Source organism: Dromaius novaehollandiae, chromosome W (assembly GCF_036370855.1).
Source record: "Dromaius novaehollandiae isolate bDroNov1 chromosome W, bDroNov1.hap1, whole genome shotgun sequence".
NCBI lineage: Eukaryota > Metazoa > Chordata > Aves > Casuariiformes > Dromaiidae > Dromaius > Dromaius novaehollandiae.
The window spans coordinates 38139257-38703172 of record NC_088130.1 but is presented as its reverse complement, the minus strand read 5'-3'; the positions used below and the strand labels follow the sequence as shown (position 1 = coordinate 38703172).

The 563916-nt window shown below is 38.8% G+C and overlaps 2 protein-coding genes and 5 long non-coding RNA genes across 23 annotated transcripts; 4 read left to right on the top strand and 3 right to left on the bottom strand.

Annotated features, from left to right (window-relative positions):
* Positions 1-21818: 21818 nt before the first annotated feature.
* LOC135324397 (transmembrane protein 161B) lies at positions 21819-67745 on the bottom strand. Of its 5 annotated transcripts, XR_010385751.1 has the most exons (13): positions 67254-67486; positions 58971-59074; positions 53559-53639; positions 49729-49826; positions 47777-47933; positions 40802-40953; positions 40182-40242; positions 38262-38402; positions 34602-34715; positions 33264-33438; positions 30963-31059; positions 29671-30092; positions 21819-27361 (listed from the first exon to the last, which is right to left on the bottom strand). XR_010385751.1 is itself a non-coding variant. In XM_064500510.1 (12 exons), exons 2-12 carry the CDS (start codon positions 59042-59044, stop codon positions 29815-29817), a joined length of 1428 nt encoding a protein of 475 aa, XP_064356580.1. In that variant the 5' UTR covers positions 59045-59074; positions 67727-67745; the 3' UTR covers positions 21819-29814. The 5 variants fall into 5 exon arrangements, 4 of the variants coding, with proteins under 4 accessions (XP_064356580.1, XP_064356579.1, XP_064356581.1 ...); XM_064500510.1 differs by lacking the exon at positions 67254-67486 and adding an exon at positions 67727-67745 and having other exon boundaries at positions 21819-30092; XM_064500509.1 differs by having other exon boundaries at positions 21819-30092.
* Positions 67746-83483: 15738 nt separating this feature from the next.
* LOC112991811 (uncharacterized) lies at positions 83484-103260 on the top strand. The gene is made up of 3 exons (XR_003261357.2): positions 83484-83650; positions 99847-100089; positions 103153-103260. It is a non-coding gene; the product is annotated as an uncharacterized LOC112991811 (long non-coding RNA).
* A 120985-nt stretch (positions 103261-224245) lies between these two features.
* On the top strand, positions 224246-227310 carry LOC135324196 (uncharacterized). The gene is made up of 2 exons (XR_010385554.1): positions 224246-224878; positions 226648-227310. It is a non-coding gene; the product is annotated as an uncharacterized LOC135324196 (long non-coding RNA).
* A 19783-nt stretch (positions 227311-247093) lies between these two features.
* LOC112991944 (uncharacterized) lies at positions 247094-267689 on the top strand. The gene is made up of 5 exons (XR_003261379.2): positions 247094-247178; positions 262978-263098; positions 263239-263385; positions 265725-265756; positions 267602-267689. It is a non-coding gene; the product is annotated as an uncharacterized LOC112991944 (long non-coding RNA).
* A 1407-nt stretch (positions 267690-269096) lies between these two features.
* On the bottom strand, positions 269097-396027 carry LOC135323497 (myocyte-specific enhancer factor 2C). Of its 11 annotated transcripts, none has more exons than XM_064500791.1 (11): positions 395428-396027; positions 348481-348678; positions 335793-335996; positions 306875-307012; positions 299862-300048; positions 298654-298701; positions 284073-284245; positions 282770-282793; positions 281750-281879; positions 280735-280870; positions 269097-273778 (listed from the first exon to the last, which is right to left on the bottom strand). In XM_064500791.1, exons 2-11 carry the CDS (start codon positions 348532-348534, stop codon positions 273457-273459), a joined length of 1416 nt encoding a protein of 471 aa, XP_064356861.1. In that variant the 5' UTR covers positions 348535-348678; positions 395428-396027; the 3' UTR covers positions 269097-273456. The 11 variants fall into 11 exon arrangements, with proteins under 11 accessions (XP_064356861.1, XP_064356860.1, XP_064356858.1 ...); XM_064500790.1 differs by lacking the exon at positions 306875-307012 and adding an exon at positions 307074-307217 and having other exon boundaries at positions 348481-348675; positions 395428-396026; XM_064500788.1 differs by lacking the exon at positions 306875-307012 and adding an exon at positions 307074-307217 and having other exon boundaries at positions 395428-396022.
* Positions 396028-396743: 716 nt separating this feature from the next.
* On the bottom strand, positions 396744-411147 carry LOC135324175 (uncharacterized). The gene is made up of 3 exons (XR_010385530.1): positions 411075-411147; positions 399864-399962; positions 396744-399062 (listed from the first exon to the last, which is right to left on the bottom strand). It is a non-coding gene; the product is annotated as an uncharacterized LOC135324175 (long non-coding RNA).
* LOC112992072 (uncharacterized) lies at positions 400949-474017 on the top strand. 3 transcript variants are annotated; one of them, XR_010385527.1, is made up of 18 exons: positions 400949-401013; positions 411094-411144; positions 411871-411966; positions 412367-412428; positions 425068-425170; positions 434618-434798; positions 436336-436402; positions 437105-437174; positions 438633-438706; positions 441663-441861; positions 444177-444249; positions 457594-457660; positions 458531-458573; positions 464759-464794; positions 466048-466151; positions 466238-469117; positions 469725-469770; positions 471285-474017. It is a non-coding gene; the product is annotated as an uncharacterized LOC112992072 (long non-coding RNA). The 3 variants fall into 3 exon arrangements; XR_010385528.1 differs by lacking the exons at positions 425068-425170; positions 438633-438706; positions 441663-441861; XR_010385529.1 differs by lacking the exons at positions 425068-425170; positions 438633-438706; positions 441663-441861; positions 444177-444249.
* The last annotated feature ends 89899 nt before the right edge of the window (positions 474018-563916 follow it).

Genomic DNA, 563916 nt, shown 5'->3' with positions numbered 1-563916 from the left:
TAAATTCAAAATGAAATACAGATGTAAAAGACACACACTGTCATTATTTTTTTCCCCTTAAAAAAAAGCTTTCACATAAGCTGACCTGTTCCTTTCCTTCCATGATCCCCTTCAAGTGTGGGAGAAGAATATAATTAAATCATAATTTTCACAGACTTATTCAATCCACTCTCTCTTTAAACCAAATCACCACATTGTACAGTATTTTGGAACTGAGAGACCACTACTGCGAAGTTGCCAAGACATTGGCAACTGGAGGGAATACATTTGGGGTTAGCATAATAAATGTAGTTACATATATATTTAAATTTGTAGCACAAGTGCAGAATTTTGGAATCAATTTCACAATAGTAAGAGACTATTGGATTACAAATATATCTGCAAAATTAGAATGATGCCTAAAAGTCATCAGCTTTGCTGCGTTAGTCACAAAGTATTGATAACCTTACTAGTTTTCAGAGAACTGCCATTATGATTACTGGTTAAATTAACAAGGAGTGGGGAGGTTACTTTTCTCTTTTTTTGTGTGTGCAAGAGAGATGTTTGCAAATAATGCAGAGTACTGAGAGTGTCAAATGCTACAGCTCTTTGTTTTCATGAAAGCTTTAATTGTTAATCCACAATACATTGAATTTAGATTAATATATTTACATAGAGCTTTTTCAGTTGTTTTATTCTCGTGCACCAACCAGAACACCTGGTGTTTCCAAGTCAGCGCTCGCCCGCCGCGTTTGCCCAGACAGACCTAGCGAGCTCGCCCGGGAAAACCCTGCGGGTGCCCTGGGCTTCTAGCAGGTACGGCAGCTCCTCCGCCCCGCGGCGAGCGAGCACAGGGAGAGCCGCTTTGCGGCACGCCAAGCGCTGGGCGAGCTCAAAGAAGCGGCGCAGGCATCGCCAGGCCCTCGGAGACTTCTTGTCCGAGGAAAGGTGCAGCTTGGGGAAGTTCGCGGGAAAGGTCCGTCACGTCAGGATCTCGGGCTTGCGGTAACGGCTTGGACGTATTCAGTCACGGAGTATGTGGCTGGTGGAGTCGAGTGCATTAATACCTTTCATTATTTTGTAATTTTCTCTTGAGAATGAAGGCTTCATTTCATCAATTATGCAATCAAGGACTATTTAAGATGTGGCCTTGCGGATGTCAGCAGTGTCCACAACTATTAGAAATTTTCCTTCCATCTACTGGAGCAATATTTTTAGGAATCATTTGCTTGGCAAAAAAATAAAATAAAATCAACCTGAATGTGCTAAAATATGCAGTACTTTGTTAGTTACTGCAAGCACAATCCTTTAAGATTTGAGAGGAAAAGTTTGCAGTGAGAGAGCTTTTGGCTCAAGAAAGCAGTCAAAGCCAGACCAGATTCCAACCCTTCTTCGGCTCTGAACGAATCACACGTATTCTTGCAAAAACTATATTCACAAAATTCATCAGAGAGATTCAAGAATATTATCCCAAAGGAGGACTCTCTCTGGCAATATTCTGAAACTCCGCGGTGCGCATGGAGGCATTTGACTAACCTGCGCTAGAGCAGGCGGCGAGGAGAGCCCCGGCAAGTGCCCCGCTGCCCCTCTGCGGAGCCGGCTCCCCGCAGGAGGCTTCGGCAGCCGTCCCACGGCACGGGGGGCTTCACAGGGCGCCTGTCGAGTGGCCCCGTTGTGGGTCCTCCAGAGTGGAGATGCAAGGGCGGTGACTGCGCTACGAAGAGTACCCGTAATACCAATGAAACATCAAAGTGATGTCAGCACATTCCTGGTCACTACAAGTCCTGCAGCGATTTTGCATTAAGTTAGGAAAACTTTCCAGTAAAAATAGGTTCATTCAACCTGTTACTCACCTTCCCTGCAGCCAGTTTGGTGTATGGTGCCACTGACTGCTGCCCTTGGCAGCTGTGTTAACCTTTGCTACAAAGTCACTGCACCCCCCAGAAGCGGTTGCATTTCAATGGCAAATAAAATGTCAGCTCCTCTCACATGTCTTATAAAATAATTTGTTGAGAAACTGATTTTATTAAAACAAAAATTGTTATAAAAATTTTGAAGACTGGACCCTTTCTATTTTCCTTCCAGATGCTTTGCCCTGCTTAAACATAACATAGCAGCTGGAAAATTTACCTGTACAAATTTCCCTGACCGAGGTAAATCTCTGTGTGGTGATGGCTTGATAATCCAGAGACTGGCATGGATGCTTTCTCAGTGTAATCTTTCTTCAGGATTGTCCGAGCAGTAAAACAGCCTCAGCCTCCCTCTCCGTGAAGCAGAAAGGTGGCCCACGGCCCGCCACGATGAGTAAAGCCTGCTGGGGCTCAGCGTGTGGGTGGTCACCACAGAGCTGGACATGCACACCATAAATCCCCACAGCTCTGTCGTGTTTCTCTTCCACCGTCGTTTTGAATAAAGGAACGGAGATCGGTCACTTCTCTTGCACGCTCCGAGCAGCCTGGTGGAAACCTCTTGGGTTTCGCAGGGGAAGTCCTGGGACAGAGCTGTGCATTGCCTGCTCATTTTAAATGGTGGAAATAGGAGAAGACACCAGCATCAAAACTAACAGAGAGAGAGGAACATAAACCTGGGAAGTCTGAGACTGTTAATCGCCTCCCACAGCAAATTATCTGTATTTTTAGAATAACAACAACACTGCAAAAGAATGAGACATTTTACCTGTGGAACATACAAGACTTTGTAAAAGTGATACACTTTCTTTATCTCCACCTCTGATTTTGCTACTCAAACTGGATTCACTGTAGACTGTGGGAACATTTCTAGCAATCAGGCTTGCTACTTTCCAGCCATATGAGAGAGCATTTATTTTTATTTATAAGTTTTCTGTTTCTCAAACGCAAACCTTCCTAAAAAGCTAATGCATTCAGCCTTCTCACAAGGCAAATGAGATAAAAAAGGAAATTTTGTAGGATCCCCTTGTTAAAATATTGAGTGTATATTATTACCCTGTTTCTGAGGGCTCTTTTTCTATATGCAGAACTATTTGCTAGTGACAGAATTCTTTAAGCTGGCAAATGCACCTTTTACTTGTTAAGTCACAGTGCGTCCCCAGGAAAGGTACAGGACTGACAACAAGGGGCACTGGAATTTTTTTACCCACAAAGTACAGGCCATGCACACACACACATGTTGGCGTGCCCACAGTTCACAAGGAACATTCCCCAAAGTGAGGAAGTAATTTTAATCTCTGGAGGCAATTCCCAGTTCCCGCTGCTTGGGGGAACTTCCTGTCCTATGTGTATTCAGCCTCTGTTTAGACTGAAAAGTGTGTTACCTACTGCCAGGTTTGGTGTTTACTCAGCTATAGGCACACCTCTACTAGAAAACAGACCGCAAGAATTTAACCAGTATGTTTTACAGTTGCAGCGTTGCAACTGAATAGACATCCCCCTAGGTCTGGCTGTTTTGTCCTGTGCTGGATTAGCATGAGCACTGTCTATAAAAATGTTCTTTCTACCCGTTAGCTGTTTGCAAAGCCAAGCTTTTACTTCAACCTTTTAAGAGACTTTGATGCTACAAGTATTAGTCTAAACCCAAATGATGAAAGGAACCCTCTACGCCTCTGCATAACATAGAGGCTACAGACTCCATGCAATCTCCCACGATCTTGACACAGCTTAAAAAAAGAATCAATGCCACTTATTTGCTAATAATGGCAAATATTCAAGTCACCTAAAAATATGAATTCTCACGACAAGCAATAGAATCGCAGAGCAGTTGGGGTTGGCAGGCACTCCTGGAGATCATCTGGTCCAGTCTCCCGCTCAAGCAGGGTCAGCCAAAGCAGGCTGCCCAGGACCATGAAGAGTCAGGGGTTTAATACCTCCAAAGATGGAGACTCCACAACCCCTGTGGGAAACCTGTTCCTGTGTTCAACCACCCTCACAGTGAAGAAGTACTTTTTTTCTTCAGGTGAAAGCTCCCATGTTTGAGTTTGTGCCTGTTGCCTCTCATTCTGCCACTCAGAAGAGCCTGGCTCCATCTTCTCCTCCTGCCTAGTCAGATATTTATACACATTGATAAAAACCCCTGAGCCTTCTCTTCTCCAGGCTGAACAGGCCCAGCGCTCTCAGCCTCTCTTCCTATGAGAGATGCTCCAGTCCCTTAATCATCTTAGTAGCCCTTCACTGGACTCGCTCCAGTAGCTCCATGTCTCTCTTGTATTGGGGAGCCCAGAACTGGATTGGGGAGCCCCCACTGCAGATGTGGCCTCACTAGTGCAGGTCAAGGGAGGGGATCCTGCTGACAACGCTCTGCCTAATATAGCCCAAGATCCTCCTTCTTGCCCTTCCTGAAGATAAGGGTGACATTTGCTTTCTGCCAGTCCTCAGGTGTCTCTCCCAATCACCACGACCTTTCAAAGATAATCAAGAGCAGTTTCGCAATGGCACTGGCCAGCTCCCTCAGCACTCACAGGTGCGTCCCCTCAGGGCCCATGGACTTGTGTTATGTCCAGTTTATTTAAGTGTCCCCTAACTTGATCCTCCTCCTCTAAAGGTAATCTTCCTTGCTCCAGACTTCCCCTCTGATTTCAGAGGTTTGGGATTCCTGAAAGAAAATCTTACCAGTAAAGACTGAGGCAAAAAAGACATTCAGTACCTCAGCTTTTTCTGTGTCCTTTGTCACTTGGGTCCTTGCCCCACTCTGCAGCAGGCCCACATTTTCCCTAGCCTTCCTTTTGCTGCTTATGTACCTATAGAAGCCTTCCTTGTTGCCTTTTGTGTCCCTTGCTAGGTTCAACTCCAGGTGGGCGTTGGCTTTCCTAGCCCCATCCCTGCACGCTCAGACTGTGTCTCTATGTTCCTCCTGGGTCACCTGTTCCTGCTTCCACCTCTTGTATGCTTCCCTTTTATGTCTGAGTTTAGTCAGGAGCTCCTTGCTCATCCAGGCAGACCTCCTGCTACATTTGCTTGATTTTCTGCTTGTTGGGGTGGTCCATTCCTGAGATTGGAGGAGGTGATCCTTGAATACCAGCTTTCTCTTGGACTCCCTCTTCCCTCCAGTGCTGTATCCCAGGGGATTCTTCCAGGCAGGTTCCTGAACAGGATGAAATCTGCCCTCCTGACGTCCAGGGTTGTGATCCTGCTGTTTGCCCCGCTCCCTCCTCACAGGATCCTGAACTCTACCATCTCATGGTCACTGTAGCCAAGGCTGCCTCTGACTTCCATCCACATCTCCAACCAGTTCTTCCTTGTTTGTAAGTAGGAGGTCCAGCAGCACACCTCTCCTCATCAGCTCCTCAACCCCCTGTGTCAGGAAGTTGTCATCAGCACACTGCAGAAACCTCCAGGACTGCTAGTGCCCTGCCGTGATGTCCCTTCAACAGATATCAGGGCGGTCAGGTTCTCCGTGAGGACCAGTGCCTGCAAACATGAGTCTTCTTCCAGTCATCTGAAGACAACCTTGTCTACTTCTTCCTGATCAGGCCGTCTCTAGTAGACACCCGCTACAAGATCACCCGTGTTGGGCTGCCTGCTACCCACAAGCTCTCAGGTGGCCCCTCACTGGTCCCCAGGCATTGCTCCAGGCTTTCCCATGGCACACACACGTAAGGGGCCGACCCGCTGCTGGGGTTAGCCCTACTGCCAGTGGTACAGGGCAGCCACAGAAAGAAAAAAAAAAAGAAAGAAAAAAAGGCAAAAAAAGCAGCTTTCCACCTCCTCTCTTCTTCTTAACAGTTGTTATTTAGTTTTCTCATTGCAAAGCTAAATTAGTCTATAGTTGTCATTTTTTGAAACAGTAAACCAACAAAGATGCGATGTACTGAAATTATACAATTCAAAATATTCTGAAAAGTCTTTCCATTTTGATAAGACAGATCTTGTTTGAAATTTATTTGGTTAAATAGCTGATTATAGGTACAGAAATAAGAATCTTAATTATTTGATTCTCCCAAAATACCTTTGATTAGTCTGATGCAAAGGCATTTCAGTTTATTAATTAAGCATACTTAATTATACTTAATTAAACATATTTCAATTAAGCATGCTTACTTATGCTTAACTTTAAGCATATGAGTTGCCTTCATCAATGCACACATTTAAGTCACTTGTAGGGTACTAGAGAGGTATTAGCAGTGCATTTCCCAGCTAATTCCTAGAGAAAATGTCAGTCCAGCCAAAAGACCTTATTCAGCTGGAGGCTACATAGTAGATTCTCTTACAAGCAAGGGCCTATACCTCTGGAAATAAAAACCTGTTGAATGTAGAGCAGTTTGTAATGTGAGACAATATATTAAGTTATATATTGGCTAAACAAGATCCTGGCAGTCACAGCTAGCTGAGATTCTGACTCTAGGCATCAGAAATTTTTGTCTCTTCTCTGGGCTGAACAAGTGACATAGGATATAATTTTAAAAAAATTACTCAGAGACAACCAATTATTCTACGCGTCTCCGATTGTCAAAAGCCCGCTGCTTTGGACCACCTAAATTAGGCGTTCTAGTGTAATTTGTCACCTAGAGCTCTCACGGTTAGTTTTTAGGCATCACTGTATAATACTCAAGCATCAGATTCTGGGTAAAGGTTATTCATGCTTACGCCTCTGAGAATCTTTTTCGTAAAAGGAAGGTAATCTATGCATAAAACGTCTTATCAAAGGCTTTCCCTGAGCCATACATCTCAAAGCCAGTCACAGGAAATTGATTATTAAAATAAATGCCATTTTAAGTTCTAGCAGCTTGGCAAAGGTTCCAGAAAAGTTTCATTTTAGCACTAACAGGTAACACCAAATATTCTGAAGCCACACCTTCTCCTCTTATTTGCCTCTCACCTGTGTTTGTTTTCCATGTACTTTGTTAACAAAACAACTTAGAGCGCCATGGCAGCATAGCCAAGCCAGAAGTCTCATTGAAAAGACTGTTAAAATGAATCTCGGAGTTTGGTCAACACGATGACTTAAGAGAAACCTCATGGAGATGCCTCAGCGCCGGCTTTGGCTGCAGCTGAGGCGCCACCATGCTCGGTGCTGCCCTTCGCCGGCTGCAGCCCTGTCCTCGCACTGCTGCTCGCGGGGGACCTGCTGGGCCCAAAATAAAAGGCATGCGTTGCAGGACCCCCATGCAAGGTGAGGCACGTGAGGCGCCTGCCACAGCCAAACTAGTTCATTTAGGTTTGCGCCAACGTAGGGGAAGGAGGATTAGGCATGTCTTTCACTACGGGAGTCAGAGACACAATATCTTCCTGTCAGTTCCTGCACTAATTAAATAAAAAACCACTGCTGCAGTTTATATTTAAAAGAGTCGCTGTAACAATGTGGGTGAAGATATTGCCTACTCTTTTTACTATAAATACATTTTTACTGCCTTTTTCCCCCACTTTCCATGCCTTTAGCTTACTAAACTGACATCAGTATTACCTACAATGAGAAAAAAGAGTTAACTCTTTTCCACCTCCTCTTGGCTTTGGTTCTCTGACACTGCTGAAGCCTTTCCCTTCCCGCTCCTTCTGCCACCACACAGTCCCAGCAAGTGCTTCCCTGGTCCGTGTTGATCAGCAGGATAATGGAAAATGGCAGCAGAAACGAGGCTTGACACAACCCAGCAACTAGGCCTAAAATCAGGCGCGAGGGAGCCTCCTGCTACACGCACGTCCTCGGCTTGGGATTCAGGCGCTCTTCAGACCAGGTGTGGGCTGCTAAATTACCTCGGCTCAGAAACAGATAGCTTGATCCTCATGCAGGAAGACACATATATATCATCTGGGCATCACCACTACCAAGCGCATAAGCATCGCTGAATAACGCAGTGGGAAACAAGCCATCTATCAATCAAACCCTGCCGCTAACGCCACAGTTCACCAACTTCCAGAAGAGATTTCCAGGCTGAAAAGAATTTAGCGACAAACTCGCTTGGACAAAGTTGCAGGAAGATATATGAAGCGGTGAAACACCTGCGCCTCCGGAGAGGAGGAAGGCGGATTGTGGGATGGGAAAACAGAGCACTACGTTAAGAGGTGAGGAATTTTTCTGACTATGCTTTCTGCCCCTGCAATTCCTTTTTATTTATGTATACGCGACACACACAGATTTTGGAAGGGAGCAAGATCCAAGAGCAGACATGACAACAGGCAGTAACTGGTGGAGGGAGGCCCTGCCACAGCTCTAGTGACTGGTGGGTGCTAGGGACGGGGGAACAGGGTGCGATGGAGACGTCACCAGACCACATTGACTTTTTCCAAATGATAACGAAGCTACCAATTACTGAAAAATGGTCATACAAGAAAAAGTGACAGCTCTAAAGTGGCAAGGGATTCCTGCCACAACGCGGAGCAACCTGGACAAGCTAGAAAAGACAAACAGTAGAAAATAATTTTGAGGGAAGAGAGGAAAAGCGATGGAAGAAAGGCCCACAGAGATGTAATGTGTAGAATGATCCATAAAAATCAGGTTGTTGGACAAAGCCTCTTGTGGAGGGGCAAGACTTTGCAAGTCTGCTGTCCGTTACCTCCACAGAGAGATGGCATTCATTATGAAAAAGCGTGTGGCACGTCTGATGATGTAGTATCTTGCTCTCTCACCTCTTCAGTGTAGCCCTATTTCTTTGTCCGCGCTGCCATACATCACGTATTCTCGTCTGGTCTTGCTCCATCTCTTTCTCCTTTTCTCCCCAGGTCTTTCCCCTCCTCATTACGGCATACGACACTTCATTAATGCAAATTGCAAGTGTTGAGTGGGCAGCCCAAGCCCAGGATGGGCACCTGTTGACTGAATGGTTGATATACTTGTAAAGTAAAAGAAAAGAAGCCAGTGCCTTTGTTTCCTTCCAGCTGCCAAATCTCTAGACCCCTTACATGAGGGTCTGAGTGCATTTTGAGTGGGGTTTTCAGAGCGCACTAACCCCTGGCTCAGCTCTGGTTTCACTAAGCTGTTAGTTAATCAGCTGCAATGTCTCAAATCTCTTGGGATTTGCAACTTCATGATCGAGGCTTTTTTGTTTTTATGGACAGCTTTGAAGCTTGGGTGTGCTGGAGGGAGATCTTAACTACCATTTCGGAAAGAGAAAGGAGGTTCATAACCATATACTTTGACTATACTCACTCTTAGGTGCATCACCTTGTTTAAAGGCAGCTAATTATTAGTCTAAACTACCAAGATTTATTCCAGATTTAATCACGTAAATCTCAACTGTTCATTGTGTAACACAGGCGACAAACACTCTGGACTTACGGCAGTTCTGTAACTGCCCTTAACTGCTTTCCCATCTAGTCCTAAAAAGGTCATATGTCTCAAAAGTAACAAATACAGGCCATTTCTGGCTCTTCCAGTGGAAAGTTTGGATTTTTTGCACTTCTAAGAGGGGAGGGAGGAAGGAGAAAAGAAAAGAAAAAGAAAAAAAAATCAGCCTGCCAATGCTTTGCTGCTGCTATTTCAGAATTATATAACAGTGCTGAGTATGACGTATCTGTAATCACATATTAATTTATTAACGTATTTACGTATATAACATATAACGCTCTAAGGAAGAAATTCTTTAGGCTCATTATTATGTGCAGAGCTGGGTGAATACTGATGCAAGTTTTATACGAAGATTGGTTCAGATTCTAATGACTTTTTCCTTGGGTAAAAGTTCTCATTGATTGTCAGAGAACCGAATTGCTGATACTTGCTTCCAGTTAATCCCGAAGAAAATGAGTACACACCCCCAGACAGACAAAGTTAAGTTTCACTTGCCATGAGGATTCAGACCAGGAAGTTTATGATCTTGAGCCATGTGCATTCAGAAGAAAAATGCAATTTATGACCAATTACAACAAAGCAGATGTCGGGTTTCAGAGGGCAAAAACAATACATGAAAGAGATGACAAAGGTCAGGTCATTCCAAATGTGTAATGTTGAGAAAATTCAAGTTTTTCCAGAACATTCAGTATAAAGGTTAGAATTTTTTACTTTACTCTGCATAATGTTGAACCAGAAATGCACTATTGACAGGACACATGAATGTTGCCTCCTCATTTTAAGGCAGAGCCTTTGTTCCATAAAACCACAACTTTCAAGCATTCCAGCCTTACCAGGATTAGCAGTTGAGATTGCAAAGCAAATTGAACGATTCTCATGCTGCTTTGCAAAATGAGGGGAAAAAATGAGGGAAAGCATGCACAAAAGCTATGATTTACATTCAAAGTAACCAAATCATGTCATCATATAAGGAGAGTTTCCTTAGAATACCTGAGACCACTTTGAATAAGATTCTGACCATTGTCGGCAAAAGTAATTTCATGCCGATAAGAGTTAGTAAGACAGTGACAACTTGGTAGAGACTTTTTTTTAAAGCGTGCTAGGCTATTTTTTAAAATAACAAGCTTTCTGTGATCTCAGTTTCTCAAACTGTTTAGTCTTTAAACACGTGAGAGCAAAAAATGCATCCTCTTTTGCACAGCAAGCGGCTGATCGCCTTTAACGTGACTGATGCCAACACCAATATGGGGCTACTTTTCTCACGAGAGCATTGCCACGGTCCCCTCCCATCACCTGGGCTGGGCACAACCTGCACCTACTGAACAGAAATGTTGATATCAGCAGAGGGAGTCTTATGAACAAGAACACCAACACATGGAAAGGGGGGAAAAAAACCCAGTGAAGATTACAAGAACATTTATAGGCTGTGCATACACGACTGTACTAAAAGCCCTACAAAACTCACTACAATGCCGCTTGAGTCACTAACAAATTGAAGCACTTTACAAAATTTGTAGCTCTTCAATAATTTTGAATCACTCTAAAGTGCTCATGCTCCAAACCATAAAGTCTTTCTTAACCACTGCAAACGTATAAAAGGCACATCATCAAAATGACGGTAATCAACTCCTTCAATCTCAGGTGTGAAATTGTTCTGTATTTTTCCCTTGTCATTTTTGTTATTCACCGAGTGCAAAAAAAAAAAAAAAAGTGGTCATAAGGACACAAGAAAAAAAATCCATTTTCTACATTCCTATGTAATCAAAATTCAAGAAAAACTTCGTAGATAAAAAAAAATCACAGTTATCTTACGCAAGGTTGGCTAAGCTATCATAGACTTTTTGTTTTTTAATATCCATCCCATGCACAAGAAAATCCGTGAAGGGGCTTAACAGTCTCCAGAGAGATTTCCTTTAACAGTGAAAGTGTTTTATGGTGGGGAGAGCAGGGCAAAGATGCACACTCAAAGCATGTTCTGTTGGGTACTGAAAGACATATATTATATCTGTTAAGCTTAACATTTTTCCTATAACTCGCACCACACAGCAGAGAGCAGTATTGAATTGTCTAGGTCAGATGTTCATAACTAGAAAGTTGTATGAAGAATGGAAATCTCACTTTAACCATTAAACCAAGAGAATATTGGTGTGTGGGAGGGGAAATTTCAGAATAACTCCAAATAACATGAAAATATTTTTTTACCTCAACTAGAAAGGTCAGCTACAAAAATCCTAAACACTTTTTTTTTTTTAAAGGCATTTGAATAAGAGATTCCTACTTCTGTATGGAAAAGAAACAAACAAAAAACCCACAAGAATTTTTGCCATAATTACTCATTTAGTTCACAAATATTCTTAGTCCCTCCAGCAGTGTATTATTTTGGGTTTTGGTTCTTATTAAAACATCGCTTGCCCTCATGCTGTTCGCCACTGACACGCCCGCACATGTTGGGCAAGTATATGCATTTCTGCACACGCCGTTATCACGAAAACACTCGTGTCGCTGCCCTCTGCCCGGCCGTGGCGAGGCCTCGCGTTGCTCTCGGAGGCGGCTGCCCGGGGCCGGGCAAGTTTGGTGTGAGAGCCGGCATCCACGTGTGGGTTTCCCTCATGAGAAACCTCCACGAGAGCAGGGCTGGAGGGAGACGTCCAGTTAAAACATGTTATAACGCAGCACTGCAGCACGGTGTACGAGCGATCTGACATTGAAAAAAAAAATGTGAAGCAGAGATGGCTGCAAGGGGGAGGAAAAAAAAGTTTTTTTTAACCTGCGTGTCTCACCAGAGCTGGGAGCAGCAGCTTTGCCCCCCTCCTCCTCTCTGCCGTAGCCAGCTAAAGTAATCAGATAAACTAGGTCAGCATAAATGAACAAGGTGAGCTAGCTGCAAACTAAATGGGCAAAACAGCACTGAGTAAGATAGCTCGGAGGGCATATGCACCAGAGTTCAAATCTCCTGGGAACAGCTTCATGCAGCTCTAATCAATTTTTAAATGTGCTTATTCTTGGGTTTTACAAGCGAGTTTAAAACTAGTATTTCACACTAATTCTGGAACTATATTTTGCATCAAACGACACAATAAACTTGTCACTAAATTGCAAAAGCTTCAATTAAACTTTCTTCCCACGTTAAAATTAACCAAGACCCATCCCCTTCGCTGCAGCAGGGAGGAAGCCCTCCCTGGATTCCCCGCTCACCTTACAGAGCTTCCACATACACAGCGTGAGGAGACGCATATTCCGGTGACATACAGCTGAAAGGGAAGCGGCATCAGAGCACGTTACCGTGGCTAAACTCGCTCTAAATGTGAGAAAAAGCTCGGGAGGAAGCGGGGCCAGAAGAGGAGTCCCGCAGGAGGCTGCCTGAAGGGAAGCGAGAGGCAAGCCTCAGCAAGGAGCGTCCCTCAGGGACTTCACGAGCGTGAGCGGTCCCGCGGCAGGGAAGCGCCTGGCAGGGGCTGCCGCCGCGGCGTTTCCCCCAGCTGCGGAGGGACGGGACATGCCCAGGACCCGCGTGTTAGACGGCTGCCTCCCAGCGCAGGTCTCACCCCAAGACCCCCACCTCGGCCCCCAGCAGAAGAGGGGGTTGTGGGATATTCTGGGTTGCCCCGCGCCACAGGGGCAAAGCCCAGCCCCAGACTAAGGCCAGGGTGTCTTAAAATCACACCAGAGGGGAAAAAAAACAAAAAACTAAAAAAAATAATGGAGAACCCAAATTTTAAGTCAGAATAGGCCCAACACTGCTGCATCTAAATCCACTGCTGACTTGCTTCTGCTTAGCCAGCTGGACATACGCCCAAGTTTAAAAGTCACCAGTACAGAAAAAACAAGACCAGGGCCTCCGCACAGACTCAAGCGCTTACCTTGAGGCAGACAGGTTTGAAAACTTTGGCCTATAAATCTCCCTCTTCATGTTTCTAACTACATAGTGGTCTAATATTTACCCACTAAACAAACTATTTACATTGCTAATTCAGATTCATTGCAATTTTGTTTGTTCAGCAGCGGAAACTTAATTTTAAAACCTTTTTAATTGAATGACCTGCTAGAAGTATATTAAAGTGATTTCATTATTTTAAAATTTCCTAAGGAAAGGTCATTTGCATAGCGATCATTTTTCACATGCAACAGCACCAGCCATTTTTCAACCTTCAGCCTCTGCTGCTCCCTTCCTCCCTGGGACTCGCTCACATTTAATTTTACACCAGGTAGCAGACAGCACTTTGCCCGTAACGGCTCTGAGGAGACACTGCAGCCATGAACTCTACTCAAGGCATTTTAAAGAGTGCAAAGTTTCAGATTTTGTACTTGATAATTTCACAGCTTTGCCTCATTTTCTCTTGCTGTCGCTGTGCAAACCCCTGCAAGCCCCCAAACAGAGCACGCCACAGAAGGCAGGGGAGCAAAATAAGCTGTGATAAGCTACTAATACACAAACAAGAGATTTCTTGCAAATCATTCGGTGACAACACCACGGCTTTCGGCCCAGGAAAATCATTTTGGGCAGGAAAAAACCCGGTTAATCGATACCTGGGAGTTTTCACGAGGGCCCTCGTGCCACGGCTGGTCTCGCGGCCCGACACGAAGGCGCAGCAACACCAGCCTGCAGCGCACATGGGCACACAGGCCGGCGAGCCCCGGCATCTGTGGAGGTCCAGGAAAAGCCGCGGGGAAGGCAGGGACACACGTCCCTCCCGGGGCAGGGGGCGAAAGGCAGCGCAGCCCCGCGAGCGCCTGCATAAGATCCACTTTGTCCGAAGGCACTTAGTCACCCCAAAGCCCACGTTGTTTTCTGTCCGAGCGTGGAGACTGCTGGGCTGCTGGGGCTGCATCCCTAGTGCTGGCGCCTGCACTCGAGCCTCGCTCCTCCTGAAGCCTCGTCCACCCACCGGCCCCTTTGCTTCCTGCTGTGGGGGATTATTCCACTGCGCTGCGTGAAACAGCAAATCCGTGCCCTCGTCAGTAAAAATGGAGGTGGCCAAAAACGGTGGCCAAAACAAACCAAGAGACATATTCACGCATTGCACACACACAGAGTCAGGAAACTCCTTTGAGACAAGCCACATACAACCATAGAATTTAACTGGGATATAAATACTTGTAATGTTTGTATTGTTTTTCCAGAGGCCACCTTCACGCTCGCAAGCTCATGGAGCACGCTGCACATCTAGCTCCGACAGGATACTGAGTGAGGAGACTGTCCCCTAACGTGAAGGGCATTCACCATTCCTCACACTGCCGAATCCTTTGTTGAAAAAATGAAAACCAAGACAGCAAGGTTATGGTGGGAGGCAGTGTGTAAGGAGCTGCCTTTGTTCAGGGGGATACTTCAGCATGTGGTTTAAACCTCCTTTCCTTATACTCTTCATCAGTACCTTGCCCTTTCCTCAGTGGATTTGTATTCTTCGGGTTTGATTGCAACAACTAGCAAAACATGCTTTCTTGGTGCTGCTTCTAAAACTCAGTATTTTCACACTAATGCTGCCACCTGGCATTTTTGTTTGAATATAGAATGATGAAACCATTAGTAAATATACGTGTTCAGTCTCTACCAGTTGCATTCTCATTTACAACAGAGTATGCTTTGAAACACATAAGCATTGGCAGAAAAAATTTCTTTCAATGTTTTGACAATTTTATTTTTTATGAAGTATTTGAAACATTTGTATGTGAAACGTTTACCGTAGTCATTTTCTCAGATATAATATCCCTCTCACAGCAGAGTTTGCAAAAAAACAAAACAAAACGAAAAAGCCTTTTACACTTTTATGCACCTGAATCAGAAGACATGGACGACAGAAGAAGAAGCGGGATTCTAGAGAATTTGAAGAAAGGTATTTTATGTAAGCAACACGTGCCCTGGCCACTTTGAAATTTCTCAGAATTTTTGAGGAATTTTAACATAACCTAATTGAAACATTAAAAAGTAGAAATATTACTAAATACACATTTCTATTTGGAGGACCAAAACCTAATGCAGGGATACAAGCATGAGCGTTTAGTGCGCAACCTTCTCGCGTCGCCTGCCGTATCCTGCAGCTGCTAAGCTCTCCACCAACTTCTAGGGCACTTTCTCCTGCCCTGCTGAAGAGCTGCTGCTCTGCTTAACATAGGACAGCATCAGAAACATTAATGGCTTAACTTTGGGCATGCTTACTCCTATTTAATGCTTTCCACAGAAAGTTACTCCCTTCATTGCTACAGCTCTACAATGGAGAGGAAAATAGCTTCAATTTTTTATGTTGTTGAGATGTTAAGACAACATAGACTGAGCATATCAAAGTCTTGCAAAAATAAAGATCATCCCACTAAAAGTACTTCTTCATTCTGTAATAAAACTTTTTTTTGAGTCTAAACAGGTTTTGTTTTCTATAGAGGCAAACATCTGGAACCTGTGGCACCAACAGATTGGAGACTTTTACGAATGGCAACAAAGCTTGATTTCACACACTTACACCAGAGGATAAATTCATGCTGTAGGGTGACTTAGCATGTTTTGACTCCTGCAACAGCTCTCTTCCCCAAAAATTTAAGAAAACTGAATTTGCTAGGAAGACTTAAGAGAGAATGGCAAATTATGGCAGCATAACAAAAACACAAAAAGTAATTAGAGTAAGAAACAAAGATGGAATTCTTTCATAACGAAACTGAAAATAGAAACCACCAAATAACAGTACATAATTAAGCAGTGTAAAAAGGCTACAATAGGCAGATAGGGACAAAACCAAGAAAGCTAAAAATGTCTAAGGCGCAAAGCAAATAAGAAGGAAAGATGAATAGCAGTCTACTACTGCTTAACTTGTTTAATTTTCACAATGATAGGCCAGAATACAGGAAGAAAAAACTACAGACTTCAGAAAAGTCAGATGTATTTAATCAGGAGGGCATGATGAAATCCTCCGGTGTACTTACTACGTGGCTGATGGTATCGCCACATAATTATCAACCAGCTCCAGAAATTTCATGGAGGATGAGAAGTTTCACAGGGTTGAAGACAGGGAAATATAATGTCCACCTTTAGAAAATATGGAGTAGACTGGGATATTAAACCACCCAACCTAACTTTAATACCTGGACAAAAACCGCAAACAGATTACTAATCAATTTGTAACCTCTGAGGGGGTAAAGCGATAAGGAAAGCTAACACAGATTCACCAAGGACAGATCATGTCAAACCAATCTAATTTCCTTCTTTTGACATAACTGGCCTGATGGGAAAGGGGGAGGTAAGAGATGCTATCTTTCCGGGCTTTATTAAGGTCTTTGAGGCAAACCAGCACGAAATTCTCATAAGCAAACTAGGATATATGGATTAAGCAGGCACATGCCAGTAAAACAGTGTACGCAAAAGCAAGCATCTACTATTAAACAGAGAGCATGGAGGGGAGACATTTACATATAAACATATCTAGATATCTATGTGTGCTCCTGTGAGGACAACATGCTTCAATATTTTCATTAGCATTTTAATACATGAGCGGAAAACACACAAATCTAATGGGCACCAAGTTACAGTTACTTTGAAAGACCGTTAGAAATTAAAATAACTGATACACTGAAGAAATGGTCTAAAATAAAAATACATCAAAATGCTAAGTACTACACTTAGAGAAATGTATAAATAAAAATATAAGAAATAATAGCCTAGTAACAGTACTGCAGAAAAGGATCTGGGAATTATGGTAGATCAAATGCAAGCAGTGTTGCAAAGTTCTTGCTAAATAAAAGGCAGAGTCAATTCTGAGATTATATTAATGGGATTGTCATATTAATACTCAGGAGGTGATTATCTGGGACGTTTGAAAGAACTGGGCTTATGGCAGGAGGAAAAAAAAGACAAGAACTACAGTAATAGCTTTCACAAGTATATAAAGGGGTACAGTGAGTAATAATTGGCTAAATCTGTAACTATAGATAAGTGGGGGAGTGGATAAAGTTGGTGTCCCTGTTTGCAGGCACAAGGATATGAGAAAACTCATACCTGAAATCTCTAGGTGCGGACACAGCCAGCACTGGTGGGCTGCTCAGCCGAAACCACCACCTCTGAAAACACCACCTCTCACCAAAAAGCTGTGTTTAAGCTCTACAGAGCAGATTACACAGGGAAAAGAAAATTGAGGTGGGAAAGGAAAAAAACAGTATTCAAGAAAAACAATTTAGAGAAAATAGAGGCAACAAAGGGAGAAAGATCATCTGATCCAGCCTATAGAGAGTTGGTAGCAGACAGGGAACCACTGAGTTCCTACAGAAACATCCAAAGCCAAGTGCAGCAGCCTGCTTAAACTGCCATCACTAGCCATCCACTTCTCAAGCACAGTTCTGGTGAGGAGATGAAGTTGCAGGGGAAAAGGAGAGGAAACATCTCCAAAGTAGAGTTTCTTGGCTGTGGCACAAAAGTCTTGGTAATACAGCCTGTAGCCAACAAAAAGTATATAATCTTCAAAAAAAAAAAAAAAAAAAAAAAAAAGTATAGAAGAATAAAATGGTCCTTAATTCCAGGCATTTAAAAGAAGTGGAACGTAAATTCAAGCTCAGATTTGGAGCCCGTGACTGCAATAGGAAATCTCTTCCTACTGACAGCTTCTGCTACTTAGAAAGCCAAAAATCTAAAATGTAAGTATCAGTTCTTGTTCTCTCATCTAGCAGCTTCCCTAAGAAACCTGAGTCTGCTCTATTTTCGGCTGGTAAGTTAGAATCATAAAATCATAGCAGCCAAACAAAAAGTTAAAGTACTAAAGATCTGCACCTCTAACTCTGTAAGAGTAAAGTTTGACTCTACCGTTAACATGAAGTTAGATTCGGCAACTTTCAGAAAAAGAATTTCCAGAGAAAGTTCTCTCTTCCAAGGTATCGGTATGCTATTAAAAAGGCAAAAAGTAACATTTGTATTTCCTATTTATATGACCTCTTCTGCTAGATACCAGCAGAAGCTCTATTTTAGAATCTTTGACCATTTGCAATTTCTCAAAGGCATTCAAACCTACGCAACCTACAAAATGGCTACACATTGCCCAGATTTCAGACACACTACAAAAATGTTGATTTTTCTCCTCTTAGTCACGTGGCAATCCAGCTAGAGCAGCGCCAATCCAGAAGTTCAAAAATTCTCATCTTTAGTATGAAGCTAAATTAAACAGTGGTTTAGTTTTTTGTCACCTGGTTATCATTATCATCCTGACTACTTACATTATCATCCTGATTACTTTTTCTAGCTTTTCTTTGCAGTCACAAGAAAAAAAAATGTGTGAGGGCTTAAGAAACGAGTTGAACACAATTAGTGACCAACTCAGAATTTGGCAATTAGCTGGCTAGGTCCTTCCTCTGGGCCGAAATCCAAAAGAATGTCACAGACTAGTGACCCATCACTTCAGGAACATTTTCAGAGATTACCCTTTTTTGAGAACAGTGACTTGCTTACTGAAAGCAGCTCATAAAAAGAATGCCTGAAGACCCAGTGAAGAATTCATCACTTCAGGTTGTAATCTAATTAGTGAATCACTCTATTAAAACTGTCTATTTTCTACTATTGGAATTTACCTAGTGTCAGGTTCAAGCCACTAGCTCTTGTCCTGCCTTCCTCTGTAAGATTAAAGAGTCTTTCTCTATGCAGCTTTTATTTCCCATTAAGGTATTTTAACTTCTGAATCTTCTTTTGATACTCTGCAGAGAGGATTCTTTTCATGTTTCTCACTAAAAGTCATTTTTCTAGTCCTCAAATTCTCCACAGCGTTTCCAGGTTTTCACATTAAATAAAGATCTCTCTGCAGTCTTACAGCGTTGGTCCAAGTTATCCCGGCTTACACAAAACAAGCAAGCCTTAACCCACCACTTTTGTTCCCAAATCCACGAACCCCATTCACCCTCTCACCTCCTGGACTGCTGTTCAAGCAGCCTATATGGAGCTGCCTGTTCATCATACTGTACTTCTCTGTAGCCATTAAACCCCTTTCCAGATTAACTACTTTCCATGTCTTCCATTCTATAAACAGAGTCCAAATTCCTTGTTATACAACTCTGCCACGGTCCCTACCACCCGCTCCTCATTTCTGTGCCCCTGACCTGTTAGGGAGCTACAGGCCGAGAGGGTCAGAGCCTTCTGCTGCACTGACACGATCCCAGGTTAATCCCGCTCCAGTAACAAGAGGCCAAGGGAACTGTCTCTCTGTGCAACATACATAGGAGATGTTTGGGCTGAAGATTTCCTATTTTACCTCTCTAATCAAGCTGATACTAAAAACCAGGCAGGATTAGAATGGCATGTGGTCACACAAGGAAGAAAATTGGATTTCAGGACCAAACTGTCTACTTCTGACCTGCTCCCAACGTAAATCAAGTGAATGGGAAGCAACTGGACATCTATAATTCTTAGACAACAACTACAATGTCTAGCCCCAACTAAGAGCCTGCATTCTTTTAGTTTTTGATGAATGCAGGACTGCTTCTTGCACAATACTTGATCCATCTATAAAGATGAGTACTTCAGTAAATGACTTGAGCTCAACATCAATAAAAGGCTTTCAAATTTGACAGTTGGGAAGAACACAGGGAGGATTGCCCATCCAGAGTTGCAGAAAGTAGTTTGTGACTTTCATAATTCAGAGGTGATGCTTTATTCCCTTTCAGCTTTCAGGAGATCGAGAATTTAAAACTGGCTCCATTCTTCAAGAACAAAGATCAGTCAAGGCCAATCCTCTAAGAATGATGCTTCAGAGAGGTCTTTAAATGAACAGGTATTACAAGAAGCGGAAAATATTCTAGGGTTGACTCACTTCCAGAACACGTGTAAGAAATTACATTCTACTAACATGAAACTTAGATTAATAGCCCATATAATGGGCTCAGGGAAAGGAAAGAGGCTTTGCATTCTTTGGAAAGGTTAGCTGGTAACTGAGTCTTAGAAATACTGTATGTATCACCACTCTTCTAGATAGAATCCAGAAAACACAAAACTGTTCTATTTGCTGGAGAGTTTAATTAAGGACACATTTGCTGTGACTTATCCCATGTTTAGGTAGTTTTACGGGAAAACTGGGAGACCGCTTTTTCTGAGGAATATTCAGTCTCTACTGTGCCCCTTTTGCAGTTAATAGCCTGTCTTACCATGCAAGCAACAATAATTGTGTAATAGCTTTTTTGAAAATTCTTTGTAACATCTGAACCAAAATGGCAACAGCTTCTCTCATTAGTTTCTCAATTCGGTCCAAAACAGTTAGAATCAGACAGGTACCAGATGCTTGCAGTCTTGGCTTGACTACACTTTCAGGCCTACCTCTACCACAGAACTACATTTTTTATAAAATTAAAACTAGTATTTCAAAAAGTTGGATAGTCCCTAGGATATTACACTGAACTCTACAGTGAATCACACATGCTTGTCCTTTACAACAGAGAGCAGATCTGCTAAAGTTTTACTCACTGATGGCCTTTTAAATCAGTAGGGCATTAGACAGAGTGTCAAACTTATGGGTTCACAAGCAAGATTTCATATAATCCTTGAAATCAAAGGTTCACTTCTATTCCGAGAGTATGCTGACAAGACGTTCATAGCAGCTTCTTACTGCAGAGGAAACGAACAGAAGAGCGGGAGGAGCAGCGCGGACACCTTTGTGATAACGAGGGCCATGGCCAGCAGCTCTGCAGGGATGGACGTTTCTCCCCAGACAAACGTTTGACCGTCCAAGCTCTGCAGCACTTGAACACTCATCCTGCTCATGGCTCAGACAGAAAAGACACTGTAGAGTCTACAGCCCAAGTAATCTGGAAGTGTTCAATATGGCCCTGGCAAAAGCCCTTTTGAAGATTAAACACAAAATGTTTTCCAGGATACAGAAACCTAGCCTAGAAGCAGCCTTGAAAACCATCCACAATAAGTTGGCACCTACCAATTACCTTGAACTTTGAAGTAGCAAACTAGTTTCAAAACATTATTCAAAGTTTCCAACTCTACAGAAACATGGGCTATAAAAACCAAAAGACAAACATGCAATGCTAAACATCTGTTCTCCTGTAAAGTTTCAAGGATTGTACGTTTTCAAGCCAGCCTAACAGTTTATGTGGAGAAAGCAGATGGCTGAGAGGACTCCTTTCAGTTTGTACAAAAACCTCACTACCTTACTCCTAACCATGATCTCAAACTCACCCTATTATCTGGGATGGGAATAAATATTCTTAGGAGGAGGTCCCACAGTGATAGATAGATGACACGGATAGAAGAGACCTTGAAGTGTGGTTTTAAACACATTACTTATCTTTTTTAGTTATTTAAGATTACAAATACAACCCATGTTTAAGTGGTTACCTATCAGGAAGGGTGACAGTCAAGAAGAATGGTGATAGATAAATCCACCAATGGGTACACTGTCAAACTTGGAAGTTCTTCCACTCACCTTTATGCACAGTAGACCTTTTTCCCCTGGAAGTAAATTATTTCCTAAATTTAATTTTGAAACTCTCAGAAATGAAAATTTTCTGAGACAAACAGCTATCCATAGGATTAAGACTGTGCCCACACTGCTGCATTCCAAACAAAGAGGGGAAACATTCCCCACAGGGGTTTCCAAACACCTCACTTTGGACTAGTATAGAAATTGAGTAGATAAAGTTTATATGACAAGCGGGACGTAGCATACAAAAAAGAAATTACACTGATATACAATAACCATTTATTGATCCTTCAGCTTTAGAAGCTGTCTTACTTTGAATAAGGGAAATACTGTCTAAAATAATGGAAGCTTTTTTAAACCTAGAATAAGTGCTATAAAACAGTTTAAACCATCATTTTACAGTGCTCAAATGCAATGCATGCAGAGTAGGTGTACGGTTGCTAAAATATTGTGTCATCATCACTGCTGTAGACGTGAAATGCCTCACAGATCAATGCTTTACAAAGCCAAGCGCCTTGACGGGGGAGTTGATACACAGCAAATATCTGGAGCTTCTCTTAAAGTCAGTGTGGTAATACCATTAGTACCTAACTAACCTAAATTTCATTTAAATAATCTGTGCTTTATAAAGAAAACAAAGTTAAATTACAACATCTCAACAGAATGCCTAGGGGGATAAAAAAAAAAGTATAATCTCTTCTCACTTTGCAGCATTTAATGCCATTAAAGGATTTTTGATTTTCTGGATTACAAACTAACTCTTACTATTTTTGCCAACATTAGTAAACTGCTGACTGACATACACTAACACTAAGCAAGACAAAAGCAGCTTCTTAAATGCTCTACAGTAAAATAATAAGCAACATAATTTCTTACGCATAGTGCAAAGAAACGTTTAGTAAGCTTACTAGAGCAAGTTTTCCCAGTGTACTATATACAGTACAGATTGCTAAAGCCACTTTTTAGAACTTAAAGCCCAATGTGTTTTTATAAGTCTTCCTTTAAGAAGGTTTCCTTTGGTAGATTTAAATTAATAACTCAATTTACAAGCACTTCACATTTAGAATGCATAATTAATTCGAGAGTAGACACCTACTGTTTCATCACTTTTTTCCTGCTGAATCAGAACAGTCGATTTCATCTTCAGTTCATACCATTCTCCAGAAAAAAAAAAAAAACAGTAGTTGAAAAGTAGGGAAGGTTTTGCTATTTGATACCCTATAGCATTCTAAAAAACCGATACAACTTATAATTTGTGCTTTCTGTTTTGGATCCCCTTTGTTCAGTCCCAGGCAGCTATGTTACAATCCGGCTCTTTCATACACTTTGTGCCCCGCATCCCTTTGGATGTGGTGAACTTCAGTCTTTCCGAGCTCAAGCAGAACTACTTACCGGGCTAAAGTTACCTATGAGCTTGCAGAATGGAGGTATATGCAACATCAAGGCTGCCACTACAAAATTTTGTCAAAGCCAGCCCTTCCAAAGCTGTGCAAGTCCTTCGGACTCAAAAAATGGAAGAAAGCCTAATATGTAGGTGGAAGTGGGGTGTTAAGTTACCAAAAAGGTAGTGGGCACAGCTGTTAGAATATCACTAAAGTAATACGAACTAAATTAAACATTTCTACAATATCCTATTTGCCACTAACGCATAATAACCCGTAACACATATGCGCATTCTATATACAGAAAACTAGGAAAACAACAGTTTCAAAGCAAGCCCCATTTTTAGGTCTAGCAGTCACTTGCTTTTTCTTTTCCAAAGACAACCTCCTGTTACTTAGCAAGGTAACTACAAAGGTAGGTGCACGAATTTAAAATGCCTTCTACAGACCATCTAGAGGCACTTTAGTCTATGATGTACACAAAGACTGTAACTTTTCTGTAGGTTGTTTATTATTGGTAGTAATTGTACCTAAGTATTGTCCACACTAGCTTAACAAACAAAAAAAAACAAACAAAAACACAAAACCCCAACTCCAAATCCAACAGCTCCGCGGCTTTTCCGACAGAGGTTGCTCTCTCCTGTTCATAACTTCCAATGAGCCTCTAAAGCATAGCACAAACAAGATTTGTTTTAAAATCGTAGGTGACGCAACCCTAGTCAGAACAAGTGTTTATAATGCAATATCCATTTGATATCATCTTCACTGTGAAGCATGCCAGTCTTAATACTTGTAAAACTGGAACTATAAAAACCACATTTTTTACAGCAATTTAGCAGAAACAAGAAGTTATAATTTACATAAATAAAATCGGAGTCCTTCCCATTTGAAATGAAGGGAGAGGAGCCCTTTGTTCTTAGGTTTGATCTAGAATAGGAAGTGTTATGTGTTCTTTGCTTAAAAAGACAAAAAAAGACCATTAACAATAGAATAACAACACTGAATTTATGTATGTTCCCAGCAACAGAGAGACATATTTAAAGTAAAATATTTACAGCCTGGAGCATGTACCCTGTGCAATTTATAACAAGTCTACCTTAAGAGAAATTTTAGGCTTAAATTATTTAATAGCATATTTACATTAATATTTGTTCAATGGATGGAAAAACTGAAACAATAGATTAAGTTTCCTATGATTGCTATTTACAGACTGTTTCCCCACCTACATTCTTCCTAGAAAAACTTGCATACTGAAAACATGCAAGATCATTAACAATAGGACAAAGGCATGACTGAAGACAGGAAAAACAATTAGTTGGCACATCATGACATGGGCATGAATTGTGTTTACAAAATAGAATTTTTGGTGCATTTTTTCTTCATCCTAGCCTTTTATCAAAAATACTGTAAATATGCATTCTTGAAACTTAGAACATAAGAGGAAAGCAAAGTTACAAAGAACAGAAGAGAAAAGAGGTTGATTTTAAGTACAAGATATTTTAAGTCAGGTTTAAAACAGACTTAGCAGCATCATAAAATAAAAAATAGCTAACTACTAAGAAGTTTGAAAAAAGCTACTCTTTAAAACATTAGAGTTTTCTAAATAGCAGAGTCATAAGGATAGCATGTTGTTGAGAGAAATACTGCAAATCTGAATTTCCTCCTTTAATCTTGACTGCTGTGTGATCTGAAAAAGGTCTGGTATTTACAGGTTGATACCACACTTCAATATAAAACTGCATACTTGGTAACACTTCAGTATGAATATCAAGTTTTAAAAAAATCTGAATGTAGAAATACTTGAGTTCTAGTTGCAGGCACTGATATTAATTAAAAAAATGAAAAGGTGATCCATGATATCAGAATTAAAAATAATTTCCATTAAAAATGCCATTGAAACCAAGGTATAAAACTACATACACACTGGCATGCAAAACAATGTCCAGTGTAGCATTACTCTCCTGGCAGTCAACATGGGATACTTCAAAAAGTTAAGTACAGCATATACAGATGTCAGTAAAAGCAGCCTTCGAGTAACATCTTGGCCTCACCATCTCCCCCACAGAGGATGAAGACCTTTCTGTCTAATATTAGGAATGAAGATTAGATATGCCACCAACTTCAGCACATGCACTGCCAAAGCCCCAAAGCATGGCAGACCTTTTTAAAGTAAAAGTTGCACAAATGTAATTCTGAAGTATAGACTGATACCCTACATCAGCTTGCTTAACTATATCTAGCATTTGGCTGCAATACTTGCTGCCTGTACCTTCTCTGGAGTAAGTATCAGTATGGTCAAAATACTGCTCTTAATTTATCATTTGGGATTTAAGACTTAGGCTGCAGATGCTGAAAATAAGTCTTACTCATTATGGTAAACATTCACCTTTAATGTTTGATTTAGGATACAAGTGACCTGCTGTTGCCTTCCTCTGTTAAGATTTTACTCAGACATAACAGAAAGATTTCTCCAACAGAACACACTATTTTCTTTGGCCTCGTTTTTATTCAAGATTTTCCATTTTTACTGTGCACTTAATTTTTTCATCTTAAGTAAAATATTTCAGTAACTTTGTAGGGACAAAATTAAGTGTGAGGTTGAATTTAGTTTTTCCAACTAACAAATAAATGCACAAACTGTGTCGTATTTCAAAACATGAAGTATAGCATTTTGTATCTGGTCAAAAATCTTCTCAGGAAGACCAGGTTAATGTTCAACAGGAAAAGGGAGGCCTTTAAGAATAAAAAGGTATAAGGCCTTCTACTTTGTAGAGCTTTCCAACATATCTAAGACTTAAATAACAGGTTTCAGGACTATATACTTTTATTATTTTTTATGCATTAAATCCAAGACCTCTATTAGCAGTTAGCTGTAGTTACTGTGACAAAGTGCAAAACTTTTAATTATTCCTGTGAGGTTAGTTAGAATTTCTGTACTCACTAACCACATTACATTCTGAAGTTATGTTAGCTAACTGCAATGTTGATACATCTCGATGGCATTTTTGTTCACAGATGAGTTTGACTTTATAATCTGGGAAAACAGGCATCTCTGCTCTCATGTCTTCCAGTATTTGTGACCAAAAAGTTGAAGAACAACTGCCATATAAATGAATTTTCTAAAGCATGTCCTTCTGTACAGGGATGTTCCCTTGCACTGAGATACTACTTGCTTTTTCACTTGTTGCTTTATCTGTTGATTCTTACGCAAGAGAGATCAGAAAGACAAATAAATAGGAAAAAAAACCATGCAGCTGAATTTATCACAGTCCCTTCAACAACTAGGAAACCCTAAGGCTTGGTAAGGTATCAAAAGAGGACATGTGCTACCTGAGAATACTGAAAAGTGCCCACAAAGTGAAAGAACAGGCTTGTTGCAATCCCTTCTCTTCTTCCTAATCATTTTCTCTAAGCTCAGAAATAGCCAGGATTATGTTTGGCCTTCCCTGAATCTTGCTGGAAGACTTGGATTTATCGCTATCCTAATACTTTGTCTAAAGGGACTTCCGCTATAAATCGGAGTGCAGTGTGTAACCAACCGATAACAAGTTTGTGTTTAGCTATTCATATTTCAGCTAGAATTCAAAGTTATTTAAACTGTTTGAAGGAACTAATCCTTCACAGACAGATTAATTTAAATCAAAACCAAAACAATGAAAATCAAAATAGAATTTAATTTAGCCAGGTCAGTTCTAAACCACAATGAGTTCCTAACTTAGAGAAAGCTGTGGATAGGAAAGAGAGTCAGGCTAACAAGCACATTACTGGAGGGAGAAAGGGAGACTGAAATGGAGGAAGGAAGGAAGAAATGTCGATTCTTTGACAAAGGCATCTTTTCTTTTAAAAATTCTTAGAAATTAAGCAAGCAGTGGGGGAAAAAGCAAAACAAACTGCTTAAGAATCCTGAATAAAAACTACCACCTTCTGAATCAGGTTTTACCTGCTTTTTCATTTCTGTAAGCTACTTCCCTCTCCCTGCCTTGTGCTGATAAAGTTCTGAAAGAAAAACGCATTTGCTGGCTGCTGTTTTAAAGTAACTTACTAAAGAAGTGAGCAGATACTTCTTTGAAGCTTACATAATATATGTGAAGTCAGGACTATCAAGCCTGCTATTTTTCTTTGCAAGTCACTTCTGAGCATATCAGGCAGTTGTACAAAGTACTGCTCACCATCAGAGCAGTATTCTCCCTCTAATTCCTGTGTCACCTCACATTTCAAAGACGTTTATTGCTACATTGTAGTTTTTAAATAAGCCTCCTGGACTCATGTAAGGATTAAATGAATCCAAAGACCGACCATCTCCTACTCAGATCCAACTTCTGACCAGAAGGTCAACGATTAAGTTCTGTGGAGCAGCAATGGCCAGAAGTGATGATCTTAATGTCAGCAACATCCAGGTGCGTATTTGCAGTATGATCAGCATGACCTCTGAAGAATAAGACAGCATATATACTTATCAAAAGTTCAGTTAGGCTCAACTACAACACAATCAACTACCTTTGCTGAATTGCTGAAAACTTGCTGATTTTATATAAATACAGCTTGTTTTCAATTATGAGCTTTCAAAATAAAAAGTCTATAGCAACAGAAACTGTATCTCTTAACAGAAAAGTAGCTTTCCTAACATTATTTTGAAATTTTCTCCAGTATCTACAGTTCATTTCTATCCTTCAGATTGCAATGATAGGTTACATCTAATCTAACGAGCTTTCTGGGCAAAGTTCACAATCAGAATAAAACTGCACTATATTGTGGGTATTTTCGCTGAACAAAACTTGGATGCCTAACTATAACCACTTAAAAACCTGGCCTTATATGATTAGTAATGTAATTAATATCTCAAACTAACAGAAAGCAGGTCCAGTACTGCTGAACCTGTCATATTTTAACATTCTACTAATCTGAATTGACATTTCCTGGGAATGTTTCAAGATTTGAATCTCTGAAGTAAAATATTATTTAGCCAATTCATACAGCCAAGCCTTCGTCACCATTAGTTATGAAAAGCTGGTGTAAAAAATGAAGCTTGCAGCACCAGTAGCACTGAAATACTATACTGCAATGAAACTGGTAGAATCATGCAAGGTGTTCTCAGATATCCCAAACGCATGCACTAGGTACTAGCTGGTGTATGCAAGCCTTCTCCCAGTATCAGTAAATGCAATTTAATAAACTAATAAATAACTTTAAAGGCTTTCAAAGTAGCAGGACAGTTATCACCAACTTACATCCTTAACTTTCTGCATCCATTGACACTTTGTTTTCCCATACGGTAGGTTTGCAACAGATTAAATACTTGTTAAGCTTTTCCATTTATAAATGCTTATTATATGCCAAAGCTTTACACAGTTTCAAGAGAAAAAGAACAGTAACATAAAAAATAGGCAATATTAAAAACACCAAGAACTCCCATCAGCTTATTAAAAAAAAGCTACTCCATTTAAGTTTCCATTCCTGTTTTCTGATTACAGAAAACATCCGAAACATTGTCATTCTAGTTTGCTTCCCAGTGTTTCTATACTTAGTATCTATCCTATCAACTAAACAAAACTTGTAATGTCGATGCTTTGCTCCTCCTTACTATATCTGTTTTATTGTACAGAAAATCTATTTCTGAAGCCAAAAAGACATTAGTCGTTACTATATGGCCAAGTTAAAGATTAATCTGGCAAAAGATGATGATCTGACAGAGCAGAAATTTCAACAGTTTAAGTGGATCTTTTCTTCGAAAATAGCAAAAGTTAGTTAGTATAGTTAAGTACCTTTGTAGAGGCACCAAAAACAAATAGCCCTTTCAAACTGAACTTTCAAAAAAATTTTAATTTTCATTTCAAAAGGGATCTTGAAATTACTAGATACACATATATCCCTGTCCCACTGCCTTGTAACATACATTCAGTAATTTAAAATAAAGATTCAATATTTTATAGGTTTCATATATATATTATATATTTAATATATAATATATATTTATATGTACATTACACAGATACATACACTCTCAGTCAGCAGGATTAAACTGGTTTGTTTTGAAATGTTTGACTGGTATCACTAATCTACTTCAATTATTTTGTGAATTCAATGGAATTTATCTATTACCTGAAAAGAAGAAATTTAAAAGACCCAAATGGAATCTGTGGATCAATATTAGCACCAATACACACGGCCAGTACTTCAAAATGACTGCAGGGACTGCAAAAATATATATTTTTATAACACCTCTCCCACTGCACAAGCACTCCTGCATATATTTAGGCAGCAATACCTGCCCGATCTACACATCGCTTCCTATGCTAAATTTAAATGTTATATAACTTTCTTTACTGTAATATACAGTATCTCTCCTGTCCTGTTGGATTACTTCATCTTCCATGGGGAAAAGTGATCAATAGCTTTCCAACAGAAGTTTTTCTTTTCATCTCCTCTCCCCCTCCCCTTTCACCTTATGGCTCAGTTTCAAGATTTTACTCAGTAGGCAGCCACCATCAGCAGAGCCAGCACCCTAGTAGCACAGTTCAGACACTGACTCCGATTCTTGAAATACAAAGTTTTGAGGGTGGCTTGCTGTTTGTGGAAACCAACATACTCAAAGGTGTTATCTTTTCAACATGCCCACTGATACCAGCCACACAATAATGTTAGTCAGTCCCCAAACCATAATTCGATGAGTTACCTACCATTCGGGTAACAACAGTAACAAACCCAGTTCTGATTTTAAACATTGTAAGAATATTCACCCTGAGAACGCAGAGGAAGTGTTTAAGAATAAATTCTGATATGTTTTCTCTTCATATATAGTTTTCTTTTTTCTTCATCTCCTCTTGGGTACCTGGGTTTGTATCTAGAATTTGACCTCACACTTGCTCTGCCAGCTGCTCAGTTCACGCCACGGTCAGGTACTGGTGATAGAAAAGCCCAAAAAGGCTCGTGGAAAAGAGGCAAGCAGCAATCCACCAGGTGAGGAAAGACAGGAGTCCCCGGAACAGGAGAGGAGTGAAAATATTCTTTAGGCTTCCCAAAGCCATTGTTATCTGTACTACAGTTACTTTCATCTTTCCATCAGCAGATGGAGACTCAGAATAAACCGAACTGGGAAGTGGACTGTTTTCTACTGGAGTGTCAGAATTAGATTCTGGATAGATGCCCCAAGAATAGTTACCTGTTAAAAAACAGAGTGACAGATAAGATATTTGTAGAACTAGACTTTAAGTTCTGCTATTTCTATCAACTCCATAGATCATCTTATATATTTTTTTCCACATATAAAAATTGGAAAATTTTACTCATAACTTAGTAAATACTAACTGTATCCATCCACATGGCTTTCTGCTAATACTAACAAGCCATTAGGGTAGGATTCATCTTACCTTTTGACATCCTGACATTTACATGTGAACCAGTTGCGTTGGGACCCCTGTCAGTGCTGGGTGTGATTCATCTCACCAGTTGTAGATGTCTACTTTAGGATGGAATGAATCACAGCCTAATAATGCCTATTTCTTTCTGTTGACATTTGGCAAAATGAATGCCACCACTGCGTGGTAGGCTGTGAAAGACATCCCTCACAAGAAAGAGAAGAAAAAACCCAGAGTGACAGCAGATCTCCCAATAATGAAATAAACCCTGTACCTTATAGCTTGTGTTCAAAAAGTTCATTGAAGATTGAAAAATTGAAAAAACAATTAACAGATATTCACAAGGTTAAATCAACAATGCTCTTCATAGCTCATTTTTAAAGTACTTTTAAGCAGATGAATATTTCAATGAAGGTAAACAGCTTAATTTGTATTAATTTGTATTAAATAACTTATCAGAAATAAATCAAATTAGCATATTGTTGAAAGATGTCAAAAACAGCAATAGATGAGCACAGCTTAAAAGTTGTTTGTCAGTTAGTTTTAAATGGCAGGAAACAGCAAAGTATTTCCCTGTTATGAGTACCCATACCTTCCAATTCTCTTTAGCAGACTGAAAATATAAAAGCCCTATATAGAACAAAACACATTTTTGTTCATCAAATTTTGCCTACCTAGTGTTTTTAATAGCAGAGTTGTGTGAAGGAGCATTACCAACGGTGCAATATACTGCAGTGCAATAACACAAAGATAATAGAAAACCCGAGCCACCTGGGAAAACAGAAAAAAGTAACTCATGAATTCTGGGCGACCAAAGCAAACCTTTATGTACATGTTTAGGAAAAAACAGGTAATTATTTAAAAAATATTCCTATGGAAAAAACAAAAACTATTTTAAAAGCTTTCTAGCATGTTTTGGTATGTTAAAAGGCCTAATAAAGAAATTATCCCTAAAATGAGTTCTAGTTGCAGGACGTGAAATCCTAAGAGGAAATACTGAAAGAAAATAATTACAAATATCAGGTTCTGTTAAACAAGATTAATTTTGCTTATGCTAACTAAAAATTATCATTCAAAGCTTCATATTTCAATACACTTAGAATTTTGCTAAGCCATCTCAAAGATAAATATATGGTTAATTTTTAGAGTTCAAATTCCATTTCAGAAATGAAGTAGTAGTCACAGCCCAAAGCCTCATCAAAAGTAAATCGAATTTTGGTTAATATTCCAATGCCTTTTCAAAGTGAGGTATTTGTAAGATTTCCAAATGTGAAATACCAATACTTTAAAAACAAAGACAAGGGGATTTTTCATTAGTAGTTAATCAATAACAAAGCATTTAAATGGTCTTTATTTCAGATACACATTATGGTTCATTGAAACACACTCAGATTTATCCCTCCTCCTGCTCCCAATCTGTTCCATCTTTCTCAAGATTGTTACATTACATATTTTATATAAGCTGTTGACCTAAAAGACTAGATCAAATAAAGACGGAAAAAAAGTCATAAAATCAATAGCAAGCAAGCAATGAAATAAAGTTAACTGGATTTTAGAAAAGAACAGAATACAGGGTGGCAAAAAAGATGAAGGCAGACATGACATTTTTGGAAATAGCTTTAAAACCTCAAAGGGCTTTGAGATGAGCAAGCATCAAAAACTAACATGACGAAAACAAAGTAGTAAAACACTGACAGAAGAAGCATGAGACAAAAATATTTTTATCATATGGCATCAATTATTTTACAAGAGCAAATAGGAAAGTAATGACCAGCACAGACAGACAGATAAGAAGGACTTTACTGGCAAAAGCATCAGAAGAAAAGAAAGCTAGTAAAACAAGACAGGATTTTGTGGCCTTGGGCTTCTTACTGGATAAACAGATTTAGGAAGCTCCACATAGAGAAGACATTCCCATTTTTTAGATAACATGAAATCTCCCCAAACTAAATTATGCATTCACAACAACTACAACAGTTCTGTCATAGCCAGCTGCTGCTAGCTGTACTTCCTAACTGTTTTTCTGAAGCCCAGTGCTAGTCAACTTTGTTTGTAGATAAATATTTGAAATAACTACTGCACAGTTTATTTACAACCTTAACATATTTGTGGAGACAAATATAAGATTATAAGAAGTAGGGAGGATCTAAAAACAGAGAAGAAGCTCCATCCTATGACATACTTCTATACTCCTTCAGAAACATACTCTGACTCAGCAAGATTAAAGATTATCGGGTACCACTATCATGAAAGACCAGAAATGTAAGTTTATTTTGCAGGCAACATGCAACAGCATTTTATTATTTTATAGCAAGCTTAAAAAAAAAAAAATCTGCCTATTCAGCTTGTTGATAAAAAAGAAAAAACAAAAAAACCTAGCAACTCAAATATTTCCTTTTTACTACTTGCCACAGTAACAAGATAGGCAGACAGTTTTGTTTCTAGGCTGGTGCATTTGAGAGCAGTCTTACAGAACTAAACCTGCCTCATTTTATCCCAAAATACAACCATCCTATCTTAAACTTTACCCCAATTTAAAAATCACAGTTGAGGTATTTTGCAATTCTATCAAAACCTGGGCTTTTTTCCATGCTATAACTACAAATCACCACTCACCCTACACACTAGCCAGGTTCTATTCATGCTTAGCAGAAGCAATCATCAAGATAAGTACAAGGCTTGCCAAAATATTTGTAAAGAATATTTCATGAAGGGATCTCTTAGAACAACAATGGATGAACAACTTAAGACAAAGCATCTGTATAATACGGACAACACATCTCTGCATATTTTGATTTCCAGAATTTCTTTGTAATGGTGCCATTTTTATAAGGGATATAGTTTAGGAAGCTTCATTCAGATTTCAGCTCTGGTGCCACAAAGACACAACAAACTAGCTGTTTGTTTTCCTATTAAAAAAATTTGCACAGACAGAGCATTCCAAATACATACAAGCTTAATGCCGTTACACTTACCATTTTCTGTAAATCAACTGTACTTATTCTGCCAGCTTCCTTTTTCATCTGATCCACACATTTCTGTGCTAAATTCAGGTAGGCCTGTAAATGACTGCGCATCATAGCCAACCGTAAAGCACACAACAGGATTATAATCCACAACCGCATGGTGTCAAACATATCTTCTGACATTCTGCGGATAAAAGAACGGTACTGTTGTTTTCCAAAGGTCACCTACCACTAGAGAGTTATTTGTTTGTATTATCTGTAAAGAAATCTTCAAGCATAATGTCAAAAATACTTAACACACAATTCACAGTTATGGAGTTCATGTGCAAGTAATACTCACCCCCCCCCCCCCTTTTACTGGTACTTCTTGGTAGCCCTGTTTTAGTATTGGATCCAAATTAGTACCTATTTGTATGCAATATGCAAACAAGAACACTCTTAAATGCTTGAATTCTGAGTAATGAAGACAGGATGCTAAAAACAAGCTCTTTCAGATAATTCAAGTTTTGAGATATATACTTGTAGATACCTGATGCGTACTTCAGCCACCTTAGATACATTGCTATAGCACAACTCTCATTTTAAGAAAAACTGAAAAATGAAATGGAAACACAAAAATTTTACATTTTCAACATTTTACATAATAGCTCAGTGGTCAGAGAGTTATCTTAAAAGCATCTTTTAAACCTAGAAAGCAATAAAAGTGACAACCAATCACATTAGTTTCAAGTCAGTAGTCTTACTATTTTGAATTAAATTATCTAGATTAATAAAATGACAATGACAATCACCTATGCTACTTATACAATATTAATTTCAGATACTGTTCTTCCTGAAAATTCTCTCTTATATGCTTTTAAATATTTTAGCTATCAAATTTCATATGCATTTCATCTACACATAGATCTTAAGACAAATCTCATGGTACTAAGAGCCTTAGGTCAGTTCTCATACCAATGTATCTCAATTGTCTTCAGTGAAGTGACTTCTCTCTTACACCTCTAAGTAAGATGTAAGGTATTAGATGCTGGCAATAAAGTAGTATTCTGCCCCTAGAAAGAACAGGGCAGAACTCCACCAAGCAGATGCCAGAAGACAGCAGCTCTTTGGGAACCATAGCCTTACCTTTCTTAATCAGGTTTAACACTCTGCAACTAATTCACATTCTTCCTTAATTACAGAAGCCCTTTACAGCTCAGCTGGAATTTCTGCAGTACCTTTCAAGATGGATACTAGTCACACCAAGAATTTTAAGTCTCTTGCGTTGTTATAACTTTTACAGAATACTACTTGCACTCATGGTTTTATTCTAAACACTCCAGAAAGAATTTTTAAAGGGAATCTTACAAAGGAACACTCTCTTTGCCCAAAGGTGGGTTCATAATGTAGTCCTTAGTGATTGGTTTTACCCACAGTAGAACCATAAGTAAAGGCGCCAAGAAGTTTATATGTAGCAATGTTCTGAAAGAAGAAAAAAAGGGGAGGGAAGGGAAAGGGGAGTTATTAAATACAGAAAATTACCATTCTGTTGAAACTGGTGGTACAGATTCAAAAGGAGTAGTCCAATTTTAAAATACTGAGGAAAGGTAAAATAAGAAAATTACTTTCCTATTTTTATAAGTAGGACTTAAGTCTCAAAAAACAGGAATATAACATACTATGAAGTCACGTTGGCTGTGGTTAAAAAAGTGCTCTTTGGAATAAATCAAGCTTTTAGACATTCCAACAAACTAACCAAAAGGAACTACACGCATTCTATCACATTAGAGTCACCTGTTGAAAATTTGCATACGATGGCATAACACAGAATTGCAGTAGCCATTAAAATTTTAATCTAGGTCAGTATCTCAAATGGATAATTATGGAACATATGCTGCTATATTAATGAAATTTTTTTTGCTTAATTAAAAACATACTCATACTAATTTCCATTATCTATACAGACCAGGGGAAACACTTCTCACAGGTCAGATTTTCCAGTTTACTGAAGATTTTTATGTAGGAACCTTGACTAAAGGGAACTTGGTACTTGCGTCCAGTTAAAAATACTCTGGCAAAAAAAAAAAAAAAGAAAGAAAAAGAAAGAGAGAGAGAGAGAGAGAGAGAGAGAGAAAGAAAGAAAGAGCTACTCCATTTCAAAAACACTGTATTCCCCATATATTAGACTACTCAGTTAATGCAGAAGAAGCTCTTTAAGTACAAAGCAGACATTAGCATTTAAAAAGAGGAAATAGTTTTCTGTAGTTTTTCTTGAAATTAACATCCTTCTTCATCTGAACCCCTATCATTTGAATCCCACATCCCTGTCATTTTGCATTACTCAAATGAAATGAAAACACAGTTAAAGACTTCAGTGCTGCAGATATGGTGTTGTGCTAGTAGCACTTCCTCACTAACAGCTTCAGCCTGTCTATATTTCCATCTCCAGCCAGACTGCTTCCACACTATAGAGAAAATAATGAAGTAATCAAATTATTCTAAAAACACAAGACCTTACTGATTTCAAACTATCAAGCTTCCTAAACCCATTAAAATATTTGCATGTTTCAGAAGATGTCACCACACAGTTTAAATCATTGGTTTCATAGGAAAAAAGAAGCACTGCTAGTTATGCAGTGTTGCTAGGGAACACTACAGCACCAAGGAACAGTCCAAAGCATTTCAATAACTTGCAAAAGGATTTTACCTGAGCTTCTACTTATTTAAGACCTCCTACCGGGTTAATGGACTGGAATGTGCCAAAGCGTGGCAAGAATCGCTTTCTGTTTATTTGAGTAGAGGAAGAAAGGCTGAAAGACACTCGAAGCATGCTCAGAAAAAAGAGTGAATGTGTAGGGAAGTGGTACGAATAGATTAAGAGAACTCCAAAATACATCCAGGGAAGAAAGTTGCTGCTAGAGGAAAATCAAACAGGCTACTGGAATTAAGAGTGACATCAGGTTATTTTTATTTTATTGTGCACAAAAACTTATTGCATATTTATGTAAGAAAGAATCATGGTTATCATTTTGGCCAAATTACTGAACTGAAATTTTACCATTTACCTAACCTCCAGTTTTTTTGGTCACTGCTCCCTATAAGTTAAGTCTCTCATTCTGTAATTATGACTTGTCTCTTTCACGGTCCACAAATGTATGACCTTATATTTGACTGCAGGGAAAGGCATTGTTTTCCTGCACCCAAATTAGAGAGCTCTGTATCAATGACATGTCATCCTCATTTACTACTCCCCTTTAGTCACTGTCAAACTACTGCAAACAGTCAATAATGATCTACTCATTGATAAAAACACATCACTTAGGGCAAATACTGATCTCTTCAGAGCCCATTAGAAACAATCACTCAGCAATGATTCTTTGTTTATAATTGTATTACCCAATTACATCGATATCTAACCAAGTTTTAATCCATTTAATGTCATTTTTATATTGTTCCAGTTGAATAGGCAAAGTATTGGTAGACTTTCAAAAAAATTTGCTTGGTTCTGCACAATATTTTCTTTAATAACCTGTTCCAATTTTCCCTAAAAATTAAGTTAGACGAAATTTTTTTCATAAACCCAAACTACTGGATATTAATTACCCTCTTAGTTCTTGATTAAAAAGCCCTGTTTCAGACAGTTTATATTTCTGCTAGGATCTAGAATCCTGTGATATGGATCCACAGATCAAGACAGACGTTGGAAAATTAGAGGATAGTTATAGAAAAGGCACAAGAACTTTTAAAGTACTGAACACTATAAAAATGAAAAGCTCAGGAGTTTAATTTACTTAGGTGAAAGAATAAAAGACTAAAGAGGTGACTTGATCACAGTCTACACATAGACAGAAACTTAGGAGCAGATGCAACAAAAGCCAACAGTTTGCAGCTGTAACTGGATGCATTCAGCTACAATGAGAGTGCAAGTCTAATACAGAGTAATTAATTAATTAATAATCTACCAAGATTGAAGGATCCATTCTGAACACAGATTAATTTTTAAACTGGGCGTTTGGGGGTGGGGGTAACTATGTGTGTATATGTACACACACTTCAGTTTGAGTAGAAATAATTGGACATGAAACAAATTCACATCAGAAAGTCTAACAGGTTTCATGGAAGTGGCTACACTAAACGATCGCAATGGCCTACGCTGCAGAATGTCATTAACATGTACTAAATATTTAGAGGTTGTGATTTATGAAAGACATTTGGAGTTGCTCCCTCTACCAGAAAATGCTGAAGAGAAATAGTTAAATATAAGAAAACATTTTATTTCCAACCTCTAGAACAGCTGAAAATGAAGATGTTCCTTTAAGCTGGTATAAACCTCTGACCCTTATTATATATTTTAGTTCATAATAATGCAAGATACACAGAAATACTGAAAAGGACAATTTTAATTTACCTTTCATTTTAAAGACAAAAATTTTTGACAGTTGAACTCGCTTCCTATATGCTACTTAATTTCAACATTTATTAACAAAACTTTTTACTGAGTTTTAGAATCCCTTTAAATGCGTTTCCAGTTTACTGATTTTCTGAAGCTATTTCTTCCCTTTCATTTTTTTCCTCTGGATCTTACCCTAAACTCCTCAACAAAGACATGATGCTCACCTGGAAAAAGAAGAATTAAAAAAAAAAAAAAGTTGGGGCTGCACCTCTTCTTCCACACAGTTATTTGAATTTCCCAAAAAATATGATGGGGAAAAGAAAGCAGGAAGTAGAAACACTCATGTTGGAGCAGAAACACTCATGTTGGAGGAAAGGAAAGGAGTGCTCCTTTACTCTAGTACTTTACTAGAGTACTCTAGTTAAGAGGCAAAGAATGTAACAGACTGGCAGAGGGCAGGTTGAGCAGAAAGAGGCAGGTGGCAAGTCTGCTGGATATATGAAAAGCAGGCAGCAACACAAGTCTTAGTCAGTCACTACCTTCTTGTTGGAATAGTTTGCTTTGTTTATTTTCAGACATTAAATAAAGATTTAAGACTGGATAGCATATACCTATGTGTGTATATTTTCTCTTACTGTGTTATTTTTTCTGTTGCTAAATTCAGAGCATCCAGATGCATTTGAGCCAGTCGCAAGCCAGGGAATGTCAAAAAAGCACCAATAAGTGAACACAGAACAGCCAGGAACAATTTGAAGGTTAGTTTAGACACAGGACCCCTAAAAGAAAAGAAAGGAAATAAGCATTTTCTGAGGGGGGTGGGGGAGTTGGGGTGGGCAAATCAGAGACTACTTTCAACTTAACATTATCTAATATTTAATCAAAAAAGCAAACAGTATTCTATGGTTTTACTCTAGAATACTAGCATTATTATAACCAATTAAGGAAATTTAAATAAAAAACAATCAAGTCACCTATTTATTTATTAAAAAGAACAGAAAGCTCTTCAGTGTAGGAAGACATAAACCTAAACTCACTCTTACAAGGTGTTAAATTTGTTAGTAGAGCAAAAATGAAAAATTTTATATTGTAATATTGTAATTGACAATGAGTTATTTAATAAAACTAGCTAGTAAAATGAATTTAACAATGATATTTTTAATAAAAGAACAGATACATGGCAAGTTTTAACTACTCAAAGACAAAAATGGATTTCCTTTTTCTTTTTTGCTTCTTGCATTAAACCTTTACTGATTAAATAGCTCCATCAAACTGTTATTAATCCAGTTATCCATTATCCACATATTTGATAACATACATGTGACTAATTAACATGTCTCTTCCAAGCACCTAATATCATTTGTTTTAATGAACTATCCATTCAGTACATAATAGAACTGGAAAAAAAAAGTCAGGATCAACTGAATTACTGAATTAATAACCACTGTTTACACAAAAGACAAAAAAGCAGCAAATAACAAACACAGATCACAGAGGAATAAAACCAAGTCTAGTGACCCACATAAGTTTCAGATTCTTTCTTAATCTGTGTCATTCAAACTAACAAGAGGAAATATCGTCAACTCAGTCACTGCTGTAAACAGCCAAAGCACTGCAAAAGTTTGAGAGAAAACAGGCACTAACAGGAAAATTAATACAGAAGTTAGTAAATTCTGAATAGTTTAAGAAAAACAGAGCAAAGAAAGGTTAAGAAACACATGGGATTCAGTTTAAGGGCTTCTTCCTCAGTAGATTAAACTTCCATATCTATAAATGACAAACTATTCTAATTATATATATTTAAAACTTCTGTTCCTCACAAATAAAAAAAAATTGTAATTCTTATACAATACTTGAGAACTTCTGAATAAGAAATTTAAAGTTGTATGCCCACTGTGATGACATATCCCATACAAGCATTTTAGAGCACATGTGTAAGGCAAAGACTGTAACAGAAGTCAGTTTTACAACATACATAGGCTGTCTATGACAGTGATTGTACATATAGGTAACATCACAAGCTATGGAGCATTCCTTTGTCAGTCTATGCAAAACTTGGATGTACTATAGCAAGCAGATGTATTTGCTTAAGAGGAAAATACTATTACCGCCTGAAAACATGACTTAAAGCCAACATTTACTTCTAATTCTGACGTTATCACAGGCTCCATCACAGGCTTTTGCCCTCTCATGCTCTTGCATACCACAAACAGCAAAAAAAAATTCTCTCTTGATTTAAGCACTCTTCTCAAAGAAGACGGAACTATTTAAGAATTACGATGAGAAAGAGGTTCATAGTTTTGAACTATACTTCATGGCCTGCAATCAAATTGTGAGGATAGAAACTGTATCAGAATTAAAAAGAGAAAAGACGTATGGAACTTAAGTTATTTGCAAATACTGATGGATTATTTTCATTAATCTACCCCTTCACATTAACACAAGAGTACTAGCATATATGAAAGCAATGCATGCAACACAAATGCTTGCTAAGAAAATCCAAGTGGTTCAATTATTAATGCAACATAATGAAAATCAATATATTTCCAGAAACTTACTGGGATTCCAAACCCTGCTTTTCAAGAAACTGCATAGCACTTTCTGAAAAATTTGAGAATCCTGCAGAGAGACATATATTATATGTATTTAATCACAGTACAAACACAGAATCTCTTATTTGAAATAAAATGTTCTGTTACCTAGCATCTTTGAAACAAATTTTCGTGTCTAGCATAGCTCTTTCATGTGCTAATTAGCATGCCACAATGCAATAAAACTTGGTTATTAACATGAGCAGTCTTTGAAAACATCTCTTTGATATTTGTACATTTCATGAACGTGAATAAAATTTACATTAATTTTTTTAAGAACATATTTTTTTTTTTCTGTAGAGGAGCTTCACTTTACTATGCAAAGCAAAATGGGTTAAAAATAAAACTAGAAGGCAAATATAATTAACAAAACAAGCAATCTAGGCAAAGACTATACTATTTAAAACAAAGCAGGGAAAATATATAGAATATCCTTCAGAATCTATATTCCAAAGCAAGATTTCCTAAAAGTGTATCACAGGGTTCATTTGAATACAAATATTCTCAAACACACCTAAAGGCTTAAAATTAAATTTTCAGGACATGCAATCAATAGCGCTATTGCAAACACTGAAGAAAGTAGTTACCTGATTCCAGTCCAAATTCTAGATAATTTTCTGTCACAATCAGAATTGCCATTGCTTTCACAAAGAAGAAAAAGCCAAAGGTGACACACACTGATCTTTCACCTCCATCCTCTACTTTGAAATAATGGGTGGTCAATGAAAACAGTATCTTACTATACAAGAAAAAGGTCAAGGAAAAGAATTTATAAAATAACTATATTTAAGAATTTTAACACTGTATTTTGGTCAGCTATACTAAGATTGTTCCAAGATGCACAAATGTTAAAAAAAAAAAAAATACATATTAGGGCAATCTGAGGTTAGTTACGCTTTACAGTATTGGGAAAGTTTAATAAGCAGAGACACACAATCACATAATGGATAGCTAGGAATACACTATTCTGGAATATAGCTTTGTTTCGATTTAGGCTCACTGATAGCCAAATATGACAACATTCACTATCAACCAGGGAAAATTAAACCAGTTATGTCATAATTATAATAACTTACAGAAGTTATACCAAAACAAGACAAGTACATCTTCAATATAAAACATCAAGCTAAATGAAAAATATTTCATTGGCTGCACAACTCAAGATTTCATGTATTTTAATTTCAAAATTCAAAACACTACTTTTGAGTATAACAACACTGAACACAGGTATGTATTCACTTCCTTTATTTTATTTTTTTTAAACCACAGTGGAGCTATTCATGTTCTGCCAGAATTCACAACCCCAAATGGGTACATTCAAGATTCTGCAGAAACAAAAATCCAGAGTTCAAAAGCAAAAATACAGCATCATTCAAATCACTGCATGTTTGTTACTGAAATCACTTGGGTCAAAACACTGCTTCAATCTTGAGTTAACTGTATGTGAATGTGGACATACACATCCACCCACACACAAAAATACATGTATATAACAAAACGAGCTTTTTGTTTCTTTGGGAAGAAAAAGGTAGAAAGGTGTTCCTCCTCACACACATCCCAGTATTTTTTCCCTGAAAAATTCAGGCATCGAATTTTGTCCTCCCTCCTGGTTTAAAGGCTAGACATTTTATGAGACTTAAGGTGAGGACAGAGAGCTTGTTTGTTTATAAACTAAGGGGAAAAAAAGAAACACAGAAACACACAAAAAGTATTTAACCCAAAAGCTTTTCTCTCAAATGTCTGCTGAGCTTTCTTAAATGATGAACCTCTGATTTGTCTTATAAAAGTCTGTATCCTTTCAATTAGATTTCCTTTTCTTAATCTTCAGACCATGATGATTACTAGAAGCAGCAAAAACTTAACCTTTCAGTGGTTCTAAAACAAAAAATCTATTTTGTCTTTTCCTGACATTTATTTAAAAAAAAAAAAATTCTGTTTTTACACAAAGAGTTTTCTCAGACAGCTGCAGATATTCAAGCAGCAGATAGAGTAACTTTGTGCGGTGTTTGCAGAGGCAGGGCAGGAGACAGCAGGCGTACAGAGAACAGGCACTTCTAGCAATAACAGGTTAAAACTTCTTAAATATGAAAACTTCTCTTCACAGGGACTGCAGACCTGACTTATAAGAAACAGAGACCAGCGGCACGGCATTGATGCTTAGATTGTTACGTGACTATTTCCTAAGAAACATAAGAAAAGATGAAACTTGTGTTTCTCTACTTTCATGTGCATGTGTTTAAGATCTTTCAGCTATCAAAACTAATCACTCAACTAACAGCACATTTAGTTTTATCTAGCAAATACAATCTATTCCTTTCCCATTCTGAAAAAAGACTATATGCTCTGGTATACCTTCAGCCCTTTCATGTAACCCCAGCGCCACAATATGAACATCTACGAGGTTGCCTGCTCTGTTATCGAGCTGTTTAAAAAACGTTCATTGAATATTCTCATTTTTAATGCATTTCTAAACATAATTAGCTCCAAAACTATACAGTACATTTTTCATAATACATTGTCAACTCTTATTAATATAATCTGCAGCCTATTATAATTGTTTTTTTCCAAATGGCAAGTGGTATCAAGCTCATATTTAAATAAAATACTTGGAGATCGCTCCAGATATTACTTGCTTTGAAAAACCAAAAAAAGGAAGAGGGAAAAAAAAGACTGTGTAAACTATACACATTTTCCCACTACATCATAACATAGTCATTTATATTTGTACTTTTTTAAATACTGGAAGTGTATTTTAGGATGCAGAGTACGTGAAAATCCATTTTAGGGGATCTATTCAATAGAACATTTCAACTGCCATCTGTTAATCTCTCATGAAAGCATATGATTATGCAATACTATACCTCATTAAGCAGCACACATTTAGTATATGTATTGCTGTATTTCACCTATATGCAGAGAAGTATTCATGTATGCATATTACAGAGGCCTAACCACAGCATCTAACTTGACTCTTAAGTTCACAGTAATCAGCTTAAGCTCCCATTATAGTTAACAGAAAGAATGGGCATCTCTAAAGGAATGCTTAACTCATCCTAAAAACAGGCACATAATACCTCATATAGACTGTGTTCTGAAAAGGTCCGTTTCTCTACACTGACCATTAAAAAAACGTTAGGATGAGCAAGATAATTCCTACCCTTATAAACATTTTTCTCAAAACGTAACTTTGTATTATTTTTGGTGAAATATCTTACTCTTAAACTATGTATCCTTACATAGTTAGGGACATTGAGCACAAATCAAAAATATATTAAAGTCAAATCTTGAAGTTACACAAAGTATTTCATAACAGTCTGTGACCTCCAAACAGATCTTAAGGCCCCTAGATACTTCATATTTTCAACTATGGATTATGCCTAAAATATCCAAAAAAAGTAACTGGGAAGAAGAAAGCACATTGATAACAAGTTCCAATTACAGTGCAGATTCAGATACCTCTAGACAAATTAAGGATTATGCAAACCACGTAACAGAGAGTACACGTCACATGTGAATAATCACCATCACTATTATTTCAGGGGTGGAGAAAAGTCGAAGCATTATCTCAAGGAAATCTGAGTTATTTTTATGACTTCCTTTCAATGCTCGACCTATGTTTCAGGATCTACTGAAGAAATAAACCACGAGTGCTATGTCAGTAGGTTTTTTTCCTTTATTTCATTTATTTCACAAAAGGTGGTAAACTTGTAGAATATATAGATTTCTAGTAAATGTATGCTATCTCTTATTTAAGATGCTATAATTTTAGAATTTTTGAATCATTTACTAAACAGTCCATCAGTATTTATGCATGATTAAAAAGGTCCACTTGCATGTCTAGTAAGATAGCTAGAACTTCTGGATTCACAATAGAAAACCAAATAAAACCATCTAAATTATTTCTAATTGTAAGGATGTAGAAAAAAATACAGAGTTTAAGGATTCCAGAGGTTATATTGAGGTCTGATAATAACTTTTCCTACAATCTTGAATCAAGCTGAAGAAATGTCTATTGCTTTCCTCTTCTATCCCATTGATATAACTACATGCAAAGACATTTTTCAAAAGTAGCCAGTAAAGTTTCCCAATATTCCTAACCAGGTAACTCTAATGATAATCTTTTCAGATGACAGACAGCTTCCTGAGGAATACATTACTTTTCCTACTCTGCATTAATTTTCCTAAATGCCTTGCCTTTGCAACAGAAAGGATTGTACACAACACTATTTAAAGGTTTACAACAGAAAAAAAATTAAAGTAAGGTCACGTATTTGTGTGTTGTAGATAGACAACTGATTCAGAATGTCATTCAACTGCTCTCAATGATGAATCTTAAATAGCTGCATAAGCAGAGTAATTTAAATTAAACACATGCTATTGTTAAGATGGATCATCTCTCAAAGCTATCCACCTTCGCTCTATCCTCACACATCTCTCCCCCTTCTCCCTCCCTCAGAAAAGTGCTTTGTTATCTTACAAGCTCATCCCTTCACAAGCAACCTGGCTGCAACTGCTACATTTAAAGTTGTGAACAATTATTTACTTCACTAATTTTTAATTTTTGTTCTGCCAAGAAGCCACCATTCCAAATTTCAAAATAATGGAAATCAGCCATCTCTGACTAGCAACTATGTGCAGCAAAACCGTATAGCAAGAATAAAAGAATTCAGTAACCGGAACAGGTGACCTACAACACAGTAAGTTCTCACAAACATTAGCTACTTTTGCAAGCAATATTGCAAAATACATTTTTAAAGCCAAAATTCACATTTGGCAGGTGGAGACTGATAATCAATAAAAAAAACTCAAGACTTTTGTAGTATCTTTTCTTCTCCTCTTTAGCTACTGGAAACAGTGCAGTATGTGCAGACTATCACCATGAAAAACCATCAATGAAATGACAGAGTTTCCTGCAACCTTTCAAAAAACACAAAATATAGGTTGGTACAGCAGGCCTACTAAAGTGCTGCCTCCAAGGAACATACTGTCATTAAATCTTCCTGAAAGTATTGCTAACATAATAAGAGAGATTTTATACTGATATTACTAATCTACAATGTTAACCATGAGGTAACCAAGAATCCCAGAACTGCTGAGGTTAGAAGGCACCTCTGGTGGATCGTCCAAGTCCAAAGCCCACTCAAGTGGGGTCAGCCAGAGCAGGCTGCCCACCGCAGCATCCAGTCGGGGTCTCAACATCCCCAAGCATGGAGACTCCACGACCTCTCTGGGCAACCTGCTCCAGTGCTCGGCCACCCTCACAAAACACCTCCTCGCTCTTATGTGCAGGTGGAATTTTCTGGTACTGTGCCCATTGCCTCTTGTCCTGTCACTGGGCACCACTGAGAGGAGCCTGGCTCCAGCTTCATTACTCCCCCTCCATCGGATACTTATACACATTGATAAAATCCCCCTGAGCCTTCTCTTCTCCAGGCTGAACAGGCCCAGCTCTCTCAGCCTCTCCTCATACAAGAGATGCTCCAGTCCCTTGATCATCTCTGTAGCCCTTTGCTAGATTCACTCCAGTACATCTACCTCTCTCTTGTACTGGGGAGCCCAGCACTGGATGCAGCACTCCAGATGTGGCCTCACCAGTGCTGAGTAGAAGGGTCATCTCCTTCGACCTGCTGGAAACACTCTGCCTAATGCAGCCCATGTCAGAAAGAAAGAATCAGAAAAAGACCCTAATTGCTATTTGTATTTTCACGCTATTGAAAAAGAAAGCTTGCAACTCAATCCTTTTAAATATCTGAGTTTGGTTTTGCCTCTGAATGCATGACCAATAGATGACCAAATGAAAGCTGTGATTAGGACTGCATTTAAATACCACTGTAAGAAAGCAATGCTTCAGTCCATTTCCCCATATAATCCATGCCAATAAATAACTTACAACTCTGTCACCTAGAGCTGCAATTACTGTAGTACTCCTTAAGTTGGTTACACCCAAGACTTTATTGAAAGCCAAAGCAAACAGAGGGTGTTGCCACCCATACCTTTAAGAACATATTATGGCTATAGTGTCTTAAATTTGTTTTTCCATGAGTTATATTAACCTCTTCCTCATTTTCAAAATGGGATTTGAAGGTGTTGGCCTTCATCTCGATTTCTTAATCAGTAGTTGCCTCTCTCTCTCCTTATGTCATGAATAAAACAGAAATACTCCAAGAAGTAAAATAAAGGCTACTTAAAATCATAGGTATAGTATCATTTAAAGTGCGCAAGAGTCAGGCACTAATTTTCTTGTCACCACCTAGTAGATTAGAAAACCACCTTTGCATTGTTCTGTCCACTGACAGATAAAAGTCAATGGAAAAATGCTTTGTGTGGAAAGCAAGCTATTGCCAAACACTGTTCTTTCATAATGTGAGCCAATTCTCCCATCTAACAAGTTCTTACTCACTACCAGGAAAATTCTAGATCTCATTTATACTGCAAGCTACTTTGAAAAGGAATTACTGTCCTTACTGTAACGGCAGCACACACTTTAAGAATTATCAGGCACAGACAAGCTGTAAGCATATCCAGAACTGTCAGACAGATCTAACCAGACATCAGAAGTCAAGGGTTTTACAGGAGATCACTAGTTAGTGCTCAACACCAAAAAAAGGTCACAATATGATCTTCTATATGGAAGAAGAGGCGTTTTCACAGAGGAATCAATTTTGAATATTCAAGTGCTATATTAAGTCTAACTTAGCACTTCATCCAGGTATTAGCTGTTGAGGGTACAAAAGAATTGGACAAATTCATTTTCTAACTCACCTCTCCACAATCTGCTTTCCTCCAGGCCCTTATTCAATTCCGTCAATTCATCACCTCTCACATCTTTAAAAGGCTACTTTCCTCCCCAGAGTATAAGTCTGGATTGGTCTGTGAAAAACAGCTAATTACCACACAAGCATCTATGTCCAATACTGCTTTCTCCAGTACATAAAAACATTCCAGCTGCTTCTTTCTATGGTCTGATATTGCTTTTTTTCCTAAATACTCTGCGTTTGTTTCCCTCAGTTTCAGAGGACAGTTGAGCTCTTCAATGAACTTTGAAAACCTAGCACCACTTCAGCTCCTACAACTCTACACATTTTATTTTCCTATAAGGTTCGTTATAAGAGTATCTTGAATTTCCTCTAAAAATATGAATGTATGCATGCATCTTTGCAATAAGTGATTATTTAGCTAAGGAAGTATCATACTAAACATATCAAAAACAAAAAGCGTGTGGTAAATTGCAAATTTCTGCAAATGTTTAAGTACTTGCAGGTACAAAAATCCATTCCTGATTGTCCAGATGGGCAAAACGAAATTAATTTATAACTGTAATACATATTACAGGTGAGCACTGACTTTTTTTCACATTCACATGCATTTTCTTCCATAGATGGTCTGGTATTAAGATTTATGAATTACTTCTACATGCTCTGACATCAGCACTAGCATACATATCCTTTATCCAAATGTTAAACATGTATTTATTCTGCAAATCATCAATACATAGCTTTTGCAGAATGATGCAAGAGCTATTTGGAACAGATAGATTGAGTCAAGAAAACAGTAAAGGATACACTGCAAAGGCCAAGACAAGCAGACACCACACTATGCTGATATTCATTTCTTGTGAGGGCTTCACAATACTGTAATAGGCTTCAGTCACCACATAGACAACTGTAGCTGCAACAGTGAAATCCACCAACCACTGATATTCAGGAAAATAATGCAATGCTGAAAAATATAAATTTGCAAATCTTAGAAGTATAATGATATTTTAAAGGAAATTACTGACATATACAGAAAGGGGTGACAATTACAAATTATTTTCAAAGCTGCTTCTTGAGGTCTAGATTATCCAAGTTAAGAGCAACAGCAAAAAGTGCAACATTTTTTTTCCTCACTCAGCAACCTCTTCTTTCAACCTGAACTTCGCTCCTCACCTGTTGCTTGATACTTGATTACTGTTCAGCAGTTTATGAGGCTACAAGGCATTACTGTTTTACTGTTTCAGCTTTTCTACATCAACCTGCTAATTTAGATCTCAACTTCAAGGTAGAAAATGGTCCTCTACTTAAATTTAACTACAGTTCAAAGTAAGAATTTTGTTTCTCTGTTTAAGATTAAAAGCCCATTGACAATCATTTAATGTACTATATATAATTGCTGCTTCTTTTTCTTAAAAAAACCTCAAATCTAAAACATTGATGGTTTGTTCTCCAAGATTCTGTTCACATCTCCCGTCTAGCAATAAATTATTGTGTAAACTCCATCCTGAAAATTCTGGGGAACATACTGTGCCCCATGCAGGCCAGGTGGTTTGCAAAGAGAAAAGTTTTCTGTCTCCCACAGATGCTAGGAACTGCAAAGACCAATTCTTGATAATATAGTGCAGTCCGACCGTCTCAAACAGCTTTCTGTATTAACCACATTTAAAAAAAAAAATTACTAATCATTTCTCATTTGTCTACAAGGCACCTGATGCCAAAAACAAGAAACTGGCTGAATCCTAGTATTTCAGTGAAAAGCTGGTATTTATTTTGAAACAACTATTTGGTTAGATTTAATGTATATTTGTATACATAAAGCTTTTTAAAGATAACTTAAACTCTACACTGTATCAGTATCTATTAGCAGATGCTTGTTTTACTCTCAGGGAGAGGTTTTAATACTATTATTTGAAGCAACTAACACTAACTGAAATTTGTGAATGCTTTGCTTGCTTACACACTAGTTTCAAAAAGCTTTGTATTTTTGTTACAGATTAAGTCTTCTCAGCACTGTTTTGGATAGTTTAAGCTGAGAAATCTCTGGCTCAGCACTATGCTATCTTTCCATATTCATGCATACAACACATGCATGTAAAAACATAGCTAGGGAGAAAATACGTATCACACATACTTACATATCCATGTATGACTTCTCTGAAACAGAAAATTGGTTATGTTTAAAGAATCAAAAATTAGCATTATAAAAACATCTATTAACTTTCCAAACATTTAACGCTGCTTATTTCTGCAGTGTCACTTTTGTTTTCCAAATATTTTACTTCAAAGTTTCAGATGTGTGGGTGAAAGGTCTAGGTTTCAATGCTACAGTACATTTCCTATTTTAGCTGAAAAGAAAGCGCATGTTTCGACATCTGCCAGTTGTCATTTTCTTGTACAAAGCTATGATCACATTTTTTTATGTCTGTTTCAAACACACTGAGTGATGTGATCCTTTTGGTGTTGTCTCATATTGCTAGGGATGCCTGATGCAACAATAGATGTGCTTTATGCTGGATTTCACCTACTCATCCTTTTCTGTAACACTGCTATTAAGATGTCACCCATGGAACAACAAAGGAGATTTAACCCTAATTCTTGCCTTCTCACTTTATAATCAGTTGTGCTTTTATTCCTTCATTGTCTATCAAAAGAGATATTCCAGTGTTTATTGCAAATAAACACTTGATAGAAAACAATGTACCATAATGTCAGAATATATTTGACAAAATATACTGTTGTCTGCATCCACTTACTCTTACCTAGAGTGTCCCTTTCAGTCACAGACTTTGTTTCCAGATGAAGATCAATGTCTTTTGGAATGGTTAGAGGCTTGTTTTCAATATGACCGTTATATTTTCTGTAAAAAGGTAAATAAAACACACGGATACAACAAAATCAACTTCTTAATTATATAATGACATTTCAAATTTAAGAAGCATGCAGATCACTTTTTCCCCAAACGCAAACATGTTTATCTAGGTAAAAAAGCATCAACTCAAGTTCAAACGCGCACATATCTTGAGAAACAACTGGGTATGTCAGTAATTATTAGCTTTACCTCACAAGGCTCTGAAATACTACTGTTGTTACACATAGAGGTCTAAACAGCATCTGTATGCCACATCCTGAGCATGTATTAGGGCAGTATCAGGTGGGCACCCTCTACTCCAGCACACTGGTTTCCTCTGAAAGGGAACTTCACAGTTCAGTTCAGGCAGGCAATAACCTATAGGGGTGTTTCAACGGGTTCCCCCAATCTCAAGAGTCTCGTGATACAACTGCAGGTATAGTGCAGAATATATCCAGCCTGCCATACAAATATACAAGAAAATCAAAGCTAAATCGAGACTTTGCAATTGAGGTCTAGGCCGGGACACTAAAAGGCAGCTGCGTTAAAGTCTTTGGACTGAAAGGAGCAAGACTTGGGAGTGTCAGTGTATTGAACATGTACTGCAATTAACAAACTGTAATCCAGCTCAGAAGATAACTGAGGTGGTTAGGCAAAACCTAACTAAATTTTCAAAGTTTCCAAAGTCCAGCTTTAGGTCTTTTGGTCACAACAGAGTGCTTAGTAAGCATGTCACCTGAGCTGAAGGAACCTAGATCCTTGACAGATCTATCCTACTAGCCATCAAGCAAAGATATTTTTAAGATAGTTTTCCAATCTGAAAGGAAATGTGTAAAAATACAATAGAATTATTTCAATTTATATCCTTGTTATGGTAATTAATTAATTAGTATGGAAATGATCTGAAAGATCACCTTTACTAGCCAGGTTTAAAAACAAAAACACACAGAAAACAAAACAAAAAAAAACGAAAAACACCTTACTTCACTACTATGTTAAAAACACCACACAACAACACAACATTAAAGCAGACCAGAAAATGTTTTGACAGGCAAAAAAACAAAAAAAATCCCCACACACAAACGCAACAGGACTGAAAAGCTCTAAACAGTTAGAAAAGCAGCAATCTCTGCCACATTTTAGAATAGTATCTCTGAAATCAGAAGAGGGGTGGATTTTCCATTGAAAGAAACTGTCATCAGGACATAAGGATGAAAATGAATTTCAATCAATTGTGAACTTATTCTTGAAGAATGATGTCCTACCAACTAATGTGTAAGATGAGAATACAACATAAAGCATGAATAAATATTTTTTCACATCATCTTAATTCTTAATATTCCCCAACTCAAGCACAAAACTTTTAATGAACAAATTCACAAAAATGAGATAAAAGCCTAAAGAATTACTCAAAAAATTCATGTGTCTAAGTCTAAGTTAGAATTCCCAAGCACTGCATAGCCACTTGAATATCTGCACTTTTTTGTGCCTCCCCCTCCTCCCCTAGTTATACTCTTATGTTTTCCTCCTGTGTGCACCCAGGAGTACCATCATATTGAGTGAGATGAGCATTTTGATAACTGAAGTCATCTCAGCTCAACAAAATTTGGTGCTCCTATACTTTAACTATCCCAAGGGACCCATAATCCAAGAGACACTCAGAACATACCTAGCATCACTGACATTCTTTAATTCAGAGTAATTCATAGTAGCTATGGACCTTTTCATTAGCCTAACAATTTAATATAAAACAAACCATTCTGAAATAGAAAAACTATTTAATATTCATGTGCTATTATAACTTACAGCATGATATACTGAAATGTAGTATGCATTGAATAAAATGGACTAGTAAGACACAAGTTCAAACTACAGTTGTTTCCAAGTCTAATTTCCAAGCAAGTCCTTGGATCCCCTTTTGCCATTTCTCTATTAATTCAAATTTGGAAAAGTATTCAAGTAAGGAGCAGGTATTATATTTTACTAGATTTGAGGCTTGAAAAAAATCAAACTCTTTATCTTGAGGACACATGGGAAAAGTCAATAGATGTACCTTTATTTCAGTCTCACATCTCCTTGGCTCAAATGAGCACTGCATTCTAATGCATGCGACCTAAAAAAGCATATCCGAAACAAGTAAATAGGAACAATTCCTACTTTAAAACAGGCCTCTCCTCCAATAACAGCAGCTGCTTCAAAGAACAAAGAAGTATATTCATTGACTGAAAAGTCAGGTTATTACACATCCTATTGTTATAATAGGTAAACAAAGAAAGCAGCATTTAAGTCTCAACATTACCATCCTGGTTTCTCTGAAGTCCCGTACCCATAAATAAAATTTACCTCATTACAAACAAGAAGGAAGGCATTAGGAGTAGAGTACAATTATTATTTGGTAATGTGATTGTGTTTTTCTGTTTAAGGCTCATATTGGTGGAACGTGTCACTTATAGATATGTAACTGAAGCTATTTTATGCATGACTAAATATCACTGGTTAAATGGACAGTTATAAATTATAATGCTATTCACATTAACTATTTTACTTCAATTTGTTACAGAACTATTAGATAAAATGAGTTTCTGAATTTAGAAGAGTATTGTGACAAACAAGTAATGTCATTAAATATTAAAAGGAAAGACTTACTTTTTACCCCAAAATTTGGCAAATGAGGTTGCTACCCATGTAGCTTAAGAAATAAGAAATTGAAAAAATTTGCTTTGATTTTATGAGGAATAGACAATATATGCAGTCTGTGGATTAACATAAAAGTTGGATATTAAGAATTGTAAGAGAGTAGTTCATAGTGGAATAAAGGAAAGGACTAAAAGAAATCTGTCCCAAAAAAGAAAAAGAACACACACACATACACACACACTTTTTTTCCCTTCTATATCCGATTCAGAAATAATGCATAAACATTGAAAGCTCTACCACCTCAAGATTAGCCTCAGTTCTTGCCCCAGTTATCCTTCTGGTAAGGCCGTTCCAGAACTTCACGCCTGATGGTTAGGAATCTGTTTCCTGCTTAAGTTGACACACAGCAATCCTATCCTTTCTCAGCCTTCTTTTTGCTAGGTTAAACAAGTCAAGCTCTTTTAGCCTCCTCTTGTAAGATCGGCTTTCCATTTCCTGGATCATCCTAACAGCCCTTCTCTTCACCTGTTTGAGTCTGAATTCATTTTTCTTGAACATGAGTGATCAGAACTGTACACAGTAATCCAGATAAAGTTCTACATCAGTGCCTTGTGCAAGAGGATTAACATTTCCCTATCTCTTCTACTGGAAATACCTCACCTAATACCTCCTAGGAGCACATTTACCTTTTTCACAGCTGCATAAGAGTGGTGGCTCATAGTAATCCTGTGTTCAACTAATATAATCAAATCTTTCTTCTCTTGCTTCCAGATGAAGAGCTTCAATCCTATAGAAGATTTGCTATTCTCAGTCTTCATCCAAATGAAGACATTCATTAAAAAAATCTCGCCACCAAATTAACAATTTTACAGATCACTTTTGTGGACTGGGAATCATACAGTCCTGCACAATTCGGGCATGTTAAGCTTAAACCAAAAGAATACAGCTGAGTACAGAGCTGCAGCAATCAAAGCAAGCAGGGCATGCACACGCAACAAAAAGTTTTAGACTCACACAAAGACAAAAAATTATCCTGTAAAGTTATTATATGGATTAGGCTATAAAACAACCAAAAAAACCCCACACCTTAAAATAAGTATTTACCTATCTTTTTTACTCTTCCCTCTTTGTTTTCCTGCAAGAATCCGCAGTTCTTCTTCAGTAGGATGCTGATACCATCGTAAACTAAAGAAAAAAAAACCTCAAGTAAAACAATGTCAATATTAGCATTTAGAGGGTTTTTTTAATCTATATAACAGCACACACATACACACATTAAAACATCTGTCATTTGCAGCACCTAACCAAAACACATTTTTAAGTACCAACACTGCTCTGAACTGAACAATTACAGCTGAACTTCAATTCTCTTCAGCATGCAAGATAGTTGTAATCAGAAAAGTTTGCCACTATCAACACACCATTCAAGTGAAAGCTCATGTTTCTTAAAACTCCGATTTTTCAAGTTGCCAACAAATATAGCAAATAACGCTGTACCTATTTTAGTGAAAAAGTTCACTAAAATAACTATATTATAGTTACCCATCAGAACTATATTCTAAATGATTTTCTTAAGGATAATTATTCTTCTCAAAAAACAGTAATTTTGCAGGATCTGGAATAGCTGTGATCAAGTAACCTTCACCTGTCTTTTTTCATTCACAGACATGCTCTTAACATTTACAATCCTGTCCTACACAACACCTCAGTGATATTTTCAGCTCTCACTAGAAAGAGGAAACACTGAACACCACAGCTAACAAAAGCATAGATATTTGTAAATTAAAGGTACTTAACTGTAACTTAGAAAAACATTTGCATGCTCCATTATCGCTTTTAGGAATTTAATATTTAAACACTAGTAAGAAGTCATTAATTTATATGCAGCTAAGTTGTACATTTTCCCACATTCACAAGCAAATGCTCCATCATGTTGCCCATTTATTTGAGAGACAAGCAGTGGCAAGGAAATTCTCAATGGGGGGGAGGGGGGAAGATGGCTAAGTCTCTAGGTGGTACATTTTACCCTACCTTCTAAGCATGACAAGAACCTTAGTAGCTGAAATAAAGCCTTTACCACATATGGCAAGGGAGTGTTGCCCCTCAGAGGAAAGATGACTGTTACTCTCATTTCCACTCTGAAATGCTGAGGTAAAGGAGTCCAAGTATTAATGGGAACAGCCTTGGAAGCTTATCTGCATTTACCTAGAAGTCCTTTTCTCAAGTAGAAGGCCACTGGTTTGCAATGCAAAGTTCAGCTTTTAGCATAGGATGATAATTGGAGTCAGTAAGGAAATCCATGACTGTCAGTATTTCCCAAGTTAAGAAAACTTCACCAAGTAGGGTAATTCAAACCTACATGCTGAATGAGGGACTTTGTTAAATACCCTTTCAAAAAGATGGCAAGGCAAATTTGGGAAATAATCATCAAACGGAAGTAAACCTGTCACTGGGTAACACTTTCAATCTCTCTTTGGGAAAGGCTGCCAGTCCCATGCAGAAGTCAGATCCACAGATCTTTTATATTTGCAGAATATGGACTTTTGGGTAAGCACAAAAAAATTGTCGTTCTTCATGCAACAGTGCCTACGCAAATACAGAGGGAGGTCCACTGCAGTGAGACTCCCATCTGAAAAGCAGAAACATTTTTAAGTCCAGGCAGCCATAACAAGCAATATTACTCATTTTCCAATCTTCCTTATGATGGCATGGACACTGTGCGCATACCCATGTGCTACAAGAGACAAAAGATAAAGACCAGGAGGAAGAATAGGTAGAATAAATGTATGTATTGCTGCGCATATGCTTGCTTGGCAAATTATCAACAGGAGACACAGCTTCTCTGTCCTGACATCCTCTCTGACACTGGACTAAACTTAAACTAAACTGATGGGAACAATAACAATAGTATGGCAAAAATACAATACACGTTACAGGAAAAGTTCCCAATTTCAGAAGTCTGATTGCTGGCATAATGAAGTGTTAAACAGGCACTTGCACAGAACTCACAGACATCATCTTAAGATAATTAAAAAAACCAAACCTAACGGATAATTAAGAGTGCAAGCTGGTAATGTTATGTTATATAGAATGTATTATGGCTAACAGGGGTTTCCATATAGCAGAACAGTACCTACTGACACAAACTACATGAACAAATCCCAGCATCAACTGATCAAGAGAAAAAGCACAAGCTAATATACTACAGAGATTCAAAACATTGCACAACAAATTTCCCCTGAAGAAATTCATTATGAGTTGAAACACTGAAAAAGGGCAAAAGCTAGACACTTTCCATAAACAAGGATTTTGTGGGGTGAGGAGACTTTTTTTTGAAGGCAGAGTGAAAATTATTTCATTCATTCATTTTCATCATATGTGGTCCCATGTGAAACATTTTCTGTTTGCAAAAGAACTCTAATGCAAAACAGAGACATTGTAAGATCTAGAGTTAAATAAAAATCAAAGCAGCTACCTTTTCATTCAAAATGACAAACTATAGGGATACTAATTTCTTCCCATCCTTATATGATCTAGAGAAACAAGTGTGGGAAAGCACAAAAATAGTCTCCTGCTTTGTCATTCACCATCTCCCAGATTTGAACTTTACATACTGACAGTACAAGTAATGATGATCTCTTAAGTATGAAAAAGTTCACTTGTGTTGGAAGCTAATTTTTCACAATCTTTCCTGCACAGATGGACAAATAGTACTTAATACAGCAGCATAGACAAAATTCTTGTTCTGTGTAAAGGACCAGGGCAAATCAAGGATGCTTAAATCACAACTAGGTCTTAATTTCTCAACAGGACTATGTTGCAAGTGAGTTATACTGAAAGCTAACAGTACATAAGCCTCAATTTTTTTTAATTAATAAATCCTACACACCTTGTGTTTAGAATCTTAAAACAAGGAGATTTGAACAAATGTTTTAATAAAGACAGAGTTAAAAATTTGTAATTGATATCTGCTGTAGCTTATGTCTGTTTTAAGCTGAGGTCCCAGAACTGGTTGCCCTGTGGCTTTGACATATTCAAGTGACGAACAGTAGCACAGATATGCCCTAGTTAATTTGAATGGAGGTCATTAATGAATGCACAGCAAAACATCAGTCTTCTCCTCTCTTCCCAAAGTGGACTGAAAATAGAAGGACAGAAGTAGCTGAGCAACCTAAAAGCAGTATGTTGGTAAAGCCTGATTACCTGTTAAAATCCAAAGGCCTACACAGATACCTGAGCTGCCAACTGAGTTCAATAAACATGAATATTCAAATTCTGTTCAAGCTTTGAAAACAGCACATGGTGTTGAAAGTTTATATTTGCTTTCAAATTTAGGTAAATAGCTTTTCAATCAACGATGATCTGTTCATTCAATAATTACCTTATATCTATTCTAACAACTCTTTTAAATTTTCAAAGTCTGTGTTTCCTTTTAATGGGCTTTGAAAGTACACATAGTAGTAATATTTAAATCAGCTGGCTTTTCTGTTTTTAAATGGTAATGTGTTTATCCCTGCTCCCCTTTTCCCCTCTATCCCATATAGATATTTTAGACAGCCTTACCTAGAAAAGCCTACCAAGAAAAAAATCCTTAAGCCAAATAACTTAAACCAGTTTTGGTAACCAAAGACTAACCGAAGTATACCTAGTGAAGTAGGAGTGAGAGCGTATGAAACCCTCCAGCACTCCACCCACAGAGATTTATCAAAGAAGACATTGTTAGCAAAAAGACAGCACTATGGAAAATGGGTTAACATAAAAGATTGTTTGTCAGCTAAACTAAGAAAAGAAGTGCTCTTCTTTCTGCCATTACGATTCAGATTCTTGTTTCAGTGAACTTTGACTTGTTTTTGTTTTTGGAACACAGAATTATTTCTGAATCTTTACACAGTCCTTGTATTCAGAGGGTTATCCGCAATGACTGAAATTACAATGCACTCGAATAATTACCAGGTAAACAGAAGAACACTGCAAAGCAATAGTGAGATTTTCAAGGCTACTAACATGAAAGGCAATAGTACTCCCATTGACTCCAGGGGGAGCAGAATTATGTAAGCAAAAGTGCACAAATCATGCCTTATGTATTTATCAACTATTGGTGTGCAAAGATTTAAAGGGGAAAGGATGCTGAAGAGAAACATCTGAACAGCAAACTTTTCCCTATCATTGGCAAAAGGCATGCCTTAAACGAGGATACAGAAACTGAAAACTTCACAAGAACGAGGAATATAGACATAATATTGAAAAATTCTCTAAAAGAAGCAATTAAATATTTAATTTTTTATTTGTGTTAAATAGAACAATAAAAAGTAGAAAATGTCATTTGAAATATCACTGATAAAAAATACCATGGTAGTTGCACATCTCTTAAAAAATAAACAAAGTTGGCTGTTTCACATTCATTAAAAATTGTCAAGAGTTCACTTACAAATTTAAGTTATTTTTAGAGCACAAAAGAGGTGATCATTACTCTATAGATGTGGTCAACAATAAGATGCTGCACAATGATTAAGCCTATCATTCCTATTTATATTATCTACCTGTCAATCACTACATTTTCCATTCTACCTACCCAGTAATACCTACCACATATCTAAACAACATTAGAACCATTTTTGATTAGCAGCTCTTTGGGAGATGAACCAACATGTAAACAGGGAAAATTAAAAAGAGAAAAGTTGGTAATTTCAAGATCCAGAAGAAAAAAAAGCAGTGGAAAATTACATAACACTGGTCAAGACTCCTAAGGAGCACATACTTATTCAAGGATATTCCTTCAGAAATCAGGGAGTGAAGATTCGGCATTATCAAAATTTTAACAATTATAAAAGACAGCACACTACCTTCTAACAAGACAGTGTTTTTCTTCCTGGAAGAAAAAAAAAAGTGTCTGTAGTTTTTTAATATTTAAGATACTGCTTTATATGCAGAATAGCTGCTGGTTTTAGTTATTACTGATACAGTCACATAGGGAGTGTTTGCCTTGCAACTCATTATGTCTGTTTGATCTACAGTTATGAAGCAGTAGTATATTGAAATTTACACTGATCTTGCCCCATGAAGTATTAAAAAAAAGATTTTTTTTTTTTAGTAATTTTTTAGTAATACCTAAGCACTTTTCATATGCAAGGCTAATCAGCCGGTGGATTATAAAGAATACTGAGGCAACACAGAAAATCCCTCCATTCTTGCAGTGTCTTGTATTCAGTTTAGTTTTTCAATATTAAAATGTGTAGCTTGTGCCTTTGAAAAGGTAAGAGCTGGACAGCAGCTAACTTTATGACTGACGTGATTTGTAGCAACAAAGTCAAGTCTGTTCTTTTATACCACCATTGTTTTATACTTTGAGCCTGTAAATCAGATATCACAATACTGTAATCTTGACAATGTTCAAGAATAGCAGATCAATTATTTTTCAAGAAAACATCATCTGAATTAGTTTGTTTTGCTGTTTGTACTCTAATACATAAATGCGTTATGGTAGATACACGGTGCAAGAACTGTTTCTTGTCTTACCTGCCACTACAGAGAAGCCAACGAGCAAGAGAATAGTGAGGTATGATCTTCTGTATCACACTAGCCATTACCATGGTAACCACCAACTGTACACCTATCACACCCTGTAGAGGAATAAATTAATAACAAGTCAATATGTATTTTAAAAAGTGCTGAAATATCATTTTTAAATATTTTAAACACTTTCCTATAGTAGGGATAACATTTATTTGTTTTAAATTTGGAGAAAAAAATACTGCATCAGTTTTCAAGAAATTCCTTGGAACTTGTTATAGTCACTTACACATCTTATCCAAAAAAGGCACTGCCAGATCACAGGGCTAGTAACATATGCACTATCTGACAGCTCGCAAATACAAGAGTTTCTCTGTTTAACAGATGTTAAAGCCACATGTGGACATGACATTTCATAAGACATTATGCCTTAAAATTACATCACTGATTACAATCTTGCTTTTTGTGGTCTCTTCAATTCTGACATGATCTAACAGCTGACACTACACAGACCTACTAGAATTAACAATTTATAACATCTGTGTCTTAAAATTACCGCTTTCTATTAGTATACAATATTTGCTCCTTACTGAAGTCAGGGAAGGGAGAAGAGGGGGCAGAGGAATTAGCATAGTTCAATTTTAATGTTTGATTCTTCACCAGTCAAGATCTGGAACTTCAGAGGGGCCAGAAGCATTCCGATCCCTAGTCATTCAACAAGCTTTAATTCAGACTGTTTAAAAAAGAATAGTGTAGTGCCACAGAAGTTTAATTGCTAACAAGTTATTTCACATTTCGCTTTTCTTTTTCCTTGTCTAAAGGTCAGGAAAACATGTATACCCTAGCAGTGGGCTCTCTTCTCTTTTTAAATAAAGCAACATCTCTAAAGGTCTAAAGTTAACAAGCAAAGAGTGAAGTGTTGCATCATATTACCTCCATCTTGCATATGAAAAGCTATCAGTTCATACTAACACCATGTTTAAAACCCAGCATGAACCTTGTACCTTATACTCGCTCTATTTACATATAACATTTTCATGCTTAAAACATCAAGAGCAATAGTAAGAAGAAAAAATACTGAACACAGATGTACACATGACATTTACCAGAACATGCAAGAGAAAAGGCACCAAAGAGACAGCAAATGAACTTCCCTCTCTTCTTTTTAAATGGATGTTTTTCAGAACATCTTCTCATGAAAAGGAGTATACACATTTTCAAGCAGCACACAAAACACCACATTTAAGTAGTGGCATATGACTGTTTATATGTACATTCATTCCTAGACATCAGTCTTGGCTAGTAATCTAACAATGACCTTAAAGGCAAAACATTTCCCTCTGTAGTTGTAGAAGTTCAGAATTATACTTTGTTAGGTTTATATTAATACAATGGACCACAGAAGGTCGGGGGTAAAACATATTTCCATTTATGTAAGCAGTACACAAATAACCAATGGCAAATAAAACATAGATTAGCTTATATATTTGAGAAACATTTTCCTAAACTTTTACATCTTATTCCCCACAACAGAAAGATTCACTACCCGATAATACCGTACTGGCAGCACAGAATGCAATACTGTCACAGTTCCAATATATCCTTTCCCACTTAGTGTATCTTCTCTGTTGGAGGAACTTTAAGCATATGTTTGGAGGGTGTTATTTTTTTATTCAGACGTTTCTTTCAATGTACAGATAATCTGAAAAAGGAGAGAGCAATTTTCATAGAATCCCAGAACTGCTGAGGTTAGAAGGCACCTCTGGTGGATCGTCCAAGTCCAAAGCCCACTCAAGCGGGGTCAGCCAGAGCAGGCTGCCCACCGCAGCATCCAGTCGGGGTCTCAACATCCCCAAGCATGGAGACTCCACGACCTCTCTGGGCAACCTGCTCCAGTGCTCGGCCACCCTCACAGCGAGGAGGCGTTTTCTTATGTGCAGGTGGAATTTTCTGGTACTGTGCCCATTGCCTCTTGTCCTGTCACTGGGCACCACTGAGAGGAGCCTGGCTCCAGCTTCTTTATTCCCCCTCCATCAGATACTTATACACATTGATAAAATCCCCCTGAGCCTTCTCTTCTCCAGGCTGAACAGGCCCAGCTCTCTCAGCCTCTCCTTGTATGACAGATGCTCCACTTCCCTGTTCATCTCCTCTTCGTTGGACTCACTCCAGTACATCCACCTCTCTCTTGTACTGGGGAGCCCAGCACTGGATGCAGCACTCCAGATGCGCCTCATCACTCAGCACTGGTGAGGCCGCATGATGAGCTCTCGGCTGGCTCATCACCCATCCCTACACAGAGCTTCATGCATTCCCATTGCTCTCTCACATAAAGAGCACCACTCCCTCCTCACTGTCCCAGCCTGTCCTTCCTAAAGAGCCTGTACCCAGTCATTGCAGCACTCCAGTTGTCTGAGCTACCTGACCACATCTGTGTGACCCCAACGAGATCATAGCCCTGCAACTTATCACAGACTTCTGACTCCGCCAGTTTTTTCCCCCATGCTGCATGCATGAGTGTACAGGCACTTCATGGAGGCACTCAGTTATGCTGATTTCCCAAAGGTATGAGCACTTCTCCCCCATCACACTGGCCTCCTGGCACTTCCTTATTTGTGTGCACACACTTGAGTGGGTCCCCTTCTGCCCTGTTCTGTTTTCAAGGTCGCTCTTGTCCACATCACCCTGCACCCTTTGCTTAGCAACCCAATCCACCACTTTTTCACTTGATTGTAGGAATCATCTCCTTCCTCCTCCATGCCTAGTTTAAAGCTTTCATCACCAGACCGTTGGCAAAGATAATTTTGCCCCACTTGGCCAGGTGGATCCAGTCTCTTCCTAGCAGTCCCCAATCCTCAGAGGGCCCCATGGTCATAAAAGCCAAATATCTGTTGTTGACACCAGCTGTGCAACCAACTACTGACTTGCAGGACCCATCCACTCCTCATGCCCTTCCCCCTCATTGGCAGGATGCCCTTCAGTCTTAAACACAGCAGTAAGGGGAGTTCTTCTCTTTTCTCCCTTCAACGATGTTTACATTTAAATAAATCAGAAGTGGTGTTGTCAGCACCGTTTTTAGGGAAAATTGTAGACAAATCAAATGTCGTAGGCAATGCCCAGTATCATTGTTAATGAAACATGATTGAAAGAGAGATTATGATAGCATAAATTTTCATCATTTGTAAATAATTAAAATAAATACACTACCAAACATCCCATAACAAAATGTCAACCATCATTTAGAAGTATTTGTTACTTCTTTACAAGCTGAAATAACGTTTGGGTTTTTTTGATATATCATGAAGTTTTTTCAGTTCTCAAGCCTGTTTGCCAACCACTCATGTCTCCTTGAAATTTCAATTGCTCCTCTACATTTCCGCCCACAGCAATTTGAGACACCTCAGAAAGTAAGACCTCACACCTTTGTTTATGCTCCATGTCATCAACACCAGGGATCAAGATCAGGCTTGAAGTATAATTTTAAATACTTTACATTTTCTTGTTTTCTTGGAGTTGTGTGCATTAGACTACCCAAAATAATTATCTAACTAAAGGGAAGTGTATTCAAAATGAAATCTACCTATCCACCTCTTAGAGATGAGGAACTGTTGCATGGACTGAATAAACTGTCCAAAGTTGCAAACAGTTTGGGGAAAACGAATTTGGATTCATTTCATAAGAGGAAATTCAGCATTCTGATTTCACATATATCCATGTCCCTAGCATGCTTCAGCTTCACAGCTCAGAATTTGAAATCCAAACTCATGACACTGGAGAGAGAAGTCAGCTTCTTGCTGATCACAGTGACATTTCTGTCAATCCATATAATGTTGAGAAGCACTCAGCCCAAAGAAGAGACGACTAAGTAAGATAGTTCAGTTTCTCTGCAAAACAGAGGCTGGCAAGCAACCTCATCACCAAAGATAAGCCTGAAATACTACATCCAAACAGGGACTACACTGTCTAAAAAGTTACTATCTTGCTATAGTTCTGTTACAGAGAAAAGTCCTTGGTGAAAGTCTTAAGAGTCTAGAGCACTGTGCTCAACTCCAAAACCTTCTTAATAAGTAAGGCACTATGATTTCTGCTTGTGCAACATGACTACACACTTTTTGTAATAAAGATTTTAATTAAACTAACAGAGAAGCAGTCTCCATATAGTATTAGTCTCCAACACAAGTACTATCAGCCACATTAAAGGGTAAGATAGTGAGACTTTTGTACAACGTTGAAAAAAGATGATAGGTCAAAAAAAGCAATTGGAGAAGATTGAACAAAGCATAACTTAGACTTTGGCTTTCACAGTCAACACATTTTACACTACATACACTACATACCTGGAGACATTGTTGCTGATAATTAGGAGAACAAAAAGTAAGAATAAGTAATTAAGATAAAGTTACAATACCACTTATCCATAAGTAAACTATACTTTTAATACACCTACAGCTACCTCAGCATAATAATGACAAAACAAACAAGTTCTTAAAAGTACCGCTTCCTAAAGGACATTTTTCTTTACAGCACAAATTGATTTAAAGAAGCAAAGCAAAGCAAAGATAACCAAGACTAATAGTTTTATGCCAAGGCACCACTTTAGTTTCCTCATTTTGACTTTGCTCAAGATTATACTCCCACAATAATAGGTCTCTTTTTTGTCCTCCAGACGTTCACTTTATCACGTACCTAGATCTTACAAATAAATCAACACCTAGTCTTAGACAGGACTTCGAAGCTACTTGCACTCTAATAATAACCATGTCCGCCACCACAAGACCAGAGCCTTAATCTGAGCTCATCACTTGTATGCACCAGGACTACCGCAGAATGGGACAGCAGCAATACAACTGCAGGCCTGAAAAAGCACCTAGTAGAACTTAATTTACAACTTTACCTTCAGAAGCGCAATGCCAACCACTTACTTTTTGAAGTGGCAAGTCTTGAAAAAACAAGATATTTTTTACATAAGAGCATTGCAGTATTCTATAGATGTTAATTCAGAGCGTATCCATCTCTTTCAATGGCAGCACACAAATATACTAAAAGGTTGTGAATCTTGAAGAAGTGAAAAAGCTTTTACATTAGCAACAAACAGCAAGATCTCTAGAAGAATATAACAAATTCTCCTATCTTCTACAATCTCCAAAGTGCAATGGTATTTGTAAAGTCTAGAAGCTAAATGGATACAACATATTTGAAATGCATTTAATCAGTGAGAAGTTATTGCTCTTGCTATTAGATTGAACTTTTCCATATGCAAAAAATCTTTTTTCCGTATGTATTTGTGCATGCTTAAGTGGCATCTTGGAAAAAGAAGACAGTGCTTTGCTGAAATGCAAATGTAATTCAAAATGTTTTACTACACAGTATAAGATACTATGTAGGATGGCCAAAGAAAAGAGACTAAGCAAAGCCTTAAAATAAATGCTTCCTGTGAAAAAAGACTAATTTCACAAAATACCTATAGTCAGAATATCATCTCGTACAGTTGACAGTCTGATATTTAAGGACTCTAAGGCAGTTATAATCTCATGGTCTGTAAGCATCAAGTATTCATAAAGCTAGTTTTGGGAAAGATGCCGGCATCAAGCGGCCTCTTCAAAATTTGCTTTCTCCACTACTCACCCACCGCCATTTTTCACGACCAAGTCTTCCTAAATTCGTTTTTTCCTACTCCTGCCACTGTTTAAAACACAGCAGAGAAGACCAAACAAATGCATAAAGTGGCATCAAGAACACACAAGGAATCCAGGACTACCACTACACTCCTCACCTTCATGTGTCCTCCCACCTGAAGGTTACCTCCCTCTTGACCAGTCAGTGTCTCTCCATATGTTCAAAGGGTGGGGGGCAACAAACTGCTAGATGGAAGCAGTCAACAGCAGTATAACTCCCTTTGAGATAAGGTGTTTTGTTTAAAAACAAAATTACATTACAGTCAGTCAACTGTATTTTAAACAGAAGCAGTCCTGTTTCTTTTTCCACTGAAGTTCTCTAAGCATAAAGATTTTAGAACTCTCTGCTAGTGACCATTAGGCAAATCAAGTTATTGCAGTAGAAATCTCATGACCGGAACAAAGGCATTTTTTAAATCATACAACTATCATTATCACTGAAGCAACCAATAGAAAATGCCTATTATGTGGAATGCTAATACATATTCAGTGTTTTATTAAATTACAAGTAGAACTAGTCCAGAGAATCTGATCTACTAAAAAGGAAAAAACAAGGTTGGATTATATTATTATTATTATTACAAGATTGTAAAAATCCAGTGTACCCATATTTCCCCCATTAACACATGAACAAGAACTATGGAAGCTATCACTCTCTAGAACATTTACTTTTTAAATAAGAAGTTCTGCCATCACAAGGATCATTACAAATATAAATAAGAGCATAGTCTTTAATACCTCTGCTGAACAGTCTGAACATCATGGCCTTCAGTAGTATTAGGATGTTTGTGCAGAATTTAGAGTTGTTAGCCTAATGGGCATACACAGATGAGCCCTGGCGGCCATAACTTGGAAGACTGCAGCTAGCAAACTGTGTTGATGATTTAATTTATAAGCCTTCTAATCCAGTAGAAACTGATGAACTCTACTCACTCTACTCTTGCTTTAGAACTGGAGAATACAGCCTCCAAACAGTGTATGAGTAGAAAGAACATCAAAAAGAACTTTTTCTTTCCTTATGTCATAGAATCATGTGCAAGGATTACTTGGCTGTTCTTCCAGCAGCTAGTAAAGAAAACAGATTCTGGTTTTTCAAGCCCACCAGGCAACGGAAACAAGCACTTGATTTTTATTTATTAAGATCTGCATTGGGTAGACAAGCTATATTTGCCTGCAAAAATCAGTTTCAAATGAAATGTTAGGTGATAGCACCCATGTATTCTACAAATGGTATGAGTGTTTCAAGACCTTTCGATTCAATAATGTAACCCTTATAGAAAAGAAAAAAAAAAAAACAAGGGAAGAGGAAAAGATATAAGGAGAAAAAAATCTGAAAGACTACACAGTTCCTTGCAGGTGCCAAAATGTACACAAGTAATATATAAACAAGTAGAATCAGACCATTCAATATTTAAATATTATAACAGTTTGAGATTAAAAATCTGGTTTTACTCAAAGCCAGACTCTCAGCTACGGCCCCTAAGCAACAGTTGCATCATTTAAACAACAGTAGTGCCATCATAGCTAAAATAACGTATTGGTATCTATACCCATCTGGAAAGGAAATGCATGCATTCATGGCACATAGAAGATATGCAGCATACATGGACCAGCATACATATATCTCTATTACAAGTGGTGCCCCATACATCTCTTATCTGTAGACTAAGTATACTAAAAGTGGATCTGACCAACCCAGATGTTGCAAGCTGTAATTAAGACCTGAACACAGAGTTCAGCATATCTTTCTTTATAGTAAAGGAGATTAGTTCATAACATGCTCAAGGCTCTGCTACTTAAACTACAGCTATCCAACAAGCTTATGCTATTAACAGCAATTATACCAGTCAAGTTTGTTCCTCTCGTTTTCTGTCTATTTTACAGGAAGCTCATTCACAGCCAATTATGCCAAGTGCCATAATTTGTGTTTGTGCTAAGACACTTATCAAAGAGTCATCTGAAGCTGCAATTCTCACAAAACCAATGCGTTCACATACTACCACAGCATATACTGATGTATCCTAGAGCTCTGGAAATGAACCAATAGTAGCAAAAGTGTTTGATAAAGTTTTTAGATACATTCAAGTTAACAACTAACTGAAATCACTAAATGCTCTGGTTTTGGCTACAGAGCTTGTGAATATATGTATAGTCACGTGCACATATTCATATTTAGAAAAAACACACCTTAAACATGACACAGACCGTAAAATGCAGTAACATTGCCTATTTTTCAGTAGAAACGAAGCAAAGAGGGAAGTAGCCACTGGGACATAAAATCACCCCAGTATAAAGTCTTAGCTTGAAAATGGCACTGTACCTTCTTCAAGAACACTAGCAGCCGTAGTAGCTGCAAAACTACTTCTACTGGTTTGTTTTGCCTCCACTCCGCACCCATCGTCCTCAAAGCTAGTGCAGATCCTGCAAAGGCGGGGGGTGGGGGGGGAGGGGAGCAAGGGCGGACCTCCGCCCAAGTCACACGGGGGCAGAGGGGCAAGCAGGCCCCAGCGCAGGCGGGCGGCGAGAGCCCCCACGGCCCAGGGGCGCCCCCGTCCCAGATCCTGCCCGCCGCCGCCCGCCACAGTTGAGCCCCCTCCGCGGCCCCAGCGCTCACCATGGTGCTCCAGCCGCCCCCGCCCGCCGCCGCCGCCGCTCAGCCGCCCGGCCCGGCCTGGCCTGGCCCTGCTCCGAGCTCATAAATCCGCCGCCGCCCGGCCCGGCCGCCTCCGCGCGGCGGCCAAGCGCCCGCCAGGCACCACCGCGCGCCGGCTCCTACCGGCGCACACCTCACCCCGCAGAGGTCACGCCAGGACCCCGCCGGCAAGACACCCAGCTAAGCTGCCCACCGAAGTGCCTGTGCAGAGAGGGCCGCGGCGCACCAAGGCTGCTCAGTATGAGCTAGCCGTTCCCTCGCCGGGCCGCTTCCCGCATGCGGAGGGAAACTCGGGGAGGAAACGCGCCCACCGGGGAGGAAGGCGAGCCGGCCTGCGGCGCTCTCCCCGTCAGGCGCAGCGCGGGCAGCCGGCTCGGCGCAGGGCGGCAGCGTGACCCCGCGCACGTGACATGGGAGGTCACCGGAGCGCTGACCTCGCCGGGGCGAGCGCGGTGGTCCTCAGCCCGCCGGGGGGAGCTGGGGGAGCCGTGGGGATGACCATCCGGGCGCGCGTGCGGCCGGTTTGCCCGCCGGAGCGGACAGGCGGTCTCAGGGGCGCTGGGGAGGAGACGGGCAGCGGCATCCTTCTCCGGGAAGGAGGCGTCCGCCGCGGAACAACACAGGCCCGGGGGGAGGGGGGAGCGGCTTCAGCCATGAGGCAGGATGGCGCCTCTGCGCATGCGCCCGGCGGTCCCGCTTCGCCACCTGGGCTGGCGAGGCGGAATCCCCAGGGCGCATGCGCGGCCGCGTCCTGCGTCTCGGGGCTGAACCCGGAAACGCTCGGGGCGAGCGGTGAGGGCGGGGTGTGTCGGGTGCCTGCGCGCGCGGCGGGGCGGCGGCCACTCCCCCGGTGCGAGGCGGCGGCGGCGGTTGGGGGACGGTTCGGGCTCGCTCCGGCCCGCTCCGCCGGCAGCCGACTCGCCCCGGCCAACTGCCGCCCCGGCCGGTTTTGCCGAGCTGCCCGCCTGGACTTCGCGCCGCGGCTGAAACAGCCCGGGTTGGGTCAGACGCATTTGGGCGGCGCTGGCTGTGGAGGAACGGTTCTCCCCCGTGAGCCATCCGTTTTGCCTTGAAGCCAGGCCCTTCTCCATCTGCAGCCCTAGGGCGGCTCAGGGTTTGCACCCTTGTGTTGTGACCCCGCAGGGCCCTCTTCGGTGGTGATCCCTACCTCTTGGTTGCAGGTGGCACTGCTCTAAGAGCTTGTACGCTCTTGTCTTCTTGTGAATGATGAATAGGCAGGGAAATTGAAGATAACTACCTTCTGCCTCACATATGTTAGGTTATTCTGAAGGTTTCTGGATCACAGTCAGCCAGCCTGAAGAGATCACAGCCTACCAACAAGACATGCATGGAAAGCAGCCTAGTCCACCAATGCCCAGTGGCCTATGCTGTGTACTCAAAAGATGGCATGTCTTCCAGCGTGTATATCAGAACTTGGACAAAGACCTGCCTTTTACTTAAGAGAATTCAATTAGCCTAGAAATGGCCTCTTAAAGAGTGCCTACAGATTCATTCAGACTGTGGTCCTCCTCCCTGAGCACAAAAACGAGCGTGACTGTTGTATTGTGGCACTGCCCCTGCATGAGCATAAAAGGATGTATGCTACTGGCATTTGACCTGGAAAAAATGTACTGTGTTTTTGCCTTTAAGCAGCTCTTCAAGACAAAAAAATTTCACCCTTTGATCCCTGGTCCACTTATATATAGAGCCTCCCTCATAACAGGATGTGCCTTGCATGCACAGGATGCAGGATGTTCCAGCATCCCAAAAGAGCAATTTTAAATTGTCCTATCTATAACTAAATTAGCAAAATAGTTTTCTTGTAAATCCTACTATTGTAAACATACCATCACAGTACTTCATGCATGAACTGGAAACTGAAGCACAAATATTCTGCTTGAATGGATAAATAGTATTTTTTTAGAAAATATTTATCTACATCTATTGGTATTTTGACTAACTTTACCTGCCTTTCACAGAATCCCAAGAGGGGGATTCAGAGTGACTCTAAATCTCACACCACACACAAATACCTAGGAAAAGATAATTTAATAACATCTTAACAACTGTCATGGAGACTTATAAACTGTGACATTCTGACATTTTTAATTGTTCCTTTGAAATATGTAGCAGCTAAAAGAAAAACCCAGCAAAAAACACTCAACATTACCGTGATAAAACAACAGAGAAACAGAGAAAAAAGACTTCAAAGGAAATCCACTCAGATACAAGAGATTATAGTACCAGGGGCTGAGACAAGATGGTTTTGGCCTATTCATATCGTTTAATCAACAAGTCTTGGGCCTCACAATTTATTGGCACTAATTTAATGAAGTTTGTGGCAAATACAGCACAGTAAAGCAGAGCATTGTCAATTTACAAAAGTAAAAAATGCTAAAAGCATTCTATTTAAACCATTAATCATATATTCATGATATTCAGAGAATACCAAAGAAAATTAGTAAGTTCTTAAAATAGAGTTATAACTGAAAACATTAATCTTATTCTTAATATATGAACAGTAGGAGATCTGATGCGCTTGGAAAGCCATCAATTCAAAACAAATTTAAAACTTCTGAATCTAAGACCCCCCCCAAAGATGTATATCTTTTAAAATAAATTCTAAATTTTCCTATGGAGCTCTTTGCCATGAGTTTTCATTGCTGATAAGAGCTGGTGGTATTTTATAAAAAACATGCAATTTAAATTGATAACAAGTATAGCTCTTCTGTTAACTAAAATTAGAATGGCTTAAGGGTTGGCTTTATTCTCTAACAAACATGGTTTTAGGGCCCTAGTATTTTTATTCCAGTATTGCTTAAAGGATGTTAAACAAAAATAATCAATATTCACACAAAAACAAGGAGGCCAAATTTGTAATCACTATGCAAAAATGGATTTTTTAGGAGGACTTCTATGGACTGAGTAGGACCTTTACAGCAAGCAAGCTAAAGAAGATTGTACCATGCATTATTAAGTGCTGCTGACAAAAGCACCATCTCACCTATACTAGTGTTGACTCTAGAACCTCTGATACTGCACAGCTGGCAAAATTTAAGAAACCCATCAGAGTAGACATAGCCTTGCTACCAGTGCCATCTGGATACAAGGCTAGATTAAACAAAACACATATGCCTCATTCTTTAGAAAACAGGCAGGACCTCCCAAAAGTACCTGGCCATTATTCTAGAGAGTCAAATGCAGTCTCATGTTTCAATTGCTTTTATGCCCCTCAGTTCTGTTTATTCCATACCACTAAACCCTCTTTTCCTGTGACTTACGTTTCCTTTCCCTCACCAAGGTTTCTTTGACATCTACAAGGAAAAAATCAAATCTTTGCATAATATGCATTCTACTAACATGACTTAAACTCAGCTTTAGATCTAAGTAGATATAAGCATGCCAGTCTTGCAACAGGTATGCCAAGATCACACCATTTGGGGTTCAGAAAAATTTTCTATGACTTTTTTCCTCTTACAGGAAGGAGCAGGATTCACATCTCTGACCAGCTCTGAGAACATTTTCATTACAATCTCTACAGGTTCCTTCTTTAAGCTTGTTATAAGAGCTGATCTCTGACCCACCTTCTTTATGATGAGCATTTCACCTGCTGTGATTCAAGACAAACTGTTTCATCAGCCGTTGAACTTAGTATGAGTGAAGTAAGGCCAGGCCACAAGTCTCATTCTCCTGCCTTGGCTACAAGGGTAATAACTTCCAGCAGAGGGATACACAGACGCTGAGGGAGACATTATCATCTTAATCAACTCCATGACATTTAATAAGAAGATATCTAACAGAGTGACACAATTAACAAGTGTTGTCAGGCATCATCCTCACTTTCATGTCCGGTTAGAGCTTTGAATGGAAGCAGGCCCCTTACATCACTGGGACTACTATGAGCTGAGTAAGTCTAAAATTTAAGGAAGCTCAACATGACCACAACACAACTGTTTCTGGTCTCCATCACAACAATATCATGAAATAACCACTTTGTAACTGCACTCTCTGATATGGCAGTAATCTTGGTCTAGATGAAGGCAGAATCCAAAGGAAACAGGGAGGAGGAAAACGTCCATCAAGGAGATTCTCTTTTTTTCCTGTCAAGCACTAAGGAGACCTAATCTCATAGTTCTCTGTAGGAGAGTACTCTACTGGAAGGAGTTGGGAGATTTCAGTGACTTTGTGAAAGTCCTAGTGACTGAAACTGATAAAATGTTAAAAACCCATTTGGAGATACATTTTATCTCACTTCGCACATAGCAAAGTGCCCAAGAAACCTACCTGTGGAAAGCAAGCCAGGAAGTAGTGGAAGTGCATACAAATGGCAGTTTGAGAAGTCTGCATCATAATGTTAAAGCAAGGTATCTGAGCTGCTGAAATATACAGTGAATATATGTATATATAATAATACCATCTACAACCCATAGGGTACAGGACTGATAAGCAGAACGTGAGTTTAGTTCAACAAAAACCAAGTTACCAACTAAAAAAACCCTGCAGCTGCTTAGTAGCTTTTTAGAGCAAGTTGCAGGAAGATGTACTGGAAAGAGTAAGAGCTCCACATCCCAGAATATGCCAGGAGCCGAGCTGTCTAGCATATACCATAACCTAACGTGTAATGGAAATCACCTGCGTTCTTGCAGAACAAGCACAGAGACGTATTTAAGGAATGTCTTCCAACTGCACCATTATTATTCCATGAAAGGACAAACAAGAGCTGTTTAAAGAAAGGAATATTCCTATTTATTTTTTCTAGATTTATAAAAGTTCTGCCTCTCATGGCATGTATGTACTATGAGGCAATAGAAGAGCTGAAGAGCACCTTTGCTTGCTCTGGTGTTTCAGAAGAATTTGTTCCAAGTAGTGAAGCAGAGCTTGTAAGACTTCTAATAGCTGATATAAAGTGTAAACATCAAATATATCACTTACAGTGTATGTATAAATCTTATGGTTCACATTTGGATGGCCCAGATTCCACCTAAGTCTCTCTGGCTGGTTAATGAAGAGGTCTAACTGGCTCTGAAATTCATTCAGAGGTCTAAGTCACGTGCTGAATAACCTAACCCCTACTCACCACCGGAACTTGGGTGGAATTTCCGCCACCTGATAATTGTCCTGTATTTTCCTTGGTACTGGCAGAGCTCCGAGTGCACTAATAGGGCTTAATTTCCCTAACCAGTACTAGGATATCTCATGTATTTGGTATCGGAGTATACCCACTAGGTAAAGAAGCTCATTATTAGGTTGTGGAGGGAAATCTGAGATGAAGTCATGTGAAGTTCTTTATGTGAAGTTCTTTTAAAATCACCAGGTTTCTCTATAGGTGAATACAGACCTGTAAACATAGATGAATTTACCAGACTAGGGCCCATAGCAAGAAGAGAATAGAACATACTTTCTCTGTGAAGGGAAGAATGAAAACAAATTTAATTGCAGTATGTTCTGTTAATTTTTAACTTTCCATTTTGTTGGCTACTTTCCATTTCTGTAAAATAAAGAACATCAGATACTCACTTAAAGGCTAATCTGACACACAAAAGGGCATTGAAGAAAAACGGTAATAAAACTATTAAAATGTATTCCAGAGAGGACTCACTAGTTTCTTTTTTTGGGGGAGTATGTCAGACTGGACAGTTTCTATTTAGACAAATAATTTTGAATCTTCTGTGTAAAACAAGAATAGCTTCCCAACATTTTAAAGTAAAAATACATGCATTTAGGCATAAAAAATGTGTGAGTGGGGATTTAGTTGGCATTTCTTTTGACTTAGGCAGGTGGCTGCTCAGCTTATTTAAACTGGTTCTGTGAATAGTGGGGCTAATGAAGCTTGGTTTCCTATGGATTTCTATCTCATGATTGTTTGACTAAAATGCAAGTTTCTGTTTTAACTGTTTTTCTAGTTGGGGCATTTATGGCGTCTCTGTCCTACGCACAGCCACTTATTTTCATTAAACGTATAGCACTGTAATTATCTTTGAGAACTCTACTTCGCTAATTTGGTTGGTACAGGCCAGTGTGTTTGAAACTTAATGAAAAAGCACTTACCAAGAAACACACAGGCGAATTCACACATCAATACGAATTTGCGTACAGATACACTGCAAGACAATGTAGAACTTATTTCCTTGGGAAATCAGGATAAAAAAACTGTGTTTGTGCCACCAGTATGTTTGTTTTACTTGTTTTACCATGCCATAAAACAGAATGGTATCAGTATAAAGCCTGTGGATTCATTTTTGTGTGTGTGTGTGTAGTATCATCACACGGCCTAAGTCTGGCCTGGATTTTCTAGATATTAATCCTCCTCCCCCTGCAACTATCTTTCATATTTTCTAATTCTGAGCAAGTGATTTTAACTATATATGAAAATATTTCTTTTCATATATTGGTTCCCACACCTACACCACACACACCTACAAACACACACACACATATATGTATAGATATGAAAAACTTGTGTTATCTAAAGCTCATGCTTTTCCAAATGAGAAGACAATAGATTTGTAGGCTTCATGCTTGCCACTTAGGGCACTCCTATCTGCCTTGTGTCACTTCTGAAGTTCTATTGTTCAGTTAAGCTAACTTGAAATGTGCTTTCTGATAGTGAATAAGAATTTCCTTCTTTTTTCTAAAAAATCAAATTATTCAGCAGAAAGTGCATTCTTGCTGAGCAGTGTAGTAGAGCTAGAAAGGCCTGTGGTGTGTTGTGACTTTGCTTAACCACTACATACTAAAAAGAATTTTAACAATAAAGGTCTTTTGACGATAGTATTTCCTTTTAAAAAACTCTGAGTAGTTTTGACGTTTTCATCTTTGTACTGTACCTTAAGATTTCATCTACATTGTTTTAATATACACTAAAGTGTTTGAAAAACAAAATCACAAAAGCAGCAATCGGAATGTAATTACGTCAGCCACAGGCCAGTATATTCTGCAGCTTTCCAGAGCAGCATTCACGTGTAAAAAAATCTTGTCATGAGTGAGCAGACTACAAATTGGCCAAGTGTTCCAGATGTGTAATGCAAAAACTGTAAAATTCGTTGGTATTTTGGTATTAGAGCTAATAGCAGATGATGAACAGTGAACTCATATCTGCAGTGCAAGTGAGGAAAGGAGCTTATGTAGGTTTGCAGGAACTGGACCACTGAAGGTCTTACAGGTCAGAAACAGAATTTTAAAATCAATCCTCTGCTTCACAGGGAAGTAGTGTAATGAACAAAGTAACTACAGTATGTTCAGAGGCTTGGGAGTGAGTTAACAACCTGAAAGCAGCATTCTTCAAAAGCTCTGCAAAAGTGCCATAGGCCTACTCAGTGTCTGGCTTCCTCAGGCACCCAAAAATGTATTCCAAGCACTTGGAAGTATTGCTGCATGCCTTCAATTGATTCTCTTTGTAACAAAAGTAAACAAAAACTTTACGTTCAGAGAACATTCCTCTCCTTTATTTTTATGAATCAGATTAAATAAGCAGCATTTATAACCCTCACAACTAGGAACCCTCCACCCCCTATTTATAATCTGCGCACATGCCTCTGCATTCCTCACAAGAATGATGATTTGTAGAGCTCTAAACCGTGAAAGGGGCCCCAGGATGAATGCCTGTGAGTGGGTGGCGATCAGGCAATGACTTTTTTCTTGTTCTAGTCCCGTGCTGTCAAAGGGGAGACTAGGGTCAGGAGACAAGTTTTCCCCCTTCCAGGTCCCTCTGCTAGAAGTGGAGATCAAGGTCAGTGATGAATTTTCTACTTCCCTATGCTGTCTAGGAAGGAGACAGGGCTGGCTCGGTGAACCACATACTGAACTGCAAGGACTGCATGCCTGGAAAACCAAGCAGCCCTTTGTTTTTATTTGTGTGCTTTGGCTACCTTTTTGAGAACAGCCATGCAAATCACACGTGCAATCCTCCCTTCAGAGAAACCCCTTGAAGTACAACAGCAGGAAAGCCTTTATGCTGTGGGCCCTGAAGAAGTTAGCAGTTGTCGCAGCTGAAAGCACCGTTGCCGTCTAATGAGTGCGAGTTAATAAAATGAAGTGGTAAACCAACATGTGAATTATGAAGGTCTTCCCTCACTAATGGGAGTTATCCAGTGTCCCATAGATGCTCATTATGTGTTGTTTATACCCAATAGTAAAGTCTTCCGTTGCTTCGGTAGCATTAGCTGGAAATGATGTTCTGTGATCATAGAATAACAGCTATTGAGGAGTTTTGTTGCCTGTGCTTATTTCTCTCCCTGTATTTTTCCTCTCTCTCTCTCTTTCTCTCCCTCTCTGCCTTTGTCTCCGTAAGTCTGTGAAAGTGTTATTTATAGGAGTAATTTGTTACTCTGTTTAAAATAAAGAAAACCTTGAAAACATCTTGATACCAGCTGATTATGAAGAAATAGGAATGTTAGCATAACGGGCCAAATTAATCCCCAGTGTAAATCCATTTACTTCAGCAGAGCTATGCTAAGAATGAATCTGGGTCAAAAATGTCTAAAATAAATGTAGTCAAGATATAAGGCTCAAATTAAAAAGTGGAACAGAACAACACATCTGTTGAGTGCTTTCAACTATCCCCTCGTGTGCCTTATTGTGATTCCAAAGTAGCCCTAAGGTAAAAATGTGAAGAACTCTGCCATCCTTCTGTAATATGAAGTGTCACAGAAGCAGAGTTAGCATTAGTTTTCTGGTATGCAAAGAAGAGATCAATGAATTTTATAATCTGGCTTCGGGTAAATGATGCTAAAACAGTCAGTGTTTTGGTGTTAACTGGGAATACACAGTTCTGAATAACAGGACCCTTGAGTTTCAGGAAATATTTGAAAAAGCTGAATGTTTTCAATCATGCCCTTTCAATTCTTTGAGGTTAAAACGGAATAATAAAATAAAATGTGAAAAAGATTTACAAAAATAAAAAATTACAAAATTTACAAATTTATAAAAATAAAACTAATTCTGCTAGCATACTCTCTGGTGTACTGGTACCTCCTTTAAAATTATCCTAGTAGCAGCCTGTAATATTATAGAGCATGTGAAAGCTAACACGTATTGGAAATAAACATGTTTTTTATTCTTAAACATTTAGCCTGTTTTCCTAAGGAATTAAACCATTTGCAACGTGTTTGTGTGTGTGCGTGTGCACGCATGGTTGCTTCTTAGCATCCTCACCTGGACACTTTAGAGCTTGTTGGCTAATATCAATCAAATCTGTAGATATCTCAAAGATACTAAGTTCCTACAGATGCTCTGAAAATGTGAAGTCAGGGTAAAAGAGAGACCCTCATTATTGCTACCAGCAAGGGTAAGGCTATGGTGTGAACTCACCCTTTATTAAAATCTACATGGAAGAGCACGTGTTAAGTGCAGGCAAAGCGTCAGCTGGCCCTCATATCTTATTCAGACATTAGCAAGTCCAAGCACAAGACACAAATGCAAAGGCTTCATTAGCTCTGCTGCTAATGTGATATTTGTATTCAAGTACATTTTAGTCTGTTGTTTAATAGGACACTAAAAAATAAAGCTTCCTGTTCAAAATCTTTTTTAGAATGTGTGCCCCATCTTTCATGCAATAATTTGAAAACTGTTCATCACAAATGTTAAAGAGCAACTCTGCAACTGGCCTTGCAGATGGTCAGAAGTTTTCCAAATATGTCTGTGTGTGTGTGTGTGTGTGTGTGTGTGTGCGCGCGCGCGCACGCGTGTGTGTGCATGTGTGTGTATTTACAGGAAACCTGACAAAATGCTGTCACTGGCTTATTGGTTAAGATTTTGAGAATGGGTGTCTAAGTTTAGGACATTATATTTAGACTCCAGTGAATACTGCTGAGCTGAATATTTTTTTGAAAGCCGAGGCACTTGGGTGACAAAAAAATGGATTTATCAAAATGAATTTATGCACCCTTGTGCAAATATTGCTCTTCAGGCAAAAGAATTGTATCAAGCAAGCCTTTGCCTTGCCTAGCTTTCCCTTCTCCCCCCTTCCCTTCACTTCCCTTCTCCATCCCAGGTAAATAGAGAGATGAGCCTTTGCATGAGTTGGGAAAGATGAGTCCAGCATACTTGTGGCCTGAGAGAAAGTGTGTTTTCTCAATTACAGCCCAAAGACTACGGCCATCTATGTCAAGTGAGAAACAAGCTAAGTCAGACAGTTCAAAATCATGAGCCTGCTGGTGGCAAAGCAACCAAGAGAAAGAATTTTTGCTTCATGTGTCTTCATTTCCTGGCATGTATATGCATCTACGTTCTCTGTTGGGGTAATTATCTTGGAAAACCATAGGCTGATATTAATTTCTAATCATGATGGCTTATGCCAGCTTGCCACAGAAGGATTCTCTTAGAGTTTTGCTACTGAAAGTCTTCACTGACTATTAGAAAAAGAACAACTAACACAGCGCTTAAATAACTCCTTTGCTTTCAAAATGCTTCCCTGTTCACTGTAATTGTTTGGGGGTTTTTCACCCTTATGAGTATCTCATAAATATTTCAAAGCATGTTGGTTTGATTACCTACAGAGAAAAAACCAAAAACTATGTTCTCTGCAAAAATATTTGAACTTGACTTACTACTGAACAAGGAGACATCCATAATGGGATATTAGTTTAGAAGTGTTTTGCAAATAGCAACATCAATTAGATACAAGCGCTAACAAGCCAAAAAGGCATGAAAGTAAGCAAACATAATTGCAAATACACATGTATTTACACACGCTTAATCCAATCTGCACATATAAATTGTAGAAGATTGTAGATGACTTGGGGAACGTGAAGTCCAACCCTGGTAACTGACTAGTAAAAGGCAGAAGGATGTCAATATTAAACTAGGAGGAAATGGCAGCCATACCATCTCTTCCCTCTTTAAATCCCTGTTCAAGTCTCATAAGCCATATTCTGAGTCCAGTCTACCCATTTTCCATTTGAGTCTCCAGTATGTAGCATTTTGGGGACACCTACACTAAGGTCTTTCGGACTCGGGAGAATTTTTGAAACAGACTATAATTTAGGAACAGTGTAAAGAGCATTGACTTTCTATGTAAGTAATATCTTACTTAGAAACCGTATTGTAATAAACATAAGGGAATTAGAACAGTTTGCCTTTGGGCATGACTGGGAACATGTACCTGAGACATTTTTCTCACACCACTTTTAATTCTATTTTCTTCTTTCAGTTCCTGTCTCCTGAGTGGTTTTAATCTCTGCTATATCTACATGAATGCTTATGTAACACCTATTAGTAGTGCATCACTTAAAAAAATGTGAGGTTTTTTAGCAACAGCACTTTCTTGAGGCTTCCATTATGCTAAAAAAAAAAAAAAATTACAATAGCTTTAGACCTCGTTGTTCCATGTATCTTTCAGTCTAACGTCCTGAAAAAGCGAGAAGAGACCTAATAACTAAGTACTAATTATTGTTACAAATCAAACAGTAGTCCTGGGAATTTGGTCACAATCTCTTGTGGGCAGAAAGATCTTTAAACTCTCTCCTTCTCTCTTCTTCTGTCATACTCAATCATTGTTCTGGTATAATTTTTAAAAATTAATTTTCTTTAAGAAGGTGGATACAAACAGAGCAAACGGCAGCCTGAATGTTAGACTTAACATAGGAGAAGTAAAGATGACATGCTGCCCTTTTGATATGTCTATTCAATATTTACTGTCAACTTCAACTAACATTTATATAATATGAATATTTTAAAACAAACTCATTACTACACCCAAGTACTTACTTGAGTAAATATGTTACAACCAGCTCCACCCTCCCATGTTCCTTTAAATCCTAGCTACTTGTCTGAGCAATGAAAGAGCAGAAAATCAGAAAATAATGGGAAATGAAATGGATTTGATAGCCCTGGCACACTTCTCTTTGTTCATCAGCAGAGTATCTTGAGTACTGCCTCAATGGTTGGAAATGGCATTTAAAAAATGATATGATCGTTTTCCCATTTTTATATTAACTTCCGCCCAGGTGTTTTGGTCTACAGCTAGGATAAATTCAAGACGCAAGAGAACCCGTCCTGGGGGCAGGCTAATAGTTGTGCGAACTACAGGAGCATGAACGTATAAGGGTCACGGCTGCGCTTTAGATCTCCAGAAGAAAGCTGCAATTATAAATGCTGAAGATGATGCTGTTTGCATAAAATGATCTTATGTTCTGGCATCCCTTTTTTCCCCTTTTGTGCTGTCAAGGGTTGAATTTTCATGACTGGCCAAAGAATGGGCTTCTATACATGGGCTTTTATGCCATCCTTGGCATCACCTTCTACACGGCTGTCCCTAGCAGCTCTGCGAGGAGATTCCTGACCTGCCTGATAGCCCCAAGCTAGCACCTTTCGACATGGAGAGCTCTATAAGAACTAAATCATTCTTTTTCCTACTATCTTGCAACTTGTGTCTTGCTAAGCTTTTCTTATGCACACTCTGGTGTATCTTCTCCTCTGTGCTTGACCCGCAAGGAGAAGTGAGTTTGGTACAACTTCTATCTGCAGAGGTGGACTTCTGAGCTTTAGCTGCAAGACTAATGTCTAATTTTAGATGCCCTGTGTTCAGTAGCCTGTGTTGGCCAAAACTGTTACTCTCGCAATGGAATGCAATGCTGTTGTGTAGAAATTGTGTATTTAGCATGTATCACTGAGCCATTTCAACATTAGATCGTCTTCATTATATTCATTATTAGCTTTTTTTCTTTTTGGCTACCTTGTTTTTTTTATTCACCCACCTGGTTTGTTTGTTCAATCTGTACTGAACGGACATCCTGACTCATAAAATGCACTGGATGTGCTAACTCAGGGGGTGTAAGAACGTAGTAATATGTAGTGAGCATTTGCTACAAAATCACCTACACAGGATAGCTCCAAGGAGCGTGAGCAAAGGCTGTGCCCTATGAAAATAGGTGAGTTAACAATAGGTACTTGAACAACCTTTCAAGGAAAGTCACTGATCAGGAGCAGCCTCCTGAAGTATTTTTGTGTGCTTATAATGGGCATGAACCTCTGTCAATTTTTATCTCAGCAAAGAACAAAATTATGGCCCTTACCGTGGGACTAATTAGGAATCATTACCTGATATTAACAAAGGGGGAGAGGGGAGTATAGAAACTCTCCTTCTGCTCTGGTCAGCTGGAAGATGGGAGAGTAGTTCAAGCCCCAAGGCATTTATGAAAGCCACCAGGAGGCTTGTAGAAATTAGGGTAAAGTAGCTTTTAGTCCTTCTAAGAGGAAGGAATTTGTATAATTTACAATCTGTTGACTACTCCTAGAAAGCAGTTAGCCAAACAGATCTCAGATTATGCAGCCAAGAATTGCCATATATCTGGTCAAATGGATTTAAGAAGTTTGCTACTGGCTGGTGACTCTCTTGCTATAAAGATTATTTGCATATACTGTGTTGTTTCCTCTGTTCTGATATGGTTAAAGCTTTTGTGCCATGTTCTTTACACCTGCCAGCTGTGGAGCTGCTGCCACATGAGCTCATTCTAATTACTCAGGTTTAATGGCTGGCTGTATTTTTAAATTTCACAAGTTAGTGTATCATTTTGGTAATGTGTAAAACCTCCCTCTTAACTCTTTGAAGATTATCAATTGCAAATAAAGGAAATGCTTTTAAAAGCAGGAGAGAGGATGAAATTAGAACAGAATACAATCTGACCGCTGGAAAATTCAAAGTAATTATCCTTTAAAATAAATTTTACTCTTATTTTCACCAATTCTAATTAGCTTCTAAGAAAGTTACTGAAAATTCAAGTATCCTTTGATTCAGATCTGGTGCCCTGACCTATGGAGAATTGAGAAAGCAGCACAAAATTAGAGACCTATAGGAGTACGGATATTAGAAGTGAAACAGTAGCAGGCTCCTCATTCTGCTCTCGCACTGTGTAGCAAAATCAGAGCTGGAGTTAATAAAGAAAGCAAGAACTCTAGCGTTGTAGGCATAATGTTAAGTGCAACAGATGCAGGTCCTCTGTTGTAAGTGCACCTCTCCGCAAGAAGAGGGCCAGAAAATCTTCCTGCCGAAAAGCCCTAAGGAAAAGGGCGGTTCGCGGCGGAGCGGGCCTCGCGACAGCCCCCGGGGAGGACCGAGCCCGGCACGCGGCCCGAGCACCCCCGGGGCAGCGCCTCCGCCCGAGGCGTCGCCGGGACCGGGGGCCGCGGAGAGGCCGCAGCGCCCGCGCTCGGCGCGGCAACCTGTGGCCGCTCGGGGCCAAGCGCTGCCGGTCCGCGGGGTCGGTCCCGCTGCCGCGGGGACACGGGCCGGGCGCGGCGGGGCAGCGCCGGGGCTCGCGGGGCAGCGCGCAGGGAGCGGGGCCGCGACGCCGCCGCGTCCCCGGGGGGACGGGGAGCCCCGCGCCGCGTCCCCGCGCCGCTGCCGGCGCCGGGCAGCGGCCGCAGCCGCCCCGCGCGGCCCCGGGGAAGGGGGTCGGTGCTGAGGAGGTGCGGGGGCTTCGCCGAGACCGGCCTCGCCCCAGCGGCGCCCCGCGTCGGGCGAGATAACCCCGTGCGCGGCCGGCGCTGCTGCCGCGCCGGGAGAAAGTGGGTTTCGTGAGCAAGTCGGCTGTCACACACGATTTGACAAATTCTGATTTGCTTTTAGGAAAATGTCCGTTAATCCTATTAGGGGAGGGGGGGCGACAGGCGTGCGCGGCGCCGCAGGGCCGCCTCCGCGGGGCCGGCGCGGCGGGGCGCAGCCGCGGAGCGGGGCGCAGCCGCGGAGCGGGGCGCAGGCGGCCTTGCCCGCCGCAAACTTTTGCCGGCGCCGTCTGGTTTCGCTCCGCGGCCGAGGAGCGGCCGGAGCCGCGCTGCGGCCGCGGGGAGAAGCGCGTCGGTGCCCGCCGGCGGCAAACGCTGCCCGCGCCGCGCCCGCAGCACCGGCTGAGGCTGCGCGCAGGCAGCCGCGCACGGGCACGCACGCACACGCGTGCACACAGGCACGCACGCACACGCGTGCACACACGCGGAGGGGCCCGCGGCGGCGGCCCGCAGCAGCCGTGCTTGAGCGAAGAGGAGGCCGCGCTTTGCATGTAATCGCCGGCTGCCCGTCGTCTTCGAGGTGTTCAAACAGGACGTTAATTACTGCTGCTGCAGACTTCCATTAAAGTTCAGGGGGCTTATTTATTCATTTATTTATTGCTATTATTCCACCCAGCCGGCACGAAATATCTAGCTGCGTTTTATAGAGTTTATAGGGTGTCCCTGTTTTTTGTTTTGTTTTGTTTGGCAAAAGCCTGATTTTGAACCAGAGGGACATTACAGTTGTCTTGTCAGTTAGTGTGATTTGAAAGTGAGTCTGTGCAGTGCTTTAGCCTGCCCTCAGCAATCAGGCTTTAGACTCACGAGGCTTTGATTGTAGGAGTTGCCTTATTTGCATTGATGAGGATGAACCAGCTGCTGGAGCATACAGAACTGCACCTGACACAATCACTGGGTTCAGGATTAGCACAGGGAATCAGGAATCCACTGCGCTATATGGCAATCTCAGCCCTACATTAGAGTCACTCATGCAAAATGACCCAAATTTGCAATGAGCACAATTAGCAATCCAAAGATGCATGTTAATTTAGGGGCTGACATTTTCTTGCGTTTTACTTATTAAATATAACGATTATGTGCAGCTTAGTATGCAAGGCTGAGGAAGAATATCTGAGCTTTTTCCTCCCCCATAAGCCCCAATAAACACCCTAACTATAGTCCCTTATATTTAGGACAGGCAAGAAGTTTTGTGCTGTGTAACCCAAAGGGTAATTTTTCTTGTTCATTGTTTACAAGAATAAAATAAAAGAGGGCTATTTTTCTCCCTTTTTTTTCTTTTTCGATTAATGATCGCTTCCAGTCTATAAGACAAAATATTGCTGTGTTACTCCCTCCATATGTTCAAAACGTACACACACCTAAATCACCCACCGTTCACCTCCGTGGTAGGGGAATGTTTCGTCAAAGTTAAACTCCTTGGATCAGAATCCAGCCAAGTAGTTTCTCTCTGTCCCCCCTCCCCCCCCCCGCTTTCCTCCCCCAAGTTGTTGAATTTATAATAGAAATCAAAATCTGAGATCTATTTTGCCATGTTTCGTGTGTATAGGTATTGAAATTCTCACCTATGCCTTGGAAAACATTTTGCAAAAATGGAATAAGTGATAATTCGGAGCAAAAGCATGCAGTTCAAAAGCTAAAGCTCCCATTGGAGAACAGAAAATTTAATGAGCTTTTAATGGAATGCAATGCTCAGAGTAGTAAATTATTTGTTAGTTGACGATGCAATCAGCATGCTGATTAAGGTTGCTTGGTTTTTTACTAAACATTAACTGAATGAAAACGGTTAGTCCTTGTTGTTCTGCTTGGGGGGCTTTCGTGAAGCAAATGGACTTTCAGAACAGAGATTGTCAATAAAGGTGAGTGCACTCCAGGTGTCATTTGAATATGGTGATAAAATACTTCTGATAAATATTTAAAAGCATTTTAAATCCTCAATGTTCGCCTAGTGTATTGTGAACTCTGTTTAAAGAAACAGTGGGCCTAGACAGGCCTTCCATCAATCCCTGTTTCTCTCTAGCAAGATAGATATTTTATTTTATTTGGTAATGTTTTAGTATTACCTTAAAAATGCACGTTTGGGCGTAAATGTAGGCAAGTTACAGATTTTGGAGAGTAAATCTGCAATAGGAAATAAAAACTACTTGAAGGAGAAATGACTATTCCCTGGCTAGATTAAAAGTGTAATTAAAGCTCTTCTAAATCTATGTGCAGTATTTATGGACTTAAAATTAGGTATTTTTTTAATGCTAAAACCTGTTTTTTATGAAGGGAAATCCCATCATCTTAACACTGGTGCGAGATTTCTTTTTACTTTAGCGGACTAGAAGAAAAGCAACAAAACAAAACTCCAGTGGCATTAACACCACAATAGGGAGGGAGGTTATTGTTCTTTTATGTATGTTGACTGTAAATATTTAGTCTATTGAATCTTTAGACAAGTCTTGGATTGCACAGATCAATCCACGTATTGACTGAGTATGCGTCTGTTTTAAGACAATGTTTATCGTTTTGGTCGCCTGTCTGCTTTGGTCTATAGATTTACGAGAGACAGAAAGGGGAATTTAGAAAAAAAAAATGAAGAATTATAGGCTAGAAGCTTTGCATTTTATGTTAACGACTACCAAGTTCCTCATCTATAAATCCCAATTAGTTAAATCATCGCGTTATTCCCTCACAATGATCAGATACCTTTAAAATCCGATAAATAACTATCTATGTGTTTTGACTATTCCTGTTTATGACCCAAGAGGTTAAAAGCCTTTGACTGGCATTTGACTTCTGACCTCATATAAATGTTATCTTATCAGTTCCTGCTTGTTAACTTGTATTGAGTGCTTGTCCCTGATGGCTTTTAGATAAAGGGGTTTTTATTATATTTCCTATTGAAACTGAACCACTTGCTTTGTTCTTCGTCTGCAGTCTCAGCCCACATAGTAACCTTGTAACCTAACAATTTTGCTGAATAGACTAAAATCCAAACTATTTACAGTTTATATGCAGCCTTATTTTTGTCTAAACTCGCTGGATTTAATCTAATGTTTTGTAATACATTTTTTTATTAAGCTTCCATTTCGTGAGTATAAATCCAACGTTGATCATTACCTTTTTTATTACTATCATTTTTAATAATTGTAGATTTCGGCCAAGAAGCGAGATGTTAAGAAGATCATGCAAAGATTGGGGTTATTAGCAAAAAAAAAAAAAAAAAAAAATCTCAGAAGCCTCTCTAAAAACACCCTAAAGATATATTTTAACTATTGAGCTGCATTATTCGCACTCTATTTTCTCATCTGCTAAAATAATGCAGTTGTTACATGCGTCTACCCTAATTCTGCCTTTCCTATTGAAGCGATATCTTATGTCTTACATATTTTTCTATATCTTACTGTCTATTCTCACTCACACAAACTTGTGGATATCAAAATGATGATTAACGTGCAGTGGGCATTGCTTTAGACAAACATATATAACGTTCACTTGTATGTATATAAGCCTATATGTGTTTAATGCATTTTATTACTGTTTGCGAATGTTAGGAGAAAACAAGTGTAATTCTTCTGTGTGATTTCCTAAAGAGCATTTTACATTAATTTTCCTACAGAATTTGGACTATAATCATAGAGAAAGCATGAAAAGGCAGCCATCTTGTGGGTGTCATCTTGCACTTTTTCTCCTTGGTTCTTTTCCACCCAGTCTCACTTCTGCTGTGATATTGCCTTTCACCTTAATTAGCCTCGAAGACAATACTAGATATGTAAAAATATATTTTCATCATTCCATAGGCTACAGAAAAGTTGCATTCCCCTTTGGCACTTCAGGCAATCACTGTCTAGTGGTTACAAGCAAACTACATCTGCCTTTATATTTACTCATACATATGAATGAAACATAATTTTTGCATCGTATGGCTCTCTGTTGAAATGTATTTACAAAAAGCAAATATGTAAGCAAAATATTATTATTCTTGTGAACGAGATTAATTTGTCTGCAAACTAACATGCAGGTATACCATTCAGGAATGACAAAATAGGAAAACTGCTGGATGCTTCCTTTTCCAAATTAACTTCGTGCTATATAATCTAATGGGATCTATTGAAAGACTTACTTACTGCTTAATCGTTCATATTTTCTCTGTAGAAAGCTTAAGAGCATAAGTTCCTTTTAACGTCGATTCTATTTCAATATGTCGATCATATTTCAACAAAAGGAATATTTAATGCAATTCCTAACTTTGCACTTAAACTATTGTATAGTTTAAAGATATCAACTCAAAAAGGAAATTTCCCTAAAAAACACTGTTTGCTATGTAACGTAATAATTACACGACCTGGTATTATTCACTTTCTGCCCTTCTTTTTTTTTTTTAAGAAGGAAAGTCAAATTCTAGACCTTAAATTCTACCACCAAAAACGTGAGAATCAGAGAGTGAAGTTATTTGTCAACGAAATAAATGCCGTCAGCAACACCGTCATTAACATGCCGACTGTTTGGTTCAGGATTAGCTGCTACAGAGGTTATTGATTATGCCACTATTGGCAATTTACCAACAAACTTTCAATAGTAGTTTGAATGCAGTGTTTTTCATTTGTTTGAAAACTTGCAGGAAAATGGAAAACTTTTTTTTTTTTTAGAAAGTCTCGAAATGCAGAACAAAATAGCAACACTAATTAGTGCGCGTTTGTTCGGATCTTTGTAAATGCAAAGCGCGTTGGAAGTGCTAAGTATTATTAATAACGCTGAGGACACGGGCAATTCGTGAGTCTGGTGTTTCAGAATAAGAACCCCCGCACGTACATCCGCTCACCCCCCAAAAATAATAAAAGGAATAAAAAGAGAAAAATCTCCTCTCTCCTCTTGCAAGAAAACATAACCCAAACTTTTGTTTCTCCTGTTTTCGGAGGATTTTTTTGAAAAAACTTCGCAGGCAGCAATTGGCGAGATCCATTTCCAAAAGGAGAAATAAATGCGGATTAGGAGGCGAACAATTACCGCCTCTCCCCCCACCGCCGCCTCCCGACCCCGACCCCGACCGAAACCGCTTCCCAGCGTGGATCGGCTCCGGGAGGCACCACAGGGACCTCTCCGCGCCGCGTTTGCCGGACGAGCCCGCACCCGCCTCGGGCGCAAACTACGCCCACTTCAGCCAAACTTCACCCCGGGCAAAGCGGGCGCGCACGTGCCGCCGCGGCCTGCGGGGGGGGGGGGGGGGGGCACCCGGGCCCGTCCCGCACCCCATTTTCGGTCCCGCGTGGCGGTGGGATGCGGAGACGTCGCGTCCCCCACCACCACCCCGCCGCGGCCGCGCAGCTTGCGCGCCTGCCCGCGGGCGGCGGGTGCGCGGGGGAGGCTCCGCGCTCTGCTGGCCCAGAGCAGCTCACGTCCCCTCACAGACTGACTTCCTCCTGTGTAAAGACAATTAACTCGTTCTGCTCCTCTTAATGGCATTAGCAGCGACGCTCTGCAGCGCGATGCGGGTGTTTCTCCTGGTGCCGGACCGCAAAGCCGAGGCCCGGCCAGCTGTGCAGGTCCCGGTCCCTCCCGCCCTCGCCCTCGGCTACAGCGGGCCAAGCAGGAGCCCCGCAGGTGCCGGACCCCTGCCCGGGGGGACCTGCCGCCGCGGCGGGCAGCGCCCTTTGGCACCGAGCGCCCTAAATCAGCCCTAGAGGCTGCGGCGGTGAAAGGGGAGGCAGGTAGCTTCAGAGGCTGCCCAGACACGTAAATCTTGTCCCGGGCTTTGTTCAGCGCAGGGGCGAGGGGTTGAACCTCTGGCGCTCGGGAGCTGCCAGACTATCGCCCCTGCCAGCGCCCGGCCCCGGGGTGCTGCCCGCCGTGCGGCCGGGCCAGGGGCTCCCGCCGCCCCGGGCGCCCCTCGGGTAGGGGGAAAGTCAAGTCCGGAGAGCTCCCGTTTCCACTGCACAGCCAAAACCAAGATGCATCTGGGCCGTTATGGTAGGACAGCGCCCGTAAAAAGATTATTTGAACCACAAAGGCTTTCATCGGGGGCTGGCGATGCCGCAGAAAGGGCCTGCTAGAAATTAGCAGCCTGTGCCGGTATTCGGAGAACAAGAGTGACAACTTATTGCAAGTTCTCAAGGAATCATTTATATTTCACACTCCAGCAGGCAGCTGATTTGAGATTGTCTGTTAGCATAACAAAGGCTCTGAGCCTGTGAACTTCAGAAACCTTTCGACCTCTTAGCTGCTGGCATGAATAGCCCCCAGCCCTGCCTATAGAGATCTCCCAAAGCTCCCCTGTTCGTGGCTAAATTGTTAATCAGGGTAATTTAATATAGTTTTCAATATGCCTCATCTCTTATTGGGCAAGGTATTCACGGATCTCGCCCCCTCCCGAAAGCGGAGCTCGCCTTTATTCAAGTGCGAGGGGGCAGCTGCAGAGCCCCCGCGCCCAGCCGCGCCGGCCTGCGCGCTGCTGCGCGGAGCGGAGCGGCCCCGCGCACCTCACCGGCCTCTCCCGCGGCCCGGCCCGGCCCGGCCCGGGCGCCTCGCTAACGCGCCCCCGCCCCCCGCTGCGGCGAGCCCCGCCGGGCGCTCCGCGGCCGCGCACCGGCCCCCCAGCCCGGCCCTGGGGCAGCGAGCCGGGGCCGGCCGCCCCCTGCCCCGCCCCCGGCCTGGCCCGAAAGGGGAACCCGCCCGGGTGCCCGGCCCGCTCCGCCCGCGGCCCGCGGGGCGCTCGGCGCGGCGGCCGCCGGTGCCGGTGCCGGTGCAGAGGCCGCAGCAGAGGCTCCCTCCCGCGGGGCGCGGAGCGGGGCGCCCCGGCCCCAAAGCTGCTGCAGGAGAAGTTGCTGCAGTGCAAACTGGGGGGCCCGCAGGCGCCGATGTTGGGGGCCGGGCGGGTTTGGCTTCGCTCCGCGGCTGCGGGTTACGGGCAAGCTTCAGGCTCGTGGCTACTGCCCGCCGGCAGTGCTGAAAGACGGCGGGATCCTGGGTCATGGGCTTCCCTCGGCAAGAGGGTCACGCAAGAATGCGGCCCAGGCGCTGCCCCGGCGCGAGGCCGTGCGGCGTTTCCCGTGGGCTTGGGCCGCAGAGTACGTGGGCTCCCGGTGCGAAGCGTGGGCAGTTTCGCTGTGCTTTGGGAGCCACGCGCTTCAAACAAAGTTGTTCGGCATAATACTTCTTTTAAATGCCTAAAATCGCGCCGCAGTCCCGTTCACGTCTAAAGGTCTTGAAATAGATTGGTCTTGAAATAAAAGGACGAAAGAGCAAAAAAAGGTAGCACGTAACTGCAAATATGGTCAAGTCACAAACGTATTTTCTGCATCTTACTTTCCTAAAGTAGGGGTTGTGCTTCTTCGCGTTTTATTTGCACACTTCTACTTCTGTGTTTCCGTCTATGGACATCAGTGGCACAACCAATGTTCTTAATTTCTTTCTTCTTTATTTAAGCTCGGAATTCGTGCTTGGTTTCCTTGATAAAAATTTCTTATATTTTTACAGATTTTTCTCAGATTTTTAGAAAGTATACAGAACAAGCTTTAATCAAGACGAGATTATGCTTCTAGTATCTATCAGATATCTTTTGAACAGTCAAAAAATCCAAATAAATACGGAAGTCTTCTCACAGAAATCCAAGAAATAACCTCTGGTTCCTTTTAATTGTAAGAGGGTAAAATGGCAGCAATTTTTCCTTGCTTTTTCCTCTTTAACACTTTTTTCTTTTTTTTTCATTAATTTTTTTCCTTCATTAGAATTTATGATCCATACCTATCATTACACTTTCATATCTCTGAGTTTCTCTTAAATTTTCCTTGAGAGGTTAATAAACACACAGGAGAAGACGCCTTTGCTCTGTGCTCATACAAAAGTATATTTTCAGGATTTCTTCGCAAATTATTTTTAGTTTCTTAATTAAAATAATTATATTTTGATTGAATATCAAATTAATTCCATTTTGATTAAAGAATGATGTGGGTTTTTTTCCTCCCAGCAATTAAAGAACAGGTTTTCTGTGCATTAGGAGCTATTTGCTTAGGTTGTTGTTTCAAAGCTGCTTCCATCTAATGGTACAGTTTGGGCCTATTGTATTGAAAAAAGGATGTATATTTGGGATGGTGTTTGACAGGGGGAATGAACGCAGACACCAGAACAATTATATTACAATCCCATTGGGAATGCCAGCACCAAATTTAGCCAGACTGATGGGGCACTGTCTAGACGGTCCCTTTTGTGTATCAGCTGTTTTTTCCCTGCTTTATTGTCCAGCTTGAATATATGGCTGGAACCTGCATATGGAGCCCAAACATAACCATTCCTGCAGCCATACTGTGCTGTAAAAAACAAACAAAAAACCCTCCCAAACCTGCAACCATCTCGGTATCTGAATAGGTATAAAACAAACAAACAAACTGCTTTGCACAAAATGGGTAGGTGTGCGTGTATTTACGCACACATATGTTTACAGATAATCATTCTCTAATTAAAAATGCAGTTGAGGAGAATTATCGTTTGAGATCACAGGTGGAAGCATAAGACAGCTTGGCTGTTGCTCTGTAGTTTTTTCGTGGGGAGGGAGTTGGGGGTGATTTTGGAGGGAGCTTGGTTTTGTAGCAGACATGGAGATGAGGGTAGAAATGTTGCTCTCTTTCATGTGCTCCACCTCTTCCCCAAAGAAGATAGAAAATAAATAAAACAAGCAGGTTTTGTGAAGAGGCAGTTAGGAACTATCGTACATGTAAATTACAACCTTTCATTTTTGAAAAGGGCAAAGGATAAAAAGAAGGAATATTTATTAAATGTTTACACTGTAATTAGCAGCACAGACTGCTCAGCTTTTCACTCACTGAACCTAATACCCATCTGCAATTCGGCCTGCTCTGAAGACGCATAGGCCTGCAGGCCATTTAGCATTATATATTTTTCAGTAAAAAGCATCAGAAACCTACAAGAAAGTAATTGCTACAAAACTTAACCATATCAATTAAAATGCACCATGCCACTCTGTCACAAGGGGATTTTTTTGCCACTAATACCGGAAAGTCATCTTAGCTAGAAATAGCCACGAATAACGAAAAAAGAAGAGAAGCTTCTCAAAATATTAAGCTGAAGAAGTTTTAGGCACTGCACTGCACCCAGTCTGGGAAAATCTGTGGAAAGCAGTGAACTTCCTAGGCCTGCACCTTCATTTTTGGAAAGGGCGCCCTGTAGGCAGGTGCTCCCGGAGACGGTTTTGTTTGGCCTTGGCAAGGTGCCTGCTGCCTATCACACTGAGCGGTAATGGCTCGGTTTTCCCGCATCTTACCTGTTTCTACCCATTTTCTCCTCTTTCACGTCAGAAGCTCTCTGGGGAAGGGGCTGGCTTTTATATTTTGCGTTTTCCTGGTTGTGATTAGACAGGGGCATTGGTAACAACAGACTCTCTTGTTTACATGCTTATTTGCAAAATTTACTTGCGTCCAGCCAAGAAGAGCTCTGCCACGGTCCGTCCGTGCTTTTTCAGACTGTCCTTTTTAGCAGACCCTTGCAGATATTCTGTACTTACATTGATAATGCTACTTCTAAAGTGGCACATGAGGTCAGGTATTACAGATTTATAATCAAGAATCATATGCTCTTCTGGTCTGTAGTCTGAAAAGCCTAATAATTACAAATACACATGCACAGGTCACGCTGTGGAGTCACCACTGTGCCCTCATGGCCTGCCGCAAAGACAAGGAAGGGAGCAGAAATCTTTGCGATAGCATCTGCAGTTCCTGAAGTGAACGGCATTTGTTCTGCAGCAGGTTTCTCGCTCCCTGTGTATTTGCAGATGTCCCTTCATAGCATGGTTTTGATAAAGGCCTTGCAGAGCTCAGGAGCTGTTTCAGACGGCTTGGAAACAGATCTAGTGAGGTACGATGTTCTCCAAATAAGTAGGTATATAGGAATGGTCACTTCTTATCGAATAAATGTTTAGTGAGGGAAGCAGAGGCCTGGTATGATCGGACAGAAAAATCCACCAAAGAGGTGACTTTTGCAAATGACTTCTTGCAAATGAAGCACCACCAGTTTAAAATAGTCATCTTAATTGAAATTAACCTCTGAGACTTTGGTTAGTTCCTAATGATCATCAATCCGCGATGTCCTCCTACCACCACCGGGACTCTGAGAGCAGTTACACTGCTCCTTTAAAGCAAATAACACCATCTCTCTACTTTCTTTCCTTTTTTTCTCCTTTCTCGCTCTCCACCCTCTCTCACTGCAAAGATGACATCTCTGAGGTTGAAATTAAAAAAAGCACCTACATCTTAGCCGTATGCACTGTTCCTGACCTGTGGGTAAATGCTAGACTGCCGGTTTCCAAGCCGTGATTTCCCGGCCCTTCCTGCTCCCTCAGGGTCTAGCGCAAAGTCTCCTGCTGTGGGCAATTAGGTTCTGATCCGTTTTTGTGGGGGGTTAAAGGAGAAGGAGTTTGTTTCCTGGTTTTGGTGAACACAGAAGGTCGCACGAACCCGCTGAGTGATTTAATGTTTATTCGTGGTGTGTCAGGGGAGTTAAACGGCTGCAGAGTTATGATTGAGATCACAGGACTCGGGGGCCAGAAGGAAAGGGGCGGCCGTACCGAGCGGCACGGCGCACTGTTGCACACTTTCTATATGTAAGTGCCAATTGAAAGCGTTAGACCTGTAATTCCCATTAAATTCATTCACAGCATCTGAGTATTTTGCGGTTGGCGGCCCGGTTGCCCAGCCCCATGGTCAGGCAGGTTGGCTTAGACGAGGCCGCTGAAGGCCAGGTCCAGCTGAGCTCTGCAGAGCTCCTGGGGTGGAGATGCTACCCCCTTTCTGAGCAACCTGGGCCGGGGTTTGATCACCTTTGTGGGAAAAAACCAGAATTTCTCTCTATGTCATTGGAATTTGCTATGTCCCAGTTTGCACGCACTGCCTCTTACCCTACCACCCCACCTGCTATGGGGAGCGCTGCTCTTTCCAGGTGTTGGCTCCCATCGCCATATAACCAGGTCTCCAACTGAGACTATAATTAAGAAACTGTAACTCAGACACCAAGTGCTCAGATATCATGGCGATGAGCACAATGTAAATGCCTGGAAAAACTGTATTAGCAAGCACGGTTTTAATAAAATGCTCAGAAGCCTTCCCGAGGATTAATCGGAGCTGAGGAGCGTGTGCAATATGCACCCTTTTCATATGGGGATGCTCCAACGTGGCGATGCCGACACTACGCGAGTGGGTCTGACGCGTACCCGCATTCTCCATCTTTGGTCCCCCACTACCAAGCAGCAATTGTCTTTCCTTTCTCTCTCTCTCTTCTTTCTCATTCCTAAAATAATCCCTTCAAATCAGTGCAGCTAATAGACTTTTTATCAGGCTGGACCCCTAGTCTGTCATAATTCTGTTTTCCAATCACCCTGTTTGTTTAAGTTAGAATAAAACTATTTAAATCAGTTTCTTGTAATCTTGAGTTATTTATAGATAAAATGATTTACGTGTTTGTGAGCTACCTGCTATGGGCACAGTATTACTGAAGGTTTTTCTTTGGGGATTACAACACCATTTAAGTTTATTTTCTTGTTTTCCACATCATATTTTGATCTCCTAGAGGAAATAACTTATTCTTTCTATCTCTTTCTTTCTCCTTAAGATAAAATGCCCACTTTTGGCTACATTTATTTAAGAGAGTAATGTAGTTTATCAATTTGCTTGTTTGGAACTAGGATTGAATTTGTGTTTGGAGAGCATATGCCAAAATCACTCCCTTTTTTTTCTACTATAGTGAAAGAAATTCAAGAGATTTTTATCTAAAAGTCCTACTTCCAATACTGATTATTTGGGTCAGAGTCTGATCTTTACAGCACTAACATAAAGTAGGGTGACTTCTACCAGAGTCAATACAATTGCACACAGTAAAAATGGTGTAAGTAAAACAAAATCAGATGTGCACATTTACAGTAGACTTTCTGTCCGAGTGAAGTGGTTGCACTGCACACTGCTCACGCTTGGTGAGCCAGGTCTGAATGTGGCCCTCTGTGGTGGCTCCTTGCATTGAGTTAAGCTCAGGTGTTTGTTTTTAAGCAAAGAGTTGCATAACTTCTATACTTGAGAACTACAAATAAATGTGACATCCTTTCTAACCAGAGTTACCAGTCATCGAGCCCAATGAGAGTAAAAATATTTCCAAGTGATTTAACATGATACAGCCATCCTGGCTCCAAATGTTGGCAGTGCTGTAGGAAATCAGCTAGCAAATTGCTATGCCAGAGAGCCGCCGTCCCAAGCTACCTTCTGGCTGGGATCGCTCCCTGTGTCGCTGCCGGAGCAGAAGAGAGGGCAGCAAGGCCAGGAGCAGGAGGCAGCAAGGCCAGGTGGGACCTGCAGGCGGTGGCCTCACGACTGGTCGCAATCCCAGGGCAGGTCCTTGTGCTGCTGGGTGTCCACGGCTGTGAGGAGCGCGAGGAGCATGAGGAACGCAAGGCGCATGAAGAGCGTGAGGAGTATGGGGAGCATGAGGAACATGAAGAGCAGGAGGAGCAGGAGGAGCAGGAGCAGCACAAAGAGCGGCCACCATGTGCAGACAAGGGCCTGAAGCCACCTGGCAATGAGACAGACATGGAAAAAGAGGCAAACAGGACCAAAATCTAGCTCAGAGCCTGGTAATGGTCTGGAGGAGCCTTATCCCCATACACCCCGACCCGTCTGCCGTTGGGGCTGAACCAGCAGCTGCCAATTCACCGCTGGTTTTGCCTTACTGCCATCATGGCAAGGGTACCTGAAGTGCTGCTTTCCGACAGCAGTGCGGAAGCAGATCTCCGTTCTCGCCGAGTCCCCGAGGACGGTAACCCGCCGTGGGCTGGGGGGCGACGGTGCCCACGCTCACTGCCAGCCCTGCGCCCGGCCCTGCATCGTGCTCCCGGCACTGGCACCCCGGGGCTGCCTGGCCATCTCCTTGCCCGGGGAATTTGCACCTTGGGTAATGGAGAATTTCGTCCCAATAAATTATGGCTAAAGATACTTAAACCTCTGCATAATCCTATCTGTGTAATCCTTAAAATCTCATGCTTGCGCCGACAAAATATCAGCGAGAAGGAATGAGGCAAGAACTGTGTTTCGGTCGTAGCTTTGAGTGACCAAGCCCTGATGGTTTATGTGACATCTTTAATTTCACCGGAGCACGTTTTAATCGACCTTTCAATGGTGCGTTTTCCACAACAGGGGAAAAATAAAAATGTTAAGTGCACGGCAGTTGTTGAGACAGGCCGCGGCGGCTCCTCCGGCTCTCCGGGCTCTCGCCGGCAGCTCGCGTTGCTGCCGCGCCGCGCGGGTGGAGCGGGGCAGCTCCTCGGGGCCGGGCTCTCGGGAGCCCAGGCAAAGCCGGAGGATGCTGCCGAGGGCCATCGGCTGCAGGCGCTTTGCAGCATCCAGCCCAGCAGGCCGACTTGGCCAGCGTCGCTCGGAGGCAGGATGTTTCTGTTGTACAAATATTTTAAAATTGCTATTGTCTGCCTTCCATATCCTTGCATCTTACATTTACTTCAGGTTTTTTTTTTTTTAGTAACTAATATAATCTTACAGACCATATATGAAGACTTGTTAACATAGGTACTAAAGGAACTTCTGCAGCCTAGAGACTGAGGACCATTCTGTGTTAGCTGGACGTTAAAGATTTCATTACGCCATAAAAAGTAGTTTGTGTGTTATCCCCTTGTAGACTTTCAGCTGTGCAAAGGGTTATTGTGCCTGTGTAAATCAGGTTAATGTTATATTTCTGTTTTTTAAAAATAATTAAAAAATCAGTGACAGTGAATTTGTCACAACAAATTTGAATTTTCAAATTTCCTAAATATGCTGAATGCAAATGATAGTACCATTTTAACTTAATAGGAACTTAAAAAGTATTTTACACCAAAAAAAATTCATTTTAGGACTTTTTAATTTTATTGTAAACTTTGTTTTGTAGGAAAATACTAAATTTCCATACTTTGTATGGAAAATACTAAAAAAAAGATTTCTCCATTACTCATTCTGCACTGCTGAATTTACTCTGTTTTAAAAGAAAGGTACAAATCCCTGATCTCTTCTGCCCTTTTGAAAAGCTACTAACTAAAAAGAAAAGAAACACACAACGAGACAGTAGACAATAATCCTGAATTAGCAGAGAGATGAACTCACTATTTAAGTCTTTCCTACAGTTTGCTGATTCTTCTGCATGTGATAGCTGATGTAGGAACCTGCATGGGACTCAGGAGGAGGAATGTAGGTGGAAAAGAATAGGGTTTTGAAAGAGTCTGATTCAGTCCTTGCACCTGCCTTGGTTGCCAGCTTCAGGCAAAACATCTTTGACCCCTTAAGAGAAGTTTGTACAGTTTTATTTTAGAAACTGCCGCCTCATTTTATGCTGCCCACCCTGCCATGCAGGGAATGTATAGACCCTCAGATTTTTTTTTTTTTTTTTTCCTTGAATAAGAAGTACCCAATCAGGACCAATATTCAAACAACTGAGTTATTAATATGTTAGACCGCGCTTTGGCCTACCTTCTTCAGACAATCAGAGAAAAAGAAGCAACCAATGAATCCGTTAAGCCTAGAAGAGCAGAACCAAATTTCAAATACATCATGTATGGCCTTTCGTAAACATGTTTTTGCAATAGTATCGAGGTCTGCTTTGAATAGCTGACGACTCCAACTCAGGAAAACATCCCTGTTGCAGGAAGGGTTCTTGGCAATATGCTCCAAAAAAGGCCTGTAGCACCTTGGGCGTGAGGAAACCAGGCAGATAGTTGGGGTAAAGCATGTGGGCAGGACGCTGGGCCTCGGCGAGGGCCGGAGCACAGGGTGGCCGGAGCCGGCCGCCCCCATGGGACCCGGCCGTCGCCATCGCCGCCCCGAGCTTCGCCTTGCTCTGCCCCCACCGCTTACAGACAAACGCCGGAGAAGGGGTCCCTCTCTCCCCCAGACGTGCGTGACACCTAGGCGTCCAGCTACACATGCCCAAAAACCAGAGAAGGAATTTCACCTGTGGCGTGTAAATTTTCTCTGTTTCCAAATATATAATGATTTTACCTCCTGCCACCTTAATGCTCAGAGTGCCTGAAAATAGGGCGTTTATGTCTGTGTAAAAGGCAGTTTCCTAAAGCAATCCATCACATCCTTCCAGCCCTGAAAAAGCCCACGGCAAGGCTTTCCAGGCATCAAATATCCAGAGCCAGAAAAGTCACGTTTGGTGTTTGTAAGGTTTTCATTGCTCCCTCTGAGCCTGCTGCATTTGAACTGATAATTATCAGGAGAACTTGGCTCTACAGGTGTAGGCAGACAAAAAATAGTCTCTGTAAAATGCTTTAATGCTCTCTAAAACATTCCTAAAATAGGTTTTCTGTGAGAGTATATTGCACATCCAGAAGGCAGGATGTGGAGGCAGGGTGTAAACATTTTACTGATGCTCATCTGCCGGGAACTGCCTTATCACAGCACAGTCAGCCATGTGTAACATGACCAGCCACACTTACAGGGATAAAATCTTTATTTGAGGCTACATCATATATCCTGTGTGACTGCGTATTTCAGAAAATATCTAGGGTCCTTCTGTCACTTATTTTATCTAATATTTTCTGCTAGTAAAAATTAAAGAGAAGGAGAGGAAATACTCCTCCTTGTGCCCTGGCTTTCCCCAGCTGGCTTTCACTCTGTGCCTCCTGTCACGTCTTCGCCTGGACCCTCCTCTCCCTTTCTCCTTTTAGTTCTGCTTGTCTTTCTGTGCCAAGCTGCTTTTATTTTTCCTCCTTCCCCTTGCAGCTCAGCGCGCAGACCGCAGCCCTCAGCGTGCGCCCGCCAGGTCCGGGCTGGAGGGCAGCGGGGCCGCTGGCTGCTTGCGGCTCCCTTTCCGCTGTGCCGCAGAGCGCGCTGGTCGCCAGCCCGGCGGTCGGATTCCTTTCGAGAGCCTCAAATCACATTCAAGGAAGGTACTGAAGGACAATATTCAGGGGCTCTGATAAAGTGTAAATTAAAAATTCAAGTCTGTGCAAGAATAACAGAATTACACAAGAGCAAATAATTGTAAAAAAAAAATCCATATACATACTAGGTTTGGCACAAGAAACATTTATGAAGTTTAATGCGAAGGAAGAGTTGACTGAGGTGAGAGAGTACTTAGTCTTTTCTTTGTCGGAGGAGTGTTTGTCTTTCACGAAGAAATACAGCTATCTTTTCTTGCATGTACATAAATATTTAGATGCTTACAGAGACACTTAAACGCTCTGGTTAGGAAATTATCGTTGGAGTTTAATAGATTTTGTGGCCATGAGAAACCTCTGTGATCTTGCAGCCCCGGTGGGGTCTCACATATGTGTTAAAGCAGAGGCGTTTTCACTGTGATTTCAGGAGCAGAAGGCATCCTTCCGCTCTGCAAATGACCATTCCCAAGTTCAATACCTTGTGCTCAACTACAGTGCCTTTCAAAAGAGCTCTTTTACAGCAGAAACATTTCATGATTTTTGTTTCTAGGTTTGCCCAAGTGCTTAAAGAAGCTGTAATTTCAGATGTATGATTATACAGATCATGCATATTGTAATCCACCTTCTTCCAAATCCATATGATTTGCTTACCAACAAACAGTTCACTGCACTAGGGTCACAATTCAGCAACTATTTAAGCAGATGTTAAATTTTGCTTTGGTTGAAACTAGATTTCACTGCAATAGAGAGAAAATATTCTGAATATCTGGGCCTTTGAGCAACTATTCTTCCTTTTTCTAGCAAGCCATTTGATGTTCCAGCAGAAAAGTCAGTTTAAAATGTCCCCGGCTTCCTCTTCTCTCCGCTTGCTCTTTCCCAGTCCCAGACTGCATTTCAGTACCCCCGCATGCCACATCACTTTCCCTTGGACAGCCAGGCCAGCTTACAAGGTTTTGTCTCGCGGCTGGTCGTCCTCGCAGTTGTGCTGATACGGATGTCCCTGGGACTGCACTGGGCACCAGGTCAGCAAAAGGATCCGGATAAACAGATGAATAAACAAAAACTTCATTTTTTAAAGTTATTTTAAATTGGATTGTTGGAGTCGTAATCTGCTAAAAGAAAAAATAATTCCCCAAAATGATATTTTTTTTATCCTCAACCCTTTGCTGATCAGAGTTACAGCTCGGCTCCACAAACAGCTGCACTGGCGCAACTCCGCGAGAGACAAACGGGAAACTTGGGAATTTAGACATAGCTGAAGGTGTTCGGGTGCTAACGCGGCTTGTCCCCAGAGCAACGTGTGACAGGCCAAACGAGATAAACTGGGGCGATCTGGCAGCACCAGGGCTGAGCCTGCGGGGAGCCAGAGCACGGGGTGAGGCTGCTCTGCGGCTGCTCCCCGGTCCCGGGCCGCTTCCCCCCCGTCCGAGCGCGCAGGCGAGGCGAAGCGGAGCAGGGCTGCAACTGCAATGCAGCTCGATTCACCTCCCCTTCCTGAAATTTCCCTGTTGCTACTAGCAATTGTTAAAATTTGCAAATTAAAAAATAACAAAAAAAGACAGGCAGTCGTCCCCTGCCGCCCTCCGGGGTCACCTGGCCCCTGCCCGCAGGGCTCGTGCTGGAGAGGAGAGCAGGGCGGATTGTCCCTGCCAGCGCTGCCGTTCCCGTAAATGAGAATTAGTATGATGTGTTGTGTGACTCTGTGGGTAGATGTGTGTTTCTTATTGTGGATAAGTGTGTTTCAATATAGACACGTAATGGATGTCTAGCTGTCTATAACTCTGTCTCAGCGCCTCTCTATTTCTCTCTTTCTCTGCTGGAGTGTAATTTCACCTCTCTATTTATACTATTACAGTCTCAATTTTATGTCTGTTTTCTAAAAGCGCTTGAATTAGACTATTTGACATTTCCTTGTGCTAACGTGCTCTCATCCAGAGCGAATCCTGTTTTGGAGGGAATATTAATATTTCTATGAAGCAGGAGAACTGAGCAGGTGTGACAGGCACCCGCCACAAAGAGCGAGCAGCGCTCTGCCCCATACGCTTTAATCTGCTGTGATACCAGTCTTCCCACGATGCGTGAATAAACAGGGGTATCATGATTAATGGTAATTAATTGTGGTGTTGTTATGGCTTCTTTTTTGTGTTGCTGTAGGCTCTGCGGAAGATGCCACGTGCAGATGTCACACCTATGCAAGGAGCTTGCAGGCTGCAGCAGACTTACTTTGGATTTAGAGATTTTGGCCTAATGCAGATACTTCTGGGAAGTTCAGTCTGAGCCATCTGCACCAGGTGCCTCAGAAAAAAAAATGCATTTTCAAGATAACACTGGAATCTTCCAGACAAGGAGCCGCTCCGCAGCAGCACAGAGAAAGCATGGACAGAGGGCGCGATCCTGGTAAATGAAACTACGTGGGTTTACACCTGTTAGCCGTGTGCCTTCCTCCCCCTTTGACTGGTGTTTTATTGATTTAAAAAGTTTAATTCTGAGAGCGGGTCGCAATCACGGGATATACAGCATGCGCAGAAATCAGAGCTGCCGTCACGCGGGAGGCAAGGATGGTCCCTTTCTGTGCGCTCTTAATTAATGACGGAATTATTTTGGAAATATTTAGAGCCGGGCTAATTTCTTTTGAGCTCCGTCTCATGTTCCTGGAGCACAATAGAAAGCTGACTAGATGAAACCTTTGAGGAGTGTTTTACCGGTCGAGATCTAGGTTAAGTTAAAAAAATGGAAACGAGTTGACTTCGATTTATTTTACAGCAGGTCTGGAATTAGTTTGAACTTGTCGTTGCTTTGGCAGGGAAAATAAACATTAAATAGAAGCAAAGTCAATCACATTTCAACATTTGCATTTTTACCATTGAGTGTGTTTACCTGAATTATCATCTTGTAGCAGACATCTCTGCTTTGCTTTGATCTTGCACTACCAAAGGTATTTTACAAGAAGCAGTCATTAAAAAACCCCCACACAATTATGACAATTTCTGTAAAGCTCATCAAGTAATATAAGGTGCAGGGCTTTTCATTTTAATTTTAATGTGCTGTACTGTAGAATTAAAAAATAATGAAGTGTTTTAAAGAATCCTTAGATTTTACTTCCCCCTAGTACAGCAGCAGGAGATGTGTGCTTAATGTGAAAGATGATGGCAAAATGGACTAGATTTCCTATCTAGCAGGAAGATTTATAGGACAGATAAGATACCAAGTGACAAACCAATTGTGCAATTGTGCTAATAGGAATAAAACACTCTGTGAAGCTCATGAGCTATTATTACAAATGCTTGTGTAAATACAGTGTAGTTCATTGTTACCTCTTCAAATTATGCTTATGTGCAGCTCCGAAGTACAGCCTCTGCTTCCTTGTCTGAAATGCCACTGCCTGAACCAGCTTTCTCATTTATACAAACATATTTCCTGTGTTGTCAGAGAACAGGAGAAAACAAGTCTCTCATCTGAAACACAAATGGGCCAGGGAAAGGGGTCCCATTAATGAAGCAAAGCAAAAGTCTGCAAACATGAACAAAGCAAAGTTTACAATTAATTGTCCGGTTTTGAACACCGCTCTTTTTTAAGAATTATTATAAAGTTGATGGGCAGTGTATGAATAGTTATAAATTAATAGGTAACCCCCGCACATTATGCTTTCCCATTATGAAATGTTATAGTGTAGCATAAAAGCAAAATAGATACATGAAATTGTCAGTCACATACTCGTAGTAACAAGTACATATATAATTTTTAATGTGCATTAGTGATAAAAATACTCCCATTCTCCATTATAAATGCCAGGAGAGTATTTGCCAAACATCATTGTGAAAGTTGCTATCGCTAGCCTATTTAAAGGCATTCAAGCACTGAATGTCTTCAGGGTAGGCGAGGGCTGTTTGCGATGCAAGAGCGCCATTGGAATCGGCGGCTGAATTACCAAGATGGGAACTTGGACCGCAGCTTGTGCCTAACTTACAATCCTTTAACTATGAAACATTTAATCACATTGGAAAATGTGGGGCTTTAGAGGTGGCTTTTAAATTTGCAGCCCATCGGATGTCACCTTGGCCAAAGGGAAACCAGGGTGAGGATCGTCTGGCCAAACATAGATGTGATTCTGGGCAATGGTTCTCCCCATGCTAAGGTGGGCATCCAAAACAGGCCATGTGGGTCACCTCTCCAAGTGCCTGGGTGACTCGCTGCACCGCGCTGCACGTGTCTGGTGCTCTCGGAGGAGGCCCGTCCTGGATGATGGGCTGCGCACCGGGCTGCCTCGCCAGCGGGCCCGAGACGGGGTCCTCCCTTAGCTCTCGCTGCCCGGGAGGCTGGTCACTGCCCCACGCGCCTTCGCCGGACAGGACGCGCGTGTGCCTGTCTCCCTCCGCTGCACCTGCGCAAGCAGCCTTGGAGAGAAACCCTCCCAGAACGCTCACTTAGGGCCGGATAAAAAATGTTCGTTACAGTGTGAAAGCGGGTTTGCCAGTCCGCTCCAGCTAGGAGGATGGTCTTTCCGCGCTTTCTCCTGAACGGTAGCATTGTGTGTGCGTACAACGACACATCTGCCCGTAAAGCGGGCACGCGAGGGGCTGCTGCGAGGAGGCAAGGGTGCGGGCATTCGGTCCACGTGCCCGGTAACGTATTGCTGGCTGCCGTCTGACAGGCAGCTAACAGGGCACAGCTGCTCCACGTGCTCACCACTCCTTCGGCCGCTCTCCGTGCCGCGGTGGGAGATGCAGCCTGTACGGCTAAGATGGTTTCCGTTCGTCTGCTTCCAGCAGCAAAAAATAGCCTCAAACAATGCTTTCCAAGATAAATGCATATTTGCAGCCAACAATGCATATTCTCATTAGCATTGAAGACAGTTATATGTGCAGCTCGGTGTGTGAATGAGCATTTTTATTCCTTACTGTCTTTCATGTTGTATTTTTGGAAGGTCCATAGAACACGTCTTCATTTATGTGGACGTGTGCAGCATCGCTTAGGCAACCATTTCCAAAGATGAGCAAAGCAATAATTCTGCCCTTTTGCACAAACCAGATTTGCACATTGTTTCGCTCCCAAACTTTTAGAAATGATCATGAGCAAACCCAACAAAATTCCATTCTTCCCTCCTATTTGAGTTAACCCTCTTGAAGTTGTTAAAGGTAAACCCATGCTGATGGGCACAGTCTAAATACCTAGATGGGTAAGAAATCTTTTGCCACTTTCTATGTAACAATATTAGCGAATGTAATACAGCATTCTCTTCCGTGGGTGAGGTGCTTTAAATAATCTCTTAAAAGATCATTGATGATTGAGGTAATGGGCTAGATACTTTTGTTTCGTGTTGTATATGGCCTGTTTATAAAAAGAGCTGGATCAGTAGTTTTGGAATTGAAGCTTTCTTGATGTATAAAAGAAGGAGTCATATTGCTGATGTACAGGACTAGTTTATTCACAGCAGGTTGACATTTGCTTTCCTGTCTTTAGGAAAGGAAGACCTGAAATGTTCTTCTGATTCAATCACCTGAAGGAGCATCAATCTGTTGGATTATAGATAACACAGTTTTGGACATCATTAAAAATGAAATAACAGTGTGTTGAGAGGTGGTTCTTTTTGTTTTAAAGTTGCACGTTTGAATTATTTCTCTATCTTAGGCATGTTTTTAATATATTGAGGAGAGTCAACAATACTGCTTATTTAAAAAAAAGAATATTCCAGTATTTTGTAAATAAAGTACTTCTTGATGGTGGAAAATATTCTACAATGTTTCAATTGCTCCAGACTTTTCCTAGTTCCTCCATAAACACCAGCAGTCTGAAGGTGCCAGATAGCAATGGGTACATTTTAACAGTTCCAGTGACTTGGGCTGGTCAGTGTTCGAGTATTTATGCCCATTAAAATTAACAGCAGTGTCTTTACCTGCAAACCTTTACCTGCTCTTGACTGAGTATGGGAGTTGCAGTACCGGTGTGTAAAGGCACGCTGGTCTTACTTGCAGATTCTGAAATGTGTGTTGCGTGCAATTCTGCATGCATGTTCATGATGCTGAAAGCCCAGCCCTAACTGGACTCTTGAATTCACCGATATATTTTTATCAGAACACAAATGGTATTATTCTGTTCTCTCATTTTTCGCACCCAGTTATTTGCATATTCAGATGATCTCATTAAGCTGTCTAACAACAATCAAATAGCTGAGAACAAGAGTTGTTTCCTCTAACTTTAACTATCTTTAAGTGAGACATCTAATTTAAGCTAGCTGTGAAGGTGCCTGTGTAGCATCCAGATGATAAATGATCCACCTCTTTAGACTGTGATTTCTGGAGGTGCCTCTCTCTCACTACTAACTACAGAGAGTGCCTAACCATTAGGCAATCCAAATTAGTAGAAATTAATCCTAGCAAAAAGGTCTAAACTCTGTCAGCTGTGTCTGCAAAACTGCATGTTCAAACTAGAGGACATTGCACCGAGTCTGAAATAAAAAAGGTGCAAAGCTTCTCTATTTCTATTTCTGAAAAACTGAGCTAACATAACATCCAGCTTTTGCTGGCATATCTGTGTATGTACATACACTGTCATCATCAGCTATACGTGCATGTGCGCGCACACATACACAAACCTGCACTTAGATGCCTGGTGATATAATGCAAAACTAAGCTGATACCTATTTTGCCTAAAGTGATGAATGCAGGAGTACACCGTGATCCCTGAGAGCGGAACTGAGCTCGTGAATGCCGCTTGAAGTGGGGTTTCCACGCCAGGACGGCCTCGGGAGCGGTGTCAGGAGCTGCTGGCGCCAGGCCGCTGGGGGCAGCCCCGTCCCGGGAGCAGCAGAGGGAGGGAGCCTGCGCCGGCCACCGAAGCCAGGGCCGAGCACGCAGGTACGGCGTGCCTGCAGGTTCAGCCCTCTCCCACCCAAAAGCTCAGCTCCTAGGCCGTCCTCCTCAAGCTCCGCTCAAGGGGCGGATTTCTGGGAGTTTCTGGGATTTCCTTCGTTTTGCTTTCCAAAGCATCTGATGTGTGTCTAAGTCACTTCTAGCCACTTGAAGAAATTTATATGAAGCTCATAAGGCCAGGTAAGTAGTCCAATCTGCAGTAATGAATAATAAAAAGGAAGCAGCTATTTATGTGCAAAATACATGATTTGGATCAATGAAGAAAAGAAATACTGGTTTTGGATTTGTTTGCTTATTACTGCTGTGCATATAGAATCAGTTGTAGGACAATAGCAATCCTTTCTTTTTTTTCCTTACCTGTTGCTATAGGGAATTCTTGGGACTAGGAAATGTTTGTAGCCGTCTATAAAGTCCCCTTATGCAAGCTCTGTGCTTAGGCTGAAGGCTCCAGTTGGGTCCGATTCTCCAAACTCGCCTTCATCTCAGTCCCTGCTCTACGAGCTGGCTCTACACTCCTGCCCAGCTGCTGATAGATGTCTTCTTGCAGTATCACAAAGCTAAATTTATTTCTTGGTTGGATGAATTAATCTATGTTGAGGCCCTTGGTGCCAAACCCTGAGCTGGCTACTTTAAACCTATTGCAGGTATCTCTGCTCTGAACTGTGCTGTGCTCGCTCGGGCAATACATTGATCTCTTGTCTTGTGGCTCCAGCAGCCGTTTAGAAAATCCGAACTGATGACAAGGCGCGCTCGTTCGCACTGCGAGGCAGGCGATAGCTACTCTGCGGGGAGGTAGCCGGCACGAGGAAATCGGCGCTCGTGTTTCAGTTACAGTTACAAGCGTAGTTACAGCCACAATTATAAATGCTGTAAACTTTTTCAGCATTCCTTTTTCCTTCAGGGTTTGGGGAGAGGAGAAAGGAGAGCTGGAAAACGCTGGTTCATCAAACCCGAATGTTTTCAAGAGTGCGTGCTAAGTTTGCTGTTCTTCACGTCCCAGGGAGCGCTTCAGCTGGGTTATCACAGTCATGGAGGGGCACAAGGAAGGCATGCGAGGTGGCGCTTCCTTAAAGATACCTTATTCAGGGCAGAAGTGCAAACTGCCGGCACACAGCCAAACCAGGAGGGCTGGTAAGAGAGCAACTCAGCTAGAACACGAACGGACCAGAAAGAGGAAACTGAGCTAATTGCTAGGGACACATTTTGCTAGGCTCCTGGGTGGCCGGCTCAGCCCGGACGGGAGGAGGCGCTTCGCTCAGTGCGGAGTCACGCTGCAGGACTTCCTGCTCGGGATTTCGTGTGTGCTCAGCACTTCTGCTGAAATTATGGGGAAGATGCACTGAAGAAGAATCCGCCAAGGGGTATTACCTACAAAGACACGACCTCTTGCTCAGGAAGCCCCTTGGCTACAAGTCATTAGAGATTGGTAAAATATTAATACACTCTTGCCCTGTTCTTATACTTCCCCTAAATACCAGCCATTGACTTTGGTTGGAGACAGGATGAAAGGCCAGGTGGATCCTGGGATACAACTTGAAGGAAGCTGTTTTCATGTGCATAAGTCACAAAGTGAGATACAAGTGTCTCAAGGGATATGAAGGGTAAAGTGTTCTCTAAGTATGGTAGTAGTGAGGTATAAAACAAAGGAAAGCGTTGATTCACTACTCAGGGGAAAAAGATACTAGCTAATGGCACTAAAGAAGCATAAGAGTTTCATTTGTTTTTCTCTTCCATCTTTATTTGGCTAAAATCAGTTGTCACAGCTGGTAGTTATGTTAAAAGGGCAAAATTCTAGCTACTGTAGGGAAAGGGCAGGTTAGAGAGGATTTAGGTAAGTTACTTGTTTTTTAAATCATCAGGCTTGATGAAATTTGCCTTAAAGTACGAGGCAGCTGGGTGAAGCAATTTATCAGTGATCTTGGAGATTTCACAGAGGACAGGGGTTGGCAACTCCCACCCAGTTCTCCCTCCTTTTTATTAGTGTGGTGGGAAATCAACAAGAATGCCAAGAAACAATTAAAGAGTTGCATTAATTGGAGCTATTTTCAATAAAAAAGAAAATACAAACATCTACTTTTTCTTTTTTCCACTACTATTTAGGATGTCTGATTTGATTGGTACCCACTGATGGTAACAAGATTGACGTGAAACCACACTTCTTCCAGCTGCACACTGATTTCCAGCATGGTTAGGTACCTATGATTTTTTGCTCTTCTAAGAATAATCGGGCCAAAGATTGAATTCTATATTTCACATGCTGAGACTTAGAAGCTGAAATGAGCACTGGCCTTGAGTGGTAGACTCTGGAATCTACACATTGAAATGCAAAGCCAGTACACCAGCTTGCTTCTTTTGAATAAAATCAATACACGTAATATTGACAGTTTCCAAGTATACAGTTCTATAGTTGCTATCATAAGACAAAAATGTAAAGACCTAACTTGTGCAAAAGGTGGTTAAATTGCAGTTCTACACTGTTTAAACACAACTTGGCCACAAACTTGAAGAGTGGTGAAGCTTGCAATTGTTTTAATATGAATGAGCAGACACAAGTCTTATGTTTTTAACATTTAGGCCAAAGGAAGCACTGTTTTTCCGAATATTTTACTATGCAAAATACACAGGAATATTTCCATGATATTAGGTAATTCTGTATCAAATATATTTGTAATTCTAAGTGGTTTGGTGATACTTGAGCAGAACATAACTGAGAGAGTCAATGCTAGCGCTGTGTTGGGTTTATTGTTTCCTGCATGCTCTAAAGCAATCAAACAGTTCTGCAAATGTTCTTCAAAGAATACATCTAGAACGTTACTTCATTAAACGTCTCCTTGGCATTCATTCTATTTTCCGCTTTGAATTGCTGCATTTAGTTTCAAAATGACCTTTTATAGCGGTGAAATTTTATTAACTCTTTGATCTACTGGCACAGAGATGAAAACAGCAGTGAAAAGGGAAATACAAAAATGAGTACTTTTAGGCTGTCTCATATTGTGGAACAGCATGAAAAAGAAATAAGTTCTATCACTAAAAGGATTACACGTTGCTTAATATTGCTGGCATTCCCTTCATCCCCCTACTAACGTTAATGATCAATGTTATATACCCGCACATGTTTGTCTTATGGCTTTCTGTTAAATACACCAGGACATATTTTGCCTTCAAATACTCTCTTACTGTACACAACACTTAAGGTCCAAATTTTGTGCTCTTTTCCTTTTTTCTTTCTGTAAGTCAATATCCATTATAAATCTGGGGCTGGATTCACTTATCCCATGAATTATTCCTAAGCAAGCAGGGTTAAATGAGCTCCTGTGAAAGATGCTCTAGAGAGGCAGTATATATTAGAGTCACAGTTCAGTCCTTACTTTTCTTTCTTCTAAAGTGGAAGTAAGATTCAGTAGCCCCTTTGCCTGCACAGTTTATTCCTTGCTCAGCACTGTGTTGGTATTACTAGAGCATTTAGAGGTCAGGGAAAAGACTTGGAGTTAATGAGAAGTAGAATGGTGGTCCATGGGCAGATTTTCCTCTTTTCCTCACTGTGACCTGCAGTTTATCTGACATCCTTGACATTTTCTTGCATGGAAATACAGGTGGACTTACAACCGAATGCACCGTGCTCAGTGTCACTCTGCCCATGCAGTGAGTATTCATTAATTTAAGGGTAACCAAGCTAGACTATAGAGAGATCTATGCTTGCTATCCACTGAAAGTCCACACAGTTCCACTTTTCTCTGACATGAATATTGAATATTGACAGATTTTAGCTCTGTCCCTGCTGTGAAGAAATCAAAGTCTGAGCCTGCAGAGCAACGGAGTTCATATCAAATGATTGCCTTGTGCTGTATCCTTAGCCACAGCCACTGTTTATAGCCATGACTAATCATATTGACTGGATTTACCTGACTTACCCCTCATGGGAAGGATATACCATTTATTTTGTGTTAGTAGGTGGAAGGAACACCATATTCCACCATTGCCATAATACAGATTGGAGCACTGGTTTTTGAAAAAAGTTGATACACAGAAGTAAATTTAGAGCTCTCAAAGCCATTTATATTACAAACAAAATGAACATGTTTAGGTCATATATTGTGTGGTCCTGGATGTTTAAATAAACTTTATTCAGAATTACGTACCATTGTGCTATTTTTAATTCTTCTGTCGCTACAGAGCCTTTTAATTCTCCTATCACTACTGTAGTACTATTGTGCTGCTCAGAGCCTCAGACTATGCCCATCACCATAATACCCAGATTAAAATAGATCAAGATCAAAAGAGGAACCTTTTCACCAACAGTTGAACTTCCTGAGAAGCATAGAAATGCGCTAAAAAAAATCTGGGAATTTAAAGTTTTTAATTAGGAGTCCAGACAAAGAGAGGTGTTTAAGCAATATTAGCTGTTTATTTTATTAGAAAATTGGGAAAGACATATACATTAGTTATATCACAAGTTAAGTTGCACTGCTGAAAAAAGCATTCTGAAGAGCTGGCAGGGCATTGCATCGAAGATGTCTGAGGGCTCTGTTACAGACATATATACACACACCCAGAGCTAATCTCACAGCTCAGTATTATAATCTTCATCTCAGCAAATGACAAATATATTATCCATAAAGGATCTACAGAATTCCTAAAAAGCTGAACTCTGTTATTATAGAGTTAAGCTGAAGTAGAAACAAAAATTACAATTGTGCTGAAACTGATTTGAATTATTTTTTTCTGATGAATTTTGCCTTTTCTTTAAAATACAACTATACTGTCATTGTTGAGCATAAGAAGCAGGAGAATAAAGTAAGAAAATTTGACAAAATATTAATTTCACAGAAAAGAAGATAGGTAATTCTATAAGAAGCCTTTAAAGAATGAAATATACATTACCACATTTTGTAGAAACATACTGGTTTTGAAGTAAAAAATATAATTTATAAATATTATAAAATGGAAAAAAACATGCTTAAGGTATTGATCTAATAAGTTTCATAGTTTTTCCCTGTTGATTTCCATTTCAAAATTATGACTGGCTGTGAATCAGTCTGCTTCTAAAGTTTATATACATTTAGTATGAAAGAGCATCCTTAACTTATTTGTCCATTAGGCCTATGGCATCAAAAGCAAGCAAACAAACAAGGAATAATTTAGTAGAAGAGCTGTATTTTCAATCCATGGTGCAATAGGCAAATAATGAAAGGACCCAAGCAATAGTTACTATGAGATCTCATCTAAAAATAAATAAATAGGTAAATAAATAAAGATTTTGGTGCCACGACTGTATATGTTATTCATGGCTGTTAATAACCTTTTTCATTTTCCATTTGGTTTCACTCCATATTAGTTCAGTAGACTTATTCCCGTTCTCAGACCCCAGTCAGGTACTCAGAGCTGCACATGTTAATGTGTGTTGCTGAAGATGAACTGAAATTAGCAGTCCCTGAATACTCTCCAGGTTCTGCCCACACAGCTCTGACTACAAGACGCAAGCCCTATACTGCAGCATGAAGAGACACCTACCTTAACTTTTTGCATGCACTGTAAACACTGCACATGCTAAATATACTTTATTGAATTTGCTCAAAACCTAATGATAATTGATGCATCCTTAAAAAAAAAATAGAACAATGACGGAAATAAACTGAAAGTCATATTTTTACTATTTATTTTATATTCTGGTAGTGCCTCCTGTCAAGAATTTTTATGCCAAGTGCCGTACAAATTCAGAACTGTCCTTGCCCCAAAAGCAGTGTGAACTTCACATCTCAGTTCAGCTGTCACTATACAGTTTATTAACAATTATTGCCTTAAAAATATTCCATGATGCAGATAAACAAGACCATGTTTTCTTTCTGTCATTATCTTTTGTTTCCAAAGCATTCAAAACTGTAGATGTATTTCTCAGTAATCCATCTTAAAGGCTTTTATGGAGTAGGGTGAAGATACTTCACCTGCAAAACAAAACAAAGCAAAACTGTTAGCTTTAACTCTTCATTACAAGATAGATACCGTGAAGTAAACTGTTACTTTCCACACAGTTCAAACAAATGATCCATGGCTGAGGTGTTATCTTTCTTCTTATTTCCACTTCATATATTAAGGAAAGCAAACAAAAAAAATTTTTTTTAAGGTGTGGAAAACATTATCTGATGGTGGTGATTACTATATGCACATATTCATAGATAGTCATTTATATAGGTGTTTATAAAAGATACACAAAAAAGGATGGAATTGAACTACATTTTCGTTCATGTTTTTTTAAAAAGAAAAAAGAACAGAATTCAGAATGCTAAACTTTGGCCCTGATGCCATCCATTAAAATCTCCAGTTAATTTTTTATTCAGAAATTAATTTAATTCAAATATATTTCAGCAATGGGAAATGTCTCAGTGAAATGATATAATAGCTTTTGTAGAACTAATAGCCTCTTTCACAGTGATGGTGGAACATCATACAATTTTCAGCACAGATCAAGTACATCGATTTGAGTTTTCTTAGCACCTATTTAGCAGAAGGTAGCCAGTGGCCAAGAAGAGAGCCAGCCAAGCGCTGGCCTCACCGCTTTGTTTAGGTGCTTTGTTTTGGAAGCTGCTCCACTGAGCAGGGTTGCTTCAGCGATTGCGGTACCTTCTTTATGATATTTCTGACACAGTCCACCACTGGCCACTGTTCAAGGTTCACTTCATTAAGTCTGGTAAAAACAGGCTCTTTCGGGAGCTGCACTGAGCATATTCTGCCTTCCTCGCATGGGGGCTGGTGTTTCCCAGCTGCCTGACATTTTACATCATACCTGTCAATCAGACATGAAAAGATGAAGCAAAATGAACATTCCTCTAATCCAGATAGTGAAACTGAAATTAAGACTTGTTCTCTCTCAATATTCCATCATTCCACACCACTAATAACACTGATAGTCCCGTAATTTACTTTTTTAAAACTCCCTTTAAGATCTGGAATCAGAGTTACCTTTCCCTACCAATAGGAGTTGCTTTTACCAGAAAATATTCTTCCTTCCCATCTAATATACCTGTGATGCAGTTTTATTCAAACCTAAGCACCTGGAGCTATAGAGCTTCAGCAGGGAAAGAAAACTGAATGCACAGCACAAACCTGGGTGAATTTTTCAGCAGCTTTACACAGCTCCAGTGAATAGCAGAGAACATGCAGCTGGTGTGGGATTTGTTTTGGTATCAGGCAGTTGGTCTCAGTTAGACTGCAGAATGCATTTCTGCTCTATAGCTCGTCCTATTGCAAAATCTGTTATTCATGGAAAGGCTGCATTGCTCTAAGCAGAGTAAGGTGCCTGCAACCTTCAAGTAACACCAGTGTTCTACACATGACAATGCTTTTTAAAAAGAAAGCCTCTGAGTAACTGGAAGTTACAGTTAAACATGTTGCAGAAAGCTATCTTTTAATTATCATGTTAAAACCAGCACTTGGTTCCAGTAACCTGTGGTTGTAAACCTCTGCCTGTGAAATCTCCATCTGTAATGGTTTTCTTATTTCACACACTATATCGTTCCAAATACTTAACAGCCCTATACGCAACAGATTGATTTTTGGAAGGGCTCATCCACAAAACTTTTCTTGATTTCTTCAGGTTTCTGATACACAATTTATCATTTTGAAATTTTTACATCATCAATGAAAAATCTTGAAAACAGAACAGAACGCAGACTTCTGAGTTTATCTTAATGCCAGGAGTCATAAGCTTTGCATGATTTCCATCTGTAAACATGAAATGGAGGAAATTTGATGTCTGCAAATGCCAATGAGACCAGCCAAACTACCTAGCTAGTTACAGAACATAAAACCACCTAAGTTTTGATTGGTTTTGAGTTTATTTCTGCAGAGAACTGACAACAATTGTTTTTTATTTTTCACTTTTTAACATCTGTCTACTGTAAAATAATAGTTCCCATCTTCATGCACGGTATGCTTACTTGCTAACATCATTTAACCCAGGCTATGGAAAGTAAGTATTTACTTCCCAGCCGTTGTTAAAATGCCATTACAGATTGTATTTAAATTTATACATTACATAAAAAGTAATTATGTTCATGTGAAATGACGACGATGATAATGATGATGATGATGATGATAAGATCGAGCAGCAGATGTGTGAACATAAATGCCTGCCACCTGATTTTAAACATCAGATGAGCTAAATGGAAGCTGAAGTATCTTTTGGGGATCATTTTTTTAATTCAATATAAATAATTCTTCAAATTTTATTCTCCATTTGAAGATACGGTAAATTATAGTAGATTTTCTCATAGTGTTGATATTTTAGCAGCACTGACATCATTACTTAAGAGGTAACTAATTGAGAAATGCATTAGGTATGAGGTTTATTAAAATGCATAAGCAGGGGCATAGTCTAAAATTTGGTATCTTGCAACAAACTGTACAGATCCTTAACCATGCCTGTTCTCAACATAAAGTCCAGTAAGGAGCAGCCAAGGGTCTCCTTCACATCTACTGCCTGTTGGGCTTTCTCATCTTTGTCCATCTCATTAAATTTTCTAGAAAACACCTGTCAGACTGGACAAAAACCAGTGGTGGAGTCACCGATCCCTGCCACCTTTTATTTGGCATATTTGTTTTGATAACTCATTAAGAGTCTACAAAGCACATGCTTACATTTCAGCTTGCTTCACTGAATTTTATCCATATCTGTAACCTCTCAAGAGCAGGCTGAAACCATCAGGGTATTCCAGGGTGGGAGATGTTCTCAGTCCACTGCCTCTGAACTGCTGTATTCAGAAGGGGAGGGAAGAGGAGACGATAGAGTAGGGCTCTGGCTTTCTTTGGCTCCCAGTCTCTTCATAAATTGCACAGGAAGAGTCTTTGAGTAGCTCAGTGCTGTGGATCCTGCTAGGCATCCAAAGGTATGGCTGAATGTAAAGCTATATAGTCCAAAAGCATTTTGCAGGTCCAGGCATATGATGTACTCATGTTTGAATAAGAGCTGGTACCCCCTGTTTCTTTTTTCCCCTGTTCCCTCACTGCCCTGGAAGAACCTAAGAGGGTCATAAAAGTGCTACATACATCTGACTCCCCTTTTAGACCCAGTCTGAACATCTTCTGCAGTTCTCAGTTAGACAATTCTCTTTTTCATAGGTCTGAAAAAATATGGCTTCTTCCAATGAATCTCAGGATGAATCCTAGGATGAAGCAATCATTGCCTATCCATTGTGAGGATGAAAGAAATAAAAGAACACCATGGAAATCATATTAAAAATGCAGGGATGGGCTCTTGAACCAGTGCCAGTGGGGAGCGTAGAGCTTTGTTAAACTGTGTCTTCTATCACTAGTCTTGCTCACGAGGTTGGCTTCCATGATGTGGACAAAAACTAGTGTTTCTATCTAGGCTGTGATGGATAGCCCTAGTTGGAGGAAGCTACCCTAGCTATAATGTATTATAAAATCATTTTTAATTTATTAGAAGAAGAAAAGATCAGGGATTGTTTCCACTAACCTTAACCACTTTATTGGTATTAAATCATATTAAGTTGCTGTTATTTTCTTGTATTTGGCATTTTCTTCTGGTTGTTTATTCTGATTTGCCTTGGCCTCCTGCCAAATGTGCATCTAGTATCAAGAGTCAGTTCTAAACTCCATTTTTCCTATAAAAAATGAAGAGAGATAATTATATTTAAGAGCACTGTATAAAAAAAAGTAGCTGTAATTTACTTCTATGGGTAGGTATAGAACAAAACAATAGCTTTAAAAAGACATCATGTGAGCTGCTTGGATAGACCATATATACATATCACTTTCATACAGCTTAAAAAAGAGCGCGTGAATGTGTGGATTACTGAAGCATGCAGTGTCTTACAATAAAGCAAAAAAATCTGATGCTGCCAAAGACAATGCACCCGGTATGAGACGAGAGTTTCCTTCTACTCCCCTGTGAAGACAGTCCAAGGAACTCAAGACCCTGCAGGCTCTGAGAGATGAATTTTTGTACATTTGCTTAGACTAATATTTATATTCAAACTAATGCAAATAACATTTTCATGTCACATAACTATGAAGCCTAGTGTCACATGGAAGTAAATCAAGAATAACTCCACTGAACTTAGACTGTCTGAGAAGTAGAGAACAGGAATGTGTGTGTGTTTATATATCCAGATATCATTAATTACTTCACTGAGCTTATTCCAGGGGTGAAGTTGGTGCTTACAGTTCCCAGGCAACGTATTGACTCTTTAGAAGTCTATCAGTGAATGCAATATATTCTGCAAGATTTATAACTCAGTGTCTTTAGACTTACTGTTGTAAAATAAGTAAGATTTGCGCAAGTATTCAGAATACGGGCAGCTACTTTCGAGTTTGCTTATTGGTAATAGTGTCCAGACTAATTAAATTGATTAAGAACACATGCAGTCTAACATGAGGGCCAGACCACGACTAAATTTTTCTTATGCATATACTATAAATAGGTTATTCAGTTAAATAGCATCAAAGCTAATTCATTAATACATTCTAAATATCCAGTGGAGATCAGGGGAATTCACTAATTTTAAAATTAGACTGGTTATAAATGATCTGATAGCACTTTAAGTGCCTAATTTTAGGTAACTAAGTTTGAACACTGGCTTATTGCTTTTAAGTAATACAGTTAATGTGTGCAAATTAACTAAAATATCCCATATCCTAATTGTTGAGTCACATCCTTTTACTCTTGCAGTAAATTCTTCTATAAGTACCACGAAGCCAAATTAAAAATATAACAAAGCACAAAACTTTCCGGCAACCGTGAGTGTACTAAGTGTAACTTTGCTATAATAAACCTGTATGTGGAAAGGAGAAAAAATTGCTTATGAATTTCAAAATTGCTTTTTCTTACTGAAATTCTGTCTGTTCCATGATCAAAAAGATAGTATGAACACAGTGAAAATTTTGGAAAAAATGTATGAGAAAGAAAAAGTTACAATGTAAAGTAAAATTGCACATGGCATGCTATTTAAGCATTTGAAAATGGAAAGATAGCATTTTACCAGCAGCAATCTGAAGTTAAATACAGCTATACTGAGTCCTTATGAAACTTCTTGAAAGACTGAAAACTGGCTTTTGGTTTCATTTCTTATGAAAGTTACTTGGATATCCTGAATTATCAAATTTTGTAGTGTGCTATTTCCATTATACAGTAAAACTGAGTTTGGCTATGCATATTTGGGGATTATGAGACCCTTGCAAGATATTTGAAATGTGCCTCCAGCATGTACTAACATCTTCTAAACAAAAATGTTTTATAGCAGTACAGGGAGAATTTGACAAATCATTTACGGTCTAATTTCACTAGATGTAAGAATGTAAGAATGTAACTTCTGTTAACTTCAGTGGTAGCGAAGAATTTGTAGTATCTTTCAGAACTGGACCATTAAAAGTTAAAAACAGCAACTTAACCAATGCATTTCTGAAGCAGGTATTCTGTCCTCATCTATTTTGAGTAAGGATAGGCTGAAATGTTGTTTGCAGTTGTGATTTGCGTTGTCTTTTCTGAGGCATGCTTAGTCAATAGGGACAACCCCAATTTGCTGCTTTCCAGTTTTGCCTACGGGCATCTTCTGATATAATTAACTGTGTAGTTATCAGATTAGCGCTGTGCAAACCACATATAACGACACTGTATTTTCAGTACCTTTGCATCATGGATATACTTTGGTCAAGAGCATTGGAACCCTCAGCAGTGAAAATAACTGCTTTGATCAACCTTTCACTGTTCTTACGTGCCCTGGAAACCTCTGTCAATCTCTGCAGGGCCACACTCTGGCCTCTGCACATCAGCTAAAATACATTGGCCTCTTTTCATGAGCCCATCCCAATATCTACCCTAAATGTTTTTGGATGCTTATCTGAATCAAATAGAATCTATAAATCTTTTTACGATTTACCTATTGCTAGCTGTCTAGTTTGTGCCCAGAGCTAATAATGGCAACCCAATTTATGGTAGCATCTTGTGACTTATGTTTCTAGTCAACAATGTCAACAGCAGAGCCATGTTCAACAAAATCCTCTTTAGTCTGCTTCCAGTTTTGTAATGGGATCACCGACTCTGTGTAGCAGATTCAGAAACATCATCCCACAAACAAAACACAAGCTGAAAATCAATTTTACATATTTTCTCGTTAAAATGAGATCTCATACTTTTTCAGATCTGCAGCTGAATAATTGTAACTAATAAGCTAAGTTTTAAAATTCTTTGTGTCTTCTTGCCATATAAATGTTACAGATGTACATACAAACAACAGCTAAATTAACATCTGGATTCTCTGAAAAATTTGTTTTCTTGCCTTTTGAAAACATAACAACATCAGCTGAGGCTTTTAAAAATAATTTATCTAATGAGATGTTATCAAATAGAGAATAATATGCATCATTTACCACATTTTTTTGTTTATTAACTATATTTTGAAGTGAATAACAACTCTTCATACTGAACCTTGTTAACAGGCCGTATTAGAATAAAACTCGCATAAGTTGTTCTAACTTGGTTGATAAGAGTGAGAAATTCCACTATTTAGAAAGTATGATTGCTTAAACACTGTGCTGGTTGACATGAGGAAACAAACAGGAAAAATATTTTGACCATGAGAAAATTGCAGGTCATGCACGTTCTTTCTATAATTAATTCTTTCTAGACTTTGTTCATATCACTAATTAAAAAATGTAAGTGTATAACCTACTTCTCTGTCTTCAACACTCCCATTCCCTACCTCACTTTTAAACAATATGAAGAAAGACAAGTAACCAAAGACAAGCAACAGGTGATATTGAAAAGAAAGTTATGGCTAACAAGCTATCCCGTTTTGCGTGCACAGCTGATATGTTCATAGTTATACTCTGCATCTGGATTTTGCACACCACAATCCTTTCCTGCACTTATTAACATGGAGGGCAGCTGCAAAGAGGAATTGTGAGGAGATTGCTTTGTAACATATGAGAATGTCAATATTTCTGTCTTCAGAAATTTGGTCTAAAATTTCATACACATTCAATACCATGTTATCCTTTCTTAAAATATTTTCCATTTTTTCAAAGTATTTTTGAGAAGTCTATTTTAAATTTTACTTTGTAACTTATTTCACTCATGCCTTAATTTGCTGCCTCTTTTTTTGCTAAACTCCCTGCATGCATTTCAATCTACTGTCATAAAGAGTTGGGCTTCTCATTGATTTTGCAGAGACTAGAACTAGATATTCTCTGGGCACCCTGGCCCTTGACGACAAGCACTGGAATTTAGGCGTATGAGTGGGAGGGTAAGCAAGATTTACCACATGTCCTGTAAGTTTTAAATAGCATGTATGCACTTGGCCTGTCCTCCCTGGAGGCAGACACCCCGCTGGCACTCTGGAGGACTTGCAACCCTTTACAGTGAGTAACATAAAATGGTTTCCTGAGCCCTAACGTACCGGCTGTGTGGGAGAGGAAACTGTCGGATACAGAGTGACAGTCCTAGTCAGTAGGACCTGGGTGAGGGACAAGGAAGAGAGCCTTGATGTCTTCTAACTAGCTCATGTGGTTGATGCTACTGCCTGAGACAGTGGCACTGCTGCTGCATGGAAAGATATGAGATCTACATTCTCCTACAGAGGAGGACTGAGGACAAAGTGAGGTGCTGAGGTTACAGAATTTTCACTCCTCTTTTCCCCTAGGATGCATGCTAAATAATCACTGCAACATGTGATGACTGTCTTTTATTCAATAAAGCACGTTTCCTGTTCATTATGTTCAATATAGTGCTATACGCATATTTCCATTAAAAAGGTCGTTTACTGAACGAGTAGTTTATGTAAGTTGCATGTATCAGTTGTGATTTAGAAAGCAAGAATTTGCTTCAGAATGGAGAGCACTACTTTGTCTAGGTATACAGTGCAACGTGGTGCCTTGTTACAGCCTAGTGTATAGCACACGTGTAGTCTAACCAAAACTGTTCATGTGAATACATGCCAGATTGAGCCTGGTACCTGTACTATCAGTACCTATCGAGCGCAGAATTGGAAAACTACTGGCAGAGGGTAAGTCTTATATCCATGACATAAGAAGATAAAATATGAATAATTTGTTGTTGTCATTTGAATGTTCTGTTTAGACATATTGAGGAAGAATTTAATTGCTCTATCAGCAATACTCTAAACAGACAGCAAAGCAATAGCATACCCTGAGCACGAAGTGAAAGTAAATTCAAGGGGATGTATATATTTTCCTTGTTCTGAATTTCTGTGTAGGCTCATTTCAGTTTCAGGTACCCTTCAGTTGGAAGCTGTGTTGCCTCCTTAACTTTCCATTAGCTCTGACTGATACATTTCCTTCTGGCAAAGCTGATCCAAAGCCTGGCTATATTTTGTACATGAAATCTTTTACAATTGAAAATAACAATTGGTGAATTGTGTAAGTGCATGGTGCAAGCAACAACCCATTTTTCAGTTTCCTTTTTGGAGAATTTGACAATTTTGTCATTATTCGGAAGACACAACCCCAATCCCATTCTAATATTTTACAGTGTCACTGGTGCGGGACTGGCAACATCTCTCTCATTCAAATCTTGACTTTTCGTCTAACTATAATAATGAAAAGACCAAGCACTATGAAATGTTCAAGACTCCAGAAAATGTCCTGTAACTCCAGAAATGCATGTAAATATAAACGTAAATTCAGTCCTTTCATAGACTTCTCATCAGCTTCAGAAGGAGCTATGTACTGTTGCACAGGATAGCAAAACAGGGTCTTTAAAGAGACTGCTTATCAGTTGTATCTGACTAAGTTGTTATTTCTTCTGCATGTACACAGCCTGAAATTCATGTCAGTAGTTACCATTATTTACCTTAAAGGAGGCTTCTCTTTGCTTAATTTTATACAACCACAGAAAAAAGGCCATGGGTGACACAGCACAAACAATAAACATCTGCAGGTGTTGTGCAAAAAGGTAGTTAAGTGCTACACATTGAAGGATACGTGATAAATATAACTAATAAAATTAAGCCTTTCTGCAGTTAAACTTGCTAAACAATGAAGTGTCATCTGATAAACATGGCTTAAAAAGAAATAATATATATTCACAAAAGAATTCTGGGCATTTCATCCCTTCCATAAAAACCTTTAAAAATACCCCAGCTCATCTATAGGAAAGAAACAGTACTCCAAAATGCTAGTCCATTGGAACTCCATGCTTGGTACCACATAACGAAAAGCTACTTGTGCCTGTTAAAGTGAAAACAAAACTAAGATAGCAGATACCATCATAGCCACTTGCTAGGAAGTTGCTGCCAGGTTAGTTAACAACTACTCCCTATTTCAACTGTTTTTTCTCCAACCTGAGAGTATCCTAGAATGCATGAGCTTCATAGTCTTGTTCAACCAAAATCACCCCCAAATCCATAAGAGCCAAAAAATACATTCTCTCAGACTACACCAAAAGAACCTGGAATCAAACCTTCCAAGGGCTGATGATCGCCCTGGTCAGTCTACTTCCGAGCATTGCTGAATGTTTAAGTGATCTTTGCATTCAGAGCCAGGGAATCTAAAATGACACTTGTGCTCAGAGGAACAACCACGTATTTTACACAGACTGAACAAATTCTCATAAGGGACCTTACTGAAACTGAAGTAAGATCAGTTGTTATCGTTTCTAGTTCCAACACTCGCAGGTTGTAATATTTCTTATCTGCCTCTAAGTGGCAACAGGTATAGTGTCTTCTCTGCAGTCCCCAAAAGAGGAACACTCCTTCCAAACTGTAAAAATCCATCACTCGGAGTCTCTTTCATGTAACTACTTTCTGGTCAATCAGCATAAATGAGGGAAGTATCACAACAGTATTATCAGATTGCTCTTATGGCAAGTAAGACTTGATCATCAGAGATAAATGGTCAGTGAAAGTACTGGCCTGTGAAACCAATGCTACTGTATGAAATATTTACATTCTAATGTATATCATCTAGACCAGTATGACCAAAACTGTCTAAAGCACATAGATCCCATTTCTATCTCTTTGTGTCATGGGAAAAGAGAGCGCTCTGCTTTGACTGGGTTTATAATTTTTGCTTTGTTTTCCAGTTTTCTCTGGCATTTCTGTACAACAGCATTGTAGAAATACTTTGAAGAAAGCAGAACAGTGATGGCCTGTGAAGCCTGACCTAGAAAAGGTGACAGATTGCTCAAAGTGGAATTTTTGCACAATCATTTGGATGGAAATCAGGCACCAGTATCAAAGCTGGAATCCTGAAAAATGTTGCTTGGCTAATACCTCCCTGCTCCATAGATGCCACACTGCTGAGTTAGCCTCACGGTCTAACTACCATAACTACCTCAGGCTTGTCAGATCTGGGAAGATCACCATCGATCTCGCACGGAAGCCCATCTGGCATCCATGCCATTGGCACTTGCCGTGGCCCAAGGAAGTTGGTCTGGTAAGTGTTCCCAAGGCACCACCAACCTAACCCAACCCACTTTTACACCCTACAAAATGAAGTGAAAGCTGCCAGTTTCTTTTAAACCAATAACTGTGGGACTACAGTCCCCTTCTTTTAGGAACCTATGTAACTACTGCATTTATCCAGACTGTAGGAGACCCATCTTTCTCTGCTGAGAGTGCAAATTAGCACCACTGAAATGGGTGCCTTAGCACAAGGCTCCACCTGATCTCCCAAACTGAGCAAATGTTAACCAAGGAAGCAGTGAGAAAATTATATTTCACTCCCCAAATTTGCAGTTCTGTTTATGTGTGTAGGCAGACACACACCTGAACAAAATGCATGTAAGCCCTCCCCTCCCACCCTGCAGCATGATGAACAAAGTAAGTCAACAACAGGAAAGCAAAACCTGTGTCTCTTGCCTAACTGAAAAACAAGAACCTGCAGAAGCAGCTATTTAACAAGCAACTATTGTTTTGTTTGTGCAGAGGTGACCAACTCACCGTGTGTTGAGAAGGGTAAAGAAAATAATAGAAATCCCACAAAATCAATTACTTCTTATTTGTTCTCTGTTTGCATTTTAGTTTGCTGTTATTCTGAAACCCAATGAGAAGATACTCTGTGTGGTCCCAGGACTGTTTTCTGCATAATTTCTACAGCTACCACATCCTGGCCCTCATTTTTTAAGGTACAATGCACGGCTGGTCTCAGCTAAAGCTTACTGATTGTTCCAGGACTTCTTCATCCCTGATTTTATTGAATCAATCAAAGATTGAAGTAAAAGAGTTGAAATGGGAAACTTTATCCCTAGACAGAATATAGAATATTAATCTAGTATTTTAAACATTAGCTTAAATACTAACATGTCTGGAAAACACAGTATAATTGGAGGAAATCTGATGTACGAAATCAAAATCTTTCCTCATTTAAACTATGAATGCTCAGAAAACTACCCTAGAAGTGTGCTGTTTATTTAAATGTTAGGGGAAGATAAATACTGTTCTGGAGCCTACAGCTAGCTAAAAAACTCTTCGTCTATTGCATTGATATGCTTGCGCAGCATTAATTTGCTTTAACTTTTCAAGGTGCTTTTCTAAACCTTAAAAACCTGCAACCTTTGTCAAGGCAATGGTAACATAATCAAGAGTAACAGTAAATAAAACAATGGCTTATAAAGAATTGAATTTTCATTTTGCGTCTAAATTCCACCACATGCACATAATTTGCATCTCAATCATATCAATCTAACATATCAATGGCACAGCAAACACAAATGCACTGAGAGAATGCATGGATTTATAAATATAAATAGGCAATTACATTACTAATCCACTGGATCATATAACATTTTTAATCAAAGTATTTGGCATGAGAATGAAAAATACTAAAGAACCTGAAACGTCTTTTAAGAAAAGATAAAAATTACAGCATGATCCAACTTAATACTCCTTAAAACTGATATTCTTAACAATTCAGGCTTGACACTGTCGAATCACTTTCCTGTATTGTGGAGAACTCCAGCAGGAAATGCAAAGTTTTATCTTTCCTAGTATGTTCACCATTCAGTACTATTTACAATCAATGGATGAACCTAACTAAAGCATTGAAATAGCACAAATATATTACCATGAACAACTATCATATGCTCCTATAAACTTTATGTTTTATCTTTTGAAAAGCTTCTGCTATTTAATAAGATTTAGCCTCTTACTTTTAATCTTGCAGTTGCAAGAAAAGACCTAGTACTGCTCTGGCATGTTACAGTGTTGTCATGGATACACAAGTATGGTACATTACTTCCACCAGTAAATAAACAAGATTCTCAAAGAGTGCTTGGTAGGATTTACTAGCCCTCTAGTATTGTTAGCTGCATAGAGCTTTAAATAAGCAAATGGTCTGTAGTTTTACAATAATATCCACAGCTGTGTGGGAGCATGTCTACACTATATATCTTTCTTTAAAAAATCAAAAGGTAAATGTTGTATTGTGTAACTTTATTGTCCTCACTTTTTAATTCAATTTACCTTTGCCTCTTACATTTTGTAAAATATTTGTACATTATATGAAGGATCATTTTGTAATGCGGTAGACAATTTGAAGTAGTCACTAATTCTTTAAGGAAACATTTTGTATCTTTACACATATGAATAATGCAATATAGACCGTCTATTTTGTATGGGAGAAAAAGAAATTTTAATTTCACGACACCGTCTTCAGTGGTATTTTAACTGTCTTTTCTAAAACAAAGTCCTCTTTCCATTCACAGACTACAAAGATGAAATTCAATCAGTCTTACTAGCCTATATGTCAACAGCTACAACAGGCTTGACTTGATTCTAACAAATCAACATCTTACGTTGATGAAGGGATGTAGATTAAATACCCTAAGCTTATGTTTCAAGAAGGAAAAGCAGAGATTGTTAAGAATGCTATATTTAGTTCAGTACATTAAGCTTAGCAATCGTAAAAGTCTTACTCTTAGCTACAGACTCCAATTTATCAGAGAAATGAAAACAGAAATATAAAATTAAATTGCTTTAAAATCTCAGGTTTAAAAGCTTTAAAACTATAAACCTTTAATATTTCGATACAAAACTTACTGAAAAATAACATAATTGTTTTTCATACAGCATTTATAGAAGCATATACATCTTTTCTTGTTCAGAAAGCCTGTATTGCATGATGATGTGTTCAGGCACACACACAGTGTATGTGACTGGGATGTTCTGCTGGGTTTAATTGTTGGCATATCTTTGCTGATTAGCCTGAGTAAACCTAATTTAAGGCTAGACAGAGCAAATAATTCACAATGAATAATTTATTTGATAAATTTAGCCATTTTTTCATCTCTTGTCATATCTGTGAGCAGATTGCAAGGTAGCTTTTTTTTCTACTATATGACTTTATTACTGATATTCTAAATCTGCATTGCACTCATCAGCTGAGATTGGCTGGAGAAGTCACACGTTGCTGTGCCTGTTCATTTATTTTCGGAGCTAAGGCTGCAAAGTTTTGAGTGATCGCTCTGGCCTCTGTCCAACAAACCCTCAAAGGTGGTTGATTTCCCTGAAGATTAGGGACCTACCCTCGAGGATTGGGGCCAAAGCACCTTACTTTCAAGTGTATCTGTGTTCCTGCTGAGCTCAGCAGTGTCCAGCATCTCCTCAGAATGAACCAAGAAAGCACAGTAAAAGTTTCTAGCAAGCAGACTTCTTTCCAAGATACAAGATTTGCTTTCCACAAATATTTTGCCATTGATACGCAACTGCTAAAATATTTCTGAACATAAGCACAGCAATGACACCAACTGAGCAAATGCAGATCCATTTAGTGAATGCACATTTGCAATTTTTGGTATTTGTTTTTATTGTTTGCCCTTTGCCACATAACATACTGCATAATAAAGTGGTACGAATTGGTTTTAAAAGACATCCGCACGGCTGTGCAAGCTCCTTGGGGCAAGAACATCTCTTCTCTGTTTAGAAAGTGCATAGCACACTGGGATGCTCAAAGAAATAAATAATAAATAATAATAATTAGTGCAATCCAGACATCTTTTCTCTTCTTAGGAATCCTTGTCTGTGAAATAAGTCACACTGCAGTTATATGCGTAAGGATTACCACCACGAGTAAAGGCTACAGGATCAAACCCAACTACTGTAGGTCATGGGGGGCTGAAAAATACAAATAACTCGTGAGCTGCTAATTTTGTGCGTTTAAACACTTGAAGCCTCATAAAAACAAAATATTTGGTGAAGGCAGCTGTGGTGTGCTTGCAAAAAAAACCCAGCAGCAAATATTGATTTACTAATTTATTTCCAAATTAAAGCTGAAATGGTGACTTCTAAAAAAAAGGGAAAGAAAAGAACGGGAGAAGAGAAAGCACGCTGCGGTTCCGAAGAGAGAACGAGGCATGGAGGCAGCCTTCAGAAATTCGTCTTTTTAGATTATTGCTTTGCAGGCCTAAATACGGGTGCGATTGCTGTCCTTTGTGGGCTAACGTCATTGTCAGCTAGCAGGCACAATTCCTCCCGCCTTGGCCAGTAAGTACTGTTTGAAAAGCTGGGCTCTAAACTACGAGTTCAGCGCTGAGAGAGTTAATTTAAATTTGATAACAAATGGCTCTGCTTTTGAAACGCATGTAGCCTGGCAACTTCAACTGAGAACCCTTCATAGGGCCTCAATTATGTATGCAGCTTCTTTGAGAAATAGTTTCACACATCTGACCCAAGGCCCGCTATGTTGTCGCCGTGAAATAAAACTGTGCGCGGGCAATGTTTCATCCCTGTCCAGCCTCCCCGTCGGCAGCCCTCCCCCCGGCGCGGGCGCGCACGCAGCACGCACCGACCCTCGCGCCGCCGCCGCCGCCACGCCACGGAGCTAATGGCCGTCCCGCCAGGCCGGCCGCGGGGGCTCCCAGCCACCTCCCCGCGGCCCGGCTGCCGGCGGCAGCGCGAGCGGGGGCGGCCGCGAAGGGGTTAACCGCCCGCACCATCTCGGTATTTTTTTTTTCCCCAAAATGGCTGCTTTGTCTGTGTGCATACACCAATAGCAAATGTCCTTCTGTTATTGTACAGCCAATTTGATGTGTCAAGCATTCATATGCTAATGGGGGTACAGTTTCTCACTTTTTCACAGATAAATTGTAAAGATTGTTACAGACAGTGAAACACAAGAATAAACAGCTTTTATTTCAGAAGTGATAAATTACTTTCCATTCAAATAACACGCAACACATGCTACTGACCATTATTGTTTCTATTCATCGCGAGCTTGCCTTCTGTTTTTCTTTCTTAGAACAGTTCGAAAATATTTAGCAGATATAGCCAGGGTTGATACAAATGATTTAATTTCCTTAATTTGCTTTGCACTTGCAGGATGTGAAGTTAATTTTTACTCAGTTTTCACGGGCAATGAAAGTTTTGTAACGGCTGCAGACATTGCTCCCATGTACAGAGCACTCACATCTTTTAAAGCCAGTAACAGGCAGGATTTGAAGACTGGGGTGTTTCCTCTTCCATATTAGCAAAATACGCCACAGTACTCCTGCCCAGAATGACACTGCTTAAGAAGGTTCCTGGCAAAGGCTTCCCCGAGTGTAACATGAACCAGAAGCAGAACAAAATAATAGCCAAGACCTTTCTGTTTTGCTGGAAAATCAACATTTATTCAAAACCTGAAAAGACTAGAAATTAAGAATGATCATTTGTATTTTTTATCTGAAGTAGAATAAGTGTTCTCATAGCCCATATTTCCCATATTTCATAAATAAAAAGACAATGCCACTTAAATAACCAGTATGACCAGATATTTGGCACTGATAAAATAAACTTGCTTATTAACCAAAGACAGGCTTTTTTACAAACATAAAAATGGGTATGCATTTCTCCTGATTAAAAATGTGGGCAGATATATAATGTAGTCAAGGATCATATCTGTGTCCTCAATTCAGGCACAAAAATGCATTTATATAATTACGTTGCTACAAATTCAATCCATAAATGTAAGGAAATTCAGAGTGAAACCTAGCATTCCAGACAGACACTGCTAATTTAATTAACCACTGGCAGATATCTGTGCCACTGCACTGAAGTCTGTTGGTCCGTTGTTCTTCCTCTTCAAGCCACTGCATCATGCCCAAGTCCAGGGAGGAGGGTGAGGGCAGTTACAAACAAATATCAAACCTGGGAATTGTGCATTTTTGCTCTTTTCCTTGCCTTTGTGCATGGAGAAGTTAAAACTCTTAACACTAGCTAAATGAATGCAACATCGGGTCACTGCAGACATACAGTCGCAAGTTAGGCTGTGCAAAATGTAAGGCCTTCATTGTAACCTCAGCTGATCTGTTCTCCTGTATATTTATGATGTATGTTTAACCAAAAGAGCAGCTCTACATTGAACAATTTCTTTGAATTACAAAACAGCAGAAAATCCTACAGATATGTAACGTGTTCAAGCAACTATTTGCTGGGGGTTAGGGTAGCAAACTGGGATTCAAAAAATACATGAGCTTTCTTATTTTAATGGTTCCTCATTAAGATTAATAATCTTGGGGATCTGTTATTTCATGAGGAAAAGATATAGGTTAGGGATGGAGCTGGTTCAGGTGATACTTGAAGAGGGATATTGCATGTCATACTTTAAGCAAAAGCGTTAAACTGAAGGTCATGAAAACTGCAAACACAATGAGAAACGCAGGGTCCTAAGCCTCCAGCCGGCACTGCGGCCAACAACTGCTCTTCTACACCATCAGGAAATGAACATCATCCGCACAGAACGGCAGTACCCAGTAAACGTCCTTGACAAAAAAGGGGTGTTTCTGGAGAGATGCACCCACACGCACATTCAGCTCTCCAAAAGCGAAAACTCTTTACGTTTAGCTTGCTTGCTGTACGTGCCTACGCTATGCATTTTTGAAATGCTGACTGTTGCTGATGTCCTCCCAGCTTTGCCTGGGAGAGGAGTCATTTTCTGCAAATTTCTTTTACAAAATGACTGTGCCAATGCACTAAGATCTCAAACTGAAAATTGCATTAATCAGATTTCCCAGAATCTCCTCTGAGAATTTCTACAGGGATCTGAAGCAACTATGGCCAGAGAACGAGAGCAATGCCACAATGGGAGGGGGCCTCCTTCTTCTGAGAGAAAGAAGGGGAAATGAAAGAGTCATTTGCAGTTCTGGTGCCTGACCATACTCTTCAGTAGCAGCAGTGGAGCCGATCTACCTTGCCCTCACAAGGTTGATGACTCATTATTCACTCCATGCATTTGCGTGGAAGCATATAGCCTGCTTATTAAAGAGTCTGCTTCTGCGAACACTTCCACACTTGCTTGACTTTAAGTACGTAAGTCATCCTATTGCAATGAACTTTCAGCAACTAATTCTAGGAGCAATGACATTGCTATCATCTCAAGCCTAATATGAGAACAAGAATCAAAATCCTAATGCCTTGAAGGATGCACTAAAACAATGTTCACCTTATTCCTTACCTAGTTTGGTCTCAGAAGTCTTCTTCCACTTTTTAATTTTTTTAATGTAGCTGTGTTTGCAATAGTAGTGTGAAAAAAAATGCAAAAAAGTTAGAAAAGAGAAAAGAATAGAAATGTTCAAAATTAACATCACTAATTAAAAAAAAAATAACCAGGACACAAGACATTCAAGGGCTTTTTCTCAAGAATGGCACACAAATAATAAAATAAAAATCATGAAATTTAAACTAAGAATGGCGATTTTTATCTACACCGTAGAAAAAGTATCTTTCCTTTTGAATAAAATATCTCAGGTCACAGCCCCAAAAAATAATGCTTGCAAAGGCAAATAAATGTGCTTAGTAAGAGCTGATCTGTCCTTTAGATAGCTGATAGAACTATTAAGAGTATGTGTTTGGAAATGCCAAGATCTACAGTACTATGTTGCAGGTATGTGCACTGAGTTTCTCCTTTTAGAATAGTTACAAAATGATCAAGAAAAATATACACCTAAAATCTAAAATGAGAAAAGAGCTGGATAATACTTTAGTTCTAAGCACATAGGAGAAAGTTTCTGGATGTCTTTTTCCCAGTTAGAAAGCGAGGAAAACTGCAGTTGGTCATTACAAAAGTCTTGACCCTCTCCCAGACCCCACAGAGGACACTCATAAAAGTTGAGTGCTAGAACTACAATTTACTCCACTCTGATTCCACTTTTACTCCACAATTTTGTGGACTTCTCCCCACAAAGGCCCTCCTGAAGATATTATCAATGCCCTTCTCTTGAAGTTACAAGAGAAGGGCATTCAAGTCCATAATTATGGTAATTTTGAAATCTTTATCTCTTGGGAGCTGTTTTCAGGATATGCCAAATAAAAGTTTACTTAGAAATGTTTAAGTTGACAGACAGTGGATGCTAGTGGCACAAAAGGTCACTAGCAGGTCAAGGAGAAGAAAGCGTACATAAACTTAAAATGAGTGTACTTTAAATCTTTGTGAAATTTCCATCTAAAACCTGATTGCAGATGTTCTATAAGCAGCCTACTTTTAAGATGAAATGTCATAGCCAAATATGTTTTTCACAAATGACAGAAAAAGATGGGTTCATATCTCTGACTAAGCGCTTCTGCCTACCCCTCTGAGGTTAGGAAGGCTCCATCGGCCGCAGGTGTAGGTACTCCCTTCCACAGAAATGGCTTATGCAGGGAACCGAGAGAAGCAGCATGGGAGGCTCAAGTGCTGGTGTGTTCCTGTTTCAGGGATTATGGGGACAGTGCCACTTTATAAGATGATCAAACATGGGAGCTATGAGGTTAAAGACACATCTAGTCAGCTGTCTCCTCATCTCCTCTCAAGACAACAGTGCTGAAGCAGAAGCCATCTCTGTTTAGGGCCTTGGCCAAACAGCGAGAATTTTAATGCCCCAAATCCTACTCCTTTCCACCATAGCATAATCTGCTGTCCCAGGCAGTGTCCCTTAATCAGGATTTGGCCCTTCAAATTCCAGGCAAACACAAAAATTCAAAAAGTATGTTATTAAAAATATTACTATTGATATTATTTTTGTTATTACAGATTCACAAATTCTCAAAACTTAAGGCCAGAAGGACTCGTTAGCTCATTCTGGTCTGACCTTCTGAGTATCATAAGCCATTACACTTCATCAGTTCGGTCCTGTGTTGAGCTCAAGGATTTCTGTTTGACTAAATTGTTACTTGTGTTTAGCTAAAGCATGTCTTCCCAAAGACATCCAGGCTTGATCTGAGGATATCAGAGATGGAGATTCTACAGCTTACCTTAGTAATTTGTCTGATGATTGATCAGCCTCCCTGGTAAAAGATTGTGTCTAATTCCTCATTTGAATCTGTTTGGCTTCAATTTTCAGCCACTAGTTCTTCATATGCCTTTCTCTGCTAGATTAAAGAGCCCTTTAGAACCCAGTCTGTTTTGCCCATGAAGGTACTTATACACTGTAATCAAGTCCCCTCTCAATCTTCTTTTTGATAAACTGAATAGATTGAGTCTTTAAGCCTCTCACTGTAAAGCATTATCTTCAGTATTAGAATCATTTTGAGGGTTCCTTTCTACACCTCTTCTGACTTCCCAACTTCCTTTTTAAAAGGACTCGTTACTGAACCCCGTATTTTAGCCCTGGTCTTACCAGTGCTTAAGTCAAAGACAAACCCCAGTTCCTTACGATATTATACATGCATGGGTAGCAGTAAGCCTTTTTGCCACAGCAAAGCCGGCATTTTCTATGATACTGAGCTCTTTTTCTTAATCACTGCTGGCTAGGCTGCAGACTCACATTTTACAGGTACAGCTTGCTTTCTGGAGTGCAACTTTCATATAGCTATATTAAAATATCAAAATAGACTCCACTTATTAAGTGAACACCACTTTATTTGACTGTCCTCATCAGTAGTTATTGCATCACCAGTAATTTTAGAATTACAACCAAATCATCAATGAAAATGTTGACTAGCATTAGAGGTGCTCCTGTTTCCAGCAGTCCCAGCAGGAACATCCTATTTGGCTGATAATTCTGCATTCATATTTGTAGAACTATCTGTTAGGCAAGTCTGAACCCTTTTACCATATATTCATTCTGGGAGGGAGGAGGATTATTCTTGTTTTATATGGCATAATAGTAGTAGTTTTATTCAGAAAGCAAGTCTGTTTGACAAAATTCATTTTCCTTAATCATCTGTGAGCTGTCCTTTAATTCTCTATCAAACGATTCCCAAAGCAGTTTTTTCTAACTGGCTCAAGTTACGTGGATAGGCCCACTTGCCCTTTTTGAATATTGGCACAGCAACATTCTCCCAGTTTTCTGGTATTTTCCTGCTTTTTCAAGGTTTATTAAAAATTAACATCAGTGAATGAGTGTTCTCCCTAGCCAAGTCATTCAGGACTCTTGGGTAAAAGTTATCTGGGCCTAATGACAGATGTTGCTTAACATCTATTAATTGACTGGAAAGTACTTATTAACCTCATTAGAGGATACCCTTATCTAATAAGAGTGTCCTGATTCTTTCTAAGTGCAGAACAGAAATAATTTTGATTGTTTCTGGGTTATATGCCTATTGATAGTTTTACCATTACTATTTACTAACAGAATCATAATGTTGGTAGGATCTGTTTGGTTCCCAGTATATTTTTTAAATATATATTTTAAATCTGTAACTATGTCTTTTTCTCTGTAAAGATACTTCAGATCTCTTTCAGATGTCTTAAACTTTTCAGTTACCTACACTGTAAATTCTTGTTTGTACTGATTCCAATCCATTCCTCTGTTACACAGGTATACTAGTCTTTTCATTTTTTTATATTTCTATTTGCTGTCTTCATTTCTCTGCTGGATGGCCAAAGAATAGTGTTGCCTACTTTTGTTTGTGTAATCACGATTTTTTGCTTGTCTGATAAATTCATCTCAAAGAGCCATTAATTTTCATTCACACTTTAAATTCTAAATATTCCTCTTCAACTTATCCTTAAATTTTCTCTGCCCATGAAAATTTCCATTGAAAGCATGATATCTATATGTTTTATTACTAGTTGAACCTTTCCTCCATTTACTCACGTTGAATGCAATGAAGTCAAAATCACTGATTCTTGGGCAGCAACCAAATTCCAGTGATTAATTCTTTCTTTTGTCCATCATGTTGAGATCCAAAGTAAGGTTACTTATTATTAGATGCCTTATCTTTGGAGACAGAGAATGATCTTCTCTAATTTTGAGCAGAACTATTGATATTTTATTATTTGCTGCTGGGGCATCTACTTTGTGTGACCCAAAGGCATCTATATCTTTCTTACAGTCTGTTTTTTCCCTTTTTCACTTTTACAAGTCAAGTTATAAATGGATTTCTAAAGTGTTGATGATTTTTATTTTTTTATGATATTAAGCAAATGGTAGAAATGCTACAGATAACTATTTTCTGGGACTGATCAGGACTCAGACTTAATTGACAAGTAAAAAAGAAATAAAGTCAAACACAAAGAAATACTTTTTAAAAGTATACAGTTAAAACTTCTAATAGCTATTACATAATGCCAAGGAATACTATTAATTCATTTTTTTGTTTTAATTATGTAGGAGGGAATTAATAACTTTAGTTATTTTTCATTTATTTTCCTAGCAATTTCTCACTAGCTATTTAAATACAATTACACCCAATCCAGAGTTCTGAGCTTCCAGTATTCTGGGTTTTCAAAATTCTAGTTCTTCATGCAATTAGCACCTTAACTGCAAATATGCAAGCCAGCCACCTGTGTTTGCACCTTATTTGCAAATACAGAAGCCAACCACTATCTCATATCTTGTTTACCACTTATTGTTCAAGCACCATTTTTGTTTGCTGTTGGAACTGCCTTTTAAGCGGAATGGTTTAATATACTATCTTGAACTTGAAACAATGAATACAAGGTTACTTCAGGATTAATTCCGTATGTGTCATCTCTGTGAGATATTTGATCTTCCATAATTTACTAATGTACATGAAAACCAGGCAAACTGATCTGTGTTAATGTAGCAATACACTGTGCTCAGCAACAATGGTTTCATTATAAGTAAAGTCTCAATTAAAAGCAAATAGGGTGGAGAGCAAAGTGTACTGAAAGACTGTTAATGCACTGCAGAAAACAGGCCTTTCTTCTCCTTGCTTCAAAAAAGTGCAAGTTCTGGGTGTTAATTACAAAACGGGAGAAACTTACAGCCAGTATCTTGGAAGTAAGAGTTCCACCTTATTGCAAACTACAAAAAAGGAAAAAGAAAGAGGGACATCAGTGTTTATGACCCTAGAGATTCATTCAGCTGAATACAGACTTTGCAACTCAAACATCTCATGAAAAAACAGTTTTCAGCTGACTTCAGACACAGGGAACAGTGCGAATGCCACATTTGACAGAAAAAATGAAAGACAGAATGTTAGAGTGGGAAATAAGAAATATTGAACCTCTGAGTTTTCCCAGGAGAAATCATTCTCCTTGAAATGTGACCATTGTTGCCATCTTCTTCCCTACCCTGTATCTGAAGATGCTACCTGAATGATATCTAAGCCTTCTTAGATTACTTGTATTTGCCTTTAATTTTGTAAGCTAAGATCTTTGTCATACTTTCAAATTAAAAAAACAAAACAAATTCTATTGTATTTATGAAGGTCAGGCATAAAAGAACTAGCCTCATGATTCTAGACTCCTAATACTGCCCTTTCCTTTGCTAAATGCTCCTTGTTAGTATGTCACTAGCAGAATATAAAATCATCCGTGTAACGTTTATAAATCACTGGTAAAATGAGTAGCATGCTGTCTCCTAGTGAAAATATAAACAATCTAAAGTCACCTCCCTCCATTACTTCTCAAGGGATATTCACATAGTTTGACTTTAGGCATTTAATTTAGATGCTTTAAATTAACTCCAGAGATTTTTATCTCTTTCCATTGACTACAGAACGAAGATGTTCTGGTAGCAGATGCATTGATTTACAATGGAGTCAGATGCCGATACAATCTTTTCTCCAGCCTCAGCCAAGAATCACACTCAAAACCTCTGCATCTTTTTTCGTGACACCTGAGTTTCTCTCATGGTCCCATCACTGGCGTGTCTGTGTGTATTTGTGTGCGTTGCGTGGTCTGAGTCCATATGACTCATTTGCTATTATCAGCTCCTGATTTTATTGTAGTTGCACTTCAGGGAGGGGTGAGGAAGGGGAGAGAGAATTCTTCATGTTCAAGATTAAAAAAATGGTTCTAGTCAGAAACTAGAAAATACTAATTGAGTTCAAGCCTCAGGGCTCAGAAACAGGAGAAAGAACCCAGTTGGGGCTGTGGGGGAGAAGCCTTCAAATCTGTGGCTGCTGTTATAACACTGGGGGACTGAGGCTGTTCCCTGTCCGCTTAGCTGCTGTATGAGCACTGAACCAACCTGCAGCAGTAGCTGCATTCTTGCTGTGTTGTTTGCTTTCAGGTGGGCAGTTCAGAGCATGGCGCCGAGGCCACACGGAACCTTTCTGAATTACAAACCTCATCTGGGCCGTGATGGTTCTCTGTTTAGTTATGAAGGTGACTTCAGTCTCAGCAGACAGTGCCTCACAAGACAGTGCATCCCAAGTGTTGTCCAGTTCAAAGTGAAAACTGGCTCCTGACAGGATGGGGAGCCTTAGACTAAGGGGCAGATCTAGCCCATGAGAACATTTCAGGTCAACTGATTTGGGGGCTGATCCCATGTCCCTACAATAGCCTGTGGTGGCTTCTGACTCTAAAGTTGACTTTGTTCTGAAACTTGGCTCCAATGGAAGGGCATCTAATATGCAACTGTAATAATCCACTGTGATGATGTTCTTGCTGAGGCATGGTTTGGTGGTATTCAAAATGCCCTTGTTGACCCAATGTGGACAAGAGGGAGAAAGTTGCACAGGAAATAAAGATGACTTAATTGTTTTTTAAACTTGTACTTCAACTATGACATTAATGAAAATAGACCTTAGCAAAGACTGCAATGCAAGTCTACTTAGCAAAAACTTAGCTGACTATCAGCTTCTGCTTGAGGACAGTTCTTACTATAAACAGTGATAGGTTTGCTTTTCAACCAATAACAGTCTTATTATTGGGGATGTGCTAATAAAAATGTATATATGGTATATTCATAAAGGAAAATTAAGAACTTCTTTTTAATTGCTAAAGGTGAAGTCAGGATTATATTTTTGAGTGTACTTAATTTCGTTCACTGATTATTTTTATAGGGTGCTTTACTATGTTTCCATGAGTTGCATTCTGTATTCTTTATTAAAAGAAAAAGCAGCTTCCTCTTTGATGGTTTCCAAGTTTATCTTCTTTTGCTGAGCAGTTATTACTACTGTTGGAGTGTTCATGTGTCCTCGGAGCAGACTGCTATAGATAAGCCTCAAATAAATGGAACAATGGGGCCATACAAGACGCATCTGACTAAACTAGATGTATCTGCCAGGCCACTCCTCAGCAAGGAGTTTATTTATTTGCATTTACTCAATATATATAATGTTCTTGTACAAGATGGTCTAGATGCATACTATTTATAATATAAAAAGCACTTGGCAAACAAACCTATGCTGACACACTATCAAGTAACTCTCCCCAGCCTAAAACCACGATGATTCTCCCAACTAAAATGTCACCTAGCTGCGGGTCTCATCCTGGGAGGAAGCAGACAGACTCTGCAATGTGTAATTAATAGTGTTGACATAAAAAAGGCCACAATTAAGCATCAAAGTTAGCATTCCATTAAAGTTATTGTAGAACTTCACACCTTTTATGGTGGTGTTGTGACAACCTCAGCATAGAAAATAGATTCAACATGATAGCAGCATTTGGTTTACATTGTGAAAACTGATTTTGAGAAAGAAAGCCAAAACCTTTTTTTTTCCCAAATCTTCTCTTTCTGGATCTTAGGTTTATGATATTTCCTGCATTCTCTTCATATCTGAATGTCATTATTTCTGTTTAATAAAAAACACGTATTCATTCCTCTATGCTTGTTCATGGGTAATGATGGAAAGGCAAAGGAAAATACACCATTAAGCTATTAACATAGCCATCTCTTTTTCCAATGCTTGCACATGCAGTCTTCAACAAACTGCAGTGTGAACTAAATTTCATGAGCACATTTGTCCAAGTTAAAGATACTGGAACACAGTGTGGTAGTGTAAATCTAATCTAATGTAATCTAATCTAATCTAAACTAGTGTATATAGCTTTATTCAGTCTCTGTTGGCATAAAGTCTGGGTGCTCACAAGCAAAGCCTATCTATAACAAAGTGAAAAAACACATTGTAAAAATGGTTAGTATAATGTAATGATATAGTATCCATAGATATGAAAACATTTATGAACTGGAGGTCATTGCTTATCTTCCTATAACTTTCTGATTCAAATGGCTTCCAGATACTGGAGTGCTGTGGGGGAAAGGGGAGAAAGGAAAGAAGGAAAAATAAAATAATTTTGATCTCTTTGTCTTGACCTGTTCTTATTTTTCCCATACATACAGTGTATATACTTCTCTGATTATAGAATATACAACTCAATTGCAAATTCTGTATAGAAAAGTAATTTCTTAATTACATTTTTACTTAGTTCCCATATAATGGCACCTCAGAGAAATTTGAGGTGGATAAATTAAATAAATTTGAAAAACTGTGGAAGACTTCAGAAATCCACAGCTTGATTAATTTTATGAGGTTTCATTAGAAATTTCAGCTTTTCACCAGGTGTGTTAAAATCTCTGCAAAGTGTTGTGAGCCTTTCAGGAAGAAGGAAATAAAAATTTGAGTAAAGCAGGGCCTGCATGTGAGCGAATGTATGGGGTAGGGAGGGATCTATACAAAATAGCTCTGGAGTCAAGACAGAACCCTGCAAGGCAGCCAGGCTTTGTGCCCATAGATCAGGGACTGGGAAAGCACATGGAGAAATCGTTTTCAGCCACAACTCCATGGCATGTCCTACCCCCACTGTAACAGAGTGTTCAGCCACCAAGAATGGACAACTATCACATACAAAAACCACACTCATCTTCCATTGGACCATAGAGGCAGATCTGTAGTAAAAAGCTCTTTCAGATCTACCATGTTTACTGCACTGGGCTCTGATCAGCCTTTCTCTTGTATTCACTCAGGTGCACTGTCTTTACAGACTTGCCACAGCATAACACTGTTCAACGGGTTGCATCTACCTAGAACAAACATTCTCTTGGCATGAAGGATACACTTCCCAGTCTACCCTATTCAACCTGCACATGTTTTGTGATAGATATGTATGAAGAATTGCAGCAATGCAAGGAAATCACATCAAGCTCATGCAGAAAAAATCAAGAGGGGCTTCCCATCTCTTTCACCCTTTTTACTACCTATCTCAGTGATAACAGAGTCAGGAGAAGCAAGTGAAAAAGAACAACCAAAAGGAAAAAAGAGAATTAAGAAGTTTCAGAGAGACTATGCGTATCTTTTCAGTCTTATTTCTTCAGCATTTTAAAGTGTTGTCAGAAAACCACATAATTTTAGTTCTTCATGTATTTATAAAATTACATGTTTTCCATCTAAAAAACCTTCTGAAATTTAATCTTCCTTTTCAGTGAAAATTTCAGTTCAGCTACTCACTATCCAATAGTCATGATTAACTGACAGGTGGAATTATCTGGAAAAATTGAGTGGTTCTTTTCTTCTACTGGCAGCAGCTTTTCAAAGCTGGGCAGGCGCATGCTTGCTATAAGCAATCTAGATTTTGCCTTTCTGAAAAAGTTGGAGCTCCAAAAATGAAGCTGCTGAGTCTACCCTGGCAGTAGGCCTGCACAGTATACATGTGTAGGTCAGTGTTCTAGTGCTCTAAACTTCTGTTCTCTGTAGTTACATTTTATCTGCTTTTGAATGACTGTTCTTATGCAGTTGGTGAATGTATGACATCAAATTAAGATAGAAAATTATCTTGCTAGCTCTGTTATATTTTGTATTTACGCCAAATAAGCCTATTATCACAAGCCTAACAAAAGACCTGTGCTTGCAAAAACTGTGGTTGTCTGCAAAAGCCTAGATGACCCCTGGAATTTTGTGAGGATGCTCTACTCCTTCTAGTTGGTATCAGTTCCTGGACAAAAGACTTAAAAATGTATTTTACACACTTGTGGGGAAAAGGAGAAAATTATTTCCTTTCCAGCAAATCCATAATTACTTCAAATTTTCTCCATTTCATTCTTTAGTTTTCTCCCTATTCTCTGGGCAGAATATTCCTCATTTCATTGGATTGTATTTCAGAAATTTTTCTTCCCTACATAGTTACAGTATTTTGCTGCATGAGTTCAGTGGAAATGGAAATTCTGCTGAGAATAGATTCAGGAGTGTTGGAGATGCACATGACACACATTCCCCAGAATTTTTGGACTGCATCAAGAGCTAAATGGGCCTCATTGTATTCTTCTTTGTGGCCAATTTAAACCAACAGCCTAGAGTAATCTGACCCTACTGTAAGTGCAGTTATCCCATGGTGTAGAACCACTATATGAGCTTTTACATTCTCCCCATGAAGCAGAGAAAAGGGACAGTGTATAATCTATACATATTGATTATCCACATTGATTATATCTATATAAATTTTGACTATAAACTAGTTTGCGATGGAATAATGTGGCTACCTCCCATAATTTATCTCAAGTTGAACAATATTTCATGGAATATTGAGAAGTATGTTCTTGGAAACAAGTGATTATGTGAAAATAAGAAATTTGCAAACAACCATAAAAAACATTCTCTATTTTTTATTTTAAAATCTGAGATTTATGGTTGCAAGGAAAAGCTGGATAACGTGACCTGGATGCATTCTAAAGGCTTAAACATTAGTCAGAGAATAAATGGAACTCTACGTTTATTACTCTAAAATAAGCAAAAAAATTCTGATCTCATTTGAAGCACAGGGAGCTGCTTCCTTATTTTTTAAGGTATCCACTAACAATGTTGGCATATTCCCTTCTCTCCACAATTTCCTAGAGGCTGACTGCTGTAGATTTTCAAGAAAGACATCCCCAATTTGTGGGGAAATATGACCTGATTTTAGAAGACCATCCTTGCTAACCTCTGAGTAACCTCTGAGCTCCTCAAAAAGGAAACGAAGCAAAACTACCAGTCTGAAACCTTCTTCCCTAATTCCCTCAGGAACCCCTGATAAGGTTAGGGAGAAGGGAGAGGGAAAGCAAACATTTCAAACTAAATTTACTTGTGGTTCTAAAGCACTTTTACACATGCAATGTCAAGAATAAAACATCAGAAGACAGAGATATCTTTATAGCCTCCAGGGGCACTGACTTTTCCTTAAAAATTAAACACAAAGACCCACAGGACAAGACATTCTCTGCCCAGTGGCCTGACCTGACCCCCCCCCCCCGCCCCCACTTAAGAGAGGCTGTCTGTGGTAGTACTGTAAGTAAAGAGAACTAGTCAGTATTGACCATGAGCAGTCTCTGTGACTATCTTCCACATACAAAATTAGGTCCCAGTTTCTCAGCCATGAGAAAAAAGACAAAGCTGAACTTTGTCACCCAGTAACAGTGGCCAGATAAAGAAAAGCATGTAATTAGGGCATAGCTCTTAAGGGAGCCCTGAAGAGCTGAGAATGTTTTTCCTCCTGCACAAAAAAGATATGAGGGATTGTGATTTTTGTTTCCTCAGCTCCAGTACTGATGGTCCTTAAGGACCAGGCCCTTCATCATGCAAGCAGCAGAGCAGCCTGGTTTTCCAGGATTCAGGCACAGGAATGCAAGCAGGGGTGACTGCTGTTTGCCACTCTGGCAGTCTCCTGCCCTGCTTCTCCTGTACTTAGAGCTGGCTGATTGCATCCATGTTGTCTTCAGAGATCTTCTGAAGACTTTCTGAAGCTTCAGAGTGGCACAGAATCCATGCAAGCATGCCTAGACAATCTGAAACTTTTCAGGTTTTCATGTCCAGAAGGAACATGACCTTCTAGGAAAGAAGCATCTCCTGCCTACAGGCAGCATTCTGGCTGGATCTTGCACAAGGATAAGAGTTCTTACGAATATTTCCATTCCAGTGTTGCTGGCAGGTCTTATCTGAAGGTTGAGATGGACAGTGGATAGGTCAAAGGAGGCTGACTATTCATTCCGATGCCCTGATTCACAACCTGTGGAGCTTATGCAAGCAGAACAACAAAGACTGCTGCCAAGTAAGGAAAAAATTAAAACAGAAAAACTAAGTATACTGTTGGTGAAGGATGACATTCTGCTTACGTTGCCCCAGATATGTTCCCTACAGATCTGTTCTAAAACCTAATGAAATTAGTACAGTTTTTTTCATTGATTTTGGTGGGATTTGGATCATGGCCAAAAGGCTTAAGGCATATTGGAGAGGAGAAGGGAGAATATATGTGCATATATAACTACCTTACATAGCTACAGCATGTAAGATACATAAAAATATAGCAGGTGTATTTTGGAAGTTTATCAGTATTGGGAGGAGAATTATAATAACAAGTGATCTTATTTTGTTTGACAAAAACATGCAAGCAAAAATGTTAAATCATTTTACTGTGTTTATACCACTCTGTAACAGAGAACATACATAAAAGCAAACATGCACAACAAAGCAGCCATTGTACCTCAAGAGTAGCATGTAAATTAAGTTGTTGCTACACCATTAGTATCATTTGTCTTCAGAATTCCTGCTATAATACAAGAAATAAAGATTTCTCTGACTCCTTGATTGATATAAATCCTACAAAGTCTCATAAAACTAATTTGTACACATGCAAACATATGTAAACAATGTTTAACCTTATATAGGAGTTCATAAAATTCTACTACTTGAATACAGCAATACTGTACAAGGTAAGGGTGGGTAAGGGAATTTATAAAGGCTTAGGGATGAACTGACTAGTGCAATTAGTCCTTGACAAAACAAAATCCCCATTTGTGAGTTCTGCCTTGCATTGGATTTCAGAAGGTCCAACTTTCAGTGAAAGTTATTAAACCTGAAACCAGCTCTAGATTTAGCTTTATTCCTATGTGGGGAGTTAGATATCTCTAACATGCAACCAGATTACTTCCTCAGTTCATAAAGCAGGCGAATGTCTTTCCTCTGACCTAGCTTTATCTATGATTTAAAAAGGAGCTTTGACTGAAACACAGAGGATCAAACATTTTAGTTAAGCATCTGGTTACATTCTTAACAATAAAGAGTATTGAAGCTAGTTCTGAACATAGACATGGTCTAATCTCCTTCCCCCATCCCTTTATAAAAATCTAAAGAACAGTAAACGTGGAAAAATAAAGAACAGTAGACAAACTGAGGAAAAAGGAGAAGAAGCGACAGCAAAAGTTATCCTCCGAAGAGAAAGGTAGTGATTTTTAACTAGTTAAAGATAAATCTTTCATGTGTTAAATGTTGCTTTTTTTTTTGATAGAATATCAATTCTTTTTCAGTTTGACAGAGAATTAGACACAATCTCAATCATCTGAAAATGTTATCTGACCAAAAAGATGAGAAAATAAGTTGCTTTGTGGTGTGCATGATCACTCATAACACCTTTAAGCTAAACACTTTTTCAATTCATATCAAATGTGACAAGCAGAAAAAAGATATAGAATTTATAAGATTATAAGAATTTCTAAGATTAGTCTATTCACATGAACTTCAATAAAAGGCTGTTTTGAATAGAAAAGAAAACTGTAGTTTCTGTATATTTTACATAATACAGAAATGCTATTATATCAAGAAACAAAAGCTGTGATTCATATCAAATTAACAGTTTGTTTAAAAAAGTTTAATATTCCATCAAAAAGAAAATCAAACTTTAAATTCTGCAACTAAAAACCTCACCTTGAAGCAATTCTGTTACAACAAGTACAGAGACCTCACTGTGTGCCCTGGCATGTATAGATTACCTTGCAGCAAAACAACAAATTGAGTTGTCTACCATGTAGGTGAAACTTCAATTGCTTTCTTTTTCCTTTAACAACTGTTTGGAGGATGGAGAAAGAAGAGAAGTTAAAAATACTCTGTTCTACATGGCTTGAAGAGTTATTGCAAGTTAAACATTATTTGAAGAAAGTATCTTATCAAAAGCATGAAAAAGATTTCAAGACTTTTCTATTTTTGTCTTTGGTATATTTCCATAGGGAAACATGAACCAATACAGGAAATGTCAAAATGTAGGCAATTTTATGAGATTTCAGAATAGAGTCAGGTCCAATTTTATTAAGTTCATTGGTGTAAGTTTACCAAGATTTCCGTTGAAAGGTTGTCTTTTCAGATTCTTTGTTTAGAAAAATAGTGGATTTATAACATACCATCTTGGACATAATATATTACAGTACCTTTGTAGACTGTAGCATTATTACCTACATATTGAAAGTTTGATTTCTTTTTGATAGCTTGACAGTGATGCTCCATTTTTATATTATTCCTGGTATTTCACAGAAGTTGTTTCCTGGATGTACCAAACAAGCAACTAGAATCTCTGCATCAGAGCACAAGTTTTTTGCACTAAAAAGCTAAGGTGGCTCAGGCATGATTTTTATTTTTCAGGTAAAAAGCAGAAAATACATGGAATGAGCACACAATCTTTACAGAAAATGGTCTACATCCATAATTCTTTGTCCAATTCCACCCCAATTTAGATTGCTGCATGTCTTGAATTGCATCCATGAACTAGCACTCAACACATTTGTGTGAGGTTTGTTTGTGTTCACAAGCCATCCTTAAAAGCTTTTTGCTCTGTCTGTTTTTCTACAGGTTTGTTTTAACCCTACGTTATGCCATTCTGTATAATTCAAGTTCATACTTGGTTCATCGAGACAAATCGTATACGTTAGTCACATGATCGTAGTTGCACAGTAATTCTCTTATTTCTCTTACTGCTTGAGCCAGCCTGGCTCAGAAAGAAGCTAGCCTCAGTTAGCTTCTCAGTAAAAAAGAAGGCGCAGTTCAACTGAATTTTCTAGTGTAACCAGGAAAAAACCCACTCTTTTCACTTTATTTCGTCTTAAAAATGCACTTATTCTGCAATTTCTACAAGAAGAGACAAAAATAATCACTTTTCCTCATGCCAAGTTTATTCCCATTTTTATGCCATTTTCCATGTAAGTGTGCCATTATTTCATTGTTATTGATATCCATTAATAGAAAGGATTATTTTTCTGCGTTACAGGTCAATAAGCATACCGTCAGTACTAAATAAGCAAACAAAAATACGGAAATCTGGAAAAATAGGTCTTTGTCCATCTGGAGTCCCTAAATCAAATTCCTCCTTGAGGCAATGCTATTACACTGTTCCATGTGTCTGGTGGGCCTCTGCTGCACAGAAATCTGGAGTATTCATTATTTTCTTGAGTAATGCATTTATTTATATTTTATATTTGACCTGACCTAAGCTTCTTTAATCACTTTTACATTGGACATTCCCCCTGATATTTCATGTGTGGATCATTAAAATCTACAGAGTTATGAGTCAAGGGCTACTCCTGTCCAGTCTGCACTGTGAAGTGATGGTGTCAGCTTTGTCAGGCTGGATAAATACTACAGGTTTTTTCACCTACATTTTCCTCACTTTCCACAATTACTTCTTTCCTTCTCAGAGAAAGATACATGTTCAGCTGGATCTTTCATTCCTTCTCCTCATCGTTACACAAGGAAGCCTAATATCCAGATGATTCCTGGATCTAATGGTTACTTGTTCTATGACTTTTTGAAACAGGTATTTTCTGTCCTCAGTACCTGACAGAGTAGGTTAATATGAAAAAGCTGAGACTCATCTGGAAAACTTGAGTTTCATGTGTACCTTTGCTCTGATGGGATCCTGAAAGAAGGAGGCCATGTTCTTATTAGTTATATTTATAGCAATGTGCTCGTAACCTAGAAAAAATATTAAATCAAGAACTATGTCCTACAAATTTGGCGATGGTGGCTTTGTGCTCTAGACTACCATTTGCCATTTCCTCTTCAGGGAAGGAGTAAGTCAAGGATAGTGACCAGGTAGATAGGATAGGGCAAAATACTTAATCATTGCCCTGATCTTTAGGCAGTGCAATGGTCCGTATGGGATCCAGACAGATCACCAAGATCATCTTTAGCTGATCTAAGTTACATCAAAGGTTATTTTAGCCCTAAGCAGGCTTGTAACTGAGAGTGTAAAGAGGTTTCTTGCTGCACTTTCTCTCTAGTCTCGTCTTTTTGGCAAAACTAGCATTTGCTGCAAATTTGAGGAAATCAGACCTAAGGGTTTTGTTTAAAACAAAAGCTGAAATAGGAAACTCCATTCAGAAGTGTGGCACTGAAAGAGGCATCACACTAGCAGATAAACCAGCACTACTTACTGAAGTAGGAAAATAGGTTGGAGAGATGAAGCCTGATCCAAGAAAGTGAGAGAGCCATTAGCATTTGGATGTCTTTTAATTATTTCCTTTCTTCTTCTTCAATTTTTCTTGAGTAAACAGCTAGTCTGCCAGAGGAATTCACCATTCTCAAACAGAGAATTTCAAGGTGATCAGAGACTTTGAAGTGTCCTGTGCAGAAAGGAGAATCCTGTCCAGGAGAGCAGCATGAGGAGAAGTTACAGTAAACAGCTCTTTCAGTCTTCCTGAACTGTAGTCTGTCTTCTCCAATAATCGGCACCAGTCTCTTCTCCATCTTCTCCATCCATCAGGCACCATGTGCCTGAAGATGAGAGTAGGATGAGGGCACAAAACCATCAGATTTTAACAGAGAAAATGTGTTGGGAAAGGAGATAAGACCAGAAAAATAGGGAGAAACTACAGTATTTAAGTCCTTTGAAGGTTTTGTTCATGAAGACATGGAGTATAAATCTGACAGGGAAACATGAAAAAGAAGGGAGGAAAGAGAAGAAAACTTTTTTGAAGGATTTGGTGAATTCTTTGGAGGTGGGAATGGTATTTCACAGAAAGACATGAAGTTGCAGAAAAGGCATGAAAGATTGTAAAAGTCAGCACCTGACCATGCAGAAGAAGTACAGTCATTTTACAAAAGTAATAGTACAATTTAAAACATATGCAAAAGAGGAAAATCACTTGATACTTGGCCTTCTTAATTCCATGGCAAGAGAGAACATGAGAATTCAGAGATGGAAGATAAAAGTAATGTTTGTGGTCTTACAAGAGGCAAATACTAATCATGATAAGAAAGATCAAGAGTTTACAGCATAAAAAAACAGTTGTAGACAACAAGGCCAATAGAAGTAATATTTTCAGAAGTAAAGAGTAGAATGCACTGCAAAAATGAAAGACACTGCCAACTTTTAAGTCTTGGAAAGGGCATGAGATAGGGGTAGAAATTAAGAGATCATCAGAGAAAGGGGATTTAGTGTGAAAGGTCATAGAGAATGAGCAGTTTCAAGTAAAGATTAGGTTGAAAGTACATCCACTGCAGTAGATGTGAGAAAGGATCACCTGTTTTAGGACAAATGTTAAGACAAGGAATAGGAAAAGAGAGACCGCAAAATGGAAGGTGTCTGATTTGATGGGTAAAACCAACAGAAGTGGGACTGGGGGACTTGAAATACAAATAAAGTGAGTGTGGAGAGTTAAAATCAAAAGGGAAATACAATAAAAGAGGTGTAGTGACCATAGTCATAGTGGAATACAATTATAACTTAATTAAAGTTCAATTTTTATACATTTATATTGTCTGATTGCTTTTGTAAGAAACTTTTTCATCAAAGTCACTTACATACATTATCTGAAGCTCACAGTATCTTATTCTTGCTTTATAAACAGAAAACTGAGACAGTTAAGTTAACAGTTACCTACAAGACAGAAGATTTCATGTAAGAGTTGAGAATGGCTGTATCGAGAACCTAGGACATTGGGATTAGAACGCTGATTTTTTTAGAATCGCCAAAAAACTGACCCTTGCAAAACGAATGCAATTTGAAAATACATGTTCCTATTTTGATACTTTGTATGTATGCTAATTTAACATAAAATTAGATTTATTCTAGGATTTTAACCCTATGCTAAGTTGGTTCTAGTATGGATTGAAGATAGAGTAACAGAACCATAGAAAAGTCTGGGTTGAAGGGACCTCCGGAAATCATCTGGTCCAACCTTCTGTTGAAAGCAGGGACTTGGATCAGGTTATCCATGGCCTTGTCAAGCCAGGCCTTTAATATTTCTAGCAAAGGGAGATTTCACCACTTCTCTTGGCAACCTATTCCTACATTTAAGTATTCCCATAGTGAAGAATTCCTTTCTTATACCCAGACAGAATTTTACCTCAAGCAAATTGTGCCCATTGCCTCTTCTCCTGTCACTGTGCATCCTGGTGAAGAGAAGATAACTGCTTCTCTATAACTACTTTCTAGGTATTAGAAGACTGTGATTCCCCAAGCCTTCTCTTCTCCAGGCTAAACAAACAGAATTCCTTCAAACTCACTCCACATGTCAGGTTCTCCAGCACTATGATCATCATGGTGGCCCTCTGCTCTACTGTCTCCAATTTTTCAATGTCTCTCTTGAATCTTTCCTAAATCCTTTCCTGATGTGAAAAATGTAAACCAATTGTTTTCTGTGAGTTAATGACGGAATGACACCAAGTTTCCTACTGTTTCTTTTTTATATCTCCAGTAACCATCTCCCTACTCTTCCTTCTTATCATCATCTGTAATAAGCCATACCTTCCCCATGTCCTGAGCCTTTTCTCCTACCCCATCAAAATACACACATGTTTCTGCCACAATTCCCTTCAGTTTTCTCTCACACCTCCTTCCGTAACTTCTCTGCAGTACCCTCAGCTCCCTCCCATGTTCTCTACCAAGCTTTGTTTTGCATGATGTTCTGACAAGAGGCAACGTACGCTGGCTCTATCCATAATGGATGAAAGATTAGCTTCCATATTTCCTAAAGGATACAAAGCACTTTTTCTTTGCAGAGGACTACTTGCTTTAAGAGTTCGGAGGAATAAGATGCATCATACTTAGGAGGAGATGCCTTTGTGAGATGGTCCTTTGTTGGATCAGCACACAATGGCTGGTGATCCATGATCGTATAAGAGTCAGAAAGTAAAAGATTAAAGGTGAGGGTGAGGAAAATAGGAAATGTTGAATTCTAAGCAGAAAGCACTGACTGCCTTCAGAGCAATTAAGAGAAAGTGAGGTAGGGACTAAAAGAATAATTAAAAAACATGATGTCATGGGTAGCTGTATCTATGATATTAATAATGCTTATGATTTATTGCTCTTACTGATGACCTGAAGAATATGCATGAACCCAGGGCAAAAATAACAAGCAGAAAATAGCAGATGGGGACTTATTCTAGGGTAGTCTTCAGCAGAACACTTTTACCTTTCACAATTCTTTTACAGCTGAGATTTAGAACTAAAACCTGTTCTCTGGATACTTTGGTAGACTAAAATAGGTTTTCTTCACAGCATTTGGCTTCTTTGTTCAAGAAAGGCTGTCGCAGCTGAAGCTAAGCACAAAATGTAATGCCAATACATTCACAGTGCTCCTTCCCAAGACAATTAAATGTATTTGTTCACCAGCTTTGGCACAGTTTTAATCCAGATACTTAATCTAGGTTCATCACAAGGTTGACAGCCCACAGAGGAAACAGGTAGTGATCTGGAACTGGATAATAAAATGGAATAACTCGGAAATGTGCAACTGTGTAGATCTGGAATGAGAAAATTTAATTTAAGATAGGAAGAACTGAAGGACTACACAGACGCATTTTTTCCTCCTAAGACCAAGCCCTTACAGGCAGAATTACACCACTTTAGTAGGCACACCAGGTCTGAGATCTCTGATGCACAGAGTGTGTGGCACTGCTACATAACATCATGACCTTAAACAGATGATAAAAGCTGCTGAAAATGGAGGACGTGCAAGTCTATATGTCATTACCACATTCAAAAAGAGGAAATGAATTGGAAGGCTGCTCTGAAGAAACAAAGCAAAAAAAGGACTGTCATGAACCACCTATGGCATGGAAGTCAACAGTGGGATATACAGATTTCAAAGAGTACGGAAAAAGACAAGCCAGGACCATAGGTGGCAATAGACAGGGAATAAAAAATGTTTTTCTGGTTTCCAGAATAAATACACATGGCAAAAAGAGAGGAATCATGTGAGAAAGCAAGTTTTGGGGAAGAAGAGGAAGTAGTAGAAAAAGTTTAGTAATGTTGAAAGTAGAAAGAGACAAGGAATATATTTATGAAGTGCAAATGAGAGTCAGTGGAAAAGAAACAATGTGGACACTTTTTGTCTCCCAAAAGAACAAACAAGAAGATTCTGACTCTTATTTCTGCTGAATGGTAACTTACACCAGCAGGATTTCCATTGCAATCTTGAGGCAAGTTACTACTCAGCATGAGTACAGAAGGCAAAATTAGACCTTTTTCCTGCTAAAAGCAAGTAAAAATACTACAATGTTTTCCTAGATTTAATCTGTATATAGGCAACTGCTGTACTGGTCAGATGTGTGTTGTTTGATTATGAACAGGGCTCTGCTGGGGAAACCATGAGAAAGGTTGGTGCATATCAAAATCTCTCAAGATTGCTGGTGGAAGGTGAGTGAACTTTCTTCAAAGTGAGAGAAGATAGCTGAACCAGATCTGTGGCTGAGGAACTCACAATACAGCACAAGATATATGATCAGATACACTAGAGTTATAAGCCTGAGAGTCAGTGCTACGGTCTACACACTCTGGTCTAGACTTCCACAGGAATCAAGCATGTTCGGTCTTGCTCTTGGGTCAGATCTATCTAATATTTTCAGGTAATACGATCTATCCCCAGAAATCACTAGACACTGTTGGAAAAGGAGTTTCTAGGCTCGTCTCTGTGAAACCTGTACATACAAAGGACTAAAAAGTGGAACACGTATGCTTTCATAAGCCTCCTAACTGTAAAACCCTAACTATGCTGGGATTCTGCTGTCCTCAAAAAGGTACATTAGGATGCATGAACATGTTGACATGTTGAAAGAGCACATGCTGAAACCTCCTGAAAAGAGTATGTCATTTGAGATTTTAGCCCCTCATGACAGTTATTTACATGCTGCTGTCTGAGACTATCAGAAGTGAGTATGTATTCCATGTATTTGCTGCAATAAACAACATGCATAAGGCTTTTCAGATGCATACTCAATAGAGAGTTCCCTGACTACATAAGATTTAACATATTTTGCAGATAACTCAGAGGTCCATATACAAAACGCAGCACTCAGGGACACCAGTTAGATTTGTGACTCTGAGGAACTTGGGATCTATAAACCAATGAATGGATCACCTTCATATGCAGGTTTAGGTTTCTACTTCTTCAGCAGTATTCTCAATGATAGTCTCTAATAACTAACACAAGCAATATTCAATACAAGTTACTGATATATATTAAAATTTGCATTGTTTTTAACTGTTTCAATTAAATGTCAAAACACAGTAAAGTGAAACTGCTTGTAGAAAATAATGCAATATTTTCTTGCATGTATTATATCCTTCAGTTAAAGGAAAGGAATATCACAAACTAGATGAAACACAACAAAAGAATCCCAGCTTTTTAATACAACTTCTACTTACTGAACATTACTAACACTTGGCAAAAATTCTACAAGCCTGATTCAAGTTTCAAGTCACTTGTATTAAATCAGATATAATTCCGCTAAATTACATCAAAATAAAAATCTCTGAGACACACAAAAGGAGAAAACCTGCTGGCCAAATCCTGCAACACAGAGAAATTGAGTAGAAATTGGGTTTCTTGAGAGATTTTTATATGCCATTCTATATCCCAAGTAATCTTAAGAAATTAGCAATGAAAATTTTAAACTCAATGTGCCAACCTGTTTATCTGACTAAAAGTCTTGGTTTCAGAAACAAAATTTTTCACTTGTTTTTCATTTGAAAATTTTCATTCAGTTCAAGTGAAAAATTTCACAAACATTTTCTGTTTTGTCAAAAGAATATTTTGGAAGCAAAATTAAGGTAAAAATTTTAGCTTCTTCTAGAAAATAAACTTGCTGAATTTATGGGCAACTTGTCTGTAGTGTTTTCTTAATGTCTATGAAAAAAGATTGATGACATATTTATGTTCTCGTCTCACATATTGTATAAAGTTATTTCAGCAAATACATTAGTTCATGAGTGGAACACCAACTATACGCAAAGTGTATCAGTTAAACATTAACTGGGTAAGTTAGGCGTATGTAGAGCTATAGAATCATAACAAACTTCCTCCATAGGAGTGGCAGAATAGACTGATATTCATTGTAGATTCTAGTTATCTAATATTTCTTTGAAATTTTCCTTTTTCTTTAAAAGTATTTGCCCAAATAAAAATCAAAATGGAATCCTGTGGACCTATCCTATGCTCATTCTGGTGTAAATCAGGAGTAATTCCCTCGAAGTGCAGTTATAGTTGAGTGAAACTGATGAAAAGAAAACTGAATCAGTCCTAGGAATATTTTTTTCTATATGTGGAAAAGACATTTGTGGAAAACCAGTGAAGTATGAAACAGCAGTGAATAAACATTAAAAGAAATAATAAAATATTTCTAAATGGACTATCTTTAAAATAATTCTGTACAGAAAAATGAATCCATTCCAATTTCAGCTGCAAGTTTCTCATGGGAATGGGCAATGATTCAATAAATAGAAGTAGCTTATTGTTGTTGCTCTCTGGTCTTTGACTTACTTTACTAGAGTTGTTTCTCTGAGCTCATCTCTCAGTGCTATTGGTTAATAATCTTACAAGACAGAGAAAGTTAAGGCTTCTTTTTCAGTTTTGTATTTCTTCTTTTTTTTAAATATGCATAGCTCGACTAATTGAGAAATCGCTTGAAAAATATTTTGGAGGGGAAAACAAAACAAAACAAAATGAATTATTGCTGAAATGATTTCCTCCCTCCCCCAGCAAAAAAAGTCTCAGGCTCAGTGAAAGACTAAAAAAATGCACATGAATCAATTATGAAAAAGAGAAAGTTTCTTTGAATGAGGAAAAGCTGATTGGAATTAAGATAGGCTTTGTTCATATCTGCAAGGTACAAGGAGAGGACTTTTCAGTGGAACAGAAAAGGGGGATTTGGGAGTGTTTGGCTGCTTAACGCTATAGTGCTTCAGAGCCCATGTGAAAATTTGCTGCTAGCTATTAATCATCATTGTGCCCCTGCAAAGAAGCTGTTACAATGATGACTATATGTCATTATATTCCCACTGTAAGTAACGAATCAGAGAGCTGGGAAAGTTGGATAAGAGCGGCTGGCAAACTTTTAAGCAGTGGAATCTATTTAAATAAATTTACATCACATTTGCTACTTTCGCTGGTATGGGAATCATACTTTAAAATGAAACAATATGCTGTGTTCATGGGCCCTGGTCTTTTATTCTCCTGTCTCTGAGCCTACTTTCCAGGTCAGCCTTTGCCAGCGCTGACAGCACGCTTTTCTCATAGCCTCTCCTTCTCATAGCCTTTGGTTGCTTTCAAGTTCAATTTAGCACAATGAAGTTGTTATGCATGACAGTTTGGAGAGCAGAATAGGTGGTGTCTGAGCCCGCTGTGTCGCTACAAAGTGGGTTCATTCTCTGCAGGCCGGCTCAGTTACTGAAGCCTTGCTGGTGGGACACTGCAGTGGACTTCCAGACGTTCCCATCCTGACGAAAACAATTAGCTTCAAACTGCAAGAAGCCGCGGGGTCGCCCTCTCTTTCAGTGAGACTGCGCCATTTAATATGCTGCAGTGGATTTCAAATTCATGTTGATTTATCCTGTTGTACTCTTCTTTTATGGTCTTTATTTACAGATGTGTAAAGGAACAGGGAAAGTTTGAGTCTCACACGGTTCAAGAGTTTTATTAGAAATCTAAACCATTGTTTTATGTTTATTTTATAAAGAAATAGAGTTGAAACATGTCAGGCTTAATTCCATTAGGCTGAACTGCCTAAAAGAGAGCCCTGAGGTTCCTAGAACAGAACCTGAAAGTGTCTCTTCCGCTAAGCATCAGCAACAAGCCAAACAATAAACAACCCTAAAACACTAAAGTTGTCAACAGGGTTATCTGCCACAAGATTACCAAAACAAAAAAGCTCAAATCATGCCCATTCTGCAAATTATTCAAGTTAAATATTAAAAATGAGTTAATTTTGAGCCTATTTTGAGATATCACATGCTACTTGTCTATACCAGACATAGCTCAAAATGCCTAGTTGTGTTTATTGCTAACTCTACTATAGGCCACTGAGTTCAGTAATACAGCACAGTTATTATTCCTATAGGATAGATGCTTTATTTTTACATAAACTTAGTTATTAATACATTGATATCACTCTTTCTTGCTGCCAGACACTACTAGCATTAATATGACAAAGCAAGTCAGTTGTAGACTGCTTGACTGTGTGCTAAAACAGATGTGTTCATTTTCTTAGATTCCCCAGTTAAAAAAAGAATCGGTTTTCTTGATTATGGATCTTGCTAATTACTGGGTAAACCCATCAAATAATTCTCCTTCTAGATTAAAAATTAACTCAAAGAGTATTTCAGCAATCCTTCCATAAAAGACTGTACTATTAGGATAGTAAGCTGTTCCCACCCACTTTGCGTCTTCCCTCCCTATCCGCCCCCCTCCCCTTTTTTAATCTGGAAGAACAAAATATTATCTGAAGCCCTTCTTTGTAAACTGCTTGGTTTGGCTGTATGCTGTTGAAAGGTAAAAGAAAATTATACCAGTGAGTCTTTTATCTCTTAAAAATGATTTCTGTTTTTCTAAAGAACCAGATAATGTAATTAAAATGTCTAGTTTTGAACAACACAAAATGTGTCTATTACAGCGGGAAAAATGTTACAATCTGGTCTAATTGCAGTTTGAGTTTTAGAAGGTTGATTTTTACTACTGTTAATTAACCTTCCTCCAACAATGTATGAGTAAGGCTTGGTGTAATTAGCAGGCTATAGCAGAAAGAAAAATAATCAGTATTACATTTAAAAGCAGATATAGACCTCTTAGTCAAAAAATGGGGTGGGAATTAGAGTGCTTGGTTTATGATATAATTTACATCAGTATGTCAAGACCACCAGAGCTGTTAAGCACAAAACTCTCTTCTCTGTCCTTCATTCACAAAAGGCCAAACATTATTTTTGCAATATTTCTGCAGTTAAACACTTCTTTTATTAGCGAACGCCTCATCTGTACAGAAGAAGGTGTGTTGCGTTACTGTGTTTACTGTTGTGTCGGTGAGGACCCAAGTTTAACTATGAAAGAAAATTATGCATAAACCAGCCTTTAAAATCACAAGAAGACCCTTTGCTTGGTGTATTTTATCCAAACAATAGGGTTTTGTCATACTTCTTCAGACATCAGTGATGTAGGTCTCACTGATTTTATCAGTAGCAGAGTTAGGTCTACAAAATGAAAAAAAGCCATTGAAATATAAGGTTTTTCAGGAAAAAATGGAATATAAGAAGAAAAGAAAATAGGAAGAACCAGAAAAATTAGGTAGTCTTGAGAAACAGTTACAAGTTTTATCTCAAGACATAATCACTATAAATCAGGAATGTCCTAGGCCACAATGTACCATGGGCATGTCAGTCAAAAACTGGAGCCTAAATTTAGGTCCCTAAAAATAAAACGTTTAAATTCTCTAAGTCAGTTTGGTAGTAATTTTTTTTGAGGTCTCTGCACATGAGGCAAAGTTTACAGAAAGAGATAATATCATTTATTATGTTGAGACCTTAAGAAGAGTTCATGAACCTAAAAGATTCCCTGTCTCCTCAATGTCCATTGGTTTAATAAAAGATATTACCTCTCCTATAAACCTGTTCAGGGGTTTTTGAAAATTTTACTCCTAAGTAACCTGATTTTCCAAAATGTTGATTATTGCAATTCCTCTTAAAGCCAATAGGAATTGCTGCTTTTTCACCACCTTCAAAACAAGCAAAATCAGACTTAGAGGCCTAAATTTAGGCTTTTATTTTTGACTAATATGGACTGGTGATTCATCTAGAAATACAGATGCCGATGCTAGAAAAACACCCACACATACGCTATATAAGTTCTGCTGTGTTTTTGTAGTATACTCGTGTTTGCACATACATACCAAGTGTAAATTTGTTATGCAGATGACCTTGCTGTACTACTGTGATGCTCTTTGCTGTTGTTGTTGTTATTTTACACTAATTTAGCACTGCCTTCTCTTTTCTTAATCCTCCCAAAAAGCATAGAACAAGGAGTAGTCATAGCAGATTTATTTGTGTCCAAGCCCGTTCATTGCTGTCACCAGAGTATCCTGGATCAGAATCATGGTGCTACCTAAATCATGTCCTGTGAACAGAGTCAGGTGCACAGTGTAGCTCGTGTTTCCATCTCCTTGGGGCTCAGGAGGAGTGTTCCTTGCGATACCAATTGGTTTTTTTCTCTTGCCTGTTTCAAAGAGAGTTTGGGAGTGGATATGAAGCATGGAACACCCTTTTGACAACGTATTAGTATTCTTACAAGAGGACACTATCCATATCTGGACTTTTAAGGATCCAGGTTGCACTGCAACCCAGAAAACTGAAAACTCTCCAGGAACACATGCTATTCAGGTTAAACCCGAACGTCTGGCAAGATTGATTCCCAGAACTCAACTAACACATTGTAGAGCAATGGGAACTCAGTCAGTGCATATATTCAGACTTCAGCTTCCTTATAAGCTACAGGAAATCCTTGGCTTCATCTGTATATCAAGATGCAACAATTTGAGGAAAACTGGTAGAATTGGATAAAAAGGTGCAGTTAAACCTATTCATTTACACTGGTGCCTTTTTTTTTTTTTTTCTTCAAACTCAAGTCTTCTGCACTTGTAAGTACATGATGATGAACTTGGAAACCTTTGGGTAATACGATCATGACTGAATGACTGAATACAGGAACTGTTTCACTGTTTTGGATGTACAAGCGAAGGATTATACAGACTAAGTGGGATTAAATAGCCTCAATTCTATTTATAAACACAGTAAAGGGACCATCTACTACCAGATACTGCATATCTAAGGAACAGCAGTTACAGCTTTCAACAGCACTGGCTTTTGACAAGTTAAAGCTGGACCTCTATTTGAGCTGTAAAACCTTAAGAATTTAGGCTTCTGCCTAACAGTTCTCTCCTGCTATGGCTACAAAAAAGGCAAAAAACTAACCAGCCAGAGCAAGACTTTTCTAACCACTCCTCAGGAAAGTTTTTTTTTTTTTTTTGACCCTTGCTAAGGCAGGTTACTAGATATACCATCTGCTGATTTTAAAACCTACTAATTGACCAACCGAAGACTGAGTAGTTGGGATTTCTTCTCCCTACTTGAGATCCAGATTAAATGATGAAGCCTCAAGTGAGGTTTGGCTCATAAGGTCTAAGCCAATTGAATGTTATGGGAGACTCTCAGCAGAGGGTAGGCCAGTAGTATCTCACCTGGTGACAACTATTACCTCCTCCTCCTGTGCAATCACAGCACCATCACCTGAACACCAGGTGCAGGTATTTGCTACATACTTTTTTATGACAATACGTGTTTTCCTGTTTCAAGGTGGGCTGGAAAAGGTGCTTCACCTTATATTGGCTGTCATGCACAGCCTTCTACTTTTATCAGGCTAGTTCAGACAGTCAGTATGTAAATGGAGATTGTTTTCAGCTGGTGCCTATTCATTGGTTTCTCTCAAATTAGTTTGGTGGGCTCAGGCTGGTTCTCAATGGACAGGTGTCCATATCACAGAACTGTGGCAACAATTGACACTAATTGGCACCCCTGTTGGCTGTCTCAGCAACTTTGTAGCCTCTAGAGGTGGTCTCTCCTGATCAGATGAGGCACATTGGCAGGGCAGCATGTGGGAAGTTTGCTCTGCTACAGCCTCTGCTGCACCAGCTCTGTGACAAGGGATTTTGTTCTCCTTGTCAGCCTACTACAGTATATGAGAAAGCAAATTGGAAAAAAAACATGCATAAGGAAACACCTTTACAAAGTAAAAACTGTATTTTTGAGTAGAACATTTAGCAAGCAATAGTCTTTGATATACAATTTGCAAAGTTAACTGCAGTTATGAGGTTTGAATGTACACAATTCAAGTCCTTGATCAAACATCAAGCCAAACTTTAAAATAGATGTATCCTAAAAATGCTCAAAGGAAATAAACTTTCATCCAACCTCATTCTGAAAATAGTAGTAAAGGAGCTTTAAAATTTCCTATAATACCTAACACCAACCCTAGGTTTTTTTATATTTTTATCCTCTGTACATTAGTCTCTCAAAATGAGAATTTTCAATTAAAGAGCTGCCCTGACAGGTAAAGCACGTTTGTGGAATAAACAGTCTTAAGCATTTGTGTATGGTTTTTAGAGGAAAGCTGTTAATAAAAATGCACATTTGCTGTTTTCTGTATCAGCATACTTTACTACTATGTCTTAGATAAGCACCATAACTTAAGTTGTCTTCCACACAAAGTTTGGCAAGCTTCAATAGATTCATTAGTGGGTTTTTCTTTAGGACCAATGAAGCTCAAAGAACCCCTAACAATGGAGCTAATCACTGTCTCTTCCCTGACCCAAGCTTATGCTTTCCCCTTTTTCACTACAGACTCTATTTCTGAGCAATTGGATTTCCATGGCGCTCTCAGAACAAATAAATATCTCCCTTTTTTCCTTGCTTACATCTTTTGTGTATATTTTTCTTTGCAACTGCCTGTATTTAAACTGGCATGGTTAATGGCAGGGTTCTTCAGGTAATCTTTCATTGGACACAAATGGCCTAGCATTAAAATGCAGATAATGTTACCTCAATTAGAGAATGCTGTGCAAAACTTTTAAAAAGACATAGCTAAATGTTTGGACTAAACAAGTAAGTCTACGTTGTTAGGAGTAGTGTTGGGCAAGTTGCAAATTCAATGGCTCCATTAATGAATAAATGTTAGACTGTATCAACAGTCCTGAACAAGCGTGTGGTTTGTGTGTGCATGAAGTGTAATGGTATCAATTGACTAGCTCTTTGTGGCTGCTATAAAGTACCCTTGAATGTGTCAATGGAGGGAAGGCATGCAGACAATGAAGCCATGACAGCTGAATGTCAGCAGCAACCTTGAACCTAAACTGGTTTCACCATTCCAGTGATTCCAGCTACAGTGGAGACATGCACTGCAGCTGGACCTTCGGCATTGCCTGTCATTTCCTCTGTTCAGACTCCAAGCATTTAACTGACAATTTCACCACACTGCTAGACCCTGCTAATAAGCATCAGGGAACATTCACTTATTAGTGATGTTGCTAACGATATGTTCAGCATTCTAATCAGACTCTCCCTGGCATTTACAAAACAGAAAACACAAAGCAAAACAAAGCCAGCCACCGCTGATCAAATGTTTCATATAAGCATATGCAGCCAAAGAAGGCACAAGCTGCTCTGTTACGAAGCAATGTTTTTCTTGATTTGAGTGTTGCATTTAGAGACCATATATGCTTTATTGATATAAATAACACATGATTGGTTAAAACACTGTGAAGGAGGAATAATTAGTATTTGACGTGCTGTATTTTTTTAATGAAAAACAAAAGAATTTTCCTAAAGATAGCCCTTGCAGATTAAATGAGATATTACTAAGATATGCACAGTGTGCAGCAGAACCCTGCAAAGCTCTTTGTGGCAACGCACATTAGTATAGGTAAGCAGTGGAATCCCTTTGCTTGAGGTAAGCAAGTTAGCATCCTTCTGCAAAAAAATATATGCATTATGCAGTACAAAGAAGAAGCAAGAAAGAAGGGATATAGTTGGATGGCCAATTTGCAATCAAGTATGCTTTGGAAGACATTTGTTTTGGACGCTGATATCTAGTGAGATTGAATTTCAGTGAACACCACAAAAGGAGCCTGTGCTGCTGTGGAGGAAGATCTTGGTAGTTCATGGGGGTGGGAAGGTGGAAGGAAACTGGGTTTATTTTCAAACCCCATCTTGAACGCTTAAATCCTGGGATATGAAGCTAGTAGTGAGAGGACTTGTCCTCCATAGAGGTTATATCTCAGCCACTCTTACATTCCTCTCACTTTTAGGAGGAATGTGAGGGCAAATACCCGTGTTGAGGAAGGCAGAATTCTGCGCCTGTTCCTCATCCCAGTCTCATGTAGTTACATTGACATAAAATGGCAAATTACTCCTGGGTGGAGTCGGGAGTAAGATGCAAATAGCAGGGCTCTTTGCTTTGCACTGAATATTAGTTTATTGATAAGTTGGTTTATTGATAAGCCCACTGACCAATTAAACAGCATGCTGGTAAACTTGTAATTTCGAATGAACAGAAAACACTGTCTGTTCTTGACTCAGTGTGGCAATACTGTCTTACTTTGGTCCCATCCTTTACATATGGCAGACAGTAACTGGGGCCAGTTTTTGGAGAGATGGTGTAAATGAACACAACCTAAAATGAATCATAGGGCATGATCAATTTCTTGTTTGGACCATGAACTAGGAACTAACTGGGGAATGTTTGTGAATGTTATAGAGAATAATCCAGTCTCCTCTTTGGCTCTGGAATAGCAGTAGACAGAAAACAAATGGTATATTGAGCAAATATTTATAGAACATGGAGAAAAAATAATGAGGAAATAAACCATCTAAATAAATTTAAAACTGTTTGAAAGAAAGGCCTTTTCAACATTTGTGTATTTTTCCTAATTTGTGAATTTTTTCTATTTTTTCAGTGAGGCAACAAAGCCAAAATCAAAAACATTTTTCACTTTAGAAGTCTATTTCTGGCTATGATTTTTGCATTAAAAATGGAAAAGCCGACTTAGCTAACAAGCACTGTCTGTCTTCATTCTCAATTACACATTCCAGAAAAAATGGATCAATGCTTTTCTAGGCATGTTTAGTTAAAAAATGCTGTTAGTGTTCACAAATTTATTTTAAGAGAATATTTTGATAAACCATATAGCATTTGTGATTTAAAACAAAAAAACAGAAAATTTTCATTTAAAGAATAAGTACCCTAAGTTCTGATCATAAACAGCACTAGCTGGTTTGCTTGCTGTGTTAGTGCTAAGTGCTACAATAGTATGGTAGTTAAGAAAAAGAGAATTTGTTAAAAAATGATGTTGTGAACAGATCAATCAGAGTCTGTACTTTAAGGAAAAGAATTCAAGAATATTGTAGAATAAGCAAATTGTGCAATAACTTCAAACTGAGATCTAGAGGATACATATTTAGTCATAATTAAATCAAAATATAAAGCACCTTTGCTTTTCTAAGTGCACGAAGTAACAAGCTAGCCTGGTACTTTTCTGCCTTACATAAACAGCAAAATGAGTGTAAGGAGAGTGGTAACAAGTAAGACCTGAAGAATTCCTCTAAAAGCCGTACAAGCAGTCTCTGTAAGATGGAAACAAGAAAGATTCAAAGCTAGGATATCACAAAAGCCTCCATAGCATACTTTACTTGAAGATCTCTACAGAATTCTGCAAGGAATTGCCGATTTATCAGCATTAATTTGTATGCTCAGTTTCTGTCCTGCTTTCCAAATGGGCTTGTGCACTGTTTATCACAACATCAGGAGAGGTTTTGCCAGCATGACTCCTAAGGCAGTTGTATTATTGTGCATGTACAGAACTCTACAGTCAGTGCATTTATTCCAGCACCTTTTGTCTCTCACCCATTTGAAGGATCTGCTGAATGCATAGGCCTCATCCCATTCCCTGTGCGTGGGGCTACAATTCCTTTCCTTAGAGTGGAAAATTTGAAAGAAAATTCTGTGGAGAACCTTATGGCGTTTTCCCATTTTTTCTTCCTTGTTCAGTATATTTCTTTGTGAATGGAATGTCTTGATTTTTTATTTTTACCCAACAATAACTGCACTTTCAGTGTTAACATAAAAGTGAAATGAAGAAAGCAAAATCAGTAAATTGTTTTATCATCTAGTGAGAAAGAAAGGATTTCAATTAGTTTTATCTAGGAGTAGGAAGTTCCAGAGAATAATAACGAAAATTAGCTGTAGCTTATTGCATATGGTTAGGAGCACTTCTTAACTCCCTAGCACAAATTTCTTGCATCTCTTTAGCAGGTGCAGCAGGCACAGAGTGAGCTAAGATGCACGGGCAATGGACAACGCCTCATCAACACTCTCAAGCTTTCTAGCAGGCACAGTGATGCAAGGGTAAGGGATAATTTACTACTGGGAGAGGTCACCTGCAGATTACTGCTCTCTGGAGCAAGGGGTGGGCAAAATAAAAAACTGTGACTTCTCAGAAGTCTCTCTGAAACTAGTCAGTACATATTACTGCTCAGGCAGAGCTGGTTGTCTAAGCAGTCTAACCCTAAGCGAAGAGCACTCAATTAACAGGAATGCACAAGTGTTTTCCTTTATAATATAAATAACTGTGAGCTGTTTAGTGGCTTCACATGTTCTAATACCCTAGCAGGATCTTTATTCTTTTTGAAGGGCACTGGTGTATTTTGTGAAAGAGAGATAGCATTATGAGAACACAATAACGTGAACACTTAGGAAGATAGGTAACTTTCATCACAGAAACAGTCCCCCAGAAGTCAACAGCACTTTGTGTGCTTAACTGTTTACAATTCTGGGCACTTCATGCTATCTCTTTTTATTTTGAATCATTGAGGTTTACGTGAATTATGTTCACTCTAGAAATATATTATCCAAAGATTTTTTTATATTTATATTGACACTTACAATATACAGTTACAGTATAAATTTTATGAATGCCAGAGAGTAAAGTACCTTTTCCAAATATACCAACATTCATCATGAACTGACATCTCTGCAAACTGCTTCTGTTACTATCACGTTCACAGTTATTGTATGTGGGCTTAGTCCTGCAAACAATTACTTACCTCACTAACTTTATCCACATAAGGATTCTCACGGCAGTCTGAGGGTCTATCCTCACCAAAACCTGTATGTGTGAGTAGCCTCCTTACATAAGAGCGCTTTCTGAGTAGTAATTTCCACTTGAGGGACTTTCTCATGACACTTAAAGCTAAGAATAACCTCCTTCATTAAAATGTGTCACTTGATCTTTTATTGGGAAAATACTTGCAGAAATAAATAGAAAAATAAAGTAAGAATTAATCGGCAGAGCATGCAGGTAGCTAGATTAAATTTTAAACACAAAAAGATTTAGGAATGAAATTCAGGCTAATAGGTCACCACAATGCCTACAGCTGGAGCATTCATTTTTGTTAGCCTACATACAGTCACACTCAGCAGATTTGATTTAACACAAATGTATGTGGTCATGTCTGAAAATATACCAGCCTTCATAAAATAGTAAAGAAGCATTTTTCATGCACTCATATGACAGGTTTACTTAGAAAAACCTTATAAGGCTGCAAAATATTTCACTTTGATTAGGGACACTTAATGGGGCAAATTTTCCCCTGAAGTATGTGATTGTGCACATGTAACCGAGGATGAGATTCACCCCTTCCCACATACAGTGTAAATAAGCTTTGCACTGACAGCTTTAGGGTAGGAGTGACTGCCCCAGTGCACTCCATATGTGGGGCATTCTGGCCACTGTATCCACAGCAATATGAAGAAAAAAAACCCTCCAAACTGCTTCTTAGAGCTGTCTATGTGAAGAGCAGTATGAAGGACACATCTCAGCACCTGGAATGTGCAGAGGCCTTTGTTTCATGGCTATTTTGTGTATTCAAGAGGGCATGCAGTTTTCTACATTAGCATGGGGATCCTTGAAGAGGACTTTCACATAATGTGACTCATTGAATTTAATAATTGCACATACTGCAACTCAGCATAGAATTTGGGCCATGACATGCTTCTAATAGACAAATACTGCACAACTGTGTATTTTAATGACAATCTTTGAAATAAGCGAGGCTGCACAGTAGAAAGCAGGAAAAATACAGTCTACAGTACATAAATTGTTCATAATATTGAACAATGTATGTAGAATTACTTTTGCAATAAATATTTTAGTTACATTCTGAAAATAAGCATCTGGCTTTTAAGTTGGGCTTTGTTGCAAACCTGGACTCAATGACTGGGCAGTTTGAAGGTAGACAAGTTGCATGGGTGGCATACAGGGCTGATTTGTTCTTTCCATTCTCACATAGACACAGCACGTAACCCATGAAGGCTGTGTTCTCATAAGGCAGTCTGTGATTCAAGAGTGCAATGTTAGGCTACCTAAAGGAATGGTGGCCTAAGCTCTCCTCATAAAGAGAGTTTTCTTTGGTCCTTACCTACCCAAAAGAGCAGCCGCATGGGTGTATGGCACTTCTCTGGAAAGAAAAGTGGCTCCCAATTAGACTTCAAAGTCCAGAGATTTGTACCACCCAACTGAGTGCCTTATTGTGTCCTGCATAGCTGAAGTAAGCCTGGCAGCATACAAGTGAGCAAGTGCTAGTTGCAGAATGAACACTAGAGATCTGATGAGAATATAGGTGGCTACAGAGGCAGAACGACTGCACTGATCATGACTGTGTGAGTTGACATAACTGAAAGACAACAAAGACTGGCTGTGCAAAGCAGGGCTGACTGGAGCAAATGGGCAGGTAGAACGAAAAGGACTGTGGGAGCGGAAGAGAAACAAAGTGAAGGGATATTACAGAAATCAGAAGTAATACAAGAAGCAACAGGAAGGAAAGTAAGATTATGGGCATGAGAGAGAGTTGGAAGAATGGAGGAAGACTGAAATAGTAGGACTGTGGGAGACAATACTGTGGAAGGGAATGAAGGGAGGAGAGCCAAAATGAGAAAGTGAGAGGCAAGGAACTAGAGGAACACCTCTGAAAGTAAAATGTATGAAGGATTGACAAAAAAACATCGCAACGGAGGGCAAGAAGAAAAAACAAAGTCATAGGAAATAGTAAACTACATTTATGAAAATTAATCGAAATTAACAGAAAGCTGAACAATACATGCAAAGCTGTGAGGACAAAACATGTCCACAGCACAGTTCAGTATTTGTCACAGATTTTTTCAGAAAGTTGAACAAGAAAATAGAAGTCTCTGCTGAAGAAACACAAGGTCTAAAGACAGACCACGTTACTATTCAGATTTCTGTATCAGTGGTGAATTTGAAGGGGAGGTGGGGAAATAAAGATATTGTGGCTTCCCATACTTCATGCCCCTCTCTGTGAATTTCTAAACCAATCCTGACAGGGCTGACTTTTATTCCTAGTTCATAAAGAGTGATTGTTTTGCCTGCAGAATACACTAAAGAGCAGGTATTTCCACAATACTACCTACAGGCAGAAACCTCAAATTTCTTCAAGGGATTCCAGAACTTGTTTGCTTTGGACATTAATTAATATTATCTTTGCTTGGAATTTGTCACCTGGTCCTGCTTTGCACTGGTATGAGTAGAGTTCATCAGACATGGATAGAAGCAAATGAAACATACCTGAGCACACCACAAGCTGTGGAACTGTTTCACCTCCTTCATCTATTGCTTCATCTACTCTGCACGATAGGCTGGACTCACACACAGACCTTCTCTGGACAGTATCAATATTATTCTGTTCAGAGTCTGCACACAGTGTCTTCTCAGTCATTGCCTAGTATTCATCAGCTCTACACATACCTGCATGGTCATCCCATCTCATCTAATTCAGCATAGTCATGTGTCTTAATTCAGCATGGAGGCTTCTCCATTGACTGGAAGAGCAAATTGTTGGGATGCACAAACAAGCAGTCCACACAAATCCACAGAAGCACACAGTAAGGGCTAGTCCCTACAAGGTACAATGTGGTAGAAGCTGAAGAATCTCAGTATCTTACAGTTGGGGTCCACAATTCACAAGCTCATTCTCTTGCTGAGCAAAATTTGTTCACTGCCTCTGAAGACAGTCTTACGGAAGCCTTATGAATAGATGCACAAGAATAATCCATAAAGATCATAACAGTAATAATACTTGTTACTTACATAAAGACTTTCAAAGTAATACACAAACATTAACAAATTAAACACTTTGACAATCTTACAGGGCAATAAATGTTACTGTTTACATTATTTCAGTGGAAATGAATCTCATTAATGAGTTTGAATTCGGCCTTAAAAGGCAGACCAAATTTAACAGAGAAGTCTCTGGCAGAGCTGACAACAAAACCCAGATTCCTATATCTTTGTTGAATGATTTCCCTTGATCCTAGTCTAAGTGTAAAAAGATCATCCTAAAATGATATGTGCTTGGGAGAAAATAATTTGTTACAATGAACATTGGATATTTCAGAAAACACATTCTCATCACTTCCAGTAACTTGTTGCTCAAAAACATACCAAAAACCAGGGCTACAAAGTTCTGTTCATTTACTCTCCCACTCAAGGTACTTAAACCTGTGTACATCTCTTAACTTTGAGAACACACTTTAAGTTTATCCTGCTCATTTTCACGTTAGATTAGCAGTAAAGTATTCAGTACCCTGCAGCATTGCTCCAGTGATTTTGTTAGGATTTGGATTATTCCTTCTGGAGTCTAATTCTGCAATTTGCACTCACCTTTTGTGTCTTTGACTAAATAAGTAGTTCTGGTGAAGACTATTCACGTGAATACTACAGAAGTAAGTAAAAATGGCATAATCAAAACCTTATTAAATGATTCATTGTAAACAACACAGTAATATTGTATCCTAGCAGCTTTTTATTTCGCTTTATTTATTATCTTTTCTAGTAAAGGAGAAATGAAAACACAAATTGTTATACACAACACAACAATTGTTATAAATTGTTGTGGTGGGTATTTTTGCTTAAACTTTGTAAAAATGGGTCTGTTGTTCTAGATTATGCTTGATATTTCCTAGTGTATTAGTCAGTTATACAGTGGCAGTGTAGTAATACATGAAGAATACTGTAATGTAACTTATAGACAGAAATTTTTGAGCATACCTGCGTATATACGTGTGTGTGTGTATATAAATATACGTATGCACACACACACACACACACACACACATAAATACTTTCTATTTTTAAAAACATTCCCTGTATTTTTTTTAAACAGTTGGGAAAAGATCTTGGTGCCTCCAAAGAAAACACAGCAAGAGGGGAGACATTACCACACAATTTATTTTGAAAATATTTCTATAATCTCAACGGACTTTACATATTCAAATGAATTTTTGTCAAAAACTATTTAAAGCATAAAACACAAAACAAATCGGACTAATTCTCTCTCTGGCATTTGAAGGTTGCAGTACTACTGACTGGCCAGCAACAGAGTTTTCAAAAAGTGATAACTCGGTCTTAAGATTCTCTCTATAGATCTGTCACTAATAATCATGTATCTAAATATATGATGTACACAGATGATGGCACTAGCTACAGGCACCAACAGAATATTTAATTTCTATATGATTTTATGTATGGTATGACCTCATAACATTATCTAAAATAGTTAGCATCTGTTAAATCACGCTTTCAGGTGCTGGTTTTATCTGTTTTTATAATTGTATATATAACCAGAATCTCTTTAAGAGACAAATAATCACCCATGAAACAATGCAGCTGTACTTTGCGTAATTCTCATGTATACATGATTACATTAGCTATAGTTCTAACAATATATGTAACTATTCTGTAATTGATAACATACTTAGATTCTGTTATTACATAGCACAGTTATTTGTGTAAAGAAAAGTACGATCTAATTGTATTTGCAAACTGCACTAATATTGGCCTTCATACTACTGTACAGCAATAGTGACTCTTAGAAACACCATTTAACTTTGCTGCTCTTCCTTGAAAACAACTAGAGGGCTGCTGTTTAATTTAACAGCAGCAGCAAAACCAAAATCATGTATGTTTCTGTTACTGAATAAGCAGCTTCACAAAAATAGCTTCTGCAATCACAACAGTGAGCTCCTGACTAGTAAATACAGCACCAAATAGGAATAATTACTAAAGGTAAGCTTTCCTTGCCTAAAGTGTCTCTGAATCTGTGAAAGTATTTCACAGATAAAGACACTTCATTTAGACAGGTCTTAAATTGTAAAAAACATGAAAAAATCCTAGGTCATTATGTGCTGAAAAGGTAATGCTCTTCCTCATAAGAGAAAGCCAATTTTTAATTTTTGTGAAATAACATAAAATAAAAATAATGATGTCTGATAATGATACTAAACACTGGAAAAATAAAATAAAGCATACATTCATTGAGATCCCAGGGGGCGGAGTCCTTGTGAAATAGGTTTTATTTTTGCAATTCAAATGCATCATAAGCACTTTTTACTCTTCTTGCCACCTAAGCAGGAGTCAGTCAGTGTATGCAAATAAATATACTGAAATCTAAATTTTGGTAAATATAAGATGACAATAGTATTTTAGCCTGTTAGGGACTTTGCATTTTTTACATGCTAGAATTCATAAAACTATATATTATTATATACTTTAAAGGTTTGTGCATTTTGTTTCTATAGTAGAATACACTTGGGAAAAGCTGCATGTTTTTTGATGTCTTTGAACAAAATTTGGCAGGCCAAAGCACAAAATATAAAAATTTCTGCAAAATTCCTGTTTAAAAATCAGATATTTCTCTGCACAAAATACTGTGTACATTCTTCTGCATCATTGTCTTCTATCAGTAGGCTACCTTCATTAAACATGCACCTAAGGTTTTAAAGATACAGATTTATTATGGCTCTTTCTTGTGCAGATTCCACACATACTTTGCAGCATGATAAACAGATTATTCAATTACGGCTCTCTTGTTTTCTTTAGAATATAAACATTTAAAATATACTCTCCCAATCCTCTGGTTGACAGATAGCTAAATGTAGCATAAACAAAGACAAGCTTCATGTTAGGTCTACATACAACACACCTTTCTACAGATGAATGATTACTTATAACAATGAAAATAATTGTAGCACTATGCCTGTCAAACTTCCTGGCCACTTTCTGGTAAATATGTACACGTGTTTGTGCAAGAAACACTTGAGAATTGTTTCCAATGTTCAACTTTTTTTCAAGTGTACTCAGCTATGAAAGCATATAAAATATACTGACATTTAAATAGAAATATTTCTATGTACACATGTATCTATCTATATGTACATACAAGTATGCACATACATAGATTTACAAATGTAAACATTTAAATAATCTCAGGCCTCCAAATTATCTATCAATATAAATTTGACAAAAATACTTCTGGGTGTTTTGTGTATATTTTTCCCTGATTCATTGTTTCAGTGATGCACACTCCAGCACCTAAGCTGACACGGTTTAAGTGAGTCTTTACATTAAGCATGCTTAATGCAGGGCCAAATCCTGAGTCCTTACTGCAGACATAGTTCCACAAGCTACTCTACAGAGATTTTCATCTTTTAATGCCCCTGCTCAGGCTGGCCTTCCACTGCAGGCAGTGGAGTTCACAGGCTTAAAGACTGGAGCCTTAATTCTCCAAACCCTCCAGTCACAAAATTCCCATTGGCTTCAACAGAAATTTGATATGCAAAAGGTTTTTAGGTTTGGACCCTGATTAAGGGCACCTTGTTTTAAACCCACAAGGGTAAAATAGAATTAGAGGACCAGCTTGTGATCCCCATGCTCCCACTGAGTAGCATTTTACCCCACAAGAAGCACTGCTGAAATCAATGGAGCTACTCATGAAGGAAAGTATTATTCAGGGAGAAGAGCTCACAGTCTGATCTTTGAGTAATTCAGAGCCATCAAATGTCAACATTTGTCCTGAAGAACAGATTGACTTTAATAACAATACATAAAGTTCCACATGATTGTTTTCCAAAAGCCCGCAATTGTACCAGTAAAGTGTGTAAGTAAACACTTCAGATGGAAGAGGTACAATATTATTAATATCAACATTTTTAAAGTATATGTTTATGGACTCTGACAGTTGTCATTGACATAACTGTTACAAATGGAATTTTTGACAAAATAATTTGCTGGGTTATAGTTATGCAGTGGTCATGGCAAGATCTATAAAAAAATTATAAAAACACCACCTCATCAGTGTAGCCCTCCCTCCCTAAAAAAATTCTGTAGCGCTGCCCCTCCATCGCAGGTTTTATAGGGAAAAATGAATGCAAGTGTTAACAAGGCCTAATCTTCTCTTTTGTATTTGTTTCTTCATTAGGCTCTAACTATGCTTTCGCCTCTATATTGAGGATTTGATGAGAAGATGGTATGACAGGCTTGGCTTCTCCCAATGCAGCTGGCACTGCTGATGCCAAAAGCCAGAGCCTGTTGTAGTGGGATCATGAGAGATTCGTTCAGAGCACAGTTTGCCTGTCAGTTTCCCATCCGCCTCGGCGTGCTCAGCTCCATCTCTGAAGCCCCTTAATGAGAAGTGCGGGACAATACCAGTATTGTTGTTTCTCGGGGAATCTTGTGGCAAGAACAATCGCTGTTTACCCAAGCATTTGTACTACCCAAACTCTGGCGATAATTACTTCTAGAGCCTCTGATTAACTCTGCTCTCCGCTCGGGCACAAAAAGCTATTGAGCTAGGCACAGGACAACCTTTCTATCTCTCATAGTCTTTTAACAGTTTACTGAATATTGCTTAGGCCTCATATTTGGCGCAGAAACAACAATGCACCTTAATTCGCACTCGGCTCATCTATATCATGGGAACAAATGAGAAATTTGTGCCCTGGTCTGATGCTGGAAAGGCAACAAAAAAAGGCAATTTTGAAAAATACGCCTCTGATTTCTCATTTGCGGTTTTCTTTACAATTGCGGGTAATAAAAAGAACCTTTTAATTAGCACTGGCATTTCTCAGCAATTTATCCTTGTTAAATTTTTATGGCTAAATATATAGCACAAAAATACTAATGAATTGTAAGCATCACAAAAATACTGCTAGGGACTTTGTTTTGGTTTTGTAAACCAAGCAAAATGGAACTGTTGCTGAGTCTATTTCGAGGATGCTGGTAATAATTTTAGTCTGTCAAATCATTCGGTCTTTCCTCACCCTCCTCCCTTCATATGCCCCCATGCAGTTTGCTGCTACTGCTATGCAAAACACCATCATGAATATGCGTAATTATGGAGATTCATGGTAATTTTTCAGGGTTATCCGATGTGACGTTTATAGGACAGCAGCATACATCAATTTAAACGAGAGTGACAAATATCTTATCCTTTTTATTTCTATAGTATTTTTAATATTTCCTTGGTCTCTCCTGGGAGCAGTGTGAACTGGTAGGAATTTGAATAAAATATTTTAAAAATCAAATACTTTACTAGCATATGACTTTCTAAAGATTCAGGCTTTTTATATACGTGTGGTATGTGTGCATGCATGTACAATAGCTTGTCTTACCTTAAGACCAATTATTTACATGAAATGAATAAAAGGCTTTCTGTAGATATTTTACATGTTATTATTACTTTATCTAGAGATTAGAATGGAAAGTAAAATGTCTCTTATATTGGACTGGTTTCTGTCTGTCTAATTACGCCAATAATCTGATCACCCACCTGATAGAATGATTTAGCAAGCTTCTCTTCTCATTTTTATTTTAAGTGCAGACTTTTGAAACAATGACACTAGATTATCTGCTGGCAACTGTGGCATATTGGAATTATGTTCAAGATCTGTTGCACCTCCTAGAGGTTTGGATATGATTTTAATTAAAGAAATTAATTGGGACCTAGCCTAAAAGTTTCCTATTTGTAATGATTAGTAACTATCATCTTTGTTCTGTATATTTTAAGTGGCTAGCACATCAGCTAGATCCTCAAAGTCATGACATGATTTCATTAGAAACCAGAAAAGTTATTTGCAGATGAAGGAATAATGCACTGTAAGGCCTCAAAATATCAATAGATGGTCACCACACATAAGTATACAACAAAAAGACTGAGAAGTCTAGCTTTTCACAAAAAACCTTGCAAAATTGCCTATTAAACTGCAAATACAATATTACTGGATACTGTTACAGAGTTAGTTAATTTGCAAAAAAATAAAAATGTTATTTAGGCCGGCACATGCCTTAAAATATTCACAAAACAAAACATGCAATATCAGTGCTGTAAAAAATCCTTCAGTCTTAACAGAAATAGTTCTATGGCTAGATATCTAAACAGATAAAATGTTGCAGGCCAAATTAAAGAAAAAACAATGCTCTATTTTTAATTGTATATGTTCTTCGTAGAACTTCTTAGCTCTTCATAAAATTTAAGAGTACGCTTCATTATGTCATAGATGCATAAATAGCATTTGTACTTACAAAAGAAAAGCCGTATTTTTTGTTTTAGTCATTGTTCTTTTACAGATAGGTTCTACAGAATTTTTCTAATGGATATAAGCCCAATCCTGTCCTTCATGTTTAACAACACACTGGAAGAGAAGTTCACTAGAAGTCCTATCTTTCATTATTGTATGAGAGCCCAAATTTTATTGTGGAAATTATCCAGAAGGTAATGAAGCAATGGAATATATGGGAAGCCTTCACTTTATATAACATAGGAGTATTAAATCTAGCATTTTACATTTATTTGTTCCAAGTGACTGTATACACATACGGTATAAACTTGACCGTGACACACTACAAAAATAACTTACATCTGTGTTATTGTTTATGAAGGAGTAGAAATATTATACATACCTAAATGCATGGGTGTACACGTGGGTGGATGCTTGTGCATCTAATCCGAACAAAACAATATGGCTCCCAAGTATTATATTTTTAAATGACAAAATTTATAATTTGTCAGAGTGTCCATGGAGATCGAATGGAAGTCTTCAGGTGTTTTTTCAGAAAACATGGATATCCAAATACATAAAGGCAAGATGTTTCTCTGTTTACTTTGAATACGTATTTAGCATTCAGCAGTCACAGAAGGAGTGACTAAGATTTATCCTGTTCTGCTCTGTGTTCATAAAGGGTCCAAGCCTGAACACCACCAAGCACGATCTCTCACTGTGGTTTCACATTAGTGAACGGAGAGCTGTCCGCTTGAAGATGCTCAGTGCCTTACAGACATGAGGCCAAAATAAAAATGTGGTTCTTTGGCTAACGTAAATTGCCACAAGCCGGTCTGAATGAAATAGCCTAGGAAATTTTACATCAGCTAGCGATTTGTCCCAATGTGTTTTCAGTATATTTCAGAATGAGAGTGTATTCTGATTCTTGTGGGATCAGCCACTAAGCTGGCCTTGCATTTGTCTCTGTTTTCAGTTTTCAAACTAAGCTAAGTTTTAAAAGCGGTTTAGCAAAGACTGGAGATTGGGAAGCAATGTTTAATTGGATATGCTTATTAAGGCCCTGATCCTGCAAGACACTAAGCAGCTCACAGAAGGTACTGACATCCTGAGTCAAAGTCATTGGAAAAGATATCCGGAGAGCAGCATCTTGAAAAATTGTAACATGTTCCTTTAAATTAGTGACAAGTCAAAGCATTGTACTAGCTCTCATTACAAGTGAAGGCTTGGTTTATTTAAAATTTTGTTAAAATATTGGGTTATGAGTTTTTATCACTACCAGCTATTAAGAGTGGAATGCTAAGCATCACTGAAATATTTTATGAACCTATTAGGTGACGAAAATGAACTAGTGCTACATTATAAATTCACTACATGCATGCTCGCATGTAACAATTGCTCATATTTCTCTCACTGCTCGAAAAATACTAATTGATACATACAGTAGGTAGAAAAATGCATCTGTCCACATACAGACAGGAAGGTATAAAATCTTTCTTATATATGTATTTATAGGTTTTTTCCAAAGGATTGTTTTAATTTGCTTTAAAAACCGTGATCTATAATTTTATTTATGGAAAGTAAACTTCTGGAATTAAATGGACACATTTACAAGTGCCACATACTGGATGTGATAGATATTTTTCTTTTGAATTGCTAAGGAGCAAAATATAATAATTTGGTGGCAAACATCTGTCTAGTAATCATATAAGATAAATTCATAAGAAATACAGGAAAGATATTTATTTACTGTTGCTGCTAAGCCAGCCTTTATTTATCTTAGAAGATTTTTCACCTATGAGTGGAAAACAAACTTTCCTTCAAGAGGTCTGTGAACCGAATAATAAATGTCAGGTCTAAATCCTGTATGAAAATCAGTTTGGTTTAATCCTGGATATTCTTCAGCATGCAAATGAATGCGGAGGCTTCCCCGGCCTGCTGTCATGCCGCAGCCAATTTAGAGGCAGCGGCCCCGGGTCTGCGCGGCCGCCGCGCCCCTCCCCCGGCCCCGCCGCGCCGCGCCGCGCCGCGCCGCCCGGGCCTCAGCTGCCTGCCTTTCACCGAAACCACAAACCAAGGAAACATATCAGTAATAGCGCCCTGTAAATTAACTTGACATTTGATGCAGAAAAAACCCTAAAAGCTTACAAAAGACACGGAAAACAAAAGCCACTCAGGGCCCGCACTACATATATTGTGGGTTTAAGAGATCTGGAAGGTGGTTATGCCGCTGTACGCGACACACACAGCCTGCACCCTCTTTGTCAAGACAATTCAGTCATTCTTTGTTAAAGCCACAGTATCCATCAAATAAACAAACAAGAAAACCCGAATATTTCCACGAGATAACCGTCAAGCCAAATACTATCACGAAAGTACGTCGCTGGTTACTGGCTTGGCTTTATTTTACATCTTTAGAACTGTGGTATTTTTAAATATGCTATTATTAAAAGATAAGTTGGAACTATTAATATTAATTCACCAATAATAAGGTGTGCTACATAACTAAAATATAAATAATGTAATGCTGGTATTGCATGATTGGCATGTACCATGTTAAATATATGAGATACGCACACACAGTCATATCTTGAAAATATTGTTAAAGTAAACATTTCATTTTTCCCTTTACTCAAAGCTACAATTTTTACTCTTTTTTTTTTTTTTTTTTTTTTTTTTTTTTGTAAAAGGTACTTGAATCAAAGATGGACTATTGATGAAATGCTAACTGATTCTTTGACTCTACTTGTGATATGGATAGCAATAGGATATAGAGAGACATAGCATATTTAAGCTATTAGACATGCAGGAATGCTATTATGCTTTATTGTGTCTGCCTGTCCCCACCTCCCTTCCTCTCCCCCCACCTCTCCCTTCCTCCTTCCTCCTCCCTCCTTCTCTCTTTCTCTCTCTTTCTCTCTCACACACACACACACACACTCACACACGTACACACTCACTCTCTCCCCCTCTCTGCAGAGCTGGCAATACTGCATCTCACAAATGTCTGGTCTTATGGTTTACAGGCATAGAAGTGTACTGCTAAAATGCATAATCTTAGCATCTCTGCTTCTTGATATTCATGGATTTATTTACAAGTCCCTGTGTTCTACCTTTTTCCTGTGCCTATGGTTTATATTACTGGCATGCCTATATTCTTGTGGGAATTTCAAATAAGAATCAAGATGTAACTGGCAAACATTCTGTAACGCAGTCTGCATTTCCATAATTTAGCTGGTTTTTTTAAAAGAGACAATTTTAAGGGGTTTACGGACTTATGGATATATGAAGAGTATTTTGATTGGCTTTTTTAGTAGTTCAACTACTTAAGGTTCAGTTTGTGTAAAATGGCTGCAATAAAATGAATTTATGTACACATATATGCTTGTGTATATGTAAATGCATTCGGAACGAAAAAGTTCGTAAATCCTTGTCAATTGTGCTGATTAAGCCCTGCACTCTGACATTGGCAATGTTAAAATTTTACACAAAAGAGTTAAAATGATAAAGAGTTACTCATTTTAGTTTTTCTTCTGGTAGCAACTAAAGAAAGGATTTAACTAGTTGAAAGGAAGTCATTCATACTTAGCTCATTTCCCACTTCTTTAAGAAAACCTTTCAGTAGCACATTTTACAGTTGCCAAATGGACATTTCCATCTTATAAACAGAAGGACATAGTCTATTTCATCAGTGGTTTATTTTCTAAATTTTTACAGACACAGCCTTGATTCTGCAGATTCTTGCACACAAGTAACTATACTTACCTGAGTAGACCTCTTAACATCAACGGGTTGCTCATATAGAGTAGTTTCTTGTAAGTAAATCTGCAGAATCAGGCTCTAAAATTAAAAAATAGTTTAAATATGTATTCCATGTATTATTTTGGTGTGAATTTTTTCTTTTTTTCCCCCCCTTAGGAGGTTCACTTGCGACAATTAATGCTTTTCCAGGATTAATAAGTTTTACTAGACTACAATAATAAAAAATAACACAATATAAACTTATCATGTATAGTACCTACATTTTTTCCCTTTTTCTGTTTGATGTAACAAGATACTCCTCATAAATCCACTGTAAGTAAAATACTATGCCTCTTAACATGGGCACACAGTCTCATTATTAAATGAGAATAATATCTTTCAAAAGATAGTTAATTTACAGACAGAAGCAAAACAATTGACATTAACATTATTCTGTCTGAGATTTGAGGGTGTTTTTTTGTAAGTAAGCGTAGTGTTTTTGCAAGACATTGCCTCAGTAGTAAAGCAATTTACAGTGGAGGATATTTTTAGACTACATTCATTTAAGAGGGAGGGAAAAAAAGGCCGTGCAGTAAGATATACATGTATTTGTAATTCATATTGTTGCTGTGCTTCTATTGTACTCTAAGCTTCCATCATGGCTCAGAGATGGGGAGCTGGCATCCAGACAGTGCAGCAGGGCAAAAAAAAAGGGAGAAAAAAAAGAAAGAAAAAAACCATCCTCATTGAAAACACAAATAGCGGGGTTTCTCCCTCTTCTCCATTATCCCTGCTAATTGTTACCATGCTTTTTTATTTAAAAATAAAGGTAATAGTTGTAGGCTAGAAAGGTATATCTGGATAGTCTGTTAAATAACGTTATTAATCCTTTTGGCCCAAAACAGAAATCTTTTCATTCTCGTCTTTCAAGAACCTTCGTCCAGCCATTCAAAAAGATGACAGAAAAATGAACTTGAATGTGCAAGCATTAAACATTTAAATTCTCTACTCCTTGGTCATTATACTGATGGCCATATTTTACATGCTCCCCTCCCCCCGTATGCTTTTGCTGATTTTGCTTCATTTGCATGGCCTCATTATGCATATAGCCTTTGTTCTACTGATATAGAATGCAGCACAGTGACAAAGCAAAACCTAAAGACGGAGATAATTTTTTTTTCTTGTCTTCAAAATTGTTCCAGCCTTCTGACACTTGCATAGAATTTACCAAGATAATTCAACCTTATATCAGATGCACGTTCTTGCTTATAAAATAATAACAGGTTTGCAGTTATTTAAGAAAATGAAAAGCCAGTATCTAAACCACCTTCAAAACCTTTAGTTTTAATTAATAATTGAGTTTTTTTCTTGATACTTGTTTAAGGCAATGTAGTAGTAGGTAACAGGTATGATGTACTATTATATTTACAATTGAGATATTTGCCATATACCCATCTCTATGGATCTTGATAAAGTGATATTATAAATTATATTTTTGAATGGCACACATAAGGGTCAATATGGACAGCTAACCTTCAATTTCAAGGGTTCCTACTTTCCTTGGATCTTAAAACAAAGAGACTGTATCCTCCAAGTGTATTATTAATTGCATGTTTTTCTTATACTGTACTGGGTATATTTTCACGTTATGGAAATTTGGGGCTGACTCATCCAGCCTTAACCACTGATTTCAGTGGATCCGCTAACCAGAGGGAAGGTTTCAGATTCAGGTCCTTCATTTCTTCTATCCAACAGTAGGTGACAGAGAGTCTAACGTAGCCCCCTCAAAAGGGAGTGATAAACTGCTACTGACTGCACTAGGAATACAACTTGGCTCAAGTGATAGAAGCATAATTTCACATAATAAAAGCATTTTCTTTGGTTTCAGTACAATTTTAGGATGTAAAAAGAAGGAAGAATTTGGCTCCTTGAGCTTTATCTTGCATCTAAGCACCTTCACTTCTGTGGGATTCCTACATGATAGATTAACCATTTATTTAATTTCTAACATTCTGTGGAAATATGGAATGAATAAATACAATGTCATTAAACTTCTTTTTAAAGAAGAGTGATTTTTAATAGTGCTAAACTGATTGGCCATGATACAACGCCATGAACATCACCTCCTTCCTGGAAACCAGAAGACAAACATGTATTTTCCTTCTGAAAGGAGGGTATCTCTCATGCTAGTCTTAAAGAATACAATCCTGCCCTCATTTCCTTGTTTCAGAGCATCTCCTGGCAAAAGAACAAATCACTGATCTGATGTGGCATAGATAAAATAGCTCCATAATTTAATGGAGGAAACATCTCCCACCTTAGGATCGCCTGTAAGAATTTGCCTGTAAGAATTTGCCTGTGCCTTCTTGGGAGCTGCCGCAATTACTTGGTTCAAAGACAGTTTTATTCAATGTATACTTTTAAATAAAATAATGCACTGTGTGGTGTTTTTAAATGCTACATAATACTCAATTTCAAATATTTCTTGCATTGATTAATTAGATCAACTTTCACATGTGAGATATAGCAGTTATTTTTGTTCTTTTAACATTTATTTTGTATGGACCACAGTCCATAAAAAATGGAACAAACAATCCAGGAATATGCATTTTGGGGCTCAGAGGTTTCAAAACAAGAATGAAACTACTGAACCTTCAGTGAGCTCTATACATCTGCACCAATCCCGCATGCGTAGTCCGTCTGGGACCAGAATCTTGTTCTTTGTGACTGTAGCTTTATATAGGTTATAAATGATGTTTAGAAAATTTAGGCCTAAAGTCTTGTCTTGGCATGCATTATTATTATGCTAGTTTCATAACAGTAATTCTTCTTTGCTGTGTGTGTGATTTTCAGAATTGCAATCCACAGACAACTCCCCATTGAACAGGGAGCTGATAGAGAGCCCGTCTCTCCCGAACACAGGAGCTCCTGTTGGTTACCTCAAATGAGTCCTTACTAAGCACAGGGGGAGAGCTCAGAAGTGACCTTCAGAATCACCTGTTTCTCTCTGCTGTCTCTCTAGGAAGTCTAGGCACTTTTATCATCCTACAATAAAACACCCTTTTGCATGTTACAAAGCTTTAGTTTGAGGTGCCTAAGGAGCCCTTCTAGATCTCACTGTAGAAATTTTTCCTATGTAAGGAAAACAAGATCAAGTTGGAGTATTATGGTCACAATTTGTGCTCTATTCAGATTGAAAAAAAAAACCACCCTCTGAAAAAGTCAGCAGATCAGTGAATATGTAAATAACTAAGAGCAGAATCTAGCCTATAATAATTTAAATATAGTAGTACTTTTCCTGTTCAGCTTCTTCCAGTTAGGGATACATGGACCATACCCTCAACCGACTTGCTCAGTTTTTTTTCCAGCAGCTCTGTAAACCCACAAGGCTAAAGGTGCCTTGGCATAACTCTCAGCCTCTGGATGGCTGAGGTTTTCAATAACATGAGCTTTCCACCAGTAAACATCCTACTTCAAACTGTCGAAAGAGTCATACTTCAGAATTTCAAAGGTCAACTCTTATTCCATAGTGAAACGTTTAACTTTTATAGGACCTTTTGGATGTTGCAGTGTTTCACACAAATGCACTATTCAGGATTGCATGTTTGCAAATTTAGGAGGACCAAGCTCTTGGGAATGATATTGAAAGCATGCTTTCTCTCAGTAGATTATTATGAAAATGACAGAAGTCAGTCAGCTGAGGAAGAATTTTAAAGGAAATGTGGTTGTGAGTCATCACATTCTTCCAAGCTGATGATTTTGCAAATAAACCAGAGATGAGAAAAACAGGCCTAAAGGTAACGCATTCACACACCTTGCCTTCCTATACCCATTCACAGCATAAACTTATGAGATAGGGAAAGCAATTGCCCCTTGCAGTAGGTATGCAGCTACAAAGAGCTTCCTACAAGAGTGTCAATTGTGGGAATACAGGAACACAGGAAAGTACATCATCTGTAACAAAAGATCTGCTTGGGGCTTCACCAGTTCAGGAAATATTAGACCTATGTACAACGCTTAACAAATTGAGTCCTGCTACTACGAAAAAAAAGTGAGTTATAGCTATAACAGGTAAAGGGTTGTGCCTAAGACTGTCATCTTTCCTTGTAGGGATTTGTAGGTGCACAGCTAGAGAAGTTAGTACAGGTTACATGGCCCAGACTACAAGGGTGTAGAGTAGAGCTGAGTATCAAAAAGAAATAATAATATAAATATATGTAAACATCTCTGCAAATTGCCTTAAGTCATCTTTAATGTATTTATAGTTATTTGATAAGTAACTAATAATTACTGCTAAAATAATTATTAATCAATAGGCTTATTTGGATATGTAAGCAACATGGTATGTTTCTTGTCTCTGACTGAACTAATACTACTGTTGGAATATAGTTTTTAACAGTAATGTTTACGAGTATGAATGAAAAGTTTTCTTTCCATGAGTATTTGGTAGTATTTGTTTAAAATTTTCTGGTTTTTTTGGTAAACTACTTCCTTACAGTATTCATACACAGAAGACTGGAGCAAATTACATGGAATCACTTAAACATATGAACAAATATTACTTTAAGGAGAAGCAAGGTATTCACCAGCCTTTAATGCAAAAAGTAGGTAAACAGCTTTTGGAAGTTACCTCTGTAGCCTACCGCTGTTTGTAAACAGTGGGATAAATTTGATTGGGTTTTGTTTTGGGGTTTTTTTTTTTGTTTTCACATTGGGTCAATTCTTTTCTTGGACTGATCAACTTACTCTGGAATCGGTGCTTCTAGTACTGAGAGACTGCCTTGCAGTTGTTGTCTTCCTTCCTTTTGTTGGTGATAGTGAGTACTGAGTGAGTACTAAGAGATACTGAAGTTCTAGCTGTCAAAATCTAACCCTTATTTATACATGTGCAAATATTCATCCAGATGCATACATTTTTATGTGCTATTGTTAAAACCATATAAATGGATTTTCACTGTTTCTGAAATTTGCAAAAATTAAATTTGCACTCACACAATATATTAGAAAAAATATTATATGAATGCAAATGATATTGTATTTATGTAAGTAGATGCTGAAAATTTTCTAAATGCAGAACCAGTTTTTTAATCCAAAAAATGCTGCTGTTTCTCTCTAGTGATACATAAATAGTAGCCTGGATTCAGACCGGGCTCTTAACAGTTACACTGTCATTTTTCAGAGGTTCAAGGTGACGGTGGCTGAGCTAACAACAAGAAACACGGTGCCATGATACACTGGAGGCTAACAGGATTTGGAATTAGTAAACATCGGTCAATAGCTTCCCTACTATATTAGTTTTACATAATATCTTGAACAGGATACCTAAGCAAAACAACATTTTTAGCTTTTTAATATATATATTTCAGTACAGAGAATGAACAAATACTGAAAATAGCATCTCTGAAATCCAGTCTTCCAGTCTTAAGACAGATCTCTCAAAAGCTATTCTTGCTTACTTAAAAATTTTCTGTCTTCTCCTGTATTTACTTATATATATATACACACAGACACATATATTTATAGCACTAAGAGAAAGAAAAAAAACCCACAAAATGTAAAAAGTTAATTTGTGAAAGGAAAGCACGCTTAGGTGGGATTCAAGAAACAAAAGCTCTATTCTGATTTCTTTTCCATTGTTCTCAGAAGACTTATGCTTAGTTTTTAGACCTTATTTCTCAGTAGAGCTTGGTACTCCTTTCCCAGGTAGCAAACAACTAACACTTTGCAAATAAAATAACCTAGGGTTACACAAGTTCACTTTCTGCAGAGCTACAAATAGAATCTAGATCTCAGTCACAATGGATTTCATGCTGGTTGTACCAAATCTATGTTCTTCCTTGGGGCGTTTGTTACTGCTGCTAGAGCATGCATTACTCTTAGCACTAGCGGTAGAGCCTAGCAATACTCTGTATTTCACTGCTGTCTCTGTTGTGTTACTCAGAGGCAAAATACGTGTTGTATCTTTCTCCGAGAGCTCCCCACATAGATAAAAGCATCTGACCTCAGTTACTGGTTACTCCATCCATTCAAATGAAAGAAACCTGGGCTATAGCTTTGAAGATCTTACCTTTAACCTCTGCTGATTGAACATGTGAGAAAAACAGTATGTGATCAAAGACAGTATCGTAACGGTCACAAAGGAAACTTTAATTCTTGTATTTTCAAACTTTTAAAAGATTGACCGTGCAGAATTCTCTTTTAATGAAGCTTTTAGTATATTGACTTACTACAAAACTTACAAACCTACAATTTTCCGAGGTCTTCATGCAAGGAGAAGGGCTTGTCATTCTTTTTATGCCAGCCATATATATTTAAGTGTATACCACATTATTTCTGTAAAACGATGACAAAAGAAGTCCTGTTCAAGTAACATGTAGACCTTGGAAGAATTATTACAACAGTTATAAGTGATTACAACTAATTAATTAAAACTGAAAAGTGTTTTTGATGTGAAACTACATGAGTGATTTTGGGTTACTGCTGATATTTATTTTGCCATTTGCTTTCACCTTAGTTACTAAAAATCTACCCTTTTCAGAACAGCAGAGGTCATTTCATTACAGGGCCATTTTGTTTCATAAAGAAGGTTAAAAGCAGTAAGTGGTAGTTGTATCTATCAGCTTAGGGAGTGGAAGACTCTGCTTATGTAACCTCCAGAGAGGTCAGAACTTTGCTGAGGACTCTTACTTTTCGAGGAAGTAGCCTTGTCTGGGATGAGTTCAGTTGCTCTCCATTCATGTGCCTATATCACAAATTCACCACTAGACTGACATATTTTGCAGACTTGGAAGAGATATCAGAACGAATGAGTTACATAGATGAAAATTGGCCTGATTTCAGCCAGCCTAAATTCCATACAAGTCCTTGGACCTATCCACATTATTGGCTGCTTCTAGGTCTTATTTCTGTAGAGAAAATCAGAACCTGCCCCACATACGAGGAATGGGCTGTTCTTGGGTGAAGGCAGCTCTTCACTACTGTTCAAGATGTCCCACTTTGCAAAGAAATATTGACGATTCATTAGGCCCAAGAGAAAAAGAGTTAGAAGGAACGACAGCAGCACATAAAATACCTGTAGGTATTTTATCAAAAAATCTCTGTGCTAATGTTATCACATTTCTTCAGAAGATGAGGAAATACCACAACATATCCAGCCATCTTACTGATCCACATCAGCCCAGCTGAACTGAGCACCAAATTTGTCCTGTTCAAACTATTTTGCAGAGGTAAGGCAAACAAGATGCTGTTGATTAGCTTGTTGATCCTTATTGTATCCCCAAGAGTTAAGATAGGGCCACATTGGTATTTAGATAAAACTTCATCAGATCTCTCCTGAGAAGCAGTGGTATAGCTCTGTAAGGTAATCTACACTCCTGTATGTACTCACTACTGAAGTGAAGGTATTCACTACCCTCCAAGGAGCTAAATTTTTGTAGGATACTTCCTTTTACCATGTTCTAGATATGTTAGTTACCACTGTTTTTAGCAGGTACCACAAAAGATCATTTAACAAAAGACTAAGATGAATAATAGCATCAAAATCAGTCTGAGATCTTATTAATGTTTTCACAGAGTAAGAGCAGTGCTATGATTAAAAGTACAGAAGAGATTAATATTTTGTTGCACTTTAATAAAATATTGTTTAAATGAAGTACTCTCTTAGTAAGAGACTGACAGGGCATTTGTGTTGCAGAATAATGTATCCTTTAAGAAAGCACCTAAAAACAATGTAAGCATTTAATTTACTTCTAGAATTAGTGACCTCTAGAATTTAGAGGGGGATGTACATACAAATATACATAAATATCATTATGTGCATAATTCTCTTTAACAATGATAACTGTATATATATATTGGGACATATTTTGACTTGGCAACAAGCATACAGTTGTGACAGCTATTGGAAAATGTGTGCATGTATGCTAAGGCAACATTTAAGAGATGTTAATATACCCATAAATCTCACAAGTGAGTTCTAGTACATTGGACATTTAACCTTCTATTAACTTGCATATACATGAGTTTTTTATACATACACATGTGAAAAATACCTTTGTTCAAGCTTTTTCTTAAAAGGTGTTTTATTTTTGTTGTCTATATTTTTGGAATCAGGATGTCTTTACTATTAAAAACATAGATTTTCAGCCCTCTGTTTACAGTGCTCCCACTGAAATCAAGTCAAACCTTTGAAGTAAATGGGATTTCTGAACATGAAAGATTTGTGTATTGTTTGTAATGTGTTTTAGGATATTTTAATGTGTTATTTGATAGCAATCTGAGTGCCTTGATGGAGGTTTTTCAGGCTGTATAAGAGATAGAAAAATGTGAGGGTTATCCCCCCTCAAAAGGTAACAAAAGCATAACATACCCATAATATCATTAAAATCATACTGACTTTGTCTCACCAAAATTATTAGCAGAAGCAGTGAGTATTTCATTTTGCACTACAGACATCTTAACAACCATTCATTATCCTTTACTATTGTCAACACAACCAATTTTTTAAATACTCTAAAGGGAGAAACAATTAGTGCAAGTTATTACATAATAATTAATATCTTTTCGAGACCAGACTGTTATTCAAAGTGAAGAGGGCATACATAATTTACGTAACCTCAAGGAAGCAGAATGAGACAGATATACCTCAGACCCCAGTGTATATGCTGCTGCTTTATAGCTACAATCGTTTAAAAAAAAACATTTCAAAAGAACATTTTAAAGCAATCAAATTAGTTTCCATGCATATCGCTGCGAAATCATACTTGCCTTACTTTTGTGTATAAGTCCTGGTAGGGTTGATTCTGCCCTCATTTTATATCAGGCTTGCCCTAGTATAAAATGATTGCAACTGAAACCTCTTCTGATGTACACCAGGTTAAGGGAAAGCAGAATCCAATCATTTTCTCTAAGAGGAAGCTTAGGTCCTTGCAGTATCAGACTGTGTATGCTTAACTGTCCACATTCTCATTTAAAATTGTCTGTTTTTCTTTTAATGGGATCTCTGAGGGTTGTAAGGGCTCTCTACAAATTAACTGGAAGTAACAATGCTATTGTATTTGCCACTATTTTGTGTGGTGTTAGGTAAATAACTTCTTAGTTAATCTTCACAGCAACTTACAAGGAGGTGCTTCACTGTGACAGAAGCCTGCATTATTATTGTTAGTAAAACCTGTCCATCACCTACAGAAACTTTTGATTCCATTGACTAAATATCCCTCAGAAAGGAATTTATGTTTACTATGCCTCATAGAGTGATGATGTCCCCAGGTTTACCCATTCTCCTGGCTCTTTTTGGCTTCAGGCATATAGAACTTTTGCCAGGCTTGACATTGTCAATGCACAGTCAGCTGGACATACATCACTTTGGATTTCTTGCCTTTCAGCAGTATTACCTTAGATTGGCAGAGGAGACCTCATGCTGCTCTAATTCCAGGAATAATTCCAAACAGACATCTCAGTCATTCTCTTCAAGAAGATAAGTTACTAGCCGCATACTGCTCTGAAACATAGAATTATTAAGTGCATTAGACAAAGATGTTTGTTGTAAAGTGTGCTCATTTTTCTAGTTTAAATATAACTTTAAAGGACAAAATCTTCTCTCTTTCATTCTATGTGCAATACACTAATGCAGATGTGTGCTTATCTACCAAGAGAAAATGAATCATTCATTTTATAGATATCAGGACACAAAAATAATTACACATTAATGTTTGAGATATTTTGCTCTTTAACATTCTTGTCGTAACAAATTCATTTATATTCAAGTAAAAGGACAAATGAAGTAGCAATATCAAGTGGCCTAAGTAAATGAACAGCACTGGAAAACCCTTAGTTTTAACCCTAGTTCTGACAATATCTTGTGCTTGACCTCTAATAAATTCTTTTACCTCTATGTATATCTCTATTCCTGTGAAATGGGGATAATAAAGATAATTTACTCTCTGCCACAGTGACTGATTGTGAGGCTTATTACCTCAATGTATGTATACTGTTTTTAAGGCATTATGTAAGAGGTGTTGTTATTAATGGAGATTCATGCAAGAAATCTTTTTCAAAAAAATATTTGCTGGCACAAAATCAGATTAGAGCTTGAGTAATTTGTAAGAGAATTTTGCAGGAATAAAAAGTATCCGTTTAGCTTAGGTTACTGGGGGGGGGGGGGTTCTTTTTTAATATATATACAGCGATTGTTACCATTTTACCAGTTGGAGCTCCAAACTACCTAATATCTAACCTAAGAGACTGGAATAATTCATTTTTCAAACGCATGGATACAAGAAACCTAAGTATTTTGGCTACATTGAAACCATTATGTTGAGTATTGAGTTCATATTTGAGCTCAAACTTTCTTAATCATTTACAGTGCCCATGTGATGTTTTTCACCCTGATTCTGCTCTGAAATTGCTCCACTGTCAGAGAATTTCATACATAGGATTGAGTTCTGCACTTTTAGGCAACAAGGACTTAGTAACTTAAACCACTAGCCTCTCAAAACTTCAGATCCTACTGCTCTGAGTAATTGTATGCAGACACAGACACACCAATAGCTAATCCCACATTCACTAGGGTAAGTAGCCAAAGATTCACAAAAGATTTGTCTTTCATTAGCACTAAAGCTAAAACAGTAGTAGTCTTGTTGACAGCCCATGCAGAATTGTGAAAAAAGGACCGAGACTTTGAGCCAGGTAGGTAGCCACCAAACTTCCAATAGTGTGTCTGTCTGCTGGCATCAAAACTTCTTTAAAAATCTGATTGTGTCCGTACCACATACATGCAGTACAATCACATCAAAGCCATACTTCAAAGCATACCAAGTAAATAAAAGAAAGAAGTAGACTACTGAAATACACCTGCAAAATAACTTCAGTGTTTCAACCCAAAATACATATGTATGATGCAAGTCTTTTATACAGCAAGCTGTGAAATCTAGTAGCTACACTCTACTCTTCTACTCAAGGACCTTGGGTTTGAGGTTTCTGTGACCTTGGAAAAATCACATGCCCCAATTTCCTCATCAGGAAAAAACAACAACAACAACAACAACAACAACACTTTGAGGAACAAACTAAAAAGATGACATAGGAAAGGAGAGCTTAGTACAATTAATACCTATACTTGTTTGCATACTCAAAATGGGTTTATGAATGAATAACAACTTTATACCAGAAAGCAGCTGACACTTTTTGTCCATTGTCATATTTTTAGCACAAGAAAGCATGGAATCGCATATTCATGTAGGACAGATTGTTCTTCCCTCCTTTATAGATGCAGAAGAGTTATCCTGTATTTTTAATTTTCCCCTTTCTGAGGGCAATTTCTTCTAACTGCTAAAGTTACTTAGATTAGCTCCATTCACATATACCAAATCACAATACACAAAACCAAAAAGTGACCTTTAATTGTGGCCCAGAGTTGAGCAAAAAAAAGGACACACTACAAAGACGTAAACATGAAGGAAAACTCAAGGTTGAGAAATCTTCTTCCCAGACTTTGGATTAATCTAAGTAATGTAAAAGAGTACATCTTTTTCAGCATTCATTAGATAAAATTATCATGACAGAATATTGCACTTGAATATTGTCCTAACATAATAATTACTTGCTTTGTATAACTGGGTACAAAATACATTTTGGTACAAGCAGTGCTGAATTATTTTATGATTGCAGTTAGCACATGTAGCCATTCTAAAGCTGTGACAAAGCTGAGAATGTCTCAAGTTGAGAAAAGAAAGATGCAAAGGCATTCACCATTTATACCTTCAAGACAGTACCATTATAACTTCGAGACATTCAATGAAGCTCTATAAAATATCTTTTCTTGCATTTCAAAGGTATGCAAGTGTGGTATAGGCAAAGACATCCACTATCTATATCCTCCAGATATAGTCATTCTCTGAAATTAAGTATGTAAGTATATAAAGTATAAAAGTACACTCTTGCCAAAAATATTCCTCACCAGTGCTCTGTTAACCATTTTTAAAACATACTCACTGTTGGCTTTTTCCCCCCCTTCTTAAAAAATGAATCATGCCCCAAAACAGTACTGCATCTTAAAGAGCTGCTAATCCTTCACCATATTAATTCACCTATATATTAAAATACCTTACCCCTTGACTCTGTCTTTCAGCTTCAGTTTGCAATGCAAAACATATTTGTTGTGTATGTTTGTAGAGCTGCCACAATAATAATGTATCGTATATTCCTGATGTAGCTATTTCCTAAAGTCATCTCCCCTATTTCAGTACAATAGCATGACTAATGCAAATAAAGTTAAGCATGCGCGTTAGGCCCTGAGCCAGCAAACGCTAGCACAGGGGCAGACAAGTGAACCCATGCAGAACCCTACTCATTTCAGCACAGTAACACCGCAATCTGCCACAAACTGCAGTTTTGGAGCCAAAATGTTTACAGGATAGCGATCTTTGCAATCAGTTAAAACATAAATAATTTCAGCTCTGCTTCTATAACAATCTATAAACAAAATCCAGTTTTCTCCATTTTACTTGGTTTCCCATTAGTATCATTGCAGATAATAACAAAACAATTAGATAGCTTTCCTTGTCTCTGTCACTCAAAATGGGAAACACCCAGCTATACATGACATTGAAAAACAAAGGACCATTCATCAGGAATATCCCAACCTACCTAACCCTTTGGAAAACACAACTTGGAAATATAGGTTAAATCACAAATGTGGTATCAGTGTTTTGTCTATGCTTCTGCTATCCTTAAATAACCCCTGTCAATATGTCAGTTTACAAAGATCATTTTCTGACTATGATCCGCACAAACTTCCTCCAGTATCCTATCATTGAAAGTAAAAGATTGTCTCTGTGGAATAAATGCTTCCACAGGCTAAGCTGTGAAACAGGTTACACCTATGCCAGAGCTAGTCATGCACAGATGTAACTATAAGGCCTCGTAAGTGAAATTCAGTAAATAAGACCTCAGTGCTACAATATCTATGTTTAATGTTATGCATGTGAGTCATCTAACTACCCTGAAGGGGACTCTTGCATACACGAGTATTTGCAAAATGGCGAATGATATATTTTTGATGGACAGGAAGGAACAGCTCAGAAGCTGAATCTCTTACAGCTCTTTTGAGTTTTTTTTCTTTCACTCACTGATTCACATGATGTTATTTCTAGTCTTTAGTCTGATTACTTAAACTACAGAAACAAGGTAGTAGGGCTGATTTGGACTGATTCTCTTTACCAAAAAAAATAAAGGAAGAAAAATCAGGAATTATTAATAGATCAGTAGATACACATGCTTGAGAAATTTCAAAGCTGACCTTTCATATGTTTAAACACACACACGTACACATATATATATATGTATATACATGCACATACATATACTTACCCCAAGAGTATTATGTTTAGCTGGGTACATGTTAGGTTCCAGAGTACTAGAATTTCTCTCTCCTCAAAAGGACAGAACTATACCTACAAAAAGACTCATTACATTAACTGGGAGTATTTAAGAGATTGTTAATTTCTTATCAGATGTATATGTGATTCTTCCACTATGTACTGAGTGAAGAAAATTAAGTCTCTAACAATTTTTCCTTAGTGTATGAAAATCAATTTCTCATAAAGTCAGATCCTTATTATAACTTCAAACTTCTGGAAAATACAGTGCAATGAAAATCAATACTTTCCCACACATTGTCAGGCTTTTAAAACTAAATGTTTATAAAGTTCATAAGAAAAAAAAATTAAAATTTCATTAAGGTCACCTGAACAGACTGTTTTAAAATAATGATTTTAGCTTCAAGTGCCATATAATACATTCTAGCAAGGCTGAAATGACAAACAATAAGCTAGAACTGCAACTATTAGAAATGTGAACTTGTAATTTTTAATACTGATAAAAATGGAATATTTGCCATACTAAAGAAAACACGTTTCCCATTTCAATGAAGACATTAAACAGCCCTGTTAGTTGGTCCAGGCTGCTTAACAAGGGGCGTTCCAGTACCAGCAGGTTCAGGAGAGAGTTACATGACTCATATCTCCATCCCCAGGGCAAAGGCCCCTTCAGCATCCTCCTGTATGTCAACATCCTGCTGCTACTGTTGCAGACACTAAGCCTTCTTTGGAGCTTGTTCTTGCTCTGACAGCAGCCTCAGGCCCTCATTGAGCTCCCCATCTCCAATTCAAGTTTCCACTGCCTTGCAATAGCCTAGCGCCAAGTGAGTGCTGTTACCCAGGAGATTCTGCCATCAAGCACAGCACACAACCTCTTCCACCACACCCACTTGAAATGGCCTCACTCGTACTTTCTTCTTTGGTGCAGCTTTTATTTGCCCTTTCTTAACACAATTCCCAAGTGTGTAGGCATGACTAGCCCTCTGCGCTGTGAGTAATGACCCTTAGGACATGATGCAATACACACTTTTGAACTCTCTCTTCCCAGGTGATACGTAAGGGTGTTAGTGATGTGACAATTATTCCACCACCACACTACCATGGTGTGCTGTGGGCAATAGCTGTATGATTAGATGCCTTCCTTGCCCAGAACTGACACATGAATACTGCTTTTATTAGCAACACAACCCCTTCCAGCAATTCAATCAAGTTATCAACACTGACTCTCATTTTAAATATTTTTGTTCTTCCTTCCAGATTCTCTGTCAAAACTTCCCTCCTTTTCATTCCAGCTTTCCAGGAGGGATTTTCAAGATGGCCATGCAAATAATTCTTTCAAGAATCCATGTGACTTTCTGCAGCTTTGTATACTTACTCCCAAAATGCAAAAAAAGTGATCTTAAAACCCCTGAAAATAAATTCACAGTCCTAGTGATAGGACTGGTCTTTTTTTTTCTACAATATTTCTTCAATTTTGTTAATAGAAAAATAATATGAAGCACAGATAATCACTGGGAGGAAAAAGCAAACATTAAAGCATTAATGCTTGAAAATCCCATTTCTAAAAGTTCTGTGTTCTTCCATTTACTTCGGCAGGAAGAATAAATGCTTGTCATTTCTGAAAATATGGCTGACAGTGGACAAGAAGTTTGAAGTAAGATTTTCAATGCAATTTGGCAGGAAAAAAGCTGTACTATCTTTGGCTTCCTACAGAATGCCATCAAATCACAGACTTGAGAAGTAATATATCTTTTCTGTGTGGGATGGAAGATTCTAAAACTTTCATCAATTGCGTATTCTCTACGGCAAAACTTCAGTAGCAAAATATTGCCAAGTTGCAAATAATTTTAAAATAAAGGACTGCATGACAAAAGTTTATAATACACTTAGTAGCTGCTGTAAAAGCATGGATTTTGCTGAAGAACCAGTCTAAAAATTTTTAAGTTGTAACCGCTAGGCTAGGAAAGAAACTGTTCAGTGATACAATAATGTTTACTTATCAGCAGTCAAACAGAGTGTTCATATTTCATAAACTAAGTAAAATTGGGCCATGTCAGTGACTGAGATAAGAGATAGGTGATACCAGAAGTTGTTTTTATGCATCAGTAGCTGGCATGCTTCTGCATAAGTGAACATTAAATTAAACATTCAGGTGAGCAGTCAGTTGCACTATTTTGCCAGAAATACATCTTGGCTGAGAACAAAAATCAGGTCCTATCACTATGTTGCTTAAAAAACCCTTGATAATGAATTGCATAAGAGCAAGAAGTCACCTCTCTGTTTGAAATAATATAATACTCCAAGTCTTTCCTATTCATCCAGTATTTATGTGAATTATAAGCTTAAAAATAATAAATGTTTTGAGTTCGCATGAATACATTTTCACTCACACATTTTTCAGTCACAGAGTTCATTACAAAAGTTGACTATGATATTGCAATTGTTCACAGGATCCCACAGCTGACAAAACAGTCCTTATCCTGGTCTGCTTACAAGACTCAAATCTCTTTGAGAGAAGAAACAATCAATGTTTAATCAGGTAATAAAGTCAAAAACTGGCCTGGTCTGTGGTGTGATACAAGAGTCTGGAAAAGAGTAACTCTTGAGTGTTCAAACATGAACTAGTATACTAAGGGCCTAGAAGCTAAATATAGAGCAATTCTTATAGGAAGATGGTGATTATATGTAAATGAGTAATAGGATCTAATTGTTACACAGGTGAAGAAACACAGCAAAAGGTACACAAGAAGAAAACAAAAATATGTGGTTGTTAGCTAGCAACATAATTGGCACTACAGAGTGTGTGTGCAAAAAATTCTCTCTGTGTGTCTATGCCTCTATTTTTTCCAACAAATAATACTAATATGTCTTGAAAGAAATACAAATAGTTTGAGATAAGTGGAGGAACATAATTTCAACTCCTCAATTAACAGGTTGTAGAAAGGGATTATGCTTTGCTGTGCAGCTACAAACTGTGGCAAGAGAGGTTTCTCTATCCCACATATAAGGATATATGTATCATCACTCCTAAAAACAAAATCTGTAGAGGAAAGCTTCAATATATATTTCCTCTACGCTCAAAGAAAATAAAAAGAAGAATAAAGGTGCTTAGGTGAATACTTTTTCAGATTTACTTTTAAGTAACCATGATTTTGTTGGAGGCCAATCTGAGTGGGTGGATTTGGCAGAAACACTAAAACACAAGACCTTAGAATTAGAGTGTCAAGCTAATTAAATATTAAAAATACAAAAATATCTCCTTAAAACAAATAAATTATAAAAATGTATATTTTGTTAAGTTTTATGTCACAGTCAAAGGACACAGGAGAGTTCCAATAAACAAGTAACAGTGAAACAAATTGGTTTCCCTTGTACTCAGAGAGGACTCTTTTGTCAAACTATTAAGTGATGATAATTTAAAGATGTTGCTCACAGGCTGGGGGAGCCATAAGAGTGCACACTATGTGCATAGGCCTCTGTCCAGAAATACAACAACATAGGCCTGAGGCAGATAGCAGAAGAAAATTTAGATATCAGTGAAACAAATAAATGTCTTCTTGTAAAATGGAGAGATATTTATGTCAGGTCAAATAAAAAATAAAAACAAGACAGTTCCCAAAGGAGTTACAGAAGGTAATAAAAGACAGCAACAAGACTAAGGCTAAAACTAGGAGAAGATGTTCTTTCCAGATTTTTTTCCAGGAAGATCAGAAAGAACATGGAAAGTAGTTCTTTTCTCTGAGAAAACAAATGGAAATAACACTTGACTGAACCTCCACCTCTGGTCATTCATTCAGCCCAGGATCATAGGAAATATCACCAATACTTGCACTGCCTTACTTTCCTCAAATAACCTTTCACAACGAAGCAGACTCATCTTCAGATTCACTATGCACATCAACTTGAAAAGCCTGAGGATACTTCCAACAAAGAGCAATAGATATATATACTTATCTATCAAAGAGCTTTGACAGACCTTATAATAAGGCACCCATAACATTTGAGCAAATAGCTGCTAATTTGCAGATACAGCTCAAAATCTAGCCCATACGGATTGCAAATACTTCTGCAGTTCATGTCAAATAGCTTAGTCATCACTAGACCTCGGCATCCAAGATCATTCTTTGCACCTGTCTTTTACAAATGAGCAGTGTTTGTAGGTATGGTGGTATTCCTGCCACCTGTTTTCTCAAGACAGCTGAACCTCAAAAATTAAGTTCTACTCTAATTAGTTTCTATTAATTAATTTCCTTGAGGCCTAAGCTAAATTTGATGTTGAAGTAAAAAGCCTGTTAAAAATTACAGATTTTTTTTCCTTATTAGAATTTCAGGTTCACTCTAATATTACTACTGCTTTTTTAATAAGAATGTATAATTTCTTTTTTAAGTTAGGCATTACAGGTATTATTTATTTTTGCTAAAACCAGAGAACAACAAAAGTTTGAGAACTGGATAAAATGATAGGAGAGACAAACTTCATGGCAAAAAATAAATAACCATGGTCATTTAGCAAAGGTAAATTTACCTTACAGCTCATTATTTCAAAGTCTATAACCTGTAAAGTAGAAAAACACTCAAACATTTTAAAAGATTGCCTTTGTTGCTTTAATTTTCATACAGAAAAATGGACTTTAACCAGAGACCTGACTAAGGAGGAGGTGGGTGTTTTGTAACTCAGCTCAATGAGGATGTTCTATGCAAATAGCAGGGAGGAGACAAAAAGACACAGGCGAAGAATGCAGACAGCCAGGGCACCAAGGGTAGCATTATTAGTAGAAAAGAGAGGGCAAAGGCAGGTCAAATGTCTAGGTCAAATAAGGTAGGACAATGTTATGAAGAGGTTTGAATACAAAGGCAAGAAGCCTGAATTTAACAGGGAGGTGCTGAATTTGAGACACATACAAGACTTTGCAGGATGTGCTCAGCACCTTGCAGAATTGCATTTGAACACTGAACATTCGAACACTGAATTTTCTTCATTGCGCATTAGTAATGACTGCAGAATTAGATTCCAAGTGTTTGGGAATGTATCTGGAAAGACGATACAGCATGATTGTCAGATTATTATCATTAAATAGAAGTATCTGAATGAATGAAGAAAAGCGAAATGTAAGCTGAACAAAAGGAAAATGGTCCTAATGGTGAATTCTATTAGACTGTTGAAAAGTTTCCCAGGGGAAATGGTGGACTCCTGTTCTTTACAACACAAGACAAAACAACAAAGAATATACTATAAGGAACAATCCTAGAGTGGCAAAGAAAAGCATTAGATAACCTATTAGGTCTTCATCATCTTGTATTTCTGTGGAACTGAATAGAGCCAGAGAAATACAGCAGCAGTAAGAAACCACAAATATTCTTTTGGTAAAAATCCTTTGCTTCATTAATGTTGGTGAGACCTGTGAACACTTAGGCAGTTAAACTTTCGTTACCTTGGCAGGAAGTGGAAATATCATATATGCTAACACTGGAACTTGCGCAAATACATATTCATGCAAATGTTCTGTTCCAGAACAGATTACACATCCGTTTTGAAAATTCATTCTAGTCTAGTGAAGTAAGAAACAATAGGTCATATTATAGGTAACATACCAAGATAACAAGGTAATATCATATGCCACATAACAAGAATACTCAATCAGAATATGATACATTCACATGAAAGTGCTATCAAATGTCAAAGAACAATTCACTGGATTAAATTTCTTTGTGACAAATATTGGTTTACATTGATAGTCATACTGAAAAAAAAACTGTTTAATCATTACTGAATACATTTTGTGTTGTGAATACTTCATGCTTAATTTTGAAATCTAGTTTCTCACAAGAGTATGAGAAAAAAAATTTAATTTCTGTGCTAATATCAATGAAAATACTCAGTCAACAGAGCAGACTGAAGCAGCAGAGAAGTCTTGGTGCAAAGCTCAGTAACTGGAATATTGTTATACCTAGATCTACACGTTCAGACCAATAAGCCTCAAACAGAAGTGTAAAATGTAAAATGTGGCATTGCTAAGCCACATTTCATCACCATCATTCTTCTGATCTATGAAAAAGAAAGTTGCAACCTGCCTTCATTCTCCAAAAAGCAAAATTTACAGTATCATAAGGAAGGAAGAAGAGGGTACATAGAACTACTGTCACCCTGTTCTTCAGTGTCAGGTTTTTATTTTGATAACACTCTCCTCTAGAATAATATAAAGAAAGTTAAGTAAAACACTTTTGGTCCTATGCTTGTTCGCAACAAGGTAAGGGTACAAGAAGGGAAGGGTTATGATCAATAGTCAGGACTAAAAATGTCACACAACCAGTGCAAGGCCCTGATTGCTATTATAGTTGAAAATCTTCACAATGGCACCATATGTGCCATTCATTCCACTTTGGCCTTTTGTAATAATACTTATCCACGTATTTCTGAAAGTATTGCGAAGAAAACTTCAGGGATTTTCCCTGTAAGAGGGTGCATCTGCCTTAACTATGTAGCACTGTTCCTTGTAGCACACCTGACAATTGTAGCTAATAATCAGTATTTAATGGGATGTGTTCAGCTCTCTTCTATAGCTATTGAATTTCATTTTCCACAGTGTCTTTTAATTAGAAGTTTGCAGATAGTTTTACCATCCCCTCTAGAGTTGTTGTATTTGACTTGGCAAGCATTATTTTTCCTCTTCAGTTTTTGGCTTTGGTATTTCTCAATGATGAACATCAGCTGATTGGGCAATGGCATAGGAACAGAAAAAAATGGAAAGATCAGTTAAATGAAGGCCTAAACTACATGGTTTTGACATATTGACTTTTTTATTGCTGTTATCTTCATTAAGCATATTATCAATGACCTCAGCATAGCCTCATAATAATGGCCTCTTTAGTGCAAAGTTATTCCAGGACCATGCAGTAATTTTTAGTTTCTGAGTTTCTTTAATTGTTGTAATCCTATATTTTTACTTTAAAATGTATACCTATTTATTTAAAATCCATTTTTCTTAGTGAAGAAATATGTGTAATCCCTACACATATAGCATAACTATATGCCAGACACTTAGCCAGAACACTGAAAGAAGGTAAATAGCATACTCTATTATGACACCCATCCTTGGTCTCCCTCCAGCTCCCACCAGGTAAGCAGTGGTAATGTTTTAGAAGCACATCTTGTGTTCAAGAAAAACTATATAGCAACCTCAACAGGTCCTCAGTTCATACTGGAGGCTGATTTGGCCTCAGTGACTAAACTTGTTTCTGAAACTACTCTTCTACCCATCTGATGCTGAGCAAACACTGATTCTCACTATTCAGATTAAATGTAATTTATTATTTCAGTTAAGAAAGGCATAGTGATTGTAGTTAATGTAGAGCTAAGAGAAAAAAACCAAATATTAAAAGTCATTTTAACTCACTGTCTTTTTCCATTACTTTACTGGGGGGGGGGGGGGGGGGGGGGGGAGAAAAGAAAAACAAATGATTGGTGGATTGGTGGGATATCAGCCACTTTTAAGAAAGATATACTTGAAGTTACACCTTTATAGTGCTAATTCTTCCTGGATTCAGCACAGGACTTTGTGACTCTTAAGAATCTGATTCAGATGATTTTGTTTTCTGCTTTGTGCATGTCTGCGGGTCAGAGTTCTGAGGAGATCCACAATGGACACTTATAGAGAGACAAATTTCCTGTGCTGTCATGGAAAATCTGTACTTCTTTATTCCTTCTTTTTCCTAGGCTACAATGCAGATAACCTAGATGGAGAAAACATGTTTACTTCTAAGTGAACGGGAAACATATAGTAATAAAAATAATGTTTCTTGGGTTTTAAAATGAGCCCAGTGTATTCTGAGACATGACTTTGGAATTTGAGTCTAATTAAGAAAGAGCAAGAAACGACATCCTAAAACTGGAGATGATACTGCAGTAATGTCCTATTAGTGTGCATATTTGTGCATTGGCAGACATGATTAATGAAGCTCATGTTTATATATCTTTTTATTGGATTTGAATTTTTAAAGAAGATTCCAGTGAACTGTAACAGAACATTGAGTTAAGAAAAGCATTTTATGACATTGCTACCAATTCAATACATTATTTTGATAACAAAGGAGTTGAAGTAAGTGATTTACCCCACCTTTAAAATCTCCATATTTTGTAGTTTCAGAATATGTATGCACATGTCGAGGTGATCTTGAGATGTTTTATACTATGCAGGGTTGTAAATTTGTCTCACCTTTTACTGCTTCTATGATGGTTAGGCATACATAAAACGCACTGTAATTCTGGTCTTGTGATTCTTGTCACAATTGCAAAAGTCTTTAAATAATGATTCCAGCAATATACAGGATTTCCTATTCACATAAAGACAAGCATGATTTTCACATATTTATGCCAGCCTGATTATTAAATGTACTAAACCAATTTGGAATTGTTGGCTGGTGTGACAGATAACCATATAACCTTATGGCATGAGTGATCTAGACTCAGAAATACTTAACTAACTTAAGAGAAAGGCGATTCTCCAGTACTTAAATTAGAAGAGCAGGAAAGTCAAAAGGTGTGTGGAAGAAAGTGGTGTCAGCTTCACTGACACTTAGTGAGAGCACAAAATATATACTGGAAGACATAAAGTATAGAGCTGTGTGAAAGTCAGACCAAAACCTCAAGAACAGTACAAGAAGATATATGCAAAAGGCTTGCAGGAGTCTTCCAATGTCTTAGAAAGGTTGCATTAGATTTTATAGAGAAAGACTAGATACACAGCTTGCATCAGATTATACAGAAAAAGGGAGTCTATGTTTATACAGTGCTCTTACAGCTAAAAAGAAAGCTTCATTTTAAAATTTCAGTGGAATATATGATCCATCAAATACTCACATTAATGAAAACTGCATTGAAATTTTCCAAAACAAACCCAGTTTTAATCGCATTTACTGAGATTTAAAACATTGTAACCCCAAAATAATAAAATTATATATGTCTTACAAAATTCACAAGTTTAGGTAACCTTCCATTTTTAGAATTCAAGGACCGCACTCATTTATATACTTTTTATTATTATAATTTCTCTACTGCTTTTTCACACAAAACTTATACTCACGATCTTAATGAATTTTTAACCATTGCTGTCCCAGACGTAGTTTGCAATACTTCAGTGAGAATTATTTATTTAATGGCAGAAAGCATAGGAACTGACACCCTGGATCAGATCATCCTGACTCTATTGCTGGCCAGCATTATTTACACCCAAGGAAAATTTGTTTAACACCAGAACTGACCATCATAAAGTTATTAGTCCAGAAGGAAAGTATATGTACAACATATAACTTTTCATATAACAAAACCATGGCTACTTGAGTTGTCCATTATCATACTTAATACTTTGCTGGAGTACTGTCCTGATTATTTCTTACGGAGTGAGTTTCACATACTAATTATGTAGCCTATTTTAAGCAATACAATTCCCTCTCCTCTGTTTTAAATGTACCTTTCAGTTTTGACCATGATTTCACTTATTAAGGTGTAGATTGCATTGTTTTTATGGCAGGAATTACTAAATAATCACTGTAGCTTTGTGCATTCTTTCATTTAGCCTGTAAATAATACTCATACTTTGAAAAAATGCTAGTTGTTATTTGTTGCATCTTGTGATGAAAGCCAGAGATTAAATGCCCTTCCTGAAACTTGCTGAGTGTAACTTCGTGGGACACAGTGTTTCACCCTTAGAACCACACACAGATATTTTCAGTAAGGTTATTAAAAGGAGTAGCAAAACCTTAACATTACAGAAATAGGATACATTAACACCGTTTGAGGGCCTGCATGTTATTAGGTTACCTTAACAGAACATTTTTCCATGTGAGCCTATGAATAAATTTTCCAGAGCTCCCATCACAGGGAGCAGTTCCTATAGCCATGTATTTATTTGGTATAAAGTTGGACAATCACTTTTTCAACAAATATCCTAAAAAATTTCCACTTCTATTTCTATATGTGAATTGTTAACAATTTACAATTGTTTTCTTCTATGTACTTGGAATAAATTATTGAAAATATTAATTGCTTTAGGGAGTTATTTGGGCCATATTATTCCTGGTCTCCTAACAAAGTTCAACAGTGAGAGAAAGGCAAAAAGTCCTTCTCTAGTGCCTTCTCATCTCTGTTCTCTGTATTGAGAGTCCTTAAACTAGACAGTAAAGAAAGTCATTCTCTTACAGTGCACACCAGCAAGCTCTGAGAGCAATTCATCCAGAAGCATAAATTATCCCAAAATTCCCAGTTAAGATTCCTTTGAATGGCTAGTTGTGACTATGTGGAACTTGAATGATCTTTGTATCTTCCAGGTGAATGAATACAACGCTTAGAGTTAGTTTCTGATGTAAATAGTGGAGACCAAAGATTTAAAATTATTTTTTCCATAAACATTTGACCTTGCTTATCTTAAGCCCACCATTTCTGTTAATATACCTTCCAGGAAATATGTGTTAGAAGGGGTGCAAACAAAGATAAAAATGTGTTTAAAAAGTCAAGTGACTGTAACTATGAAGCTGTAACAGTAACTGTCCAAACGCTGAGTTATATGGAGTACCAAATACAGATCATTCCGAAAGAAATAATTTGTACCTATAGGTAAAATTTTAATATCTGAAAAATACAAAAGCATTGACAATTGCAACTGAAACTGGTTATATGGAAAATTAAGATCTACATTTACTACCTAAATAAAAGTCACAAAGTCAGTGCAAAGTATATTCTCATAGCTTACAACTGAGGATCTCAGTGCTTGCTTTAAAAACATGTAAGTCCACCATATGCATTTCAAGAAGTACCACGTATTTTAGTTCCCGGGACACCTACATTCTACATATAGATTGCATTCTCCTCAATTTCCTTGTTGAATGTCATTCACCCCAAAATACAGAATCATAAAAACTGAGCTTGAAAAATATATCTGAACCTCAGTTCTGTTTACTCTATCAGTCTGTAATTCAAGTTAATTTGAGATAGCTGTCATTTGTGTCTACTAAAATGTATTCTGGACACTTAAAATTTGTGATATAAACCTCCTGTAAGCCATGTCCATACCAGCAATATTCTTCCCCAGAGAGCTATGAGAGATTTTCATCTCAAAATTTATAAAACAATTCTACTAGGGATTTTAAGTGTCCTCTCATTTTTCTCTGAACTATTACGCCTATCAAATCATCTTGCCTCCTGTTTTAAAAATGACTGTTTTCATGCTTTCCAAGAGCCACATTTTAGTCTGAAAAACTTCTTGCACTCAGTTAAAGAATTTGGCTCCTTTTAGCATAGAGATAGGACTTGTGTCTGTCATATAAAAAAAAAAACAAAGATAAGACTCCCATTTACATCATCTGGAATAAACCTTTTATCGGCATCTACTACATCTTCAAAGTAACTTCAAGGTTCATTCTTCTTGTGGTTCAGTCACTAGTCCACATGATGGACAACCATGGACATTTGGACATTTATTATCTTCATTAGTACATATCATTATCAAGAGAAAAGACTTCTTAGCCAGCATGATAATGATTTACCATAGGTTAAATGATAAATATTTCTCCATCCAGCACAACTGTTGTATAGGGGACAGCTGCCTACTAGAATTTGCCTGTGCTCAGAAGTTCCATGAAAGCTCTATGAAATCTAGCTCTTCAGGAGCCCAAAAGAGTTTGACGGTGGATAAGAACTGTAATGGGACTAGTTATTCAAGGCTGCCATTTCAAAAGTATATAGAACCATAATAATCAAATTGTTGACGAGTTACTCCATTATTATTCCATTTCTAGATGGAAAATATAAAAAAAAGATTCCCAGTTAACCTAACTGAAACAAGTTAGTTATGGGAGAGAATAGAACGTGTCCATGCCATTGTGCCCATATACTGTCTTCTGTATTTTACTTTGCATATTTTGGCTCAATAAAAATTCAGGGCTGTGTACAGTTTGCAGTGTTTTGTTCTCTGACACAATTTTGTTCACTGATTTATACTGTATGTATCTTTTTACCCAAAGCCATGGCTACACTAAGTGAAGAAGACATCATGTCAAATCACCTATCTTATCGATTAATTAGTGAAGGCTTGTGCAATGTTGTGAATACAAAATGCTATAAAAGTGTTAAGTATTACTTTTTGACAATTCCTGTAACTCTAAACAATAATATTTATGTTTCTTATGGAGGCTGCATGTACCTCAAACTCACTGTGATGCCATCACTTTATTTTGAGAAAATCAGAAAGATGCATCCTCTGTGTTTCAGCCTTCTATACATTATGTCCCTGAATGTCACAGTTTCTACATGCCTAAGGCCACATCTGTCAAAGGCAAAACCATTTTTAACAGAGCATGTTAGCATGTATACTACAGGAATGAATCTATATGAAGATCTCTATGAGAAGAAACAAACTGCATCTCCTGAGCTGAAAAAGAGTTAATATTTTGATTTTCCCCCTACTACTTCCTAAAATTCAAGTACAGATTATTCTAAAGAGTTAACATTCATATATGAATTATAAACCAACAACTTACAGGAAATATTTAAACAAGGTAGGCATATAAAATATAACATGAATGTTAAAATTTGTATCTTTAAAAGAAAAGCTAGGTGCCCAAGCATGTAACCTTTTACAAGCATAAATAAATCTTATATGCATATACCCTATAAGCTTTTACTTACACTGCTGTAAATCTAAAGTAACTCTTCTGACCTTAATAGATTTACTCAAGATGTACCCCTTGTACAGACAAGATTAGAATTTGGCTTTTTAACCTCAGTGGAACTCCATGTGCAAGTAATATTATATCATGAAAGTCAGGATGGCAGAATCAGGTCCTCCATATTAAACATTATCACTAGGGAAATGTGTAAACAGCAATTTTCAGAGTCATGTTTAGATCTATAATTGGGCTTAGTTAAGTCAGTAGCAGTCTTAATTATTTACTGCTGGTGTCCCTGGACAGAATACTGAATTCAGAGTAACTCTGGGGGTATAGTTCTCAGAGTCTGTTTAGTTAAGGAAAATAATGGCAGTTTTCTTCTGATCTTTCGGTACCCTATCACTTTTGCCCCAACAACATTCTTCTAGTCTTTAAAACACATGCTGGAATACAGAACAAGGTTAAAGGCAATGTTCTGTCTTTGAGGCCTTCCTCAGGCTGCAGAAGAAATAGAAAAATGTTAGATTTTTCAGCTTATGGCCTGAAGAAGGCCCAACAGCCAAAACATCACCTTTAACTCCCGGTTTCTATTTTTGAGTATCATTTGCTATCAACTTTTCTTTCATTTTACAGCTTACATACTGCTGCCACACTATCAGTACTTCCACTTACCCTATTTTCATGAAGCATCAGATTCTTTCTTTCTGAAGAATCTCACAGTGATCCAGATCATGCAATTGATTTTTGAGCAGAACCTCCTGTTAACGTCAGTAGGGAATTCTTGTGAAAAATCAATGGCACAATCTGACCCAAAATGAGAGAGTTAAGTCTTTGAGAAAAGCAAGAAATGAATGATAGCTTAATGCTAAATTGGATGTTTTGTGGGAACCCCTAGAAGTTGAGCACTAAAGTATATGAACAATTTTCACTTTTTGACTAAATACTTTTCACTTACATAGAAAAAGAAAACCAGGTCTTGACTGGATTGAGAAACAATAAGAAAAAACTAATGTCAGTTGTCTATCATGAGTTTTGCTACATTTCATTCCATAAATGTTTGCTTAGTGCAAAAATATAATTATCAAGGAATATTTCAATTTTTTTATTTTAGAAGTTTTGATTTGATTTTAAAATGTATAAATAAGATTGTCAAATGTTGATGTTGGTATATTGCAGGTTCTTTCTTAAGATTACTTTCTAAATTTTAACAGCTGTTGGTATTTCTGAAAGTTACAAAACTCCCAATAATGTAACAATGAACTTTATATTTTAGAGGTTATTAGATTAAATCCAATGCAAGAACCATCAAAATACTTAAACCAGTGCTTTAGAAGATGAATTTTGAAAATTGTCTTTAAAACAAAATGTGTCTACAAACAATAAATCAAAAAAAAAAGTTAAGCTCTAAACTGGAGCATCTATAATATTAAATTACCTCTCTGCTTGATGCTGAAACAAACTTTGGAAACAATATGCAATCCAACTGGGAAAGTAACTCCTTTCCTTAATTTAGGCTAGTACATTTTAGTCTTACGTGAACATGTTCCTGATATTTTCCATTTTACTAATCTAATAGATTAAGCAAATAAGCAAGATTTTTTTTTAATTTAGGTTCAGAAGAAACTTTTCAATGAGTAAAAATAGCCACATTTAATAGCACAGCAATTATATTTCAGATTGTTTTTATAAAGTCTAGGGACTCTTCTCCTCGTGCCAAAGTCCAATGCAGGGAAAATCAAATGTCCTCAATAGAGGGAAGAAACCATAAGATGAATGCAGAATTTCAGGTCTGCACTAGCTTGTCTGCATGGTATAATAGATGTATTTTTAAAAGTACAGGCTTGAGTTCAAATTCTGATCACATGCATTACCAAAATCTATTGTTAAAGTTAACAGTGATTATTCTGACTAGTATCACTTTTTAAAATTAAAAAAAAAAGACATTATCTTTGTTCTTCATTTCTCTATGCTTAGAATCTGCCAACTTTCTTCACGGAGGAATCAATAGGATTGCTTAAATCACTCATTGTCATGGTAGAAAGAACAGATTCTTGCCGTTCTTCACTCAACCACCTTTTATCTACACTAGCCACTGATCTTGGATAAATTTTATTTCTATTGCCAAAACTGACAGAAAGGATGTCAAAACAGTGGAAAGATAGCTCTTTGCTTTTTGCTTAACCTAGGCAAGAATACACAAAGAAAATAAGACTGAAGTTACATTTTATAGATTTTCTCTATAGGAAAACTATTTTTCTTGCTTTTAGTGGTTAGGATATTATAACTTAGTTATTTATGACCTGAATGCTCAATTATCATTTACATTTTTTTAATTTTTAACTCATGTCGATCTCTTTTTTTCTTCCATTTAAACCTGTTCCTGATTCTTGTCCCTGTGAGAAATAAGGATAGCTTCTGTTCTCTAGTACACAAATGCAATTGTAAAATAGTCTATCCAAGTTCAAAAATGAAATGTAAAAAGTCAGTTGCCTAGAATTAGTTAAGTTTTTGCTTATTATTTTGGAATTTTAAAATCTAATTGCAACACGTGGTATTCCCACATTTAAATTTTGCACCAAGTTTTCTTAAAAGTCTTCATTTCCTTTTTTCCTTTATACACTGAGGTTTTTGTTCAGTGTGCATGCCCTTGCAGTCATGCAACTTCCAATGATGCTTCTCAGGACTTGATTAGACAGAAGACTATACTGCATCAGAGCCCCATTCATATATGAGAAAAGGAATCCAGCCTTCAACTTCCATGAAGCAATATTAGAACAGAGAGCGCTATACTCTAATAACAATAAACCCAAAACATTTTTATCTAGTTTTTCCAGAAGAAAATCAAAGCATTTCAGCAAACCTGAAAGTTTTAAATAGAATTTCTTTTTCATCATGATTGTTCCCAACTAGTTATGTTCCCTTGTTCTTCTCTTTTGACCTGACTCTGAAAAGGCTTAGCATATGCCTCCAGTGAAAGTAAGAATCCCTTAGTAATAGGTAGGTTAGACCCACACATAATAAATACCCAGTATACTTCTACCAATACCCTGCAGCTCAAAATTTAGATGCTGTGCTTGGTTGTTTTATTATCAATGTTGCAAGAATTTAAATATCTACACAGTGTACTTGAGTCTTAGGAGAAAAAAAAAGGCACTGCATTGCTCACTCTTAAGTTACCACAGAACTGTATTTACAACAAGCAGATCATATATAAACCTTGCCATTTAAACTATGTCCAAGACCAGTTTATTAACATATAGCACCTAACTGTATAATAACAATCACAGATATAAAGTAGATTTGTTTGGGTATTTTCATATTATGTCTAGTAAATTAAAGCTCAGGAATATTTCCTTCTTACTCTAGCATGGGTTTACATTATTGTGCAATAATTTTTATCTCCCTGCTGTGTTTAGGATAAAGGGTTCATCACTAGGAAAGAAACAGGGATTATAAACTTGATTCAGTTGCATGATAATACAGCTCTCTGCCTCCATGGGGAGCACACTAGCTAAGCTCTCTTGGATTGCTGGGAGATTTGACCATCCAATAACATAGCTGATTGGCCACTGTGTGAAAATTTGTTCATATTCATATAAATCTAGTCAGGGTGCCCTCATCATAAGACAAAGAATATCTAATGGGAAATGAAAGCCCATCCCAGCTCTTCTGTCAGCAGCAGATCTCCCACCCATCTTTCTTCCTGTTCTTTTCTATTGGTTTTGCTGTTGCCATTTACCTTGGTACTAAAGCTCAGAAAGGAATGGTAGCATTTCAGATGTAGATTGTTCTGTCAGAAATTCCTGGTGTCATAAACTGCCTTTTACTGATTGCCAGATTTGGGTCAGGAAAGATATTTCCTTGAGGGCATATTGACTCTGACTTGAGATTTTACTTTATTGTTCTTTCCTCTGCATTTGAGAAGGAAATTGAAGGCCTTTGAGTTGCTAAGTGTCTACTACAAGGTGCTGAACAGTCTCAACTTTCATTAAAATTAAAATGAGCATATCACAGAAGGCACTTAGCTTTTTGCAGAGTTGTATCTTTGCTGGGTCCTGTGGGAAACAAAATTCACCTGGCTAAAGTACAAAAGTTTCAAGAACTTCAGTATCTGCCTAACCTATGTGTACCATGTTGGTTGGGATCTTTTCCATTCGTTACAGAATTCTCTGTTATTCCTCCAAATTTAAGAGAAAGAGCCCTTAGTCATGTGTGAAGTATTTATTCTTATTTAATTTAATAATCTGATCATGAATCTGTAAAATGCTCAGTTGGGTCCAAAGAGATTAAACTAACACACATCAAAACAGGACTTGAATTAAACTATGAAGCTTATGAATAAGGTTGTCTCATACAACATAAGACTGGTTCTTTCCATAAAAAAAGTTCTTTCTTGATTCTTCTTTTCAGAGACGAATCTTCTGGATAACCCTGTCATAAGAGCTATGCCTCCATAGGCTTTGTATGAAGGTCGGCTGAAATGTGTGCTTGACCCCAGTGACAGGAAGATACTAGCATGCAGTTATTTGTTCTGATATTTAACTTACTGATAAAGTTGCAGCCTTTATCCTGAAGTCCAATTTCAATTGTGTGCCTTACTGAAAGAACAATTACACAAGTTTATATTCCTGGCAACCACCATTCTATGTCTGAAGTACTAACAAAACACTTCTCCCAGGTGCCTTGAAGTGATATATGCTGTGGAACAACTTTTTGGTAAAGAGTTTTCTCTGTTTGCACCAATAAATTTGCTGAAATTCTCCAGAAAAATTATCCTCTGTATATTTATTTCATTTGCTTGCTTATCACGTTTTGGTAAAATAAGGGCTTTCCAATATCAAGGCTCTGCAACATTGATGGTCTTCCCAAGAATAATTGCAGACAAATATTTGCATTTAATTTTATCTTTAACTAAATCAGTATCTAGTTTAGGTAAATACAGAGGATAGTATATCTCCTTCTACATGGACATTCAGCTAATACGTCTTGATGTTATTCAGAAAATCTTCAAGCTTAAGAGAGACTGCCCTGGAATGAATTTCAAGACAAGATACTTTGAGGAGTTTTAAAAATCTTTCTGAGCCACTGATAAACAAATCTCAGAAGTCTTAGTTTATTCAAAACTTACTGAAGTTGATTTATTTAATTAATAATCAGTGGCCAATGAAAATCAGGAGTTTTGTTTCCTACGAATGCTTACCTACTAAGCTGTCCTTGAACCAAAGAACACTGAGCTGACAACTTTTTTTTTCTACATGAATTTCAACAACTGTCTCTCCTATGCTGAAATATTAGAACTATAAGGATATGAATATGTAGTTCTCCATAACTCTGTTAAAGAATCTCTTGAAATGTTGCACTATGTCATCTTTGAATTCAAATGTCAAAAATACCTATTCTTAGAATGTGTCTTAATTATGGTAATTAACTGATTTCTCAAAATAAACAGAAAACTTGATGAAGAGTCTAAGTGATTAAAATTTTTTTTCCTTTCTCAGTTGGCCTGCTTTTGATTCCTTCACTCTTTTGATGCCATCATGTCACTAGCTGTCAGACAAGACTGTCTCTTCACTGAAGCTAAGCCAGTGTCATGAAAGGTGTCACCAAAATACACTGCTGAGTAAGCTAAAAGAAATTCAGTTGCCAATACTCACAAGACTAAAACATACCACTTCAGAGCAAGGCCCACACTGACTTCCAAACAATGGTGAACATGTTTTTGTTCCATCTAAACTCTGAGATCATGTCTAAACAGGAGACTCATTTTGGAAAAGCAATTAAAACCAGATGTTCACCAGTTAAAGCATGTTAACCACCTTTATTTATACACTATAAATGAACCTTAGCTCTTCACTTAAATATCCTTGCATAAATAAGTCCAAAGTTAGATATCTGCAGTACCAATTCAGCAGTAACAGTTTCTGACTCAAGCTCGTAGCAACAGATACGTTTCCCAATGAAAACATCAGCATTTCAATTCTTCAAGGAATGTGGAAATAGAAGTTAAAGTAATAATTTTAAAAACTATTAAAAAACACCCAGTTTTTCTCAGGCCTTTTTAAAATACAAAAATAACCTTTTTCTTTATAAAATATAGAAATTAACTTTTTTTTGCTTTTTATATCACTCTGGTGAAATAAGGTTTTCTCTCAAGTTCTAGTGAAAGAAAGCCTCTATAGAATAAAGAGATTTCCCTCTTTTTTAAAAAAGCAGACAGACTCACAATCAAATGTACCTTATCTTAAGATTAATTAACACAAGTTTATGCAAGATTTGATCTGGGAAGCACCCAGCATACACATATACATACACACAAGTGTACACACACACTACATGTGATTATGATAAGGATGCTGCATCACTTGGAATGTGTTCAGATATAAGGATAGGAAAATGGGGTTTATTTTCATCCTGATTTATATCACAATCAACAGATTGTAATATTTTAAAATTTTCTATTTTAGAAAACTTCATCATTTTATATTTTATTCAGATGTTACTTAAAATGTACATTATATAGACTATTTTAAATCAGCATATATAGACAAATTTAAAAAGAGATCAGAATTCTTCATGCATCGTAACTGGTTACGGTAGAATTGATGGGTTTTTTCTCAGTTTTCCTCCTTTGTCAAAAAGCCTTACACTTTTCTTTTTGTGAAATGTTGTTTATACCATCGTTAATCCTTTTTTAATCTGCCTCAAACTTATTGTACAGAAAGGCTCATTCATAATGTATACACAGATTTTATATCTAATTTGAAGGGAGACATTTTTGTCATATTTTTATTTTCTTAAATTCATTCAAAAAAAGGAAAAGATATCTCTTTACTTACTCATTAAGTTTCAGACCTCAGCATTTCAGAGCAACAGAATTTCAGAACTCTACAAGCCTGGTTGTAGTAAAACATTTTTATTCACAATAAATTATATACTATTTCATCTGGACTTTTAACATACATGAAAAATAAATTTCATAAATACCTATCAGAATAAGTTTTTATAACAAAATTATAATAAAATTGATTTCTTATTGTCAATCACTGTTCAGAAAGGTTCAACTACTGTATACAGTTTAGTCTTAGCTTTGTAATGCTTTAGATTGTGACTGGCTAAAGAGCTTCTAATTTGTATAATCACTGCACAGTTATTTCCCTTTAAGTATATACCCTACAAATCCATGCCTGCTGCTCAGCAGACAGACAGCCTATCCGAGAAGCAGGATCTGCATAATAGCTGTGTGCTTATCTTTCAATAATCATACCTTCTATCATCACCCGCCATCTTTCTTCTCAGATTGGCTCTGGAATGCCAACTTTTCAAGCCATTGGCCTCAGTTTATTGCTTATTTAAATACCGCAAATACGTGTGAAGGAGGAAACCTTTTTCCATTCTTACCAGAATAAAGGAAAAAAAAGCTAAGTGTGGCTAGCAAAACTCTGAAAAAAAGAATACTTGATTCTGATCCCAGTTAAATCATGGCAAATCAGAATTAATTCCATTAATATCAGTGAAGATAAACCAACATTAAACCAATGTTAAAAGGTCAGAATACGCCCTGGTTTGTAAAGGTTGAATTCTATCACTGATGCTCCTACTGCAGCACATTCTTCTATTATACTCTTCCTTGTTATCCTTAAAGACAGCAAACCTCTTATCCCAAGAGTAACAGCTATGTATTTGCTTACTTTGCTTTCCAGTAGCAGAATCCTTCTCCCTTCTTTCCTACGCAGTGTAAACAAATATATCTTGCTGTTTCCTTGGGACCTGCGCTTGTAAGGAAGGAAAGACAGTATGTGTGGAAAAAGGCATAAGAAGACAAGAATGAGGAGAGCTGGGCGGTGGGGGGAGGGTTTGCACAGGGAGGTGTCGCAGAGCAAGGTCCTATAAAGAAACAAGAACCTACAATCTCTGAAAGTACTTGCTTAGGCAAGGTGGTGTCCTGAAAACTGTCATGCAGCTGCAATTTAGCCCTGAAGGCACCTAAACTATGCAGGCACCTTATATTTTTACTCTACATTTCCATAGCACTCTAGGCTATACCCAAAATTGTATCAAGTCTTTGGCACTTAATTCATGTCTACATCCAGCTGGGATCCTGAAACTAGGCATAACAGTATGCCAGTTGTTAGAGCAAATAAGACTATACAAGAAAGCATGGAAACAGTCCCGAGACCCAGGATTAGAAACCAGGGCTCTCCAGTGTGTGCTCAAACCTTACACGACAGAGCCAAACTCCTCCGTTCTCTCTCTGCCCAGCTGAACTTTCAATTATTTCCCCACATATCGGCACAGCTTCACCCAGCTTGTAACTGATACCTAAGACAGAGATGTAGCAGAGGAAGGAATTGAACCTTCGACTGCAATTTTCTGGATAAGTGATCCAATCATTAAGTCACTACATAAAAGAAAGTGCTGGTCGCAAGTACCAGCATTTTCACCATCACCACCTCTCTTAGAGCTGCCTTTAAAAAGAAAATAGTGAGCTCTCTGCCAGCACACTCAGTTCAGGGTTCAGAGGTTTGGATCTGTCTGCGCAGCAGCCCTCTAAAGGCCTGGCCTGACATTTTGTGATTAAGATTCCCTCATCCTCAGCCTTTGTCTATCAGCTAGCTCTAAACAACTGCTCATTGAGTGTGCAGCAAAACTGCATCTTTCTGGTGATTTTGGATCTCATTCTAAAACACCGAGTGGTGCCTGTATATCGATTGCATGGGTGCACAGAGTTAGTTCTGAAGTCCAGTCCTGAAACCAAGCACCTAAATATTAGGGACTGTAGTGTTTGATTGGATACAGTCCTTAACCTCCCCTCTGTGTTGCTAGAAAATAAAGCTTTTAAAAATAAATAAAATTCTCTTAGCAGTTTCCAGTTAAATGACAAATACTTTCCAAAAGTTTTCCAAATGTTTTTCATATTTTTTGTCTCGTATTTCTTTTTTCCCTGTTTTATTTTAATTGTCCTTGTGTTATAAACTAGAACTTTAAAACACTAAGAAAATACTAATGCACTAATATATTTCTTCTATATATTTAATCTCAACATGGATTTGGGGCTAATGCATATTATTGAATGTTGGTCTTATCAGTAAGAGATGTTCCACTGATTTTGTCATGCCTAGTCACAGAAATTATCAGAAAAAAAATGTGTTAAAATGGAGCTAGGTTTGAGAGTTCGTGCTTTATCTCTAATTTAGCAAACAATGACACCAAGAAATTCTACACTAAGGGTAAACTAAATGCATACACATACACATACACACATATATATATACACACCATATACATCAGGGATGCATACCAATAAAGTATCCAGGAAAACCTAGGTATATCAAATTAACTTTTGGGTTATGCTGTGAAAGTGCTTGAATTTGGCAGGCTGGACTATGTTCTTCTTATCTATTAAGGTGGCTGAATCCCCCTCCCCCCTGCAATGTTCAAGCTGAAACTTAGGGATGAAGTCATGATGGGTGTTTCTATAATTAACTTGGCTTGGTATTCTGCCAGTGTCTGTCCAGAGACAATAATTTATAAATGATTTGAGACTCAATCATTTTAACTTCCTACAGACATTCATAAAGAGATCTTGATCTTGCACAAGCACAAGCTTCGGTCATTCATTCCAACAGAAAGATGCAAGAGTCTTTAAAAGACAATACAAATTCTCTGGGACACTGACATTAAAAATACATGTAATTAAAATCATTTTATTTATAAACATGCTATATGATCCTATAGACTGTAATGTAATGATGCGTAATATGATATATTTTAATTCACCTGTTCAAAGGAAAGAATAATTCAAATACTGTCTTACAGGAAATGGTGAAAAAGGCGAAGGTAGTACATATCTATCTATGTCAAATAAATGGAAAGAATGTGCCTATATCTAATATAATTATACCTTTGGGATCTTCAGCATAAGGCTGTGCATCTTAAACCAACCATTTTCATTTCTGATTTTTAAATTTATATTTCATGCCAATGTTTGTATTCCTATTACTCCCATGATGGTAGCTGGGCAGCAAATACTATCACAATAGGTCTCTATCATGTATGTTTCTCAAAACCAGTGTGCAAATGAACTATCAAGATTTATCTTTAGAAAGCATTTTATATGAAGGTTTAACTCTAGGCAAAAGAATCAGCTGGAATCAAATGACTATAGAATCATAAAAATTTAGAAATGAAGAAAGATCTAAGAGTTGATCTAGTCAATTCTCCTAAGTACGCAGGACTGTAATCTACAGCGGGTTCTCTAGAGTATTCTCCACTCTAGATTTAAATGAGTCAGACAATGGAGTCACCATTATTTCCTGTGAATCTATTCCACGGTCTATCTTGTCACCAGGAATTTTTCCAGATACTCAGCCTACATGCTCTTGTGCTCAATTTCTTCTCATTTCCTAGCAGCACATAACATCATTTCAGTACTGCTTTAATATTACATTCTGTTTTCAGTTATATTGACCAGCTTTGGTTGATGTTATGGAAAACTTTGGACACATACAAAGAATGACCAGCTGAAACTATGCAAGTCTTCGGTAGGTTGGATTATTCTCTACCTGAACACATGCACACATTTGCTTTTAATTATTATCATCAGTTAGCTCAGCTAGTTGTCTCAAGTTTTCCACCTAAATCAATCCCTCTGTTTTCCCAGTGTTGCTATTCTTTTTCTTTTTTTTTTTCTTTGAATCTCATCAGTTTGATTCATAACAGTTTTCTGAAGTACATAGTGTATGTCTAATATCGCCATGTGGAGATTATCAGTTCCCAGTATGATGCCTTTACATATCCTGCATAAAAGATATTGCTACTTTTTTAAACAAATCATATTTTAACCTTGTATTGAATTTGCTGCCCACCTTCACCCTTAGGTCTCTTGCTATTACCTAGCATCTATTTCTATTGAATATTTCTGCTCTAGTTACTTTTTTTCTCCCAGGTACCCATTACCTTGGGTTTTTTCCATGTTGAATCTTACATTTTTATTTCCAGACAATATTGCTAACCTGTCTTGATTAGTTTTATTCTTTCTCTTTTCCCACAAGTATTTACAGCATCTCCAAATACAGTAACTTGAGTTTTCATTTGCACTCTTCCAAATTATTAGTATATTCAGCAAATTATAAATTCAGTATTCATAGAACTAGACAATAAGCTTCCCTAAAATCACTAAAATGTGTGGAATTATATAAGCATTTTTGGGAAAAAAATGACATTGTTAATTTCAAATTTATTAGAACGTTAAAACTGTGTATTTCTTTGTTCACTTTTAGGTGAACTGGTCTTATTACACTCGAGACTTCAAATATCCTCTGGTCTTTAACATTTGGTGTAATTAAATGGTAGCTAAAGACAGGATTGGGGTTTGTTTGAGGTTGCAAAACCACAGAGATGAAAACATCAAAAGAATAGGTCAAAATCAGTTTTAAAACTTGGAATATACAAACTTGTATCCATTAACAAGTAATTTTAATCTGATGTATGACAGGCCCAATCTAAAGCCTCTCTTTCTTTTAATAGTTCTTATTTATAGGAGCTGTCTTATTTAAACCAGGAAAACACCTGAGGTAAGTAAAGACTATCTAAATAGCTGGGAGCTTACAGGATTGGGCTCTATACAGGAGTAATAGCTTTTACAGTATCTTTTGATTTGTCAGGTATTTTGGCCTACACTCCTACAGATACTTGAGGTGTATATTATTTGCAAAAACTGATTGCAATGTTTTCTTAGGTCAGCATGGAGTAACATTATAAACTAAAACTAACAAATTAAACATATGTCTTAAGTATAATATCTTATGTTTACCACGTGTACAGCAAGCCTGTGTGTCTGTATATTGTGTGATATTAGCAAAATGTGCTCAATTGGCTGCCTTTCATTTACATTAACTGGCATAGATATCACTGAAGGAAAAAAGCTATTTGTTTTGCAGATGTTGAGAGACGTGAACAAAACTAATGAATATTTCTAAGCAAAATGCTTCAAAACAGTATACTTTCAAAGTGACAGAAATATTTAATTTCATGAATGTATCCCATTTATGTTCAAAATAGAATATTTCACTGGGAGAATTTACATGTTTCAGCATCATCTATTAACAGTGTTTAGAATAAGAGTGGTATCTTTCAAATGCAGCATTTACAAGTCACCACTTGTCATTAAATGTAACTGTATGTTCAAGAGGTTTGTAATAATAGCCTTTAATTAAACTGGGGACTGTTAGAGGGTTTCTGTTGCCCTTTGAAGTTCTTAATTATTAGTTGTATCCAGCCTTTTATGGCACACTTAAGGTTAAATTAAATAATTAAAATATACCTCCAAGAAAAATATCAAGACTTCACATGTTTTAATTAAATTTCTGATTTTCAAGGTTTTTGAAATAATAACATATGTTTTGATTTTCTTATGATGGCATACTAGAATGCTACATACATTAAACAAAAAATCGGTAGCTTTTTATGGGAATAATCGCTAAGCATGACGCATGTAAATGAGCTATTTTCTATGCATGGCTGGCAAAAGTGCTAATTAAATAGTTGGTATTCAAGGCTATGCTCGTTCATTGTTTAGTGACATACAAATCCAGCGATGTGTGCCAGCAGACATTTTAAGTTGAATGTTTTCTCCTCTACGCTCTTTGTCATGAAATGGTGGCACCATGATGAGAACACTAGTGTAAGCAAAACACTGAAATATGCTTTAATAATGTTTTAACCATGTAGCGACACTAGTCTAGTTTTCTAATGAATTTTTAATTTCTTTCTTCTTATAAGGATGTGACGAGTTATCGCTGATGCATATTAAATCATATACATGAGTCATTTTCTCACTAAATTTGCATAAAATGGCTAAATGCTAATGCACCAAATGGGGCTTACTATATATGGTACAGTAAATATGCCCTTGCAGGTTTTCTGCAATCAATCTCCTGTATTTCATTAGCAGCTAGATAAAGGTCTGTTGTGAGAAGAAAAAAGAAAAACTATTGTGTGTACACTGCAAAACTTACGATACCTACGATGATTTCTACATGATGATTAGAACCCAGTCTAGAATTAGAATTTGCACAAGATTAAAAATAAGATTCCTTGACAAGTGCAGTTAAATGGTCTCTCTGAAAGCAGTCTAGTGCTGCTAATAACCACCAAGCAGTTCATTGAGACTTTTCGCATTCAATATTGAATGCTAGGTTTAAAACACACATAGCCTATTATTCTAATTTTGCAGAGTTTTATATATCTCTAACACTCTCTGCTAACTCCACAGCCACAAAAATCTTGCCAGATTCTCACTATCCCTAAGTGTAAGCTAAAAATGCTATTCTTCTCTTACTGTTATACATACTCACCTTCCACCCACTTCCCCTTCTGTATTCCTGTTAATAGAAATTATGCATCTCAATCCCTATATGTTTGAATTGCCACACTGATATCACAGTCACAATAAGAATGGCATCACTATGACAATATTATTAATCCAAACAAAAATCTCGTACTTAATGAAGGAAACTGTTCTCTCTCCCCCCCCCCCTTTTTTTTCCTTTCTTTCTTTTTAACATCTGGAACATTTTTGTACCTGGTGCAAAAAGGGCTATTTAAAAATAAATGTATGCTTTGCCCTACAGTTATTTTGAATTAGTCTTGATAAATAATTAAGTAATGCATAATATATTATTTAGATGCAATGGTCTTAAGAATTTGAGTGGTATTTCAACTACAATTATAGTAATTTATTTATCAGTGAAAAATTTACATAATCACACTTCAAAATCCAGTGGACTGCAGAGATATCAGAAAGACACCCAGGAATGTGTGTAATGACTTTGGGCATTAGATTAACTTAATAATGTAGTGATGTGCAAGATATTATAATATCTAACATAGCTATATTTGGTGAATCATTTTTAAATGATGAAAGCATAAATACTGTTTTCTCTTTCTATTTTTATTTTAAGAAAGCACAACTTTTAAATACAGAATAGGATATGAATATTCTATAGCAAATAAAATATTATTCCTATGACAATGGAAGTGAATTTAAATATCATTTGTAATAAAATCCTCGAGTCTCTCTTTTTCAGCTATCAGAGGAAACATTGATTTTATTACCATAATGTCATTAAATGGTTACTTGATTTTGTTTAGTTACTTTAAATTATCACATTGGCCATGAATGGTAAAGCAAAATGCAGGAAAGAAATGGATGTCTTCTGTCTTGTCAGTGTAGGCAGACTAGGATAGAGGTAACTTGCTCTTGTTAACTCAGTCATATTGTGGATCTTCCCTTAGCACATGAAATCTTTTTGATGCAAATGTGGTAGAGCCCACAGTTATGAGGGAGTATAGTGAACTTATAAATTGCTTATAATTATTCCTTGAAAAAGCACAAGCAGCTATAGATCATAGGCTTACATAGGATGTAAAGTTACATGCGCACACATGCACACGCACACACGTTTGCCTGTATATGTCAATTTTGTTCATGTATAAAATAAAATAAAAAGAGAATCTACATAGCTGTCATATGACTCTAATTTATGCCATTTCAGAATTATGTGCATTTAGAGGAAGATATAAAATTAATATTCATCTATTTCCAACAATATATTTACGCCTAACTGGTAAAATATTGGTATCTCATAAAATCCTCAGTACTCAACTAAATAGTAACCTATATAATGTGTGCTTACATCAATTACAGACATAGAAAAAGAAGTTTTAATGGCCTGTTTTGAAGCAAATATTTAACATGGAAAAATCTATGAAAAATTAGCTCTGGTGCCATTTCAGTCCGTAGCACCATAAGGTGATACTTTTTCTATGGACCTAGGGAGAATTCTAAGATGCTACAATAGCAGTTGCTTTTTGTGACAGAAAACGGCTAAAGACAATAATTTATAGTTTATACAAAAAACTGTTAATTTTACATTTTCTGATGTACCATAATGGCTGCTGAGCTACACAGGTGAGAAGAAATTACACACATACATTCCACCCTTACTTTGCAGGTTTTCTGTTACTGACTTTAGCTTTCTCATACAGAGTTATTGTCTTAGATTCCAGTTACATTAAACTATTATTATTCACATGATAATGATATTATAACACCCCAAACTCTTGTTTCCTAAAGATAATATTCTACACTACAATGAGAGTAGAGCATTTTGCATGTTAATGTCCCTTTCAGAAACCTGACATTATTAACAGAATAAATGTAACTTATTTGAAAAGATGACTCTTGAGAAACTCTGATTTTAAAAAACAATTAAATGCCCTTTTCATTGCCACAGATTTTATTCTGGAATTAAAATTATCCATACAGGTCCTTTAACAAGGGCTAAACGCTGGTCCTATTTGAGTCCAAAGTTAGACTGACCAAGCTTTGGCCCAAAGCATGGGAGACTTCTTTTTCCCCAACAAAGCCTTCTTAGACTCTGAAGAAGACAAATTACTGACCGCTTCCCACAGTCATTTATTTATGAAGTTTATTCTGACCTGGTTTCTACTTTCCCTACACTGATGTGCAAACTGGAGAGGGAAGGTGGAAGGCTAAAAGCAGAAGGTGGTTCCTTACCTAAATCTTTTATACGTTGGCAGTTTCTTTAGTTTCTGTATCAGAGGGAGTTGGTGATCCTGCTCATTCCCGAAACCTTACTCACAAGCCATGTGGTTTTCAGCATCATCGAAGCCATAATAGTCTACAAAACGTTAAGCAAATGAAGACGACCGGTGTTCTCATCACATTGCACTTTAGCACAGATATCTAACGACCAGTGTTTAGGATGAGTGAATAAATAATAGTTCACCATTACTTTCCAGTGAAAATCCTCAGATTTTAATAACAGCTCAAGGAACTGCAAAAGATGTTCTCACGACAGGCAAGAAAACATCTACACCTGGAGGAACAACCTTGATCCCACCCTGAACTCTGTGCATCCTGTGATTATTTCTACATTATATATGTACGCATTCTACCATATTTTACAAATACCTCTACTTAGGTGTAGTCAGGATGCAAACATTTCAAAGAAAAGAGGTCATAGATACAAAAATGAAAAACTTTACAAAGGGCTGAGTAGCAAAAAGGTATTTTCAAAATGCTACTTCTTTACTTAAGAGGCACTGGAAGCATTGGCATTTGTAGAAAAGGTAATCAAATCCGTAATACAGTTTAAAAATGGGCCTATCCTTACAGCGCAAACACAAAGATGCCTGCTACTGAACCAGCAGCATTTCCATTGTATCAAATCTTGCCGAAGACTTAATTAAAACAGTCTAGCATGGAAAAAATTAGCCCTCATTATGGGCCTATCGCAAAGCCCCAGGAAGGGGCAATTCCGAGGTCTGCTGCAACGGCTGCTGCGTTTACTTATGCATTAAGAAACTCAGCAACGCCTCGACGCTGGAAAGGCGGCACGAGCGTTAAGGTGCGTTTCGGCGCCCGGCCTCAGCTTGCGCGTTGCTAGAGCACTGACCCCGCGCCGGCAGCAGCAGCGGTGCCGGAGGGCCGGCGCCGCGGGCCAGGTGCCGCCTCACCAGGTGTCCCGGCGCCGCGGCCGCCCTTGCTCTCGCCTTGCTCGGCCCCCAGGCGGGCGGGGAGACGGCGGCGGCGGCCGCGCGCCGCACCGAGGTGGCTTTAGCTCCACCTTAAAGAGTTAAAGAGTTAAGATGGTATCATTAGCTGCGCACAGCGTGATTTCCCTCTAATCCTTTCTGGAACTTACAACAAGTTTAAATGTCCATGCATGATGTTATTAACTGCCTTTCCTAAGCACTTAAGACTTGGACTTTTTTAAGGCAACCTCCGGACAAGTTATTTCCCCCGCGCAGGGAGAGCCCAGCCGCCGCGGGTCGCCGCGGGCCCGCGCGGGCAGAGCCCAGCTCGCGCCGCCGGCAGGAGGGCCCCCGCCCCGCCCTGCCCTGCCCCGCCCTGCGCGCGGCCGTTACCGGCCGCCGGCGCTGCGCGCGCGGAGCGGCCTCGCGGGCTGGGCGCTGCGGCTACGGTAGGAGCCTTCCCCGTGCAAAGGGAAACACTGACACGGTGACAAACCAGCAGCAATAATAACTCAATTACTTCGCAATATGATATCTGGTGGGAGGCGACTCTCCGCTTCCATAGGTTGCTCGTACGAGGCGGCAGACACAAGTGGCTGCCTCTTGGTAAAGGAAGTGCTAATTAATAACAATCACTAACAACAATTAATAGTTGTCATTAATAATGCAAACTTTGTAGCCCAGCAGACGGAAGAACCTGAATGATTAATGATAAGCCTGTATAAGCGCGCGTATAAGTACAAAAGCTAAACACATGTGAGCGTAGCTACATACAAAACTGTGGTGGTAAGACGCGCGGCGCCGGGGGGCCGTGAGGGAGACCGAGCTCCCACACGACTGACCTGACGCGGCAGCGCCCGGGAGCCCCGCGACGCGACGCGAGACGAGGCCGGGCGAGGCGAGGCCCGGTCCTGCGCAGCGCCGCCAGGCCCCGCCGCCGCCGCCGGTCTCCCGGGAAACACCAATCAGCGCCCCGGCCGCGCGTGGCGCGCGCCGCTCCGCGCGGGGGGGCGGGGCTCGGGCCGCGCCCGCCGCGCGCGGCGGCCCAACAGCCGCTCCCGGCGGCCCCCGCGGCGGTGACCCGCCATCTCGGCGGGGCAGCGGCCCTCGGCGGCGGGAGGTTGTGGGGCTGCGCCGGCCCCGCGCCTCGTCCGCCTCAGGCCATGGTGGCCGAGCGGGCGGGCAGGGGTCCGGCGCCGGGGCTCGTCCGCGCTTGAATTCGGTTCGCGGAGCTGTTGGGGGGGACGTGCCCGGCGGGGGCGCCCGCGGGTGGCCGGGCCCCGCACAGGGCGGGCGCGGGGTGAGGCGGCAGGCGCGGGGCCCCTGCCCTCGAAGGAAGCCCCCACGCGGGAGCCCCTCGCAGAGCCGGAGCACACGGCGGCTCTGCCCGTGGGGCCAAGGACACCTCCGCCTCCTCCCGGCCCCATGTGTGCATCCACTGTAAACAATAGGTTGGGGAAACGGGGCCTGAACCGTTTCCCTGGCAATCCAAACTTTAATAGTAGATATCTCCAGTTATCCCTGTCAGATATGACGCAAGATCAAGACCCAAATTAATGAAGGCTAATGATAGTTATTTTATTGACCTGTTCTCCTTCAGATCCAAAAGCAAATCACAGTCTTCAACAGAAATGGGAGTGGGCAACCATGAATCCAGTCTTTCTTTCAATGGCAGTTCTGGGAACAAAAACTGCAAGATTTGGCTCATTAATAGCTTAGGCTCACTCACTCGAATCAGGGGAAATCGCATTAGTTTTAATGACCTGGACTAAACACCCTGCTCCCCTTCCTTTCTTCTACTATACACATCTGCATAAATTTGCTGGACAACAGTCTGGTATGAGGCTCAATCCTGCTTGCAGCGAAGCCAATAGCACAATTTCATCCCTATTAGACTTGTGGCCCTTGCAGGTAATGTTCACACCTGCTTTACATCACACGTTACAAATGTATACATAGATAAAGAATATGAGTGACAACTTCAAGAAGAACAAAACAGCTTATTGTTGATGGACAACTGCAAAGCCAAAAGGCTTCTTTTTCCTTCTCCTCTCCCATTCCCTCCCAGAAAGCCCCATAAAAATGCACTAATTTTTATATCATGCATTTGCCATTTAGTTAGGAAATTTAATTGTCAAAAGTCTGACGTTTTCTTTCTTCTAAATTAAAATAATGGAGGAGGTAAGGGGTAATTAATGTGCTCACCCCAGGGTGTGCAGTCTATGAAAGTGGTGTACGTTTTAAAAATCTAAATGGAGTTTTTCATCGTGTCTCCATGGGACTGCTACTTCCCCCTCCCTCTCTGGAGCTGGTCAACAGAAATGAGAAAGCAACTTTTCATTCACACAGGAAAGGCCAGATCTACCCTAACAGACAGCACACTCTTGAGTCCTTCATAAAATGAAATATTTCACAACATCTATTTTAATTGAAGCAGAAATAATGAATTTATCCTATGTTAATGCATATTAATGGCAACTTTAGGAAGGGGTAGATGTGCTCATGAATATGCCCATTCATACAACCAGCACTTTCTGGACTGGTAAATATAGTTTTCCTGACTGCCATATTATATACAATGCTCAGCTTTTGTTACTGTCAATGCAACAGCCTCGCTAGCACTGTGGCTTGCAGAAGGTTGACAAAGTTCGGACTTTTCTTTCTACCTGCTATGAATGGGATGTAAATGTGTGCCTCTGCGTGTCATTCTGCTCTTTGTACTTCAGGCTTGGAGGATTCTAATTGCAATTATTGCTCTTAGCTTATAAACTGTTACATGAGAAATTAAGAGAAATACAATTTTTCTAACACTAACTTTCCACAAGCCATTCTGAGCGGTCTCTCTGCAGTTTTACACAATAGGATTCCGAATGTCAAATGCTGCAGATAATGTTCCTGCTTAGAAATGTGCTAGGTTGTGTGGTTGGCACAGATGTATTATTCAGCAAAAGTGTAGTTACTCATTGTTTTGCGGTTTTATGCTAAGAACTGTATGACATTTTATGAAACACTAACAAAATCGCAGTCAATTAGATTTAAAGCACAGACATTCTAATAAAACATATATAACTAACTCCTTGTAATGTCTTTGAACTGTTTCTTTTTCTTATTCTGCATTGTGTACACTGCCAATTGATATATGAATGCTAAACAGAGGACTAAACTGAATAGCGCTTATAATGGAAACTATTATCAAGTGGGGAAAAAAAGTATAATAAAAACTGAGAGCACTGGAAACATTTCTTCTGTTACCTGGCTCTACACTGAGATGTACTGACATATTTCTCCAACACCTGGAGAAATGTATTTCCCCAGGTTTTGTTTATCGACTTCAGCCTTATTTCTCCTGAATATTCAAGGAGAAATCTTTCCCTAGACTCAACTCAGAAGAAGCGACTCGTGTAATATAGAGTATGCTTATTAACGTTTTATCAGTCCCAAGCTAGAGGGTTGCAATAGTTGCAGAATACAAGCTTGTTTACACAGTTTATTTTCTTAATTACATAAGAAGCAGTTGTGTAACTTGAACTTCTCAGCAAACGATTAGCCAGCTCTACATGCTGAATTCAAGTTCCCATAAGAAAATTAAAATGTTTATCTGCCTAAAATAACTTGTAAATGAACTCATTTTTCTCTGCTTCTTTTTGTATTTTGTGCATTGTAGACCCTAGCAATGATATTAGTTCTAGTGTGGGAAAATATTATAATTGAGATCTGGTAAGTTATTTGCAGACTTCAAGTTTTTCTTTACACTGTGCTGACATTTAGTACAGCCCCGGTGAGGAAAACAATACTGCCATTCATGGCTCTAGACGTAGATTTCAATCGACTTAAGCGGGCACAATGAAACTTGGTCATTCACTGGTTACCCATATTGTGTTCTCAAATTTTCTCTCAGCAAAAGTATAATGACTCAGTATTGTATGGTTGCATAGACAAGGGCTCAGAACAAGAGACACTAGTTTTGTCTGACGGTGTGAGAAAGTCGTGAAGGGATCTTTTCTTCCAGATGGTGTTAAATTCAGCTGCCTTTTTAACATTGGCCTTGCACAGCAATCTGCTGCTCCCTTTTCACAAAGAATAATCCTGGGTTCCTGCTAGTTAACATGCATACTCACGCAACCTGCAACTTCACTCCAACTGTTTTACAATGCAGTGGTATGCTAAATAAACTTGATCTGGTTTCTCCCAATGCTATAACTAGCCTTCAAAGGACTGCTCAACTGATATTTACCCTTCTTTTAGCGTCAAGCTGTATGCATATTTTTTAAGTTTTAAGGAAACATTACAGATAAATAATTTTATAAAACATTATTTGCTACGTGAGTCTCTTAAAGCATAAACTTGGAGGGCATGCTAGTACATTTTCGCATGCTCTCTTTTTCCAAGTCAAAACTTAGATGTGCAGGATAAAAGGGGGGAGAAGTGGGACATTTTGCTTCGAAGCAGTGAAGGAGTAACAATAATAATTGATAATGATAATAATAATATACAAATGCATTTTATTGATTGATAGTCATGTAACATTAATAGGGTACAAAACAATTTAATATGACAATGGCTAACACACGATTGTAATACTGATATTTTTCTTGGGTGTTTTCCTTAACAAATTTACATAAAAGACCAAGACGCAAGCAAAAGCTTAAGTAAATTGACCCACTGAATGCCTAAGTAAACAATAGGTTTCCCCAGAAAACAGCTTATTGCCTTAATTGAAGCTCTTTGAGAAAGAAAACCACATACTTTGTAATGTAAATGTTAATTGTAGTAGACAATGGCTCTAGGTAAATAGCACCCCTGGACATGCAGTAAATGAAAGGCATACAGGCACTCAACAATGAAAGGTTGTTCGCACAAACAGTGCTTCAAATGTAAATAAACAAGGGTCTTCTCATCGGTCACTACAGTAGTAAAACTTTGGCACGTGTACAGCAGCCAAAGGGGGAATTTATGTAAATACAGTCTGTCTGGGCTACTAGCTGAAACTCAGTAAAAAGCCACCACGTAAGCCCTTTAGACTGAAAAGGCTGTGCAATATTTTGCAGCTACAGGAGGGATGAGATTACTTTTAAGGCGAATTCTTTATTTTAAATGAACCACACACTTGTGTTGCTTCTAGGACCTGCTCGCTGGCTCTCTGCTCGCGGCCTCTCAGGGTGTGTGGCGTGAAGGCAAATACGACCGCTGTAACCCCCAGACAGTATTTTCTGCGAGCCTTCCGATTCCCCAAAAATTTTAAAAAGACAAAACCAAAGGCAGCCTGCACACGGCCAGCCCTTCCGTGCGCGGAAAGGCTGAGGGCTGCTCTCCCATCTCTGGTCTTACTCGAATCCACCTTGGAGACGCTCGCTCGGTGCCTAGCACACACCACCCGCTAGCGTGCCTCTGGGAGGATGCTCGGGTCGAGTCCGAGGGAGCAGGCTACCCTGCAGAATTAATCCCGCTCCGTTTCGCTTTAAAGGGTGCCTAAACTGCGGTGACTGCAGAGGCGAAGAGCATCCAAACAAGTGTTTATTAGAGCGCGGGGGGCGGCGGGGCGGCGCAGGCTGCGGCGGCCGGGAGCGGCGCGGCCCCGCCCGGCCTGGCGCTGCCCTCCCGCCGCTGCCGCTGCCGCTGCCGCTGCCGCTGCCGCTGCCGCCCCCGGCCGCGGGGCTCCGGCCGCGGCAGAAACGCGCAGCTCGCCGCGGAGCCGCTCGCGGAGAGGCCGCGGATTTAACAGAAAGAGACAGCGCGCAGCCACAGAGCAGCCGGTGTTCTCACTCGGGAGCCCGCAGATGGCTGTGGGTGGGAAATGCCTCCACTTTCGGGGGCGGTGGAGATGAGCATGGCGTGGTGCACTTGATGTTTTTTCATCCCAGCCCCCAGCAGGGCTGTCTGTCAGGCTGCCGGGGCATGGCATTGCCACTTGCCCCGAGCGTGGGAATGGGAGCGCCCAGCCGTTCACATCTCCTGCATGCCGGTTAACGGAATCAATTAGGCAAGACAGACCCTCCGCTCCCCCACCCCCTTTCCATTTTTGTCAGGTCTATATACGTCCTAATTATTTCGGTTTGGGATGCCAGAGCTGTTTCCTGGATAGATCTGATCATCCTTAAACAAAAAGAGAGGAGGCGCACACGTGGGTTTTGGAGTAAATGTCACTTTCATTTCCAATGCTAGGCGCAGAGTAAGACACAGAACATTTTTTAACACTTTGACAAGGGGGGAGGCGATCTCGTCTCCATCATGTCTTTCTGCTTCAGTAGCTTCCTCAAGGAAACCCTCTTGGAACAGAGAAGCATCTGTGCTTGCATTTTGAATAGAAGAATAAAAATCAGCCATCACTTTTTTCATCTTTGTGCAGCTCCACCGAGTTCTCCGTAGATATAAATTATTAAGCTTGCCTACGCTTCGGTGTAAACTTTTTTGAAAGCCTGGTTTCATATTATTTGAAATAAACCCCCAACGCTTTGTCTAAGATGCACACAGACAGATTTTTTTTTCAGTTCAGTCCACACTGTATCATCACCCCCACCATCATCTTCATCAGCATCACTATCAGCTTTATTTTTAAGGCCATTTCATTGCAATGAATCATTTTGTAAAATGAAACTCAGCATTTCCAAGCAGCTCGCTAAAAAATCGCCTCAGCCCAGTTAGAAACGAACTGGTCTGGGTTTCTCTTTATTTATTTATTTAACAGCAATAGTTGCACATGCATTGTTTACCATCAGTACCATTTCCTCTTTGCAGCATTTAACTATCCATTTAACTGTGGCATCTGACAACTTCATATTTTGGAATAAGTATGCCATTTAATTTCCTCCACTCCCACCTTTAGCTGTAAAAACGTTAGATTCAATAAGCATTCCTGACCTTTCTCGGGTTTTACTGTCTCTCGCAGTAGTCTTTCATTTTCACACGCTGCACGATGATCTTGAAGGAGTTTTTACTTTCGGTTATCTAGCTTTATGAAGACCAAAACACTCATACAGCTAGATAACCAAAGATAACAACTCGCTTCCCTCAAAGATTTTTTTCCTCGCTAGAATCCAGATTCTTTCTGACAAACAGGCGTGTTGTTTCCTCCAAGAGTACTAGTGCTGCTTTAAAATATTCATCCTTTTTATGCAATTGTGATCTGGTGTGTGTGTGTGTGTGTGTGTGTGTCTGTGCAGCTAATAACATCCAAAAGAGATCTGTTGCCTTCAAAGTTTATTCCGAACTTTTTCTTTCAGCCAGTAATTTCCGGCAGCGAGAGCCAACAATTCATCTGTTAATATCAGAAAATAAAACCAGCTATTAAGGTGCATCAAGCTGTGTTAAGACTGAGAAGCATCCATCCCTTCACAGGCCTCTATTTGCATTGTAAATTGCTTCATTCTCACGAAAGACTCTTTAGCCTCTATAAAGATGTAAAGCCATCGGCAATTTCCAGCGCAGTGCAAGGAGGAAAAAAAAATCCCATTTCAGCAGAAAGTGACAAGATGATTCGAGGATCCAGCTCCTGATCCTTTTAGATTATGCACGGTATAGAGCTTTTTACCAAATGGTGGCAGCTTGATTGCAAATATCTCGCATGTGTGTGTGTTTTGGGGGGGGAAGATCCTCGATTTCTCAGGGCTCCTAGAGCTGGGGAGAAGAAGATGCGGTCTTGCTGGCTTGCTGCTGCCCCCGGTCTGAAAGAAGGAGAAAAGGGCCATCATTGGAGGGCTTTCAGTGCCAAAATGTGGACCAGCCCGGCAAGGTCAGAGGTCCTGGACCGCGGGAGACCAAGGTAATGATGATGTCATGAGAAATCGCAAGCACCCCGGTTATTGATATGCATGAGCGGTCAGCAAGCTGCCCGCGCCCGCGGCGGCGGCGGCGGCGGCGGAGGGACCGGCCCGCCGCGCCGCCACCATCTCGTCCGCCGGCGCTGCCGGCTGCAGCGACATCCACCCGCCGCCTTTACCTTCCTGGGCGCGAGCCCGCGCTCATGTCCGGGGCTGGCGGAAAGCGCTCCCTGAGGACACGTAAAAGCGTTTCAGACCCGGGCAGCGTCCCTGCCCGCGCTGCTCCTCTGGCAGGCTCCGCTCGCGCAGGGAGACGCGCGGCACTTGGCTCCCGCCTGAAGCAGGGCCTTGCTTCCTGAGCCTGGGAACCGGGTCTGCGGTACGCAGTGAGTCGATGTGTAATTACATTGACAATTTGCTCTGCTGTGGTGTGTTTTAATGGCTTCGCATCTCAGGCATGTTTTGTATCTCTGGTGCTTTGCAGGTATCTACACCAGGACGAGTGTGCAACGCGGTTTCCTCTGTCTGTTTATCGGGAATGCTGCAAGCAGCAGGCTCCAGCTCGGCTCCAGCGTATTTTATAGCATCTATACTCGCTTTCTCTCTCCCTCTCCCCCCCTTCTCCCTCTTCCTCTCTCCCAGTGCGTGTTTGTGTGTGTGTGTGTGCGCGCGTGTGTGTGTGTGTGTTAGAATGCAACACAGGTGAACATTGCAGCAATATTTATCTAAGGCTATATATCATTTGGCGAAATGCCTTAATAAAATGCTGATTTATTGTTTATTTTTATTAACCTCGTACTATAGAGAAGAAATGCATGCTTACATTACTCAAGGAACCGGGCAAGGCAAGTCTTTCTAAACTGTTAGAATGCGTTATGTACAGTTTTAGGATTTAAGTCTCTCAGTTCCCCTCCCCCATCAAAAAAAAGAACATTATACTTTGAATTATTTAACAGTATAATTTGTATAGAATTTTTCTAAGTCTAAAGTGCAAACATTAAAGGTCTCTCGAGTATACGTGATACAATGAATCTTCTGACTGAGATCTACAATATTTACTGTTGAAATTAATAAATGCACTTCAACAGCTTGTACATGCTGCAGTTGCTATAAGACGCATATTGAAAAATTCAGCACAGACACAGAATATGGACTGCTCTGCACTTCTAAAGGAATTAGGACTTGAAATTCATGCTGCTACTGTTCTTTAAGGTATAAAATAAAACAAAACAGATTGTGCTTTATGTTCCCATACAGTTATAGGGAATACCTCACCCTGCGTTTAAACAGATCTGTTTGTAAATTAACCTGTGTTAGCATATATTGCTATTTTTAAGGGGAAATACTTAAATGCATGGAGTTATATTGAAGTTGATGATCCTTTATGCTTACTAGATAGCCTGCTTACATGATAAAGCATATGTGTGCTTGTATGTACACAGGGGAACCATGTATACATATGTACATGACACTGCATGTGTATGTATTTGTGTGCACATACATATGTACATGTATGTGGTTACACTGTAAAATTGTAACTATATAAACCAGTCCATTTTTTCTCATAGATTAATATTACAAAAGCATGAAAATGGGAAAGCAATATCATTTGTCAGACAGGGCCCAGAATTAATACTGCCACCAAGAAGTAACACATATACATCACTAATGTGCCAAATCCTGAATTCAGTAGTGATATTACTAATGAGGCCATTCGTTTGTACTTTCAGATTCGCAGCCTTTGAAATTGAGCATGATTTTTTAAAAATACTTATCAGATACTCTAATATAGGGAAACACTGCAATTTGCCACCCGCGCTTGGTGTGTATAAGATGTACATGCTAATTGTGCCAGCGCTCTTTGCAGATTATACACAGCCTGGCGCAAACCGGTTACATTTCTTATAACGCTGTATTATTAGTTACTGTGCTTCTTCATTACCTCTCAGGCTGTTCAGGCACAACAGGGAGGACTGCATTGGACATCTGATGTATCTAAAGGCACATGATCAGTCTGATGTTATGTAAAATTCTAATGAGCTTTTCTGAATTGGCAGATAGACAGAAAGATGTTTTTCTTGCAATAGCTAGAGGCAGCAGTATTAGTGATCAGGCATGTGTTACATATAACAGGCTTGTGAGCTTATGCATTAAATTCTTTCAGTCAGAGGCATGAAAATTCACCTACTCCTTGTGTATATGTGTGTGTACATCTATGCTTACATAGATATATGTATATATAATACATATTAACATGGACACATGTACACATTAATGCAAGCGTGTAAAACATGTAGCCATGTTACAGAATTTACAGTTAAATGCAAGGCATTTCTTTGTAAATTATTATGTTTCAAAGATGCAAAATATACCTTTAAAACATCAAGTTCTATCTCAAGGCCACCTCACTCACTCACACACTGACTTAAGAAGTAACTGCAATACACCTGTCACATTTTGTTGATTAATCATGGGAGCCTCAGTAAGCCAAAATAGCCAACATGACAATTATAATCCAGTTGTTCATTAGCCAGATTACCAATTAAAGTTTCTACCTCTCAGGCATCTAGCAGGCCCTCAAAATCTATGGGTGTCCAGTGAGACTGCACAAAAACATTTGCTTACTCTGAATAGCACAAAAAATGTATACAGCAGCTGTTAATATGCATTTCCAAAACTGCAGGGCTGTCTAGCACGTGAAAACTTAAAGCAATGTGTAATTCTGAAATCGCTATCAAAAACGTAGTCCAAGATGTCAGAAGCAACTGTTAATACTACATGCTCCCCGCCCCCCCCCCCCCCCCCAGTTTACATAATTGTATAAAACTTATCTATTCCAAAATCACTTTAGAAATGATCTCTATATTGGAAGAAACTGAATCCAAACATATACTTTTTCTTCCTACCTCCCTTACAAATTCCCATTAATGGCCTGTAGATTAGTATGTGATTGCCATGCTTGTTTTCTAATCTTTTTATAGGTCTCCAGATGGCTGTGACGTAAAGAAGAAACATCCTGCATGGATTTCTTAAGAATAAACAGTCTGTATTTACTTTAAAGAGGAATGCTTATGATTCTCTAATTATTACAGTCAGAGTCCTGTCCTAATGCCAGTAACCCCACCTTCTGTATGGAACACACAGAGGAACCCTACTTAAACTGCTCTGAAGTACATAAGGAGTGTAAAATGCTACACGAATCCTCTCTTCATACTAAATTAGAATATAATTCACAAAGATGTAAACCACAGTGTGCCAGTACAATCCAGACCAGCATTTCCTGCATAATATCCCTTTCCTTTCAGCCAGGTAAGCCACTTGACTGGCTTGCCTTCTAATGAAGGTGTCTTATAATTTCTTTTGTGACCACAATTTCATTTTACAGGCAAGCGCAGATTACATTTCTGTTATGCTGAGCACATGGTATGCAAGGGGGCATCTAATACCAGTCCAAATTACAAAATAAGAAAAGGCAGACTATCGAGAATTCAAAATCTTGAAAAAATAAACGAACCCCAAATGTTCAGTAATTATACATAGAAACACTGTATGCTGTTAAAGAACACGTATTCTTATTTTTATGCAATGTATTTTCTATTGTCTGACTTTTATTGAATGAAAAATAAAAATTACCGTTTCTTGTCGTGATTGTCACTTTCTGTGGTCTTTCTGCGTTGTCTAAATCTGAAAAATACCCACAAAAAAGCAAAGGATCATAATTTAAACACTTTCAGTGTTTGATTCTTGTTCATGAAATGTATGTGAACAGATAAACGTATGTGTGTTCAGAAGGCGCTGTGTACACCAACATTTGAGATTATTAAATAAATTACTAAAACGCTTGGCTCTATATTGAACAGGGAAATAACTAGCCACATTTCCTGCAGATGATCTAATGTGACATAAAACAGATATGACTAATGTGCTCCGGTATCTGCAGGGTTAAATGTAGTAATTAATATTTACAGGAAATAATATGAATGATAGAAAACGAGTTCCATAATTACTTGTGGGAGAGCTAAGATAAAGAAAAAAAGATCAAGAATATTTGGGGCTGCTGAACAGAGGTGGTGAAAACTACAGAGGCAGATATAACATTTGCATACTATAAGCTGCCAGTTACTTAATAAAGGATGGAGGCTCCACCTAGCCTCCAGTTCAAAACATGCAAAACACATTAAGCCAGTATTTCCCCGCTAGAATTCCCAGGTCTTTCAGATCACTGATGTCTTGAAATCAGGATCATGAGTAAGGCATGGTCTATATTTACAGAGCTATTACCGAATAAAGAGTTGGCTGTGTAGATAAATATAACGTAATCTACTCACTTTCATTGCATCATATCGATTACATCAGCCTTAGTTTAAAAGCAGATTATTTGTCACAAAGTAATAGTGTTCTCCCAGTCTTTTTTTTTCTTTTTTTTCTTTCTTTTTTTTGGGGGGGGGGTAAGTAATGTCGCCCCTTTCAAGAATGCTGGGGTGGACTAGAGTTTTTTTCTTGGAGAGAGATGCTACTTGCTCGGCTGGTGGGTGGTGGGAGGACGAAAATAGAAACACTATTGCATAAGTCCCTCGCCTTCGGTGACACCCGTCGCCTGCCGCCGCCCTGGTCCGGGCGCTCGGGAGGCCGGCGCCGGGCGGCAGCGGGCCCGCGCCCGGCCCGGCCCGCAGCGCCGCAGGCCCGCGGGTGGCGGCGGCGGGCCGGGCCGGGCCCCGCTGCGGGCCGGGCCGGGCCGCACTGGGCTGGGCCGGGCCCCGCTGCGGGCCGCGCTGCGCCGCCGCCGCCGCAGCCCCCGGGCGGCGCAGCGGGAGCCCCGGCGCGGCGCGGTCACCGTGCGCGCCCGCGGAGCGCAGGCCGCCGCCGCCCGGCCCGGCCCGGCCCGGCCCGGCCCGAAGGTGTGCGCTGGAGCCGGGCTGACCGGTGCCAGACACGCCGCAGCTGGCTCTGCCGGCCCCTCCGAGAGCGGAACAATTACAACATCATCAAAAATTTATAAATCCCCCCCGCGAAAGTGGATACATATTTTGATCAGGCTGCATTTTGGACTACCCAGGAAGTGATGGCTGCTGCCTTGAAGTGACCCACTAAACACGAAGGCAGCCGCATTTGGTAACTACAGCGACTAATCTCTTCCACGTTGATGATCTCGAAGATATGCCTTCGGCTTTTTTTTTTTTTTTTTTTTTTTTTAACAAAACAGCTCGAAAATGTAGAGTCAGCAGGAGTTAGTTCCCACATGCTAATTTTAAACGCTATTAACGATTGGTCTTGTTTCGAAACACCTTCGGAGGATGCCCTGGCACTGCTTAAAAGCTTCCTCTGCGTACATGAACGTTATGGCTCTCCATTTACTGGCAATCTGCTTGATAATTAACAGCTCTTACACCCAACTAGGCGCAAGACCAACAGGTTTAGCACCACACGTACAAAATCAGTTAACTGATATAAGCCACCCTGTTAACTCCTAAAAGTCTGCCTCGTTAAGCAAGTCCCCCTGGCAGCCGCCGGGGGAGGTACTGGAGCCCTGCCGAGACAACCTGTTCCGGCGGGCACCGGCGAGGCAGCCCCTGCCCTGCCCGGCCCCTGCCCGGCCTCGCGGCGGCGGCGGGACCGCGGCCGTGCCCCAGCTCGGCTCGCTCCCGCGGACGGGGGACGCGGGCTGTGAACACCCCCCGCGCGATACTTACATTCCTCCTCCTTATAAAAGCAAGATTTGCCCCCAGAGCTAGGGGGCTAGATGAATCTCCGGTGGAAAACAAAGATCCCCACGGCCGAGCCCCCTCAAAGCACAGAAAGCAGGCTCCTCCACGTCTCCAGAAATTCAGGTCTTTCCCCTCGTCATCTCTGTTTAAAAGTGCCGCTTAGTTCCACGGTGTAATTCTTGCACGATTGGTTCTAAAAGAGTTGGAAGCTTCCATCCAGGAAAATGGGAAAGAAACGCAAGAAGTTTTTTTTTTCTTTTTTCCATATTGCTTCCTAAGCCCCAGAGTAGAAAGTGAAGTGTTGTATGTGAGGCTCTGCAAGTTTTTTGGGGGGGCTGGCCAAGGTCTAGTCCAGCCCTCTCTGCTGAGGAGGACGTGCTCTGAAATTCAACCAATTTCCCCAACGCTTTTGTTGCTGATGAACTGAAGCCCTATTGTTCATCCATTGCCACGGTCTTTTTCAGTTCCTACTATACGTTATGCGTTGCCAAAGATAATGAATTTGCACCAAAACCTCTCATAGTCCCATTCTGACAGACGGAACAAATTAGAAATGTCTAATCTAAAGAAGAGCAATGGCTACATTTTCCTAGAGAAGAAGGAGAGCGTACATTTTTTGGAAACTTAAAAAAATGCACCAAATGGTCGAGTTTTCTAAGGTATTTTCCTCCAGCTAACTTCTGAAGAACAGTTTCTTCTGAGTCCTGTTTTTGGGAGGCACTGCCATTTTGTGTAACTTTTGTCAAAATCAGTCAACCGGCCAACAACAGCAGTGATAATAAGGCTAACAAAAAGCATCTCTTCCAGTTTCTGTTATCATGCAAACTTGTAGCGTGACCTCTCGCCAACACAGTGATTGCTGGAAGGAGGATTTCATAAAGCTTTGCGGTTTCCTTCTTTTCCTGCTCATTCAACGCTTCAGGTGCAAAACCAGTGGCACAGACCCAACGCCTCGCCCGTGAAACCGCCAGCTCCTCCGTAGGGCGCAGGAGCCGGGCGAGAGAGACGCACGGTGCGGTGGGAGAAGTTTGGGTGTGTGTCTGCGCACGGGAGGTGTGCGGGGAGGGAGCGAGGGAGGGAGCGAGGGAGGAGGCAGAGAGGGAGCGAGGGGAGGAGAGAGGGGGGAGGGAGGGAGGGAGGAGGGAGGTGGTGCCCGGCAAGGTAGGGAGGCAGGCCGGCCCTCCCGGGGGTGCCGCGGCCCGGCGAGGCGGCGGGGGTGCCCCGGCCTCCGGGCGGCCTCCGGGCGGGGCGGCTGCAGCGCGGAGGGCCGCGGAGGGCCGCGCTGCGGGCTGCGCCGGCGGCTCTGCAGCGCGCCTGGCACGGCGCTTGCGAGGGGCGGCGGCGCAGCCGCGTGGTAGGTGTCAGGGCGTGCGAGCAGGTGCGAGGAGCGCGTCTGCAGAGGAGCGCTGCGAGGGCTGGGCGGGCGGGGGAGGGGCGAGGCTAAACTAGGGGGTGCGTGTGTGCGTGCATGTACACACACACGCACGCACACGCACGCACACGCACACACACACGCACACACACACGCACACACACACGCACACACACACGCACACACACACATGCACGCACACACACGCACACACACGCACACACACATGCACGCACACACACACACACACACACGCACACACACACACACACACGCACACACACACACACGCACGCACACGCGTCTGTGTCTCTGCGGGGAGACGGGCGCCTCGCACGGAGCCGGCGCCGTCCCGCGGGTTTCCAGCCCCCTTCCACCGGCGGCCCGGCCGCCCCGTCCTGGCCGCGGCCCTCCCGTCGCAGCCCCCATCGCAGCCCGGCCGCCGCAGCACCCAGGGGCGCCCCTGCCGGCGCAGCCCCTGGGGAGCGGGCGGACAAAGAGAGCTCGCTAGGAAGAGAAATGTGGTCACAGAAAAACCTAACGAAATTCGGGACAAACCCCGGTCACGCAGCATTGCTGAGAGGACCTGTCCGCTCCAGCAGGCTTTTAGCCAGAATTGCACCCCCGTTTCCATTTCCTGGCTCGGCCATTTAAGCTCGGCTACGATGTCTGAGGAGGGGAGCCGTGCGGGAGCGTGCGGGGCCGCGGGCGGGCGGGCGGGCGTGCGTGGCGGCAGCCGCTGGCTCGCAGCTGGTTTGCTCTAAGAGCGCCTGTGCCAAGACCTAGAGAGATGCTCTGGAACATATCAAAGCAGACAAACAGACAACTAAACACTGCCAAGAGAAAAATATAAGCTTAAATGCTAATAAAGAATACCCTTCATTTTCAAAACAGCGCTTGCATTTAATTCTACAGCCTGGCCGGTAGAAATTCCCCTGGCGCTAAAAGTTCTCCAAACATCAGGATAAACCGAGGTGTTTCTAGAGGGAGAAAGGGTACACGGAAAGAGAGAGAGGAGACAGCTTTAGAAACCCGCTCACATCTACCCTCTTCTACCTTCGTATCGGTGACAAAGCCAACTTTCTACAGTCAGATATCCGAGTACCCTTTCATTCCACCTCTCCTCCCAAACGGGAGAAATCAGTGCAAAGCCAGGAGAGAGGCTTTGACTTGCAGATCAGAACGGCTGGGGGAGCGGGCGGCTGCGTTTCTAAGGCTTGCGACTACAGCCTAGCGACTCTTCTATTTTCTGTCTCTTCTCCCTCAAACCTGAACTGATATCAGCGAAGCCCCTTCACCAAACCACTGACACCCTATCAATACACAGGTACCAAATGAAGCATCACTGGTCATTTGAAGTGATGATTTACCTGCACTGACTCAACACGCGTGTGTCATGCAGTACTGGGGGTGGATTATTTTTTGTGAAAGGGTCGATGTTTTCTATTTCCCGCTCATCGTCCGATGAAGAAAAGCAGCAAATAACGTCCCGTTAAGGAAAAAAAGAAGGGAAGGAGAGCGGGGCAGCGCGGCGGAGCCGGCGACAGCGCGCCGCGCGTGTGGGCTTTGTTTTGCGGCGGCGCGGGGGCGTGGGCGGGCGGGGAGGGGCGGCTCATTGTTTTTGTTAATGTTTATTTTATTGGGCAGAGGCGCTCGGCAGCGTGGCGAAGCGGCGAGCGGAGCCGAGCAGGGAGCGCAGCTGCGGCCGCCGCCCCGCGGCCGCCCGGACCCAGCGCGGCCCGGCGCCGGGCGGGCGCGGAGCGGAGCGGCTCGGCCGCGCCGCCGCCGCCGCCGCTTCCCCCATCCGCGCTCCACGTTCAAGGTTTAGCAGCGAGGTCACGTCCATTGACGTCAGCTCGAGGCTTACTGTACGTCCGGCTGCATTTACATACATCAAGGAAATTAGGGCATTAAAAAAATGTATGCAAATCCTGCTGCTCGGAGGAGCGACGGTAGATTACCGGAGCGATCGCCCCTATTATTGAAGACCGTAATTAATGGAACAAAAACAATCCGGCCTACCCCCCCGTCAACAACAACAACAACAACAACAACAAAAAAGCCCCGAAATGACAAATCTGGGCTAGCGCGGGCAGGCTGGGCGCGGCGCGGCGCGGCGGCTCTGCGCGACCGGCTGCGGCGCGGCGCGGAGAAGAGCCCGGCTCGGAGCCGGCCGCTCCAGACGGCTCCCTGTGCATAATCAGGGCTCCACCGCTGCGCCATTCTCCTCTCCTCCTCCTGCTGCTGCTCCTGTTGGTTCCAGCGTGTATTACTTTTAATACTGATGCATATGTAAAGGTATATTTGCATTTTTTTTAATTTACTGCAAGTTACAGGCTATCGCTTTTCCTTTGATCTTTCCTTCCTTTCTTTAAGAAAAACCCTGCCCCTTCCTCCCCCCCTTTTTGGCAAGACTCTGCTGTGTATGTGTCTTTATATACAGTTTCCTCCCTGCTTCTGTTTTTATAAGGTTACAAAATATGCACAGTGCCAATAATACAAACCAAGCTGCACAACATGCTTATTGGGTCCTAGGAGGAGAGGCACGTATCACTGCCATGTTCAGGTCTAATACCAATAGCTCGAAACTGGAAGTTTGATCGCCTAATTAACTTCGTATTAGAAAAAAAAAACCGTTTTAAGGGATAAAGCAATATAGATGATGCTAATGGGGGCTGTTTCAAAGTATTTATAATATATCATTGCAGAATTACGACATATATATGCACCTAGATCTTTACTGATTTCATGATTTTTAAAAATATTCTCTTAAAATGAGAAGACCCAGGTATGGTGAGCTTTCTCTCAGGAAGACATTTTGTATGGTCTGTCTTAACTGCTAACATTATTAAATGTATTGCAGTTCATTTCAGCATGTGTAGCTTTAAACTGCCTACCTAAATATTTACCGAAAAAGCATTTTTAGAGGTTATTTTAAAATATTCTCGATATCATTACATTTTCTTTATCTGAAAACCCACAGGCCTTGAATTACATTAAGAACAATGTTAGCTCACTTTCGATTTACCTTAATGGGGAAATTCTCCTAAAAAGAAGGGATAGTTCAAAAATGATAAAAAGCAGAAGATTATGGTCTTTCTATAGTGCAGAAGTATTACGCTTTTAAACGTGTAATGTTATACCATAAGAACGACGCCCGCCCGTACACACATTTTTTTTTAAGTCTAAGTACATGCATAGATAATTAGTTACAGCATGAATGACTTACCTGCAGGAATGCATAGACCAAAAGTTAGCCCTCCCCAAAGACTGTCAGGCATATATTTTTTCCAATAAAGAGCAAAGTGTCATGCCCGATCTGTATTATTCAGTACGTATTTCACGACATGTATACTTTAATTCTTCGGCGTTTCTTACGGTATTTCCAGCACTACCTCTAGCTCCAGTTTTACAAGCCCTACACTAAAGTGCTTGTATGATATGTCACCCAATAAAAAGTGGTCAGATGGCTACACGTAAAACATAAAAAAAAAAAAAAAAACGGAAACAGACACTATCATCCGTTAGGTTAGTTCTTACCTTACCATATATAGCAACAATTCATTAGGAAAGTACATTTTCTACACATTTTTATGAACAGCGGTAGGACTACGGAGCAGTGTGCGGTTGCCCGTTTACGAGCGGTGTCGGGGACTCCTGGCTCCCGCAAGGAAGCCCTTTCTCTCCGCTGCTTTTAATTAGCACACGTGAACCGCGCTCCCCTATAGATCTGCATTAACATATGCAGAGAGAGGCGCCGAGGTGAGTGCCCGGCCCACGCTCCGGCTGGGCGCGCAGGTAGCGGAGGGCGCGGGGGGCGCGCGAGTGTGAGGGAGTGGGTGCGTGAGGGTGGGTGTGCGTGCGCGCGCGTGTGCGCGCGTGTGCGCGGCCGCCGGCGGTGGCGAGCCGGCTGCACGGCTCCCGCGGCCCGCTCCCCGCGGCGCACATGTGCGCGGCTGGCCCGCGGCCCGGCCCGCGCCCCCGCCCCGCGGCTCGGGCGCCGCCGCGCTGCCTCCGCCCGCCCGCCCGCCCGCCCACCCGCCGGGCCGCGCCGCCGCCGCTTACCGCGCCGCCGGCCCGCTGCGGCCGTCGCCCGCCGGGGCGCGGGCGCCGCCGCGCTGCCCCCGCCGCGCTGCCGCGGGAGCCGCGCCGCAGCCCCGGCTGCCCTCCGCCTCCGCGCTCCCCCCGCCGCCGCCCCCGCCCCGCATTACCATACGGCGGCCGGTCCCCGCGAATCACAGCGGCAGCGGGCGGCATTTGAATGCGCCCCGCAGCCGGCGCCGGTGCCGGTCCCCGTCCCCGACGGCGGCGCGGCCGCTGCCCGGCCCGCCCGCGCGGCGCGGCCCCTCCCCCGGCCTGCATGTGCCGCGGGCAGGGCAGGGGACAGCCGTCCTGCCTCCGCCACTTGCCACCTTCGCGCTCACTCGACGGGTAGGATACGAACAATAAATACCTCCCCCCGCCCCACACACGCTAGTTACCTAATACTCAGCCTTTTCAAGCTAAAAATACAGGCGCGTATATTTAGCCGCACATCTGCACAGCTCGCATATGTTTCCAGAATGCCACCGAAGTGACGGTTTCAGGGATTTTAGCAGGAAAAAAATAATAGCATTAATAATGCTTCGGTTTTGTTTGACCGTCACAGCCGGACAGACGAGAGAAAGGTCTGGGTCGAAAATAAATTAAGACATGAAATAGGTCCCCACCCTCGCCTATTTCACCACGCTCTTAATGGCTAGAATCATCTAAACCTCGCGTTCAACGTCTTACACTCCGATTTTTGCCCTCTCTCCAGCTCTCTCCGTCTATCTTCCAGCCAAACCGTAAATAATCAGATCTGCGCCGATGTGCTCTCCACGTGAACATACATGCTTTGGCATTATTAACAGATTATTTTAGAAGAAGGGAGATGCAGGTACATAGAAACGACTTTTTTTCGCAAGATTTAAACCCTTGAACGAAAAGATGTAGAATGACAACCATGTAATTTTAGGCAAAACAACCGAAATCTGAAATGAGACGAAAATGGACTTTTTTAGTTAGGAAAACGCTGAATTTAGTGGGTTTTGCCTTCACAAAATTTCATAATTTGGACGTCCTTACACAAAAGCTTCCAGTGTGAATACACCTCACAATGAGCCTCCTTAGAAAAGAATAATAATAATAATAAAAATAAAAATAAACCCCGAATCGTACCCATCTCTTTCTGATTACTAATGCTTCCCACGATTAGAGGTAGAAAGGTAGAAACCGAGAGGAGCGGCAGAAGAATAGGGAAGAGAATTTTAATATTCAGGAATTTCATCCACATTTCAAATTATTGTGAGGGGGTGACATACGGTAAAGTCTTTGTTAGGTACGTTTTAGCGAGCATTCAAAACGTTAACTTCAGCATCAATCCACGATAAGTAGCCAATGCAGCTGAGTTTCCATACACGAGAGGTTTATGGTTTTAGCACTGACAAAATGAGAATTAGCCAGATTTTCCCGATGGCTTTTCTGCTGTTCCATTTTGGTAACCAGTTTATACCTTAGCATAAAATAAGCCATCAATAAAGTTAAGGTTTGAAAAAAACATTATTTCACCGTTTCCGTAACTGCCTCACAGAGAGAACCAAACCGGTTTTGTTTCGGTGGGGCTTTTCTTCCTTTTTTCTTTTTTTTCTTTTTTTTTTTTTAACATCGGCCTGCCTTGCCGGAGGCCGCCTGATCTGCCGGTGCCAAGCCCGAGCGAGCAGGAGGCCGGACGCGGGCGCCCCTCGCCTCCAGGGCTCCCCCGCAGGGCGCGGCGACCCCCGGGTGCCCCCGTGGCCCCGCTCGGCGGCCGCCCCGAGCCCTGGCGGCCCGGCGGCGAGGAGAGGCGGGCGGGCCTGGGGGCTGCCGCCCGCCGCCGGCTGCCGCCGCCCTGGCGGCCCACGGCCCCGCCGCGCCGCACCGGGCCGCGCCGGGCAGCGCCGGGGGTGGCGCGGGCGGCGCTGGCGCTGCGGCCGCGGCCGGCAGGGGAACAGCGACACCTGCTGGTGCCCCGCGCGGCGCGGCGGGCCGCGGCGGCGGGGACGGGCGGGACGGTGCCAAGCTCGCCCCCCGGCCCGCACCGCGGCGGGGGTCAGCGGCAGCGGTCAGCGCCGCCGGGGCAGCCGTCTCCGCGAGCCGAAATCAGCAAAACCCCACGCAAGGCCACGGGCGGGTTTTCGCTCTTGCGAGGCGCCCGCCGGGAGAAGCGCGGCCGCTGTCCCTGCCCCTCCGCGGCATCGCGCGGGTGCAGCCGGGGCTCCGTGCAGGCTAGCCCGCACCCCCGCCCGGCTGCGGGCCGGACTCCAGCGGAGTGAGACACCTGATGGGAACCGCGATGCCCCTCACCGCGGCCGCGCCTTCCCCAGCAGCGCTCCGAGGACGTGCGGGCGCGCAGCGCGGCGGCAGCCCCCGCGCCCGCCCCGCCGCCGCGCCCTGGCCCGGGGCCGAGGCCGCGGCCGCAACCGCCCCCCTCGGCCGCATTGTCTTAAGCAGCGCGGAGCAGGCGGGGCTCCTCCGCGCGTTTCAGCGGGGATAGTCGCCCCCTCCTCCGCGCTTTGCATTTTAATTGCCAGGATGAAAATATGGGCTCACTTTGTGGATTCCGGGTTGAAGCAAACAGGGCTCACAAAGCACGACAGGATGACGGCAATAATATTCCAACCCTAGTATAATTTCAGTATCCGTCCCCGCGGAGTGGCCCCATTCTTTATTTAATCTGTATTTATGCTTTGCGGAAAGAAGTTTTGCTTGGAAACACTTCCTAGCTGACCGCGTTTCACCTTATCCGTATTCTCCTTTCCTCTTTTTAATAAAAATCGTTAGAATGAAAGGGTCAGATTAATGTTGCCAAAAGGCAGCTTTTACAAGTACAAATGGCGGTGAAGGAGCACTAATCGCGTTAGGCTGTTCGGGGGAAGACGCACACCCGAGAAGTTGGAGGTTACATTTGATTGGATTAAACGCCACTTTCTGTTGTTGTTGTTGTTATTTTGGTAGTTCATTACCCGTCTTTCGCCAAGTCGGTGTGCTTCGATAATTGATTTCCGAGATCTCATTCTAGGAATTTTGGTTGTGTTTCTTCTCTCAGTAGGGCTTTTCTCAACAGGCTACAGCTGGAGAAAAGAATAACTTGGCTGTTCCGAAGGAGGCTTTTTGTGCACCTGCAGGAGTTTATTTCCTCTAGTCCGGATAAATAACAACGTGCGGATCTCTCACAGTGAGGAAAGGGTGTGGCACGAGCCCATTAAATATTTATTTTTAAAATTAACATGGCTGCTATATGCGGTTGCAAAGGTATATATGCGGGAACTACCTTTCGGAGATTTTAACTTTCGTACTGTGCATAATATAAACGCAGGGCCTCAAAGCAGCTCTTCAACTGCGTTTTCTAAATGTGCTTTAAGGCAAATAAACAAAACTTCGCTAAATCTTCCTGATCGTAAAACTTCAGAATAAATGTGTTCGCCCCTAATAGCATAACAAGACTGAGGTTTCCTTTTTAAAAAAGGTACGTCTATTAAAAGCAACCGATATATCATCTGAACAATGGTCCCGCTTAGAGCGACGGAAAAATATAAATTAAAACCAACGAAAAATCAGCTGCATCTCCAAGTATTGAAGAGGTCTCTAAATACTGTTTGATCATACCTAGTTAGATATCGAGAATAAGACACGGTGATAACATTTGCCTGGCTCTTTTTCTCCGACGGGTATTGTTCTTTTGTTTTAGTGACTCCAGGAATTGCTGATGATAATTTCGACACTACGATGATAGTAACGGGTCTCCCTTATTTCGCACCGGACACGACGACGCCTTCCCCCCGCCCCCGCCCTGCCGCATCCCCACCCCGGAGCGAGCAGCTGGCCGGGCTGCCGGCCACGGACCTCCCCGCGCCCGCAGGACGGACAGACGGAAGGACGGACGGGGCTGCAGCCCCGCGGCGGACCCACCCTTCTGCTCGCACGCGTTCCCGCATCCCCGAAGAGCCGCCCGAGCGTGGATTACAGCACCTTCATTAAAACCTTGCCATTTTGAGGGGAGCTATGCGCATGCCTATTTGGCAAAAAGTTTCAGCCGTCTCCTAATATATTTCTTTCTCGTGTCTGGTAACACAAGCACTGCTTATTTAACAAAACACCACAGGGTACTAGGCAGTCCAAACACACAAAATCATTATAGCCTCTTGCCCCGCAAGCCCCCCCTCCTTTCCCCTCTGTTTTATTTCCAAGCTTTTCCGTAGCAATGAACGGATCGAGAAACAGAGCTACTGATGAGCAGCATATTCAAATGCGCATGAATCAGGACATGTAAACCTATCATGTTCAACCGTCAAGTCGGTGTGCGGGCTGAAACGGCAGCCAGGAGCCGTAGGCATACTGCAGAAAACCTGGGAATGGCTGGCGAAGGAAGGCAGTCTGCAGCCGCCTAGCAGCCTCGCAGAGTGGGGTAAAAGGAAGGAAGGTCACCGCACCTTGACCTACCTTTCCAGGATGTGAGCCCCCCCCTCACCCCCCCCCCCCCAATTAAAACCATCGAGAGCAGAAAGAAATGTATTGATGGGCTTTAAAACAAGCATATTCATTATCAAAGGCTTTCTGAAGCTAACCTGCCTTACCGATCTAACTAGGCAGAGCTTTTCTTTATTTCCTTCTACCTGTCGCCTTCGCAGGGACTATACCATCTGCCCAACAGCGTTTCCATCTTCCAGCTAGTGAACAGACAGTCCTGGGCAAGGCAATTGTCGGCCTTAGCATACACACAGCAATCAGCAAAACGAACCCTCCCACCTCACACGAACCAGCAACCAGCCCTTATTTATTATGATTGTTTGTTAAAAGGCAGGCAGCTGTGAACTTGACGATGTGCTTGCACTCGCTCTCTCTCTCTCTCTCTCTCTCTCACACACACACACACACACACACACACACGAGATGTGATGCAAGTGTGTGTGTGCGTATGTATATGCCCGCATGTGTATGTACTGCCGTGAGTGCACCAGCTCGCCCGAACCGGTGTGAATGCAAATTCCTCCCCACACGTGCTGCCGCTTCCAGCTCAACGCAGCTCCGGTAGATACGAGTGTGAGTGTGCGTGTATGTATGTGTGTTTAACAAGCCAATAGGTAGGTCGCCATCAGGTGATCAGCCTTGCAATCCAATAGTCTTTGTTCGTGTAAATAAGATATGTCATTAACAGTAAGAATTGGGGAGGGGGGAGTAAAATAAAAAGGGGGGGGGGGCAGAGAAGGGAAGACTCAGGACCGACATCCCTCCCTGCTCGAGAGGAATGGCCTCGGCAGCTCGCCCTAGCTCGCACTGCTGCCGTCTGGGGCTGCTGCCTTCGTCGCAACCGCTCAGCCCACCACTAAACTTTCTCCCCGTGTCTTCAGGAGACTAAAGTGTCGCAGAGAGTCAGGGAGGGGGCCGAGGAGCCGCGGGGCAGCGGTGTGTGGGGGCCCGGGGGCGGGGGGCTGTCCCTGCTGATGCCGTCCTCCCCCAGACCTCGGCGTGGTCGCCCTCCCGGACCCTTCTCCCACCCCTGGGCGACCCAGCGCGGCCTCCGCCGGAGCCCGGGAGCATCGCCCGGCCTCGGTGAGCCCCTGCAGACCCAGGCCCCGAGGGAGGAGGAAGGGAGGGCGGGAGGAGGGCGGCGGCGGCGGGGCAGGGCTGCGCCGTGCCCCGGTACTTACCCCGCGCCGCGGCGCCGCTCCGCCGCCGCTGCCCGGGACGCACAGGCTCACACGCGCCCGCGCGGAGATCACTCGTGACTTTTGGAGCCAAACCCTGCTCGTTCGGCGGGAGCCAGAAGAGGAAGAGAGAAGGGGCGATGGAGGGAGGGGGCGACCACGGGTGCTGCCCCACACCGGGCTGCAACGTGGCTTCCCCCTCCCCTTCGCCCCAGCATCTCCCACCCACTCGTCTCCCCCCTCCCACCCCAAATCGGAAACCCGTGGAGGGGGGTGCGCCGGCTGCGCACCGCCCGCTGGAGCCAGCGGACCCTCCACGGGACCTCTGCCCGCGGCGGCCCGCGGGGGTGCCGGCTGGGGTGGCCCGCGGCGAGCCCGCCCTCCCACGCCTCGAGTGGGGCGCGCAGAGCGGAGCTGCCGCCCGGGCACAGGTGGGCTGCCGGCTCCGGCAGGCGCCGCCGTCCTTCTCGGGCATGCCTCCCCGCCGGCCTCCCCTCCCGCCTGTTGTTGCTGTTATTAATATTATTATTCCTAATGATACTAATAATTATTTAAAAGGCTCTTTGCAAATGCAACCTGACAGCCAGGGCTGCGGGGCAAGGGTGGCTGTCGCGAACAATGGGCGAAGGCAGGGAACATCTGGGAAGTGCCGCCGCGGGGAGAGGGGCTTCTCGCTCGGTGCAAGGTGGGCTCGGCGGGACCCGCCGCCGCTCCGGTCACTTGGTGGGGCTGGCTGAGAGGCTGCCTGCTTATCAATACAGTAATGCTGCCAGTTCCCCGCTAAATGCAATAACGCAGGCCCTCATGATTAATTATATAGGAGGCTTTATGAATTGCAGCTCCCTCCCTCGCCCTTTCACAGACACCCTCAGCACACCTATAGCTGCGAGAGGCTGGAGTTGGTGGGGGCTGATGGTGGACCCGGTCGAAAGTTTCAATATTGCAGACATACTAATCGCGCCTTTGATTTCTGTGTTGAAGATTTCTTTGGCGGATTGCTCTATTTTTCCAAAAGATTCATCGACATGCGAAAACGTATTTGCATTATATCCGACAGAAATGATGCAGCGTAAAAATGCCCGAGTAGACCTCGTCTGAAATCAAATCCCTACATTTGTAATTGTTACATCTAGCACAATTTGTTGGCAATTTGCACACCAGAGATTGCATCATTGTAAGCCTCCTTTCCTCTGTAATGCAAATGACGGCAAAATATGATTTGCCATATAACTAACTGGAGCGGAGAACAGTACATCAGCAAGACCGTGGTTTCTATAAGGTTATGTAAGTTTCGTGTTTATACAGAGTGAAAAAAGCAAATGTTAATTATGTCGAATCTGACAACACGTTTTAGGATGCTTTTACCTCATATACACTATACTCGAATAAACAAAATAATTTACTGAGGAATTGTATTAATGGCATTGAAGTAAAATGAATAAATAAGAGTTAAATTATATTTGAAAATAGGTTGCACTAAAACAAAAACATTTCTTTGATGCTTTAGGATAAATAAAAGATATTGTAAAATATATCATGTAATCCTAATATGTTCAGAAGCATAAAGTCATCTTTAATTTTGTAGCGATTTGGTGTTATATAAAGCAATTAATATAATAAACTCAAACAGCTGGGTCAGAATAGGTAGAAAATTACTATTAATTAAATTATCGAAATAAAATCCATCGAATAATGTTTTCCATTCTAATGAGCACCAAAACGTTTTCCTTCTAATTTACTTATTTTCAAAACAGAAATGAAAAGATGTTAGAACTGTCCTCCTTTCAAATAATAGAAGTTAATATTAGAACAATTGCATATACTTTCTATAATATGCCTGCAGCAAGCAAAATATGATTATGCAAGCTCTGGAATTTACAAGTTATTTTTTCACTGTCTATAAACACTGCTATATGATTAGACGTACTCACTTTCTCGTAGGGACCATCCATTGCCTGGTGTCTATATTTTCCAGAATGTATTCACACTCAGGTTTATTCTTCTTCAGAGCAGTTACCAGATATACGACAATGTCAACTTTTTTTTTATAGGGATACAGGAAAATTGTTTTCAACCTTCAGAAACCAGCTAAACTCTTTCAGGGCAAGTCAGCTCCAGCGATGTTAGACATGAGTTGCTGTCGAGCTCTAAGAATTCAAGCGGGGCGGGGGGAAGTGGATTATTAAGTACAGAATAATCACCAAATTGGTTCTAAAGCCATTGAAACCAGTGGAGTTGATTTTAAAGGGGGAGAATTTGGCCCCGTTATCAGGTTAAAAGGGTGTGTAGCTATTGGCTTAAAAAGGGAACTCTCAAACCCATCTCTTGTTGTACTTGCAGACTTTATTAAAAAAACACAGGTAAAGGTGAGCTACTCAACAGTGTTTTCAAAGAGATGTAACGGGGAAAGACTGTCGAATTTAAAATTGCTTACTCTCCAAATTTGTTTGATTGTTTTCCGTTCCAGTAATAGCAGCTAAATGAAAGATAAGTATTAGAACAAAAGTCTCACCAAGAGGGTGACGCTACACGAATGGGGATAAAAATCCTGCTTAATTATTCTGGCGATGTGTAATGATTTAATTCTATTCCTGTCTTTTCTCTAATGACTTTCTCTCCTCAAAACTCTCCTCGCAAATAGTACACCTGCATTTGTGAGCAGAAAGTAGGCCACTCTTTAAAAATAATCTGGCCAAGCAGTGAAAGTACCAAAGCCAAAATCACAGTGCTCTGGCAGTACGTGCTACACCACAGGAGCGATGTGTGTAAGACTCTCCATTGAAATCACCGGAGAATTCAGTTTTTAAAAAGACACACTTCGCCCTTCTCTTCACAAGACTAAAACGATTGAAGTGCATGATAAGTATAAAAAGTATTAATTTTGCCTTAATTATTTGAATAATCGAAGACATTCATGCAAAACTTCCATTAATTCAAAGGACGCTTTTCCTGGGGAAGAACTGAGTACAGTCTCAAAACCCAGGATAGAAAGTTTGGTGTGTTCTTTGGAAGTTGGAATGTGATGTTATTATAAACATGTATTTAAGTAACAAAACAAGAAATTGTTAACAGTGCTTGGCTGTATGTGTTTGACTCTTCGAACTGTGCAAAATCAGGTAAAATTCTGTTCCTACTGAAGTCAGATACAAAATCCTTTTGGTTTCAGTGATAACAAGAAGGGCCCTTAAATTGCTTTTGTTTACACACAAGCAATTTGGATTTCATTGGTGTATCTCTTCGAGGCACACCTGAAAGCCAGGACTCTGGTATGTGTACTGAATCATGCGATATCTCCACATCAGAAAGGACATTATGTTATCTTCTTCTTCATTCATACAGAAAATACGAAAAGTAGTGAGTTTGACTGGCCTAAAAAATGAACGTGAGTTTTCCAAATAAAAAGGCATCAATCGATTCCTTCCAATCGAAAACGTGAGAAGAATCAAACGATTCTTTGACGACCTTCATCACTGTCTTACTTTAGCTAAGATCGTTATTCTTATAGAAGTAAAGTGAACAATTATATGAATTGACTTAATTGAGGGTTTTTTTTTTGGGGGGGGGGGGGAGAGTAAGGGGATGATTGTGCTTTCCAGACACATTTAAAGGACATACTTTTTCCCAAGTGGCGCAGAAACAACGTGAGTACTTTTGAAAAGATAGTCGGCTATTTTCCTGCATGCTTTTTTCCTCCCTAAAAAAACCCCAACTAGGCGTATTAAACACGAGAGGGGAAAAAAATTACAACTAAAAAACTGATTAAAGCTTTCAGGTGTATTGAACTTGAACCTAAGGGCGGTGAGCCACCTGGAGGATGTAATCAGCAATTTGTGGGACCAAGCCTGCAATCCCACATTTAAGTGTTACATGACACTATAGGAATTTTGTATATGTCTGTAGATCTATAGATACCCATATAGCATGTAATACAGAATATCTCTATGATTATAGATTATTAAACATGGCTGCTATTATACAAATGTGAGAATATATAATAACAACTGAGCGCCTGGATTATAAAACGTAAGGCTGCACTGAGGAAGGACTCCAGGCACTTCCTTGCAGAAGTTCCTGCTAAGGAAACCCATGCATCCTGCCCGTGAGCTCCTCTGGGGATGCACTGTATCAGAAGTAAGCCAGGAGAACGTGCTTATTTCCTCCTGGCACAAGGAAAGGCCCTTTTTCCTCGTACACAGGTTCCCAAGCAACTGTGATGGGAAAGAGCACGGAATACACTGCTGGAAAGCAGGTACATTACCTCCAGGGGGGTAAAATCTTTTGTTTCGCTTGGTAAGAGCCTGTGAGGTAAACCAGGAGACAGCGCCATCCAGAGCAGACACCTGTACAGGGGAGCGCCCAGCTCCTTCCCCGCCTGCCCTGCCCTCGGAGGTGCTGGGGCTGCGGGACGGACCTCCCGGAGCGGAGCAGCCCCTGCAGCAGAGCTGCCCGCGGCACGGGCACCTCCGCCCACGCGTGTCACACCGCCTACACCTGCGCCTTTCTGCGGGCCTGCCTCCGAGGCTGAGGTGGGGGTATCACAAAGTCAGCCTTCACTTAGGAAACTTCAGCAAAGTGAAGTGGATAACGTGACCGAAACCGAGTATCAGCACTTTTCCCAGTTAGGTTAATCCTGCTTTTTAAGTCTGATGTAAGAGTGCTTCTGCCCCGTTTTTAAAGTCCCCGTGATCAGACCGATGTCTGACCCGTCTAGATACCTCCCTTCTTTTGGGGCAGGGTTAAATAATTATCTGCTCACGCAGGGATTTTCGCTTTATGGCAACCACCCTCTTCAATTCCAGTAAACGTCTCGCACCAGACGACTCTTGGAGAATCGAAAAGCTATCTACACTCTTATTAAACAGGAAAAAAAAAGACAAAGAAACAAACCTGTCGGACAAATCAGCCCCATCTCCCCGTAGACGGCAGGCAAAAGCGGACCCGTACCTGGCTGCTGAGACGGGCAGGACAGACGCAGCACGCCCGGCTCCCTGCGCACCGGGGTCGCAGTCGCAGCGCCGGGGGGTCCGGGCGCGCCGGGGCCTCCTGGTGAGAGCCCGGGACACCCGGCAGGAGCCCCGGCCCCCCTCGGGGCTCGGCCGGGCGCTGCCCCGCTCGGCTCCGCCGCCGGCCCGGCTCCCGTGGGGGCACGGCGGCTCCGGGCCGGCGGCGGCTCCGCGCGGCGCCCCTCCCGCCGGCAGCCTCCTCCCACCGCAACTTTCGGGCACACGGGCAGCGCCGGGCGGAGAAACCCGCTGCCAGGCCGCGGGGCTCGGGGCCGCCGCCGGCCCCCACACCGCGCCGCACGATCGGGGCCCTCGCACGGCCGCTCCGGCCCGCTGGTCACCGGCCGCGGGCGGCGGCCGGGACGGGGCCGGGCTCGCCGCGCTTCCCCGAGGAGCCGTTAACGGCCCTGAGGAGCCGTTGGGGAGCCGCGGCGCCGTACCTTGCCCCGGCCCCCGAGGCGCGCACCTCCCACCCGGCGGGGGGGGATGGGGCGGGTGCGCGTGGCGCGGGCCGAGCCCGCCCGGCGACGGGCCGCGGCATTAATTACCGCCGCGCTAATTTGAGCGAGGCATTGGGCGCGTGGGGCGGGGGGGAGCCGCCGCGGCGCGGCGCGCGGGGCGCTGCTGCCCCCTGGCGGCGCCGCGAGGAGCCGCCGCCCGCCGCCACGGGACCTGCCCGCGGCGGCGCGCAGAGAGCGAGGCGCGGAGCCCGGCGCGGGGCAGCGCCGGCGCCAGGCGGGGGCCGGGCGCGGCCGTTGAGGAGGGCGGGGCAGCCCTCTGCCTTCCGCCCCGCCTCCAGCCCGCGCGCCCCGCTCACCAACGGCCGGGCCGCGCTGAGGCGAGGCTGCGGTCGCGCCGCGGTACGTGCCTCCCTCGGGACCGGGGAGGTGCGCAGCAGCACTCAGGGCGCCCTGTCGAAACCGGGAAAGGACCGTTAAATCACTCCAAAGAGGAACTAGCTAGGAGCGGTGGTTCTTTGAACACATAAATAAAGCAGACCCCCCCCCCCCCCCTTTATTCACATTGCTTTAGAAAGTTAAGTGTCAGCCGGCTGCGGGAAGGAGTCAAAATTAGTAGTTCGTGTAAAGCTAAGCCTAGTTGCGAGCCCTTTCTAAATAGGAAAGTTTGTACAGTCAGCCCAGATTTGTCGCTGGATTTATACGCCTTTTTCCCCTCACTGTTTTAAGTGTCGGAGCTATGTAGGAAGGAAAGAAATACAGGGAGTAGATAAATATCAGAAAAGGCAGCGGGGAAAAAAGGAAACGCGAAAGCAACAAAGCTGAAAGGCATCAGGCAAAATTCATATTCTGCGGAAAAAGTTAAACCCCAATCTAAAACGTTTGGTTTTTTTAAGAGTTGCCAGAAAGTTCAGAAAACCCTAGAGAAGTGTAAAAGCAAGAACGGGACTTGTGCTGCCGCCGCCCCCGGGGACTGCTGCCGGAGCAGGACTTCGCGCCGCGGCGGCAGAAAGCGGGGCGGGGGGGACTCGGAGATGGCGGTGGTAGCGCGGAAATGGCGGTGGCAGCGCCGGCCGCGGGCCCGGCTGTCCCTCAGGCCGCGCTGCGCCGGGCCGGCGTCTGCTCCAGCGGCGTGGTGTGGGTGGCTGGAGCTGTGCGGAAGCGTGAGGTGAAGCAGGCAGCTGAGCGTAGCCCTCACGATCGCATACCGCAACTGAGCAAGGCGAAGCTCTGGAGAGGAGTTGAATCACTTGACCGGGCAGCTGTGCAGGTAACTACTAAAAATTCAAAAGGTCAGTTAAATCTAGTCGGGTCTGTAATCCCACAAATTCAGTAGCACCGTAGACTACTTCCCACCACAAGGCTTTACTGTAGCCTTAACTTAAAAGCCCCCCCGCCAACTCTACCCAGTTTTTCAGCCATTACTGGTAGGACAGAGCCATTTTTGGAAAACAAATGCCAGGAGATTGCTCACAAGGAAGATTTGCTATTTTACCCCCGGACCCAATCCTCCCCACGCAGAGAGGTTCAGCCCTCCATACGTTACACGTACATAGACCACAACCCGTAATTGTGGCACGTCCGCAACTTCCCGGGTGGGTTTCCCTCGGCCACGGCTTTCGTCGTTGGTCACCTCCCCCTGCTTCGCTCGGAAAGCAGAAAGAAAATTAATCCCCGAAGGGAAGGGAAATTACTATTGAACCGAGATGAATAATCACTAATGAACTGAGATTAGCTACACAAAATGTAACGGGCCCCAGAGTCACTCTGCTACTGAGAGTAAAACACTAGTTTGGGATATTAGCAGAAAGCAGCAGCAGCAGCAATTTCAAATGTCAGCTGACTATTTCAAAGCTGTTCTTCATTACAGTTATGACTAAGATTCAGGGATCTTGTTTCTGCTGCCAGGCCCCTGCATCCCACAGCACCGTTCCTCTTTGCTTGTGATTACTCTTTCCAAAAGATGGATTTTTTTCATAAAATATTTATTTTTTTTGTTTTGTCTAGATTTTCAGAAAAAAATGACTTTTCCTCAAAACCTGTAGATATGAAAACCATTTTCTCTGGTATTTAGCAACTGAAATGCAGAAGTCAAGTAAAATAAAAAGAAAGCTCTAAATTCTTGAAAACCAAAGCATCTTACTTTTGCTTTAATCAACACTATTTTCTGGATTAAACTGCTCTTCCTCCATGGACATGTGTGCAATAGTCTTTCTTTGTGATTTCATTTTTAGCAATTGTTAAATACAACGGTTCAGATGTTCAGTTACTTCTATTGAACCATGTCAAAGGGTCTATTGTATAATTTTGCCAATTACAAAATAGAAAATTCTTAAAACAGCATTAAAAGTCCACTGTCTGTGTTACAGGCTTTTGAAAAAGTAAGATCAAAATGGCTGGAAGTAACTTGTAGCAAATTGTTTTTCCTGTTGTGTCCAGAACACTAGGGGTAAATGTTATAATGCTATAATGTGTCTATATTTGAATGGCGTAGGGCTTGGAGCTATCCCTCTGCCCACTTCACACAGCTAGGTTTGAGGATCCTGAAGTTTTCCAGGTATTTGTAATCTCCTCATAAAATTAACTATAGGCTGCAATTTAGACATTCTGTTTCTCAGCTTGAGTCACTGCAACACGTAACAATGTTACTGTAACCAGATAAATTAGTATGTTACAGGTGTGAAAAACTGAAATACCAATGATAAGTTTATGATTCTTTTTCATTGCATTTGTTTCATTAAACCTCTATGTTTTGGACTATTTTACTTTTACAAATGTTGAACAATACTGTGATTATGTATTTTTTATTTTAGGATTAAAATGTAAAGCCATAGTGTATTAAGCTTCGCCACCATTTACAGATATAATGCTATGACTCTTCCTCATGGAGTATTGGCATCCGAAGAGCTTCACTTTCTCACCTAGAGGTGACCTTGTAAGATCAGTGTTTCTTAATGCAGTAAGGCCTCTTGCTTTGGGGCAAAACCCATTACAAGACTTCAGCTACATTCCCGAGAAGTGGGATAGGATCCGTAATCCTTAAAGTACAATCCAGAACACTCGCTAGAGATGAGAACAGACCAGATGGTAATGATTTCAAAGTTAATATGTGCACTTTGTCTCACTTTATGAGATTTAAAAATGTATTAGGCATACATTTAGAAATTTGGATTGTGTATTTATGATTTTATAAAGTGGATGAAAGCAGCAGTTTATCTCTGAGGATGACGTCCAACAGTAAAGTGAGGGTCTATCCAAGAGATTGACTCATAGCACCTTATTTCAGCTACGAATGGATGAATACTTTTTCTGGTGGAATTAACTTCAGTGTAGGAAGGAAGGTATTTTTAACAAAACTACAAGTAAGAAAATTACGTTGCCTCTTTTAGTCCCTGATATCTGATACAGTTCAGAGTTACAAATATTTGCTAAGCCAGAAATTGGCATATAATCACTTCATTGAGTATCAGTAGAGTATTCTTCTAAATGTTACTTTTATTGCTGCACCAGATAAAATAATATCCATCAAATTTCCAGAAGAGATTAACTGAAACAAGCACCTGTCTTCAGAAAATACAGCTTTCCTCTTTTAAAAGCATTTTTCACAACAAAACTGACAACCTTTTCAATCACCTAAAAGCCTCCTTTGCTGCCCCCAAAATCAACTCAACCTTTAAAATTGGACGAAAATAATGCAGTTAAATAAACAACAGCAACTAAAATATAAAATTCTACTTGCAGTTTTTGCTCACAAATGGAGAAGAGCCAGATGTTCAAAAAGGAATTTTGTTATTATTAACAATTTTTTGCTAAGAAGAAATTCATATGCTGTGGTAATAGGCAGCAGTACTGGAAGACAGTACTGAGTTAAGTAGTTTTATTTTGTTATTTATTTAGTAAAAGAGAGAAACTCTCATCTACAGATAGGCACTGTTCTCTGCCACACATTCTGTCTATAGACCTGCATATTTTAACACGAGTCCAGTGTGAAGAGCAGAGCTATTTAGGCATCCCTGAAGTATCCTTAGTTTCTGCATTGAATAGTTTTACCATTGGCAACAGGGCAGCGGTCTTCCTTGCCTAGACCTGTGCTTCAGCAGCGCTGGCGGGACCAGACAGCAGGGGCCGACTGTCAGGCCCCGTCTGCCCCTGGCATTGCGGAGGCTTCCAACAGCGAAGGCAGCTAAGGGGAGATGTGATGGAGCAGCAGACTGAGTGAGCTGTGGGCATTTATTCTATTCGGCGACAAAAATAAATCATCCAACTGAGTGTGTATCACACGCTTTTGCCTAATACCTAACAATTACTAATCAGTTTGTTACAAACAACTTGTGATATGAAATCTTGGTTTGTTTGCAAATCCTCTTCATACAACTGCCAAAAGAAGGAAGTGGTGTTTATTGGCCCCTCTTTCTTTCTGACATCCTTTAAAATTTTCAGTTCTTCTCAGATGGTACTCGATGGTCAGGTTTTTAGATTAAGACTAACTGTTGACATTCCCTTATAAAGCGTTTTTTCTCTTGGCATATTGCACTTGTGATAAAGGCAGCTTTTTACTATTTCCCACCATATTGTAGGCATTAAAAACAGCAACAACAACCCCCCCGCCCCGTGAAATTGTCCAAACATTGATTCTCACATTTGCTACTGCTAGGTTATTATAACATGTTTATTTGGCATTCAGCACGGGTTTTCTTTCCTATTGCCCACAGCTTGTCTCAAAGGAAGAGGTGACACAGACTTCGTTTCCCAAATAAATTACAAGCGTTTGTCCTTTGTTCACCAGTCTGTCCTTCTATGTGAAGTATCGTGTTTCTTCAGTGAACCTCCCTCCTCACCTTTGTCCATCCCCACTAATTAAGTCTACATTTGTCTTGTCCACTGTGCCGCATCTGCCTTGGGTAACTGTCAGGTTTCTCCTTAAAGGGCCTGTGACCTCTGTGCTACCGTGCCGGCTCTGCCGCTGCCTTGAATCTGGTGGCCTGCCTCCTTTCTAAATCCTGTCTCTGAGGACCCTACGCTCTGGCTTCTTCTGGCTCCAAGGACCTTTATTCACTATTTCTCCCTGGCCCCACCCACTCTCATGAGCTGATCTTCTTTTTCCATAGCTAACCCAATTTTTATTCTCAGGAAGTAAGGGTAAAGCAGTCATCATAGAAAAAAACTACCAGCTAAGTAAATTACACAAGTTATTGGTAAGATATTAGCAGCACCTTTAGCAGCATGAAGTACATAATTAATTTCCTTAATGTACACTATAAGTAACCTTATTTTTTTCCGCAATGTAAGTGAAAAACTCTGCTCCCTATTAGTTGCAAATGCAAAAAAAAAAAAGACAAATTTCTTTAGTGATATGTCAGTAACATGACAAAAAAGCTTACTGAATTGTGTGGATCGGATTAATAGAAACAGCACTGAGCCAGGTCTTGTTTTCCTGCCATCTTTTACATTCATGTTACTAAGTGAGGATGAACAATCAGATCTTGGCTTCTGATCATGAGATCAGGGATAGACGGAGGAGGTAAAACCCACTTCATACAACTTCGCTCTGCATACCCTTGCTTCTTTATAAAGGGAAGCATAGGAAGGATAGGTACTAAGTGCTGAAATTGCCACACTTTGGTGAAGTCATTGAAGACACTCCAAGGTCTTTTCTGAAGAACTTGTCAAATTCAGTATGTCTGCTGGACACTAAAAACTATTTACTGTTCCTTGAAGTCCACTGATGCCGTTGTTTTCTCAAGGAAGAATGTGCTTCCTGAATGTTAGTTGAAGTCATGCACACTGTAAAAGGGAAAATATATCACTTCCCTAATATGTCCTAGAGTTGATGGAAAATAGTGGCATGTTCCACTTCTTCATCTTTTCAGCTGATTTATTGATGAATGTTGCAGTTCCTTCACCTAGGAATTGCAGCAGTCATGAAAGTGGAGTCAAGATTCTCTGTAGGTTTACTAAACAACAAATTTAGACAGTAATTTGCATAACAGACACAAAATGCAGTCAAAGTTAATGGATGCCCTATCTAAAGCCTTCTCTAGAAAAATCTTGTGCTTTTTGTACTAATTCTTTCAAAATCCAAAATTTCATGTCTGGCAAAAACAACTTTGGAGATGTATACTTCAGCCAGTACATCGTCTGTTATCTGTCTTTGTTTTATCATTGATTTCTGTAGACTGAAGAAAATCCTTTCAATGGTCCTGCTGTGCAAGTACCCTTAGAAAAGGGTAATTTGTTCCTTTTTTTTCCCCCTCTGTCTTTTGCTTACTCTCTCGCCTTGCACAAAATCTGAACTGTTGACACATTTCATTAGTTATTTATTGAACTACATACTCAGCCAATTTTGAATAGTTTTGCTTGTGTGCTATGCTTTTGGGACCATATTTATGGTCTCCCATGTCAACAAATATACAAAAAAATCCCACACATGATATATTTTTAAATGAGTAATTTTCTAAGACAGCATCGTACTGTCTGTGACCAAAAATTGATGCCTTGCTGTGAAACCTGTCTGAGCTTATACAGGATCTTTCAGGTCTTCTCAGTCTCAGGACAAGGAAGACACTAACTACAAATAACAGAACAGTGGCCATCAGAAAGTTCAGTGTTCTTTCTGGAAAAATTATTTTTCTGAAAGTATATGTAGAGTGTGATTGAAGCTATTTAGGACTATTTTTCACCAAGATCTTGAATTTTTGTGAGCCAGATTTAATTTTACTTTCTCAAAAGGCATACCGTAACAGCCTTCCAGTAACAACCTTCTTTGTACTAAATAAACTACCAAGAGTAGTTCTGAAGTTTTCATGATAGTTTGTTTCTTTCTGTGTAGTCCTAATTTTTTTTTTAGAATGTAACATTACTCAGGACAAATTAGATAACGAATTTAACATCAATCGGAGGCAGCATAATGAAGAAACTGATATATGATTAATCAATAGCAAATTGAAGGATGGCAGTGCAATTAGTGCCAATTCACATAGTTTTATGGAAAATGATTTTAATCAAACAAATGTGACATTAGTTTTTATGAGATAACTGGGCTGACTGATAAGAGTAACTGCACAGTTCTGTGAAGTGTTGTTTGATTTAGCAATGCGTGACATTCTGACTAAAGACTACCAGGATACCAATAAAGTACACATTATTATGGATTAGGAACTGGCTAACTGGTAGACCTCAAAAAATAGGTGTCAGCAGAAGAGCTATCAAATAAATGTGTTTCTAACAGGATTCCCATGGATCATTTCTTGAGATGACTCTATTCTATTCAATATTTTATTAACTCTCTGAAAGTAAATATAAAATCACTATTGATAATATTTGCTGATGATACAAGCTTTGGACAAGAGGGAAATAATGATGGCTATAGGGCAGTTATGCGGTGTAATCTGGATTTGTAGCTAACCTGAGTCAGTCAAAAGATGTCTAATATATGCAAGCCAAATGCAAAGTCATGCATCTAGGGACAAATATTGTACATCTCTCTTACAGAATGGTAGTTATTTTGGAAAGCAATAACCCTGTAGGGTTTCGAAAGGTACAAGCACCCCACGCTAATTCTCAGTTTGAGACTGTGGTGAAAAAAGACTATTCTGTTCTCAGATGGGTGATAAGGAGTTAGTCAATACATACAGAAAGACCATTTTACCTTTCCGCAGAACTCAAGAATGATGTATCAGAATCTGGATATGGTCTCATATTCTCATGTCCAACTTTTGAAATGCAAGCTGAGAAACTAGAGAGCATGCCTGAAAATTATTTGAATGCTGGGGAAAACAACAGTCTAAGTGACAGAGACACAAACTGCCTACCAAAAAAAAAAAAAAAAAAAAGAAGCCTTGATGACATGACATAAGTAGCTTTAGAGGGAAAAAGGTACTTAAGGGGTCTTCGTTGCATTAAGAAAAAAGTCAATACAAATGGATGAAAGGCTGTATGTGTTAAAAATAGGTACATGTTTTTAACAGACAGAGATTATCCATCTGTAAAAATGGCCAAGGGAACGGAAGAGCTCTCTATCTCTTTCTTGCTGTCCTGTCTAGAATTATTTTAGTATGGTATTAAGCTCAGTGCAGGGGTTCATGGGAGAATCTATGGCCCACAACACACAAGAAGTCAGCTGAAATGATCATGGGTTTATTCTGGTTTTGTAATGTATGGAGATCACTTAAACCACCTAACTTTAAATACTGAAATTAGGAGGCTATTTCCTGTAGGCACTCCATAGTCACTGGAGGGAGACAAAATCCTCCATGAAAGCATTTAAGGATCATCTTCAGGGAAGTCTTGACTGTAAGGGGAGTCTAGAAAGAATAATTTCCTAACATAGGCGGTTCCCAAAGGGTCACCGGCACAGGCACAGCGTGGTGCTGGTGTTTACATTTCTAGGCACTTGTTCTCATGCTCCTCAACAGCTGCAGTCACCCGTTCAGATAGTACTCATTCGGGCAGGGAGGGAAAGAGGAGCACCCCCAAAGCAGTGCGTTCTCAGTAGATGCCTTGGGAAATCAGAGACCTTCTCTCCAAGAGGAAGGCCGTCCTGGAGCAGGCAGTATTTCAGGTGTGATGTCTGTGCTGAAGCAACTGAAAGTGGGATAATTTTGGATGCAGACGTCAATAAGAACTGCTTGCCTAGTTGTTTGGACACCAATGCCGCAGCATAAATTGCTGGTCCGGGAGGGTGAGGCAGCCTGCCTGTGAAGCTCAGTTTCAGCTGTCCCTGCTGCTTGAGAAGAAGAGGTGGCTTTCTGCTGCTGCAACGGGAGCCAAAGGGAGGGGGCAACAAAACCTGGCAACACACCAGCTTTTCTGTGGGAAAAATCAAGATGCAAAATAGTGTTCTGGTAAAAGTAAAAAGTCCAGCTGCACAACCACATTCTCCTCTATAGAATAAGCAAAATCAAAATGCGAGTGTACTCATGGAAAACAATTACTGTGTTTTCAGAGCACCCACATCCTTTAAAAAGGGCTGCCTCTCTGAGTATGCTTTATTTTATGGAACCATGAAATTAATTACTACAGTAGCTGGCCTTTTCTTCGTCACTGAATCATTCACATTCAAAACATGATGTCCAAATTGTGGTCCACAGTTCAGGACTGAGCGTGCCCAGTACCTAGGACAGCCTAACGGTCACTCTAGTGATCACAGATCCAGTAGAAACACTTTCCATGGCTACTCTGGAGTTGACCAGCTGTGTAGTAAATAAGCAAACCAATAATCCCAGCTTCCATCCTGTTCTGTCCTAGACCCACACAGCTCAGGTCCTGGTTTGTCAGTGTGCCATAAAGTGGTAATGAAAATACTGAAAGAAGGTGGCAGTGGAAAGAAATTTCTACTTAGGATTTCCACTAGCCCATCTCCTTCAAGAGCTCTCTTCGATATATGCTACCGCTTTTAAAATTGAACATACTCGAAAAGGAGAGTCTTGTCATTTTCTTTTAGAACCATCTTCATTCTTTCTTTCTTTATCTTTACCGACACCTTCTAGGTCACTCAGGCTTCCCAACTTGGGTTTATTTTTTGCTGTCACCCCATCCTTTTTTATTCTCATCCAGGAACTTGTCAAGTCCTGTCACCTCTCTCTCCACATCAGAGGACAGTGAAAAAATGCCATTGCAGTGCCTGTAATTCAAACTATTGTCATGACATGACAGTAGGGCCCAGCTTTGCCCTTAGTGAGGGCTAAGAAATGCACACAACCATATGTTCTCGTATTTTGCTTACAGAGATGGTAATTGAGATTGTTAATTGATTGTTTTATTTCATGACATAAAATAATAAAAGCAGGTGAACATCGTCATAGATTTTCTCTGTGGCCAGCTTTTTTTGATAGGGGTCGTATGGATATGTTGGCTTAAAACCATGCCCTTGCTAACACCGTAGTGATAAAAGAACAGACACTGATCGTAAACTTTTATGTCCTACTGATTTTACACAAAGGTAGAGCTTTTATATTAAGCTTATACATGCTTCTAAACTTTTATATTTATGGGTCATTTTTGTGTATCATGAACTACATATTTAACTATAACATAATTATATATTTGTCTTACTCATGCCTTGTCCGTTACTTAAAATATTGGCTATATAGTCTTTAATTGCAAATCCAGATATAATTACTAGTGATCCTCAAAGTCTTTTCAAAATATACCAAAGGGATCTCTGAAAAGAGAAGATAATGTTAATCCATAAAAAAACATTGTGTTTCCAATTGTACATCCATTTATATGGAGTTTTTAAGGTCAGAAAGGACCACTCAGATCCCGTAGTTAGATATCTTTGTTTTCAAGCCATGGAATTTCACCCATGAAGATAGTGTGAGCAACTTCTTTACTAAAAATTTGTCAGTTGAAAGTAGCAAAGCAGCAGTACAATCAGTTTCTATAGCTCTTCTGCCCAAGGGAGCTGCCGTTGTGTATCTGAGGGCAGAATTGGGCCCACAGAGACTATTACTAAGCCAGGGTTTTACTTGCAGATCTATCAAAACATGTGGTTATTAATGTAACCACACACAGAGAAAAAAGCATTCAAAACTGGCATAGTGCTTCCAGCAATGCTAAACTTAGGAACTATAGATCATACAAACAGTAGGATAGTGTCACAACACATATCCTCTCTTCCCCTACTTTGACAGGTACCTACTTCTGAAGAAGAAAAGGAGTTCCTGCTGCTCATCCAAGAGTTGGAAATGGGAATGCTAAAGAGGGAAGCAATGTTAAGTTCCCACCAGGGGCAAGAAGCTTTAAAATCACTCTTAAATTGCTTTGTCATTTTTCCTTTGTGAAACCATGTGTCAGGAGCAGGGATTAGTAAACTAAGGGGCAGATTACACTTTTGTGGCACAGCTTATACAGAAGGGGTCTGCACAGATGTATTGCTACATAGCAAAACCTGCTGATGCCCAAGGGAAATGTGTGGGTGCTGCTTTGCAGGGCACATTTTAGCTGTCTGCAGCAAAGGTCAGACAGCTCCTGAAGACCTTGGTGAGTGCTGCATGCAGCCCAGGACAGGGCTGTATGCCTAGAGAATTAAAGAAGTTTCTTTGAACAGCCAAGTCCTGATCCAAAGCCCACCGAAGTCAACTGGAGTCTTTCCAGCAGCTTCAGGGAGGCTGAGCTTAAAATACATACTGCAGTTCTCCCTGGCTAATACATGCATAGCTCCAGCAAAGTGGTTATACAGCTGTGCAGGGTGCGAGCAGGGAAAGGAGTGCGTCCTATGTGCTCTCCTCTCTGAGCTGCATTTGTGTTTCCATAAAACGCATCACGTATGAGATTGGGGGTGGCACAAATGAGTCCACTGGAGGGCTGCATTGCTCGTGGAAGAGAAAATCAGGAGTGGGTCACCCCAGAAGAGGTCTGATAAGCCCTTCACAGCTCCGGGATTTCTTAGGAGCTCTAGATCCATGTTGCTGCTGCACAATAGGGTGCCACAGCATGCCATCGGGTGCTCCACACGTGTTCCACACCATTGCAGGCAGGGCGGCTTTCAATTAGACTTCTATTCCTTTGCCTATGAACCTGGATTGAACATCACACAAGTGATGTTAAGCCACGAGTCTCTGTGGCCCTTTGTGAAGATGTAAGGAATTACTTCCACCAACAGACCTGTTTCTCCACCCCAGCATGCAAACAAAAGCAAGTCTGATATCTTCCTTCTCCATAAATAAATCTTTCGATTATTCAGAGATTTACAGATGAAAAGGTCCTGAATGGATCAGTATCTTTGGCATAGGAAGAAACTGAGAAACAGAGTCAGAATGACTTGCCTGGGAAGAATTGTCGAATATTTATTCATTTAAATTTAAATAATAGTTAAGGAAAATACTGCCTTGACAAGGCTCTAGGCATCTAACACATAGCTAATAATAATATAAGATCCCAGCAGCAAAAATAATGATTTCTAACAGGAACATCACCAGCCAGTTACAAAAGCTCTGTTCCAGTCCTTCATCATTCCAGGAAGTATATTCCCAGTGCTCTCCAAAAACCTTATTGAGCAGATGTCTTTTGCAGCATGCCCAGAAGAGCAACTGCCCTAAATCATATATATTACACAAAAGAGAGGAAGTTAAGATTATCTGTGCAACCTTAACTTCAACATTGCACTCACTATACCCTGGCTTTGCATACCTTTGCAACCTTCTAGTCTTTTAATGGAGACTTTTTGAAGTATTTCTGTCTAGTTGTCTGTCTATTCACTAACTCTGCTATTATAATTAAAATTATAATCTCCTAGCATTCATAAAAAAGAACTATCTTGGAATTAAAGGGAAACAGGGTATTAGAAATGAGTGGCAAAAATTAATTTATTTCTTTAAAAGCGTTGAAAAGCTCTTTGATCTTAAGCTTGGTGAGAGGAAGGGTTTTTTTGGGTTAAGAAGAAGAAAGTCAAGAGTTTGGGAGACAGGTTTTCTTCTGTACCATACAGGAAGGTAGCTGGTGCAAAACTGAGACCAAAGCATGTACTTGGCTAGTTTTTTAAAAAATATTAGGTGCTAACACTTCAGAGAATGCCTATTCACTGATAGACTGGCCTGACATAGTATAGAGACCTGAACACTAAGCCTTTGTGTGAATCTAAATGTCATAGGCTTTACACAGGGCTTCTACATGGGATTTGGATAATCTTTGAAAAATCGTTTCTTCTTGACCTGGTCCACATCTCTTCTAAAAATCCTGGCTTTCATTAGTAGTGTCTGTTCCTGCTTCCCCCATCAATGGTTTGTTGACCACTCAACATGAGTGCGAAGCTCATATTCTTAGCTACAGAGATTGAGCCATATCTTTTAATCCCATTACCACTTTATACATGCGCTGCCCTCAAGGAATGCTGCACGATGAAAGATTGACATGTGCCTCCATTATGTGAGTGCCCTATAAAGCAGAACAAGTTGCTTTCTTCTGTCTTGGGCTAAGGACAGGATGAGTAAAATTGTTCTGCATGTTACACTCTTCTCCAAAGATAACAGTTTTACACTGTAAATTAAATCCATATTTTTATAAGGCAGAGCAGTCCTGTTTAGCTTATAGTCTGGGATAAAAGGTCATTAATCTCGGGAAAATTAAATGTCTCAGGAGTCAGGCTGAAACACGGTGTAGCTATCCAAAGGCAGTGCGGCCTTTGTATCCCTTTTTGGCCGATGATTGGCATTTACCAGCTGAAGGCTTGTTAAACTTGATGCAATGAGCAAACTATGGGAGTGGAACTACATGCTGATGGAGAGTGTACTGCAGTCAGGTGAGGGAGAAGCGTGGCATTTGCTCTCCAAAAAGCAGAGGAAATTCAGGGAGGCAGTGGTGAAGTCTCAGGTTCCTTTAAAGAAACTGGAACTAGTCCAACAAACAGAATCACCCTTTTTTTCCTGTAAGCAACTCAGGTAACTGCTTGGGATCACTGGCTGCTGAAGGGCAAGATCAGAGAAAAATACCAAATGCCTGAGTGAGGGGAAGGGAGGGAGAGAAGGAGGGTTTTCTTGAAGCGTTTGTAAGTCTAATACTCTATGTTGCCAAAACCAGGAAAGTAAAACTATTTAGGAGAGTCTGGTACTTCTTACTAGTGGTAAAATTAGCTTCTTTATAATCCAGTAGGTTGGAGAAACCTGCTGCCCATTCAGAAGATGGGAAGAGAAAAGGTCTGGCTAACACTCTCCTTTCAGCAGCTATTCATAGAGTGTTTGAAGAAGACTGATGTTAGCTTTAGCAAAAGCGATCTGAGCTTAGATATACAGCCAGGTAGGGTCAGGCCATGTAACTACAGAAGTTTCTTAGAAACAGCAGTCGGTCTGTTTAGCTTTGTCAGAGGAAATCAGTGAGAGCAGCTCATGCTCTCACAGCTATAAAAACTTCTATGATAGGACACTAGATTAGAGAATAAAGAGGAGAGAGGTTTATACTGTCTAATGAGAAGTTAGCCTTAGTTTAAGGAAGGTTTATCTTTTACATAGTATTATCTTTCCATGCTTGGCAAATGGGCCAAACAATTATCAGGCAAGTTGGTTCTCCATAGGATAAATACACTGACTCATTTTTTCTTTCAGCTTCTAACTTGGGAAAAGTATTTTTTCAGTTAGTAAGGGACTGGAGAGTATTTTTACAACTTACTGCAGAACAAGCCTTTTGGTACAGCATAATTGCTTGCCTGTGCACACACAGTGACCTTGAAATTGAGTCCCAAAACCCTCAAATAAGCGTGTGATGCGAGCCTTGGCTGAGCAGAGCCTTGGGGTGACACTGTTCAACACTTCCTTAGGCTGAGTGCTCCTTGCACTCAGTGCTCACTCAGCACTCTGCTTCCATCTCTCAAGCAAGGTTTTCTTGGAATGTAAATTACTAAATGCAAGAAAACTTCTTAAGTAGTAGAATCTCAGATCTGTAGAGGGAGATGCATAAAATAAAAGTAGAGGAATGAACTCCCTTCTCTCACTGTACCTTGCAGTCTTCCTTATCAGTCTTGCTTCCCAGTCTAGCAGCCTTTGGCCTCTTGCACTGAACAAGCTTCATCCAGTTCCACTTAGGTTCCTAGAAGAATATTTCTTCTCTCTCGCTTCTAGTCTCCTCTGAAGGTTGACTTCTTGCCACAATCAGTACCTCGCTCCTGCCGGGTGTCTCAGCTTGTGCCTATACAGCACCCCCAACACTGCCCCCTGCTCAGGTTTTCTCAGGGAAGGCTCCATCTCCCCATTTTTACAGAGGGCATCACCTGCCTAAGATTATTAGACCCATGGGAAGGCAAACTGGTTGTCTGCCTCTCTGGATGCAGCCCTTCAAACAAAACATACTGCACGTGCACAGTAAACACTCCCTTTGCAAGGTGTATCACTTGCAGAATATTCTATACAGTAGCAGAATAGAGAGAGCTAAGTCAAATAAATCATCTCATTAAAGAAAATGACTTCATTAAATAAAAACTTGTAAAGTCTTCAGAATTATAAGCACTTGATTATAGTTTCCATGTTTCTTCCTTCAAGACCCTCATTCCGCTTTTACTCAGCCTGTGATTTTCAATTAGAGCCTTCTTACATAGAGAGTAAGTAAAATCAGATAAATTGTTAGCCCGGAGGAGGTGGAACACCTCCCTCATTATCCTTGCTCAGAAAAGGATCCTTGATCTGATCTGAGGAAGGGAGAATATGCTCGTCTGACTGATACTCCCCAGCATGAACAAGCAGCCAGGAGAGGGACAGAGAGGATTAGTTGGTGATAAAAGTTACCCAGGAGTAGCTGGGTGCATAAGGGCTGTAACTTCTCCACAAAACAAAGGAATGTAACTATAAAACACACATCTCTCTGCTCAGCCCCTGTATCACTGCAGCTGCATTTCACATGCATGTGCCTTCGTGGTTCAGGCTCTAAAATTACAGTCTGTCTTTGAGAGAGGGCTTGAGGACCCGGTCCCATGTAGATAATCACTCTGCCACTGGAGAGGTGTTTTGGTGACTATAAGCCATGAAAGGCAATATTAAGTGCTCTCCGGATAGTCCCTTTTGGCTATGTATGCTGCTGCAGGCTCTTGCTTAGAGTTAACGTGTTAATTAATTTTTATGTATTTGAAGAACTGCTGAGGTATAATTTCACTCTGTCAGTTCTCTGTGCCATGAGAAAGTGCCCAGGTAAGTATTAATCACTCTGGAATGGGCAAGCCAAAAATGTTGAACACAAAGTAAAAAGTATAATCCAAGTGCTGCTGAGCAGTTACATAGAGGAACAGTCAAAACCTCATTTATGCATAGATCTCCTTGAGTTAGGGTATGTTTTCACAATGCATTTCTTCATGGTGAAGTTTTCTTACATGTGTAGACACACATTTAAAAAGCATCTTGCAGATTGACCACTAATTCTCAGCTTAAATTTTCTGATTAAAATGATTTTGCCCTGGAAATGTATGATTAGCTCTCCCTCTCTAATATGATAGCATTCTGCCCTACATTCTGCTGTCTAAGTTATGTAAAAATATCACCAGAAAAATTAAAAAGGGAAAAATTGGCACCTTGTATACATGGGATATTAAAAAAAGAAGAATCATGACAAGTCAGGCAAAATTTTAGGATATCACTTTGCATAAGGAAATCTTCTGAAAAATAAATCCATACAGATATGCTGTTTCATTAAATCATCTCTCTTTTCTGTCCCCCACCTTAAAATGTGTCAGAAGGAGATAAGCAACCCCTGAGGTCCAGTGTAAAAGAAATGTGGGTTTGACTGCTTCAGAGTCTTCCTTCTAGCCAGAACATAAGCAATGCAATACGGCAGCAGGAGCTGAGAGCAGAACAGAGTGTTTTCTCCTTTTCTGGTTACCCGTCACCTAGGGGAGAGAGGGACAGCTGAATATTCCTTTACCGACTATACAGGTCATCGGAGCACTCATTTTTCTGTGGCTGTTGTTCTGACTAGCTTTCCCTAAAGCAGTAGTTCAGTTGGCATTGCTGTTAATCTGACAGTTTTCTGAATCAGAGAGAATTTTGTTTTCTCTGAGCCATACTGGCACAATGGTGAGGTTGTTTTGTGTCCTCACAGTATCCTGAAAGCATCTTAGCATAATAAGAGCTAAAGACAGGAATGTTAAAGTTATAGACGTAATATATCGGCTCAGAAATATAATTGCAATATGTAGCTAGTATTTAACAGGTGAGAGGCTCAGAAAGACGAGCAGCAGAGAGAAATTTAAATGAAAAATTCAGGTGGTTTGTAGGTATCATCTATTGTGTGTAGGAAGACAAAAAGACCCCAAATCTTTCCAAACCAGGGTATATCTCATGGATATCCTCATTTCATCCTGCAGAAAAAAAGGGTATCAACCCTGCATCAGAAAAATCTCTCTTGTGTTTTTAGGAGGCAGGCTGTTAGCTTCCTCTGCTAAAATAAAAAGTTAAGAAAGCCTAATGCTTCAGAAATCCTTACATTTATGATATTCCCGTGAGTGTTGATCAGCCTTTTTTATTTTCTTTCTTTTTTTTTTTTTCTGAAAAACTGGATTGAAGTCATGCTGTTGTTACTCTTTTCAAGGTCCTTTCCCTTTAAAAAGTGATTAGACGTTATTCCACTGATGCTTTCCTTTGCTTGCTCTGTAGGTTGATTCCAGTCTGGACACTCTGAAGCAATTGCTACTGGGACTTCTGAGCTACTCAGACACAGCAGAGATAAAGGCCATATAAAAAACTAGATTTGGATCAGTTCTACAGCTCTTTTAAGGTAACTGTTACATTTTAATCACTCGAATTAAGAACAATTCAGATTTAGAACAGATTTTAAAAAATGCTGCTGCAACAATGCTTGCAGCTGTTTATGCTTCTTGTATGCTATTTCATTTGTCTTTTTTTACCTTGTGTCAGGACAAAGTCTGTCTTTCTGCAAGATTCTTACAACTTTATACACTTTGAGTCGTTCAGTTAATAGATTATTCAGAGGGTAAAAACAGAAGAAGTCATTGCAGGAGGTTGTGTTTGACTAGGGCTCAACCTCCGTCTCTACATCCTAAGGTAATGCAACTTAGATTTTTTTAAATTAATTGTTACATTTATGCTGCATCTGTCATGAGCATTTTTCATGAGTTTTCGAATTACTCTCGCTAAATGATTTCATGGCTAGATTTATTAATAAAGTTGACTAGTTGAAGTTTTACTGATACTAAGAACATTTTAGGAAACTCCCAAAGTACTTCAGTCTACACTCCAAGATATCAGAGCCAGTGGAACCACTGTCTGGAAACTCTTGAGTCTGATCTGTGTAACATATCCTGTGGAATTTCACTCAGGAATTTTTGCACTTGGCCCAGTAATTTTGATTAAATTAGAGCCTATCTTTTATTAAGATAGTCAATCTAGATATAGAAGACAAAGTCTGCACAGGGATGGCATATCCATTTGTAAACTGGTCCAATGGACTGCTTGTAAAAGTAATCTGAATCCCCTGACATGTACACATGCAATACGTTTTCTTTATAACGCTGTTCTTGGGAATTTCCTATGTAGCTGGGTACTCTGTCAGTGAACAAAGATTTCATTATGTATCCTCTGCATGTGTGTGTTTTACTAATTAAAGTTTGATACCTAATACTGGCATATTTACATGTGGGAGTAATTTTGTTCGTGGTGGGAGTAGTCCCAGTGCGTTAGCTGGCGCTTTGCAAGATACCTACAAATTTGTCTTTTGAGAAAAGTCCTGGTGCTTAGTTGAACAGCAGGTATTTGAAATTACAGGTCTAGGCCTGTATTTGTGTCACCTCTCTATTTTCATTTTCCACCCCCATACTTACACATTGATATTGTCTCATTCCTGTACATGCCCATTAATTCTATCAATCACTCATCCTTAAATGTACTCATGCATCTGTAATTTATGCAGTTATTCATTTTCCCTGGCTGTTGTGGAATAAATAAACAGGTGCATGTTTACACTTAAGTCAACTGGGTGTGCCCACAATATTGAAAAAGCAAAGCCATACTAAATGGAAAGGCCTGACAGTCTTAGCTCTTGGCTTATTATGCATGCTGACTGCTTCATTTGTACTGTACTAATTTCTATTGCTGTAGAATCAACATACACAGTCTGAAAGAGAGGATTTACAAGAAAAAAGAATGGTTATATTATGTGATAATTAGTCATAAGAACTGCCATATGAGATCAGATCAAAAGTCCATTTATTTTGTTATCTTGTCCCTGACAGTGTCTGTAGGGAGCGTTTAGGGTGAAGAACAAAGGAAACATGGCACGTGTGGAATTCTCCCCTAGAATACCTCTCACTTTCCAGCAATAAGTATTGAAAAACCTTCCTTTCCTTCTTCAGCTGGGAGCTGTATCTGTACTGTGATGCTTCATAGGACCAACAGAGCTATCTTCTGTGAACTTACTTAACCCTCCATGAACTTACCATGCTTTTGGCTTCCACAACGTTGTACGGCAGCAAGTTCCACTACTCAATTATGTGTAATGTGGAAGTAATACTTCCTTATGCACCTGCTGCCTGAGGATTTCTTCTGACATGCTTTGGCTCCTGTATTTTGAGAGTCAACAGTTGTTTTCTGCAGATCTGCCCTCACCATACCATCCACATACAGATAAACTCTCCCATTTTTTTATTTTCCAGCTTGAAGACTCCCATTTAATATAATGTCTCTTTGAAAGGTGATTTGTTCCCTGCTCATCTTATTCTGTATTTTTTGAGGAGGGGTAACCTGTATTAGATCTGTTTTTCTCCCTGTAAGAACACATCTGCAAAGGATGTCATAATGGTATTTTTTACTTTAGTTCTCAGTTCCTTTCCAAAAAATTCCTAATGTAGCATAAAAAGTGGCAAAAAAGTGACTTGGGCTTCCCTAAGCTGAGGCAAATTTACATCAGATAAGTAAGAGCTGAATATATTATCCTTTCACAATCTTATCTTTTGAGGTGTAGAGTGCTTGCTGTGAGGCAACAGCCACAGTGCAATTTCTTCCAGGTTTACATCTTCAGCTTTACTGAATAAAGGCTCAGTATCAACAGCCTGAGAGTACTGCTGAAAACCAGGCTGCTTTTCATTGTCTGTCCTATGTTTTAAGCATACTTGGACCTAAGGATGTAGGCCAGGAACTTTCCTGAGCTAACTAATATGCAATACAGTAAATTACAGAAAGTGATGTTTTCCCTGATGAGCAAGTATCTCAGTTTTTATTTATAGAAAAATATCAAAGGAAAACAAAAGTGTTGCATTTCAAACATCACTCTTCTGACATATATTCAGATATTTAGCTAAAGAAAGGTAGAAATTTAGGTATATCTTAAAATATGAAATTCCTTCCTTTGTTATGACTTTCTCTGTGTTCTGCTTTCTGTGTTTCAGCCTTACAGAAAATTTTCTCAGACTGCGATCAGGTAAAGGCATTTCCACTGGCCATTTTGGTGGTCCAATTGCTGAACCTTGGCTTGTCAACGCTTGGTATTTAGATAGTAGATGCTTCTTCCTTGTTTCCTCTTTTGAGATTTGGCTTCCACGACATTCACACCTTCACATATACTTACTACAGGATGCTGCATTTTACTGTGAGACTACGTGACCCATCCTGAGCAGCTCAGTTAAACACAGAATAGGCTATGTAATGTACAGTCAGAGCAAGACTATTTTACATCAACTATGTTTGTCATGCAAATACATTATCTTTAAGTTTCAGTCTCTTACAGTGAAATGTACTATTAAATCACTTCTTGTCCCTAGGCAAAGAAGTGAAACCTTCATAGCTAACAGTGATAAAAAAAGAAAAAACAGAAAACCAACCCCCCCCCCCCAAAACCAAACATCCCCCCCAAAATGAGGCAATATATATTCTAGTCTAAAACAACTTATAGGCCATTGTCCAGACAAGAAAGAACAAATACTTGGAAGTTGAAAGCTCTAGACAGGATATGAAAGAATCACAGACAGAAAAACAAAGAGAGAACAGGGTAGAAAAGAGAATTGGAAAAGCACACCTCACAGCTTTTAGAAGCAATGTACTCATGTCAAATTCAACATTCACACAGGCATCCCCATGTTAGCTTTGAACTATCTCTAGCAGTTAAGTTGAGGCAGAATGGAACCCAGTGCATGCTCCAAAATCTTCTTGAAGAAGAAATACTCAGGAAGTTTGCTCGTACAGAACACCATGCTACTCTGGCTATGTTGTTAGCAGTAATACCTGCTAAGAACAATTAAAATTATCTTGCACATGTTTACATGCACTGCAGAGAGTGCAATACAGATTTACCTGTTGCAGGAGCTCTGAATACTCAATACAAAGTGTCAAATACAGCACACAAATAAATACAAAATAAAAATAGTTCATTTGCTACGACTAAACAGCCTGAGCTTCCCCAAACCAGGGATTCCAGAAAAGTTGAATTCCATTTATATGCATAGATGGGAACAGCAATGGAACAGGTAAAGCCTTGGGTCTGCCTTAGTGAAATTTCCCCTGAATTCATGAGGAAAAGAACGTGTTTATCACTAGAGACATGATCAGTTTCCTTCTGTTGCCTACAGATTACATGACCTAATTGTTTTAAAAATCACTTCTCGTTGGCCCCTCTTCCCCATCCAATATTGGGTCTATGGAAATTTGTATTGAGTGTGAGGCAGGGTTAGGTATGAATGGGTCACATCTACAATAAACAAAGGTAGTAGTCTATAGTTTAAACAAAATCAGTAGTCTGTGGTCTCTTGTGTGAGACATTCAACAATTGTCCCAGCACAGTATTAGAGTGTTCTGTTGTATGAACATGCCTCTTCTGAAAGAAGTTAAAAGTTAAAAAACTTGCAAGCTTTAAAGTTCTGTGATGCTTACACATAAAAACATGTTAGTTTTTCCATCTTGCCCAAACTTCCATGCAACTCTCTTCTAATAATTTTACTCACTTTGCAACTACAGTTCAACAGAATGATATTCTCAAATGACAGAGAACTCTCCATGATTTCTTGTTTTACATAGCTAAAGAGCTGCTATCCCCTGTCTTAAGACTGAATCCCAGCCAATTATGTGGTGCTCCTTGTAAAGTCAGTGGCACGAGACCTGCACAGCTGGGCCTGTTTTGCCACATGCTCTAGAATTCTTATTATTTAGAATTCTTCAGGCTGAAAACTGCTAACTGAGCACAACACACTATTGTCACAAACTGTGCAAAAGAGATTTCAGTATTCTATATGAAACTGATATAACTCTTTTACTTTCTTCCCACTCTAAAAAGATGCTATGCTGATTTATGTTAAAGAAAAAAAGAAAAGAACTTTGAAGAGAAAGCAAATACTCTTGGATAGTGAAGGTATGTTACTTAAGTTATCCCAGACACATCATTTTGCATTGTTTTGCAAAATGATAAATGTGAGCTTAAAGTGAGCAAGCTTATTTAAAGAATTTAAGTGATCTCCCCACTTCTATTGCAACATACAAATTTTAAAATTGTTTAAAAATATAGTTCATAGAATCTAAAGCAAAGTAATCAGTGTATATATATGGTTATTTGCTTGGAGGAAAAAATAAAACAAAGCATACAGCAGATTCTATTTGCTAAATATTTCCTTTTCCAAAACAGACATAACATTATCACTATTAATCAAACAGATGACTGATTACAGGACAAGTACTCACAGAATTAATTCTCTAAGATTTCAGTGTTACAGTTCTACTGCATTTCCAGAAATCTTTTGCTCATCCTTACCAGTGACGACAAAAAGTGTTTTACTTGAGAAAAACATATTATGTAATAAAAGCAATGACATTTAATCTGAGTTTTAGTATTTAATCATTATGCTGTGCCCAACTCTTCAATATTAGAAACACACTTCTGTTAAAAAAATTGTCATTAAATGTAACAGGTAAATAACAGCACAGCTGTTTTCTTTCACAAATATATATAGAAACTAGGTCTTAAACTATTACTAGCCTGTCTGCCTCTTTCATTAAAAAATGTCATGCTGAAATAGAGTGATCTTTGTATTCTTAGAATCCCAAACTATAAATGTAGTGGGGAAAAAAATCAAACCTTAAGAAGTACACAAAAGTGACTAGATTAATTCTGACACAGTTCCTATTAAGTTATCATGTTAGGGAATATATAAAGCATAGACCAAAAAATGCGTGATTTTTAACACAAAGAATGGTTTTTGCGTGGTTCTCTGTACCGAGAGAAAGTAGCAGACATGACCACACAGGAGTCTGGATCCACGTCAGGGACCAAGTAGCTAAAAGCTAGGCAGCATCTCACCTACCTACTCTACCAGGTCAGACACTGGGGCCAGATTCAGCCAGCCTTCTTCGAAAAGAATAGCACTGACTGCTGGAGCAGCACTGTTGAAATCACTGTATTTCTTGAGAAAGGGAACTCTATTCAGTGATTAACATCCAGGCTTCACTAAAGTTAATGAGACAGGATTTCAATTTCAAATAAGGAAGGGTATCTGGCCATTAACCTCTCTTGTTCACAGTCGTGTCTGTAAAGTGAGAGTAATGGAATTCCTCTAGCTTTGTGGGATGATGTGTGTTGGGGCATTAATGTTAGTGCGGCACTGAGATGCTCAGGGTGCCGTGAAAAGGCAGATACTTAACTTCCTACCTTAAGCGCAAGATAGAGATCTTGAGTCAACTGCTGTTTGTTAAAGTGTTGATTCTTTCACGCATTACAGTGGCAAAACATTAAAAAAGGAACATTATTTAATTATAAAAAATGCACCACAGACACCGTGTCACTAAGAAAGCCAGTAACTTTACTGATTTGTCTGCAAAATACAAATTATACCTTATTTCCAGCAGGAGAATCTTTTGAAATTTTCCCTTTTTTGTTCACTACAGACAGCTGAATTAAGTCCCTTGAGATACACAGATGTGGTTTAACTTAGTTATAACATCTTGTCATCTAGTGGCGACAAAGTCCAGCTTATGCCGCTGTGAGCCTCTATTTTAATATTTGTTGCAAATGCTTGTATGCCCCCATTTACAAGCTATTTTGTAACTACCATTGTTTTATGGAAACAAATCCCCAGGAAAAAGAAAAAAAAAGAAAAAAGGATACAACAAACCATCTGAAGCAATCCAAGTGTAATGCCTGTGGTAACCCAGGTCTGCCATTAGTTACTCCACGAAAGACTCTGGTACTGTTTTTTTTTTATGAGTTACTAAACTGACCTCTTTGAATCAAACTGAGGTATGGATCAGTCTGAGGTATGAGCAGGGAAGGTAAAAATGCAACATCTGATTATGCAAATAATCAAATGGATGCTTTTCATGCAGAAGGTCTGTGGCTCAAAGCTTGGATTGCTCCACATCTTTGGTTAAAATATATTAACAAAAGCCTTTTATTACAGCTACAGTCCGAAGCATTCTAACAGATACCAATGTTCCATCAGTCCTTCAAGAGACCTGTAGTGGCAGGAAATTAATGCCATATAACTGACGACATCACAGCAGATGGCACAAACAGGAACAGATGAAGTATGCCATGTTTAGGCAACAGCCTTTATTGAGGTTTCAAGTGGCTTTTAAAAAATTACAAAGCATTTACCTTCAAGGCGAAGGAAAAAGGAAAACAAAACAGCTTTGTTAGCACTATAGATAAAAGAGGGTATATAGGATAACACATACAATACAAAAGGGTTGACATCCTGAAAACAGTCTAGGAGTTCTTTTATTCTTATGTTAGCTTTACCTGAAAAAGATCTGAGGACAACAGATATTTTTATATTATTCATTAAAAATTGCTAAATTCTTCTTTTGGGAAAAATATAAGCCATTTTGTTATAAAACACAACTTCTGAAAAACATCGAAATGATAAAAGCTTTACTGTGAATGGCTCAATGCATACAACATACAGATTGTGCAGATTGGGTATATCATATAATTGTCACCAGCAATTAGACACTAACCGACAACACCTTTTAATAGAGGATTAACTTAGCCGTAACAATGCTTGGAGATGTTTAGAATGCCACTTCTGGTGTTTGAACTTGCAATTAAGAATGTTGCCTAAAACATTATATAGCATGGGTTAAGGTAAAGTAAATGTTAATACTCTTTCAGGGCTCTGCCCCAAACTCCTTAAATACAAAGGAATCACACAATAAACCCAAATTAGCTTTGCAAATACAATAAATGGTAAGGTACAGATAAAGGAACAGAGAAAGGTAGACAGTTATAGTTTACAGAAAGTGACTTCACAATCAAAGTTGTGCTTCTTTTCATTAGATCAGTTTACAAATATGCATTATCCCCCACTCTCTTGCCACCATACGTCAGTTGCCCTCAGTAGCAGGAACAAGAGGGATGACTGGCATCCATTTTCATGTGATTCTGTTCTGTTTGCGTTTATATAAAAATCATTGTCAGAATTAATATAAATTGCCTAGGCAATACTTTTCACGCTACTTTCTGCTTAGTTACTTGCAATAATGTATTACACCGCATGTCCCTTAAAAATGCTAACTTTCCTTTTTCATGTGTTGCTGAGGCAAATTGCAAGGTAAACTATTAATATGGCTATTCTTCATATTTCAATAGACCGACTCCCCCACCCCCACTGACAAGTTTCTACTACAATACTGATAACGTTGTACTTTTTTGTTGAAATGACAAGGTACATTTGTGATATATTTGCATATTTTTGACACACCAAAGTTTAAAATTCTCAGAAAGAGAACATGAGTATAGGTTTATCTGAAGGTGAAGAAAGTGGTTTTGAAAAACAGTTTTGTGTTTTAAAATTAACTATGGGCCCCATTTTAATTTTTTTAAAAAGACACGCGTATCTTTTTCTTTACCCTGCAGATTGCTACATGAGAGAAGATGGATGCATGATTAGCACAGTATTCTGCTTAAAGAGTTTCCAAATTATGCACTAGCCCCTGCATGGCTGAGAGTGTACTGGTAGGCAGGCTTACGTAAGGGTGTAATAAGGGAAAAGCATAGGTTATAATGCACACTGTAATCTATTCATTGTTGGCTACTACAGAGAGGTAGACTCTACCATTGAGCACTGCACAGCAGCTGCATGTATAGATGGGAAATAGAGGGTGTACTTCCCTTAACAGAATCTTCTGCGTTGATAGTTAGCTATTGCAGCTATATCCTTCATCATAGTGTCAATGTATGTACGTGAGAGTTGGAACGCCTCTTGGAAAAGGAGAAATATTACCAGTTTTACTATGGCACTAACATTTTGTTGAAACACTGTTCCCCTCCAACAAAAAGGTTAAACTGAAATATCTGAATATACCATTTTCTTCTAATAAGCAAGAGAGACAAAGAGGAACTTAAAACAAATGATCTATTCCTTCTGGTTAGGTGATTTTATTCAAAGGAACAATACGAGGCAGGAGAGAATGTGGATGCCAGATGCTGAAGCAGATCTTGCTGGGGTGTAATACACGGGGAGCGCTGTTCAACAACGTTCCCCTTGTGAGATAATGTGACCACAAAGGTCCGTGAAAAAAGGATGATCTGATGGCCAATGTTGGTTGTGTAAGATAAATCTACTTTTGAATGGTCCTTCGATTGATAATCTCTCTAAAATTTTCAAATCTGTGAGAGAAGGGAGTCATCTTTATAGTAGGTGTGTTGGTGCCAATCCCTCACTTTTTACTCTTTCTACCACTTCTGGAAATATTCACCTGCACTCACATACCTGACAGCCGTTAGAGCTGTACATCCAATTCTAACAGGCAGAATACCAGCTTCATTAATGAGAAAGGGCCAAAGTATGCCGCTTTGTCATTTAACCCGTGAAAAACTACAAGATACGCGGGACGTAAGTAATAGAAGGGCCCTTAACTTGTTACAATGCACAAAACAGCATGAAAGAACTAATCAGTATATACAATGGATCGCAGTTCACCCAACTGATTGTAAAATGTTGTATTAAAAGGATTTAGGTTGTTACACCATGGGTAAATTCTAACTTTTTACAGATCAGTCTTTCAACAGCTGACTAGGATCTGTAAAATGTATGCCCAGTAAAAGAAAACTGAAAGAAAATAGTTAAATGTGCAACTGCACAAATATAATTCCCCCACTATTAAGATAACAAAAACTTTTGCTATTACCATAATTATTATATATATTAGAAAGCTATACACAAGCATGTTAATTTCACAGATTTTTTTAAAAGATTCTTAATATTTTATATAATTAGAAATACACATTTCAAAAACAAAACTTCTGCAAAGAGAAAACAGTTATCTTGGTTAGCAAAGCATGGAGTTCTTCATGGCTTAGGGTAGTGCTTTCTATACAAAAAGTCCTCTTTGTTTGTTTTCTTCAGGACTGTTTAAAAGATTAGCGAAGCTATCAAGGAAAAAAGAACACATTTTGGCTTAAGGAAACTACAAAAGCCACAAATGCTTTGCAAACTCTGTCTTACTTTTTAATATGAAAATAAGCAAAATGTAATGTACATATTTTTATATTTTTTATTTAATAAGTGATGCAGACCCAGGATTTTTTTAAAATTAAATATGTTAGCCCTCAAACTCAACATTTTTACAAGTATGGTCCTCTTTAAATGTCTTTGATCCTTTTAACTGAGTGCCATACTCTAATGATATGCCTGCATGTTTGTGAGCATTTTAGGTATGTTAGGTGACCCAGTCTCTTTCTAGCATTGATTCACGGCCACCCAACTGCTGGGTCTGTCAAAACATCTGTACATTTTCTATATGTTGCATAACAGCTGCTTTCTCTCTCAGTAAAGATCTGCCACTTCTGGCAAATGTTTTCCTTTTGTCTATTTACATGTAAATAACGTTGAACCTGCAACATGACACTATCTATTGTAACATACATTTTGCAAGGGAGCACAACAGTGAAAAGAAGTTAGCCTTAAAATCTATTTTGTACAAGTGTTCTGTTGTACAACTCAAGTGCTAAGCTTATCTCAGCATTTCTGTTTATCCTTATACTGTATCACTGAGGCAATTTAAAAGTACTTTTACAAAACAGAGTACCTGACTTTTTTTTTCCACACACGGCACATATAATGCATATCGACCCCCCCTCCCCCATTAAGGTATAGCACACACACACTGCAAGAAAAAAACTAATAGGTAATAATGTTATCATGTTGCCCATCCTTCAGAGAGCCGCATGCGCTTGACAGAGGGGCTTTCCCTTTCGTCCGGCGAAGGTCTGGTGAGTCCAATGGGGGAGTGGAATTCGTTCCGGTGATCTTCTCGGTCACTTCCATCATACGAACTGCTACAGCTGCTCAAACTGTCAACGGGAGATCTCCCCGCCTCATGGCGCGTGTGCTGTGGGTATCTCGAGGGTGTGGTGGTACGGTCTCTAGGAGGAGAAACAGGTTCTGACTTGATGTTGAGGCTTTGAGTAGAAGGCAGGGAGAGATTTGTACTCTGAGATAAATGAGTGCTAGTGCAAGCTCTGTAGGAGGAAAGGAAACCCAGTTACAGACTGAGGAGGCATGGAGCCCCCAGAAATGCACAAACACTCACACAAAACAGCAGTGTAAAGGCTCACGCAGTGCCAGTGCATGCAGAGAGTCTGAGCACTGTTTTCTGGGGAGTATTGTGAAAAAATCTGTGGATGTGAGCATCACAACAGGCACGGTCCTCTTGAGTGCTTCTGGTACGCCCCAAGATTGAAAGACAGTCAAGAAAGTCTCTCTCTTTCATTCTCCTTTTTTTTTCTTCTTTTCTTTTCCTAAGTTTCATAACCAATTTTGGAAGCTGAGCCTTTGCACTGTTGGAACCACCTGTAGGTTTCTTTATAACTAATGCTTGTGTGTGTGTATGCACTGGGCAAGACAGGGGAGGCATGGACTTTCTGCTGAGATTAAGTCAATTAGTTCAAATGTGCCAAAGCATTTTCATCATTGTTCATTTTGACATGCGACTTTAGATGCAAACGAATTCGGGTTCTATACATTTCAGACCTTTTGGAACAGAATTGAATGGATAGGTCCTTGGATCAACATTAATAAAATACCACAGACAAGTAAAGTTTTAGATATGATTTTATGGTATAAATGTAAGAATTCCTAATTCAAAACAGAATTTTTATAAACAAACTGCCAAAGAGGAGAAGTAGTGGAAGGTGTCAGAGGAATATATTGATTTGCATGTAGAAGAACCCAACTCAGAGGATGTTTCGAACAGCAAGAGAAACCGTTACTCTAAAACTTTTTAAAAGGCAAGCTATATACCTACTCTAAGTTCATTTTCTTTATGTGTGTTTTTGTGGGCAGGCGGTGACAGAGCAAAACTGAAGCAGGCAGAGGGGAGAGTGAACACTGAGAATTACCTCTGAGAGAGAAAATGTGATCACTTGTATCTGAAGAATATTTTGTACAAAGGCACCACCTACTGGTAAAACCTGACTTTTTATTATTAAAATAGAGTTCTCAATATGTAATTCCCATTATGCTCTTAGACATTTTAGTTCAGGGACTATTTACCACGCTGTAGTTTGTGTCTAATCCCAAAGACACAGCTTCAAGGTTTCTAACAGTGGGGATTTATACAGGGAAGGATTCAAGGTAGTAGGGGCAATAGGCCACTCTGCTACAGAAGATTTTAAAACCGAAAGGGTGTGCAGACATCTTTACAGCAAGCAGAAGACATTTGGGGATTTGGAAGTATGTTTTAAGCTTGCAGAATAAATGGTTAAGTTTAGACATGGTCATTTCCATTTATTGAAATATTCTACTTTTTTGATACCTCACTGATTGAGTTGAGCTTTACTTAAGCAACATTTACTACAATAACTTTGGTAAAAGGCAGAATGTTGTTTTCTTTTCTTCTGACAAATTTACACTTGAAACTATATGGCTTCATTACTGAATGATATCAGCTGCTTTTTATCACTGATTGTTGCAGTGTTCAATAATGGATGGACCTTGTTAGACGACAGAGAAAACACCAGTACCTCCAATTGCTTTCACCTACCCTTCATTTGAATACAGAAGAGTTTGTTAAAATTTGCAGTGATCCCTTTCATAAGTCAGAATTAGTGATAGCCCTCACTGTAGAAAATGCAAGCACATTTTTGGCAAGCAGGACATTTTCTGCTTTTGTAGATATTAAAAAAACACACATAAGAAACTGTAAATATCAAACTCGGTCATTCCAATCTAGTGAAACATTCTACTCTTTTGTTGAAAACTTGTTGAAACGAATCCAACAAGAATTAAAAAATACCTTCCTGGCTTTTGTTTTGCTTTTCATTTCCAGTGATTTTATTTTTCAGTTACTTAGGAGATACTGGGACTTCACCTGGGAAAAAAGGCTGCCAGTATAGCATATATGATAGGATGCATGGTTTTAGATGCCAAGCTTACAGCTAAACCTGAAAGTCCCTAATACAGGATGGAGGAACCTGAGGATTTGATTTAGAAGTGTTTGATATGAGTAGATGACATGCCACTTAGCAACGTCTGAGACGCTTAAAAACCCATGCTGGTTAAAACAACCAGATTCAGTCAAATTTGTTTGTGTGGAACATACTTGACTTTTACATGCAGTCTATTCTGTTACAGCCCCCAGAGGAACAAATCTAGAGAGATAAGCTGCATTTTCTAAGAAATACAGCTAGTATTGTTACAATGCAATGTTACGTTTTAAAAAGGGAGTATGAGAATACATCTCTATAGACTTTTCTTTAGATTCTCTGTGATTCATCACTGAGGTTATGTAAATAACTCGTATATGAATTTGTGGCAGTCTTAAAAAATACTGAAGGTTGGTCTGCATTTAGAACATATTTTTTGTAAATTGAAAAAAATTTTAAAAAATCATTTCATCAGGTCAGGACTACATTTTTGAGGTTTAAAACAGTATAAATATTAAAGCAATTGATATAAATCATCATTCAAAATTTCCATTTAAGATGATTAAAAAAATTTTTTTTGTTCTACAACTATTTCAAAAATTAGTTCCAAAATGAGTTTTGGTGACTGTAATCTACATTATTTGGTTAAAATTTCTGAAACATTTTACCAGAATTTTGTATAAGCTGCTGAGGTTAATTACAATAAGGCTAATAAACCTATTGTTATATGTCAGTGCAAATGGTAAAAGAGTACTTACTTAGGTGCAGTCTTTAGTCTTGTATTCTAAATAGAAGAATGATCTCTATTTAGAATGGAAGCTTTCTACATTATAAAAAAATGCAGATATCTTTTTGCTACTGAATGAATTCTTTGTGTGTGTGAGTGTGGATACAGCTGTTTCTGTATATTTTACACAGTTGCTTCGTATAAATATGTAATTTTGGTCCAGGCATTTTGTCATTTGAAACATACTCTAAGTTCACTGAAAACCAGATGGGTTTTGAATATGGAAAGTCCACAGAGAAAATAAAGCAAATGACTTTAAAGGATTGTGTATATTATAAGCACTCAGTAAGTGCCATACAGTCTACTCACATTGACGTGATCACCTTTTCTCATACATTGTACAAAAACATTTCATTTTATGGGGACAATGAGGAATAGTAATGTTTTAATTTTACACAGCAGTTCCTATTCAGATCAGTATGAGTGAAAACGTCACAATTATTTAGAATACAACAACCACATGGGAGAAATACTGGTTCCTATCTGGGTTCAAGATTATGCAACTGCAAGTCAGGATGCAACAAGGTTGCAAGCGGGTTTAGTTCCTTATGCCCCTGAGATCAGGTCAGATTTGGATTCAAATCTCCAACTGGTACTGACGTTCAGCATGCACAGATAGAAGTGCAGGTCTGACTAGGTGATCAGTGATGACATGAACATGCATCAAATAGATTTTTGTAGAGGGCGAAAGAGGTCTATTGAAGGAAGAAAGAGTCTCACATTTTTTCACACCCATATTTGTTTCTCCAACTTAGCTTACCTCCTCACTTCAAATAAATTTTTTTTGTTCATAAATGTATATATAGAAACACAGGAATTAACACTCAATATTCACTATAAAATTTAGTTCTGTCTGTAACTAGGAGAACAGTGGATGTTTTTGACTTCCTAGTAATTCAGAAGAATAACCCCTCTCTGTTTTTCTTTCAGGTAAAAGCAAAGTGTTTTTTTTCCACATTTTTTGATGAATGTAAAAGCAGAATAACAATTTCTGTGCCAAGACATTTTTACTAGCTTTCACACTTTAAGGTTTACTCTTAAAGAATAATTTGAAACTGAATCACTGGAACATCTTATTTACAATGGTGGCATAAGAAAATTGGCTCAATCTGAAATATTTTAGGGTCTTTTTCAGAACGAGGAGGTTGGCAAAACTAAAACAAATTCACAAAACATGATGTCCCTGAGTTTAAATTTTTCAGTGAAAATGGTTCAGTGGAAAATATTTGTCCCAAACCAGTTCTGATTATTAGCTAATCAAAATTTATCATTGCTGATTAATCAGCTTGTTTGATAAGAATCACAGACCAAATCAACACTATGCATGGATTTGGGCAAATCTTTTGTTCATTTGGGCAGTAGTTTGGAGAAACTTCTCTTGTGTATAAAATTATATATACTGAAGATTCTTTTCATGAAATACTCTGATTGAGTTTCTATGTTTGCACTTATATTTTATGAAAGCCAAACTTTCACCTGGAGATGACATTTAAGGCAGAAAAGATCCTCCCTTAGACCGATAAATATGCATGTTTTGCAGGAAATGGACTTGTGCCTGAAGTATATAAACTGTTCATGTCAAAGTTAGGAATGGAATCCCCTCCTGGTTAAGTGATTAATTTCTGGTAGACTCTCTGGTCCATGTTAAATAAGCAGTAAGCTTCTTCTCTCCATAGGAGACATTGCAACAATATCCAGGCAAAAAACCCTTACATTTTGGGAGGGATACATTTTGATTTTTAATGGAATTAATGTGTATTTTTTCCAGACGTAGACATAGTTAAAAGACTCTTAAAGTAATATTTTTCTTTTTAATCTAAAATGTTAAAAATTCTGACTTGCTTTAATGTCACAATCATATCAAAACAGACTGTACGTTCTTATCCTATTCGTCAGGCTCAGCAACAGGCCAAAAGCTGTACAGGCAGTAAAGTGAGCTACTCCCATGTCCTCAGATATTTTCCCTCAAGCCCACTGGCACTAGTATGGTTGCTAATTGCAGAGCCAACATGAAGAATTATGGTCCTTCTACAGTTATCTGAAAAGATGTTTCTGACAGTGCTGCTGAAGTTGCTGGGGACCTATTTGGAGCAAGCTAATGTCAGTTACTAACCATATTCTCCTGCTGTGCATTAAGGAGCTGATAGTGAAGCCTCAGGCTCCAGTGAAAAACGAAACCTGATGGAGAACTGGGATACCTCCCCCAGTAACTCCTTTATTCGGAGGCACTCATAGGTGTATACACCCTCCTGCTTATCAACAAACATCTCTCAGCTTCCACTTCCTTCCAATTTGTGACCTCACTCAGCTGCTACTCACACAGTGTAGGGATCTGGGGGAGGTCAAACCCTTTCTAGGTCTGTTTTATCAAATGTCTGGGGATAACTAGAGTTTTGCATGATTGTCCCATTTTTTTTCCGTAAATTCTAGCTTAGCTGATGTGCACTGGATATGCTCTGTCTACTTTCATAGATGTTAAATGAGCCAGAACTTAGAATAGGTTCTTTTGTATACGTAACTCAACAACTAAAATAAAATCAAGAAATGCTTATTATTTTCTGCATGCACAGAAGACTTATCCAGAACTGTCAGTGAAGCAGCTTTCATAGCTGAATTCATTTACAAATCACTGAAAGAATAATAATAAAAGTAGCCACTCAGAATGTATTCCACCAGTCACAGTCATTACACATTGACTTTTTGTAATATGAATTAGAAACAGATGATGATGTGTGACATATCTGAAAAGGCATGTAGTTAGTTTAGGATTTAATTTATACTTTTTTTGGTTAACCAAATAGCCTTATTACATTCTTTGGTACACCACTGAAAACAATCAGCTTATTGTAAAGTTGTACATTGATGTCTAACATGTGAGTTTTCGATTTATTTGGGACTTTATGTCTTTAGTTGTATAGTTAGTCTGAATGGTGCCCCAGGAAGAGTGCAAACCTCAGAAAGAAAATAAAAGAAGCATAAAGAAAAAGTATTAAAACTATTTTTTCTAACACAGCAACTATTTCAGTTGCATGTTTTTATGCAGTTAGTATCTGTATAGACTTATTCATATATAAGTGGGGTTCAAAAAGTTTCTGTTTCCTCTAAAACATCTGTATAGCTTTAAAAATCCAAACTGCTTGTACATGGTAAGGAAATTACAGTAAGTTAAAAAATGTGGTCAGATAAATTAGAAGGAGAATTTTGAAGTCTGAGCCACATTTATAGCTTTAAGCACTTTCAGATTATGGCAACTGTCCTGTAAAAATTAGTGCACATGTGCAAAATACCTCTTTCTGAAAGAAAAAAAGAAGTTTAATTTTCAAATGCTTATGAATTAAAATTCTACTCATGAATATACTCTGGTCTCTTTCAGTTTATATTTTCACAATGAAAATGTTCTTAATTCAAATATGTTAGACTAAACCTTAGAGTAAGAGTGGAGTATTAGTGAATGCTTAGGATCTTACTCAATAGAAACTGCAGACACCTGGATTTTTGAAATCATATTCTTAAATTTTACTTGAATTAGCCAATAGGTTACTTTTTCAATAATGCTTTATGTGATTTCCCTGTGTGAATGTTCACACTTTTAAAAATAGTGAAATAATTTAGCAGTGTGCTTCACCAATCTTGAAAAAATATCTTGACATTAGCCACTAGAGGGCACAAATACCTATCCTCCTCAACACCAGGCAAATCGCAATGAGTTTCATGGGCTGCCAGACTCTTAGGCCTAATTGTTATTTGCTTGTATAAAACAGTTCCAAAGAAATGAAACTCACATGTCACAGCTGAGCAGATGGGAGTATATGATTATTATATAAGGTTAAGGCTTAATCTCAGATCAAAGCATTATGTCACTCTAATTAAAAATATTTAGAAAATTTTCAAGTTTTTTGTTAAAGTTTATGCTATAGTAACTGGAAATAAAAAGTATAAAGGGCAAAATAAAACAGCAGCACAATGTAAGTGTTTAGTTTTGTCTTTAGTGATGAAATAAAATGCTATTTAAAGAAATAAACAGTAAAACATGAGCAGTAATCTTTACTATATGACTGAGAAAATGCCAGGGAAACAGAATATTTCACTGTAGCTACCTGACAGGCTTTTCATGAAATATGTAGCTTCAAATTTTGGAAACTGAGCTGTTACATCCAGTAAATATGTGCTGTTATGTTACATTGATATATTTCAGATTTGGGATTACTGGGGATACTGAAGTCACTGTAGAACAATATGGTATTTTAAAGAAAGCACTGCTTACCCCAATTGACTGAGGGCAGATGGTGGCATATTATGTAGGTGTTGCTGTTGCCAGCCAGTCACAGAACCAAGATGAAGAGCACTGGCTGTATTAAACCCAGAGAGAGATGATATATCTGCACTACTCAGAGAGTATTCTAGATTTGAAAACAGAAAAGACAACAATTAAAAGAGAATTAAGGAGGAAGCAATTAAACAATAACTAGCATCATAATTTTCACATGTCACTTAATAAGCCTCTTAATTTTAATTATACCAATCATACTAAGTTGCACTAGAAAAAGTAGACTCGATTCTTCAGTCAACTCATTAATTTGGGAGCAAATAATGTACTAATAATTATTCTGTAATTTACCAGGGCTTTTTTGGATCTGAAAAATCCAAAGCAGTCTTACCCTATATATCCACCATAACTATATACACATTTTCACAGAGCCAAAGACTTGAAAAACATCGTAATATTTCAGTTATGGTCTTCTGCACAGAACCCAGTAGCCTGCGTCTGAACAATGCATGTCTTCTCTAAAAGCATCCGGCCTGGATACCATACAGTAGCAATGCACAATGGGAACTGGAAAGGATCTCTTGGGGCTTCATTTCTAGTCCTTTCCAGGTAACTGTATGACAGCTCGCAAACTTACTGAACTCCATTTTTACACAAGGGAAACCGCTTGCTCCCACTACCCTTGTGGTTTTAGGAAGATGCATTCAAGAACTAGATGAAATTACCTGTTGTATTAAGAGGATCAAGAAGCCTGTTTTAAGTCACATTTCTTCTAAAAGCCAATGGAAGAAAGCTATCAAAACAGTTTTCCATTTGAACAAATAGCCATTTTTCAAATAGGTATGTCTCAAGTTAGTGACAGATTCAGAATAAGTAAATGAAGCATGAAAGCATATTAGCTTTGAATTTTTCAGTTTAGCCCAACGAATATTAGCTAATTCATTACTACTGCGACAGACATTTGTCCGCATCTTGCTTCCTCCCCCCTTTTGCATCTTGCCCTGATACTCACCAGTACCATATGTTGTTGAAATGGCTGATGGGTATCCTCCCATCCCTTGCCCTGGTAGAGTAGGAGTTGCTACGGAAACCACTGGAGTAGCCAATGACTGAGCAGACTGCGAGTTATTTATCCTCTGATTCTTTTAAAATAAGTAAAATAAACACATTATTGACTGGGTTTAAGTCAGTTAAGTGTATCAGCTTTCTGGGTATGTTTTGTGCATAAGAAATACAAGCTGATACAGATTTCTAGAAATTAATCATTTAGCATGTGGCTTTTATGAACTCTGCCAACCCTATCATTTACAATCCTTCAAGAGACCAGTCGTCACCATAGTAACCCATTACATCAGTATCTCCTAGGTAACTAAACTAGTGACAAGTAAGATTGCTTTTATTGTGGGTAGAAAAACAGACCATGTGAAAAACTGATGAAATATGTAAACTCTACTCCCATTGTTTTGCTTTCCATTCAAATGCAAAAAACCCCCCAAAACCCAAACCCGCTAATGGATTTTATGCTTAATTCAATCAGTAGCACCACGACAGAGCTCAATACTGAACTCTTACCAGCAGATGGTGCTCTGACTACTTTGGTTTTTATAATGATAAAAGTAACTTCCAAAGGTAATAGGTAGCAAAGCATTACCCATTTATCTTCAACGCTGGGGCACTAGATACTGTACTGAAAAAACTGCACTAGAAAACTCTAGCTCTGTGAGTCTCAGGATAAAACATCGGGGGGCCACCAAAAAAATGTAATAAGGCTGCGTCATCTTCAAGAGCATAAGATTACATGCTAGCAAAACACCACCAACGGGAAACTGTTTTAACATGCATTATTTGAATATGTGCAACAAGTACTTCTTTGTCTTCTCTACTGCTAGATTTCAAAAATTATGATTGGCACTCTTGTTCATAATATAGTAATGGTAAAGTTTTCCATTTTATTTCAACCACCACTTCATCTACACAGACAAAAGAAATGTTTTTTTTTTTCACTATCAAGACAAACATCACTACCACTTACCAAAAGCAGATCAACATCCTCAGACTGAGAGCATAGGAAAGGAGCATTAAAAATTAGTGAACGTAAATATGTACCAGGATGCAGACATTCTAGCATAATGAATAGCTTCATCTGATAGAGGTAGCAAATTAAATAGTTTCTGAGCATAGTTCAGAAAAAACAGCAGCTCATAGATGTGTTCTTTGTCCTTCTAATGAGATATTTGTCTCAACTGTGAAGACAACCCATCCAGTTTTCAGCACAAGTCATTGTCTTAGAATTCATTATTTCTTCCACAGCCCCAGTGGCTGCAGATTATGTTGCTATACTGGTTTCAAGAGATCTGACCATTCACAGAATCCCTTGGAAAGTATCAGTTTTAAGGACCTTGGAATAAATCATTTGATGGAGACAGCCTGTCACTGCCTTGGTTGACTTTGAGTATAGCCCTGTAGGAGACTATTTATTACTCATCCTCTCAGAAGACAGCATCACATTTATGGGGTTTTTAGTTTGATATTCAAAGTTAATTTATAATGCATCAACCTAAAGTAGCCGACTTGGAAGTTGTTTTAATAGCTTGTCTGTTACATAATGGAAAAATGTGTTTATAGTGTCACTTAAATTCACCATCAAGATCCTTTTTTAATCAAGCCCACTTTTAATGTTAAATCACTCATGAAAGATTTACTAGCAACCACTAACCCACTTTCAGTAGGGAACTGAAAGGTACTCACATGACACCCTAATGATTCCACCTTCTACCATAATACTCTGCTTAAATGTTGTTAATCCTGGCAGGAGATACAGCAGTCTGATGCTCCATTTTATCCTGCTCTACCTATTTATTGCCTCTTTGTTGCCATCATTATAAAATTTTGCCTTTGGAGTTCAGAGTGACAGAGTTCAAATTCACTTATTTGTAGTTAATCAGCCATCTGCTGAGCATCTGTGTGGCTAAATATTTAGGAAAAATATAGCGTATTCGGAATGCATAGGGTTAAATTCAGTCTTTATAACAAATCTAGGAAAGGATCTTCCAGCTACAAGGAAGGAGAGTGCAGATGTTTGGACTGTGCAGGACACAGTTCCCATTTTGTAACTCAATAGAAAAAAAGGAGGAAGTAAAAATGACTTCATAAAAGCAATCAAACAGGCTCTGCCTACATCCTAGCTTGATATGAGGCCTTAAAGCTAGACGGAAAGACCAAGCAAGCAAGAACATAGAATGTTTTTCTACTGATTTTAGTGGGCTTAGCAGACCCTGAAAATCTTAAATATCTGTTATCTGAAGGACAAAAAAAAAGCTTTGAAAATGCATTACCACTGATGGCATTGTATTCTTGCTGCCAGGTGGAATAAGCACTCGAAGATCAGGTTTACGGTTGTTCATTCCCAGATTCATTGGGGGCGGAGATTTTGCTTGCATATTCTTGTTCAAGTTGCCAGGTGAGACCAGCAGACCTGGTGAGTTGCGAGGGTTGCCATACCCATTTCCTGTTTAAAAAAGAAAAAACGAGATACGAAAGGAAGAGAGAGAAGGGCCATAAGCTCAAACACATTTCTGACTGAACATTAAAAACTTCAAATAAAAAAATTCAAAGTAAATACATGTGTCAGGTAATGTCTCTATATAGGAAAATAAAACTTATGCCATATTTGGAACAATTGGTCTTACAATTCTTTCCTTCATGGCAGCTGACATTTCAGGGATGTGCTGAAATTTTACTGGGTTGTATGACTCCATTTATAGTACTATGGTGCATAGCATAATATAATGTGCATCAAAGCAGCCAAGACCTAACTTTTGCCTTACAAGAGAATTAGGAAAGTCAGACAATCTTATGTCTTAAAAAAAAGTCAAAGCTATGCTGTGTTTTCTTGACAACTACAGAGGATTCTGACTTGCCTGACTCAGCCCTTTCCAGTTCATGATTTTGTTTTGTTTTTAGACAAAGGATGAGTACAGCAAGGCTATAATTTCCTGAAAAGACAGGGGGAGGAATAGGAAGATTCTTAAATGTTTTTGGCTCTCCTTCCCCACACTTTCTGGACCTGACTCTGTCAACACTAAAGTCAATGGGAGCAAGAGCATGTCCTTATTTGGAAAATGGGGTCAGGAGAGATACAGAAACTGCCCAGTCACAGTGAGGAACGAGTATAAAAACTAACACAGAAAGAGAAAAATTTCATGTATAAATACCAAGAAAACAAATCTTAGGAACGACATTCTGTCCTGGGCTCATCTTTGGTTCACAGCTAGCAAGCTGTGACACAGCCTAAAATCAGTGTGGGGAGGTAAGTTAGTGAGCATGGAACAGGCCTATGAATTGCAAGCCCTGGGCCTGCATAATTTCCTCTGTAGTCCTAAAGTCAATGAAGCACTCAGCATCTCATGTTTTTCATATGTGAAAGGGGGGTTACAGACCTAATGGACATAACTGTATTACAGAACTAAATTTGATGAATTTCTATGAGGAGGCCATAAAAATAACAGTAAATGAGAGTGAATCTGTTTTCTGCTTTGGATAATGAAGTGTGCCCAAGCATGACTAACATTAAAACTGAATTTTAATTTGCAAGCACATAGACTAATTGTATTTATCAGATCATCAAATTCACGGAGAAGAGGCTCAATCAAGGGCTATTAAATACAAAAATACCACTTTAGGCTCTGGAAGACCCTGACCTGTGAAAACTAGGGTTGGGACGCACGGCAAGTATCACCATGTGCTTGACTCCCATATTCTTTCTGTACCTGCTATTAGCCCCTGGTCTGGTCTGGCTTTTTTATTCTTATGCTTTTAATTATAATGATCTTCCAACCATTTGCAAAAAGAATTAAGATGAAAACTTAAAAACACTCAGATATTAAACAAAAATATTCTTTACAGTTAATCTAATTATTTCCTTAAAATTATCTTACAGTTAGTGAGATAAAATGTGTTAATTTAAAAAAGTGCTTGTTTATACTTAGAAGCTGAAACAACAGAGCACTAGCAAGAAGTTTCCATTTCATGTCAGTAGGCTATTTTTTAAACAAACAATTGCTCTCAACACAGACTTGCTATATTTTAAGCTCTAATTAATACTATGTGTTATTAGAAGAAGAGAGGTTAAAAGGGGCATTTTAAATATACGATTTTTTTTCTAGAAGCTACAGTGCCTTTTAAAAGCTGAACATCAGTTTGATAAACCAAACATGGAGAAAACAGCTATGACATGTGGTGAAGTGATCAACAGGAGAAACTGAAGCAAAAGAAAAGTTTCTCTGGTGCTGGTTTCATATAGGAGCTATTTTACCAAAAGGAGGTAAAACTGCCTTGTGAAATCTGTTGTATGACAATCATTTGTTCAGAGTGTGAAAATGAACCTGTTTGAAGAAACAATGTATTTTTTTTTAATTTTGCAATTTACAATCTAAGATATTTAAGGAAACCAGGCGTTCTAGTCTATATCTTTGTTTTTATGGTTGTGATTTTTGGAGAAAAGAAACCTTTACAAGAAAGCACTCCTGTTTTCCACAGAAGATTTATTTAATACAATTTTCTGTTAAAAATTAAGCGAAATAATAATGCATCCTTATCAAATTATACTGTTCAGAAACATTAGTCAGACCTTTAATATTATTTACACACTGATGTAAAATATTTTGAACAGTGATAACCTTTCTTCCATTTATACTTTTAGAATATCAAATTATTTTTAAGAACTATTGCAATCTTCTTTTCACCAGTAGATTTCTGCTGTTCATGGTATATTATGCCAACTAGCATTTTGGAGCCATATAATGACTCTTCCTCCTTCCAGCCACCAAATTGTTATTCTTTTGGTATAATGTGGATTCAGGAATGTAAGACTGTGGACCTTAAACCAATGATATAGAAACCCATCATTTGAAAATCAATGATGAATGCATGCATGTGGCTTACAGCTAAGAAGAGTCTGCATTTAAACCAGCTCTTTAAACTGTATCCTCCTTACTCATAAAGCTGTGGCCTGCTCTGAGGCAGCTGTCCCACCTTCAGATAAATCCACCAAAGAGAATGGTCTCATTTACATTCAGAGGCAAAAAAAGTATAAGACTTCTAATACACAGATTAAACCTTTCTTCATCCTATACTTTAAAATTACACTCTGCCTGGACAATTATCAATTTAGATGTGACTCTATGCAGAACATCACATTCCACTATCCACTTGAAAGCGCAAAAATTGTATGTCATGTATGAATGGATTTCCTGATTATAGATTATAAGAAAATGAAAACCAGATGGATTTTAGAGCAAGTTGGCTTTACATTTGTATTTGGTTAAAAGCCATATTTTTGCTGGAATAGAACATTTTTAAACATTACAGATATAACTTGTAATGCATAATGAAAATAAAAACAGTAGATGCACAAGTTTTAAAGGGCATATGTCAGAATTTGTAAATTTACAGCATTTTCAATTTAAGAAGTTTTCAGAGAAAACGATTTTTCCTAGTGTTGTTTGTTACACTGATTTGAAAGAGTAAAAATATTTTACACATAAAAGAGCTTGTTTCTAGACAGAACTAGTGGAGCAGCACGTGTCATAAAATGCAGTGCCAGACTTTGTATTTGGACTAATAGCACAATATAAAGACAAATGCTTTCTGAGCATAGAATGCTCTTCTTGGGCATGTTCCCATATTCTGCAATTAGGCACAAGTGCCATTGACTTTAGAGGGAATTTTGTCCAAGTATAGATTGCATGATTAATCCCTATGATATCACTTTTTAAAAACTCATATCCAGAAAAGCTATTTTTATGCACCAGTAGTTAGTCAGTTGATAAGAATTAATACAAAATATTAATCTACTCATGGAAAACTACTATTTGAACTATGCTGCAAATTCAAATACTACTATCTTAAATAGTCACTTCTGTGTTGCAAAAATTTAAGGGCAAGAACACAGCATAAGTTTACTCAGAGTAGGAAAAAGAGCAAAGTTTACTTCTCTTACTTCATTACCCATTGGTAACACCTGTACTTTACATGTAGTTTTGGTCATTCTTATGTCAGAGGTTGAAAAATGACTGCAGTTCTCGATATTCTCAGAGGTAGGGCTGAGCTTCTCTACTGAGCATTTAAGTTTGGAACCTTTCCACATATTAAGGTAACACAAATGAGCAGTGAATAATTTATTTCCATATCCCTCAACATTCTTGAACAGTATTATCACAAGTTCAAAGTCTCAAAGTTCGAAATATTGGACAAATTTTGTATTTTGATTTCTTGAATTCACTTGATTTTTTATTTTACCATTACAAAGAAACAAAAATACAATGAATAAACAAAACCTCTGTGGTAGTCCTAGAAGAATTAAGAACAAGACACACAATGAACATGTCCTTTCTTTGCTCTTTGTTATGCTTCTCACTGACCGTATGTGTTGAGAATTTACAAGATCTTCAGGAACCTGGGACTCATACCTCCCATTAATTTTAATAGGAAAAGAGCTTTCAAATTCTTGAAGGAGTTTTGGTAAATATTAGTGGTCATTTCCAGTTCTTAACAAGCATATACTCTTACTTGTGGAAATTATCATAATCCTTCCAAGAAGAATATCTTCAATACACATCCCATACCTATGACATGATGGTTGACCACTAAGCCTCTTAAAAGGGATGTTAGAATTAGAATGAGTCTATATGAATATGAGACCCAACTATGCTATAAGTTACCCTGGACTTTAAAATACAAGAAAAATAAGTGAAAAAAACCAATAAATGCAGTAATAGAAATTTTGCTAAATTTACACCCAGTTTTGTAGTCTTCACTTGATTCTGTATCCCACTACCTAAAAGAATGGCAGCTGTGCCTAATAGTAATTACAAGGCAATGAATAGGTGCCTTTTCTCTTCTTACATCTTATAATTTTTTTTAAAGTGTAGACACAGGTCTTATTGCTTATGACCCAAACGAAACAGACACCAACAATAATGCACTAATGCCAGGGAACTGTACTTGTGTTCACCTAAAGATAATTTTTGAAGGAGCTAATTGAAATTTCTTACTCACATGTTGCATGTTAGTCATTTCACAGTACATGACCTTTACTAACTAAATGGTAGAAGAAAACCAATCTGGAAATATGCTCACCCAGAAAAACAAAATCTTTACATTAAAGTACCTGTCCATTCCCACAACATTACCCTAATGGACCTTCTTTACTGAATTACTGGGAGTCACCTGAGACAGATGTGCTACGTAAAATCTAGTGACTTTGTGTGAAAGAATTCTCAGGCATCTTGTGAAATATCAGCTGCTCAGTCCAAAAGGACTGAAATAGAAATAAAATGCTGTGAATGTACAGACGTTTGGATGGCTAGGGAGAGAAAGAGGAGAAAACTATCTCAGCAACTCTTGCCTCTTGTTATAACTTAATGTAAATATAAATTTAGAGATCCCTACAGCAATAAAATACTCAGCTGATATCTGATGCCGACATTCTCTCTCTAACTCATTCTTGTGATACTACAACTGTTAATGGGAAATTCTTGCTCTTTAAGTCTAAAGGTATGTAAAGGGCTCTGATGGCACTACAGTTGTCCCATACTGGGAAAAGGGCAGTATTTGGGAATCATTAAAATGATGTTAACAGTCGGCAGTTCTGGTGTATGTGAGGGCCACCTGCACTGAGAGTGCACAGAAGAAAAGGATATGCTGTTGTGCCCCATTTCAGGATTATAGGACTTACTGAGAACATCTCATTCTGGGAGTCGGGCAAATCTCCACCGCTCCCATTGCAGTGGAGATAAACTGTCTGGTCAAATTTGCCAAGGAAAACTGTGCATACGATTTGCCTATATTTGTAATGTAGTGTCAAAAAACTGACTTCCATTTTCCATTCATTTTCCAGTTTTGCTATGTCCCTGGGCTGCCTGAAGCTCTTAGGCTGAGATCCTACATAGCTTGAGAGGCTGGGTCTAACTGCCTAATGTCATGCTTACTATCATTAACAGTCCTCTAAAAACCTTGGGCACCATCAGGCCTAACCAGCCTCCTATGGGCCGACGGGCCGTCCCCATCCCCAACGCCAGGGGCTGGGGCTGCCCCGGCCGCCCTCAGTGCTCTGCTCCCTTGGGCGGTGGGACGGGCCCCGGTGGTGAGGCCCGGCCCTGGCCCGCCAGGAGCCCCCGCCGCTGCCAGTCCTGGGAGCCGCCAGCCCCACAGCGCCCTGGCACCATGTTCCTTTTCACGAAGGAATTAAAGACCAACTCTGCCTCTTCAGATCTACAAGTCACGTACTGCCAGCTACCTTAATGAACTGTTTACACGGGTGAAGTAGTCAACATTGAATCTAATCCGCGAACTAGTGCCATCTACAATTTGGAACATCCTTAGAGTCTATTACATGTCGAGTATTTGCAGGTGCACACATCGTTTGCTGAAAAAGGGCATGTGTGTCCAATACTGCAATAACTGGGCTCAGATTTCCTTCAAGACAGAGAAGATGCTTCTCAGGCAAGAAGCTGAAAGTAAAGAAGTAACCCTTTGGCTACTCGAAAACCGAGAGCACTGCAAAACACATTTCCGGAAAACTAAGGCAGTGTCACTGGTCTAGGAGGCTAGATATCTGAGATATTTTTCAGTCAAGCAGAAATATATGAGTTTGTTCACAGAGAGTGAAAGACCACGAGAACAAAATCTGAGCTGCGTATCACAGACTGTTACATTTCATGCAATTACTCTACTGCTGAATCAAGTGCATGACTAAGTATACGGCAAACTAACCTGATCACCAACGCTGTGGTTTATGTCGTGCTGCTATAATAAGACATATATAAATGTATTTTTAAGTAGCTCTTGCATTAAGTGTTCTCCCTCCTTAGACTATGCTCAAAGTTCACACCTTAATAAAATAAATGTAAAGGTGGCACCTGACTATCTACAGAATTAGCCTGTGGTTACCCACATAAGGGACTGTAAGCAACCGTTCAAAACACTTCTTGCAATTAGGTTTCTCAAGCTACAGGCGGACATTTTATTTCACATCATCTCTGGACTCGCTCTTTCTAACCTTCGGAATAGGGGTGTAACACATAGGCAGGAAGGGTGTGTCTCAAATTCAGTATACACCGGGAAAAGGAGGAGAGCTCTGTCTGTTTAAAGCTATCACTTTTATTCCTCCCTTTTTGCCTAACACAGAAACAGAGCAATAGACAATTCAAGTCCTGGTCCTGTTTGCATTTTTCAATATTCCAGTACAGTTATTATTGAAAGCATGCTTATACTCTTAATTGTCTGATCACAGCATCTTACGATTGCCTTGGTGGTTCTCTAATAGCATCTTGTTTCAGGAATTTCAGAGCATATAGCTTTAATACAGAAATGCTATGTTGCCTATATCTTTACCTCTGATTGTACCGATTCATTTGTTTCCACTTCCACAATACTATTTTGTTCTGCTGTTTGTATATCACTATCTATGTCTATCTCTAAAAACACGTATCTCAAATTATCTTGTTTGGCTTGAAGGTTCACCTAATCAGCAAAGTAACTAGGTTGTAATTATTGAGAATGATCACTTAAGACAATTACACAATAGTCTTCAGTTTTATGCTTTATAAGGATTACCCTTTTATTTTTTTAGTTTTAAAATATAAAATATTTAATATATATTATATAATATACATATATTGTAAATATAAAAATATTTAGTTTAAAAATATGGGCACTGCACAGTGAGCATCAGAACAGTATTTCTGTGCATTATCAGCTTTCTGGTGCTTTTTAAGGTCCATGGTAAACACCAGGGGCCAGACAGTCACTTAGAGGTGCCTTACCACGGTGAAATAACTAGCCTACCCCTGTCACTGGACCTATAGATGTTACCATCAGACAGAGTGCAGTGCCTCCTACCTCATGTGGTATTCCTTCCTCCCTCCTTCCTGCTCACGCTTGCACAGGTTAGTGCTACTCTCCGCACTAGGAATGCAGAATTCTTTTACACTAACTCCAGTCTATTAGGAGAGGTCAATACCAAAAATCAAGGACAGTTTTCAAAAGTGCTCATCTGAAATTTAGCCTGCTTGACATCTTTTCTGAAAATCCTGCAGTAAGTGGCCCAGACCTGATCTGCACAGCATGTACAAAATTATATCTGGACCTCATCTGTCTCAGATTTGCCCCTGCCCAATACCTTTGCAGGACTTAGCTGCTCACTTACGATTAGAAGCTAATTCTTATTCCAGTGAAACAATTAAATAATGCATATTATAAGCATGTGATATTATCTCCCTCCATCTTGTACGTTAGCTGAAAATACACTCCATTCTACTCCCTTCTGTGCAAAAACCAGCATGTTTTCTTCTTTTATATGAGCCGTTACAGAGTCAGAAGAAAGACAAAACTAGAGGAAAGAGGAAAACTACACTACTGGGAAAATATAATTTTTTATGAAGATATACAGGAAGACATATGAGCCTGGGAAGAGTAGAGGACTATACCTTTCTTCCCGACTACCTGAGAGCCTTTTCAAAGGACAAATCATTTGCTTTCATGGTTGTTTCAAAGCAACTACCATTTTGGGGAAAAATGCTTTTTTAAAGAATATTTCAGGACAAGAAATAACTCCAATTATAAACTGAGTATAAAATTCAAAACTTTTTGAAACTTGAAATGTACTTTTTTGCTTCCCCAAAAAAACTTTAGAAATAGGTGTTAACATCTTTTTTCATACACAGCACTAAGTTACTACATGTTAAATTGTCTGTTTTTGATACATTCACAACTATTGAAAAATGAAGAACACACAGTTTAAAATTCAACATCAGAAAAACTTCAAAACTAAATATTTAAATACAAGTCATACGTCCTTGTATTTCTCCCCTGTCTATACTGCTGGAACAGATTTACACACAGAAGGGAAGTGTTTCATGCATAGAAAAATACTACTTGAAATTGTTTTGGAATTTAAGCAGATGCAAAGAAAAGACCAATGACAATCTCTTCCCTCTCTCCGCTAGCTCCCTACCCCCAGGGTTCTGGGAGACTGTTCCAGCTGTTATCGAGGGAAAATCAGCTTGCAAGAGATTTGGAAAACAACTGGAACGTATGGCTCGAAAATCTTAATTGGTGAATCATGTTAAAAGTTAAAGGGCAGGGGTCATATTCACTCAATACTGCCAGGAGCTTCCGGGTGTGGCTGCAATCCCAGCTTCAAGAGGTTAAAAGCATTTCTTGTTTTTCTTCCCAGAGCAAAGTCCTTGCTGCATTCCAGATCCAGAAGGCATCAACTATCTCTTTCAGTACTCAGAGTAGGCATGAAATCCAGATGTTTGCTGATTTGCAATGCCTTTTTTATATTTTCTGCATCTGAACAAGAATACGTACTGCAATGTGCAACAGAAAAAGACAATGTGGAGTCCTGATGAACAGGAACGGACAGACAAAATAGTGAGTGAAATCCTTGTCTCACTGAAGTACGGCATAAAATTCCCACAGACTTCACTGGGAAAAGGATTTTATCCAAAGAATCCAAGTTATTCTAGAGGAATATTTGTAATTGCTTGTCATAAGTCGTCAATCATGCTTGTCTTTAAAATCCTACTTACAAAGAACCACAGTTTGTATGACTCACTAATTGTTCATTACATGTGAACTTAGGGCTTTCTCCCTTTCAATCCTTTCAAGCTGTCTTTCTATAAATACAAATATTGAGACACTGCCGATTAGAGCGACAATGAGACAGAGAATAACTAAATAACTTACTAAGTCAACACTTACACAACTGATGGAAACCTAATAACAGCCAAATTTCCACAGATTTTTGTGGAGGTCTACCCAGAGTGAACTTACATGGATCTCTTTCAGATAGAGGTCACATCAGTTAACTGAAAATATACACATCAAACCTTTCTGAACAACGTACAAAGTCAGTGTGATATTTTTTGACTTTTACACGGACAACAGCCTCCACCCTTTCAGATCTATTCTCAAAGGTTTGCTGATGTGATATTTACCTGTACAAAAAGGTTCTGAATTAGCTCTATGCAATAGATTAGTTGTCTAGGGCAGAAACAGGACTTAATTTTGGAAAGGCCTGTGTTGGCTGCCTACACAGACATGAATTTCAAGTACTGTTAGATAGACAATTTCCTTCATACCATGTATTAGAGCTGTCAAACAAGTTCTACTGTTATTATTGCTTTATCACGAATCTCCCACTAGTAGATACTTTCCCTAAAACACCAACTCCTGGATTGACACAGCCTGGAAAAAAAAATGTATCTTCCTTTTACAGAGGAAAGCTTGGAAAAGCAACACTTAATGGCATAAAGCCTGTAGAAAGAGTGAAAAGAAAAAGAATCTGAGAGCTCTTTGTGTTGCTCGTTTCTCATGCCCCTTCACGGTTTTTAAGCCAGCCTAACAATTTGTGATTTCTTATTGTTTGGGTTTGGCACTATTGCATCATGAACTCTGCTATGAATGATTGTATGTTCTTTCTTTTGGATTGTAAACTTCCTTGGGCAGGAACTCTTGTTTACTACACTTTTGTACAGTATCTTGCCCAATCTTTAGATCAGAGGTCTGTGGACAACTGCACTGATCAAATAACAAGAGAGGGCCAATGACTTGTTATGTTCTCCCTGGCAACCCCAGTCCTAACAGGTTGCCCATAAACTGTGGTTTGGGAATCATTGTTCTAAGCTCATTTGTTTATTTAACATATTCCACACTTGTTGCCTATGAATTAACTTCTCTTGACTTGCCAAACATGATTTCAGGGCACAATGGAGAATATTTATGTAATCTTTTAAATTTCTGTTATTTAGCATTGGTTTGCTTATTTATATTTGGAGTTGTAAAAGAGACTAATGGAGTTAGGTGCCTTTCAGATCCTTGCTTACTTTTGCTCCTGCTTATAGGCTTTTTGGGGCAGATTGTTTCTTTTTAGTAAATCATTCTTTTTGAGAAGATAACATCCAGAATGCCTCTACCTTAATACCTGGCTTATACATTAAAAAATTACTATTACATATATATTTGTTTGGCTTCAAATACAAATAGAATATATAACACCTTCACCCACAATCAGTACATGACCAAGAAAAGAAAAATTAGCAGTAAAGCACTAGCAAATTTTAATACTGGCTGACAGATCCAGGACCTGAGTTCTGAGAAGATGAGAAGGCCACTGTTAGGTTGTGCTTAATTTCCAGAAGGAAATGACTAGCTGCTGATTTATATGTAAATATGGGATTCAGTTATTAAAAAGACATGAATTTTTCAAAAGGAACCACTGATCTTTTCAGTGTCTAATAATTTTAGAGAGCAGCTTTAAAGGTAGTCTAAGGATGCATAATTTACAGAGAACACACACTTAGCCCCTTTGACAGCATTTTTAGAGCCCCGAGTTTTGAATAACTTGTTCTTTTAGTTTAATATTAATGTCAAGATGGAGGTAGTATAGAAATCAATGGTGAAACAAATAAATTATACAAAATTAATAAACAATTAAAGCAAAAATTATATTTTTAATATACCCATTCTAGATTTAAAACTTGAGAATGAATTTTTCCTTCTATTTTATTATTTATAATAGTGAAAATTTAATGAAATTCTGTTGATCTAGATGGGCTTATTCCATTCAAAATAAAACTTCATTATAAAATACAAAAGGTCATAATTTGAAAACTGTATGGAAACAAAATGAAACAAAATGAAAATTATAACTCAATTAGAGGTTTTAAAAACCAAAATATTAAAGACTTCCCCAGAACCATTGTATTTTGATTTTTAAACTACCGATACATTTGTCAAGTCTTAATCTTTCATCAGCTTTCAACATAAGTATTGAACCACTGTATAAAACTTGAGTTCAGATAATTTACACAACTGAAAGTTCTATTTCATAGATATTATTTGTTTCTGATCAAGTTATTGTTGACTTAATTGGTTTTGTTTAAGAATAAATACACTCCTTAAAAATTAAAACAACTTCACACACTTTATTAGGTTAACTGGTTATATGTCACTTAATTTTCATGTTAGTTATGGGGTAAGCTGAAGTGAGTGACTCTAAGTGGTTTCAGAGCATACTGATTTGAGTCCAAAAATTTCTTATCTCTCTCTAATTAAAAATCTCTGGTTTGAGAGAATGGTGCCAAAGACATTGCTGTATTTAGAATTTAGCAACTATACTAAATGGTAAGTTCATTCCAATTTTGTTGGACTTTGCTATTATCACATGATATAAACTGTCCAAACAGTATTTGTCTAAGAACAAATTTACTTTAACAAACCTGAGATAACCTTGGTTTAAGTTAAAAATACCACTGCTGGTATTTAGTTGTGTAGGATAATAAAGTAGTCAGCTTTCTTAAGTTCTATTTATGTCTTGGGTTGACTCCCAAGGTAAATTGCAGATGATGTCAGGGTTATTACTTGGAATAATCCAAACCAACAAAATAACATAGTTTTCAAAACAGAGGCTTAACTAACCTAAGTATCTTTTTCCATTTCCTATATTGCAGTTATAATGTGATTTGTTAAAGTAATGCAGAAACTGAGGCCTGGTGTCTGCAATCAAAAGTAGTTTCATTTTGTTGTGACAGAAATGAAACTCTTTAGACTCTTCTTCTTTGGAGTATGTTATTTTGAATATATGCTATTTTTGGATGCTGTGGAAAAATGCAAATTCATAATGTTCTAATTTGGCAAGAAATATGAACCCCAACAGATTAAACCACATGACTTCTAAGTTGCCAATTAGAAAAAAAACACAGAGGTCTCTGTTTCTTATGAGGAATGATGAACAAAGAGAACTTTTGATGTTTATTCTTCTGCACCCTAAAGAGAGCAAGGACTGTCCAAAACAGTGGCATTGTGGAATGATGCAACTAAGACAGAAGATTCAACCTTACAGTGACCTTTCATCTTCCTCCAGCCTTGTATCAAATTCTTGCTACTGCTCTGCATTTAAGACATTTAGAAAACACATCTTTAATGGTGTTTAAAGCTCTTATTGCCAGATAAAGAACAAAGACTATTCATACAATTAAATATTTATGATGAATTCCTAGCAATGCCCCACATATACATACCCCTCAAATCAATTGCCTACTCCAAAGTTACATTGCTTGAGAGCTTAATGTATAATACTGCACACAGGTAATACAAATTCTTTATTTGCAAGTAAATTATCAAGCTATCCCTCTTATTATATGCTTATAAATGCTCTTAGTATAACTTCAAGAAAAAAATATATATTTTAAAAGAATTTAACTTCTAACCTAGCATACTGATATATATATTTCATTAAACACATGGAATTATTAAGCCGAATGCATGTGTAGAACGGCTCTTGTTTTAGCGTGTGCCCCTTTGAAAAGAAAACCTTGCCTTCTATACTAACTGCTTCTTCAGCGTCCTTTTTAAAGAACGAGGAAACCAGAAGGACACAATGCTATTTCTCAACAAGCCAGAAGAGGGAGCCCCTTCATAGGGCAATCTATTTCCTCTCCGACTTCTCCGTTGCTGTACTTGAAGTTTCTACTATACGTAAGATTGAAAAAAGAGATGAAATGCAAACATCACCAGAATGAACCCTTCTTTAGCTGTGTTTCACGGACTAACAAAAGATGATTAACAAAACTGTAATTTTCTATCATGTTTTCTTCTGAAAACAAAGGAGACTAATAACTAAGTTCCTGTAGTCTGCTTACCCTACTCCTAAATTAATACGAAATGACCTCTCAAAGCTTCAGCAAGAGGTTAAAGTGCCTTTCTGATACAATGCTGTGCAGTTTCAATTCTACTACAGATGCAGCTCACAAACAGCTGTGACTCATCTACGTGTGAAGATAAAAGGGGGGTGGTCTAAATCAGGCTGAGAAGAGCCAAGAAAGAAAAGATTGTTATAGCCAGGATTTCTTTATAAGTCATTTTATGCTACAGTGTCAGAATCAGCATATATCTCACCACTGGTTTGTAGTGCACAAATGGATATTCCAACTATTTTTCTGTACAGTTCTTACTGAGAGCAGTTAATCCAGTAAAATTGGATGTGCTCCACGTTTTACTACTCAATTTATTTTCTTCTAACATATGTGTTTACTTCTCAAACTGAAACAGTAATCTTCCCATTGTCTTTTGTAATCTGTATTTGTAATAATGGAATACTGCTGACCTTGCTAACAAACCACTGAGTTTACTGAGCAAGGGGGACTACTTCAGCAACATTGCTTTGATAACACAGGCCTTAACAAGTACAGCTCTCATTAGCTCTAAGGGAATATGACTAAAGGAGCTAAACTTTTGCTCTGCCTGGGTATTTTGAAAAACCTTCCCCACTGGGTCCCAAAGCACTTAAGTAAATGCTTAAAACTAAGCTTAAGTTAATTACTGATTATTTAAGTAAATGCTATCAGATTTAGATGGCTGTCAGTGGTCTTAAGCATGAAATGAAATCAGTGCTCAGTAGCTGGAAGGCTAATGGAAGACTCAATATTTCAGTCTTTACTAAAGCTTAAATTCATAAAATGAAACCCTGATTCCACTAAGGTCAATGGAAAAACTCCCTCTGACTTCAAAGGATCAGGATTTCAGCCACTGGCCTCAGTAGAGTTTTGCCTGAATAGGGCTATGTAATGGACCCAAAAGTTTTTATGGACAAGCTAATGTGAAGGAAATCAGGTATTTGTATACATGGAATTGGGTGAAGCACAAGATTTCTGTGCCTGAAACCAGTCTCTTCCTACTTCAAGTGAAGCACAGATAACAGCCCCTTCCTTCCCCCCCAGCTGGGGGAACCTTAGCCCCCCTTGCCAATGCTGAGCACTTTCTAATATCCCCTATATATTTTAGGACTCAGCCTTTGGAGGAAGCCTGTTTTTCACTTAGAATACTAAACATACATTCTCTACTCTTTACCTGCACTGGTGCCTGCACCGGTTGTGAGGTCCCCACCCATCAGGCCACCTACGGGGGTTGAAATGAAATACTTCAAGTGAGTACAACAAAACGTAACAGGCAAACATTCAAAACAGTCCTAACATTTTCCCTGCTTTCAAATGGCCTGATCCAACAACCACTACTGTTTTCCTTCTGACTCCAACAGGCATCAGATCAAACCCATAGTCATAAAATTGTAATGTTTAATGCTACACATACAAGATATTTGCTTTTCAAGGACAAACAAAATATAAGGTACCCAATTTTTCATTATTTTATTTTCATACTTCCACAGCATATGAATATCAATCATATCTGAAATTTATGTTTAGCATACCTGCATCTGAAAACAGCATTAGCCAGAAAAGCAAAGTCCTCCACATAGGACCAGGAGGAAGAGACTGAAAGTTGTTGGATGAGAACTTAACTCAGAAGCTCATATTTGCATAACTTTTTGTTTTAATTTTCTCAGCCTTTCGTAGACATTCATTCCGAGTATTTTTAACACTTCCCTTTGTGCTTGCAGACCTCAGATGGTTTTTTGAACCCTGTATACTTAAGGATGTTGATGTTGCTTCAGCTAGACAGATTGAATGAACCTAATCCCTGCTTATCGTGTTCAGAGGTCACCCCTCATCATCATCAGCATGGGACTTACCCTCTTGCTATACAAGACTCTCAAGTAGAGCTCAACTAACATTACCCATCAAGGAACTTGTGAGCAACAATAATAATTTGTTAAAATAACAACAAATTCTGTATTTAGCCTCTAGACTGCCGTTTAAAGTAACTAGTGGCCTATTTTACTTGCTTTAACTTGTTTGCATTGGCCACACATTCTCCCCTCCCCACTTAAGTTTTACAGTGTAGTGAGTTCTTGCATGTATTAAGTAGACAAGTTGCCTTTTTATGAAACAGCAAATTGTCTGCTCTTTTATCCTTTATTGATTTCCTTTAATCTTAGTCAATATTCAGCTTTTTCTAGGACACTGGTTTTTTATTTTCTAATTTGAGAATAGAAACCTCTTTGGCTCTTCTTTTGATTTTTCAGCACAGCAATTTTGGATAAACTGTTATGACTAGTAAAAACAGAGCTCTTGTTTCTCAGAGTACAGTTTAAAGTGACCTAAGGAACACAAGAAGGCAATAAAACAACATTTAAAGGGATGACACTGAACACAGCATACCTGTGTTACCTGCACTCGGAGGCCGATGCGTCACGCCAGGAGACATGCTATTTCTTTGCAAAGAAGGATGGGCCAGTGGCAAAAGGTTGGGGTTACCCAGCGAGCTGACTGGGTTACTGTATACCAAACTGTTGTGGTTGGACACTGGGATAGAAACTGGCATCTCAAAGTTTGGTGGTGGAACAGCCTGTGCAAGCGAAAAAGGGAAACAAAGACAAGAATAGTACAGAAGCACAACAGTCTTCAAGTACAGTTACTCTATATTTAGTTCAAATATGTTGTAGTTGGTGGTTAAAATATTTAAGCTTTCCCCCCACTAAGAGTCAAGAGAAGAGTTTTAAATGGAGTTAACAAGGCTTTTAAATATCATTTTTGAAATCGTGATTCCATCCTGCTTCAGTGCAGTTTGCACATTTACTTTGTAAGAACAGGAAAGATTTTTTCTTTTTTTTGTTTAAAACAAAACCTTGCTTCATGAAGCTTAATTTTCTGTTTCTTTCATTCAGTGAAGTCGTAATTGTTCACTTGTGATATCTTAATCTAGTGTCACAGATGACTGCGAGATCAAAGGTGCATGATTATGATGACTTCATTGCATGAAGAAAAATTAGAAGGGGCGGAATGCAAAAGGGAAAGCTTTAATTTCAGCATACGTTGCTTTAGCAACCAGAATGATCCCAAATCATGTTAAAAGCACCAACACAGTAAATGACTTTTTTAAATTTCTAGCTTAGTTTGGGAAGGGCTTAAAAGAAACAAGTTCTACTCAAGGACACAAAGCAAATACAAGAACTTTACATATATACCATTCTTCTGGTTCTTGGTTTTGGAGGGGGACTATTTCTTAATGCCTTTTCAATATATTGCTATCACCACTTAAAAGTAACATCTATAGAGCCTTTCCTTTGTAAGAATCTTTTTCAATAAAGATTTTTGCAAACTGGACCAAATTATGCCACTTGACTCTAGGTCTGACAGGGAGTGTGAGGAGATGCAGTGCCTGATATTCATTATGCTCTTAGAAAGCACAGTACAATATTCCCAGCTCAGGTTTGTTGGTTGGTTTGTTGGATGGGGTTTTTTTGAGCGAGGCTTGTCTGAATTTCATTAAAACCCATGGTTCTTATATCATGCAAATACATGAGAATTCCATATTTAATTTGCTTGCTTTTTTAATATTTAGCTTCCTGCCCTTGTGAACGGACAGAAAACTTTTTCAGAGTTACCCAACAGCATTTTTACTGTTCAAAAATCTGAATGCAAACCAAATACTCTTTAATTTACCACTTAAAAATCTTTAAACACTTCAACAGTCTTAACTCTTCAAAAAATTCTTCAAACTAGCCTTGCGGTGACATCTTCAGAGGGAGGAACTCACAGATTTTTATTTTATTGTTGACAGATGATTGTACTGATAAGTCTCCAAGGACCTAGAGGGAGTATGCTGAGAACTGGACACATAATCTGCTGTGTCAGGCAGCAGAGACAGCCTGACCTTGTGCCACCCACACACATCTTCTCTGGCTAGTCAGATCTGTTGGCTGTGCCCTGCATATTACAGCACTGGCTGTCAAATTACGGTTACCCCTTAAGTTTCCTTTGTCCTATCCCCTTTCTCGGGGCAGACAATTTAGCTCTAAATATATAGGAATCTTTTTGCTTAACCACTGAAACATAGCAAACAAATAATAAGGCACAGCAAGATTTTCGTTCAGGGCATCATGTGAAGAATATGCTTAATGAATGCCTCAGGACTTCTTTCAAGGTGTTATTTTAGCTCTATAACTCTCTCTGTGGCTTGGTTTTCTGAGAGAAATGTGCCTCTCTCTCTCTCTCCGCCCTAGCATGAGGGCTGAGATCAGTTAGGACACTCAAGCTAAGCGACCTCAGTTTAAACGTCTACAGCCTGCTGACAGAGCTTCTTGGCCAGGGCTCCACGTCTCTGGAACACTCGTCCCTTTGGCCAAGGAGCCAAAGCGTACCCCTAAAGTCAACTTTTGTTTGAAGAGTTGACTGAAGAGACGGGTTTAAGTACGGGTTGGTACGGGAGGAGAGGTATTCTGGAAACGTTCAGTGGGTAAGAAGCAAAACTACATGTGTTGCTATGGCCTGTGTAGCGATCCTGAAATATACTCTGAAGTTGGTGCTTCACAAATCGGGAAAAAAGAGAACAAATGACTATGTATTGACAAATGTAACTGCTGAAGTATGCTTCTGTCCCAGGGATTCTTCCTTTCTTTCAGGAGCAACAGTTTTTCTTGCAAGCATTTTTACAGTTAAAGCCTAGCTCTCTGGCTGCCTATGTGGCTTGTCTTTCAAAGGAGAATTTACCATGCACAGGGCACAAGGAGTACGCATGTACATGGTGCCTGAAGGCGCAACTCCTTGGAAATAGACACATGTAGTGTGATTTGAAACATTTTATCAGCCTGCAAGTATGTTTTGAAGCAAGCCATTCTCTTCATTGGCCACAAAAGGATTTAGGAGTTTCCCAAATTCTGTGTAAGGTAGGGATGCAATCTGGCTCTCTCGATGCACAGGCTGGTTCTGAAGCTCAGAGCCAGCTGCTACTGATGGTTGTTGCCTTTTCAAAAAGTTTTAGCCAATGAATTCACATGATGAATGGATGTCTTAACTCCACATCCAGCCTGGGGGCATGAATAAGCCAACATAGAGTACCTCATTACTGTAATATGCAGTGCCATGGTGGAGATCTCTCTGCCTAGTTGTTCCGAGGACGTGATCCCACCTCCAATTCTGCAGGCTTTAAGCAATACTTAGGGGCTTGTGTGTCAGCCCACATCAGGCTCAGTGTCACCCACTGGGGATCATTTTGCACAGTGTCTGCTTCATCTCCGTCATGAGATCTATGAAATCTGGCCTGCTGAGCCTGCGCATATAGCTGACACCAGCAATATTCCCTCTGTTTTCTTATTTCCCTAATCTCAACCTCTGTCCAACTATCCAAACTAAGACCCAGGTACAAATGCAAATCTGAAGGTCTGGCCAATTCATCTGCAGGCTCATCTGCTTGTGTCATTATTCTGTCTTTCCTTTATGTAGAAACCCTTCAAGGGCTGGAATCTTCTTTATCCTATGTTACAGCACAGAAGAGCCCCAGTCTTGGTTGCTCTTGCTGTTGCCACTCTCAGTGGAGATTAATCATCATTGAAACATACAGCTTTTGCTAAAAGTTACTTTGCTTTCTTTTGTCATTCTATAAAATAATTTTTAAACTAGTTACACAAATTATTTTCTTCATTTCTGCATGTTTAATGGCTTCATCTGCATCCTCTAACCTACAGTCTGGATATACTTAGGCTAGTTTACAGAGTTCTTCACAGGCAATTTTATCAGAGATCAGAGCAAAATCAGTTTTACTCTCTGCTTTTCAGTGCAATACACATGATACTCTGGAATATAGTAGTTTTTATTTTTTCTCATCAGTAGTCAAAGATTAATTAACACTTTTGTATATAGTAAGGTCCAGAGGAGACAGAAGGTTGTCTGGATAAGCACCGGTGTTAAACAGCGCCTATCTACAGTTTTGCTTCTGGCTGACCAAATTTTCTGTTACTGTCTTATACGTTCTTTACCAAGAACTGTAACCTACTACAGATCCCCTAGCCATTCTTGGTGGTAAGTCACAGGGCATATTTATTACAGCTAGGCCCGATGAACACCAAAGCTTATGATGCACTTGTGTAATATCTATATTAGTAAGTTAAACATGGCCAGGAACTGAGGCCATCTGAGGCCAGAGGACAGTCCATGTCCATACTATTAAACTCTCTCAACCTCCAAAACAGCATAGTCACATATAAACCGACTACTGGGAATTGTTCCTGGCCTGGGCTAACTACCAAACAGCACTTCGGAGTTGTTTGAGAAAGTGCAATTTGGCCTGTGCCAAAAGCATGCCAGGGATTGCTCACGGTATCAGCCGTAGAGAGGATGGCCTTCCAGGGCCTCAGAATGCTCTTTGTCATTCTTTAATTCACGACCATGGTCGTAGCTATTCTCTAACAGGTATGCAATGAGCAAAATTACCAAAGAGAGCAGATTGCCCGTTTGAAGGAAACTGCCAGTGTACTCAACACTAACTTAGATGTGAACACCACAAGTTGTAGAATGTGGTGGAAAGCAAAAAGTTGGGAATTCAAAACCCTTGAAAATGAATGCACCAAACTTTTTGTGCAAAGTATTTTTTCTCCCACGTTCAGGCAGGCCTTCATCTATTTAGAGACAGAAATACTTAGAGCTCCCTTCTAGTGGACTATTTCTGTCTCTTCTGCTTTCATCACTCTTATGAAAACTACAAATAAATGTGTAATTATTATCAGATGTTTTAGAACAATATAAATACTTATCCCTAGAAAATTATCTGAGGAAACATTATTGGCTTTAGCTGTTAAGAGGAAAAGCCAATTTTATTTTCATTTGGCAGCAGCTCTGCTCTCTTACAAGCCCAGGCACAGGCGCTGCATTGTTTTACAAATTTTTGTAAGTATTGATTTAATGGCTTGACTTGTTGACTTTTTGTTCAGTTTTGCTTTCTTCCTCCCAACTTTTTTGGCTACCTTTTGATGTCACAAGGACATGAATATAACTTCTTCAACTTCCCTAAAGCAATACTCATTTGTACAGTTAAACATTATCTCGTATATTTACAAATTCCATTATGTACTAGTTTTGAGCTCCATCTTTCCCATTATATTTAGGCTTCCACCAAGGGAAGGAGCTCCTATTGCATTAAGGGAGATCACCTACTGATTCTTCTTTTTGTGGTAAGTAGCTTGCCGGTGCACACAGACCTTGAGTTCAGTGTGTGAAGTATTCAAAGAAGGGACATCCTGTCTTATATAAAAAGAAGCGCTAACACTGGCAGTTCTGGAGTGCGTCTCTGAAGCAATTCCACAAAAAAATAATCAATTGTATGTTGTAACATCTCTGCAAGGTAGGAAGTTACATTATACCCAAAATACAGCTCAGGAAACAGTAGAGACAAACTAAGAGCTGAGATAGGACTAACTCTGGTTTTAAATTTGGCATCAAAACGTTAAATTTTAATGAGAGCTATTACAGAGAAATTTCATTAATTTTGGGGAGGACAAAAGCAATGGACCATGTTTTGAATAGCTGTGTTGTTTCGAATTACTAGATCCTTCTCAGTTTTATAGAAAAGGCAACTTTTTCTGAATGGTTGTGGTGATAATGAAGGTGATAGAACTTACTACTAGCCAGGAATGAGTTCTTCCAGGGTTTTTTTTTTCCCCCATGTTTTAAGACTACGTGGTTATAAACATGTGCTTCTTTGTTGGAACAAAAACAAGCAGCATGAGAGACAACACAGGATCTGAAAAAACATCTAAAACTCAGTTTCTGAAGGTGGAAAAATAGCTTGGTAAAATCCTATCTGACTGAAAATTCTGTCACCTTGGTTTGAACAAGCCAAAGGTCATCCTTGAAAGAGGAAAGGAATGGCAATTGGTAAGTTTTGACTTGACAAAGGGTTAAGCATTTCAGCTTATAACTGCTGTTCTAAGTGTTGTAGCTGCTGCTTTATTGAACTGAGCTCCATCCTGAAAAACCAAATTCATGCTGACAGCTTTAGAACTTTTTTGTTCAGAAAAGCAGCTATGCAAAAGCAGCAAATGAAAGGGAGGTAAGAAAGACGGGATATATACGTGTACTTCCCTGATGCTTTATATACATGTTGAGCATTCTTAACAAGGCATTCCAAATACTCATCTGTGAAATTTGGTGCTACTCTGGTCTCTGTGAAAATACCTATTATTTAAATTTTTGCACAAACATGTTAGCCATAGGTGAGAGAACTTCTTCAAATTTTAATTAACTCGTGAAAACTTTTGATCTGAGAATTAATGTAAAGAACACTTGCACTGCGTGAGACAGAATCAGAGCATCCTGAAAAAGTATCCTCATTTTAGGTATCAGATTTTGTACATGCATTTGACTAGCACTATGGAAGAGACTTCACTCATTCTGGGTATGCAGACACCCCGATTTGTAGCCAACAACACAGCCTACATGTGGGAATGCGGGACGAACCTATCCAGACGATTTCACTCTCTCTTCTGGAAGCAAGCATTTATCTATGCAAATTCATATGCTGCTTTGGACCTGGGTGAATCTTTGGGTTTGCTACTCTTTCTTCCACAAAGAAGAAGGGACCAACGTAAGTTCCACATTCTTTTTGTCAGCTTTATAAATGTAATATTAAACATAATTACAAAATCCCCCCCATGTGTCTTGTGCAAACAAAATAGCACATGCAGAGTTATTTCTCTTAGATATCTGGCAAGGCATATGACTGATGGTTAGAAATTTTGACTTGGTTAAAACAAAATTTAGCTCATGTTAAAGCATTAAAGAAATGCTGATGAGGTCAAAGCAAATTCTCTGATAAAGCTGTAAAATCACCCCAACACACAAACATGTCTGAATCCTACCATTAGGCTCTCATGCAGTCTGTTTCTCTGCAGCGAGCAAGTAGCTGTAACCCTTCAGTGCTGCAACTGAGTTTGGCAGAGACACTTAAGAACTGAAGTGACACATACAGAATGCACTAATTACTATATATAAAAGAATTTCAGTTCTACATCATTTTTTCTATATCACCACAGAAAGTATTCTGTGGGTTTGTTAGCCTGTCCACAAAGAAAGATTTCCATCGTTACATTTTAGATATAATTTGGGCAAGTGGTGTGGTAAAACAGTTCTGTAAATCAAGTGAATATAATGTATATATGTATATTTCACTTCCTTCTGTAAGTTTCAGCTATAGTAGGCTTTGTCTATGTGTCAGAGGCAGAGACTTGGAAGAAAAATATGTTGTGTGAAATCTTCTGACCACAGTACTTAATTGTATATTGGGCTATTAAAGCCTGTTTCCAGCTGAAATGTTTTCCTTAAGAAGCCAGAACTGAAAGGGTTATGGTTTGTTACTGCAGCAGTTATCAGCAGACAGCCATCTAACCTTTGGTACTTACAGGTATTTTATGGCTCTTGATCATATTATCAAATTCTTCATTAATTTTTTTGTATTTTTCTTCAGTGCGTGGGGTGAGAGCGTAAGAGGAGTCAGGATCGGGGCTTTCACAACCTTTGTTTTCTTTCTTGTTCAATGCCTGCCAGGTTCAGAGAAATATCAAAAAGTAAAAAAAATGAAAGGAAGCTCAGAGTACTTACACATAATCTTTGCCTGCTGATCATTAGATCAATATCTTCATTAATTTTCCTGTACTTGTCCTCAGACTCAGGGCTGTGACCTACTGAATCGTCTGCATCAGGGTCTGGACTGTCACAGCCATTAAGTCCTTTCTTTCTCAACGTCTGAAATACATAATTTGGAAAGTTCAGTGCTTGACGTGGGCTGCAAGAAAGACTCAGTGGTGTTACAGTAACACAAACTGCCCAGCAGTGGAAGGTTTTACATTATACTTTATGGAAAAAAACCTGACTATAGATCTACCACATTGATGTGGTACGGCTCCAACGACCAGTAGCAAAGAGAGGACCATACAGACCTTTTTCTTGTGGAATTGGAATCCGTCAATAAAGAAAGGAGTTAGCAATCCAGCAAAGCGCCTGTGCTAGTACAGGCCCCTCCCACCATATCTGATACCATTAAAGGGTTAAGGCATCCAGAGTGCGATTTATTTTAACATATTTATGCATTTCAAATGACTGAATGTTAACAGCAAAAGACGCACACTGTTTAAAGTGGATTATCACAATGTTTTCCTTTACTCTGAAGACACAGGAGGAAGAAAAAAAAAAAGAAAGCAACCAACAACCCAGCAAACAGATTTAGGAATCCGTGCTCTTGAACGAAGAAGAAGGGGGAGTATCTAAACTGAATTCTTCCTTAGAACTTGACATAAGGGATGACACTAACAGTGCCCTGCCACTCCTAAGTGTATGCTCTTGACAGGACAAGGGGGAGGAGAGAGTTGCTAACGTGGCTGTGAAATACTGATTAAGAGCTTCTAGACATAGCGTTTGCTTTTTATTGACTCCAGTTACAGTACCACAAATGTGCAGTGCTGAAGTTTAATAGTACAGGGAAACATACTGCTAAAACAGATGCTTAGTGAAAAGTCAGAACAGATGAATTTCAGGTTCAGCAGCTCAAAGCAACCCTCAGAACCATGAACATCATCACCAAGATAAATAATGAAGAAAAAAATTAAAAATATAATTAAACCAGCAGCTAACAATCCAAAATGGTTGCCTGGCCTCGACTATGTTTTAACTGATCTACCCAGACAGATTATCAAAGAACAGTCACCTGTGGCGGTAAGGTATTAATATCTGAGAAGCATCTGAAGAAGAATCTGAGAAGCAAGTCTTTGTGGACCGTCCAAATACAAGCAACAGTACACAAAGTCAGTATTCTCAGTAAGTTTCCTCAAATTTAGCTTTAGGAGTTCCTAGGTCAAAAATCTTCAAACAATCATTTGGTTGTCTACAGGCATCATCACACAGCTTGCAGTCAATTCTGAGTCTAAACCCGGCTGAGTGGTCTCAGTTACAGCGCACAGACGGCATAGCAGCCTTTTGTTGCTAAGTGGCTATGCTTGTGCTGCGTGATTAGTGTGGGATGCTCCAGGCAGCACTAGCTGGTTTCGTTTTGGCTTCTCAGGATGGTTGCATCTCATCCGAGCTTTTTGTTCCTTTTCAAAGAGTACGTTTCCTAAATATTATCATCATTGCAATGCCCAGTTTACCACTGTTAAATCCCTCAAGTATTACAGTTTTGCTGTACTTTGTTTCTGTAATATTGTATTTAGATCTTTAAAGCCCAGAGTTTGTATTTTTCTTTCTGTATTCTACCTGAGACTTCAAAACAGAGCCCTCTTATTCCTTTAAAAGCTACTCCTTGTGGAGACACACCCTTTGAACCTCATGTTTTCACCAGGCCAGCAAAGTGATGGCAATCTGTCCTAGGAGATCTGAACCTTCTAAACTCATGGACCTCTGAACCAAAACTAGGCAATTTTGGAAAACTGACTTCATCTCAACACAGATCCTTTCAAACTTCATACCTACACAAACTTCACTTCTAATCCCATGAGCTAGTCTCGACACACAGACAAAATTATAAATCCTTTCAAATCAAACCTTAAGAAGTTAAAACAACTTGAATGAGTCCCTCCACTTCTCCATTTCCTCCTATCTCTTAAATGTTAGCTACCAGAACTGACAGACTTCTGATGTCACATGCGATGTCTACTGCTACTAGCCTGAAACGTACCAATTACTAAAGAGGGCTTTGGCAATCAGCTGTTGTTTGACAGATTTAATAGATACAGTATGATACCTTGAAAGTGATTTCTTCCTTTTAGATCTGAATAACTAATCCCAGCTAATGTCCTTTCCTTCATATAAGTACAAAACAGGTATCCTCTAAATACATAAAATGTCCAGGTTTCAAGATTCATTGGACTGAGCTCTCCAGAATCTTCTCATTCCCAAATCCTCGTCTGCTGCCTCCACAAGACTATGCCGGGGTGCAAGAAGATGCACCTCATTCTCAGCTCACTCACAATGCCCTAAAGCTTGATGACTGTTTACTTAGCATTCATGTGAACCACTGCTGGATTGCTTCTGTGGTTTGTAGAGGTTCAGAAATGCACTGCCATCTTTCAAATGTTCAGAGGAAGAAAGGCAATGCAATGCAACAAATGCCTGCAGCAGTCCCCAGTAAGAGACTAGATTTCCTCCTAATATGGAGGAATTCCTAGTACGGAGGATTTCCTCCTATTTTTATGTTCATATATATTTATTTTTATTGTCATAACCTTGGAAATCAGGTGCAATAAACCAGCTAGAGTTGCTGCCAAACCTGACCAATAATAAGCAATCTCTATTTTCACCAGAAAATCAAAAAAACAGGTTTAACAAAATCATGCCAGTAGTCTATCCAAAATGAACTTTAGCCTTAATAGAGAGAGACTAATTTTTGCCTTGCAAAACCCATCAATCCAGTGCATCTGGCACATGCATCGGCTGATATGGCGACCCTAGCTCACTAGTCCAACCCTCCTCTCCCCTCTGCCCTGCTTCAATGAGTTGGGATAAGGTTAGGCAACAGAAATTCCTGCAAGTGTGCTGCAGTCAGAGGCACATCTCCTAGCTTTGTGAGCACTGGAAGTAATGCCTCGTTCCCTATGGATTGCATTTTGGGATAAAGTGCAACATCCAGTGAAGTTTTTCCTGCAGCTAAATCTCTCAGGACTTCTCCTACCCTCTACCTACCCTTCTGTGGATTCTCTGCTGCATATTCATGTAAGGACTCCTGCTGCAACCCATCCTTCAGCAGGGGCACCTTCTGGGAGTACTTTATGGATCTCTCCTTCTGCATAGGAGCGTGTAATTTTCACAAAACTTGGAATTTCATTGTCTGTGAGACTTCTACCTTTGCACGAGATTTGCTTGTCACTGAACAAATATTCAAGAAGTTATAAGGAAGAAAACAGAACAAAAGACTGACAGACTGCACAAATACACACACTCACATCAACAGTCGTCCTCCTCTCCTTGGGAGAGCGGGTGGAAAGTGATACATCTGTTCTCTGCAACAAGGTACCGAGGTACCTGTGGTATTCAGGACAAATAAATCCTAAGCATCTTTACCATTATCTCAGGCTTCCCAGCATACAGACTACAATTTTGCTTGTTCTAATGCATTATTTCTTTCTTTACTGTCCTCCACACTATTACCAAACCCCTATCTCTCATGAAGGACCCCTATTGTTATGTTTAAACACAACAATACATGTTACTTGCTGGTACAACAAAACTAGAAGGGTGCTGATCAATACCTAATTGATCAGTCCTTATTCATGAGATCCCTGGACCCAATATCAATTTTTTCCTCAGTGTCTCCTTTTGTTTATGAAGGTTGACTCTGGATATTGGAGAAGACTGGGCTCATTAAAAAGGCCAAGGGGGTTTCAGCAGGCTACAATCTTTGACCCAGTCTTGCAGTGACTTAGAAACTATTTTTCTTACCATGTTAAACTGCCATAGCCTCTTGCAAACCCTGGAAAATAGCCAGACCTATAGCATCCTCCTGGAGATTAGCTAGTTTCCAAAGATTTAATGACTATTCAGGGATTTTTAAGAGGATGAAATTACCCAATTGTGTAGTGCATTGCATTCTAGAGAACCTCAAGCCAGATTTCAGTTATTTATAAAGAAAATAAGCCACTTTTGTACTACGGAAGCTCTACTTTTTCCAAGCAATTAAACAAGTAATTATATTGGACTCCAATAACCTAAAATCAACCAAGGCATTTAAAAAACAAAATGGTTAAAGGAAAACAACCTTTGGCTGAAATCTCATATGCCAGCAATTTAGCCTAAATCCTGCTCTATAAATCTCTGAAGAGAAGTGCTGACTTAGTGACATACTGGCTGCTGTAAAATGAAGTATAAACAACTATTTACTTTCATTTCATGGAAAATTTATCACCACTACAAGAGCACAAAATATGGTACTATCAGCCAGGTCTGATTTTATCAAGGCAATGAAAATTATCACAATTGGAAGGCTTATAAGGACAAAATGCCTTTCCTTTTCCTGGCCCATTGTCTGGTGCTACAGTATTATCTTCTCCTTTTAGCATTACTTTAACTGGCAGAACTAGAACTAGAACAGAACTAGAGAACAGAAATTCAAGATGTGGAGCTCCAAAATTTTCTTCTGCTGTATTTTTTAGTTTGCTCACCTTTGTTGAGTGGAATCTCCTTTCTTTCGGACAGGTTCACCTGCTGTGCGACTGATCTGCACAGCACTCTAGGGCTTGAGAGACCACAGATATTTGGGCTTAGAAATGCTCACATTAGCTGCCAACTCATAAAGACCAAGTCAGTCAATAAGGTCTCAAAAAGGTTCTCACAAGCCCACTGTGTCTGTTCCATTTTTATGTCCTCTGAACCAAAGACCTTACTATCTATTGCAAGGGTAATTACTATTTTCATTTATATGATGAGAAGTACCACCTCATTGACTCTTCACCTGTAACAGACGAAGTCTTCACAGAATCAAAATTTCCAGTATGGAAAAACTCAGAATGCAAGTCTGCTTTGCTAATTCCCAACTCTCTGACGTTGTCTAGAGGCCACCACGATGATGTCTAACTGATAACTCTATTAGCAGCCATGACTACCCCCACACAGTTGTAATTTGGTAAATTGTATTCAACTGCCAGAAAACAAAAAACAAAACTGCCCTCTATTTTCCACTATCACTTTCTTTTCTGTATTTGAATTGGAGAAATCTTCCAGACACAAGCAAAAAATGGTCTCTCCTGCTCACTGGAGCCATGTATCTATGCGGTAAAGCAGACAATAACCAATTATAAAGAAAGGAGTGTTACACTATTCTGTTGAATTGCTTTATTGGTTATAGCTATTCCAAAGCACCCATTCAAATTTATGGAGACCCTCCAAGAAATAGGAAACATTTAAATCATGGGCCCAATTCATTTAAGCATCACTTTGCTTTCTGTGCAACAGAAACATTAAAGTTAGGAAATGTTGAGTGAAGACAATCTTCACTCTTTTCTCTTGCACAGTTATATAATGATGAAATTTTATGATGAAATTGCACTATACAATGTATGGTGCAATCAAGTAATGAAAGATTCTAGTGAAATGAAAAACACAAAGAGGAAGAGATAGGTTGCTATGGGAACCATCCATCTGAATTCTCTGACTTCTGTGTAACTAAAAATCTCAAGTTTTACGTTCCATTAATGTAGGGTTCTTAGATTTTTACATTTAATAATGAACATAAACCAGTATGCTGGTACTAATGTACTTTAATTGCATGTTTAGGAGAATCAGATAAAACATTATTACACTTACTGTTATCTAAGAAGCTCCAGACAAAAAAATGTATACCAGTAACACAGAAAAATGGAACCTTTCTTACCTCTATTGTATAAATTACAAAATGCTTTTGTGGTTTAGACTCTTTTTGAAATAAGCTACCAGGCTGTACTTCTATAACCACGTTAACCTTTCTGTTACTATTTTCACTGAAGTTTCAAAGAAAAAAATTTCCATTGCCTGGTCCCGTACGTCTGTCTTCTTCAAATGAATACAGATAAGTACGCTTTTCACAACAATGCACCAGACCCTCTGCTTGGATTTGCCTCTCACTTTTGCATGCCAAGCGATTACTCTCTCCTTCTTCAAGTACCTCCTCTAATCACACCTCTTGTGAAACCAAATAACGCAGACACCCTTTGCCAGCAACATCTGCATCTCCTTGCTTTCCAGTGATCAGCCAGCGCATTTGGAGCGTTTATATATAGATACGTACTGCAAGCTCCTCGCGACAGGAAGTTTCTACCCGTTTACCAAGTTCAGTCCATCCTCTTCCACTCAGGCTCTCGTCACGTGCCAAGACATATACTCTATAATATTTTGCAATACATATGTAAACCCAGATTAATCCACGGTGTTTTGAAAGAGTGCTGGGACAGTGAGGTTTTTCTTTTGTTTCTTTTCCTCCTAAAGCTGCGCTAAGTAACTTGGGAGCTCTAGGAAGAGGGGCAGCAGAAGGGCGGTGGGAGAGCGCCTCGCACCCCCCCGAGGGGCCCGACGCCCCCTTCCCCGGTGGCTCCGTCTTCCCACTTGCCAGGGCTTTTTTTAAATCGAGTATCGATCTAAATTAAGCAGGGCAACTTTGGCTGTGTGAAACGGCATAAATAGAATGATCCGTGAGATTCAGAGATCGCATCGCAACTCGTCTAAACCCTCCATCTCTCTGGATTATCTCACAAGCAAACAAAACCCAACCGCACCAACGCTCTGGCACAGGGCTTTGTGCCATTTCTGTTAAAGCACGGATGTACTAACTATGCTAAATTCGTAATTATGTAACAGGACATGCAAAATACTTCTGTTCTTAATAACTGCATGTGTAAATATTTTTAATTAATTTAAATCGGAATAATCCCCGAGATTTTAAGTAAGGGTATCTCCTTGTCCTCCGAGCCCATTTTCCTCCCTCGTCGCACAGCAAAAGGTTTTAACCTCCCCCGCCCCCAACCCTCGCAGCAATGCCAAGCAGCCGCCGCGGCACCGCCACGCCGACTCTCAGCGCCCGGGCCGCCGCCGCCACCGCCACCGGGCTGCGGCCGCGGCACCGCGGGGAGGGGCGGGGCGGGGCGTGCTCGCACTCGCCGCCCCCCGCCCGCACCTGTCAGCGCTGCGGCACCTGTCGCGCTCCCCCGGCGGCGGCGACCGGCGGCAGCCAATGGCGGCGGCGGGGCCGCAGCATGGCCATACATGGCCGTGCCGGCGCCGCCGCCTGCGCCGCCATGATCCGCCCCCGGGCGGGCACGGCCTGCGTGGCACCGCGGTGGGGCTCCGCGGGCGTTGCGCACCCGCGGGTGGGCAGACGTGCACCGCACCTCGGCGTGTCACTGCTCAGGACCTGCTTTTTGTCCCCATCTAGACCCGCGCAGGGGGATTTCTTGCTTTATTTCCCCCCCTCCAAAAGCCTCCAAACTCTGACGTGACCAGCCTCCATTTACTACGGTATGGCATGGTACTGGCCTAACACTGCCAGCAGAGAGAAAAACGGTTACGTGCTTTTTCCACACAATACCGGTATTTCTGAAATCACTAATTTGTGTTAAGATCTAGTAGCATAAATGCAATAATGACCTAGTTGCGACTATGTTTTTTGTCAAATTGTTACCAATCTGGTAAAGCCAAATTTTTAGGTACGTTAAGATTTAAAAGAAAAAATTTATTTGAAATATTAGTAAAAAATAACCATTAAATGCACTTTTTCACCCATTAAAATGAATTTTGCATGCAGCTGTTTTTTTGAAACCTGGAAACACTTTGGAGAAAAAAGTCAACTTCTGCTCTGTTGTGCTAAAATCCTTGATGGCTTTCCAGAGACTGGATGTCAGTGCCTCGTGCCCAAAATTAGCAGATTATTTACTTAGAGCAGAGGTATTCTCTAGGTATTTGTGTTTTAAAGATGGAGTATTTATCGCTGCAAGTAAAATGACTGCGTGAATCAAGTGCCTAAACTTTGAGCACCACCAGGAACATACCTGAGGGTCCAAGGGCCTGTTTCAGGCCCTCTTTTCAAGCAACAGACATACAGAAGACATAAATACGGGAAAAAACCTGAAGCTCGTTTTCCTGTTCTTCCCAGGGCTCTTCATATGCCCTGGCCTGCCCATAAACGCCCCGTGCTACAGCACGGCGACTCCCGACAGACCAAAAGCAAACACTGCAGCACAGTGACAAATACTTAGCCTTCAATTCCCTTTCTTCAAACAGGGACTTGCAGAAAATGGCTTTCCAGTTTCACAAAGCTCAGTATTTGCGGAGCAGCTCCACGAAGGAGACACTTCTGTACTCCGGCTGCTCCGCTCGCTTGCGGTCGGGAGCACCAGCAGCCTGCAGGCAGGCCCAGTCCGCCCAGAGATGCAAAGACGGCTTAAAGTCAGCGTACTCGTGCCTCTGCCTCGCCCCTTGGCCAGAGCACAATATCAGCCCATATTTCATTTATTGATTTTTCAAGAAACTTAAAGTAGAGAAAATATTTAAAAGGCCAGATTTTCTGTAAACTGTATCGACTGACTTAGCTTTCACAAGCACTGTAAGGAAAATTGTGATTAGCCGTATTTAAAATAGAAGATGATACTGGTGAGACATAGTATATTTGACTTGTATAAGGTTTTGCTGCTGGACACAAGAAATATATGGATGAAAAAATAAACTTTACAGTAGTTTAGCAGAATCATCTCAGCTTCTTTAGGGAATATGAGGCCATTTAAAAATAAACACTGCGATCACCAACAGGTTGTTTGTTATTTCCCTCCCTCTTTTTATGTTCGTCTAACTATAATCCCTCTCTGCTGACCCCAGTCCTTCTAGATGGAGCGCTGCCTTCAACATTTTCATTTGTGTCTAATTTAGTCAGACATATACACAAATACAAGGCTGAAGTCAGATCTCACTTACAGTAGTGTAAATCTGTAGCTGGATCTGGAACAGCTGTAAAGACACCAGTTGAGTTATTCTAGATGTACAGTGGTGTTACCAAGTCTGTTACATCAGTGTTACTATCTCTTCAAACATACAGCATTTGAAATATGTAGGGTGTAATATAAATGACTGCAGAGACAATTAACTATTTCAAAGGCAGCTGGTGTTTTTCCATGATATAAATGGGAACCTTAAATACTAAATGCCATATTCAAAATACTTGAGAAATGTGACATAGAGGGTAACATGTATTTTACAGATCTTTTTTGCCACAGAAAGTTATTACAGAAAGAATGCCAGCTGATAGGAATTATATTTGGCATATATTTTGAATGTTACCTATGTTCTAAAAGATCCCAGAAGAGATTCTGAAATCCTATGTTTAAGGACTGCTTCATACATCATTAAAATGCAACCGTCCTATGGTGAATATATAGTCAACTTCTGTCAGCCACATGAGCCAATGCAGTTTTTAGGAGCAGAAGTGATATATATTTAGACAAATTGAATTGTAAGATAGGATGCAAGTTACTTGGAATAGAATTTTTCCTAGACCATGGGGCAAACACCCTCATCCTTAACCATAGTTCCAGGGAATCTTTGATGACCACAACATTTTGCTTTTGCATTTCATTTGAAACAGAGCACCTCCAGCAGCACTGAACTGGTGCAGTACTGACTCAGCAGGCAAATGCCACCCACTGAGACAAGAACACCACTTCCTTCAGCACCTGGGTTTTCTTTGGAGGTCTCCCATAAAAATCTTGAATGTATCAATGTTACGAACAGACTTTTCTTTTGAAGAATTTGAACATTTATTTTACAGCTGATCAAATTACAGGCTATTGCAAAAAACCTACCAATACGACAATGAGCAAATGTTGCTGAATAGCTGTTCCTTTTAAAGGCAGAAGAACACTCCCTTTTATTTTTATAATAGTGTAATTCTTTTATCCACTGGTAAAAATGCCCAAATCAATATATATTTTTTAAAATGATGAATTATAATAAATGAGAGGTTAGATCCCTGAAACTGTAGCCTCCTGTTCCTTTACAGGATGGAGGCCTTAAATAGCAACAAAGCAATAACCATCAACTCACTGTTCTGCTGATATAGTCAAATTTTGACCAAGGAGAAACAGAGGGAAGTGTCTCCACTAAGTTTAGAGTGAGCATGCAATATTTGAAAGGAAAAATTGGCCCATGATTTTAACTATGAAAACAGATGACTCAAATAATGTAGACTTTCATACTTAAGATGGTTTTGTTCTGTTTCTGTTAGTTCAACAATTTATGTAAGTTCTGTTATTTACCAGAAACATTTGTTCAAAGTGTATCCATCTTTAAGCAGCTGCTAAAATCTCTAGACTATGATACACATTCATCTGCTTACAGAAGTCTCTTTTAAAAACCAGGAACCAGGTCCTGTTCTCCCACAGGAGAATCCCACAGGAGTGGCAAGATTCAGATGGACGCTTTGCAAGCTGAAACTTGTAGATCCCTCATCTAAATATTAACCAAAGAGGGAGCGAGAGAGTCAGAGGAGCTGGATCAAACTGCAGCGAGAGAGTCAGAGGAGCTGGATCAAACTTCCTAACTGCACGATTACTCTAGAAGACCAGTCGTTCGAGCACCTGTTCTTTTTCCTGGAGCATGACTTCTTCAAAAGGCATGCTGCTCCTATCACTGTGCTCTTCCCTCAAGAGAAGCCTAGCCTTCTCCCAAAAGGAAGGAATTGGAAGTGACAGAATTAACAAAAACATGGTCAGATTTTGAAAAATCCTCTCTTTCACAGGCAAGGGAATTCTAAATTTTCATTACTCCTTCTCAGACTCAAAGAGGCCAGCCATCATGGATATAAAAGATAAGTGCCTTTACACAGGATTATCCAAGGGCTAAGCTGCTAGCCCAGACTGCAAGAGGCTGCAGTTTAACTTCTGTTTCTGTTACTAACCTCCAGCAGGGACTGTGTTAATTCACTTTTCCCCAGTGGTATGACTATCAGAAGTTGAAGAATAGTATCTATCAGTGCAATTGGGGTGCTATAAGGAATGTGTAAAGAAAACCAATCAATGTTTGCAAAAAACCTGTGATGTAACCATTAAGGACTCTAAATTTACTAGAGACGGACCCCGAATAAACCTGCAAAATCTAATTCTTATGCTCCAATTGTAGATTTGTTGAGCAGAGGATAAGTTAAATTAACAACACAGTGCTCAGTTTTGGTACTCTGCGAAGGAAGAAAACTTGAGAAACAGAGCAGCTTCTAGTTATTATCACTGCTTAGGAAAGCAGAAGTAGCAGAGGCAGATTCAAGATCTATTCGGATAAATTTGACCATAGCTGAGGATCTGAGGGCAGACTTTACTGAGATACTAGGAAAAAAAAATGTGAGGGGGTAAAATAGAAAAGAAAAAAAAAGTTATCTCCATTGAAAAAACTGAACATCTTTTTCTGAAAATTCTACAACCAGCTAAAACGTTTTTTTTTTTAAATGTTGGGGGGGGTCATTGTAAAACCAGGTATCTTTTCTGTGGACAAAGTTATAGTTTTGTAAAGAAGATTTGGTATATTGGCCTGCCAGAGCCTTACTGTCTGAAATCTTCAAGCGTTTAGTCATAATATAGCCCCACACGTAATTCTGTGGGCTCATAAAGGATGTTTCTACTTGAGTTCCCTAATTTTGCAAAAGACCTGGGCAAACAGAGCAAGATTTCAGCCCCTTTCATTTCTTCCATCATGTGGTAGAGGTGGGAGTGAAGTGCCCTGAAGATACTGTGAACAGTTGTGTGACCTGTACTAACACACTTGGTAGAAGACCTAGCTGAGGGCTGTGAGACAAGCTTCGGTAGCCTCGCTGCTGCAGTTTACGCTCCCATCCAGCACTGTCTGCTCTGCCCTGCCACCCAAGATTACTCACCACCCAGCAGAGTGACAGAGCTGGAGTGGCTGAGAGGTGGGTGCACGGTCCCTTCCTCCAGCTCCTGTGAAGGTGGTAACCTCTGACAGAGCAAAGGCAGCAAATAGCTGGGGGGTACTAACATCTTAAACTATTGCAGCTGTTTCCTCAGAAAGCCTAAGTCAGTCTCAGAGGCATGTTACATGTAAGGAAGGGAGCTTTTCTAATTGGGAATCTCAAATCCAGCGCAGCTAAGGATTGCGTTTGTTTTGAAGAAATGACAAATCACAAAGGAGGTCAGATCACAGTATTTTAGGTCATGGACATGGGTAATGTTTTGGGGACTGTTTTCCCCAGAAAAAAAGGTAAATCTTTGTCAGCTTCAGGCTATCTGAGAAAAATATTCAGAAGCCCATAACATTCTGACCTTTCTTTAAAAAAAAAAAAAAAAAAAAAAAAGAAAGAAAAAAAAGAAAGAAAGAAAAAAGTTCAACTTGTTTACAAGAAAGCACCATAATGAATCCTTCCTTAATAAAGAGCTGAAGTGTCCAGGTCCACCAGCACTACTCCCAGTTGTCTCAGCCTTCTGCACTGCTTTTCTGGACATAGAGTTGCCACTGAACTTCACAACAACTTGTCCCAAAAATCTAGGTATGCCTTAAATCAGAGTAAACTACAGACTGAACCAGTGATGCACACCCGTGTCTTCATCAGCCTGAAACAGCTATGCTGAGAGATGGAACAATAATGATTTTCTATCAACACTATTGTGGCAAGAAAACCAAGCTAATTTACTTATTCCATTATCTTGGCTATTTTCTAAACCATTCCTGCTGCTATGGTACTTGAAGCCTTTTTTTCCTAACTACTGCAGAATATTTCCAATACAATAAAACCTAGAGGACAGGTAAGTAGTATCAAATGGAATGATACAGGGATACTACAGGAAATTATTATTTATTTTATATTTGAATATGAAAATTCAATTTTAAAATCAATCAGAAGCTGACTGTGCCAAAGAAATCAGAGACTGTGACAAGATAATAGTTGAGCTTATCTGAAAACACATGGGCTTGCTTCTAACTATAAGAAATTTAAAGTCAAAGACCTGGCAAACAAATAAAAAAATCGTAACTGATTTCAATAGATCCATGCTTTAACCCAACACTTACAGTAGCAAAAGGGACCAAAAATGCCGCAAATAACCAAAGTTTCAATGAAAGTCAGTACCACTACAAAACCTTTTCTGTGAAGAGGCCAACAGGCATTTAAGAAATTCACTAGGTCAAAACAGCACAGGTCTGTTGGGTCTAGTCTGTGCAGACAGGTTCACAGTCCTGAGGTTTGCCTGGAGTTTCTCAACAATGAGAAGCTTCCCAGCAAACTACAGCACAGCTTACTTACCCAACTTCCAAAGGCTGGCAGGATTCCTGTTTCTGCCTGGGGTATACTGGGTCACAAGACCCCTGAATTAAATAGCAGTAGCAGGAATGGATGAGTGCTTCTTTTATGCCTGCTGCTGAATTGGTCATGGAGATCAGTAGGAAGCACTCTGCAGAACATTTAGTCAGCTTTTTTGCTCCATCACTCTCAGTAATGGAAGAGGTGGAATTAAGAACATTTCTCTCATAAGAAGACTGTACAGAAGGAGTAGGAGGATTTCTCAGACTCCTCAAAGGGAGAGGAATAAAAAGTTTAGCCTGTAGGAGAGACAAGAGACATTTCCATAACCCTCAGAGATCTAGTGTTTCACCTCAAGCCCAGAAGCATCTTAGTTCTGTTCAGGCTGCCACGTAAGAAGTCTGTGGGTCACTGGCTTCAGTGTGGCCTCATGGGATTTATGGCATTACCATCAGGTGAGTTTACTTCTAGAAAACAAACTCCTTACTATTGATGCAGGTCAAGTCAGAATTGTCAAATTGTGTTATCTGCAGGGGTCCTAACAGTTCAAGGGTTGGGCTAAGGAAGCCAACTAGGCAGAATCCCCTACACCTGCCAACATTTGAAAGCTATAAATGAAGACATATAGGGACAAAGAAATGAGAGCATACCTGTTTACTCTTTTAAGCCACATCTAGAATGGAAGCATTTTTTTTAAAAAAAGACAGGATAGGAAAATGGTCAACAAGGAGTGTTCCCTCTTAGCTGTGTTGCTCTGCTGCATACCTGAGAGCTTACACTGAAACCGTAAAGTACAGTGCATGCCCTGCTGCAGTTCCCTTCTTGCAAGGAAGGATCTTGTGACAGGAAAGAACTATGGAATAGGTCCAGTAAAGGATTTAGGCACCTAGAAAGCTAGATTTAGCCATACTTAATATTTAGGCATCTGATCTCCAGAGTGGAATTCACACTGTGTTAGGATCTGAGTCTTCCTGTGCAGGGGACAGAAAGAGTTTGGTACTACAGGACAGGGTCCAGTAAATAGACTCTAAATAAAAAGATAAATGAGATATTGCTCTAGATAATTAAAACCAGAAAGAAATCTTTAAGAAATGAGTGAAACTGAGGTCTCTGCACCTTTGATAGGCCACAAACACCAGCAGTATTTTCTGACTGTTCTGTGAAAAACTCTATCCCAACTTTGTGCATTGCAGTTAGCATACTCAGAGAATGCTTGCCAGGGATATCTCGTTCATAGATTTCCCAGATCTTCGGTGACTTAAACAGGGAAAAGGCTCTCCATTTACAGCCAGACTGAGTTAGTCCTGAGTAAGCACAGAACTGCAGGCACCTAGGAATCTTTAAGATCAAATAGCCAAGGTCTCTCACCAAGCCCGTGCCTCCAGATTAGACTTTTGGTTAAATGACCTTAGTTGCCACATTTTAAAGCTTATGTTTAGTCACTTATGTAAAACACTTTCAGATATAGGATGGAAAGTATTGAGTGCAATTACAAGTTTTTATGCAGAAGTTAAACAATATATGTGGGATGAGGGAAAATTTATATCTAAGAAGGCAAGCCTCTTTTCATGTAGGCTACAAAAATACAGCCTAAATGCTAAAGCACATACTTAGAACTCCTGGTGACAAAAGTGCAAAGCTTCCATTTTATTGCTATGTGTTCGAACATGCTAGAAGTATGTAATAACCAAGCCTTGGATTATAACAGTGAAAGTATAAATTATGTGTTTTTATGTTTGGTCGTGTTTTAGCCATGATTCTATTGTAGTAAGCTAAATATACTTTAAATGCCATACACTCCATTAGGAACTGCTTCTTTGTCAAGATTTTGATCTCTTTTGAACCAATCTATAGCAGCTGTGTGTTGTTTAAAATACTCTTATTGACTCTTCTATAATTTGCTTTCTTTGAGCAGCCTGCGTGCTGTAACATTTGATCAAAGAAATAAACATATACTTTAACAACCCAAAGTAAAGTGCATGCACATTTTTTATAACAGTGCACTATAAAATGGAATTATAGTTGTCTATAGATCACACAGGATGATATAAATAAATGGGTTTGAGATTTTTTTAATGCAAGCCTATCCAATATATCAAAGATTTTTCCCTTTAACACGTCTCTATCATGCAAAAGCATTAATGAACCACTTCAAATAAAGATGATGCAACTTCTTTTAATAGTATATTTACTCCTTCGTTAACTGCTAACCGTATATAAAAACACCTGTAGCAAAGTTAAGTAAGAAAGGCAAAACAACCTCAAGTTGTGGGTTTATAAAACATAACATAAAGAAAATGTTGATTTAAACCTCCTTTAAAGGCTGTTTTTTATTCAAAAAAACAATAGATATTTAAGCTTTAGCTACCACAGATGTTCATCAGCTCTGGTCTATGGACTTTAATTCACAACTGACCACTACACTTTGATTATTAAAAATGTAGACCAATAAAGCGTATGTGTTTGAGGTTTTATAGCCCTGCAAATTTGGTAACTTACATTAATTTCATTTGTCTTTTATATAAATGAACACACAGAGGTCTCTCTGAATTCAGGACAAATGGAGTTGAATCAATATCAGCTACATAATACATAAAGGATGGATGCAAATTTTATAGTACACAAATAAATAATTAATTTATATCTGCTTACTGTAACAAGAAAAAAAAGTCAGCATATTTTGAAGTTTAACAGGACTTTTGCCAGAACTATAGAAATTGTGGGAAGGCATCTCGAGAACAGACAGCATTGTCTGTGTGCAGTCCAGGGAAGGAAAGGTTGGAGGTATATTCCTTCATGCAATATGGAAGTGCAAGGTACTCTGGTCTGAGCATTCAAAATGCCGGCTCCCTAAAGTAGGCAAAAAGCCAGGATTGGCCTGACTTTTTGTTCTGTCATCCTCTCTGGTGTTTCTCGATGAAGCACTGTCTGCACAGCGTCCTTGTTCCTCAGGAAGGGGGGTTACGGTTACTGCCAACTCTTTGTGGCATGAAAGGGACGGGGACACTTTTACTTCTCTGTGTAGATACATAAATGCTAGTCATGGTATGGCCTATTTAGATCCCAGTTCTGCCACCCTTACTGACATTGAGACTGCTTCAGAGCTAAAGCTATGATTCTGCCAATATTTGTGAGAGCATTCAACTTTCTTCTTGTCTCACTGTCTGCAACAGGACTTCTATGCCGGTTTGTAGGAATGCTATCTCTCATAGTATTGCTTACTACATAAAGATGGCAGACCCTGTAGAAATGGATGCCTGTGCTAGGAATCCTAACCAGAGGATTTTGAAGTCGGTCAGAAGGCTCTCATTGCCCACTCTGGGCTTGAAATCAGGGCTCTAATTAAACATGAAGGGTTGACTTTATATATCAGAGCTTTTTAGCATTTTAATAGCGCAGGACTCCTTTACCTAATAAAACTATGAGCAGTGCTAAGGGCCCACATCTGGAAACACTTATACACTAAAAAAACTTTACCCATGTGTAAGTGTATGAACTGTGCATCACTTGCTGATTTTACAAGAAACTCAGTGCAGTACGATCTTCAACACTGGTTTGACTGAGAGCAGTTGACAGGTTATGGGATCCCAGTATTAAAAAGGTCATCAGGGAAAGGAGGGCAAGTTCAGTAGCCTGCATTAAAGATAGCTGTGAGGTAGCAGAAGATACGGTATTTCTACACTTCTGATTAATACTCCTGTGCAAGAATTCAGGTGAATAATCACATTTTGTATTTACCTTACAAAACAGGGATGTCTTAATGATGAAAATGAAAAATGGGTTTGCTCACAAAAGCCTTTGTCTCTGGAACATAGCTATAAGTAGCTCACTATCTAGGTTGAAAATGGTAAGGCAGGGTAGTGTGTCCTATTTTTCCATGCTTGCAGTGAAGATACAATATGGGAATTCAGCCTGGTAATTACTAATACACCACACAGACACAATTACACCCTGTGTACTGCATAAAGGAATCACTTGTGGTCTGCCTCCATTACAAAGAGCGGTAGGGGGCCAACATGCAAGAAGACAAAATGCTTTACAAGGAGGAAGGAGACCAGAAGAGTCGATGTACCCAAATACAAGGACCTTGATTCTTTTTGGAGTGATTTAAGTCCCCTTCCATCAATTATCGTCCTTTGTCTCCAGAGCCTTATCACAAGCAGCATTACAGGAACTGAACAAAACAATACTCAGGCCCAAATAACCCTGTGAACTGTGCTGACATTTCCACACCCTGTTGCTGTGTTTGACCAGGTTATTCAGATTTTTAAAAAACAAAAAACTCCACACAGAACAACAACAAACATTCCTGTTTTAAATAACAAGCTCAACCCTTCCTGGTGTCTTTTCTCCCTTCCAGGATTACGGATAGCTCACACTACAATACCACAATGATGATGTGATATAAAAACCATAGTAGCACACAAGATTGACATGACAGCTTTCCAAATAAAAAGACTGTGCTTTGCAGAGGTCTCAACAGTTCAGCAGTTCAGCTTTTTAAAGTTAATTAGATCCTTCCCCTTCCCATTCCCCCAACCCCTTGCCCAAATGTGAGTTTTGGGTAAATGAAGAATTACAAATAAGAAACCTAACTCATATATGCATTTCAAGAAGTGCTCTGCAGCTAAATAGTTTGATTTCTCAGTGAAATAAATCAACGGTCTACTCATTCACTTTTACTACTCAGAATTAGAGTAATAATTTTTTCTTAGTGACACGTGAAGTTTTGAGGGTGCAGTCATAAGTGTGTAATCAATGAAAAGCATCTATTTTTTCATTCATTCACACCAGATATGTAACATTTCATGGTATTTCTTAACAGGACACTGCAGTCATTGCTCATCTCAAAATAAATTTAAAAACATGTGGAAAGTTAAAAAAAAGGACCTCAGGAAAGTCAGCTATTTTTGACAGTAAGTCAGCTTCTGTGAAACAAAGCCTTGTCTTTCAGAAAGTGTTTACGATCTATGAGAAAAAAAAATATATCCTTGGGCTAAAATGTTTATTGGCACCTAGGAGTCTGAAGAGAGCAAGTCAGGCTTGTGGTTTTTTGAGGGCACTTTATCATCGCCTGCATTCTCAAAGGGATCTGTGAATGAATAGAGCTGGATTACTCAGCCTTCTATTCCACGCCTATTCCTCTCCATTTTCCTTGGCAAGACCGAGAGCCAAGCTATTTTTAGTTAGGCAGTTTTCTATTTTTAGACAAATATCAGTTAAAAGACATTTGTTAGGAAAAATTTAAAAAAAGAAAAACACAAAAGGGGGAGGGGGTGAGGCTTCCCATCTCATATTATGAAGCAAGCCCTTCAACCTGTATCTCCAGGCGTTTCAGCTGCTTCCAATCTTGGAAAAATAAAGAAAATTCAGAGTTCAGGGATTTAAAAATAAACCTACCCTCTGGCAAATAGACCAAAATACAACAAGCTGTTACTATGTGAAACAGTGACTACAAAAACAAAGAACATTCTCCAATGACTAGATTGGGATAAAACTTTGGAGCTATTAAGTTATAAGAATGTTACACAGACATGTAAGATTTTTCCAGCTTCTCAGCCAGATATATCATGTTTTGGAGAAAGAAACAGTCATCTGTGAAATAGAGCTAGCTCTAAGAAATACAGATTTAAGAGGACAAGGAAAAGGACAAAGTTTGACAAAGAAAAGAATCATGAAGAGAGTTTGCAACACTTTTATATTATATTCATGTTTTTTAACTTTGTTCTCATTGCATTTTTACAGCAATAGGGCCAAAAAATTTCCTAAGATATTGAAATATTTTTAACTGATTAGTAAGAACAGAAGAATAAAAGAAAAAAAAAAGTGGGGCCCTGACAAATAGTAAGGACTGATCCTCAATCAGTCTAAATCAGGAAGTCTAGAGTTTCCTCAAAATATACCCAAAAGCAGCTTTTGTTCTACTAAGTGCTTCAGACCAACTGAACTTGCATCCATTGTACTTTTCTCTGTCCCTATTCTCTTTTTCTAGATCATGGAAAAATGATCTATCAAGTGAGCTACTTCATTTTCATTTGAGATACCTTAGGATTACAAAATATGTTTCATGACAGCCAAATCCTTACTGAGAATGAATCATAGTAAAAAATGGCCATTTATTTAGAGAAAACAAAAGAAAGCATCTCATTATACAACTTTCCTGTAGCTGTTATTTTTCACATACTGGATCAATTTGAAATATATTCAGAATAAAAATATAGTGTCAAAACCTGACCCTCTACTTTTCTTCTTATAGCTGGTAAAGCATCAAAAGGCTATCAGTTAGGTACACAGCAACAGGATGCTGTGGAGTTATCAAGGAGAGCTTAAACAATTGCCTGGAGATCGAAAGATATCGAGTCAAAATCTCGTGGATAAGTGGGAGGAAGGGAATAAATTGTTCTCTACTGGATGTAGTAGAGGGACTAATTTGGTCAGTCCCATTGATTCGGACGGTAGTCCCACTGAGGGACTACTTTGGACAGAACAGAATTACCTTGCACAGTTTTCCAGATTTGACATTTTTCTTGAGGTCTTGTAATAGCTGTTATTTACTTAAAGCCCAAATTTCTGGATAATAAGATTACATAAGACTATTAGCTTTTGTTTAAAAAGATGTATTTCTAACTAATTTGCTTGCAAAAATGAAATTAAAATTGATAAAATGGGGAAATTTTAAAAATGTTTCTGAAAATTGGATTTCATCCCCCTCCCAAGAAGATCTTTTTCTACTAACCATGGTTAGGAAAAATATAGAAAAAGCTCACATGAGGACATTAGGTTACAAACACGTCTTCCAAAGGCTGAAAACCCAGAAGGCAAACAAAGAAAGACCAAAGGAATATTACAAAAATGCTCAAGATCTTGAAGCCAGTCCCATGATTTTGTCATACATGAGGTTAGCAATAATGATTTGGCTCATATTTACTAAAAGTGAAAGAAGAAGCAAACATTTAAAAAGCCCAAATCATCATTAAAACAAAATTATTTGGCTAGTTGACCCTGGCCAGTCATCTCCTGTCCTGTGGTAACTGATAACAGTAGCCGTTTTTTTAACCAGCTGGTCTTCAACCAATTTACAAAGGAAATCAATATTGCTACCCCCATTTTACAGACAGGGAAACTGAAGCATCAGGAGGAGATGTGACTTGTCCAAGGTCACACAACAGTATTTGGCAAAGCTATTAATAAAATCCAAGTCTCATGAGTCCTCGTCCAGGGCACTATCCAACAGACTGTACTGTCTTTAGATCACCCTGAATAACCTTTCTTACATACAGGCTTACTTTCTATAATGTCCCAGATCTTCAGCCCATGGTAGCTGAAATAATTCTGCTGATTTCGACAGCTGAAGAGCTGGCTTGATATGTATTTCACAGCTTGTTTATATGCAGTATTATGTTATGATGACAAGAGAAGAAAATACATTAAACAAACTACAACAGTTGCCTTACTTTTTCTAAAAGGAGTACATTTAGATCGTTATAGGGGCTTATTTACTACAAATATACAGATAAGAGTCTTAATTGATATGAAGAGGCTTTCAGAATCTAATTAACCTCCCAGCTAGTCATTAGCTCTGTGACCTTTAGAAATAATTGACAGAAGGGATTTTTTCCCCTTCATCTCATTCAGAACTTCCCCGCCAAGTGTCTAATCCTACAAGTGCTACAGGACCCCCAGCACACCTGTAAGAATTGATGGGATAACATGCCGCAAGGCCATCAGCCAAACAGGAGTGTGGCAGTCCTCTCAGGCACAACGTACTGCCCATGTAGCATGTCACATGCATGCAGCCCTTGTCACCTGCCATGCTATCCTTATCATCTCCAGCCTTCTGATGCACTAAAGCTATGCTAGGTTTTAATTCTCAAGTCCCTGCATTATCCTATAGATTTAGTAGTATTTCATGCCTATTAACATTCTGTTGCTGGTCAAACTAAAAGCCCATCAGATTTTCAATTCAAGCTAGTTCTTCTACAGAGCAGTGGGGATGTTCATTGTTGTTTATCATTTGTTGCATATTTTCACCATATACCTTTTTTGAACAAAATGCTTAGCAGTCAATAACAACAACAACAACAAAACCAGCAAATTTCAAATCTCACCATTCTACATGACTTGGTATTACTTTGTTCCCTGCCATCTCAATCTTAAAGCATGCAAAGATGGCTCTGTGTGCTGTAAAACACAGAAGATGTGAAATATGCAGGAAGAATTTCACATTTCCACAAACTCAGTTCTTTCTCTTGGTGGAAAATGCTCTGCAGTTGGCACTCATCTTTCCAGCTATATTCAGTTTATTCTCCCTCATCAACTACAGGAGTCCACCAGGGAAGGGGAAACACTCTGCAATAGGTAAATTCATCAGCAGTTACTAGAGCTACAGATGTATAGTCCTTTGGAAAGCAAATTTAAAAGATAATGCTAAATGCTTATTATCTTTCCAAAAAAACCCTGTAATTTGTAATTATTTAAAATTGTGACTTATGTTTGCAAATTAGAACTACTGTCTTCCCCAGTGTCCAACTAGCAACACCATCACAACAACCCTAGGATAGTTAAAGTCTCCTGGAGCAGCTCATGGTAATTCCTGGTGAAATCCTCAATATCATTAAGGGCGGGAGATCATTCAAAGTGAGTTTTTCCAAAAGGAGAGGGGAAACTGGATGGGGGTCATCAACTGTAATGGAAACCAATGGTCCCTATGAGGCAGACTAAAGAAACAGCTGGAAAGACTAGGAGAGAACAATATTTTGACACTCTTTGGGACAGAAAGATGGAAAAAAAGAAGTATGTTCTGCAGTGCAAGTGGCAAGAGATTAAGAAGGATGAGACTGAAAATGTGAAGACGAAAAGACCCTCAGAACTGGTCGAAAGATGATCCTCAGTAAGAGTAGGTTAAATATTACTTGATGGATAAGGACTGAAAATGGACTGATCAGGACTGAAAATGGTCCTGATGTGTATCACATGGAGATTCATGTTATAGTATCATCATAACATTTTATTTTGGTACCTGTTCTTAGTGTGCTGTATCTGAAATAGGGCTGTAAATACTTCAAGATAGGACCTGTGTTTGTCTATTACGTGTTAGAATACAGCAAAATACAATTAGTTTTGAGAAGGTGAGTGGAGAGGTGGGTGAAAGCACATACCATGCTTGACAAATATTCAGGTTCAAAAAACAGGGTAGGACAATGTGTACTTAAGAAGCCAAACAAGTGTGAGATTTTGTGGAAGCAGTGTACTGTAGCAGTTGACATCTTCCTGTATGTAAAAGACTATGTGAGGGAGCTTCAATGCTTTCTAGGTGTACAAATGATTTAGAAAAAGAAAGAAAGGAGTAGTTGAAGTTAGATGCCAGGAAGAGATAGAGTCAAAGGCAGATAGCAAGAGAGACCTTTCAGAAAAGGCAAAGACACTGGGGTCATGGAGGAGTTCCTGTAAGATAAAAGACAGCTGCAAAGATTATAGAGAGATGTGTGTGTACGCATGCAAAGTAGCAGTTTTAAGGAGTGAACTAAAGTTTGGAGAAGATCTGTGGGGTGATCACCGTTGAAACATAGATTTATATGTATAATGAAGCTCAGTTAGGAAAGTGGAGGAAGTTTGCATTGTTCCTCTTCTCTCTCTACAAGTGATTAGTGGTTTGGCAGAGAGGAACTGAGGAGGTGGATGTGTGTGTGCCAGAAAACGGAAGAGATGGTTGATGGGATGAATTTGAAAGGGCTGACCTAATAGGAGAACTTGAGTTAAATGTAGTGGCCACTGAATCAGCAGAGGAGTAGAAGCCAGTTGGAGAAAGGGGGAGAATAAGCGCCACAGGGTCAAACAAATTGATAGATTGGAGGCCTAAAAAGAGCTGAAAGATGAAGTGGTTAGTGAGTTGTGGGGGAATGATTTATGTGCCTGAGCAAGGACCAGAGTGTCAGACTCAGTGTCTAAGAAACAAAATCAAAAACAGGGCTTAGTAAAAACTCATGAGATCTGCTAAAGCCAAGAAAGTAGCTGATGCTGTGACATGAAAGAAGTGACAGGGACGAAGGGACAGTGAGAGAGAAAACAAGCAGGAAATTTCACCTTCAATTGGCAAAAACTTAATGGCTTAGCTGAAGAATCACAGTAGATTTCTGTGTAATTACATTTGCAGCCAAGATGCAAAACAGTTCCCTGCATTCCTAGTCTAAAAAATGTCCCCTCCAATCAAAGGGTAATGTCCTTTCTGAGCTCCTTAGTGGCAGGTTTACAGGGCTTTGGCACTGTTGGCTGAGCTGAATCTATTAGGTCTCGTATACTTCGACTATATACTATTTGAATAATAGGACTTCTGCCCCACTAAATAAATGAGGACAAAGTCATTAGACCAGATAATTTAGAGCAGCCACGGATGATAAGCAGCTGTCTATCATGAAATATGAATCTTTGTCAATGGTGAAATACTGACAATCTCTTCCCATTGTTCCTCAGAAGGTAATAAGTATTGTATTTAGGATAAGAGTAAAAAAGGGCAAATGAGATAAATTGCTACAAGTTCTGGATGATGCCAAGCCCTGTGCAGTTAGGTAGCAGAATGTCAATTTTCCTAGGTGTGATGATACACTGGAAATAAGAAACAGGAAAAACATATTAAGAAGTATCATCCAGCCCCAAAACTGGCATTTCTGAATGAGAGTCCAATTCTTTCTGAGGAGAAAGAGCATCTATAAACTATTTTTCACTAAGGATGAAAAGGTAACATTGGATATTAAGACAAGGAAAGCAAGTAAATATAAGTAGAACCATTTTTTATTCATTATCACTATATTACAGTATATTTTAAGATCCATTACACTTTTTTATCAAATTAATTAAAATTTCAATGTTTTCTGTGCATTTTAATTTTCCCATATAATCAGAATAAACCATCTTAGATATCATCTTGTTTTGAAATTTGTAATGTTAAAGTTAGTTCCCTAGCGATGCCTTGATAAAATCTTTATTAAAATCTTATTATTAAACCTTCATTAAAAAAGATCTTTATTAAAATCTTTGCTACACAAAGTAGTGAAGTGATGCCTGTTTTAAGAACAGTTCAAATTCACAAGGTCTGATTCTTTTCTCACTTACAGCGGTGTAACTGTGAAATTTCACTGAAATAAGTCATGTTAGATCCACTTCTGTTTTACAGAAACAAGGGGAGAATCTGGCCTCATTATTTTAAATAACTACAAAAACCATAATGCACTTCTTTAAGTCAGTCATAAAACTCTGGCATTTACTCTTGTTCCTCTTTTCCTCATTGTCATAAGAAAATTCTTCCTCGCCCTATGCAACTGTGCTGACAGTGTTAAATGGGAGACCTGTAAGATAACCTTTTTCTATGAAAGTAGATAGTAAATGGAGGTACTGACAAGCTTCTAAAGACAGAAGAGAACTACAGGTGTAAAAACACTATTTCTGTACCAAAAGCCATGTACTAAATGCTACAGGAGTTTCTAATGAGAGAAAATCTATTCCCATTTTAAAGTAAAGAATTAGAAATCTTCTAGTGGCAGAATTTTAAATAACAGCTGCTCAGAATATATTGTTTTCCATATTTACATATGGAATTGGGAAATTAGCATAAACATGATTTTTTTTCCCTCAATGTCCACAGGTACAGCAAGTACACCTTACATAGATTCTGCTGTTCCTTAAAATAAGTTACTATACCCTGACAACCAGCATGTGCTTTTTTACTGAAGTGAAGTTGATGGAAAAACTGTGGGGTTAGTGGTTTGGTGGGTAAGGACGTAAAGGCTTCAGTTTTAGGAACACAGTTAACTCTAAACCGAAGTCTCAGAATAAACCTTTATTTGCAGAACTAATACACATGATACAACCCCTACAAAGATTTCAGTGAGACTTAAAATAATTGTCACTTTTGCTGAGAATGAACAAACTTGAGTGCTGAATACAATTTTTTCTCCTTCAAGAGTGTTCATTGCTTTTTAGTTACCAGTGGACATCTGTAAGTGTATTTATTGGGTAATATCTGAAATATGTTCAGCTGGTAGATAATTTTTATGATCTGAAGAATTCAGATATGCCAAATTACACATTGAGCGAGTCCGTTGTGAATGAGACAACTGGAAAAGACAATTTCAATGATAGATACTACATGTGAATAAAATTACTGCATATGTAAAGAAAGTCATGCGATATTTGTTTAGAATAACACTAACTGAACTCAAGGAGTTTTAAATTTCTCTTAATATTTGTTACTCCATTTACATCACTACAGTAATCAGGATCAAGATAGCTTTGCTCAATTTGCTGTCATACAGGTGTTAAAATTCATGTCAAGACATTTTTCCCTTGAAAAACAGTGTAATGCTTATTAGATGTATAGCACTGTATCTTCTGCTCTTTCAAATAATAAGTTGTGGCCTGAAGATTCATTTCTTCAGAAATGCTAAACATAATTAATCCCAGTAAATAAATCAAAAATGTCTGATTAATAAAATTAACACGTTTAACCAGAACTACATGAAAATTCATGTAATGTTTACGTTTGAGTATCAGTGGCTTAATTCAGAAGGAATTAAATACATATTAGGGATCTAAACTTTTGATTTTCTTTGAATAGAGATTGTTCAAAGAAGTTAAACCATATTCTAATGACTGATAACTCAGTTCTACAACAATCAAAAAAGTAACTAAATTGTTAGTATAATGCAGAACGTGAACAGAAATTGGATTCTAAATTGAAGGCTAAGACCTTTATATGGGTGACAGTTGTATTTCAAAATTTCATAAGGATACCTAAAAAAGTTTTCTTTCTATGATTCTGTACAGAAATCTGTGAGCACAGCTGTGTCCTTTTCTTCTGCTGAAATGTGGTTACTGAACAGTCATTTAATTGAAAATGACCAGATTTAATAATACTGTCTGATCTTCAGCTGCTGTTGATTGCTCTGGAAGAACAAGATTAAAAACTTGTAAGTATGAAATCTAGCTGTCTGAAAGTGAAAAAAAATGGACTCCTTACAAGGAAAATGTGTGTAATCTAGTCAGTTTAACTGATCAACTTAAATATTTAAATGTGTGGGAGATTTATATCCTGTACCTAAAAATACATCCAAACTACACTAAGAGCCAAGCCATCCTGCAGATCACATACTTTTGTGGGCTTTCTTCCCCTATCATACTAGTCATTATTGTGTTAATTATCAAGTAAAGGCATGATAATTACACACTTTTTTTGCTCTTATTGGGACTCTTATTCCAAACCTACACCCTGCACAAGTACTTTTTTGATCTTGAAATCGTACTGGCTTTAGCGTGGCTGAAGTATTTTGCCTTACAGGCAGAATACTGAAAACCATGGCACCAAAACAATCAAATGACTTAATTCAGAGATGACAATACATATGGAAAAAACATTAAAAATTGCACTTTGTGTGGCCTTTTCTGCTGTTTGTTAGATTACTCCCTTTAAATAATATTCATTTCAGCTACCTACTTGTATTTGGCTGCCTATGGAGGAGTGAAAAGAAAAGGGAGGCTTACTGAACTTTGAGCGCACCCACAAAATTACACATTTGCATGCAAAATTGCCTGTCAGTCTGATCTAACTAGGCCGCTATTCCTGCAGGAAAAGGATTTTGCAGGTGCAGAGAGTGCTCTTTCTGAAAATCTCAAAGTTACAACAAAATAGACATTTAAAATTTTATGTTTTCACTCAAGTTTCTTGAAAAAACAGAGTCCTCATGATCATAAGTCTTCATTCATTGTGAAGCATGTTATAAATCCCTAACCAGTGGCCTAATTACCTATTCCCACAAGAAGGCTTGCAGGAAAGAGTAAAGATATCACAGGAAGCTTTTCCTGCTAAGAATATTCTGGCTTTGTGCCACCAAAGGAGGGCAGGGGATTGTTTAGGGGATAGAATTTGTGTTCTGCAGAACAGGACATGAGTTGACCAGAGGTAACAGGGTTAAATCCCTAGGGTGACAGTAAAGGCTTTCTGTCTGTAAAAAGGATTTGAAGTGAGAGAGAAAAAGAAATGATGGAGAGGAGGAAGAAATTGTATATCTTCCTGTTAGTCCTAACTCACAGAAATTTTTGTACTGCTGTCAGACCCTCACCCTCTCCTCATGGTGGAGGATGTCTGCTGGGAGATCATGAAGGAAGCAAAACAGTATCATCCTATACGTTGACATGAGGATAGACACATATCCCTGGGTTACAATCTTTGCTGATCTATTGTGTTGTGACTGTGATACCTGGTAACAAGCATAACAATGTCTATCAAACAGTATATTTTCTCCATCAGAAATATTTTACATGTAACTTAAGACACTTAATTTCTTCCACTGCTAGACTCAAATACATGATTAGCCCAGGTGAAGATTCTGAAAACACCAGTCTCATTTTCAGCAATATCCAGATTATTTAAAAATCTGAAGCCAACACTTTTTAAAAGATCTTAAGTAATTTAAGTGTATAGGCCAAAGCATTCAGTAGCATTTATGACTGAATTTTCACTGATTTCATTGATCTTTCAGACAGGACCTCATTCTTCCAGTGCTTTTTTAAATGTTATCATTACATGCCTAATCACTTAGATGCTTTGAAAATGGGACTCACTTGCATGTCATGTAAGCTTTTTTTTAAGTTTTACTCTGAGTGTTTTGCTATTGCAGCAAAATCTTTAAAAGCTTCATTTATTTTGCATAGCTTGAGTCTTAATGAGATTGCATATTAAACTGACTTTTCTGTAAATATTAGAAGCTGAAAATAATAAAAAAAATTAATATTTTTCAGTAATTGTAAATACAACTTGCCCTATTTAATAGTGTATATTAATTTTTTTATAATTATAAGGTATTTCTAACATTTTGATACATAATATTGTTTTGATACTATTATTATACTTCTAGTAAGAGCATTTTGTATGAGAGAGAGTTAAAGCATTTGTTAGATTGTGTAGCTTGTAAGTAATTTTTTCTTGCATTCTGTGAAACTGCCCATCTCTGTAAATAAACAGAAAGCTTTAAAAAAAATTCAATCAAATGTCTTAGAGTAGTGATTCTCAATCTTTTTCTTCCACGTCTTTTACACTACATTTCTCGGTTCCTCCCGGTCTGAGAACATCCTAACTTTTGGAGCGGGGAGACAACGCGTGCCATGTACTCCGGGGGACGCATCACCTGGCGGGAGCTGGAGGAGACAAGGGGGAGGTTCGGCCAGGAGGTAGTGGCCAAGGCACGGAGAGGCCTAAGGGAGAAAGCAGCACAGAAAGCTGGACGACAGGGATCCACTGATCCCATCGCAGGAGTTTCTGCTGAGCATGTGAGACTCAGCAGGATAAAATTTACAGCTCACAAAACACATGAATTCCCTCCAAGCTCTACTGCTCTTCTGCATGTCTCACGCAACCTCAAACCCCCAAAGCGGTACCTCTTCCTCCCTATTCTGTTCTCCTGCCATTATGTCACACCTCGGATATGTTCTGAGACCCTGGAGAAAGCACGATCAGGCTTCTTGTTTGAGTACCTCAATCTCGGAGCCAAGTCAAAACTGAACCCTCACAGAACGCAAAGTCTTACCTCAACAATATCCGAATTTGTTCGACTCTCATGTGGCTCATTGTACTCTGTGTACTTCAGCAACACTTTGTCCATGTCAGTGCTGGCATACTGGAACAGTTTGTTGGTGCTGTTGAAGATGATCAGAGCAATCTCACAGTCGCATAGCACACTCAGCTCATAAGCCTTCTTCATTAACCCAAATTTCCTCTTTGTAAATGTCACCTGGAAAAAAAGAAAAAAAGTGCATCAAAAATCCCTAAGTCAGTCTCTTTGTAGCCCTTTTTCTTTTCTTGGAAATATAATGTGACTGCTGCAGTCTTTGATTAGAACAAGTTTAGAAGGGAAATCCATAAATATAAATTTAGTTCCAAAATAGAATATAAGTATCCATCTGTGTGTGTTATGTAACTGAGGAAATATATGTAATTCTCATTGCACAAAACTCAAGCCACAAGTAAAAGGTACGAGGCATTTTCATTAAGTAGCACTATGAACTTTTAATTCTGCATCTTTCTCTCTTTTTAATTCTCAGAGTTTTGCCCTTTTTAGACACTGTATTTATGCTGCATACATTTTTCCCATCAATATTTTAAAACGGCACCTCAGATTTGCAGTTGTAAATAGTTTGAACAGAAGGTACAGTCGATTCTTATTTTTGATAGTGATTGACTGATTCCATCCTGCCCCCCCCCAATCCTGGCTGCCTAGATTTTTAGCAGGAGGAATTATTTCATACAGAATTTTAAGTAGAGTAGAAGAGATACGGTGTTTATATAAATACACTCATGATAGTTTGGGAGAAGTGTCTAGTTTAAAAGAGTCAAACACATTTTATTTAACTTTCATGTTCTCATTTGAGAAACAAGAAATATAAAGCAAGAATGAAGAACAAATTCTATCTGGCCAGCAACAAATATCCTCTTTGAGATAACATCTTATCTATACACAGCTGTACCATACTTTATTTCATTTCAAGTAGATGCTTAGAAATATGAGCCGGCATTTTTTAGTACAAAGGAGCCTGGTCATATTATATAGGTAAAAATAGGAATGTGCTTAAAAGTTCTCAGTAAGCCAGCTAATGCCCTGAAACTTTATGCAAAACCTAAGCGGTATGAAAATCACCTATTATCTGTATGTAAGTATAATTTTCCCCAGGGACTGTTTTGACAAAAAATGACCTGCACATTGAATAAATGTGTTTTTTTTTTTCCTTTTCTGCACCAGCTTACAAGTTCCAATAAGATATGTGGCTTACAATAACAAACTACCAAGCAATGTTTAAACTAATTGTACGGTTGAAATTGTTTCTGCTTTTTCTGTCCCTTTCTATACACACTAAGTGTATACAATGACTGTGGGTTTTTTACATCCATTTTCTTCTCTAGCAATTTTTAGTAATATGAATGTTTAAGATAAAAAATATGTTTTTGCTAAGCCTGTTTATTATTAATCAAACGTAACATCTAGTGAAGGTATATGATATGGCGAGGACAGGCACTCGACCAAGTTTACAGGTTTGCCTAATCCCACACTTGCTGCTACTAGTTCCTTAATACCCGTGGGTAGTAAGTCGTAGCTCCGCAATTGGTTTAACACTGAGGCAGGAAGATTCCTCTGTACATGGTTTGTTTAGCTGCTGTTTTATCTTGTCACATTCCTAATGCAAGTTAATGCTAACTGCAACCCCAGCCTACCTTAGAATCCCAGCAGGTCATGCCTTGGAAAACGTGACCTCTAAGTATTGCTAATCCCTATTTGCTAGTCTATCTCCAGAAGATGAGGCTCTGTGCCAATACTCCGTACATTTATTCTCCCAAATGTATACTAAATGTTATTGCTCTTATTGCCATTTCAGTCTCTTTAGCCTTTCTGTCAACATACTGTTAAGAAAAGATGGATTACCATTAAATATAATTATTCAAGCATTAAAAAAAAACACTTTACACAGCACTGGTCTCAAATATATGTATTTGATAGTAAGTTCTATCTAAATTGGTCTCTGTCAATGGCTTTTGGCACTTGGAATGGATAATGAGCTAGGTAACAAACTTCATTCAAACTCTGAAAAATATACTAGTATATCAGGTACTCCATTAATATTTTCCCTGATTGCAGAAAATTGTGATGCATTTGTTCAGAAACTTATATATAATATAAATATATCTCAAGATATATATCATGTTTTAGAAAAAGCTAAACACACAGAAAATAAAATATACTAACTCAACATATTTTTCTGCATCTAAAACTCTTTTCAATCAGCTTTTTGACCACAGTGCAGTAGGTGGAGTGTCTCTATACAGTATGGTTTCTGTTGCACAGAAACCTCAGAATTTAGCATGTTACAGCTTCTTACCATCAAAGTACACTCCAGTACAGAAATATCTTTAAAGCCACTGTTTGTGTTTACTGTTAGGTGCTTCTGAACATTTAGAGTAACCACACAGCTGTGCTGCATAGCACATACTTATTTCATAACACTTATCACCAAAATGATACTGGTTAGAGTTCCTTTTTGTGGAAACTGAAAGAAAGGACAACAGATAAGATCTTTCTTTCTTTCTTTAAAGCATAATCTTAATTGCTCTGAATTCAGTTTGCTAATAGCTCCTTGATCTTTCTAACATTTTCCAAATCTATTAGATAATGCATTCTGCTACTGTTCAAAAATGCATGAAAAACAATTGTAACTATTACTGTTTCTACGGTGACCTGGAATATTACTATTCTTTTTAAATAGACTCATTAACAGCTTGCACTTTAGAGCATTTACTTTTAAAGATAATAATGTATTTTTATATATATATATATAAATATATAATGTATTACACTTTTACAATAGTTTATAGTTAGGATTGTAACTTATGTTTTCAAATGTATGGTGAAAGGTCAGTACCCTCAGGAAAGATTAAAAATACCTTTCAAGCCATTTAAAAACAAATGATTGTTACACATAATTCCTTTTTTGTGGCTTCATTAGGAATAGAAATATACTTCTCTTCCATACTCCAAAATATTTGAGTGAGCAATATAAGGAAACAGCATCTTTATTATTTAATTTTTTTTTGGTCTCAATTTGTTATGTGAGCCATATTCACCTAAACTAAAAGTATCTAATAAATATCATCTAAGGTAACAGCAAATATTCTAGTATTGCAGAAATTTTGCTGAGTGGTAAAGATTAACACAAATTATTAAAAACATTTTGCCTCTTTAGGTGGAAGGGAGCTTGAAAGCTACACTGAAGAAGATCGGATTGCGCTTTAACAATTTTATTTGTACTTGTCAGCTCTGGGAGTGAACAAAACATGCACAATTCACTGAATACAAGTTTTCCAGTAGCTGTAGCTACAGTACCAATAAATCCAGGTAATCACACAGTCTTGATATCATATACTGCATTTGAATTACTCAGTCGTGATAGCATCATATATCAACATACAATCTGCCATTTTGTCAGGACAATGTCTTCAGGAGGAAGACTCCTAATAACATAAAAAGCACTTCAGAGACTGAAAGAAAACATAAGGACAGTAAGCCAATTCATCAACATGTTTTAGAAAGGATATCCAAAAAAGTGCATGCATTTCAATGGAATTTGTTTAATATTTTACTTTTTTCAGCAGCAAGAATGAAATCAATACATTTTCTTCCCTGCCAACTTTAGTCAAGATATGATTAATTATGCCTGCTGTCCAAACCAGATTGGGAAGATGTTATTCACTTCTAATTTGTAGATCTCTTTCAGTTTACAAATTTTCTGCTTTTCTGGAGAAAGGTAGGTAATTTATGAAGTCCTTCTCTCCTGGGCTAGGATAATATTTTAGAATGGTAGGGTGAGAACTAGGGGGAATGAAAGTAGAGTGGGGGGAGGAAGTAGAAGAGATAAGAGGCCAGCATTCAACTATCTTTAAAACCCCTCCAAGCATGTATATTTAAAACACAGGGTGTAAAATAGTAATAGAGTTCCTAAATACTTTTATGAGGCTTTCTATGCATGGTTGTGTATGTACTGCAAAAAACCCAGTGTGCAGCGAGTACCACATTTACCTCTGAACCATACCAAAAAATAACCTAATTCCACCCCTGCATATTATACATAGTCAAAAAACCCCCCACTAGTCTACTACTATTTGACTAAAAGCACAGTTCTTTGACTTATTTAACTTCTTACTTTTGCTACTCCTACTCTTTCCTTTTAACTCTTTTTATTTTTCAAAACTTTAGAGCCACACTGCTCTCATAATGGGAATGGTGGTACATAGAAGATCAGAGTCCTAAAGCCTGGTGCATTTTTTATGGGAATAAGTATAAATGCTGATGACTACATAGGCTGTGAGTAAATCAGATGCTTCTTTCAAGTATTAGGAAACCAAACCAAAACAAAGTGAAGGAGCCAGTTTCTACATTCACTGATAAAAATCAAGGTTAGCTTTTTGTGCATTTTGGATGAAATTCTGGCTAAAGGTGAAACTCCCTGTATGTGCTAGAGGAAGGACTGACAAAAGAGGATTGTCAAAAGGATATTTTCCCACTCCAACTCTGTCTCTTCCTCACTGCCATGGAAAGACCACTTAACTAGCCCTCCATATGTAAAGCTGCAAGAGGTCTTTCTGAGAGGTGGTTTATGGACTTGTCATAGCAATGTCTATGAATGGGGCTGTAGACAGCCAGAGTGCGAGTGCACATGAGTACACATTGTTATATGCTCCATTTAGATGGTAATCTGGCCCAGAGCCAGACTTTCTTGTTTAATCTGTAGTAAGTAATGCTTATTTAAACTAAATACACTGGGAGATAATGTTTCTTGGTTTTGAGTGTAGATCCTTTGATATGCTGAAATTTAAATATGTGTGTGTATGCACATATGTGAATAAGTCCATCCATTTTTTCAATCCAGATACTGTCTTAGTAAATGGGGAGAGTAGCCACTGGCAGTAGTCTTTATTTAGCTAAATTTATAACAAAAATGTTGTGTCCCTTGTAGATGTTAATATATCAGTGGAGGAACAGACCAAACAAAATTTGACTAGAATACCCTTCAGGACACACTATTTATCTTTGTGGCAATATTATCTTTCCTGCTTTCTGTAATTTTTTGGTGGGGGGCTGGTATGGCGTTTGGGGTTTCTTTTTTTCTTGGTTCTTAATTTAGTCACTCAATTCTAGTCCATTATTTTGAAATCTCACAGGCTCTGACTGGCTAATTTTGGGTGACTGAGCTGTAATAGTAGTGCCGTTATGAGAACTCCATATTTGTCACTGACAATCACAGTGTATATGCTTACATTTTATGTTTAAAGTAGCAATCCTGTGCTCTTTCAAGCAATTTGATACAGTCAGTGGCAAAATATCAGGGTTCGCCTTACTTCTTCCTATCCTAATTATAAAGAAATATAGTTGCTGACATAGGAAAATGAGAGAAACAGGGAATTTTCACATAATCCTTCCCATATACGTTTCCTGCCATTAAACATGTGTGAATGGCTAAGGAAAAGAGGGCCCACTTATGTATCACAGTATCTGATACATGCGCTGCCTGGTCAAAAAGGAATATTATTCTGTTTGTTCACCTGATATGTCTAAATTTCAGACACAGGAACCAGAGCAGCCATGGTAGATAGAAGGTATGTGGCAAATAGGAAGTACCACATGAGGAATTACCTTTAGACAGTGAAATCCAGCTGGCCACGTACAAACCAAGGGGCTTTTGGCTGAAGTGCCATTGCCAGACACCTAATTGTATCATATGTTGAAACCTCAATAACTATTACAGAGGCAACAGCTCCTGTCATAGTCTCTCTTCTACTTCCTCCTATTTGATTTTGTTTAGCTCTGTTTGTCATATGAAGAGGCTTGCCTGCAACAGTCTTCACAGTAACCCTCAGTGGAACTGGGAAGCGGAACCAGTGCAGGATTCGCTCTAGACAAACCTTCCTTTATGCAATGGCTGGGCATGTCATATTAAATGAAAGGCCCTTTAAAGTGCAGTGAAGGACTCTTCAGCAGCCTGCTTCCATGTTCTTAAAACCCTCCAGCATAACTTACAGCAGTGATTTATGCTGGTAAAAGAACTATTGTCCTGGAAAGCCTCAAGCATACTGAGCTACGACTTGCTGAATACTCCAGCTAAAGAGGAGTTCTGAGCAGGATGCCCTAAAATTATAGCTATAACAAATAAAATGCTCATGATTAATCAGTATAAAAAAGAAGGTTTTGTATTTCTTTGTTACATCCTATTTTTAGTGTATTAGTACATAAACTACAGATCAAAAACTTAAAAGAGTGATTTCAGTCTATCCAAATCTTTAACATGATAGTGGATTATTTTTTCTTCATGAGTCAAGAGAAGAGGGATAATTTGAAGATGTGTTAATTAACAGATAATACAGCAACTCAGAAATTAGTAGGTTAGGCAGTATTAAGTATGCTTCACAGTTTAAATTACAAGTTAAGATCTAAAGAACTGATAGAGAGGCAAGAAAAATAATGGTCAATTTCTGCTATTTCATTTCCTTTTGTTCAGTCAGACAGATAGGATTAAATCCATTATATATTGAGGTATACATTATATATATGTTCTAGGCAAAGACATCATATAAATGAGAAAATTCATCTCTATCAAATACACACTAGCTAATATAACATACACGAAAGCTGAATTTTTTATTCTGTATCCTATCACTAGTTTTGGCAGGTACAAATAGATGTTTAGGGTAAAAAACATGTTTACTAGTTCTGTGCAGCTAAAATGTTCACAAGGTAAAGGTCAAAGAATATTTCATTCCCTGCTGAGCAAATGGTCAGGAAGCACATTTGTCTGCATTTCCTGTCATAACAGGAAGAGTGTAACTTCTTCCTTTCCACAATGGCTTCAGTTCTGCTTCCCACCTCCAGCTCTTTCTCCCCCAGGGCTTTCCAAACCATTCCTTACAAGACAGCAAGGCTGTGCCTCTGTCTGCATTAGTTTTCAGCTGTACTATGTTGGCAGATGCCTCATTTACCGTCGCACTCTCTTTACTTAAGCTTCTTGCTCACACTTCAAATTAAAAGTAATTTGACCTAAATATTTACCTTACGCTAATTCACTCTAAATTATGCTCAAAACATACATTTGTAATACAAGCACACTTAACCTTAAATATAATACATTCTAGAAATTCATGATTCAGTTCAGCATGTATTTTAAAACTGTAGCTTTCAGGTAGTCTGACGCAAAATGAAAAGTGCTGTCACAGCTGTACAGACCAGTACAGTTTGAGAAGCATGAAAACTTGGGGTGTATTCTTTGCCTACAGAAAATTAACTTCCCCTCTGACCAGGGCCAACCGTAAGCGATATATTCCAAAGATATGGCTCATCACATGCAACCGAATGTAAGCAAGAGGGAGGATTCTAATATGTAAAAGATAAAGAGAATATTATGTTTAAAACAAAGGTTCATTGAGCAGTAGGATGCTTAGCTGCACAGTTTAGCATTTATATTTTCATCTGAAAACATTTCCCTGGGGAGAAAAAAAATCCTAAAATCTCAGATCTTGTATAAAATCAAGAAATCTCATCAGGGAAGAGAGAAAATATCAGGATACTAGTAGAAAAAAGTTTCCTCTTTAACTTGCACTTGTGTTAGCACCAATATGCAAGACTCTCTTCTGTTTCTACAGGGAAGGTTCTGATTCAGCCGACAGTCTTTTACTCTTTCCTTTTAAATAGCGCTGAAGCACAGATAAAAATAGACGCACGTAAGTCTGAAATTAGTTTTGAAACTAGCAGCGTTCAGTATCGAAGTCAGTAGCACAAATCTAGGTCTTCCTGCAAACGGTCGTTTCCCTCCAGGATATTCTTCCCCTGCCCCATAACCTCACTTCACTCATCTGCTTTAATTTGTTCTCTGTTGAGCTGATAACTGCAGCGAGTTTTGCTTTATAGCTCTACAGATTTGCTGGAATCAAAGAATGATACACATGAAAAAGTTAAGCAGCAAGTGTTTGTTACTGTAATATTCGACAGAATTACAGAGACAGGCTACTTTCAAAAGGGTGTCTTAATATTTAAGTGTCTTAATATTGAAGTATACACTTCCTATGGTATTTAATAACACTTAAGCCCCCAGCAGCTCATTACAATTTGAAAGAGATGTTTCAAACAAAGTGTGCAGAATCATTAGTTAGGTCAGCTGAGTTTAAATTGGGAATCTGACAACAGGATGCTTCACAAGCAGAAAAAGAAAAAAAAATGCAACGATCAGAGGGATAAATCATTGTATAAGATCGCTGTATAAGACCAGATCTTTCTTGATTTTAACTAGAAAAATCAGCATATTAAAAGTAAGAGGGCGTTCCAGACCTTCTTCCAGAATGTCACTGGGTCAATATGCCCTCTCTCCTGGGTCAATGTGCCTCTGAATTTAGCTCACAGACCATGAATATAATGAGACTTTTTTTTTTAAGTGACCTTATATAACATTAATACAATATCATTATGTCATTACACCTATTTATTTTAAGCCTGGGCAGCCCTGCCTGGATTGATAAAAAGACAGTTTCAGATGATCCCCATCTATGGTAGACCACAGAAGGCCCTCATTAAAACTAACAGAAATGTTTCAAACTGATGAAAAATAAATAGGAAAAATTATAAGGACTTTTCTGAGGGGGATGAATGCAAAATTTCCTTCATGTGTTGGCCATAACAGAGCTAGCTGAAATTTTTTTGCACTTAAAACATGAAAATAATTTTCAGCCATATTTTTACAAATGTCCTTCCTCTTTTTCCAACAACCCAGAATTCGTCACAGCAGCCTTCACCAGTTTGATAGCAATTCCTGCACAAGGAACTTGTAGCCGTTAGGAGCTTCCGACATCAGATATCAGCGCTAATATTTTTGGCTACCAGTTCTGTTGCTGGTGCCACTAGTATCAAGCATGCAGCCTACTCTGAGGGGCTGCTGGCAGGGCTACCACAGTCTCATGGGCTTGAGCAGCACTACCAAAGATGTCTTATTCATCCCGCATTTACCAAGGCTATATTATCCGGTGTCACAGTAATAAAAAGAAAGTCTCTGGTCACATTGGCTGCTTATAACAGGATTCTCTTTAAAGTTTTAATTTACATTTAATACCATGATGGTAAACAAAATACACACTTAGTCTAAGAGTGGCAGTTATTTATACTCCTTCACCCTGTGGCCTGAAGCAGAGCAAAAGGGATTTTTTTGGATGGCTATGGGCATTTCTGAAAGTTTCACAGCTAAAGAGAATTTGGGATCATGCACAGAAGACTCAAACATCCTCGCCCCCTTTGTCGCCACATAATAATTATGAGGCCACGAAAATATAGCCAGTTGGCAGCCAACGTGAAACAATGTTAAATGAATGGCACCTCCTAGGTAAAAGCCTGGATTTTGCACTCCCTGGAGTCAGTAACAGAGCTCTCATGAGCTCCAAGGTAACAGGACTGGGCCTCTAATATCTAGGCTGTAATAGTTTTCCTTCGACGTACCCAAAGATTTTTAAGTTTCAGTAGTTTCGGGAAAAGTACAGATGCCTATATTGCACGTTTTTGTGAGTGTTGCAGCCAGAGACATATGACTTTTTAGACTGTTTTAACTTACATTTTATATTAGGATGGTGAATAAAGTACGTGAGTCCAATGAACTAGACTTTCTCAGATGAAATCCTCTTCTAGGGAGGGCAGCACCATTTCTGTCCTTCCCGATCTGCTCACACAAGCACTTTGAACAACAGAGGAGTCTCCTACCATAGCAGACAGCAGTGTGGAAGAAAACAGCTGTTTACTGATAAAGACAAATAGTGTGTCCAACGATTAACCTAAAGAGTTAGTCAGGACACTGGGCAAATGAGAGGAAGAGCGAGGGTAGAAATCATCTTCCACAGGCTTTGTAACAATTTCAACTCTTTTGCAGAAACTGTATTATCGAAACAGCTGCATCCTTGCAATGGGAGAGGGCGGAAGAATTCAACTACTGCTATATCCCTTGGTTCTGATTCATACTCCATCTATCTTTCCCTTGTATGTGCTGCCCTGCAGAGAATTTATGTGCTTGAAAAAGCTGAGGATGCATGAACCATGTAGATCACATTCCCATCTAACATGCCTTGCACTGTAAAACCATACTATGTTTGAATATAAATAACAATACGGCAGTTTCAAGTCAATGGATTTGCTGCTGTTCTTGCAAACACTTTCTGGGAGCTAGTAAGAAGGAGAAAAAACCCCAGTCTTATGAATAGTCCTCCTTCCATGTCATGGTAAATGGACCTATGAATAAGCTTTGCAGAACTGTGCTTTGTTTGGGGTCTTGATTTATTAATCAAAAACTTTTAACAGATTTTCCCTATGCAACCTTTTAATCTAGTCTAAACATTCAAATAGATTTATGATATCAAATATGAAAAATAACACAGGAATATAAGCCAGTTGTTATTTAAAGATTACTGTAAGTATATAAATTGGAAAACTAATCAAATGATGCAACTTCTCACAGAAGCAGCAATAGCTCGTGGAATATATTATATTGTAAGAAACAGTAAGGCTTGTAAAAGAGTATCTCATACAAACTCTTTAAAGAACTATCAGCTATTAGTGAAAATCCCATTGTGTTTAATCATTTATAATGGCTAAAACTCGAAAGCCTGATCTCACAGTCCAACTGAATCAGTGGAAATCTTTTCACTGACTTCTCTGGGCTTTAAATCAGGGTGCTAAATATAAAGAGGATGAAACCTAGTAGAAACGCTTTCTAAATTATGTTTCAATATAATAGTAGAAATGGGAAGCAGAGTCAAGCCAATCATATTGGGTGGAGGCTAAAGCACAGTAAACTGTACCTTCAGCTTCTCAGTGTATCTGGCTAATCAAAACTATGGAAATTATCAAACACTAGCAAGATAAGTGCTTTCTGCATTAATACTACAGTTGTTGATATTCCAGTGTTGTAGCTTTATTGATAATTATTCATTCTGAAATTTTGAAATTCTACAGTGAATGACTTAAATGCTTGCTGTATTCATTTTTAGAAGTAAATTTACTCTTCTTAAAAGATATCTGATTGACAGAACTGAGGACTGAAGTCCTCCATAGGTCCAATATTTGAGTGAACATGTTGACACTGAAGCTATTGTATAAACTAATGTTACTAAGAGCAAAATTTTATAGCTTTATTTACAAAATAATAATTGAGGTACACTTTGAAAATAAACTACGGTAGTATGGAATAGTTCAAAAAATCAGTGTCTTAATGGTTAATGGTATATGCAGTTCAATATTGCACATCCAATTTCAATTCCAGGCTATAAACCAATTAAAACAAATCTGGTGTTGGTTTTATATTGACAGAATTATTGCTTTTTGGCTTGGCCCACAGCACTAAGCAACCTTTAGGGAGAATACAAACTGTATCCCCCATAAATCCTTGTATATTTTTTCCTTCAAACTTGGTTTTCTGCCATGAAGAATACAAGTTACTACCCACATTAGAGAATTTACAAATTCTAGGAAAGCACACTTAAAAATTACAATTTGTTGTTATAGTAAATTGAGTTTATTCTCAAAAATAAACTTTTTTAAAAAGTTTAATCAATGAAGTCTAACAACAACATAACCATTTCTTATAAAACAACTTGAATATGTAAAGAAAATAGGTCAAATGAATATAACTAATATATTTATAATAACTCAGTATCAGGTGCTTAAGAAACAATTACAGAAAATTACTCCTAAATTGCAACCACATGTATGCAGAACACTGGACATAGTGTTAAATAATTTTAATGAGAATTTCTCACACTTGTGAATCTCCAGTTTCAACAAAACATCCATCAGATACATCAGATGTAAACAACAATAGCTTTTCACTGATTTTGCTGTAAATTCAACTGCTGAATTTTATTTTTTTGAAAATAGAAAAGCAATTTCTCTAATTTATGATCATTTTTTAACTAACAGGGGCAGTCTTGCTAATATGCGATGTTGAGCTACTCAGCCATTTCATTTAAAACAGTAATAATAATTAATTAACCAATCTTGGCAGACCTATTTAGCCACAGCACTGGTAGGGAAACTTTGTCTCATGACTGCAACATGCCAGTATTATTGGATGTTGGTTTTAGAGTGTGTTATAATGCACAAATTCTTTTTAAATTCCATGTTCAGACAAAAAGCACAGTTTTTTTTTTGAAGTACTGACATTTTTCTATGCAGGAGGTAAAAATAAAAATATTGCAAACATGTAAAAACATGAGTAATTTGAATTTATGAATTTAAAAGAAAGTCCTGATGGAAATAAAGTCAGAGAATAATAGTTCACAAAATACAGTACTGTAAGCCCTAAACCTGTAGCAACTTTCAGATGCGCTTAACCATATATATTGTACCTTGAAGTCAAAGAGACGACAGAAAGGACTCAAAGTAAAGCATACACATCGGTCTTTATAGAATCAAGGTTTACATTAATATATTCCTAGCTACTCATGTTACTAAACTTGAAAAAACTACATGCAAAGTTTCTGGTTGTTTCCAAAAGTACCCATTCTTTGATAGTCTTCCATACATTGTGTATATGTATACACATGTGTACGTGTATATATGTGTATATACAAAGTTACCAGCCTTTTAATAATTTCTAATAATGTTACCCTAGAAATATAATATGATGTTCAAACGCGTTATTTTTGCTACTCACCTGTCTGTTACGTTCATCCATAATCCTTGTAATCTGAATCTTTTTTCTCCCCATAGTCCCCGTTTTTTTTTCTCTCCTTCTTCCTTAAAATTATGTATTTTTCCCTTCTCTTTTCTTCCTCTTTCCCGTTTCCTCAAAACAAGTCTCCTTCTTCAGCACTTGCACTACTCAGTTCACAGTCCCCTGCATCCGTTCCTGCTAAACACACAAAGGAAATCAAATGTTACTACAAAATTGATAACCAGATGAAAGTGACTATAGGAAGTTGACCCAGTATCCTAATTATAATTTAGTGTACAAGTTAATTATAATAAATATTTACTGCATCTATAGAGTAATGCACAGGGAAATATTTATAATATAATTCAAAGGTTTCTTTCTGTGAACGACCCTACAAATCTCTCAGGAAAGGAGTAAAAGCACCAAAATGCACATTGCCAAAACTTTAACAGAATTAGGTATCTCTAGTTTTAAGTATCACTCACTGCACTAGTATGAAAAATTACCCAAATTAGAGAGTTAATGAACCTTTCTGTACCTATGTATGCTAAGTAGGCCAGCTAATTCATTTCTGAAAGGAAAACAATCTTGTGTTTTGACAGCAGAGGTGATAATGTTCCTCATTATGCAAATAGGATGGACCTTTATTAAAGCGTTATTTGATGTATGAAAAACATCAGCTAGTTTAAATCCAAAACTTTTAAACTTATTCTTTAGGAATATAGACTATGCAAGTATTACTCAAGATACTTCAAGTTGTGTGTTTTCCCTCATTTCATTTCCAAGTAAGTTCCAAGTTGTTTTGGTGGGTGATTTATAACTAGCAAACACGTACATCTTTCCTTGTAAGAATTTTTGCACAAGAAGCCAAGCTACGTAGTCCAGAGTAGTAAGGACAGACAATAAATAAAGAATGTTTTCAACAAATATTTTCACAGTTTTAGTAATGAACTGATATTAGCTCCCTGAGCCTTACAATTATAGTTGAATTGCAAAACTAAGGACAGTTAGATGTAACACATAAAAATAGATGCAGTGAGCCTTCCCTCTTTCACAAAATGTCATAAATCACAATTTTTAGCATGTGCAAAACAATTTTAAGCAACAAAAGACTAGATAACATATAAGAAAATAGATAAATGATATTCTATCATACTAAAATGAAAGATGCTTACGCTTTTCTGTTTTTAACCTTTTTTTACCCTATTTTTATATTTACACGTCTTGAACGTAACAGGATAGTTCTTTTAAATACAGAAGAGAAAACCAATCTGAAAATGAATCACTTTAAATGATTTTTTAAATTTTGTACTTGGTTCTACATTGTATTAAAAATACTTATTCAGTAACCAAAATTTAATAATTTTAAAACAGAGGTTGATGTTTCTTTACTTATTTTAAGCTCATGGTCTCACAGCCAACCTGCTAAATTCCCACAATATGTTACGTAACACTAAGCCGATGTCCTGGCCATTTAATCCATTATTTGGCTCTGATTCAAAGCTACTGAGGTAGAAAAGCTAGACTTCACTCATTCTGATCTTCAGTTGTCTCTTGGTTTTCTTTGCATATATTAAACATTAAACTGCTCAGTGTTTTATCACTCTAAGAAAAAATGAGTTAACAAATAATCGGTCAGCTGGAGTTTTAGAACTAGCCAGTATGATATAATTAATTTGGGGGGTAAAACAAAATTTCAGGTATAACATGCACTACCTTTCTGTACACAAACGTCTCTTTATATCACCCTAAATCCTTACTGTAAGGCAGGATATGGCATATAACATGGAACAATTCATATTGTCAACATTATAAAGTGTAAAGACTGCAAAAATTTTTTTGCTGCTTTTCAACTGTCTGAAAACTGTTCAGCAAGTTTTCACTGCTTAAAAAGACAGAACGGCTCTTGATCATATTTATCGCAAAAATAAAAGTGCACAACATTGAAATAAGTTAAGTAGAATAAATGTATTTATACAAGGCTTTTTTCTAAACAAAACTAGGAGACAGTCTTATCTGATATTCAGTGTTGACAAACAAACCCAGGCTATTTTTAGAAACAGTTCTAAATTTCCTTGGACTGGGTTTCTTTCCTGTTTTTCCTATAGTCTTACCTCTGATACAAAGAGCAAGTTAGAATGGTGTTTCCCATGCACATGCAGGACCCAAAGGAGTCTAACAGGCTTTCTCTGTAACAGTAAGCCAATACGCTAATCCACAGCAAATGCATATGGAACAATTTCCTTTCCTTTCATTCAGCTGAAGCCGGTGGCACTATCGGCTTACAGCGCTATGCCTGCCTAAGCTCTTATTCACTCGAAGGTGGAAGGTCAGGGTGGACAGATTAGAGCAGTGGTGACAGGGTTAGCACGGATGAGAGCTGCTTTGCAGATCAAGATTCTGGTGCTGAATGAGTACAGAAAAATCACTGAATACTGAGAAGAAATACCAGGAAGGGCACACGCAAATCTTAGTGGAGCAGCAATATGGTGAGTCCCTCCCACGCACTTATTCAGTTCCACATTTGAGACCACACATCAGTTTCTGCAGTCCAGTCTTCAAACAACAAAAAGTTTTATAGACAGTTTAGAGTCAGAACACTTAATTCCTATGTTCTACATAAAATTATCTTAAACTAATCCATGCAGCACTTCATGAGCTGCATTTTGTTCTTCATTACCTGGGACAATCCACTAAGTACACTAATTTTACTCTAAGTGGAAAAATAGATGAGGGAAAACAAAGGTGAGGGAGCAGGATGATTTTGTTATTAAATGTTATCATACAATCTCAGAAAAGCTGAAGGAGAAAAAAAATGTGTTAGATCATATATATCCATCATCCAATTTGCGAAGAAATATAATTCTACTTTTCAGAGGCAGCAGGTTACCTTTTCTTGAATTCATTGACAAAAAATAGCGCTCTCATTTGCTTAGTCTAATTTCAAATAAAAGCTATTCAGTTTGTCTAGCAAATTTATTTCCTTTTTTATAATTTCTGCTATTTTTACTGCAACTAGAAACAAACTGGAAATGCTGCAGTACTTGATATCTGTCTTACTATTTATACATATATACACATACCAACACAGGCAGCTTCATGTGCTTACTTCATATGCGTGTGTCTATATTCTGCTTATTTCATTAGTACGGAGGGATACGCATCCCGTAAAAACTGCCTTTTTGCAGTTGGGTTGGTTTCAAATTGGTTGGGTTCAGAGGAGTGAATCATGACATCTGATTCAAGGGTGATAACCTTCCAAGGTAGGCAGCTTCAGGGTCAACTAGAGGGTGAAGAACTATGGGGACCAGCAGATCTCCATGGCTCTGTAGAGCTTCAGCGATGCTCCCGATGCTGTTTTTGAAAGTTCTTGCAGGATTAAGGATTACACTCTGAAGTATTTAAAGTTCCCGTTAGCTGATTGAACTGTATTTCCCAAACACAAATAAAGCACACTAGCTAGAAAACTTGAAAGTACTACGAAACTTAAATAGTACTGCAGGCTTTCATTATGCAAGAGAATCTAAAAAGGAACTTAAAATAATTCCAGAAGCTTTGCTGAAATAGCATTCCACATAAAAGAAACCTTTCAACATAATGACATGGTTACATGTAAACAATTTGCATTTAAAGAAATACAGAGTTACATGCTGTGGTGTTACAGTCTTCAGCATTTTTTCTTTTTGCAAACCCAAACATTGAAAAAAAATCAGACTGCTTACAAAAAGAGGAACTTCATTTTTGGCGGGCTTCTGTTCGCTATATGATTTGGCAGAGGCAGCGATAGCTGAAGGGGGATAGATCTGAGCCTCGAGAAGGGAAAAGGACTAACGGACAAGTGCGGCAGATCATTCAGCCACTCCTCTCTGTCTCTCGTACGTTCACACACAAGCGTGCACAAGCCGACCCTCCCCACTCACCCGCACCCGCACACACACACGCTGCCCCTCTCTGCAACCCCGAAGAATCTCCACAGAATGGCAGGAAACACGCACGGAGCGGCCGGGGAAGGATGTGATGTCAGCAACCACGAACAATAAAAGGTGTAAAGGTGCTTCCTTCCCTAAACTGTTCCAGAAGTGCAAAATGGGAACCAAAACTCTCCACTTCCTTCTCCGAGCAGAACTGTCTGACTCTGCTCTGCTGCAACACCCCAGACAGAGAGCTCTTTGAACGAGTCACACCAGGGGCAATAAGGAGTGTCAAAACAGGAGAGCCAAAATATTTAATTTCTAAACAAGAAGGCAGCCAGAGCAAAACTAAGTTAAAATGTGCTGGGGATTAGTATTTTCACGGTTGCTTTACAAAAGAAACAAACTTGCCATAATGGTGTCTCTGTTCCACAAGCCAGCTTGCATTCTGAGTGGGTTAATTGGATCAAAATTAAAGAATCAAACCAACCCTTTCTTATTATCAAGACGTAAGGAAGCAAACAAAAAATGCTGTTCCCATTCTCTTACTGACCTTATCTTGAAACATAAAAGTCATTTCAAAGATCAACGAAATCAGTGCAAGCCTTTCTGTTTACTCCAAAGCATTTTGAATCAGATTCTAAATGAAAAACTAAATGGACAAAAACCTAAATTAGCTACTTGTTCCATGGCAAAATGGCCACAAAAACTATAACAAAACCATGAAAATCTACATCAGGTCATATGTATTCAAGCAAAATTGTCACTGAAATGTTATCTGTAAAAGCCCTAGCTGATGAAGCGCCATATACAGACAGAGACAGCCGCGGTAAAGAGACAAATGGGTAACCTGCATCGAATAAAGACACCGATCACTTCAAGTCTGTCACTCGATACTGGATAAAGTTGCAATAAATACAGAAGAGGGTGAAAGTAACATTCATCTCTGATATTATCACACTGAGATCAGCTGACATTACAGTCAAGATAGAAGTGGTCCTTCACATTCAATGAGGTTTGGTTGCTTGGTCATTACAGAGGACACAGCTCAGCCCATTAACAGAAACTTTATGACAAAATTACATATGTCACCGCCACGGCAATACATCAGTAACGCAGAAATGGCACAGTGTACTGTATGATTATCCAGGCAGAAAGCCATGCAACAAATGAATGAGTCATCGCACGATTTCAAAGATCTGTCCACAACATTCTGATTTAAAAATTAAACATAACCTACATTTACGTGTTTTGATCTTATGGCCAGACTGCCACATTAAAAGATGTGGAAGGGAGCTCCTTTTAATGTCCTAAATTTAACTCTCAAGAGTTCACACATTTTGCTACAGGAAGTATAAAACAAACATTTAAGCCATCATGGTTATAACATAATAGATGAAATACTACAGACTGTTAGAATATGTTAGACTGGAAAAGGCTGAACATAAAGAAAATTTTTGTAATCTTTAAGTACTGAATTTTATTAGTGTTATCCAAACTGAGGCAAAACATATTTTGGAAAAGTAACATTCTCTACCTGCTAATTTGCAGAGCACATTTAATTTGTAACAGAGAGGACCGTTCAAGGGTAATAAAGTTCTGCATCAAGCAAAGAGAATTAACTCACAATGTGCAAAAATCAATCTCTGCATTTAAATCATTAGTTTAATATTTTAGAGAAAACTTTAGTAGTTTGATCTGAATTAATGTCACTAATTTTACTACTGGTTTTGAAAGTATCTGTGAATTTGTAAGATTCTATTCCCTAACTCATACACCCTGTGTTTCTTTTTTTCTTTCTTTATTTTTTGTAAGGGATAGCAGAATGTGTTTATTTTAACAGTCTCAGCTTAGAGAGATATACTTTACTTGTTTTTCTCATTAATATTTGACTACACTCCTATTATATTGATAATGTAGCAAAGAATTTCAGAAAATGCCAGTCTTTCTTGTATAGATTCCTTACCTCTAATGTTTTTTTTTCTTTTTGCATTTTTTTTGCAGCTGAGAAGAGGACCTTCATTGTCTGTCTTCTTAACTCTCATGTCTTCTTGCATGCATTAGGAGGAAGTGGCATGAAAAGATCTAGCACTGTGACATTTTTGCAATTTGAAGCTGAGCACTTCTAAAACTAATGGTAAGAATATTTTCAGCTCCCTTGAATCAGACAACTGAAGTCACTATAGCTTACACCTGAAGTACAGTACCGAGTTATCTCAGAGCAAGAACTTAAGCCAAGTGGGTGGAAGAGTTTCACTTGCTATTGTTTTGCAAAGTTTTCCCCTGAAGTTTGTTCAGACAAACAGAGCACCATTTCCAAAATACCTCAGAAGCTGGTATTTCCTCATAGTAGTCCTACTATCATCATACCACAGAAACTGCTTCTGAAAAGACTGAGTTATCCAGACTCTGAATATATGGTCTGTACGCACTTGTCAATTTAAGCTGCTGTGTGCACTTACCAGTTTAAGCTGATCCACACCTACAGGGAAAGGAAAGGAGCAACTTCAGCTTACCTTCCAGATGATGTGCTGAGAGTTGTCTATCAGGCCTAATCAAGCAGAGTTTTCAGATAGCACAGATATATTATACTAAACCTGGATTTGCTGATAAAGATCCATTAAAAGAGGCCAAAGGCCTTCCAAGGGACTGTGGAGTTTGCCACAGCTGGTGAGTCATTCCTTGCAGTGGTGCACCAAAAGAGGAAGCAACCACTAGAAATCTAGATGAAAACTGATTGCCTACAGCCCAATGAGAACGGATATGTGCCTGCTATGCTTGATGAAGAAAGGAAAACTTGGCTAGTTTACAACATTTTTGAAGATTAGCTGAAGAAGAGTATTTGATTTGTTAAGCAAAGAATGCAGGCAGTAATGCATATTTTAAGGGAAACAATTGAGTGAAATGCTAGTATACTAAAAAAATGTGCTCATGAAAAGCTGACTTTAAATCTACCATGGTGAACGAGTGATATTTCAATGTGTACCCATCACCTGGTTCAAAAAATGGAAAGCAAATAGTCTGAGGGACAAAGTTTACGGGTTCAGGATTAGGCTCATTATGTACCTATGGCAGTTAGACAGACATAATGGGAGCCTGACAAATAAATATGGAATAGGATCCTTGAAATGCCTGGGAGACTGGCTCAAGCATAACACTTTATTGAATCAGACAAGCTAATAATACAAGGGAATAAGGGATTGAAAACTGAATCACCTAATTGGTCTGAAATGGAGACAGTGACTAGGAATGTGAGCCTATCGGAAAATGGAGCAGGGAAACTGGACCGCTGGAATTTCAGCTAGGAGTCTGGATAGTTTTGAGCTAATAATTGGATTGGATTTCATTATAGCTAATAGCTGTGTAATAAATGTCAGGAAAGGCATTTTACAAATTCAGTCTGTCATTTAATGGGCTGGAGGAGAAAGGGAACCATTTCAGTGGTCAATAGAGTATGATTTAGCATTTATTGTGTTCAAAAAGTCTCTTGGAACTACTCTGCTCTTGGTCTAGCTATATTTAAAAACATATTTCATACTGGGTAAGATACTAGCGCTTATAGTTTGCAAGAGGTATTGCACACAGATACAAAGGACTTTGGAGACTGTTGGCTTATTACGGGAAACGTCTAAGATCTCTAGAGTTAAGTCATTGCATCACCTGAAAGCAGCTTCTGGCAGTGGTTACATCTAGATTTGCAGATTTGTTACTAGTGCTTGTATGTGAGGAAGTCTGTGGTCAGGAACATGAGTCCTCGCAACGGCTTTTAAGAATCAGGAATCCTGAGGGGGAACTCCAAGTATGACTGGAAAAACTTATGCACTGCAGTTTCGAATCACAGTTTGAACCTGGGCACAAGTGTCTGGTAATGCTGATACCAGTGGCAGACAGTTTTAGATTCTGCTCTATTCAAGCAAATAAGGATTGCTTGCCAAAACGATTCTTCCTTATCACAAAAGATGCTTGATTACCTTCCTCTCATAATTTACAGAAATGCAAGCAAACTTGGTACTATCCACTTAGAGAAGAAAGCTTGAGATGGCAGCCTCTAAACTATGGTCAACAATCAGTCTTGTAGCAATAGACAGACATAGATGGAGAAGAGAATTGAATTTTGGGGAAAGCAGGTGGACCTGATCAGTCCTACACAGACTACGTCTCCTTCCACTTTGTCCAACATGTTCCAAAGGTCCTCTGATCCAGGATCCTGTTTTCTCACTCAGTGGTCACTGAAATTATACCTGTCTATGTTTAATAACAACAGCTGAGTTCTGCTATTATAAGTTTATGCTGTATCATCACTTTATCTTTGTGAGGAGGAAAAAAGATTTGTATTGTAGAAACTCAGTAATCTTATTTCAAAAAGGATATCATACATATTTGCAAATCAAACATTTTAGGAAGTTTTTAGAGAATTTTAGGAATTTTGTGGCATAATTCAACAGGACAAGGCATAATAAGAACCCAAAGTCTCTAAAATACTAAGCAGGTAAGTGCTTGTGCACTGTCTTTGGTTCAAGGACTAAGATGAAAATTAGAAAGGCTCATCCAAGGAATTAGAATAAGGACAGAATTCAGGATGAAAGAATCTAAAAACTGGGAACATAAACACAGAAATTAAGAGCAGAAAAACTGAGATATGAGTAAGTGCCTCATTAAAAGAAAATGTGTGGGCCTTTCCCTGCTAGTGGATTCAACAGAAGCATTGTGAAGAGGGTTGATGAAAAAAATCCAACATGATCAAAAAACTGTCAAGGAAAAACTTGGATCCAAATAAAATTGTTTTGGGTTGGTGATGGAAATATATATTGACAGAAAAACTGTATGTTAAGATTGTATAACTTATTTTTTCTGACTGGGAATGTTGCTCTGTTGCTCTTAAGATATGTTGGAGTAATGGCTGGAAGATGAAATAAGACACAGGCGGTAAGGTTACTACTGATGAGCATAACTACTATGTTTGTATAGACCTGGATACTTGAATAAAAGATAGTAAAGAACTTTGTTGGGTACTGTTTTATGGAGGTTTGTGATTTGTGACCATGAAAGAGAAGTACAAAATTGACAGAAATTGTGAAAGTGCTCAATTAAAAAAAGTACTGGGAGTAGAGCCCTGAAGTAAAGCTAAAGCAGAGAAACGAACAGCTTTTGAGCTCATGAGAAAGGGGACTCAGACTGTGAGCTGCATATTAATACTTAATATTGCACATTAATTAATGCTTGTGTCTTGTTATGTTCAGAGACACACAAATTTTTGTAAACCAATGTATTAAAAAAGTACCAGAGTCCCTTGTCTGTTCCCCCGCCCCAGTGGAAACCACCTGTAACACCCTGAATTCGGCTAGCTGTTCAAGCCAAAAGGGGGCAATCTCTCTTAAGGATCTGACCTAACATGGGGGCTGGCTGCACAGTTCAGCATCCAGTCAGGAAACTCAAACAAGCAAATATGAAAGAAAGCCTTCAAGCGGGTATCTTTGAACCACAGAAATTCCTCAAAATATGACCAAATCTAGGGAGATCCATGGAGACTGCGAAACCTGCACGTGCCAATCTGTCAAGCTAAATAGCTAATAGTTGCTGTTATCCTTTCCAGGCTTGAAAAATTTGATTCAGAATGAATCGACTATTATTAATGTGTCAGACCTTTATTTATTTTGTTTTAGTGTTTATTTTTTTGCATCAATACACTTTATTTTATATGACTTATCCAGACACCCACAGCAATCACTGACATGTCAAAGATGGACGGACTCTCAGCTAGATATAATTTTAAATTCAGATAATGCCACTGATTTCTATGAAGCTACTGCTTTATACTAATGCAAACATGAGAACAGATCCATCACTAGCACTGAAAGAGAAGTTAGACAAGCTCTGTAGGCAGAGGTAATATTGAATATAGATTAACTGAGTTGGAAAAAATAAATGGTCTTTTGGGTGCACAAGCCCTTCTTTGGATCCACAGTGTACCCAAAAGCTCATCTTTTCTTCCAACTATAGAGACTGGTCTAATAAATTATATCACCTCTGCCCAGAAACCTTCTCTTGTTTATGCCATTAGACCATCTCAGCTACAACTATACTGTCACAGAAACAGAAGCTGGCTTTCCTACAGCATAGGCCTAAATGCATAACTTTCATATAAATACATATTAGTTTTCTAAAGCAACCTAAGACCACTAATACATCCTTCTTCTGGCAATCATTTCTTAGAGAGGAATGATCGTACACAAAGATGCCCTGCTTCTCTCTTCTCTTGTATACACAATTCTAGAAACACACTCTTTTCCCTTTAATTCCTGACCTTCCCAGAAATGCCAAGAGTTAAATATAGTTATTCTGTAATGTAAAGTAGACTGCACAACATGGCGGAGAGCTGCTGAGCCACTAACTGTTCATTCATTCAGTGTAAATGTTAATATGATAAATATGAGTATAAAAACTATGACTCTCCCTGAACTCACTGCTTGCCCAGAGACAGCTGCAGGCTTAAAATTGAAAAGAAAAAAAAGGGGGGGGGGGCAAGGGAAATATATCAATCTTCCCAATGACCATGACAGCTGAAAAGTCTACATTAATGCTTCCATTCCCACTTAGGCATTTTTTCCCAAGGACAAAAGGAGATGAAATCTATGTCAGGTACATAATAAGGCTAATAAAAAAAATGAAAACACCTGCATTTTGCTAAATAGGGGTGAGGAACTGCCTCTCTCTGTGAAATATATGTCTTTTTCTAATGACAAAGCTCAGAAATTAGGACAGGTTGCTCCTTTTAAATATACAATGTATACACATTTTAAAGAGCAACACATGCATTCAGAATACATCTGTTCTAAAAAAATAAAATGGAAAGAAAGAAAAGGATACTGGCACCAGTATAAAAAAAGCAATATTTATATTGCGATTACAAAGTTCTGATATCCCTTTCAAGCCACAGGACAGAAAGTAATCCTTGCATGTATATTATGGCTCATGTGTAGAATTTTGCATGTCCAGGATGAAGTATCTGTTATAAAAATGGAAGGTTCAGGCTACTGGGAAACAAAGTGCACTGCCATATTTGACAGTGCTAGCACACCATCATTCATTTGCCAAAGCTACTCGATTTCTCCCTCCTAGCTATATCTTGACAACAGGCATCTCTCTGTGCTGGAAGATCCAAATACTCCCCACTGGTTTGGAACTAGAAAAGATGCACAGACAGACAATGCTACAAGAAAGAAAAGATAACATCGACATTTCTATGAAAGAAAAAAAGGAAAAAGATGCCCAGTGGAAGACTGAATAGGCAAGGCGTCTGAAACAACTGGCTTCTTTTGTCTGTTGAGGCGGGAATTCTCTGTTGTTGTGGCCTAGTGAGATATTCTACAGATTTCTTTGTCCTTGTTGGGGGAGGAAGGGGCAAGCAATAAATATATTTGTGTTAACAATATTCATGAGAAAGAGAGAGAACTGGAAAAACATACGATATACTGATGATTTATGCTTCAATATGATAAAGAGCTTAAAGAGCTGCACTTTAGATATGAAAGACCCATCCTGAATCACTTAGAAAAGCAGAAAAAGCCCCCCTAATTTAGCGTGCTGCTCAACTACATCATAGTTCACATTCAGTTTTTGAAAATTATGTTAGGTAACTAATATATATTTTCCATAGGAGGATTTTTGCTTCTAATTTTTCACAGAATTGGAGCCTAGTAGCTCTCACCTCAAGCCCGGTAGGAGCAAATTTTTTACCAAAACAGAAGGTGTTTACCACGGAGGTAAACCCAACACTGTTTGGAACTACAAAAGCCACAAGTGAGCATTACGGCCTGCCTACTGAACCCCAGCTGTAACCACTCCATTAGCACATACAGCTGGATTTATTTATTTAATTTCTTACACATACAAAACACATTGCATTTGGCAGTACCAATGCAAAAAGTCAGCATCCCTGACAAATACCAGTAGAAAACAGACATGTAAAATGTGCTTGATTTGCACAGGGAAACACTGCGCAATTTGCTTGACAGTCTCTGTTCTGCCTTGAATGAGCATTTTTTTTTAAAAGGATCATTGCCAACATTGCTCATTTTATTCTTGTCCTAGAAGCATGCTGAAAAAAACCCCAAAACACAATCAATACAAAGATACAGTAGCTAAATCTTTTCTGTGGCCTTGAATGTACATTATGTTTTCCCAGAAATGACTCCTTTCTAGCTCTATTGATATGCAAGGTGATTTCTGACAAAATATTCTTAGAAGCAGAAAGCTGTGGCAAAATTAGTAGGCTGTGTACTGTAAAGAACTGAATCCATGGTTGGGATGCAAACATGGCTGAGATCCGCTCCTTTCTCCACCAGTTCTATTTCATGCCACATACATTTTTGACTGTTTCTTTGCTGGAAACCTGGAGATAAGAAACCTGGGAATTTGCTCACGAAAATGTTCTGAGAAGTAATTAAGGTGAATATTTATTACACAATACTGAAATTCCGAGTCCTGTTAGTAAATATACTATAACTCTCATCTGGCATAGTCAGTGAGTGAGTAAACAATTATAGAAGATCTGTTAAAATATTTGAAAGTAATGTCAAGGGCAAGGTTATGATCATAAAAATGTTAGTATCTGTGTTTAAAATCACTGATTTTAGAAAGTTATAATTATCTTACACATTTAAAGCATTTACAGACACATTTTGTTCTAGCACTATAGCCCTGTATGCTAATGTATATCTTCCTGAAATAAAGATATTTGACAGTACTGTCATATAATGTCCAACATGGTATACAGCAGATTCATCAATTTCCTGTTTCTTACTCTCTCTCTCTCTCTCTCTCTTTCTCTCACAGCATCCTAATCAACCTAATTAAAGCTTCGTTCATTTGAAACCTCAGATGACAATTTGTTTAACTCTATCCCACTGTGGTCTTTTTATAAAGAGAATTAAATTTGATCTTCTGACAGCAATTATTAAATGATCCCAACTGGCCCCAATTAAGACACATGGCTCACAGGCCTCAAAATCCAATAAAGTGCGAGGCCCTCTCTTTCATTTGTACATCTTCCTCTACCTTGCTTTCTTTTCTTAATGCCAATTAAGCTCATCTTATCAAGTAGAAACGAATGCCTTGTGCCGCCTAATTCAAGATACAATGTATCAATTTACTGCTACAGAGGAGCCCAAGTAGGGACCACGTTCCTGCAGCCATCTCCTGAACCCCCTCCCTGCCCCAATTCACCCAGCTTCTAGCAAGGAGAAGGGCTGTAATGCATTCGCTGCGCTGCACATGACCTACATATGCCTACTTTTAAAACACTGCATCGAAGGAGCAGTGATGAGAGAAAGATACTAAATATCCTTAGTGTAAGTTTTACGCTACTTACAATTCTCCTTATAGTAACACTTTTCTTTAAGTATTTCCACTTGGGTATCATCTCTTCAGAGATTCAAAGAAATGTGACAGTCATATGTAACTCCTGAAGTTAATCTTTTTCTACCCTTAATTTCTGCTCTAATTTTTCCACACACATTCAGTAGTATGCTGTGAAGAAATGTTCCCATGATTTCACGTAAAGGCAGGTAGCCCCAGGATTTGGAGCTCATTGATTGTGCAGTACTCCAGGGAAATAGCTGAATTAAAACCAGCCTCATGAGACTCAAGTAGCTTCCATACACATCTGGCTCTTCTTATTCTAAACTCTAACACCTGCCTGGAAATTTAACCCCCCATCATTTCTCTGAAGAGCAAACGGGACAGATTTATCTGCTGCCATTTGGTTTAGGTCAAAGCTGAGCCGTGTGATGTTCTGCTAAATTAATTGCAGTGTAATTGATATTGTTTGACACAGTTTTCAAAAAGATGATGCTCTATCCACTTTATGACCAGACCACTTTCCATATATTACAATATGCAAGATCTTCTATTTCTGCACATTCACCCTAAATATATCTTTGAGCAACAGCTTATTAAAATAGAGCGTACATTTTCTATTTCAATATTTGTAATTAATTGCTATAAAAGACAAGATCATGCACACAATCATCAGCAAGAAAGTATGTATAAAGTAAAAAGACTCAAAACGATACTGCTTCCGTGTCTTTTCAGTCATTAAACATTGTGGAAAATATTTTCTACATATTTCTTCCATTCACATGCTTTACAAATGTAATCATGATAGTCCTTAAGTACAAGGGGACAGAAAGACACTAAATTTCAATGCAATATTTCCTTTACTGGCAGGAAGATGTGCAAGTTTATGTAAAACAAAATTAGATACATTTCCTGTCCAGCAGGGAAACACACTTTCCTTTGTAAAAATTTAAGATATTAAATTGATGCCAACCACTTTCAAAAAGTGAAATAAATCTGTTGCTAAATAATCACAACTGTTATATTTAGGAAAATTATAAAAATACTGACTTTAAAAGGCAGGCAATACTTCCACTCCCACAAAGTCTGTATGACTCCAGTAATTTTTAACTGTAGTGTACAATAACAACTGACACAGAATTTCTAATACTGCATTCAAATTTCAGAAAACTAAGAGATTTTGAGTACACCGTGCTGTAAATTATTTCTCATTGTATTCTGATAATCCCATAAAAGATGTTAATTTTAGATCATTCTCTTGCTAAAAACAGCAAACCCTGAAACAGATGTAGTGCAAAGAGCTGAAAATATCCTGTGGAAAAAAGTCTGTGCAGAAATCAGATCAACCCAAATCCTGCCATTACTCAGCACTGCAGTGACGTGCAGATGTTTGTAGTGGTTTAAGGAGCCAGCGGGGGCTGGAAACTCTACGTACTCAACTCCAACATGATTGCAATTGAACCTCATCAAAGTAAGAGCTCATAATTTGCCACAGAAAACAGCCAATTAACATATGTTAGAAAAAGGCTCCCATAAAGATAATATATGATTAAAGATCCAATGCAGCTGTCACAAATCAAAATTCTGCCTTTTAAAAAGAAATATCGGTCTGTGTTTCTGAATGTTTACATTGATAATAGATACTATGTTTTAAAAATCTATGGGGAAAAAAAACTAATTACAGTATTTCCTCAAGGTTTGGGGTTACGACTTAGGGAGATCCGGGTCTTGAAGCACTATTTACTTTCTGACTGTTGTGCTGTAAATAGATAAGACCCACACTAAAACACAGCAGTTATTTTGTTTTAGTGCTATTTTAAAAGACAGACCTTCATTGTGAGTGAGGTGGCCTTCATTGATACACTTTGTTGTCAAGACATTCCTCCGAAAACACAGCATGCCCTTATCTCTACAAAAAATACAGTACTGTAAAACTGTGTACTATAGCCCCAGGGCCAGCACTGTGATCGTAGTTATTCAAATGCACAACCGTGAGTAAAACTACGCTGCAGCCAGTTCCATTATTTGGCATTCATGTTGGTGAAAATAAAATCTGAATTTAGCCTTTAGCCATTCTTTGAGTAAATATATCAATAAAAAATAGATTTCATACGTGTGTGCATGGAAAATGAAGCCTGTTGCTTTATTAACACATAACTCCGACTGTGATGCTGACTGCTCTCTATTCCAAACAGTAATCTTTGTTCCCTATATTTTGCACAGCAATATTTTAATTATTGAAACACTGTCTAATTAGGCTGCTATCTTTTCTACAAATATTATCCATTTTTTCCTGCAGCCATTTACATCCCTTACGTTCAGTCAGTAAAATCTGAAATTATTTGAATAGTACTTTTTTGTATGTGTGAGCATGTGTGAGCATGTGTGTCCTTATCTTGACATGGTGTTGTAAAAGGAAGTGCTTCCTCTTTTCTATTTGAAAGAGACCCAACAAAAACAAAGTTTTGAAACTCAGTAGTTTGACTGGACATTAGTCAATTTATTTTTAAAAATGCTTTAACTCATATTCAGTCAAATATATATCTCATGTCGATGGATAAAATCAGGGACAGATTTTAATCAATGCTAACAGAGAAGAATATAGTGGAGATACAACTCTCCATAATTGGAGAATGTGATGATTTTTAAGGAGCTTTTCTACTCTCTAAATCCCTTTAAAGTTTTCAGAAATGCTGTTTCCATTAACACTAGAGGCTATAGGATGTGTCATCATGACAAAGTTAAAACATCACTTACTACACTGGTACTGAACCAGCTGTTGACTTTAAAGCTGTGGTTTCAAAGGTCCTGAGTAGGCATGGAGTTTTTATATGCTAAAACTTAAGATGCTGAGAGGTCAATAAGATAACTCAGAAGTGTTTAAAGCTACTCTTATGTGCAAGACTGTCTGAAAAAGACCAACACTTCTGACTTACTTCACGATGCAAAATTTCCTAATATTCTTTAATATTCTTCACTACATTATATTACGGCAGAACAAAGTATTCATTATGAATCACTATACTTTTTAACAAAACAGTGTGAATAATGTTAAGGTTATGCTGCCTTTTTTTTCTCAGGAGTGTGTTCATTGATTCCCAAGCAATCAGTAACATTTTTGATTAAGATCTCAGAAATAGCTGAAAATCCCAAAGCTTCTCTGCTGTTGAAACACTCACATATCTTTGACTGTCCCCAACTAATGAGAGTAAACTATGCAGCCTCAAGCTAAAGAGATTAATTTCCATTCTGCAATGAATAGACAAAAAGACTGGACAAAATCCATTTTAATACCAGCTACATTGTTACGGCTATTAAAGAAAATACACTTTTGGCCCTAGAGACATTTTGAGATGGAAGGAATAAAATTCAAGGTCCAAATCAAGTATTACTCCATAAATGATACAATAAACAAGAGTCAGACAAGAACCATATTTTTTTTCTTGTGACTTTTTGTGGAACAACAGTACACACTTTAAAGAAGCCAGCTTCAAATTTAGCATTTATTCCTGATAATAAAACTGCTTTATAAATCTGCTGCCAATGGTACCAGCAGAATAATAAAAAGTAAGCTCCTCATGGTAAGGAAATATTGTGTCAGAGTGATTTCCTATTCTGTAAACCTGAATTTCCTTTCTGCATAGCTAAAATCAGATAAGTTTACAATTAGATCGAACGTAAATGAAAAGTATCAGTCCATTGCTCTTAAGCAACCTTTTCCAAGCATGATTATCAAATGGATGTGTCGTTTACTTATCACAATTTCTCTAATCTTCAGCATCCTTTTTTTACTTCAGATTTAACAAATTCTGCATAATGAAATACTTAAAAAATGTTCATCCTCCTATCTATCCATGTTGTGCTACAGAAAATTAAGTGAAAACCATCTGCATCAGCAATGGTTTCAAGACGACATTATAGCTTTTTTTTCCAATTATTGTAAAAATCTGATCGTTGAACTTGGAAACAGAGTTCCTGAGGGTAGGAAATGCAGTATCACACTTGCTGATTCATTCTGTGCATATTTAAGTTAGTGGCAGTGTTTTTATTCACTTTAACAACAGCAGTGCTGAGGCTGTGGATGACAACAGACATCCAAATCTCCAAGAGCACTCTAGTTCCAAGGATGCTGACTCTATACTGTTTCCCCCACACAGCTCTATGGCGTTATCCTTTTTAAATAAAACAAAATTCTGCTAATGTTTCTTGACCTCTTTTTTGAGTAAGTTAGGCAGCTCTGCAGAGGAAAGATGTGTTACCATGCTGTAGAAGGCTCTAGATCCTCATAGCACTGGCTACGGCAATGTTGTATGGTAACAAAGCATCATAAAAATGAAGAGGAAAACTTTCAAAGTGCTTCCTATCATGAAAAAAAAATTCTTTACGAGTCATGGAAATACAAAAGTGTTAGTCCGGTATATTAGCTGCAGAGGAGCACAGAGGAACTGAGGGCTCCATTTTGCAGTTTTGCATGAGACAACTGTGGAATACATTGAAAATGTTCAAGTATAAATTAGAAATTTTAACTACAATTACAGTCTTTACTTTTAAAAATTCTAAGTTACTGAAAACTTAAAGGGATACTTTCAAGTCATTTTAATCACCCAACATTCTCCTATACCAGCTCATAGATTTACTTTTCAACACCAGCAGCTCAAGACAAGAATAAACTGATTTATAGCCTACGTTAGAGGAGCTTGCTGCTCAGTTGTCATTTGTTTCTTGGCTCCAGTAGATGGAAGCAACTCTCTTGCTGAGTTTTAAGTTTAGTGCAGTTTCTGGGCTGTTTTTTAGGCCAAAATCTTTATTTTTATATTTATTTTGTTGTCTGCTGCTCCTTTGAAGTTAGATTCCCAGATAATTTGTTCCAGTTCCCAGAGCAGTTTCTTCAGATGAGAGCCATGCGTTAGTAAGTCTCTAACTCCTGCTGAAACCTCTTGCAGGGATAAACACAGCCTGTTGCAAATCCACACGAGCTTGTTTCTGGAAACCTCCCTGCTGCATGTTTTGCAGAAATAACCAGTGATAAGACATATGCATGAAAGTATCTGTGGTCTGGATTCACGTATGTACAGAGTGGTACTTGGCAATCTAATGGTATAATGCCTTAACAGATAAAAAAAAAACATGGAGGGTCAAAATCCTGCATTGTTTTAATGGTTTGGTTAAGATAGTTCACTACTCCCTTCCCTTCACCAGTCGAAAGTATGCTGTCCATGACATGCAGCATCATGCCCATGGTGGGCAGATGTTAGAAGGAGTTTAAATTTAGCATTAGACCGCAGGCCACTCTGCTCAACCTCACTTGTCAGACAAAAAGCAGAAGAGCAGCAAGAGCAGATGGTCTGACACCACCTGAGCAGACTCGAAAGGTTCCATCAAAACGAAGCAGACTTTGAACCTGCCACAGACAAAACACATTCCATATCAAGGCAGATACGCACACAGAAGAGTAGAAATATCTACCCCTGTTTCCTCAGACCATAAGTCAGTGCCATGCTCTCCTGCCATGTAAGAAGGAGAGATTAGATGTTCATCTTTTTAAAGACCTGTCAGCCTCAATTAAACAGGTGTCAACTACTCTTAACCTGTGTGACATATGGTCACCCTGGTTAATGAAAGATACACTTCCCTGGGTCTCTGCAGTCAAACCAGCATGTGCGGTGATCCTATCAATTCTCACAAGCTAATCAGGGTCAGGTTGGGTCAGACTTTTGTACTGCAAGTTCTCTAGGTCTCAGACAGACTCTCCCTACAAATGCCTATGATACATAAAAAAACAGGCCTTCAATCATAACTGGAACATCTGGATATTACTGTATTCATTCCTACACTTGTTTACCAGTAGCTGAACAAAAGACTTCCAAAAACATACAGTCAATGAATGTATGAAGTGGGACAGTTCTCAACTGGTGTTAGAAAACACTGTGCTAAGAGAAATGAGCATGTTTCAAATTAACTGCAAAACCAAGACCCTAATCACTGTGAACTTTAAAGATTTCATGACAATCTTTATAAAATGAATTATGTTTAAAGTCCTGGCTAAATTCCATCTTGGATCATTATCCTGCCCATATAAATTCTAATGCAGTTGAACATGGCATTCTTTGCTTTCTGTTTTAGACATATTTGGTGTTGTTTTGCACTCTTACAAGTGGTGGCATTTCACTGTGGCTGTTCTTTCAGATCCAGGTAAAATAGCCCTTGCATCCTTTGCCTTCAACAGGTTGTTTTGAGGCCTAATTCGTACTACACAATTAGAAAGCATTTTTATTAACAGGAATTCCATCATGTCTGAAGTGAGCAAAGCCTTTCTCTCTCATTGCCTTTTCCAGAAAAGTAACATAGAAAGAATAAAATACTTACAAGAATCTCCTTTCAGATTAAGGAAGATTAATGAAGACATGAACATTTCACATCCAAAAACCCCAATGAAATTAATATCTATATTTCCTCTTCTCAAATATAATTAATTGCAACATGGAGCATTTGGAAATAACATTTTATGGAAGAACTACAACAATGTCATGACAGAAAACAGTGAAATAAACCTGAAAGAATGATAGTACTCAATTCTTGAGTGCTCTCTGAATAAATCTAACTTAACTGATAATTTTTTCTTAACAACAATACTTTTTATGTCGACGTATGTAATAGATCAGAGGAAGAACAGCTTCATTCCACTCAGTTCAGCTCTTTCCCTCACAATGACAGAAAAAAACTTTCCTGTAAAGTTGTTATATCCTACATTCTTCCCTGGATTGATTTCCCTAGAGAGTGGTACAGATCAAATTGATGGACATAATTCAGACTTAAGTTGCCCAAAGGATATATTATGACATAATCCCTGGAGTGTGTAGATCCTTCCTCATATAATTTTTATTGCTTTTTTTTTTTTGAAATAAGGTCAACTTTTGCATTTTGGAAAAAAGGAAAGGTGTTTACATTTCATGGCAAACATACCACTTGTTTATTAACAAACCGATGCCCCAGTTCCATCTAAACCTGGAGATCTCACTACTTGTTAGAATATTGTTAGAATGTCCAAATTCCAAGAGCAGGAAGGAGAGGCTTCATTGTGTGGCTAGTAAAAAGGACCACTGAGATTTACTAGAAAACACATTTTTTGACCAGAAGGCCATTTCCATTATTTGCTCAGAAACAGGAGTGGCAGTCTCCAAGAAAACAGCTTCTTAGTAATGTAAGAAAGTATTAACAAGAGACATACCAGACTGAGTTAATAGAGGATGTGAAAGTCCATTCTGTGCTGCTGGCTTGACATCATGCGAAAGACAGAATAGGAAGTTCTCCACACAAAAACATACTATGTAGGAAGGGAAGGACAACACTCCCTCTCTCCTCAGATGTGTTTATACAGTTTGACACAGCCAGTCTCAGAGGGATGTTCCTGTATAGCATGTACCAAATATTTTTTACACCCAATTATTATGTTTTATAGGTGAAATTCAATTTCTCTTGACTGTTTTGAGATGGAGAGACCAAACAGAGACCAAATATGTCTGAAAAGTAAAAAACGACTTCTATTATGAATTCTTCCTACAAAAACTTCTTAGAACAGAATTTCTCACATTGTGGTGGATCAGAAATCACTGATTCACAGAAATGGTGCTAGTAGACAAATATACTATACTATGCTATAATATGATAAAATAGTTGGAGGTACTTTTATTATTGATACTAATGTGCAGTATTTGCCAGCATTATGCTGTCACATATGCTATAGCTATTCTTGTTGTAGAGATTTTATTCTCTTGCCAGTGACAAGGGATGAGGTGATTTAGGTATTGCCCATTTTATTAAATACGGCAATTAATATACTACAATTAATACTAGGGCAATTTAATTTACTACGAATTCTATCATTTGAAAAATGTTTAAAAGAAATTTTTTTCTATGCATGCATAGCTTCTTACTGAAGTTCTGTGGGTATGAAATTAGCTTACCTACTATCCCTGTCATGTTGTAATCTCTGTTGCACAGAAGAGCTGTTGTATATTACGCACAGAAGGAAATGAACCAAATCTGAAGCACAATTCAATAATATACTATTATATTATCAGAGACTATTATATACTATTACTATTATATTATACTATACTAAAAAAAGGTTAAATGCCAGAAGTGCAAAAACGATTAGCTTTTAGCCTTGCTGAATTAAAATATTTGGATTTAATATAGAAAAAAACAGAATTACGCGATTCCGCTTGTTATGTTTCACATGAGGAAACACAAGTGACACAGTTATGGACAGAAAACAGCATAAACTAAGTTTAAATAAGAGAGAAGGATGGCCATCAGCAACTCTGAACACATCCGTATATATCTGGATAGGCAGTCCTTCAGCCTTAGCTAAGAATTAGTCTTTAGCAAGCAGTATCTGTAATGTATTGAATTCCTCTGAACATATCTGACAAAATGTCGGAAGCTTCCTTTGTGTTTAAATGTCTTGCACAAAAAAGACCACCAGCCTTGGGTGTGGTGAAATTTTGTTTGGAACTGGAATAAAAGGGCAGAAGGACCCCCAAAATTCCTTAGGTTACAGTTGCAACTCTGCAAGTCTGGGACAGACACATGAGTCAGAAATACTAACTTTCAATGGGTTGTGAATGAAGTCGAGACTAATCTGAAGCACAATTACAGCACACTTAACCAATTTAGTTTCTTTAGAATCATGAAAAATAAACTTCAAATTTTAAATCAGACTGTATTTTAGTAGGTTACTTTTCTCTGGTTGATCAGACTCAACTGTCTTTTAAACGCATTTGAAAAAAAAAGCAGTTAAGCAAGATAAAGATGGTGCTTCATCACAAGCTTGAATTTCTTAGCATTCTATTTACAACAGTTACAAGGGCAAATCCTCTTTCCAAGGCTGAGTCTCAATCTACTTTTGCCAAATGCCAACAGTGACTTGGAGTAGATTATTTAATATTTACTGCCAGCACTAAGATATGTTTTAAGCCTGAAATTATAGCTTATAATTAAACAATTTAATCTTAAATATTCCAAGGTGCATACTGCAAAATTCACTTATATAAAATCATTTGTCATTAAATTTAGGAAGAACAGTTTTGATTCCTGTTCACTATGTTAAATCTGTATAGTAGTTTAAGGTAATACATTTCAAATATATACTTATATTTTTATGTTTTTCCCCCCAATTTTTGGTCATATTCTGAAATGCATGGAGATTTTCACATGACAAGGTAAAAATCATTGCAGAATATAGTAAAACCTAAAATTAGGTGTAAGCAGGGCATAACTGGGGCCTATTCTTACTGAAAAATAAGCGCTTTGAGAAAAATATGATACAATATACTCAGTACATTAAGATCATTAGCAAGTAATTACATACATTTGACCAATATCTATTGTGAGGTTTGCTTTGTTTTTTTTTTTATAAGCATTGTAAACTTGAGTCCTTTATAAACTACAGGATGAACATTAATGTAAACTGCCACATAGCTTTTCACTAACTGCATCTCTTTTTACTTTTTACTGAAGAAAATGAGCCCACTGTTGTGGCTGTGGGGTTTGTATCTGCATAGTAGGATTACATGTCATGCATATTATGAAACCAAAAAGGGAGGGGGAAATATGTGCATTGCGTAGAAATGGTGGCTAATCTCAGGAATGCTGCATATGTTTTCCACTGTGCTGTGACTTCTTTTAATTCTTACCTGTTCAGGGAATAATGATCAGTAATGATAAATAATATAGTTCTACATTCTTCAGAAAAAACATGGTACAACTTCAGTTCGCTCTCAGTCTCTTGCTCTCATCAGTGATTCAGTCTGAGATTATGAACAGATTCCCTTGAATGAATTATTGCCTAAAGTCTCTGCTTGGACTTTTTGCATGCATACACCTATTTCCCTCTTGCTATCTGTGAAAGGTAAATGCATTAGTTACACAGAATTGATTGGAGAGGACAACACTTTGAAAATCTGTAATAATGTTCCAACTTTCACATATATAAATTTAAGGAACATTGCAATGTAAATAAATGTTATATGTAGTATTCTAAGGAGATGAAGCCTCCCTTAGAACCAAACACACAGATATTTTTAAATAACAGAGGAAAAGCTCTAACTTGGTCAGTCATCTAACTTCTTTGTAACATCAAGTGTCTTCCACCTTAGTATCTCAATTCATGGTAATGCCCATCACATCACTCCTTTTACTTCTACCGTCTGTGTTTGCAGTAGTGCATCTCCTTTGATGATGGGCAAAATTTACCTTTTTAGCTCTTCTTACACCAATAGATAAAAAAACACCCCCGTCTCCCCCATTCATGTGTAATACTGCAGATTTAGGTCACTAAACAACACCCTGTGAACTTGTCAAAAATAATAATAGAAAAAAAAAGACTCCGGAAGTAACCTTCGCTTATGCACTTCATCAAATCCCATGGTACTATGAAAAGCACTAAGAGAGATCAAAAGAGAAACAGAGAATTGAAGGTCCTGGGCAATTGTTTGTTTGAATACATTTGTTCAAGATAAGAAGGAAGAGGAACAAGAAAACATGCATGCTGCTGTTAAAGGGAAAACCTTTTTGTGTCTAACATATTAGAGAAATTGTTCAAGAACAGTTCATCCTTACACAAAGATTGCTCATGTAATGCTACCAAGGTCAGGGTCAGCCTGGGTTATCAGACATGGACTATTAAGTGCCAGACAAGCAAGTTAAGCTGCCTTCGTTCCCCTTTCTGTGCCGCATAACAGCCAATTTCTAATTGCATGCTGAGAAATACAGGTGAGTGAATAACAATTTCCCGAATTTAGATATAAGAAGTGTTGCATTCTGACACACTTCTTTTCCAGTTGTATAAATTCAGACATATGTAGGGCATAAATCCCTGGAGAACAGCATCCTAAGTATTCAATCAAGAGGGAAAAATCATACAAAATATTGTCACTTTTAAAAATAATTTTGAGTTAGCTCACTGTGAGTATTTTTCTAGTATTTATTTACAAACAATGACATTGAAGCATATTATCTATTATTTAATGTAGCAATTTTATGCTTTTTACTTACAACAGTGTTTAGGAAAAACAGTCTGGGGCAGAATGTATTATTTAGAAATGCTGTGTAAATTATGCTGCATATCTGTATCTGTAATTTATCAATAGCCTTCATTGTGAGCACCAGGTACAGCACGACTGAGTAGTGTATTCATATTGGTTAAATTGTAACAGAGCTATTTCTGTACTTTGAGTAAAAATAGATTAACACAACTCTTTTACAGTTTTGTATCTAGGGAGAATAAACCATAAAGCAAAAGAATACATGATATTCCACGATGCGACAATAAAATTTGCTCATAGGAACCTGTGTTATTAAAAAACACCACATTCTGCCGGGATTGTGGTTCAAGGCCTAATGATTAAGAACAAATTACCCTGAAGACTATCCAGTAATGAGGAATTGTAAATTCCCAGATTAATAATGTGCCGTACTTTTGGATTGTTTTACGAATTATTTGGGCTAAAAAGTTCCCTGGTATTCTCCCTGACTGTAATCCTTTAGAACACTACTAAAAATAACAGGACAAAAAACATTTAAAAAAATCATCTATTCAGCTGACCGAGCTGGACAAGAAGGCTGCATTGAAGTTAAAATTAGAAACATCTAAATATAATGAAGTTAGCTGCAGGTATCCATGTCAACATCCTCCACTTCCTTGTTTTTTCCGGAAATAACTAATTTGTAAAATTTGAATTAAAAAAGAATAACAGTGGGGTTTTTTTCCTCTTAAGAATAGCTTGCACTTTGTATTAATATTTACAGTCTAGAAAATGTTCTGAATTCTGATAATTTTAAGCAAACTATTTAAATAACTTGCATCCATAGAGCACCTCTAAACTGAAAGGATTTCAAATGATTTATAAACACACCATCCCACCATCCAATCATGTGAAGGCCTATGGGGGGGGGGCATTTTACTTGATGCAAATAAATCTGACCGATAGAACTTCCAAAAATAGTAAAGTTGAACAAATGTGTAAGTCTTTGCAGTATTATGGCTTGTAGCCCCAAACCCACAAACATAAATGCATGTGCTTAATTTGAAACGCTTGAATAGTTCATTGAAGGCTGCAGAACTGTTCATGTACCTAAAATTAAGTACATGTGTAACGGTTAATATGAATGAAATCACAGAGGTTATTATTGTATCCCACTGAGTGAAGTGAGGCAATGAGAATCTGAAATCAATGAGTGCATTAGAGATGCAAGATCAAATTTTTGACGTAGTTCATAAACCTTTGGTGGGTACAAGTCACAAACATCTGAAATGCAGGCTACCTCACTACTGAGGTGATTATCAGTGTATGGAACAGTTTTTAGAGCAATATGGTAAAAAAAATGCACCAGTTGATTCCACAGTGGAATTCAGGGGGACAAAATGCAATCATTAGACTGAAAATGTAGACACAATACTGAAGAAAAAAACCCTCATTTGTTGCACGAAGTACAATGTGAATGCCCACAACAATAGGATCTATCTGACCTCACTGCAGTCATCTACATTTGGCACCCAGTCTAAGCTTCCTCAAATGTAGGCCTTCTTTATCATCAGTGGAGAAAATTAGGCACCATACAGACATAGCTCTAGACATCTCACCAAAATTACACAGACTACAATAGAAGTAGCAAGACAAACAAAGAAGAGGATTCCTTTCCATCCAAAGCTTAGTACAGCCCAAGCCCTAGTGACTTACACTGTGCGATGGGAATATGAAAGGAACAAACCCTTACACAGAAAAGGAATAAATATTCAAACACATTCTTTTTAGATATTAAATGTAATAATGGCCAATATGTCCTATTTAGGTTAGCAATTGTATTTACTTGCTGTGTGTCTTAATATGGAAAAATTTGTACTCTTATTATGCAACATGAAACTCATCATTAAGAAGTCACTATCAATAATATTAATTGTGATACTTTTAAATGTCTTCCCACACTACACCACTAACGTGCTTAGGTTACTCTACAAATAAGGACATGAAAAATCTTTTGAAATTTAAACCCCAACAAAAATTATTGAGGGCAATCATAATAAATATGGTCCTAGTAAGAATTATGCTGAAAAATTATAGCAAAGAAAAAATAAGTAGCCAAAAATTTAAATTTAATTTTAATGTTTTCTGATAAGGAGATATGGTTCAAGACAGATTTCCTGGGGGAGTTCCTTAACTGAAGGCCTATCACAGCAAAGGACATAACTTGCCAACCTAAGATGTGATGCTGAGATTCCTAAAATGTGCTATGGGGGTGGTGATATCTGTCAAGATGATATTTGTGGAGGAGTTCTTGAAAATAGCCAGGATCTAAACCATTAAGGTTTTCAAAACTAAGAGAGCAAACTTTAAAATCAAACAGCTACTTCATAGCAGACAAAGTAAATGAGTTAGGGTAAAAGGAGGATGATCGTATTTGCTCCAGACAGGAAGGGAGTGTGTCAGTTCATTCTGAGCAGGCTGCGAGTGACAGAGCTGAGCTGCTGGAAGCCTTTCTAGGAGGGAATTACAATAATCCTCTCCATCAAGAGGGCATGTGCTGCTGTTATGAGGTCATCACAGGATAAATAAGGGCACTGTCTGCATCAAACGCACAGCTAAAAAGACAGTTTTCAGTCTCATTCACTGCACAGATCTCCACAGAGGAGAGGGGAATGAACTGGACATCACAGTTTTTAGCACAATTCCCTACTGCACTCAAATCCCCTCAGTCAGTAGCGACACATGAAAAGAGAGAGCAGTCTCCTAAAGATGACATACACACCGGTAAGATTTGTGCTTTTGCTGGGGCCAAGACAGAGGAAGCTGGCAATATTGCCTGCATTGAAACAGAGCTGCGTTTGTGGAATCCCAGGAGCGAGAGACGTACAGTTCCTTATCGCCAGAACTGTGCTGAAGTCTTTGATATTTAGCATTCCTACAATGCCCACCATAAGCACATGCACTTCATGACATGATTCTGGTGTCTGCCAAGCTATCCTTGAACTTCAGCACTGTTCTAAAGAGCCATGAAATATTTTTATCATTAATCTGATATTCTGCATAACAAACTAGTTGGCTAATGCAAGCACGAGGCTTGGCATTTGTACTATAATGTATTTGATTTTCCCACACATGTGCAAGCACAGATTTCCTTGCATTTGTGCATGTTGAATTAGACAATAAGCTGAAAAATGTATTGTAAGTAATAGCATACCAAAACTCCTTGTAATCTTAAATCACAAAAATATTAAAATGTTAACATTATCACATAAATTTTCTAATACTTTTTATGAAACAGTCACATCTTGAAAGCGTATCAAATTATTCACATTACCAGTGAAATAAAGTATTCAAACTTACAAATTTATTGGCCCCCAATGAGCAATAAATCACTTTCTTAAAAGTGAAAGCTTATGTGATGTACACATTGTAGGAAACTTCTAGCAGCATAATTATTAAAAGTAACAGCTTGTACCCCTACAGCCTGACTGAGTTTGAAAGAAAGTTCAGAATGGAGTGGGGGAATTAGCTGATGAACTTCTGTCAACTATAGCAGTAGCCTTCATGAATAATTCAATATATGCCCCATTCCCTCTATGTCTCAACAGACTAACAGCTGCAGCTCTCAAATGACAAGTGTTATTTTTTTTCAGAAGCTTCTGAAAATAGTATACTGATTATAAAATAACATATATAATGTAATAAAGTTTTTCACTCCCTGCTTTTCACTTCTTGCTTCTGACTTACCGTAACTAGTGGAGTTTGACAGCAAAAGGAGGAGTTTTCTGAATGGACTTGTATGCGTTATGCAGGAAGTATACAGAATCAGTTGGGAAAAGAATTGAGGTCCTGTACTAAGGATATGGTGCTTTGCCTTCAAAAGAACCCCTAACAAAACCACATAATTCACCCAGATTAGTGTGACCCCAAAAACTCACAAAGAACTTTCTGCTTTGTACATAAAAGCTACAAATGAGCACTTTCATAACATCGATCTTCATGCTGGTTTGATACAAACAGGAAGAAACTTTCTGGTCCGAGGTTGCTGTACAGAATTAGCTATTTTCCGTAATGTTCTCTATTTCATACTGAAAATTTGGCACTTCAAGATGTCAGGAAATTCACAGAACATGTTCAGTGAATTCTCTGACATGGAACAGATTTTCTCTTGAGCTAACAAGGCTTCAGCAAAAGAGGAGAAAATCTTAAGGAGATTGCAGCATGAGTTTCACTGACGACATTGCGACAGTGTACTGGTGCTGCCAGTAGTGTCAGTCCAGCTTAGGTGGAGAAATCGCCTTCACAGAATGTCTTCTCAGACTTCGACAGTTTAGAATAGAAATTGAACAACTGTATTGTATCGTAACTGTATTGAAACTGCATTACACAGAACTGGCAAGGGAACCAGTGCTAGGCAAAACTCTAATCACTTGGTCACACAGAAAGAGACCTTCCACCATCGTCAGGCCTTATAACTTAAAGAAAGGGGCCTCTCAGATAAGCATGTTTAAATAATTTGAATATTTTTCAGTATAGTGAAAAGACTCTTCAGTGGCATTATGTAACTGTGTGTATTTAGGGAAGGAAAACATTAGCTTGATATAATGCTGAAATAGCTATGCACATAGCTGTTTCCTGATTTACTGAGAAGCTACTGTGTGCAGCACTTCTGACTGAAAACAGTAGTGGGCAAAATCTTTTTGATGATACAGACCGAAGGATCAGCTTGCTGCTTTGCAATTTTTTTATATAAATAGTATATAATCCTTCTGTCCATGAGCCAGCTTTTCTTCATAGGAAGTGTGCTCTAAGCACAAGAGAAGAAAAACTTTGCCTTGCATGCCCTGGATATACGCCATAAAAACTGAGCAGATATTGAAGATTTGAAGGTGGTCTTATTGCCAAGAGATAAACGGAAAGGTTTCTTTAGGTTCTGTTTTCCCTCCTTGTAATGAACTATTTCTGTTCTCAGCTCCAGAAAAGCCTTGCCTCTTCTGGTTCATCGTAATGACAAGATCCTTCCGTGGTTGAGTTGCTCAGTGGGTCTTGTCTAGCCATCACTTGAATTGGGATGCAAATTATTGAACTGCTCATTTGAGTGAGAGTTTCATGCACTTAATTTTTTTCAGAATTGGAGTCCTGTCCCCTACTCATACCTTTTCATGGAAACATAAATTAGATTATACAATGAATTGCAATTCATATTGCTAATCCTAATACAAAATACTGAAGAGAGGGGTGTTGTTTTACTCCCTCAAACTAACATTTTCTATACAGTGGGAATCTGTACAGAGAGTTACAATGTGCATTACAGTTTCAACTGCTTATATTTCATTTTCAACAGTTAAGTTTTCAAACAACCTAAAGCAGAGTTATAAGACTTTGGAAACAACAAAGCTATCTGTCTGTTCTTATTTTCACATTTTTTAGCTAACAGAAATCAAAAATTGGAACAGCTATTGAGACAGTGTATTTTTAAGCTTAATAACACTGCCAATTTCAAAAAATGCCAACACGATATTAGATAGCTTAAGAATTCTCTGTCATTTATGCAGTTTTCAAGATAACTTACAAGCCCTCATACCAAAGGGCTACTTTGTCTATAGCCATCTTAACACAGTAAATACAATTAATTTTTCTGAATACTATGAAAAATATATTCAAAAATAAAGTTAAGACTCAGTGGTCAATTTTGACTCCAACCAGAAAACCCCTTTCTCTCCTAGATTATGGATGAGAATAAGTTCTTCTAGAGTGACACGTAAGACATAGTGGGGCACGCAGATAAAAAAGGATACAGGCATTTTTAAAGACAAAAAAGTCCCAAAACAAATAGTGCCTTCACTAGGGGCAGTACTAGCCTAGGGAATACAAGCTATCATTAGGAGTGTCACAAGTCTCTCTGAAGAGCCCTAGTCATGACTAACACATTTTGGGGGACAGCTCATATCACAAAAATAGGCTGCCTCTGCTCATGAAAGGTCCACATCTAAGCTGACACAGAGGAAAAAATGCTTCATACTACTATGGATGTTAGTCCCCCGAATCAGAAACTGAGGCTACTGTCAAGCCATTGGGAAGTATTTTTAAGTGAAAAAGCTCACACTGTCCATACCCTGTGAACCGCAAGAAAATTTAATTTTTCAGTGTTGCTTCTACCTTAATTTTCTAACACATAAAACTAATATCTTTTGTGAGATTTTTTAGCTCTATTGAAGTTACTGTTAACTGTGTAAGAAAGCCTAAAATGTAAATATGTACACAGATATATTTTTCTTATACTCAAGATCAAGACCTACCCACCCATTCTATGTATCTGTTTATACAGATATCTTCACCCTACCACTTAAGTGACTCCCAATATTTATTCTCAAAACATCACTGGGAGACTGAAAATATTATTCCCTGTTCTATGAAGATGAAAGTAATGAATGGAAAGCTGAGCTACCTAAAACTCATAGCATCTATGGAAAAGCAGCTCCCCCAACTTAGTTATTTCTGCTAATCACTTGATCAGCTTTCCAATGGATTTTTTTTAAGATGGAAGTTATTAACAATGTATAAAATGTGGGAAAAAAACAATCTTGACTTTATGTTTTCTTCTTCATGATACATCTACAGCTAAGTTCAGCAGTGATGTCTGAAACATTCTGAAACCAGTAAACTTATGGAAGGGAGTGCTATAAAATAAATTCTCAGCTTCAGAATTTATCATCTGGTTTGTCCAATCTGGAGGTGTATAAATTTCATCTTTTTTACTATATCAGGTTCCAAGTAGGATCATGAAGTACCAGGCAAACAGATTTGAGATTCTTGTACTTAGCATTTGGATCCAAAAGGAACGTATTGCTATGCTGAACTGCAGTTCAATTTATAGATTTATTTTTTTATAACAAAGTATAATTAATATGCTTAAGTTTAAAAGAAAGTGCTTTAAAAGAAAATGATAAATAAGTGTTGACATAAGGATAGGGGGTTATTTTCCACAGTCTTTCATTTGCTTTTTGGCCTTTTTCCTGAAACTTCGTAAAGGGATGTCAATTCTCATAACATATATTAGGATATAAAATCTATCGTTGTAGTAACGTATTAAATTCTAACATTAACATTCATTTCAAATAGGCCAACCTACTAATAGGTGTGCTAACCCTACTGTAATCTTGGTCTTAAAAGTGTAATAGCTAAGTGGTAACTATTAACATTTTTGGAGTTGAGCTAACAACCTGGTAATCAAGGCAGAGATGAGCATTAGCAACCTTCTGAGCAACCTACTTCCCCTTAATTTTCTTTTTACTTTATGTGTGATAACTGATACACTGAAAATTTAAGTCTCATGGAGAAAAATAAATTAATGATTTTAATCCAGAAAAATTTTTAGAACTAATTTAAAAAGTTGGAGACAGAATTATTTGCAGAAATTCTAAAAAGTTCCAGCTTGTACAAAAAGTAGTATTAAAAATATCAGTAGTAGACTCTGGAAGCAGCTTCCAATCATCTCCTAGTCCAGTCTGTCTATAAAACCAAGAAAAAAAATGTTTGGGATACTTATATATATCGTTCCCATAGTCACACACACTAAATATAAAATTACATACAATGAAAACACTAAAAATCATGAATTATATTTCTATGCCACAATATAGAAGGACCACAAGTCTAGAACAACAGAAGAAAGATTTTCATTTTATAAAGTAACTGTATACATGTGAATAAAGAGCACCACGTGTTTATGGACTGATTATTTTTATGAGCTCTAACTGTGGAGAGACATTTTGACAGTTTTATTTACCGTCAAAGGCATGCCCAAGAGACATGCAAGCATAATTTGAAAACCGTATATATACATACACACATATACATACATACATTATAGATAAGGCATGCATCTATATATGTATATGTACATACGTATAAACATATATGCATGCTTATGGGAAGTGATTTTAAGAAAAACCACAAGCCTAACTAACATGGCAGTCAGCCTACCACTGCGTATTTCTGGATAGCCTTTTCAACATATATATCCCATCAAGAACACAAAATCTGAAATGTCATACCCAGAATTCAGTGTTTTAACTATACAAAAGTATATAAAGGCACTCCCCCAAAAGAAATAGTGTATAAAAATACCTTCTAAAAATAGAGATAAAAATTCTTTAAATATATTTAATTTATGTTAATGTATATATGCAGCTACTTCAGATGCAGCCAAGTCACTAAGCTCATTAAATCAGTCTTTGATTTTGGGAATTAATGGAGATTTCCACTGTTGAAGAATTAATTTTTTAGCTATTGAGGAAAAAAAAAGAAATCCACAGACATCAATCCCTCTGAACAAAGTGTAGCTCAAAGATTGAAGTTAGATCATTAAGGATAGAAATAATAGGATTACAGACAACATCAACTTGTAAAACAAATTCTATTCTTTAATAAACATCTAGTGTGCCCATACATATTTAATGTTAACAGTTTTTTTAACAGCTGGGCTGTAACCTTAGCAGCCCAATGTGGAATTTACTACCATCATCCATGTTCTCATAGTGATAGAGGTAGAAAGCAGCAAAGCACTAACTCAAAGTTACGTTTACCACATTTGAGCTGTTGATTTATTTTCCACTGGCAAAGACATAATGGGAGCATCCCATCACACCATAAACACCATTATTCTGGTTAGACACCTTCCATAAAGTTTAATTAACACACTAACTCTTGCTACTGAACAATGAGAACAATTGCAGGACATTCTTTATAGCAAAACTATCTGTATTTCTTTTTCTTCTGCCTTTTTTGTTTACCTTATTTGTTTATACTGTTAATTCTTTAATTCTGTCCATTAATGTGTATTTGCACAGCACCCTAAACTATAGGCCCTGATCTCTGTTAGGACCTGTAGCTGTTACCACACTATGACAATAAATGGCAAAGATAATAGTTTTTAAAGATTTTTTTCTTTAGTCAACAAAGTCTAAAATGGTCAAATTTCATATTGCTATTTTAGTCTACTTAACCTCTTACTGGATGAGTACCTTTTACTTGGAGGAATATACTCTTGTACAATACCCTTTTGTATACTTCATGTGCTTAAGATTCCAGATTTTTAGGTCATCAGCAATATTTATAAATTGGAATGTAAAATTTAAAAGAAATAGTATAATATTTTCTAAATAAATATTGGGAATATTACATTTATTCGAGAATGGCTGGGAGTAACTGCCACCACGCGAAACAGAGAGGTTTGTTGACTGTAGTGTGATGATTTTCCACATACATTACTGGCAATCTATAATTCATAAAGTAGGAATTTATGAAAGCTAAGACATTAAACAAATACCTAGTTCAACTTGATGCAGAGTAGCCTGGATAAAACCCTATGACTGTACCATACGTAAAAAACAAAAAGAATGCATTTATTCTCAGTTACTTTGTAGAAAAGAGAACCCTGTACAAGTGACTACAGCAGCATGTTCTGTCACATTCTTTCCACAAACTGAGCCCTGTCAGTGACAGCAAAACAGATTGTGTGCATCTGCTGGGAAGCAGCCAGATGACAGTGGAAGAAACACACATGGATACCTTGGCACAACAACTAAAGAAGCAGTAGAAGAAAAATGGACAGAAAGAAGCAGAAAGTTCTAAACTTTAATTAAAATAGTCTCTCTAACAAAAGTGAAGTTATCTAAGAGTCTGTTGCAGACTGCAAGCTTTACTTTGTAGTGTATCTTTGTAAAAGAAACTACATATTTATACTGTACATTGTCTTGTTTACTCCCTGCAGTACTCATATGACCACCATTCCCATAGTGTCTGGGTGCCGTAGAATTTGCTTCAGGGAAATATCACCCTCATTTAACAGTCAAGGAATTGACGCATCCGCAAAGTGAACTCCTCATAGTCATATAAAATATGTTCTGGAAGGAGTTAAATCCACACCGCCCAAATCCAGGCTGCCATCCTAAATGCTAGAATATCCTTCCTGCGCTTAGTTATGCTTTCAGCCAAAAATGTTGTTATAGTTAAAACTGACATTAAACAAATTCCCCTCTAGTACTCTAGCATTACAGAACTAGTGAGCCTGACAAGTTAAATTAGCACAAATGGTGACTGAGTCAGCTTTGCTGTTCCTGCTTGTAGCCTCTCAAGTTTTACTGTTGAATATATGGATTGAGAGCCCAAGATGGCTCTAAAACGGATCAATGAGTTACAGTCTTCGGTACGGAACTTCCACTACAAATAATGATAACTGTGTAAGCTCATATAAAAGCAGAATCTGTTCTTCACTAATGGTTAGAAAACAATCCCAGATATTGACTCATCATGTCAGCAGAACTGCGTACTTATACTCAGGAACGAATTTAGGAATTCTGCTGAGTCTCCAAAATACATCTTTTATTCTAGGTGTTATGGGAAAGTCACACCATTTCCCTTTGGTCAGTCCCTTGAAGACAGGCTAAATAGACATGAAAGTTTTTTTTTTTTTTTTTTTTTTTTTTTTTAAGAGAATAGTACTCTAATTACAAGGACATACAAACTCTTCTGAATTTTACACTGACACTCAGTTTTGCCTTATATATCAGCAATAAGATGTGACTGCCAGCTGAGTAAAGATTACTATAGCACCTAATGGTCTGAACAGCAAAAGTCATCTATTTAGAGCATCTGGAAGCCTCATGAGGCCAACAGTTTCAGCCTGTTATGTATTCCATATGCAGTGATTACCTAATATTCTCATGGTATTTCAGAATCACATTAGCAAAATTGAATGATTTGATATTTTTAAAACTCATATATATCATTATATAGTAAAATTACCATCCAGCCAAGAGAATCCTATACTCCTCTAGCCTGAGAGAAGGTCTAGAACAGCACCTTGAGGTTCCAGCTTATTTCAGGATGTGTGAATGGCAACCACACATGTACAGGCTATAATCCCCAAATGGGAACTTTAAAAACTTCCTAAGTCTGCTTATAATGCTCTTGATCAAAGAAATAGTAGACCTCTACATGTTCTCCTCAGTACCATAAGTGTGGTCTGGAAGAGAAGGTAAGGAGATCTTCTTTCGGAAAGTTCTATTCAAGCGGTACTTCTGTTTCTAATGAGTTTGGAAATGGAGTCAGAGTGGAAATGAGAAAAAGAGTTGGATGTTAATTAACAGAATGAATGATAATTCTATATAAAAAGCAGTTTTTAGTAGGTCATCACATCAGTCAAAATACATGAGCAAAGGACACAGTTTCATGTATTCAATTACATCTGTAATACTGTTAAATAAACATATTAATATTTGTGTATGTAATTTCTCTTTGTATTTGTGAAATCAGAATTTCACTATTATAGTGGAAAGAAAAGGGAAAGGCAGCACAATTTTGCTACGAATAAGCTATTTCAAGATCACGTAGCTCTTAGATAAATACTAGGAAAGAATGAATATCTGCACAACTTTTTAACCAGAGTTGTTGTTATTCTTTACTTATTCAAGCAAAATAATGCAGTCAGGAAGTCAGGTTTGCATTCACACACACATATTCAACACAGTAACATTAGCTGTCCAAGAAACTGGCTGAAGAGGCCTGCATGCTAGGCCACAAGGTCTTTCCTAAAGGACCACCCAAGCTCCACTGCAGATGACTGAGATGGGCCATGTAACAGCTATATTTGAACTATTTGTTCTCATAAAGGTTTATTTAACATTCTTGGATACCTTGAGCAATTTATCTCACCTTGAAGATGTGCTTCTGTCTCAAACAACCTATAATCAATCCGTTAGTCATTTATAGCATGCACACTGTCCTTGTATCCAAGCTCCCCTTCATGTTCTTAACTCCTATTCCTAGATTTCACAGCTCTGCTAGGCATGGTATGTCTCAGTTCAAGAAACAAACTCAAATGGAAGAAAGAGACCACTAAAAATTACCAAAGGCTGACACTGCAGTATTTGTAAAAGAAGTAGTTTCACATATTTAGATGAGCCTAAATGTAAAGATAAAACAAAAGGCACTTTCTTCCTTATGCATTATGTTTTACAAAGAAAAATCAGACTTTTCAGACAATGTAATAGGAATTATTGCATGGAAATTAGCTGCTTAAACTAGTTTTAAACTATCCTACAGACTAGAAACACAGAAAGACTTGTATTTTTTGAGTATGAGAGAGAAAAGATCATAAGAGACCAACTCGATAGCTAAGGAGCTATGGCAATCCAGTGGAACATGATTCAATTACAGCACTTCATTTGATGAGTATTTAATTATCTATGCAAAAATGGGATGGCCTCAAAATGGGAAAGGAAGAGTAGCTTTCTTCCAGAATATGCTATAGATGACAGATTAAGGCACTTTCCAGAAAGAGAGAATTGTATTTTCTGTGAACTGCTCCAAATTGAGAGTAGGAAGGATTTCAAATCAGGTTTCTCAAATCCTGGATTTGTGCTGTAAAAGTTAAACCAGTGGTTATTAAGAATTTATACACTTAATCTGGAGACATGGATTCCAGTAGACAAGAGGACATGTAGCAAAGTAAAACCTAAATTCATTTTTTCATCTAGCCCTAAGTCCTTTCTAATCTAAGTAGGTACATCCTGGCATCCTGAATAGATTTTAGCTTCTACAGCATCTCAGTGAAGTTGCCGGTTTTCATCTCTGTTTTGCCCGTGGAGAACTGAGACTCATTGCATAACAGACTTGCACAAAATAAGTTTGTAGCTGAATTCAAAATTAAATGTAAAGGTTTTGAGTCACTGTCTTGCATCCTATGCATTGGACTATTGTCCAGCTTCTGCACTTTATTTGCACACTTTTTCACCTTGTTTCTATTGCCTCTAATACCCTTTTTGGGGATGACAAGTAGTGAATTCACAAGTTCAAGATACACAATATATTTTTCGAATCTGCCTTTTATCGTGAAGTTTGGTAACTCATATTAAAGGATTCCTCTTCCCAGTCTTTCTGGAAATCATCACTGATGGGTTGCATGTGGCACTGGGTATTATCACATTCAAGAACGTTGTTTAAAATTTGGAGCACATTTTCAGAACTGAATTTATGGAATGTTCACTTTGTCAATAAAAAAGCCGTACTGTAATCTCAGATAACTAGTTGAAATCACTGTATATTTAAAATGTACTCTGTGTACACGCATGGTAGTAGATTTTTGTTTAATCATGCTACATTTAAGATCAGCATTTAGATCAACATATGAAAATAGAATGCTGCTGCAAGTCTTTTTTTACAAGTATCAGCAGAGGAATCTTCACAAACTATACTGCTACAGTTTTCTTTGTAATTTTAAAGAGATTTCTGAAATATCTACATTGTATTTTGAACTAATATCTATCAAACATGGAAGCTCTATTTTTAGGATGATGTTTAAATTACAGAGCAATCTTCTGATGCATTAGTGGAACGGCTTCCTCTTTCCAATCACATCTGGAAAACAGTAGAGCGAAAGGAGAGAACAAATACTTTCTTCCTGACCAAAAATTACTTTTTATGAGAAATGTGGAGAACTGCTCTACCATGTCCTCTTTGGGGTAGCCAAAGAACTGATGGTCTCACGACAGGTTTCTCTTTAATCTTATATGGAAAAATGTGGTAGAACATAGTGCTATTGCTTCACAGACGACATTTAGCAACTTGTAACAGAAGGCAGCACCAGAAAATCACCACTTGTCCAGATATATGACAAGTACTGCTCTTCAAAACAGACCAGAATATCTTTATTTTGTGTCATGCCTCTTTGCTGCATCATGTACTGTTTCATATTGTTATTAAGTGATAGAAAAAAAATGTTAAACAAAGAATACACTCTGCTTCCACTGAGAAATCCAGGTGCACTCAGAGAAGTATTCTTCTGCAGGATTAGAAGTAGGAAAAAAATCCTAACGGTAATAAAACTCCATGCAAAAATAACATTTCTGCTGTTCCCTCTCTGCATCCGTCATAAGGATTCACATTTCAATTATCGCTGCTGTATCTTATTCCTGATACATTTTTTTAAAACATGCACTTTCCAGAAAGATAACACTCAGTAAGCTATGCATTCAAGATGGACCACTCTGCTGATCATCAAAGAATGTAATACTAAGCCCGTGACAAATAACTACTAGAAGCATAACTGAACTAAGCATAATTTTTCTGGATGGGGATTTAAGCACTGGAACTTGTACTGAATATAGACTCTCATTTTGCCTTGTCAATATCAAGTTTTGGAAAAAAACACAAAAATATTACCGCAATTTTAAACTTGTATACCAAGAATGTTATAAAAAATGTAGAGGAATATTCTTCTGTTTCTGTCCTGTACATAGTTTTTTTTAATTGTAGCATCAACAATAAAACAGAAGCGCCAGATACATAGCTGGAATGTCTATTCTGTTATCCCAGTGAAGAGATGCAGATTTCTGCCTACCAAGAATAAAGGTAGGCATTCTCCATCTCTGTACATAAAATCACAGGCAGTTCTGCTTTAATTAGGTAGCTTGCCAATCATTCCATCATGCTTTCTTTTAAGAAAAACCTGGAATATTATTTTCTAATTAATACACATTTTCAAAATACAATTTTAAATTATTTCCAATTGCTAACATGTCACATGTAAATAAAAGCACTAGTAATTCATCTGCCCTGGGTTACTTTTTTTAGTGTTTACTCTTAAGAACTTCAATGAAATTCTGTTTCATTCTACTTAGTTTCAAATGAGTCTACCAGTCTCTAGGCTCTTACTAATATTTAGGGTCATATTTCTGATCTCTAAAATTTATGTATGTGTGTTTTGGATAAAGCTATACTTTTTGTGTGCCACTGCAAGGATGCATTCTCTGACTCAGTATTCTAACACATAAAATATGTGTCGCGTAGAAGTTTGGATAAGTGTGCAGTTTCACACTTATTTCATATATTGCAGCGGGGTAATAAGCTGACTTTTTCTCAGTATACTGTTTTATTAATCCTTTATCCGCATCTTACACACACGATAAAAGAAAAACAGACCACTTTTCCAGCAGTCTGTGGGCAAAAGAGGATCTCATCAAACACTGCTTCAAAGATCAGTTCCTCATATGTATAAAACACATTTAAACATCATTGTTATTATTTTGTTAAAACTGTTGCCCTATGTCCGCTATAATTAAGGCTTATTCATAGCAAGCCAAATTCTATACACTTCAATAGGAAATATGTTTGAAGAAAGTCTGCAAAATTAAGGTTTCAAGTTTGACTACGGTCCACTCTCTTCCATTTGGATACCATCCTTCCAAACACTGCAGAGAGACATCCGTCCTCATCGTCCTAAGAGCCTTCCTCCTTCACACTCATTCTCCCGCTTCTCATATTCAGCATAGACAGGAGCTACATTCAAGACACAGATGGATAGAGATAAAGCAGGCCTAAGAATGACTGAACAGAATATACTGTCTCCTGGTAGTTTCTCAAAGTATCCTCAAAGTGTACTAACTTTTCTGCAACCAGAGGGGAGCTCCTGGCAGCATGTGCCCAAGGCTAAGCTGCCAGAATGAAAGGGTCACATGGCCAGTGCTGCAGGAGGGTTACAGAACCTCAGTTTCCTGTGGTTTCCCTGAGACCCACTGTCTTTAGGGACAGCTTTTACACTCAGCTCCGATGAAATGATTGAAAATAATCTCCACTGGGAATTCCATATGGAATTTTTAAATGAAAAGTGCCCTCCTCAAGCATCTTGCACTGGTAGATACATTCTGGAACATTTCTATGCTGATCATTCAACAACTAAGAGTTACTGGGATTAAAATAGTGCACCATTATTTCACATAGAATGACATACCACAATGCCTTTGTCATAGTAGGAAGAATTTATTAGAAATTAAATAGCACATGCTACTATGTTACTTGTTATTTATATTACTAAAAGTAACATTTCACGTGGACACTGTCCTGCATTATATTTACTTTTGCAGATGTGTTTTATAAAGAATTTCACAATGCTCCCTCCTTGTCCTTTGTACATATTTTGCTAACTGCTATTGATTGACTGCTTAAAAGTAAATACTGAAATTTAGCTGAGCATGGGTTCCACAAATGACATGCGTCCTGTATCTATAAAAGCAAACATAAATAATATTATCTCTAACTGAGTTTGCTTAACTGTACATCTTGCGATTACGGCATGAGAAATAAAAGACTGTAATGTCTTACATAGGTTCCTTACAGGAACACATGCATGTGGTTAATAAGTTAATAAGAGGTTAATAAGAGGTAAGAGTCAGAAAAGACCTGCTGGGCTGAATTCTAAGTGTCAGATGAGTAGTGCTTTATAACCTGGGAATAGGAAGCATAGGATTTTTATGCCATCTGCTCAATTCCATCCCTAATCTGTGGGCTGCCCTATGGTTAACTCAAGGCAGTAGACTTTGACTTTCCAGGACCTAGTCTGTTGGCAGCGATCTCTGAAGCTCTCCATGCTCAAACTCTGAAAGACCTCTAATGTCAGGGAAGGTGGCAGAAGGCAGAGATAACCACATCTACCCTGCTGAAGCAGCTGACTGTTAGGTCAACTGTTTTAGGAATTACAAAAGGGACCCAGGCTAGCAACCTGGATGGTTGGGTTACTGAATCCATCTTGGAAAAAACTTTATTCCAGACAATATTCAAATAAACAATTCTCAAATATTTGTTCCAGACCTGTTTCTAAATAAATCAGATGATATACTTCCAGAATTTCCTAGGATGTTTTTCTACAATCTCAATGTGTTTTGCTAAAAAGGAAAAAAAAAAAAAAAAAAAAAAAGCAGCAGCTTAGTGGAGATCTGTTTAACTAATGATCCTATACTTAACTGCCTTAAAGATTCTTCTCTATGCTTCACTCTACTTCTCTTTCAAATTTACTTTCTCTTTTCAAGGGAAGAAGCAATGTAACTAACTCATGAGAAAATTCTATTGCTTTTGCATGTTAGCTTTCCTGGCTGAACAATGAATGCTATTTGCATACTCTAAAATGCTTTCAAGATGCAAGAGAGTTTACAGGGTAGGATACTATCTGATGTTTAGTGTCTTTAATAAATGGCAGATCCCCAAACTGTCTCCTTCCAGTTTAAAACTAATGGGGAAAGATGTGCTACGAACACGGGTGACGATAGAGCACAATCCTAAAACCTGCATTTTTTACCTATTCTAAAACCAAGCACCAATTCACAACCGAGATCTGCGTGTGCAGATTTAACTCTCTGTATTCAGCAGGAAAAAATATTTTGTATGTATGTAGGCATCTAAATTTACCATATGTTCATTGAGAAGAAACCACAAATTTTCATCACTCATACTAACTGGTAAACTTATGATTTTTGATTGGAAAATCACTTAATTTCTCTTTGAAACTTGCTTAGTGGAACAAGTATCTAGGAAGTCCATTGCTTTTCTTGAAAGTCTTAGGATAATAGGTTATATTTCTGATGTCATCATTAAATTGATCTCATACTTCAGAGAAAAATGTGTGACATTAAAATGTGCAAAAGTGCTCTCAGCCTTGGCTGCTTCTTTATCCTGATAAGACTGTACCTGACAGTTCAAATACACAGCCACGGCCTATAAGTTATATTTTGTCACACTGATGCCTGGTAACTTTTTGAAAATTACATTCCCCGCTAAAAAAACAAAAAAACAAAAAAACAAACCTGTTGTATGATGTAAATATAATATAATTGAATGCTTTTTCAGGTATTCATGAGTTCTATGGCCAGACTGAACTTGTAAGAAAAGGACACTATATTTCAGTCTTTAGCACTCCAACCTCTGTTTCAATAATTTATGCATATAAATTCATTTTCAAAGGTCCACTTCTAACACCAAAACTGTAAGGTGCACATTTTGCACACTTGAAAACTTGCCTAATACAGTCTTCTTGCTTATATGGCATTAAAGAACCAAGAACATTTACAGAATGTGACAATTTAACTATTCTTTAAGGACTCTAGTGAGCAAGTGTGTCTCAAAGTAGTTTTTTCTTTTTCATTTTACTTGGCTGTGAGGTACTTCGGGTTATTTCAAACACTTCTATAGCTGCATTCATTGCCTATTTCCAAGAGGTAACTTTTGGAAACACTATCCTACCAAAACTTCTTAAATTACCATTTGAAACCCATAATATGTTGTTGAAAAGTTAGTCTAATGAACGTGGGAAACAAAAGGAAAAAAGAAAAGGAGAATGTACACTACGCATGATACCGAATTTCAAAATACAACTAGACAAAGCTAGAATCAAAGAAAATTGAAATGTGCTTTGTAGTGTCCATTAAGACGAAACACCTCAATTTACAGGAGTCTCCTGTCTGATTACAGTAACACACACAAAATTAAATACATAAATATTAATTTTATGGATCACATAAGATGAAGGCAATGAAAAAACAACGTTTACATTTATGGATGACTCATTAGTGTTTTATTATGTGAAACACTAGGAGGCATCAGTTGGGTAAAAAAAAAGAAGAGTTCTTTTTTTTAAAAAAAAAAAAAGGTAAGAAATTAGCATAGACATAATCATCAAGGAAGTTTAATACTCCCAAATCTTAAAGGGTATGTGTTATAACTAAATTATGCAAATAGTTAAAACTCAATATTCTCATTGATATGAATAAAGGACAACATTTAATTTGCTAACTATTTTCAGGTCAGAGTACTACGTTCACAGATGCAACACAAAGTATAGCTGTATGTTATACTATATTTTTAAAAATAAGAATAGTTCTAAACTAAGATGACTTACTTGTTCCTCAGATAATACTTTTTGATAAAACTGCAAAACACTGACACCTTTTATGCACTCGCTTCTGCACATACGGTCTTAATAGGGTAAGTGCTGTGAATTTAGTACAGTCTTTTGAGAACTTTTAATTGCTATTGCAGGATATCATCTAGGCAAAAATGTTCTTAAAAATCCCAGGATAATCACCTACTAAATTTTAAACCTATTTTCCAAAAGTGGTGAATAAACAGGGTTTTTGAAAATTTTTATAACAATGCCACAAATGGCTCTTCCTTTTAGTATCAAGTCATAAAACCTAATAATCTCAAAATTGAATTTTCCTTGCTTTAAATTGCATTTAATAATGACTAAGCAACAGACTTATAGTTGTCTTATAAAATAATCAACTGAAATTGAAGTGTGCCTTGCCATGCTGCAGCAATCAGCTTTTATCTCTCCCCAATCAAAATGGCATGTGAACTGCCTAATCCTTCTTTTGTAAGGCACATAAGACTTTGTTGTCACTGTTGGTTTTGTGAATCGCCTCTATAAGCTGGTCTGATTTCCTAAAGATGACAGATCCCAGTGAACAGACAAGCTCTACTGCACTGCAGTCAATGAGACAGTGAGATTAAGGTGGAGGACTGAAGACACCAGCTTTTAATCACCTGCCACATGTAAAATTGACCATCAGTCCTCAGAAAATTACCTGAAAGCTGGTCAGAAGAGTCAGGCAATTCCCATATTTTAAAAATAGAAAATTAAGAGATACTCTTTTTTTCCCAGTTTTTCACTTGCACCACCAGTGGTGCTTGCTGACCAGAGTTCTTCTATGACCATTTTGCTTTTGAAATAAGGTGCAAAAACCTGTATTTCCAACCTTTCAATATAGCAGAGTACTAACCCTAATTTTAAACCTACAGTTTTCTAGCTGTTTTGAATTACATAGTTTTTTTATGTTTTACACGTCTAAATTGCTGTAGAGTCTAAATGTGGATGTAGAAAAATCTGTTAATATTATGTAGCAAGACTTAAAAAGCTTAAAATATGTCACAAAAATAATTGCTGCGGTTATACGTCAAAATGCTGAAGCGGAGACTATAACTTTTTGAAATTATGTAGCACCTTATTTATGTTCATCTTCATAATCAGTGTTTTCAAAAGAATTTCATTATACATTGTCTGATTTTTGGATTAGTTATCATGTAATTTAGAATAACCATCTCCAACAGGTAAAAATGGAGTCAATGTATCATAGAACAAGTGATCATTCTTTCAAGCATCTAATATCAGCTCATGACTTCTTGCTTAATGAGACGTAGAAATACTCCTCAGCTCTCTGTGAAGATGAACTGAACTATTTTGCTGAACAATAAATTAACCTGTTACAGAGAAAAGTAAAATAAAAAGACAAAACTGGCAAAAGTAGTCAATCTGCAACGCCTGTTTAGCTCCTAAGTTTCTATGTAGTTATATCTACCTACTAAATAGTGAGTTACTCAACTCACTATCAAAATCTTTCAGAGGTAAACTTTTCAAAAAAGCTTCAGAAAGGTTCATTTCTCTTTGTCTAAAATGCATTAGATATTAAAAAAACCCCACTATTTAAGATAGGTTTCTCTCTGTTTTTGAATATACATGTTGCAGGGCCACAAATAAAGGGATTTTATAAAAAAAGAATACTATATAAAGTTTTAAGAAAAGATTATCTGACTGCTATAATGAAAGAAACTTCATAGTAAGTAAGTATGTGTATGACTAGCCATATGACACTCCAAAATTAGTAGCTCAGGAACATAAATCTAAAAGATTTAATCTCACACACTATTCATCATTTAGTACCAATTTCTACGAGACTTTTTTTAAGCCTGTTTCCTTTTTTCTTGGTCAAGTAATCTTAACAGTATACAAGCATATTTGATTCCTACATTCATTTATAAGAAAATCGAAAGTGATATTCCTTCAATCTCTATCCTAAGAAAACTGTGGGACAAGCACTATGTTTAGGTCTTCTATGGGCCTGATCTTGCAAGCCATTATTCATGTGACTTGTCCATTTTCACACAAGTAGTCTCAGCATTATCAGTGGGACTAGTTGTGTAAGTACTGTTTGCGTGAAAGGAGGTCTTCATGTTCAAGCCCTAGAATTTTCTTCTGATACTCTCTATGTAAGGTATATTAGTAAATATATATATATACACACACACATCAAGTTTTAAAAATAAAAGGATTTGTACTACAAGGAACACAGACACACCGAACTAAGGGCCATTCTCTTAAGATCTTACTCAAAGCAATTTTCCATTACTTCCAAAGGGATTTAAGAGTGAGCAGCGACTTCACTATTAGACTCGATATGAATTATGTGTTCATGAATGTAGAAAGAATAATACATGTAAAATGTAATATAATACATGTATTTTAATAAAACTGATAAAGTAAGAAACTCTTGTGGTTTTTTTGACTTCATATTAGGTTCCTAGAATCATGTAACAAAAATAATATACAAAACAACAAATCCCCAAGGTGGTCAATTGCCTGAGTGTTCAAACTGGAAATCAGAACGTAATACAGAGGTTAAAACTGGTTCACAGGTGGTTATATTTCCATGCCCTGCCAAGCCTCTAGGGATTAGAGTTATTATACTCCATATAAACATCTTTACTCTTCAACCACAATACCCTGGAAAGTGCCAGTAAAAAGAAAACTAGTCATATTTTCATCGAACACAATTGGTTTACAATTCATCTTGCAGTACTTTTAAAGTAAAGATATGAAACTAGGACATTTGCCATTAAGCTCATCATTAGATTCGTGCTAGGAAAATTCATTTTGTGTCAAGACAGTTCTCTTCTGATCACCAGTGAAATGTTGGCAAAGTGCCTTTCTCTGCTTAATTCTCTTAAATCTTTAGTCTTAAGCTGTGTATTACAATATTTGATTTTAGGATACAGGTATTTGCTAATAATAATTGCTGTATACAATAAAGGAAAACAGAACTCGTCTATAAAAGATAATGTTTAAGTTCCCACAGTGATTCACTGAGTTTTGCTTTGCACTGTGCTGCTTTGTTGTTGTTGGGTTTTTTTTTTTGAGAAAAGGAATTATTATCTTAGCTTTATACTTGTTTTATTTTTCAAGCTGACAGAAGGTCACACTAAGTTTTATGGAAAATGTAAGCATTACAGTTAAATACTGCACCAATAGTCTTATAAGTGCCTCATTTATATTAAACTTTATCTTAGCCCAAAAGTAACTGTACCACAACTGAAATAACCAGTTCTGTAAGGCTGATTAGCTCTACTTCTTCATGTTAAAAAACGTAGAGACTACTTAAAGTACTATGTAAAGATCAAAGCATGCTATTCCAACGGAGGTACAAAGCATATCTTAAATCTCCACAACAATATAAGGAGTCTTTCCATCTCAAACTTAAGCATTCAAATGAAAGATGCACAAAGTTGAACACTTAGAAGCATGCATTACCTAAACTCAAGAACTCCAGAGCTATGATACAATGAAGTTTAAGAGCATTTCTCTCTTAAGCTGGATTGTTTCCTTAGTCTGATAAATCAGGGTGCAAGCACTACAAGGTCATAGCATTTGGTGAACTATTAAAACCAAATAAGCTTCAAACACTTCACAATATCAAACATACAAATGACGTGAACTAACTTCATCAAAGTTTAAACACTTATGACACTGATAGGGACAAGTCTGCAGTAATTTGACTAGACAGTGATTTAACAATGTTACTTGTCTGAAAAGTTACTTTTAAGCAATTGACAGTGCAATCATCCACTTAAAAAGTCTGCAAGCAACCTCAATCCCAGTCCCCATGCACCGACTGATACATTCTTGAAACGCAATACGAAACGTACGTGGGGCTTCTGTACAATGCCCACTATATTTTAGTTTAATGCTGAATTTCACATGTACTTACATTATAAACATTTAGCTGTTTAGATGATCAGGCTAGTCCTTGAGATATTTTCCTTTCTTAGGAAAAAGAAAAAATCCCTTTACTTCTTCCAGCCTTTAAATATTCACCACCTGGTTCAACATGCAGCCTCCTTGAATCACACACACAACCTTCAAAGTCAATCCAATAAGCAGCCAGAAGATGTCTGGGGTGTGTGTGTGTGTGTGTGTGTGTGCGTGTGTGTGTGCGTGTGTGTGTGTGTGTGTGTGTGTGTGTGCTTGCGCGTGTGTGTGCAGCGTGGAGGAGGAGAAAGTGGCTGAGCTGTTGGTCGGATTAAAAGTAACCGGACTCGTCCTGAAAGCGTCCAGGAAGGAAGTGACAGCAGGCGAATGGGAAAAGGAGAGCAGCTCACAGCCTTTGTAACATCGCGGAGGGGAAGGGGGGAGGCAAGGAAGGGATTCAAACTACACGCCTGATGAGGTGTCCTTTTCTGCTTCTCTCCCTCTTCCTCCCTTTTCTTCTCCTTCTCCGTGTCTCTATTTCTCTCTCTCCCACAATCCCAAACGAATGACTCTCTCCTCCCGAGCTGGAGAAATAATCAGTTTCACTCTTGCAAAAAGGGGGCGGGATCAGATCCCGAAAGCGTTTTAATAAAACAAACATAGAGCAGCAGCGGCAGCAGCTCCTTTCCTTGCCCCTCTAGTCTAAACTAGATTGATAAATTACTCCACTACACTACTTTAATTATGTATATGGTATGCAGAATAAATCACTGAACATCAGCACCTCAATCAAGCACTTTTTAAATGATAATTGCATCTTGGGTGAATCAATCTTTCCATTCCTGACATTTTGCTAATTTTAGTTTTACGGTGGGGGTAATGGCATATGCCACACGCAAACCTAATGACAATCCTTTATTATAGACAGTGAAGACAACACGGCGAGCCGGTGCATATTTTCCCCCTTCTGGCGAGGTACAGTAGCAGGAGGACGTTAGCAGCACTGCCAGAACCGGGAAAGAAATACAGCCTGGGTCAGCTCGGACGCGGGCGGACCAAACGCTGCCCGCTGACGGAAGGCCGCCCGCTGCCCTGCAGCGGCCACCCCGGCCGAGCCAGCCCGCGCCGCCCGCCCGCGAGGAGCTGCGGGCGGCGGGGCTTTGAAACACCCCCCGGCGCCGCAGCCCCGAAACGCCCGCGACCATGCGCCTCCGCGCGCCCCGGCGCACGCTCCGCAGCGGCAACGCCGGCTTCCTGCGCGCAGCCACGCGGAGGCACCGGGCAGCGCGGCCGCCGGCGGGCGCCGCGGGAGGGGCGCGCCAAGAGGCGCTGTGCTGCGCGAGCCCCGCGGGCGGCGGAGCCCAGCCGCGCCGCTGTCCCCCCGGGGCTGGCGGCTGCCAGGCCGGCAACTTCCTCACCAGTTTGGAAACGTTTCCGTAGCGCAACTCTGCAGCCGGCGCTAGGTATTTTTAGCCCGCGTGACATTTCCTACACCATCTCCTTGCACCCTTATGGGGCGGCTGCTCCGCAGCCTGACCTCCCCAGCTCCCCAGGTCTCGGATCCCACCGCCGGCGGCTCCAGCCCGGCACGCGGCACAGGCAGCAGCGCCGCGCAGCAGGAACAATCCCGGTGGCAAAGTTGGGGGCAGCAAATAAGCAGCCACCTTGAGCAAACAGGAATGCTGGTTAGATAAAATACTGCTCGCTTAATTGCACAGGTCCAAATCACAGCCTACTGTCTGAGATGGGCTCTTGTCAGGCTTATCCACAGAAATGCTCTATTCCCAACACACTGTGCAAAAGGACAGAACGTTTTTTATATGTTCATTTGCTTTTATAACCAGACTGAAAGGAGTGTACTGTCTGGGAGTTTGAATCCAAATTAAGCATATGTAGTAATTTTTGAATAAAACTGGACTTTGCAGATACTTGTTTTAATTTTTATGCAGACAGCCAACTTTTACAATCCTTTGAGAGCAGCAGGAGACTTTACTGAGGCACAGAGCGTCATTTTTGTGATAGATTAAGGTACTGGAAATAGGAAGAGCACATGTGATAAAACCAAAAGCCTGAATTCAAATAACAGTGATAAATATATATTTGGTTGGTTTTAATATAAGTTCTTGGTCTTGCAGTCTTTTCCCCTATATGTATCCCGTTGGGCCATTGACCTACTTCTGAAGTTCCGTATTTGTCAATGAATAAATGCCTTTTAAATTCAACTGTACTTCTCAAAACACGGATGCTCAAAGCACGGTCAGAGCAAAAAGAAGCTAATGGAGTTCTAAAATGCAGCCTGCAATTGTTCTCTACTCAGATCCCCAGGGAGTACCTTTTACTGACTATCGGTCTCGTCATGCCCTGCTCTATCTTCATGAGATTTAGATACAGAGTGGACAACCCTTAATGGACAGAGAGTTACATTCTGCAGAATACACCCACAACGACAGCAACAACAAGAGCAACAACAACAGTGATACTGATGTGCCCAGGACCATCAGGCAGCCAGACGTGAGCCAAGCACACTGTAAATGGTGGCGAGAGGCACACATGCTTGGCAGTGTCAGCAGTGGAGTCCAATATAACATTGGGAAAGAAACGCTCAGCCCCAGGTTTGGCATGAAGCACAGCAGGAAAGGAATACAGAACAGTTACATGGGTTGTAGGCTTGTTATGCCTTTTCTGCAGACAATTTTGGTCTCCCAGTGTGGCACCCAACTTTCCAGTAATATTAATATTTTCTTAGTGGCAAAAATAGAAAACCGTGTTAATCCTTTGCACTTTTGTGCTCCAACTGAAAATGACTATCATGCAATTTTTTTGTACAGGATAAATAAGTTTTCAGGTTTCTGGCTAGTTGATAACACAGCCCTTCAATCAGCAAGACGGAACTTGAGCACTATTTTAGCTTAAAAGCAATTATTAGAGTAGGCAAATATTTCAGAAAATAGCATACGCAGCAGCTTAACACATCTACTACATCTCCATGTAGGCTCTTGTGGCCTAATCCTTAAATAGTTGTGACCTTCACATATGAGAGTATCTTAAAGCCATGCCAAGTTTTTGTCATGAGTATAATTCATCAAATCCATGTAAAGGACTCCTCAGTTTTTAAAACAGGGTTCAGATACTAGAGGGACAGAAGAGATAGGAGGGAAGGAATCATGCTTTTTCACACATCTCAGGGTTAGATAAGGCATGCAATTGTGCAGTATCTTTGGAAGTGTTTAGGATTTTTCTACTTTGCTGCATTTAATTTTAAAATCTGGAATAATTTCAAACACCTTCAAATTTCAAACACCTTCATTCCAGTATCTGTACTTGTACTGATGTGACAGAAATGGACCCTTTCTGAATTTCTTGCAAGAGAGTCAGATCTACTCCTTTTCCTGTTGACAGGTCATGTGGAGGTCTGCTGACAAAATTATTTTTTTCTTAATCCGCCACCTAATGCACACACTATTTTAAACAATGAGACGCCAGTGAAAATGTAATAGTTACAAAAACAGTTCCCCAAAGTTTTATCGACGAGTGAAGTGTGTCCAACTATTTCTTTCCCTTACAAGTGTGATTATCTCAAGGTGGGTTTATAAAGCATTCCTTTGAAGATGAAGTCCACTTCTATTCTTTTGTAGATGCTGAACATATCTTTTCCTTAGGACAAATGAGATTGTCAGCTTACATCATTTAATGACATTTAAACTGAAAAGCACTAAGGTTACTATGCAATGATCCACCTTTTTTGCATCTTAACCCTGGGGTGGCTTAGTTTCTATTTTCTGTTTAAAGTTCTGCTCAACCCCACTCCACGCCTCGCTCTCTTCCACCATCTCCCTATCTTATAAGAGCAACACAGTATAACACTTCTTCCCATGTCTGGCTGCTTTTAAACTTGGCCCACGCTGGGTGCAGCGCTTGAAGTGAGCTTTACAAAATTATTTTAAAGTGAGCTGGGGCGGTTGCCACAGCAACCCACCCTGAGAGAAATTGAGGCTATAGATTAATCTACCCCACAAGATTATTCAACAGTACTGTATTTGTTCTTCATTCATTCAGAATATTTCCTCAATCCATATGCTTTTATAATGAACAAAAGCTATAAATTCAGATAATTTCAAAGATAATAGAATAGATATTCCAGGAACACAATTTAAATGCTTTGTAAACCATTGCAGAGACCTGAAATGTACATGATTCCTTGCAAAATTATTTAATTGCAAAAAAATATTTGCAAGGTAGGCACAGCTGACACATGAACTTTAAATAAAATGGCATGCCATTACTAAAATGGTGTTATATACATCAAGCAATGATTACAGAAAGCCTTTGTCACAGGTGTACCTGTAAGTACATAATACAGCAGAGTTTGCTCTCCAGGCTTTGCTTTTAGCATTAAATCTGAAAACAATAAATAGTACTTTGTAATATTAAATGCAATAAATATTAAACACTCACCACATACACCCTCTTTATTGTCAAAATCATCCGCCTCCAATGCTTTACTTAATCTTTTCCATAGTAGTTACTTCACAGTTTACAATTCTTGTTCGGCACCTTAGATGTTTAAAAGCACAAAAGTAGTATATTATTTAAATGCAAACCTATAGTACTTAAATATATTTAAAGAGATTTATGGAACAATTTCTATAAAAAGAATATGAGTCCTTACTGGTACGCACTTAGGCCTAAAAAGAGTATCACTTGTAAGTAACAAAGTTTTCAGAAGCTGTCATAAACTCCATCTGAATCCTACTTTAGGGATGCTACACTTCAATAAAAATGTAGAACTATTGATTTTGGGACTGCACTAATCTTCCAATACGTACTTATTTCTGCTTTTACGTGCTTTTTGAAAAATGCAGTTGCTCATTGTTGAACAAATGTCAATTTAAAAGACTGTGCCAAATGTGAAAATGTTAAAGCTTGGAATATTAATTTCTTCCTTCTTTTAAAAACTATTGTATGTTCTGCAGCTACCCAGGGAAGTTCCCCTCGGGCCTGCCTCTAGGAATGCAACACTGAGTATCATCAGGAGAATTTTTTAAATTGAAATGCCCATTTTTCTTCGCACTAGTTTTTCGTGAAAAGGGTGTCCAAATGACACCAAATGTCCAAAATCCAAGTGAACACTGTAATATAATGGATGGCCGCACTGATAGCTGCAGTTTAGAGGAGTGACCAGTGTAGTGTCTGCCCTGACCCCTTGAAGCCCGAAAACATTTTGCCTCTGTAGCGGAATCTCCACTTTGTAAAGTTTTGCATTCGTTTTCCCAGCTGGCTGGAGCACTCCGGCTCAGCGCGCCCCGGGTCGGCAGGAGAGAAGCGGGCACTGCCGCTAAGCGCGGCAGACGCGGCTAAGTCACTGGCCGCGATCTCCGGGGACCCCCGGCTGCACGCGGCGCGGCCCTAACGGTCCCAACGGCCGCCGCCAGCCCCCCGCCCCGCCCCGCCCCACCCCGCCCGATCCCCCCGGCCGCGGCGGGGGAGGGGGCGCGCCCCCGCCCGCGAGCCCCTCCGGGTGCGGGGGCGGAGGCGGCCCGGGTGGGAGGGGAGGAGCGCGGCGCGGCGGCGGCGGCAGCGGGGCCGGCCAGGGCAGGGAGGCAAGGTGGGTGCCACGTGTGTGTGCGCGGGCGCGGCGCGGGGGCGGCCCGCGGCCGGGGGAGGGCCGGCAGGGGAGGCGGGCTGCGGCCCGGCGAGGGCAGGCGGGGCGGGGGCGGGCGGAGCCGAGCCGAGCCCCGGGGCGGCCGCCACCGCCCGCTCGGCGGCAACAAAAGCGGGCGGCCGCGCGGGGGGCGGGCTGCCCGGCCCAGCCCTGCCCTGCCCTGCCCGGCCCGGCCCTGCCCGGCGCGGGGGGCCCGCAGCGTCGCCCCCGGCACACCGGTCGTCCCCCCCGCCCGCCGGCGGGCCGTAACTCAGCCCCTGGGCCCGGCGGCACCGGGCGCTTCGTGGTTAGCGGCGTCGTGTCGACAAAAGCTAGCGCCCGGCGGTAGCGGCTTCTTTTTTTTTTTTTCCTTTCTTCCCCGTCCCCTGTCAGGAGCTTCCCCGCGGTCCCGTTAGAAGCCGCTAGCCGCCGAGGGTCGTTACAAGCCCGGCGGTGCCACCTCGGCGCCCGCCGCCGCGAGATAAGGTGGTCCCGGCTAGGAAAATCGCACGGCTTCGGTTGCGATCAGAGAGGCGCACCGAGTACTTCTGGAAAACCTCATGACACTGCTGCTATTTAAAACAACTAGGACAGGAATAGCAAAGGGTAGGAAGTCCCTGCTAAAGGTTGGCCCTGAAAATCTGGAAGTGATCAGCAACCTCAGCTCTGCTCTGTTTCACTGTAACACTGTCCCGTTTGCTAACCTTCAGGTTACCTGTGGTAGGGCCCCTCCAAAGTCTTTCGAAGGCTTTACAGCATTTTGTCTACCTTTGGAATAAATAAGACCATTTGTTTGGGTGGCTGAAGTACAGCGCTGGCCATAGCTAGTATTTCGTGCAGTGGAAGTAGGTTTTATAGCGCACGTGCGTAATTGTGTCTCAGACCATGTTGGGTAAAGTATATCGCTATCTGCTTAGCACGTGGGATGGTACGCAGTCACTAGTGACAGAAGTCGACAGGGAGGTGTGTGATATGAAAATGTGTATTAATGAGTGGGGTGAGGCTGGTAAAGTTATTTGATCTGCAGCTCGTGTGTGACAGAATGTGGTAGATGGCTTATTCTGGGAAAGGGAATGGCGGGGGGCTTTTCAGTTGTTAGTAGGCAATGTGTGTGTTAGCATGCATCGAGGCAGAGTGACTATGGCAGGAGTGGGTGTAGCGCATACTTGGCAATGCTTGTGAAGATAGAGTAAATTGCATTTCTGGTCTAGATGGAGATCTCAGAGGTAGACTAATCTGGGGCATTATCTGTTACTTTCCAGGCTTTCAGAAGGTTGTTTTTTTAGTGTCCCTTTTTTTATAAAGTGTTTTTTTCCCCCTGCTCCTATGCTGATACTTTCAAGGGCCTTTGCAGGGAAGAGACTAACTGATTGTACTGGAGAAAAGGCTGCCAAATGCACAAAGTCAATAAAAAGGAGGTTTGTTTGTTTTGCTAAATTGTTCCAGTTCTAGTAATCTGAAGTGTTTCATTGTTACAAAAGGCAGTTTCTGAAAGTGTAGTTTTCAAGCTGATACTGTCCTTTAAATATCTTATAAAAAGTTGTCCAAGACATTCTTGTCTAAGAATTTTTTTTACTGTAGTTTTGTTTTGTTTCTTTTTTCACAGCATTTCAAAACAAGAGATAGAAGGAAACTTTTTCATAGACAAATATGTTTTCTTTCAACAAAAAGATTAGATATTACTAAAATTGTCCTCCAAGTGTAAAAATAGTATTTATTACTTTGTGAATCACAACACACACAAATATTAGAATCAGATCCTGGAGCTAGTGATAACCACTCTTTTTGTTTGCTGCATACATGCTTTTTAGAATAGACTAATGCTTAAGGTCTGTCATCTGTTTGAAAATGAGGCTGAATTTGCATTTGAAGGAGTCAGCAACTACAGAAATGTTGAATTTAATGGCTGGTGTGAAACTGGGATACTATGGAGATCATGCACCAAATCCAAAGCCCGCTGAAGTCTGCTGAAATCTAATGCACTCTGATAAGTTTTAGCAGAGACCCTAAAAAGGAAGCTCAGGCCTACCTCAGTGGTCATCCAGATCCTATTCCTGCTTCAGACTTAATCTTTGAGCATGCTGGAACTTTAGTTCCTGTATCAGGCACTGTCTCTCCCTAAGGTATTTAAATGTCCTCATCATCCTATGACAACATTCCACCAAATGTATAAAGTTATATATATATACACACACATATATTTTAAGGGCACAGCAGTTGTAGTCAATGAGCTTACTTAAGTGCAACTAAAGGAAGAATTTAACCTACTAATCCTCCCCCTCTTGATGTTTAGGGACTCTGAAAATGTGAGTGTAGACTTGTATGGAAGAAATGTACCAACAATTTTGAAGTTCTTCACTGTTAGACAGAAATGGGCAAGCAAAACTTTTGTCTCACAAACTGAAAACTTCAGTAACTATTTTCAAATTTTCTTCAAAAATCTCTTCTGACATAAAGTTAATTAGGTGAAATTTCAAGCTAAACTGGCTTTTTTTTTCCCTATGCAAAAATATAAAAATAGATCAAATATGAGCTTAGAGTGGAGACTTGGAATCACCTCCCCATCTTAATAGGCTCTAACTACAGGAATGCATTTGAAGAGTAATTTTGGAAATACTGTCATTTTTCTTGAGCAGCTGTTCATCAAACTGATTATTCTGCATCTTCATATGCCTCAAACTTTTTTTTTTAAAAAAACAAAACATTTGGTAGCAAACTAATGCATTATATGTTTTAATACAACTGTGATTGAAGTCTACCTAGATTAGTAAGCAGTGTTCATCTGAGAAATACAGTACCTTTACTATTCTCAGTCACTAATAAAGAAGGGCATGCCAGATGGAGAGAAGAGGCAAGAAAAGATACTACAGGACATGCTGTGCTCTGGTGGTTCTTTGTTCTATGTGGCCTATGATGAAACAGAGACTAAATTAGAGCAGCTGTGGGGCTGCTTGAATTTACAGAAGGGATCAGGTAGGTTCCTGCCAACCGCAAAGTACAGCATGGAGAATGCCTATCTTTATACATCTTCATTTAGCTTTTGGTATCTTGCACAACATCTAGGCTTAACGCAGAAGACAATAACTTTATCTTTCATTTTTAATTTAGGCAATTTTAGAATGCTCTTCACTGCTAGCTAGTCATTTCAAAAGAAGGTTCCACTGAAAGAAAGGCTCCCGAGAAGTAAGTTTCAGAATTAGCATTATCAGAAATGTTTATAACTAATCTATAATAATAATAAGTCATATTATTGGTTTATAGTTATTAGTTATATTAGTTCTATAATCAGTGAAAACTTACAAACTTTATTATTCCTGCCACCACATTTGGTTGCCTGTGTGATTGCCCCCAGTTGAATAAACAGACTCTCCAATTGATATGCCGTTTAGTTTTGGGAAAGGTGGGGGAAATTTTACAAGCTGTACATTCCCTCACATTTCCCAAAATGGAATTAATAGACTAAGGTATTGTGATAGTCTGAGGTATTTTGTCAAAAACCCCACAACCCAAAACAAAAAATATAATTGTACCCCTTGTTAATTTGTGTGACACTCAGGCATTTGTCTATCTTGCACTGCATGATGATGTGATACAGAAGCAGACAGCCATAGATGGCCAGAAAATGCTTAATTAAGTATTCTGCAGCTGCTATGAATTAGATCAGCATCTGCATCTGTGCAGACAATGAAATTCATGATAATTCTGAGGGCCAAGCAAAGTAGAGATTTGTTTTGGATAGACCTTTAGCCACAATTCAAATAGAATTCAAATCAAACCTGTTCTAAGGATAGAAAAACGTTGGTCAACTCATTCTCCTATTTCTGAAGGCTGCTATGGTTCCCCGTCCTGGCTACAGATACAGATTTCAACATACCACAAGAAAGGCAGTTTGTTACCATATTCCTAGCTAGAAGAGGAAATGCCCCCCCCCCCTTTTTTTTTGGAGAAACCCAATTTGCAGGGGTTTTCCAGGCCAAACTTTGAGATATGTTTCAGATAAGCATTCAGAGTTTTGGATGTTCCTGACAATTTGCATCTATTTCAAGTTGCTTACCACTTTCTGTAGCCAAAGTTGGAGTAAATGATATGCAAATTTAAAAGGTCAATCATCCTGCCTGTTATAACAGAATATGTCATGAGATTTGCAGCATAAATTGAATATGGAATACTCTAGTACAATACTCAACTACAATAGTAATAGATTGGTATATGGAATGAGGGAATAAAGGTACTGCTGGCAAACTATGTACACAAATATAGCCACATACGTATACTAAGAGGCAATAGGTTAGTCTCTTTTTTTTTTTTTTTTGAGAAAATTCACTGTTCTTAATTTTAATCTGTGAACTCTTCAGTGCTAGGTTCATGTTTTTGTTTTGCATTTGAACAATTCCAAGCACTACATAACTGTAGTTTCTAAGTGCTGCAGTAATACTATTACTTCTGTTATCACAAACAATAATTAATATAAAACTTTTATTAGCTGTTTTAGAGAGGCCCTTTGAAGGCTGACAGCTCTTGTTGATATGTGAAGAAGAACCTGTAACCTCTATGGCCATAAAATGTAATTGTACAATAGTTGGGTCAGCTTTTAGATGTGCTTGTGCCACTTATGTTAGTCTATATTAAAACTTCCATGAGCCTCCAGCTGTGATGTCATTGGTTATAACTCTTCCCATGGAAGCACTTTAAAAAGTTGATATTACTGAGGTTAAAAGGAAACTGAGCCTCAGAGGTCATGTTTGGATATGTACTTTGGTTTAGATGTATTTCATCTGAAGTTATTGTTGCTGTTGTACGATCTAGTTTGAGCACCTTTGCACAGCTCCTGTATGATATGGACGGATTTAAGTTCCCATTTCTGGTCTGTTACTTTCTGCAAGTCTGCACCATTTTATAAGGAAAAAAGTATCAAGCTTGCAATATCTGATTTCAACGATGTCTTTACGGATAGCTACAGCAAGGCAGTTAAAGAAGGAGAAACCCTGCTACTGAATTGGAGAAGCTAGGGTTCTGAAATTGAGGGGTATTTATCTTATTTAGGCAGGTAAGGACCATATAGAGATAACTTCAATTCTTTCTTTTTTTTTAACCAATCAATCAATTAAAAACTGAAACTTCTCAGACTGACCCATCAACAATGTCATGACTGTCTCCATTCTTAAACTCTCAGTAAAGCTAAATATTTCCATTATGGCAGCAAAAAAAGTGAGCTGATAACACTCAGCAGCTTTTTGCCTTTACCCTTTTCAGCTTCAACAGCCTGAAGATATGTGCTATACGGCCCCTGTCCTCTGGAATCTTTGGATGTGAGTTAGCTGCCCTCTGGGCCATGACTCAGACACAGAGCTAAGGCTAGAGAGCAGGAATGTGTTTGGAAGAGAGTCCTGGGATTTTCCAGCTGTAAGTAGGAGAGGAGCCTCTGTTGCAGTCTAGATAGTCAGGTGGGGTGAAGGTGGGGCAAGAGTAGAGAAGGGCATATGGACATCAGTAATTCAGGAAAGACTCTTGCTCACTAAGGAATATACAGATTAATAATTTCTGGATTCAAGTGAGATTTCATGAAAAGTTCCTGCATCCTTTTTGTAGATTAAACCCAGCAGTTTAACCCTCACTGGAACAACAGGGAGAAGTGCTTCTTTTCCCTAAGTGGGAGAGAATTTCCTCATGTTCCTGAGGAAGAATACAACCCAAAATCTCATTTCAGTGAGGCTGTATGTGCCTAAGATCTAAAATACTATCAATAGTGTAGTGGTTGAGAATCAAATAGCTAATGAACTCAGACTGTGCAAGGACACAATTAAATGGATGGCCATGTCTTTGCAAAAGACATGATATCTTGATATGCAGGTAGATTACTTCACAATGTCTTCTATTTTTTTCCTCACAATTTGTAGACTTCATTAATTTTCATAATTATTGTGCATTATACTGATTTTTTTATTACCAAACATTCTTCTACAACACTTGCAAATTTCAGGAAGTGGATTGATCATGGGAAAAGAGCTATTTGCAGATAGTAATATAGTGGATAGAAAGTATCCTGCTACCATTTCAGAAAGTAAAGGGAAAAAAAAGATTAATGCAGATATTGATGCCATCTATAGAAAAAGCTGTATGATTCTGTGATTTTGTATACTTCCATATCATTGTCAGTTCACCATTAAAAAGATGAGCAGGAAGAAAAAAAATTATTGGGAGAGAATTTTTTTTTCCTTTTTCTTTTTTCTTTTTAAAAGAACAGATCTAGAAAGGTTTGTTTTGCTGAATTGTTAGCTGCTGGGTATCATACTGGTCAACTTCTTTTTGTCTTGCTGTCGCATTCCAGGGTACAGTATATCCGGTACATTAACAGCACAACTTGCAAGCATATATGTGAAATTAGCATTACTATGTGTATATGAACAAAGCAGTATCTGCTGTTTCATTCATTCTGTACAGTTATTTCACATGCTTCCAGCAAATTCATCAGATATCCTAGCTTAAATCTATATGCTTATCCTTTGCAAACTGCATCTATTGAGCTTAATTTAGAATCCAGTGTCTTTACATTTAGGCATAGAATGCACTGAGCTTTTATCTTTCTTGAAAATTTCTTAAATAGTACTTTGAAGACTTGCCTCATAATGCTAGCTGCTTTTAAGGGAACAACCTGATTTAACTATGGAATAAGTTGTTAGTACTTACATTGGAGAAGACAACTCAGTTAACAAAAACAGTTTGTATACCTGTTTATTGTGATAAGGGGCATGTTGCAAGGAAAATCCACACTATTACTATCTTGTATATGATGAACTATAGAGTGTGACAACATTTTAAAAATAGGATAGCAGGGAGGAGCTGTGAACAGACACAGGCAGCAGTATGGAAATGTTAGGGATATCTTCAAATGTGACTGGATCTACTGGACTACAATGGTGCGCAGGGGTGGAGATCAGTTGCAGAGCAGTCTGTAGCCTCTCTTACAGTTTTAGAGGTGGTGAAGCAGCCAGGCGAAGTAGCAGCTACAGATATTGCTAACAGACTGGCAAGGAAGAGAATTCAATTCTCCACTGCTTCCTAACATGCATCTATTCCTTTGACTTTAAGAGAGACAGTATTCAGACCAATAAACAAATGATTTGTAGCTAAAAAAAATCCTGAAGGCCCATGAAAAAAATTCTATGTATTACAGAATATAATTTTGTTTACTATACCAAAAAAACATACATTTAAAGTATATATACACACTATATAAAGTATATAATTAAAAATAATTGAAAATTTGCATGTTTCAGATGTTCTTTTATGAAGCATTTAAGGCATACAGGCTGCTTCCTCCCCACCAAATTTTTAATCATGTAATTTTTTTTTTTAATCTAACTTCTAAAAGCGACTTCATTGTCTTCAGTGGAAGGTCTCCAATTTTCACCAGTGTAAGTGAAAGGAGAACAAGACACAATATACTTTGAAAAATATCATGCAACACTGTATGAAGAGCCTTAAATTAACTTGTGAAGAACATAACATATAGTCACTAAATTGTAATTTTTGCCAAAGCTTTGTGGTTAGATCCCATTTATATTTACATGCACTATGGAATAACTAATATAGATGTCTTCCTGACGCTAAAGCTTGGGATTTATTGGAAAAGACAAACATGTGGTTGAAAGCTGAGCTAGACTACAGCTTTTCAAAATGAAAAAGAAAAAAAGATAGTTGTAAAATAAACCACTGTAGTTTACAAAATAGACAGCAAAGCAGGTCCAGGAAACAGAAGGGACATTGATCTCTTAGTTAATAGGGAATAGCTGGTACAGAAATAAATGATTGTACCTGGTATTTTAGGGTGGATTCTATTTCTATCTGAAATAGTGGTAAAGCTTCAGTGAATTAAATAAGGTTTTTCTCTTTTTTAAATTTCTCAGCACTTCATATTAATAAAAAAATTTATTTAATGTGCTTAAGCCTGATAATTAGAAAAATAAGCAGCAGAAAGACCAATAAAAGACACCAGTTTAAATTTGATTGTATAAGTTATCTAAATGTAAAATCTCCACCTTGTGCAACATTAAGTAATCCTTCTCTAGAAAAGTAAAATGTTCTATACCGAAGTTGTATTTTACAAAATACTCTTTTTTCCCCAAATAAAGTGAGGTACAGACTAACTTTAATAGGAATTTCCTGAAATTATCCAGGACTTTGTCACATTAATTACTGTTACCGAGCCTCTATAATCAATACAGTGAAATCCAGACAAAATTACACCTTACTGAAATAATGTCTCTAAAGCAAAGGCTGTATGTTTTTCTTGGTTATTGTAACATGTACAATGTCTAGTTAACTCTAGGAATTGATTTTACTATTTACTGTCTTCTGATTTAACAGTGCTTGGTTTTAATGGATGTTTAGGGGATTTCATTTCCATACATTAACAATGTTATGCATGAAACAGCAATGTTTTACAGACACTGTGTAGTTCAAAGGCAGCCCTATAGTTTTGCTTTCAGGATATGTTTTGGGTTTTTTGTTTTGTTTTGCTTTATGTTTCATAGTTTGAGAAAATAGCTTGACATTTAGAGATTTACTTTACACTTTTTGGACTAGTAATGTTTTATTCTACTGGTCTTTTATTCTAATATATAGTAGGATATTCTTGTAACAAACAAAATTGCCATTATCTTCACGTAGCACATCCCAGAAACCTACATAATCTTTGCTGTTCTCTTCCTGTCTCCCAAAATGAACAAAACAGACAAGAACTAAGGCCTGATCTACCTCTACAGAGGTCAGAGTTTCCTGTCAACTTTACTGGTCCAACACCAGGCAGCATAGCTCAAAAAAATTCACAAGTGAGGGCTGTTAAAAAAGGCCTTAGATATCCTTATTCAGTCTGAGGTTAGGCTGTCCGTTGCTGATAAATGATTTATTGACATATGGAGGAATTTCCACTACAGAACTACTATAACTGCATATTGATGTATAACTCCTTTCTTTCTCCCGATAGTATCTTCTGTGGTGTGCATGTGAATATGGAATCTGTTTTTTCAAAAAGATTCATATGGTCAAGTTTTCTGTCTGTTTACTTGCTTAAATAAGTGTTTTTAATTTAATAAAACAATTTGTAATGAATACTGTGAAACAAAGTTAAAAGAATGAGTTCTTGAAATAGAAATCATAATAAAAATGCCTTTTACCCCTCCAAAATATTTATTTTAACATGTGGTCACATTTTCCTACATTTTCACATTAATTGAAATCTTATTGTTCTAGAAAAATAAATCTTTTCCCCTTCATCTAGTTTCCCAGCTCTCTTACGCAAATAAAAAATACACATACGGCCATAATTTGTGGTTTTGAAATAAGTAAAATTGTCTAAATTCACTGTATCTTTAAAAAGCATCATGCCAAGAAGTACTCTCACATAGCCTATGTTTCATAATTTACCTCTCACTTCAGTGGAACAGCAACATATGATTATCCTTTTGATTACTAACTGGGTTTTAAAAGATGATCTGAAGATTTTTAATTTTGGTCCTTTTCTGTTACAAAGTAATCTTACATTGATGTTCAAAAGGAGTTGCTAAGGCTTTGGAGCGTCAGCTGAAGCTCCAAATACAGGGAGCATTCTGCAGGCAAGAAATCCTTTCTTTTTATTTGGAAATTACTGGGATAACGGATTTGTTTTAAGGAGGCAGATTGGGGAGGGGAGCGGAGGGGGGATACAACAGCAATATTGGCTGGCTTCTAGTGTTCTTGTACGTAATCCTTTATGTTCTTCCCATTCAGATTCAGAGAAACAGTTTGAAAGAAACTGCCTATAAATATCAATTCACTTTCAAGAAACTTTTCTTGGTTACAGAAGCTAAAATAAAGCACCATATCAAATAAAATGTAAAGCATGCTACAAAGCTTATCTGCTTTCTCCTGAAGAAAGCTCTGTGAACGTAGCCACAAGCCTGGAGCTGAATCCTCCGGTACCGTGGCAAGCAGAACAACTCTAAAGACTTAAATCATTTTTAATTGTTTTCCGTATTAAAACTCACCAGTGCCCTTCTTCTCCAGGAAGTTGTACCCGTCAGCACCTGCTGAGGGCTTCGCTGATCAAACTGACAGGTAAAAAAATTCCTGTAGAATAAAGCCAGACCAGCTGGCTTTGAAGAGAAACCCCCCAGTTTGGGTTGTGTTTGCCTCACTCACCCTCTACTCCGCAGCCAGAGGCTTTTTCTCCTTTAGTCGTTGACCTGTAGGCTGCGTGATGCGGGCGCGCAAGTGTCTGGCAGGCCGCGGTGCACCTGCTGCTGTCGCTCCCGAGTAAATTTAGCTGTGGAAGGTATCGCTGACAGGCAGACCTTTGTCAGCGCTGGCGAGCGAACACAGGGTCCCCATCCGTCCCCCCAAAGAGCGCCGCGAGTTCACATGGAAAATATCGAATCGGCCGTCTTATCCAGAAATCACTTCTTTGAGAAAGGAAGAGGCAAAATTGCTTTCGCATGGCAAAAAAGTTTCCTCCTTTACATAGACGCTAAAATTACATTCCAGGAATAATCTCTGAACAAGACAAGTTTTTGTTCTATTAATTGTGGCTGGAAGGAAACTTTTTTTAATGGAAATACAGTGCACACATATTTCAATTCAGGTTATTAAACTGTGTTAAGTATTAAAGTTGATTGCCTTTCTTTTCACTAACTCATTGTGCTTTTTTATCCAAAGAAATATTAGAAGACTAAAACCTCTCAAATAGGAGGTATTAATCTCATTCCCAAAATTAGAAAGCATGCAGTGTTGAGAGACTGGATGTCAAAATTACATGTTCATAGCACTTATGCTTTGGGAATCTAGGAACCAACCACTTTTAAAATGGAAGCTAAAATAATCGGAAAGCCTTCTGAGAGTGAAGCAAGCTAAACTTGGTGTGCTTGTCCTTACTGGATTCAGGTAAGGGCTTTTATCACTTATACCCGCCCATTACTTCCCCCCCCCCCCCCCCCCTTCCTGGAAGTGGCTTCTGGTGATTGAAATAGAAAGACGTAATTTGCATCAGTGTGTCTATTACAGAGTTAAAAAAAAAGTTGTCAACATTGGTTTGCCAGGATTAGACGCAGCATACCTACATACCCCATTTCTGCTTGAAAACTATGTCAAACTCAGACAACTTCAAGGAAAATTGTCGAAAGTATGTCTTTTATTAGACTATGCTGCTTAAAGGAAGCAAAATGTTCATTTTAAAAAGAGTGATGAGAAGTCGTCTGGGTCAGGAGCGCTTTGTAAAATAAACAAGGTTCCTATTTACTTACTATGTATAAACAACCACTCACCAAGCTGTATGTCTCTGCAGGGGCACCCTTTCAGATAAAAACATGGACCTGATTGGCATCATCCTGTATCCATGGAAACGTTGTAAGTACCTCTCTCAATATGTACTTCTCTTATTCAGGGTTTAAAAGCTGAGTACTGAATAAGTAAGTGTTTTTATTTAATAATTATACAGGAGGTACTTTGTGGAAGCTTGGTAAGAGGAACAGGTTCTTGGGTTTTGTATCTGTCATAATAAAGCTCTTATGGTTTCATCATATTTGATAAAATCACGTTTCATTTCAATTGTCCCGTCAGCTCTCATTCTTAGATAAAAACAACATTCAAAGTCCTAATAAATGAGAATTCTGAACTTTTTGATGATCCATTACAGTCTGAAAAATAATGATCATAGTTCATGTTCCCTTCAGACTTAGGCACTGCTCTAATTGCAATAATCTAAACTGTTTTTGAACATGAAAAAGAAATAGTAGAAAAAATAATTAGTAAGAAAATGACTATTTTCTTTTGAAAACAGGTATAGCCACCTGTGTGGCTGTTTAGTAGGTCACAGAAGTTAACAGTTTAACAGTCAGCTTGAAACCTAACCAAAAGACTGAAAAAAAAGATGTTTTAGCATATAAATAAGTCACATGGAAAATAATAATTTTCCTATTAAGGGTGCCTGCCTCACTACTTAGTTAAAAAAATCAAACGAAAGAACTGACAGAAATAAGGGATTTTCTATCTCCATATTCCCATGCAGAGAAAGGAGCATAGACACAAACTACATTTATTTTCAAACTTATAATTCTGAAGAAGATCCACTGCAGAACAAATGTGGTTATTTGAAAGTTGCCTTGGCTCAATTTCAAAATTGTTTAGGAATTCAGTCTATTATCAGGTACAAATAATGCTCACTTTTAATATAGTTTGATTTACAAAGTATGAATATAAGTGATTACCATTCATTATCTTTAAAGTTCTATATGTTTTTTTTAAATCCTACCATAATTTTGTTGATGGAAAATGTATTTTCTCCACCTGGGCCAGGTTGTAGCACTAAAATGTTTTGTTAATTACAACTGTTATCAGAAAAACACATTTCGCTCTAGAAAGATCCAATAATTCTCATTGAAATCCAACTGGTTTAGAGTCTTGGTTTGCTAGGTTTATATCTCTGCATATTATTTTCATTTACTCCTGTTATTGTTTTTATTTTCCACCTTGTCTCAACACCCCAGTCCCTGCTGAGTGCAGATGGCACAAATGATCTCTCCACTGATTAGACTGGAACAGCATTTGCAGACAGTGTGTGTAAAACTTCACTAGCTAATGAAAATTGTTACCTTTTCGCATGCTAGGTTCTCCGTATCAGTCTTCCACGTCTGTTTTGTGCATGTATGCAAATGTGTCGCGGTTTTAAGTTCTGTGATTTTGGTGTGGGCTAATTGAACCTGTTTGACTTTCTGTGAAAGCTTCAGTGGGTAATCTGTCTGTGGGCTGGCCCATTTGTCCTGCACATACTGCTGTGGATTGCCACATGAGACCTAGGATTGTGATTGCTCTCAAGAACTTTTACTCTGAGCCAACTAAGCATATCAGAGAGGTGAAACTTCCAGCCTCCAGGGAAGGATGCAGCACACATGACAATTTTGTACATTTCCCTTCTATCATGTGCTTATCCTTGCTACAAGGTCAAGGTTGCTGGAGTACTTACTGGGAAGTAGAATGAGACACTAGTCCCAGCTCAGCCCTCTGTGAATTCACCCTGACATAGAGAAGGAAGCTCTGACCTTGTTCATCATCCTGAACAAATAAACTTTCAGTTATGTACTTGAATGGGGGATTGCTCAGGTACACTGCAAAAATGCACTGAACACATGCTGGACTTGATTCTGTCACACCGAAATCAGGGGAAAAGATTTGCCCTTTCGTCACTATGTAGCGGGCAAAAATCTCAATCTTCCCAGCCACAGATCTTGGGAAAGAAGGGGATGAGGAAAAAAGATAATGGTATCATTTGGGCACATAAATCTTCATCTAAGTAATATATTCTCAGCTTTATAATTTTTAGCTTTTTAATCCAAGATGTCTTTTTTCTAGCATTTGTTAAAGAATCACTTCCAAAATGCTAGAAAGTCAGCCTGAGCATATTGCAGATAAAATCTGTCTCCCTTCTCCATCACGTAAAATAGAGATACAACATTTGGCCTAAATTCAGTTTTTCAGGTGCTAAAAAGCTATGACAAAACTGCACAGATCGTATGATAATGGGCATATTATACAACTCTAGATCATCCTCATATGCCCAACTTATTATTACTATTTTAGTTTGCTATAGACCAGTTTTATAGCACTGTCAACTTATATAGCACTTTACAAACATAAAGGCTCATTGCATACTCATTGAATTTACAGGTCAAATAGGGCAGTACAAATAAGAAGGGGGAAAAAGGTGGAAAACATTTAAGAATAGGAAAAATAATTTTTTTCTATTCTTAATTTTAGAATATTTAAGAATAGGAGAGAAAAGGGAGCTTAATTGTTTGAAGGTTTTTAAGGATCAAAGGCAGACTAAAATATGGACAAGGAATTCTCCAAGTAGCACCTCCTGCTATTTTGAAGCCATCAGAGAGAAAATGTGCCCAAAATTTTGCTGCTTCCAGGCTTGAGACAAACACAGCTGAAAAGGACGGGATGAGAAAGCTGGCTGACTTAAAAGTAGCTGCACTTGAGGAACTTGTGCGCAATTATGATATCTCATACTTGTGGACTGAGCTTAAAAAGAGCCAAAGGTAGAGGTGAAAAAGCTGAGAGTATGGAATCTGCTTCCATTAGCAGGAGCAGACAATTGCCTGGAGGGAAATACAGAGTTACAGTAGCAATATGATAGAATATGAAATCCCCAGTTCATAAATTCACTCATATATGTGCATAAGTTCAAGCCCAGCACTAAACAGATATGTTTGAAATTGCATATGTCATTCCCTATATCCTTGTGTAGCATCCTAAAGCAGGAAGAATGTAAACCTACATTTGGCAAGCAAGAGTAGGCAATGTTACGCAGGTTTTCCTAATACCAAAGAGCTGGAATTCTGTTCTTGAAGAGAAAGAAAAATCAAGAGATATCTAGACAGTGGAAGAAGTACGGTTGGAGAAAACTAACTTTAGTAGCAGCATTTTGAACAGATACGAGAGGAAGGTGTTGTGCAAGGTTAGGATAGTTATGGCGAGATGTCTGTCCTTTTAAGTGGATGTTGGCAGTGGTGAGTGAGGCAAATTTCAGGGACATTAAAAAAGGAAAGAACACTACTTAGGAAACCAGCTGCAAGTGTAAAGGATATAAAGTTCAGATATATGCAGGTCTGTAAGTGAGAAGAGAGAATGGAGTAGTTAATACAGACTGAGGAAGGAGGTAGGGGAGGATTGAGAAGGAAGAGTGTTTATGTGGGAAGAATTTTGTTTGAGGCAGTGGCTGGTAGCCAAAGGGAGGTGCATGCAATGTTGGAGAAATGGAGAGAGTCAAATTTGGCATAAAAGCAGCTGAAGGCATGGAAGAAGATAATTTCTCAGAGTGGGCAAAAGATAGGCATTTGGGATACACTTCTCTACTTTTCTACTTTGAATGTCCTAAAAAGAAAGGAACTTTTCAAAAAGGAAAATTCAAACCAGTGACAGGGAAGGGTAGACAGATGCATGGGAAAAAAATTTTGATCTTGCAGTGAGTTGCCAGTTCTACTGAAATACTGTGCCTAAAAAAGTTGTATACAGATGTATGCATGCACACTAAATCTCCCTATTTCTTGATTTTCTTTAAAAGAAACTATGTGAAGAAGTTACTAATCTAGGCAGAGGAAGTAATTTTTGACACACACAATATTAGGTAGGCAGTGTGCTTGTGTAATATGCAAAGCATAAAGGCAGGAAGGGAAGAGGTCACATGGTAGCACCCAAATTTAACCTTTCATGCACAGCAGCCTCTGTGCAGTTCAGTGTGGCACTGCCTCTGTCACATGAAGTTCCTGTATAAACATTAGATGACAGACTGACTCAATAAGACCGCCTGTTCCAGGAACTGCAAATACACAACAGCCTCTGTCTTATCAGATTGTGTGAGTTTAAAAAAAAAAAAAAAAAAAAGTTCTATGGGAACTCAGGTATATACCTGCCATTACTTTAAATGCTCTCCAGGATAGTGTCAATAGAGAAGATAAGAGGAGAGCTTTCCCAGTAATGTTTACAGCAGAACAGTTGCACTGATTATAAGCTATTTTAAAGTAATAATAAATTAATAGTGACCTTCTCTTCCAAAGTATGATTTATTGCAAACTGATCTGCTGTTTTCCATATTAATTGCCAGTAGAGTTGCCCAAGAATTAAAATATGAATATGATAGAGAGTGATTCATAAATAGAGTGTGTCTAAAAGCAAAAACAAAAAAATCAAAATGTTACAAGCTTTTAGAACTAAAGCATAGTGCAAATCAGCAATATGGTATATTGTCAAATTAATTATTTGAAAAGGAATATTTAGAATAAACATTGGAAAGGCTCAGTGGAATAAAGGGTTTGACTTAACATTCCCAGTTTCATGCAAAAAATAATTGAACTCCTGTACTTGTAAACCATTTTTTGTATTTTGCTATTGTCTCCCAAACTCCTGTAAGTTCCAGTTTTATAAATATGTTCTGTTCAATATATGAGATCTGTTTTACATCTCTCCTGATATTCCAACAGAAGGTGCTTATTAGTAAAAAAGTAAATGGCCCTCCTGCTTGTTTTAAGTGTGTCCTTTCATATTATATGAATAGTTGATTTGAAAAATATTATTTTAAGTGGACTAGTATCACTGCCATACATAAGGTTGCCTGACATTTCTCATTGAATTTTTTTTAATTGCAAGTTGCTGGATTTCAACCACTGAAGTGGAAAGTTTTCCTTTGGGGATATGTGTCTTATCCCAAATTTTGTAGAATGGCTCAGCAATCACTTGAAATTAACAGTAGAAGTATTCTAGTTTACATATGCTAAAAAATTATAATAGTTTCGCTGACAATCTCTAACACCTACAGATTTTTGGAATAATGAAGTAAGTTTATTAGGGATGGTCTTAAGGATATACCTGAAGTCTGCCCAAATAGCACGTCTGCCAAAGAGAAATTCACCAAGGAAATACCAGGTCGTGTATGCTTGTTTGACACTTCATTTGGGAATCTGGCACCAAAGAGGAGGAGGAAGTGATTAAAAACTGCTGGCATGACTATATGCAAAAAGCCAAATTATAGCTGCATGGCAACTAATTTTGATATTCCTGATATTTTAAGCACTGGCCATTCTTTTCTTATAGAATCTGAGGGTTTAGTAAGGCTTATGCAGAACCGTGTATATTTTGCCCTGTATACAGAACAGATGGGTCAGATGCTGGTCCTTCCCCACTCTCAATTTCTAATACAAAAAGATGAATACATAGGTTGTTCTTCTTTCTCTCTTCACTCACCCCCCCTTGTTTTTTTAAATCTGCTCCTTGGAATGATACAGGGAACAGGCCTCACTTTGACTTTCTCTTTGCCCCACCCTACCAGCTCTTAATGCTGCTGTAAGCATTGTCCAGTCTAAGTAGCAGAGAGAAAAATTTCTGATAGAATTCATGTTTCCTGAAGAACTGAGTTGTGCAACAGCCACTTATATGTACATAAAATGTAATTCTAATCCTCTGTTGTTTTTTTGGCATTAATATACTATATTCACTGAGACAAAACTGCTGCCTCTAAGAGCCACTGATTTGGACAATTATCCAAAATCAGATTATAATAAACGGCAGTCTTAGGGATTTTGATTAACCTCTAAATAAATGTTACTTTGGAAAAGCCCTGTCAAATGCATTAATGACAAGTTGTGAAGTAGTAGTAATTGCAGGCATGGCATTATAGATAACATAGTTAATTGATACCACCCTCTCAAACATGTATAGCACATCAGCTGCCATGAAGCTGGAGTGATTATAATAGTATTTACAACAGTTTAAATATATTAAATAGGACATGTGTAAAATGGAAACTTAGGGTGCTTATTAGGATCATCCCATATGGTCATTTGATGTCTTTACTTTGGGCAAATACGTTTTTGGTGTTGCTTAGTCATTAACACTTCCAGCCTTCTGAGGAGGTAAGTATATAATGATCTGCTCTAATTAGCCTTTACAGGAATGTCATATGCTCCAGGATGAAGACTGTTATTAACTAAAGAGAAACCTGGTTCCCTTCCCTCCCCCCTGCAACTCAGTACATACTCTTTGGATGACATTGTTGGTTTTTGGGTTTACTTAGCTCACTATCATTGTTGTCATGGTCTGGTAATGCAGTATTAGTGTGCTTTTATTTTTTAGATGCAAAAGTTAACAAAACAAATCTGAAAGTGCACATTCTTCTATAATTATATGGATTCTTACTTCATATAAAACACTTAGAGGGAAGCTGTCTAAGGAGTTCAGCTGAGATGTGTCATAAGATGACTGGTTATGAAAGAAGGAAGACTCTCCTTCTCCTTTTCTCCCATACCCAAGGAAGAGGCTGTTACTGCTTTTAGCTCATTACATTTGTAACTCTAAATAGTTCTGATCTCATAGGAATGATTTAACAATTAATAATTGTTAGTAAAGTATTTCATAAAACTCCTCTTTGCATCTTCTGAGAAGGTAAAATCATTGCAGATAAGGGATAGAGGCAAATATGTCAGATAGCAGATACTCCAGGTGGTATCCCAAATTGGATAGGAAAGGATCCCAAATTTCTGAGAAGGGTGTAAACATTACTGGGCACCTATAGTAACATATCACATGAATTTAGCCTGAGGTCAGCATTAGGAGTAGCAGTTCCACTGCAAACAGGGTTGGCATACTTCTGCATGTTTGGTACACCAGCTCCTATTTCTGTAGAGATACATTTCCCTGGTTCGAGTATCTTTGTGCTCTCAGCCTGGCTACCAGTTGCAAGAAGACAGAAGAGGAACTCATCTAGTAGTTAATCTTTTCTCATCACATGCAAGTTTACTTCTGTTAGGGAGCAGCAAGGGCTGGCTGCTCCACAAGGCAGGGGACAAACCAGGAGCCAAGGGTGACCACAGTGTGGACAGCACCATCACCAACCAGGGCATGGTCTCACAGCATCTGAACACAGCAGGCAGACCAGGGGGCTGGTAATAGGGTCCACTGACAATCCCAGACAAGCTGAAATAGTCAATCAAGTCTAGGGCCCATCCAGACATCCCAGTCAGTAGTAGGAGATGGGGCCAGAGACAGGACTGAAGACAAAGCTACAGCATAGGTCTACAGTCCATCCTAGAGACAGGACCAAAGACAACACAGTAACAAGGCTATAACATACATCCAAGGGGTCCATCCAGGAGAAAGCTTACTCACAACATAGGCATAGGGGCCACCCAGAAGGCAGAGGCAGGAGTTGAGGCTACTACATTTACAGCATACCTCAGGCTACCAAGGTATTCAGGCCTGAGCTTGAGTGGCACAGACCCATGTGCAGAGGGTGTGGGTAGATGCCCCAGGTGAGGCTGGTCAGGGCCATTAAGGCCTGTTAGTGCACTCAGGACTCTGACAACTTCTTTTCTCTTTCCCTTATCAGTGCTTGCAGTCATACAAGTCAAAATGCATCTGCCTAGATCACCTTTCCTAGTGGTGGTCCAGAGAAACAACCTGTTTGGCAATGGGTTTAGCTTGAGACTATAAATGAAAAGTGGAAAACATGTTCTTGTCTTGCAGTGTTTTCATAGAAATGCAGGGGAGGAGATTACACATACAGAATCTAGAGAAGAATGCCAAGGCTTTGGGTCTTTTTGGTGGGGACACATTTTGTTAAGAGTCCTCAGTTCATCTTGTTCCAAGCATAACTGCAGCCCTTAGCTGTAGGATCACCTCATGAACAAGCCAAGAGAAAACAAGATGTGTATGGATGTTATAGCTGCACATCTCCACTAGGCCAGAGGAAGCTTCTTCAAAAGATGGAGGTATTGGCAGAATGAAAAATTGAGAAGCGTGCAGAGGACAACCAGCATGTGCCACATCACCATGATCTTGATCTGTCAGCACAGGAGTCCAGGTGAAAGAATTGATTTTGGAGAGATTGTTGCTCAACAAAAAGGAAGAGAGAAAAGAAAAAGGGTGGGCATGTTTGCGTTCACTTGTAGTTTCTCACTTCAGTAATGGTGGAAACCTCTAGAATGGGGTTCCTGCAGGTGAACATCATCAGGAGATTTAGTTTCATGCACTTAAGAAGCTTGGCTATTTGTGTTTCTTTTTTTTTTTTTTACTGAATATTTTGGATTCCTGAAGGAATTGCTGGCACAATTGGTCCTGCATGTGAAGAACTGGTTAAAGTGTAAGTAAGTTTTCCAAGGCAGAAGAGCATGCTCATAATGCATATTGGTAGGCTGACTGCTGCTGTTCCCTTTTGCAGTTGGGAAAGAGAACTGGCTTGATGCAGTGTAAAAAAGGGCTGAATTTCTCAAAAACAGATGTAACACATATCTTCAGTGTATACTGCATTAATGCCTGTGATTAAAAGAGCTAGATAATGCCTGATAAAAGAATTAAAATGTCTGCAGGAGATGCAGACTACTCACTTTGGACTAGGTCCTTGAGGTGGCCTTGCAAAGAGGGTGCCACCTCCCAGGACAGAGCATCAAAAGGTGGCTCTTCACACAGGAAGCTTCTGGACATGTTTTGTTATTCATGCCATATGTAATGGGAGTGTAATTGGCAGTGTAACTCCATCATTAAGAAAATTCAGGAATTTCATGACCTGGAGAAAATGTGTAGTCTGCTTCTTGGTGGAAGACTTATAGCCTACAGTGACAAGAATAGAGTAGAGAGCAAGGATCAGCCATGCCTGAAGTGGGCCTTCTGCTCCTGGTTGCAGGTTTTATCCATCTTGCCAGTGAGATGCGAGGGAAGGTAGCAAGTACAAATTGGATCTGCTGAAGTATGGCTTAGACTCATTCACTCCATGTCACAAATGAATTAGGGATTTAGGGGTGGTAGAGTGACTGATTTGACCCACTTGGCCATTTGCAAATGCAAACTTAGAACAACCAAAGCAATGTAAGTATAGCTCTGAGAGCTTCAGGGCTCCGTTCTCTCTCCCTGAGATCACAGGGTATGAAATACAATAGAACATCCTTTTCAGGAAAGAAAGAACTTCAGCCTGGCTTCCTCCTGTAGAGGTTCTGAGCAAAGGCTGTAAGTGTAGCTGCTTGAGAAATGGAGTTAGAATGTTGTTGGGAAAATAAAACTGAGACTACAACCTCAGGCTAGGGAATTTGCTTTGTAAATTCTATCTTTTGAGAAAGAGAATTTGCAGGTTAAAGCAATTCTTTCTTTAAAGCATTTCTTTTCTAGGTCATCCTGCCAGCTTAAGCCAGCTTACTTTGTGCAATAAAAACATGAGATCAGTTTATAACCTTCTAGTCATGTGTATCTGTTGTCCATTTTCAAATGAAAACTGATAGTCCTGAAAATTCCACCATTCTAGTAAAACATGACCATTTAGCCAATACGTATACTCAAAACTATGTGAAATGAGCCCAAGTCCTGTATTTTCTCTAGATTGGCTTGAATGAGGTTTTGCTGAATATATATAAAAGCACTTCATAATTTCAATTTTTTTTGAAGTAGAATGATGCATGTCTTCAAATAAAAGCTATCTTGCTTCTGAAAAAAGCTTAGCTGCAAAAAAGCCAAAATCTCCAACAGAAACTAGAACTGTTCCTGTTGTATTCATAGTGTGCTATGAACAGTAGTGTTTTTACCACTTTTGTCAATGATTTGAATTTGTTTTTTGGTAGTAAAGCCAGCATGAAGGACTACTTTACAGTGAATAAAGTTTTTACTCTTAAATGCTAAAACCAATTTTTTAAGCTAAAGTTTTTCCTTTGAGAGTTGTCCGAAGTTTCATTCCCTGACTTCTTCCTAAAGCTACAGCGACATAAATCACACCTAAAGCATACCTGTTTACACAGCTGTGCCAGGGAAATAGTGCAGGAACTTCACCTTGCCAAGGGAAGGACTGTGCCCTGGCAAAGATCAGCTGCCCCCTCCTTCCTAACTTCTTGCTCATGGTTGATGGGTAATGATTTCTGTCCCAGAAGCAGTGAATGGGACAATGTCCCTGACTGGACAAGAGTGATTTTCGTAGTTGACTGAGTAAAACCCAAGGAACCTTTTTTTTTTTTTTTCTTTTTTTTTTTTCTTTTTTTTTGTGAGGACAAGGAGACAGTCTCTCATCTCTTTGAGAATGTCTGAACGTAAGATTACTAATAGGAAACATTATACACAATTACATCTGTATTTTCCCAGTCATTTTCCATGCACCAATCCTCAGCCAACACAGTTGGCATCACTCCTGCTGAAGAGACACTAATTTACACCAGCTGAGGTCCTGGATCTTACGTTACTTCCGTATTTATGTACTATAGTCTGTGAAATGTCAATAAAGCATGCAGGTTTTGAATTAGTTAAGATCACAATAGCACAACATAGTAACTATTTTACATATGGACTTGAATCAGCTCACTTGTCCTAAATCCTGTAGCAGTGCCTGAATTCAGTGCCTGAGAATTCAGGCACTGCTGCAGGTAAATTTAAAAAAAAGGAAGGCTTTACCAAAATGTTACAATGAAATCAGGATTGCATGGCATTTAATCTTATATTGCATCCTATTGATTTTATGCCAGCCTTAATTTTTCATTTTTAAGTGAGTTGCAGGATGCAGTATTGGTACCAAGACTTGCCAGCATGAAAAACAGAAGTTTTTGGGAGTAGACAGGCGAAAACTGAAGTTTATTGAACATGGGAAGAACAAGAAGATGGTCTTGGATGCAGAGATTATGATGTTAAGCAGCTGTGAAATACTGAGCATTACTGACCATTTAAATGATAGCTATCAAGTTTTTTTAACAATTAAAATCAAGGGGGCAGTTCATGCCTATTAGAGCCATTGTGTTAGGCTGCCTGTAAACTTGGGCACGTATCTCTGCTTGACTTTATATTCCGTTCACATCTGGAAGATTTTCTTTGCCACTAAAGGCTAAAAAACTATTTTAGTTTTAAAAATGACAGTCTGCATCCTGCAGTGTGTGTCTGTAGCAGTGGGTGGATTCTCTGGCAACTTAATTGCCACAGAATCACACAGGGCCCTGACTATAACCAAATGGTGTGTGATAAACACAGAAACTTATTAAAATATTCTCTTCATTTAGTACTCGAATGCACTAGAAGTGGCCTTTTGAAAAGCTTAGGTCATGAAACAACAATTGCTGTTAGAGTCTCTGGATTGCTTCATTGTTTATATAACTTGACAGCAGGCTAGCTACAGTTTCACAATTTAGATCATTTATTTTTATGGTCAAAATGTTTGTACAGTAGCAAAATGGCTTAGTGTATCTCTGCAATGGAATAGTGCCTCATTTTGCAGCTGCTCTGGCTTTCTTTAGTTCAGGCTTCATGCAGAGTGGGTGCTTCAGGAACCTGGCAAACTGTTAAATCAGTCTTGCGCTAGCCAGAAATGCTTTCCCTGTTGTGCCAGTCTACTGTACCCACAACAAAAAACCTTTGGAAGCTCATTTCAGTAGCATTCTCTAGTGTTTCAGGTAGCCCTGAGGAGAGAAAGAGACCTAATCTGTAAGTTCTCTTAAATACAAAGATATGCACACAGATATGAAGGTCCAATTCAAAACCCTCCAAAACTGTAAAAGGACATGGTTATTAATGTACTGATAGTATTCTTCTTTGTATTATACAGAAATGCATCAATGAGCTTGTGGAAAAGTTAGCTAATGATAATAAAATTTCACATTCATGAAGACTTGGGGTAGTAATAGGTCATATCTCAATCTTTGCTGTCCATCCCCACCATAATGTTTATGAAGGACTCAGATATTTTTAATGAATCCACAATATCTTTCTGAGTAGTAATCCAACTGGAAAAATAAGATCTCCCTTCTACTTCCCTTAGTCCACTTTCACTAAAGTGCTAAGAGAGTATGGGAAGAGGTGCAGAAGGACACACACAAATTTATTTGAGAAGTCACTCGTTTTCTCTCTATATCATGAGATTTCATGTCCTAGGGGAGTGCCATAGAAAGTCGAATGCCTCCTTCCCAAGAGCCTTTGGTAAGGAACCAAGAGCTTGAGCAATGCTGGACATCTTGAACAGAGAAAGACATCTTTATGGTGGCCCCTGCCTCTGCTAGCTTCTCTGAACTGAACAAGGATCTTTTGACACCTTTGGGTATTTGTCTCTTCAGTGGCAAGTGGCCAAATCAACTAAAGTAAACAAATAAAAGGGAGCTCACTTAGACTTTCTACAAACATAATGCCCCACATAACTCAATAGAGAGAATAAGGCCTTGTGCAGTTCACAAAAAAGAAAGCAAGGTTTTGGTTCCATGAATCCAGATACCAGGTACCTGGCTTGCTGAACATGTGCAAAAGTTTTGAATTATAAAAGATACATGAAATCAAGATATTATTTGTAAAATAGATTTTGTCACTTCTGTGCTCCACAGAAAGTCCTATTAGTGTAAGAGGGTTGTGTGTAAGGAAAAATACCAGTGTGACCATAAGTAAACTTTTCCTTACTGTAAATTCATTAGTTCAGGCTATGCATGTATGCAAAAAACAGGGTCTGATTTTTTTTTAGCTTACACTGGATATTTTTTTTTATCCTCTAAGAGCTCTGCAAGATTGGCATTATCCTGTAGTAGTGTCACAGCCTGCAGTCGTTTAATGCTGCTTCTTGTGAGGCCAGGATTCCACGCCCAAGTGCATTTAGTAGGTCAGTACAGTAATTTTAAATGTCTTTCTTTCAGTCTTTTGCCATCTTCAATTATACCTTTCCACCCTACTATTTGTGTAATTTTCTTCTGTCTGAAGTCTCTTTACTGTTGTTCTCTATTGCACAGCATGACAAATTACCCATCAAGCCGTATCTTTTCAGCCCAGAAATGTGCAGTAACACAGAGTCATGGCATTATCACATGTTGTGCACTTTATTTCCTCACAGTTCATTCAAGTGTGTCACTTTATTTTCCTGCTTCCTTTTGTCATCATGAAGATTAACCATTTCATTCTTCCTAAACTTTAGAAATAATTAGAAATGCATTGCATTGTAAGCTCGTAGCAACACCTATACAATCCTACATAAGTTATACTTTTCCTGTTATCCATGGCAAAATTATGTCTGTGATTCTGAGCCTTTGTAGAAGCTAAGATGTTCATCCTTATTATAGAGCTAAGTAACCTTGGCTGTGGGCAAGAGAATTATTTGTGGACCCTGGCCACCAACCAAATTAACTCTAAGACACCATTCAGTTTGACAGTGTGTACTAGATTCTCTTGGGAGTTATGAAACTCTCTGGGCCTAATGTGTACTATGCACAATTCTTTCTCTCCCTCATTTCCTCTCTCCCTCCCTCCCTCCCTCTCTCTCTTTAATTCAAGATAAATACCAGTAATTGTAGAGCTTGTGGTGAGATATCTCACAGGCAGTGCAAGTATGTGTTAGAAAAATCAATTGGAATAGCTGAGATAGTCAACAGGGCTACAGCTGATATATAAAATGTATCTTTAGAAATTGTGATTAAGATGATGTAGAGAAAGTTTGTTCTTAAATACATAATTTAGAGCATCAGTCTTGTCTCATTAGTATTCCACTGGAACACTACAGAAGTTTAGGTGCCCAGTAACTCCTGCAGCATTTATAACATTAATTTACAGATTGAAGAGAACTGCAGAAGTAAACTGAAAACTTTCCTCCCAGTACCTTCTTCTATCCCAACTCTTCTTCACAATTTATTTTATAGATGGTTAGTAAAAATAGTTGATTGAAAGGAAGAAAAACACTTTTTTTAAGACAGCTTCGGGGACTGGGAATTCAGGTAATCAGAAACAGTGCTTAAGCTGTGAGATGAAATTTGGTTGGAGATAACCAAATACACTGCTACATTGTTATTAACAAAATACTGACTGTTTAAAACTGTTAGAGTATGACTTACCTGAGAGATTTTGTGATTTCTAAATACTTATACCTAGGAAAGGATGAGAGCAGAATATAATAAATTGAAAGTATAGTTGTGCCAGGGATGGAGAGCCATTAGCAGATCTGTGTTAGTGGTCCTGTGATTTGAATAGTGGGAGATGCTAAGAGACTAGGTTTGAGATGAGCTGGCAGACCTCTGTGATGCTCAGAATTATCAATAGGTGGTACAGACATAGGTTAGGCAATAATCCCTAGTCTAAATCAATCTAATCCTAAAATTAGGTTTCTGTTCCACCCTCTGCAGCATTTTACCATGTACTCTGTACCATTTACCTACACCATGTCCGTACTGAGCCTTTTGTGTTGGCTTTTAAAAATCCTATGTATCAATTAGCATCACACATAATTTAATTCTGATTCATTTTTCAAGAGTGTCCATTTACAGGTACAATAGCATGATTAGTATAGAAAGAAAAATGCATGAAAACTTTATAAAAAATCTGTATTTTAAATGAAAGAGAAATCTTTTGATTCATTTTTTTGTAACTTTTTGAGAAAACTTTTCAATTGACTTTAAATGGGACTGGAAACTCGGGCTGTTGCAGATCATTTATCTTGTAATTTTTTGAAATTCATTCACTTTGGAGTGTCAGGTAGGAGCAGGTAATAGAAAATCCAGCTCCAGTGTATTTCTCCATATACCCCCCCTTTATGAAAATTTGTTACTGCAGCTGATAAACAGAATTATATAAGCTTTGTCACACAAATCACATTATAAAAGGTTCCAAAAACTTGACAATGTTGACAGTTGTTTTCAGCAAATGGCTGCTTTACTGTAGCACTGTCAATGTTGATGTCCTTGTGCACATGTAAAAGAGCAATGTGATTAAGGCAAGCTTGTCCATGCTAGATATGAGCCAAGTTTTCAATCTCCTCATGGCACTGAAAGATTGCTCAGCTGTTGCAGATAAGGCAAGAATAGCTAGCAGATTTCTGCCATTAAAAAAAAAATCCTTCTCTCTGGGCATGCATTCTATAGGAATTTATAACATCTGCTACTGACCTTAAGTTCTAGATAAGAGCAGCTCATATTTGTAACTCACATTGATATTACTCAGCTTAGATGATGCACTTCCAAGGAGATTACTGAAGTATCTTTGTAAGAGGAGATTTATCTAGACAGCAGTCTAAAGGAGGATATACTTTTATAAAGTGGTACAGTAGTGAATTATCACCATTCCTCTAGTGCCACTTACCACTACAAGTTATGTCCACCTTACGTTGAATTTAATTCACACAAATAATCTATATTGTCTTCTGTTCTGAGAATATTTCATATTTGTATATGAAAATCAATGCATGTGCTCAACCTAGAACATCAGTCATCTTTTCCATATTTTTTTCTCTATCAAGTAGATGAAAGGAGTGGAAAACTCAGTTCTTTCGCCAGAACTTTGGCAGGGGAAATGGGCCTGAGTTAACACAGTCATATCCTCCATCCTATTGACCCTGAATTCTTTAAGTAAGATGTCAAAGCCATGGGACTCAGCAGATTTGTTGTCATATCTGGGTGTGGAAACAGTGGGAAGAAGCCAATTTCAACAGCATAATCTTATAACAAACCCATAGGGATTTTCTCATATAAATTAGTGTAGACTTTGTTAGTCTAAATACACTCAGATTTCCACTTTGTATCTACTAAAAGCTCTTTTGAAAAGCCTGAGTTTGTGACAAGAGGCTGAGGGACAATTTCAGGTTGGCTTAGAGTCACCAGCTACATGTACCCTGGAAGCTTCAGTGTGATCCTTCAGATCTTGGAACATCATAGGTGTATGCTTTTAAAAGATTATATGGAAAAAATTGGGTGAATTGAAGCTATTTATTAATGGCTTTTTCTGACAAGCTTGGTCAAAATAACATGCCTAGCATCATAAGGGAATGCTATGACAGGCACAAGAGTAGAATACAGTACTAAAGGGCAACACTCAGTCTTTAATTTTGAAACCATCCTTTCTCTTCTTGCAATCCACTGACATGTTTTCCATACACCCACCAAATTCTGTAACAAATGTTTCAGACAACAATCTTTTTTGCTAAACAAGCCCAATTCAAACATAGAAAATAATCTGGTCTGTGCACTGAATGACACAGAAGTCTGATAGAAAAAGATGCTTATGATAAAGTAACTGAAGAGCATAACTTAGTATATATAAACGAAGAGGAAAGGAGAAAATTGAAAGATGCACTGTCATCCTTAATTCTAGTATTTCCCTATGTTTTAAGTCTTCATGCTATAATCTAGACATCTTTATAAAAGAGTTGTTTATATTTGTTTGTGAAATTTTTTTCATTTCAATATTTACCATGTTGTGATATTAAATTGACATCCATCAGCAGTGTCAGAACTTTAGATTAACAGCACAGACTTCTCCATGCCAGGGACAGTGACTGCTGCAAAATCCAATTTCACAGCCTCTGGAGGCTTAGGGTGAAACAGGCTGGTCATTCTATAAGGATAATGCATTTACAGTCAAGACTATTGTATTCAGCATAAACATACTCTTTGCAGCATACTTAGCTGCCAAACAAAAACTCTTGAGAACATACACAGGCTGTGATTCTAGAAAGGATTAATTACTTACTTGATTAAATTTAATGATTTTTCTAGGAAACTGTACAAGGGTTAACCCTGGGTTTCCCCCCTCATACTAGATTCCAATGTCTCATCCCAAAGTGTGGCAACGTACATACCTAAACAATTGTGACCACTCTTTTTGACATGAATTAAATAATGTTTAACTAAAGTAATAAATTAATATTATTTTCATATTCAGAGAAATGGGAGAAATTTTCTTCCTGAAATTAAAGCATAAGGAAATAGGGAAAACATCAATATGTTTGTATGTTTGCTCTTCCAGCCACTATAGGTGACACTGAGAATTTCAATCCCAGTGGCTGAAATTTTGCAAAATTACAAGCAATTGAAAGAATAATCTTGTTACGGGAAATCATGGACAGCCTTAGCTATGGGCAGCACCACCTGTGCCTCCTATAATTACCAAGTTTAAAATAAAACTTATAGCAAGTGTAACAAACAGGGCTTTGCTCTTAACCCATCAGAAACCAGTATTAGTTTTGCATTTTGCGTCATTTGGGTAAAATTAGGTGCTATAATAAAAGCTACATTGTGGGAAGAGGACATGATCATTTATATGTCACCTTGTGAAACTCAAGGCAACAATACAATTCTTTCCTCCTAAAAGCTAACATAAGGTTTCTCACCCAGATGCTCTGGACTTAGAGCACAGTCATTTGATTCACACACTTTCATTCTCAGACTCTCTGTTTGAAGATCTAAATCTCACAAACTAAGGGCTGTCATTATCAGCTAGTAAATCTTTGTATCAGTGATGATTCTTTAAGGTCAATTAGACTCAAGAGCATTTCAATTTCAACATATTACGAAAGAAAATCTTTCATGCAGAAGTGATGAAACAGGAATGCTTCTTGCTTCTTGCTGTACTATTCTGTACTCTGCTTTTTGTGTTCTTCTAATACAGCTGCATGCATTAGCAGGCTGACTTCACTTTGAAAATCTTAAGCCGCATTCTTTAGAGCAGTTGCTTCATGTTGGTCAGATTTCTCTGTAGCCCTTTTTTCCATTTAGGGCCACGGAGGCTGACACATAGTTTCCAAGAACTTTAGCATGTCTTGTGTCTCCTGAATCCCAAATATTTCTTAAGAGACTAGCAAAAGAATATCCAGATAATCTTTAGACTTGTAATACAAGCTTCAAGGAGAAAATTAGCTCTGAAAATAAGAAAAGTAATTACTTCATTTTATGTTAATTTGGTGTCTTTACATATATACTTTCATTGTTACACTTAAAACATTCACAAGATCTGAAGAGACTATGAAATCCCACTAATTCTAGCACTAAGAACAGCTTTTGTCGGTCAGACTGTAAATGATATTGCATGATCATTCATTTAAAAAAGCAATAATGTAGCACACAAAATAAAAGATGAGCAATAAAGTAAAACAAAAGAGCTTGTTGCCTTTCCCAAAACAATACGTTTTCATTCCTGACCTAGCTTTACTTTTTTCCCTTCTTCAAGCATCTTTTTTTTACATTATGAACTAAAAATAAAAGCATTCTAAGTTCAAACTTTAAGTCCAAAATTACTGCTTTTCAGATCCTTTATTATCCTTTCAGGCATCTAAAAAAATAGGTCAAAGCAACACTGCATAATTTGGAAAGTTAACAAAATGTTGTTTATGGAACAAAAATGTAAGTAGATGTAATTACAATAACCTTTAAATGTATTGTTTCCCTTCTATTGTCAATTAAACATTTTAAAGAACTGAAGTTCTAAACAAAATTTTTGCCTGAGCCAAAATTCTCTCAAGAAGATAGAGGGTAAAATAGCCTCAAGTCATGTGATGTGAAGTCCACATGGGTCAACTGGCAATATGAGTGAGCTTTGGCTCAGAAGCTAGTTTTGTTCTCCAGTTAAAGGCTTCACGCAAACATGGCACCTATATAGCATAGAGAAGGTGAGCACTGAAGATCAACACATAGCAACTGTATATACAAACACACATTAAAATAAATATGGCCCTGATCCTGTAAGCAGCCTTGTCCAGGCACAGCTCCATTCTTAGTTCTCAGCACTACCACAGTGAGTCTAATATGTTCTTTTTTCCTTCAATTTCAGTAGGGATTTAACATTCTAAATATTCAAGGCCAAGTGGCTAGGAGACATAATATTGATAGCACTTGATAATGGGGAAACAGTGTGCAAAGAAAAAGAAATATTTATTTTCTTGCCATGCGTGAAAATAGTGGAAGACAAAACATTCAAGAATTTTTATCCACAACTGATAACTAAAAGAGCCCAACTTCCCTTTGATTTTCTACTTTCTATTTACTGGATAAACTGGGTTTCCTTAGCTCCAGGACAAAGCTCTTACTGCGTTTCTTTATTTGCAATATGGAGCAAACGGGAGTCCCCAGAGATGGCTACACAAGGCTTGTTTAGACCTTCCATCTCTGCTGTTCATTTCCACTGGCAGGACTAGTGGGAAAGGAGCCAAGCTGTTGCTGGGATTTTGAGCCCAATGAATTCTTATCACCTAACAAACTTTCGAGTCTAAGCTTGTCATTTAAGTTCCTTTTGTAGACAGTGGTGAGAGAGAGAGAGACATCTCTTCACCACTCCTGTTTTGAATGGATGAATCAGGTGCCCACCAGTCCCATGACTATAGTCTAGATAGCTCACTTAGATGAGATGCCCAACTTTTAGATGTCTAAAACTAGGTATGGTCTGAAGTTTTTCACTAGCAGCACCAAACATGTTTATTGAAAATGTGGTTTGTCTGTTGAAGTACTCTAACTACCATCAACTCTGCACTGGCAATGAAAAGAAAGGGAAACTACACAGGACAAAATGTTGTACAGACAATACCTTAGAAGCCATAAAGAGAGAAATCTTAATTATAGTCACCCAAAAGAAGGTTGTAAAAGATATTCAAAACAGCTATGGTGGGTTTGGCAGAAGGAGTCTCACCCATGTTTTCAGATCCCCGATTCTGAAATTAATCCATCAGGGTGTGGTTTAATGAGCTATGTCCTGAAGAGTGCAACATACTATAGACCGGACCAGAGGAAGCACGCACAGATCAGGATTGTGTCTTGCTGCTGTCAGTTCACCCCATTAACTAGACAGTGACTCTTCTACAGCCTCAAATAGTTTCCCCTCCTCAGCGCTGAGGAGCTGGGGTGGAACTTGCCACTGCCCCTGTGAGAATGTGCCACAGAGACTGCCAATGTCCACGCTCTCCTATGCCAGAACACTTTAGGACTTCTGTAATTAAGCCTATCAAATGTTTTCTACAGCAGGTAGACTTTTCCGTCAGTGATGCTCTTATTGTAAGACTTAATCATAAGTACAGAAAATCTGCTTGACGTATTGTGATCTACATTTTAGGATTTTCTCCCCACAAAAGTAGGCTATGCAATGCAAACCCTGTAAATAATGTTTGAAATTAGTCAGCTTACCACCCCCTGCATAAACACACACACATGCGCGCGCACACACATGCAAACAACTAATGTAGGGTTGCAGACATTACAGACAGACAAGTCTCTTGGTCTCAACCAAGTTTTTACAACATGACTATTTTACCTATTACAAATATATAGGCAACCAGTTTCTGATCTTTTATTGGATATAGATCTGTCAGTCATTCAACATGACTTAATCTGGATAGGTTTGTAAATCTATTCCCAGGAAAAATCATTTCTGTTTAGTGGTACCAACCCAAGAAAATGTGTTTAAACAAATAAGGCCAGAATAAGCATCTTCCACAGAACAGAACCATCTATACACATATACTTGAACAATACAGGCTTAATAAAGTACCGATTTCTGTAACATGAATATCGATGATTATTAAACGAAATAAAGAAAGATAGTTTTTAGACTTATGCAGCTGCCAATTGGACTTTTCAAAAAAAGGTGAAAAGAAGGATCTGAGGATATTCTTTTGCACACTGAAATATATTCAAGAATTGTTTAGAACACTGGTAAGACGGAGTCCTGTTAAGTGTCAAAAATCAATAAATTATTTGACCACTAAATGAGTGGCTTGAAAACCTCTTATATTTTGATTCACTGCTGCATGGATTTTGGGAGCCCTGGACTCATCGTTCTTTCTCAAAATGATCAGGAAAAAGCAGTAGGTTTTCAGAATAATTCTGGAGGACCAGATGATATGGCAAATCTACTTTCCTGATATTGCTTGGTAGGGTATGACAAAATGCTCTTTGCGAAACAATAGCATGAAAGTGCATGTGCTGGTAGTGGAAATAAAGAGGTAAGAACTATTGAAAAACTCCTTTATTTTTTTTAAGAGGAAGCTGGTTGCAAGCCTCATTTTCCTAAATACTCTAGAAGCTCATAAGTATTGAGTTTTAGGCAAAATTTCAAGGGTTTATTTCTCTTTATTGATTCATTTGTATCTTGAAATAAGGCAATTGTGATTCATTTCTGAAAATTATTTACTATGGAAAGCACTATTTCAGTCCTTGAACAGTGTATCTGCCATCCACATGAAGATGTGTGACTATGATTAAGCAAAAATGTATCAATTAGAAATTAAAGATTAAAAAGTAAGATGTTAAGTATTCCAGAGAAAACTTTGAGAGAGAGAGAGAGAGAGAGAGAGAGTGTGTGTGTGTGCGCGTATTTGGGCATATTTATTTTCCCTATGTTTATTTATGTGGTTGCATAATTAATTGGCTCTGTGCTGCCTCAGAATATAATTGCGCTCAAAATAGTCAGGAGCTTATTCACAAGAACATCTTTAGAAGCTTTCTTCCTCAAGTATCCTCATTTTCACATGCTACTCTCCAGATTTATAAAGCGATTCCAAACCTATTACATAGTCTAATACAATGGGTAGGCTTTGCTGGTGCCAGGTTCTCTAAATATCTTGACTGTACTCAGAAAAAGACAATACCTCTTGGCTTCAATTAGATGATGAGGGAGAGCACTGGAACTGAAGCTAACTATGCTTTAATCTACAAAACATCTCCTGGGAGGTGGCAAAACCCTGTCTTCATTTTGCACTGTGAGAGAAGCTCTGTATTAGTGGAAAGCAAAGATGCGCGGTGCTTCCAATCTTGTGGGAGTAATATGACGGAAGTTTTCAGGGCAGAACTGCAGAACACAAAACGCTGCCTAATTACACCTAATGATGCTGGTATTTATCAGAGCTGGGGTAACTTTGTATTCCATATAGGGACACTTACACCCATCTGTTTCAATTATAGGGATATAACATACGACAGTTTCTGTCACTTTTGGGGAAAGAAGTCTTTATTTATCCCAGCATCATCCCAGTTTTGTTGGCTGGTGTAAATGGAGGAATATTACTTGCTCTTCTCTTCCCAGCCTTCAGTCTTCTTTGAATATGGTTAATCCCCGAGCAGTGATTGCATGGAAGTTGTGACTCCCCTCAGACTTAAGGCTGGCAGTGGCAGAAGGCTGCATTTATAGCTCACAAGCCCAGCCACAGTCTGATCCCCTTGGGCTGCTTTTCAGAGACTATCTATCCACTTATGCCCTGCTGTATCAGCTTTGTTAAGAAAAAATGCTTCAGCCCCAGGAATGGTACTCATAATTATGATGTAGAGGATAACTTTAATGACACTGTCTTGGCTTCAATACTTTCTTTCAGGAAAATACTTCTAAGCCAGAATTCAGCCCATTTTAGGACCAGAGGCAAGTAATTTAGCTCGCTTCCAGCTGATGGAAGATTAAGGAAAAGGCAATACTGAATCTGTAGACCTTCGCTGAATCTCTTGACTCATTGCTACATCTGATACTGGTCCCCTCTGAAGGAAACTGAGCTGACTGAGGTCAGTAGTCACAGAGCACTTGTTTTGTCTTTCATGCAAAGTTATTTGGTACTTTCCTGATCTTTGTAAATTGATCTGTAACACCAAACAGCTAGGTGCCCTACAAATGCCTGAAGTAGTAACAACAACTTAGTGTTTTTATGAGTTAATAGATGAGTGGATAATAAGTACCAGAAGGATTATAGTGGAATACTAAGCTTAAGTCATTTGCCTGTGATCTTAGAAAAGGATATTATACATGTGTTTAAGTCCTTGTTTTTCCCCAAGTATGGCAAGTTGGAATGGACATTTTCTGATGCATCAAGCCCTATCTACATTGTTACACTTTTGTATGGCAGATGAGGATCAGAGTGTAAACTGATTATGTGCTCTGTCCTGAATCCTGCTGTTATTTTGATCTTCATTGTCCATACACAGAACTTCACGAGGAATTGTGGATTCCAGTGTCCCCACTTCTCCTAGGGAAACTTAGCATTATCTGACTTCAAAGACAATATGAACTACTTGACAACTGTTAGAAATACTGCATTACAAAGAAATGTAATGATTTCAAAAATGGAAATGATTTTTGTTTTAATTGTTTTGAAATATTTTAGAATGAAATATCTTTTGTTAAAATGGCTGTGTTACACATACATCTTCCTTGGCAATTCAAGACCTTGTGCCCTCAGTTAAGGTCTGAAATCTTCAGGAGCCTTCAGTAAATCTAGGGAGAATCAGACTTAAACTGCTGATTTGGATAAGGTAAAGAAACACATGTCATACAGAATCTGCTTTCCACTCACTAATTTTTTAGCATAGGAAAAAAGGCCTTTCAGAACATCTTCATATATAACAAATCTATTTTTTATTCCTCTACACATCTCCATTAAGAAGATGTAATGCAGACACTGTCTTAGTGCCTGATATAAAACTCACTAAAGCATATGGAAGTATTTCCATGCATTTCACTAGACTGGTTTGAAAGAATCCTGTGTAGAGAGCATATTTTATGGCTCTACAAAACAAATATCCTTCAGTTTTAATAGAAGCCTTGCTGGTCTAAAGCAAGGTGTTTTATTAGTCTGTACCTGATGTATTTGGTTAATGAGAGTACAATTTAGCATGTCTGTTATTAAGTCTAAAAAAATATATCTTGAACTGTGGTAGGTACTTGAAAGGAAAAAAATTCTATAGCAGTAACAAAAGCTATATACTTTGCATGGTAATGCTATTTATTTTCATTTAAAGTAATCAGCTCTTTGGTAGAAAACTGGTCTATAATCAACCATTTGGAAGTGCTTTGTTAAAGCCTTTTTTCTGTAAGGATGAGGGACAGTTTGGAAAGCCAAGAACTAAAACCTAATGGCCCAATTCTTCATTTGTCATTCATATAAGCAAAAGTCATTCCAGTGGTTCAAGGGCATTACTTGCTTCAATTAGGCTACTGTAGAAGATACGCAAGTTCTGGATTGCCCCATGGCATTTAATTTGTTCTTGCAATCCCAAATAAGGGAAATAATGAATGTGCCTTTTTTATTTTAATTATGTAAATGAGATTGGGCAGTCTTCATCTGGCACAAGAAGAGTGGCAAGACTCCTTATTTCTCCTGATCTCTGCTTATGTAAGTATAGAAATTTGAAATCAAGCCATGCAAACTATTGCCAGTTGTTTTAAGGCGACCACCTTTACACCTTTAAATGAAAACCTTTTAACGAGTCATTATCATTTTAGACAGCAGTCTTGTTATTTAATTACATCCCAGTGTAGCCTGTGCAACTCAAAAAGTTTATAGGCAGTCTAAGAACTGAGAAGTTAAATGTATTTTAAAATGTGTATACTGTGGTGCTTCTGAATAATTCTTTGCTACTACTCAGTGCCAGCTCAGAATTTCACACCCTTGAACAGATTGACTAGTTTGGCTTGTGTAATAGGTACCCATCTATCCTGGACTACTTGGTGGGTGGGTGGAGATGGGTGCTTTTGGAAATGCCAATTGATAGCTAACCATAACAAGTCACAGTTATGTGTGAGTTAAGAAGGTAGAAACATCTAACTAAAGCAAAATGGATCTACTGAGATGCCTAAGAACATCTATAAAATGAGAAAGGATGCTTTGCAAATCAACCAAAACCTGGTTTCGAGGCCATTGACAGGTTTCTGGTAGGGCTTTTGGGGAGCAGCAGCAGGGATTGATGAGGTGTTCAGCTAAATCTACAGCTAAACCAGCCCTGCAAGTGATGCAATGTTGGGGGTCCACTTACCACAGGTGATTGCTTTCCAGGACAGTATTGAGTTGCCTTTTGTGCTTTTGCTTTCTAAACAGGAAAGAAGGGCCAAGGAAACTCATTCCTAGAGTGTAAGCTACCAAGAAAAGACTACCATCACTGAATCAGGTAGGCACACAATACCTCATTAAATAAAATCTTGGTGGATTTTTGACTTTATGTTTGGAGAGAAAAGATAAACTGGTATCTCTTGTTATTTAAAGACAAATTTAGATTGTTGGGGTTTGGGGGTTTTGTGCCTCCCAAAAAAGACATCAAAGCAAAACGCATGTATTTTTAATTAATTCTTAAACTGGAAACACTCTTAGGCCTAACTATAGTGAGCAACATCTTTATCTTGAAGTTCTTACAATATTTAGCAGTTGAAAGACTTAAAGCTAAGCTTCACAGTTAGCTTATTCAGTTGACTTCTGTCAAAGTCACCTTAGCCCAACAGGTCTGTTCAGAAATATCTGAAATCCTCCCAGGTTTTAGAAAGACAGGCTGCTTGAGATCATATAGGGCACTGCTGGCAGCACACAGGACATTCCTGAGTTTACAGGCCCTGCATGATATTTCAGGCAGCTCTTGTTTCTGTGGCTATGACCTGTTGCTGAGAGTCAAGCCACTATGTAAACAAGAAGGACTTCAAACTCACAGTGTGCTGCTTTCCAGAGCAAGTGGTCATTTGTTCCAGTTTCCCATGACCACATTAGTGCTTGGATTTGCTGTTCAGAAAAATACATTAATTTGCAGCATTAGAGCTAGACAAGGAAAAGGGGTTGGAAAGACGGACTGCATTAGTACATATTATTAAACGTGCCAAGAAGATAATATTACCTTATCCCCAGTTTCAGCACTTTAAAGCTCTCTCCTTATTAAAATAAAAAAATGTTCAAACATTCAAACCTGTGTAGCCAAAATCCAACTTAGGAAATACAGTCTTTAGCTATTAGAAAGATGATCTGACTTTTAAACTGAATGAGTGATACCAATTTCTCTACTGATGCCATTCAAAATCATTTATTTTTCATTGCATTTATAACTCTATCAAAGAAAAGAAAGGAGAAGTTGTATCAGAGAGCGATTTACATTATGCTGGATTTTACTGCAGCTTGGCATTGTGAATGAATCTTTGGAATCCTTGAAAAGTACATAAGGAAAAAGTCAGTTTCTAATTTGCTGAAGAAAATATTCTGACATGGTGATAAGTGAGGTAACCAAAAATCATAGTTTAAAAACATTCTGAGTGATTGCTGTTTCAGCTGTTCCAATCCACAAGCTGGTATTAAAACAGACTGGTAGTAAAAACCACTCACAGCCTTTTTCTACCTGAGAATATTAACTCTCACTTGGTAACTGCTACACAGAATTAATATGGACATTTCAAGTTGTATGCATTAGTATAGCATTTGTTTACAGAATCAGAGATTTGTATTTAGCTATGTTCAGCAATAAGCTAGGGAGTGATTTGACATCCTTACTTCCAAATTAATGTAAATCCACGGCATCTACTCTGAAGTTAGTGGGGTATCTCCAGCTTTATATCAGCATTGCTAAAAATAGAGTCCAATGGTCTATCTTTAGATATCCTGGAGTTCTTATATTTTGGAACCGTGTAACCATGCTAACTACCCTGTTGTCATCATGAAAAAGGCCAGGTATGTTTGAAAATATACAATTAATTTTAATATAGTTTGGAAAGCGTCTGTAAATGTAAATATGCCACAGCCTTCAAGAGTCTTCCTGCTGCTGTATCTAATTGCTAATGGAAGAAGGTTCCTTTGTCTTTGCAGAACTTTTACCACAAACCCTCTTTAAACCACAGAAATGATTTTTCAGACAACACAGAAGAGTATCTATAGCTCATTTTAACTAACGGGAGAAATATTGATTTTGGGGCAGTTGGAACTGCTTTGAGTTTGGTATCCTATGTTGTACAAAAGTACAATGAAAGTGGGATGCATCTTTGCGAACGTTAGCCCTGAAAAAGTCAGGCATCTAGTTTAAATTACTTATCTAGGCTATCCATAGAGCCAAGGGAGAGGGAGAGATAGGTCTCTCCAGAGGGCCGTTCATTATACCTGTCTGGAATATATATCTGAAGATAAGCACTCTTAAATGGCCTAGTGACCAGAGTAATATAGCAGGTGAAATTCCAACATTTAGATGGCTAAAGATGAATCCTCTCAGATGTGACAGGGGTTCAAGATCCAATGTCTGCTGATGTTAATAGCAATCTTTCCATTGACACTTAAGTTCTTAATTCACATGTTGCCATGTCATGTTGATAAATTGCTGCGCTACTACAACAGGGAAATTTCCTAGTGATACTAGCATCTCTTAAAAAAAGTTTATTCTTACATGGCTGTATCAAAAGACAGCAAGAGCATTCCTGTCCTAGTACTATGAAAACCAGGAGTAAATATAGATGTTAATAGCAAAGCTGCTCACAATCGTCTTCCTATTTAATAGTCTAAGCCTCCTTCATATCCTTCCACGGCAAGAAGAAAAAAGTAAGTGGTATTGGGGGAAGGGACTGCTCCTTTCACTGAGGATTCCACCGAGAGAAATGCATCAAAGTGTACCAGACAGAGTCAGTGATCATGGCAGCCAAGCTTCCCAGGCCTAGCAATTAAATATAAAAAGCCTGTCTTTATCCAAACAAGCTGCCTATATTTTGGAAATTTCCACCACACTTCCTTCTGAAGTAGTACTTTTCTTAAAACATCAGTGCTGGCACAGCAAGATGATCAGTAATAGTTATGCTGGGGTAACAGTAGCCATAAATTCATCCAGGGTGAAGAATTAGGGCATTCTATTTAGTCAACATAAGTGATCCATGTCACTATCAATTTGTTCATTCTTTTTAACATTTTTTAATCATCCAAATTTTCCATTCTCTGTTGGGATCAGCTGCTGTCAGTGAAAGTTTGATATAGATGACAGTGGTCATGGGTGGCACAACCAGCATTTGGTGTTACCCTAGTGTTACTTGAAATCTGAGAAGACTTTAGCCTGTAAGATGTTGGTGCCTTTCATTCGGGCGTTGGTCAGGCATTCCACGAATAGCACAGAAGCTCCAACGCTGCTCCTGGAAAGATGGGGGGCGGGGAGAGAAAGGGAAAAAGAAAAAAGAAAAGGTGACTGGAGCCCAGAGAAAACACAGTGAATGTTAGGATACTAGCAGTAATGGAAACCCCAATTTTTCCCAAATCAAGAACCAGATCTCCAAAACTGACATTGGCTTAAGAATAAAAAAAAAAAAAAATGAAACAAACAAAAAGAGAGAGAGAAACTGTATCACTTACTCATTAAAGCAATGTCAGTATTTCATTCAATACAGTCATCATTTTTTAATTTATTTTCTGGCTTTTCAGTTGTTAGGATTCATGTGTTCGAGCCTTTTTTCAATAGTTCTAAAGGACTAAAACTTTTAAAAATACTGGATCTAATTGCCTAAAAAGGAGGATATTATGGAAACCACCAAATATCCTGTGACTTGTGATAAAATTGCAAGTTCTGGCAATACTCATTAGGATGGGCTTATTATTATATTATCTCAATAAAAATAATTCAATAAATTGAGTATTTTGTTTTCTTTGATTAGTGTTGCATATGGTTGGAAGGAATGTTATTTTTTTCCCTCGTCATGGATCTCAGCCAAAATTGTTAGCAACTTCTTGTATCATTCAAGCATTGAAGAGAAGGAAAGATTAAGTGTAAAAATTTATCTTACCTTCTATAGATGAAATGAAGGAGACAGAAAATAAAAAGCTGCATTTTCTGTAGCAGAATGGTATTAAACTACACAGAGTGTGTGGTATCTCTTATGTAGTATCTATGTAGAAATTACAATTTCGCAATGTCTTATGTACATGCTTATCTTTATTTTTTTAATTAGTTCCACTAAAACCACATAAATATTAGTATGTTGAGGTATGTCCTGCAAAAACCAAGAGGTTCAAGACCTCAAACCAGACCGTCAAGAACATGAGGAAAGGCAGGATTTATAATCACAGCATACATGCAAAGTTTGAGGTAAAAACTGCTTTAGAAGACATAAGTAAGTTTAAAAATGCGGGGTTTTAAAAAATATTTTCAGACAGATATTTTTGTCCTTAGCTTCCTACATCTTGAAAATGGAAATGAAGTGGGAGGAAGGGACACAAAGGTGATTCAAATGTACACTCTTCGGAAATGCATGTTTAATTATTGCTTGTTCTGACAGTTGATGTCCCAACTTTACACTCTTCAGGGATTTCCCTACATAAAATGCATGCCTAGCTAGGACACCTCCAAGCTAATATGTGGCAAAAATACATGTTAAAAGAAGGCCTTATATTATTAACACTATAACAACCCTTCATAGTTCTTGCACATCTTATTCAATTACACAGATAGATTAACAGAGAATGAGAAGACATTACTTGTTTCAAAGCTAGCAAAGAGAAGCGCGACTGGATGTAAAGAGCTCTGCCTTGCTCGCAGTGGAGCATGATGTTGCAAATACCCTCTTGATAATGGCTGGTGTGTTTGTGGCCACACCACTGTGCAGTGGCTATAGGCCAGGCAAACACAATTCTGCTCTGATTGCTCTTGTCTGGTTATTCTTAGAAAAGAAGTCTAGCTGCTGCAGTGGCTCAGTTAATGCTCCAAGGGCAATGCCTCTGGATCTTCTGCATTGGGCTCTACTCTTTGTTAAACAGCTCAGCTCACGTACATCCACCTTCTTCCTTCCCCTTCCACTCTCCGTTTGTCTGTGCTCAGAGGTACCCACTACTGGAAAATCAAACCTTTAAAGTATGGACAAGAAGTAAGTATGGGCACACACAAAAATAAAACTGACCACCAAAGACACAGTCCATATTCCATAATGTCCTGCTTTTTGGGGGAGGACCAATGTGTTAGTCTTAACAGTACTTCCAAGAAGTCTGAAAAGGAGAAAAGTTAGTTAGTTAATGTCTTTCCTCACCTTACAGTCATACCTCGGGCAGTTCAGGGAAGCTGTGCGTATGCATCCAAGCAGATGAACCCCTGAACAGTCTCACTTTTGCCTTCATGCTTTTCTTGATGAAGCTAACTGGGTAGACCCAGAACCTCCCAACCAAGGAGGTTTCTGGAGGAGACTGCCAGAAGAAATAGTGCCTACATGGTGCTTGTTTGCTTGTTTGTTTGGCTACAGTCGTAACCATAACCTGGCCTGCTAGCCTCTGACTAGGGAATTCACTTCCCCTGGGTAATATCCTCAATCCAAGGATGGAAGGAAGGGAAAAGTGAAGGATAGCAGTTGTGGCAGCTCTGGGCCAGGGGCCAAATGCTCCCAATAACTCCTGAGTGAGCGAGGCATGAGCTACCTCCTTCCGTCTCAGCGCTGGCACTGGTGCACATGTAGGAATGAAGCTGGGTCTGTGTCACAGGAGTTCAAACCTAAATCTTGGAACTGAAAAAACTTGTTGGCCTCCTGGAGTGGCTAAAAGCAGCAAGCACCAAATATATCAAAGAATTTCAAAGACAGTTCAGGCTTCCAGCCGTTACTGTATTCATTTTAATAATTTTATGGCATGTTCATATAGTATTGCTATATAGAAATGCAGCATTTCTAGTTGGTTTTTACAGTTAGGTCTCCAAAGCTAAATACGCTACTAGTTTTCTAGACCCATATCACAACTGCAACTAGCTACTGTGAAAAACAACACCTTCTTTTCCTCTTTTTCAGTGGTTTGGGATATAAAAAAATAACAAAAAACACACTGCTAGTAACTGTGACCTACAACTGGAGCTGATGCCAGAAACTGAAACCATGATTTCTTTAAGTTATGAAATGCTTCACATCATAGTCTAATACCACAGCAGTGACACTACTGTGTCTTTTCTGAACAAGTTTAAAAAAAAAAGAAAAAAAAAAGAGAAAACCAATGCTTTGAGCATCAAATTACTAAATAATAGAAATGGTATTTTCTGACTTAGATGTTTAAGAAAGGCTCATGAAAGAGATGAATATTAAGCCAAACATTTGTTTGGCTTTGCTGCAGCCGGCTGCAGGAATGTAAACTTTTTTTTCAATGACTTCAGCTCCTAATTTAAAAGCTAGGATTTTTAGCAGAGAGCAAGAGACTATATTTGGCCAAAAAATTCTGCTGGCTTTACTTAGTTACCCGGCACATTCAAAACAATACTCCTTTATCAAAAAACAATAGTCTGTTTTATTCACAGCATATGGAGAAGTTGGACCATCCACCAAATTCCACTTTCTTCTCTTGCAATATGTCTGTTACTGGCTAATGAGCTGTGACAGCGCCTGTGCTTCTTTTTCAGCAAATTAAGTTTATGCCTCACAGGAATTGTGGTCCGGTCATGGCACTGCTCCTAGGTATGGGTGGGGTTTGTTTCTACAACCAATTCTTGGTTAGCCACATGGGTACGTGCTGTCGCACCACACAACAAAATCTTCTCTATAATAACTAGTTTAAGTAGCCATTTAACCCACAAAAGTGGATCCCATTTAATTTACTTTGTGTTTACAGCGCTCTCTTTCAAACTGTATTGTTGGCACAGAGGAGTATTTATACAACTTTTATTTTAAACTATTTATTTAGAGTTGAGACTTCAGTAACACTCGCTGTCAGATTTATAGTGCATGTTTAAAACCAAGGTTCTAAAAATGTAATATTTCAAAGAGAAGGAAGCAGACAATGAATTTATACACTTGGGATTCTATTCTCTCTCTAAATGTGCAGAGCTTCTATTAACATTAATGGGAGTTACGCATGCTGTTGATGAGGGAATCAACACCATGAAGTAGAGTGTATACATCTGTGTTTATATGATGGTGGTTGATCAAAAACTGTTGAGATCATGCGCTATCTTCAAAGTTAACATAAACACAACAACTTGATGAGGGATGGTACATTTTAAATTTTTGGATCACTGTGCTCCTTTGGCAGAGGCAAATCAGAGAGAGAGAATAATCCATTGCCCACCAGTAGGCTCACAAATCTGGTGTTTGCCTCAAAGGGAAACAAAAGTGCACACAAAAACAAAAAAAAAAGAAAATGGCTCTTATTCAGACACTGAATACAGGGCTAATAAAAAAATGACTTTCACAAAATCTTTATTTCTCAAAACCAGCAGGAGAAAACCATCCTCCAGTTCCCAGTAGGAGCTTTCAAACAGAAAGAACTTTCATGCTTTTTGTAATGGGGTAAGTATTCTTTGGGTGGATAAATAAAAAAAAGTCTTCATAAAAATAGATATTACGAGCTGAACATTTGCTTTCAGTGTCCCAGTTCTCCATGGCTAGCAGAAGAATGAATGGCAATATGTGTATATGCCACAGAGAACACTTTATATTTAAAGGAACAAAAGTTATGTTTAATAAAGACAAAGCTTGGCCTAAAAGAATTTTAGTTTCTCTTTGTCATCTATGTGACTTCTTACAGCTTTTCCCTCCTCAAAGCCCTGTCTCAAAGCTTAGTGTAGAAAGCCACATCTCAGCACTCCCTACAATAAATAAACAGTGTGGAGGAATAATGAAGGAAAAATTATTATTGAGGATGTTCAGGCTTCTTGCAAGTTACAATAAGACCCATAAAATCACTTAGCAAATGCATACCTCTCCCTTTCTCTTGATATTCCAAAACTTAGACCTTCAATTTTCACAACATCCCTGTGAAAGAATTTTGTTGATATTCCTTTTTTCTCAGATGGCAAAATAGGGACATACAGAGGTGAAAGGACAAAACGATTCTTTATTAAAGAATTTAGTGAAGAAATCAACAATAGAATTCAGCACTCCTGACTCTCAGTAACATCCTCTAACTGCACTCTTAATGGTATTTATTATAAGTAGTTCTACAAAACTCAGTCAGATTATTCACTGTGTGAGAAAATGTAAGTAAATTTGGAAGGAGCCATGTCAGCCACCCTGAGGTCTCACCGTAATCTCCATATTCAAACTACCATCATGAATTACTTCTCTTTATATAAAGCAATAGAAACTGGACCAAAAAAACCCCCAACTCTACTCAAACCTATTCTTTCAAAGAGCCCAAGATTTTAGGGTTGTGAGTAGATATGGGAAGTGAACTTGAATAATGCAGCATATGATCTTTATGTAAAGACCTATGATCTTTAACACCATAAGCTATAGACTGGGATTATCACACAAACAGCAACAGTATTTCTGAACCAGGCAAAATGCTGCGCACCATGTGGATACTATTTTGTCCATGCTGCTCTCAGGCAGACAGCGTTCCCGGCTGGAAGGGCAGGCAGGACGTTGAAATAGCGGCCGCAGAGCACTCTGCTCAGGTCTGCTGCACACCGCCTGTGTCCACATGTGCATGGGGCCAGGTGTGCATGTGTGTGCACACGCATCCAGTGCTGACTTCCCTTACTCACCCCAATAACTGGATGTCTTTCTGGGTAGGCGCAGGGGAGAACAGGTGAATTTTACTCATACATAGTGTAACTACACAGCTACAAATGGCAGTATAGCACTACTGTTGAAAAGTTAGTGAAGGGACAATATAATAAAATAATTAATAGCAAGATTATAATACTTTTATAGACTAATCACTAGTCTACTGTAAGATTATAATAGTGATGATAACATAGTAAATTGATAACAATTCTATGTAGGACTTTTCGTTAGTAGTTTTCTAGATCTGTACAAAGAAGCTAAGTAATATTGTATTAGCCACATAATCAGATGCCTTTCAGGAGTTACTTACAGGAGGTTCCTATCTCAGAGCTAGTGTTTATCTCACCTGGATGTTAAGAAGGTTAGTTAATTTTTGTTTCCATTGAACTTTCAAAATAGAAAGCCTTTGCAGAAGTGCAAAAGCTTACTGCTTTTATTTTATTATCATTTATTATGAGCTCTCCTCTCTGTGAAACCAGCAAAGGTAAAATTACTGCCACATGTATTGCAAAGATACAGAGATACAAAGAGTGTCATTTGGATGACAGGATTTTTCAAATTACCTTTGACTGTTTAACTATCAAAAGCGGTTGCATTTCTGTTTGCTTCCTTCTATCACATGCAGGCCGTTTCTGTGACTCTGCGCTAGCTATTTAGGAAACATCTGTAGAATAGAATTTGATTGTCAAAGCTGTAAGTAGAGTTTCAAGTGGTTGTAGACAAGTGCAGGTGGTCAACACCAAAAAAGTGTCATTATCAAGCATTTACCTTATTTATAAGTGGTACAAGAAAACCATTATAGCAACGAATACTCCAGCCCTTACTGCCACAAAGTGGGGCTAGGCCTGTCTGGGCTGCTGGCAGGAGCAGGGGGTGCGAAGGGGAGGGCACAACTGAACAGATTTTCAGGAAATGAATTGTACACTGGCAGGCAATTCATTACGAGTAGTGTGAAGAGGGGTGTTTTTTTTAATAGAAGTGATTCAAACGAAGGTGTTAGTATAAACTGACTTGTAATAACACTACAGAAATTTCTGTATGTGTGTATTGATGTTATTTTCAGTTATTTTGAACTCACTCTTCTTCATGTGGTATAAACTGTATATGTAAAATACAGTTGTGACTGTAATCATTTCATATTCCTTATAATGATTTCACTGGTGGTTATACAGAGCTTAAAGCTGGGCTCTCCTACAGAAATGGGCCAATGTTGGCTCCCTCTCAAAAATAGTAGGAAGCTGAATTTGCCATTTTTGCTTGCATTGCCCTATGTGATATAGTACACAATTTAGGACGCTGAAATCTAAAAATAGACCTGGGTTGTTTCCAAGAGAGTCAAAAAGTAGTACCCCTGTTAAAATGCCTTTCTAGAATATGAAGTAAAGGTAAACATTCAAGTAGAGCTTTTTGTACCCGTAAATATTTTCTAGTAGAGTCTGAGAGATTTAGTTCTCACGATGACAAAAACAAAGAAATGAAACAGTACAATTCTTGTTTCCAACATTATTTTGGGGAATTTTGTAACCAAGATTTTTTATAAATTCAGGGTTTACTTAAAAGCCAATAAAACACATTTTAAATGATACAGTACTGCAATAACAACTAAATAATTTCCGCGTACAGTTTCAATTGTTAAATTATTTTATGTCAAAAGCTAGGAAATGAAATACTTCTAAATATAGTGCATTGGAATTTTCTTATCAGTTAATTTTTTCCAAAGCTCTACACTTAAGAGCACCATAGTAACAGCTCTGCAAGCTGATTCTTCATTACAGTTATCCACTGAGAGCTTCACTGAAGACATTTCCTCTGGGATCAGAGAGACTAAAAATCAATTCTGATAATATTAGAACAAATTTAAAGAGCAAAAGCCCTAGAAAGTATGTGATGAATAAATAGGGAGATCTTTATTCCCTGTGTAATCTTTTTCACTTCTTTTTCTTTTTTATTGTGCCGTAAACAAATACTTCGGGGTTGGAAATACTAGCACCTTTTTACTCTTTCAAAAGATTTTTTAAAACTCAGGCTGAAATCATTTGCTCAGAGGGTAACTATTATACACAAATATTTAAATTACTGAGCATGGCAAGTATTTCCAACATTTACAGTCACAGAATGTGAAAAGGTCACATAATGAGGATAGTAAAGTCTTTACTAATCATTTATAATTTGAATAAATCCATCTGATTTACATTTTCTTTGTAACCTCAAATATGTATTGTTGAGGTTTCATAAAGTGAAGTAGAATTGTATTATTTACCTTCCAGAAAAAATGACTGAAGGTTATGAAAATAAATAAAGCACATTAAACAGAAGTATTAGATAATCATCCTGCATGCCAGAAACCTCTAAATAAAAGTTGTCTTAAAATCTTTAAGGATAAAAGTTTATTTTTGGTACCATGGCCCTGAAGATCAGCTGACGTTTATACGGCGCACAGGATTTATGCTGTGGCTTAGGGTGTCAGCCATAACTCCAGCCGGATGGTTTGTAAAGGGAAGATTCCATTTTGTACTGTTTATAAAATGTTATTCTGCAGATACACGCTCCAAGACTAACAAAGTCTATCCAAGTGGAGGCAAGCGCTTCAGTTTAACTTACTGCATTCATTAAACTAGGCTTAGATTGTCCTAATTATATGTTATCAACAATTAAGAAATGTATCACATGCCACAGACTGGCTAAAACATTCGGTGTGCTTGGACGAACGCCAGCAGAGGTGTCAAGTTCCATACTACCTTGTCATCAGCTGTAGCTCTCATTTTGCAGTACAAGCAGCAGCTGTGCTAGACAAAATAATCTAAATTCTCACATGTACTTTTCCTTTAGGAAACAGCTCACACTGAATAGCATTTCTGGTAGCGAGCACCGCTACACCTGAGCGTGGCTGTGCTGAAAAAATATTTTATGAAAATGCAACATTAACTCACAAGCTTTCGCGACTTTAAGATGCAGTCTTTCATACTGCCAGAGTCATGATATTTAGTCCAGACTGATTACTAGCAAAGACAAGTTGCACATGGGTGCTTAGTAAGGATTTCACACATCTTAGACTGCGTATTTCTCAGAGGCTGCTATTTTAGAAATATAGCACACAAAGTGTCCTAGCACAAGAAACGTCCCATCAAGAACATACAAATTAACAGGCAGTGCTAACACTCCTAATGGCAGATGTGAAGAAACCGAAGGAAATGATCGTCACTTATCTTGCTCAGAATTTTTCTTTGCTTCACTATTTAATGCTGTTCTGGCTGAGAGGAGAACTAGATACAGTCTCTCTGAAGAACCCTGTTTTAACGAGAGCTTGATGTTGGAGTAACCAGAGGCACAGAAGCTGAGTATGGAAAAAGCTCTGCTAAGAAGGGGGCACAGCAACCTGACCTGTATGATATGAGCAATACAGGACTTCCCAGTTGTGGACAATGAGCCCAGTGAAATCCAGGTGCATTTGTTACTAAAAGTACTACTGGCTTCAAAGGAAGAACCACTGAGTCCTCTGTATTTGTGTGTAAAATCCACGTCCCTCCCTGGCCTCAGGCTGTGGTTTGGCGGTATAGCTTGAGAGTTCCTAGGGCTAGATGCAAAACATCATACAGCCCAAGCCAGTTCCCATTTGTCCAAAAATTTCTGACAGCTTAGCTTTGCAAGCTTAAGTATCATTTGCCATAGCACTCTAATTTTATGCCAAATCAGGCATTATCTTTGCTGAAGCTTACCTAAATCTGGCATAAAAGAATAAGCCTGCATAAACATCATAGGACGCTATAAAATAAATTCAACAGAAGTGAGATCATATGCCTGCACTGAATCCTGAGCAAATTTGTCCTTTGGTGTGATCCAGTATTGCACGGATCCATCACTGATGGCCATGGACTCAGGACCTCAGAGATCCACATGCCCCACAGGAGAGCGGCAGCACTCTGTACCTTCTCCTGGAGAAGCAGGGCTCAGCTGCTGGGGATATCTTTATTTAGATGTTCTTCTGGATTTCTGTTTTTCAAAAATTAGCCAACTCTTTGTTCTGTGAAGAGTTAAGATTTACATGTGCATTATGATTCAGAGTTTTGTTTTTCAAGAGACATATGGAGCTCTACCTGTGTGTGTACTTCTGTATACAATTTAGACATAACTACTAAGGCCACAGTGAGATCTGGAACTTTAATTGCATTTTTGTGATTATTATGGTGTCTACGTTCAAGAGAGCTGTATGCATTTCAGACCTTCTGCTATGTAAAGTTGCCAGGCTCTGGCTCCTTGTAAAGGCAATGGTCCTTACCAAGCCAGGTGTTTTTAGCCTAAATGATTTCCAGAGTAGCTGAAAAAACATCAGCACAGGCCAGGGTAGTGAAGCACAAGGTAGAGAAGTCTTGGGGACAAGAAAGTGCTGGAATCTCTGAGGCTGGCTATGTTACTAAAGAAAATACTCGTGGTACTGTGCCTAACTATGCCCTATGCCATAGCTGCTCATATAAAATACCATACTAATTCAAATAAGCTCTGTGACATAGTTATTTTTGTAGTAGAATAACAACGTGTTATGATGAAGCCCTTGTACATAGTCACTACAGACTGAGGGAAGTTCAGCTTATCTATTGTAAATTGTCATTCTAAATACTGCGATGTCTAAATTCAGGGATGCTGTGTGCACTTCAGACCACCTACTCTGTACGGGTGTTTAGCTTCCTGCAAAATCAATGGTCCTTGCTCTAATGAATCTAAGGTCAAGTGAAAGACACAAAATGAGTAAGTAGAAGATGATTATAAAATCAGATTGAAGTGCATTTTGTCTAATTTGCTTTTTTATGAATTCAAGAATAATGTTGAAATGATTATTCCTTTAAGCATTGTACAAAATGGTGGCTCTTGTGGAGAGATTTGAGTAAAAGTGAGCATGTGTAGTATGTGTGTCCAAGGAGGACAGCAGAGGCAGAATGGAGAGGCAGAAAGACACTTTTGAGAGGTAAGAAGAAATGGTGAAGGGAGTGAGAAAAGGCAGATTGCTTGGTCTCAGGGACAGGTATTTTGAAAAATGAGAAGACCTTTAAAATGACTGTAAAGGGTTTCAAATGAGTGTATACAACATTCAGAATTTAGGAAAAGATCTGAAAAAGAAGTTATATATGGCATGGAAAATTTTATTTTGACTTTATTTCATGTTGGTTAGAGCAGTGAGAGAGTAAGATATGAATTCTGTACCTTATCGTAACGTAGTCTCTGTATAACCTCCTATAAAAAAGAACTATTAGTATGTAGTATTTCTGTACTGCACTTTGAGACATAAGCTATATCCATATGAGATACTGCCATAATTTAGCAAAAATCCCAAGCTATAACAACTCCAAATGGAAGATGTAACAATATCAACAGGTCAAGACCAGAATGGCCTCCAAAAGACACAACAGTGATACTTTCCAGTTATTAGGTATTATTTTGCAGGATAGTATTTGGCAATCCCTCTCATCTGGCAATCTCAAAGCACTCAAAATATTTTAGTAATGAATGAATGAGGATTTAGAACTTTACTGTCATAAAACACAGTAATTACTGTCAAATAAACACATTGCACGTGAGGAAAATGAAATAAGAGAGGGATGCAGAATTGCCCAAAGTTACAGTTCATTGCTCTTAATTCCCTTTTTAGTCCCCTATACGATATTGTAGGACCTCACATGAGCTCAGAGAGATGCTTAAGTAATGTTCTTTTGAGACAAATCTTCAGTAAATACAATGAAGTACTCTGTGCAATTTTACAGAATTGTACATCAGGAATTAGTAAGTTCTGGGCAGCATAAAACTCACCGGGGGCAGTATGATGTCAGCACTTTCACCACAAAATCATCATTGTTAAGCAGACAGAGAAAATGTCTGAATCAGTCAAAGGGAGTGGCAACCACACAAGCACTCTTCACTTTCTTTCTGGAAAAAAGGAAAATTTCCACTCATTTTCTAGGTTAGAAACATGAATAACATTAATGCCAATGAAAATAGGAATTGGCCAATTTGCCAACTCATCCCACAGCTTTAAAATGTCTGGAAAGGAAAAGCCAACATTGACTATCTTCATGCTGCAAGCCTACAGAACATAAAATTCAGCGCAGCTTCATTGTTATATGAAAGCTCGGCAATAGGCACTTACGGCCCCGTATCACTGCTAACCTGTAAGAAAAAGCTTTTGGAGCAGATGGTCCTGGGCAGAGGTACACCAGTGCAAGCTGAACAGCCTTTGAGTGAGGGGGGCAGGTTTCACATGGGGCTGAAGCACCTCTAATCAAATGCTAGCTCTTATTATCTATATTCAGCAGAACTCTTCTTAAGCTGAACACTGCTGACTGGAGTGTCTCAATACCGTGTAATTGTTTTTAGGTTTTGGGGTCCTTTTTACCATTATGAGGTGGTTACATTCACATCTACATGCAGGTGCTCAGCTACTCTGAAATCGGTTGTGAGGTATATTCCCAGACCCTGAAACACTGGAAGAACTGTCATGTGCTGTCTCTTGGTGATCACTGTGTGTTTTGCAAAAGAAAAGCTCACTAATTACGCACAAAGATACACCACCACATACAGTTGTACAAGGTAAACCAAGCAATGGTCAAAGAGGCAGGAGACTTCTCAGAGCTGCGCAGTAAGTCAGTACGACTGCACAGCATATGTCTCATCACTCAGAACAAGACTGATATAAATGGCTAGGGGGTAAAATCTATCAAATGCATTCTAAATAAAGGTGTTGAGCTGTAATAATATTAAGCGTCACATGTGAAAAGAAAGCTCTGTAAACACGTATGTCCAGAAGACATACATGAAGCTTGTCACGAGCTGCAAGGGAACCTTGAGACCCTGTCTTATTATTTTTCATAGGGTTCCCCCACAAACTGAGTTACGCCGTGTCACAGTGATTAGCTTACTGTCCCCATTTAGCTCTTCAGTGAGGTGTGAATATTTTAGTGCTGATGCATAGTCAGTTTTCACTGGCATTTCATCTACTGGGAGAAATGAGTCTTTGGGCATTTCTGAGGACTGCTGTGAACAAGATAGGCATGTTTCCTCATAGTTTTGTCATGAGGTATAATGGGGTTCCTCTTTCATGCAGTGCCAACCCAATTTGGGGGAATCTTGGAATACATATTCAGAAGTATGTTATGTTCTTGTTTGTTAGGACTTGCTTTGCGACTTTAGCACCAGCACAGAAATGTGAGCTTGAACAGAGGCTCTGTAATGGCTGTGGAGAAGCAGTTAACTAATTTAGGGAAGCAAAATGCTTTTATGATTTTACTTTTCACATATTCTGAAAGAGAATGGGATGGGTTCATCTCTCACACTACTTTTACATTGTTATAATGTGACTAATATGAGTAAAGTGAACCCCAGAGGGGAATACCAGATGTAATTGTCGTTAGCAGATATCGTTAGTATGACAGTAGGCCAAACACAACCCACAAACCTTCTGATGGTTACAAAGCCCTGATGTTCCTGAATGCCGACATTAGGCATCCTGAGAAAGAATTTTACAAATCTCCCACATTGTGACCAGGCTTCGGGTATAACACCTTGTCTTTGCTAAAGATTTAGTTTGTACCACACGTGCTACTCTTTTACCTTTTGCCCTTTCAGGAAGAATTACTAGTGCTATTGCATGACAGTTGGCCTCTCAATCTTGTATTAAAGGTAACTATATCTTAATCTAGATTGATTTCCCTCTTTAGTTATGGGGAAAAAAAAAAGAAAGAGTCAACTTGCATTCTTTAAATAAGGCAAAATGCTCCTAGAGTTCTGCCTCATCTGTTCTCCTTTTGGAGATCTCCTAGTCTCTGCCCTTCTCGCAGGGAAGATCCCAGTTCATGAAGCCCCATGCTTTGAGACCAGCACAGCTCAATGATGTTCGTTACAGGACCTGAGCATAAAGTCTTGCTTTCATCTCAGGCCATGCATACACAAAGGGGTTAAACTACCATCGGTGATACTGTCTTGGTTTTAAGAATCTGTGATGGAATAACATGATCCCTAAAGCAGTGTAGCTGTGCCCCTAACAGAGTCAGGCCTTCATTTATCATACCCCAAAATACCTAGCTTCCAATATACTGCCAGCTTGCCAGCATGCAGCTGCTACAGTGCACTTGAAGGTTTATGAGCTGAGCCTTCCTTCTCTGCTCAGACGCGGAGAACCTGCGCCTAGCTCGTTCCCAGTGGGCTAGCCGGGACAAGGAAGATAATAGTCCTTTGTCTGGCAGTTAGACCTGCTCAGCCTTACTGGCTTTCAGTCACAGCCCAGGTGACTGCTGAAAAATGTGCCGAAACTGACTGCCCTCCTCCCCTGGAGCCCTCGGCCCTCCTCAGCCCGCTTGCTCCCCGCCTCCGGGCGTTAACGCTGCCTTTGGCCCACGCGACCAGGCCGGGGCACTGACGGCGGAGCAGGGCGGCTCCAAGCATATCACTCACGTCACATGAAGCATTCGCGTACTGAGGAGGTTTAAACAAGGGTATTACGAGCCACTGAGTTCATATAGTAAATCCACCGTAACAGACCAGCATGTATCACTAGATACCTTTGCACTGATCAGGGTTGCCTTCTGAATGGAAAAGGATACATGTTGCATGGGCTGCAAACATGTATTAATCAAAACTCTTGCAGCTCCTGCAGTCCTTACTTAATACAATTAGAGTGACTTTGGTGCTGCATGTGTCTGCTGACTCCTAGCAGATGATATAACTATGTTTTCCCTTAGGATTCCACAGAAACACGTGTTCCGTAACGTAATATTGTGCTGTACCCTTACTGAGTCTGTAATTTGCTATTGTGAGGAAAAAAAAATCTTGCTGTGATATAATTTAATACAATTTACAAACTGGAATTAAAAGAGAAGATGTACTACGCCAGTGAAAATGAGGGATCAGTCCTGCTCTGGGAAATGAATGGGCTTATCCATTCTCACCTTGTGTGGATAATCTCATAGACCTCCCCCTTAAAATTACAGGGATTACAGGATTACTGGGGTGTATCCAAAGCTTCTGAGCCAATGAAGGCTAGTCTTAGCAGTAGCAGAAATCTTTAACCATTGCTTAGATCATAGAAATAGAATCAGTTCGCAGTGCTCAGATATCTGTCCACATGCGCACAGCAACTGCATACCTCCTATTTTTTCCCCCCACCTAAAGCAACCATAGTGCAAGCAGTTCCCAGTCCTTGATTCCTGATATGCCAACATATGTTGGCAGAGCTTTAATTTACATGAATTTAAATTTCTCCTAGGAGTAAATTTCCCTGGCCTGAGATAGGAACAGACTGTTCTCTTACTTCCCTCCTTTACATCTGAATACACCCTTCCTGTATCCTCCTAAGTTAGCTCCGACATGCGTATCACACCTATGGCCATGAGATGTATTCAAATCTCAGAGCTGCCATTTGTCCAAATGCCCATGCAATTATAGTGTCGTGTTTGACTTTAAACTTCAGAGTGGCAATGATGAAAACCCAAGAGTAACAAAGACATTCAGGTGGATATTTGTCTTTGAGACCTCAGAAAACCCACCAGCACGGTAGAGTTTTGCATTTCCGGATCTGTAAAATTGTGCCGTTCTCTATGTGCACTTAAAAGAAGCAACAGGCAACATATATATCTATATACAATAACTACATATATACTGTTTGAGAGATGGTACCTCATACTGCTCCTGGTCAAACTTCACCTCCAGCTGATCCTCTCCTTACCCTAAGAGCAGCTCTTCCACTGCGCAAAGGAGACTATGCAAAGGTTAAGTGCCAGCTTTTATTTAAGAACATCCTGCTCTTCTCAGCTGTCTGTGTCCTGTCATGGTCAATCTTCTTTGGCCTTTCATCCCTTTAAAGTGGATAAAAGAAGTACTTCATCATAATGTAGCAATTTCTTTGTGGCAATTTGCTTGCAAAAGCAGTTTGAGAGTATTTAGATGTGCTTTTACTTCTAAATATTCTACCTACAGGTGGTGCATCAAGTGCCTATAGTTCCAGATACTTTGGCATCATTCTATTCAGAATCCCTCAGTAATACAATAATAATATAATTCAATAGGTAACTGAAAAAATATAGCTGGATTAGAGCACTGTCCTAGATAGAGACCACCTCTGTGCACAGTGGCAGTGTTGTATGGCATGATCCAAAGCTAAAGTTCACATCCATGTTTTGCAGTGATAGGAAAAGAGGGGAAATAAGATATGCACAATATTTCTTGCTGTTGGAAAATTTACAGCCACCTCAAATGAAGGGTTTAGTTCTGCCAATGGAGTTATTTTCTGATACATGTAGATTAAGTGGGATCATGGATTCACAAATTTTGGTAGTCAAAATAAAGGCATAAGCAAAAGCCTTGTGCCAGTTTCAAAGGGCTTGTGGCCAGTCAAAGATCACTGAACATTTAAAGGGCGAAAGAGGAGGGCCGAGAGGAAGGAGTAAGAGATTGTTTTGAAAACTTCCACAGCACTCCAAGCACTGACACACAGAGTCCACAACCCACCAACGTTTGGCTTAGCTTGTATGAAATTTATTTGGTGTAATACCTCCCGCTTCCTCTTTCACTTTGAGGACATAAAGGAAGGTGCAGGCAAGAGAAAACCTTATCAGATAAAATCTTGCAGAGGAATCAGAGCTCAGAGAGGAGCTGTGCTCTGTGGGCCATTTGGCCTAAATTTGACACGGCTGACAGCTGAACCTGCCAACCTCTGTGCACTTAAAGCTCAGATTGGATACAGCCCATGTTTGTATAGGAACAGTGTGCAAATTATTGGGGGGATTTTTTTTTAGTTATAGAGGTAAATGAATTTCTGCAGCATTTTGTTAAAGCTAGCAGCTATGCAAAGAGATGCATGGTTAGGTCCTGACAAGCAACCATCAACCATGCAACTTTGTAACCCCAATGTTTTTGCCCCCAAATGGGAAATCCATTTTTCTTGCCTTTTTGTGAGGGTCTGGATAATGGCATTATTTGCAAAGTTATTAAAAAGCAAGCACTACATTATCAATCTCATGGTCCATCTTGGGTCCAGACCTTGATTTCCTGATTCAAATTGATTATTGAGAATAGTTTCATTCATTTCAGTGGAACTAAACATATCAGATTCTGGCCCATAATGATTCCATCCTTTCTCTGTCAATCAGCCTTGGGAGACCTTGCAGACTTTATGATTTTACCAAACACTTTCAGCATCTCTGGATATACTGTGAAAAACTGTGCAGTCTTTTTTTTTTTTTTTTTTTTTTTTTTTTAAACAGCGTTCTTTTTTCCCCAAGAGAAATTGGCTGTATTGCAATACAATTTTTTTTCCCCTAAGTAAATAGATATAGTTTGTATCTTCTGGCAGGAATAAGAAAGCAAAAATAAAACAAGCCCTCACAATTCTTGGCTAGATGAATCTTCCAGGGTTTGATCCCCTGGCAAAGCTCTGTGGTTTGGCTTTCTCTCTTCTCTTAGGATTGTGTGTATGCCTCATTTTCTTTGATTTCATAGCACTATTTATGTTTATCTGCTAGCTTTTGTCTTATTTGCCAGTTCCTTTTCCTTTTCAAGATAATTCATTGACTTGACTACTAAATATTTTCATTTCTATACAGTCCAGTCATTTCCTCAATTTGCCATCTTCAGAACAAGGGTCTAGTTTATAACCCACCTCTTTTCCTTTGTCCCTCTTTCCTTACTCTTTCCGCAGTTCCCTTTTTTCCCTTTCACTCTGTCATTCCTTGCTTCTAACTCTGCTCTTTAGAAAGCTTTTATCCTCCAAGTGAAGCTCTCTTTTTGGTTTTCTTTCTTTCTCTCTCTCTTTTTTTCTTTCCTCCTGGCTTTTTTACATTTTGGCTGTTATTAAAAATGCTCTTCTTGGTACAATTATTGCTATTTACTTTTATGTCTCAGGCATTAGCTTGCCATCAGTGACTGACACTCACAACTTGGTCAAAATTTGGAATTTCTGTTTCATAAAAAATTCCAACATAACATTTCATTTCATCAGGTAACCATGTTGAAATGAATATTATTCAAGTGCTTTCTCATCTTATGGCTTTAGAGAACACTTCCTGAACTGTTAATGAAACTGGAAATGACAACGATATTGCCCATTCTATTTTCTTCAGCAAAATGAAATGTATTTTTTTTCAGCTAAAGGTTTTTGTCATTGAAAAAGGAATTTTGGACCAAACCAGGGAATTTTCTTCCTTGTCAGAAGGTAAGTAAGTTATGACAGACTGTTTGTTGCTAAGTTGAAGACCTCTGTGGCAATAGTCCTCCTGGGCTCACTACTGTTTCCTCTGAATTCAACTATTGACCCCTCATTGATGAAATGAGAGCACTGTCGGGCCCACCGTGAAGGACCTGGGAAACAGCTTTCAGTATAGGGGACTCTTAAGCCTCTTATGAACGACAAGAGTTTATAGTTGCAAGAATCTGTGTTGCTGGCCTATGAATCAAGGCTGCTTTGCGAACTTCTGAAGCTGCCTGATTTCTAGCCCTGCTGATTATACAGCAGGGATGAGAGAGATAGCCAGGAATGCTAATCTTATCAGCTTCCCAACTTAAGTTGTCCCTGCTCATCGTTACTTAGCTCCTAGGGAAAAATCTCATTTAGTAACAACTGGGTCTATTCATGGAAGTAAAGTTATTTACCACTGAGTTGCTTTTGCAGAATTGAACCCTGGATTTTCATGACTAATTCATTTTATTCTCTCCAGAGTGCTTTACAAATGTTATTCGGTTTGGTAGGCATTTTTTCTGGAAGATACTTCATCAAAAATACTGATTTTAATAGAGTCTAATGGAAATGGTTAAACATATATTTATTTTAATTACTGAAAATTAAAAGGAACATCTTAACTTAAAGTCTAATTTGGTGTTCTGCCAATTCAAGCAAAGATGAATGAGGTGTATTAAAAATGAACATGGTTCTTATTTTTATTGGTTATATGGCCACCTTTCTCACTACATACATCAGTTAGCAAAGTCTGCTTTCAGCAGTGGAAATTTCATTATCACTTCTAATTCTGGTTTTGTAGCACATTAAAGTTTCCAACAGTTAATGACTCTGGTTTCTTTCTTTCAGGTTTAGCTTTCATGAAAGAGCATGGAAGAGGAAAGAAATGACAGTAAGATTGAATTATGAACCCTTAGAAACTGAGAACAAGAACTGATTGTATTGCGAAAGCTAAAATCACTGCTCTTGATTAACACTGGGCAATAGCAGTCATCGGTGATCACATGCATGAGATTGCTGAAGCAGATGTAGTGTGCATATTGCTCATGCAGGTTAGAGGAGACAAAGGGAAAACATTTACTTCAGTTTTCAATTTAATTTTTTAAGAGTACCATAAATACCACTTTAAAAGTCTGCTGGTTGCTTGAAAACTAATTCCAGGAGTTCCTCATCTTAACTGAAAATATTTGCAAGCCTTAGACAGAGATCATCATATTCCAGACTTCTTTACCAATATTAAACTTCGTTTCAGTTTTGCGTGACTCATGCACTTGTATCCCCTAGACTGGGTCTCAGGTCCTTCCTGTCTGCAGCACTGTCATGGTGACCGTAAGCTGTTCACGCCATTGCGACTGTATGTCTAGTGGTTACCAAAATCACAGCACTTTTACATTCCCTTTTTACCTATTCACCACTGCCTCACCTGAGTGACCTAACATCTTTCTGTGGGTCTCGCTGTTACAGGATGACTGTAATCGTATCTTACAGAGGTGTTACAACTCGTAATTACTTTGTTTGTAGACTGCTTTGAGGTTCTCTGACAAAAGTGATTTCAGCATGCAAAATACCACAGCAAAATAAACTAATCTAGATCGTAGAGGTCAATCTTGTCTTTCTACGTTAACCTAACAGCCTGTGCTTTTCCTCTTTCTTTCACCATTTGCCAAAACAGATACAGTTTGTTTTTTCTTTGATCCTATGGAGCTGACAGTGACAGACTACTTTTAGTTTGTCATCCTGAACCTTCCCACTTTCCTGGTGATGTGACCCATGACATTAGAAAGATCTGTAATCATAGACAGCTGCCTCTCTGAATAATGTCTAGATACCACAGGGTAGGTGGGACAAGACCACACAGAAGTCACTGTCCTCCCAGCACAACCACTGGGTCTGGAGGCTTGGTGGTGAGAAGTAACTGTGTGAGATGAAAGGACACTTTCCAAGACACTAGTGAGGGACATTTTCACAAGACAGTTCAGTACTCTATTAAAGATATATTTTTCTCAGTTTTCAGAAGAAAAGGGGTTTCAGACCATTTTGAATGTACAAATAAGAGACCCTATCCAATGGTGGAGTCCCTGTGTAACATGAACGGTGTTTTTGCAATACTTTCTCATCAGTCTGTGCTACAAGGAATAGTAAGATTTTTGTGTTCAGTCTTCAAAAACTGGAAAACTGCTGAAAATCGGTCTGGTCAATTTAAAATTCTAATGAAGTACAGGATTCAGTACTGTCAGGATTCAGTGATTTGTAGATTTGCATTATGCACACATTCCCCATCAGAAGTACCAAGCACATAATCAGGACTAAGGGTAACAGAAGAGGCTCAACAACTCAAGCACAGTCACCCTTGTTATTCTTCTCATCCCAAAGCACTCGGCACACATCACAGCAGCATAAAAACAAATTATATCTCATAGAGCAATATGAAAAGCAACCTCAAAACAAATGACCAGCCAAAGATTAGAACTTCTGGAGTACCGAGCATTCAGGCACAGAGGCATAGGCTAATTCAGGTTGGAAGGGATGTCTGGGGTCTCTAATCCAACCTCCTGCTAACAGCAGGGTCAGTGCTCAGATCAGACCAGGCTGCTCAGGGCTTTGTCCAGCCACATCTTTGAAAACTCCAAGCATGGAGACACACAGCCTCTCTGGGCAACGCGTCCCACTGCTTGAGTGTCCTCATGGGGAAAAAGTTTCTTCTCATATGCCGTCCAAACCTCTCTTGTTTCAACTTATGCCCATTGTCTCTTGTCCTCCCGCCACACATCACTGTGAAGAGCCCAGCTCTGTCTTCTCCATAACCTCCCTGTGGGCACTGGGGGCTGCCGTGAGCCCCCACCACAGCCACCCCTTCCCCAGCTGGGCAAGCCCCGGCCCTGCAGCCTCTCCACACAGGGCAAGTGCTCCAGCCCCCAACCAGCTTGGTGGCCCTCCTCCGAACTTGCTCCAGTTTATCAATGTCTTTCCAGTACTGGGGGGCCCAAAACTGGATGCAGTATCTAAATGAGGTCTAATGAAAGCTGATTTGAGGGGGACGGCCCCTTCTCCAATCTGCTGGCTGTGCTTCTGCTGATACAGCCGGGGATGCTGTTGGCCTTCGCTGGCCCCAGGCACCCTGTGGGCTCACACTCAGCTCGCTGTCTGCCAGGACCCCCAGGGCCTTTCCCACAGAGCTGCTCCCCAGCTCCCAGTTCCAGCCCCCCACAGGGGGATCCTTCTGCCCAGGGCAATACTTTGCATTTGTCTCTGCTGACTTTCATATGGTTCCTGCTGGCCTGGTCCTCCAGCCTGTCTAGGTTTGTCTGCCCTTGAGCATATGGACTTGTTCCTCCTCCATACCCTTCCTTTGGTGTCATCTGCAAACTTGATGAGAGTGTATGCCAGCACTTCCTCTGGGCCACTGATAAAGACGTTAAACAGTACAGGTCCCATAAATACTGAGCATGATTAATAAAACCAGATCATCAATCTAACAGGGTATGATTTGTGGCACTGGCAACAACCAGGTCAAGGAAAAGGGGAACTCTGCCTAATATTGGGTCAAAGAGTCACTGTTGATACTAGGCTGTACTGTCAATACAGCACATCATTTACTTTAAACAACAAAAACAGACTTTAAGACAAGGGAGACATTAGCAGACTGGAGATCTCATGGAGAAAATCATAATGATCTATATGAGACATCAAGTTATTCTGTACTAAAGAGAGTCCATTGGGATTCATTATCTAAACCAATGAATCCTTAACTTTCACAGCTCTTGAATTCTGTTGACTTCAATAAGATCCTGATCACAGCCTAACAGATCTGGTTAAAAGCAAAAGGATTGAATTGTGTGGTCTTTGGCAATGTCATGTAAGAAATAGTAACTGATTAATGCCATCATATTTCTTAAAGAGTTCTGCAAACTTCTTTACCAAGAGTCCAATCAGAAAGACATGAGTTTTTAAAACCTAATCATCTAACCTATTGTACCGGCTCCTTTTACAAAATGTAGCATTCTACTACCATGTCTCCCAGGGCATAGAATAACCACAAAAGGACAATTGTTATTTTGTCACAGGGACTAATTTCAGGGATGGATTTCTCCAGGAATGTTGGCAGGCATTTACAGCACAAAACTCCTGCTTTGGAGCTCACTGACATGGCTCATTTTGAAGGCCTTGAGGGCAAGACACAAGGAACAGTATTTACTTTAACTTTGGGTTGATTGTGTTTTTACTAGTTTTGCTTTGGTAAACTCAATTCCAATAACTAAGTTATTTACATAGTGTTGGCAGCCACAGTGGTCAATTTATGCAGCTCTTGGGTTGTCTGAGCAAGGATAATTTTCTGTTGATCTTGTTTGAATTTTGTAAATCAGCTAAGGGCTGGAGGTGCTATATAAATCACAAGATAGTGTCAGCATGTCTGGTCTAATGCTTTACTAATGCAAAGTAACATACTCTGTTATCCAATACTTTTACATGCACAGTAACTACTCATAAAAATCCTGCAATGTACAGGAAATTGTTTGGATTTAGGAACCCTCTGCAATGGAAAACCAGCTAGTATGCAACAAGAACTTGTCTTTCTCCTGAAGAAATATCTCCTCATTATTCAATGCACAAAGTAGCCTAGACTTTAACCAAAGTGGAATAGGCATACATGAATAACACTTTCTGGTCGAATCTGCTCAAAACTGGATATTGTTACACCTATTTAAGAAAAACATTCTGGAAACTTTCCTGTAAAACGCACTAAGGTCACTCATAAAGCAAGGTATTAGTACATGCCCACAGGAATAGCACAGTCTGGTGTCATCCTAACAACTGTATAGCACAAATTTAATTCTTCCTTCTATGTTACATTCTCTGGTTTCCTGAGTTTGCTTTGTGCAACAGAAACTAAAATTGTTGTACCCAGATAAGTCCAATGTGCAGAAAGATATATATCCAATTTAATGCCCAATTATAAAGCCTGTTTTAAGTACAACAAATGCATGTTCTTGAGATTGTAGAATTAATAGTGTAGAAATAAGTTCTCACTCTGTTTCGAGGTTGTATGTTCTCTCCAAATTTGATCATTGGGCCAAGTTCAAGTATCCCTTAACTCTGACCTACAAATGCATGAAGCTCTCTCCAGAGCAACGGGATATTTCAGGATGCCTGAGAAATGACATGTTTCAGGCCATTACAGCTCCTCTTGGGCCATACATGACAACCCCGTATCAAGGATCAGGAATCTTTCTCTTTCCTCCGACTAAACCAGAGAGTAAAATCTTAGGTGTGTTGTGCTCTGTAGAGATTACTCATTTTGTATAAAACCTAAGCATGTGGGCAAGCTTGGATGTATTTCTATGCACATGCCAAATACAGGAAATGCAGAAGGAGGCCCAGGCTGCCTAGAAGCACTGACCTCACTGCTCACGTTTCTGTGCAGACGATTTGTGCAGGTGCAATAAATCCACTCCTGGGAGGACTGCATTCACTCCGCAGGTAGAGCAGAAGTTGTCTGTCCATGCAGCTCGGACAATTTGCTTATGATTTCTGTATGTCCATGTTCAGTAACCCTGCTGGCGCTATTGCTCCAGCTCTGCTCCAGCTGGGCTGTCAGGTGCCCACACATCCCAGCATCCAGAAATTCTTGAAGAACATACATATTTCCCAGTTTTTCCATGTATGAAATTCTGGGATAGTGAATGAAGTTAGCAGCAAGGAAATGTGAATGGCATAATACAGTAACCATAGGTTAATCTCACTACTGTTGGCAGACATTGAACCTACATGTCCATTTCTTAAATATGCTGAGACGTATCTGAGGTAACTCAGTAACTTACATCAGCCAGAGTTAAGTCCCTTAAATATTTTGAAAAATATAGCCTCCAAATTTGGTCTTTGGGCTATTTCAATCTTGCTGGAAAATAAGAGAGTAGATGGACTAAGAAGAGGAATAATAACAAAACCATAAATATATACAATTTTATACAAATATATAAAATAAATATAAATATTTCTTTCAAATAGCAGTTACTTCTTACCTTATATAAATATTATGGAGATGCAATGACTTGTATCATAGGCTGCATTATTAAAATAATATATTGAATAAATGACTATATTTAAAGAATACAGCTTTGAGATTCCGCAGAATAAACTAACTAAAGTCCCTTTATTCTGTAGAGGTTGCATAGACCAATTCTGTCTACAGGAAAATACAACACTGCTCTCCATTTGGAAGAAGTGCTTGGGTGTCTTTTGCAAAAACAAACACTTGGATGCAATTTCTTAGATGGCAAGATAGCACTGAGGGTGACGGCCTGCCTTGGAGGTTTAAAGTTTTCTCTGTCCTAGTGAGGCTTCTTTGTACACCTCCTTTTTTTCTTGTAGGCCAGTTTACACTGACACCTCAAAGGCTTAAAGCTTTTCCCTTCCCTCCCTCTACTTGCTTTGCTTTTCTATCACCGCATGCTGCACATGCGAGGTGGAGCTGCCTTTTAACTTCAGAGATCAGCACGATAGGAGGGCAGTGGAAATCAAACAAACCTTCAAAAACACAAGGGCAGCGAGGCACCCACAAAACTCGCACTCAGATCCAAAACTAGATGGGTGGCCAGCTTTATCCCAGACAGTCCATCAACAGCCTAACCACAGGTCAGACCAACTCCAGCGCTGCTCATACTGTCCTGTGGCATTCACCAAGAAGCCAGATATTTCTGCCTAAGGAATTTTCTCAGCAAGGATTGCCTTTAAAGACAGAGGGGGAAGTCAATCTGCTAGAGAAAATGCACACATATGCCACCTAATTAAAGGCTTAAAAAAAAAAGTAAATCAAACCTATGTTCTTGATTGAATTGTCACGGGAAAATGGGAATAAGCCTTCCATCTCATTTCACGTCGGCCTGAGTTTTCTTGGACTTGAAAAGAAAAAGTTTAAAAATGCTCATAACGGTTTGTTTTCTTATCTAAATTAGCTAATTTGGGGTTCTATTAATTCAGTCCCTGCCCATTCAGTAGACATTATAAACACCTAAAACATTACTGTTTGACATTCACCTATTGCAGTCACATTCTGTTGTTCTTTGTTTCATTTCACAGGTATAAGATTGAGAATCCAGGTGCTCTTGGCAGGTGGTGAGCTATATTATTATTATTATAAATGCAAATACTCACAAGCTAGAGATTCATTTGAGCCAATATGACTGTTAAGCACCAAAAAGACAGTTCCAGCCCCAAAGATCCTGTAGTCAAAGACAATAGACAACGCACTCATATTCATTTAATACAAATTTCAGCATCAATTGTTTGATTCAGTAGATTTAGACTCTGATGACTGTTTCATGGCAGCACCCATACGGCACTTAGTGCCAGTCTCAGTGGGCAGAAGACTCCACCCATGCGCAAGCATGCACAGAGGTACTTACAAGTCCGTAGGGCAGGGTCTGTGCGCGACTCCATGAGCAGCAGCTGCAAAAAGGGGCTCAATGTTGGTAGTAGCATGTGGGCATTAAATTACCACATGCAATAAAAATTGTTTCGTGACATTTTGCACCATGGTATACAACAAGCACAGATTCATATTTCTTAATTGATCTGTTTTTAAAGAAACAGCAGGACAGTGCACTGTTCTAGCTTTTCAGCTATTGTCCAATGTCAATCTGTGCTTTAAAGTGAATTCCACTAAGATTTCAAAAGCCTAAGTGTACCTGGTCTCCTTCCTTTCACTGAATTCTTTTATATGTGAGCTTTCCTACCTATTTATGCTTCTGTCAATTAAACAGAAATGGCTGGTTTTGTAATAAGAAAATGTGTGATTTCCAATTCTTGATCCAATTTCTTGTTAACAGATTTTTGAGTATAAAACACACATAGGAACTTGGGCAAGGTGTGGTTTTAAGGAACTAGCACAGAAAATGTGCTTATGATAAAGCGTTTCAATTGTGTTTTTTGAGGCGTGTAAGTAGCTTTCTTAGGATGAACTAGCTGGAGGAATGCTGAATAGAAAAGAACAAAGTTGGTAAAACTGCAGGGTATTTTGCCTGTAGTTCTGCGCTTTCTGTGGAGCAGATGAGGGAAAGGAGTACCTCACACTTCTGTGTAATTGGCTTTCACTAAGCGGAGTAGAAAAATCTTTCTTTGATTAGTATATGCCTGCAATTTCCAATCAGCTAAGCTATGTGTTATGTAGTTATAAAGTATCTTTGATACTTACTGACTAGAACAAGGCATGCATTAACTGTTTGTCGAAGAACAAAGTGAAATTCTGTATAATCCCCATGTTATGGCTCCTGTTCTCTCTAGTTTAATCTACAACACTAGGAATTTGTTATACAACAAGAAACACATTTTAGGAATTGTCACATTTTGTAATTCCTTTTTGTGTTTAGAGCGTCATAAGCATTGTGGCTCTGGTTCAAGCCAACTGCAGCCTGGAAAATGAAATATAATCTAAAAATATCATAAAAATGGAAATTTTCAGCGTTAATCTCATGTAAGTCTTTTACATTCTGCAGTCAAACTATCTGAATGTGAAAGAGAATCCAACTGAAAACCAAGACTCTTTGCTGTTATTTGCAGGTCGTCACGTCAAACCAGGCTGTACCTTTGGGTCCTAGCCATGAAAAAGGGGAGACCAGCTCTCAGCAGAACTGTTGCAAGGATGATTACAAAGAAAGGAAGGAAGGAGTTGTGGGTTAGAGCTGTCCTAGGACAGATAACAGAGTTACTGGGGAGTGAAGATATGATCACCCCTGCAGTCCCATGCAGATCCGTCAGCAAAAACAGCCACCTCCTGGATATGCCTCTTTGGGACCTCCAGCAGCTTCTGAGGAAGGAAGGCCAAGCAGGGCATGCTTTGCTAATAAGTGTCTGGGGCCTGTGTGCCAGTGTCATGGATGTGAAGTGGAAGAGCTAATGGGACTTTTTTCCCCCACCCCCCTCATTCAATTATGCAAAATTCTTTAAGTTATACAGGTTGTACATCAGGGCTGAAGAAGAGCATACAAAGTTTGCAAATATGCATTAACAAATTATCATGCTGCCAAAGTCATTTGTATTTGTAACACATCTAATGCTCTTAAGCAGTGCTGTGGGTGAACCTGAAAGGCAGAAGTAGTATTTTTATGCTAATATGCTATAAAATATCTTAGCAAAATAAGCAAGTCCCTCTGCAGTGGGTGTTTATTTTCCTTGATACGATTTAGAAGATTCTCATGTGACAATCTTTTGTGTTGTATTTGTAAAATGATCTCTATGAGAATAGCACACTATTATAATCCATTACAATATAAGTTGCTTGAGCAGCAGAAAGCTCCTAATACAGTGCTTCACAATGGAGCACTTAAACAGTTTAATACAGCTTTCATGTACAGTATTTTAAAGAATCGCTACAAGCCATGTTTGCAGTGCTTTCGGGAAAGCAGGGTAATATTGAGGAGAACCTCCTTACCAGAGAGCTTCCTGTCACCCGAACGATCATGTTGCTGTTCCAGCAAATCCAGGTGGGAACATTTTCAAGGAAATGTCGAATACTTCTCCTTTTGCCCAGAAACAGCACAGCTATTTTTAGGGATATTTTTCATTGGCCTGCAGCACACTTCAGTTGCTGTAGCATAATGGAGAGTGGCATATTGTATGTTACGTTGAATTGAGAAAATGACTGTGTTGCATCATGTCTGTATTTGGCACTGAAGGATGCTGAGATATTCATATTTCCTCATACTTGTGCCAATTTGTATGCAACACAGATTTATCATAAATAGAATGTAGGATCTGGGATGTATCCTGTACTCGTTTACCCCTCTATCAATCAGGTGTAACACCTTGATAGCAAAACTTTTTCAAGGGAGCCTGGAATCAGTCCCAGTGTATTCTGGTCATACTCTGTTTACGGTGCTTAAAAAGAAGACACTGTTGTTGTAGAAAGAGCTGGTATTGTAACATATACCTTATGGGCTCTACTTATATAGACTCATGAGGCTCAAAAATATAAATATCCAAAAATTATCCGTTCTTTTTAGAGCATTTTCTAATTAATGGGACACGTGAAGACCCTGCATGGGAACTCACTTGAGAGAATGCAAAAGGCCCCACAGGCACCCCAGGATGATCAGGTTCAGCTTCCCAGGGAAAAAGGCTCTCAGGTAGGCAGTTAAGGCTCCATGGTCACCAAGCAGCTCTGGCCCCAAAGTAAGCTACAGTGGCACGGGGACTTCGCAGCCGTTGCCCTTCGTCCCCGCCATCCCCGGGCACCGCCTCTGCGGGGGCGTGCGTTTGGCGGAGGATCCGACTCCTAGGGAGAGCAGACGGACAGCTGCACCCGGTCGCTGGACCGAGATGGGGTCGGGTAAGCTGCTGCACAATCACTCCATGGTGTTTTCCTCCTCCAGTATTGTATCGCATTTAGTGAGAAAAATAAAAAATAAGCTTTGGGCTCTCTGTTTTAATCTAAATAACTGTTATTCCTACAACTAGGATAATATTAAATCAACTTTACATCACTGATGGAAATGTGATTACAGACAATTATGCAACTGTCTTTGGAGACAGAGAAGCTGCAGGTTTTTTCAATACCTGCTCTGTGAGCGAGAAGGCTCCTCACTCAGTGAGCTACCTCAGCCAGTCGGAGGCGGGTCCCCAGGCTGTGTTTGCATGGCAAGTCAGCGTAGGCGTTGCGTTACTGTTCAACCCTGAAGACTGTCATTGGCCAAGTAATGGGGACATCAGGAGCTAATATTGTAACTGCCTGTCATTAGAAACAGAAGATTTTAGTTTTCAAGACTATCATTATATCAACCTTTAGGTACATGTCTCTCCATCCCCTCAGAAAACAGCACATCTTTTATGTGCAGATCTCAGCAGTAACTAAGAAAAGACTTTCTGACTTAAATTAGAAAGATCAGCTATACTCTGTTTGGCAAACTGAACTGCACATTAAAGTCACTTTTGATTTAGTCGTTTTAAGAGATCTGTCCCTATCACAACTGTTTCCTTTAGTCCTTGATAGTGGGTTAAAGACGTGCTTTTTTTTTTTTACATCTTATTTAGGTAAAATAGCAAATAAAAATATTTCCTAACGTTCTTTTCTAAACTACCTCTTAAACAATTGGAGAAAATGAGCTGAATGAATTGATTTAGGCAGTTCAATCTGCTGCATTAGACAATATTTTAAAAGGCTCTAAGAGCATCTGTGTTGGGAGAAAATAGGGCAGAGGCCCCTCATCCACAGCAAGCTACTTATTAGAAAGCGGGGGGCTCCATCAACATCAGGGAGACCTTTGCCACCGACTTCAGTCAGGTTAGGATTTTAGCCTGTATGAACTATCAGTAGACTGATATTTAACCCTATATTCTCAGCTGCTGGTGAGATACGTTCCAGCTCATTAGACGAGCACATTTATCCTGTGGACTCAAGCAATGACGGGGATTGAAGGTCCTCACATAGTTCCTATTGCTGCGGTATGTAATCTGATGTTGTACTTATCTTTAAAGAAAAAGAAAAAAAAATATGAGCTGTATTTTTCTTTTTATTTCCTATCTGTTCAAATATAGGCTGTAACATGCAGCAGTGTCACTGTTCATAACTATCACACTAAATTATGCTTCATGCACTGAACTGGGGATCTGAATGTCACTCAAGTGATTCTTGCACACTTTATGATGGATATTTAATCCAAAAAACCTGAAGAAAACAGATCATTTAATTTTCTAATCAGTTTACCAGATACAGGCTGTGAGGCATGGAAATATTTTGAGCATTTTCTATGTTTTTTAATGAAGTGTTATTACAATGAGAGGCGGATGTTACAGCCCAGCTGCTGCAGCGCGCAGCAGTGGCTTTTGTGCTCTGTGCGCAACTTTATGTGTCAGCTTGTGGCAAAACTCCAGGCCTCCAGCCAAGGACGTCTGACAGTGAACTGCTGCTAGAGACATAGGATTTTTTTTTTCCAGTGGATAAATACCTCAAGAATTTTAGAATGACTTATTTCTAGATGGGGAAGAAGGGAAAGAGAACACTTTTTTGTTCTTTCTTCGCAAAGGTGTAAGCTGCGTTTTTTTTCTCCAGGAGCTCGGTGAGCAAAGGGGACCCGCCAGGAGCTGTTTGCAGCAGGGTACGTTTGCTCCTCCACCATTCTGTCCGTTCTGCTCTTTTCTCCTCCCTTCAACTTCAGCTTGTAAATGGATAATATTCTGGGAGATACAAGATTTATGTTGTCCCTGAAAGACATGAAACAAGTTTCTCCTTTCAGTGTAGAGCATCTAAGATAATGAGGAACACACTAGCAGCATTAAAACAAATGCGCATCAAATCCTCAGGGGAATCGGATGCCAGGCATGCAGTACTTCCTCCAAACATCTGAAAACCAGCATCATTGTTCTTTCAGTATGTTTCTGAAGCAAAGGAAACAATGGGACATGCCCATAAATCCTTCACATTAGGGTAAAGAAGCATACGAAGCAGTAAGATTCAAACTTTATGTTTGGCCAGTCCATGACATGAGCAGGTGAACTTGCCACGTATAGTAAGCAGACAAACACGCATATATTTTTCTCTCTGAAGTGTATGTGTTTTCTTTTCTTGTATTACCACCTCACTGACAAGCAGAAGAATTTGGAGTGAGTGATCACAGAAACTTGAACGTAAAATAAACATTCCTCCCACCAGAGTCACATACATCCTTTATTTTTTAGGAACAGCGTATGTAGTACTTCCTTTAAAAAGCCATTACTACCTGATGTGGAAACTAAAAAGTGTCTGTAGGATGTTCAGCATCCCAAGTACTGCTACAGTTAGAGCTGGGGCTAACTAGTAAACAGCTGCAGAGACTAGAAATTTATTTTTTTTGAAAGGAATTATTTCAAAGTGATTGATTGCATAAAACAGATAGGTGTGAGGTAATATAGCTGAGGTAAATATTTCTTATCCTGTGAGGGAAGGGACACCTATAGTTTAAGTATCTGTGGCTCAATATTTCATGCTTTGCCCTGTGATCATTATACCCATTTAAAGTCAGCTAATAGAAACCAAGGTATATAGAAAGAAGGGAGCCCGTACTCTCCAAGACATTGATTCACTTACACGATTAGAAGTCAGAGCTTACAGACATTTATACTTTAAATCAATGCATGGTGAAACAACCTACAATTGACCTGAAAAGATGGAATCTGTGGTGGTAAACTCTCTGGTAAGGTGCACTTTTGACTCTCAGCAACATCTCTGGGAACCGAGTATATCTTCTGGCTCATAGAGTTTAAGCCTTACATGGACAGGGAAATACCTATCAGTGTTGTTCAAGAAATACATTCATATTGTGCCATCAGTATCGAACAGCGCTTACTGTTTTTTTTCAGGGGGAAACATTACATTAAAAAAAAAAAAAGGGGGTGGTACTCTAACAATGCCTTAATAACCTGAAAAACTCTGTCAAACTAGCATCTAGGCCAGGCAGTATTTTTTCTTTATAAATGCTAGAGATCCCACTTAATTTTCCTAACTTTAATCCTGCTTCCATCACGGTCCTGCACATGTACCGCAGCCTCTCAGTGAAGGGACACTAAAAATAATTTTGTTCAGTTGTCCCAAGAGGTTGCTGTTGAATGTCATGAAGCACTTTCTAACTTCCAGGTCTTAAGCAGCTGCTTCCACAATGTTTCCAGTCCCTGATGACACCAGAATAAGGGTGAAAAGGATGAAGAGAAACATCAGCAGCACCTGGAATTAAATTTAGTGTTTTTAACTGAACCAGTGTTCCCTTCTCTTTGCTTTGCACCTTGCAATACATCTGAAACAGCTATATATTTGATGCTGCTCTGTAATATTACTCAGTGTCTGAAGTTAGAGAGTGACGTCCTAAAGAATGAGATGTCGACTAGAACAGAATTATCACAGTAATTATTGGTTGCTCTTGTTGTCTTTTTGTAGAATATTCCTTTCATTTATTTTTAACTGAGTGGATATCGGGAATCCTTATAATTATTCTGAAGATCAAACTCTGCTCTCGGATGCTCATAACTCAGTATTTGGCCTTTTGAAACTGTGCCAAACAGTTTAATTTGTAATTACTCACTTTATTTATTGGAACTGTCACTATATCAGAAGGAACTGTGCTTTCTATATGCAGTCTAGATACTCCTACAGGAGTCCTTCTAGACTGCACAGGTATTTGCTGTCCACGCTGAAAAAAGTTGCTACCTTATTAATATTGCAAACCTAAAAATAAGTACTTGAATACTTTTATACTGTGCCATAACTGAGTCCAGTCACACACAACGTCAAGTGTTTTCTAACTTAATATTTGGGAATTCAGCCAAAAAGCTGTGTTTTTCTGCCAGAAGTAAAGTAGCACATCAAGAATATTTCAGTACTCAACAGCATTCTCATTAAAAGAACAGAGCTCTTAACAAGTTTTGCATTATTTTTTCTCTCTCTAGATAATTCAGGTGTTATCTAATCTAAAAGGCTGAGATCTGCATATAGTTTAAATGCATTTCATGCAAACAGAAACTAATTGCATAACTAATTATTTTTAATCATTAACCAGCTTACATCGTACTAGGCTCATTGATTTTTAAGACATTACTAATACTGTGTTTGCCAAATTCAGCTTAATACAGTCATGCTGTTAAGTCCTTGGAACAGTACAAAGCAGCAGAAGGTGAGTTTGATTCCACATTTATACATGAATCTTCCTTAGTAAAAGAAGGTATGTAAAATACACCAAATAGGGCCGATACGCAGTAGAATATGTTAGCAAATGCCCCCTTGCAGTGGGATTCCACGTGACGCAGTGAACTATACTCTGAACCTTATGTGAGATTACAGTACAATTGCAGACTTACTATTTTCTCCCTATAAGGAGTTCAATTAGTTTCTATTTTTCAAAGCTGAACTCTCAAAAATCCTCAATAATATGTTGACATTGAAATCAGTTATTGACTTTAACAGCAGAAGTAGAGTAAGACTCTCAAAACTTAAAACTCTCATGGTCTAATGCTTCTAAAAAGCCCCTGTATACATACACAAAATGTGTTTCTCAGCCTAAATAGTAGGGCATTTTTTTCTCCTTTTTCTTTATTCGGTCAGAATTTCCAAGGATATCTACTTATGTTTTCCAAGACAAATCTACTTATTTGTATCTGTATAATAGCTAAATAGTATTTATTTAGTCTTAAATCAGGCTTTCAAAGCATCATATATACAATAAGGAACCCATACAACATTCTTCTAAGGTTGGTAAAAAGTAGTATTAACATCATTTTACACAGCAGGAAACTGAGGCAGAAATTATGCAGTGACTTAAACAGGCACAGCAAAATAGAAAATTCCAGGCTTGCCAGTCCTAAGAGTTCTACAGTATAGGGTGTCTCTCTAGTATTAAGTTCCAAGTTTTTGCTGTCACAGTAAAATATGCAGAAACAAATTTTTAAATCCTTAGTGTATTGCTTTACAGGTCATGCACATGGTTAGACAATTTACTGGTTACTTCATATGGTGCTCTAAGAACATTCAAAATAGGTGACAATAGCCTTTGAATAGTATTTAATACATTTCAATTAATGGCCTCTTGATCTTATAAGAAACCGGTTCACAGGTATATACAGATTGCTGCAAAAGTACTTGCTGAAATTGTAGAACAAACAATCCAGAACAAGACAATGAATAGTAGCAGGTTGTCCTGAAGAGACACATGGTGGATTCATGAGAAACAAGTAAAGGAATCTGTGCTTCTACTGCTTCAAAAATTAGTTATATCCATGTCTGCTTACTTGTGGAAGACAGTAAAGGACACAGGCTGAGTGTTTATATTGCATAGGAAAACAATAAACAATCCTTCTGTAAAAGAAAAAAATGAAGCAAATACTTCCACTATCTCCTAACTTTAAATTCATTTAAAAAGCAATGTGGTGATGTGAATATAAATCAGTGGTAAAATCATGGAACGCAATCAACACAGTTATGTTCCTCAAAAGCTCCAATGAAGAAGGGGACATGTGATTCTAATGCCTTTTCTAGATTAGAAGTAAAAATACATCTGAATTATCTTAAAATGTTGATGATATCTTTTATCACAAATGGATGTTTAAGACCATTTATATTATATTCATGTATTGTAAGGGGGTTTAGGACTACAGCTATTAATTGCAAGGACATTATTTCTGAATCAGGAGATCTTTGAATCACAACCTGTTGGAGATTGGAAGAACATTCAGGGAAACCCTAACCACGTACTCATCTTTTCTGATAGCCTGTCTGGAGACATCTGTTTCCTGTCACTGATGGGAGTAGGCAATGGGCTAGGTGAGCTGGTACAGTCATTCCTGCTTGTGTTTTGAAGTTCTTATGTTGGCATAAAATAAATTAACCTCATGTTATTCAATTTCATTCTTCTCTGTGACTTCAGCTTCTTTGCAGACCATCGACACACAAGATTAATTTATAATCTCCATTAGACACTTCAGTATTTCTTAAACATGCAAGAGAACTTATTGACTGTCTGGTGTCCCTGGTCTTCAGTTTTCAAACTAACAATTCAATATACAGTGCAATCTCAGCATGACTGTCATGCTGTCCTGTCTTATTGCTTAAGTACACCCCTGCTAAAATTACCACACCACCACTTGGGGTGAATGAATACAAGATAAGAACTGCGGTTTGACAGTTTCAAAGGAAATGGCATAGGGATTTAATTACACCCTCTATGTGCGCCTCATTGATTCCTAGAGAGGTTTTTATTTTAGCGGAAGCAGATGTGGATTGCAGTGTTGGAGTTCGAGTTATTTTGCATGTTTTTATCAATAACTTCAGCAGGAGTAAAGCAGCCAGGCGTTAGAGGCCCAAACTGAAAATCAAGAGCTGAACTAGTTCAGGAATTTATTTTTCCATTCTTCTGACACACAATTCATATTAAAAATAAGAAGCAGAATGCAGCAATATGGCTATCAGGCTGAACTGAAGAGTCATGGCTATGTGGTATGTTTTGTCTCTGCTGGAAGGATGGCTTACTGAGTTATGTGGAAAAAGCTGTATAATCTCATTCAATCATGACCTGAACATCTTGAGTATCCACAGGATCCAAAGCAAGGCAAACATTATATCTTTGTTATTTACAATTTGAATGAATGTAAGGCAAAAGAAACTTCCCCAGGATCCACAGAAACCTGGTGAAAGTTTTCAGCAGTGTCAATAATCCAAGGTCAGCCTTCTGAAAGCATCTAAAGCTGAGCTTTAGTAGCCTTTGCAGCAGTCAGAGGGCGAGCTGGATAAAGCTGGAATACAGTTCAGTGATGCTCCTGAGAAGACACTTACAAAACTAACTGCTACTGACACCTCATAAAAGAAGGTTCCCTATGGATCATTTTCCTCTAGCTGGATCAATATAGAATAAATAGACAGACAAACAGACGATAAACAAAACTAATACAATTAATAACGTTGCTTTCCTTGAGTTTTTGAGATAGCCAGGGAATGAACATTGGAGCTGTCCACCTCCACTCTAGCTGAGCTATTCCTGCTGGCAACAAACACAGGTTTCTGAACACGAGCTCTAGCTAGTGTTGCCTGTGGCACCCCTGGAAGACTGGTGTAGTCATGAATTACAAGCTGCTAATCCCATCCATACAAAGGAACACAGGTGTCATTACTGCGAGTGACTTTTAATGCCTTCTTCAGGCATTAAAATATTATGTCAGAATATGATAATGGCTTCCATAAAGGAAGCGATTGCTAGTAACCTGCACAAGAAATTCTTTCTTGATGCTTCAAGGTTCTTCCGCTCTTATTTTGAGTTATTCCTTATCAAAGAAGATTGAGAAAATTTTGATGGGTATCCTCAGCACTATTCGCATCCATTTTTTCTACAGAATGGAGTGCAGGACCGCACTTGTTCTATTGGTTTATCAACTCTTCTCAGCTATTGAGTAAGATACAATGATTCTTCTACATTCAGTTGTTGATATCACTGACATGAGGTACTGCTGAAAACTCTGGGAATAGAACTTAGTCGCGCTATGCACCATCCTTGAGGAATGCCCCAATTACTATATAATAAACACACTTGCTCACTTTTCCTTTTGTTATGACCCTCACACAGGCACAGATAGATGTTTCACCCCAGCCGTTTTCTGTGCAAGATAATATCCAAGAGGCTAATATCAAAAGCTGAATTAATATTCAGGGTTTACAGGGAGCATGCAGCTTGAGAACCCTGGTAGGGCTTACCCATGAGAAAAATTGTTGAGCAGTACAAGATTTAGGCCTGGTGGCCTGCTCAGGGAACCTTGGGTGAATACAGGAATAGGTGCTTGCCAAGCAAAAGTTTTGGGGACCCTGGATCTATGTGCATAAAGGAGCATAATTGCCTTTACTTACAGATGGACACAGTATACAAGTCTCAGAGAAGTGATTCAGATCAAAAGCTTCCTCTGGAACTCATGCTACGCTGCAGACCAGTTCACAACAGTGAAGTACGGTGAAAGTTTACATAGTGAGACTTCATCTGTGTGATATGTGTCTTGTATTTCCATCCTGTTCCTAACAGGTCACTCTTTGATCTGCTCATTATTCTCCTTTATGCTGAAAGGTTTCATCTTTCCTATACAGAAGCTGAGAGAATGAGGGGGTTTCATTGTCTCGGTATGTTTGATTTCCAGACTCTCACAAAGAGGTTCAAGGAAGCAGACCATATGCTCATTCGGATATGACAGCTTCGGTATCGCCCTGACTCCAATATAACTCCTTCTGTGGGTGAATATTCACAGCTACCAACTTCACAGATTTTCCCATTTTACAGTCTGACTTTCTCCATGATCATGGAGTGTTGCAAAATATCTTCTCCAGGGCCAGTGTGTCACATGTGTGTCACATGTCTAATGCTAGTGCTAGAGAAGAAAACATGACTAGCAATTGGTGTCATCCAGATCCCAGCTTCAGTTGCTCTAGTCTCTAGTAAAAAACTTTTCAGTTACACTGTTCTGAAAAACAAAGTGAATATACCCTCCCACCTCTAAATCATTTCAGTTCTTCCCTATCTCATGAGAACAGGAGTAATAAACGTCAAGACATTACAGTAGTTAGAGCTGGTCAGAGGGTTATTTTTCCCCCTTGGAAAGCTGAAAAATATCACATTTTTGTCTAGAAGGAAAAAATTTTCTGTCAAAAATCAGGCAAAATAAGCATTTTTTCTTACTATGAGTTGCCAATGACCTGGCTATATAATTGTTTACTTCTTCATTGTTATTGACTTCACATATGCTTAAATGTACCAAAGCTTTGAAAACTGAACAGTTTTAGAAGAAAGTTAATAGCTTTAATGGAAAAAATTCATCTATTTATGTACCTAGGCCGTGTATTTTAGTTACAATTAGCTAATATTTAATGTGCTTTTACAAAAATACCATTATTTTCCCTTTCCCCAGCAAGATAGGACACCATTTATGTAATAATTTTCTCATATTGATCACATTTGCTTTGCAATCATATCATCAAACCATTCATCAAAAGCAGATACAATTGCTTACTTTGACAGAATAAGATTGGAAGTTTATATCAGAACTTCATTCTATCAACTTTCTAAACCAACAACATCAACAAAACAGTTCTGTGAATGTTTCTTTTTCTGGCTTTTACTAACCTAATATATAGAGCTGGAAATCAGTTAGGGCAAGACACTGATCTTATGAAGAATTGATCTGCCAAGTCTCTGTAGAGTAGAAGAGTTATCAGGAAAATTTAGACTGTTGAAAGCAATTTACTTGACTAAAAGGATTTGAAAATTGTGAATGAAACAGATCAATAGTAATATGCAGGAAAACAAAACAAAAAACTTTTGTTTATAATAGTGCCACCTATCCAATGGTAGATTTTCTTAAGTGAAATGAAATGGCCTAAATCCAAGTAAATTGTGAAAGAATTAAAGGATTTCTCACCACATGCGTACACAACTTCAGACAGACTACTTTTTCCTTAATTTCTCTCTCTCACACAGGGCCTGATTCAAAATACTGCATTGTCAATGTAATATCTTCATTAGGCTCAGACTCAAAAAAATATATTAAAAGGACAGAGTAGTATTGTTTAAAAAGGTTGCTGTATTTTGAGATGTGGTCCATGTGTTCACACTGGATAAAGGGTATCTCTTGCTTTACTAGTTTCCAAAGCACTTAAAAGGAACATAAATTCAGGCTGCCTGCAGATTATAACTGTCCTTGGCATGTGTCATGCCCTGGGAAATGCCCTGGCTTGACTTATCTTCTTGATGTTGGCTGATGAAGGGCCTGTCACCCATGAGACGCTTCGTGGGACTGTTCCTAGCCCTACGCTTCAGATAGGTTTTACACATTTAGGATTTCACTATGCCACCTTCTCCTTTATGATGCTGCTTGAGGTTCACCTCACTCTTATCACAGACAGTTATCACACATTTGATGAAGAGATGTGAACATATGGCAAGTTTGTTCTTGAGCATATGCTTCATTGCCCCACACAAAAGGCAGGGAAGCTGTAGCCTCTCTGTGTCAATGTATGATCTTATATCTTATCATCATATTATACAGGATTAATGTACCTTTTGCATTTCTTGATCTCTCTACTCCTACAGCTGGATCTCTTCCTATAGATACTAAGGATGTTCCTTAACCTTTTCTGTGTTGGGATTTCTTTCAAACAGTGTGATGCCTTTTGCTAGGGAACTTAGTTGGATTAGAGCATCTATCCTGCTCCATTCATTTCCAATGAAAATTTTGTAAAAAATTTTTGAAATTTATTTTTGAGCTAACCTCATGGGTTGTTCATTTTAAAGTGAAATATTTTGAGGTATAAAAGTCTTTTTAGACTGCTTTGAATTCTTTAAAAGTGAGACCAAAATGTAACGTAACCCAGTTTAAAAATGTCAGAAGAAAATATTCTGGACCTTTCCAAAACAGTAACTGTCCATTTTGAAAATGATGAAATCTTTTTCTGAAGTTTTTAATCTTCTCTTTTTTATTGACAGGGAAACCTACATTTTGGGGCAGTTTTTTATTTGTCGATTACTATTTTTATTACTACTATATTTTTTTGCCTCATCCTGGCACCAGGGAAGGGAAAGTTGAGCTGGATCAAAGGGAAGAATTAACACTGACTTTTTATATGTTTACAAATCGTATTTCCTCCCTCCCTTTCTATAAATGGCTGAAACCCACAATTAAATGTAAAGATTTTGTGAAGTAAAAGCTTATTTTAGTTGCTGATGAGGCAAAAAGTTCATCAGGATGGCAGGGCGAACATGATGTCAGCAGCAGTTCTTGAGAGAGTTGCAGAACAGCATTGCTATTTCTGGGTTTTCATTCAGAAGTATGAATGATTGATTGCATTCTACATTGCTTTCCATTTTCATAAATTATTGTAAAATTATATATTAAAAGAGTAAGATCCTTAAATGCAGAGGAAAGGGGAAAATGCAGTCTGTTTGGAAATTTAGATTCAGATAATGTTTTGAGATCTGATTTTTCATGGGCTACTGCTGTCAGTGATTGTTTTTGTGACTGACCCATGATCACCTCATTTGTTGCCTCAGTCATCTCTGAACAGATCAATGCAACTGTCTGTCTCATTATTACCTTGATGAGATTAATTATCTCTGATCATGGTAGACCTTAAAAATGGATATTCTGCCAGTATTGCATAAACAGAGGGAGTTGATATTGTTACTCTTTGAAAACAACCTTGAGGCCTGTTGACAGATACTCATGTCTTAAAGATAAGCCTTAAATGAAGAAAAATGAGATTTTTTTAGTTGTAGAACAGTTTTTTTCTTCAATAAGGTATTTCTTACGGAAAACATGTTTTAAAACATAATTCAATCTTGCAAACCTCCAAATAGATGCAAACTAGCTGATAAAAAGGTGACATTGCAAGTGCTCTGGAGTCTGAACACCTAAGCTCTCATCCCAGAAATCTATTATTTGTACTGCAGTTGTAAGAGGAGTTATGAGCCACAAGAGCTTTGGAGCTGGACCATAAAGACGGGCTGAAGGACCTCATTTCATTCTGTGTATTAGGCCCACGACATCCATGCTGCACCACTTTTATAACTGGGATAGCAACAGCAAAAGGATTCTATGACTATGTCTACAAGGGGACTCTATAAAAATAGCAACAGTGGTTCGCATTTGTTACTGTACGCAGAGAGCGGCTACATGAGTTTAGCTCAGGGATACAGTCCATTAGAGAGACAATGTCATTCTAATCTCTAACAGCTGAATAGTTTCATTATGTAGATATTAATGCAGAGTTCATACAAACTGTGAAGAATATGCCACTTGGTGAGTTTCCCTATATGCTTAAATGGCCCAAGGAGCTTTAGCTCTTCTTGTTCTTGTCTTGTTCTTTGAAAAAAAAGAAAGGAACGCAGACAGCCCTGACCAGGAGAACTCCACAGAGAACATGATGGCTTCTTTGTCCCTTCATTCATATTGGGGATCAAAAAGGAGCACTAGGCTAATGTGTTTCACTCTTTTCTTCCAAAAGGATTAAAAAGCTCACTTTGGCTAGCTCTTCCTCTCTGTATGAGACTTTCTTTCCACTTTCTGGCAGACTTCTTGAGGTACCTCTGCAAATGTTCCCATTGTCTTATTAGCTGCTGCCTTTGCTGAAGGAAGTTGGTACTGACTGAAGCTACTGGCTTGCAGTCTTCTCTGGTCCAGCAAGAAACCTGCTAGCAGCAGGAGAATTTTTCAATGATCTTATGATTTGTTCTTTATCTCTTCTTTTAAAAATAGTTCACACAGCTCACCGTTATGGTCTAATTCTAGATTTTAGAATCTAAGGTCTTTTTACATCTCTCATGCCATTGGGTAATAGTGCTGAACAGTGGCATTGCATACACACAAGCCTCAAAAGAGCTCATTGAAAGAAAACAGGAGGAGAAAGTGAAGCATAGAAACAGCCTAAAGAGCTGAGAACAGATCTTGTGTGTCCTGACTACCAGTTAGTTCCCCCTTGCTAAGTTGCCTTCAAGATGCTTCTTCAGACACTGACTCCAAGATTAAGTTCTTTTAAAAGGATTCTTTTAGAAAATCTCTCCCAAGAAACGACGGAAGAAAGTTCAACGGAAGTTAGATTGTCTTTACCAGCACAGGCAGCTTTCTCTGAGGGCATCTAATTTCTCCCACTCTTTGTGGCATTTTCTTCTGCTCACTAATAGCTCAGGGGTGACACTGCCATCCTCAGCAGTGCCTCTCAAAGCCCAAATAAGATACTGAAGCTTTCAGTACAGTTTCACATAGATGACCTTATCACAGAGGGCAACTGCCCTGTTCCTTAATCAGAGGGGAACAGAGCCTGGAGAAACCACGCTGGAAAATGGAATGGAGCTTCAAGTTTTCATAAAGTGAGATAGGAATTCTAGCCTCATCAAATCTCAAAGGTTTTGCAGATACAGGAGACAATGTCCTACTCTCACCTCTGCTTTCCTCTGCCATGTACATAGTGCTCACCAAGAGCAACAAGTACTGAGTGTGGCCTGATGCCAGCTCCTGTCCTCTGCGAGGGGTCTTTCCCAGGTGAGAAGAAACCTTGTCCATTGTTTCTCATCCGCCACAGCTGACACTGGGACAGCACACAGGACAGCTGGGAATTACTTCAGTTTTATCTTGCTCATGTAAGGAAGGACAAGAGAGCTACTCTCTTTCCCAAGAGAAACCTCACTGTTTACATTTTCGTTTTCCATTTGCAAGGCTGATAGACGGTACAGTGAGCTAATGCTTCAGTTTTCCATTTTCAACAGTCTTTGCATTCAATTCACAAGAGCAAATGAATACATAAGCCACAGCTTTATGATCCAGTCCTGGTCCTTTGGGTGTCAGGAGGCTGTCAGTAAGGGTTTTGCCACTGATTTCACTGGCAGTAGTAGACTTTTCAATGGGAAATCTCCCCCATGCCCATACATATGTAATTCCTCTGACACTGAAAACATTCCATGAAACTCATCCAAACCTTTCGACAACTGAAGTGCAGCCACTTCTGGGGTAGAAGAAAAGCACAGGGAATGCTAGACTGTGGAGGTATACTAAAATGAATACAATCATTTAAACTGGAATTCAGCCAAAACACCATGCTGGGGCATCAGCTACGTACAGCTCCCTGGGAAAAGTGCCATCTAACGAATCACCAAAAAGTCTTCATGACTCTGTCCTCTGTGGTGATTTGAAATCACATTCCCTGGTCTTGCTTGCCGAAAGAATGACGCAGGTCTGGATCTGCATGCTTGCCAACAGGCACCCTTGCAGGTTAGGACTCAGCTACACAGACATATCTGCATTCGTGCATCTTGACAGAAAACATGCAGAGCACAAGTTTCTCCAATTCTGACTCACAAAGGCAAAAATAAGAAATCACATTAATTCTAATCATAACCTGCCCTGAATGACACAGGCCCAGTTCCCACTGACTTACTGGAGGTTGCTACTTTGATCCTGGGAGCAGAAGTTTGCCTCTTGTGCAAGCGTAGCGCGCCGAAACAGCTGGGGCATACTTGGGTGTTCACAGAGTTCTTTCCTACTGTGTATTTTATTGACTCTATTAACCAAAAGCATTTTAAAGAGCTTTCCAGATGGATAAAAATGTTACTGAAGGCTGAACTATGAAGCCCTAAGAATGAAGGTCACGATTACACAGAGGCATCAAACAAAGAGCAGTACATAAACTGCTTGACGAAGAACTTAAATCCTGACTATTTAAATATATACTGCACCTACAAGTTTTGCTGTTACTCTGTAAAATACAGCTTCATTTGTGAGTGAATCAGGCTTATAAAAATGATAATTGTAAAATGCAGTTGCTAACTGCATCAAGAGAAAAGGGATTTTATATGTAATAGAGATTCTTTTTAATGATAAATTATCTAGCTCCTGGCTACCATGTATGAGCTCTATTAACTGCCAATAAATTGTTCATCGTTAAATCTAGTTCACTCTTCTTAATTAGGCCAAGGGTTTTTTTTTCCCTTTAAATCTTTTCCTTACTGTAATATGGAAAGATATTTGAAATCCCAACGATCCTAACAGCTGCACCAGACATACTACTGTAGAGTCACTTAAGGACTGGTGTTACACAACTGAAATCTGAAAAGGTTTGAAACCCTAAGTATCATATGAATCAGAATTTGAAACACAGTTAATAGAAGCACCAAGCTGTAGTCACGGCAAAATACTGAGTACCCACCTATTATTCTATTAAAAAAAAAAAAAAAAAAAAAAAAAAAAAAAAAAAAAAGCATTGTTTGCTTCTAGAGAAGCTGTATACCATTATCTGGTTACTTGAAAAAGATTAAAATACATGCTATATAAAAAGTAAGTATGAAAAACTATTAAACTTATAAACTTAATGATTAGGCAACTCATGGTAACTACTGGACCTGAACAAAACACCAGCAATAAGATTCTTGCTAGTATACAGTTTTCTTCATCACTTCAACTCCAGTGACAAAAACGGTATCTGACTTGTTTTTGGACTGATTAGGCATCATGCAGATCTCTGTGCTAGCACTGTATAGTTCAGTATGAAAAGCATGCAGGGTCATTAATGACATGGAGGGGGCTGGCCACAGGGAACAGCCAACAACAGTCCCCCGCTGGACTGCACGTCCCTAAAGCCTACTGCATGGACTGGTCGTATGGGTGACATACATTTCACCCAAAGTGCAACACTAGACTTTTGGTTACTAATGCATCATTTCATGATGAACAACAACCTTTAGTCTTAGCTTAGTCCAACAGATTTTACTGGTGTTTCTCCAGCACAATGGTGTTATTAAGGATTCCAAACAAGTATGAGAATAAAATGCTGCCCAGAAAAGGTAATTAAGATTTGGAGGCACAGGTTCTCTGTTGCTGAAACTCTATGTTTCCATTCTACTTTTAGTTGTACATCTTAAAATATGCAATTGATGTATGCACTATCACTCACTTTGCATTGCTAACCAGCTCTCTGGATACCATTTGAGGTTCAGACTTAATCAGTCAGCACTTTTCCTACTTCTGCTGCAAGATGTGAATCTTTTCTTAAGGGCAGACATAGTGCTGGACTTGAGCGACAGCAATTGCAACTGCAGGGAATCCCAGTTGTCAGAGCTGGCGTCGAGTCAAACCCATGTGACTTTTCCCATAGGATATAGTTAGCAAATCTCCCTGACAGAGGCTAGAGGCAAGAAGAAATCAGATGTGCTAGAGCTCAAATATGTTTGCGCGCACTGAAAGATAGCTTCAGTCTATCTACTGAGCAATTAAGAGCAGTTTAGAAAGTTGCAGTCCTGTGTAATGTACTTCCTGTGAGGGCCTTTTTCTGCAACTTGGCCTACTGCAGCATTCTTCAAATCAGTTGGGCATTGATCATGTACAGTTCAGAGTGAACAATGAAAAGAAAAAATAATGACTGTAGATATTAAGTATTACTAAAAACATCAACCCCATGAAAAAAAACTTCTGGGGTAGACCAAACACTTATTTTGATCTGACTAGCTTTTGAAAATTTCTAAAAGCTATATCAAAATACTCAGTTTCAACAGTATGCTTTGGTATCGAGATGTTAGGTCAATTTATGCAAACATACCTCTGTCGACAACAAAATACATTGCATAAAGAGAAAGAGTAATTTCTACTTTTTCCCAGTTTTGGAGGGGGCTTAAGGAGGGATGTATGAGTTTGAGGTGATCAAAATAGCACATATTTTTTTCCAACAGGCTTTTTATTATCAAATTTTATTTGGACTTCAAGATTTTAGTGTAGATTTATCTGGACCAATACATATTTCTAGAAGCTTGTCTTTCAGATATCATGAAATTATTCTGAGTTATAGGAATACATTCTTTCTCTGTTTGGAAGATTTGAGATAATAATTTTTGCTTTCCATCTTCCCCACTCTCCCCAGAGCTCTTTCACACTTCCCTCCAGAAAAGCACATCCAAAACGTCACTTTTAAGTGGTCAATTTAAATCAGATGGCAACAGAAGGCACGCTTCTCTTCCTTCATTCCCTTTACAAGCCAGCTACCCTCAAGCTCTTATTGTTTCCATCAGTGTTTTGTCTCAGTGGGTTACTGCATTACAGCAGACTTAATAATCAATAGCTAGCTTTCTCACGTCAAAAATCTTCTCAGCTATATTAGATTGGATATATTTGATGGAATATTAAGAATATTGGAAATTGTCTACAAATCAGAGAGCAACTGCTTTGGATTTTAAATTGTGTTTAGAGGATGTGTAGATTCATTCCTTTCTTAACTACTTTATATGATCTTTATGTAGCTAGATTACAATATTTATGTTGTATTTGACTCTAATAATCAAAATATCACTAGCAGAATGGCAGTGATCTTTTAATTGAAGTTTAAGCTTGGATTTAAATATCAACACTTAGACCACATACAAGCCAATTTTAGTCACTAAATAGAGTAAATCTAGCTGTGAATCAAAAGGCATAAATGTGTCCTAAATTTTATCAATAGATTTATTATTTCTCTCACTCCCCACTCCAAAGTTTGATAACATGCAATCCCTTGCATGTTGCCATTTAAGACCACACGAAAAGGCCTATTTTCCATAAATCATTAATATCCAAGAAAACAGTAAAGCATGGAAGTGGAGAACACATCAGAATTTTGAGTGACCCTCTAACTGCCCCTTTCAGGTAATCATATACACAGTTCAACACTTCATAAAGGAAATTATTGTGGGTTCAGTACAAAATTTTTGCCAACTCAGGATGAAAAAAATTTCAGCTTGTTAGGTTTTAGGAATGTGATCTTTCAGTGTGGTAAACAACTCAAGTCCTGTTCAAGCCAATAAAACCTTAGGACATCCAGCTTTACTTAGGGTGCACTCAACATCTTTCAGACTAGCTCTTGAATTGTAACATAATTGTGTTTATTTTGCTTATGCTGCCTTTCTCACTGCAGCAATGGTTTGGTCTTCCAAAATATTTGTTATAGAGCTTATAAATAATTGAACCTTCTACTTCTTAAAGATAAAATCGTGCGAGAAAAATAAAGATTAGATTTCCTATTCATTAAATACATTCTCAGCCTTTCACCTTCTAATTTAAATGTATCTAAGTGATATCTCAGGTCTTTTATGAATAATTAGTGCACAATATTAACTGACAAAGAACTCATAGTGAAGCTACGCCTTGCTGTAATTAAATACTGTTGTAGCAAATAGGCTCTGACTATTTTTTTTTTCCATGACACAAACCAGATTTTAAACAGGAACACTAGCATGGCTAAATTTCAGGATTCCTTTCTGATCAAGATGGTAAGAAGACCTAGGAACAGCCCAACCTTTCTCCCTTTCTATTTTTTCGCCCAGGGAACAAGAAAGGGGATCATCTAAATGATGACAACTATTCTACTCCATCACCTGATCTTCTATTCCATTCTGCTAAATTGTCACTTGTCCATATCTCCTCTCCTTCTTTCCACACACAAATACTACTCTCCAAAATTATTTTCTGTTTAGTTCTCAGCTGATTCATTCCCTTTAAATGAAGACTCTTCTGGAACTAGTGGAGTGGCCCCCAAATACTGGCAGGTTAGATGATGTGCAAGTAACATGGAGATGGCTGAGCACTTTTTCCACCCATACACTTCTAAATGGGAAGGTCAAGACTCAGCCATGGAGCACACTGTGCCTCTATGAGTCTTATCTTCTTTCTCCCTCTTCCACAGTGCTTTGCCAGAATATGCACACATCTGCTAACTTGGCAATGCCAGTCTCATTTAAAATAAAACTACCTGAAAGACCAACTGCCCTGTTAACAACCAGTCTCGTACTCCAAATAGCAAAGCCATGCCAACTCATTCAAAGAGGTGAAATAACAAAAGAGAACACCGGGCCTGGATATTGGTGTACTGGTGTATTGCCTTCTTTAGGATTGTCTATGAAATCTGAGACAGGAATCTTAGATAACCTCATTCCTGTATCTGCCCTGTGCCTGATGGTAGTGGTAATTTGGCTCCTACCTCTTCTGTAGAGCCGAGAAACCTTCAGACTCGCTGCCTTCACCAGAACTTCCTTGGGAAGGGTCTTTTCCTGTAGTGACATTTCTTGTCCAATTGTTGTGCCAGAATTCTGGGTTGCTGAAGCTCAAGATTGATCTGATATTAGCACTAGAACAGAGAAAGATGAAAAAGCTACTAAATCATATTTACATGGACATCTTGCAAGCCTACTCCACTATTTCTGCTTGTATGGTAGTACTTGATATTAAAACAGAGACCTACAGGACAGAGACCAATCTCATGCAACAGAACAGTAGAAACTGACTGTCAACAGACATAACCTCGGCCTGAAATCAAGGTGCTAGAAATATATGCTGCTTACTCCGCTGTTGGAAAGACTTAAGCATATAAAAGAAGGATAAGGTTTGTTCCGGGTGTTAGTCATAAGAAAGAAAAAAAGCACATACAAAAGTTATGCCCTGACTGTGGAACTTATTTTTCTCACCAGCTATATCTAGCCCAGTATAGTGTTTTACAAATAAAATAATCTCAATAAGCCAGGAAACTATTGACAGGTCTGCATTATAGAGCCATGAACACAAGTGGAGCAGCTGTCTGTTACTGCTTGTCAATCTGAAGGAAAAGAAAAGAAAGGAAAGAGAAAAGAAAAAGAAAAAGATGATTGGCCTGTATAGTACCTGGGGGCACTGTCTCCCCTCATCCGATTCTTTGCCTCCTCTACTGAATGAACTGTGAAAAGACCTGGAGCTATTATAGAGCGACAAAGAAATAAGGAACTGGTACCAGATGGGACCTCTTGTCTCCATCTCTCTCTAGCCCAAACAATCTGCTACAGAATTTAGAAGAGAAGGGTGGAGAATCTAATAGTGTCTCAGAGTCGAAAAGATGGCTCTGGCTCGAGCACTGCCAGCCTGTTCTGGAGGAGGATTATTATTATTCTGTGTGCCAAAGGATATGGCTATTTTTCTCTCTCACTCGCTCTTTGCAACAAACATTTGGCTACTATTAGCCAGCTGGCAAATATAAATGAAACATCATGTACCACTTAGTACTGAAAGTGCCATCCGCATTTTACCAGTCGTACAGCGGTCTGACTGCCAGTGCACATCGTAGCATGTGCCTCACGTCTACTTCTTTATTTTAGAACACGTAGAGAGTTGTGGGAAAATCTGTTAGAGAGAGAGAAAGTCCATGGCACGGTTACAAGACAACTTACAGGAGAATCAGGCCAAGAGCTGTCTAGTAAAAGATGGTGGACTGGCTATATACCGCTAAAAATTCATTCCACATTGCTTGTTTATAAGAAACTCTCTCCTCTATGATTACACAGAAGAAAATACAGAAATGCTGAAATTACAAGTGAATAGAACAATGTTTATACCTGATGTGAAAATAGATCCTTGGAAGTTGGTATAAACAAGCAGCAGACCAGGAAGCACATTCTGCTCTCAGTTACACCCATGCAGTGTCAGTCTGCGATGCTGCCTGGGTGTAACTGAGAGCAGGATCTGGCCTTGTGCCATTGTTCTTCTCCTTCTGCTCTCCAGCTTGTTATTCTCACTTTCTCTCTTCTGATCTCTTCTTTTTTTTCCCTGCTTTTAAAAAAATGTTTATTTTATCTTTTATGCTGTGATGGTCATGTCAAAGACCTTTATTTATTTATTTATTTATTTTTAAATCTAACCCTTCCTTCTTATTTCCCAAGTCATTTTTCGGCATAGAGTACAAAACACACTTTCTTTCATTGACAGGTAATAGCCCAATGACCTATATTTAGTTTGATGGTAGCCTGGCAAGCTGAGTATTTCAATATCTCTAATTGTCTCCTATCAGAGTTAACATTCAAGACTTGAATATTTGCTCTTGGAACAAACAATGCCGTGTGGTATCATAAAATTGTTCCCAAAGATTTTACGGCAAAACTAAGTAGCTATTTACTTTAAATACGCCAATTAAGCATTACTAATGTACAGTACATTTCTAGGTTAAGGATGATTGATAGTAGCATGCAGTGAAATGTTCTAAAACTACAGCTGGAAAATGTAAATCTGCAAAATGAAAAAAAACCCCTCACCAACTGACAGCACTATTTACATGTTTCAAAACAACACTTATAAATTGTTCTTTTATTGTTCTTTAAAGCTTTTCTGCTCTGTACCTCAATTGGGTGGTAGCCAGTTCAGTCTTATCAAGAGTTCTTTAAGGCTAGAATATTATTTAGTAGCTAGTTCTAAAAGATCTTATTCTAGCTCCCTTTAGTTAATGACAAAAGTCATTGATTTGTGTATAAAGTGCTAGAGAACAACAGCTTGATAGAAAACAAGAATTCCCTTGTGCAAAAAATGTCAAGGTTTCCACATTTCTTTTTTTTTTTTTGTATGAAAACAAACCGTAATTATTTCAATGGGAAAGAAAGAGAATGCACAAAGACACTTCACAGCTCCAGAATGGCCCAGCAGACTCAAGAAACCATTGTAAGGATATTTTTATCAGAGCCAATACATCTTTTTGAGTTTCAGAATTGACAGATTAGTTTTGTTATGGCTTATATCACTGACTCTGATGGAGGAAATGATTTACCTCAGTTTACACGACCCTCAGCGCAATGACTACTGAGCCAACAAGAGGCACCAGAAATATATTCCATAGCCTGGGTATAGTAACATTCTAACTATTCAAGAAAGTAGGCTCAGAGGGAGCTTTTGGGCTATGTCTTGGCTGAAGACAGAGCTTACGTTTTTGAGCTAAGTCACTGTCTCTTGTTCAGTTCCCTTTAATCTAGCAGGAATCAAGCATGTGTGCCATTTGCAAAAAAAAAAGCACAATTACTCTCTTGAAAGCTGGTACAATCTGCAAGTTCCAGATTTTTCACTAACTGCAGATGTGAAAAGGTATACCCGTATTTTTTTCCCCTGTAGAAGAGGATTAATCAAAAAGATGCTGATCATTTGCACTAAAGATTTATCTTGAAAGCAAGCAGTAATCAAGCTTTTTGCCATATTAGGTAGGTGATTGAAAAGATTAATTAGTATGATTTACTTTACTGCTGCTAGGACCTGATCCTATACATGTGCTTGATGCCCTCCATTTTTACTGGCCATTGAGGTGGATGGAAGTTGAGGGGTGCATTTCTGCTGATTTTAATGAGCTTTGGATCATGTTGTAAAAATACAAAAATAACATTGAGTGAAATTCCTATCAGAAAAAAATTCACTTAGCTGGATGCCCATTTTACCTGATGTATTTATACTGAGTAATTTGGCAGCAGTGGAATATATGCAGTTGAGCCATACACCATCATTTCATACAAACAACACTCACTGGCTTTGTGAGACAGTGTTAATAAGCACACTTCAGTTTCAAAGGCATCATCTGCATTAGTCCTTCAGATTGCAACAGGTAGAGCAAATAGACACTTGCTTGTGATGGAAAGGTCTTTGCCCAATAAATTGTTAATACTAAAATAACTATTTTGTAGAAAGGCCTTTTGGGCCTTCTCTTCAGTATTGAAGTACAGTAACTATATTTCTAGAAAAAAAATGTTTTGAACACAGTGGGTAGCCTTCAAGACTCATATCTTTCCTTTTCAAGTTCAGTGTTTGCTTCATTATTTTAAAAAACATATTTAAACCTTTTGTCATGTTCTCTTATATCAGAATAGTACTTGCCAACTTTCATGGTAGTTAACAAAGCAAAGCTGCTCCAACATCTTCTCTCTGGTTTGCTTTTCCAACAGCGTTTAAAGTTCTGGGGAGGGAAGACATTTTTCTGGCCAAAAGTATCACAGTCAAGAAAGCTCAGATTTATGAAAAGTGGTCTTCTCACCAACCAGATCCATTAGCAGTCACCTGTAGCAGCAGCCACCCCAAATTATTAAGCATTGTACCAGCCAGGATCCTTTCCCATACCAAAGAAGTACCAACACCATTTAACCTTCCAAGAGCACTGAGCTGGAGTCTAATGCTTATTAAACAGTCGGTAACTTCAGGAACAGTACTTCAGCCATTGCAATGGAGAGAGTAAACAACCATTTAAGAGACCTGAACCTTCTAATCTGGACTACTTGTGGCCCATTATTGCTAGCAGCCTGGCACACCTGGGATACCCAGCTTCCTCTCAGTTCCCTTCCTCACAACCATGTTAGTTTACATGTCACTTTATTAAAAACACATTGTTGTTATAAGCTTCTGAATAAAAAGCTCTCCTGTCTTATACAATAGCAGCAACCTAGACAGTGAACTAATGTGAAAGTGGATGTGTGCTAGAGACTCAGGAGTCTCTCGTGAATTCATCGTTAACTTCAGCTGGGATTCCACACAGCAACTCTGTCATCAGCAAAACCAGCTTAAAAGCTTTCCACCCACCCCTTTCTGAAGAGCTTATGCTGATTTGGCTGTGCTCCAAATCAGATCTATTTAAGCACCTGATTAAAAAAAGAGAGAAAGAGAAAATAAAAACTTTTTTCCAAGTGGCTTCAGAGATCCTGTTAGAGCCTGGCAATACCAATAACTGAACCAGCTCTACTGAGGTAACTAGGATTATATTCTACGTGAACATAACCCAGGCTGGAAAAGGGGATGGAGCAAATACCCAGTTGCAGCTACAGAGAATCTCTGAGACTAGATTTGCTGCCGAAAGGGATCACAATGTGAAAACAGCCTTTTTTTTAACTATCACATCATTTTTTAAATCATTTTGAAGTGAGGAGGTGGCTTAAAACAATTTTTACTTTCTCTAATTTTTGTATGCTTCCACAAAACATCTGTCATTCTTTTTCCTGCATTGCACTACAAGTGTTAATATTAAAGGAGAGTTACAAAGACTATTAAAGCACAAAATAAAATGGATCTGCCCAAACTTTACATTTTCTTTCGGTTTTCAATACAAGTCTAATTACCAAAGTCATTTTTGATTTAGACAAGAGCAAGAAAACAAAAATCCCCTCATATATCCTTCCTTCTATGGTGCTTCTGTGTAAGTTTGTGGGGGGAATGGAAGAAACTTCAAATCTCAGTAGAAGATAAAGAGTGAGGAAGGAGCAGAACGCTGCTAAAATTACTGCTGAAGAACTTCACCTCTCCTTCTCAACAGCTTCAGTAGAGTGAACAACCCTCTTGGCCTCCCATGATATAGGGGACAGGCAGCTTGTGGAAGGATTTCTCAGCATATTAGAGAAATAAGGAGACAGAATAGTGATGTCAAAGGCAATGAACCCATGTTCAAGCATTCACTTGGTAAAAAGAGAGAGCTGATACTTCCTCCTTTGCCACTTTTTCTCTCTCATAGAACAGTCCCAAAAATTCCACACCCAGGTATAACCAGTACTTACAAGGAAATAGAATAATATTAGGGGACTCATTGTTTGGAAGCTGAACTCGGGACCTTTTTAGAAGGTGAACTGCTCACCTTTAATTGCCTCAAGTTGGGCATCTGAAAACTGGAGCCCTTGAGATGATTAGTAACTTTAGAAGAATTTGGCTCCGGTTCATACATATGCTTGTAGAGAGTAAACATCATACAGAGGTACTGCACCAAAGAGCATGTGTTTTCAGACATTTACCCATATGGGATATCTTTCACCCTACTGAAAAGGGTTTTAATTGCTCTGTCAATGCCTTAGTTGATTCCTGGAGTGTGTATGTAGGGTAACTTAAAAGAAAAGAAGAATGAGGTAGGGACTTGACGCGATACGCCAAGATTCCATTCGCAATTAATGTTGTTACAGGGATAGGAATTAATCTTGTTGGCCAAAAGGTGGTGGGTACTAGACAAAATAATTCTATATTTGGAAATTTCTGCTGAACAAAATGATTGACACTTAGGGAAAAGCAAACATGTTTTCTTGGCTCAGTATTTCAGAACTTTTGCTTGGGTCATACAGTTCAGAGTTCAAAATATTGGCTTTTGTGAACTCTGTGTTCCATTTTCAGACTTGAAAAATGAAAAAGAATATTTCAATGATATACAGTCAATGTACTGTAGCAGTGGGAATCCTAGAAATATCACTTAGTAGTTTGAAGGCCTAAATCTTGATTGACTTTTATTAATGCTATAGTAAGTCTCTGGTAGTCCAAATACCTAAATTCCTAACTACACATTCTGTTGTTATTCAAACATATTTAATAAAAATACATTGTTGTTATGAGATGTATAAAAACTATGACTGGTGAAATCTGTGTTTTTGCAGCGATATCCAAATTTTGAATGTTATTCTCACAGCTTCGGTGACATAATCACAAATTCTGATATAAAATTTCAGAGGGGTTGGTATACTGAATTAGCTTCTGTTGGCAAACAGAAGCAGGTAAACAAAGGTGACCATGTTAATTTTAGCTCCAATCGAAACATCGTGAGAAAAAAAAAAATCAGTGTTCTTCAAGTTGAGAAGAGATGACAGACAAGAATCATCTGATTAGTCAGTAGTAATCAAATGCAGTGATCACACTGGGGGCCTGAAATCCTAAATGGCTCTATGAAGAAAAGATCACTAGGAATGCGTTGTTTACATGGCTATCTTTCACTTAAACAGCTATGAGTTTGATGAAAAGGCAAGAGTAAGTTCCAAGAACATTATCTATGTCATTGAGCTATCTACTTACAGCTTTCTTAAGAGAGAGAGACTATTTTGAACTATGGCATTTAAAATCCTTGTTGACAAAATCCTTAAAGCCAACCTCTTTGCATTAACTCTCCATGAAAATAAGAGAAGGAAATTATCCTCAAAATTCTTATCATGCTTACTACAAATGCAGGAAAAATATTATCATTGTAATGTTTCAGTTATCACCTCTTAATTGTCTGTCAAAGAAAGTTTCACTCGAACCACTCACCCTGTTTTCCAGAGCTCTGATCCTCATCTGCACTGTGATGCAGTGCACAGGTGGACACACTGTGCTCTCCAGCGTGTTGCAACCCAGCCATCTCATGATACGCTGAAAATATTCCTCTCTCTAGCACAGGCTCTCAAGAGCCAACCTGCTTTCTGGTAGCTGAAGAACTGTCTTTCACAAGATATTCTGTGATTTGTATGTTTGGATGTAGGTACCTATGTAGTTATGGTAGCGACAAGGCTTTTTGCTTTGGGGTTCTTTAAATTTTCCTGGACTGAGAAATGATGTGGAGTGACTGGAAAGAGTCAGATGACTTTCCAGATGACTTATGAGTGCAGATACTGCCCCACAAACTCTGCAGATATTGCAGACATAGAAGTGAACATCATTTCGAATGCCATAAAGTTCTTTCATAGAAACTGAGGCAAGGAGAATGAAATTCAGCATCTATGCTTGTTAAAAAGGTTAAATTCATGAATGAAGTTCTACAGCTATGGATCAGAAAAGAGAACAGGCTTGAAGCAAGCAATAGAAATAAATTCAGAAAGGCTAGGGATGATTTAACACATAAGCAGCTGTTTGTCATACAGCAGAGCTTCATCTTGCTATAGGTGAATGATATCATCATTAGCTTTAACAAAACAAACGTGCAAACATGAGTGCAAAATGTGGGTGACCCTTTTCCATGTGATGAAGCAGTTTAGTGTTATACACATTTTCTGGAGTGAACTTCGTGAACTTTTGCTTAGAAACAAAACTTTCCTTCATTTCCCCCAAATATCAATTATTACAGGCATTATAGGAATATTATTTGCTACCTCCTTTATCATCCTGATAGTGGCTTACATGGTCATATTTTAGACTGCCAAGGTTGACTCAGATGGTCACAATGTTGATGGTCTGTACTTGAAAAAAGCTTGATGGTGGATCCAATTATCAGGCAGAAGATGTCTTGATACCTTGATAAGGGAAAAACCTTTGCTTCATTGCTGCTTTTCACACACAACGCATGAACACTCCCTTATTCATATGTATCAGTGAATGAAGAGTAAGGGTATTGCCACTGCTACTTGAAATGTTTGTTTAGAGTGCTCAAAATCAGATGTGTTATCTGGAACACATTGTTGCTGCTTTGAACAAACTATTAATTAAAAAAAATCAAAAGTACCTTATAACTAGTATACCAGCAGTCATGTGAAAATATGTGTCAGTTTATGAAAATCAATTAAAAGGTTTACATGACAGATGGGCATGCTGTAAACTCTAAATGGACTGCCGTAAACATTAATGGAGAAGACATGTAATAGTTATTTCCAGCAAAGAGATCACAAGTTCACTTTGGCAAAAGTGTAACATCTCATATCCAACAGGTAGTGCCCATAATTACAGGCAACTTTCTGAGGAGTGTATCTTTGTGGTTAGGACTGAGAGATGAGACACCTAATAAATATTTGTAATAATAAAACCACTGAGCTCCCATGTCCCATGTTCCCATGTTCAGCCATTTCTTAAAATGACTTTTATTCTTCAGTGTTTGTAAAGACAGAAAAGCACAGGTACAAAGACTTCTGTTATAGTTCTTCAAGGAGGGTGTACAGTTTAAGCGAAAGGATTCAAAAGGCAAAAGTGCTTTACTGAATTTTGAATTCTTATTTCCTTTGAATACAGGATATGTTGACCATATGTGCATTAGGTCCTACCTGAATTTCTTCTCATCTATATATCATCAGTTTTAACACAGGATATAGCATGACTGGCAGACAATCTGGAATCAATCTGTTTATCTTTAAAATGCTGCTGAAAAGTTTTAGAAGTTGCAAGGTCCTGAACTGGAAAGAAAATCTTGGAAGTAACAACAAAGGAGTACTGGAAAGGCAGACAATAACTTTAGAGTCTTCTATCTGGATCCTGTTGTGCAAGAGTATATGAGCCATCTCTCAGAAACCATTTCAGTGGAATAAAGTCTTCCTCATTTATTAATACAACCAGGCATCAAACAGGCAGTTTTTAATTAGCATTGTAATTTTCAAGAAGTGAAAGATGGTTGCTTTATAGACTTCATATGCAGCTCAGAAGGGGCTCCAAACACAGCTGCATTTGTTTATAATGTACTGCTCTTTTTTAGAGAATGCATCTGAGATAACTGCATGTACATGAAGACCTTGTGCTGCATAGCTAAAAATTTTTTATCAGAAGACATGAAATCAGTGTGTTGCAGTTTTGCTCTCTGAGGCTTTTCTAAGCATTCAGAATTAAACTGTAGATGTTTTGCAAATAACCACTGTTGAAGAAAGCTTCCACATGTATATTAATAATACAAATAATCCTTAAATAGATGGCTGGTTATTGAGGGGCAAGTACAGTGCAAATCTTCTGGGTTATGTTTGTTCTGTTTTTAAACCATACGTGACATTTAACTGCAATATTTTGCGTTCCTTTATCTCTCATACACAAAGATTACAAAGATGCTTTACAAACACCAGTGTTCTAAGTCTCAAAACGCTTTTGAAAAGATGGCTTATATGCGCCTTAGGTTTGTCTCTACTGTCCACAACTTTCTTGCCATTCATATTATCATAGTGCTCTCTAAATTAAATATAATCATCTTAGCAGGGTTCCTAATGGACCCTTCTGCTCTCATGTAGCACGTTCTATTTGGAATTATGTATGTTTTTCAGATCTATCAATTCCATTACTGTAATTTACTTAAAGTTTACTAAAAGAAAAAATCTTGCTCTTTGTCCTGAAAAATGGCAAGATTCTAAATTAGCTTCACAAAAAATACAATGAATAATTATTATTTATAAGAGACGTGACCTGATTTCAGGAACTGCAGAGTGCCTTCAATTCCTGCTGACTTCTGGAGGAGAGACAGCATAATTGAGAGCCAAGTTTGGCCATAGGTTCTTGAATTCATGAACTGCTCCTTTATTACTAATAGATACTGTATCTGACCTTGAATGCAAAAAATGAACTCAGTTTTTAGTGCCTACTTTTAGGCCTCTACAAATGTAGCTTTCAACATTTTGTTTGCTCTCCAGAGTTCAGTTTTTAGGAGTTTTTCATCCTTTTCTGCTACAAAATGCAAAGGTTGATAGGCCTATTAAAAAATCCATTGCCAAGGGCTACTAACAAACAAGACTGTCATAAGACGCAGATTCCCCCCTGTTGTTTCCCATCTGACCCATGTTGAGCATTTTATCGATGAAAGAAATAAGCAAAGGTTTCAGATTTGGCTCATATCCCTTAATTGTCTCTAATTATTCAAAGTGTCTTAAAGGACTTGTAGTATGTAAGCTGGTAGAGCTTGAAGGTGAACTCAGGGAAGGTTTCCAGGGTTTTTTTCCAAAAATACTGTAACTTCTCCTCAGTCTCAACAGGCTCAGCACTCAAGGTCTAATATCCAAGTTCTCGCTGCGGCTAACAAGATGCAGCCAGGATTTCTGGCTAGAACGGCTGGCGGCTGTTGTGTTCTTTCTCTGAACATGTGGCTCAATCCTGTAAAGTACTGACTGTTTTCCTCTCCCAAAGAAGTCAATAGAAATATCCTTGTTTAAAGTGCCCAGCAGTTTTGAGGATCAAGCCCACAAAAAATGCTATTGTTTGGAGACTGAACTGTGGTAAGCACTGCTTTTGTACCCTAAGTTCATAACTATATACGTTCACATTTCTCCACAATTCCTGCTTAAACATATTTTGAACAGCAAGCTCCCATGTTTTATTTATTTGTTCAATATGGTGCTAGTTTAGAGACATTTTGCTTTGTTTAGGTTTGGTTCTTCCCCATGGGGCACGGCCTTACTTTCACTAGATAGGAAAAGAAGTTCTTTACTAGGCATCAAAAATCAATCAAATCACCTTATAGCTAAAGCATCTAGGTTTCTGCAAGGTGCTTGAAATCTTAGACAGAGATATCCTTTTCCTATTTTCCAACAACTTTCCTAGTTTTTCCATTTCTTTCATTGTCATTAATATAAAGCTGTTACTTGCTGTCTACTAGCACAAGAGATCACAGCAACTCCTACTTCGCTACACAGCAAAGGAACGTAAGTATACGCCTTCCTTTTGAGCCCATGGTAACTCCCAGCGCAGTCAGTGGGGCTACTTTTGTGTTTAAATCCTTTGCTGAATCCTCGTCCAAAACCATGCTGACACCGTGACTTTTTTTTATTTTCCATTTATCCTGTTTCCCTTGAAGGACATGGAGGGAACTTTCATATATGAAAGAGTAAAGGAAATTAACAGAGTAAGAAGCCAAAGTGAGTTTTTTCTTCAAAAAGCAAATTTACAAAAGCTTCCATGGAAGGTTATAAAACCTACACTGTTTGCCCAAGAGACTTTTCTAATCACTTAGGTAAACATGGAAGGTAGACTGGGTAAATACGTATCTAGGATAGGCTAAATATTGAGGTATTTTAAAGGAATATTTATTGAGTTAAATATATTTATGTATACACATTCATACATATTGATACCTGAAGAATATATATTTTGGTAGGCTACCTCAGAGTGGTAATATCTCTTGGGTGCAAATTCGGCAGTTGCATGAATCCAGTTTAGAAATAAGTATCGAATATATCATAACAAAAAGTCTATAAAAATACAGAGTTTCGTGGACTGACTTTAACTTTTTCTCAGTTCAGTGACATCTGACCTCACAAATTTGATGGAATCTGAAAAAAACCCAGAGACTAACACTCATTTGGATGATGCCCACAGAAATAAGCTGGTGCTATTCAGATGACTGAGTTATTTCCTTCTTGTTCTGAAATCCAAAGGACAGACAAATTGCTGGCAAAATTTTATTTGCAATATAGATTCTTGGATGATGAAATTTAAAAATAAAAACTTGAAACAAATCACTTGTAACTTCAAATATCTTTACACAGAAGATAAGAAACATTTCCATTTAGAAGAAAACAAAAGTAACATGTAAAAAGTGAAATTAATCTTACAGATGAAGTCTAAAATTCACTATTATGGATACTGGAAACTTATTTGATGATACTATCCATCCTGTTTAAAACACTCGTTACGAGAGAAACCTCAGGGAACTTTGCAGGAAGATGTTTTCACATAAGAACTGTGAAATGGAATGATTAAAAACACAAACACTAGATAAATATTCTGACAGCTACTATCAATGGGAAAGCTGCTAGAGGGGCATTGAAAAGGAAAAGCTAATAGTGATATCAAAAAAATAGAAGAGAGGAGACAGGAACATAGATATTAAGCCGTCACCGGTCACAGAAAAAATGCCTTAAAATCTCGAGTTTCCACACTCCCTCTCTGATGATGTCAGTCATCCTTTTAAATGAAGTCCTTACCGAGAGCTATTTTTACTTTAAAAAGTGTGAATGGAAATGCAGAAAAACGGATTCAGCTGCCATTTAGATGGCTGCATATACCACTAGTATGACTACATGGGGGTTGAAACAAGACTGGTGAGAAAACAGACACCAGATCTTCTTCGCTGTTTAGAAGCAGATAGTCACTAATACTTTTTAATTACAATTTGTTATTGCTTTTATCCCAGCCATATTTTATTCTGGGGCTAAGCTCCCTCTTTCCATGTAAACTTCCTCTGGGAACACGAACTGCTGACTCCACATCTACAGACAGAAATGCCACAACATAAATTAAGTCAAAAAATTGTTGCGTTTTGGAGGGTGCCATGATAGATAAAGAAGCCACCACGCAGCTGCATAGTGTAAAACTGTCCAGCTGAGCACAGATAAAATTTATCACAGGGGCACACATATGAATAAGCAGCTTAGAGAGGCAGCCTGTGGTAAAACATGTAACAGCTAAATACCTAGTGGAACGCTGTAACTTAACAATAAAACTGTGACAAATGAGAGCTTACAATACCTGCTTATAAGGGAGCCTTCTGTGGACTATTGGACTCACCTGATTCCGAACCGCTGTTTTATTTGCATACGAGCAGCAGTGGGCAGGGCGCCCCGTACTCGAGCCTTTCCTGACGAGATCCCCAAATAACTCACGTTCCTAGTTATGTTTATTGTGCGTCACGAGTGGTAAAGGAGAATGCCAGCGCGGTGCTGGTGCCACCCGAGCCCCTGCCCAGCACTTGAAGCAATCTGATTCTGGGCTTCACAGACCGGAGATTCACCTCACGCTTCCTGCAGATTTTTACATGATTGTGGTTTTCTGAAGTGAGTGGAAAAAATGAGAGAAAAAGAGTTTTTGGAGTACATCTTACTCAACAACCCCCCCAGTACAGTCAGAATTTCACAAAAAACCCCCAAAGTCTTCAGGCTTATAGGGGTTTTGGATGAATTCAGGTAAGCTTCAGAATAAGCAAAATATGGTGTACTTCTTCTGTTAAATGGAAATATATGTACAAGATTTCTCTTTCCATCTTCAGTCACTGTCATACTGCTTGCTGTTCAGGGGCGTAAAAACTATACGTGGATACCTGACGCCACGTGTGTATTTTTAGCTCAGTTCTCTTGGGGTCTGGAAGATGTAAAAAAACCAAAATCAAAGTGAAACATCCTCTCATTTAAAGAAAAGTCTGGATTAAAGAAACTCTTGGGAACAACGGAAAGCTGCAAGGGTAAGCAATAGCATGAGATAGTTTGTGATAGATCAGGCATTGATTAGGAATGATTGGTGACTCCCACAGATCTTTTTCATCCATATCTGACGCTCCTCAAAGTGTGCTGATTCACTGTAGGAAGGACAGGTTCTCCTCTCTCTTTTGCTGACATTTACAAGCAGCATAGATGAAAATGGTAGTATTTTACACCTGTGCTGCACATGTGTAAACGACTGTAAGAAGAACACAGCAGTTGCAAATCAGGACCAGAGAGCTGAAACGAGAAGAAGCAGAAGATTCATAAAACAGCATAAACTAGAGACTATTGCCAACGTGGACAAAGAAGAGAGAGAGAGAAATAAAGAGGAAAAGGTCAGAGGAAACAAGAGAGAGATACGCAGAAAGTGGAACCAGGTTTACAACAAAGAAGAGGACAGGAAAACTTTTTTCAGAGGGAAACCGTCCAAAAATACTAGAGAGAAATCTCCACAAATAAAACCCAGGGATTATTAATATGGAAAAGGGACAAGAATATTCTCCTTCCATTCTCAGATGAGCAAAAGCTAACCCTCCCCCAACCCCCAACGTATTGCAAAAGCTGCAAGGAATAAAAAAAAAATCAATTCAAAGTCCAGCCCTCAAAAAGACATGCCCTTTTCAGGTATATCATTTAAGGAAAATTGCATGAAAGAATTAGACAATACAACCCCCATAGAAAAATCACCCTGGGATGTGTTCTCCGATTTCACTCAGCGAACAGCTTGTAAACAGCCACAGTTATCAGAAGAGTGGCCTTCCCTGCCTACCAAGTGCTAGAGGCTAAAGTTTTCTCACAGAAAGCGATAAGCCTCGGCACTAGGGGTGTGTTGCTAGCACCAAACATATTTTCAGTGGAGTTCTCCATTTCGCGCTTGTTCGTACTGGTTCAGCTTCGCCAGTGTGATGCTGGGTATTTTACATTCTCTGTGCTCCTCATGTGCAGTCAGCCACTGTCCCAAACAATTAACACGCCAAAAAAGCAGAAGTGCTGATTAATGTAGTAGAACTCATGTGTAACAATTAGCAATTGGGGACAGCTCCTCTTATATGCCTGTATGCCAAATCTACATGACACATTGTCCTTTCTTTCCAAAGCGGGCCTCATCTCACTTTTAATGTGTGAAAGGAGAGATTATTCAACACAGTGGTAGACACATTTCTGTTCTCAAGAACACTGTGATATCATTAATCTTCTGGCAAGTCGGCAAAGGCGGGTTATGCGAATGCAAGTATTTTGCAAGGCTATAAATAAAATTTAAAGAGAGAAAGAGGCAGAAAGAGAAGATGTTTTCCTAGAGTTTCTATTGCTACAATACAGCCCATGTTAACAGTGCAATAGATTACCGGCAATAATGCTTAAAAAACCCTTTTTATGGCTTTTTAACATCTGTCCAGAAAAGTGGGACATAAAGAGGAATTCTAAGACTGAAACATGCATCTTCCCATACTGGCAATAAACCCAGTAGTTCATCAAAGAATGTGCAAAGCATAATTCATATATCTGTAATTGTACTGTGCTGTGCAACTGCCAATAGCTATAGGCATAAATATCTGTGAAAGAAAGGAAAAGAAAAAGATAGTGTGAGCAATACAAAACTTTGTCTGAAAGAAGTTATGATAGATAGCCACATTAGTCACAAGTAGCAAAGATATAATTGACTTAGGCAAGTTATCTTTAGATGTCCGTACTAGGTACTACGTACTCTGCACAGTATATGTTATAGCCTTTCTCCTATCTTAGTTGAAAGTCCAGCAGGTTGGGACACAGAAGAAAACAGAAATGTTCTGCTTTGATAGGGATTTCTGACATGGAAATAGCATCTTAACTTCTTTCCTACCCTAGGAAACCCCAACAAAATAGTTCAAATAGAAACGGCAATGTCATAATTTTCGTGTCTTGTGCCCTGAGCCCTTCAGAAGGTATAAATCAAGACGCATTCATACTAGGAGATTCTATTCTCCCTCCCAGTGATCTAAAAAGCCTTTTTTAACTATGCAAAGTTGAGATGAATAAGGTTTTAAATTTGGTAGTTTTTCACGACCAACTATTGATTATTGTTAGCTTTGAAGAAGAAAATTGGACGTTTCAAAGGAGGAAAAAGAGCTTTTTATGACTTCTGCATACCATTAAAAACACTGTGCATCTGAAGCTGCCCTGAGATCAGGAATGGCAGAAATAATTCCAACAGAGACAAATTCACATGCAGCTTGTCAGAGCCAGGTGGTCAAAGTGGAATGATAAACTGCAAAATTATGTGATGCATTTCATTTATGACATGATTCTGCTGTTTGTCACATAGATATCACCACAGCTTACATGAAGCATTAATACTGCTTTTGAGAATCAAATCATAGTTACTGTTTATTTCATTTGCCCCAACAAGACTGAACCTTTATTTTCTTTTATGCAATCTACTTATATTATCACGTCATACACACAAGGTAGAATTTTATTCTGTGTGGTGTTAAAATAGCACACAGGAAAGTGATTGCTGATTTAATTCCAAATCTAATTGGAAAAGACACTTTTTCCTTTTCCACCTTTCTGGGGCACATTTTTGTCCTGCCTTGAATAGGTTCAGAAAAGGTGAGGGTGAATCTTACTGTCACTTTTTAGTGCAAGTACTAAGGAATTCTTAGCTAAAGCATCCTTAAGTGAACTGGGACAGTCGTGTAGTAAGTGGGACTTGGGAAAAAAAGGATCAGCTCCCAGGGGGATTTTTGACTCAGTTAACGCTGAAATGAGTTTAGACCTTAGTTGTAATTCCAGACTATCAGGAAGTTCAACACACTTAGAATAGTGGGAACAAGGCAGGAAGATGGGAATGGATGTGCTGAAGAAAGGAAACGAATATGCTGTCTTTATTTCTCTCACCAGTTCATCTTCCTCTCTTCTACCACAGCCTTGGAAGCTCCCTCTCTGGCAGCTTCTGCCCTGCCGACCGCTCAGCCCAGGACCATACCTTGACCCCGTTATACAGGCATGCTCCTAGCACATGGCTTGAGAAAGGCCTGAACCTCGGGTCTGCGATTCCAGGAGGGGTGAAGGTTCAGTCCCCCATTCACTGGGATACAGGATTTTCCAGATCATCAGGTCTAGGCCCTACTATCCTAGGCCTAATTATATGTTTAGGTCATACAGTCACTTTTGGAAACGGATAAAGCTCTGTCTGGAAAGACAGCTCAGTTTCCAGACTTCTCTACTCCTACTGAAAGAGTCTGCAGAGTCCTTTAATGGTTAGGAACAGTCATCTGATTACAAGCATACACTTACTCATTACAGTTTATACACATTTGTTCTTGTGCCAAAACTATCCTTTAGTATAAGTTGTTCTTTACTCCTTATGTATTTATAGACTGCAATCACATCCCTTCTCAGCCCCAGATTTGCCAAGTAAAAGAAGCCAGACCCTTTTCATCCCCTTTCATGAGACAGGCTCTTGGTTTCCCTGTCTGCCTTAGCAGGCCTTCCCTGCTCCTGTGCCAGTCTGGATAAACCTTTTACCCAGGTGACTGCAACAATATTCCAGTTTCATCAGTGCTTAGCACAATGGAATGAATATTTCTGTATTTTTATAGGAATAGCTCACCTTAGCATTTTTGTAGCCACGGTATTTGCAACTCATAATCATTCTGTGTGCAATTAATACACCAAAGTCTTTCTCCTGCTCTATTGTTTCCAGCTGATGAACTCCAGCTGATAGCAGGAATTCCTGTTATTAGCCCTCAAGTTCCTGCTGTTGCGCTTTGTACTATTAAATTTCAGCACATTTCTCTATCTTCATTCCTCAAGGTCATCCAGTTCCTTCTCTGTAATGATGCATTACAAAAGTGCCTGCTTACTGCACTAACTGTGAACAAAACAGGCAGGGCCGTGTCTGTTTCACAACAGCTTATAAGCTGAGTCCAGTGCCCAAATCACCTGCTTATCTCATAGATCTCTGCAGCCTGCAAATATTCTGCCTCAGTCCATACTCCATTAACAGCATACCTCTGGGAACTGTACTACATCAGTTTCCTGAAGAAAGCCCTTTTCATTTGCAGTTTTTGGTAGTTTGAGAACAAAAGGCATCGAAGTGAAAGGGTGTCTAGTAAATGGAAGACAATCATTTTCAGGTGTGCAGCTATCCCGGGGATTTTTTTTAAGCCCCCTACCTTCCTACATGGATGTTAGTATCATGCAATCCAGATGTTGTTGGCTTCTGTTCAACATGGCCCTCATCTGAAATGGAAGGTGTTAAATTGAAGTCAGGCTGAAAAGAGAGGTGAACAGTATGCTCTGGCAACTGTGAACACGAGGATCAGAGACAGATCCGGTACTAACACACAGTTTCCATATCAATAGGGCACATCAATGTTAACTCCTTCTCACCTCACTTACAGAGGTGCCAAGGGGCACAGCCTAGCTTGAGTGAAGTCACGGATGCACAGATCTTAGTGGAGCTAAGGCAGCTTGCTTCGGCTGAAGATCTGAAGACTGGGACCATTCCTCTAGCTGCTTCCCCACATCCCCACATTAGCTCTGCAGGTGAGGCTGAAGAAAAAAGCCATATATGAAGGTAGACTGGGTTTTAGAGTTTTTCTCTTGGCCTCATTATAGGGGAGACTTAAGGTTGTTTGACTACCTTGGTTCTGTCTTTATCATATCTTAACATGTTAGGATTTCTTTTCAGAATAACCATGAGACTGAATTTACTGCATCTGTAATTTTTGGTTTGTGAATAACTCTACCAAAACAGCTGTTTTCCTTTAAATCACTGATATGTGCTTTCCCTCTCAATCCACTTTTATGTTATTCCTTGGGCCTATCTAATTGAAACACTACCCTCATTTTGAATATATATTAATACATATAAGTAATTTTAGCATGGGGAGAAGGGGAAAGAAGAAGGTTAAACAAATTTTAAGGAGATATTGCTGTGAAAATGTATGTTCTAACCCTAAATAAAATGAACTCCAATGAAACATCATTGAATCAGAGCTGAACTTGTTCCAGATTCCTAGTTTAGTTATTTGTACATCTGATCTCATATTTTTCATGTTATAAACTCAACATTTCTAATGTCATGCCATAGAATTCCTCTGGAAAATGCTATGTGGTCCCAGACAGGCATTTTGCAGTCTTTGATACTCTCCCTCCTACTGTACTTGCTTCTACTGTAATACTATCTGCTATGCAGGAGCTGTGTCTTGTTTTCTGTGATAGTTTGCCATTGAACAGGGTGGTATGTATCATAAATAACCCTCCAATATCTGCAACAATTAACTTTTAAGACTACCATTAAATCTTTTAAAAGCAATTGATTAGATTTCAATTTTGCATGTTACTTCAGATTTTCATCTCAACTGAAGTGTTTCTTTAGGCTATTCTGCAGCTGTGCTTGCTTTCTAGCACTGACAGTCATTCAAATTCATCTTGTGCTATTGTAACCTGCTGTTAGCCCATTAGTTGCAGTCTGTGGGAGGAGAAGGAGACAAATTGTGTCACTATCCCTTATCAAGGGACCACACAGTTGTTTGCCACTTTGACTCCATGATGGATAGTTATCTTGAGATGTGACAGGTGTGAGACTGGAAATTTAGAAGGAAACAATGCAGGAGCCCAGTAGCATTTTGTTATTGACACTTGCCTGATAACAACACAGGGTTAATCAATCTCCTGTGCTGTTCTTAACCCCTTTTCTTTTTGTCTTCAAGATGCAGTTTTTCTCATCAGATTGACGCCGCAGGAAAAAGGTTCAAGTAGATAGCAGACAACATTTTGCCTTCCTGTGTACTTGATATACAATGTCAAATTCCATGAAAAACATGTCTTTTTATTTTGAGAAATTGTTAAAATTCTTCCAAAGTGGCTCCGTGGCTTGAGAAAGCACAGTTTAAAAATCTGAAAGTATCTGCAATTAAGAATCCTCTTTAGAAGAGAAACAATCTTTTTTCTAACTAGATTTTTGTTGCCAATAAACAGTCTTTCTTTGTTACGGTTCCACAAAGAAAAGCAGTACACCAAACATTAAATCATATTTAGATGATCATATTTACCTAAAAAAAACCCCAAACATAAAGTTCAAGGAAATGCAGATCCAGGGCAGTCTATGCTGCTGTTTTAGATCCTACTTTGGCACTTCTATGACTTTCAGAAAATTAAGTGCTGGATTCATAGAATCTTAAAAAATGTTAAAGATGGTGTTCAGTATATTTAGGAAGCACTGAAAGAACAACACAGTTCATGCATAAGCTAAAGTTCACATTGAATAAGGATCTACAGTAAAGGCTAGAAAATGATAAAGCTATAGAAGTTCATAGAAATGTCAATGACCATCAAAGTCCTACTGTACGCACAGACAAAAAGTCCTTAGCATGACATTGTCATTGCCATTTTACTAAAAGGGATAAAATCACACAAACAATGGAGACTTTCCTGAGGGGTCCAAAAAACTTGTGGCAAAGATAGGAGATGAAGTCAAATCTCCAAGGCCCTGGGCCTGCATCTAATCTACAAGGCATTGGTAACTTACCTTGGTTTCAAATGTATCTGTTCATCCTATTTCTTTGTCCTGCATTATTCTCTAGCACAAGTCATTCTTTTAAAACAAAGTTTCCTGTTACTGGTAAAGGGAAAATTTCGAGCACATTAACAGCTCTGAAGTGGATACACAATAAAGGCCCAGCCTGTTCATACTGTGCACATTATATTGACAATGTAAAAATGTTGTCAAACCTTTAGTTAGATAATTTTGTTGTGTGTGTTGTGCACGTTGTGTACAACAAAACACAACAGAAAAGAGGCAATCATTGTCTCTCCTGAGTCTGAGGAATGAGTGCGCTGCTCACTTCAGCACATCATTTGAAAACCTGCAGTATCTTCCAAGAGAGTGTGAATGCATGGATGCCCCAGCATCCACCCCAAAACATTTCCAGGGAAAGCTGGCAGGGCTCAGGAGGCTACAGGATAGCTAGGACATGCTTTAGCTTCTCTTTCCCTGTGACAGAACAATTCTGTGGATCAGTGTAACGGTGCATTCATTTCCTCATTCAGGTTTCTAAGGTCTGGCTGCAAGGACTGGACTTTGGACACATTTCACTCCTGCTTGCTCATTCCTTTTCCACAAAAATTTGCATATACCTTCTGCATGGTCCGGCTTTTGCAGGGCAGAGTTACGATGTACTCCACACCAACTTATTCGGTCTGACAGACTTCAGCATGAGCTCCTTTCATCTCCACTGTGGGAAATGTTAAGGATGGAGAGTGATACGCCTCTGAGGTTCTGAAACGTCTCTATCAAGTTTCCACATTAGCTTGCTTTCACCACTTCTTTTCCCTTGCCTTCGGAGTTTAAGTAGCTGTCAATGAAATCTCAGAAAGGTCTCATTAGATTTGAAGCTCCTGTCAGACGGAGCTAGAAGAAAATTTATCACGTGAGTTTCATATGTGAGATTTGGGGAACTTGTTTCTGCCCATCCAAATCACATCCAGTTTCTGTGAAGTGGACAATAATTAATCAAAGGGAATCTTATATGAAATCAAAAATTCTGATGAACAAACGTAACTACTAACTCCTCACAAAACACTTGCCCTCTAGTAATAGCAGTTGACCGCCCGTTCAGCCGGATATGTATGAGCTACATCTGTTCTCATGTCGCAGTGGCTTTCCTGAGCAGAAAGGTATTTTGTGTGCTTTATAGCTGCCACATGGCTGACACTGTTATTCCATAACCTTATGCCCCTTGTTCTTTTGCTCCATGCCCCTAAACCTTGGCTCTTGCATGCTTTTCTTTCTTTCACCCTAGCTCTGTAACAGCTGAACTACACAAATGCCCAGCAGCAACTGGAATTCCTAAGCAAAAGCAGTAATAAAATAGCATACCTCCAACATGAAGGAGATATGCAGGTTTCTGAATGTTTGAGTGACAGCTTTTAGTTATCCACAATGGGCAGAATTCCATCTTTCATACAGAATTGCCTTTAGTCAGTTAAAAAGACAAGGTTTGAGAAGAAAATATTTAAGAAGATGCTCTTGTCACTAGGACTGACCATCTGGGTTCAGGTCCAGCCTAGCTGTGATCTTTCTATGAAACACTTACAGGCCCCGCTTCTCAAAGGTATTTGAAAAATACTAACATCCAGCTGCTTTTCAGATAGAACAGAAAGAGAGTTTTCCACTGAGCATGTTATTCTTCAAAACAGAGCAAAGGATTGCATTAAAACAGAAATTACCAAGCTGCAGTATACATACTGATCATCCTATCTGAAATACTTCCAAGTAGTATCCAGCAACAACTCTGGATTGTCTCTGTGCCATATATTGACATACCCATGGCATTCAACAACCAGTGGTACACAAATAGAAGCCTGTGGACCCCAGCATTACATATATCCTCCTTATTCAAAGAGAATCAAATATCTAAATATCATTAAGGATCTTTAAGTTATACTTTATCATCTCACTTTTAAAATAGGGATTATTTTATAACATTTCTTTTGGTTGTTGTAATACAAGCTTCTAGAAAAAAGAAGTATTTGATAGTGTGTTCAGTGCATGATATGGTGGGTCTTGATTTTGACTGGGGCTTGATGGCTACCGTAATACAAACAAATAATAAGAGGAGAACAGAATGCCTTTTTACACTTACAAAAAGATGATGTCAATTGATCTAGATTTCAGAAGGCAGTAGAGAAGACAAGTGTAACTTGTTATTGTTAAGAGATAGAAATCTGTTAGCCTTTGATTTATTTGTAACACTGTTTAGCACGCTGTTAAGTGAAAAAAAAGAGCCAGAAGAAGATAATATACCCAGGTACATGCTAATAATTCTTTAAAAAGAGCTAGTAAGGAATAAAAAGAAAAGGCATAAGAGGATTTTATGTAATACAATTCTTTGCCCAGTCTCAAGCAATGCTCTAATGCAATGCTTTTTCTCCCTGCTTAATCAGAACAGAATTCAGATGAAATCAAGTCATTTGCAGATGAATTGCTAATATGTCCTGTCATGCATGCCCTTCTAACAGCATGTCTTTCTAGCCTGTTGAAATACTTGCATCATATGGAGAGACCTGAAAAGTTTTGAACATTTTGGTTCACTGCCAAGAGAAATTATTTATCAATGGCACATACTGTGCTCATATATACCACAAGAACAGATTTTTTTAAGGAGAATGAACATTAGGACAAGACCCTTTCCCTTCCTCTAGTGCATTAAGACAGACTGAAATGCTGTGCTCTCTTCTCAGAACCTCCAGGAAGAAGCCTCAAATCTATCTTAGTTACTAATGTGGCTCTATTAACGTATTACCAAGTTACTTCTAAGATTCAAAGTAGTTAACTCTTATAAGGCTCCTGAGAAGCAAGGAGCTGTTCTCCCATTTTATGGATGGAGAATTGGAAAGTTTATGTGGGTGGTATATAGCTGCCTGTAGACAGTAGGATTCGGTTACTTGCCTGGAAGGGCAAGTACGTAACTCCCTGAGGTGACACTGGACTCATGTGGCTACATGAGCCTCATGCCATCATCCTCACCACACTGTCAAAGAGAATGGAGATGACAGCACAATGAGTGGCCATATTACGTTGCGAACTTTCTCCACAAAACGTAGTCCCATGCCCTTAACAGCAAGATCCACTTTTGCTGCAGGACAGCTGCTGACTCTGAAGCAGTATTTACTTAATTGCCTCAGTACATTCACAGTAGTCTTCTATTCCTCAAAGTAATTTCTGGAGTAAATACTTGCTCATCAATAACACTTCAGTTTCAAGAATGATTTTTTCTCCATTACCCCTGCAGGGAATAGTATGTCATGATAAAAGCTTTGTTCTCTTTGGCAGTCAAGCTAAAGCCATCCAAGAAGCTCAGAAGAGAGAGCTCAGGGTTGTCATTAGGATTTCAGGATGCTCTTGTTGGGGCTTCGGAGGGCTGCTGTCATTACAAGTCAGTATGTTCCAAAGCCAGCTTGATCAAAACCTCTCCTCAGCAGCCAATTAATATATTGTTAAATATCAGGGAAAATAGGAAAAAGAAATACAATTAAAATTTCAATATAGAAAAAAGCAAGTGACTGCAGTATAGCATACAAGTGCCACCCAGGAGGGCTGGGATAATTTGCTATGATAGGATTAATTTACAATTCTCTTGCTTTTGGGGGGTTTAAGTCCTCAACTTTAATATTTCTTTGGTGCATTATCTGCATTTGCATTTATCACTGGTTTGTACAATAGAATTTTCACAGGACTTGACATTTTGAAGCAGTAACTTAGGGCTTGGTCCAACTTCCTTTGAAGTCAACAAGAAGACTGCCACTAAGTTCAATGAGAAGTTGGATCAAGTTCTATAATCACTATGGACTCATTATAATCTCACAGCTGGTAACAACCATTTAGAAGTGTATATAAAAACTGTGATACTGGCCGTATGAGTTCAGTGCGAACCAGATTCTCTTCAAGTTTAACGTAAGTTTAACAATTTAAACAGCTTTTAGAATTAGCTGCTCTCTTTGTCCACTGACATCTGATGACTCTCTCCAAAATCTATGGAAAAGGGAAGTGTCTCTATATTTGCACTAACTACTAGCTGTCTGAGTCCTTTCATATACTTTCGTTCGTTTAACCCCAAATTAAAGCAAGAATGAAATCTTTCTCTATATGTCTGTTTAGACAGACATAACAGAGAGAGAGAACAGATTTCTGCAAAATGGTTGCTTTTCCAATGGTTGCTTTGCTAAAATGGCTGCCATCAGCACTCGGTCTACGAATATGGCAACTGTAAAAGCTAACCCTTTTCCCATTACATTTCACAGTTTGTATACAATAAGCAGTGCTGTGTTCTTGCTGTGTGAATGCTCAGATTGCTGTGATGAGCAAATTGAGGGCAGATCCCTTGGAAATGAATTGAGGCTTTGCAATAGTTTTGCAAGAGAGACTGTCTGAATAAGGGTTTGATTATAAACTACAGAGTGAACGTTTCTGCCAGGACTGAAAAGCCCCTTGGCTTCAGGTGAGGCTGGTATTCTGGCAGGTCTGCCAACACGGCTAACTAAACTTAGTTTGATATACTTTGCAATCACTTTCCTTCATGTCCTTCAAGTACACTTGCAAGTATCAGTGTACCTTTGAAAGAGGGCTTAAAGTGGAAGCAGGAGAAAAGCTTGAAGTGGGAACAGAATGTGGAGGAAGGAAGGCATAGATGTGTCCAGAGGACAACATGCACATTTATCCACTGAATTTGCACCCAAGCAAAGGGAGCATGCATGACACTACGTAGGCATTTTTGTGCATGCCGTTTAGGATTTATCCTTTCAAAGATCATTCTAAAATCTTTCCAAAAATCAAATTGCTTCCATAACTGGTATTTCTTTGGAATGCTGGAGATTTCCTAGAAGAACATGATTCCCTCTTCGAACCAGATGCAAGTGGAACTACTCTGAATATCAGTATAGTTACTTTTCATAAGTGAGGGAAAGAGCTGTAGTTTCTCCAACAAAATGTGCCAGCCAGAAATGTATGATGGATCTTGGGTGCACACAGAAGAAAGCCCTGCAGGTAACGGGCTGTAATGATGAAACACTTTGCATTGCCATGGGTACTCCCCACTTCTGCCTCTAAAGACGTCCACAAATGCCCCTGCTTTCAGGGCTTCCACAAGAACTCCACGCGGCAGTTTGCACTGTTGTGTGCAACTTCTTCACTGAGCAGCAGGGGCTCAGGGTACAACCCAAAGTCCCAGTCTGCTTCCCTCAGGATACTGCAGTGGCCCTCCTCGGATTATTTGCCTCTCCCTCTCCTTCACCTCTCCCCCAAATACAGAATTATTTCCTAGAGCTATGGCTCCTCCCTTGCCTGTATGGGGTGGATCTTTATTCTCTATATCGGCTTCACTTCTTGAAATACAGAAAGCTCATAACCCATACATACTCATGCACAAATCCACACAGAAAGGAACAGAATAATCCTCCATATCATGCTACAGTAGTAATCTAGCTTAATGCAATCTTAGAGTGTAGGCTAGCCCAGTGAATCATGTGTGCTTTACTGATGTGGTTTATGTGAGGCAGGGAGCCCTGGAGGAGAATGATTTTCTTGTAATGTAGCAGTCCATCCATTACTTTGTATATTGAACCAATCAATTGACTTGTTTATGACATGCTTAATGTTTGGGGAATCCAAACTTCTGATTCACTTCAAGTACTTTTAATTACAGTATATTCCTTGAAAACAGATGCTTTTAATATTCAACTTGAGTGTTTTATAAGCTATACAAATATTTTGTTTGTGGTATTTTTTCTGCTACTCACAGCCAAAACATGCTAGTCAATTTTTCAGAAGACTATTTTATTTCACTGGAACCTAGGGAAATTCAGCTTCCTTTATAGATTGTAACTCAAACTTCACATTGTATCATATCTTCATTAGTTTTCTCTGTACTAAAGAAATGAGTGTATATTAGTCTCTGTCAGGCAGAGAAGTTTTTGAAAATGTAGAAATAAATTTAGGTCCTTTTGACTAAATAAATGAGTGGGGTCTTAGTCCTGCAGCTTCTTATTTTTCATGCTTGCTGGACATCAAGGTGGTATTTTCAAAGCCATCCCATACAGGCAGTTCCTGCTTGTGATGCCACCCTCTCTTGTCCTGAACTTAGACAACTTCTGGGCTGGTAGTCCTCACTTTTTTGCATTTCCAGGAAACTGCCATATGCCAGCTCAATGTTCTTTAAGAATCTCCATGAAGAATCTTTGCAGAAGTTTTCTCTCACCACTCTTTGCACAGGAAAGGACAATTTGGTCCAAATAATTAAGGATAATATGTTGTGGAGCCTTATGAAAGCTCTAGCAGTAAAAATGGTTACTAGTGGCCTTTGGAAATGTTTTCATTTGTGACATAGCAATCTTTTATATTGAAGATGCTGTTTCTTATTGTACAGCGAGGCTAGCTGTGGAAAGGCTGGAAATCTTGGCTGCGTAAAGTTCTTATATCTTTCATGTCAAAGTAGTGCATCGATTGCAATATGCAGGGAGCTTCCAGCTTAAGGAAACCAACAGTGACAGAACTGAGCAACACCTCCCTTTCTTTAGCTTCTGTTTAGTGTTCATTAAACAACCACAGTCAAAAGATGCGTAAGAGGCAAAAAATGAACTAAATAATGGGGAGTGCAGCAGGATAGCAGGTGATGGATGCGTCAAAGCATTCTGTCTGTGCTACAGCAGCAGGGGAGGAGCTGTGCCCTGGTTAGCATGTTGGTCCTTAAATGGAGAAAGAAATTTTTTTCTTCCAATGCAATAAATATTTCCTATTTAAGCATGATTGGAGGTGTGACTCTGTATGATGCCAGCAGTAAGAAAGACTAAAGAACAATTACACTGGAGTTAGAGAATAATGTATGTGACACTGCAGGTACATCTACAAAATGAGCTTTTCTTACCAGTCTTCACTGCGTTGTATTAAAAGGAGAGAAGTTTGAGAGCAAAATACAGCTTAAGGAAGGAATGAAATAGGATAAACAAGATCCTCCATTGCAAATACTGGTACAGCTCTAGGTGTCTGAGCTTTGACCAGGAATCATTTTTGTCTATGGCATTCCCAGAGACAAGCTCTAAAAGCAATACTAAGCGTAATGGTGATCATGCCAGAGTACCAGGGATTAGCAAGAAGGGGTCACTCAGAGGTTGGCAGAAGAAAGGGTATTTCTAAACTTCAAGATGATATACTTTTCCTACCACTCCCTTCCCTCTCACCCCCAAAACTCACCCCAGGAACTTGCAAAACCCAAACGGCACAGACTCATAGACATCAGACACAAAAATACTTACTAGGACATCCAGTCCCCACCACTGACATTTTAGCCCTACACTGTAAGTTCGGCATTGCTCCTAGCAATTAGTCCTTTCTAGTGCTTCAGAAGGGAAGTGTGATTTCTACCAAAAGAGAAAACAAATTCCCTTCAAAGCAACTCTTGTGCCAAAAAAAAGTGTAACATGAAGTGTTAATGTGACAGGAAGAAAATGAAAATGAAAAAGGAGACTTATCATTAAGGTTTTGCATTTACATATACAAAAGAGTGAATATACTTTTGTGCAACCCTTTTTTAAGCTATTACACCTTGAGCCCTTTTCTTGGAATACTGTTCTCCTCAGTCATAGTTATGCCTGCTTGATTCCCTGGGCCCAGCTGATCTTAGCAGTGCTAATAGTTTTGCCGCTGACATAGGTGCTAAGCTTCTTGTTCGCCCCCTGTCACACGCTCCCACTGCGCTGCCTCCCGTCTCTCCCAGTGTACCTCCTCAGCCGTGCAACAGATCTCACAACACATTTTTCCATTTCTTAGTTTGCGAGATAGCTCAGAGCTGTTCCAAATCCCCATCTCCTAATCACCTAAATATTCTTCCTGCCTTCTAGATATTTATGTCCTTTAGGTTGTTCACTGCCATCATACTGCATGCTGAACTGCATGCTAGGCAGCAGCTGACCCTTGCAAAAGTGCCAGCTCCGAGGGGGGAGTTGTGCTAAACCTCACCGCCTGGGTATGATCAACAGAGAAGCCAATCACAAAGCTGTCCTTCCAAGCAAGGGCTGCCCACACCCCCCTCTCCAGCAACTCAGTTACCCCCAAAGCCATGGGCATCTTCTCTGTTCCTTGAACATTACTGAATTCATAAACATTTTCTACTGACCAGTTTTGCGGCACTGAATGTTACTCCTCATTCCACAGAGCAGTCTCACTGTGTTGAAGGCAGAAGAGAATTATCTTATTTTCTGTTGGTATCTCACATGCAGCCAAAAATTAAGCTTGCTTTTCTGATTAAAACTGTATTGCAAAAATGATACCTAATTTGCCATTTACTTCTTCTCCTGGTCTTTTAAGTATCAATGATTCCCACGTTCCACTCTCTCAGTGAATAACACACGTACACAAAACACACACACGCACACAAACTAGTATCTGCAAGTTGAGTCTCCTGTTCTTGGAGAGTCTAATTCATCCAGGTCAGGCATGAGAATTTAGGTACGTGCTGAAATGCTTTCCTGAATCAGAGCCTGAATGTTTAACAACGTGAAGTAAAATGGATGGACATTTTAATGTTTCCTCTTGTATGTGAAATACTCTTTCATCTCTGTATATTAGGAACATATTTTTGGGATCATTTTGAAATAATGCTCTCTTGTTTAAGCCCAAAGCAGAAACACACATCTTGAATCACCCAGTGTGCTTTTCATTTGGAGATGGAGGAGCAGGCAGTGACTACGCTTTTGAAGCGGTTTTGTATGGTTGTGGGTGCTTGATATGCATGATTGCACCCACAGCTCAGCATGCACAGTATGGGCAGTCTGCAGTAAGGACACGTTTTGGAAGAATATGAGTGAGCGAGGTTTCACTCCTTTCTCCTTAGCCCCTTCGTTCCTGCTTCAGAGGAAAGAATGTCATTTCTCAGAAGAAAGCAAAGAAACTCTCGAGAAGGTTGTCAAGTTCAAATTTGCCTGACAGATGATTTTCTTCTCCTTCATCTTTATAGCTTCACAGGAACAACCTCACACACTGTTGCTGGAAAACTGCCAATTGCGTTTTTAAAGTTTGTTTTTATGATTTGGCTAAATTTCCACCAAAAAAAAAAAAAGAAACCTGCTAAGTCATTGCTCAGTGCTCCATGAGTCTACAACAAAATCGTATGCAATAAAAATAGATTGCGCCCATTCCTGCTGTTAAATACCATGAAAGAAACAAGAGCATTTACAGTATGCTGAAAGGAAAATGCCTCCTCCCACCCATCATAAAATGTGTTAGTTCAGGGTCACTTCCTAATAGGTGTTATTTCCTCTATTTTAATAAAGGTATTTTAACACCTGTATTCTATGCCAGACAGTATTGTCATTTTTTCCACTGATTGGCTTCACCAAGTGCCAGGGGGGCTGAGCACTCTTCAAACACCACTGCTTCATGCCAAACACAACTAACGTGCACAAGGAGGAAGCCAGAGAAAGCAGCAGCCGCCCCTAATTAGAGCCAGCCGACTTCCAGTCCAGTCAGGAACGCCGAGGCTTTTAGGATGGAAAAAGGTCAGGAAGCCCATCTAGGTCAGTCAGTCTCTGACTTTGAATTGGCACTTGTACTACCCTCACCCGCCCCCACAAGCTCGCGCACAGGCACAGACTATTTTTGTTCTCCAAATAGTTGCCCAATGTGTGTGGAAAACTATTTATACTTGTTGGGCCCGCCTCTGTCCTCAGAGCTTTTCTCCATAGAGAGTGGTGACCTTTGCTAAGTTAAAGATCAAACCTTCTGTGTATGGGAAGCTCGATGACTTCTATAGACGTTAGCAGTATAGGATCAGGTATCACTTTTTCTGTTTACTGGACTAGGTTCTTCATAAAATATCATTGCACCTTCCCATCACCGGACTAGGAGCATATCAGGAAAGGCTGTGTAAAGCAGAGATACGCCATTCCTGCCACGCAGTTTCTTGGGAAGCAACGGGCATAAGACAGAACTCACAAACTTGAGTTTCCTGGATTTTATGCAAATGATTTCCGCAATGGCAGCCCATTTTCCATCTGTACTGATTTCCATCCTGAAACCTGGATCCAGATGAGCTGGGAACACTAAGCCGACCAAGGGGAAGCATGAAATTTCTTACCGATTTGTCAAAAGACAGCCAATAGACCTATGGTCACATGAAACTGAGCACAGGTTCACTTAAATAGTTTATGGAGCCTTAGTGACTTTTGCAGCATCACTTTTCATTGCTACAACAGAAGATGAAAAGACATATGTTTCCTGTGATTTTGGGTTTGGCAGCAAATACAGTATATGGGATGAGGAATGTATGCTGTATTCTTTGTATATATTTCTAAGCATTTGCTTGGAATTGGAAGGTCATTTTGATCAGGCGAATTACAGATACTTTAGAAGAAAGAAAATACAAATACTTCTGAGCTCTGTCAGATTTCTTAGTAAACTGTACTATAAATGCCTTTTTTGCCTATTTCCTGTGTTTGACAACCAGCATGCAAAATTCCACTACATCAATATGACTGACCGATTTATCAGTATGACTGTATCAGATCCAGAAGATCAAATAATAATTATCTATAATGCTGAAAAAGCAAAAAAACTCCTCTGTTATCATAATATCTGACCTTTGCAACAGGCCACAATACATAGACAGATATGCTAAACTTACTTAAGCATTTGAATCTAAAATCTAATATTCTTTTGCGCAGATGTAATTCACACGAGCTTTTGTTCTGCATGACCATGGGTTACAGGATGGTGGCCAAAAAGTGTTATTAGTACAACCACAGTTTATTAGTCATATATGACTAGGCTTGATGCAGGCATTACTGGGTAGAATTCCACAACCTGCATCATGCCAAAGGTCAGACCAGTTGACCATAATGATCTGTCCTGGCTTTGAAATATATTAATCAATGTTCTCATAGTACTTAGGCAACAAGAACAACAGTAACCAAACTGCCTAAGTCTAACATTACATTCACAGTAATGCCAGAACTAGTTTTACCACAAAATTGTACACAAATCAAATATAAAAAAAAAAAAAAGTACAGAAGGTAGGGGGGCCAAAAGGCTTGTGGTGAGTCTGATACTAGCACTTCTCTCTCCCTTTATAAAAAGCTCTGGAAGGAAGGCAAAAATATTTTAAGCATCAAAGAGACTGATGAATAGGGATGCCAGGATATTCAAATACACTTAGAGACAGTATTGTCAAGACTTGTTTTCTGAGCTATGATACTAAAGATAGTAGGAACCAGCAAAGAAAAGAACACTGTAAAAATGCAAATCTGCTAAATGTTGAATCTATTAATCCATAGCACACTTTCTTCTGAATCATACTTACTCAGATGTACAGGCAACAAAAAGTATTTATAATATTTGCATAATTTCAAACACCCAGTTCATAAATTATTTATTGGTTGTGGTCAAATGAATGTTAGCGCTTTCATAATTATCTTTTGTGTGAAAGGTTGCACAGTTTACACAGACATTTCAATGGCAACTGAAGATCTGTGGGTTTCTTTAATATTATACAGAAGAAATGGCAGCTAATTGTAGAGTTGCTATACATTGGCTGTTGAAAAGTGCCAAAGCTAAAAGGATTATATTTAATTTGAAGTTATTTTTAAAAGAATACTTACTTTAGAGTAGAGTCTTAGTAACTCACATAAGGCCTCTGTGCTGGATATTCAAGAACAATCAAAAAAAAGGAGCATAGACATGCAAGAATAAATCTTTTAACATTACAGGCCTGCTGGAAGTTTAGCAGTGAAAAGAGGCCAGATGTTTGTCACTTACTCTAAGATTATCAATCATTTAGGCTGAATTCTAAATAAGCAAAATATTCACTATAGTAGACTGTCTGAAAACAGGACTTGTATTTGTCTTATAAAAAAAGTTAACATTAGTTTATACACCTCCTGCTGAGTAAGTTCACCAGAGGCACCATCCCTTAAGACCTTGGTACACATGTGAGCCGGGCCAGAAATACACAGTGGCATGACATGAGCCGACTGTAGCTCCTGTACCAGGTCACTGCCGCATTGGAGCTGCAGGACTGGCAGCAGTCTTTTAGCATCCCCAGGAATAACGGGGACCCTTTTCCTTGCAAAAAGGATAGACTTGATGTAAGAGATTGGGATGGAGAAGCACTGTACGTGTCCAGAGTGTACCTGAGCAGAGAAACAGGTCACTGCTAACCAGCTCCATGTGGAGGGCATGGAACTGGTGGGTGCCTCCAACACTGTTATTTGGGAACTACTATCTCACAGAAATACGCAGATTGGTAACACCTCTTGCACAATCTGTTTGTTACTGCGATTTGTTAACTTTGGTAAAACAAACCCATACAAAACCAACTGATATTTTTTCAACACGTTTCCAGCTAGGAAGGTGTAATAAAGGTATAAAATTTAGAGACTTACTTTCTTGTCTTCCTTCAAGTGAATGCTGAGATTCTGATTTAATCAAATGTGCCAAATATGAAAATCTTCTGTCTTATCTTATCTCCCTCTTATTCTGAAAGGAGGAAAGATTTAAAAAAAACTTCTGAAATTTGCTAATAACATGGTATTAAAATGGTTAATTCAATACACTAATGAATAGCAATCACTGTAAGAAAGAATACTTCTATTATACAATGCAGAAGACCCCTGAACACATAAAGAAACTGTACCTGAGTAGGAAGTAGGAATGAGTCTTAATTTCACAGTACAGCAAAACGAAATATAAAGCAAAGCTCTCTATATATTGCTAAGGAGCAGGCGACAGTACATTTCAGTTACACTGTTTTCATTAAAAACACTGCTTAAGTCCTCCATAACCCATCACACCACTACAAGCCAAAGAGGAAGGACAAAACCTGATGACCACTTGGGGAGCACTCCAGAGTGAAACTCAGCCCAACCCTGATTTTAACTAACTCACAAAAGTCAGTGGGAATAAGGCCCTAATTCTACTGCCTGTTGGAATAATATATCCAGATGCCAGTGAGCCTTCACAGCAAATGGCCTGGGAGCCAATATGCAAGTATAAAATATAAAGTAGGGCAGAAATCTGAATAAGATATATGAATTCCAGTATGTAGACAGGGAATATGCTTTTCCACTTCACTTTTTATGGAGAATTTCCTAACTACATCAGATTTGTGGAGCTGACTCATAATATCATGTGCTGCGGTAAGTTAGAGACAGTTAACTCATGCAATAAGAAAGCTTATTTACTGCCAGCATGTAATATGTTGAGTTTATTCTAAGAGGAAAGCTCTGCTTCTAGTTAGATGGTATAATTTTTTAAAATTTTCTTTAACAGGATTATATAAAGTTCTTGCTTAAAGCATTCTCTTTCTCTGAAAAAGTTCAAAATTCATATATAATTTCTTGGAAATGATTCCAGATACATTGAAAAAATATTTAGTATTAGAATACACATGCCATTTGTCCTTTCATATGCAATACATTTCATGTACTTTACACCAAATTGTACAATTAATTTGGACACATTTGGCGGGAAATAAGTTTTTGTGTGTATGGGAATTGATTAAGTAATGCAATGAATGTGGCAGCTGAGTCAGACCTTTGTAAATGAATTAGGAAGGTTCCCTTTACTTTCCAGCAGGAGAAAGCAAAGATGTTTAATATTTTATGAGCATGAGTGTTTTAAACAGTTTGGAATGATAAAACCACTCATCAGGGGCTATGTGAACATTGCGGCGCATCATAGCGATGGATTTGCTGTCAAAAGGGAATTGAACAGAAGTTTTTCTTTGCTACCACTTGCTCTTAAGAGCGTAATGACTCATGCAACTGGCTTAACCAGCTTTGTAAATCTTCATGGATAGCAATTCTGCAATATTTATTTCAACTCATAACATCAATATGCGAATCTCTCCTTTCATGTATATGTGTATGGGAAGACTTACTAACTGGGTGATCCTAAAACATCTGGAGAAAGGACTCCGTCTTTTCTTTTCCTCACCTGAAAACATCAGGGATAGAAGTCACTAGTATTCCAGTCCTAAAAGACTCCAGAATCCAGTGAAGTTTGGGAGAAAGGAAGCTTTGCGAGGATACAGAGAGACAGAGCTCAGCTGGAAAAAATGGTAGGGTTTCAGCTGAATTCTATTTCAGATTTCATTTTCACTACTGATTGAGCAGGATGTTCCGATTAATGGAACAAAATATAAAGAATAACCTAGGCCCAAGAGAAGGAAAATCATCTCCTATGAAAGAAAGAGTATATTATTCAAAATTTCCTTTTATTAGGTCATTTTATTCACCGGCAGGAAACAGAACTCCTTAATAAGGAGGAACAATGGGAGATATTGAGTACAATAGAATCAGTATGGAGAAGATTAGGATATGGAAAAGTCAAGGAAGGAAACACTGCAATCCTAAATAGCCACAGAATAGGCTGCTCTCTGGATTGTTTGAGAAAACAATCAGAATGACCATCTGTGTATTTCCTTGCTCAAATCCAATTAAAGCCCCCGGACTTCTAAAAATTAAAACAGAAAATTGGTTATTTTAGAGTTTTTGAGTTTTTTTCAAGGAAAGAGATGGCCTTTCATTTAGAACAGAATAAAAATTTCCTTAGAATGAGCAGAACTGTAACATGGAAAAAAAAAAGTCTATGCCCATAAGAACTTTTAAAATGGTTTTTGTGTTTGTGCAAATATCTTGGAATAAAACCTAGAAATGTTGCTCAGCTTCATTCTCCACTGCCATGCAAATGCTACCAACCGTCTTTATTTGGCATTTTCCCAGCAAAAGACACATACTCCTCTGAACACATTTGACTGAAAAGGAAGAAGCTGTAGTTCAAAGCTAATTACATCTTGCTAGATCTTCTTTTCTCAGTCATTCATTTCTGCTCACACATGCTACTGCTTAGCAGTCCGCATTGTTCCCGGCCTTCAGCAGAACCATCCTCATCTTTTTCTGCAGTTAGCTCACACCATAAAAATATACACAAGCAAAACCCAGCAATTAACAACTCTAAATTTTCTTTACTGCACAAATCAATCAATAATGGCTGGCATAACTGGCAGCATAAAATATGTTCTTCATTCCAGCCTTTGAAATAAAAACTATTTTCTTCAGAAACTTCCAACTTTAAGACAGTAGATTAGAGAGGCAAAAAAGATTAAAGAGTGCAGAAGTCTAGTTCAGATGCAATGTACGACAACATATTATGCTTCCTCTAGACTGGTTCGGATTGGTTTAGGTGGTTGATCTGGCAATTGGAAGCACTGTAGCCCAGGAAGAAAACCATATGCCTGTGGGTGATTTCATTTCTCCTTTTCATATGAAAGCTGCATTGGCTTATGTTTCCAGCAGACCACACCATCTTATGAGTCTTGAATAATACTGTACCATTAAACGTCATTCTGTGACTACCCACATCACAGTCTCGAAGTGGAAGAATTATACTTGGCTGGTAACTCCTCAAGTGCTCACCAATGGTCTGAAGTTAAGATTTGATATAGTTAAGATGCATATTAGAAAGCTCCCCACAACAGGGTGTGTAATACAGGCATAGGGCAATGCGTGTGTTTATACTTCAACTGTATTTTCAGCTTTCTTTGGTTAATCTAACCACTGGTCACTGAACAGGCACCGTACTTCTCATGTCAGATTACTCACTTCATCTGACTATGTGAGTATTTCTGAAGTATCCCTTTTCTCTGTAACTAAGTTTCTTAGTTAAGTTCTTACTTAAGTTTCAGACTCTAAAGTTACTGCAAAGCAGATCTCCAAAGACTTCTGTAAAATAGGTCGATGTATTCCAATGATTTTGAGTCTCATGTAGTCAGAGCTAATGATGCCACATCAGTGTGGACACTATCCTTACAGGTTTGCATCATTTTTTCACTGCTTTTAATGTTTTTCCACCTGTTTGCCAGGCCTACATGCTGGTGGGGTGCTATGTTAATAACATTTTCCTGAAACACTATGTTATAATACAAGTAGGGTAGGAACACCTGCTGTTTGAACAGCACTTCCAACATGCACATTCCTGGGCTTCACTGCTATTCATGACAAACCAAAAGAAGTACTTGATGAAGATGGGAAGAAAAGGAAAGCTGAATGTGGAATTAGAAGGTGGTGAATTGTTACGCACATACATGCACTAGTCTTTCCATTGTTTTAATAGGTTTTGGGTCAAGTCCTCTGTTAAGTAAGAGAGCACAGAGATGAATTTGAGTAAAGGTGGACTCATCTGCATATCAGATCAATTGAAAGAAAATTGTTTTTGTTCTTACAATGAATTTTTTTCCATAAATCTCCATTTTCTTCTAATTCCTTAAGTCCACTGAGATACTGCTTTAATTATTCTGCCCTTGGCCATTACTGATCCATTAAACAGTGCCTAACCAGTTTTATAGATGATACAATATTGTGGCTTCTTAAGTAGGATATGCTCATTCTCAGCCTGATCCATATTCCAGTGAAGCTGAGAGAAAGACTCCCATCAGCTTCAATGCACATTGAACTGGGCACTTTGCTTGACAGGAACTAAAAGCTGAACTGCAAATACTAGGTCTGATCTTCAAACCGTGTTATGGTTTCTAAGCTCTAGCTAAGTTACAAATCTTGTGAGACAGGGGAAGTCTATTCAACAGCCTTAACTGTCACCTTTTCCTTCAGTGAAAAAGATGCATTATGAGAGAAAGGAGGCAGAGCAATGGCAGCAGGTGATGGGGGATGAGCAAGGAGGAGAGGCGCTCTGAGCCAACTGAGGGCACGTATCAGCAGCAAAACTGGCCCTGAGAATCAAGGGGTCATAGCCAACTCCCTTCAAATGTCCCCCAGTATTTCCCCATTCTTCACCGAATGTGTTTTATAATGACTTGCATTTTTACAGCAAAATATTCTGAGCCAAGAGTTTGATGCGTTGAAGAGGAGCCCACCTGCCGGGCTGCGTATGCTTAGCCTCGGTGGGCCAAACCTGGCTTCCAGTCACACCCTGCTGCATCACCAGGCCCATGTGGACGGAACTGGAAACAGGTCGCCCTTAAATACTGCTGTGCCAGCAGCCTCAGAAGACTGTTAAGTGTTAAAGACCATATTTGCTTAAGCAATAGAAAGTAAGTGTTTGCTCATGTTGCACATCACTCTCTTTGACACTTCAATTTGGATTCTGACTTTGAATGCAGCTTTCCTATTCTGATTTTTTTGCTGGTACTGTGGCTCAGTCAAAATTCCTAACATTTGAGTACTTGAAATAAGAGGATAGATGTTACGTGCCAGTCCTAAGGTATTTTTATGGGTTGCATTTCTTGCTCATTTTCTGCATAGACTCCCATTAATGGTTTTTGAGTTTGGGAGGGTTGCAGGGGGCTGGTCTAGCTAAAACGTACTAAGACAGTGTTGAACATCACAGAGGCCATTATCTTAAATGAATAAACATAACTGTTATTAGTGTAGATTTCTCTTTTTTCATCCTTGGACTCCCACCCTGTTCTGTGCTGGGTAAGAATTGCATTTCTAACTCTTTGCAGAAATAAGAAGAGAGGAAACTGTAAGAAGTGACTGTGGAGAAATGAATACCATGCTGCTTCTTGTTAATGTACCTAACTGAAGTCCTTTAACTGAACTGACCCCCAAAGAGAAATGAGAAAAGGACGAAAAACTGCTGCTATCAAGGCTGCATAACCTCAGCCCTTGATAAGCTAATGTCCAGATTGGCACAAGTATAAGTTATAGCACTGCTGTATTAGTGTAAGTATGCAGATACTGAGTGCATATTTGGGTATCTGACCGAGTGCTTGCTATTTGCTTCTCCATCAGCACATTCCCATCTCCAGCCTGAGACATTTTCTGACTGAAGATGCTCTGATGCCCTTTGGTACAAGGTGGGATATAAATGTATGTCCACAAGAAGGTAAAAATATCACTGCGGTTCATGTAGACATCCCCAAGCTCGCTTGCTTGAGTTTAACAGCAATGTAGCCATGGCAACATGGTTCTCTCTTTAAGTTTGCCATCTGAGGATTTACCCAGCATCTCAGGATAGTTTTGAAGCTCATGCTGAGCTTCATGCTGCCACCCAGTACACCATTATCAGTGTCTGAGAAGCTACCTGAAAGATAGTTAAACATATTAGCACAGTTCGGACTATAATGTTCAGATACTCCATTTCTTAGTGCATAGAAACAGAGGAGGCATAATCTGATCCTTTCCTGAGTGAAGCACACATGTATTTTATTGCTGGTTTTATCTCACGAGAATTTTTTAATCCAGAATCCATTTAGTATTGCAGAGAAATCTTTTCAGTGACAACTTGAAAGCACAGTATTACCATAGCCTGTTATCCATGCTTTCTATAGGAAATTATTAGAGCTGATAGATGGAAATTGTTGGGATTCAGGTTTCTCTCCAAACACAATAAAACTTTGTTAATGCTGAAAACAACCTGGTTTGCGAACTGTCAACTCAGCTCAGGCAAGTTCTCAGGCCATATCAGTGGCATATCAGTATGGCAAAAGCCATCTCTGTCTCAGGAAGACCTCAAAGTGTGATAGTGACTGCCATTCCTTTCTGTGCCAGCTGCTCTCCATCTCATGTGCTTAAGAATTAAGGTTCCTCTTGAAGTGACACAGCTTGGAAAAGGTCAGGGTGCCTAATGATTATCTAAGCACTGATAATCTCAAGCCATGCTGTAACTAGTTTAGCATCCTATCTTATTATGCTGAATTACCTTGCTATCCAGCTGATGGACACCTGGAATTTCAAACCATGTTCTAGGGTCAGGACATTTCCATCAGTTAAATAATTTGTCCATTACTATACAGATTCCGCAGAGGCAAGCTCTGATAGAACAGAAACAGGAAATTTCTTGGCACCAAAAATCCTGTAGCATGGAAACCCCTTTCCTAGTGCCAGAGGTTTTCTTTACTGTAAACAGCCGACGAATAAACTCAAAATATAGAGGTATTTCAATTAATTATTTGGGATTTATACAGGAATTACTTGATAAAATTCTATGGTGTGTATTTAAGGCAAACAATCATATTAGTCCATTCTTGGCTTTAAACTTAGGAATCTATAAATCTTCCATGGACCGGTACCAGGCAAACAGGCAAGTATGAATTCAAAGTGTACGCCTGCTACTGTCCGGCTTGAGCGCGTCCTGTGCTGCAGCCTGGAGCTCTCTAGACCCCCCTTCTTGTGCTGTAGGTAATGCCAAAGACTGTTCCAAGAGATGCAAGATCAAGCCAAAAGAGGATCATTATCTTACTGAGGGATGTTTTCACGCTTCTTGTAACATATGCGCAGTTTGAATAACATTATTGAAAATATCATGTTTATGTTTTATTAGATTTACTAAGCCCCCCAAAATATTCAAATGACAGATTCAGGACTTTATAGTTCTGAAACTGATGTGCTGCATCTTCATTATAGTTAAGAGATGCGCAGTCTAACAGTTACGTTATCCTTAATGTCTGATTACTTTATTATGAGCACAGAATTCAATCCCTTATTTCTATGACATTTGTATAGTCAGACAGGAAGAGGGCTGAGCACTATTTCTAGGGGCTATGAAAAAAATGATTTCAACTTTTTTAGCTCTAAAATGGCTACGTGTTTGTACTTGTGGAAAATATGACACTCATAAATGTGGATGTTTTATGTTTTGATTAAACTGCATCTAAGACGCATCTTTCTCCTACAACTAACTTGATCCTGCTGTCCTTAGCTATACAAACTGACAAAGAAATCAAAGCTACAGTTTTCACCATTATATTGTCTTTTATGAAGCTGCTTTTTGTTCCGGACAGTCTCACGCTGCCTTACAAAGTCAGTATAACCTCCTGAAACTATGTATTGTGCATGAAAAAAAATGAACTGGATGGAGTTACTAATAAGGAGGTGTTAGCTGCAAATAGGGATTTCAAGGGCTTGGATTTGGTATCCAACTTTGGTCTCATCTCTAGTCAGAAATGACTCATTCAGTCTCAGAAACGCCTGTAGACTCTGAAAGCTTTTTGAGATCTATATTGTTGCTTAATGATTTTGCCAGACATTGTCCAGGGATTTTTTTCTTGTACTTTAATACTACAAGTAATAGCAGCATTAATAGTAGTTTAATATATTATGTTATAAATATAAAATTGTAAGAATATTCTCAGACACCAATCAGGCAGATTTCAACCAAACGTTATAAATGATCGAAGCTCTCAAACATGTATGTGTCTTTGCTTCTTTGGTTGGCTTCTGCATACCAGAAAATGCAAAATATAATTTGTGGAGAGAGAGATGAATACCAAATGTCATGTTTTTTTATAAGGCATGAATCTGACTCTACTAAAACTTGTGATGATTTACAGCAGTCTAGAGCTTACTAGTGAAATTAAGAAGCTAAACATATTTTCATTAATGTATTTCGTCGCAGTGCCAGTTCTGGAAAAGGTGAGAATGGCACGAAGTAGGAAGCTATGTGAAGGTTCATATGATACTTTTATCTGCAATTAACTTAAAATATATAGATTGAGCCAAGGAATATATAATTTAAAACCAACGATGGCTTCTTTTACTGAAGCAAAAAATAATTTATTGGCTTCCCAAATGTGTCAGAAATGCATCTTGTGCATCTGCAGCAGAAAAAACTAGGGACAGCCAACTAAAAGAAAAAAGAACTCCTCGAATAAGAACAAATCTCAGAATAAATTTCCAGAAAAGAATAAATTTGGAGCAGCTTCGGGGTTGCTCTAACTGATGTTACCTGGAATAGTCGACCTGACTAGTTCGGTAAGCCTGGAAATACTGAAGCACGGTACCACTTTCTTTCCGCACAGCCCAACCCTAGCTCACCCTACAAGCAAAGAAATGGCACTGGTTTGGGCTGAACTAGTCTTGCCAGCTTTATGCCAGTTTAAAGCTACCCCTGCACCAGCTTCAGGAAAACCTGAAGCAAACACTAACCTCGAGGAGCCTCTCTGTTCTGCTTTCACTGTGCTTGAGGCAAAGTACCTAGCCTAAGTAGCTCTTTCTTTTCCAGTGGAAGTATATGACAAGTTTTAATTTGGATATACAGGACAGTAAAAGAGTAAAAAGGAAAAATGTGGCTAGAATGTCACTGTTAAGAGGTGGATTGCACCACATTTGCCCGCTTTAAGGCCATTTTTTCCTCCACCACTCTGTGCACCTCCTGCTTCCCTCAGCCTGTGTTGAGCAAACAGCCGATGGCAAAGCAACTCGACATCAACAGGAATTGCAGGTTGTATTGCCACTATCAGCGCAGGCCCTAAATTAGCAACGTTTCTTCAATCCTGGATTTAACACAGTGATTAGTCTTGAAAACAAAATGGGCTTAACAGATTGACACCCTCATTTTTGCTCTAATATGTCTCTCTATTAACTGTGAAAAACAGTAGGGAGATTTTAAAAATTAAGCACTCTTTATAACTGGAATATTAAATGAGCCTAATCATACTTTTTATATGTGATTATTTTCCCTAATACCTCTTTTTTCTAGGAATGCTAATTTTCAGATTTAAAATTATTCTGGACCAGACCCAAATTATTTAGAGTATTTGCTACAGCATTCATGTTGTATTTCTTTTCTCAGATGTTATAGTTTGATATTGTTTTCATGTATTGTTTTTTAAAAGATGCTACCCCCGACTACATTTTAGTGCTGCGTAAAGGCTGTGCTGACTACCTCAAACACTGAGGTCAGCTTTAGTTCAACAGAAATGTAATGGCTTAAGCTGGCCTCAGACAAGCTCTACAGTTTCTATTCCCACCTTTGTTCTAGGAAAAATATAGGCTGAAAAATTTTTCTATCCCCACTTATTCCTTGAGTGCTTTGTTGAGGCTGACAAGATACTGCTAATTCTGACTGAACCATTTGTGAAGTGATACTTGGTTTTAAAGCACTGCTTTAAAAAAAAAAAAAAAAAAAAAAGCACAATAACAAACACCTTCAGTCCTGCCATTTTAAACTATTGATGCTAGATATTTTGTGCTTATGGGCTTTCCTTGAATTCTTTGCATACCCCAAAGCTCCCATTGTCCTTAGCAGGAAGTCTGGACCCTCGGTTACCATTGCAAAGAATGGCACTAGACTCACCGCTGCAAGAGTCGTGTCAGTTCGGAGGTACTCTTGTACGGAGGAGAGCGTACAGACAGATTTCTGTGACTGGCTAGTTAGTACTCCCCAGGGCCCGATCCAGGGGAAGCTGGTTAAGTTTTCATAGCCTCGAAACAAAACAAACAAACAAACAATGTGCAAGCACATAAGCAGCAAACCTTAACAGCAGATGACAAGACTAAAAAAGCCTGACTTCCCTCTTCAGTGCATAACATTGCAACAGTCTGAGCAAGGGGCATCTTTACTTCTCGCTGCCTGCCCAGTGGTGGCATTTGGGAGAACTGCAATAAACTCAGTCTCTTTTCTATTTTCATCCATAGTATTTGCGGTTATTTTGCATAAATTTTAATTTCTACATGGTACTTAAGAGTGTCCAGTGAGCATCAAAATTTCTAGTGTAAACTTTGGGGCTTACTGAAGAATTTACTATACAAGAAATATTTCAACTCTTTTTTTGCTCATAGTTTAATGTGACATCCTTCACTAATTATACCTTCAATGTGACAGATGAATGACAAATAGATCTTTCTGCATATTCAGAGGTCCGTGAATTGTACTGGTTAGCTGTAATCAGCAGCTAAGTCTCATGGCATAGTTTCTATCCCTTACTGGATAAAGATATTTCTTATGTAAGTAGTTTTACATACAACTTTGATACTCAGATTCAACAGTCATATTTACTTGACTGTAAATAGCTTTTTGGGGAATAAATTTGATTGGTATACAGCATATATATTCAAAGACGGAAAACTCAGGTTAAAAAGACTATCACTATCATTTATTTGTTGTATTCATATAAGCAAAGCACATTTTTTGGCAGACTTCTCCAAAGCTAGAGTCCTTCTCAGTTAACTGCAGCTTCACAGTTCAGAACATCATTCCTCCATGAGAGCTGCAAGATCAAGGTACACTCATACTCATTTGGGTAAATTTTTTAATACCACTTCTACCATTCTAATGGCAAGCTTTTTCAGGCTTTGTTTAGACAATAAGGGTAAAGTTACAGTATATGACAAATACTATATTTTAGCTGAGGGCAACATGATGATTCCGTCCACAGCTGTTTGTTTTATTAGCGTAGTTAATTTATGATTCATTCATAAAAGTTCAAGTTGCCTATTGCACAGATAACAATAATGTTTACCAAACTCTCCTTCATCGCTTTCCAACTGAATTAAAATTCTTATTGTAAAGTTTCATGCTACTTGATCCATAGTAAGTGATTTAGAGTAAGGTTTCTATTAGAGAAAAATTTAAACATCATGTTTAGTTTAATGTATAGTTAAATTATGCTTTTACTGCATTACTATATATGGAAAAAGCATATATTACCTCTGGCTGTAACGATTTCTGCCAGATTATTTTTCTTTACATTTCCTGTCAGTCCTGCCTACAATTGTGTCTAATATAAATACGAAATAGATGGATACATGGATGGATGGATGGATAGACAAAGGGACTTTTGTGAATGATATTTGGACTGTAGTTGTCTGAGGAGGAAAAGAGGATTTCTGCAAGTTTAAAATTGATATTCCTTCCATAGAGCAAGCTAGAATCTCTGGGGGGATGCTGGGGGGAAGTGGTGGTGTACATGTTTATGTGTATGTATAAATAAAAGACTCTATGTACAATACAGCAAGTACAAAAAAGGCTAAACATCTTGAAATGCCAAAATACTAGAGAACAGGAAAAAGAAAAAAAAAAGAAAAAAAAAGACGACCCTAATGGGACTTTTAAGACTCCTTAGGAAGCCCGTGTTCTGCTCAGCACTCTGGGCAAGAGGGTGCTGCAGAGGTGCGGCCGACGGGGAGCAGCACAGGCTGAGGTTAGTTTGACCATGAAAAACTAAGGGTGAGATGACTGCCGTGGGAATTACCCAGTGACAGCTACCTAGGATGCTAAATGGGGAATGATTTTGCCTCATTTTTTCTGACCAGAGAGTCCTTTGAAAATACAATGTGTGAAACTGAAATATTGAAAAAGAGCTATTTTCCATGGAAGTGGTTTAAATTTTTTATGCAAAGAGATTTATAGTTGAAAAATGTCATTAAAAAATCACTTTAGGAACAGTTTTTGGCAACTCCATTTTTGTTTTGTTTTTTAATTTTTAAACACATTTTTGACAGAGATTTTAAAAATGAGGATCTTTTTCCAAACTGGTTTCTAAATATTTCTTACTACAAATTTTGTATATACTTTACGTACAATCTTTGAGAAAAATACTACCTTTGTTAGGGGAAATGTAGCAAATAGAAAAGTGAGCAAAATTAACCCTGTGAAAAGAAATCAATCCATCACTGTTTTGTGAAATTATTTGCTATATATTTTTATTGTTGCTGATTTTAAAACAGATAATACTTTAATCTTCAAATCAATCCTTTTTTGGGGGGACCATTAACTAGGACCTTGCAAACTTCAGGAAGGTTTAATTGACATTTTAATCTGGGGATTTCAAATATACCTTTAAATCTCAGTGAAGAAGTTATCCATGATCTTAACAACCATATTATTCTACTGAGCTGACGACCTTACTTAAAAGAAGCAATTCTAAACACTAATTCTGATCAAACTCATTCAAAAACATTCCAGATTCCCACCTGCAAATGCAGTTAATGGGCTGCTGATAAACCTCAGCAATGTACGCTACGACAAATGTTTGAGAAAGTGTTATTAATTTTGTACAGTGAGCAAAATCTGACAGTTTTGGCCGTTCAGCTAACTATGGATTAAAATTATCTTTTTTCTTATAGGAAGGAGCCCTTACCGGGGAAAAATAAACAGAAATAAAGTGGCAATTCTATCTTGTAGCAACAACATGAAATACATTTCTTTGCCTAAACTTAAAGAATTATCAGATATGGTGATTTGCAAGTTATTCTTACCAAAGAACAATCAGAAAATATGATGAATTACATTTTTTTTTCAAATTTGATGTTGTACTGTCACACATATTAAGTCAACAAGGAAGAATGTATTTGACTGTTCATGGCTTCCTATGACTAGAAAAAAGATTTTTATCAAGCTTTTGGTTTTGGTGGTGATACCTAAGTGCTCTAGATTATTAGCTTTGCAGATGAAGAACGTATCAGTCTTGAACAATCCAATAGGTAGTGACTGGAGCTGAATCCTGAAGGTCTGGGATGTCAACTAACCTCAAGCAGATACAAACACAAACTTAACAGGCCCTTTATTTTATGGTATCATATACACAGCTTAGAAAAGGACCTTTCAAACTCTAAAAATCACTGGGTCTTGAATCAGGCCAGAGCTGAACTGCTAAGCATTTTTTCTCTGTAAAGTGTTTCATCCATCTATCTATGTGAAACTGAGAGCTGGCTTTTAAAATCAGAGCCCAACATTTTCCAAATGGCTACTGGAAGCTGGAAACATGCCACATGCTCCATGGGGCACCCTAGTTGTACTAAAAGCAGGCAGGGTTGTCTGACTGTGTAACCTGCCTTTACATAGGTTATGATCCTTTCTGGAACAGTCAGTTTTATTTGTACCGCCACATTCTGCAGTGATTTGATGATTAGCAACTTTGTTGTCCCCCATCATCTGTGCTGGAAATTCAGTAAGCCTTTGGGGTAATCAATAATAGGCTTTACTTGAGACCTCCCACAAAACCACAGAAAAAAGGCAATTAAATCTCCAGTTCCACATTTCGCTTTGGTTACTGGGTCAAATCTGAACTACTTAGCATTTGGGAAAGGTAAAGTGATAAAAAGAATTAGTCTTTCCTGCATATATGGGCAAAGAGCTAAAAAGGACCCTAAACGTACACACTATTACTAAATTCTCACTTATCATTTTACCACAAAGCAACATGATCTGAAATGGAAAACACGATACAGCTACTAAAACAAATAAAGAAAAGAGCATAAATTGTACATTATTCTACATTAAATATTCATCAAAATATAGCAATACATTCAGGAAGAAAAGATGCTTAAATATTTTTGTTGAAGTAGAAGAGTAGATAAAAATGGGCCATTTGCTTTTAACAAGAAAAATCAAGGCTTTTCCTTTAAAAGGCCACTGACTTCTAAACAGCTCAGTGTGTCCTCTGGAAAGCAGAGGAGAAAGTCTTCTTATTGTAACTGTTTAAACTCAAGGGTCAGATGACTGATAGAGTGCATTGTCTGGAGACTTTCACAGTTCAGGTTAATGCTATCAAACCCTTTAATTACACCAATATACAGCTGATAAGGAGCCCTAATGGCCCTTTCATATCTGTATGGTAACTAGGACATACACCATATATGGGTGTAAGATTGATACCTATATGGCTTCATTCTGATAACTTGACTTCCTGTCAAATGATGCACTGCAGAAGCTACATCCAGCTCCTCATCTCCTTTCATTCAGTGTTTCATGCTGTTCAGAAAAGTTCCAGCTATTTAGGAGTGTCTATAAACATGAAAATATAGCAAACTGATATCTTCAGGGAATTAAGGAAAAAACATGGCTTATTGAAGTGTGTTTTTTTCAGCAATGTATTAATCTTAAATCCTTTCTCAAAGTACTAGCTGGCCTGCATGGTCTTTTGTTTCAGTTTTTCCAATTAGTTTCAAACAGTGGTAGAGAAAATAACGTTTCTAAGAATTTTAGCAGAAACAAGTGGTGGCTCCAATACTGTAACGTTAGCCGTACTGGTTACTGTGGTTGTGTAGTTTCTTAATGCAATATGTACTTATGGCAGTTCTGTTCTAGTTCCATCCAGACAAACTTGCAAAAGCAGTTTCAATCTGCTCTTTAGATTCATTTTTGGGAAAGCACTGGAAAGAATATGCACGGGATTAAAATATACCATATGAACATAAAGATAATAGTATAATCTCCTATTTAGCATGTAGGGGATGTGTACTGGTACCCAGGCATGCTGCACCCCACTGGATATATTCATCGCTAATGATGCTTCCTTTTGCACCTCACTCACAAAACCAGTGTGAAAAATGGCACGTCCTGGATCTTTAGACTTCAATCCAGCAAAACGTGTTCAGCCTCAGCTCAGTGGATCTGTTTATGTTATTTTAATGAGCAACACTGATGTGCTTAAAGTTAAATGTGTGCTGGAGTGCTCCTCCGGTTGGGATCTTAAACAAGCGTAAAAGCAGACCTGGCACTATAAGTTGTTGTCATTGTGCAAATGCAACCATTTAGAGGAAATATCCCTGTAAAGATATGTGAAATGGAAGATCTCAGCACCAGTTGAATGATTGTAAGGCTTCTTGCTGGTTGGGAAAGTAGCATGCAAAGCTGCTGGCATGCACATGTAAAGTGAATTATTATTGTATTAAAAAGTACTTTCCCCCAAACATTTGTTTCTCATCTGGCATCAAATAGAGTTTAATTGCAAGTTGTTTTATGTCATTTTCAAAAAGATGCACAGGAGGTTCTTAAACTTCCCATGTATACACATCTCATTATATCTCAGTAGGGTTCGTGTTTGTACCACCTGCTCACAATTGGGAACACTTACCCTAATGTCTCTGTAACAAATTTTAGCACTGGGCTTCTTTTGACAATACAGTTGTAATCTTCATTACATTGTTATGTAAGGCATTTCTGGAGGGTTATGTTAGGAAGAAATATGTGAATTTCAATATTTTCTTTGATTTAAGAAAGTACAGCCCAGTAATTTTGCTATTTTTACCTAATAAGCAAGAGAAGCAAAGTTATCAGGTTCAATCTGAATTACAGTTGCCTAACAGCTGTTTACAGAACTGAACAGCAGAAGCATAAAAAACAGATTATATATATGGATAAAATTTCAGCCTTCATGGGCTGGCTGCCTTTTTTATGAATATTTTCATATGAGAGGGGTATAGGCTTTATTTTTTTAAGACAGTTTTGGATAGTATGCATGTTAATAATTTCAGGATTTTTGTCTGTTTAGCCCATTTACAGTGTCTTGCCAGGATTACTTATTTGCCTGTGGGCCAGAATAGTGAATTAAATCCCACATCAGGATTTGGGCTGAGATCCAATGCTAATATTGCAGTGTATTACTAGGAGAGCTGAACTGCTAGTAGAGTTGTGCGTTGGCTAAGATATTAAACTAAGGTATCTTCTGCTTGGCTCTGATGGCCAAGTAAGTGGCAGTTAAAGACTTCAGAGCACTTTTCAGGAGGGCTGTGAGACAGCCCTCCAGACCCATGGACACTGAACAGTGTTGGATTGACAGGGAACTCCGCAACGTCAATTATGCTTCTTCCAGCACTGGATGTGGAAGGTGCCTTGTGGAAAAATATAGCATTATTGTGTAACCAAAGCCTATACTGTAACTCACACACATAGGTTGATTATCTGGAGGAATCTGACACTTCTCTTTCTTCCTTCTCCGATTTCTCATAATAGGGAGCCTGCCTGTGAGTGTTTCCCTCCTTTCTCCTTCCCAAAGTCTGAGGTGTAGTAGCAGCATAGACAGGTGAGCGCTGAATCCAGACCGGTTTCTGGGATAGGTCTATGCAGTGCATACGTGCTCCCTGACTTACTCTCCAGCCTATAATTCCAGCACAGCATTCACTAAAAGGTATTTGTTTAGAGCAGAGGCCGAGCAGCTTTGGATCTGTTTCCTCTTGTTTTCCCACTCCAGCTAGAGCATCCAGCCGTATCTACACTTTTCCATTGCAGCATGTAGTGCTGCTGCTACTGCTCTGGCGGCAGCAGAGGTCTGGACTTTGATGAGAATATTCGTGTGCAGTTATTCTTTTGACAGGCTGCCCAAATTTTCTTGAGGAAGACAAACCACAGCAGATATTTATATCTCGGATATTTATATCTGGGACAAAGGCGCTTCTCCAGCCCAAATGCTTTCTCCTTGCCAAACTCAAAACATTTGTTTCCAAAAGAGGTGTTAAAACTCCTCAAACTTCTCGAGAAAGCTCACAAGTATCTTTTATAATGGGAAGCATTAAACAGCCAAAGCGCAGGAACTATGACTGACTGCCCCAATAGCAGGCCCATTAGTCACCCAACAAATCCCAGACAAACGACTCTCTAGTCTCCAAACAAAAGACTCCTACAGAAGTCTCTAGAAAATTCCGACAGAAGGCAATTTTGTTACCATGTTCGTATGGTTTGGAGAAACAGACCCACTGAATAGGAAACATTTTGGGTAAAACTACATTATATTTATTTTGTAGGTGATGGTTGAATTGATTTGTAGATGCACTAAAGACTCCTCAAATTTTGTTTGGTAGGGAGGATTTTTTGAGACGTAGTTGCCTCCTGGACCAGCTCCCTTGCAGACCACTCCTACTCCCATTTGCAATCCTTGGGATCACTGTGGCAGCTATAGAATTGTTTGCCCCGAATCAGGAATATTTGTGTAGTTTTCTTGGGCTTTCACATTGCTGTAGCAACTCAAAATGAGAGTTGCCATCCAGCTTCCTCCAAACAGCCATCGGGTGATTCATGAGCCACCAGGAGATTCACAGACTGGTGCTGTGCTGTGTCGGGAAGACACCACAAAATCCACTCTAGGAAGGTCTTGTACTATCTAGGTTTTCTTGAACTTTATTGGAAAACCCCATTTTTAACATAAAACTGTGCAGGCCCAATAAAAGAAAATTCATTGGATGATCACTGTTGAAGAAAGAAATTGCCAAGGTTCACTGAAATGAACGTATACTTTTCTGTGTCGCGCTATCAATCCTCTTTATTACTGTCACCAGAGTTATCTGCACGGCCCATGCATTTTTTTTTCTCCCCTCATCCACTTGATACTGGAGCTGTTACCTATCACCCTTCTTCAAGTGAGGAGTAAGTGGCTGCCATTCTACAGCCAGCTGGCAGTGATCAGAAGGAAAGTGCAATCGTCTTCTCAGTGGAAACTACTTAGGTCATCCCACCTCAGAGGTGCTGTTTGAATTAAAGTTGTATGTTCACTGTCACGTGTAAAAAATGATGGTGACATAAGACCATATTGTTAATTAATTGCCGTCTGAAACACATGTCAATCAAATGCATTTGCGGCTAGTAATCTTCTTGCTAATCACTTTTTCAAACAACACCGTGGTCCATCTGAATTATGTCTAAATTAATCTAAGCAAATCTGCACATCGTTTTCTTCTAATCTAAGATAATAGTATCCCGTGTTCATCTATACACAGGCAGATAAACTGTCCTAGTAGCTAAAGAATCTTTTGAGCTTTTTCTTGGAGTTCAAGCCAAACCTAAATCAAACCTTAAGGCTTTGAAAAAGTGTGAATAACTCCCTTATCATCATTATTTTTAAAAAATTTCATGTACTTCTGTATATATCTGGCTGGTAAAAAATACAAAATTGCCATTATAAAGGCACTCCTCACCCCAAAGGACACAGGAAGTTTTCAAATTTGCATGAAAAAGCTCATGTTGGTGATTACTGAAATGGAAGCTAAAGAACTTTTAGACTAACGAGATTTATTGTTCTGTGAGCTCTGATATATTACAACATAGAAATAATAGATTTTTATTCAAATTCAGCTTCTGGCTTTTTAAGGTTCACCCTTTACTAACTATGGAGGCCCCAAATGAACCATGAATGAACTACAGGCCAAAATCTGAATACTTAGCTAGTCCCTATTAATGCAAAATCTCTGTTGAATGCAGAGTTTGATCTGGAAATAACTAAAAATAATGATTAGAAGGACACTAATTTGACAATATGCTGAGAAACACATACAACTATGTCACCTTGATATCATTCCCAAAGTTCATTCAAGTTAACAAGTATAGCACTTTACTAAAATTGATCCATACCTCTTTATGCTTCCTGTTAAACCCTCCCTTTCATCAAAAGTAAAATGCCTCCTACACAATTCTGTTCCTACAGAACAACTGAAACTTGACCTCTGAATCAATGAAAAGTAAAACTGAAGAAGAAATCAGATCTCTTTAAGTATGGCAAATACAACAAATACAGGCAAAGAGAATACAACCAGTACACCAACATTTTAGGTAGAGATTTCTTTAGCTTTTCAATCATAGCTATCTGTCAAACTCAGCCAACTAAAGATGTATTCCCTCCCTCCCCACAGTTGAGATGGGCTCACAGGCTTACAAATTGGTCTCTGAAGACATCAGACAGCATTTAGGCTCTGAAGTTAAGTATTCTTCACTTCAGGATCTAGTTTATCCAAACTAGAAAAACAATTTGTATTTGACTTCAGGACCAATATGGCAGAAATCCCAGAGCTCTCCACCCATATGCTAGGAACATATGTGTGCACTCCAGCTACCCTCCCTTATTCTGACTCCATTCGGAAACAACTCCCTATTCCCCATTTACTCTCTCCAGGACTGAGCCAAAGTCTATTAAAGTCTTTAGGAATGTTTTCACTGATTTCAACAAGCTTTTGGATGGAAGCTTCCAGCTTCCAATCATTTTTATCCTCATTTCTTTACTGACCAGCAGCAGCTTGATATTTGTCAGACTGACATCTTCTGGAGAGCTACTCCAGCTTGTCCAGCCCCCTAAAACAGATTTCTAGAGCACATGTCAACCTACAGATCTTCTTGCTCATGACAACAAAAACGAATAGTGGGTTCATTTGTTTATAAATACGTAAGTAATTTTGGCTTAGCTCCTTTCTTATGTATGTATTGACCAATGCAAACAGAGGAGGACTCTCCACTGGTATAGATGAATGTCATACTTTCACTGGGCTATCAGTGGCTGTGTACTGTAATATAGTACACTTTGCAGCAATGGTCCCCTAATTTCCAGCTCCCTCTCTCCTATATACAGTGGGAGCACTGCTAGGGAGCATAACGGAGGAGTAGGCCTGTTGGGTGGACCAGGACATAGCTCCACAGCATAGGCAGAACCACAGGGAGATAAAGCTTTGGTCCTGCAAAACAATACTTTAAAAACTCTGCGACTTACCAGTGGAGTAATTTCTAACATAGTTGAATATGTTTCCAACATTCCAATATTTATTTCCACGGCATCTCACTCGCTGCATATGATTGTCTCCCATTTCACTGACTATAAACACTTTGGTGTCCTGTATTATGTTATGAACCAAAGCAGAAAGATGATACTGATACCGAAGACTAATACTGACTGAAGATGGCTAAAATACGAGTCTCATACACTATATAGAGGAAAGAGTTTCTACAGCTGTAAGACTCCTATTAAGAAACACCCCATCCTAGTCCTAGAAACTTCAGTTATGAGGTTAGCATAAAGAGCTTCCACAAGATGTCAGCTGCCTTGTTGAGGGTTGTACAGGACTATGTTGTGTTTACTGAGTAGTCCTCCTTAGCCTATACAGAGAATAGGATTTTGTCCATACTTTGTGACTAGATTCTGGAGTTGGATTGCAATGTGCTCTGACAAACTAGTAAGTGGCACATTTCACTAAGAACTGTATTCAAAGTTATTGAACTTTCTTTTTCTGTTTAAAAAGGGGATCCTAGTGAGTTTTCCTCCACAGTCCTTTCCAGTGATTTGGTAATTTGCCTTCATACAAAAACAAAACAAGAAATTTTATCCCTCTTTGTCCCTCAGAAACATCTTCCCAGTACTCTAATATAATGATTACTTTTGCAAAAGCACTTGCCTTTTTCCTGGCAAACAATGTTCAAATAGCACAGCTCACCTTTGTAGAGATGCTTGTCTAGTAGGAACGTGAGTGGCAGCTGCATGATAAGTGATGGCTAGCAATGGTAAGTTACTGAGATAGCTTATGAAACCATACCGCAACAAGAAGACACTTCCCTATAACATTTACAACAACGTTATTAGATCAGTTTCTGTTTCTAGAAGAAAAGGGGCAGAATCTGTGAATGCGATTAAAAATATTTTTTTCCATGCTGTGTATTTCAAAGATTTGGTACCTGGGCTTTAGATTTCTCTTTTTTAATAAGAAGCATAATATTTCCATAACTTACATTTGGAATCATTCCTGGGTTTTGGAAGCAAATTATTAAAATTGAGCATATGGAGGTCTTAAAGTAGAACCTTATGGGAGGGGAAAAAAACAGTTGATCAAGTCTATTTTGTAGCATCTTAAAATAAAATAAATGCTGCAAACTCCTGGTGAAATAGGATTTGTTCTCTGTGGAGCTCTTTTCTGTTCTCCATTTTCAAGTTTCTCGCATGCAGTTAAGTTGAAGATTGCATTGGAACTAAATTCTTTCACCTTTAAACAAGTGTTTTTATTACATTTGCTGCTTTTTGTTTCATGTTTTTATTATATTACTTTAGAGTATGGAAGATCTAGCTATTTTTATATGATGTTCAGGGAAGCCTACAATGATGGTGATATTCATATTATTTTTATATCTTTTATCGATCCATAAGACAGAGGATATGATTTTGAACATTAATTGCCAAACAACAATTGGCTGTCTGGGCCTTACCTCAGCCCATAAAAGACAGTTACTAATTTTAGGAGCTGTGAATTTGGAACCAGTATGAAGGAGTAAATGTTAGGCATCAGGTCCAGTTCCTCAAGCTATTTAGACATGCTCAGGTCCCAGTGTGTTCTGAGGATAATTGCATTACAAATGCTTCCTCTAAGCATATGTTCTAGTTTTTTTTTCTTGCAAGCTGTGAACATGCACTGATCTAATGCTGTGTGATAATATCAATATTGCTAAGCACAGGCAAAAAACCAATAGTCTCCAAGGTCTGAATAAACACTTTCCTCTTCCCAAGCCCAGCGTATGTTCAGTCTGAGTCTTCCATGTAAATGTTAATTAGATGTGCCTTCACTGCAGTTTAGTCTGCTCCGAGTAAACAACTTCAAATCCACCACGTTTTTCACTCCATAGCTTGTTTCACCTGTACTTCAATAGGGTCACACGTGATCTATTAAATGTGAGCAGCGTTTTCAATGAATGAAGATTCCAAGGAAAGAAGGAAAGGGTAAGCACATTGCCAGCAGTTTTACAAGCTCTGGCCTTTATTTTCATCTATATACAGAGTCTTCATTAATGCAATACATGTCACATTTAAATTCTTTGAGTTAACACCTGCTCTATCAGGGATCCTGATGTATAATGGAAAGCTTTGAGCTTGACTGTTGTTATCAGACTAATGTGGCAAAATGTTTTTATGACAGACAGAAGCATTGTGGGTTATGGCATAAGCTGCTTCAAATAGGTGTGACTCCCTTGACTTCATTGAATCTAGACAAGCCTACATTAACAGAAAACCCAGACAGTTTCTTTGGTTAATTTGAAAAACTCCATATTCTGTTAGAAAGGGGAGAATCCTGAATTCTTTCTCCATCGTAAAGTCCCAATGAAGTCCACAACAATTTAAAGAGTATAGGGAGAGGCCTCTAACACGTGCTTTAAGTGAACATTTATTTTACAGCGGCAAAATTGCAGCATGTGTTTTAGCCATACACTTCCCATTTCTTTAAAAAAGGCTCACATAAAATAAAAAAGAAATTGGCAAATCAGTATGTCAGTATTTGATTGTTCACCTATGTTCATTTATATAACTGAATGAAATCTTTATAGCATTTTTAAGGGTTCAGTTGTCAGTTACACAACTGTCAGTATGTAAGTCTTGGTTAAATTTCAGTTGCGAATTTGTAATCTTGTGCATAATCAGATGTGCACATACATTTGTGTTGTAGGACATAAATGTAATTTCACCCCCCCGAAACAGTTCTTTGTGACATCTTTCCAATTTTAATTGATATCACAGCAATCTAAGAAAGACCACAGTGAATCAGCAGTGTTGACAATGTGCCAGGGTGTTTAGAAAATAGGCATAGCTAGGGAAGAAGAACATGTCAAAATACATTTTGAACATATTGGAATATGTTATGAAATAAAATGTGTTTACCTTTTTGAATGATGGTGTTGGGTAGTGCTGGCTAGGCTGAGGAGGAGGAGGGGGTGGTGATGGAACCCTCGAACCGGACCAAGTTCCCATTATGTTATGTAAGGTACAAATACACAGCCAAGCAATGTGACACTACATGACAAATCACTTCTCTAATTCATTGGACTTGCCAAACAAATTAACTTCAGCAAATCTACTCTGGTGGTAGCAATGGTGGGAACATTAGTTCAGTCAAAATGCTGGTGGTTGCTTAAGTTCTGCCATCACATAGCTTAACCAGGCTTAGACAAGTTTAGACATCCAACCGCTAAAAATACAGGAAGATAGTAACATCTGCTCTAAAGCAAAACACTTGATGATGTTACCACTGGTAGCAGTGAACCAAGACATTTGGTGTGGTGAGAGAAAAGTCATTCTAGCCCTACATTTAAACATCTGAATACAGAAATAAAAGAAGCTCCTCCCCTAAAGTCCCAGAACCTGATGAAAGGAATGATGTCCTGAAATACTTTCCAAAGAAATGCAGTTATATCATTGTTTAGTATATTCTCCTCATACAAGGTGTCTTCAAAAACATCTGAAGCATCACAGCTATTAAGCATGTTGCTTGATTTTAGGAATAAACCTTTCTGCTGATTTTCTACTCATCTACAACAAGATGTTACATTTACCATCAAAGACAACACAGAATGAACAAGTTCATAAAATTCTTCTGTTTCAGGATCTCTTTAAATAATTAGCAATGATGTCAGCCATTTTATAGCCCAGATAGTTTTTTTTTTTTAGATCGAGTAAACAATAAAAATATCTGTTAGACTTTCTCATATTTTCTGCAATTTTCCTGCAGCTTCCTCATGCGTTCATGGGCATAATTTGTCTAGACTGAGTCTGGTATTAAGAGCTCTTAACCTTTTAATAAACTTTTGTCTTGTTATCTTCCCAGCTTCCTAATTCATCATCTGTCATATTCTGTAATGTGATCCCTGATTTGGAGACATGAACACATTGGAATACATATACTGTCTAACCAGTTGAAAATAGATATGCTAAAAAAACCCCATTATTTCTGTAAACAGTGATACATGCTATTACTTCTCACTGTCTCACTGTCACAGCTATGTTACAGCCATTGTCATTTTTGCTTGCTGTTCTATTTATACAGCTAATGGAAATTATTATATTTAAAAATATTTTGACATTTACATCCATTTCCAGTATTTTTCAAATGATTTTCTTCCGCACAGAATCCATAGTTTCCTGATAGGGCATTATAGGGTTTGGTAAGATATGCAGATCATTCTTATCCTTACTCCCATTTCTGCACATCAAAAAATGACAAAACTATCTGGCACTACTAAGCCAGACTGGCAGCATCTGCCGAAGAGAGGATAAGGTCTGGCATAACAAGGGCAGTGTCAGTCCCAGCTGAACTCTGCTGGGACGCTGAGACTATCTATCTGATCACTGGTGGCCTGGTTCAGAAACTTGCCTCTCAGGTTCATGCAAACTGAAATAGTTGTTTGCTTATATCATGAAGGGCTCCAAGTGACTTTGGCATGCTTTCGAATAATGTGCAAGAGGTGGGAGTAGTACATGAGCTTGGCTAATAACATTTAATACCGGCGTGTTGCACATCTCTATAACCCCAAAAGTCCTATTTGGATGTCACCAGCTTCTTTCATCCCAGCTGGGTATACAGAAGGTGACTCTCGCTCTTACAGTATCAGACATACTATACACCACCTGTTGTTTTCCTAGGAATGAAAATTGAGTGTGCACCTTCTCACAGACTTAGATAAAAATTCCTATGTGAACAATGAAAGAATAAACATCACTTTGGTCTGAGAAATAGATCAACACAGGGACTGAAAGATGACTCTGAGCAGCCAACAGAGAGAAGGAAGAGTGAGTTCATTTTCAACATCAAACCTACTGCCAGGGGGTTCCACAAAATTCACTATTACACATTTGAAACTCCTGAGGACTCCACTTCTTTCACTGAATTTAAATTTGGGCATGTATGATTGAAACCTGGGACCAAATGGGACAGTGGGGAGAATTATCTAGATGATGGCACATTACAGCTGTAGACTACAGGTCTCAGTGGCCAACCCATTCTATCTCTGCCAAACCACTCAGGGCATTTAAATATTGAAGTACAAATAACCAAAATAAGTAATGGTATAATTATTTTAGATAAATTAAAAATGTTGTCTTCCCCCTCAGAGTAGCCTGAAAATAGGACGATTCACTGGTTAAATTTTAATGGAACAATCAAAGAGTAGTTAATTCCTCAGCATGAGGCGCCCGTCGTGGGCAATTATAGGGTTAGGAATGTTCAGTCTCTGCGCTGACCCGATTGGTCGCAAGTCCCTCGGCGGTTCGTAATATTTGTTAAATTGGCTATAGTCTGTGCTTGGATATACCCTATTAGCCAAAAATAATAGAGGGTTTAGTTGCCAGTTTTAATGTTCATATGTTGCAATCAGCAGGGTTTTTTTTCCTTTTTATATCAGTGTTTCGAAGGTTAATCTCTGTTATCATCCTCTTAAACTCACTCTTATTCTTATCAGTTATATTTAGTGGCAGATTGCAAGCTTTCCTTATTATCTTGTTAAATCAGTAGGTGAAAGCCTTTCAAGGCATTTCTTTTTAAACATCTTTTATTAATGTTAATATGCCAGATGGGACAAATTAAAATGGTTCTGTTCTTCATGCTGCCACTACCCACAATTTTACCACATCATTTGCTGGTTAAGGAAGCATATGAAAATGATAGGTACAGAACTCCTGTAATAAAAGTTCAGAAAATGATAGTATACCCTGTCTCGAAAAATGTTTTTCCCGTTAGATTTATATACAAAAAAGATCTCTGTCATGCCTGTGCATAAAGCAACTTTGATTTTATCACAGCTCAGAAGTCCAAAATTGTTTTGGTCAGAACATTTTGGCAACGTACCTCTTCTGTGCTCATGCTGGGGTCAAAAGAAAACTTAGATGCCTGTATCAAAACAGTACACCCCATTATTGGTGGCATGCTAAGCGAACTGGTCTGAAGTCTATTGATTTCTGTGAGCTCAGTGACATGTCTTGTGGCATCATGTGTTGATGTGGTCATTCCCATAGACTGCACTTGAAAGGGAGGCTGTTCACGGCCTCCTAGGCTGGGTACCCTACGAAGGAGAAATTTAAAAATGCTTTTGGAAACCAGCAGTGTAGGATTACATTTCCTCACAGGGCAGCCTCAGTGAAGTTGCTTGGTTGGTAAAGCACTTGGGGGCTGAAACTATCTGTGATGTGTTTTTTTAATACCCAATCTCTGATGAAAGCCTACAGGCTCTACAGAAATGCTATTAGTACTTTTAATAATGGTGGCTGAGAGACTAGTTATACAAACAAAATCAACTCATTGATAGTGAGATTTTACTCCTTTTCCTCCTGCTAAAGTGTCCTTACACTGTAAACAGGCCCATTCTAGGATTTCTGTGAGACTACTTTTACCATGAGGGATCATTTATCCCAACAATGGGGCGGCCAAGCCCTTATATTTATGTTTTTCAGTATCGCTACTTCTTCCTCCTTTTTTCATGAAGTACTATTCAGAACAGTGGCTTCCTTAGTTTGCCTGGAGAGCTCAGGAATTGCTTTATGCATTTAAATGGTAACATCCGCTATAGGACCACAAAATTGGGTCTGGATACAGTCAAATCCATGTGATACAGATGTTTGGGTATTCCCTGTCAATAGTCAATTCATGATATTTCCTGCACTTGATCAAATTTTGCTTAGACAGAGACTGATAAGTTGAGGAGACGACTCTTTAAATGAACATATGCAAAAACCACAGAGAAAAGAGCCCTTTCTGTGAACGGAGTATGGATAGTGTCTAGGGATTAGCCAGTCATCTAATTTTACCATAAATCTACTTCTAATATTAAAAACAACTCAGTCTCTTTATCTCTCAGTACCAGCTAGAAGGATTTTAGTTTCCTCTATCCACTGCTACTTCAGGCTGCATGCTGAATCTGATGTGCATGAAAATCACTTAGCATGAATATAATAGAAAATTAAAGTACTGCTGAATTATACTTAGCTGCTAGAATTCAAGAAGGCAGTGTTAGAATTTGTCCATTTAAAACTTATCTGCATATTATAAATTGCTGTAAACAATTTAAATTTTTATAACAAAATGTAGTGTTGTTTAACTTATGTCCTGGCAATTTTAGGGCTGTTTTCCCCTGTAGTCTTCTTTGTAAGCAACAGTACGAAAAATAAAAATTCAACACTTGTTATCAATGGAGATAAACAATATATGTATGTCCGTGTGTGTATGTGCATGTGCCTACATGTGCGCATGCGTGCATGTATACAAATAATTATGTATCTATATATGTGCATCTATATATGTGCATCATCCTCCTTTTGGGTGGTGAAGGTTGTGACTAAACATAGGGAACAAATCGAAGTTGAAGAAAGCCACATATACAACAGGACGACTGGAGTTTTAAATAGGGAAGATAGTGATTGTGCAAACTTCTGCAGAGGCTTCGTATTTGCCACATACATTAGGACTGAAGACTGAAGCATGGGGAGCTGACTAGAAAAGCAAAAGGTCCAGTCCTGGAAATGCCATCTATACTTACTACAATGCCATTAGCCAGAAGACATAGTGGCTTTCTCTGTCTTACAAGACAGAAGAAGAACTAAGGGGGAAATACACACTTATCCAGGTTATCCCAGTGAATTTTTCAGAGCAGACTATATACCATTAATGAATAAGAGAACAGAATAATAGAACTGCTATAAAATAAAAGGTTTATCTAGTATTTCCCAATAAATATTTCCCCACACGCTTCTTTTTAGAAAGAAAAAGCCCATTTTGCTTTCATCATTATTTTCTACTGTTTTCTTTCCATATTTATTTGTTCCCATAAGGAACAGGAGGAGAACTAGGAGAGTATCCCAAACTTATTTCTTTATGGTAGTGTGAAACTCACAAATTCAGAAATGTTAACAACCATGCAGGAAGTCCAGTCTAACTCCACCAGTTCTACAGGTCTGATTAATGTCAAAGCATTTATAAGAGGAAATGGAATTTCTGTAACTTCTAAAATTTGCTTGACAGAGCTAGCTAAACAGTTTTAAATTTAACACTGGCTTACACGCTGGTCCAAAGTCTATGGAGATGTTACTAGGAACATAGATATCCAAAGTACATTTTGGTTAATTTGAAAAAAAAAGAAAAAGTATAGCTCTTGCTAGGCTGCTAATTTTATGCTACTATGAACAGGTAATATATGAATATGCATAATTTAACTTGCCTATTCCATCATTAGAGACCAAAAATGATCCTGAAAGGTGAGCTATTGAACTTGTTTTTCCCTATTATTTTATCCAGATTAGATGTGAAATCTGCAAATAGTTCTGCGAGAACATGGACACCTTCTTTAGGAATCATGGCATTTGTATATTAAATACATACACCATTTGATCCTGCAAATATATACATGGCCACATAGAGCTTTCAGGTTGAGGGGACCATTATGATCATCTAATCTGCCTACAGGTCATGAAGTTTCACCACAGGGTCCAGTCTCAAAACATACAAGTTACCTGGTGAACATCTTTTAAAATACATCCATTTTGATGCAGAAACTTCATGTGATATTTGACATTTCATTTGTTGTTCCAATGGTTAAGTAACTGAAAAAAGTGTATCTTCTATTCTGAACAGTTTTTAGTGTTGCCATGCCTTTGTGTGATAGATTAAGGAGCCCTCCTCCATCTTCTTCACATGGACCTTACTCCTTAGCCTTCTAATTGTTAAGCTAAGTAGACTAAGCTTCTTCAGTCTTTTCACTGTAAGGCAGGTTTACGTACAGTTATTTCTAAATGACAGCAGCACAGAAATGAATGTTTCTTCTAGGAACCCTCCCACTGAGGCAGACACATCTCAAAATTCAGAGCCTCAGCAACTTGACTACTATGACAGTACAGATGACTTAGCTTGTTGCTGGCTGAGATGATCTATCTTAATTAAGATAAAAATAGTAAATTGCCTAAATATTGAGCACATGTAGGAGAATATATAAGTCAATGACTAATACGTGCTTTTGAAAGCCTGGATAAATGTTTAAAATGTTTCTTCGATTAAAATCAGCACAAAGTCTTGAACCTATAAATAACATGATTAGGATGGGCTTTTGTTTTCTTTTTTTCCAGTTGTGGATCTGCTTTATTTGGTGTGCTAACATTTTCCTCTGACAAGCACAATTTTTGGACACCCAGCACAAGGCTGAACTGTAGTGCTAGAGAAGACAAACATTTATAAGGACAGAGATAGACTGTGCAAGGCTACCTTGCTGGAGACATTTTGTCTGTGCAAAAGCTTGAGGAGACAAACTATCCCTAGGTAGTGCCAATCCTGCAGATTTATACAAGAGAGACACTATCATAGGCCGTAACATGAGGAACCCAACCCTACTCTCACTTAAACAGAGAGCCTGGCACAGTGCTTTTCATCTGCTTAACCCCTCCCTCACTTCATGCTTCACTGATATTAAAACCCCTTATTCCTTCATACACCAGCCCTAGGAGTTACACCACAGTTGCTGTTTGCTGGTCAGACCATCTCAGTGCTTAGAAGTCCTGGTCTAGAGGAGAGGGCACTGCGAGTCGGACAGTCAGGGTCCTATTTAGGCTACGTACGATATCAACTCTGTGGGCAGGAATCACAGCATCATTTTTCAAGTGACTACAAGAGAGACAGCATTTCAACTGATGTACGTTTTACCAAATGCAAACCTTTATGGGGCTTCTTAGCGCTATTCTAACACATATGATAATAAAATAGGAAATCAGTAGGAGGAGTATGAGTAGCTAGTGTCTTCACTAGTGAGAGAAATTAGGGAGATAGATGGAGGTGGATGGAGTAGCAAGAATTATTATTATAAACATTCATCCGCTCTCATCTTTTTCATATGTCCACTAAAAATATATCAGACAAATTCCTTCTAAATGTACTTGAAAGCATGAGTAAGAAAAAGAGGCTTGCACTTTTAAGTAGCATATTGCTTCCAAGCTTGCGAAACTGTTAGCTTCACAGCATGGCAGAGTTGTTTCCCTTAGGCATAAATCCCACAGACATATTCAGTAGATGTCCCGAACTTACACTTAAGAGATGAACGGGATTCTACCTAATGTTTGCATAGGAGTCCACCAAAATTATGAAGGGGCTTGGATAGTCTTCTCTATTCTTTGTATATGTATGCAACGAAAAACGAAGCATTGCCCCTCTTGTTTGTGATGACACAGTTGTTCTGCAAGTAACACACTGTCTAAAGCTGTGTGCATTTTTTTCCAGTTTCGGTTCACACAATCATGAGTTTCATTTTGAGTTTCATATGAACTAAGAAACTCAAAGCAAAACTCAGCTGGAACAGTCTTTTCTTGGTTTATGGTGGAAGGTATGCAAAAACAGAGACAGACATTTCCACTCGAAACGAACTTGTTCCAGGTTTGAATTAAATTTAGCTTAGATCAAAATGTAGCACTGAGGTTCAGTGTAGCTTCTCAGTGAATCTAATCTGATTTTCCTTATTTTTTTCCTTTACTGAGGGCACTTAACTGATGACCTGGTAACACCCACATAAGGATAAAATTCACTTGCATAACTTTGGAGCGTTTATTTAATATGGCTGCTAGGCAAAACAATAGCTATATGAGAGAATTTTCCTATGTGCACATGGAGAAAAACCATGTCTACTGTAAATGTATTGACTCTAACTCATCATGCTCACTCTGAGAACTTGTGCTTTTTCCTTTGTTCTGACCTCTGCTCCATGAAGTACTTAATCTCCACATGCAGAAAATCCAGAAGAAACAGCAAATTTCATCAGCTCATTGTGCAGAAAGGATTTTCAAGTCCTGATTGCGGCATGATGTTATGCTGCCAGCCTTCAGGATCCACACAGTAAACAAAGGAACAAAACGTTTCTACGCTACTGTTGCCTTGATAAATTTGAAAAGCTGCTAACTGTTTTACTACTTACTGCACGGAGTATAAAGGTGAGTAATTATATCAGGTGGACATAATATATATCCTAAACAGCAGTGCACTCAACTTGCACTGCTACAAACACTAATTAAGCGACTGCTACCCTTTGTGTATCAGAATTCCATTTATAGGCGCATATAATGCAACCTTCAAGCTTCACTCTTTACTGAAATTGGTATTCAAGGTCTCAGCTAGGAAGCAATTCTCTTAAATATATTTTTTTCAATAATATTTCCCCTTTGCAACTACTTCATAAAAATTGTGACGCTTTTCTGATATATAGAATTAATACTCTAGATTCTGATCTAGATCTCAGTGCTATCAGTGGAATTACTCTCATTTTATACCCATGCAAAATTCAGTGAAACCCAAAATCCAGCCTGTTAAGTGTATACATAGCAGCCAGGTAGAGATGTCAAGTGGGGAATAAAAACAACACATAGTCCAGATTTAATTACAATGTAAAGACAAGAAAATGCCTTAAAAACACAGACAGACACATCCATGGCTTCCTGATTGCCATCACTTTTTCTAGCTCTCCTCATCCCTCCAATCTGTTAGATTCTTTTATCCAAAAACTTTAAGCAGCACTTTTCATAGCCTGTATCTCAGCTTACTTTTAAGAACAAAAATAAATAAAAATTACAGAATAACCGGTATTTGAAAGTCAAATTCAAGAACAAAGAAAAGAACATTTGCTTCTCTTGCTGTTTTCTTGGGACAACATCAAAGTTGATCTTTGTTTCTGTATTCATTCTTCTGTTACAATTCATTTTACTTCCCTCTCCTAAATGACATTTGCAACTACAAAATATCAGGGTGGTATTAGCCACAGATGGCAACCCAGGGAGCAACAGTTTTAACACAGAATTTCCAGAGGAAATGGGATTTCATCAAGGTCAGATGAAGACTCACATATTAAGACTCCTCCTGAGGAACTTTGGTCCTGGCATTACAACACTGAATCAAAATTATAGCTGTACATAAACAAAGAGTATCTAGCTGTAACACATTACAAAGGAAGCTTGAAACTCTGGGGCTAACATCATGGAGGCGACCATGAGTGTTTGGGTCTTGTTAACAGCCTGCAGCAATAGTTTTGAGAGAGGTCTGTCGCCCAGTGTTTTCTCCAACGCGCACAGCCTACACCAGCGCAGCAAGGACCAGAGATTACAACCATGCAAAAGAGGCATAGCAGGCATGGGGCTACCTCTCTGCCCTTATGGCTTGTCAAAGGAAGAGAACACCCAGCCCTCCAGGACAATAAGCACATATTTTTTATACTGTATCAGTCATCGAGAAAAAAACAGAAAAGGAGGTCATGCTCATAGGTGTTGAGACAACACTACCAGTGACGAGAGCTGAATTCAGGGCCCTGAATCCCAAGCTGGTGAAGGCTGGAAGTCTGTGAGAACAGCGCACTGAGCATCTGACCGCTGATGTAGCCAACAATCAGAGCAGATTGGCAGAATGAGCCAGGTACAACCAGGCAGATCGTCTGGGTACATAAGCACATGTGTATCAGAATGACAGGCTCCAATAAACCCTAAATAATCAATATCCATTAATCTTTAATTACCTTATCCTGCTGATAGAGTAAGAGAGATATATATCAAGAAACTGCCTTCCACATGCATTCATTAGGAATTCAAAGATTTAGTAGCTGGTGGTGATGTTAGGATAATTAGCAGCAAAAAAAAAAGGAAAAAATGTAGGTTGCTATAGCAACACATTCATCATGATCTACAGCATAAACACCCAGATTAATTTACAAGATGCCAGGTAGATATCTGCTTGGCTGACTGGGGTACACACAGACACCACCTTATTTGCTTTTATTAAGGCTTAATCATCAACATTAGAGCTTTCAAAGTACGTGTGCTATCACTGTCAATCATAGAGAAGCTAGATGCTTTTAGGGGCAAATCCACCAACACAGGCTCTGTGCTTCTCTAGCTAGTCTGCAGGGTAAGTGCGGTAGCTAATATGGGTCCGGTTTGTGGTATGGGTCATATATTCTGCCTCTGTAGGAAGCAGCAACCGTCCCTGTGAATCTTGATTATATTTTGCCTTGACAAGCTGTTTGGAAAGGAGCACCCTTGGGTGATGTTCAGCGATACGCAGTGAGCAAGGGAGGAGTCCTGTCTTGGTCCAGGAGTGGGGACATTAACTTTACATAATCAGCAATTCCACAAGATCACTGCCTTGTCGAAAGAGCCGCACACCTGCAACACGCTTGGCAACACTGTAATTCAGACCTGCAAAGCGCCAAAGTGCAGGGGACAAGCAGTATGAGTGAATGTGGCTAACGTCGTCTCATGATGAGGAACAGTGAGGCAAAGAATCCCACGGAAAAGCAAAGGTAGGAGATTTGGCATATGTTTTATTACCAAGGTAGAACTGTCCCTCTAAAGAATTAGTTCAGTGTAGAAAACAGGCAAAAATAAATAGCTGGGGTCTCTCTGTCACTGCTTTTTCTTTTCTGCTAGTAAGGCCAACCCTCATGTCCCAACCTCTTGTTACCACTTGACAGCAAAACCCTTCTGTTCCCACACTGTGTTTTCTGCATTAGTCTATCCTCTTCTCAGAGAAAAGTGCATGATGGAGAACATATTTTGATGAGTGTCAGACCTTGCTGAAGCAGTGACACCAAACGTACCGAGCCATTCCCATGATTCCATACTTGTTAGAGAGAAGCTGGTAAGGCCAAAAGCTAGATCATGCTTAAATATAATGCCTCGGCAAAGAATTATGTGTAAAGTTCCCCAGGACTGGTTATTGGTGACAAACTATATGCGCAATTGGGCCTGTAGATCATGTTCATCCCCTGTTTCATGCTGTTTTTCCCTGCCTGCTTCACTACTGGTTGCATATTGGATCAATTACCCTGCCTTCTAAATAAGGATGTGCGTTATTTGCTAGCAGTCCCCGCCACCATCCCACGCTGACCCACGTCACTCCTTCCCCCATGCCTGTGCAGCTGTTTGTGCAGCTGTGTGGTGAAGCAGATTGAGGAACTGATTCAGCTGCACAACTGTGGGGCTGCACAAAACCATATGAGAGCCGAATGGTGGGGGCGGCACACACTAAGCTCAAGAAGCTGAGGGCAGGACTACTTCACCTGGCTTAAGCAGCACTGCTCCGGCTTGTTTAAGCAGGGCCTGAGAGAGATGGGGTCAAAGTGGGTTGCTTCTCAACCCCAAGCTCCTCACTCCTACCTGCCCCCCTCCAGCAGGCAGGGAGAAAAGAAGCGGAGCCAACTACTCTCACTTACCCAGACTCAAGATACAGACTATTCACAAATGGATTCAAGAAGTCTAATTCCACCTTACTTTACATTTGTCTGTTGTTCTGGTCACAGTGCTGAACAAAATCAAGTGCACGTGCAGTCCTGCCTTTAAGGGCTTGTACTCTGAACACACTCCCAAAAATTCCAACTTTCCAGTCCACTAAAAAGCACCCAGGAATACTTCCAACCAGACAGGAAAGACATGGGAAATCTACAAAACAAGGACACTCCTTGAACAGATGAAGAATAAAAATATCAGCTAGTAGAATATTGGTTAGGTAAACATGATTTATCATGCTGAAAGAACTGAGAAGAATAAAAACCTATAGTACTGAGTCAACACTGATACAGAGCACACAACTCTTCCTGCACTGACCCCAGAGCTCGACACCACCATGGCAACTCGACCATATTGAACTGAACAGAATTTCTGCCTTTTACTTCAATGGCCTTGTGATTCAGTGCCAGGGGCTTCCTTGTCAATCTGAGAAAACGCACCAAGAAAAAAAAGAAAAGGGCGAGCAAAGCCGAGGACTTGGTTCTGTTGCGAGCTTCTTTCCTAGCTAGGAACCATCAGTGCAGTGCAATGGCCCAAAACAACAGATAGCATATCCCCACCTGAGCTACTGAAAAAATGTGGTATGCACACAAGCTTCCTTTATAGAAATCTATAAACACCTCTATCTCTGCAGCATAAGCAGCTTGCTGTATTATGCTGGCCACAGTTTACTTTGACTGTCAATATACGGTGTAGTACCTACTGGGTCCCTTTTTTCTGGCTATTCTGAATTAAATAAACCAAGACTCAACACATGTCTTAAAACCACAATAGTTTATTTATAAGGAGAAATACAGGCCATCAAACTTTCCACAGGAATTCAAAAAATTCATCAGGGAGTCAAAGTCTTTACTTTCTTTCCATTCATATAATTTTGGTTTTGGCTTAACACTTGACACAATATTCAGTTCAAAAGAATATCCTTTGCATTTAAAGTAAACAATGGTTGTTATACAAAGACTTTTAATTTTTCTTCTCTTGCCCTTTACCATTTTCTTTCCTCATTCCAAAGCTCTGCTCAACTAACATTATGCCCATTCCATGCCAGAAACAGAATCTGCTTTTCTAATTCAGCTTTTTTCATAACAACCAGTTCAAGTCATTCCATTTCAACTACTTAACCTCTAAAGTTTCCTAAATGCTTTACTTTTTTAAATGAAATTTTCAATTAGGAAAAATTGAGGAATAGGAGAAAAACTAAATATAATTAAAATGTGATGTGTTCTGGTCTGAAAAATGAAAACAAAATGAATACGGCTCACAGAAAATAAACGAGTGCTTCTGAAGTCCTTGTTTTAATCTGAGTCTGGATCATAATATAAAAGTGTTTTTGATAGTTTCTGTCTAATTAATAGGAGAACTTAGCCCATGAGACACCCCCCACACCTAATTAGGAAACATTATACTTAGCTCTTATTTAGCATTTCACAAACATTGGGCCAATTTCATCTTTGGGGTAACTTTACTGAAGCCAATGAATACAGCCAAATATCTAATTAACTGTAACAATTTGGCAAGTATACAAGTATTTGGCAAGAAAATATATATTCATCAAACAGTGCTGTGCATATGATGAATTACAGAATTATGTGATAAACTGCCTTTATTATGCCAATAAAACTTTTAGAAATAACTTTTCTCTAAAACAAATTACACTTTTGGAGAATAAATGATATAGCTGTCTGGTAAAAAGGTATTTCTTACATCTGCTTAAAGGGACCTGTTTTATTATGGCTTTGACATGCATATGAACATGGCAATTCCAAAGTCATCTGGCAGAATATTTCCATCCTATGAAAGCAATTTAACTCCAACTACACCACCAATTCGAATCCAACCCTTATAACAGTCAGTAAAAGGCCTTAGGATTTCTCTGCTCGTTGTATAGATGAATAGGAACTGAACAGGCCTGTATCACATCAATTTTTAGAAATACTACTACGACTAATTGAGCACTGGATATTGCAGTATCTGTACTGATTGAAAGGATGTTACTTACAAGTAAAGTATATAATAAAGACAGTTTGGCTAGACTACATTATGTCACTGCATGGTGAACTGCTGCATTTTCTGTGAGAAAATTAGATCCTTAGCATGTCTGCCACTATCCTTCAAGAGCCAGATCTTGAAACAGACTTCACAGGCAGACTGAAAAAGCTGCTCTGAACTATGAGACCGCACATGGGAAACTACCTACTGGGCTGTGGGGAAGGTCTTGCGAAGTTGCTGTTCCCGCACCCCATACGAACTGTTGAAAACAGAGAAACTGTGGGCAAAGATATTTGCTTTTCCTGAAAGTTGACCTGCAGAACAGCAGTCTTCAAAAACTAAATGCACTAGTAAATGCAGTAATAAAAACCCTCTTCACATTTATAAGTACTAATAAATCTTTTGTATCCAGACAGACTACAAAATCTGTGGTTACTATTTTTAAAAACACTAGTGAAAAGAAAACATATACATTATGAAGTATTAGAAGAGGTTTTCCTTCTTTAAGCATTTGACATAAATATTTGACAATATTTATTCCATATCTCATGCTTTTAAATCGAATACAGTAATGTTCATTCGGTGAGCATGTAGGGACAAACTAATATTTTAGTGTCTCAGCTTAATTTTATATCATAATTTGGACTTTATTATGGGCTATATTTACTTATTTTTAAATATTATATCTGTGTATGAGTATTACCTTGTACTGCTGAAAGGAGTAACTCACACTTTAATGAAATGACAATCCTGCACTGGACCTACGTTAGGCCCCAGTGAGTCTTTCCATTGACTTCTGAAGTCTATTGATGAGACCCTTCATGTACCAACAGACAAATATTTCATTTCCAACCTCCACAGAGACATATCCTAAGATATTGCAAAGCTATATACCTAATAAATACATGAGAGATTTGCATCCACGCTGCAGTACAGTAATGAGATATTCCACGGGATTACTACTACCAAACAGCAGCCACTATTTCCCATAGGGTATTATGCGACTCTTCATTCAGGAGGAGACTGAAAATGTCTCTCTGTGTTGGCTTGCAGAGTCCCCGGTGCCTGTGTATAGGAGCCTAACTAATGAGGTTTGGTTTGCATAATGTAGAGCTATATATACATCTATAATGTAGAGCTATTTCGGACCCTCCTCTGTCTTCCACCAGCCCTACGGGGCTACTGCGAAGCAGGGAGCTGGGAATTGTCTCTAGCAGGGAAAGAAGCTGCACTTCACCTTTTAGGATGGGATTTGTGCTGCTTCAGTTTAATGCCTGTCTTAAGTAAACTGGGGTTAGGGTGATCAGCTGGTACAAAGACTACACAGCGATCTCTTCACTACCTAGCCACTGAAGAGGTCTGCATGAAATCTGTGGTGTCACATGAACTTATTATATGAACTTATTATACAAAAGATACTAAGATGTAATGCTCTTGTGATATTCAGTAAATGATGTGGCTGGGCTGTAGCTATGCAAACTGCTCTTAAAATTTCTAGATTAGAAAAGAAGTTACTGTGGTGTCACTTTGGTAGAAACAGCCTTTGTCCTCTCAGACCTTGCTCCTCATAAGACATTAGTTTAGGTTTTGTTATGTACTTTTGCTAGTGCAATCTAAAGTCCAAGTCAGCATAGTAAGTGATTACTATAGCAAAATTCTTTCCAATACCAATATGCTTTACATATAGATTCCAATATCAAGTGTATATAGCAAAGAAGTGCAGGTAACTAAGAAATAAAATGGTAGTAACTTAAACTGTCAGCCAGCAAACTTCATTTGAGCTTTAGAAGATATGGTTTTGCGGGGTGGGGGGGGGACTTTTTTTTTTCCTCAGGGGGGTCCTATTCTGGGGATAGTAAGAAAAGAAAGTAGTAATAGTATTTTGTTGTGACTATGGTATCTTTCAAATAAGTTGAAAATAAATGACTATGGTTTGAACATCATAAACTATGTTGATGATGCACAGAAAAGAAAAAAAAAACAACCCAAAACCCCCTAAAAGGGAAGAAATCATTAAAACAAACAGGTCTAGCCCTAAATAGGTCCTAACAGCATGTCTGCTAAATGAGCATGCACCTGTGTTTGTACATTTTCATGGAGCCAAAAATCATTTGGTGGGGTGTCACACTATTTCTAGGGCTGAACTGTAACTTCGCTATGGGTCTTAAGCAAGGGGCTCTACCTAGTTCTGTTGTTGGAGGACACAGCAGAAGCCAGGTTGCAACCTGGCTCCTGGTAGCAAGACACAATCCAGATGCTGGTTGCCCTCTGCTCTTGCTGGGGGCTGATGGGAAACAACTTGGAGCAGCTCCATTGTCCACGAACCACTTATCATGCTGTGACAAATCAACTTTCTTAGTGGTGCTTTGGACAGCAGATCAATGCTTCAGTCCCTTCTCACCTCCGTTTGCGGATTCGTTTTTTTGCCTTTGGGGAATAAGGACCAGTGTCTACACAGCCGCTGCCCTCCACCGCCGCCTGCTAAATGCTGGGCAGCTAACCAGCACAGAGGGACCGCTGGACACAGCCAAGCTTCCTATTCTATGCGACTGAATTGAGCAAGTATCCACCTCACCCTTAAAGAGCAACACTTTTAAAAATTCAGTTTGAACAATACATATTATGTATAATAAGTGATTAAACATTGGCGTCTAGTTCTGAGTGCTTTGTTCTTTCCTCTAACTGCTAATTATTAAGGTGTTTATCTGTAAGGAGACAAACAGTTTCTGACTCAATCATACCTCATCTTTTCCTTCTTGCTGACTGAAATCTTAATTCTATGTTTATGATGTTTGAAATTTTAGCTAATGGCATACTGTAACTGCAGACTATGACTCTGTGGAATAATTTGAAAAATAATAATGGAGAAGAAAAATTGCATGTTATCTAGGGCAGACAATATGCCTTTCACCCTCCTGTAAAGTACCTAGCAAGCTACTGAGGTATTCAAATAAATAAATGATAATAATAATACTGATAATAATAATATCAATAATGAGATAAGAGTTTCTTTAAGCACAGATATCTATATATTGAATTGAGAGAGAAAGCAAAAGACATTCTTCTGCAGTTTGCAATTGTGATATTTTACATGTACAGTCCCTCTTTTCAGCAATCATGTGCTTTCACAATAGTGGTTCTATAGCCCTCGTTTCAATAGGTGACTCACTGTGTTACGTTTTCTTAATGAAAGACAAATACAAATGTTCTAAGACTGAGAATATCTTTTGAAATGGAACATGGGAGGCATACACAAATCTTATTCACAAACAGGAATTTATACAGTACCACCCATGCATCACTTTGAAAAGAAACTAACTTCTTACGGCTTAAGTACCTTATTTTGCCTTCTTTATTTTCTTAGACATTTTCCTACTGCTTATTTTAAAGTTAACGTATGAAAAATGAAAGAGCACTAAGGTTTTCTCATGTATAAGATTCATCTGTATCAGATCAGCTACAATTGAGCATTCAAGTCCCACGCTGCTTTTGTAATATGTATTTGATGAATCCATGTTAGAGCCTCATAGGCAAACTTACTCAGAAAGGCAATGGAGAATTTAACAAATTCATTCATCCATACCATCATCAGCTATTACAGTGCCCCAGGCTAAGCCAGACTACTGAGTAATGTGAACTTTGGCAAACAGGCAGAGAAAATACCTTGTGTACTCTTAGCTGCATTCTCCAAGTTGTGTCGGTCCTGGAAAATGTATGTGTTTGTGAGGATTTCAACCTTTGTTTAGCATACACTGTATCATTACTGCAATAATATTAACTTTTCAAGAATGCATAGTCCTGTCTTTGTTACAGTCAGTATTTTATTTTTTATGTCATCTGCATAATGACACTTTCTAAGTCTTCCCCCTTAAATATGGACCATAAATTAACTTAAACTGAAGGTTAATCTGCCTGCAGTTTGGACCTGCTTTTAGTAGCTGGCCCTCGTGCCCCATGCACAGAATTCTGGAAAGAGACATCTCGGACATCAGCGCCTTTAAAAACCCACATAGAAAGGAAGCACTGCGTACCTGGGGGACTTGCATTAGCGAAAGGCTCTAAAATTTCCTGCTGTAACTAAGGATATACAAGTACTGTCATTCTGGCACTAGATACTGGCATAAAGTTAAAAAAAATCTACATATTAGACATTCACACCCAAGGATGCAGGAAGGTCAAAGGACTTTGTTTGCTTTACCGGGTCAGAGGGAGTCTTCCCTGGCAATGACTCTGCCCTTTAAAGACATGTACTGTGTATCTGAAGGTGGCCAGTAGTATTTGTAATTCCAAGTGCTATTCGTTAAAGCCAGAGGGCTGTAATGAAACATTCTCTCTTCTCTAAATTGTCTGTCTCAGCCAAACTCTCGGTGGCTGAAAATGTAAAAAGTGTAAATGTCTTTAGTAGATTTGTGCCAGTTTTTAGCAACAAACTAGTTTGTCCATTGTCTGCTAAAACTACCCACAGGCAGCAATAGTCAAAAATTTGACGGACACCTACCATTTCTGTCATGGGAAAAAAGGGATGTGAAGAAAGGGCTTACATCTGGCTTTTGGCATGTCCAGATCAGAATCTTGAATTTTCCTGAGAAGGCACTGGGAACAGTAGTAGATGGATACACCAGAGTTGTTAATCTAACACTTTCCACAAGTAGTAAATTAAAAAAAAAAAAAAAAAAAAAAAGAAAAAAGAAAGAAGAACGAAAGAAAACCCCAAAAGCAGCAGTAAGGAAAAGATGAGAAGCCTTTGCAGAACCATTGAAAAATTTATCTGAGCTTTGCAGTGCTTTTCCCTCTAATGTCCGTAACAAGCAAGAATAAAGGGCACTTAAACTAGCCTATGAAATATAATATTTATTAACATACCATATGATGGGTGCCATACTGGACAAATCAATGCTAAAGTGTATGCCCCTTTGGCAAATTAAAAAATAGAATTTATATTGTTACATATTGTTTCCAAACACAGATCAGTACTGTATCAATAAATTAAGAAAAATTATTGGAGAAAGCAAAGGGAAGAAAATGGGAAGTTGTTTTTTAGGACTGTAAAAACAAACTGAGCAGAATAACCGAAAGCACTGTTGACATGTGCAAAGGAAGCATTTCTTAACAGGAAACAGTGTAAAACTCAGTGAGTCAGAAACTTTGTCATGGGATTTAGGTTTTGCATATATATCATTATTTTGTATGTAAAACAGTCTTGTAAAGCACCATAAAATACCCACAGTTTCACCTAAGTAACATGCTTATTCAAATCTTGAATTAGCACACTGGCCATCTTTTAGTACCGTAAACCTTACTAAACACACTATATCAAATGATTACAGAACGTCTGAAGTGAAATGTCTTTCCCCACTGTACTTACTCCATGCTGGACTTGTGTTCGTATTATGCAATCATTCAGCATTTGGCACAGAAGCACTGGTAGCCTTTGAAAGAACTTACGGATTAAAAATACGAAGACTGAATTGCCCATAAAATTTTTTTAAAAAGAACACTAGAAATATATTTCCAGCATAAAATAAAATCCTTGCCTGCCCCCGGTGTAAGCTCCAGTCTGACACAGAGCAAGGGACTTATTAACCGGGATGGAAAATATCTGACACTTGCTTCATTTTCCGTCTGATATTGTCACCCTGGTTGGTTGCACACTATAAAGAATGTGAACTGCCCTAAGGAGCATAGCCTAAGAAAAAGAAATCATCAAATTTTGCCTCCTTCACAATTCCCATTAATTTTAGCAAAATTTCTTATGAATACTTGTGAGGTCATGATCAGCCTACATTGCATCCACACACTATTAAATAAAAGCAGCTATGGAAAAAACACCGAGGCATAATTTCGCAAAACCACTTCTCAACAAAAAATAGAAAAAAAAAAAGGAAATGGTGTGGAGATGAAAATTATGGGCACAAATTGCAGGAAGGAGTGTTACTATGTACCATATCAGTGCTAGCTTTCAAAGGTCCTGCAGCAGCCGCAGAAAACAGCAAAATGGAGAGGAGGAGGCTAGAGACCCAATGAAGCTGAAATGTGTTGTGAGGTGAAGGGAGAACATAGGAACAAGGGTTCTGGGGACAGACGTCAGCAGATGGGCCACCTGCAAGTTTATGGGTACGGACATGATTTGAGGACCATACCTTACATCCAGGCAGAAAATGATGGACGTAGAAACAGACAGGAAGTAGGTAGGAGAAGACATTCAACTACTGCCTCTTTCTTTTTGTCTCTAGATAGTCCTAATGTTCAGTCAGGAAACTGCCAGGACCACTGTTTCGCTTCAGTGGCTTTCTTCAATGGGAAGAAAGCCATGCAGGCAAATTTGACCCTTCCAGGAACCGGGAGGTGGAATCGCAAATCACAGATTCTTCCCACTTGTGCAAGCAGACACGAGGAAGAGGTCACTGCCTTTCAAACATGTAGCTTTATTCTTTTTCTGATGCTGCACCTCAAACTTTGGGTGAATTTCCTGTAAATATTTGCAAATCTACTACACTATTGTCCTACAAGTTATTTATTAAAACTTTCTTCCGACAGAATACCTGCTAGAAAACCTCTGCTTTCTAACAGTTGAGTAGTCAGTGGGCTGCAGCCCGGTCAATCCATACTGCCGCCTTGCTTCTCTGTGCTCAAGTTGTGCCTCTCTGAATCCATCCGTTGCTGCAGTAAGGTTGCTGCAGCTGTGATGGACTGAGGATATGAACAAGGCAGGATTTATAGGAAGAAGTAATATGTTTTATTAGACCAACTGTTCTTGCTGAAAAGAGAGGGCACACAAACTCTGGATTTCTTTTCTTCCCCAACTGTATTAGCTGGTCTAATAAAAGGCATTTCTTCCCACAAACCTCGCCTCATTTGCCTTCATCTGCGATCCCCTATCTCAGTCTGTGAATTCTTTGTGAAAGGTCTGTCTTTAGACTCTCTTTGTACAGGGTCAAACTCAGATGGGTGCTAGTCCATAACATGGTTGCCTCCATATAGCCATAACACAAACAAACCTACTATCAAAAATAAGGCAAAGACTCTGCCCAAACATGGAATTCAGATACTAACAGCTTGCCAGCAGTGGTAACACTATAAACTAATGTAATGACTGAATCAACAATAATAATGTTAAATGATTCATTTAATGAGTCTATACGTCAGTTACTTTAGTTATAACTCCAGTTAGTATTTGCTCAAGGAATGATTGATTTCTGAGGCATGCTCAGGTGTTTCCATAAAATTATGTTGACAGTCTAAAAATAAGCAGACATGGACAGGGAAAAAGCAGATGTGCTTGATGCTGTTACAGTATTTTGGTAACAGAAGTTTAAACCAACCTACTTAAAAGAATCAGTGGGATAAATAACGCTCAATCTCTTCTCCAGTTTTTCCCCTACAAATCATCTAGTTTCCCTTTTAAAGTTAATTATCCTTGTTAATTACTTTTGAATTCATGGATTGTGTCAAACTCATTGAACTTATTACTTTTTAATTCGTTCCTGTGGGTATTGCCACTTGACTGAAGTGGCAGGAGCAGCCGTGTTGCCCCTACAGCAGGGCCTTTTGCCTAGATCCAGCCTCGTGCAAGCGTGCAGTGGCCAAGAGGGGGAGAGAAGGCAGAAACCTTCTCGCTCTTTGCAGAGCGCACATGAAGATCTGCTCAGAGCTGCAGTCCTTGTGCTTCGTGAGCATACAGAAACTACTGAGATGGTCCTGACCAACAGGCTGTTCCCAACCAGTAAAACTCAACTCAGTTTACCAGTTTACTTAGTACCTTCCTGTCATGTACTCTTTAGACCTCACATCTCTCCAAAGCAAACTCTGCAGAAAACAAGCCAGAATCTGTTGTCACATTTGGGAATATGTCCCATAGATGAGCAACAGTGCAACCAACATAATACTATTTCTGAGGGTAAGTATTTATTTTCAGTTTTCCTAGTTATCTACTTCAGATTCTCTTAAAAAAACTGAGTGATATAAGAACTCCTACGAAAGTAAACTGAACGGATGTAATTCCACCGCTCACAAATGGCATGCAGATAGTGGGGCTGCCTGGAGCTAAATATAGAAGAACCGAACTCTGACTCTATCTCGTTGTCCGCCTCTGTCCTCACAGATTAGAGGCACCAAGCCTGCAGCATTCACTTCCACTCTGCTCACTGAGGGCCCAATTCTGCCACTCTGACTCATGTTAAATAGCACCTTACTCAACAAGTAGCCACAGTGATTTAAAAACAATGGTTATGCTGAAAAACAAGAAAAGAAAGACATGTTTTAGAAAAATTTCTTCACATAAAGACAAGACTTTTGAAAGAATGTAAGAGTCTCACAGTACTCTCAGATGGATCAGAATAATCGCTCATTCACTGGGGGAATTTGAATTTTCTCTTCTGGCCTGATTCTTTATAACCGGTACTCTCACTAAGTCCTGCCTTTCTGCAAATCTCGCCCAAATCTTACTAAGGCAAAGGAAAAAATTCCTCTCAACTGTAATAGGTTCAGGCCAAATTCCCTGAGAATACTACATAGCACAGCACAGGCAGATTGGGCCTCAGAAGAAATAAAGTCCTGGTCATAAATCAAAGAGCAATCCCACTTTGAGGCTCAGGGCCATCTTAACACTGAGGCCAGAGGAGGAGAACGCCTGCACACTGCTGCTCGGAGGATAGCACGCACACCTTCCTTACAGCTTGCTGAAAGCTGGCGAGCATCTGGGGGAGCAGAGGGCTGGTTTCACTTCCCTTCAGCCCCTCCCTGGCCATTCTGTCTCTTTATGGGCATTACAGCTGTGGTAAAGAAGTAACAGTACTGAGACTGACTTTTTTCCCCAGTCTTGAACGTCCCTCAGGACCAGGCAGAATTTTCCTAACTGAAAGAGGAAGATTTGTTTGGAGAGTGGAAAAGAAATCTGACTATATCTTGTTTTCTCCTTTTTTGTGTCCTCTCTGAAGAACTGTGATCTGCAGAATATTCTACTTTGCCTGGTACTGTGCTGAGGATAGTCTAAGCAATCCCTTCCACTCAACCCAGTTTTTCCATCTGACTGATACACATTTTTAAAAAGCTGATGTGA

Excerpts from the sequence above, each read along its gene's own strand:
- LOC135324397 (XM_064500509.1), bottom strand. Across the intron at positions 49,827-53,558 it reads GGGAAGAGTAAAAAAGATAG|AAAATATAACGGTCATATTG; the intron begins GTAAATACTTAT and ends ACCTTTTTACAG. Across the intron at positions 31,060-33,263 it reads CAGTTGATTTACAGAAAATG|GTGGCTCGGGTTTTCTATTA; the intron begins GTAAGTGTAACG and ends CTGTTTTCCCAG.
- LOC135323497 (XM_064500790.1), bottom strand. The coding sequence starts at position 348,534 with ATGGGGAGAAAAAAGATTCAGATTACAAGGATTATGGATGAACGTAAC. Across the intron at positions 298,702-299,861 it reads TCCGAGTGCAGGTAACACAG|GTGGCCTGATGGGTGGGGAC; the intron begins GTATGCTGTGTT and ends CAACCCCCGTAG. Across the intron at positions 280,871-281,749 it reads TTCAACAACATATGGTACTG|AATACTCTCTGAGTAGTGCA; the intron begins GTGAGTATCAGG and ends TTTCAAATCTAG.